At 40.3% G+C, this 518,135-nt stretch overlaps 25 protein-coding genes across 46 annotated transcripts; 15 read left to right on the top strand and 10 right to left on the bottom strand.

Annotated features, from left to right (window-relative positions):
• Nucleotides 1-63,509: 63,509 nt before the first annotated feature.
• On the top strand, nt 63,510-98,118 carry eif2b3 (eukaryotic translation initiation factor 2B, subunit 3 gamma). The gene is made up of 12 exons (XM_003438151.4): nt 63,510-63,817; nt 68,416-68,578; nt 70,141-70,295; nt 79,100-79,259; nt 79,387-79,498; nt 85,725-85,814; nt 88,793-88,929; nt 89,396-89,586; nt 90,263-90,325; nt 90,509-90,657; nt 94,026-94,129; nt 97,927-98,118. The coding sequence occupies exons 2-12, from the start codon at nt 68,431-68,433 to the stop codon at nt 97,977-97,979; spliced, it is 1,362 nt and encodes a 453-aa protein (XP_003438199.1). The 5' UTR covers nt 63,510-63,817; nt 68,416-68,430; the 3' UTR covers nt 97,980-98,118.
• Nucleotides 98,119-107,503: 9,385 nt separating this feature from the next.
• On the top strand, nt 107,504-135,187 carry ptch2 (patched 2). Its single transcript, XM_005476284.4, is given in 24 exon segments — nt 107,504-108,123; nt 109,562-109,754; nt 118,652-118,740; nt 118,742-118,842; nt 118,931-119,000; nt 119,114-119,205; nt 121,313-121,421; nt 121,535-121,621; nt 121,722-121,843; nt 122,667-122,814; nt 123,772-123,903; nt 124,007-124,162; nt 124,314-124,406; nt 124,498-124,623; nt 125,475-125,862; nt 125,949-126,473; nt 126,998-127,140; nt 127,235-127,415; nt 127,512-127,792; nt 129,209-129,346; nt 129,665-129,807; nt 132,610-133,012; nt 133,102-133,675; nt 133,783-135,187. Coding segments are annotated over 24 exon segments (4,476 nt in total). The 5' UTR covers nt 107,504-107,976; the 3' UTR covers nt 133,818-135,187.
• Nucleotides 135,188-152,116: 16,929 nt separating this feature from the next.
• On the top strand, nt 152,117-158,923 carry kif2c (kinesin family member 2C). Of its 2 annotated transcripts, XM_005476281.2 has the most exons (23): nt 152,117-152,276; nt 152,458-152,538; nt 152,639-152,727; nt 152,816-152,917; nt 153,493-153,541; nt 153,622-153,657; nt 154,369-154,515; nt 154,795-154,917; nt 155,051-155,148; nt 155,258-155,353; nt 155,458-155,512; nt 155,632-155,794; nt 155,966-156,056; nt 156,174-156,237; nt 156,314-156,405; nt 156,515-156,657; nt 156,790-157,003; nt 157,110-157,220; nt 157,307-157,374; nt 157,485-157,563; nt 157,645-157,725; nt 157,826-157,919; nt 158,571-158,923. In XM_005476281.2, the coding sequence occupies exons 2-23, from the start codon at nt 152,478-152,480 to the stop codon at nt 158,630-158,632; spliced, it is 2,118 nt and encodes a 705-aa protein (XP_005476338.1). In that variant the 5' UTR covers nt 152,117-152,276; nt 152,458-152,477; the 3' UTR covers nt 158,633-158,923. The 2 variants fall into 2 exon arrangements, with proteins under 2 accessions (XP_005476338.1, XP_003437970.1); XM_003437922.3 differs by lacking the exon at nt 153,622-153,657 and having other exon boundaries at nt 158,571-158,677.
• Nucleotides 158,924-160,265: 1,342 nt separating this feature from the next.
• Nucleotides 160,266-164,761, top strand: selenot1a (selenoprotein T, 1a). Its single transcript, XM_003438152.5, has 6 exons — nt 160,266-160,510; nt 161,339-161,449; nt 162,733-162,859; nt 164,020-164,107; nt 164,244-164,410; nt 164,533-164,761. The coding sequence occupies exons 1-5, from the start codon at nt 160,281-160,283 to the stop codon at nt 164,366-164,368; spliced, it is 681 nt and encodes a 226-aa protein (XP_003438200.3). The 5' UTR covers nt 160,266-160,280; the 3' UTR covers nt 164,369-164,410; nt 164,533-164,761.
• Nucleotides 164,619-170,393, bottom strand: LOC100693486 (glutamate-rich protein 6). Of its 5 annotated transcripts, none has more exons than XM_025900382.1 (10): nt 169,984-170,393; nt 168,620-168,748; nt 168,439-168,525; nt 168,156-168,346; nt 167,968-168,032; nt 167,666-167,832; nt 167,017-167,099; nt 166,707-166,865; nt 166,272-166,485; nt 164,619-165,945 (listed from the first exon to the last, which is right to left on the bottom strand). In XM_025900382.1, exons 2-10 carry the CDS (start codon nt 168,743-168,745, stop codon nt 165,694-165,696), a joined length of 1,344 nt encoding a protein of 447 aa, XP_025756167.1. In that variant the 5' UTR covers nt 168,746-168,748; nt 169,984-170,393; the 3' UTR covers nt 164,619-165,693. The 5 variants fall into 5 exon arrangements, with proteins under 5 accessions (XP_025756167.1, XP_025756165.1, XP_025756166.1 ...); XM_025900380.1 differs by lacking the exon at nt 169,984-170,393 and adding an exon at nt 169,628-169,973 and having other exon boundaries at nt 168,454-168,525; XM_025900381.1 differs by lacking the exon at nt 169,984-170,393 and adding an exon at nt 169,687-169,972.
• Nucleotides 170,394-170,519: 126 nt separating this feature from the next.
• LOC102080303 (vegetative cell wall protein gp1) lies at nt 170,520-172,509 on the top strand. The gene is made up of 4 exons (XM_005476283.4): nt 170,520-170,864; nt 171,029-171,169; nt 171,246-171,364; nt 171,675-172,509. Exons 1-4 carry the CDS (start codon nt 170,594-170,596, stop codon nt 172,470-172,472), a joined length of 1,329 nt encoding a protein of 442 aa, XP_005476340.3. The 5' UTR covers nt 170,520-170,593; the 3' UTR covers nt 172,473-172,509.
• A 2,037-nt stretch (nt 172,510-174,546) lies between these two features.
• LOC102079833 (uncharacterized) lies at nt 174,547-176,624 on the top strand. 2 transcript variants are annotated; one of them, XM_019347348.2, is made up of 4 exons: nt 174,547-174,898; nt 175,000-175,137; nt 175,219-175,337; nt 175,586-176,624. In XM_019347348.2, exons 1-4 carry the CDS (start codon nt 174,628-174,630, stop codon nt 176,498-176,500), a joined length of 1,443 nt encoding a protein of 480 aa, XP_019202893.1. In that variant the 5' UTR covers nt 174,547-174,627; the 3' UTR covers nt 176,501-176,624. The 2 variants fall into 2 exon arrangements, with proteins under 2 accessions (XP_019202893.1, XP_019202892.1); XM_019347347.2 differs by having other exon boundaries at nt 174,997-175,137.
• A 584-nt stretch (nt 176,625-177,208) lies between these two features.
• zgc:153615 (schwannomin-interacting protein 1) lies at nt 177,209-187,319 on the top strand. Of its 2 annotated transcripts, XM_019348453.2 has the most exons (8): nt 177,209-177,305; nt 177,617-177,906; nt 180,788-180,897; nt 184,590-184,707; nt 184,828-185,034; nt 185,430-185,553; nt 185,868-185,961; nt 186,077-187,319. In XM_019348453.2, exons 1-8 carry the CDS (start codon nt 177,224-177,226, stop codon nt 186,126-186,128), a joined length of 1,077 nt encoding a protein of 358 aa, XP_019203998.1. In that variant the 5' UTR covers nt 177,209-177,223; the 3' UTR covers nt 186,129-187,319. The 2 variants fall into 2 exon arrangements, with proteins under 2 accessions (XP_019203998.1, XP_003438201.1); XM_003438153.5 differs by lacking the exons at nt 177,209-177,305; nt 177,617-177,906 and adding an exon at nt 178,877-179,033.
• Nucleotides 187,320-188,936: 1,617 nt separating this feature from the next.
• On the top strand, nt 188,937-192,283 carry LOC100693748 (interleukin-12 subunit alpha). Its single transcript, XM_003437924.4, has 7 exons — nt 188,937-189,537; nt 189,622-189,773; nt 189,858-189,944; nt 190,078-190,119; nt 190,272-190,376; nt 190,602-190,646; nt 190,806-192,283. Exons 1-7 carry the CDS (start codon nt 189,519-189,521, stop codon nt 190,935-190,937), a joined length of 582 nt encoding a protein of 193 aa, XP_003437972.1. The 5' UTR covers nt 188,937-189,518; the 3' UTR covers nt 190,938-192,283.
• A 1,954-nt stretch (nt 192,284-194,237) lies between these two features.
• On the top strand, nt 194,238-197,596 carry LOC100694017 (zona pellucida sperm-binding protein 3). Its single transcript, XM_005476278.4, has 8 exons — nt 194,238-194,719; nt 194,847-194,962; nt 195,040-195,143; nt 195,315-195,489; nt 195,607-195,724; nt 196,582-196,667; nt 196,889-197,160; nt 197,317-197,596. Exons 1-8 carry the CDS (start codon nt 194,315-194,317, stop codon nt 197,412-197,414), a joined length of 1,374 nt encoding a protein of 457 aa, XP_005476335.1. The 5' UTR covers nt 194,238-194,314; the 3' UTR covers nt 197,415-197,596.
• Nucleotides 197,597-199,854: 2,258 nt separating this feature from the next.
• arl14 (ADP-ribosylation factor-like 14) lies at nt 199,855-202,836 on the bottom strand. Its single transcript, XM_005476276.4, has one exon. It carries the CDS (start codon nt 201,032-201,034, stop codon nt 200,432-200,434), a length of 603 nt encoding a protein of 200 aa, XP_005476333.1. The 5' UTR covers nt 201,035-202,836; the 3' UTR covers nt 199,855-200,431.
• Nucleotides 202,837-203,200: 364 nt separating this feature from the next.
• ppm1la (protein phosphatase, Mg2+/Mn2+ dependent, 1La) lies at nt 203,201-213,151 on the bottom strand. The gene is made up of 4 exons (XM_003437927.5): nt 212,206-213,151; nt 208,096-208,270; nt 206,392-206,553; nt 203,201-206,196 (listed from the first exon to the last, which is right to left on the bottom strand). Exons 1-4 carry the CDS (start codon nt 212,602-212,604, stop codon nt 205,841-205,843), a joined length of 1,092 nt encoding a protein of 363 aa, XP_003437975.1. The 5' UTR covers nt 212,605-213,151; the 3' UTR covers nt 203,201-205,840.
• Nucleotides 213,152-217,141: 3,990 nt separating this feature from the next.
• otol1a (otolin 1a) lies at nt 217,142-219,443 on the top strand. The gene is made up of 5 exons (XM_003438154.5): nt 217,142-217,232; nt 217,311-217,789; nt 217,876-217,965; nt 218,113-218,184; nt 218,329-219,443. Exons 2-5 carry the CDS (start codon nt 217,333-217,335, stop codon nt 219,204-219,206), a joined length of 1,497 nt encoding a protein of 498 aa, XP_003438202.1. The 5' UTR covers nt 217,142-217,232; nt 217,311-217,332; the 3' UTR covers nt 219,207-219,443.
• Nucleotides 219,444-223,109: 3,666 nt separating this feature from the next.
• On the bottom strand, nt 223,110-229,265 carry tal1 (T-cell acute lymphocytic leukemia 1). Of its 4 annotated transcripts, none has more exons than XM_013269013.3 (4): nt 228,982-229,265; nt 227,076-227,741; nt 226,610-226,728; nt 223,110-225,691 (listed from the first exon to the last, which is right to left on the bottom strand). In XM_013269013.3, exons 1-4 carry the CDS (start codon nt 229,038-229,040, stop codon nt 225,162-225,164), a joined length of 1,374 nt encoding a protein of 457 aa, XP_013124467.1. In that variant the 5' UTR covers nt 229,041-229,265; the 3' UTR covers nt 223,110-225,161. The 4 variants fall into 4 exon arrangements, with proteins under 4 accessions (XP_013124467.1, XP_005476332.1, XP_013124470.1 ...); XM_005476275.4 differs by having other exon boundaries at nt 227,076-227,649; XM_013269016.3 differs by having other exon boundaries at nt 226,640-226,728; nt 228,982-229,259.
• Nucleotides 229,266-230,514: 1,249 nt separating this feature from the next.
• si:ch211-13f8.1 (uncharacterized) lies at nt 230,515-242,141 on the bottom strand. Of its 2 annotated transcripts, none has more exons than XM_005476274.4 (10): nt 241,197-242,141; nt 238,071-239,314; nt 236,724-236,796; nt 235,570-235,722; nt 233,658-234,832; nt 233,027-233,174; nt 232,426-232,645; nt 231,890-232,002; nt 231,594-231,784; nt 230,515-231,455 (listed from the first exon to the last, which is right to left on the bottom strand). In XM_005476274.4, exons 2-10 carry the CDS (start codon nt 239,278-239,280, stop codon nt 231,262-231,264), a joined length of 3,477 nt encoding a protein of 1,158 aa, XP_005476331.1. In that variant the 5' UTR covers nt 239,281-239,314; nt 241,197-242,141; the 3' UTR covers nt 230,515-231,261. The 2 variants fall into 2 exon arrangements, with proteins under 2 accessions (XP_005476331.1, XP_005476330.1); XM_005476273.4 differs by lacking the exon at nt 241,197-242,141 and adding an exon at nt 239,832-240,661.
• On the top strand, nt 240,809-258,851 carry rc3h1b (ring finger and CCCH-type domains 1b). Of its 2 annotated transcripts, none has more exons than XM_013269006.3 (20): nt 240,809-240,955; nt 242,181-242,594; nt 244,300-244,420; nt 246,126-246,365; nt 246,502-246,677; nt 246,880-247,080; nt 247,253-247,385; nt 248,428-248,546; nt 248,885-248,997; nt 249,316-249,555; nt 249,734-249,918; nt 250,051-250,409; nt 250,523-250,681; nt 250,823-250,978; nt 251,077-251,299; nt 252,616-252,709; nt 252,872-252,968; nt 254,608-254,817; nt 255,014-255,117; nt 255,228-258,851. In XM_013269006.3, the coding sequence occupies exons 2-20, from the start codon at nt 242,364-242,366 to the stop codon at nt 255,382-255,384; spliced, it is 3,318 nt and encodes a 1,105-aa protein (XP_013124460.1). In that variant the 5' UTR covers nt 240,809-240,955; nt 242,181-242,363; the 3' UTR covers nt 255,385-258,851. The 2 variants fall into 2 exon arrangements, with proteins under 2 accessions (XP_013124460.1, XP_013124465.1); XM_013269011.3 differs by having other exon boundaries at nt 252,619-252,709; nt 255,228-255,475.
• zgc:110366 (glyoxal reductase) lies at nt 258,540-266,063 on the bottom strand. Of its 2 annotated transcripts, XM_005476272.4 has the most exons (9): nt 265,923-266,063; nt 265,670-265,770; nt 264,739-264,987; nt 264,439-264,540; nt 264,081-264,172; nt 263,342-263,524; nt 263,182-263,241; nt 261,559-261,675; nt 258,540-261,474 (listed from the first exon to the last, which is right to left on the bottom strand). In XM_005476272.4, exons 2-8 carry the CDS (start codon nt 265,743-265,745, stop codon nt 261,580-261,582), a joined length of 858 nt encoding a protein of 285 aa, XP_005476329.1. In that variant the 5' UTR covers nt 265,746-265,770; nt 265,923-266,063; the 3' UTR covers nt 258,540-261,474; nt 261,559-261,579. The 2 variants fall into 2 exon arrangements, with proteins under 2 accessions (XP_005476329.1, XP_003438205.1); XM_003438157.5 differs by having other exon boundaries at nt 259,048-261,675; nt 265,923-266,062.
• A 123-nt stretch (nt 266,064-266,186) lies between these two features.
• On the top strand, nt 266,187-270,988 carry extl2 (exostosin-like glycosyltransferase 2). 2 transcript variants are annotated; one of them, XM_005476271.3, is made up of 7 exons: nt 266,187-266,357; nt 266,744-267,192; nt 267,289-267,359; nt 267,443-267,558; nt 269,698-270,157; nt 270,360-270,518; nt 270,763-270,988. In XM_005476271.3, the coding sequence occupies exons 1-5, from the start codon at nt 266,332-266,334 to the stop codon at nt 270,098-270,100; spliced, it is 1,065 nt and encodes a 354-aa protein (XP_005476328.1). In that variant the 5' UTR covers nt 266,187-266,331; the 3' UTR covers nt 270,101-270,157; nt 270,360-270,518; nt 270,763-270,988. The 2 variants fall into 2 exon arrangements, with proteins under 2 accessions (XP_005476328.1, XP_003438206.1); XM_003438158.5 differs by lacking the exon at nt 270,763-270,988 and having other exon boundaries at nt 270,360-270,595.
• Nucleotides 270,989-271,106: 118 nt separating this feature from the next.
• LOC100694830 (presenilins-associated rhomboid-like protein, mitochondrial) lies at nt 271,107-276,569 on the bottom strand. Of its 2 annotated transcripts, XM_003437928.5 has the most exons (10): nt 276,412-276,569; nt 275,636-275,819; nt 275,420-275,524; nt 275,173-275,305; nt 273,891-273,986; nt 273,663-273,812; nt 273,273-273,343; nt 273,091-273,192; nt 272,371-272,468; nt 271,107-272,117 (listed from the first exon to the last, which is right to left on the bottom strand). In XM_003437928.5, the coding sequence occupies exons 1-10, from the start codon at nt 276,489-276,491 to the stop codon at nt 271,973-271,975; spliced, it is 1,164 nt and encodes a 387-aa protein (XP_003437976.1). In that variant the 5' UTR covers nt 276,492-276,569; the 3' UTR covers nt 271,107-271,972. The 2 variants fall into 2 exon arrangements, with proteins under 2 accessions (XP_003437976.1, XP_019203202.1); XM_019347657.2 differs by lacking the exon at nt 275,636-275,819 and having other exon boundaries at nt 276,412-276,558.
• A 5,175-nt stretch (nt 276,570-281,744) lies between these two features.
• Nucleotides 281,745-318,239, top strand: fgf12a (fibroblast growth factor 12a). Of its 5 annotated transcripts, none has more exons than XM_005476268.4 (6): nt 288,855-289,519; nt 298,171-298,218; nt 301,029-301,139; nt 305,351-305,454; nt 314,085-314,283; nt 315,253-318,239. In XM_005476268.4, exons 1-6 carry the CDS (start codon nt 289,429-289,431, stop codon nt 315,366-315,368), a joined length of 669 nt encoding a protein of 222 aa, XP_005476325.1. In that variant the 5' UTR covers nt 288,855-289,428; the 3' UTR covers nt 315,369-318,239. The 5 variants fall into 5 exon arrangements, with proteins under 5 accessions (XP_005476326.1, XP_005476325.1, XP_003438208.1 ...); XM_005476267.4 differs by lacking the exon at nt 288,855-289,519 and adding an exon at nt 292,301-296,744; XM_005476269.4 differs by lacking the exons at nt 288,855-289,519; nt 298,171-298,218 and adding an exon at nt 281,745-281,958.
• Nucleotides 318,240-327,365: 9,126 nt separating this feature from the next.
• LOC100695088 (collagen alpha-5(IV) chain) lies at nt 327,366-352,380 on the bottom strand. The gene is made up of 52 exons (XM_005476266.4): nt 352,135-352,380; nt 350,764-350,817; nt 349,994-350,083; nt 349,075-349,119; nt 348,937-348,981; nt 348,779-348,841; nt 348,575-348,631; nt 348,391-348,417; nt 346,229-346,297; nt 346,048-346,110; nt 345,926-345,961; nt 345,669-345,713; nt 345,476-345,553; nt 344,769-344,822; nt 344,604-344,669; nt 343,193-343,237; nt 343,028-343,081; nt 342,814-342,855; nt 342,589-342,658; nt 342,387-342,422; nt 342,110-342,280; nt 341,595-341,684; nt 341,306-341,389; nt 341,108-341,178; nt 340,830-341,018; nt 340,492-340,663; nt 340,317-340,406; nt 340,062-340,169; nt 339,835-339,929; nt 339,219-339,360; nt 338,982-339,092; nt 338,347-338,511; nt 338,077-338,166; nt 337,744-337,875; nt 337,485-337,583; nt 337,301-337,399; nt 333,458-333,597; nt 333,199-333,325; nt 333,035-333,115; nt 332,763-332,861; nt 332,517-332,564; nt 331,951-332,133; nt 331,665-331,795; nt 331,351-331,423; nt 331,103-331,177; nt 330,897-331,022; nt 330,699-330,794; nt 329,538-329,747; nt 329,241-329,418; nt 329,021-329,135; nt 328,750-328,922; nt 327,366-328,480 (listed from the first exon to the last, which is right to left on the bottom strand). The coding sequence occupies exons 1-52, from the start codon at nt 352,204-352,206 to the stop codon at nt 328,390-328,392; spliced, it is 4,965 nt and encodes a 1,654-aa protein (XP_005476323.1). The 5' UTR covers nt 352,207-352,380; the 3' UTR covers nt 327,366-328,389.
• A 112-nt stretch (nt 352,381-352,492) lies between these two features.
• Nucleotides 352,493-384,904, top strand: LOC100695355 (collagen alpha-4(IV) chain). The gene is made up of 48 exons (XM_019347654.2): nt 352,493-352,645; nt 352,840-352,926; nt 353,450-353,492; nt 358,328-358,399; nt 358,831-358,965; nt 360,297-360,341; nt 361,026-361,142; nt 361,551-361,616; nt 361,734-361,769; nt 361,926-361,988; nt 362,082-362,117; nt 362,223-362,264; nt 363,315-363,398; nt 363,609-363,653; nt 363,737-363,808; nt 363,901-363,945; nt 364,025-364,078; nt 364,396-364,459; nt 369,575-369,673; nt 369,932-370,084; nt 370,271-370,279; nt 370,394-370,483; nt 370,671-370,822; nt 370,905-370,977; nt 371,149-371,255; nt 371,396-371,579; nt 371,669-371,740; nt 371,965-372,072; nt 372,214-372,432; nt 372,588-372,761; nt 373,497-373,664; nt 373,905-374,048; nt 374,935-375,036; nt 375,172-375,350; nt 377,743-377,806; nt 378,041-378,115; nt 379,628-379,735; nt 380,185-380,292; nt 380,555-380,626; nt 380,844-380,972; nt 381,175-381,282; nt 381,551-381,706; nt 381,796-381,903; nt 382,034-382,171; nt 383,278-383,394; nt 383,581-383,769; nt 383,923-384,206; nt 384,296-384,904. Exons 2-48 carry the CDS (start codon nt 352,886-352,888, stop codon nt 384,554-384,556), a joined length of 5,010 nt encoding a protein of 1,669 aa, XP_019203199.1. The 5' UTR covers nt 352,493-352,645; nt 352,840-352,885; the 3' UTR covers nt 384,557-384,904.
• LOC112842738 (piggyBac transposable element-derived protein 4-like) lies at nt 356,296-357,595 on the bottom strand. The gene is made up of 2 exons (XM_025900023.1): nt 357,303-357,595; nt 356,296-357,149 (listed from the first exon to the last, which is right to left on the bottom strand). Exons 1-2 carry the CDS (start codon nt 357,346-357,348, stop codon nt 356,359-356,361), a joined length of 837 nt encoding a protein of 278 aa, XP_025755808.1. The 5' UTR covers nt 357,349-357,595; the 3' UTR covers nt 356,296-356,358.
• A 66-nt stretch (nt 384,905-384,970) lies between the features above and the next one.
• Nucleotides 384,971-404,833, bottom strand: nyap2b (neuronal tyrosine-phosphorylated phosphoinositide-3-kinase adaptor 2b). Its single transcript, XM_005476265.4, has 7 exons — nt 403,906-404,833; nt 401,373-401,574; nt 397,398-397,714; nt 393,343-394,416; nt 388,328-389,617; nt 388,130-388,233; nt 384,971-387,307 (listed from the first exon to the last, which is right to left on the bottom strand). Exons 2-7 carry the CDS (start codon nt 401,549-401,551, stop codon nt 387,014-387,016), a joined length of 3,258 nt encoding a protein of 1,085 aa, XP_005476322.1. The 5' UTR covers nt 401,552-401,574; nt 403,906-404,833; the 3' UTR covers nt 384,971-387,013.
• A 5,745-nt stretch (nt 404,834-410,578) lies between these two features.
• On the top strand, nt 410,579-511,403 carry gpc5c (glypican 5c). Of its 3 annotated transcripts, XM_005476263.4 has the most exons (11): nt 410,579-410,688; nt 412,432-412,571; nt 413,669-413,896; nt 422,866-423,027; nt 437,938-438,641; nt 450,821-450,984; nt 452,048-452,104; nt 452,712-452,828; nt 477,126-477,246; nt 490,519-490,660; nt 508,313-511,403. In XM_005476263.4, the coding sequence occupies exons 3-11, from the start codon at nt 413,725-413,727 to the stop codon at nt 508,495-508,497; spliced, it is 1,824 nt and encodes a 607-aa protein (XP_005476320.1). In that variant the 5' UTR covers nt 410,579-410,688; nt 412,432-412,571; nt 413,669-413,724; the 3' UTR covers nt 508,498-511,403. The 3 variants fall into 3 exon arrangements, with proteins under 3 accessions (XP_005476320.1, XP_005476321.1, XP_025755806.1); XM_025900021.1 differs by lacking the exons at nt 410,579-410,688; nt 412,432-412,571 and having other exon boundaries at nt 413,245-413,896; XM_005476264.4 differs by lacking the exons at nt 410,579-410,688; nt 412,432-412,571; nt 452,048-452,104 and having other exon boundaries at nt 413,244-413,896.
• The last annotated feature ends 6,732 nt before the right edge of the window (nt 511,404-518,135 follow it).

Raw genomic sequence — 518,135 nt, 5'->3', positions numbered from 1 at the left:
TATCTTTTTGGAAACTTCTAATATACATTTACTACAATAACAAAAATATGAAACTTGCATTTCATGGCATTTACTAAATGTTTGTTTGTTTTTTAAATTTGTGCATCCAAAGTTTGTTTGGTAGCAACTGCATAAGCAGGTTATTTGTGACATCTTCCCCTCTAACCACATTTTCTAGTTGCTCTTAAGCCAGATAATAAATGTTGCCTTTGCCATCTCTTGTAAAGCTGTTGTCAGAGTATGTACAGCATCATTCTTTAGGTCCCCTTTCAAACCTTGCGACCATAAGTGACGGTTGGTATGCAAATCAAATGTAAATTAAAAGCTTTGCCCTATGGCTGAATAAATAGTCAAACTCTACTCCTGAAGTCCCACAAGGGGGGTTAGTCCATTGTTTCATGGACAGGATGGAAGCTGAATTGCTCGTCCTGAATGCTAGGTTTAAAAAATCTCATGATCCTCCTTTTCTTGTTTTTAAGTTAACTCAACCAATCAAATCACTTTCACCCTAGAGAACACCCAGTGATCAGAGCTTCCTCTTTCATATTAGTGTACATCTGGCTCTGCTGCCTGAGCACAACACTGGATCTATTCAGTCTGCCAGGAATAGATCTGGTGTTAGTTTTAACTCCCTTAAAAGAGGGTTAAAACAATCAATGTGACAAGTCACATGGGCAGCCAGATGAAGTCATAACATGATGGCTCAGATCTGCGGTGACCCCAAATATCTATCTTTGGGGTCCTTAGGGGCTAGTAAGGCGCTATACAAATACAGGCCATTTACCATTTTTCTTCTTCTACTATTTTAAATTATCTGTTTGTTTATTTGTAGACTCTTGCCAAATGAGTTGATATAAGCTAAGCATCATTTCAGGAAGCTTTAAACTTGATTGTGGATTGTCACTTCATTAGGATAGGCAGCAAGGCACAATGCATCACGTCTTCTTCACCCCAGTAACTGTTATGTGTGTTAGCAAAGACTGGACCCACACCACTGGCTGTCAGAACAGTGTCTGAAACCTTACTGGGTTATTATCTCTACTTTTCAGCTACTGTTATTCAAAAGCTCCTGTATGGAATTATGTTTTTATGTTTTGGCTATCAAATGATTTATGACACCACAGCACACAGTGTAGGCAGATCCCAGGCCAGGTGAGACAGATCCTAGTGGAATTAAATGTTTCCATATCTGAAAAATGGGAAAAACATGCAGGAACTGCATTCATGATCTTGGCAGACACTGCAAGCCTGTGAAATAAAGTAGACCGACTGCTTGACTGGAAGGTACAATCTGTTCTTTACAAAGAGGACCTTCAGAATAAACCCTGGTCACCTTTACCCTGCAGATCTAACCGAAAATATTCTAGACTCTCCTCAATGACTTCCTCAAATGTTTTACACCTTTTAAAATAATCTCATTAACTAAACAGTGTCTGCAATCTAAAGCGCATGAGTTCCTTATCATGTCACATGACACACACTAAAGAAAGAACTCCAAGCCCCCTGCTGACTTGGCTGATTATCATAACTGTTGTATCAGGAGTTATGTGGTATGCTTCACATACAAAATGCTTAATATTTTGGCACGTTAAGTAGGACATTTATACACAAGGTCCCAACATAAGCCACTTAATGGTCTTCCGGGTCAATTTAGAGTTCCTGTTTAAATGCACACAAATATTTTAGATTCAAATACTTGTTGTTATCTGCCGTTTAGACAGAGTACAATACGATCTGACTGAGAGCCTCAGATAAAGACGACTTATGACGTGAATGAGAGACTCACATCTTTGTTAAAACTTGTCAAGCATGTCACATTATGTGCAAGAAAGGTGTGCATAGTTTTCTTATCTTTAAATACCATTAAGGTCAAAGACTTGGGCTGTTAAGTCATTAGCGCAACTTCGCAAAAATAAGCAAGAAAACAACCTTTCATGTGCAGCTAAATGTGTCACGTTATGCAAATGTTAGTTAAAAACTGGTTTTAATTAAATATGTGTGACAGGCCACAGTCTGGGCTGGGGTGGGACTGCCTGCTATCCAACGTCCTGTTTATAAAATGCCCTACTACTGTATGTACAAAATATAAACAGTATACATAATGATAAACGTCACGGGTTTATTGCTATATAATAAAAAAAAAAGTACAGACTTGAAACATAATCATTTTTTAAACATAAAAGGTTTGAACAGCTAATAGAAATTTTACAGGCCCTCTTTATTTGATAGAATGACATGTGTGCCACTGGCCTCTGGGCACTATGAGTACTTAAACCTTGCTCAGTTATCCAGATCGACTGTGTCTCTCACCATTCATGAAATACTACTGAGAGCTTGATGGTTTTTTCCAGTCCTCTACCTCCACGTGCACACTTACACACACATGTCTCCTTCTGAGAGCTTCAGGCTGTTTAATTCACTGTGGACATGGAGAAATATGAGTGCCGAAAAGCAAATATTAGCTTTGCGAGGTAGTGTGTCAATGTGTGTGTGATGCTCACAGTTTTACACCATGTTGACTTTTGAAATAGAAGTGATTTCCTGTCAGGATTGCTTTTTGGGTTTTTTGTGGTATTGCTTTTCCCCTTCACATTTACAGGGGCAAAAAACAACACTACTGTGATCCAAAAAATCTTTGAAGGATGGTATGTGAGGCATGGCAAAGTGGGTGGCATAGCTAAATGAGCGAAAGGAAGGGATGTCCTTCCCTTCCTCTGTTACTTTTTCAGTAACCCTTGGCCACATCGTATTCTGGCTGTGATGTGTGCGAGTGCGTGTGTGTCGGCTGCGGTTCATCTTTCATGCGGGGTACTGGTGCTGATGTCACATTCCTGCCTGTTAAGGCCAGACTGAGTTCATTACACACCGATGTACGTCACACACCAGTCCTACAGGAAATGTGTGTTTCCTTTTATGATTCTCCCCATGTTTCCCATTAAAAGCACAAAGCGCAATGTTTTATTCACTCTTGTGCTGCCAAAATGAAATGCTCTCGCCACACTTTAGTGAATCATCAAGCACTTCAGAAAGAAAATTGTCTCCAAGACTATTGAATCATTTACTAGAATTAAGACTTGTGAGCTCTGAATACAGCGTGTATTCTCGTCACATCATGTGTCAGTGGATGGGTTATAGACTGGTAGAGTGGTACAGAGGCTGCATGTGTGGAGATAAAGTAGCTTAAACATTTATCAAAGGCAGATAACATACATAAGCCTCTCCCCACTCCCCATTACAGAAGTTGAGTAACTGAAAGCTATAAAATTACTCATCAAGGTAGGGTCTTTCTTTTGTACAGCAGAGTTTTATGTTTATTTAATTATCTTTCTTATTATGAGCTGATACAACACTGAATCTTTTGTTTCCCTTGTCTGTAAATGGCCACGTTAGTCTCTGATAGACTGCCTGTTCCAAGATTGTGGTTTTTTTTCTTTACATACATGGAGAATTGAAATGTATGAGAACATGCTTCCTGTATCTCAGGCTTAAAGTGCCCTTCCTGTTTCTCGACACCATCATTCTTTTCCGTCTTTGTTCTCTCAGCGGGGCTCATTATTTATCCTCACTAACGATCAGCCATAATATCCCCTGTAGTGACAACATGAAACAGCACTAAAGCTTAGGAAGTCAAACATCTGGAGACGGGGAGGACAGATGAGGGGAAAGAGAGGGAAAGATTTTGGCCAGACATCTAACTGCTGTGGGACAATTTTACCTAATTAGTAACTTCTGTTTTCCCAGGAGTTTTCTCTCTCCTCGGTCTCCCTTCATCCTGTGTGTGTGGGAGCAAAAGGGACAGAGAGAGAGAGGGGAGAGAGAGAGAGAGAGAGAGAGACAGACATTGCAATAGGCTTTCTTTGTGAATTGCTGCCAAGGCCACAAGCCAAAGTCCTTGTGAGTGTTACTGGACTAGGGTTTCTCAGCTAGCACTGGTTTCCTCTCAAGAACAAATGTTTCTGAGTCATTTGCACAGCCCTTTTCCCTTCTCAGGCTTTATTTTGGTTCAGAACTGGTGCATCCTAATGCATTGTTCAGGCCTGCACAGTCATTTCCCAGATTTCTTATGTTTATGGCTTTCCCATCTACCTCTGTGACCCTGCAGATTATGTCTCTCTCAGGAAGCATTATCTATTCACAAGAAATCTCAGTATCTCAGGTGTCCCACAACCTGTTTCTGAGGCTCAAGTCAACCCCCCCATTTGTGATCTATTTTATCGTCATAGTTCTTTGGTAAAATCCCAAGCTCCTGATATATCGTTTTATTTAAAAAATATCTATTTTTGTTGGACCACTGTTAGTGTTTGTTTCCATGCCATATCCTTTTTAAGTCCTTGGTTTCAGTCACACTCTTTTAAAATGAATCTCCTGACTGATGATCCTGCCACCTTCTGCCTGCTTTGTCAGTCAATCATAGCTCATAAATTATGTGGGGGTCAAACAGATCCTACAGCTGGCGTAGTGTAGTTTTTTGTTGTTATAATTTTGGCTCTGTACACCAACAAAGAGGATTTTAAGTCAAACAAACAAGATGCTATTGTAGTGCATACTTTCAGCTTTAATGGATATAAATTGTATTTTTAGGAATGTGTGGGAATTGCATGTGTTCTTATAAACATTCCCCTTTTTTCAGTGGCTCGAAATGAATTGGAGAATTGACTGATAAGCAGTTTCAACACAAGTGAGGGAGGCCGTTATTAGACTATAAAACTAAATTAAGCCTAGCAGTGAGATTCTGGTATAGTCAGCATATGCTGGCCAGCTAAGCAACACCACAAAAGTCAGAGAGACCACAGTAAACAGTGAAAGCACATGATGACATATTTTCCATGGTTAAGAAAAACAGCTTCACACATCTAACCAAGTTAAGAAAACTCTGAAGGAGGCTTATATGTCAAGGTCTACAATTAAGAGACGCCTACATGAATGCATATATAGGTGGTTTGCAACAAGGTGCAAACCACCGGTCACACTCAAGAACATGAAGACCAGTTTATCTAAAAAAGCCTGCACAGTTCTGAGAAGTATTCTTTAAATAGATGAAACCAAGATGAACTTAATGAACCAGAATGATGGGAAAAGAAAAGTATCAAGAAGGAGAGAAATGGCTTATGATGTGAAGCATAGCATCTGTCATACATGGTGGAGGTAGTGTTATGGCATGGGCTTATATACCTGCCAGTGGTAATGTGTCACTAGTTTATTTTTGATGATGCGACTACTGACAGAAGAGACTCTCTGCTCAGATTCCACTAAATACTTCAAAACTGACGAGACAATGCTTCACAGTACAAATGGATAATGACCCAAAACATAATGCAAAAGCAACCTGAAGGCACAGACATTTTTCAGTGGTCAGTTGGGTCACCTGCTCTCAATCCAGCAGAGCATGCTTTTAAGTAGCAGCCTGAGGTAGCTGCAGTAGCAGTAAAAAGCACTATTTAGTGATGTTAAATGATGTTAGTTTGTACAGTTGTTTTGAGTCTCTGAAAATGGGGGGTTGTGTATAAAACGGCTGTAAATCCTAAACAATTTTGTACAAAACTTTTGAAAAACCTCTTGAAATAAAGCACATGTAAAGCACTGTGGTGTGGCAAAACTACATAAAATCTGTCTTTGTCCAACAAATAATGGACCTAACTATATATTAAGGTGGATACAGGTAATGTAGATGAAATGGATAAAACCTAGCAGTTTAGACTGTTGTGAATCTTCTGCTGAGGATGGAACATGTGTAAGATGTCAAAGTGAATAAAAACTTTTTCATGGCTTCTGTAAATAATTTTCATTAAAACCCTTTACTGGTAACAGACTACATGCAGTAAGCAAAGTCAGTGTAGTTTCAATCTTTTGGTAACTGATACAAGTTTGCAGCCAGTGATAACATAACTGTCCAGATGGCTTTGCGCCGTAAGCCAAGTCAGAACTGTTATCATCTTTTGGTTGTCTGAGCGAATCTGTGTGAGGGGCCCGCGCTTACTCGAGACACACACTTTAACAAACTCATGCGTACACGTGGAAACAGAAAAACTATTTTTAGAGTCATGGGGTCTACAGTTGTATTTTACTTCGTGGAAAGATAAGTTTAACATCCTGTGGTGTATGCGTGCATGGACATGTGCATGCATGCAAACACACACTGAATACACGCACCTTCCTGTTTGTTAAGTATAGAGGAACTAGATACAGTGCCCACACAACAACAAACATGTGAGACAGAGCAAAACAAAACACCCCCTTGGTGCGCTGTGTGTGTGTGTTTCCGTCAGTTATAAATACCAAAGATGCAATCACCTGCAGTTTATTGCTGTTTTAATGTCAGTGTCACACAGGTGTGACTTTATCATCAGATATAGTGTTCTTTGTGCTCTTTAAAGAGTAATATAAATAGGCAAGGATGTAACTACTCATGAGTTCAGAACGTATTTATTTCCAAGAGACGAGAAGCAACCATTGACATTATCACACTGCTACACATTAGTAAAGAAACTCATTCATAGAAAGAAACCTAGCTTAAAGGCCTAAAGCTAGAGGAATTAAGTCAGACTTTGTAAATAAATGATAAGATTGATAACAATAACACAAGAGGCCCATAAAAAGTGTCACAAAAAAGCAGCTTAATTGAGGTTATTGCAAAGCATGCCCTCTTATTCACAAGGAAAATTAATAAAACGGATCACTATTCACCGGATGCCAGCTTTGCTTTTTCACATAATGCCCTACCCTCCAGAAAATGAAATACAGTCAGGATCATGGCACCACGCAGGATTACACAGTTACGCAGGTATTCTAAAAATAGCAGCAACAACATCTGGACCTTTGTTAACAACTAGCAATAACCAGGCTCATCATGGTTTATCCCTGATGATGCTGAGCAGTGAGCAATGCACTTAGCAATGCCTGCAGCGTACATACATCAAAGTGATGCAGCTTGTCAACTTGTCACACTGGAAAAGCAATGGAGTCCTTTTATGGCCCAAAACTGTGATTTCAATAGTTAACATTGTCACTGGATAATTATTATTTATTCATCTTTTGTTATTTTTTGTTACTTTGTATCTAATAAGACAGCATTTTAATTCTTTTAGAGAAAGCATGTCCACACCCTTGAATTATGTGGAGACACCTTGTGTGAGAGATTGTTAATCCACTAATGTCTTTGGTAGGAGGCGACTCTGCTGACTAGACAGAAATGAACGGCACAGGGAAACAGATGGTCAGAAGGCAGTGATGTGAGGGAGATGATGTAGTGAGGCTCCAAATAGACATTTTTAAAAGGGATGTCAATTATTAGGTGTGGGAATTTGGATTTGGAATAGCAGCAACTCAAAGGAAAGTTGACATGCGTGTGCCCGCATCATCTGTATATATATGATGTGAAAGTAAAGTGAAACACATGCAATTGATTTGACCAGACTGCAGTCAGCAACACTCATGTGACACAGGGCATGATGGGGCGGACAACTCATCCCTTTTAAACGTGATCATTGTAGGCATACAGTCTAACTAACCCTTCACTCATGAGGCAGCTGATCAAGGTCATTCACATGAGCAACTCAGGCGCTAAAGAGAAAAATGAGCAGTGTCATTCATGGCAGAGTGATGCAGCAGCAGTTTTATCTATCTATCTATCTATTATTATCAGAAATGACAGCTGAAACATGCAGAGGAGAAAACCACACATAAAACCAGAATAACCTGTAATTAGTTATTATCGAGCGTTACATCATGTTTTTAGTTCAGCGTCTTCAGTTCATATCTACAAAGCGATGGCAGTCAGCTTTCAGTCATCTTCCTGTCATACACTTTAATAAATGTCACAGAAATCTTTAACCTTTTGACATGTGAGTTCTGTGGCTGTCTCGACCAGAACGGGCTTTAGGACAACTGAAACTGTCCACGTGGCCTCGAAAAAAAACTAAAAAGGAAAAATAGCTCAAGTTTCACTTAACAACCACTATGACAACTCAAAAACAAAACTTCTTATTTGTTAGAGTGTTTTTATCATATGATTACATCATCGTTGAGTACTTCCATATAGAAAAATCCCGTGTGGTTCCTGAGTGCAGATTAAGCTCTACATGTGATCGTGTGCTACAGTCACAAGGGAAATATGCAGTGTGTGTTTGTTTTTTAAATTGTCTCTTTGAAACGTGGCGATTTGGGTAGGAAAAAAAAAAAATCAATCTTTGTGTGGGTTTAATCTCCTGATCCAGCAGCTCACAGGATCACAGAGTAGGATTTAGGCCTCGTTCGGAAAAGGCTTCAAAATGAAGTGGTTTTGTTTTTTGTTTTTTTAATTTTCACTATACAGTCTCCAAATTCTGTTTCCCAGTTTGACAATCAAGATACTGAAAATCCTCCCACCAGTATGTACAAGTATGTTTGTACTCCAGAACAAGAACAAGAGCTGTAGGACGAGGCACCCGCGGCCCTCTCGCACCACATCTGCTCAATGAGGCACTTTGTGTTGTGACCACTGTGGGGGTTGTTTAAACCAACCCCCCCGTCTCCACCCGTTGACTTTATTAGCTCCACAGCCTCACCAAGAAAAGCTCTCAATGTTATGAAAAAATTGTGACAACTATCTGGAAAGATTAAGAGAAAAGATGACATATTAAAAAGTCAAATGACTTCACGTGCTTATGGCAATCACACGATTTGACACTCTTTCTTTTGCCCTCGCGATGCTTCTTTCTCTTCCTCTCTCCTCTTTCACTGTTTCTATTCTTACTCTCCTTAAACCCAAACAAGCATTACTCCTAAAGAGGGATTCCAGAGTAGCCTGACTGATAAGAGGGGAATTCCCACCCTGTGACACAAAGTTCAGTTCAGATGAAACGCTCGTGTTAAAGCAAGAAACAGTCAAGATTTATTTCCATATTTCCTTTAATATTTGGAAACACAAAGGGGGGATGATTTACAACATGGGAAATACCTATAGTGTGATATTTCCCTTACTTACACAGTAAGTGAGAGAAAAGAAAAGCTTGTTTATGAAACAGAACTTCTTCTAATAAAATGCTTTTTGTTTTCTATGAAGAACCATAAATGGATAAATGATCAATTCCTTTTTAAAACGTAGGGAAACCAACACGATTTACACTCGGTTTCATGTCCAAAGACTTGCAGTATGTTGGAAACACCTTTAACCTTTTATTTTATTAAACTGTGTGAGAACTCTTTGAAGCCAAATATGACATTTAGTGGCCATCGTGTAGCACATTAACTAGCCACAATAAAAACTCCAAGCTTTTGGACAACAATACACATGGGGATATAAAGACATACCAGTACAGAGATAAAAGAAATGTAATCTAATCCAGAGGGAATGAGGGGAAAGCCCACGACCTAACTGACGTACTGACTGACTGGAAGTAAACTCGGTGAGCCATGTAATGGGATTATTGTACTATATTTCAAGCTGTCCTGTACTGACAGCTAGAAACGTTGTATGACTTTGTTTAGAGGTCTTTGGCCCTGCGAGCCCCTCGAGCTGAAACCATGATGGATGATTTTTCTGTCCACCACCTAGTTTGGATCGTATCCCAGGCTTAGTCTAAAACCCACCACGGCTCTGTGCTGCACCTTTAGCCATATGTCACATAAATTCATTTGTTTATCTATAGCCACTCCATTACAACCATGAAGATCTAATTAATAAGTATTATTTATAAAATTCTGTACTTGTATCTGGGTTTGCTTTAAAAGGATAATACTGTTACAAAATGTTTTTTGGGTGATGATAAATGGTCGACAATATCCAGTTAAACATTGAAATGACAAATTTGGTATGAACGATGCCTCGCTGTCCTCTCCTTTTTGTGTTAATGCCTTGAAATCAGTTCCAGACATCTGGGGTTGAAGCACAGAAGCGCATTAAATGTATTTTACAAACCAGGATCAATGTTAAATTCCACAGTTTTCACATTAGTCATTACCTGGTTGATGTAAAAAGTTTAAATGATTAAACCTTGACATCACACTACAGTTGGAAAGTCTCTATTACTGCGGGTTTGTGGAAATGAAAATGAAAAACAGAGTTCCTTGTTAAAACTAAGGAACAGTAAGTAACATTTAAAAACAGAGTTATATATATTTTAAACATTTATAACTTTAAATATTTTAATTTTTTCACATAAAACAGAAAGAACGACAGTGAGGGTCAGATAAATAACAAAACACCTTACTTTAATATATTTTTGTAATATTTTGTTAACCCAATGTTTTCATTGCGACACGTACAAATCTCTAAGAACTTTAAAATCTATATATAACAGAAATATTTCATAAATCGGTCAAAATGTGTTATTTACTAGCTAAATAACAAACCTAATTTATGTTTTTAAACATAAATTTGCTTTACTAGTTTTCTATTTTTTGTAAAACGCTAAATCATGAAAAATCATAAATAATATTTTTGAATAAAGAATATATTTTAAATTAAAGCTTGTCATCTGTCTGCTGTGCTAATAAATGCCCTCATAAGGACTGTTCTTCTATTAACATTACATTGCTTATGCATAGCTTGGTGGAGATATCCTGCCACTACATGAAATAGGGAAATTCTACAAGGAGGAACTAGAAAGTCACTGTCATTTAACAATATGTTAAATTGTTGTCACATAAAAAAATGAGTGTGTCAGTGACAACAATAGTTCTTTCACTCAGCAAACCACCCCACTACCCATCTCTGGATCTCCCCTGCAACAGCCTCCGCTGCTTGTCATATGTTTTTTTTTTTAGTGTGTTTCAATAAAGTGCGGGGCTGTCCCACGGGTTCCACCTTCATCAGAACAGCCCACTGCTTGTATTCATAATCACTCTTTTAATAAGGGGATCCTAGAAAACCATGGCTCACATCTCAACTGTGTGTGTCTATTTGCAGAGGTGTATGCACTGAAGTGTAGGCGAAACAAAAGTGAGAAGTTACTTTGAATTTAAAAAGAAAAGTTTCTTTTGATGATGAGGGGTTTACCTTTTTTTCCTGTAAACTTTTCAGGGTTTACCCGGGTGCAGTTCCATTACTAAATCAAGCAGTGGGCCACAATGGTAAATACTGCAAGCTCATGGTTGCGACTTTGAAGAAATGAAAGAAGAGAAGAAGCGAAACAAACGCCTAATAGCAATCAAAACAACTTCTCTTATCGTGACAACAGATTCAGTACAACCAAGCTGAGATAGGCAAAGCTGGAAGAGTAGTATCTATTATGGCTGCCAGATAAGATTGGTGGTTATTGCTATGAAAGTCTGCTGAGGTTGTTTGCTTGTAAAAATTTATTGGTTTGTTTCGGTCTGCTCTGACATGTTCTCACGTGTTCATAAGGTTTTTTTTCTTCTTTTTTTAGGTCATACACCAAAATTAGACAGTTTTATTAAGATTTTTATCTCTCTGTGTCTTCCGCTTTTAGCTTATTGGTGCGTTACTTTTTCACGGTGACCTTTCTCAGACTGCAGAAATTCCAGGGGCTGAGAAAGGTGGAAGCCAAAAGGTGGTGAGAGGTTAACAACAAAATGACACAGGGTATCAAAATGAACATTTTAAGGAAAGTTTGAATCATTCCACACAGATTAAAGTCTTTGTGACTAAATCTGCAAACAGTGAAATAAAAATTTTATTTTCAGTTTGAAGATAAATCGTTTCTTCAGTGTTTGACTTCAGCTCTGAATCCCCAGCTGATGACTACAGTGCTGAGTCCTCCTGTTCCTAAAGGGACTTTCATGGTTGTGCACAGTTGTAGGAGTTTACTCTCACCAGGGGGGGCGTGTAAGAAAAAACCTGTCTGCAGGCTACTGTTGTTCATGTTTGTGCTGTTGCTGTTGTTAGCTTAGCGCCTGCCATGGCAAGGCCAAAGTCATAAAAGATAACCTTTTTTTTATAGTGAATTTAAACAGAAAATTAAAAAAAAAAGAAAAGAAAACTGACTACTGGAGCCCCTCTCTCTGTCTTTTCATTTGACTTTTGATCTTTTTTTTGGATCTCCATTGACGTTCCTGTTGAATCCAGAGTCAGCCTTCTCTGACCTGCTCTGATTCAGGTTTATCCACCTTCTGCTCGACTCCCTTTACTGCTGTGCTCCTACCTGATTCCTGGAAGTTTCTTTTATATCCAACCGTTCGTGCTGGCCTCATGACTCCTAACCTTCTGAGCATGTTCGCCTCCTCACCTATATGCCACCAGGTTACCCTTTCTAGGCCAATGGGTCACCTGGCTGTCAACCTGGTTTCCTGCTCTTCAGCTACTGGGCAGGAAGTCACAACTCTACAGTCACAGGATGTCAACTTGAAGTCATCAGTTTACATGCGCTCCAACTCCTGGGCCTCTCTCCTGGCCCGTCCACCCAGGATCTCCAAATCATCTGCTCATTTTTATCTGACTCCTTTTAAAAACATTGTTTTCAGTATCTGATGTCCTGCATTTTGGCCCCCTTTACTTGGCAGTCAGTAAAACCTTTTTTTAGCTGCTCTGGCCATTAAAGAGGGCATAACAATACACACACTCCCTTGAAAGGGAATACTGTATGCAGATTAATAGAAATAGTTGTGTAACAAATGAAAAACAGAAGATTAGGATTCAAACTTCAAAACCTGCTTACATCTTCACCTCTGCTCCTGTATATTTATTGTACATTGGTTTTATGGCCATCGGTGCTGAAAGTTTGTGAATCTGCAGTTTAAATCTGCTTACCAGTGACAGCAGTGCACACAGTGGATTACATAATTACAATTACATATACCACTGACAGATAGTGCCATGGTAACTGCTTTTGTGGAAGAAACGCACAATGGGCCAACAAAATGATTACCACCTACTTGCATTTTTCATACTTGAATAAATCATGTTAATTATTGGTCTTTATACTTCATGCACAAGCGTATTTATAGCCATACAGACACAGTATAAATTCCTTTGTAAGTGTTACAGATTAACCCAGTCACCCTAAGCCTGAGCAGAGGCTTGGACATAGTTCATTTTAGGGAGTCTGTATCAGTCTGGATCAGGCTCTAAAATGTTCTTTTGTCCATTTTCCAGTAAGCAGTTAGCACTCCCACTCTGAAATGCTGCAGAAATTCCAGGCTTCTACTTGCAGGGCCAAAACTCAGTCGTGCATAAAAGGCATGCATGAATATTGTTATCTGTCTTAAATATTAATTAGTGCTCTCTTGGTCTTTGCACAGTAGAAGTTGTGATTACAGTTTCAGGAATAAGGCATGTCAATCTCGTGCAATTAAGTCTACACTTTTCTGATCGTTGTCTAATTTAGAAACTAATTAATCTGATGTTTAATGAAAAATGTTCTTACCAGGTTTGCAATTTATCAATTAGTCAAATCTCCTTTAGCAGCAATAACTTTCTGGCAGATCCTGGCCAGATACGTAAGGTGAAACAAAGCAAGCTACGTCAACACAGGAAGCGGGTCACTCCACACACATTAAGTTGAGACTGATAGCTGCTGCTACAGCGGACATTCCTTATCACTCTGTCATAAATCAGTCACCGCTTTCTTTGGTAACACCTTCAACTGTGTGCCCGGACGCTCAATGTCACCCACTGACGCTGACTTTTCATGACCTCTGGTCAAATCTCTGCAAATCACTTCCTGTGGGGACACAGATTACACCTGACACTTATTCTTTACTGTTAGGATCTGTGTATAACTGTCTCCCTGGAGATTATTCATACCATTGCTACTGCAGTAATGACTGTATATCTCCAGTAGGTGGATAATCTATGAAGCATTTTTGTAGCATTTATGCTTTAATGTTTAGAGCCAGGTTTGCGGATGGCCTTGAGCAGAGATGTTCCTCAAAGTTTCCCGTATATTGTTTTTTAAGTAGGGAAGCCAGTTTCATCTAGTCAGGTCAGTCTTGGCGAAAGGTAATGTGACAAACATCGGGGCAAAATTCAGGCCAACATTACGGTCAACATCTTAAACTAATGGAGGAGAGACTTTTGATTTTGTGGATCAAAAGTGACCCGTGCTTGCTTCCTCCTGGTCGGTGTTAGATTACATCAACAAGCAGCAAAATACTCTCTTGAGTGGATGACATTAAAACCAGCAGTGCTAATTCTATTAATAATTTTAATACACTACCTAAATTGAGCTAGCAAGTTGGGTGGTTAGTAGCCAACTAGTAGTTACTAAGGCCTTGGTCACACAGGCCTAGAGAACAGTGTATTCTCTGACTGGCCGTGAGCAGTTCATGGCAGTCACTCGTGAAACATTGGTCACATATGAGTAGATATAAGTTATAAAGTGCTCCACTGAAAACATTGTTGTGAATGCTTTGGTTTCTAGCAGGCTGGTAAGCAGTAGTTTGCATTGGACCTGTCTGCAAAAACTCTCAAATAACAGAGAATTTTCACTTCTAAAAAATGAACTTTTGAACTTTTTTAAACTTTTGAAATGGCTTCGTTGCAGCGTTAAGGCAAGTTGCAGCTTTTACATTAAAGGTGAATGTGTTCTATTTCTGGTTTGTGTCATGTTTTTTCAGGTTTCACTACTGCTCAGAGAGTAAATGGCCAGAGAAGTCAACATCTCTCATGTAAACTATGGGTGACAGCAATAATCTGCTAGTGACCAAAGCAATCACAGGGAGGTTTTTGGTGCAGCACCCTCTTTGATACTGATTTCACCTGACAGCAGCCAGCGACCACTCGCCAACTATTCAGGGAATACACATTTTCCCTAGTGACTGTAGGTGGCAGAGGGTCCCTGACCTGTCTCTGGGACTGAGGCCTCAGCCACGGCATCCATAGTATAACTGTGTTGTTGCTTATCAATTCACCTGACACACAATACATATAATACTGCAACCTAACAGTGCATGATAGTCTTGTCTATGTCACTGGGTTGGCCAATGCATGGGAAGCTCACTTGCACCTACCTGCACAGAGCAATGATGATGCCCCTTAATTGCCACTGGTGTCATATGGTGGCAATCCCTAGTGTCATATGGGATTTCATAAACATATACAAAGATATAGTTATCACTCTAAATGGTGTCAACGCAGCCTAATGTGTCTCGTGTTTTGCACTTCTTTACTCATTCTGTATGACCACACACGAGCTGTCTACACTTGCACTAGCTCTTTCGCTCTGCGTGTGCACCTGATGATACGTTTGCAGACACTTGCACAGACATACAAAAAGAATCCAAAATGCAAAAAATGCTCACATTATTGCACGTGTTATGCACACTTTCACTTTCCCATGCAAGTACTGTTTTATGTTAATCATTAAACAGTTTCATACGACACGTGTGATTATCTGTATATTTTGACTTACTTATCTGTGGACTATGGATTCCACGTATTAAGAAAAACACAAACGACATGTTGTGTCAGAATATGCACACATCTTCAGTATGCTGAGGAAGGCTGTTGTTACCTCTACCTTAAAGTAAACTGACCACATCGCACCGCAACTGATCCTGTGCAGGGCCCACTCACAACTGTTATACAGACAACTGATTATACAAATCTTTCCACATTTCTTCACTTCAAAGCAAAATTTGTGTGGATGAGGTTTACCAGTTATTTAATTCAACACTTGACTGATTAGTGTGCACAATATTGTCAGGTTAACCACTGCATCAGTCTCTGCTACAGGTTGCATGCAAATACTACCCACTGTGCATTGGTTTGTGCTTAAAGGAAAACACAAGAAACTGACTCACATTATAGGAAGCTAGTTAAATAAATGTAAATTTGATAATAAATATAAAAATAATAACATGAACATATTGAACTTTTTTGTCAAAAATCTTTGAAAGTCACTCTTTAAAACTGGTAACACCTTGTAAAGTTTCAGTTACACTATTTTCCAGGGAACTGTGCAGCCCCCGTGTCTTACTGAAAATATCTGTGATGTCTGACTCTTGTGCAATTAAGGGTAAGTGTGACACTACTACCACCTTCCACCCACTAACACACAAACAAACTAACACACAGGCACGCACACACACACACACAAACGCACAAAAATGAGGCATTAGCACATTACAGGATGTGTTGCCATGGTAATGCGACAACCCATAATCACATTGTGAGTGTGTGTGTGTGTGTGTGTTGATGAGTCACCCAGACTTAATCTATATTCATATCCAGAGTGCTTATTTCTGTCACATTTGCCACCACGTGTATTATTACTGTTGCTTAATGTGTGTTAACATAAATACTTAACTTTTTTTTTTTTTACATCTGTAAACTTTGTTGATCGGTTTGTGACATGATCAAGGTCAATATTGGATTCTTTTCTATTTCTGTGTGTGTGTGTGTGTGTGTGTGTGTGTTTGAAAGAGGGAGAAGATTGGATTGCTACTTTGTTCAGTGTCTCTAATGATTTTTCCAGTGACCACCTGCTTCTCTCTTCCCAGCCTCCTTTTTGTTATCGCGCTCTTTCTCTCTGATGCATTTTCCAGAAGCTAGGTCTCTGTTTTTTTCATTTTCATCTGTGTTGTATTGTAAGTGCACTGCTAAAAAAAAATAAATCTCCTTAAATCTAACATAAATGTGAAATTCCGCACGTCACTTGGGCAATATTACAATTTCAGATCATGTAACATTTCTGTAACATAACTTGATCTGAACTCAATGCTGCTTAACACCAGCCCACAAGTATAAGCAATGGTGCAAGTACTCAGGTATAATGCAACTTATACTACCACCACTTTATTGTCATTTGATTTAACCCACGTGAAACATCCTAACTCTGAATAGCAACTTCAACTGATGGAGAAGAAGCCACCAATGTTGCAGAGGGTATAGTGTGAAAAGTGTGTTACCTGCACTAATATGTTCCCATATTAGTGTGAGGACATGCTAAATACAAGCTAGCTTGCTATTCCTCATCTGTTTTCTTATGTGTGCTCTGTTTAATACACCCAGTTAATCTGTGCATTGATATTTAGAGTGTTTAATTATTTAAAAGAATAAGTAGCAGTCATGTTTTTCTTGAGAACAGCCCACCCCCCTGCAGCCTTCACAGGGCACCATGCCCCTCACTGTTTTATTACTGAGTGAGGGAGGTGTGTGGGTCTGTTTGGCTGAGGTTTGTGTTATCTCTGTGTTTGTAATTAACACTTGCTGGATGAATTATATACCTGGCCTCAAGCAGAGTTAATGATCTAAGGCAGGCTGGTGTGAACTTTCTCAGGCAGCTCTAAACATGTGTCACTGGGTGTCTTCTTCAGAAATTGCACGTTACAGTTGTGGTTTTTTTACTCAGATTTAGGTCACGTTACATTTGCAACGCTGAATTCCTGAGTAAATTTTTAAGCACAGATTAGTCTTTGTCATTTTATGACATGATGAATGTTTTTCCTGAGTGGCTGACATGTACATGTATAAACATAAAGAATGCAATGAAATTTTAGTACATAGATGTGCTATTGTAATACTTGCAGATAATGGCCTTACTTGGAAAAGACATCTGAATGTAGGCATGTGTTGCTACAGGAACCTGCATTTGTCATTGAGCAATGGGGCCTTCAAAGATGTGCAGGTTACCATACCACAATGCAGTAATGGACCCAAATGTCTTCACCATATGGATGCTTGCTTTTGAAATGTCACACACTGTCCCACAAACAACGACGTCCTGCTTATCAGTTGCTGCTTTATATATATAAGCAGAGCACTGTTTAAAGGATTAGTATAAAGTCATAGTTTAGATTTAGAGAACAAAAGATATACAGCACAGTGGCCAAGTCTTTGTATTTTGCGAATGTCAAATTACTTTAAACCTGGCACGGAATTAAGTTTTTCCATTCTGAATGGTTTGATAGTCTTTAGTTTTGTGAGCTATGGTCGTGTGATCAAACCATTCTTCACCACGTGACTCTAAAGAAGCTAAATGTCATATAATCTTTAGCCCATGGTCACACATCGCTGATGCATTTTACCTTTAAAATATCAAGGGTAGTTTCAATTCCTGTTCTTAATGTATTAATAGTAAATAAATAATAAATTTATTCAATGCTTCCCTGATCATCAGTTATATTAAACTCCTACAACTTATAAACATGTTGAAATTATTGGACTATTTGCATATTATATATGTAAAAGTATTGATTGCTGTCACATTAACGGAAAACTTACAATCTGAATAATAATTTAGATAAAAGAAAATTTTGTGTAAAGTATCATACTTTAGCAAAGCCACAAGGCTCCTCACCCAGATCAATAGTCTGGGAGAGAGGCAGTCGTCTAATCAATACAAGCTCCAAATGAACTACGTCATGCATTTGTTATCAGAGTCGATCTACGCAGGAGGAAAATTGGGTTACAATGATTCACAACTGTCAATATGCATTCCTTTACTGGTGATAGAACGGGAGCATGTCTCTCCTAGGTCTAAATAAATAGCTGGGTAATGTCCTTGCTTGTCTGAATGAGCTGATATTCAAGCACACAGACATCTCTTTGTTGGCTCTTTCTGAATGTTTGCTCACTTCCCTGTCCTGGTGTTGATGTCAGAGAAATATGCATTACAAGCTGAACAGAAATCAGTATTTTTCACACTGTCAGATTTAATTTAATATGTTTGGGGCTCATTTTTTTCAGTCCCCCTGTTTAGAAAAGGAGAGAGAATGAAAGACTGTATGAATGTTAGAACAGGACTGTAAAACATGGGGCACAATGCCTCTTTCAGCTCAGACGGTGCCATGCCAAGTGAAAGCGAGAGAAAGGAAGATACCTGAAAGAGGAGAGACATCTGATAGTCTCCTTTACACACACACACACCAAGCCGACCATCCGTGCATTCAGACACAGGCAGACAGTTCCCAGAGGTACTGCTTTGGTGAATAAAAATCAGAGGCCATGCTGCATTATTTTCTACCATCCAACCATCCTTTTCTAACTCTTCTGCTTCCTTTTTGACTATGGCTCCGGTCATCTCCATTTTTCTCCACAACATTTTCGTTATGATTGATTTCCTTCTTCACCTCTACCTTTTCCCTTTGCCTGCCTTTCTTTGATATTTGCACACTGAAATTTTCTTTGATTCTTTTCATTCAAGCAGTCCTTCCCTCACATACGGTCTTTTTCCCTCCCTTATTTCTACTGCATACTGGACTGTAATTGCAGCAGTGTCTATTTGAATAGGAGAAACAGAATACCAAACAGAGAGCGAAACATGAGAAAGAAAAAGAGAGTGGAATGATGTCACAGCTCAGAAGTGAATAGCCAATATAACAGGGTCACCACCACACATGTCATCCACACTGTCATCATCTTTTGGTTAATGGTAGCGTGTTTCTAATGCATTCCACTAACTCATGCTTTTATTATTCCCATGATAGTAATATGACAAGGCCCTCAGACAAAACGTATTTTCTGCTAAGCTGTAGTCAGTTAGTTCAGAGTGAATGTCATTCTAAAGTGTAATATAACTGCAGTTATTTTGTGCATCTTTACATAGCTTTTTCCAGAAGTTTACATAGACTCATCACAGGCATTAATTTAATGATAATTTGGAGCTTTTAAGGATTTCTTTGAACTGTTCTTCAAACTTTAAACCTACATAAGGCCAAAAGTGTACATACAGGCACATATATATACATACACAACCACTAATTTGGTTAAATTCCCCTTAGCAAGTTGCACTTTGACCAGAGTCTTGGTAGCCATCAATAAGTTTCAGGAATAATTCTGGCTTTGAAGTTAAGTTGAAGAACTTGGAGGTTGTCTTTCTTCATTATTCCATCCACTTAGTGCAATGTACCAGTACCACCGGCAGAAAAACAGCCCCAGACCATGATGCTACCACCACAATGCTTGATAGTCGGTATACTTTTCTTTGGCTGGAAAGCCTCACTTTACTCCTCCAAACATACCTCTTGTCATTGTGGCTAAATGCTCAATATTTGTCTTTTCTACCCTTTCACCAAAAGGCCTTTGGCTTGTCCATGTGGCCAGCTGCAAATTTCAGTCGAGCTTGAAGATGTCGATTTTGGTTAGCACCCTTAAAGTCAATGTAAAACGTGCTTAACGGTGGACAGTGACGCTGTCACAGTTTCTTCAAGCACTTTCCAGTCCATGGCAGGCTTGAGTCTTGGTGGCTCCTGAATTGATCCTGAACATCGTAACCCATTCGCTCTCATCTGAGGGCGATGGTTTGGGTCCTATTTCAGACCTTGTGGTGGCACATCTGAATAACTTATGTATAACTATTTGAACTGATGACCGATGCAGTTGTTTAGAAATGGCTCCAAGAGACCTTTTTAACTTGTGTAAATCTACAATTTTCTTAGTTGGACTACCCCATTATTCCATGGATTGATGAGTGCTGTCAAACAAATCCTTTTTATACTGGCAAAAAGAAACTATTGGTTGTAGTCAATCATCATCACAAACAACAAATTAATTAGGGTGGTCATTGTAAAGTTGAAAGACACTGTAGAACTTTTAGCAGCACTTAATAAAAGATGTAACTGTACTATATATGCACAAACGCACAGATGATGGCTGATTCTTAGTCAGCAAAAATGTTTCCTTTAGTAAACCTCACTGAGTGAACTAAACTCTGACACAATCACACCCAAAGGGAGACTAAATATTTCATGTCTTCAATAAAACAAACTCTGCTATGAGAGATCTCTGCGGATGGTATGTTTTGTTGCTTTTAGTCATTCCCTGCAAGATGACTCACCTCGCTCTGTGAATTTTTCAGTGGATGCTGTGAATTCTTATGCTCAGATTATATTTACAGATATGATTTACAGAGACTGCCAGCAGTGTGAATGGCATTGATGGTGATGTCAGTGTAGAGGCATGAAACAGTTATTTAAATTCACATATTTAACATTGTTTTTCTCCTCAGGATTGTCTGGCAATGACACATGTTGTTGTTTTACAGAAGGTTGGGACTTTAAAAAAATCCCATAAAACCTGAACTGGTTAGTTAAAGAGGTTTCAGCGTGTTTATCTGCTTGTTAAGCAATGGCGTATCAACGCTGTTCCTGGGTCCAACTATCTACTGCTTTGATTGCCATATTTTTAACATGTTGTAATGCTTTCTTTCTTGTTTTATCTAATAAAAAAAATCAGCAGTTATCCTCAGCCTGTCCAGTTTTTTCTTAGCACTACTAACTTGTAGTGTATCTTTAAGCTAACTGTTCTGGACACTAAATATTTTAATGCTTTAAAAAGGAATCACTCTCAGGCAAACTAAGATTTCAGTGTGGAAATTCAGCTTAGGTTCAGAACTTTTCATGGTGAGTAACCCAAACCAGACAGCAGCATGTTCATGACTAAACTTGTGTTGCGAATAAATCATCTTAGATACTCTCTCGGCAGATGTTTTACCCATTTTTGGTATCCTTTTCCTGCCATGTGATGGTATTTGTCTCTGTCCATCAGATACTCAGAACATGAGCTTCTGTTACAAACAATTTAAGCCTCATCCTACGTTTTCCTTGTCCATGTGTTTATATTAGCTCAACCACAGCTCCATAGCCATCTACCAACTAGCACATCAGTATGTCTCCTAGTCCATCTTTATTGACCTTCAAAATATTGATACTATTTAGATTTCTATCTTTCTTTGTTTCCATAGTTATAGCAGTGCTATACCTTTCAGCTTTGTAAAATTACTTCAGTCGCAACATGGTGCATTAACTTTAGGTGGAAACTTTCCCCAGCCTTATGAATCTACTTTTCATGAATGTCTTCATGCATGTTCAACTGTATTTTAACACCTGGCGAAATAAACACACAGATTACTTTATTGGAGCTGAACGAATTTGTATACTTTTTAATGCTCAGTTAATAATGTTAATAATGTCAGACTTAACAAGCAGATGTGCTGATCTGACTACTCTAGGACTGAGCCAGGCTGGCTGTTGCCCCCTTTCCATTCTTCCAACCTTTATAATAAGTAACTATACTCATACTTAAGTATAAAGGTGGGTGATAACATGAGTGTCTCATTAAAGTCCTCATGTAACCCTTAAAGAACATAATTAATCATATTTCTCAAAATGTCAAAATGTTCCTAAAATAAGTAATATCTTGGCAAGTCTAGTTCATTAAACATTGCCTCCAGAAAGCATTGGCACCTACTGTGGCTGATTTCAATAGCGTGTCCTCTCAACTATAGGTGGTTGCTCTTTAAGCTGCAAAGGATTTGGAAAACCAAGCTAAGCTTTGTAATGGGGGATGCAGTTCAAGCGACAACAGCAGTTGCGTGTGCCATGTATTAATATTCATGTGACCCCTGGAAAGCTGCCTATAAGAGCAGTGTTTATTGTGGCAGCAACAGATAGAAAAAAAAAAGAAGATAATTGAAAGAAGCAGGCGGGCCGCAGGAGAAGCAGCTTTGGGGCGTTGAGGCAAACCAACACTGCTGGGCTATGAATGGTCCTCACTCAGCAGGTGGGATCAGCCACAGCCCCCCACCCTGCCCTGCATACACTAACACACACATAGACACAAGTGCACATATACACATATACAAATACATTATACATATTTGCATGAATGCAAGCAAACCAGCTGACTTCAAGTAATTTTACAGTATGCACATAGAGGTGACACAATAAAAAGTAGAAAATTGATTCATAGCAGAAAAAGACAAAGAGCTGAAAAAACGGAAACTTACAAAAGCTCCATCTGCTATGACGAAAGCAGAAAGTGCTGACTTGACACATGACCTTAAGCCTCGGCGGCTGCCACCATTGCAGCCCTAGAAACCATCACCTCACCTCCTTTGTCTCCCCCCACTTCTTCCCTTCCTCCTGTCTTCATTGTATGACTACAGGCTCCGGTGGTTGCTACTGCTAAACGCACCCACCCACCCCATAAACCCACCAACCCTTTTCCTCCACCCCCTCCTCTCTGCTGAGTGATTCGGGGCCCCCGGGCTCAGCACAAAAACACGGCTGCTCGTCTGTCAACCAGAAGCAAAGGACAGAGCGGGGCCCCTACTGACTCCTATTCAGAACCCGTGAATGACATTATTGAAATCCCAGTACCGGCTGCGTGCATGTGTGGAGGCAATAACCTCACACCTGTCCTCTTAGTCTGCCTAAGAAGACAAGATAGATGGGGGGAGAGCCCGAGGAATGCGTTGATCCACCATCAAACCAGCTGTTATGTCTAAGCAGTTTGCAAAATAGGTTCTTGATTTTTTTTGAGCCATGTGTGTTACTTTTGATTTCAATGTTCCTCTTAATGCTTTCTAGAAAACATTAAGCAGGCAGTATACCTGCTTTGAAGTTGAACTTTAACATTTTTCTATTAAGCAGAAATAAACCGTTAAAACAGACAATGTTGGGTTGTTTTTTTTTGGTTGTTTCTTTACTGAAGAATGATGAAAACTGTCATTTGAGTGTGTGTCTGTTAGGCATATAAACTGTCTTTCATCTGTGCCATAAGAGAGCAGTCTGTAGTTTACCATCTGTTGCTCCTGTCTTCCATACCAGGAGATTTATGTGTGATTATTGTTTCTCTCTGTTGGTTGTTCATGTGAATCCCCTTCCAGCCTCCCAGACTTTAAAGAGTCAATTTACTCAACACTTGCATGTAAGAAACCACCTGTTTAAATAAAAAGTGTCCCAGGGGGAACATTTTTTTCCCTTCTGCTTTTAATATTAACTAATTCTTCAAAGGGCACACTAATCACAACACATATTTATCTCTGTTTGCTTCAGTTGCTGGGACTGATATCGATTTCCAGGTTGGGACTACCCTCAAGGGGTTCGCACAGGATCAAGGCCAATCAATATGTTCTGCTTGTCTCACACACATCAGTGAAATACATTAGGTAAAGGGAAAAAACAAGTTTGCTTTCCATGCCTGTATAGTTGAGTGATAATTTGTAAGGGTTTCCATTAGTGTTTTCGAGGAAAACAAAACTGGTTTGAAAAGCATAACTGAAACGGTATGCACGCTTTCACACAGTGACAGGGAAAAAAGATGCATAAATATTTAGCAACTCTGTTCCCCTTATTTCTGCATCAGTACTTCTCTAGTACAGGAGCTGCAGAGTTGTGTTCAAGAGCGAGCTTATACTCATGAATCTGAAAATCTGCAGGCATCAGAAATCATAAAAACAAAACCAAAAGTAATTCACAATAGTTGTGAGACTGGGCTTCTCCCAGTCAGAGCAGACATTAGCTCCATTATTCAAATCATAAATTCATTTAAACAAAAAGAAAAGCACTAGTCCCAAATCCCTTTGTTGCTTTCGAAACTGTGGCGAAACCTCAATGTCGCGGTATCTGTGACATTTATAGTCAACTGACAGAAACCTTTTCCTTTTCCTTTAAAGTTTTGGTTGCACGTCATCAACTTTTATCTTTTCAGATGCGGAGGCTGCAGCTCTTCACAGCAGGTATGTCAATGGATCGCTTTTTTCATCATCTCCCTTCTTCTCTTGAAGCCTTTATGAGGAGCCAGTGTTTCAGTATGAGCTCTTTGGCATTTTGCATTATGTAACTTTGCTGTTGTTATGACGTGCCCTTGAGTTGAAATCCAGTTCTGAGGGCAAACACACTTTCCCTCACACCCACGAAATGCACAGCAAGGAAACACATCCACAGACACAAGCACATACCCGCATTATTACGTAAACACACATACTTGCTCACGTTAACTAAACAAATCACAGATGAAATCACCTGAGCAGTGCAGATTGAAATTATATCCGTAGCTCTGTATCTATGTACAGTTATTGTGACCTTGTGTCTGTCCCATTCTTGTTAACATGATACATATGGAACATCTAGAGGGAATTTATTATATCTGGCACAAATACTCATTTGGTCTCAAGAATGAGTTGATTAGAATTAAATGGTGAAAGGCTAAGGATCTCTGTGAGTACCAAACATGGTCATAACTCAAGAATTCATGCAGGAATTATGGCAGAATTTTGCATTAATGTCTCATTGCATAAAATGAATGGAGGACAAGGTCAAAGGTCAGATTCATCGGGATATTATAAAGTTCAGCAATGTCAGTACTTTATATGCAACAGCTTAGGGACAAAAGTCAGACTGTGATCGTATTTCACATTTAATGAGATAGTAAACTGGTGACTGAGGCCTTTGTTGCTCACTATTAAACTGTGGTGACTGTATAGATCTCTGAGAAAACATCTGTAAAGCAGCCACACTTGAAGCATTTCCACTCAAGCTGCACTCAGTCATACACATGTTGCATTCCTCTCATCATGTCACATATCAAAAACACGTGTCAAAGTTTCAACTCATCCACCTGCAGGGTCCGAAAGGTCATTAACTGAACATCCGCCAATCCCTGAATGTCACATCCATCCATTTCCTTCCTCTTATACTATCCCATCTGTTATGAGGTGACAGGTGGGATACACCGTGGACAGGTCAGCAGGCTATCTGAGGGCTAACAAAGAGAGACACACAACCATTCTCTCTAATATTTCTACCATGCATGTATGTGAATTGTGAGAGGAAGCTGGAGCACCCGGAGAAAATCCACGCAGACACACAAAAATGTCCCAGTGGGCCTTCAAACTCAGGACCGAGAGTGCTGACCATCACCACTGTGCCACAATGAATGTAACATGCTGAAGCCTAAAGGGAAAAGTCTATGTTCTAAGTTCAAAAACGTCAGACTGAATCGTGTTCTGCTCAAACCTGTTTATTGGATCTTTTACAAAAATGTCCTCATAGACATTATGTACATGATTTGTGTTGCTTGGAAGTTACCAAAACATTTGAGAGCAGTTACTTAAACAGCCTGAAGGTGAAAAACCAACTAAGCAACTATGCTGTTGAAAACCAGGTCTCTCTCTTATTTTAAGTTGAGTGGTTAGCATACAGTGGCTTAATCACAACGGCTGCGATATTTTTGGGAGTAATAATGCTAAACCATACAGTTACACTGTACTAAAACCCCAAATTTTGGGAAGCTAATGCCACAACAGCCACAATATCTTTTAAAATTTGATCTATTATTACATCGTTGCTGTAAAAAAATATAGATCTATGATAATTTATTTATGATTCATGAAGATTTATGAAGGAATGTTGAAATAATTTTTTTAAAAAGGAAAATGGTAGCATTCAGTGCTTTTTCCTGTTTGAGAGTTGATGCCTAGCAGCGCAATATGGAAAGTCTAACCATAACCCACATTTCTGTATTTGAATTCTATAGAAAGCAAAAACAGAAACAGGAAGTGGCATAGCAAGAACTGGATTTAGAAAAGTGAAACAAAAACTGAATTTACAAAAATATAATTGTGTCCAGTTTTTTTTAACTTTCATTTCTGAGAACACATGTTGAAAATATCATTATCATTAAATTACTATTTCATGCTTGTCAAACTTTGTTATCTTTAGCATTTATCATGAAATCGAAAAAAAGAAAATACCTGAAAATACAATTTAAAGCTTTTTTGTAGCACCGGTTTAACCTTGAATAAGCTGCCTTTTGCTGAATGCTTCACATGTCAGAGTTAAATGCTCATGAGCTCTTCTGAAAATGAGAGAAAAAGCAGCCAATGAACAAAGAAAAACATTAAACGACCTTCAGAAACTCTGGAGAGCTGTTGCTCAAGATCACTTAAAAAAACAAAACAAAAAACACAATAGAAATGTGTGGCTCCCTGAGTGGTAGTTCAAAACTTTTGCACAGTAATGTATTTCTTCTTCTTCTTCTTGTACTAGTTAATAATAATGATGATAATAATATTTAATAATATCTCCACAGTGGTAAAAGAAAAACCACATTTTATAAGTTTATAAGTTGCAACAGCAGGTTTTAAAGAAAGCAGTGGCCTTAATTATCCTCATTCCAGGCCACATGTCTAACAGGAAAAACAGAATGTTTTTATGCTCTCCCTCAAATACCTCAACACTCATTAACCAGCTCTCCCACATTTATTTTCAAGAGATTTAACAGGAAGTTTTTGGTGGTATGAACTAACATGAATTATTGCCAGATTGTTTCCTGAAAACACTGACAGTAAAACTGGATTTTTCTTTTAAAAATCCAGGATGAATTTTCTAACTAAGACTCCAGTGTGAAAAATGTTGACAGGAAAGCATAAAACAGTCTGAAATCCACTTATGTCTAAGTGTTAAATAAACCCCCCCCCTCTCTTAAACATGCACAGACATGTCCAGAGAAGAGGAAACGGGGAAGCCCGCACATGGTGGGGAACTACTGTGCATCCTGAATTACAGGACAGACCAGCAAGTACAAAATGTGGCACACATCTAACTGCAGTTACAGTGTTCAAATGCGATTATCAGCAGGGCTTTGTTGTCTCTCTGAAGTCTCTTTGAGCTGATGAGGCCAGGGAAACCAGATTAATTTGAGACAAAACAATAGCATGATTAGAGGGAGAAACGGTGACAGGTCAAAGAGGCGGGCAGATGGACAGACAACCAGAGAAAGGCAGACGGAAACATTAATGAATATGGATGTACCTACATGAATACAAGATTAGGCGCAAGCTCCTGCACGTGTGCGCTTTGTACACGTCCATATAAATTTGTGTGCACGCTTCAGTTCGTTCTTCTGGGGAATGTTTGACCTCTGACCATCTCCCTGCACCCCAACCCCGTACATACACACCCCATCTTAGCTCCCTATATTCTGGACAGCTGTCAGCAAGGACCTGGCCAAAGAAAAAAGAACCATCTGTTGCCTTCCTTCAAAGGTCACGGCTCAGGGTTGTGTGTGTAAGTGTGTGTGTGTGTGTGTGTGTGTGTGCTTGGAGGGAGGAGGGAAGCTTCTATTCACTCGGTTAATCTCCACTGTTCTCTCTCGCTCTCTGGCACACTTCTGAGGGATACGGCTGTTTTAAATGCAGACACCACTCGTGTCCTTGTCTGCTGTATTTAAAGTGTGTTGTGATGATGCCCAAGCTTGTTTGAACATGAGAGCTCCACTTGTGCATGTGCGTGTGTTATGTATCTCATCTAGTGCTCATTTATATAATAAAAACAGTGGAGTCCTGGTGCATATCTCTCTCAGAAAACTGCAGGCCTTTCCTTTTGTTTCTCTTACTGGAGCAGAAATGCTGCTGTGTGTCTTTGATCACATTGATTACACATTCATTCATTCACTCATAATTATAGGTCCATCAATATTTTTGGCAGTGACAGCTTTTTGTATATTTTGACTGTGATTACCACCACAGTGGATTTTAATTCAAACAATCAATATGTAATCAAAAAGTTACATTTTTAATTCAAAGGGTTTAATAATACTATTGTATAGTACCCTGTTTTCAAAGGGACTATGTATGGAGTACAGTATGTTACCCAATTACTCCCAGGAGAAAGTTTTCTCTATAAAATGACATGAAACACTGTCTCATAATAACCATTTAACAATATAAACCTATAGGTTACAATCGCACACACCAACACAAATCTCTGTCCTAATGAGGACACACATATGATCTTCGTCCTACGTTTAGTCGGCTCAACACAAAGCTATAAACCAGCCGACAGTGATTCTACTTTAGAAACATGAGCAGGTAGAAACAGAGGCTGGCTTCATTATTCACTCAGTTTTAACCTCACTCTGGGTTCTTGGCTAGCTTAGCATTAGCATGCTGTCTTTGCAGATGTGGTGGTTAAGCAGAGGAAGAAGGACGTAGTAATAGATGTAGCTATACCAAGTGAGAGCAACATCGGGAAGAAGGAACATGAGAAGTTTGAGAAATGCCAAGAGTTGAGAGGAAAGCTACAGTGAAGGATGAAGGCAACAGTGTTCCCAGTAGTAACTGGAGCACTCCGAGCAGTGACTCCCAGAATGGCCGAGTGGCCCCAGCAGATCCCAGGAACGATATCTGAGATCTCTGTCCAAAAGAGCGCAGTCCTAGGAACAGCAAAGATACTGCGCAGGACACTCAAGCTCCCAGGTTTCTGCTAGATGACCCAAGCTTAACGGATAAAGACCACCTGCAGGGCAAATGGGGATTTGTTTTAATTTTTTTAAATGGAGGAACAGGCCTCCTCCATGGTATTCACCTCCATGGTGATGTTGGCTAACAGGGTGACAGTGGAAGCTGTGCAACTGTTGACTGAAGACAAAGTAGAAGAGAGGCAGAAAGCACGTTGTCTTAGAAGAGGCAGAAGAGAATGCTGGAGATGCAGATGACCTGCTGTGGCAATCCCACAGGGAGCAGCTGAAGGAAGAACTGAAGATAATTAAGAAGATGTGTTTAGAAATTGGTCCTGTGATTCAGATCAAGTTAAGTTACCTGGGTTTGAACTTTTTGTAAATCTTAATAATGTTAAACAGAAACAATAATTAGAAGTTAAACTAAAAGAAAGACATTTTTTAAAGCTGTTACATTCGTTGTTTTACCAAAGCAATATATGACAGTCTACCACAATAAGAAAGGGCACAATTTCCTTTCTTACCATTGATCCATTCCTTATAAACTCCCCGTTTGGGACGGCTATCAAAATCACCACATGCTGTTGCTTCACTCAAGTTGCGGGGTTCACTCTGGGTCCAGTTCTGCTTTTTTCATAGTCCTCTAATTGTGAAATAAAAAATGCCACTTCATTAAAGATGTTCACAGTATATATAACATGAGCTATGTGAACTGTCAATCACAATATAAACACATTGTCTCACAACTGGCTCCTAATCCAGCATAACCTTTTCACACCTGAAAACCTCAAATGTCAAATATTTGTCCTCCATCAAAAATTAATAAAAATCACTTGGCAGTTTCATACTTTTGAGATTCTTCAATGTATATGCTCTTATCTCTTACGCCCATATCTGTTTCCTCAAAGATGAAATGATAAGCTGGAAATCTCCATGTTTATTCTCACTGTTTTACAACATAAATATCCAAAATGTTGAATTACAATACGCGCAACAATATAATGTTTCTGCGGCTGATTTCTACAGCTCAGATTTTATCACGGCAGCAGATTACTCAATTAATTCATTCCAAGTAGTGCAAGACAATACCGTCAGAGAGCCAATAATCCATTTTGGCAGGTAGAAACTAGTTTTCAGGGTGATAAGAGGAGCGTGTGCGAGAGAGTGTAAGAGATTTGGACTAATACATTATAGTTACATAAAGGGATTTTAGGGAGAAAACAAAGGCGTTTTTCTGTGTGATTACTAAGGTTTGTACGCAAATACATAATCTGCCATGTCTAGCACTGTAATAATAGACTGCCGGAAAAAGCCAAGGATTACAGGGGCAACAGGCAAGGTGTTGAATCACAGACAAATGATTATTATTTCATAGTCATTTAATATGCGAGATAAGGTGCCTCCCTTTCTTTAATGAGTTCAGTTCAGACAGACTGAACGTAAGTCACATGTTTAACCCTTGACAACAGCCTAGTTGCAGTTTTTGAGGGGGGGGGGGGGGGTGTGAAGAAACTCACAGTTTACCCAAACAAATATTACTGTTACTGGTCATCTGCTAAGAAGGTCACAAGGAAGTCATGTGGTGCAACATGCCAAAGAAAAAAAAGCTTTTAAGTGGACCTCATTGAAACTTAAGCATTATTTAAAAGGTTTTCAATATTTTGCTTTTTTGCTGAATTATTTAAGCCCCATTCTTGATATTTTTTTCCTTTATGTCAGATCTAGCCCATTTGTAAAGGAAAAACCACCAGCATTAAGGAACTAATAAAATCTGAATCACTGAAGGTGACTACAGCGTAGATGTCAAAATATCACTGCATGTTGTAATCAGATTCTCCTCAGCTACTCAGCCGGGAAATAGTGAGTGCTATGAGCAAATGTATGGGGCCTACCACAAAAACCATCATCATCAGTGACACACCCAAAACAGCAACAACACACAATGTTTGGCAACCCAGCATGTTCCAGCAGTGCGCACGCTGATAACAGTCTCTACGCTCCGTTGCCATTACACATTCAACCCATAATATTGCATGCAAAGAGCATGACCTGTCTGTCACCCTCTTTTTAACCTCAAAGTGATCCACCTTTGGAAGAAAAAATAATAAGATTTTGTTGTGTGTCAAACACAAGCATATAAAAAGGTGACCTTGTCCTCCATTTCAAAAATACACAAAAGCAGTTTTTTTTCATTATTAGGACCTTTCTTGGCAAAATAATAACTTTCATCAGAACAGATAAGAAATAGCTAATTAATGCTTGTGTTCCTATGTTTGTTTATGCTGTTGTAAGCTGATTAAACACTGGACCTTTTTGCTCAATTAATCATTGTAAGTTATTCTGTGATGTTAATGTCTGCATTTGATCAACACTGTAAAAAGACAAAAAAAGAAGAAAACCCACCCAATTTATTAAAAGAAATGTTAATTTTTCTTACTAATGATTCAGAAATGCTAAAGGTAGGCTAGTCTGTCTCAGCAAGGTGCAGTTACTTTTGAGTTAAGGGGTTTGTTATAATAAATTGTATAAGCGGATCAGATGTAGTGAAACAGTCTGAAAAGTGAAGCCAAGTGAAAGTGTCACTTTAACCTGCAAACAGAAGTCACGAGAACAACCTTACTTCTAATTTGATTTAGTGCCTCAATAAACATTTTCAAAGTAGGTTTATGGTCCCAACCTCCAATTTAAAGACCTTGGAGAAAATGAGATAAAGCAGCGGGAGAACCAACTGTAACATTTGAGGTGTATGCGCAGGTACTAACCATTCAATTTTCAGTAATTAACTGTGAATTAAAATAAAGATATAATGTAAATTGCAAATGGACTTAACTAAACATGCTAGCTAGCTTGTTATGGTAGGATATACATAGCATAAAATATCAATGGGGCTACCAATTTGGTGCCGTAAATGTGCATTGGATCTGAAAACTACCAAATGGTAACTGATGTGGTTGCAAAAAGACTTCTGGTCTTTATATCATTTAAAAAGTAGGACTATCCTTGATGTGCTCTTTGGCTAAAGACTTATGATTGACAGGACATTAGCCAATACCCCATCTGTTCTCTTCATGTCTATTTTTTTTTAACCAAGATGGTGACAGTGAAAACGCTTATGTCAAGGTTTCAAAATATGACAAGTGGATGACACTATGGTAGTTATGTCCATCCTTTGTACCGTCAACAGCAGGGGTGTTGAACTCCAGGCCTCGAGGGCCGGTGTCCTGCAGGCTTCAGATCTCACCCTGGGTCAACACACCTGAATCAAATGATTAGTTCATTAACAGGCCTCTGGAGAACTTTAAGACATGTTGAAGAGGTCATTTAGCCATTTAAATCAGTTGTGTTGGATCAAGGACACATCTAAAACCTGCAGGACACCTGCCCTCGAGGCCTGGAATTCGACACCTGTGGTCTACAGCATAAAATGTCCCGCTTGTTCTCAGTCAGGTCCACCTAAAACAGGGGTGGGCAACTCCAGGCCTCGAGGGCCGGTGTCCTGCAGGCTTCAGATCTCACTCTGGGCCAGCACACATGAATCAAATGACGAGTTCATTGACAGGCCTCTGGAGAACTAGAAGACATGTTGAGGAGGTCATTTAGCCATTTAAATCAGCTGTGTTGGATAAAGGACACATCTAAAACCTGCAGGACACCGACCCTCGAGGCCTGGAGTTGCCCACCACCTAAAATGTGTTTAATTTTTGCTCCAAAAATGGTGCGCCCAAAAGACTCGACATATTTTTACATCACTGAAAAATCTAGATGTTTGTTAATCTGCAAAAACCTTTTAGCATCTCAGGATAAAAGGAACTACACAGTCCATTTACTTAAAGTGCTTTTGGAAAGGGCTGACCGAACAAAGGATAAATAAATGGTAGGGAAAAGAAGGTGGAAGGGTGAAAAAGGAGCAGATGCTAAAGGGAAAAAGGAAAGTTAAGATAGGGACATAAGACAGGAAGAAATGAAATAACACAAACAATGACACAGAGAGATGTGAGGAAACCTGCCCAGAGGCAAGGAGAAGCCAGTGTGGGTGGTTTGCAAACTGCTGATAGCTTGGAGCACTTGCATGGCAGAGTATATGTGTGTGTGTGTAACGGGCTGTGTATGTACTTGTGGGTGGTATCATCTCCTGTGCCTGCGTCATTACCTTGATTAGACTGCATAAAAGAATGGCTAGGAAACCCCAGCCCTTTTTCCCCTCCCTCTCTTCCTCTCCCTCCTCCACTTTATCTTTCTCTCTCTACTTTATCTTTTTGTCTCCCACACTCACACATTTCACACCATAGTAAGTGATTCTTGTAAATCAGATGTGTTGTTTTGCTCCAAATATGTTTTCTCTGTTTTGCTCACTCACGTCTTTTGCCCCTCTTACTTTCTCTTTCTGAAGTCACACTCATGTCATGTCAGAAAGAGGTCTCAATCAGATATGAAAACATATGAGAAATGCAAAAACAAAAACCTTGGTATCTACCGCATGCTGAAAGAGTACAGAGGAAGTCAGGCTCTGCCCTGTCTGATGCTCCTGTGGTTGGATTTAGCAAATGTGCAAAGGTGTGTGCATGTGTTTGTTTGTGTTAGTCAGAGTATGTCTGGAACTTGTCATCATTTTACATGGGCTATTTAAATATTGCCGTCTAAAAACTCCCCTGAAAACTGACCTTTGAATTCCTTTCTAGCAATAATTACCTGATAAACTAGGCAGACTATTAGTCAGAGATAACCCGATCAGTTTTACTCTATGTAAATGAATGCTTACTAAAACTCTGACTTATGCTTCTTGCAAGAAATACCCACTTGAATACAGAATTATATGCAGTAGATTTGAATGTATAGGCTTTTTAATGGTAACTATTGATTGAAATTCTTAAAGTATGTATATTTAAAATAAGATCTCTTCGATTACTTAAGTTATGCAACATTTATTGAAACTTTACTAAAACATATTATCTCAGTAGCCATCCAGCACAAATGTAAAATCTAGAGTTGTTCCTTGTGACCTTCTAGCTAGTCATTTAAACAAGGGGGGTAAAAAATTAAACTGGTCAACCAGTTTAAAAGACAGAAAACATTAGAAACTGAGCACACTTCAAATGTACAAAGTTAAACATTTGCCAAAAACATATTTATTTTAGGTGCAATATGTCACCGTTAATCCTTTTAATAATAATAATAATAATACATTTTATTTATAGGCACCTTTAAAAACCCACAAGGTCACCTTACATTAGCACAACAAAATAAAAACATAAGGTAAACAAAATACCAACAACTGTAAAAGCTAATCAAGGACAAAAAAATATAGACTAAGACCAAGTCATAATGAAGGGTATGCAATTCTGAATAGATGGGTTTTTAGATGTGATGTAAAAATAAAGAGAGAGTTTGTAGTCCGGAGATATGGTGGAAATGCCTTTCAAAGTCTCAGGGCAGAACGACTAAGGTTCTTCCTCTTAGTTGAGGCCCACATTTGGGCTCTGAGGCCCAAATGTTGCAAACACAGTATCAGTCTAGTTTGCAGAGTTTGGCTAACCTCAAGAGCACTAGCAGCAGTAGCCATGGCTTCTTTCATGCTGGCATCCGCATCCTGGTGCAGAAGGTGTTTGCACATTACTTCGGTTGCTTGGTTTTGTTCCAGTTTATTCTGACAAACATGACATACTGTATGGCTGCTTTGTTTTTTTGTTTTACAATCAAGTACTTCAGAAGAGCGCTGGTTAGCATAGCTGCTATCTTCTTTACTTAGTGTTATTGGCCAGTGGTAGCTACCGTTGTACATGAATAAAATAAGGATAACACATAGTTTTCATGACTAGCAAGGGTAACAATGTGTGTCAAGTAGACTAAACTAGACACAACATTGTACATTATGTTGCGTCTAATTAAGATCACTCTCTCTTAAGTTCTCTTCGGGTCTCTATTAACTCATATACATTGGCTGGCTGCTGGCTGCTTCTATGTACCATTTCTAAATGCATTTTCCTGATAGTGACAGACATCATTTTGCACCTCAACATGAGTCACTGTAGCACCAGTTCTGCCTTTAGTCTGACATTAGAGGATGAATCAGTAGCGATGCCCAGAGACATTTGGACCTCTTGTCAGTCATGTTGAGAGTCAATGAGTAAAACTGCAAATACAATATTAGCTGAAGCTCTTTACAGGCAACCCGTAAAGACCACAGTGCAGGTTGACTGTTGGAGGATTTCTGTGATGTACCAGTGTCTGTAAATGTCAGGCTAAAACACCAGCTGTTTCAGTGTCTGTGTGCCATTACACTAAGAGACAGACAAAACTAAGAAACAAAACTAGTGTCCCTTACAATCAGGTGCTGCTGTTTCGCAGTACTGCTGCCAAGTAGGAGAATACCACTTGTTGGCTGAGTTGGCATTCTAGAGTTTTAAAGTCTATCTTTGCTCTTTGAATCTCTCAATTTCTGCCTACATCGAAAAATGTTATATTATAATGGAGTGAGTATCATGGTGCATCAAGTTCAACACGGTTTTAGTGTTTTTGAGAAATTTGTAAATGTATGAAAAAAAAAATCCCATAGATATTGCTCGGGCATTTTACTAACTAAAAAGAGTAAAAGAAAAATTCCAGATGTATAAGAATGTAACAGAAAGTAGAAGAAAACATAAAAGCAGATGTGGGGAGAGATTAAGACATTGAAAACCACTCTATGACCTTCTAACATCCTCTCTTTTCAACCACATCATTGCATTTCACCTTTAACAAACCAGCGTGGAAACAAACATAACCTTCTTCTATGGAAAATGTCTGACAGTACACCACTGTTTGATTGCTCATGGCTCCTTTGTTGTAGTTTTTTTGTTGATTTTTTTGGTTTGTTTTGTGTAGCAATGACCCATTAAAAGTGATGTACGGCCATTTGATGCCCCCTTAGCCTAAAAAACTCCCCCTACTCACTCTCACTTTCAGATTAATATCTGGTGTAAGAAAACAGTTATGTCTGCGGCTGACTTTGTGCGTCTTGGGTTCAAACCACTAAAATAAATCTCCAGAGTGAAATATCATCGTCACACCACATGATTGTTCATCACTTTCTGCTGTGTTTTTACACCACATAATGGAAGGTGTTGATACGGTCTTTATGTAACCTTTCTCTTTCTATCTTTCTATCTTTCTTTCTTTTGCCGAATAGTCAGACAGCCAGAAAAGTTGAGGCACCCCTCAGCCTGTTTAGTATAGTGCATCTGCGGTGCTTGCCAAGCAAATGAGAGGCCAGCAGATGGCTGGAATGTCAAAAATGTAAAGATCAGAAGGCAGCAGAGACACAATGAGAGTAGCAGGGAAAAGCAGAGCAAACGCCCCAAACTGAGCTGTAAACATCCATGTGCGTATGTGATTGTATCTCTCTGGAGAAGAGGTTTTAAGAGATGTCGTGTGCCGAAAGATTAGATGTTGGTTATGTGCTGCTCTGACTGTAAACACAAGCCTACTCCTCTTCTCTGCATTGGGACTAGACATTAAAAGTAAGGTGTCTTTTGGCCTCTGATCTAAGACAACTGATTCTCCAAAATAACCACTACCTCAAGTGTTTATTTTGGAGAATCACTAGAATTGGATTGTTGGTAACAATCAAGGTTTTTCCTGAGGAGCCAATGTGGACGGGCCATTACTTGCAGTTCCCCTATTCACCACTTGTGGCTCACTCCAAGCCAATCCTTACAGACCCCCTTATTAAAACTTTCCAACTTAACTGAAATTAATTTTTTCATCTTTTATACTGCCTCTCATTTTTACAAGGAAGACCTCTTTTAGTTCTGCTGCACCAAACTTTATTAGATCTTAAAACTGCCCCTCCAACCCTCTGACAATACAATAGAGGTGTAAGGTTAAGTCTATAATATGTGTCAAGACATAGATTCCTCTGGACAATTTTGTTAGAGGGAGAAAAATTGTCAATCTAGTTAATGTGTGAGTTGCCAAATATTTTTAGATGATACTATAAAAAACAGATACTAGCAGTTTCATTTTCTAAAACTATGATACATTATAACCCAAAATGAAAAAATTAGAACGCCTGCAAATCTTAAATATGGGATCTTAGAAGGAAAATCACACTGTGCAGTAAAGTCCTGCAAAATCCAGGTTTGTAGGGTAGCTTCTTACATAATCTCTTGGATCGTGCGCTGTATTGTTTTCTCCTCCTCTTGACACCAAACTATCAATTCTGAGCACTGGCACAAGGCTGCTTTTAAATTATTAACTAACAGAGGATTTTACAGTAGGCTGGAAGTATCTTCATAAAGCTGGATACAGCAACCTCGTGTTTGTGCATGGGTCTGTTTAAGCAAATAATCAGAGTGTGTACTTTTGTGCTGACTGACAACACTCTTCTTCCATTACATAAAAAATTGAAGGACTTTTACAGCTTTTATCAATTAATGTAGTAAAACTAAATTACTTGCCAACAGATTAAAACAGACACATTCATATCTTGTGTAACATTCAAATTACAGAATGAGTCATCATTGCTATTTGTGAGTCTGTAATGCTGTAATTTGTAATCATAATAGTAGAAGCCTGCATAGTATATGAAACCATTTACAGCATATTCAATATCTGAGCATCTTTCAAACTGAGTCAAAATTTAGAGGTTGGTGGTTTTAAAAGAAAAGACGATCACATCTTTTCACATAATCCTTAACATATTATTCTTCCTTTTCTACATGGCCCGTCCTCCCCTGATTTAGTTCAGGAAGAGTTGGAAGGTTTAGAGAGCCCCTTGTGTACCATCTATTTCCCCTGCCATTGTGATATTAGACATGGTTTAATTTCAGATCTGTGGCTTGTCTTAGACTATCTCAGTGTCCGTAACAACACAGACCACAGTTACAAGTTTTTGCTTAAACTGCATCAAAAATATATGACTATAACATGACATATATAACATGTTTCTACATGTTCTACAATAAATTAAACTGTCAGCATACAGAGAAAATAACAAGCAAAATTATGCTTCCCAAAACGGAGAACGAAAACAGATGGTGTATTGTCAAAGTAATACTTTCAGACTAGCGCAGCTCTGGCACAGTGGCAGACTGAATTATCCCCAGAGCATTGTTAAGAGGCCTTTAATACACTGGTATGAAAGCATCTAACAAAATGTTGCATGCTGTATTATATAACCAGAGTTTAGAGGGAAAATGAGTCAACGTGAAGTGGATGTAGGCTAAGATAAGCATGAAAGCACTGTAGCCTCCTTTTACTTCCTCCTCTATAAACTCTATTGTCATCCCCCCCTCCCAACAAAAGGATTTGTCTGTAATGCATTTGAGTGCCAGATTGGGAATGTTGTAACCTCATAACAGATGAACTCTTACATAGTTTGAACTAAATCTGCAGCTTTTTTTAAGCCAATGATTACAGTATGGTGAGAATTTGTATTTCAAATGTATAAACAGTTCACTGGCACAAATATAACAGAGCCTGTATATCAGTCGTACCGCTGCAGTCATGGTCTTGCACAAAAGGGAGTGTGCTGGAGCAGAGCCAGCTGATAAAGTGATCAATTTGACACAGCAGTGGCTCGATTGAGGTGTGTGTGTGTGTGAATGTTAAACAGGCAGCGACTGTAACTGAGAGTCTGTGTGTGCAAAAACATTCAATGTGCCTAATGCTGAAAAGCACCAGTGTGTTGAACACAGTAATTCTAGAAGATGTCATTTAAAGCAGAAGAGATAAAGCAGCCTCACTAAAATGTCTGTCACAAATGTGATGAATAAAGTAAAACTGACTACAAATCAGTTAAATAACAAAAAAACAACTGAATGCAGATGAGGACTCGGGTGAAAAATGTAATATGGCTTGAGTTATTTAGCAGTTTGTTCATTTGTTCCATTTACACATTTATTTCAGTTGCCAGTAGGGGGCAGAATAAGCTGTTTACGACACACTGTTGCAGAAGAGGCATGACGTGTAATGCAGAATGCAAGTGTGTGTGATGTGACGAGAGCCTGTACCCAGTGCTGGTGCCGGTGCTGCTGGAGCGTGCTTGTCTTGACTGGTTTTATCTGGTGATGTAATAAAATGAACTTTTTTTTGGTTACCTTGGTTACTTCTGTCGCAAACAACTAGAGAAGAGCCAGGTGTCAGCCGAAGTAGTGAAATTCTCTGAAATTTCCAGAGAACAGCACTCACTTCCTGTTTGCTTTTGTAGCCTTCACTGCAGCTGCAACCACCGCATCCTGTTAAAACAGACATTGATTGATATTTGTTCAGTGTTTGATTTTGTTTTTGTGAAATTGAGATTTTTTCTTCTTGTTTAACATATAAGACAAGATTATTTAGGATGAGAAATTAATCTGAATTCACAATAGAGAGCCGCTGTAACCTATAAAATACGAATAAGTTATATATTTAAATTTTTGATATGGTGTGTTCACACCGAACGCGATAGAGGCGTCCAGAGCGTCAGGTTTACATATAAAGTCAATGGAAAAGCGCGATGACACACGATTGCGCGTCTGGCGAAAATTTGGAAGCAGATTTGCGTCGCGAAAACGCCAAAACGCGTGAAACGCGCGTCAGTCTGCCGCGTCTGGCGCGTTTGACTCGCGAAAAAAACCACGCGCGTGAGTTTTTGTGTTGCACTTTATGCATACGCGCGTTTCGCGTTCACCGCTCGAGTTGGAAAAATTTGAACTCCAGCGTCAAGTCGCGCCGCGTCAACCAATCAGGAGCCTGGTGACGTGGCTGTAACCAGGTCAAAGGGGCAGATCAAACCAAAGCCCTTCATTCTTCATTCAGTATGGAGGAAAAACTCATCAACGCAGTGGCTAATCGTCCAGAACTATACGATGCTAGCTGCTACTTCTACCGGGACAGGAATAAAAAGGACCGAGCTTGGAGGCACAGAAGTGAGGAGATCGGGCAACCTGGTAAGTTCATTTGTTCTTCTTTTTAATTTTTAGACTGACCCGATGAAGCCGCGCTAAAGCTAGCAAGCCCGCCTACTGTCCCGCTATTTTCCCACTGATGTACAAATACCGTTCTGGTTTTATGCATGTTGTCATATAGGAATATATTGTTTATTAATAAACAGCACACAGTGGTCCCGCTCATCCGTCACTGCCTCGCTTTTTCGCTGATTTTTCATTGCACCGTACAGCATTGCATTCTGCAGCCTGATTGACAAATCTCCTCCGTGTCGTGTCTCCTGTGCTTGCCAAATTGATCATGTTTGGTTTTGATAACCATCACGTCCAATAGAAAAAACAGCACAAAAACACCCATAACTATGACCCTCATTCGCAAATAGACACCTGCACCGGGAGGAAAAGGAAAAGGCGCACGAAAGTGGCAGGCAGATGAAGACAAAACGCGGCATAAAAATACTTTTACGTTTTGCAATCTACAAAGGTTTGCACTTTGAGAATCAACTTGTGAGAACTGTGACTAATGTTCATGTGTGTGGGGAAAAAAGTGTAGAAAGTGCGTGGCGAGGGGCTAGTTATTCTGAGAACCCCTGCTGCAATAAAACAGATTATTGTATTCAACCTGTTAACATTTAATATTGTCTTGATAGAACCAACTGATTCTGCTGCAGAGCATCCCCTGTTGCTTCTCCTGGTTCCCCAGTCCCTGAGCTCCTGCTGCTGCACCCACAGGTATGTACAGCAAGCACTGATAGCTTTTTACTCGGTGTGGGATTGCCTTGTGATCACCTTTACTAAATATCTACAACTAATCTGATTATATCCTGTTTTGTTTTTTCAATGTTGAAATTAAAATCTAGTAGCAGCCTTCTCATTTCTTTGTGTTTTGTGCTGTGTTTTACAGGCCCTGAGAGGAGGACAGCTCTGAGGCAGATGAGGGGACGGGTCCCAGGACGGTCCATCGGCGGTGGAGCTGGCCATCCTGGAGTCCCTGAAGAGGCCACGCCAGTCTCCAATGGAGCATTTCCTCCTCAGCCTTGTTCCTGCTCTGGAGAGCAGCTGGGTCTTTTTTTTTTTTATTCTTGTCTCTCTGTAAATAGTTATATTTTATATATTTATATTTAATGTTTTTCTCTGTGAGAATTTTAATATTATTTCAAATAAATTTTTATAATGACTAATGTCTCAGTTCTACTACACAGCAAATGTTGGCACACGACTTGACACATGTAGAATTTATTTCATATTATACTAATGACAGAATATACTAATACAGTGGGATGCAAAGGTTTGGGCAACCTTGATAATAGCCATTATTTTCCTGTATAAATCGTTAGTTGTTACAATAAAAAATGTCAGTTAAATATATCATACAGGAGACATACACAGTGATATTTGAGAAGTGAAAAGAAGTTTACTGGATTTACAAAAAGTGTGCAATAATTGTTTAAACAAAATCAAGCAGGTGCATAAATTTGGGCACCACAAAAAAAGAAATGAAATAAATATTTAGTGTATATCAATGTGTGTGTCTCCTATGTGATATATGGGGGGCCTTTGTCTGGACGTGCTTCCCATCCAGAGCTCCACAGCAGAGAGGGAAGTTCCAGCGCTCCTGGAATCCCTCTGTGATGGACCGCCAGTCTCCAGGTGAAGGCACAGCCATGAAGTCGCCCACTAGACAGTCCCAGATGGCCGTCGCTACCTGGGGGGTGATCTGGCACACCGTGGACACACCGACTCTGAAACTGAACGCGATGGTCCTGAAGGAGTCCCCGGTGGCAAGGGACCTGGACAAAATTGTTCAAAATTAGTATTATGTGTACTGCAGTTACAAAATACATTATTCAAATTCCAAAATACTTTTGTGATGTCAGATTTAAATTACAAAACAAATCTTACATAAAACATTTTCTAATTATAAGGATAATTACATAATATATATTAGATATAATATAAAACAGTCAGTTGTGTTTTGTTTTAACTTTACCATATCATAATTTGATTGGTAGCAACTTTTACCACTACAGTGAGCCAATCACTCATAATTCCTAAACATGTAAATCAGGCAGGAATGAAGTAAGACATTAATAGAAATAAAGAGTTGTATGTTGACATGTAGCCCTTTCCTTGCTTAAATCATTAATATTTTTGAAAAATTAATCTGTGATAAGACATAGCTTATCAAGATAGAACCATATAACTAAAGATGAACCAAACTGTTCACAATTTTATCTACCTCTCAGTTTAAAGAAAGACTGGTGACCCCTGTTATAGAGTCTGACAGCTGCCAGGATTACATACAAATATTCATCTATACCAGAATTAAACCAGGTGTAAATAAGGAGTGAGTATCACTACAAAGATTAACCCACAGTGGTCCTTGTACCAGTTTGATATCAGCAAACACAGAGAGCATACACTGATAGACACCACAGCCATGCTATCAATGCTAACACTGATAACAGCATAAATTGAATTAAATCGGGACTTGATGAGACCTTTCAAGTATGACTAGAAATATTATAAACAGTCATCTCCGTACCACAGTTTGCTATCAGTAAACACCGACGGCATTCATTGATAGCATAGCACATCCATGTTAGCAGTGTATAAACTATAGTTTAGCATATATTAGCACAGGTATCAATAAAGGACTACCGTATTAAACACTTTTACTAACCGCAGGCAGATGGACAGGCGCTCTGCAGGTGGGATTGAGCACCTGTAGTTGGTGTCTAGGCGGGCGATGCTTGGACCAACGCGGGACAGCAGGTCCTCAAACTGGGCGAGGGAAAGACGGCGATATCGCTGAAATCGGCTGTCATCCAGGCGCAGCTCCTGGAGCAAGTGGTGAAACTCACCAAACTGCTCACCCGTCTGGAGGACTTGATGGACCCAGGTACGGCGAGGACGTCCTTAACGCTGCTGCTCTGCTCTCCACAGTAAATAGAAACGCTAGCTCGACAGCTGCCGTCTAGCAAAGATACTGTCTGGCACAACTTCCTCCCACATCCCTCCCACATTTCCGGTTCACGCGCGTCAAAATTGCATATTTTGACGCGCGATGGATTTTTCTTGGACACGTGTCGAGGTGCGAATGTGCACACGTCAAATTAGGGGCGTTTGGGGCGTTTTCGCCCGCGCCTATCGCGTTCGGTGTGAACACACCGATCTTCAAAGGAATAGTTTTGTGCTCCAGACTTTGTGACCTGCACTGATGTGGCATTTCATTTGCTGTATTGGTTGGTCATATGCAATAGAGTTGAATGAACCAGAGTCCAGGAAATGTGCTCATCGGATGACAGGAATAACAAAAAGCAGGAAGGAGGCAGAATGGGTTTAGGATCAGAAGTCATCTCCTCAAAAGTGTATTGGCAGGAAGAGGCCTCTGGCCGGATGTTCTTGGCTTCAGGAACATAAGAGTGAAGCTGAAGTGACTGAAGAACAAGAACCAGTGAGTCTGATCAGGATTTGAATATAGAAAAGATTCTTTTTAGTCCATCTCCATTCATCCAATTGCATTTTGAACTGACAATAACTCATCCTTTTCTGATGCTGACAATGTGTTAGGCACTCCTCAGGTCAAAGTTAGTATGACAGCAGCATCGTTCAGAAAATCAAAAGCTGAGTTAGCCAGTTGCAAGTGGTAATGATTTGTGATCATGTTTAGTCCACGAGTATCAGTGAAGGGTCTCAGTTTCTTTTTTTTTTCACAACAAAGTTGCTGCATCCACAGGACAAGAAGATGGGCGAGGCTTGATGTGACATGTTATACAGCTTTCTGGCAGGTGGCAGGTCCCCTATCAGGAGGTTAATACCACGTATGCGGAGGTAGAGGGAAAGCTTTTGCTGACAAGTTCACTAAAAATATGGTATTATGGTTGTTACCAGGGTAACATGAACATCCGGCGCCACCGGGCCCTCTGACCACTACCAGCAGGCAATGGGTGAAGTGTCTTGCCCAAGGACACAACGACTGAGACTGTCGGAGCCAGGGCTCAAACCGGCAACCTTCCGATTACAAGACGAACTGCCAACTCTTGAGCCACGATCAACAAATGGCTCTTCAAGGGGGGTTTAATAGCTCTAAAGGAATACTTCCCTCATTCAATTTTTTTATCCAAAAAGCTGGCCTCAGTATTGGAAGCTAAGCTAAGAGCATTAATGTGAATTTCTGGTAACGGAATAGCTTGAATGGGCATTTTAGGGCGTACCAGTAACCCTTGTTCTATTAGTTAGCCTGGTCTTTTGGCTGAGATGGAAAGATAGCCAAGAATTGTCCCAGCTGACAACAGTACAAGCTCTCACTTGACCTGAAATGACGTAAAGCATGAGTGTTGGATTGAGATTGCATCAGGTAGTTTATCCTTTAATGGTTCACATAACCCATTAACAAATACTTCCTGAAGTAAAGCCTTAAACAAATACCTAATGTTTGTCCAACGCAAGCGTACCATGCAGAACACTGAATGATCTGGCAGACAGTGGCCTAAAGACTGAGGGTTTAAATGCAGCAGTCTTGATGAGGAGATGATGCTCAGGTGTGCATAATGATTGAGAAACATAGCCATGCTAGTGCACACGCCAGACGAAGATGGGCAGAGCTAATCAAACTGGAGGAATGGGATGCAGAATGAAAACCAGGCTCATATTAGCTGTAAATTTGTATAATAGACTGCTGGAAACCCATCAGCATTTATACTGGAAACCCATCAGCATTTCCAGTAAAAAGAAAAGTATATAATGTGCATAAAGTGTATTTTTACAACAGTTTGTTGCAGTGTTTGTGCCCCAATCTCAATATTATATCAAACAGAAAAAGTCACTGTTGACTTTTCTTTTAAAAAGGCAAAAGTTCTGTATTGATAATCTGAAAACACCTGTGTGTTTGTTTATGTGATGAAAATGAAAGAAGAAATAAACCAAGTTATCCCTTCTCCTTTTCCCCCCTGACACATCTGCATCTTTTAGTCTTTGTACTGTAGGTTGCCTACTTGTCTGTGTATGTGTGTGTGCATCACTTGCCTTCTTTGTACAATACCGGAATAGAACAATGCACAACTAAAAGTAGGACATTGACGCAGGATATGAATAGATTAAAAAGCTAAAAGGAAAAAGATGAATTTGCCACACAAATGTGCGCATTAAAGGGGTCGGGCACAGGCTAAAGCATCACGGATTACATCACATCACAGTAAGTCAGCAGCTCAGTCTGCAGGCCTAAACGCATCTGGACTTCACCAAACTGCCAATTTACCACAAATAGAAGTGCTCTCATTCCTGACTTCAGGCATTGTAATGTTCCAACAGACCAAAACCCAGTATTATGTTGACGCTGCGTTGATATTTATAAAACAGGGAGGGAATCTGATAATGTTTTTTTTAAAAACGTAAGACAGATTATTTGCACATTTCACATACCCTATCAGCTAGGACAGAGTGTTTGTTTATCCATGTTAAATCTACTTGTGCCTTTTCCTGCAAGGGAACAGCCAGATAATCTACAGAGTGGGTGAGGGACTGAATGCTGCTATTTTAGCTTTGCAGTGTCTGCATCTATGAATCACTTTGGATGGACAGAGCAAAGAAAAGAGAGGGGTTATTACACTAATGATTCAAGCAAAACAGTTCTGTGTTTGCTGCTCTCGAAATTGCTCACCAAGCTGTAAATCTTTTAAAAGAAGAAGGGGATGAATTTTGCAGCTGACGTACAATAAGTTAATCTTACTGTGTGAAGGCTGATATTGTTTACATGATCTGCTTTTCTCACAATTTGTACATACAAGTGTGCCTGTATTATGTTTTCTACTATATCTATTTTTGATTTACTTACTAAATACACATCTTCATACATCTCGTATCTAACAGCATACCACATGCAATTTAAAATAATATTTTTTTTTAATATTTCACCATCAGTGACTGTGTGAGGTAGAAGCTTTATCTGCAAGTGCACGCTTTGCTGTTTGTTAGGTCAGCTAGTGAAAACGGTGAGCTGCTGAATAATAATTTCCCAGAGTGATTACGCCTGCAAGGAAAACAGTCTATATAGGCCAGCTGCATTTACAATGTTCATTAGACTGTCATTAAAAGACATGAAGAGAATGTGTAGAGGATGACATAATACCTGGTGTTGTGGGACACATCACCAGTGTTTCTTCTGACAATCGATGGTCCAGGTGTTTCTGTTTGGTCATTTTAGATTCTGGATCATGGGAGTAAATAAATCCCTTTTGGAAAAGAGCTACAGAGAAGCAGAGGCTGTAAACCAGCCAAAAGAATCACATGAGTATTAATGATCACAAATCCAATATTGTATTGTCTCTTTGTCGGCTCACTGTGCTCATTCGGGAAGCTAATAAACAGATCCTTTTACAGTTCAACCGAGGGAAGAGTGAAACAGACTTGGGGAGATGGATGGTAGGGGTCAATCAAGCAGCACAGCTGCACTCACAAAAGATACTTGTACTAACGGGCTAATAGCTTGAACAATGCTTCCCCCTAATGGTTAAAAAGAAAAAAAAAATGATGGCCTTGGGCAGGCAACATTTACATGATGAATAGAAAAGGCCTGCAGCGCTTCCTTTTAAAGCAGATTTTTATATCCGTTGGTTTCCTTTGTGATTACCTGCTGTGAAGCTTTTTGCAAATTGAGACCCACATGAGAGTTTATCATGGGCAAAACAAAACCGTAGACTGAACATAAAATAGTATGCAGCTCCTATTTTTAAGATGGTTCCATCAGCAACAATTGACACGGAGAAATAGCTTTATTTTCAATTCTCTGACTGCACAGTGGACTCTACCTGATCATTAATATTGTTTTAATTATTATTTTAATGCTGTCAGGATACAAGGAGTTTCTATGAAGCAAAAAGGGGAATATCAATCATGTCTTATGTTTTACTGCCATCTGCTGGACACACACAAACACGCATAAACACGACTATATAAAACTGTAAACATGATTTTCTTCAAGTTTTTTGCAGACATAACAAAGGTTACTTAAGTGCCACCGACTTATACTTATGACAACAATTTGGTTTATCTCAACTGAAATATGAATTGTTTGGGGGTCCTTCTGTTTGGAGATTGCATGTGTGTGGCGCCTTCATGGTTTCTTTGATTTTTCTTCCCAGTGGTCTGGTTTCCTCCCACAGTCCAAAGATTTTAGATAAGTGGTGATTCAAAGTGGTCATATGAGTCAGTGTGGGCACAAGTAAACGCTTGTCTGTGTCCCTGTGTTCGCCCTGTAATAGATGGGCGACCTGTCCTGTACTCCACCTCTCACCAAATATTGGCTATGATATGCTCCATCCAGTCCAGGAGTGTTAAACAAGAGGCGCCGTTTGCCTGGCAAAGAATCCAATGTACTCCACTGGCTGGCTTGGGAACAATTGAGGGATGGCGTAAATTTTGGACTTTTAACTGTATTTTCATGTTTTACAGAATTTCCTATTGATAAAGGCATCCACCATACTCATTTACACAGCACCAAAGTAAGTAAGTAATAGATACACAATTAAATGACAGAATTGTTCTTTTTACTGTCTAGTCTAGAAATTTCTGTTTTTTTACAGTGGCTCCACAGTCAAAGGAAAAAATATATATTTTCTGTGACTAACATTTCTGTTTTATAATTACAGGACAATCTAGGCAACGAGCTACCAGAACTTTGTCTGTAATTTTACATTTTAAGCCTAAAATGTCAGTCTAGCAACATTTCTTTATCATGTAGAAACACTGAGACATACTGCTGAAATTCTTTTTCTTATGTTAAGATATCTCAGGGATTAAATGTGTACTCCTCCAGCCAACTTAACATCAATGTAAAATGACTTTGACATCCCTGCTCTAGGCTTTTGTATTCTTAGTAAAATTGATGGAAGGATTTCACTTATCTTAATTTACAAAATAAAATGCTATTTTGTTTCCTCCATACATGAGAAGTAGCTCTTGTATTACTGAATTTTTCCTGTCATGAATTGATATTGTGATATTGTGGCAACAGTAACTATGAGCTGCAGAGAGGAAGAGGCATGTCAGTAAGGCATGTGCTGTAACAGTATCAATGCCACTTTCCCCGCCGATGACCCTACAGGGGAAGTTATAGCTCAAGAGATTTATGACACGAGTATTTGAACTATGTGAAATGTTATTAAATGACACAGCCGTGCCAACAAACGCAGCTCTTTGAAAGAGTGAGGCACGAAATCATGAATGTTCCACTGTTTAATAATGGGACAGGGTACATTCAGCCTACAACCCTGTAACTACCCAGGGAACTGCAAAACCAAATGAATGTCATATCTTTAAATAACATCTTAAAACATATTGCATTGATATGCTTTCCTTGTATTTATTCTTTTTAACAGTACAGTGATGGTTTGTTTTCTTGCACACCTTAAGTTGATACATAAAGTTATTTTACTGAATGAAACTTGAAGAACAGAGGTTTGGGTTGTCTCTGTTATGGAAATTGTGGCTAATGTTTAACTCATCTTTCAAAGCCTTGTTTACCTCCGCTGTGCTGTATTTCACTCCTCATTCCCTGGCAAACATAATAAACCAATGCTAAATATACGTCCGGGGGTGACATGTGAGGATTTTCCTGACAGCTGAGAAACGTCCTGGAGGTCAGATGATGTGATCCCACCAAAGATGTAAACTTCATGGGACCCTGTACAAATGTCATGTACTGAATTTTTCCATTCATCTTTTGTTACTGAAGATGTATTGACAGCTTTAGTCACCTATAAACCTGAATTACATATAAATATATTTGAACAACGTGTAAAATAGCTTCACAGATGTGATGAACTGTTAGGAAATAAGAAGGAAAATGTTTAAAATAATAAGACTCAGACCACTTTGTGTAGGATCTGAAAATTTCTGACTTTGGTGACCCCCACTGGTAGAAGGACAGGACAGTCCAAACATAGTTGAATAAGATATTATGAGGTTTGTATGTTTTTAACTGGTCATGAGCAACAGTTCTCCAGGCTTTGTGAAGGTCTTTCAAAGTTTTCTTTTGGACACTGGCTGCCTTTTCACTAATTTTTAGTCCGGTCCTTGTACCTGAACATTTTCAGAGGATTGATGTTTGTTTGTTTGTTTGTTTTTGTTTCTTAAGCTTAATAGTGATCGAAGAATAATTCCACCATAAACAGGCACCTAACTCAAGGGATGACCCAATGATGTGTCTACACATAACAGGCAGCCTAGCAAAGGATCCATTCTAAATTCTAACTTTAAGCACTTTTTTACTTGCCTGTAATAAAACTGAGTCTAGAAGAAAGATAATCCAGTTTGGCAGGTAAAATTGTATTTTTACACTACCAAGATGATTCCCAAATTAGCTGGAAACATGGCATGTCTTGGCACAGCATGCAATATGATTATATATTCATAGATAGATAGATAGATAGGTTCCCCTCTCACCCCTACAAGTGATCTATGTTTCAAGCCTGGGAGCTTGAGGGTCCTGCAAAGTATCTTTTCTGCTGTCCTTTGGACTGCGCTCTTCTAGTCAGAGATCTCAGATGGTGTTCCTGGGATCTCTAGCCCGGGGGGATCTCTGCACTGAGTGCTCCGATTACCATTGGTACCAATGTTACCTTCACCCTCCACATCTTCTTGAGTTCTTCTCAGCCCTTGGTACTTTTCTAGCTTCCCGTGTTCCTTCTTATTGATGTTGCAGATTTTTGTGTATACTATCCCGCCCACTTGGTTATGGCATACCATGTATTGGCCTGCTAGCATCTTGCACCCTGCTGTTATGTGCTTGATTGGCTCAGGGGCATCTTTACACAGCCTGCACCTGGGGTCTTGCCTGGTGTGATAAACCCCAGCCTCTATGGATCTTGTACTTACAACTTTTTCCTGTCCTGCCATGATTAGCACCTCTGTGCTGTCTTTCAGTCCAGCTTTGTCCAGCCACTGGTATGATTTCTGGATGTCAGTCACTTCCTCTATCTGCTAGTGGTACATACTGTGCAGGGGCCTGTCCTTTCATGATGATTCTTTTCCTTGCACCTCTTCTTTCTTGGGTTTCTGCTACCTGAGGTATTCACTAAGCACACGGTTGGTTGTGGCCATCTTCCCGATGTACTCATGGAGTTTGTTGTCTCATCCTGGACTGTGGTATTGACTCACTAGTTCCCGGCCTCCTTCTTTTTGCTTAGCGTACAGTCTCAAGGTGCTGAATTTAGGGTGAAACCCTGCATGCATGATAGGGAGCTTTCTTGTCTTGATGTCAGTGGCTTCTATCTCCTCCTTTGGCCAGCTTATTATCCCAGCAGGGTACCTGATCATTGGCAGGGTGTAGGTGTTGATAGCCCAGATTTTGTTTGCCATTTAGCTGACTCCTTAGGATTTTCCTGACCCTCTGCAGGTACTTGGTGGTTGTGGTTTCCTAGCAGCCTCTTCATTGTTCCCTTCACCTGTGGGATCGCCAGGTACCTGTAGCTGCCCTTAATGTATGCAATGTTGCCTTATGGTAGCGTAATCCCCTCAGTTCTGACTACTTTCCCTCTCTTCGTTACCATCCAACTACACTTCTCCAGTCCGAATGGTATTCCGATGTCGTTGCTGTAGATCCTGGTGGTGTGGATCAGTGAATCAATGTCTCGTTCACTCCAGGCATACAGCTTGATGTCATCCATGTAGACGAGGTGGCTGATGATTGCTCCATTCAGTAGTCAGTATGCGTAGCCAGTCTTCTCAATGATCTTACTGAGGGGATTCGAGCATATGCAGAATAGCAGTGGGGACAGAGCATCTCCTCAGTAGATCCCGCACTCGACTGCGACTTGTGCTATCGGCTTGAAGTTGGCCTCTAGTGGAGTTCGCCACATCCCCATTGTGTTTCTGATGAAGGCTATTAGAGTCCTGTTTATCTTGTACAGTTCTAGTCATTCCAGGATCCAAGTGTGTGACATTGTGTCATAGGCCTTCTTGTAGTCAGTCCAGTCTAGGTGGTGCACAGGTTGGTCAGTCTGGTCTTGCAATCTCAGGCGACTGCTCTGTCTACCAGGAGCTGCTGTTTTGCCCCAAAGAAGAGTTTTAAATGTCCTTAAAGAAACCTGGAGAACTATTCCAAAAGCGTGGTTAAAGAAATAACATGAAAGGTTGCCTAAGAGCGCACAGACTATGCAGAAGAATAAAGGCAGTCACACCAAATACTGATATTCAAGCTCATTACAATTGTACAAACTCTGTTTCACCTTATATGTTGTATTTCCATTTGTGTTATCAAGTTCCAATAAATCACTCCATCTATTTCTCATTTTCCTAACAAAATGTAAAGAAATGACGGGTAAACCAGGACCTATACAGTTCTGTATGGGCAACAGTTTCTAAAAGGTAAATGAATGGGATTTATCAAGAAACAAAGACACTGTTTTGTTTCGTTCATGTATTTAACAATTTTGTGTTATTTCCTTCTATTTAATTAAAAAAAGAAATCACTATTATGAAACAAGCTACTACCACACTATTAACAGAATAATTAGAAGCATATCACCACTTATTTGACCAGAATGTACATTTAATTTTCTGATGCTTTCACTCTCTCTCTCTCTATCCGCCCACACACACACACACACACACACACACACACACACACACAGGCCAATACAATGACCGTTAAGGTCTTTTGCAGCTGAATGCCGTGTCCTTTACAGAACCTAAGTGCTTTACATGCTGCCTCAGAAAGTTTTGTGCTACTAACAAAACCGTTTGCATGGTCTATTCAAACGAGCGCTACCACACATGCATGCACACAACTTCATAAGCAGACACACATGTACACGCAAACATACACCTCACTTAAATTGAAAGCTTATGGCTTGTCTTCTTAGAGGGGCAATAAATACTTTGCGCCTGCTCCAACAGACAGCCCCTCTTTCAGAGGAGTCAGCCAGGCTGTGAAGAGACCAGTAAACAATGACTTCAAATCAACTGCAGCAGTTTATCAGTGACTAATGTGTGATGTAACCCCTGTATTCGTAGTACTAAATATCAAGAACTTAAAGGTAGGAAGAATTGTTGAGAATAGGTGTCACAGTATCAAAGCTAAAATCCAATCGAGGTTAAATGATACCATATGTGAAAATCAACTGCAGCTTGACAGTTTCCTCCAGTTTTATAATTACCTTCAGCCAGAGTATCAGTTGCGTTTTACATATGGATAAAGATGAAGTCTGCAAAAAAACTAAACAATGATAGAATATCCTGCAATGCGCAAAAATTGCTTTTGATGAACCTGATATTTGCAAATAAAGTTGCACAAAGTTGAAGAAAAAAAATAAGGAAATATCTAACTTTATTGCACTAAACATTCAAAACCAGATACAGACACACACAGAGCACCACACAAAGAAGGAAGTGAACGCTTGCTGAAAGCTAAATTGAAACATCTTGCAGTCATGATGCCATGACTCGCCATTGTTTCTGGGCCCAAAGAGTTGTAACAGGAGAATAGGAGAAGTGAGGGGAGATGAAGGAACAAGGGGAGAAAGGAGGACCTTTCCACCCATTGGCAAGAGAAAGCGAGAGGAGACTGATATTAGGCGGTCTGTTTTGAAAACTGGTGGACACCCCTTTGCATATACACTCTCTGTCTCTCTCTGCCTCATTCTCTCTTACCCACTTGCCCTCCTTCCACCCCCAGCCTCTCTCCCCACTCCTCCTTTCTCCTGCATCCCCCCTCCCTGGGAAAACAGGGACAACAAATTAGCCTTCTTTTCTCGGTTGGGCCCGGGGAGGAGGACACTTGGACAGCCCTCAGAGTGTCCGCCTGGAGTTCCCATGGACCCCTCTTGCCCCTTCCCCTTTCAGTCGGCAAGGAAGCAGTCATTGTGCCAGCACCTGTCTCTGAGGAAATTGGTAAAAGTGATGGCTTTGTTAGCCATCTCCATGGCAACCAGGAGAAAAGAGTGGGGCCTGCTAGCAGGGATTGGGGTAGAGACTGGGGTGGCGAGGAGAAAGAGTGGGAGCAGGAAGGAGGGAGTTAAGGGGTCTGACAATGGAGTAGCAGTTGCATCGCTCTGGCTTTGCCAGGGATCGATGTGAGGATGCTGTGATGTGCTGTGCGTCTTTGTGCGTGCGTGTATGCGCATGTGTTTGTGTGTGTCTATGAGCTCCCTCATCCCTGTGGGTGACACTGTGACATCCACCAGTGAAGCAAGGCATGACTGTGAATGGATTGAAAGCAACAAGGTCAGTCACATCATGTCCAGAGAAAATCCCCCTCAGAGCAGAAAACACACTTGTAATAATCAAACAGGTTTTTTTTTAAGTACAGCAGATCAATTCAACCTGAGTCTGAATGAAATGCTTTGAGGAAATTTATGATGCAAAATGATTATAATCAGCTTTAAACAGAGGAGATTTTAATTTATTTTATTGACTTATATTTTGTAATGCACCAAAAAAGAAATTCTTTGAATTTGTTTTGTTTAGAGTTTAGAGTCAGTTCAGTACATTGACAGCTGTGAATGAACAGGAAACACTGATGCTCTCAGTTCTTGATCTAGAATTAAGCTTTCTTCTTTCTGGTGGAGATGCATCATTGCTTCGTCTGAGAAGGTAGCAGCTGTCATGTTTCATGGATAAGATGCTGGTTGGAATGCCTGGTTAGAATTAAGATAAAATTAACTTTATATTGACCAATGTAATATTATTATAACATTTAATCTTATGCAAATTACAGAAAGTCATAATGTGACAATTTAAGGCCATCAAGTTGTCCCAGTTTCCTTCATGTCTGGTGCAAACACAGTGACGTTCTTTTTTTTATTTTTATGGCAATACATGCTTCCGACCAACAGATGGTGGTCATTCCCTGGCTCTAGTGGAAGAAGAAAGCCTGCAGCAGAGTTTTATGTCCACAGTTTTAAAAGAGATCTAAAGACTTAATCATTCTCTAGTTAATATAATCTTCCCTGAAAGATGTTTATATAAAAAGCATCCGGTGAGTTCAATGAGAATGATAGAGCAATCAACCCATACAAGACCATTGTGGGAAAATGTAGCAATAACATGTTTTGTTTTGTTTTTAATTGACAATTTATAAGTTGAGGATCAGTTATGAGCTCTAAATGTAACTGGCTATCTCTGTTAACAGACTGGATCACTTGCTGGTAGTTAGTATAGGCCTATCACAACTTGATTATTTAAAACAAACATTTATGAATATATTTGTGTGCCAGCATTTAATCATGTTGTGAACACCATAGTCACATATGCGGATTTGCCATTAAAAGATATACAAAAAAAAGTCCCCATATAAAAAAACATTGTTAATTTATTAAGAGAAAAACAAGTTTTAAGGCCAGGACAAATTATATACATTTATAAATGAATCTAAATGAATGTAAGGTCCTCTCAGTTCGTGGATTGTGTATTTGTGTGTGAAAGGGTTTATGTGTGACTAAACATCTGAACCCATGATTGATGAGACCACGACTGAATATAAAGGCTGCACATCAAGAGTGGAGAGGAAACAACTACATTAGGGGTCAAGATCAGGAAACGGCTGTCATTCACAAAACCACAGTGGTGATTTTGAATCCCTCCCCACATCAGAGAAGGTCTGAGGCTGCTCAGCTGGTGTCTCATAAACTATTATCCAACAGAGGAAGAAAAATACTGGCTCTTGGTGAGTCCCTCGCGATGCTGGACGGTCTGATCCACTTAAGTATGCACAGAAGCGTATCTGTTTCGTTACATCACGTCAGAGTGATAGGAATGTAATTTTGAGTCTATAAATGGCAGTAGAGTCTTTATTTGGTGCAACATTTCCATTTCATACTTTCCCTCACAACCGAAAGTAAAGTTTTACGGGTAGCGTTGAAAATAATCGGCCTTGTGTACTGCCGCTGTCTGTGTGCGAGTGTCATTCCAAATGGCATCTGTGAATATTGCCATATGGGAACCAAGTGAATGCGGTGGGTTTAGAAATACCTCTAAAAGTGTCTTCGCTGCTGTCCAGCACTGTGATTTATCTTCTCTCCGATGTGAGGCTGCAATACCTTCACTGAAACAAAATACTCTAAACATCTGGAGCAGATGCTTTTACCTATCTGTGTGTGTGTGTGTGTGTGTGTGTGTGTGTGTGTGTGTGCATATGCGTGAGCAGGCATGTGCACTATTTTTTGATACAGAAACCCCTGAAATGATACACAGCCTCCCATGCAGAATTGCAGGATTGCTGTTCCTTCCTCCTTCAGTCTCCCACTGTCTGTATCATGCACATACACCCATACAGTTATATGGCCTTGTGTGTGGGCTAATCCATGCAGAAACTTTTTTAAAAAGCTAGTTATCCTTGAGCACACACATAAGGTGAATCATTTAAAGTTACAATTTATTTGTCCACACTGGACAAATAAATTGGCACTGTTATTGGCAAAATACATTTTGTGCTACAGATATTTAGACATCCTGGATGTAGTGAAGCTCTTCCATAAATCTCTATATTTAAAATGGATAATAAGGATTTCACAGTTCAGAAGTAATGACACCAACTTCATGGTGGCACTAGAGGGATGACAATTATGATTAATCCTCTAGGAACTGTGAAAACAAGCTCTTCAGATATTTCTGCTCCAACTCAAGTGGTGGATCAAACTCTGAGAGACACATAAAGCCGTGCTTCTAGAGTGCTAAAAAACAGAAAGAGCCAAAGATAACCATCACATAAAAGAGGAAAGACTCAAGATTACAGTTCCTTACTGGCACGGACACTAAGTGTGCTGGAAACAGCTGAATACCAACATGCTCCCGCGTTACTTGATGCAAATCGGGTTGAAAAACACAAAAACCAGACAGCGTACCATCAAAGGCTTCATTTAGTCACCTATAAAAACAAGTATAGGTAATGATGTGTCCAGTGGTACCAGTGATATCATTTATATCAGCACTCATTTGCCCTTTCAGCGATATTTGTGTGTGTGGTCCTTTGTATGTGTGAAAATACCCACATCTATGTTTTTTGGGGTTTTTTTGCTCTATTTACTTGTATAATGGTCTCTAAATGCAAACAACTGTTTCCATGTATTTTATAGTGCCTGGCGTAACAGTTGTTTGGGGAGTTAACAGACATTTGTAAACTGCCAGAGAGGCATGGTGTGCTATTATGGCATTACTACTGTTTTACAGAATGAGACTGTAAAAATGGTCACACATTGCACATTCTTCAGTCCATAGGCTGTGAATCCATTGGCAGGGTATGCCCGTCAGTGTGCAAATGAAACAAATATGCAGGGCTGCTTTCTTGCATTTGTGCAATATTTCCAAAATTAGAAACATTCTGTCTCAGAGTGATGCTGAAAAACTTATTCGTGCATTTATTACTTCTGGGTTGGACTATTGTAATTCATTATTATCATGGTGTCCTAAAAACTCTTTGAAAAGCCTTCAATTGATCTAAGATGCTGCAGAGTACTGACGGGGACATGAAAGAGAGAGCATATTTCTCCTATATTGGCTTCTCTTCACTGACTATGTGTTAAATCCAGATTCAAATTTAAAATCCTCACATCCAAGATCTCAAATAATCAGGCCCCATCTTATCCTAAAGACCCCCTAGTGCCGTGTCACCCCAATAGAGCACTTTGCTCTCAGACTGCAGGCTTACTTAGTTGTGGCTCAGGCAGAGCCTTCAGCTTTCAGGCCCCTCTGCTGTGAATCCAGCTCCCAGTTTGGATTCGGGAGGCAGACACCCTCTCTACTTTCAAGATTAGGCTTAAAACTCTTCTTTTTAATAAAGCATATAGTTAGGGCTGGATCAGGTGACCCTGAATCCTGCCTTAGTTATGCTGCATTAGGTCTTGGCTGCTGGGGGATTCCCATCATGCACAGAGTATTTCTTCTTCACTCACTTTTTTCACTCACTATGTGTTTATACACCTCTTCACATTTACTCTTTAGTTATTATTCATTTCTGGCTGTCTTCCACAGCATGTCTTTCGTCCTGTCTCTAGCCACAGCTGGTCAAGGCACATGGCTGCCCCTCCCTGAGCCTTCGTCTACTGGACATTTCTTCCTGATAGAAGGGAGTTTTTCCTTCCCACTGTCGCCAGGTGCTTGCTCAAAGAGGATCTGATTGTTGGGGTTTTCTCTTTATTACTGTAGGGTCTTCACCTTACAATACAAAGCACCTTGAGGGGACTGTTGTTGTGAACCAAATGAGCGTCACTGCAAAATTAATCACCCCCAGCTGTGTGTCTCTCCTTCAGTGGCTGGATCCCATAACTTACATATAAAAGACGCAGACACTGTGATGTCACTCATTGGTTTGTGGACTCCCATTTTGGTTAGAAACTTTGTGCCCCTACTGTAGTGACTTTTCAGTCACAATGTTGCCACACTCTAAAACACACCCAACTTTACTGAACATTGAAGTATGACCATCATTTGTTAAAATAACATCATTCTCTATTAACCTCCTAGGACCTGCCGTCCACATATGTGGACATCACATTTTGGGTTATTTAGACCAAAATACTCAATTTTGCTCTACATGGGCCTGATACCCACTTACGAGGACATTATACTGCTACTGTTCTATCAAAATTTTAAATGAATATCCTCATTTGTGGCTCTCATTTTTCTTAAAAAAAAATAATCTGGTAATTCTTTGTTTTTACATTCATCGGGCCCCAATATGCCCAAATATCAAAGAGAAATTAAAAATGCATGTCGTGGAAGAGTTCGGGTCTTAGGAGGTTAAGAAACTACCTATGGAGATAGTTAGTGGTTGCTGGTCAGTTCCAATCAGAGACACAAATCCCACTTTGGGGTTGTGTCAGGAAGGGTATCAGGCATAAAACTCTACCAAATCAAACGTGCTGTATTGACATTGGAGGAGCTGAAAGTAGCCTATGGAGACCAAGATCTCATCAGAAAAAACTTATAGTAAGGTTATAAATCAATTAAGCTGATAGTTTGTTTTCTACACACTCCAACTTCTTTATGTATATGGACTGGTACTTATATATGGCCATTCTACTCACTTTTGAGCACTCAAAGTGGCTTTCTACTACAAGTCCCAATCACCCAATTACACACACTGCTTTTAGCTGGACTTTAACACTGTTATCTAACATTCACACACACACACACAGTCCTACGAATGCATCGTAGCTTGCCCAAGAATACTTCAACACATGGACAGGAAGCGCTAGGAACTGATCGACTAACCTTTTGATTGGTACACGACCTACTATACCTGAGCTACGGCCACCTCAGTCATATGAGTACTGGTAACAAGAAACGAAGCAAAGCTTTAACACTCTTCTGCATTGCTTAACTTTTCAGATGGAAAAGCAATGTCCACCTTTGTTTACAGTATATGGTGGCCCCATTAAGGCCATGGTGGGGACTTGAAACTTCCTACAATGGACTATAATTCTCAGGCCTCTTGTATACTATCATGAGGGTCACTATGAACACGGTGGATATTTTTAATGGCCAAATAGTGCAAGACCTTCAATCACAACGTCTGTAAATTTTGTGTTTTGCCCTGTCTCCTTTGGTCTTTTTTCTCGGTCGCGGCAGATGGACGCCCCTCCTTGAGCCTGATTCTGCTGGAGGTTTCTTCCTGTTAAAAGGGAGTTTTTCTTTCCCACCATTACAAAGTGTTTGCACGTTGGAGCTCACTTGATTGTTGAGGCTTTCACCAGAGTATCATAGGGTTTTTACACTGTGGTATAAAGTGGCTTGAGGTAACTGTTGCTGTGATTTGATGTTATATAAATGAACCTGAATTGAAGTGTCTTCGCACCGTGCTGTTCTAGGACAGCTATTTTTAGGACATGAGACATATTTAACAAAAAAGGTAAATGCTCATTAAACCTATAGGCTAAACATTTAACCTGTTAAAGTTCATTTTGATTTGCTTTTTCTTAGACAAAGAAAAATATTTGAGACTTATGAATGCAAAACTGTGGGCAACTTCAACTAATCACATTAAAGCATTTCTTTATTGCTCTTGTGTATGACTGGTTTTGTCAATTTGCAACTTGATCCCTGTATATGACATTGCTACAATACTAGGCTTTACAAGCATTCACATTGTTTAAGTCTTGGCCAGTACTAAGTGTATCTCTCTTATATTGTAGCTTTTTAAAGGCTAAATTTATTAGCAATTTAGTGAATTAGTAAATTTAGTGAATTCAGTAATTTAATGGATACAATAAAATACCCCAGACAGTGTTTTTTTCCTTAATTCTCTCTGCCTTGCTCCCATTTTCAAACACAAACACTAGTGTTTCTTGCTCTCCATTTCTACATCTCTCTGATCCTCTCTCTCTCTCACACACACACACACACACACACACACACACACACACACACATCACTGGCGTGCTCACACACCAGCAGACAAACACCTTAACCTCAAACCACACGCTAGGTGCAGACAGGACCACACATACTGTCTCACACACAAAATGTTTGGAATGCTATAAACATTTATTTCAGTTGAAAAGAAGATTTTTACAAGTGCGTGATGCGTACATGTGTGTGCGCGCACGTGTGTGTGTGTGTGTGTGTGTGTGTGTGCATGTCCGCTTTTTTTTCTGCTGAACAGGAAGGCCACCAGATCGAGAGAGATCAAACATGACCAAACATTTTGGGTGTGTTGTCCATAAAATGGGACAGGTTTATACATAAAAAGAGTTAAATCCATAGCTGAGTCATCGCTTACCCACAAAATGTTCCAAAAGGAGAGCGATTTATTAATTTCGTACATTTATGCTTTTGCTTTTTAGGGGTTAGATAGTTACAGAGTTAGTTACAGAGTTAGGATTTGAAAACTTTAGGATTTGTTAACTTAGGTTATAATACTGTAGTCTATAAAAATTCAAGTTTTTGCATTTAAATAATATATAACACAGTTCAGCAGTGTAATGTAATGATCTGGTGTTCATCCCCAATATAAAGGTATCAATTAGATTGATTTGAAATGAATGATCTCTAAACAAAAGGTACAAAATGTTCCATATACTTTTGTTTTTATTGCTATAGAGTGTATATATAAAGGTGTGTGTGCATGTGTGTCTGTTCGTGTTTGCCCTGTGTGGTTAACAGACCTCCCAGAAAGTCCATCAGACAGAATGTGGCCAAGCAAAGACACACAGACGCAGACAGCGAGCTGCAGTTCAAATGATATGGGCAAACTCTCTCCTTTCTTCTTGCAAAATCCTCCCTCTTCCATTAGCACTTTTCCTGTATAAGTCTATATTAATCTTCCTTTGTTACCACCTTAGTAGATCTTCAAAACAGCCTTCCTGTACAGCCTTTATCGCACAGAGACGATTGAGAAAGGCCTTTACAAACTTGACAATGACAGCCTTTGCGTTTGCAGCACGCTTTTTAAAAATATAATCATTTCACTTTCAACAGCTGCTATACTCTGTTACCGAAGATCCAGCATTTACCCTCAGACTCATGAAGACCACAACTATTTTACATTTAATTTTCAGAAAAAAGGAATTGTCTTATAATTGAGTAAATACGGAGTCTCGTAATGGAAAATGTGGCAGAGCGATAGACAACAATTGCCAGTATTGTAGCTCAACAGGGAGGGATGCAAATGGATAACATGCACAGTCAGATGGGTTATAGAGACCCTCAAACAGCATCTTACAGAGAAAAGTGCCAGCGCCCTGCAGCAGGGAGTTGTCCAGCTTTTCCCACTCTGGCTTCTCAAAACCCAACCCAGATATTTCCTGGTTCTGACACCAGCTTGGCTCTCAGATCCCTCCTGAAAGCAGAGAGAAACAAGAAGAGAATTACTCCAACTGTGTTCAAGTGAAAAGGAATGAATTTCAAGGTCTAGTGACGCAGACTGTTGAATGTCAGGTGAAAAAAAATGACATTTATTTGCGAGTCCCCAAAAAACACACTTTATATCACAGTTGTTTGACATATAACATTTCACAGCTGGTTTTGAGGCTGATGATGAACAAATTTGCATTCTGGGTTTCAGTCCAATAAAACAGTGACAATGGATCTTGTGAAGTATTTCATAACAAGAGGGAGGTTTTTAGCATGCAATAAACGAAAGTGCATTCGCAGTAAATTAGTAGAAAAAAACTAATCACATCACCGAAGGAATGTAAAACAGTTTCTGCATCGCTGCCACAGTGAGACATCTTAATCTTTGAACTGCGAGCATGTGCGTTCATCTCTGACACTGACTGGGCGAACGTGCCGGTTTTAGTTTCCATAGCAGTGGTAAGGGCCCCACAGAGCACTGGCCCTGGAAGTGGAGCAAACACAAACCACAGTATAAGTATGTGTGTGCGTGTGTGCGTGTGTGTGTGTGCGTTTGTGTGTGTGCGCATGTGTGACTTTGTATGTTCTGCAGTACCCACCTCTAAACTCAGAGGGAGGCTTCAAACACACACACAAACACACCCATGCATGTACACTCACACAGACTCTCGCCTTGGCTCTGTTCTCTCGCTGGGTGGTCTGTGCTACAAATGTTTATGATCTAAACCAAGCTAATCCAACTGGCTTGTTTCAGTGAACTGAGAATGATTTACAAGATGCTGCAACAGAGCCAAGGAGGGAGAGGAAATCAGAGGAAATCTTAGGGCTCCATTTCAAGTCACTCAACGATTAGACCTGCACGACTGTCTCCATGTCTGTTTGCATGCATATCCCCATCTGGTTCTGTCTCGGAGTTGTGGCATTCTGTTTTGGACCTTTTTTCATTTTGTCTTCCTCTAACCGCTCAGTCGGATGTCTTCATTTCTGACAAATAAAGCGTATTTTGAAAATATGTAAAATACATACGCTCGGGGAATTTTTTAATTTACATGTGATTCCTCTTTGCCTCATTTTTCAATTCTGTTTTCTTCTCCCCCGTTTTCCCCACATATATCAAAGAAGCCCTACAGTGTGTCTCTGTAGGGCTCCTCCTTACAATGAACATGCTAAATGAAGAGAGAGATTGTTCAATAGCATTTTCTCTATGTGTATGGAAGGATATCCTTAGGGCAGTATATGATGACAAAGCCTATTAGAAACCTTTCTGCAAGCAAACCAGAGTTTGCTGAAAAGCTTCCTTTTTTTCTATAGTCGGTCAAAGCTGCATTAAAAATAGAGAGATTAAAATGACAGTTATTGAGATCTTTAATAACCTTGAAAAGCAATAATATAAAGAAAAATGAATATGAATGTAGAAGTATGGAAAGGATAAGCAAGAAACATTGATGTCTGAGGGGAGGAGGAGAGAAGCTGAGCCATGTAAGATCTTTGTACTTAATTAAATTTTTAAGTAATACGTAACTTAGCATAAAACACATGCACATCTCATCAACTGGCCAATCACATTGTCTGAGCAATCAGTTAGCATTAGCCAAGAAGTTATCTATTGCTATTAAAAACTAAAACACTTACCATTTATTCCAGAAGAGAGTTTATGTAAACAAACACTTTTTTGTTTTCCCACCACATTCCAAAGTTTTTACAACACAACATTATTATGACTCAAGAACAACACCATCACAAGGATATCACATCCACTATAGAGGAAAACTCAAGTATTGTGCAGATGACATCACACAAAAAACTTCTGTACTAACCCCGTTTATTATTATTATTACAAGAACAAACAAACAAACAAAAAACAACTTTGATATCCTTTTAGACATGTTTGCTATCTTGCTGTTTGAGCTTTTCTTGTAACTAGCCAAGTTCTCTAATGTCTCACACACTTCAGCTCCCTGTGGTTAACCAGCTAAGTTAAGTAATCTTTGTGGTCTTTATTTGACTTTTACTGTGGCCTTTTTATTATTGTTTTCCTAGATTCCTTTGTATGAACTGACAAAGATGCCACCTGCATACTGACAACACCTTGCAGGCTTCAGAAGATGATAAACAGAAATGATCATATGTCAGTTAAAGTATGCTTTTATAAGATAAATAGCATATGGGATTGTTTGATTTTAGAGTTTGTTCTTTTGTTATTTGTCTACATGGCTCTTCTGCGCTGCTTATCTGACTTAGACCTCAACTGATGTTTAGCAATACTCAGCCAAGACAATGAAAAATCACAGACAGCAAATGCAGCTGGACACCCACTTTTTCAGCAATCACCATTCACGGTGGAGAAATTGCATTCAATAGTTTCGGCATTATGGTGTTTGGGCAACAACAGGCAGTCAGGCCTCTTCGTCTCTTTGTTGTTTTCTTTTTCTCTCCTTCTTCCCTCCCTTCTCGTGCTTGCCTGGCTTTGAGCAGGCAGTAACGAGCAGTCAAGCTCATCTCCTGGCCAGAGCAAACAAAACCAGAGCCACATTCCCCGAGCTCAATTTGCTGTTACGTCTCAGCTCTGTGAATTGGGATTTTTCTAAGCTTTAAGTCTAAAGGAGTAGCTGTTTGGCTTCTGGCCGCTAATCTGCTCACATTTTTACTATGTGTGAACATTTGTAATTCCTGGTACCACAGCTTTAAAAAAAAGAATCTTCTTTATCTCTTTAATAATGTAAAACAATTATCATCATCATCACTCGGAAAATTAATTTAGTATAAATCATAGTTTAGCTTGCCAGCATGATGATATTATACCCTAGCAGAGTGAAGTTTTTTTTTTCTTCTTAAACAGATCTGTTCTTCTCAACCATACCCATTCCTCCTTTTCCTCTTGTCTGTAAAAAACTTCAGTCTATGACAAATCATGGTCTAGTTTTTCTCCTATTCTCTGATCGGAACCATATTACAGAGGAAGTAGTTTCCCGCACGGACGCATTTCACTAAAGGCACGCAGGTGTCATCATTAAAATGCTAGTTGCTTAGCGTCTTTTGCGTAATTACTGTTAAATTATTTAGCGAGAAATCAAATATCTGTTATTTACTTGTATTTAAGTTACATGTCGGTTTTCAGAAACGTGTCCGGTTGGTTGTAATCTATCTCTGAAAAAGCGGCATCGTTTACTGCTCGCTGCTAGTCCTTAGCCGAGTGCTAACAACACTGACGGCAAGTAAGTTACATGCGTCTTGCACCGCTGTCATTTCGAGGCAGCCGAACAGCTCGGAGGGATTCTGACAGGTAGGTAAAGTTTTATATCTCACTGCTTCGGCTTTGAATTAATTCTTAATTCAAACTGATTTTTAAAGGATGGGTGTGCACTCGGTCAACAGGGTATGTCCTGAGCACACATGCCAGTTTGGCGCTAGTGGTTACTACAGCGATGACATGGTAGATATAAAAGATATGTGAAAGCGGACCTGGATTGAGCCGTCTGTTGCGAGTGTGTGTGCAGCACACCTAACCCGGCAAATATAACATTCCGTACACTCGTACACTCTGTTATTTAGAGCAGGCGCTGTGTGAAGCACATGCTGTACTGAGACTAAGAAAGCTATGACTGTAGGAGTCAAATAACTGCGCGATTTTAGATGTCATATTTCATCATGATAAACACAATATGCAGATTCCTCCTCTTTTTCCTTATTTTCAGCACATTCTCGCTCATTGTGGTGCATAATGGCAACCATAGGTGCCATACGTTACAATAAAGCACAGGCATCCTTGTTTACATACAATGAAGCACAGTTGTGCAAACTTGTTGGTGATGCACTGGTATCATGGCGTTGAAGGTGGATACCACTGAATGCTTGGGGAAAAAAAGACATTGGGAGTCCAATCAACAGGTATTAAGCTGTGCATGCTCTTGGAATGAAGGTGAATGAAGCAGTAGGGCTGGGCGGTATAACTTCAAAATTATATCACAGTATTTTAATGAAACTTGCAATAACAGTATTACTGATTATATAGAAAAGAATTCTGAACAAGGTTTTATTGATGCTTGCAGCTTGCAGGCATAAGCATCACTGTAAATAAAGTGTATTTCCATCCTTTTTTTCCATTGATGAAACACTAATTTAAATTCAGTTCAATTTTATTTATATAGTGCCAAATCACAGCAACAGTTGCCTCAAGGTGCTTTATATTTTAAGGTAAAGACTCAACAATAATGCTGATTGAAGTGTGACTTATTGAAGTGTGAATCTATTCGGGTACCAGCACGATAGTGAAGTAGTGATTACATAGCATTACATTCTGGGATGTTGTATGTTGGGTCACCAGCCTTTTAACCAGCTGCTTAATGTCCTGCTTATTCCACCATGTAACCACATATGTAATTTCCATCCACTGTTTGTTCTCCCTGGCATTTAGAGAACAGCTAGTGGTCCTCGGTGGAGCCGTTTGTTTACATTTGCACTGTATCTTCTACTTTATAGTCTGGTTGTACAATCTGTACAATCTGTGGCAATGTGTATTTGCTCCAAGTGCTGAAATATGTTTGTTGTTTTCGCTTTTAGTGGGAACTAGGATATTTTGCAAAGTATGGTTTTCGTTTATAATAAACCGTCAATGGCTCTCACTCTCAGAGATGCCTAGTCTTGTCTCATTGTCGTGTGCACTAGGGAATGTAAATGCATGGTGTTGCTAAGGCAAGAACCTTGCGATAAGACATTTTTATATTGTGTAAAAGTTACACTGGTATTTTTGTGGTTGTTTTAATGTGGCACTGCCCTAGTTGCCAGCATGATCATGACATTCAGAAATGTTAGAAGCCTGACTCCTGTGCTCATCCATCAGCACCGAGACCTCATTAGTGACACAGTACATCAAGCCAATACCATGAAAGACAGAAAAATACAGTTCTTGATGATCATGATGATGATACTAGTATTTTAGGGAATTCACAGTTTCAGTCTTTTGAGTAGGAGTGCACTGATCCTTAACATTAATGTCCTAACTTTGTAAAATGAAGTCCGTCTAGCATCACTGTTCAGTCACACAGGCTTCAGGGCTCGCAAAATTTCAAAATCCCTGGTAGCCCTTCGGGCAGGGACTCTTCAGTTTGTGGTAGCCCAAAATAAATTTAAGTAGCCCGATTAAAAAAGAGAGCAATTTTTTTTTGATTGATGGTTTGTTTCCTGTTTTGTTTCCGTTACAATATTATACATTAAAGTATAATATTGTAACGGAAACAAAACATTAATCAAAACATTGTTGAAACACAAATTAAACATTGTATAAAAATTACAATCATCAACTCAAATACTTGGTTCTAATTGAACAGAAATTTCTATGCACTTGTAAGAACTGTGTAGAACATGAATCAGTCTGTGACAGGTCCTGAATTTGGAATTTCCACTGAAGTCACGGGTAAGAGATAAGTGAAACCAAGATCTAGGACATTTTTTTTTGGAAGTTTGCAAAGACTGCTAAATTTTGCCAATGGTAGTTCACTCTTTGCAACATAGTACGCTGTTCTAAACAGATTTTTCAGGTTTATTTTTAGTATGTTCTTTGCAATTGGTGTTTGTTCTGGGAAAGATATTGCAGACTGAGCAATATTGCATTTCTTGCATTTCTCATGGGTTCTAATGGGGGTCTTTCTTAAAATTACTGGTCCCAGTAACAAAGGCGCTTGTCGACTCAGAAATCGAGGGAAAACCAACAACACACCCGGCAGAACATTGTTATTTACAGGGGTGCACATAAGTGGTCCGCAGGTGCGCATTTGTTGTCAAAATAAAAGACGCGCACCAGATAAGAAGTTGCAACGCGCGTTTGCGTACATATAAAAGGCACTGTTTTTGTCCGCTAGAGTGGGATTTTCACGGCATATTCTGCACCACATCTCTGTGTGTTCATCATTTGTTTGAAGCCAGCTCACCTCCTGCAACCACTTTTCCGAGAATACGCGCTTCTTTTGCGGTTCGGACTCCTCCTGACATTTCTTTGGAGGTGGAGGAACACCAAAGTAATTGCTTAAAGGAGCTTGCTTCTTCGACATCTTTAGGAGTTCTAAACAAATGTCTGTCCTCCTCCAGAAAATCTGGAGGTGCGCGTTGCAACTTCTTATCTGGTGCGCATATATATTTATTTTTATTTTTTTTTTGACAGCGAATGCGCACCTGCGGACCACTTATGTGCACCCCTGGTTATTTAGCTTGTCATATTCCAGCCACAGAAATTCTTTTGTCCATGAAACCGTAAAGCTGCACTTTCTTTTTCCCTCATAGTCTGATTTGTCATAACTTTTCCGTTTTGTGGTAGGCTTTTCTTTGGCTGCCCCTTCTTCACCCTGACTTGTCTTGTTTGGCTCAGCAGAGCTAAAATATATATCCTGCTGCTTTTACACACGCACTCGCATAACGGTCAGCGATTCTCTGCGCAATCAACCTCTCACATGTTTAAGCTTGCTGTGGGAGATTTCACTTGTCAGGTTTGAATAGTAAGCTAATGAGTGATAAGACGATGTCAGAGGAATTGGTGCGCAATTAATCGTCACTCACCAATCAGTACTGCCGCTCTCTATACACAGTTCGCGGGATCGCAAAGTGAAAGCAAAAAACAAGCGCAAATTCAAACGCGATTTCAATATGTCACATATTGACAGTGGCTCCCCGATGCCAATGACGTAATTATCCAGCTACATTTCCGAAAGAATGCAAAAGCATTGACATATATTTTTCCTTCCTATGATAGCCCGACGGGCAGGACTGAGATAGATTTTGGTAGCCCGACTGGAAAATTCGCTAGCCCCGGGACGTCGGGCTAGTGATTTTGCGAGCACTGGGCTTGAGAGTAAATGAATCATAGAGAGCTTGTCAGTTGTGTCAATTCACTTGACCACAGATTGCAATTTTACAAACTACTAAACATCTGAAGCAGGTGTGGAATGCCTCTAAACTGCTAACCTTCTGTCATTAGCTTCCTGTATGCTAGCCAGCTGGGGCCTTTCTGTGTGGAGTTTTCATGTTTACTGTGTTCCTCCTACAGTCTGAAGATATTCATGGGGTTAGCTTAATTGGTGTTTGTAAATTGACTGTAGGTGTGAATGTGAGCATTATTGATCGTCTCTGTGTTAGCCTTCTGTTAGACTGGCCGTCTGTCCAAGGTTTACCCTGCGTTATGTCCTGTGACGGCTGGGATAGGCTTCAGTGGAAGTGGAAGAGAAATGGATGGATGTATTCATACTTTAAATCATAGTCCTCCAGTAAAACCAGGTATCCATTGAACATATCAGGGTTTAAGTCATTTGAATGAATGACATCCTATGGGCAGTTTAAAAAGACAGAAGGGGTGATGAAGCCATTAGTTTCTGTTGGAGCCCAGAAAATATCAATTTGCAATCTTTGCTGGTGTGAGCTAAGACTTTTTGAATAAGGTAAACAGGCTAGAGCAGAGGGAGTGTCACTTGGAAGACTGACTGGAGTATATAGCTGAGGCACACAGCATCATCAGTATGTTATTTGTGTACATTTTACACATTTTACTTAAAATGAACAAAAATGTAGGAATAAATGCATTTAAAAACTAATAATTAAAGTAATAAAAAGACATTTACTTCTTTAACAAGGATCTGTTTGTGTTCTTGTGCATGAACTATATTGAACTGATGTACAATAGCCCATTTACCCATGGTGTACATTTACATTTAGTAACTCACATTGTTGTTAATATGAACATAATTTACACTTTGTGCTTTAATGTACAGAGTGTTATACACATATATTATAGACAGTATTCTAGTGCTGTATTAATTTGTTGAAGCACTAAGTCTACACCTGTGGTCTGTACTGTATGTTATACGTTTTCAGTTACAATGTCCCCTCCTCTCTTAGCCATCTACAGCAGACATGGAGCTTCAAGCGGTGCTGATGGCGGCGGGTGGGGGTTCTCGTATGACTGATCTGACATACAACACCCCCAAAGCTATGCTGCCTGTTGGCAACAAGCCCCTTATGTGGTATCCCCTTAACCTTCTGGAGAAGGTGGGATTTGAAGGTGAGAGCTAGCAATAAATATAATGCTTCTTTATCTCTTGGTTCAGCTATTATTTCAGCTGATACTGAATATTAAAAATATTATTCATAGGTCTAGGTGTCCATAATATGTGAAAATATTTGTTGCTTTATAGGTCATCTCAAGTTATAAAATCAGGTCTTATATTGTTGCGTACAGCTCACATTAACTGTATTTGTTGCATGTAAGCTTTGTGTAAGTGGTAGCGGGGGAGAAGTCTTAAAGTTGGGGCTAAGTCATTCTTGCTTTCCACATAAAATGTAAAGAAGCAAAAATCCTGCCAGTAAGTTTATGTGGCCCACTTGGAAAGTCTGGAACAAAAAGTGGAAACTCAGACCTATAAGAAAAATAGTTTCACCTCCTATTATAACTGGGGACTCCTTTTTTTAATGTTAGTACTGTCAGGATTAAATTACAGATACAAAAACTGATGTAAAAACTGTGAGCACTCTTAAAGGGAGATAGTTATTTTTGCAGTGACATAATGAAGAGAGAATGTCAGAGGAGGTCACAAAAATGGTTTTATGATTATAATCATGTCAACTGTGACTTAAAAAATTGTATTTCTTTCATTGCTGGTTCATCATTTGAACTGTTAAAGTCAGGCAGAATCCAGGGAAGTGCAAACTATAGCTGTGTGTTTAATAAATTATCTGTTTTGGGGGATAAGCAATAAAATGCAATGCTAGACTTTAAGCAAGATCTATCCTACACAAGTAGTTGTTGACCAACTACTTGGACTCTAAATTCTGGGAAGTTAAAACTGGTTAGATGTTTTTCACCATTGTTAAAACATTCAAAATACCTAAAAGAAACAAAAAGTTACTTTAAAATGTGTTATGCTTTTCAAACTCTAAATATGTAAAAGCAAAGCCAGTTGTGATGCTTTATTCTCTTTAAGATCAGTGAAAGTTTTGCTTTTGTTTGGCACTGAAATCCTCAGTTAACAGCATTAAAAATATTTTATATTGAGTCAGATTTTGTTCTGGTCTGTTTTAGTTGTACTTCCATCAGCTTGTCAACACATTGTTAGCATGTCAGGTGTGCATTTCCTGACTATTTTTTTATAGTCAAGTTTTCTGACTCTTGTGCAGCAGCATGCAGTGGGGCTCAGAAAGCCTGACCTTATAAAGTATTTATTTATTTATTTTTGGCAACATGCTGTTCATTACAAAAGCCTGCGCTAGGTTAAATAAAAGTTGCTTTCTATACATAATCATTCTGTGTGGCCAGCAGTTTACAGTGTGCATTTTCCTAGCCAAATCTGTGCAATTAGGTTTTACTAGGCTGACACAGCTAGAGTGAGCCAATGCCTGGTGTAAACCATTTAATGCAGACAAGGCTAATTAAACTAGACGGATTCTACAACATTTTAGATTCGTAAAGTGGTCTAGTACTGTTCCTACCAACTTTATAAAAAACAGAAAAGTGGCTTATTTGAAGCTCACAACATATTATAGCCATGTAAGCATCTGATGTGGCTTGTCTCCTTTTTTATGAAGGTAAGATAATCAAAGGGATACTTTTGTGAACTGTGTTTTCAGAGGTGATAGTGATCACTACCAAAGAGGTCCAGAAGATGATGAGCACAGACCTTAAAATAAAGGATGTGAAGATGAAACTGGATGTGGTTTCTATCCAGGAAGATGGCGACATGGGTACCGCTGATGCTCTCAGACACATCCAGCCAAAGATCAAGGTGTGTGTGTGTATTTGTGTGTGTGTTTTTGAGCATATTTACTCCAAATCTCTTGGACCTTTATTTGCTATGTATGGAAAATACAAGCATGAATTAGATCAGACTGAATTAATGAAAGGGTTACACTAAAGGCCTCAGTGACACGGGTCTGGAGACTGACTTGAACTGGAAAGAACATTCACCTTCAAAATAAAAGTTGCACCTTTTTAAAATGTTTTGTGTGCAGTGATAAGGCACAACATTGATAAATTTTTACTTTGAAGGTGAATAGCTTGCATTTCCATCATATTTTTCACAGTTTCACTATCACTCTGCAACTAGGGGGCTAGTGTTTGCAGTCATTGTCTGAAATTGTGGGCAACCTGGTATAGCACCCATTTGCAAGCGACTCCCAGCAACCTCTAGCAACCGTTTCCCAAATGGTGGAAGAATAAACTATTTTTCCCTAGCAACTGGTTATTAGTTTCCAGTTTCTAGTCCTGCATGACTGCGACTATCGTAACACTTGTTCCAGTGTCTACAATAATTTAGGATCCTATTTGCAGTGTTTTTTGAACAAAATATTATGAATAAATTGTTTAGTTGCGGGAAGCATTGGTTTGAGTTCTGCTTTATTATGCAGTGCCAGTAAAGAGTTGCATGTTGCATCCACAGACACTGCATGTTGCATGTTGTGCTCTCTAATACCATTCTCCATTGCTCTGATTGACAGTGTTTTGTAGGGAGTTTTTTTTTTTTTTAATTCTGTTTAATGTCACAGTCATACAAAAAATTGCAGAAAGGTTTTAGGTAAGGTAAAAAATTGACAAAGATTGTGGGGGATGTTTAGGTGGATGTTCACACTGCTGGGCTGACCACCGATCCATGCCTTTTCCTCCTTTGAATGGGCCAAGGCCGCCGAGGTGCCTCATTGCACATTTTTAAAATACAAACATTCACAGGCACACACGTGTACATATGCTGTCTTGGTATCCATGACCCCCAACTGCAATTTCCATACCCCCCTCTATATCCTGCCTGCTGATCCCTCCATCCCTCCCTTCATCCGATTCACTCTAAACAGATGAGGTCATGGTTAAGACTCAAACTCCCTGTGCTGCCAGTTTAGCCAGTGCACCATTTATTCTCATGCAGCAGTCATGCACATCTGCGCAACATTTGTGTTTGGGTATGTAAGGGTGTATGGTGACCCTGTGTATATGCCATTGTACTGACTGGCCTCTTGTGTCCATGAAGACATGTTTATATGAGTTTAGGGTTAGTTTGGGGTTAGGGTTGACCGTTGATGTGTTTCAAAAGCAATTTCTCTTGTTTATTGTTTTACTATCAACGAATTGTATACCACTGGCTCAGTTAGAAATGCCAGTTTTAAGAATCACAATTAATTCAGACTCATCAAATCTTAAACGAAGGTGATACTATGAATGCTTTCGAGTAATTAACTCATTGTGATTCATGCGTATGTCCATAATGTAAGGTTTTATGGTCGTTCTCAGGCTTTCAGGCAATACATATTTACAGTAATGCTATATGAAATCAGCAAGGTAAATAGTGCTGATCTGTGGTACTGTCTGACTCAAACATTTACAAGAAAAGACACGTTTTTGGCAGTTACAGAAATACAGTCCAAACATTTTGTCATACAAAATTAACTTTTGCATCCAATCACATCTTTATTTAATCAAGACGAGTTTTTGTTGGTATATTTTTTTAAATTGTATTATGATCTCAACCAAGTGTTGGTAGGTGATTGGCCAAAAGATCATGACTTTTTTTTCTGGCACAATCACAACTCTTGATCTGGATTGTGATTCTGGTCAGTGGTTTGATTCCTTGCTCCTTCTTTTTGGCAAATTCCCAAAGAGTGCGTGTGTGCAGGTGGGTGAATGTGTTTGCTTGATACTTAGAAAGGCATACGAGTGTAGCTTGTCGTAAAAAGCTAGATTATTAGGTCAACTAATTTCACAATACCAGAACCACTTAATTATCAACATATCGAAAAGAGGAACAATGTGAAACAATATCGCCCGCCCTTAATCTCAAAGGGAAGAAAAACCACAGGATCCTAATATTTCCAGGAATTTCCATTCCCAACACTCAGCATCATTACATGCTACATTCCTACTGGATGATAAGTAGATGTAGGGCGTAGTAGGGTTGTCGAAAAAATCGATTCTCAGATACTAAAAATTACTATCAAATTACTCATTTGTATCAGTATCAATACCACCAGTGCAATCTTTGCCTCGTCTAGTGGACACACTTCACGCAGCACCTCTTCTCACTAGCAGCTGAAGTATTTGACATTCACAACACTGGACAACTTTATTTAGATTAATTTAGGGGCTTTTTAGCCTTTTTTCGTGACAGGAGACTAGAGTAGTAAGGAAAGAAGGGAGGAAGCATGGACATGCAGGAAATGGCACAGGGTGGACTCTGCAGAAGCCTTTAGGCATATGGTTTGACTGTTCAACCCAATGAGTTACACCAGCACCCCAAGACTGAACAAGTCTTTGCAAAGAATAAAGTATTACACACTCATAAACGTTAGCCTGACTGACACACACATTAACGTTAGTCATTTAACTATAAGCAGTTCCTCGCAGTTCCTATATTAGCCATGTGTTATTAAGTTGGCAAAGTTTGTATTGTTCTAATCTTTAGAAAAAAGATTTTTCCCCCTGTGGTTTTTTTACACTGCATTTCGGTAAGTTTGAAATTCTAGTATTTTGATAACTCTAACAGGCTATAGTTTCAGTTACAATGTGAGTTGTAGCTTTAACTTTGTCCCAGGTCAGGTCACAAACAATCATCTTGAAACCTCTATCACAATCTGATGTAAGACCATTGTTTTAGAGCCTCAATCAATACAATATCCCTACTATTACCGTATTTTTCCCATAAAGCGCACTGGATTATAAGACACATTAATCGAAACACAACAGTCCGATAAGTCAAACTTTACTCAACTCATTCTTCTTGCTTCCTCCACTTCCGTACCATTGATTCCTTAATGTTCAATTCTCTCGCAGCTGCTCTATTCCCATGTTGTTGCAGTATATTAATGACTAACCTCGTATTGTGGATGGATTATCTCAGTTGTTCTCCCGACTGACGTTTGGTCTGTTTACAGCATCCTGCCATGCGATTGGATTTGTCCCTAACCATTGGGAACCCTCGAGTTAACTTTTATCGAGTGGAAAAAAGTTAGCATTCATCCTCCAGCTTCACTGTGTTTATGTTATGCTAACATAGCTGTGTCGCTAGCGATCACGTAGCACATCATTATATATCAGCTATTCCAACTTCAGTAACCCTACAAAAGTCACTGCTGTTTAGTTTTCTGTCTTCATTTATGTTGGAAGTGATAGCAGAGCTGTACATTTTAATTTTTTCAGAAATCTCTCAGTCAGAACATGCTATATCATGTTTAGGTGGAAACTAGCGAGCTAACTTCCTGCTAACTTCTAACTCTGCTAAATTTAATAAATTCTGTTTTCATGGATGCCTGGATGTTAAACTTAATTGTTACACCTGGTAAAACAGCAACGCTGACCATTATATTAAAGATGAAAGAATTTAGACAGTTTTTAACTATTATTATAAGGCGCACTGTCGATTTTTGAGAAAATTAAAGGATTTTAAGTGCGCCTTATAATGCGGAAAATACGATAATCATCTTTTTGGTCTGCCACACTTGACATGTTGCATAGATATTCAAATGGGTTAAAAATCTAGTGATTCCACGTGATTCTGTGAGTGTTATTGTCCTGAAAGAGGACAGAAATGTTAAATCATGGATAAAGCTGATCATTGAAAACAACTTTACATTCAAGTTGCCGGCAAAATACTCCCCACAGTGTAGCAAAGGCACTAAATGCTCTCACTGTAATGATAAAGCTTTCAGGGTTTTTTTCTTTATTTTGTGCCTGTCTGTACAATCAAAGATAAAAATGTCCTTCTGACATTCATTCTTTACAACATGATCAGTCAACTTTTAGTTCTTTTGGTGAAATGGCTTTAATCGTTTTTCTTTTTTCCCCTTTGAATTGGTGTACAGATTCTAGTTATTTTCTTAGCTAGATTAGTCCTTTTAATAGATGCTTGGAATTACCACATGTACAAATATTCACACACTTAGGCAGAACTAGCTTCAGCATGCTCTCATTGAGAATCGTTGAGTTTCTAATCCTTTGAGCAGCCAGCTGGATGAGAGGCATTGAGTTACACACACTCACACACTGCAAGGTGATGAGTGAGGAACTGTAACCATGGCCTGCCAAATCCCCGCACAGAGATCACTCAATCTGTCAAACCGAAGCCTGCGCACAGTATAGACACTCACACATCTTGATGCAAACACCCTTCCATGAGGGGATTTGGTGTAACCGATCAAACAAAATAGTTACAGGAATCAGTGTGTGCTCTGGGTGAGCACAGTCGGCCATTTCTCTCGAACACTGAAAGGAGAGATTACAGGGAGCATTTTTTATTTTGTTCACTCTGCAAACAGTGAGGTTACACAAAAGTGGACGGATATGCTGATTAATGCTGAGTTCTTTCACAATAAGCCAAACTAGTGAAAGGAGTACTTTGCATGCACGTTTTGCTTTGTACGCCGAAAGCCTCTTTGACGTTTTTATTATCGTTGAGGCTTAATCACCTGGTATAATGAGCGCGTATGAACTAAAACAGCTATATATACATTGGAGTTTGTGATTCAAGGCTTCACCTTTGGTCCACATCTGTTAGTCAGCCTGTAAGACTCGACACAAAAGGTGAAGAAAGAGAGGAGTGAGAGATGGGGCTGAGGCTTTTCATGAAAGCGACACAGCAAACATACTTAGATGTGTCTTTTTTTTATTTCTTTCCCTCTTTCAACAGTCTTGCTCCACACCCTTACTCCATGTGCATTTTCTCTGTCTTTTCACTGAACTGCAATGTTGAAACTTCATAATCTTAAGAAGACCAGGCAAGACTTGTACATGTTAAAAGTGACCCACATTACTTTTAGCCCAGGATGAAATGGAAAATATTCAGTGGTTTGTTTTTGTTTTTTTATGATGAACACATCAGTCAAGGCTTGTGTATCCTTCAAACCTACAATAACTTGATGACCAGTTTCACACAGCCGAGTCATTTCAAGTTATTAGCTTCAAAAATCCTTTGAGGAATCAAAATATAAAAGAGATTAAACAAATAGACTGTTTTTATTGGAAGTGTGTGTAAAAAGTCTGACTGGCGTGCATGCATGCATGCATGCAGCTGAGTAAAAGTATTGTCAGTTTTCATACTACAGTATACCAACAAGTGCAGTGTAGCTCATCTAATCTAATCTAAAACATCCACTGGTACTCAGTATACAATTATATGGAAATAGTGAAATATTATTTTACCTCCAACACGCAGCTAAACGCTGCTCTGGGTCGATCAGTTCTTTGAAATATGCTGAATTATTTACAAAAGCATTCGTGATACAGCTTCAACTCCTAAATCAAACCATGAAATTCTCGCCGCTGCTGTCTCCTCATGACAATTGGATGAAGCCAGAATCTCTGTTTCTCACTTTCTTTGCTTATTATATACATCATAGCTTTCTTTATGTACGTGACATTGCTGAATTTTGTAACTTGTAAATAAGAGTCGTGAATGTCAGCCTTTACTGGTGGATTCATACCTCGTACAACAAAGAAAGTGTCCTTGAAACGGGTCAGGATTGTGCAAGCACTAGGTTTGGATGGAAATCAGTTACCACTAGGACAAATCCGCATCTGTGTGTGATTGCTTGCGCGCCAGTGTGTGTGGTCCTGACCTGTCCAGTGATCCTGGCTGTTGAAAGGCCAAAGTGTCTTTGCCTCTCCAGCTGACTCCACTCGGCTGTCGCCTCTGAGTGTACGCCTGCCTGCCTGCCTGCCTGTCTGCGTGCGTGCATGTGTGAACGAAGCAAGCACGCCTTTGTCCGTTTAATGTGTGTGGCTGTGTGACAGTGCTCTGTTTCTGAACATGTGTGCGAGCTTATCAGTCTGATAGAGCGAGGGGAGAGCTGAAAGGTCTCAGAGTCTCAGGAGTCAGGAGATCTCTTGCAGGCACCTTCAATTTTACTGTGGCAGCTTCCTGTCGCCAGGTCAAGATTAGAGTTGCATGTAAATCTAGGTCAACTTGACCCTTGATCTCACTGATCCAGCATACTCTACATACTTTGATCCTTTTTTAAACCAAATAATTTAATACATTTATTGTCTATAAAATTCTTTAAAAAAACTTCACAGTAATCTTTCCTTTTCTTTCTTTTGTTTGACACTGTCTGTGGATTCTTTGCTCATGTGTTTTTCTTCCTCATCCCCTCTATCTCACTCTGTGTTCTCCTTCACAAACAGAGCAATAATGTCTCTGTCGTTAAGGCTGCTGGTGCTAATGGTGGGATTAGTCCCTATGCTGACAGCCTTCATCTCTGGACAGACAGATGGATACCGCACACAGACACAAATGCGGCTGCACCCACGTGCAAACACACATTCAGACAGTGGAGAACAGTTCAAATGACAGGTACTGCTTTTGCTCTCGCTGTAAGAGCAAGTGATACGTCAACTGGAATTCACAGCTGCATATTTATTTGTGTTTCCAAACGTGTATTGATTTACATGTGGTTAGATAGTAGGGATACTGATACTAGTTTAAGATAGTCATCATCTTCTCGCTCAAGACGGAAATTCTAAAATAAGACTCTGCTTTTCAAAAAAATGTGGGCTCTGTTTTAAGCTCAAGTGCATTTTGTTGAACGCTGGCTGGTTTTCTCTGCCTGTGTGTAACGTTAGAGCAGTGTTGTATGTGGATCAGTTCACAGAAATGTACTTAAAACCAGCCAGCCAGGGTAAAATGGAGAAGGATAAGGGAGTTATGTGATATTGTGTCACTGAATGCAGTGAGTGCAGCATGATTTTAAAAAAAGACTCAAATATGGGCAAGACTTGACATGTGGATGTAAACACAGGGTGGAGTTAATCTTCCTTTATTTAAGGCGGGTTTTTCAGAGAGATAACTGCATACACACACTGAAAACTAAACAGGACAGATGTCTAATTTGTCAGGCGTTTTCAAGCACTTCAAACAAAAAATAGAAAATTGCGAGATTGCGAAAGATTTAAACAAATGTCCCAATCACATGTAATTTCTCTTTTATACAAATTCAAAGCTTTTAAACAGAAGTAGCTGCATCTGTTGATGTAAAACTACTCATTTGCAGTAATTAGAGAGAGTAAAACTAGCATAAATGGCTTACTGGAAGAGCAGTAGACTTGTTGCATAACATTTTATTAAAATCTATAGATTGTGACATAGTGTAACTTATTACCAGCAATGTTAAAGATCTGATTGAAAGCATTCATTTGTTATGCCAGAAATATTGTTCAATGTATATAATCACAATACAGACTGAGCAGTTCTGTTTTTGTTACAATTCCTGTTTTTAATATCTGTAGTTTAATCAGCTGTTGATACTTTTTTGTCGTTTCGATCTACTGTGGGCTTTTAGAAGAAAAAGAAAGCAAGGTTTTAAGGACTTCAGAAATCTTAGAAGTATCACAAATTAATACAAAAGTAATTTGACGAAGACCATGTGTTTATGAATTGAATTGTCTGCTTGGATCCAAGCAAGCTGACGGTCTGCACAAAGAGAAACAGCAGAAAAATATAGTTACACTCACTGTTTATGGATTCTGTCTCACAGACCTGAATGAATGGAGAAGGGAAGGGAGCAAAGAAAAAACAGGTACTCTGGGATTTGTGTAACTCACTGTTGTAGGGTTCTTGGCTTACAGCATAAAGTGTCTGGAGATAACTTTTGTTGTCAAAAGTTGCTGAGTAATTTCTTCGCACCACCTCTGCGCTTTTTACTAGATCAGCAGCTGAACTTTTTGTCTGACATCTGGTTCAGCTTTGTTTCCATGAAGACAGATGCAGAAACTCTTCACCACCTTATACCACAATACCTTTATTCCCTTTTGATTCAGGCTCCTTTTATTTAGATCTGTTCTTTTTGGTTTACTGTTTTTTTTAATTTACCGTTTAACTGAGCTACTCAAGTATAATTTTTTAACCTTTCTAAGCGGTTTTTTTTTTTTTTTTGGTTGCTATAACCCAGTCATTTCTCAGCTATCGGGATAAATAGAGCATTACTTGAATTGAACTGAACTGAATACTGAGAATCCTGAAAGCTTTGTTTTCCCAGACTTACATATTTATGTTACTGATTCTGCTGAGAGTAGAAGCGAGACAGTTCACACTTTAAAAAACATTGAATTTAAGAAGTTAAGACTGTGAATAATGTAGGCACTCACAGCAACACACACGAATATCTATAGGATAACAAGGCAACTTATATTGTTTTCATATTCAAACACAATGTCAAACAACAAAATCTGAAGAGAAATGACATGTTCTCAAACAGAGATGGTGAATAACAGCAGAAATCATTACTCACTACTCTCTGTAATCAGAGTTTAAGTCGCTTTAACAAAGGGCCAACAAGCACTTGTGCGGAAATAAAGTTTATGTATACAATAGTCTAAATGCTTCACCCTGCCAACTGTATTTCAGCCATTTCTGTGTCTGTTTCAGAGTTGTGTGTGTGTGCCTGCAAGCTCTTGTCAAAAGCCTCTTTATACTTCGTAAAGTAATCCTAGTCCCACCAAACCACGTCAGGTTCATTATGTCAGACATTCTGTCGTGTCTTACCGTTGCGCTGTCAAGTAAATACATCAGCATGAATAGATCACTGTCATTTTCTTTCAAATCTTTCTCTTAAGACCGACATCCTGGTGTTGAGTTGTGACTTGATAACCGACGCGGCGCTTCACGAGGTGGTCGATCTGTTCCGGGCGCACAACGCGACAATGGCCATGCTAATGAGCAAAGCCCACGAATTCACAGAGACCGTCCCAGGCCAGAAGGGCAAGAAAAAGACAGGTAAAATGAAAATGAGACCGTTTTGCATCCGCTGTTTATTTAATCTGTATTTTTTTTCTTTTCCTTGCAGTGGTTTAACTGGACAATTTTTTGGTATTAATAGTATATGTTGTGTATTTTTCCCCAGCTGAGCAGAGAGACTTTGTTGGTGTTGATCAGTCAGGAAAGAGGCTGCTCTTCATGGCCAATGAGGCAGATCTTGAGGACGGACTATCAATCAGGAAATCCATTATGAGGAAGTAAGTCTAACCACACCTTTGCTTATTTTTATGTCCAAATGAGCCATTAGAAATTATACATATATGTGAAAGTCTACTCATTTCTGATTGGATATCCACTTTCATTCAATCATTTCACTGTTGAATCTTTGTTTTTGTTCACTTCAAACTGGATCGAAGGGGTCTGTGTCTGCTTAAAGGCTCCTGATTCTTCTGTTTTAGTGGAATGACAGCTGTCCACAGCACGGTTTGTTAACCAGAGCAAATCAGTGTTCACTCTATAAGTTGCTGAGCATGTGCGGCACGTGTTCTCGTGCAGGTTCTTCTTCCTCCAAGCGTGGATCAGTATTTGGAAACTTGCCTGATGGTGACGTGTTCTGTACATCTGTAGGTTCTTAGCTCTGGCAAAGCAGATGTTTAAGTTTCTAATCAGAGTCGGTGTGTTTTAGGGCGAAGGTTCTGTGGTGGCGTGTGGGATTTTTGTTACAGGAAGAGTATTCTAGGTAGGTTTTTGTTTCGAAGTCCTAAAATGCATGTATGTGTGAGAGCAGTCGTTTTGGGAGCTCGTAAATACTTCATGGAGCCAAAGACACAGTAAATTCTGGCCAATAAGAGGGGGGCCAGAGCAGCTGCTCGCATGCTTCTCTGCACAGGGAAACTCTTGAGGCACACACTAACATATATACACACACAAATTCTGTCTTATTTCATAAACTCAGAAATGCTTATATGAACGCATAACACAACCTCGAGGCGGACATTGATGGAGAGAAAACAGTCACACATTGTCACCGTGTTATGGAAACCTATTGAGCCCACAGCTAAACATTTACAGCTTACACTGAAAGACTTCCAACACTGAAAGCACCTCTGATCATTTATACGCTCGCATGTCACACACCCACACAAAATTATTTTTTGCCTGAGGTAGTAAGCAGAGTAAATGCCAGAGTATGGATTCCTGTTTCCCACCTGTAGCTACCTGACTTTTCAACAGCAGTATCACCCACAGAGTAGTCACAGCTTACATGTACTGTACGTACAGGTTATGAAGCGTCTTTTGGATATTAAGTGTTCGTATTCGTGTTACATTTGTACACATTAACATTTCACACCTGTAGTATCTTTTGCAGTTGGTTCTTTTCAGTTTCTGTGGAACCTTAGTGAAAAGAAAAATGAATCAGTGTGTGCAACCTCCTGAATTTCCGTTTAATTTCCCACTTCATTCACTTCATTCAACCTGTTCTTGTTGTGTGCGTCCCTCCACACAACCAACCATCTGTTCTTACAGTCTCCATGCTTGTTCTACCTCAGCCTCTCTGTAATTTTTCTTCCCTTTCCTTCTCTATAGTTTCCACATGGTTGAGGTGTGTTAGCTCAAAACATTCTGCACATGTGAGATTGTTTGACCTGGAAATCGCTTAAACGGTGTGAAAGGAATCCAGCAGAGCTTCCTCTCATACATTAAGCTCCACCTGTCAGAATGTTGTGGATGTAGGTCTGGAGAAATGGTTGACTGTGTATTAATCTGCTTATTTAACAGGATAGTTCGGAAAACTAGACCGTTTCAAGCAAAACAAGCAAAGCGCCAAGTTTTGCAGTTAGTTTTGGTTTTTTTGGAGGTTTTAAAATGATGACATACACTTTATTAGGTGCACCTGTTCAGCTGATCTTTAATGCAGATATGTGATCAGCCTATCACATGACAGCAAAACAATGCATTTGGGGATGCAGACATGGTCAAGACGTCTCTATACTGAGCATCAGAAATGGTAAGAAAGTTGATGTAGAGGTTTTTGAATGTGACATGGTTTTTGGTGCCAGACTGGCTGATCTGAGTATTTCACAAGCTGCTGACCTTCTGGGATTTTCTCACACAAGCATCTCTAGATTTTGCAGAGAATGGCTTGTTGATGCTAAAACTGAGCATTGCTTACATGCCACTGCTTCCCTGCTGAGCATGTCAATCCCTTTATGACCACAGTGTATCCACTTTCTAATTGCTGCTTCTGACAGCGATAACATCCATGTCATGAAGCACAAATAAACTCACTTTGGTTTCATGAACATGACATCGAGCTCACTGTACTCAAGTCAAGAGATGTAGTGAACAGGAGAGTCACATGATGGATGGGCAGCTGATAAATCTACCACAACCGTGTGATCCTATCATGACAGTATGGACCGAAATCACTGAGGCATTTTTCCAGGACCTTGTTGAATCTGTGCCACAAATAATTAATGCAATTCTGAAATGTGTCCTAGTACTAGCAAGCAGTGCCTAACAAGTGGCCAGTAAGTGTATAAAGGAAAGGCAAGGAAGCTTAGGTCAGATCAGCTGCAGTGATCTTCAGCAAAACAGACTAGGAGTTCCTTACATCTGTTACTAATGATGGCACACGTGGGGCTAAAAGCCAATAAACACAAATATTAAACAAAGTACCTTTTAAAAAATGAAATAACTTCCCTTCCAAAGATCCTTGTACTAAATTTACTAAACATATGTATCAGTGGTCCCACATAATGAGTGTGTTTGCACAGGATTTGACAGCTATCAACATCAGCCTGACGGCACTTGCAGAGCCATGGGCACTGTAGGCTTGCAACACAAGATCAGATATGTGAATTCAATTGAGAAAGCATCTATGGGGCTAGTTTAATATTACGGGAATCACAAATTTTGCTTTGGAGGAGTGATTAAATTAAAAAAAAAGGCCTTCAGCACTGTTGGCTCTGTTGTGAAAACCTGACTAATGAGGGTATTAACAGCCATTCTGCTGCATCTGACTCACCGTCCGCTGTGGGGTTTTAGTTGTAACTAAATAAGACATTATGCTGTGTGTGTTTGAGAGCGAGAGATGTGACTCCTCTCTCCCACTGAGGACTTTAGTGGTACTTTAGTAGTCAGTCATTAATCCAACAGTTGAGTCATCCCTGCCTGCAGAGGCACTAAATTCCTGCTCCCTTCGACAATGAGCTCTACAGCACTCGCAGCAACCAGAAATCACATGATGCCGTTGTTAGGAAAGGCAACTTGATTACTAATGTTCGGGTAATATATGTCCTGTTACAATGGTGCATACTCATTAAACACGAACATTTCAAAGTCAGCATGTGTGGAAGTAGTTAGTGTGCTCACGCTTCAGACTCCTCTTAAAAAGTCTGTTTCCAACAGTTTTTTCTGCTCTTGGGTCTGCGGTATGTCAAAGGGAGGGGATTTTCTTAACATGGCATTCGCAGACCCCCCAAAGGTGTTGTTCAAATGTTCAGTTTGTCAGTTGCAGGCAATCAAAGAAAGTTGACTTTGAGGAAGAGGAGCTAAGTAGTTAAACCGAGGCTCAGTATGAGGGAAAATAAGGACTTGTTTTGAATTGGTGATCATGCAAAGCTGCTATAATAGATTCCTGGAATAAAAACATATGGACCAGAAAATGAGGGTAATGAGGTCCCCTTAAAAAAAGTTAATATGTTTTGGTTTTATACTGCAACAGTCTTGATATGGTGATACTTGTACCTACTGTGCTGCTTTTTATGGCTACTAACATATTTTTATTATGATTCAGGGCACCTGTTCTTAACCTACAAACACACACACACATCATCATTCATAACCCCATTATCCAAGGCTCTGTCTCTTGCCCGTCTGCAGGTGCCAAACAGTGATGTCACATGCTGGGTGTTCTGATGAGTTTTACTTTATGTATGCGATAGCCACACAGAGGCTTACACCTGGGACACCCGTAGAGCATGACTGTGTGTGAGAGTGAACATGTGTTTTTATGCTTTTTAATAAAATACCTCAACACAGACAGACACACACTGAGTTTGATTTAGAGCTTTTACCATCTGGTTGTTGAGTGTGTGTGTGTGCGTGTGTGTGTGAGACTAAGTAATCCTCCTGAGTCACTCCAGTTATACTGTAAGCCTGGTGTTTGAGGTGGGAGGAGAAAGCTTGTCGAGAACATCTTTTTGATGGCTCCTGTGGGGGTCACCACAGATATTTTTCTCTTCATTTCTTTTATTGCTGTTTTTTTTAAAAAAAATTGCAGTTCAAATTATTAGTTGTGTGTATGAGGAGAAAAAAACAGTTTCAGTTATATTAAAATAAAACGTTTTTCTTTTTCTCTCTTTTTTAAACATATATTCACTAAATCTTGGTCATATATGTGGAAATTAACAGACTTACAATCAGTCATATGAAAAATACAGTGTTCACAGGACTCTACGCCGTCCCATTAAAAACCAAGTACACCCTTGTTGCATCCAAAGCAATTCAGAGAGAAAGAAGCAACCAGGTGCTGGTAATCAAATGCACTTGATTAACTCATCAGCAGCAAGTGTGCGCCTCTATAAAAGAAGTAGTTTTGGCAAGTAGCTGGTGTGAAGTATTCAGGTGTGTGTTAACAGAATGCCACAATCTTCCCAGGAGTGGAGGTCCCAGCAAATTCACCCAAAGGTCAGACTTTGTGATGCTCAAAAAACCTGTAAAATTCTAAGAGCTATAGTTCAGACTCTGCAAGCCTCAGTTGGCAAGTTAAATGTAGAAAAAGATGGAACAAGTGTTGGTTGTTTGGAAAGCGCCTTCTCTCTAAAAAGAACATGGCAGCACAGCTTAGGTTTTCAAAGTTGCGTCTGAACAAAACCTGAAGACTTCTGCAGCAATGTCCTTGGGGTGGATCAGACCAAAGTGGAGATATCGGGCTGTAATGCAGAGTACTACTTTTGGTGAAAAACAAATACAGCATGTCAGAACAAACACTTCATATAGTTTTGGAGGGCTGATGATTTGGGCTTCTTCTGCAGCCACAGGGCCTGGGCACCTTGGAGTCATTGAGCGAGCCATGGACTCCTCTGAATACCATAGTGTTCCAGAGTCAACTAACGCTAACGCTTGGCCAGAACTGGGTAACGCAACAGTGCAATGATCCCAAACACAGCAGTAAATCTACAACAGAATGGGCGAAAAAGGAAAGAATCGAGGTGTTTTGAAGACCCAGTGAAAGTCAGCTGCTGTGGTGGGTACCTGTGCCTGAGTTGTGCATAAATGAATGCACACAAACCTCAATGAACTGGATCAACGTGTGAAGATGATTGAGACAAAATTCCTTCACAATGATGTGAAAAACCAATAAAGTCAAACAGAAAACAATCACTTCGAGTTATTGCTGCTAAAGGTGGTTCTACACGTTTTTAAATAATGGGGTGTACTTATTTTTTCACAAAGCTGCATAGAGTTTCTGTAAAACTGCAGCTGATTTGTTTTGGTTTCCTTAATTTTGTATGACTTCAAAAATTTTACACATCTTTTTTAAGCAAACAGCTTTGAAAAAAAACTGTATCACGTCAAAGTAATGTTGGCGTGGCGTCCTGCTGTCACACTCACTTTCCAGGGAGAGTTGTAATTATCATTCCTTTTGCTTTTAGTGTGGAATAATAAATCAAAACTGAACACCTCTGCGAACAGTGGACGTGTCTGTTTTTAATTTGGTCGGAGTTATTGTGTGATAATGAGACAGACTTCAACCTGTTTGTACAACCTTAAAAATCTAAATCACTGCGGCATGCTGTGAAAGATGGTAAGCAGTAATGAAAGGTCTATGTGATTGGTAATAAATGGGCTAAAAGTGGTATGGCCCTTTTAAGGAGGAATGCACCCCACAGTTTTTATTATGTCGTGGTTGAAAGGGCAGAGGAAGAAAGGGTAAGTAGTCAGAGAGGACGTAGGGGTGTTGATAGATTTGTTTATTGAAACGTCTGGGACTGCATTGTTTTCTTTAAGCTGTCGCTTCATAAATGTCACATTCAGACTTTTGACTCCGCGTCTCCTTATGTGAAAAAATTGTGTGAATGAGTGAATGCATGACGGCTGCCCGAGGGATGACATCTATGGTAGCTGGCAGAGGACAATAAGGCAATATAGCTGGTTTTGTTTTGTTTTTTTTCATCAAGTGTTATAGTCCTGCGTGCAAAGGAACACAGATTAAAAGTGGCTTGAGCAAACGTGAAGTAAGCATTAAAGATAAAACCAGCAGGTGACGAAGAGAATCAAAGCGCACTCCCCCAGAGGTAGCACCCAATTAAGATGGTAAAAGCAGCGCAGGTGTGCAGTGTGTATTTTAATGTATTTGTTTCTGTGCATCACACTTTTCCATTGTGTGCAAACGGTGGAATTTAATGCTTTGTTTTCACGAACTGAGGACACTTTGTGAACTTTGATTTCCGTCTCTGGTTTTCCTTTTACCCACAGACATCCCAGGATGCTCATCAAAACAGGCTTAGTGGACGCTCACCTCTACTGTCTGAAAAAAGCTGTCGTGGACTTCCTCACAGAAAACAAGTATGTTTTGGGGGGTTTGAATCTTTATTTTAACAGGAAGTCCTACTGAGGTCAGACTGTTTTACAAGAGAGACCATACAAACTCACAAAATATTTCAAAAAATCTGCAAGAACAAAATACAAATAACCACACCAAGAAACACTAGTGAACTCTCAAGAAAAACAAGTGTCCAAGTCCACAGTGGACATAAAAATTTCCCCAGACCTTTTTCACTTATTTTTGACTGTATTTTTTTTTTTTTAATATGTTGAATTTTGAAATTTTACTGTTTATGCCTGCTCCGTGAGAGGTATTACTCAACAGACTTATACTTTGTGTCTATATGTGTCTATGCATACGCCCCACAGTCAAGCTGACATGAACTCTACCTCGCTGCTTAATCTGTGTGTGTTTAACATGGTTACATGGTGTGTAAGGCTTTGAAAGGTTCTGTTAGCATGGTATTCTAGTGAGGTGTTAATTTGTTTTACTATGTGCCGCTGAGACAGGCTGTTAGGCCTTTAGCCTCTGAAGTGAAGCGGTGTGACGGGGGAGCTCACTATAGCCGGAGGAGTCTATATAGGAGTCTGTCTCTGTGCTGCATCTGAAAAATGAAAGGCTAAAGCTTTTTTCACTATTTTGAGAATCAGGGTTTGTCATCACTTGCTCTTTTTAACCTGAAACAGACAACAGGAAGCGGGCCGGTTCAAACGTTGTCACTTCTTGAATGCTGGGTAAATGCTTGCTGTGAATTTCTTTGACAAAACCTTATACAAATACCTATTTTCACACAGGTAGTGGGAACTAGCACTTTGCAAATGCTGTTTTTAGGACTTCAGTCTTCCATTTATTCCTTTTATAATTAGCAAATTGATGAAAGTTGTTTTGACAATTTTTAAACAATATTCTTTTCAGCAATATTGATTATTTGTCATGATTATTCATTCATTTTAGTGGCAGTAATTTTCTAAATTTAACACTGCTTTCACTTGTGATGCAACATGTTCCATCTTTATGTGAAAATAAGACTACTTTTCTTTACCTAAATTGAGTGCATCTTTTAGAAGGAACATAAAAATACAAATATAAAGAGCACAAAATTACATCAGAGGGGACTGATTTCACTGAATTTACATTGTGCTATGGTCTTGTTAAGTAAAACATCTTTACAGACAAATAAGGTGTTTATTCACCTGATATAAGTGTGTCTACTAGAAGGAAAAAGTAAAGTTACACTTCATTTATCGTACCTGCATGATGGACATGAGGATGAACTTAAGGTTAAATACTCGACAGCTGTGACCTCTGTGGAAAAAAAAAAAAAAAAAAAAATTGTGTAAGGGAATGACATCGTTTCTCCATTAATTTTAACTTTAAGTTTAACGGAAACTTATCTTTGGTCAATAGAAGTGTGATTGCAGTTGTGATTTAAGCACATCTTTGTGGAGGAATACATAGACGCACTGCACAGCCTGAGTTTTGTGGACGATTTGCGTTAGCAACAAAGCATTGTTTTTCTTGGCCTTCATGCCTTAATTATCCTGCAGTTTGTGGTGCATTTTCAGGCATGTGAATAAGTGGCTTATGTTGCTTTGAGGCGCAGACACACCTCTCCAGCACTGTTTGCATCTGATTTCTTCTCGGTTAATATCACTAAATCCAGAGTATCTCCAAACAGCAGATGATAGTCCACTTTGAGCAGAAACTCTTCACCGTCTGCTGTGCCACACATTTGATTTTTGTTGTGTGTCTGTCTTTTAACACACCTGAGTACATCCAGGAAACCTCTAGTTGTGTGGTGCAGGGAACAGCTGCGATTGTCACATTGTCAAGCTCTGATATAGGGAGCGCTTGATTTGCTTTTGCTTTGTGTCCTATTGGCGGAGCATTTACTTTAAATAGTGCTTGATTGTGTCCGTTTAATTCTGGGAAGCAAATATCAAATAAAATCGATATTAAAATTTGTTGGCAACTTCTCAAAACTGGGTGGTGATGAGGCCTTCCAGATGTGTATTTTGTAACTTGCACATTATTTCATGAAGCAGTGGGTACCACGCTGAAAGCCGAATTGTGGAAATCATTTATTACCCATTGTTAAAGTTCAACAACTATAAATGGAGTGCATCCACACCGGGCTACTTTTATTCCACTCAATAAATCCAAAGCCAAGCCAACAAACACAAATCCCCTTTACTAATCCTGTGAATATTTTTGGTTAAAGCGCTTGAAAGTAGCAATTTGCCATAGAGATGCAGATGTAAATCTTACATCATTGCATCACCAACGCACCCTCTACCGCCACCATATATCATCTCTCTTGTTAGATGACTCATTTCTTTCTTCAGCTCTTTTCTTGGACTCTTTTCACGGCTCCTCTTTGCCTCTCTTCCTTTCTCCTCAATGTTCTTTCTCTGTCTCTTGCTCAAGGAGAGAAATGGACAGAGTAACTGTTGTTTTTCTCCTGTCATTCAGATGGAAATTCTAATCTCCCTTTAAAAGAAAGTAAGAGAGGGCAAGTGGAGGGGGGTGTGGTGTGGTAGAGAGGAACACTGAGCACGGCGCAGTGCAGAGAGGAGGAAAAAGAAATTAAGATGAGGATATTGCCTCCTGATTTACACAGAAAGAGAGAAACTTGGAAGAAAGGTCACTGTTAGCTCTTTTTATTTATTTTATTTATTTATTTCTTGCTGGAACATCATCAGTCTTTAGTCAGTGCCTCCTTTCCTGATTTTGATCAACGTCTTTATAGGGACAATGACTCCTTTATACATCATTCAATTATTTATTACATGCTGTTATTGAGTGTTACACAATTACTGCTCATAACTACTCTGGTGATATTCATAAAATACAACCATTTTATTCCAGTATAGTCTATGTCTTTTCATTTTTACCGAGATATTGTAAGATGTTAAGATTGCATAGCGTGAACTAGTGTTTCCTACCTGATCCAGTTGCTAAATGACTAAATTAATTATGTGTTTCTTTTGTATTCGAGGTCTATCTCATCGATCCGTGGAGAGCTGGTGCCATATTTGGTGCGTAAACAGTTCTCCAAAACTGTTAACAGCCAGAAACTGAAAGACGACATAGACGATCAGACCCAGGAAAAAAACGACGGGCCTGCAAACCACGGTTATTGTTTGCACTCACATAACATATCTTCATGCATCAGAATCAGAGGAGGGAACAGCATTTAACAACCCAAGCATGAATATTCTTCTTTGTCTTTTGGCTGGTCCCTTTAGCAGCACCACAGCAGATCATCTACCTCCATCTCACCCTGTCGCCAGCATCCTCCTCTGTTACAACACTCTGCATGTCCTCCTTCATTTATCCTTGTATTTTCTCTGTGGTCTTCATCTTGTCCTCCTGCCTGGAGGCTAAATAATTGATATCCTTTGTTCAGAACATCTACTATCCCTCCTCTGCAGATGTCCAAACCTCAGCCTTGCCCAAAGACTGCAACCTTTTTAAAATTCTTCTTCATCTTGCTTATAAACATTCATCATAAAGAACTTCTAGGTTAGGGCATCTCTGCCTAAGGTATCAGCTTCTAACCCTCTTCTCTTCCTGCATCTCTTCCTCTTTTGGTGTCCAGAGCTCCTCATCTCATCTCGGGACGAGCCTCTCCTCCAGCTGGCGCAGGAGCGCTCCTGCTGGAATGACCACCGCGGTGACATGAGTGAGGCCTACCATGGAGGAAAGCTGCGCTGCTATGTTCACATTATGGACCAGGGTCTGTGCTGCCGGGTTAATACTCTAGCTGCTTATATAGAGGTGAACCGACTGGTGAGTCAAACATTAGACTGTTTGTTTGTTTGTTTGTTTGTTTGTTTGTTTGTTTGTTTGTTTGTTTGTTTTGTATATGGCATGACTACAGTAGCCTAATTGTGGTTAAATGCTTATGTGTACATGTTGTTCACAGAAAGTTGATTCCGTTCATCTGGACGTAGCAACATCAGTGGGAGAAAGGCGAGAAACCAGACTGAAGAAGTCACTTGGATGAGTGATAAAATGCATCTCCCACTGAAACTGCTACATCCAAATGAGTCAACTTTCTCGGATTTCCTTTCTTGGATGACATCACGCTGCTGTCAGTGAAATGTCATCTTGAAACTTCAGATTTAGTATTTCCAGTCACCAATTTGATGATAAATTTACTCAGGTCAGACATTTAGTAAGAGCTGGTCCTTTTATCAAAGACTTTTTTGCAGTTGGACCGTGGGAACTACCCCCTGATGGCCATTATTAGGAATGCACTGTTAAGTTGACTTTACTTGTGAAGGAACATTTATGCCTCTCAGCTATTCTAAAAACTACAAAACTTACGGTCAACCTGTTTGGCTTTTTTTAAAAACGTAAACATGCAGATGCTCCATCCATCTTCTGGGTACAGTCTCTTTTGAAACCCACCACTACTTGCTTAATCACTCTTTCACTCCCCCCCCCGTTTTCTCTCTGCTAGGCCCCAAAGCTGTTTGAAGAACCATCAGTCCATCCATCTGCTGACATTTCTGAGAGATGTCAGGTGAGTATAGCCTACAAGCCATACTTGTATTTCAGTTATCTAGCATTTCCCTCTTGTTTTGAACTTTTTCAGATTGTCTTCATTTCATCAGAGCCTTTTATTGTTGTCTAAAGGCACTTTACCATATGTGGACTAAAATTGTGTATGCATGTATCTCCGTCGCTGTTTGTGGTGGGCCTTCAGATGGGATCAGATAGTATCATCGGAGCTCTGTGCCACATTGCAGACAAGACTTCCATAAAAAGGTCTACTATTGGAAACAACACCACTGTAAAAGAGAAGGTCAAAGTCACCAACTCCATCATCATGCATGGCGTTACCATCGAGGAGGGGTGAGAACACACACAGTTGTACACAGACATGCACACACTTGCTGAGGTTGTGTACTTTGAAATGGTTTCTTGAACGCATTAATTTAACCTAAAAAAAAAAAAAAGAAAGAAAAGAAAGGGAATTTCACCTTGAAGGCATGTTTATAGATTAAAGTTTTAATTATCTGGCTTGTTTTTTTTAAGTGTGAAGTTGCTACTTGCATGTGGTGGGTGACAAGCAGCAGTTAGCAAGCACACGATTCTAAACAGAAGCATGAAAAAACACTTTTATCCTCCTGTTCAGCTGTTTATATTATTTATTTGACTTGAAGTGAAGGAACATTTATGCCTCTCAGCTATTCTGAAAAACCACTAAACTTGTCATCAACCTGTTTGGCTTTTTTAGAATTTATAAAAGCATAGATGTGGCTCCCTCTTCATTCGCTGCATACCTTTTCATTGAAGTGTGTGTGTGTGTGTGTGTGTGTGTCTGGTGATAGGAGGTGTAACAGGTTTTTTGTTTTCTGCGTTCTGTGGGATCGCTGAGTTAACAATGCAACTATTGGTGTGCAACCAGCCAGAGACCAGTTCCAAACAAACACAGAGCCAGTGAAGTGAAACGCACAACATCCATGCATTTCATTTAAGCGCCTAATTTACTTGGCTATACCCAGTTTCCCACTGGTAGTAGAATTTTTGGAATACCACAGGAGTTCAGATGGTGCGTTCTCTAATAGCCCCCCTCTATTTAATAAAATCATGTGTTTGGTTTAGCCTTTAAGGATCAGTTGTCCCTCCAGTTTGCCATCTTTTATTTAAAGAAAGGTTTCAGCACAGGGGTCTAATCAGGCTCACCAGGAGGTAAACATTGTAGTTACTTTACACATGCACGTCTGTGCTTACATGTAACATTGTGTTGCAAATTGTGTAGTTTTTTTTTTTTTTAATGATGTTATTCTTCCACTTCGTATCATTTTTAACAGCAAAACAAAAACCCACCATACAGCCAATGTGCTGCAAATTGCATCATTTCAACTTGAGATTTAGGAACTCCAACTTGGTTAAAGAAACACAGAAGCTCAATGGAGAGCATGTCAGATGTTGTAGTTGTGATTTGAGTCCAGTCTGAGTAAGGATGCAGCAAGATTTCCATCCAGTCCAGTTTCAGCTGTAGTCAAGAGTTAAGGTGGAAAGAACTGACTGCTTTGCACAGAGAGCAACAGTGACTACTGTAGAATTAGCATGTAGATTGATCTGTTTGGTGTCTTAGGACAGGAATATCGATTTAAAGGGACTCATCTTGGCTTCAGCTCTGGATTTTAATGCTCTCATTCACAGGCTCCTATTTCTTTTATCTCAATTCTTCCTCCTCCCTCTTTTCTTTACATCAAGGCCTCAACGCCATCTCCCTCTCTTTCTGTCTCTCGCCATCTCTTCTTAAGCCTTTCAGGGACCCCAGCCAGTTAGCATGGGGACCCTCATCATGCCCATGTAGGTGCACGCACAAAGGCGTGAAAGAATGAGAGAGACAGGAGAAGGGAAGAAAGAAGCGAGGGGAAAGCAGGCTAGCACGCAAGAAAGAAATTGCAATTCTTTCTTTTCTTTCTTTGAGGACATAAGAAGGAAGGAGAAAGAAGGAAAGAAAGAGCCAGTATGAGGGGATTAGCAGACCCCAGCCATGTCGCAGAAACCCCTCGCGTTTCTGGTTTCTTTGTTTGGTGCTGACCAGAGCTTGTTGACAAAGCGCTGCATGTTTGGGAAGGGGGATAGTTGGGGTCAACTTTATAGGGGAGGGTTGGCACAGGAGGTGGGGGGTTGACATGCGTGTGTGTGTGTGTGTGTGTTTGTGTATGAGGGTAATAGAGAGGGAGGATGGTGGGGGGGGTCATGGCAAGGAGGAGCCCTGGTGTTAGTAATTAGTGGTGTTTCAGCTTCGAAGCTTCTTTGGTGGTCTCTCTGTCGCCCTCTCTCTCTAATGTTACAAAACTCTGAATCTTGTAATCTCCCATCACCAACTACCACCACCACCACCTTCTAGGTAGTAACTTAAACACACACACAGACGCACACACTCTTTTCTGTCTCCCTCCAAGCCTAACCACCTGAATAGAATGGGCCAATACAAACCTGTCTGTGTGTGAGGTGCACAGGGCCAAGTGTGTGTGCGTCACTGCCTGGGCAAGACCTACATGTGTTCTCCGCTGGGCTTCTCGAGCTTCTGAAACACACGCGCGTTTCTTACCCCACACACACATTCGCACATACACGCCCTTCATGGTTAGTCGACACAGGACACACAGGACTGTCTGTGTTTCTCTCCAAGAATTTTATGGTGATGGTTTGGCTGAATGTAAGCATGCACAGTGGGTTGGCACTGCCAGCTCAGGTGGGACTCCAGAACGGGGCCAACAGCGTACACACACATATATGCGCACACAGCGTGGGCGCCTTTCGTAACTTAATAGAGATGCTAATGTTGTGTCATTAAGTTCGTTTGATTGGATAGTTTGGATAGTTTTGAGTTTTCGGAGCAGGTGTGAGGTGGGGAAAACAGTCCGAATGTCTGTGTAACCTCCGGTGTGGCCCTCAGTCCATGACGGTGCAAGTAAAGAAGCTTAGCGCCCAGCTGGAAAGCTGCGCCTTTCCTGTGAAGCTCCCAGTGCTGCATGAATGTTCTTTGCTGTGTGTACCTGCCTGTGCGTATTTACATAAGGGCCCAGAGAGCAAACAACTGAGCTGAAAAATAATGTTTTAGCACTAATGATCTACTGATTCATCCCTTATTCAGGTAATACAAGATTTATGAGTCTTTTAAGAGGATTTTCTTGAACTGTATGTTTAGGAAGGGAAATTTGTGCATTTTTTAATATTTTGAGGATAGTGTGGAATAATATTTAAGGTCCCAGTATATGTGCCGCATTGGTCGCTTTGCGTGCTGCCGATAACGTCATCGCGCAGCCACATCCGTTTATGCTCATCGCCACAGTGTGGGTAGCTGCTGCAGTTTTCTTTTGAACAATAGGTGCGATCACTCTAAAAACACCTTCCCATCAGCACTGATATTGGAGAGAAGAAGTCAAAACCAGAGGCAAAGAAATTTTCTACAAAGTCTTATATTTTCAAATTGTTGCAACATCTGTGGTTCTCTGAACATCTGTACTGATATACCATTAAAACGGCAGTAAAAACCGACATGCTGACGAATGGCATTGTCGTACGATGCCATTCACCAGGTACTGCACGGCAGGTATATGTATACCTGTTAGCTCTCAATGCATAGAGCCACCAGCCATCACTGTGGGAACATAGTGCCGAGCACACATACAGATTTATTGATATAAAACCAAATTCATGCAGTTTGTGTGTGTGTGTGTGTGTGTTATTTTCAGGTGTAATATCCAAGGCAGCGTGATCTGCAGTAATGCTGTTATTGGCAGAGGAGCAGACCTCAAATACTGTTTGGTGGGAAATGGACAACACATCGAACCAGAAGGTAAAAGGCACCGACATAAATACACACATATAAAGAAATGGCCTATCAGTGTTTATCGCCTGATTTCATTTTATCCTGTTCATTCTTCTCAGCACACCAACATCATGCCGTTCGATTTTAGTCATATGAAACAGTCTACCTCGGCAGGTAGTTTGTCTGGTTGTAATGGGTTTGTGAACATTATAATTTCTGGTTTTATAAGCACTTATATGGCTTTATTTATTTATTTTTTTGACCAGTTGGCAAAGCAGTCTCACCACAAGGTGAGTTTAATAGCTGCTCTGGTGCCCACACTGTAGTCAACTCCTGTTTCCTCTGTCAGTACTCGCATTTCGGTTTGTACATTTGGACTTTTAATTCTTTTAAATGGCACAGTTAAACAGGAGCATGTTTTCAATCCCCAAACTAAATGGACACTATGGGATAAATGATGGCCTCAGTAAAACAAATATCCTGAGCAATGGGCAGTAAAATCCTAGCATGGACAAAAAAAGCAGAGACATCTTGCACTCTTAACATTTTCCAGCACAAAAAATAGCTCTGACAGGCTGCAACGTCCAGGTTTTGTTGATGCGCTTATTTGTACTTCTCCCTGGCTGACTCGGATAAGGTGTTAATGTATGTGTGTGGTATCTGTTTATAAGTGCCAAGTGTTAGAGCCAACTAGGAACGTTTCTTCATTCTCAAGTCTGATTTGTCAGAGATTTTTTTTTTTTTTAAATTTCCTTAATCCTCTTGTCCCAAAAGCTAGCTGTGCGTGTGTGTATGTATGTGTGTGTCACATTGATGGAGAGGTTAGAGAGCAGGGCCAGAACAGGACCACCCGGAATTCAACAGCCTCCAGCCACATCCACACACACTCGCATTCACACACACACACACACATACACATATAGAGAAAGAGAGGGCGAGCTCAGCTACCAGACTGAGCAGCCTAATTGAGTGAACAACAGGGTGTTCCAAGAAACAACAGTGTGAATTTGAGCTAAACTTGTCTAAAACTGTTGGAAACAGCTGAAGCCTTTTGGAGCATCCAGTGAGCGATTGCTGCAGGAAGTCTGATCTTGCTTCAGCTGTTTTGTTTTGTTTTTTTCCCCTTTTTGCTGTTAGACAGTTCCTGACATTATTATACTAAACACTGGAAACTTGGACCTGTGTTTGCATGTGCTATAAAGCCAAAACAACAGCAAAGATCCAGCCTTTCACCATAAATTGTCTCCTTTTATTTTAACACGTCCAGTGTATACAGCAAACTGAAGTCAGATTCATCAGACAACCCAAAGCCAGTCGTCTTCCTTAGAAGATTTTACAGTTTAAGAAAAAAACAAAAAAGTACCAGATACAGCAGAGAGATTTGAATCTTATTCGGTGACTGAAGTTGCGACATGCCATAAAGGTCCTGGGTTCACTGAGATGTTTGTTATTCCAATAATTTGGCACATAAACTTACCTTCATATTTTGGCATGCATGTGCTGGATTTCAAAATCAATTAGCAGGCAAGGAAATAAAAACAGACTTAACTCGGAAGAGTGTCACACAGGTTTTTAATATATGTTCGATTAATCTGCCGTAACCTACCTACTTCAAAAGATTTAACACAACAATTCTGGAGATTCAGTTTAACAGTGGCTGGCAGAATCACTCAGGCAGCCTGGCTGTGTATGAAGAACGGGTCAGATCAGATTATTCTGTGTAATGCTTTGCAGTAAAGATAAGCCTTCTTTCCCTCCTGCGTTACATTGTTACTGCAGGAGAGCACAAGATTACCTCTCACCACCAAATTAGCTGGCTGACAGTGGGCTGCTAAAGACATTACACACCCACTCTGCTGCTGAAGCTGTTAGCAGCTAAGGACCACCCTGACAGTTAGCCACGCACACACACGTGCACGCACGCACACATACAATACACACGTCTACGTCCATCAGGTGTTGATATTTTAAAGATACATACCTCTCCTGTAGGTGTTCTGACACTCAGATATGCATTCGCTATTGCAGGTGTCATACATACACTGCCTTTTATTTACACATGCCAACGATGCAAGATCACGCACTGGTCTTAGATGCTTTGAATGTGTGCTTTTATTCAGTGAGTTACAAAACAATTCAGTGTTTTCTTTAAGAAAGCTCTCTTTCTTTCTGTTTATATGTGTAGCACATTTTATGATGTAGGCATAGAATAAGTGGGCTTCAAAACACTGACAAAAAAGGCAAAGATTATCTATGACCGAATGCAAACAGCAGCTTTTGATAAGAATGCGTTGCTATAAGAAGGGTGGAAAAGGAAATAGTCACAGTAATAATTATTCCAAAACACAAGTGTTTTTTTTAACTCCACGTGTTGGCTCCTTTTATATGTGTCACAGGCCCAGCAGTAGAAATATGTAACATGTAATGTTACATATGGTCCTAATACATCTACAAACTCTATTAGTTAGTGACAAATTATCTGGCCCAGTGTGAGTAACCTTTCCTCCCTTTCTGCCCAGTCACTCCCTCTTGTTCCCGCTCCTGCTGTCCCATGCTCCATTTGTTCTCCCCTCTTCACAGCTGAGGATAAGCTCATTCTGAGCAACAGATTCCTTCACACTAAAACCTGTCTGTGTGGATGGAACATAACTCTCTGCCACCGTTTGCTTTGGATCAGTACCGATGCTCGGGGATGAAGGGAAAGAGCGATGCGGGGAGGAGTCGGGGCTGACTTTCCTCATGTTAAACTAGCTTTGAGTAGAGAATGATTTAAGAAAGAAAAAGAGCCAATTAAGTCCTTATTGGACGTGTATTCAATTTGTTAGCTACTAGAAATATTATGCAGAAATAAAAAATACTTTCTATTGCACTAAATATTTTGTTGATTTTTTTTCTACTTCAGTTAATGAAGGTTACACTAAATCGACAAAGGTGTTAGGCCACACCTCTTAATCTTTTAATTTAGGTGTTTTCAGTAAAATTGTTACAGGTATATAAGTTCAAGCACCTAGCCATGCAGTCTGCCTTCAAAACATTTGTGAAAGAGTGGGTTGTTCTGAAAAGCTCTCTGGATTCGAACATGGTACTTCAATGAGACACCACTGCTGCAAAAAGTCAATTCATAAAATTAATTCCCATCAGCTGTAAGTGTTATTATCGCAACAGCAACCCGAGGAGCGTAGATTGTAGAAATCACCAACTCTCTGCTGACTGACTCTAGATTTCAAGCCTCGTCCAGCATTAACATCAGCACAAAAACTGTGCTCCAGGATCTTCGTGGTATAATGTTTATAAACAAATGATGAAAATCTCATGAAGAAGTGCATGAGAAATCCAAGGTATAAATGTAGCTGCCAAATGACAAATTTTATTATTAGAAATCTTTGCATTCTTAGTAAAAAAAAAATCTAATATTTGTTTGGCGCCTGCAGCCAGTGATATGTTTTGTCAGCACTGCTGTGTCCGTGATGTGGAAGGAAAGGGGTTCACATTACAGGCAGTCGTTTTCAAACGATGAACACATTATGGGTATTGTTGAAGCCCAGCAACAACCATCTATAGTCATTCAGCATTTGAAATATTTTTTTTTAATGTGCTTAGTGCACCAGTTGGCAATAAAGTGCAAGTCCATATTGCATGGCGGCAATATTCAAGAAGAGATCGCTGAAGCTGACACTTGTGGATTGCACATTTTTGAATTTGTTCAAAGGGTTTTGGGGAGGATTATTGTGGCATTTTTTCCCGTTTTTATTTTTTCAACTGTGAAGATCACAAGATAAGTTTGCAACTGATATAATCTCTTTTCTCATATCTCTTTTCTGCAGCTGAACGGACTAACGAGATCATCGTTGGAACAGACCAGCTCATGGAGATCTAGTTTTCACCTCATTAACCAATCCGAGTGCAGCAAAACACGGCCCTAATTCCCCCAGCGGATAGGCCAATCAGAAGCCTAGACTTTGACCTCGATTGGCTTTTTTGTACACAGTGTCCAAATAAACTCAAGTCAACTTGAACCTGTGGATGTGTTTTTTATTTTATTTTATTTTTTTTACTGTTTTTAAGAAATCCTCTTTTTCTTTCATTTTACAGACTTTTTCTGTGGCAGTACCGAGTCAATCTTAGCAATCATGTCACCACACTAGTTATTATCAGATCATTACTGTCTCTTAATAGCAGCAGTCAATTACTCAATTTAGCCTGTTCCAGAGGGAGGAGCGCGCACTCATGCACGTTCGAATGTTCACGGGTGTTTACACATGCACACTGTGCAGCTGTGAAGACCAGGGAAGGGAGAGAAAAGGCAGTGGGAGGGGAGACCACAATGGCGTGGGGGTTAAGTTTATTTGTACACAAAAATGGTGTATGTGTAGGCCCCGGACCACCCAACTTGATCCTGTATCAGTTAACACCGACACCCCACCCTCACACGCACACGCATTCACGAACGCAGCAGAGGAGGAAGCCGACTTGCGCCCGATGCTTTTCTTTCTTCTCCTCTTTCCATTACTGCTCCTTTTGCTGTCACGAGATTTATTGCATTCCATCACTCGACTTTTTTCTTAAATTACAGGTTTGAGGGTTTCTTAGTCACAAAGGAAGAAGATGAGGACAGGGATGTCTGCAGGGATGCTTTTTTGTGTACATGTGCATGCGCGAGATTTACTGTCCCCCCGTTTCTTATTGTGTCTGTGGCCTTGCATGAGACATCTAGACTGTCTCTTGTGGCCTGATTATGTGATGTTCCCGTGTGTGTAGGAGAGAGATTATCGTGGTGCGGGGTTTTTTCCCTCCTCTCTGATGTCCTTTAGATAGCTTTGTTAGTCTATATCAGCTATACAGTCATGTGTTTCAAATAAATACTCACTAAAAATGACAGTTCTCTGACTTTATACTTTACAAGAGTTTAAATACAATTTACTGCCATAACAGTTTAACAATGCCAGATATGGAGTAAAGTATGAATCATGCAGTTAAAAGTTAAAACTATAGATTTCATTCATTATTTGAGTTTCTTAAAGCAGTAATAGTTGACCACAAAGTTTTACCCTTAAAGGGTTGCTTCACTGATTAATAAACTCAGTCTGTGGTTTGTGTAATGTGTCGAAAATAACCTTGATCGTTTTGACGCAAAGTGGCCAAATCCAGCTGATTAGAAAACTAAATCATGGATCTTAAATTTGTAGAAAAACTCTTTATTTTTTGTAAGCTTAATTAGCAGCGACTTACTTGTCCTAATTAGTTTGAGAAGGATTGTAATCTCTCCCCATAGCAGTTTGTGTCAGGATTTGTAGAAAACCGGACGGCCATCTTTAAATAGTAAGTTTAGAATATGCATGTAAATGTAAAATTACACTATCATGAGTTCAGTTTTAAGCTGGGGGGGTGTGATACGAATAAAGGAGTTACATTTATTTATAAGTGTGTGCGTCAGGCTGAAAAAATGAGCTTTTTCAGACACTTATGTGGCTGTTCGGGATGCACCACAGAAATGTCTTCTCACTGTATTTACTGCAGAAAGTACACAGACTGAATTACTTTGCAGCTTCTTGCTTTTTCTACCTCATTTTATCTTTATTCCAATTTCTGTGTGAAACTTTTGCTAAAAGTTTTACTAATCATTTTTATGCTTATTTAAACGTTAAATCTACTTTTCATTCTCAATGTGAAATTGTCTCATTTTTGATGTTAGTAAGTATTGCAATCACAGCAGTCACGACAAGCCAGTGGTTTCTGCAAAGGGCTCTTACTTTGGAACTTTTCCTCATATGTCGAGGGTGACTAAGTGCGGTGTTGAAAGACTGCATTTGCTAGCTTAAAAAATATAAAAACAACAGTTAAGATTCACTTTGTCTGTGTTCTTTGTCTTGGCCGTGTTTGCGCTTTTGGTAAATTTCCACTCTGACCTCTCCTCGACCACATGATGAGATCTGGCGGCCGGGTGTGTTTGGGTAAAGGTTTGTATATTTACGCAAATACCTCGGAGTCCCCTCAGTAAAGCACCACCATGGCTGAACCCGTCTTCCGGCACATACAGTAGATTTGTTTGCTTGTGTGTGTGTGACCATTATTAATCTTCTGTTACAGCAACTGATAACCCTATGAACGACTGCAAATGCACATGTGCACACATGCATCCACAGGTTTGCAAGTTATGAAGACTTGATCGTGTGTTTTATCATAAAACCAGTCATCTGTGATACAGAACCAGTTCATAGATGATCATTGGTTGTCCACAAGATTTGTCTTAACGGTTGTGAAATTTAGACAAACTTTTAATTTTTTCCCCATGACTCTGTGGTGAGTGTTTACACCTGGTTGTTGAGTGTGAAGTGTGTATTGTTTTGTGATGGTGTGCTTGAATTATAAAGACATAAAAGTTGACGGAGGTCTGGAGTTCAGCAGACTGGTTCTCATCAGAGGTTTTTTTTTTTTCCTTTTGTTAAGAGTCTGGGAAGTGGCTCAGTGTTGGTTGGGGAAGATTCAAATGGTTGTCAACGTTTAATGCTTTTTGTTAAGATAAATGCATTATATGACACCTCTGGGCATGTTATACTGATGCTATCTCATGCGACACATGACTCCATCCCAGAGATTCATATAATAAAAGACAGCTGGTTAGCCGATTTGTAGTTTAAAAGGGGAAGTTCATGTAAATCTGAAAGAGTGGGGTCTCATTTACCCTCCAGGGACTGTGAACTTTTAGTTTTTATAACGCCACACCCTGGCCACCGCCTGAATAAAACTGAAATAAATCAACCTCCTTTGTTTTACACAAAGTCATGAAAAAATATATATATAATACTTTTAATACTTGCTACATGTTTCCAGAAATTAGTGTTCCAGAGACTCTTGATAGTCCGTAAATGACTGATTTGCTTTTGTTGGAGCGATACTGTCTACTGAAGATGCTGTGGGGAAAACTATCCAAAGTAAAGTCTGGATCATCCAGAGTAAAGCTGATAGATTTGGTAAAGAAATAGTTCACTTTTCTAAATTTTGACTTATGAGTTAAGACGAGTACTAAGAATCACTATGTTAGAAGCAGAAAGGAAAGTTTCTTGGGAGTTTCTCCATTTTTTTTTTAAATTTAGAACAAATAGGGTTCAGAGTGGCTCAGTGATGGGTCAGTCATCATGAACTCAAGTTTTATTGGAGAAGTGTGAAATAAAGAGCCACAGTACAAGATGGGTGGGTCAGATGGACAGTGGAGGCAAATGTGTGGTGCACGGACAAACAGATGCACAGAGGTGGGGCGGAGTCTGTGCTCTGGGTGGTGGTGGGGGTGTCTGAGACGATGGGTGGCTTCGTGGCTTGAGGGCTGATTGTGGATGAGCAAGAGACAGACACACACAGAGAGAGAGCAAGCAGGCCACCCAAGTGGCAGTCAGTCAGAAACCTGCGTGTGTTTGCTGCTGACCCCTACACATTAGCACAACACTTCCTCAATTTGTCTTCTGTGTTCTCTGGCCACAAATGAATTTCCTCCCTCCCTCTTTTTTTTTTTTTCCACACACTATACCTTTTAAGATGCTACCACCACACCAAAAACACACACACAGACACACACACCAGCATTTGAATACATGTGCACACAAACACCCCTTTTACAAGTATTACATACAACAGTTGCTTATGCTGCTCGGCCAACAAAGAGTGTGTGTGGCGACACAGATTCAGTGTGTGGGGTAACAACCCCTGTGACATTCCTCGGACACACCTACACTAAGCCAGATATCGCTGTCTGTCACATTGTAACCCCCCAACCTCCCACACACACCCTCGCCCTCTCCAGCAAATTAACTAAACTTTGATTGGGCGCTCGGCTGGGATCACATCTTTCTCAGCAACATCAAAGGAAGAAGTCTTCAGATACCCCGTTCTTTCTGATCTCATTCCGCTGTGTGTTTAACTGGAACAGCCCAAAGTTTGTTTCTCAGACGTTCAGTGATATTTTCATTTGATTCTGTCCAGCTTTAAGCCAAGCTGCTTGTTATTGGCTTTAATAGTGAGAAAGTCTCAGCAATTTCAGCCTCAGTTTTCTACTGAAGGAAAAAAAATGTGTCTCGTGAAGAAGAGCCCAATGTTTCAAAATCTTTAAGGTGGAGCTTTTCTGATGAGCTTCAACACTTTTAAATCAAACTAGTGTGGCACTATTTTTTTGGAAAAGCCATACCATTTCAGCTATGCTTGCTCTCACTCCCATACATATGCATGTTCGCACTTTCTTGTAAAGGCTACAGGTCTAAGTTTCCATTGCCACCTGCTTGCTGCATCTGACAATACCTCTGTTACAACCACACGAACAAAGACTTAAAGAAAAGTGTGTTTCACTGTCTCTCTCTGGGTTTTGTGTGTTTTCCCCCCAGAAACGCAACCATTCATTTCGATGACAAAGGGGTATAGGAGTGCATTATCATAATTAATCTTGTGTGAGACTGTGGGTGGCAGCTTTGACTCTGCTCTGAGACTGACGGAGATGCTCAATAAAGAAAGTGTCTCTCAGCACCCGGGCAAATTTTGAGCCTTTTCACTGATATCTGGGAAGTAAACGTTTGTGTGTGTTATCAAGCTGGAAAAACTTACAGGGTCTTCCCACCAATGTGACTTTGTGAACTTTACATGAATCGCGTGCAATTTAGTTTATAACCGAAACAATACAAACATTTTCAGAATTTTAAAACTGATCCGGAGTTTTTGTTTATCTTTCTAAAATATTTGCTTTGGTCATCTGTGAATATAATCTGTGCATTTAAATGGGGCTTGACTTTAAACGTGCTTGCGACTGTTCTGTTTTATTTTTTTCACAGATTTTTTTTTTGTTTATTCTTGTTATGTCTGAGTCTTTTTCTCTTTTAGATCTGGATGGGATGCTCTGATGCTTCATGTTTCAGTATACTGAATATTAAGACGCATGACAAAATATTGAAAAATATCAAAATTGTGTGATGAAGGGGTAGAAAATTATTATGATCTTATCGCCCTTATTACTGACTAGTCTTACAGAGTTTTGATTGTTTGTTAATTTATTTTATTTTTATGTATAAAATACTTTAGTGCCTTTAGGTAATACCAGGAAAGGGTGGGAAATTTGTTTAAATTACATTACTTTCTCTAATTCGCATGTTAATTATTAACTGGACATAAAAGGACAATAATAATAATAATAATAATAATAATAATAATAATAATATGATATGCAGCTCAACACAGAGAACTTTTAAATTTATTATTAAATTTAAAGTTTTTTTTTTTTTCAAAAGTGAATCCAGAAATGTTTAGAAAATTTTTGACATGTTGTGCATGCTCCAAATCCAATCAGTTATTTTGCCCCCCCCCCCCCCCCCAGTTTCCCACAACCCTCAGAAAGCACTGCAGTTCAGCACTTTTCTGAGCAACATAACTCTCCGTTCCTTTCTTGAAGTATTATATATAAACCGTTTTTTGTAATAGCTCGTTTTGCTGGCTATACGTACAAAGCGTCTGCTGGGTTTAAGTGTGTCTTCCACGTGAAGACCCTCTTTGCTTTTATTCATTCTTTATGGGAGAAAAGGCGGCATGAGCCGTCTCAGAGTCTGTCTTAAAAGATAAACACCGTGGGCCTGAACACCCAGTGTCTCTGCTGTTGTGAGACGGCTGACTGCCAGAGCGGTTCTGTAGCGCTGCCTATAGCACATACAGAACCCCGGACGGACAGCCAGCCATGCATGGATGAACGGCTCGATGGATGGAGTCTCTGGGGAGAGATGAAATGGAGGAATGGAGATAGGGGGGGGTAGGAGAGAGCAGGACTGGGGAGGCTGAATGCGAGCTGAAGGGGGAAAAAAATCTGATTCTGATAAGTGGAGATAAAGGCAGGGAAGACAGAACAGGAGAGATGATAAAGAAAGAGGAAGTTGGGAGAGGCACCATGTGGGACAAAGGACATGGAAAGGTGAAAGAAGGAGAGAGGGCTTGGGTGGTTTGTGTTTAGAAGCCAGGGAGGTGTGATGGCAGATATCTGCACAGTGCATGGTCATCTCAGATGGTTTATTTATCCAAGGCCTCCAGACCAGGCCTCGGACCTCCCTGAGTTTGTTAGGCTTGAAGGGGCCCCCTACCACACAACCCAATTCCTCACATTCCACATTAGCTCCCATTTCCAGCTGCCTGTTTCCCTCTACCACTCAGCCCGACCCAACCCAGTCCAGGCAAGCCGTGCCCAGTTCCACGAAGGGGAAAAACAGGCCTTCGAGTGCCACTCCTGAACATGAGCAGGTTATAGGAGCAGATGGACGCCTCTGACTGAAGATCAAGATGAAGAAGTGTTCACAATATGCAGCTATGTTAGTGAACATCTGCAGAGTGGCAGGGGTGGTTAATGAGAACTGAAGACAGTACCCTGTGAGCCTACATTTCACCTCCATAGATAGGATGACACACTGAGTGATGGTGAATTTGTGCTGTTTTATTCTAAAAGATGATGAAGATGATGACAATGGTTTTTCTAAGCAGTTTGACAGATTTTTCAAATTCAGGAAACCTTTAGTAATATTTACTGTCCTTATCTGAGTTACTCAACAATTAACCAGTGCTGTTGGTCAAAAATAATAGCACATATTTACTCAATATAAAACCACGTTTTTGTTTTGTTTTTTTTTGCAATATTTCATATTAATTGGCTTATGCTGGAGACTGGCTGCTGTGAAAAAGAATGATAATAATATAAACATGCTTTGTTTACTCAGCATGTTCTATGTGATTTGTCACATTATGTTTTTTTCTTACTGCAATTATTAGTGATTTTATGATGCTATCCTATTAACCACTTACAACAGTGTTGTCAAACATGAGGCCCAGGAGTCAGAACTGGCCTGGCAGACTTCCAGCCAGGACTCTGGACAGCTTTGGAAAATGTAAAGGAGGACATTCATTTAGGATTTTTAAAAGCATTTTCACAGCTTTGGCTACAGATAAATACCCACCCCATGGCCATTCATACTACACCTAATTAAATACATAAGAAATAATCAATGAAATAATAGAAATGTTCCTGTTTTTTCACCATCTACTACAAAAATTTCATTTTTTATACAGTGGCTACATAGTATGTTTTTTTTTTTTAAGAAAAAAAGGGCATTTTATAATTACAGGACAGTCTGGGCAATGAGCTACCCGACATATTTATTTCTTACAATTTAAGCTCAAAGAGTCGTGCTGACAGATTTCTTTCATTTACTACAGCAGCATTTCTTTATCATATAGATTAAGAGACATACTTCTTTTTCTTGATTGGGATTAAATGTTCTGCACACTGACAGAAACATAAGATCGAAGTCAGCTTGTAGGTGGCCCACAGTGTAAAATGAGTTTGACATCGCTCATTTAAAATATTTGTTTCTTTTTTTGTTTTTGTTTTTAGTAATTCATATCAGTGATGTTATAAGCCTTACTTATGCAATGCAATAAAATATTTATACAAACATATTCAGTGCTGTTTGTAAAACTATCTTACTGAGTTGTATTAAACTTGATAGCCACATGGCACGCATGTAAAAAAATAACAGTATTAATTCTATTGTACTAGTGCGTGGCTCTATTCACTTTATTTAAAACTGAGATGGGGTCTTGGTACAGGGAGTTCTTTCAATGGCTCTTGTAGTTTATTTGTTTTTTAGGCATTCACAACTATACTAAGTTGCCCTAACTTAGTTATCTTGAGTAAGCTTTACTCAACGAGTTTGCATATTTTTTTAAAGTTCTGGCAACTAATTAGACTTTACAGTGAAGACATTCATACCAAATATTTCAAATGTATTTTATTTTATTACTCCACCTAAACATAAAAAGAAATTGAAAAAAATCTGAATAATTTGGAAAATTCATAACCCGTCTAATATTGTTTTATCATTCATTATATGCGCACAGTTAATAGGTTTTGGTCAACCAGAACCTGTACATCAGACTTTATTGTAGACCGATATCATCCCTGGTACCTCATTTTTGCATCAGTGTCTTCTTTCTTATTCTAACTCTGGAATCTGACTCCTCATATGACTTTTCATTATTAATAGTAGTAAAAAATGAAAATTGTGAAATAAAGATCATTTTTCAGTCCCTGTCTTATGCTCTTCATGGTGTGCAAGAGCCCCTTTAATAGAATATCGCTATAAGGCTGCCCATGTCTCTCTATCTCTTATTCTTGTCTAGATATCATGCAAACAGTGAAAACTGACATAACAACTTAGCAGCAAAGTGATAAACCAAATGAGCTCATAGCACCATCACAGACATGTTCAAACAGCTTAACTTTAGCTTCAGATAGTTTTACAGTCACCTCAACGGGCCTCAAATTAGTAACAGCCACCTGACAAATGTTCTGCACAGCAGCACAGGTCAGTGTTTAGGTGGAGAACGACTTTGTAATCCAGGAAAGTGTTTGTTCTTCACCCCCATACAGTCATGAGTGGGGCCAGTGAAGGCTTACATTAGCAAACCACCAAGACACCCTTTACTTACTTTATGAGAGAGAAAACAATCTTTCTTTCTTTGTTTCTTTCAGACATTATTCTTAGGTGAGCTGCTTTCTGAACTCATGAAACCATGCATGGCGAGACATGGAAACTCTCCAAAAGTCTCTCCAGAGAGATAAGGCTTTCGCCGAGAAACCAGGCGGCACCAAGGCGTTAATGAAAGAGATGCACGTGTCCAATAATTCCCCCATCTTTTAAAAGGCTTGACTACAGGACTGAAGGGTGATATTTTCTAGGATGTGAGAAACCCCACCAACCTACTTTTAGAAGCTTTTGGCCATAAGAGGTGAGGTTACAGCTGTTTAGTGCTAAGAACCTACAGGATCACACGCTTCTTTCCACAGCTGCCTGAAACAAACTGCACTCACAGCAAAGGCTGGGAAGCTAGAAATGTCTAACAAATGTGGAGGCTCCAAAACATAAGATGCCCTGGAGTGATATGAAAAGTGTTGAAAGATCTCTAATTCCCCCCATACAAAAGAAGAATCACATGTTTACAATCCTTTATAAAAACACGTTTCTTCTCCCCCCTCCTTCTTCCTTTCACTGATTGGCTCGTGTTGATGAAACAGAAAATCTGAAAATTGTGTGTGCGTGCATGCCTGTCGCTGTTATATCAATAGATGGCATGTGCGATTGCCTCTACAAACTGGAGGCCAGGCCACTGGGAATAATGCTCACTAAGCAAGTGAGTGGGGCAGGGAGCGAGCTGTGTGCGTAAATGTGTGCGCGCACGCACGCACGCGCGTGTGTGTGTGTTTGCATGCGCGGCCGTGCACAGTTTATTGAAAGAGTTCCTCTCTCCCTTCCCCTCCTCCCCACCGTCCTCCTCCCCTCCCTCCAGCCCAGGCAGCAGCAGCCTGGGTGGTCCCCCTCTCTCTCCACTTTGGTGAGCTGTTGCTTAGCAGCTAATAATAGGCGATGTTTGCAAAGTAATTTGCCTCTTCCTTGGCCAATGGGAGCCGGAGCACTTTTCCATCAAACCTTCCTTTTCAGGATTTGCCGAGAGGCGAACTTCTCCAAATGTTACCGCCACGGGATCGGAGTTAGACTTGACACGGACGGCTCAGACATAAGCTACTACTACTACTACTACTAGAGCTACTACTCCTCTCTGAGACGTCGGTTCACACACCATCGGGACGAATGAAGACGGAAGGATCTATACGGACTCCGGCGCATAATGTTGGGATGGAGTTTAGAGACTTGTTTGGCTCAAAGGAAGACTAGAAAACGTTCTTCTAGTTTGTTGCCGGTGCTGCTGGATGCGCTCTACTTCTATGTTGGATTATTGTCGCTTTTTCTGAACTCGCACCGATTCTGTGTCGCTTCGCTCTGCGTGCCGTTCACGCTCTTTGGACTATGGCCTCGGATCGCGGGGTCCCAGGGGCCGGCGTATTTGGAGATTTACCCCCGAGTTACACACGCTCCCAGCCGCCTGCGAACCCAGACCTACTCCGGAGACCCAGCTACTGCCACGCTGCTTTCGCACTCAAACAGATCTCAAAGGTGATACACTGGTCGCAGTCTAGAGTGGATTTTTCTGTGAATACAGCTTTCATCCAGTCGGCAGATGTGAATGAAAAGTTTTCCCCAAAAAAGGCAGCTTATTTATTTAGGAGTTAGGTTATCTAATCGGGATTTGAGGGTCGCATGTGGGAATGCGGTGTAGACTTTAAGCAGCAGCTATCAAACCGGAGTCCGGGGACCACCAGTGCTCCCCTGAGGGGAGACGACTGCAAAATCGGGATCGGTTTGATTTGACTATTTAATACTGAAAGGAAAATTGCCATTAGAAGCTGATGTAAGATAACATAAATCGTTTTAACTGGAAAGAGCCGTGTTAACCAAAAGCCTACCTGCGTGACATTTTGGGGGAGCGCTCCGGAATAAAGCGATAACAAATGAACGAGTCGTCTTTTTGAGCTGTATGTTAACTCTGCTGTTTATTTGAACTGACATCGGCTTCTCATTGATTTCTGCTGTTAAAAGCCACAGTGATGAGAGCGAGAGAGAGAAAGAAAGGTACGGGCTTGTTCCCATACCCTATCCCAGGCGTGTTGTGCGTGTTTTTTTGGCTGTGTGCAGCCAGCGGAGAGCGCACTGGCCCGGGGTCTGTTTGGAAATGTGGTGGGTCCTGTAAAGGAATTCACTGATTGAGTTTGATCTGACAAAGCATCTTTGGACCGCCCGGATGCTTGGACGTGTTTCAGCACTGCTGCGAGAAGCCACAACACTACAGCAATGTCTCCTAGCGCAGCAGTGACATTTGTGGCAGTTCACAGCAAATGAGAGATTAGACAGATGGGTGTAAAGTTATTGATAAAATGTGAAGTAGAACCAAATTAGAGCAAAAGATATCCATTAATGTTTTTCTGTTGGGCTACAGTTATAGAAATAGCTTGAACTGCATAGTAAATGTGTTAATGGCTCTTTTTCAGTAGAACAAGCTCACAGTTTTAACTTTCAGCTTTTTTTAAATTCACGCATTTTGCTCTGGAATGAAATTGTCACCTTTTATTTTTCTTATTTATGGGTGCTCCTCTAGGCTGTAAGCCAAAACACTGGAAATCTCTCTCTTTAAATAAGGACGTCATTAAGTGCAAAATAGTCCCAACACAGTGTCATTTAAATCGTATTATTGGGATAGGACTACAGATAATGTCTAGCCTGAGATTTAACACATAAGACCTGCATCAGAGCTCTTTGGCACCACGACTTGTCTCCATTTTATGAAAAGCATGATTTAAATAACAAACATATGTTGTCTCTGAATACAGATGCATGTCTCTTCAAATGTTTAGAATTTACTGGCACAACGTTGTTTGAAAAGATATGCAACCAACCTTTTTGAGACAGTAAGCATGATTATGTGTAGTATAATAGTAATAAATAATAATAATAATGATGATGTTCTTTTCTCATCCTCTTCCTGCTTCCAATCCAGGGGAAGGCAGTAGGTCAGAAAGCTCCTCTTTGGATCCGGGCGAGGTTCCAGGCCTTCCTATTCTCTCTGGGCTGCTACATCCAGAGGCACTGTGGGAAGGTCCTCTTTATTGGACTCTTAGTTTTCGGGGCTCTGTCTGTGGGACTCCGAGTCGCAGCCATCGAAACCAACATTGAACAGCTATGGGTGGAAGGTGAGTGTGTGATATTTCCTGTTTGACAGTGCATGCGTCGCCCTAGGGAGCTTGTTTTGGGTCGTAATCGTGTGAAGCAGTTAAATGTTAAAATGTCTTAAACACTTAACTGTATGCTGTCTGTCGCTGGCACTGAGTCTACAGTAAAGCTACCATTCGGTATGCTCCCTCACAACGTTGTAGCTGGTTTGTGGACTTTTTTTTCTTGTTGCTTTTGTTGGATCGTGACAGCTGATAAAGTGGCATTAAACTAAGAGAGTGATTGAGATAGAGCAAATGGTGCAGACATCCCCTGGTTTGTACACAATTCTCAGTTGTTTTGCTGGAGTTCTGATGATGAGAGGTGTTGGCAGGAAGATACGGGTTAGTGTCATCTCAGTGCCGTGGGAGGGCACTAGGTGTTCAGTGAGCGACACAATGGCTTGTCTTGTTGAAATCCTGATGACAGAACTGAGGATTTGTGGGACTTAGTTTAAGTATTTTTTATCTTTTTAGGGGCTTTTATTAAAGTTAGAATTACAGCACAAATTTCTAACCGCATTAGCACCATATAAGGAAAACAAACTTACTTACTTCACCCAGTATTAACAGCCTTGTATAGATCAGATTCATGCCATTCACTCCTGTGCATTGTATATGGTTTTATTAGCAGTTTTTCATGTTTTTTGACTTCTTTATCTTCTAAGTCTTTTCATCATGAGAGCAAACACATCCCTGACATTTCTGCCGTGTTTCTTTTTTTTTTTTTTTTGATATCCTACAATTTCCTCTTCTATTGATAGTGCTCCAGTTCCTTACCTCTGAACTTTTTACGTTTAGGTTATCTGTACATTTCCAGCGGCAGAGGCAGCTTTATTTGGTTTTTCACACTGACCAAATTCCTTTTAAACCCCCAGGCTTCAGTGCCGGGGCTGATCCCTGCAGCAGATGGACTGTGTGAATGGTTAGCCATCTTTGAGGGCTCTGACCCCTCCCCCCCTTAGCTCCCTGTGTGGTCCCTAACTATTCTTGGATTCCATTCAACAAGAGGCAAGCAGGCAGGCAGGCAAGCAAGCAGGCACCACCTCCCTCCCTCACCCTCCTCCCTCCCTCCCTTCTCTCCTCCTCACAAGAAGAAAAAAAAAATATAAGTGAATGCAGCTGAAGTTTACCCACCTGTTTTGCACGCTCTAAAAGCGCCACAGCAGTTGGTGAATATAAACAGACTCTATAGGGTTTTTTAAGCCCACCATGTCACTGGAGGACAGGAACAGGCGGCTCCCACAGGACCTGTGTGGAGGTGTTGGTGGAATCACACGCCGCCGGTTGTTGGAAGGCTGTGCGCTTCACTTGCGCAGGAATTTAAATAAGGTTCTCTATCAAGCACAAATTAAAAAAAAAAGAAACAAAAAGAAAAATCTTTAAAAATGTAGCCACTGAAATTGTTAGCTTTGAAGGAAACGCCTCCATCTCCCACAATAAGAAGGAGAGCTGCCACTGTGTCCCTTTTCTTTGGTTTCACTGTGGTTAGTGTAAAGCTTCGGGATTACCTCTTGAGCTAATTGGCCAAGCCATCTTTTAAAGGAGATGTTTAGATGTTTGTGTGCAAGTTGTTTTGCTGTGGGATTGAGAGAGTTGAACTGGGGGGGGGGTGCTCAAAAGGAATGCTGTGCCTTTAAGAGGCCGTGGCCATCTTTCTAAAGTTTCTGCCTGCCTTGTTTCCACCAATAGCCCATTGACAAAGCTGCTAGGGCCTCAATGGAGAGTAAAGTGGTTCGGTAACAAGGAGAGGTTAGTTCTCCCTCTGTCTCTCTCTCTTTCTCTTTTACACACACACACACACACACACACGCAGAAAAAGACACATGCACCAATACACATAACAAAAAAAGAGTATGCCTTCTAGTAAGACATCAGATTTCAGACTGATGGAATGAAATTATAAACATATATTTTACATTAGTTCCTAAGTTTTATTTGTCGTGTTTGGTAATCTAAACATGTAAGTAATTTGGCTTTACATCAAAAGCAACTTTAAGAAGCGGCATAAATGAAAGTTTTCCCACTTGTACCCTAATTTGTTCAGATGAAACTAGCTGTGAATTGACACCTTATGTGTTAACACTCCAAGCTGAATGTGAATGTGTGTGTGTGTGTATCTGAATGTGTTAGGAGCATATGCTTCCCATCATATATTCATACTAGGAGCTGCCCCCTGCAGTTTTCACACACATACACAAACACGCACACTTGTCATCTTTGTCACTTCTGGTGCGTGCAGCTTGCCTGGCCGCCTGTCTACCCGCCTCAGGTTCCTGACTGCGTTCCCGTCTGTCTGCCCGGGCTTTGTGTGCGCCTGTTTATATTTCTACCTGTCTGTCTGCCTGCTCTGTGAAGTCAGGCCACCAGGGCTTTTTTTTTTTTTTAATTGCTTCCTCCCTCCAACAGGACCAAAACACCGTGAAGCACAGCAGTGCAGTCTGTGTCTAGAAAGTGTAGACAGAGAGAGAGAGAGACAGAATTTGTGCCTACACTTCACAATCAATCAAGCATTCTTTATGTCTTTATTCATATCGTTTACTTCAACCAGAGGACTCTCCAGAGCGGATGCGCAACTTATAAGTAGAAGGCTTCATCGTACCTTCAGCTCTCACACCTGTGTAGTGGAGAATAAAAGCTGGAGTATCAGGGTGTTTAGTCTGACAAGGGGATTACGAACTATTTCTGGCTAACTGCCTCTGCTCTAAAGGATCTGAGACAGACATCGTCCATCAAATTACCTTACACCCATGCACATCTTTTTTTCTTCTTCCTTTTTAAACTGCAGTGCTGGCCCGAGGGATGGCACTTGTTGCCAATTTCCTAATTCATTCATAAAGTGCGTGGATTAAATTGAGTTTAATTGTGTTTCAAAAAAATCATTCATGTTATCTAGTTAGAATTAAATAAAGTTTACACTGTGGTTCTGCTTATCAAGCTTGGGCCACATTTGAGAATTTGAAAGTTAAGGTATGACCTGGGCAACATGTGACCCGGCTCTGTATTGTTCGCAAGGAGAAAAGAAAAAGATCATAAAAAGAGGCGCAGGAAGAGGACAAGGATAAGAGGAGACAATGGTGTGGGGGGGCTGGGGCAGGAACGGGGTGGAAGGTTTATTGCAAGCTCACACTTTTTTTCCTTTTTTTTTGCTGCTGTTTTTGCCTGTCTCACTTGAACAAACATCAAGTGCGAAACGGTCTCATGGATGTCTTTCTCTATAAAGCCCTGTTTGTTTTATAAGAGAAGTTACTTTCTTAAGCTTAATTTTTTTTTGTTTTTTTCACTAAAATGTGTCAAACTTAAGGATGCCTTTGCGCAGCCTTTGGATAATTGTTTTCAGGCGCGTATCAAGCCACAGCCGAAAAGCTGTGTATGGGAAAGAGGGTAAAGAAAATGCCTTCATGTAACAGTGGTGCTGTTTACTCTGACTTTAACTAAACTCATCTTTCTTGGCAGTTGTTTGGGTGAGGCATGACAGACATGTACACAGACTCAAGCTGTCCAAATATGAGCGCAGCGAGACGAGGACTATCCGGATAGCAGTTGCCCCATAAAAAGTCTTATGTAGGAGAGAGGGAGGTGAAGACCATACAGTGTATACAGAATAACAGGGAATCAGACAAGATATGAAGAGACCGAGGTGTGGACTGATTTAAAGAGAGGAGAGCAAAAAAGTTTGCACAAATGCACATGTGGGCGTTTCGCCGTTTGGAGCGGTTTCTCTAAACAAACCTCAGAGTGGCGCAGCAGGTAAATGCTATAATTCATTGGAGTGCACACAGCGCCCCAGTTCAGACAGAGAAAGGGAGCTCTATGAGGTATTATTGGAGGTGAATAGTGCGCGGTGGTGCCCCAACTAGATAAATAAACTCCCAGCGTTCAGGGCCCAGGACCTCACTGGTAGAGAGAACAAACAAGACAGAGTCAACCTGGGTCACTTCTAAATGTTTATTTCACCCCCTCTCCCTCCATCCCTCAATCCAAGACTACCTCATTCCATCCCCGTTCTCAGCATCCCCCAAACACACACACACACGCTCTTCAACAGAGAGCCCAGGACCACCCCCCAACAAATAAACACACACTGAGCAGCTACAGATACATCTGCATATGACAGACACATGGCTCTTGCTTCCACTGAGACAGGAAGCACAAAACAGCGTGCTCTACCTTCCCTTTTTTAAAGTCTTGTTTGTTTGGGGGTTTTTTTCTTCTTCTTTTTTTTTGCCTTTGGTTGTAAAACAAAAGCTCTTCATATATTTATTGGGTAATGAGTATCACCGGTTTACAGTGATAGCATAAAACATGTCTTTGGGCTGAAAAAAGGGCACTGGACTGTCAGGGTCTTTGCTACATTGAATGCGATATCCTTAGAAAGGCCGCAATGCAACCGAAAATGGGATAATAAAAACTCAATCAGTATAGTGTGGCACCCTTTATCTCTTCGCTGAAGAGCAACCTTTGTCTCTGGCTGTGGGGTGGGTGTGGGGGGGAATAAAGCGACACCAGTCACCTTAGAGTTTGCACCATTTGCCTCTGTCTTTACACCGTGGAAGTATAAAAAGTGAAGTGAGAGGGAACTGGAGAGAGAGAGGGGGACTGAACATTTTCTTGGTACTTGGGAGGGAAAAAAGAAATGCTTCTGGGGCTCAATAAATTCATTTCTCATCTGAATGAGACCAGCAACGTGGAAAAATTTTGCTTTTCAGGCGGGGATGAATGTATGTTTCAACCACACATTAAGCAGCATTAGCGGTCAGTGGAGTGTCTAATGTGACTATTTTTCACAGTGGCCAACACTGCCCATGATTAGCATAATTAGCAGAGGCAAGCCTATACATATGGAAATAGAAAGTGCCTAAATGCCAGCCCTCGTGGAAATTTATGTGTGGTGGCTAACACCACTGGCACATCTGAATAGAAAGTAAGTGAAACTGATTTTTCATGTTGTTTTTGCTGTTTTATGCAGTTTTTAAGGTGTGATTTGGAGACAGCTTTTTATTTATGTATTTATTTTTTTATTTTATTAGCAGGGAAAAGTTACAGGACAAACAGAGACCACGTTTGTTTTTTTGTGTGTGCGCGTAGTTTAGCTCATTTCCTGAGTGAATGGTGTTTTTGACAGCTGCTAAACAGATACACTGTATTTCTATAGGTAAGATAGCAAAGTGCCAGCTTCTCTTTCTTGCCCCTTGCCTCACCCCCCCTTACATCCCGACTCTGGCATTGTTTTACAGGCTGGGAAAGTTTTGGTCCATTTGCTTTTGTTGAGGGGAGAAAAAAAAAAACGTTCCCTCTTTATTTTATTCTGGTGTTTGTTGGGAAACATCTGAAAGAAATTGAAGGGTTGAATGACAAAAGGGTGTGCATTCAGTCTGGAGCTGTACTGACGGATTCTATAGAGGAACAGCCCATCTGCTGGGGTGCAGCCTGCTTTAGACAGTGCCCTGGCTAGGGAATGCCATAGGGCAGGACTGGGCTGAAGAATCCGAAGTGGAGATTCTGGTGGGTCCAAAAGAAGGGGGCCTATTTGGGTGCCAAGATGAAGGAATGAATGTCTCATTTAGATCCATTGCTGAAAATCAAAAGGAAGTAAAAAAAGCAGCTCTTTTGTGAATAAAACAGTGGAGAAGGAAGTAAATCATAGGTAAAAGACAGCAGGCGAGGGATAACTTAATTTATTTTTCATATTGTTGCTACGCTATGATAAACGTAGCGTAGCAACCTCCCCTGAACTATATTTTATCAAAGGAAGTTTTGTGTAGAAATCGGCTGTATATTTCTTCTCATCTTGTCATGCTGTGTAAATCAGGAAAAACGTCAAATGCACTACATAGCAAGTAATAGCATACATGTCACCTTCAGCCCTCTTCTTCTTGAGTCTTCCTCCATAGCAGCGTGGGGCCTTTCAGGGGCCCCCTAATCCAGCTAATCTACCACACTAAACTTTGAAGGCGGCCTGGTCTGACCTAGAATGGCCTGGAACTGGGACTAGGTACCCATAACCACAATAGAATAGCATAGCATAGAATAGAATAGAATAGAAACAGCCCTTTAAAGGTGGTCTTGGATCGTTCTAGAAGCCAGATGTGAGAAGCCGCACATATTTTATTGAGTTAGGAGATGCTGTCTGTTTGGCTTGTAAGGATGGAAGGGTCAGGTGGGTAGGAAATGACTGAGGTTGGTGGAGACAGAGTCCTGTTTCACCTCAGTGCACACACACACACATACACATACACACACATATATATACACGGGCACATGAAAACACATGAAAACATTATTATTATTTTTTATTTTTTGTACACCCACAGCCATGAAACCATGTCAGGGCTTGTTATGACATTTTTCCCTCGCTTTTCACTTTCCCAATGTCGTAACTGTTGTGAAAGTGCTTTTAGTGGTGAAGCTAGTAAATGAATTCATATGTTGCAGCCATCAGAGTCGAATTGTTTGCTAAAATTTGTAATGGTGGTTGAGTATCGCGAAAGCATCTCGAAAAACCGATGGGATGTGATTTAGAGTTGCGATCATTTGTGTTCACCCATCTCCAAGCCCTCCATTTTTCTTTTTTTCTTTTTCTTTTTTTTTCAATTTTGATCATGTTGCCAAACAAGGACTAATATTTCATGTTTCAGAATCGCTCGTGTAATAAACTTACCAGCCACTGGGCTGTTAAAACCCAGCTTTACACCCTTAAAGGCGCTTTCTTCCCAGGGTGGGAAGAAAGTTTCTGGGAACTGTCTCTTTAAGGCTGTGAGGAGCGAAGCCTGGGTGAAGGGAGAGGGTAGACGGGGGGAAACTGAAAAAGAGTGAGAAAGGGAAAAACAGCCTCAGAAAGAGAGAGAGAAAAGGGGGACGAGGAACAGGGAAAGAAAGGTAGAGACGGAGAGGCTTCTTATGGAGAGAGTGGTGAACTTGAGCAGAGCAGAGTGCTGGGGAAGCTTAGAAGTCGGGTGGTTGGGGCCGGACCGGGGGTTGAGGAGAGAAGGCGAGAAAGAGAGGGAGAGAGAGACGAGAGAGGACTGGCTGCCTGGGTGGTCCAGATGGGAGGAACGAGACACAAATAGCTATAATTTACTTCAGGAGGCCTGTAATTACAGAGCCAGAGTCTCTTCGAGCCACCCAGTTCCTGTTGGGATCAAAACCCCACGCTGCAGAGGTTAACATACGAAATGTCAAAAAAGGTTTAACAGATGTCAAAGAGGTCCTCAAACGGAAAGTGTTCAGTTTTTTAGTGGCCTTTTTTTTTCTTTTTGATTGGAAATTAGTGGGGCAAGAAAACCCAAACGGGGCCACGGGGATTAAAATGTTTTACACTAAATCTCGTATTTACACTTCATGGCAGTATGAAAATGATTTAATAAAAGTCAGATCTCATTTTCTAACATTTCCAAAATTCCAGGCAGAATTATTTCTTTCGCATATGTCCTGCTGTGGTTTATAAATACGTTAGCTTTAAAAAAAAAAAGAAAAAAAGTTTTTGTGCAAAGAACATCCAACAAGAGCTTGTCCCATTTTGAAGTGTTTTCTTTGTGAGATGCACTGAGCCCGACACCAGTGACTGCAAATAAACAAGGTGACCCGATAGTCTCAAGGCCCTGCGAATGTAATTAAAGCCTTGAAAGCGAAGCCTAGAAATATTGGACTGTGTCACAGAGGACCGCAGTTCTAACCTGATCTCACACTTTTGCGGCATAGGCTGAATAGTTTGTTTTTTCTTTTCTCCCCATCAATTATGGGAGCCTGTTGCAGCCAGGGGGAGGTCCAGAAAGCGTGAGGGAAAAGAGAGAGCGGGAGAGTGTGTGTGTGAGAGAGAGAAGGAGATGGAGAGAGAGGTAGATGAGAGAGTGTTAAAAGGATGAAAAAAATAGATGCTCGCAGCTGCAAAGTGCAGTGCAGTAAAACTGGGTGAACTACTGACAAAAATTAGAATCAAGAAGGTGGTAGCCCTAGTTTCTAAACTCCCACCACTTCCCTCTTTTCTCCCCTCCCTTCTGTCTCTCTGGGGTTGTCGTGTAGTGGGACAGCAAGAGGGGCAGACGGGCCCTCTGTGATCCAGCGCGGCATGTTTCATGTCCACTTGGCACAGGCACAGATCCCCCCGGCTGGCAAACTCTTTTCAGGGCAACCTCCTGTAATTAGGGGGCTGGGGTCTATTGCACAGCACAACATAGCTCTCTCTCTCTCTCTCTCTCTCTCCCTCGCTCTACATTTTTTTCATCCGCTTTCTAACTTTTCTCTTCATCACCATCTCTGACAGCCATATTTCTTTCGTCCACGAATATATTCACCGTTCTTTATCCATTTGTTCTTCTAAGCACTTTTATGTCTTTCAATGCCATATCGCAAGAACACCGCTGAGGAAGCGTTGCAGAGAAATACAGAGTCGGAGATGAACACATTTTCCAATAAACAACCTTTAAAGGTTGAAAACTGTGCATAAACATCAGGAATAAAAGATGAAGTGCCCATCATAATTATTTTTTATGAGTTCAGATTGTCCCGGTCTGTATCTGCTGCCCTAAACAGAGCAGTAGAGCGTTTTGGGGGCATCAGAAGGCTGGTTTCACTAACTAACAGGGCACATCTGTTTCGCAGAAGGAGCCAATGAGAAGCTGTATTACTCATTTCTCTTGGCCAGACACTGGCTTGTGTGAAGTGCCTTCAAAACCAACACTGGCGAAGGCCAAGGGCGTTGGTCAATATATGTGTGTGTTCTTGTGTAAGTGTGTGTGTGTGTGTGTGTGTGTATGTGCATATGTATGCACAAAACCTACTCTGTAATAGGATACAAATGTGTGAGTGTCTTTGCATGTGCATTAAAGAAAATCTATCTATCTGTCTATCTAATCACTTTTCATTTCTACTTTTTTTAGCTGGCAGTCGTGTGAGCACAGAGCTTCGCTACACAAGGGAAAAGCAGGGAGAGGAGTCTGTATTTACCTCACAGATGCTTATCCAGACCCCCCAAAGAAGAGGGCACAAACATTCTCACCCAGGAAGCTTTGCTGGTTCACATGGAAGCCGCGCTGTCCGCCAGCAAAGTACAGGTGTCATTGTTTGGAAAGTAAGTGGACATGCTCTGTGAAGATCTGCTGCGCGCACGCACGTGTTTTTAAATAAAACTTTTAATCGAAAACTTTTATTTCTTTTAGATCATGGGATCTTAATAAAATATGCTATAAATCTGGAGTCCCCATTATAGAGAACGTCATGATCGAAAGGGTAAGTCAATGAAGAAATAGCTGTTTTGTTTTGTTTGGGGTTTTTTTGTGTCTATGTTTATTTATCACTGATTTGTGATGTTTACTTCTTTCTTTTCTGTTTCCTGATCCCAGATGATTGACAAGCTCTTCCCCTGTATGATAATCACCCCATTGGACTGCTTTTGGGAAGGGGCCAAGCTACAGGGAGGCTCTGCCTATTTACCGTAAGTCTTGGAATATTTGCCATAACTTTTTTTTTTTTTTTTGGTGCACTTTTAAGCACTTCATTGACGGCTTGGCTGTTTCTATGCACTGCTTCCATCTGATCTGAGTAGAGCTTTTGGAGGGGTCCGTCACTTCTAGCACATGATGGATGGAGACATACAGTTGGGCTTTCAGTAGTCTGTCAGTGGGTGCTGTGACTGACAGTGCTGGTCAGTAATAGAGTTCTTTTAGGGCCCAGAGAGGGACTGAAAGGGGGTGTACTGACAGAGAAATTCAAAGAGAGAAGGTTAGGGAGAGATGCAGCGGGCAAGCAAGCGAGGCAGGGATGGAGAGAGAGTAGATGGCTGTAACAGCAACTGGGTGGTGGGTTGGTAGAACGGAGGGCGGGGAGGCGGCGGTGGCGGCAGCGGCGGCGGCGGTGGTGGCAGGGGAGCCCTTTGGGTCAGACAATGGTAAGCATTCTTTCAGTTTACGAGTGAGTGTCCATCAGTGCAGGGGCCCCGGAGGAGGGAGGGGGGCTGGCTTTGTCAGCTCACGGCTAACACTCGGCATTCTCATGGTAATGCCCCGGGCTCCCAGCTCCCAAGTTGTCCAACAAATAAAATGGGCAGTATTCAAGCCCCAAGTCCCCCGAGAAGGACAGAGCCTACAAGACAGTTAACTGTGGAGTCTGGGCGTATTTGGGCATTTGGAGATTCTAATTTTTTTTTCTGCGGGGGATAAAGTTCTCTTGAGAAATTGAGTCACTGAAAGGGATCTCTTTTTTTCCTCGTCAGAAGTGATATTTCAATTGTGTGCTTAGTTTAGAAAAGATAGTTTAGATCATAGCAGATGTTTCTTTGCAGAGGAATTATTTGTTTATGTGTGTGTCTTAGCTGACAGCGGTATGTTGCATGACAAGCCAGCACATACAGAAACAAACACAAGTTTCCCATCCTTAGCATCTCCCTGTTGGCTTGTGTGAAAAGCATAGCACCAGAGAAAGAGAAGGGGGCCTTTGATGAATCACACATCTTCCAAACATTCGCACAGTGCTCAACATCTGCTGTTATTTATTAAATGTATTTAACTTCTTCATTTTTTTGTTGTTGCCGTTGAGCTTACGAGAGCTTGTTGCATTCACTGGTGGCACTGTCCCTTTAGTCAGCTTCTGCTCCAACCCTTTTTAAAAACAAAACAAAAAAACTACTCAAAAACAGAAGAAATAAGAGTATGATAGAGAGCAAGAAAATGGGAGGAGGTGATCAGGAAAGCGAATGAGTGAAGAGTGGGAGAGAAAGAGAGTGAGAGAACCGGGGAGAACAAAAAGCAGCAATCTATGAAAAAACAAAAGGGCCCAGGCCCGGTCCAGTCAAGCAAAAACTAGCTGATAAAGGAGTGTCTTTGCAACCAGCAGCAAAAGGGGGACCCTGGTATGTGGGAATAGGAGAGCAGCTCTCTTCATGAACCATCGGGGGGAGATTCAGCTTGGAGTTCAGATACTTTGGGATAATTTTATTTCCCTTTGTCTCGCTGAATCACAAACCACAAACATAATTCCTCCAGTTTTTCCAAAATTCTTATTTTCCTTGAGCAAGTGCATTACATTTCCCGATATAGGCCACATTGCAGAGCGAACCAGTGCAGTACACGTGAAGCTAACAAACAGGTTATTTGTCCGTGTACGTCTCATCCCTCGCCCGTTTTCCCTGCCTTCCATCCTCCTGGCCTCTCCCTTCCCTCCCTCCTTATCAAGATGTTTGGGAGGCAGAGGTAATTGTTATGACTCAGTGCAGGGCATTGAGGAATGAAAGTGAGCAGGCAGCCACTGTGCCTTTTCCCTGGGCATTGTGGCAGCGTGAAACAGGATAATAAACGCTATTTTATCCTGTATCTGCAGCTAGCCTCCTGTGTAGCCCACCACAACAAAGGAGCGAGAGAGAAACTGAAGTAAAAGTTTTCCTGCCCAGAGTAAACATTAGCAAAGAATTCAAAGCCACGTAGCCGTGCGGGCACACGCTCATAAAAGCTATTTTACGTTGCCTTCCTTCCTTAAGTTCCTACAAATAATGTAAAATCGGTGTGTGTGTGTTTGTCGCCATTGTAAAGTGTGTCTTTGCTCTGCAGGGGTATGCAAGATATCCAGTGGATGAATCTAGATCCAGTCAAGCTGATGGAGGAGCTGAGCCAGTTCACCTCACTGGAAGGGTTCAAGGAGATGCTGGACAAAGCCCAGGTGACGCATAGAAAAGATGACACGGATATCTTTACTAAACAAGGCTGCGTGTCATCTATGTTTACACCTCTTATTGTGTACTGAGACATCTCTAACATTGTTTGATTCCTCAGGTGGGACATGCCTACATGAACAGACCATGTCTAGACCCCTCAGACCCTGACTGCCCCCTCAGTGCACCTAACAAGGAGCTAGGAGAGGTAACCTCGCATGAAAGAGTGCAACTTTAGTAATTATTTACAGTGCACAGAAAGTAAACCAAAGAGCCGCGCATATTAATATTTCTGCTTTCTTATTCAGAGTCCTGACATTGCTGGGCGTCTCCAGGGTGGTTGCCATGGTTTTAGCCGGAAGTTCATGCACTGGCAAGAGGAGCTCATTTTGGGAGGGCGGGTCAAGAACAGCCAGGATGCTCTGCTGAGGTGTGTGTGTTTTTGTGGGTATATTTATACATTGTCTTCCTCTTGTGTGATTAAAGGATTCAATAGTAAGGATGCGACGCGATCACTACCAGCCAAGTAGGCTACGAGTTCCCCTCTGAATTTATGGAACCCCCTAACAGCAGTGAAGACGCATGCTAGGAATGCCTCATATCGAGAGGGATCAGTTTCCTGAATGACCCCGGTCTGGGATCAGCCAATTAAAGATGATTGACAGTCACATAAAGCCCCCCCACCCTGCTACACATTTGTTGTGTGCGGGACCAAAGAAGAAGAAGAAAAACAAGGAGGCAAATAACACTCAAATTCACTTTCATCTAACCCAGGGCTCTTTATAAGACAATCTTCAGAGTTCAACTGGCTATAAAAGCATGGCCAGTACAAATGGAGTGAGAGCACTGGGTCAGAGCCCAGATCAAGCCCCCCTTTACAGACCCAAGAGAGCCTTGAATGAAAGAGGATTCCAGGCCCATCTGCAAGAGCCACACTTATTCTTGGATGTGATTTATGATCATCTCTTTCACATTTTGAGCGGCACTGCTGCTTGCTTTGCCGGTGCCAAGAAAACCTGAGGACATCTGGGATTGCAGCCTAGAGACGAGCAGACAGACTAGATAACACCTGCTTTTAGTTGTTTACACTGGCAGATGGGCAAGCAGGCAGGCGGACAAATCTTAGAAGAGACGGCACCTGCTTTCAGATACGAGGGACATCCAAACACTCAGACTTAATGGTTATATTATGTTTTTTAAAAGAGTCGCCCATCATTCCTGATGTGTCCTAAAGTTTGTTTGCATGTTTGCAGTGCGGAGGCTCTCCAGACCATGTTCCTGCTGATGAGTCCTAAGCAGCTATATGAGCACTTTAAGGACGACTATGAAATCCACGACATTAACTGGAATGAGGAGAAAGCCACCGCCATCCTTGAATCCTGGCAGAGAAAGTTTGTCGAGGTACGAACTCGCACACAGATTTCACGCTCCTTTAAACGCGCCGTGCTTCAAGGACAGCAGGGCAGAAATAAAGATATTTTGTTGTCACTGAGATCATGTAGGAGGAGGGGGAGAAAAATTAGAGCTCATTTCCTTGTCCTCATGCTGCCATCTTCACTGACACACACACATAAACACACACACAAGCGCACTGAGACTTTAATCTGCAGTGTCTGAATTCCATCAGTCTTCAGCTCCCTTGTAAACTGAATCGCAGGGCAGACCAGAGCACCGGGTTAGTGTGTGTTTGTGTGTGTGGTAGGCCAATCATCTCCCTCTCTGTCAGGGCCCTAGTTATAGGAACAAGCTGTTGCTGTGATAGCTGACACCCACCACGGCGAGGCTAAGCACAGCGGGAGGGAGGGGCATTTGGGGAGGGGAGGAGGGGTAACAAAACTCAAACGTAAACTGACAGAGACATGAGGCTCCCCCACCCCGACATATTACAGGATTACAAGTACAAGAGCAGATCTGTACGAGATAGCAAATGATGGTCGAACGATTACAGGTAAATGGCTTTCGGGCGCTTTGGTTCCTTCATGGGCATGAAGTACCAGGAGACTCCTTCTGAGCCATGCGATCCCATCCTTTTTCACCTTTGACCTCACAACCTCTGGCATCTGTGCTCATTACTCCTCAGTTGTCATACTTATGCACGCACACACACACGCTAGCACATGTAAAAACACACTCGGGCCGTCTTACTCGCTTTCACAGCCATGCACATTTCAAACGGAAATTTTAGGGGGTCCTAAGATATAGGGCTGTAGTAGTTTAGCGGGATTTTGAACCATGTGTGTAACAAGATCCATATTCCTTCAGTTGCTCTTCCTCATTGCTTAGTTATAAATTGGGTAGTATGTTTTTTTTAATTCTTCAGCAGAACGCTTTAACACTTGATTGATGTTTCCCCTTCAGGTGGTTCACCAGAGTATTCCAGCAAACTCCAGTCAGTCCATCCACGCTTTCTCCACCACAACCCTCAATGATATCATGAAATCCTTCTCTGATGTCAGCGTCATCAGGGTGGCTGGAGGATACCTGCTCATGGTGATTATAGTCACTGACTTTTGCCCATTATTAATGGATAATAAGTATCTTGTATCATTTCACTGTCTTTAATAATAATAATATTACATTTTCTCCTCTCCAGCTGGCCTATGCCTGTGTGACCATGCTGAGATGGGACTGTGCCAAATCCCAGGGGGCCGTGGGGTTGGCTGGGGTGCTGTTGGTGGCTCTGTCAGTGGCAGCTGGACTGGGTCTCTGCTCCCTGCTTGGCCTCTCCTTCAATGCCGCTACGACACAGGTACAACATAAAGGGAGCGGCGTACATCATTCAGTTCATAAGCACATTTAAATTTAAGGAGGTCCTCCTTTGATTTAAATCACAGAGTTTGATTCCACATGCTGAATGATCATTCAGACTCTATTCTCGACTGATGTTTTTCCTATTCCAGGTGCTTCCCTTCCTGGCACTGGGGATCGGTGTGGATGATATGTTTTTGTTGGCTCACTCTTTCACAGAAACTGAAAGCAACATACCCTTCAAGGTACCTTTCAAAGCCTCTTCTCCTCTCTTCCTTTGTCCTCTCCTCTTTTTTCCTCTCTTCTGATTTGTGTCTTCTGTTTTTTTCTGTAAAGGAGCGGACAGGAGACTGTCTGCGTCGCACCGGCACCAGTGTGGCTCTGACTTCCATCAACAACATGATTGCATTCTTCATGGCTGCTCTCGTACCCATACCTGCACTCCGAGCTTTCTCATTGCAGGTATGTTTTGCAGACATACACAGACACACACTTTCACACACATGCGTGCATGCATAAACAAGCTGTACACAATCGCACACCATGAGGCCTTGGGCTCCTTTTAAAATGAAAGAGATAACTTAAAAGAGTTGACATTTATTCAAAGCAAGCGAAGCCTTTGTTCCTAGTTTTATTGCCACTGCACCTAGAGGGCCAATGTTTTTTGTGTGTGTATGTGTGTGTGTGTGCATGTCTTTGTGTGTAAGTGCACATATATATACATATATATATATGTATATATATGCGCATATAATATGTATAATATGTATAATGGGAAATAATCAGAGCAAAGACAGTGATGAACAGACAGAGACAGAAAACGGCAGGGAGAGGGAGGGAGGAGTGGACCAGTATATCACTGGGCCGTCAAGGCGGTTTTCTCTGATCTGTGACTAACTGTGGGTGGTCTGAAACACACAAGCTCGCACACAAATACACACACAAAGATGGACACACTCTGGAAACCACAGCCAGTTAGAATGTCAGCTTCAGGGGATGGGTGAGCGGGGAGGCAGTAGCTGAACTGGTGAAGGGTGATGGTTTTGCTCAAACTTTATATTTATATATATCTTTCTATATTTTTTTGTGACTTCTTTCTTTTCTTTCCCCTCCTGGCTCGCTTAGTATTCGTGGCTGGTGATTTAGAGAAGAGCTTTTCTTTACTTACTGGGCTGTGGTGTCAGACATTAAAAAAAAAAAGTCTTGACTCTTCCCAGCTGGGCTGGTGTGTCTGTAATTTTATATCCTGTTCAGTCTCTTCTTAGCTCTATCTTGCTCTTATTTCACTCTGTATTTTTTCTCCTTCTCCCTAGGCGGCCATTGTGGTTGTGTTTAACTTTGCCATGGTGCTGCTCATCTTCCCCGCCATCCTCAGTTTGGACCTCCACCGTCGCGAGGACAAGCGTTTGGACATCCTCTGCTGTCTCTACAGCCCGTGCTCCGATCGCGTCATCCACCTCTCACCTCAAGAGTTATCAGACGCCGGAGAACAGCCTCACACGCCAACAACGGCGACGGCGCACACGCACCAGTACACTGCTGGCTCGACCATCACCACCAGCACCCAAATCACTACGACGGTGCAGGCGTTCACGCAGTGCGACGCGGCAGGCCAGCATATTGTAACAATTCTGCCGCCTACCTCACAGATTTCCACCAGCCCTCCTTCCATCATCCTCTGCCCTCCCTCCCAGCCTCAAGGTAAACTGTACTCTATGATGATTCTGACAATGTGATAATTTATGATACTGGAATGCTCATTTCCTGCTTGTATTTCCTCCTTTTAGCCGCCTCACCTTCCCCCACCACCACCTCTGTGCCAGACCCCTATGGCTCTCAGCTCTTCACCCCTACCTCCAGCTCCACACGAGACCTCTTAGCCCAGGTGGAGGACTCCAGATCAGGGAAAAAGTGTGTACCGCTCCCTTTCCTGCACTGGAACTTGTCCAATTTTGCCAGGGAGAAATATGCTCCTCTGCTCCTTAAGCCTAAGAGCAAAGCCGCCGTGGTTGTTCTCTTCCTGTGCCTCCTGGGCCTCAGCCTGTACGGTACCACCATGGTGCACGATGGCCTTTACCTGACCGATATCGTGCCACGTGACACCAAGGAATACGACTTCATCGACGCCCAGTTCAAGTATTTCTCCTTCTATAACATGTACCTGGTTACTATGGACGGATTCGATTATGCTCGATCTCAAAGGCTGTTGATTCAGCTGCACAACGCCTTCAACTCAGTTCGATATGTGGTCAGAGACAGCGACAACAAACTGCCCCGCATGTGGCTGCACTACTTCCAGGATTGGCTCAGAGGTAAGAATTCAGAGTAATGTTATTTTGGGGGTTTTTTTAGAGGGAGTTAGGTAATAACTTCTTCTTTCTGTCTCTTTCTGATAATGATGTCAGAGTCTGGTATTTAATGCATTAGGTTTTTTCAGACATGCTTTTTGCTAAAGACAACAGTGAGTGGGTTAATGGGTGTGGGGGTTAGAATGTGCAAAGGGTGAGTGGAAGTTCAGTCACATTGTTAGACTGCATCCACCTGGGCTCAGAGGTGACGTACTCGCTCATGGTTTGAGGTCATAGGCTATCTTGGCATGTGTGTGTGTGTGTGCGCGTCCTTAGGCTAGAATGTGTCACAGATCCAGTGAAGAAAAAGTCATAGCTATCAGGTCAATCTGATCCAGAAAAGGAAACTTGATATTCCACATTTTCAGCATCACTGCCCACACAGGCAGACATGCAGAAGAACTGTTATGATAACAGAAATCAAAGCATTTATAAATGACAGCCTCAATAATCCTCTCTCTCCTTTGTGTGTTCTACCTCACACACAGGTCTTCAGGCGGCTTTTGATGCTGACTGGCAGGCAGGCAGAATTACCGCTGACAGCTATCGTAACGGCACAGAAGACGGGGCTCTGGCATACAAGCTCCTGATCCAGACTGGCTCCAAGAAAGAGCCTTTTAACTACAGCCAGGTGAGTTAAATAAAAAAGACGGCTTTGTCTCATAATATGTTTGTTTGACATTATAGATGAAAATATAATCAACAAATGCAAATTTTTTCTGTAGCTGACCTCTCGTCGGCTGGTGGATGTCGAGGGTTTGATCCCCCCGGAGGTTTTTTACATTTACCTGACAGTCTGGGTCAGTAATGATCCCCTGGGCTACGCTGCATCTCAGGCCAACTTCTACCCTCACCCCAGAGAATGGATTCATGACAAGTATGACACTACAGGGGAAAATCTGCGCAGTAAGTTATCTGATTTTGGTCAGAGTGGATGCATTTAAAGGTGACTTAGAGTGTGAATACAAAATCCCTTTACCTTCTTTTCATCTCCTCTTGCAGTCCCGGCTGCAGAGCCCCTGGAGTTTGCTCAGTTCCCCTTCTACCTGAACGGCCTTCGTCAGGCCAGCGACTTTGTGGAAGCCATCGAGAGTGTGCGCACCATTTGCGACGAGTTTAGCCGCAAGGGTGTGTTCAATTACCCCAACGGATACCCCTTCCTGTTCTGGGAGCAGTACATTGGCCTCCGACACTGGTTCCTGCTGTCGATCAGTGTGGTGTTGGCCTGCACCTTCCTGGTCTGTGCGATCCTCCTGCTCAACCCCTGGACTGCAGGCATCATTGTAAGTGGATAGCTCTTCATCCTGCACTCCACTTTTTTATTCCATCATATCACGCCTTTTTCCACATCATTTCTGGGTTTTTTTTTTTAATTCTCCACCTCATCCTAACTTAGCATCCTTAACCCCTTCCTCCCTCTCGCTCTCTTTATTTTCACCCTTCTCAGCATAGCTCAATAACACTGTCTAGGGGGCCCCTTTTTTCTCTGTTGAGGGCCAGCATGCACACACACACACAAGGCCCTTTGTCATTCTAATGTGGGCTCGGCTAGCCTAAAAAAAAAGGAAATGCAAAGGAGCAAGAAAGGCTTTACCCTCCTGAAGCCTCTACCTCCAACTCTCTCACTCCTTTTGTCAAAGGGAGAGGGAGAGATTTGGGGACAGGACAGATCTGCCCAGTTGCGACCTTGGCCTGCACAACCCATCCATCAGGGATATTTGTCTGTACGTGTATGTGCGTGTGGGAGAGCGGAAAAAGCGACAATCTGAGTGGTCAACAGATGGATAACATTTCACACACAAGCTGGTGGGACCGGTGGTCCTCAAAGACCCCAAACTCACACAGAAACACACATCCGCATAGCCCCATTGGGGGTCTGTAGCTCAACTACAGAGCCGGTTTCAGCAGGAATGCGTTTAATTTAAGCAGCGGCCCACAGCAGCGCTGATTGAGACAGCAACACAACACAGACAGAGAGGCACAGCTACGTGCATGCATGGTCTCCAAGCATCAACCAGCCTGTGAAGGCTTCACCCAGCCTGTATGTGGTCGAGCAGTAAAACAGCTTTTATCATTTCCAATTTAACTATGCCCCAGCTAAAAGCCCCTGCTGGGATCAAAAGCCGCCGTTGGCCAGGAACTGCTTTCTCCTCCTTGTTTTCTAAGGATTGTTGTTGCTGTTTGTATTGCGGTTTTACAGTAACACCCCATATGAAGGCATTCGAAAGCTGTGGCACTGCATTTCTTTGCCGTTGTATTAAATGTCAGAAAACAATAAAATGAGCGACACAGGCTAAAAATCTTGTGGAAAAAATGAAACAAGATAATTTGTTATGAACAAGTAAATGTGAATGTGGTGCAAACACTTTGCCTTTGGTGCTGTCAATCTCTGGTGTTAAGCATCTATGGGAAGGAAGAAGAGAAAGAGAAAGAAGGAATATGGGAGTGGGCGAGGGGGATGGGATTAACCCGAGGGTGGGAAATTTGATCTCATGTCATTAAGATCTTGAGCGCAGGGTCAAAGATTGTGGCAGCAGGACTCAGCTCCATCTAGAAAGAAAAGCATTATCGTAGTTGAAATGCTTTAATTTTACAGTCTCGTTTAGCCATATCTTCTTTTTTCATCCTACTGTGTTGGCTGGCTTAACATTTCCTGCACTGGAAAAGTGGCAACGCTAAATTTCATGTGTGCTTTTCAGGTGTTTATCTTGGCCATGATGACTGTGGAGTTGTTTGGCATCATGGGTCTAATTGGCATCAAGCTGAGTGCCATTCCTGTGGTCATCCTGATCGCTTCCGTGGGCATCGGAGTGGAGTTTACTGTTCACATCGCTCTGGTAAGGAATGAGCAGCACCTAACCACCTAATCTATACTCATACCTAATAGAAGAAAATGCATTACAAAATATTTTATTTATAACTGGTGAAAAGTTGGCTATTTTAAAATTATTGAGGTGTTTGCTTGCTCACTCATGCTGGCAACCTGCTTCCATGCACACTCTACTGTCTTGTAGCATAGTGTTGTAATCCTCAACAAAACCAAACGCAGGAACTAGGGAGCTTGCCAAAGCCTCACCGCAAGCACAAGTTTTGTGTGATCGGCAAGATTTCCAACTCACTTCTCTTCCCCACCTTCCCCCCTCTCTCTTCCGCAGGGCTTCCTGACAGCGATTGGCAACAGAAACAAGCGCTCGGCGGTGGCGCTGGAGCACATGTTTGCGCCGGTGGTTGACGGCGCGATCTCCACGCTGCTGGGTGTTCTCATGCTGGCCGGGTCCGAATTTGACTTCATCATGAGGTAAGTGAGTGTGAGTGTGAGTGTGTTCGTTCGAAAAGGTCATATGCTACCTTTAGAAGAATCAGCATTTTGTGTGGAGCTGGTTGTTTCATCTCACTTTGGGTGCAGTAGGAAACCTCACTTTGGAGGTCTACATGCAGGTGGAAGTCCTTTTTTTGTTGTTTTTTCAGACACACACAGAGACACACAAACAGTGACAAATAAGCACCTGGTTCTGTCACTCTGGGAGCGCACGCACATCTGACTCCTCGAGCTTGGAGTGAAACAAATGGGGAAAACATCAAGGGTGTGTGTAGCAGCTGCTTGTAAACATGGAAGTGTTCTGCTGCCCACTGGGTGGTGTCTCCCTCTCACTCTTTCACGCTGTCTCTTTCACACACACACAGGGGAATCTGTAAAAATTCCTATCATCTGTTTGGCATTCCCGCCTTCCACGTTGGATGCCGTAATGAAAAAAAAAAAAAGTGGAGCTAAATTTGAACTGGTCAGATGCTCTGCGGCCCACCAACAGACCCTCTGTGTGTGTGTTTGTGTGTAAGAGTCTATACTGGTGATTGTAAATTGTGTGTGCATCTGCTCTCGTGCGTGCGTGTGTTTTCTACCACTGTTTCATGGTCAGAGTGGAAAAAAGGCGAATACCTCCATGTTTTTCAGCCGAATGTGGTCTCGGCCCAAACCCTAAACCACAGCCTTGAGCTCACAGACTGCAGCAGGCCTCCATGACATAAAAAGCACAGTTTTCTGCAGAAACAGAGACAGAAGCAGAGGGAGCAGGAGACGTTTTCTGAGGGTGGCTTCCGTACAAGGACATAAGGTCTTTGTGGGTGGCTAGGTCACAGCCTGATGAGTAGATCTTCCAAAAGTGTTGGATTACACTCATAAAGAAGTGTACATATATTTAAGTAGCAGGAATTTGAGAATACCTGGGAAGTTGGATTGGAATTAAGGGTGCCACAGAGCAAATTTCCAGTACTTTTTCTCTGCTCACATTTTTGAGAGACAATTTTCAAAAAAACAGAGCGTGAAGGAGAGACAGAGGGGACTAGTCTCTGTTGGAGGTCTTGTTTAGCTGTAGCTGTAGCTGATTGGGGGAAGCCAAGGCTGGCTAGCTGGGGAGTAGCATAAATATACTGCTGTAAACATCTCCTGGCCTTGTAATGCACTGAATAAACAGCACGCCTAATTCAGCTCTGCTCAGAGACTTCTCTCACACACATACTTACGTAGAATGTGCACACATGCAGGCAGGCCACAAGGCAGTGCGCACGCACACACACGGATGTACACACGTGGAGAAACGCACATACGTACATGCGTGTAAGCGCTTACTGTCTCATTCTTACACACACACACACACACACACATACGACTCTGCAGGCCTGACAACGAATGGAAAAGATTACAGTTTATATAAACAACAGAATTCCTAACAGTGAGACGCTGTTGGAGGTCCCACCAACGTCTCACTCTCTTTCTTTCTGTCTCTTTTTCCGCCACGTAAAGAATTGTCATTTTGGGGTAAAATAAGCAAGTGAGCTCAAATGTGGACGCCATTGTAAAATAATAATAATAATATTGATAAACTATTTATCATTTCGCCATCTGCAGGTGAATGTGCGTTAATTCGATTAAGCATGCTCGTTAAATATGTGCGTCCCCGCAGGGTTTTGGCAAAGCAGCTTATGAATATCCTTCTGATAACAGAGGAAAATAAGGACAGCTGCTAGAGAGGAAAAGAGAAAACATATCAGACAAAAGAGTGACCTTTGTCAAGTGAGGTAGTAGTAATAATCACTGTAGTAGTCCATTGAGAGGGAATGTTTCCATAACACTCTGCAGCTATTATCCTTGTCCTTGTTGGCTTTTTTCCCTCATACCAACTGTCATTTTTTTCCCTCCCTCCCTCTTTTTTTTTCTTGTTTTACCTCTTTAAGTCTGGCTGGTGGTTAGCATCTCACTGTCTCCCTGCTTTCTGTTAGTGTTTAAGTGGAGTCCTCTCTAATTTTCTTGGGGAGCTCTTTCTTGTGGCCTGCCTCCACCCCTGGCCTCCTCAGAGCTGTACAGAGATGGAAACACACACACATACACACACACACGCACAGTGTGAGCAGAAAGAAAAAAAGAAAACGAGCGAGAGAATATCTTGTAGCAGCAGCAGTGGAGGCATCAAAGCATGTTTTAGTTGGACTAAGCAGGGAATCAGATTTGCCCCCACCCCACCACCCAACCCCCTCGCCTTTGATACACAAACACTGGGCTTTCCCTGACTTCTTCCCCAGAGCTACTTCCCTTCCTCATGTGCCAACTATGTGTGTGTTTGGAGTGTGCCGCACACACACACGTGTGTGTTTTTGTCCATTTAAAGAAAAAAAACAATGTGTTGCATAACAAAAACGTTAAATAGAAAAATGGATAAAGCAAAAAAATAAAAAAACATTTGTCAAATGTTAAATGTCTTTTACTTTGTGTGATAGTGTCACGAGCTTGGCTGACAGTTTTAACGCATCTGTATTTTAGCCAAATCCCTATAAAACTTAGCATGCAAAAGAAAATAGGATTAAATGGATTGCAGCTCTGTCACTGCACGTACCAGTTGATTGAAAAAAATGCCAATAGGCTAAAGAGGGATGACAGACCTTCTCTGTCCTTTGGCATTTGTCTGATTTCAGGATGGTTAAATGCATTAACAGCTATCAGTCATTACTGTGTGTTACTGGCTGCTTTTATTCTGACACCGATTCTTTGTCGTGTCTGTTTTTGGTTCACGCCCAAACTAACATCTCATGTCTCTCCATCCTTCAGGTATTTCTTCGCTGTGCTAGCCATCCTGACTGTTTTGGGGATGCTTAATGGCTTGGTTCTCCTCCCAGTCCTCCTCTCCATGATGGGTCCTCCGGCTGAGGTCACCCCGGTTGACAATGCCAGCTGCCTGCCGTCACCTTCTCCAGAGCCTCCGCTGCCTCCACCAATGACCCACCATGGGTACTACACAGGCCACCCCAACCCACGCTCTCGTCAACAGGCATTTTCTGAGTCATCAGACTCTGAGTATTACTCTGAGTTGACTACTACATCAGGGATTGGGGAGGAGGATTATAAGTACTGTGAACGGAGTGCATACTTAGCATCGCACACCAGCGTTCCACCAGCAACATCTCATATACTGCTGGAAGCGAGCAAAGACCCGAGCTTCCCTAAACTTACGGTACGCTGCATGACCATGCAGATAAAATAAGCTGCCCTATTTTTCATCAAATCTTCTGAAAGTTAACTGTAAACATTTGTTTGTTTTAGGTGGTGAAGCCACTTAGAGAAAATGCAACAGCTCCTGGTGGGAGGATTGAACCATTAAGTGAATCTTCCCACATTGCACAGTCTCCTCTTGGATCCCAGGTTACATGCTGGGATGAAAACAAGCGGGAGCAGCAGAGGGGTTTCCAGAGACTCCAGGCTCAGCCTGGCCAACACTTACCCGGCGACAGAGCCCACTTTCCTGGGAGGACTTTTCAAAGCGGCCCCAGGTTCCAGAACGTTAGAGGGCCTCAGCCAAACAGGACTAAAGGGCTGAGCTATAGCCATAGCAACTCTACCCTGCCAACACAACAAGGCTCCGCTGGGGGACCTGTTACTATGGTTACAGCCACGGCCTCTGTGACAGTGGCTGTCCACCCGACCTTGCCGGGAGCAGCATACCAAGGCTACATGCATGAAGGTTTTGACACGGACAGCGAGTCGGACTGTTTTGAGGCTGCTAAGAGGACATGTGGTGACAAAACAAACTTTTCTTCATGTAAAAGAGACTCTCTAGAGCTCCAGGACTTGGAAGCAACACAGGGCCAGACAGAGTATCAGCTTGACAAGACACAAGGTGAGCAAAGTTTTCAGGCTTCTTTGTCACTGACAGTAACATGTGACCGTGACTTAATGTCCCCCTTGCTTAAAGTCTGATTACTCTATGTCTTCTGTCTGCTACAGGTGAGCTGAGGATCCAGGCACCCAAAGACTGCTAGACCCTCTCACACGCCTCGCCCTCTCTCTTCGAGTCTCTGGGTTACTCCCCAGAGCGTCCACATGGCGTCACGTCACGCATTGACAGCTGTACATAGACTCTAAAGAATAAAAGAGAGGTTTTACTTCAAGGACGTGTTAAGACGAAAAAAATATTTCTTTTAAGAATTATATAAATTTATGAGTATATATTTTAATACTAAACAAGAGGGAAGCTATTTAAAAGAGTACTGTATAACTTGGGTATTCTCTTGTGTAAAAGTTCAGATGTAAAAGATTATCTTCAAGTGGGGTGGTTGATTTTTTTGTTTCTTTTTTGTGGTTTTTTTTTTTTGGTTGCCCCCCTGCACTGTATAGAATAAGAAATGTGCTATATGATTTCACAAAGCTGAGATGTTATTAAGATTATAGGCTATTGAACATACATGGTCAGTGTTTTATTTCTATTTGTATTATGTTCCTTTTTTTGCTGCTACACTTCAAAATAATTTTAAGCAATTTGCCTTAAAAGAAAAATGCAGTACCCCTCCCTCCCCCTTCTCCTATTAGCATCTATCACAGTGTTGCGCTGTGAGATATTCTGCGTCTGACAGACTCTCTGCCGTAGTGTGCACTGTAAAAACTTACACAGCAGATGGTGTTTTCTTAACAGTAGTAACCGCCGTGCCTTCACTACATCACCCTTCCCCTGTTATCACAGCATTCAGAGCTCAGTATTATGTTGTAATTGTATAAATATGTTTTTATCGCTTTCTCTTGTCAAGACACAGAATGTGTACCACGATTGGCAGTGATTGGCTGACGCTTGTCACCATCTATTTGAAAATGGTCGAATCTGATCAATCAGCCATCATGACACGCTTAATTCATATTTCCTGTGCCCCAACGGCCTCCGCAGTTTTAAATTACTTGAAGGAGCTTTGATGTCTTTTTTTTTCCTGCAGTTTTTGTAAGCTCTACAGTGGGTGATGTTTACTTTTGTCACTTTAACAAAAGTGTCGTTCACCTCCTCGTATTACTTTTGAAAGGGAATCTTAAAATTCACAAATGCAAAGGGAGTTTTTTTAGTTTATTATTTTCTCTTTTTTTTCTTTGCTGGCTGCTTTAGGGTTATTAGGGTCTCTTTTTATCGCGACCCTGTGCAATTATTACACGATGTAAACCGGTTTCAGTCTAGTTAGCGCTTCGACATGCTCTGACTCACTTTTTTTTTTTTCTAATGACTCACTCTGTCTGTTAATGCAAACCTCATATATGTGTCATGTTACATTTCTTTCATTTCATTTGCTTTACAGAGTTTCAGTTGTTATTATTCTTGTTCAGTATTGGTCTAATCACTGCCAGGTTAAATAATTGCAGGGAGAAACTTGCAGATCTATGTGTGTGTGTGTCATTTTCCAAGTGGCAGCTTTGGGTTTTTTTGTTTTGTTTTTTTATTTTGTAAATATGAAAAAACAGTCAAGTAGCTACTGCAGCTGAACAAAAACACCTTTCACAGTTTGATCACACCATAGACAGCCAGGAGGTGTTGTCAGTATCTGTGTGTGTGTGTGTGTGTGAGTGAATGTGTGGGTGCGTGTGTGCGCGCATGTGGGAAGGGGGTGGGCGAGGGAGTCCTGCATTGATTTGTAGTTTATTTCAGAAAAAAATGTTAATGTCATGCCATATAAATTATTTATATTAAATTTTTATTTTTGTAGTTTGTACAGTTGTTAGTATCTAGACTGAAGTTCTATTTTTAAAGAGTAAATATATATTATATATAAATATATCTATTTGTGGCTGAGTTTGCTTTTATTTTATTGTTCTGTTGACTTTGGGGGGGGGGGGGGGTTGGAGTGGGGGGTGGGAGGTCATGGGAGGGAAGGGGTTCACAACACTTTAGAGCTGAGGCCTTTGTGTGTGTGTGTGTGTGTGTGTGTGTGTGTGTGTCTGTGTGAGAGCAGGAGGTGTGCATGCGTGCGTGTGTGTGTGGAGCAGAGGAGGCGGTTGGAGGACCATGAAGGAGAAGGTGTGTAGGAGTTTGTCACTGTTACACCTTGTTTTTGAGTCTCCTCTTGGCCCTTCCTTCTTCATTGTCAGTTTTAAAAATGTTCTTGTCCACGTCTAAAACACTGTGACTTCTGAAAACTATGCTCAAGAAAAAACCCTTGTGTGACCATTATGTTCCCTCACCTGCTATAGAAATTTAACTAACAAAATAAATGGAATGAAAAAAAGTGCTTCTTTGGTCTTTGCAAGTCTTTGCGTGTGTGTACGTCCACCTGTTGCCCTGCAAATAAATAAAACGGGAGCACACATCTCACACTGTGGCCTGCTCTCTCATCAAGACACAATGTTGAAGTGTCGCGTAGAAGACTTCAAGGAAGCATGTTGACCCTTCTGGCCTTAAAATACAAGCACTAAGTTACTAAAGCGGTAAAATCAAAGAGATGCTTAAGATAAAGACTAAGATTTTAATATTATCTTTATTATATGATCAGGGAAGGATTGACATGAGTTTTCTAAGCATACTCCATCCATCCATTTTAAGCACAAGATTACGCAGATTCACTTCATTTGGTTCTGAAAACTAAATTAATTTTGCTTTGCACATTTGTGTTTCCCTTCATTTTTTTGCCAACCCCAGATCAAAATGTAAACCTTACATACAGTAAAAAGTATTTACAAAGCGTGTTGGATAACTGTGTGAGCTGGGGGCCTACCCCAGCTGTCAAAGGGAGAGAGGCAGGCTACATCCTTGACAAGATGCCAATCAGTTGCAGGGCTAACACAGAGAGAGGCGACCATTCACATCCACACCTATCACAATTAAGAATCCCCAGTTAACCCAACTCTGCATAAAATTTTGATGACCACATTTTTAATTTTTCTCATCCCAAGTCTTCAAGATACTTGCTACATTTGTCTGGTACGCAGTAGTTAAAGGATAACACGACATAAACGCAGCTATTCGCTCACTGTTTTCTTGGTGTTCAAATAAATGTGAGTTTCACAGATCAGAGGGATGATAAACATATTTATGAAGATTGTCTAAGGACATGAAAAGGACAGAAAACTCCATGCAGAATGAACTGGATGTCTTATCGGTTTAGATTTATTGTTATCTCACTGTGCCTGAGGTGTTGTGCAAGCATAACAGTGTCCTCAGCTTCCTGACAGTCATCTGACACCCACTGAAAGCCACACAGGTTTGGGGTTAGGAAATAATCCGTCAGAAAGAGTTGTCGCACACGGACAAGCATTTAGCAGCGTGTGTCTTCCTGCTGAGTAAAACATCCCCACTTCGTGAACAATGCCTTAACAGTAGGAACCAGTGAACTGGAGCTTTGAACCACCTGTAACCACCTGGGATCACCGGTTGCCTGAATTATTGTTGTGACTCATCTGTCTAAATCTCGGACACACACCCCCACACACAAACATCAAGACTCTTGTGTTTATGTGCACTGCAGATTCTGAAACACAAACATAAAACAAGCTACATGCTCTCTCTCTCTCAAAAACACACACACACACACACCCACATCCCTGCCTCCTCGTGCGCAGATGCACACACACATACACACAGGCCCACCTGTGTAGATAAAAGGTAGATGCTGTAAATTCCTTTGCTTCCCACACAACAGCTCCTCGTTTGTCAGCCCAGGCAAAGCAGCCCATGTCTGAATCTGATACCTCGGTCTTTTGAAGTCGCTGTCATGCACATGCACATCTAACACAAGCCTCATACTCTTGCACACAGGCAGACAGCAACAACACAACGCAGTGTTCATGTGTCTATATTCGGGGTAAGCTAAACCTAAATATCTCTTAGTTTCTACTATCTCACGTACGGCCTCGAGCTAGGAACAACGCGGGCCCTGCTGATTTTGTTTTAAGCTCTTCTTTAATGAGAACATTTGCTCAGCGAGTGATGTCATCACTTTTGTGCGCAATGTCACAGCTCAGTGATGAGAAAACATGTCCAGTTATGGGTCACAGCAGGGCTGGAGCCTTACCCAGCATGCTTTGGAGGGAAATTATGTAAACAACTGTTCAGACTAATGTTCACACTTATGAGAGACTATTTTGCATGTACCTAAAGAGTAACAGTGTATGAAATAACAGTGTATGTGTGTGTGAAACCTCATCTTTATACTCAGTATTATTAATTTCCTGGAAACCTACCCTTACCTTAAGCATGAAAACTACTTATCTAAACCCAAACCTTATCCTGAGGTTAATATTAGTTTAACCTCACCTTAATCTCAAACCCAGTACAATATATTGATTTATGTCATGAGGACCTGCTCCTCCGAAAAGAAGGTGGGTCCCCACAGATTTATGTCCCCACAGCCTAAGAATCAGGAGAATGTGTGTGTTTTTAAGAGTGCTGAGTCATTCTGGGAACCACATAAGATAGGATAAAAAAAATTAAGGTGTGTTGGACTTTTCCTGAGCAGTACAAGAACTACTTTTAAACTTTTTCTGCCTCCTCTCCCCAGCCAAGAAATTAAATAACAATATTGTGTAATGGCAAATGTGAGCCGCAGGGTGAGAGCAGCAATTTCTTAATCATTTCGAGTCAGAACTTTTTTGCCTTCATGAACCCTTTTTACAAGGTAGATTATCGCAGTTTTTTTGAGGGTTGGTAACAGCTTTTGCAATTAGGGAGGAATGTAGCAGCCGTAATGACGGCAACAGGCACATCACAGTCTGTCTGTGAGGCGTCATAGAAGGGACAGCATTGGACGTAAAACTGCTCGATGTGTCTGCTTCTCGTCAGCATTGCCAGGACAGTGGATGTTAACAGTAAGTAAAAAAGAGCTCCTTCCCTCCTTTCTGTAAGCGAGTGCAGTGTGTGGGCCCAGAAGCTGATAGTCCAGATAACAGGATCTTCCAGTGCCAACTCCTGACCTGTGTGAGGTGAGATCAATGAAGGAAGAAAAAACATGATAAAGGAACAAAAGACAGAACTCATGATCTGGTGCTGTTGGTGTGCATGTGTGTGTGTCTGTGTGCATGCACTGCTTGGGTGGCCCGAGGATGAGCGCCTATTGTTGCTGGAATTCAATAGGGCTGATTAGTAAAGAAAAGTGTGTGTGTGTGTGCATGTGTGTGAGAGTGGTGGGTGCGTGTGTGTGTGAGTGTGTGAGTGTAAAAACATGCACTGGCATGCGCGTCTGTGTGAAGCAGGGGGTGGTGTATGTGTTTCTACTTTTGCACTAAGCACAGCAGAGAAGAATGGGGGAATTAGCTGTAAAGCCAGTGAGAAAGCAGACTTCAGGGTGACATACCACACAAATCTGGGGAACTGGGATTGCTTCTCTTCACATCCACAGCAGCGCTTTTACTCAAGAGAATAATTACAGTAAAGTGTAAACTGTATTTTAAAAGGATATCGTTTTTTTGTTGGTTTGTTTGTTTGTTTTGTAAGAACTGATAGTTCTTGTTGAAAATCTGAAAATTAAACCCATCATAATCCAGAAATTGGCAGGAGACACAAATGCTGTTCAGTGATTTCTGTTAAGCCAACCTAACAGCCTCCTAGCTCTAGCGCCACAGCTGAGACGTGAGAGTGGTGTTGATCTTCTGATCCAAGTCTTGAGGACTCTGGTCACCAGGCCATGCAGACAGCTGTGAGACTGTAGTGATATCCTCGACACCATCTTCCTACCTGCAAAAAAATATCAACGATCAGAAATTAGTATTCCTTAATCACTACTATCTAATGGCTACTATGAACTTTGTATATTCTCTAGGTACACAGGCATCCTCCCACAGTGCATGCTAGGGTAACTAATGATTGTAAACTGGCTGTAGGCGTGAATGTGAGCCCTGTACTCTGTGTTAGTCCCGCAATACACTGGCTAGGCCTGATTAGGGTATAACGAACCTCTCACTCAATGACGGTTTGGACTGGCTCAAGTCTTCAGGGGTTACTAAAATGGAGATATGGTTAAGAAAATGTATGTATTTACATATATATGGAGGAGTTCGTTTTAGGGCAAGTGATGTCAATTTCATAGATTTGCATCCTGTATAATACAGGCCTGTGTGATATTATATTCACCACCCCCCTGTTCCTGTTTTATGAAATATAGACCTATAACCATGTGGAAAAGCTTCCAACAGTAGATGCGTGAGGTCATAATGTATGCATAGGAGGGAGAGCCTTCACTTTTCAGGCCCCTCTTCTGTGGAACCAGCTTCCAGTTTGGATTCGGGAGAAAGACACTATCTCTACTTTTAAGATTAGGTTAAAAACTTTTCTTTTTGCTAAAGCATATAGTTAGGGCTGGATCAGGTGACCCTGAATCCTCCCTTAGTTATGCTGCAATAGGTGTAGGCTGCTGGGGGATTCCCATGATGCATTAAGTGTTTCTTCTTCAGTCACCTTTCTCACTCACTATGTGTTAACAGACCTCTCTGCATTTAATCATACTTGTTATTAATCTCTGTCTCTCTTCCACAGCATGTCTTTTATTCTGTCTTCCTTCTCTCTCCCCAACCAATTGCGCAGATGGCCGCCCCTCCCTGATCCTGGTTCTGCCGGAGGTTTCTTCCTGTTAAAAGGGAGTTTTTCCTTCCCACTGTCGCCAAAGTGCTTGCTCATAGGGGGTCATATGATTGTTGGGTTTTTCTCTGAATGTATTATTGTAGGGTCTACCTTACAATATAAAGCGCCTTGAGGTGACTGTTGTTATGATTTGGTGCTGTATAAATAAAATTAAATTGCATTAGATTTTATTTGAAACATGTCATCTTTAACTTTTTGAAAATGAGCTTGTTTAGCATGTGGCTAAAACGTTTTCATCCTAACTCTAAAGGGGTGACCAGCATAGACAGTATAACGATTGGTTTCTCAAGTCTGGTTTTGAAGACGAGTGTTTCCAAAAATACCGGATGCGGTAAGGAAGGGCTGGTCTGAGTTGTTAGCCAGTAAGTACGTTCTTTCATATCTGTATTATGTAAAAATGGTATGACCATAATTTACAAAATAGACTTAATTTTCCATTCAGCATCACATAAAATGAGTGATTGAACTGATAAAATCAGCAGGAAAACCTTTACAGTGATTAAGACAGAAAGCTGCTCTCCCATAGACTTCTATAGGACCGGAGTTCTTTTTGTAACCACAATTATCGCCATCTGGTGGCCTTCAGGTAGAATGCCGATTTAAGGCGCTTCTACATTAGCTTCAGTTTTAAGACCCAGAAGCTAAGGTCTGTAGTCATCAGCAACCAGGTGACTCCTAAGAGGTCACTAACATTATTATTTCAAACTTACTCTGTAATAAAGTAAATATTATAACTTATGCAACCACAACTCACTCACCTTTATGAAATTACTTTATTAAATTAATATGATTGAGCTATTTGCAGTTTTTTATATATATTTGTGGCAATATTTTAGGTGTTAGCAATATTTTTCCTTCAGCAAATGTTTAATGAATCGAAGAACATGTTGTTCCACTTATATACGTAGTTACTCACCCATCTGAAACAAAATGCTCCTTTAAGGCTTGAGTTTCTCTGCTGCTGCATGTATTTATATGTGTTCCTGCATAGTGATTGCACACTGTAGCAGACCGCTGCTCCGACGGAGTTCTTCTAATCATCTCTCACAGAAACAGAGGAAGAACGAGATCAATATTTACTGAAAACGCTCTTCAACATAACAAATGTGTTTGTAATCTATGCACCGTGTGTGTGCGTGTGTGTATTTGGTATACCTTGGCCGTGACCGGGCCCGTCGAGGGGTGGCAGGAGGAGGAGGTGGAGGAATGCTAAGTTCCAGGCAATCATGCAGACAGGCAGGAGGGCCCATATAGTGTAAACATGTTTTAAATAAACAGGAACCAGCGTAATGCCCTTTTAATTGATTCATTCTGTGCTTTGCTGTTTACAGAAGGGCCTAAATATGAGCCTCGTAAGGCAGAGGCCTTGTGTTTATAAGTGATTTGTTTGGTTCAAACAATAACAGTTTGAACGCCAAACGTAGTTGTGGATCAGCCCTGATGGGATGTGCTGTAGTACTCTCTGGCACAGCAATTTCTCTTATGTTTTTCATGTACTCTTTCTTTCTCTACATCACTTCCTTTGTGCATGTGTGTTTCCATTTGAGATCTCCATTTTAGGGGAGAATAAAGGAGCTAAAGCAGCTCTCTACAGTGCCCCACTGTCTCCTCTTTGCAATTTGCAGGCCGGCCAGGGTATGCTGGTGCGTCTGTATGTGTGACTGAAGTTTAAATTGCAGCCACAGTGTAATGATATGGTGGCATGGCATTGAGGGGTACTCCAAAGGGAGGGCGGGGGTTGGTAATTAAACATATGCCGACACAGACACACACAGAGGGTGAGACGCGCACACACAGACACACACAGTGAGGCAGAGAAAGAGAGCAAAGCTAAACACATCCAAGTGGGGTAGTAAAAGCTAATGAAGGCTCAGCGCTAGGCTGGCACAGACAGCCATTTCATGTGGTGAAGAGGAGAAGAGGAGGAGGAGGACTGGGGCAGGCTGGGGAGCAATAAGGCAGAGCCTTACTCTACAGAAAGTTGGGCAAACCAGATGATAAACTATAATTGACACCATGCATGAGCGTGGTTTTTCAATATCGTTTGTCTCAGGGTCTGCCAAATCATTGTCTGTGCAATAGAAAAGGCAAACAATGGCATTAACACATTAACAATAAAACTAACACTCACGTGTAGGTAGCTTATGATGGAACTGAAGTAGTTAAGTGTCAGCTCGGGACCTTGTGGGGAAATCAAGACCTCGGTTAATGATAACAGGATAAATGATAAAAATGTTAGTAGCATAAAAGCAATACAAATACACAATAACATGTGTCATTTGCCTTTTTAGACAATATCCAAATCATTGTGTCATTATGAGGTAAAAATGTTTGGTTCCATCTTTTGATAATAAACCAAAGTTTGCCGCAATGTTTCTCAAACACACTTCAGTGCTCACAGTGTGGCCAGCGATGTGGTTTCTTTAACGCTTTGTTTTGGGGTTTGTTTTTTTTTAATGAAATTTGAGCTTCAACATTTTTTTTTTAATTCGTTGCCTGTTCATCTGTCTTGCATATGCTAACTAGGGGTTTCTGTTTGTCTCAAACCGAGGTCTGTTGCTCGTTTTATTACAAACAAGACATCACTTAGCATAAGTCAGAGAAAGTTTGACAGGGACTACGTAACTATTTTGTTTTTTAAACAATAGAGAGAAAAAAAATAATCTGAGCTTGGTGAGATTTACGACCTTCGATGAAGAGCTCAATCTTAAGCTTTAATTCCTGAAATATTATCATTGTCTGCGGACTTGGAGCACTGGAAAGGAAATCTTTATCTCATTATCTGATTTCTTTTTCTTAAAACAAGTGATACAATCTGCTAGTTTGGTAACATGACTTCATCTGTCATCCTTTTGCAATTATCTCGCTGAACGGCCACATTTCTTTCTCTTTCGGGGAACTTAGTAAAACACGAAAATTAAGTTGCTATTCTGGAAACCTTCGCAGTGCATCCCTTTGCTGTGGTTTGGGAGAAGGCCGTAAAGCTCTGTGTGTAGGTGTAGTTTTTCTTTGAGAACTTTGGGGTCCACATGCTGTACCCTGCACTATACAAGCAAACATGCCTTCTCTGTTGGCTCCTGTAAAAAAAAGGGAGAGAAAAAAACCCAAAACACTGGTGGGTTTTAAGGATTAATTTCAAAAGCACACTAACACATTTCTGTGCTATTCATGGTTTGTGGTTTCAATTGGTGTTCCCTTAAAGAGGTCGTATGGAGGCCTGCTGTATTTCAGTCTCTACAGTTTATATATAAAGAAAGTGATTGAATTCAGGAATAGAATTTATGGGCTAATTTCACAGTCATGGATAAAACTTGGTTTTAATCTCCCATTAAACTTTCAATGGACAGATTTACATTAAGATATAACCCTTATTTTGCAACCCCCCAACCACCACCACCTCCATTTTTTGTCAGATAGCTTCTCTACTTTCTGCAGTTTGCTTTAACTTTGGAAACTAATGAAAGCCAATAGGGAAATTGTGAGTGACAGAGTGGCCCTGTGGACTTTTTACCAACCAAATAGAGAAGTTGAGGAACCGCAAGTTGCACTCTGTGACCTAACTTACAGTATGTGTGAGGTTGTGGGTGTAAAGCAATGACATTAATGGTATTTCAGTACTGTATCTAAAGGCTATAATGCCTTTTACTTTCAAATTCTTCAAAATAGCTTCACATGTAGGGTGACAATATTTAGGATTTTCACACCAAGCATCACAATGAAGAAGAGAAGTGATTTAAATGAGTCTGAAGGTGGTGCGTATGTGGTTTCAGACTTGTTGGTCTGAGTATTTCAGAAACTGCTGATCTACTGGGATTTTCCTGCACAAACATCTCTGGTGTTTACAGAGAATGGTCTAAAAAAGAGAGAGAGCATCAGTTCTCCGGGTGAAAATGTCTTGTTGATGCCAGAGGAGAATGGCTAGAGTGCTTTGAGCTGATTGGAAGGCAACAGTAACTCCAAAACCACTCGTTACAACCAAGGTATTCAGAAGAGCATCTCTGAAAGCTGCAGAAGACCACACCTAATGCCAGTCCTGTCAGCTAAGAAGAGGAACTGAGGCTACAGTTCTCACAGGCTGACCAAAATTGGACAACAGAAGATTAGGAAAAACACTGCCTGGTCCGATAAGCCTCAATTTCTGCTTCAACATTCAAATGGTCGGATGAGAATTTGGCATCAACAACATGAAAGCATGGATCCGTTCTGCCTTGTACAAGCAGGTCAGGCTGGCGCTGTAATCGTATGGGTGATATTTTCTTCACTCTGGGCCCCTTAATACCATCTGAACACTATTTAAACACCACAGCCCACCATGTTCATCTCTTTATAATCACAGTGTGTTCATCTTCTGACAAACTCATACAAAACAAAAATAAACATTTATTCAAACTTGTAAAGCGTGAGCTAGTGATGCATATAGGGTGTTGGTTTTTTACAGTTTACATTACACTTACAGGACGCCCACAGATGGGGTGTGGTCATATGTCAGGTTTAGCAGCTTAAATCACCCAGCCAAAGTCATTACAGGAACTAATTGTTCCTTTCAAAGCCAAACACTCAAATCACCATTGCCAGTTACCTGGCTACCACAACCATGTGTATTATGACATGGCACAGGTAGATTCTGTTTTAAAATACAACACCATCACATCAAATTGTGGCTAATTAGCAACTTAATACAGTATATATAAAGTACTACTTACAGATAAAGTATCACTGCATGAATACCAGTAGTTGCACGTGTTAAGTTTAGTTCTTTGGCTTCAAAACGGCTGTTAAAATGAAACCATCTGAATTTTAGCAGAGAAATCTACTGGACTGTAAACAATAGTTTTCTGTTTGTTTGTTTGACTTATAAAAAATCTAGTAATAAAACTATCACATGAGTTTGTAGTAGAAGCATAAAGTAGCATACATACCTGTTACTTGAATAAGTGTACTTAGTTCTGTGCCAACACTGTCATCAATCTTGGCTTTAGTTTATTTAAATATTTATCTTACTGAGTGTGCTGACTAGTTTCTAGTGGATCTGTAATATTAGCCAGCAGTGTATATAACATACACTGCTGGCTAATCATTAACAAAAAGCCAGTTTTCTGCGCCGATAATAATGATTCTATTAATTGCATTTTTAACTTTAGGTATAAAAATGATCATTACATTAATGTACAGGCAGAAAACACATGCCCATAGTGTTACTGTAATTGCAGGTTCTACTCAAAAAACTGTTTACTTCTGAGCCAAAATAAATAAATAAAATTATTGCTGAGGAAACAAATATGCATTTGCGAGCAGGGGGAAAAAATAGAACTTTGTGTGGCTGAACTCACAAGTTCAAAGGTGAGTGAAATCCTCACTGAATGACTCCAAAGCTTGAAATGATGTGGCTGAAGAGAAAATTTAGTACTTTTTTAAAATAATGGCATGGAAAGAAAAAAAAAGGGTCACTGGCATTATTTACTGGATCTCCACATGCCAAGAATACTAACATGCTTTAATGAGTGAATGTTCCAGTTGCACATTTAGCTCTCTGGCTTGAGAAGATTTAATTCCCTGGTGGATGCGCAGTGGGTTCAGTTATGGAACAGTACGTACCAACCCAAAGCTATGCTATGGAAAAGAAGAAAACCTGCATTCTAATACTGAATCTTGAGTCCTGTCAGCACTTTTATTTCAAATCCCACAGTTAGCTGTACCTGACTGCATGCTGCCAGTTCTGTTTGTAGTTATATTGCTCTCTGCTGGTCATGTTGTAAAATGCAATACAGACCCTATATATTTAGGAAATACGTAGAAAGATAAATAAGATGAAAAACATTTGATAAAACCGCACATTGCAGACATGATTATAGCAAATCACATGCCCACTATGAACTGCCTCATTGGTCAGTAATTTCAGCATTACTATAAAGCTGACACAGAATTAAAGTCCGCTTTATATTTAGGGAAAAACTGACTAATGCTCACCAACAGCTTACACCCAAATGCTAAACTTATTCTAAAGACCTAATTTTATATTGGTGCTAGGTTTGGCAAAGGTTGCAGAATTATTATTGCTATTAATACCATACAAAAAAGAAAGAAAGAATATGAAAAAGTAGTTCAGTTTTTCTTTCTCTGTTCCTCTCACTGCTCCTCTTCTCGTCTGTCAGCCTTCCTGGGTGGTTTATAAGTGTGCTCAGCTCACGTACAGTATGCATGTGCATGTTTATTTAGTCTGTATAGAGGAACAGAGCTACGGCCTCCGCCAATTTTCTTTACACTGAGAAAATATGCTTTTGGACGTGTGGAAAAAAGGGGAGCGGTTAAACAGTGACAGGGCCAACAGATACAAGACTGCGTTCTTCTTCGGATCAAACACCACCAACAATCGACGCCGTGAAGCCAGCACCTAAAAATGCCGCTGTGTCTTTTCGGCGACTGTGATCTTCGCGTGGCGTGACAGCGTCGAGGCCAACTTTGGTGTTTAAAAGAGGAGACTTGAACTCAAAAACCCAATTTTCAGTTTGTTTTTTTCTAGTGTTTTTCAGCCAAGTATTGAACCCTTATCAGTATGAACAAACAAATGTGGAACAGAGCTGGCTGCTTGAAGGGAAAGCCCACCCTGAAGTCTCTGCAACATGTGCGAGACACTCTCCGCAACAGTCACAAAGTCATGAGAAAAATCTGAATAAACACGCACAAACGTATATGAAAATAACAAAAGCATGAAGCCACAGATGCTACTGTTTTGTTACATTATTGCACATTCCCGTGACCTAGCCTGTGTATAACAGGATGTGCGTTTACAACAGCTCATGCTCAGGTTTGGGACAGACATATTTGAACAGATAAAACATAATTACTGAATGAGTCAATTCAAAGAACATTTTAATGATGTGCACTGTCAGCTGGTTCGTGGTTTATTTTGTAGTTTAATTCTTGAAAAAGAGAAACAATATGTTATAGTTTTAAAGATATGTGTTAAAAAGAAGAAAATGTGGATGAGGATGTGTGATACTTTACTAACCCCCCCCCCCAAATGTTTTTGTAATCAGGCAAAAATCACACCTTGTGACAGTTTCTAGCTTTATGTAAATGACGAGGGCATACTTGGACTAGGTGCACACAGAGACAAGGTTTCTTTACATTTTTTCTTATCTTACTCGGCCCACTTGAGGCCACTGGGGAAGTGTTGAGCTGAGGACTATGGCTGTGAGAATGGATGGACTGACAGAGTAAGGGGAGGAAAAGGGGGAAGGAGAATTGCTTGGAGAGGAGAGGAGGGAGAGGAGAGAGGAGGGTGTAGAGGTTTAGGGGATGAGAGGGAAAAAAAAGGGAGGAGGGGAATACCACCCACTAAGCCAGTTGTGGAGAGGTTCTGGGGGTTGGGCTGCCCACAGGAAACAGTTGTGGCTCCATCCCAGGCCTCACACCAAGCAGCCCTGGGCCACCCAGTCATCAACAGACAGACCTACCAAATGGCCTGGACGCTCAACCGACAGGGATTTGTTTATTTTTCATCCTTTGGTGGTGGGGGGGGAAATTGTTCAGCGCAAGCTGTTTATTAGAGCTTTGATTTGTCATGTGTCAGCGTTCGCTCGTGGAGAATGTGTATACATAAGTCTAGCTTGTGTATAGTTAGGAGGTTTGGAAACTGAGAGGGTGTGGGCACGTAGTGGGGAGGCTAAGGGGCGAAAAAGAAAAGAGAAAAAAATGGGAAGCCTCCCACACTGAAGGCAAGGCTGAACTGCATCATGGGTCATTCTCCAGCTGTCCCTGATTGTTGATGTCACGGAGGACTGAAATGTTGTGCCTGGTTTGCAGTGAGTGTGAGAAGAGAGGCAGCGTGTGGATAAACACTGGATTCTTGTGGTCGCAAGCATGAAATGCAATAGGCTAAATAGATCAGCTTTTAGCACATTTGGGGATCACTGTGGAATGATCAGGGATGTGTTCACGAACTGAAATATCTATAAATGTAATATTAAAAGAGGCTTGTTTGGTTTCAGTGATGTCATGATAATGCTGCTATTGTTTTAAATTAAAAATAGCTTCCCACTGAAAAAAACTGCAATTATATTTGTTTGCAGCATTTCTATTATATTTTGTATGGATGTACCAAATCAATAGTCTAATATCAGCATGGCTGCCATTGGACTATGGCAAACAGGACTACAGTCTGTATTTGTAATGTCTCTAAATTTGTGGTTTAGGTTTCATTGGTAATATTGCTATGATCTAAAAAGTATTTCAAAATTTAAAATAAAATTTTACACAGAACAGTGTTTTATGTGATCTACATGTAAACATGTGGCCTGTGGTTCTACAGTAGCTCAGTTGTTAGCCTGTTCATGTTAAGATAACAAAATCACTGTGTCATAGTCAGTGTTGGGTAAGTTACTTTAAATTAGTAACTTAGTTACATTACTAGTTACTTCTCTAAAAAAGTAACTCAGTTACTTCAAGTTACTCGTTACTTTCAAAGTAACTAGTTACTAGGGAAAGTAACTTTAGTTTTACTCAGAATTCTCTTGTTAATGTGTTGCTTCCGTAACTGGATACCCAGCAAGATTGCCAGTCTTCTAGCTTGCTTACATGCCACAAGTGCACTGTGCCACCTACCAATAGAAAGGAAAAAATAATGTGCACATTTCCACGAGAGAAATCCCACGCCTGGACTGTCGTTGACCGCCGCCATGATTCTAGCCTGCTTTTTACATCCAACACAAAAACTGCAGTCGTGGTGCTTTTGATTGTACTCAGAACTTGGAAATTCTGCCTTCTGAATAGGAAGATGTAGGTAACACCAGACTGCAGATGAGCTGCATCCAGGGCTGGACTGGGACAAAACAATCGTCCCGGGCATTTTGACTAGAGACCGGCCCACCATTATAGGAAAAATCATAAAGCCTTTGAATGAAAATAAACACTGTTGTGACAGTGATGTACACTGTTCTGATGGTATATATGTATCGATCTATCAATTGTTTGTTGTAAGACTCAGATAATTATGTTTTTTAAAGCTAGACATTTTAAATGAGAATAATAAAGAAAAGTATTTCCTTGTCCCCCCCTTTCCCTGTTAATGCCCTACCTGCCCCCCTGGCAACACTTTGCTAGATCCACCCCTGCACAGTTACCAGCTGTCAGCTACTTAGAAAAGGATCCTGGTGTTATTTGTCTCTCAGAAACAGTTCATAACTTCCCTTCAACTCATTCATGTCACCTAAAAGGTAAACCTGTTTCTCCATCACCTGTTCAGCTCTGATGATTCAGTAAGGACATCTCCTGGTTTCATCTTCATGTTTCCCTCTCACCACATATACAAACCGATATCATGACCAGCAGCTTTACAGCTGTGGCTCCAGCAAACATCAGCTGATACTAGCAATTAATATTAAATAAATTCTAACAACAGCTGATCAAGCTTAAACGTGCTGCTGTTGTTTAGCGCGACATCCGCTGGTTTCCTCTTTCTGGCGCAAAGTGGGCGATAAACAAACAAGAGAGAAAAGCCGATCAGCTGATCATTGATCAGTTTCGTGATTGAAGTAGAAACGGGAGAGAATGAGAGAAGAAGAGGCAGCTGTGCAGCTTCAGCTTTGTGTCTTTTTCATTGTAGCTGAAGTCCGGGACAAACTGTGTTCCTTTTCACCTCAGTACGAAACGCGTAATATTTTCTCTGAATACCAGACGATTCTGTTTTTTAGGGGACGGTTGGCAACTCTAATAATTAACCGTATGAACAAAATAAAGTTCAACATCAGTAACATAGCACCCACACAGCTGTATAGAAACTCCGTCATGCTAGCTAGCACGCAGTACGAAAATGTCAGCATACGAAAATAAACTTCACCTAAACTTGGTTTATATCTGACTCTGATAGACTGCAGGTCATAACTTCTTACCTGAAGTTCAGTTCACCTGACACGCGGACCGGCGGCCGCTTCGGGTCTCTCCTCTTGCCTCCCTTTTCCTTCATCCACCTGCTGGCCTCCACCACTTGCTAATGTTATTGAATCTGTGGAAGCTCCGCGATATCCACCACACGAAGTAACGAGTAACGAGCCTATCTAAATCCCAGTAACGAGTAACGCGTTCCTGGTTTTGGCATAATAACTAGTTACCCTGCTCGTTACCACAATAATAACGTAGTTACTGTAACGCGTTACTTAATAACGCGTTAGTCCCAACACTGGTCATAGTGCAATGTTGTATTGCTGAAAGTCTAATTACTCCATAATGTGGCAAATGTGAATTCTGAGAAATGCATCGGTCTGTTTTCTGTCATTATTTTTAATGTCACATCTCATAGTGATCTGTAGTGAGTTAAACTCTAGGCTGCACTGCTATCAGGTTACATTTGAAGCGAGTGGGAGTAGTCTGGACTTTCTACCAAGTAAGTAGATACAGTCCTGTCAAAAACTAACTACACTCCTACTCTTTCCAATGGAATTATGAGGGTAAGTAACAGCCAGGTGCTGCTAATCAAATGCATGTGTCGTTAATTAAGCATCTGCAAGTGTGACCAAACTATGAAAATAGGAGTTTTGGTAGTTTGCTGGTCTGGAGCATTCAGGTGTGTGTTAACACAATGTTACAATCTTCCCAAGAGCTGACATCTCAGGAAATTCATCCCAAGGTCAAGGTCGTGCAATGCTCACAGAAACTGCAAAAAATCCAAAAGCTACATCTCAGACTTTACAGGCCTCCGTTAGGATGTTAAATGTTAAATTGCGATGAGAAAAATACTGAACAAATAAGGCTTGTCTGAAAGGTTTGAAAGGGGAAAGTCTATTCTCTCTAAAAAGAGCACAGCAACAAGACTTAGGTTTCCAAAGTTGCATCTCAACAAACCACAAGAGTTGTGGAACAATGTCTGTTGGACAGAAAAGACCAAAGTGGTGATTTTTGGTCATAATGCACACTGAAAACCAAACACAGCATATCAGGACAAACATCTCACAACAATTGCAATGCACAGTGATGGAGGGGTGATGAGTAAGGCTTGGTTTGCAGCCACAGGACTTGGGCATGTTGCAGTCACTGAGTTAATCATGAGCTCCTCTGTATTCTAGAGTCAAATGTGAGGCAATGTGTCTGACAGCTAAAGGTTTGCCAAAATTACAGCATACAGCAGGACAATGATCCCAAGCACAGCACCAAATCTACACGAGAATGGCTGAAAAAGAAAAGAACAAAGGTGTTGCAATGACCTAGTCAAAGTCCAGATCTCAGCCTGATTAACTGATTAAGAGAGCTGTGTGTAAGAAATGCCCGGGGAAAAAATGAACCAAAACAATGTTGTAAATCAAAGAGCTAAAACTGATATGTGAGACAGATAAAGTCATGCAGAAACCATTGCTGGCTGTATAATGATTTTATATCATGTTTAGTTTCAGTTTCAGTTAAGGTTTAGAAAATAAAGTTTGTTGGGTTCAGGATAAATATCAGTGATGAGTATTTGGTCATTTTTTTTATATTCCTTTATTATTAGCATTAGCTTTATTTACTATAACCCACGGTTGTTTTATACATATATATGTATATATCCCGTACTGTATGATGTGTATTTCTTGTAAAGCACTTGTCTGTTAAAATGAATGTTACTAGCCTGCTTTTCTGCTTTTGTTTGCTTACGTGGACAAAAGATAGCATTTCATTAAAGTCAGCAACATCTTACCGAGTTGGTCTGGTTGAATTAGTGTATCGAAGTTCTTCCATTTGCACAACTGTAGCGGTCCTTCCTAACTTGTCCGATGAGTGGCAGTGTAACATCAATTTAAATGCCACCTATAACTCCGTAGAAGAAGAACGCTGGACTCTATGAAATGACGAAGACCAATCAGATTCTTAAATACTCGGAAATAACGCCAGTTTAAATTCTGGGCGCTGTTGAGTTTGGTACGGGTGAAAGGTAAGTCTGATTTTTATCTTGAAAGAAACTAAAAATAAACAAATGGAAACGACTGACGGTTTGGTTTTATCAAACTTTACGTTTCCACGAAAAGGCGACATATTTTCACGGCGACGACAACACAACTGGTAGAGAGCGAGTTGGATACTTAATACGCTAACGTTACCTTCATTTTTTCCAGCTTTTTAAGAAGGTCCTATAATGGAGAACAGCCTGTCCCGACTTCTCGTTGGACTCTCTGTCCAGATCAGCCGCAGTGATGGTGAGCTCATGTTGCATTAAATCGGTTCGTATTATGTTTTTTTGTACTTCCTGTGTGCCGTGAGTTTAACTCGGGCATGCTTTTTATGTATGTGAACTAGGTCGAGTCCATTCGGCTACGGTGAAATCCGTTGACAGGTCCACAGTTATGGTTGAGTGGCATGAGAGGAACATGTGCCGTGGAAAGGGGGTCAGTAATGTCATAACTGAGGTAATATCAACCAGGTATACATTAAAATATCCTATATGCTGAGTCTGTTTCTTCTTCTCTGTTTTAGATTGATCTAAGTGAGTTATGTATACTCAATCCAGAGTTTTTGGACCCTATAAATTCAATCACAAACTCAACTCCTGACCCACCGACTCATGTTCCAGAAAAGGTGAGTGCTAGCCTACATTGTTTTTTCTCATAATTTATTACATTAACCTTGCTGTCAGTCACCAGATGACAGCAAGGTTGGATGATCCTGCTTCCTTGTGTAGCCTCTCCTGTGACATTAAGTTGACCCTTATTTCAATGAAGGATGTAAGGATGCATGTGAGTTGAATTTGAATGTTCAGTAGGAGCCTTGTGCTGTATGAGGTGTAATCAAAAAGGAGCACAACTGTAGTTGTAAATGAAGACTTCCCATGAGCAAACCTGAAGCAATGCTCTACACCACACGTAGATGACCTTAAGACAGTGGCTTAATTCCAATTGAGCATTTATGTTTTTTGTTTGTTTTATATGTGACAAATAACTCCTTTTTTTTTTTTTTTTTTTTTAAGATTGCACCTCATAGTACATCATCTGGATTTAGAAATCTCCCCCCGCGTTTATACTGTTTGATGTAACTACATGCAGAATGACGTTCTAATAACTTGTACACATAAGTACACGGTGCTTCTTATGAGGGAGTTAAATGGCTGACTGGACTGAGCATTATACAGTTTTCTTTCTGTTTTTATTCTGTAGAAATACGAGGGTCGACTGCGCTCATCTAGGATTCCTGCACCTGCCTCCTGTATGTAAATATTGGGTCTCTGTGTGTGTCAGATGTAAATGTTAAGTACTCTTGCCTAATGGCTTCTTTCCTTCCAAAAGCTTCTACTACAACAGTCACCAGAACTGAAGAGTCAGGTCGGCACGGCGTGCATGTTTTTTGTTAAAGCAAATCGGTCCTGTTTTGGTTATGGGTGCAAGGGCGAGGAGTGACAATCCTGCAAGAGCTGAACTCACAGATTTTAGATGTACATTAGATTAATGATAACACACAAGGGATGCAAATCAATACACTTAGGTGTTGGGTGATTGTACATGCATATGCAACAATGTCTTTTTTTTTTTTTTTTTTTTTTTTCTTGTCTCTTCATCCTTAAATTCTGCCTGTTGAGAAATAAGATCGTGCTATAAAAAGGAGCGCTGATTGATATCACTGGTTGATCAGTTCATTGGAGAATAAAAAGTGCATGTACAGTGGCCTTTAAGTCCTTTTTTTAGGACTTAGAACCATTTTGATGACCAGCACATTAGTGTTTCATATCTTTGTTATTCGCTTAAAATATACTTTTCTACCACTGTGGATGTCTAATTTGGTTGTTCTGTTTTTAGAAAAATAAGTGGTGAATTTACTGTTGGTGTCACTTGTGTTTTGCCAGACAGCCTCATACAGCTTTGCTTTTTTTTTTTTTTTTTTGCTTTTTTTTTTTTTCTCTTTTGTTTCTTTCCTCTTTCTCCTCCACTTTACCAGTAGTGGCTGTCTTACTCCAGAACAATAATGCTGGTAATAATCAGTCTGAAATGCATAAAGTCATATTTCAGCAGTTTGACTTGGTCTTGTGTCACTTTCAGTTGCTACTCGGTCCCAGGCTCGGCAGACGTGTATGTTTCAGGCCCCGGGTTCTGTTCAAGGACCAGTCTCAGCTGCAGAATCATCTTCAGCTAACCCAGAAACCATACATCCCGATCTCCCTCCATCATCAGTCCTCAAAAACTCTGGTTGGTTGTGATTTATTTATTCATTTAAAACGGTAAACAAAAAGATTTGTTAAAATGTATAACATGGTCTAATGAGAGCCACATCTGTTTCATTTAACATTGAAATGTTGTTCTTGGTGACCATGCCATATACATTTGGTCATCTGCAGGGTACAAAGTCATATCATGTACCTGTTAAAATGTATTTGAATAAGTTTCTGAGTACTTTAAATGTATGAAGGAATATTTTGGTCTTTTCTTTCTGTTAAATCTGAAATATATTTGTTTGTTGTCATCTAGCAATTCCAAATCAGCAGCGTAAAAAGAATGATACGCAACCAGCGACTTCGCAGCCTTTGGTTCCCGAGGCCATAAAGGAAAACGATGAACCTGAGAAAATGCCTCCTCCATCCACAGTTAGAGGTATGTAACCCATTTTATTGGTATTAGGTGTTAACATCTCATTTATTTATTTCAGTGTGTGTGTGTGTGTGTGTGTGTGTGTGTGTGTATATTCAGCGTGTGTATATATATTTTTTTTTTTTTCACATTTCAGGCAGAAGGAAATCTGTGGCTCCCGTGGAGTTGAACAAAGGCAATAAAAGGCTCTCTTGTGTTATAAAGCCTCCAGATATGCAAACCAAGAAGGGAAAGGTGAAAGATTTCTTTAACCATTATTCTTTTTTTAATGTAAATTGTTTTAAACATGAGCAAAACTACTCCTCATTTTGTTACAGTACCTTTTGTTTGCTTGTCCTTATAGTTTCTGGAAGGTTCCCGGCCCAACCAGAAGTTCTTTGAGATGATTCAGGATTTCAGAGCGACTTTGGAAATCACACCCTTCTCAACTACTGAAACGGTAGGTTTGAACATGGACTTACAATGTTACATCCAGAAAGTTTTATTGTAGCTTTGGAAACTGTAGTACATTCATTTCTCTGCACATCTCTTGCCTTTTTTAAGATTGAGCCCCAAAGGATTTGTGTGTGCGTTCGCAAGCGGCCCCTTAACAAGCAGGGTAGGTCAGGAATAATTTGTACATTCTCTATTCTATCGTCTGAATATAAAGGAGTAATTAAAGGAGAGAAAACAGTTGCCATGTTTATACACTGACTCCGATACTCTTGTGTATTGTAGAGATTAATAAAAAGGAGATTGATGTGGTGTCTGTACCTGGGAAAGGTGCGTTACTGGTCCATGAGCCAAAACACAAGGTGGACCTCACCAAGTACTTGGACAATCAAGTCTTCCACTTTGACTACTCCTTTGATGAGACCGCCACCAATGAACTTGTCTACAAGTAACTACCTCATTTTTCCTTTAATTAAGCCAACAGTGGCTCCGATTGTACATTTTCTAACTTAGCTTTTTCAACTGGGACATTGACCAGTACACTGGAGACTTGATGTATACTTTTATACATGCTGTAATTTTCCTGTTAATGACGACTAAAATTATGATTTTCCTTTAGGTTCACAGCTAAACCTTTGGTGCAGTCCATTTTTGAAGGTGGTATGGCAACATGTTTTGCCTATGGCCAGACAGGAAGTGGTAAGACTCATGTAAGTCTTCACTTGCGCTAAGACTTTGAGGGTTTGTGTTTTTGTTTTGTCTGTTTGTTTTTTGAAGCACAATTTTGCAAATATGGAATTTATTCAAAGTCTTTATTTATTTTTAAGACAATGGGAGGTGATTTCACAGGGAAGCAGCAAAACAGCGCTAAAGGCATCTACGCATTAGCAGGTAGGACCTTAAATGAAACAACTGGATTTTGTACAAGAAGCAGACGTTGTCATAATTTGAGTCTTTTCACTTCTAGCCCATGATGTTTTTGCCTACCTCAACCACAGGAGGTATGCTAATTTGGATCTCTCTGCCTACGTTAGCTTCTTTGAGATTTACAATGGCAAGGTAGGAAGACGTGAAGGGAACAACCTTCACTCTGAAGATATCTACTGAATCCACATTTTCAATTAATCCATATAACAAACTAGACCTTTTTATTTATTTTTTTATTTAGGTGTATGATCTGCTGCATAAGAAGGCCAAGCTGCGTGTTTTGGAAGATGAACGACAACAGGTTCAGGTGGTCGGCCTAGAAGAGGTCTATGTGACCTCAGCAGAGGAGGTCATCAAGATGATACAGATTGGCAGTTCATGCAGGTAGTTTAGTATCAAGAGTCTGATGTTTCTTTGTGCATTTTTATTTGTTGCTGAAAGAGCACAAAAACGTATTAATTACCCATTAGTGTAGGTAGGCAAACTCTAAGTTAGTATCTCACTCTCTCTTTCCAGAACGTCGGGCCAAACCTCAGCCAACGCCAACTCATCCCGCTCTCATGCAATCCTTCAAATTGTGCTTCGGCGCAATGACCGTGCTACCACGCTGCACGGCAAGTTTTCGCTGGTCGATTTGGCTGGCAATGAGCGAGGTACAGATGTCAGCAGCAATGACCGGAGTACTTTAGTTGAAACTGCCGAGATCAACCGCAGCCTTCTGGCTCTCAAGGTAAGCGATGGCTGATTAAAAGGCAGAAGTACTCTGTTTTCTCTCCATTAAAAATGTATGCACAGCAACTCAAAAACACTGGTGTTTCCTCTCTTGTATCCTGTAGGAGTGTATCCGTTCACTGGGAAAGAACAGTGATCACATTCCTTTCCGAATGAGCACTTTGACCAAAGTCCTCAGGGATTCTTTCATTGGAGAGAAGTCCAGGACCTGCATGGTATGTTACCACACCAAATTTGACTTCCTCTCAGGATTGAATATTTTGAAATCCACATCAAATAATTTTTTTTCTTTGTTTCACAGATTGCTATGGTGTCTCCAGGTATGACCTCATGTGAATATACAATGAACACATTGCGCTATGCTGACAGGTATGTATTTAGCATATGAAGCTCTGAATCTGTGGGCTTTTTGTTGTTTTTTTCTAATGGGAATTCTCAGTCGCCTTATTGTATGATGAAGCTTGAAACATTTTCTGCAGAGTGAAGGAACTTAATGGCAATTCCAAAGCCAGTGAAGCACCTAAGACACAGGAGCCAATGAATAGCTCCTCAGAAGAGGTAAGCTTGCACGGCATGAATCCAGTTATAACCCGTGTAGAAGTTTCTCAGACTTAACTTGTCACACTTTTTGTGATGTAGGAATCAGTTCTGGATACCGGTGTGTATGATGCCATATCTCAGGTGGCTGAGCTGGAGGAGAAAGTTTATTCAGAGCTCAAGGTAGAGTTTTCCTAACTTTGTATATTTTTTCTAGGATTCAAGTTACAATGTCATATTTTATTTTTTTTAAATGAGTAATTTTGCTTAATTTTTCACTCAGAGGGCAGGTGACCTTGTACAAGAAATGGACCAAATCTCATACAACATTGAGGAAGGACTCCCCAACCTGATTGATCATTCCAAAAAGTTATTGGGTTTGTACCAACCGAAATATTGCTTGATTTGTTTTGTGACTTTAGTGTACTAAATCTGCTTGCTCATTATACAAAACTTTACCCCTTATTACATAGCTCCAGCCTCTTTTCTTTTGTTTTTGTTTTAAATAAAGGTGTAGACTCAGACAGTTGAGAAAAGAAAAAAAACAAAAACAACAAAGAGATGCCTTAAAATTCTGTTTTTAATGGCCACAAGGGGGCAATACCTAGGGTTTGTAAAAAGACTTCTGTTACTATAGAAAGAAAAACAGTTGCCAAATGTGACCTCTGTAAACACTTCCCTGCTGTATTTAGTCATTATTTTCAGGGTGAGATTGGGAGAAAAATGATCAGTGTAAGTAATGGTCAGAATGGAGGATTATTGTTTCAAGTAGTTAGCCACTGAGCATGCAGTTTGACAGTCCAATCCGCCCCTTTCATCATATCTGATTTTTAAAAGACCAAGATGGTGATGGAGAACATGGCTTGTCTTGAGGATTTAAAAATGAGACAACAAAACAACCAAAAACCAAATGCGTAGATGCCAAACAGTCATCTTGTTTTGTCAAAATTGAATGTATAGCCTGCCAGGGATTAGGGGGGAAAAAGGATGTATTTGGTGTGCTTTACATTCATTTGTTTCATCCACAGAGACAGTGATGGCTTTGCAGTCTGCTGTGGATCAGGAGCAATCAGCGAGGCTGAATCACTAAATCAACTAGAAAACCTTCTCTTCTGAATAACGAGCTGTTTTATTAGAAAATTGTTTGTTCTTACTATATTTGTTTCATTGTAGTAACTTCTGTGTATTCAATAAAATGTTTTTGAACACTATTCATTAAATATGTGATTTTTATATATTTTAGGCAGACAGCTCATTTCTAGTGCAGAATTAGATACTTGTACATTAAAAAATCGAGACAAATTTTGGAGGGCTCATTCTTGATGGAAATGGTCATTGAAGTTGTCTATGCACCTCATTAAATAAATTATACCACAACTAAGAATGCAGTATGATTTCTTTTCTGCATCATAGGTGAACATAGTTCACCTGTTTAAAAGCTATGATTCAAATTTATAATTTTATGAAATTTTAACAGAATTGATTCATTCTTGGTCAGCTGTGGCTCTGTATAAATAATTGAATGACTAAGTTGAAGGTTTTTGTTTGAACACTCTGGTTCAACTGCTGCACTGCGGAGGACAAGAGGAAACTGCAGTGGGTGGTGAGGGCAGCAGAGCGGGCAATTGGCACTTCACTAACTCCCCTCAGAGACATCTATACCCTGGCAGACTTCAGCAGAAAGCCAGCATCATCATCAAAGACCCCTCACACCCTGGTCACTCACTTTTTTCCCCCCCTTCCCTCTGGTAAACGCTACAGGTCCATCAGGTCGAAGACAAACAGACTCAACAGAAGTTTTTACCCACAGGCTGTCAAACATACCCTACCTCCACCCTGATTGGAGGATAACTGCACTGCCAACACTCATGGACATTACACCTTATTTATAAATCGTATTTCTGTTAATACTTCAATGCAAACAACACCCTTACCTCTTTAAACTGTATTTATTATAACATTACTTAGTATAGTTCCAACAGCAGCACCCCCCCCCCCCCTCCCCCACACACACACACACACACTCAATGTGCAATATCACACTGCACCTCTCAATGCACCTGCTAGTTAGATGGCATGTATGTGTATGTATATAGATGTAAGCGTGTATGTGGAAATATGTGTGTGTATGCATGTACGGATGCAAATATGTATATATATACATATATGTATGTATGTGTGTGTATGTTTGCAGGTGTATGTATAACTTGTACATATCTTTCTTGTGTAAATGTAAATTTGTCATTGTGTAAATACTTACGCTATTGTGTACTCCACACACATGGAGAGATGCCAAACTGCCTTTCACTGTTCTTGTAACAGTGACAATAAAAAGCTATTCTATTCTATTCTATTCTATTAAACAGCAAATAGCTGTTATGGAAGATTTTGCTTCAATTATTTGACTTGGCCCCTGTGAGGGAAGGCTAATTTAAAATCAATATAACATTTTGATGGCCCCTGTCCTATAATGAGACTTTGATCTCAAAAGGGGGAATGATGGGGCACAATGACTATGAATTTTGCCAGTGTAAGTGTTGATCATGTGCTGTGACCTTAGTAGGCATCAGATCAGCTGCAACACTATTATCAAAACACCCAATAAGGAAATATCCCATCTTTAAGATGAGGTGATCTAGGTTATATTTTATTAGCCCAAAGGCTGTTTATTAGTTGAACTGCCAGAGCGGTAGGTGGTGCTAAAGATGAAATCAGCAGTGGTTAAAACCTGCGATTGGATGAAGAGGCAGAGGAGGACCAACCAGAAGCGAAATGTAGAGATTAACCTGCCTGTGCACGACGGGTTAAGGAAGGGAGCCTCGGAGAGGATAGCCATGAAGTGGATACGGTTCTCGCTCCTGGTTTTGGGGGTGTTTTCCCTCTGCTGTGCCACGGCTGGTGACAGCAGCGGCATAAAGAAAATGAAGATGCAGTTTGCCGCGGGACCTCTTCTCAAGTTTCAAATCTGGTAAGCAAATGAGCCAAAAAACTGACGAGTCATTGCACGCTAGCTAAAGTCCTCGGCTAACAGCGTCGCAGGCCGAAAATCGGTAAACGCTCGCCGATAGGAGGTTAATTTACCCGGATGTTTGTTAGGAAATAACAACGCTGCCGGTTGTTCAAACTGAATAAATAAACAGCTGTCAAAAGCTCTACTGAAATCATTTTCTGGAAGTCGATAATTTTTGGCACGGTTTTCGTAAACATTTGGTGGAAAACATGGCTTCCACTTCCGCTGTTAAACCTTTAATAAACCGTCTACTGTGTGTGTAGGTCATGCTAATGTGTTATCCTTGTTATGCTAACACGACAAGGTTGGGTTTTTTTTTTCTCAGATTACATTAAAATGTTCCCTCTGATCTGCAGTTATTGTTGGTAAATTCAACATATTGTTTTCGCTGATAGACCTGGAGACTTTAGGCAAGTTACTCCACTAACTACTCTAAATATTAACCTGACTAGGAGGCGGTGTGCTAACCTGAAAACTCTCACTTTGTTTGACGTTTGTGTACGAGGAAATATGATTTTTTTTTTTTTTTTTTTTTTAAGACCACATTTGCAATGTAAATAAGCTAGTCACGAAAGCAAACACGGCCCACAAAGATGAACATGCAGCTTTCATGTATGATAACGCGCTGCTGCCAAGTCAAATATAAAACTTTTGAGTAAATGATCAACAGAAGAGTTTAAAATTCAAATCTCCGGGCTAAGTCATCAATGTAACCTTTGTTAGACTGTCCTGTTTTGACTTTAGACTGTGCTTGGCTTTCTAGCAGTGTCCTTGTTTTCCCCACAGCATTTCCTGAGGATACAAGCGGGTGTTTGAGGAGTACACGCAGGCTTTGTACCAGCGGTACCCAGACATCCGCATTGAAGGGGAGAACTATCTTCCTATTCCCATCTATCGGTAAGCAGAGCGAAAGATTGCCTGCCTTGTTACAAGTGGATTATGTCCAGCCTTATTAAAGCAGGCTGAAAGCTCCCTGGGATTAGCCGTGATTTGTCTAAGGAAGTGAAATTTTCAAGCACGAACATATCTGGCCATGGATTGGTGTCTGGTAGTTTTGGTAGACACAGCTTAAACTGCTGTCCTTTTTAAAGATGTTTTAGTCCAGTGTCCTGAAATCACTTCAGTGAAGAAAATGTCTACAAATCAAATCGAAATGTGAGCAATACACAAATTGTTAGATGAGCTGGGCTAATTTTACTCCAGCTTACTTCATTTTGCATTCCCAAGTTTTAAAGATGTCAAATGGGTACACCCCGCAGGTAATCCAAACAACTGTGATGCATTCCTTAATTCCTTAAATTTTCAGGCAACGGGGCTGAAGTTGCATACCTTCCTTGGTGTATACAGTACAGAAATGGATGTGATGGTTTCAGCTAAAGTATTTGTTTGGCTGTTTTAGAACTGACCTCACAGCCCATTGGTTATTCACTGGGCTGGTTTCAGTTATTATGCAATGCACTGTTTATAAGGTTGGGGAAACCTGCAGTCAGCTGAGACGGAAGAAGTCACTTGGATGAGCGATGAAATGTTTCTCCCACTGAAAACGCTACATCCAGATGAACAGAATCAACCTTTTGGTATTTACTTACCTGGATGATTGAGCACGCATCAAGACTTGCATCAGAACATTGGGTATTTAGCTAAACTAACAAAAGTCCATCTGTACAACGATCAGCACTGTGACTTCTGATAATAAAGTCAAAAAGAGGACTTATAATAAATAAAACATGAAATTTTTCTCCTTGTATTCTAATTGCTATGGAACTGTTTCTTTGCGTTTACTGTTTCAGATGGACTATAACTTGGTTTCTGATTAATTGTTGATAAGTCTGTGGCATTCTGAGGAATCATTGCCTGGAGAATTGGATTGTATTTGTATTACATGTGAGATGTATTTGTGTAGCAGTCCCAGGTGTTGTAGTTAAGGTGTGGTGTTACTGAGACTCGTAGGTATTTTTCTGGGCTTCTAATGAATACACACGAGGAAAGCTGTGCAAAAGAAATGGAGATGGTATCAAACTCCCACAGATTCTTTAACCATTGTTTTCAATGTCTCACAATGTAAAACTAAAGATTTTGGAGAGATTTTACTTCAGTAACAAGCTCTGTCTGCTTTGTTATCATGTGTAAGAGCTGTATTCAAATCCATATCTACACATATTTTTGTTTTGTTTCCACAGACACATTGCTTCCTTCCTGTCTGTGTTCAAACTGCTGGTGATTGGGCTGATTATCATCGGCAGGGACCCGTTCGCTCTCTTTGGTATGCAAGCCCCCGGAATGTGGGAATGGGGCCAAGGAAATAAGGTAAGGTTTCCTGGAATCAAAGCTGTGTCCTTATGGGAGCGTTTTTACTGTAGTGTTTTTATGTGTAATAACGTGTTAGAAAGCAGACTGGCTTGTCAGTAGATGGAGCTGCACATTGTTTTGGCAAGTTATTGCAGATAACACAGGCGTGGGTAGCATGTAGAAATGAAGAAAGGTGGGCTCTAGTTTCCGTTTACTTACAGACTGCCAAGTACAACTAAAACCCGCAGGATTTCATTAGCTCTTCATTCGGTGGCTTCTGGTTGTTTTGTTAAGTATTGTTTGGCTTGGATTTGTTATCCCCAGGGTTAGAGACCTGGGAAGTCTCAAAAGCCTTTCTGCACTAACGGTCATTCTTGCATTTTAACAGAAGGCTGAAAAAGATTAAAAACTATTTTTTGTGCCATTGAAAGCCAAACACATAACAGCAACTCTTGCCTTTTTAAATACACAATAAAGACTTATTCATTTTGGTTTGGGCTGGTTTTGCTATTGAATTTGTTCTTTTAAAATTGCTTCTAAGCCACATATGTTTGATAACAAAGACCATCTTAAGTTTTTCTTCTGCTGAGTATGTGTTTGCTTTTAAAGCTGCTTTCGGTATATACATGGAATCCTTTCGCATAATATTTAACATGAATCTAGACTCCTATCAGTAAATCAGGTGGCTTGAGAGCAGAAATCCGGTTTTAATGACTGTGCCAGACCCTGTCATTTGTTGTTGTGTAATCTTACTGCACTGTAATCTCATCAGCCAATATGGGGAGAGCTGCTCAAGAGTGTGCGTCAAAAACAGGCATGCACAACTGTCAATCCCTGTCATGCGAACTGCAGACGGGAAACCAATAAAACAAAACTGAGACCTGCAGTTAAGTCTTAAGGGTTTAACTGCAGGGCCCCATATGTGACTTGGATTTAAAATGCATATATTGTGAGAAATACCCGTATACTTCACAATCGTAACATATTGCGAAGTGTTACTCCACTGAGAGTGACTGCAGAAGTGCACTAACGGATGGCATGAACCTCATATTTTAAAGTAGCTACATGCTAACCTGTTAGTAGAGCAACACTTTTATCCTGTGGGTTTTTGTCCTAATTTCTGCTCACTGAACATTTCAGACTCTATTTAAATAAAATAAATCTTTCCTCTCCATCAGATTTATGCCTGCATGATGGTGTTCTTCCTCAGCAACATGATTGAAAACCAGTTAATGTCAACAGGAGCGTTTGAAATCACATTAAATGGTGAGTGTTATTCCAGCTCGTACTTAGTGCCCAGTGGATTTGACTTTATTTCATTTTTCTTGCAATAACATTCATAAACTGGAGACGATGGAACAAAATCTAGCCCACAAATGAAAATGAAAATATTCTTTTATAGATGTACCAGTGTGGTCCAAATTGGAGTCAGGTCACCTGCCCTCCATGCAGCAGCTTGTGCAAATCCTGGATAATGAAATGAAGATGAACGTTCACATGAACACAAGGCACCACCACCATTCATAACCTTACTGTTCAATTCCTAGCTGGAGCTAAAAGCCCCTCCATGTAAGTACAGTCGTGTGCCAAGGACTTTTTTTTTGTTTTTGTTTGTTTGTTTTGGAGTCACTTCTACTAAAGTGAATGTTTATGCTTTTTAATTTGGTTTGCTCCTTTCTCTGCCCTTCTAGGTTTGAGGTGGGTTTCTCACTGGGCTGTGAGGTGATGTTTATGAACGTCTGCGCTGAAGGCAGGAACACTGCTAGCACAGACTGGATGTCCCCATCACTCTTCACTGCACCCCTTAGAGATGACCCGCCCCTGACGCCAGAGTGGGATCCATGGCAACAGTGCTGGCCATTTTGTCATTTTCTTGTACTATTCATACTACTACAGAGTTCATCCAGGTGATATCAGTGAGCCCCTAAGGAGAGAGTTAACATTGGTTCTTGTAGTCTTTAACTATTTGAATATAATTTGATCTCTGTGGAAAAAAAGAAACAATGTGTACCACTGAGCCATATGTAGAAATTTGTTTATCAAGTAGTTTACCATGTAGAAATTTGCAGCACTTAAAAGTCTGTCATCACTGTTGTGAAAATAACATTGAGAACCTGTTGGTATGATTTCTGAATTTTTATATTTACAAACCTTGGAGGAAGCTAAGGAGATTAATAAAACATATTGTTAACTATTTAACTCTGAAACTGCGGTGTGGTGTTGAGTTTACATACTGATGTGGTGTTAAGTTAAATGGCTAACACATCTGTTGTCATCAGGCTTATAGTTTACTGTGGGTATACTATGTAATGGTATGAAATATCTAGAGTAACAACCTGGTTATTAAGTCTTCAGGAAGCTCTACACTGATTTTATATTACAAGGCAAAAGAGAGGAGAAATTAAAAAACAAAGCTACAAGACCAGCCTAAAAAATACAGTGTGGTTAATGTGCAACAGATGACTTTATTTAGACAGTGAGTAATGAAAGTCATTTATTGGGTTAATTGTATAACACCTTTACTTGATATTCTCTTTGTAAAATCGGTCTCGATTTAAATTGAATTTAAAATAAAGGTAAGTCTGGCCTTAAAAATGAGAAAATACTGATTGAGTCAAGCGTGCTATAAGGGTTATCTCTATATATTAAAATATCGACATGCTGGCACTGAGGTGCTAGTACATAAAATGTTTGGGGTTTTTTGCCTTTAGGTGATATAGTTTTCTGGTAACTAAAGTCAAAAAATGGGACATGCAAAATGTTTTTCCAGCCTTTTTTTTTTTTTTTTTTTTTTTTTTTTTTCTTTAAATAAATTTCAGTCACTGTCATCATGTTGCAATATTACATATACATCAACAATCCTGAAGGCACTTGAGGATGAAGGCTTTGTCACAGTCATTCATCATTATATCATCACTGACTTTCAGGAGCCTTTGAGCAGTAACCTGTAGGTGATGGGCTGGTGTCTTGAGTTTTGGGGGATGTAAGGGCGTCGTCAGGTACTGGTGAAGATGCTGAATGGCTGCATGGATCCTGATTTTGGCTGCCAATGCCAGCAGCTGGTCTTTAGAGACCGATGAGCCTGAAGTATGCACGTATTCACCCTAATCAAAGATTTTTCAAGTTAATGAAGCACTTTAGCATTTGTTACAGTCGTTTTGCAAATCATTTAAACCCTCTTGTGTAGTTAGATGTTTGAAAGGCAAAATATATTTGCTTTTAGAAAGAAAGACATCAGAAAACTAGTAGTAATGCATACCCATAGCCAAACTTTTAGACTTATTCCAGTGTCATATTCAAAATGAACATATTTTCCAACACTTTTTTTTTTTCATTTTAACCCTTGTTATGTTTTATTTGTCATATGTTTAATTATATAAAATAGCCAGTTCACAATTTGCAGACTAGTTGCACAGTGCTTCAGTCTTACCTGAGCACAGCAGGTACCCACACTGAACTTAGCCTGTTGCCTGCCTGCCAAGAAGGAAACAAACACTTGTTTGTTCCCCAGGACGCGAACTCCAACAGCTTTGTTGAGGGACAGAAAGATGGGCTGCAGGGGCGTGGGAGTACCCCAGCTCCACGTGCAAGTTATGTTGCCTGCATTGTTTAAGCAACGGCCGCCAGACATGTTTAAGGACAGCCTGCAATGTGAGTACAGAAAAATACATGCATATAAATGGACTGTAGCTCATTGCCATTATGTATTTATGCTCACCTGTGCAAATTTTAAATATTACATTTACACCCCATAAACAAAAACATTTTTTGACAGCAACCTCTATAACAACAACTATAGGGCTAATAATATAATTTAAAGAGGCAATATTTAATAAACGGTAAATATTAAAAAATTGCTATCTACCATATGTTTCCATTGGCGTGATAGCATGTCGCTCTGCCATCAGACTGGAATATAGCTCTGATTTGTTGATTAGGGGCACTGACGTCGTCATACACTATACAGACTCTTCCATTGTGTTCAGTGACCACGATAAGTACAGCCAAGAGGCCGGAGGGATAACTGTAACCAAGCTGGTAAGGACAGGAACACTGACTATAGAGGATATTCAATTCAACTGGAATTCACTGGATTTCTTTAATGTTTAAATTGTGCATTTTTAAATCACTTCTGCAAAGTCTCATGATCAATCTGATCAAATCTGAGAGGATACAAGATCTGAGCAGAGCCATCAGGGAACATGGTAAGGAATTTGATGCCACTGGAATAAAATTTCTGTAAAACTCCAGACCCCACCTGTGAATACAGATAAAGTCAAAAAGAAGAAATTATCATGTCTAGAAATTCTATTTTGTACACAATCACATGGACTTTTGAAAAATTATTTATAAAAAACAATTGTTATTCTTATCATAACCTAATAGTGTGGAGTTTGAAAGAAGTGGGAGGGTTGCGTTATTGCAGATTTACTTCTACATTCAAGTTCTCTTTCAATGTCTAAGTTTGTCAACCTCTGCAGGGTCATTTTGATTGTCTTTTGGCCTTTTTACCCTGCTTACTAGTTTACGATACTAAAATTGAGTAGTTTCTCTTTATAAATAATAATACTATTTAGCGTAATAACAAAGTCTTGCATTTGTGAAGGTTTTGGGTTTAATGTATTATGTAGACACAGTGTGACCACATGGGGGCATTGTGTTAGTATATAATGCAGCTGTCTGAGGCCTCTATTCAACCATAAATGAAATCTCTGTGTTGGCAAGAACAAAACATCATATATTTACAATATAATAAGAAAAAACAAGCTCTGTACAAGCTCTGTGGGTCATGAAAAATAATAGTAATATTAATTTGCATATTACCTGATGATTACATATGCCAAACTGAACTGGTTTCCGATCAAAAAAAGGGAGCAACACCTCCTCCTCTTCCATTTTTAAGCATTTTTCATTTGTGCTACTGCAGTACGTTGTCCCCTTTCCTGGAGCATGTGAGAGTCTTAACCTGAAGACCCCTGGTGCAGAGACAGCTAAACAGTAGCAAAATAGACTGCGTTAGTTTCACAGAGCTTTATAAAATCAAGATGCTGTTACCTGTCTGTCTGTTTATTATGACTGTATGCAGAAGTTTCAGGCTTCCAGTGTGAATGTTGCTAATTACTCACAGGTCTGCCCTGCAAGCAGATTAACTGGGTAACCACCGTAGATTGTAGGATCTCTTGATTGTATTCTATGAAAAAATACAAAATAAACGCTACTCATATTATATTTTGCACATTATTTGAGCCATATTTCTGTTCCAACTTTCCTTCTGTTTACAAGCATTTTCATGCAAAATCATGCAAATGTGTACCTAGGTTTTCTCTGAAAGCCTTTCATAAACTTGTGGTAAGCTTCACTCTCTCTGGATTTGTGGTACAGAATTTCCATCTGGTCTTTTGAAGTTAGATTACCAGCAGTTAGGTTAGATCTCTCCTCAAACAAAAGTCTTTGCTTCACCAGCATTTGACATAGCTGCTGCCGCTGAGCACAACAGAAGTGGGTCTGAGATGGACAGGGAGGAGGGGGTAAGGAGGTCATGTAGTACAATAGGTGAATTTAGGGATTTTGACTTGACCATTTACAATCTGCCTCACCTCAGGATTTTGTACCAATGTTAGATCCAGTAGAGGATGAGTCTTTTTCCCACAGTACTCACATTGGGCTGGGTATTCTGTCTGGGACTGAAAAACATTTTTTATTAGAGTAACATAATCTGTAACACCTTGCTTCCTTCCTTAAAAAGTAAGGAGATATTTGTCTTTTCATTTTTTTTACCCTTTGGGGAAAAGTTGTTAAATTCATCCTGTGATTGTCAGACTCACGATTGTACCTCAGAACTCCTGCAGCCCTGATACAATAGGTGGGTGGGTCACTGACAGGTTTTGGACAACTGTATCGCATCCTCTTACCAGACAAAGAGAAAAAAATGACAAATGAAAGGAAACACTCAATGGTTTTAGAAAGAGTGAGATATCAATCCATATAATAATATCCAAGATTATTATATGACCATGTAAAACCAATCAAGGTCTTACATGGTCGTCTGGAACATGGAGCAGATCATGAGCTAATGTAGCAGTGCCATCTAATGATACACAGAAGTCTGAATAAGAGAACTGTTAACACTGTTGGTATGTATTTATAAATATACACTCACTGGCCACTTCATTAGGTATTCCTGTTCAACTGTGTACATCTAATCAGCCAATGTGGATGTGGTAAAGTTAACCTGCTGAAGTTTAAACTGAACAACAGAATGGTTAAAAAGGGCGATTTAGTCCACTAGAGGGCCTTTGGGATGTGGTGCAATCAGGGATTCAGCTGAGAAATCTGCAGCAACTGTGTGACGCTATCATATCAACATGGACCAAATTATCCGAGGAATGATTCCAGCACCTTGTTGTCTCTGTGCCAAGAAGAGTTAAGGCAGTTCTGAAGCCAAAAGAGGGTCCACCAATCTAATAAAGTGACCAGTCAATGTACATGTAGGAGATATTTTGTTTGAAAAAAATGTACTTTGAACAGACTTGCAGGAAAAGCTGGACTTCATCTTTTTGTCTTGACTGTGTTTAGTGTATTTATCCCAAGATAAAACATTGCATCCTCAGCTCAATGAGCTAGTTTCATGTGCTACCAGGAATCAGAACTTATCCCTAACACATACACACTCAAGTATAATACTTCTAATATATTTTTACATATATAAAAGCAATTATCATTTAAGGAGGGAAAAAAAGACAGATAAAGCTAACAGTAGGTGAAAACAAACACCTCTATACATACTCTATGAAGATATGAAGATATGCTGAAGACAGCACGACAATGAAACACCAGGTACTTGCCGCAGTGGTAGTCAAGTACTGAGCGATGCTTCAGACTAGTCGGCGTTGTTAGTAACCATGGAGATGAAATAGCTGTATGGCAATGTGTAAACATAACAGCAGACCTCATCTGTGCTGCTGTCTGACTGGTTATGCTAACACTCATAAGCGTTCTGACATAAATTTCTAATAAACAGTAAAATCTATGGTAAGAGTCCGGATTAAAAAGAAAAGCCAAAACGTTTCCAAAATTATTTTAATGTGTACATATGGTAATCTAGTGTTTACAAAGGATTTGGAGGCAGGAAATAATCCCACCTCAGTGGTTCATTTAACAGCCTTTCTGCAGCTTCACCAGCAGGTGGAGCTTTGGTGGTTGCCATGGCATCGTAGATGTTCAAATTCTGGATATTTTCTGAGCACGTAAGAGGTTGATCCCCGGCTTTCATTGGTCACCTTGGAAACTGCAGCTGACAAAACAAATTCGCTTCGGTGACCGAACTCTTTTTTGCTCCTTCCCTTTTATGAGCAGCGGAGGTCTCTGAACACATGCCCCTTCATCTTTTGGTCATGTGCGTTTTAATACTATTTTTAGATGGGGCAGCGGTTGTGCATTTATTTTTCTTAGTTTACCTCATTAATTATTACTGTGTGTCTTAATTAAACTCTCTCTTTCTCTCTCTCTCTCTCGCTCACACACACACACACACACACACACACACACACACACACGTAAAGCCCGTTAAGAATAAAATGTTGACCAGACAGGTGCATATAGTGCCAGGTAATTAGATAATCAATTGATGTCCCTGCAGCGGCTTCTGATTGGCTGTGGCAGCACCTGGTTTGCTTGCTGCCGCACAAATAGCCGTGGCGAAGTCTTGCCTTCCAGCTCTGAACATTTCTAGGAGACACGCACAGCTAAACGATGCGTAGAGAAAAAGGGAGACGTGCCACCGTTTGCTGTGCTGTAGCTGTTAGTCTGATGTGCTATTTAGTGCAAGCAATAGACTGTTACCGACTAACGAAAACAGAGAGGCGAGGATGGCGCGAAGAGGCCGATGCGTTAGGTGCTCAAAAGGGGAAAGTCGTATTCGGAATATCTGACGGGAAAGGCTCAGGCCTTGAGTCAGAGGGCAAATATGGGAAAGCCTCTGCAAACTCATCTGTGGAGGAATCTTATCAAGCAGATTTTATAGGTAAGCTTCAGGTCTACAGTTTATGTAAGGAGACTGGCTGCAGGAAGAAGTGTGCTTATTTGGAGATGTATTTAAATTTAGATTTTTATTTCAAAGCTCTATGCCTCTGTGCATAGCGGCAAAACTTGCTCTTCTGGGTTTTTTTTTCTTCTTCTCCACGTCAGGCTGGTCAAAAGGCCAAACGTATGATGCCACTTCCAGAGAAGCAGCATGGAGGCGCATGGCACCTTTTCTGCTGTGCGGTGGGGATCGGATGAAGTTCAGGGTAGTGGGAAGAGGAGTGTCACAGCTAGCAGTGGACCAAGGTAAGCAAGCAGGGCTCACTTTTTTGGTAAAGTGTCTATTTGCTTGCATAGTCATGTAAACTTTTTTCCCCCATAGCAAATGCCCCACCAGTACCTCTGAGCCAGGTCCCTCCCAGCTGTGGCTACAACATGCAGAGGAACCTACTGTCACTTGTTATGATGGTTCCCTATGATGGCTGCAGTGTGGTTCAAGAGGTAATTTTATCTGAAATTAAGTTTTATGCTATATTTGAATAATTGGCAGCCTGTTAAAATTGGCTAATCTTGGTGGGGTTTTTTTTTTTTTTTGTTTTGTTTTAATTATCAGAAGTAAATTAAAATTATGGAAAATCTTCCTTAGATGGCTGAGGCTTGGCTTTGCTAGTCATGGGTTTGGAACTGTCTCTTGGCTAAACATAAACACTTAATATTGCGATCTCTAACATTTATGGCTCTTTTAAAAGGGGGGTAAATAACAGAATCCTTGACTGGTAACACTGTTCTGATATTCCTTCTTGTTTTAAAGGGTGGCAGTTATGTGCTTCCAATGCGGTGGCAGGGTATTCCAGTCTCCCTTTGGTGTTCCAAACCTGCAGCACCAGCTCCTATGACGACTGCATCTCAAACCCCTCAGGACCCTGCATCAAACTCCCAGATGCCCTACGCTAGCAAAAACCCAGACCAATTGTATGCCCATGTTCCTCAACCCTTTTTCTTTCCACAACAAATGCACTATCCATATCCTTCAGTAGCCGTATCGGATCCTGCAGCAACCATAAAGCAACCAGAAATGCCCCCATTCCAGCAATACCCTCTGCCCTTTCCTCCCCTCTATCCTTACTTTTATCCCCCACTTCCAGCCACAACGGCAGCCCGACTGGCCACTACAACCACCACTGCAAAGCCAGAAATCTTCATTCCTCCAGAGCTTCTCTTACCTGGTTACAAACCAGTCGGTCCACCTTTCCTTTGGCCCTTTCAATTACCTGTGCCAGCAGGTACTCAAACCACAACTAATGGTGACTCTTATCCCCAGTCACTGCAGGTTCCACCCAATATGCATTACTTCCCTCAGTTTGTCCCTCTTCCACAATATCTGAACAATCCTAATGCAGATTTGGCGGCTCCTACTGGAAGCTCAGACACCGTACTCCATCAATATGTTCCGCCTTTCCCTCAATTTGTTCCTCAATATCCAAGCAATCCTAATCCAGACTTGGAAACTGGAAGCACAGACACTCTGCTGCCTCAAGCTCAGTTGCACAATTTTCCACACTTCCATCAACAAGTTCAGTTAATGCCCAATCCCTCCCTTTCGTCGTAGTTTGAAGAAAATATAATAAATGCTTTAAATAACACCAGTTCATGGTTTGAATTTCTTTGTTCAACAGCTCAACTCAATTAGCATCAGATTCAGACTCAAGGATCGTAAATGTTGTGAGCATGTAGTGCTGAGGTGATTTGAATTGATAAGCAGACTTGATATTTGGATGTTGGGGGCTCAAATTTAAATGATTAATGTCCCCGTTGTCTGCAACCACCCACCAAACAAAGGGGGGTGGGGTGGATATGGTAAATGGACTGATTCTTATATAACACTTTTCTACTCTCCCAGAGTACTCAAAGCACTGTATACAACATGCAAACAGATCTCTTGAAGGACCCAGCATGTCAGGTGAAGGACCTGTTGTACAACTGTACATGATTAAGTCCTGTAAAGATACTCCATTTGCTGATTTGACTAAGTATGTAATTAATGTTGGAAAGTCCCTATCTTGTTGCACTATGCTGGGCTTATGTGGCCTGAACTGTGAAGCTTCCTTTTCACCAATAAAAAGCAATGTTCTGTCATGCTGTTCCAACTTAGTCAAACCAGCAAATGGAGTATCTTTACAGGACTTAGTCATGTACAGTTGTACACCAGGTCCTTCACCTGGCATGCTGGGTCCTTCAAGAGATCTGTTTTACTCAAATGCCATTGGGGGGGGGAGAAAAAAAATGCAGATTCATCACTGAACATCACTTTCATCCACTTTCAGTCTGATTGCTTCTGTATACCATTATAACGTTGTTTCGCTTTGTGTTGCAGGTTGTTCAGCTCATTACATGAAGTTCTATCACAAAATATCAACTCATTTTTGACCATTTCTATTTTGCCTCACCCTTCCAGTTTTCTCTTTACTCTTCATTTTTTTTTCCTTTTAATAAAAATGAAAAACAAAACACAATTTGTAAATACAATCAGGAATAACCAGGGTGACTGTTGCTTAGGAGACAAAGGTGGTCATCTAACAATTGAGAAGTTGGTGGTTCAGTCCCTGGCTGCTCCAGTCTGCATGTCAAATATTCCAGCATAAGTATCATGCAGCCATTGGAGTGCTAATGTTAAATGCCACTTAAGCTTAGAATAAAAACTGCTCAAATGGGCGGGTATGAATGAAACATGTATAAAGTGCTCAAGCAGAGTTAAAAAACACTATAAACCAGACCATTTACCATAACCACCATCTTTGGCCACGCATTGGATTTTTTTTTTTTTCTTGAAGGAGTTGTTTGAGTGCATGCTTCCTTTCAGTTAGCCAGTTGTAATAGCTTGCCAAGCTCTGCAAACAAGCTGTTTTAACGGCACACTATTTTGCACATACAGTTTTATTCAGGTATAAATTTTAGTAATGCAAACAGACAGTGTTTACTACTGTAATTCTTGAAACTGAGAACTTGTCTCGAGACCCTAAAGCAGGGGTCCCCAATCCCAGTCCACAAGGGCCGGTGTCCCTGCAGGTTTTAGATCTCACCCTGGGTCCACACACCTGAATCACATGATTAGTTCATTACCAGGCCTCTGGAGAACTTCAAGACACGTTGAGAAGGTAATTTATCCATTTAAATCAGCTGTGATGGATCAAGGACACATCTAAAACCTGCAGGGACACCGGCCCTCGTGGACTGGGATTGGGGACCCCTGCCCTAAAGGCTGCACTGGAGCAACAAAGCATGCATCTTGCCTTTTTAAATGTAACATTTTATGAAATTAAATACCTTTTATACCTTTTATTTGATTATTAATCGACTCAAAGAAGAGTTTCTTAAGCTCATCGGAATAACCTACCTACACTTAAGTGAATTGAATCAAGAAAAATTCAAATATGTTCCAAAGGAGAATAATTTTGCTCTTATTAAATGTTTACTGTTAAAAATTAGTTTAACCAGAGACAGAGCCTGCACCTGTCTACAGTATATCTAAATAGGATAATCTTGTCTGCATATTCATGAGTTATGATGACTATAGAATTCCATGCATTTCATGCTCCATAAAAAATGTTCTTCATCTACTTATTCCAGGACCATACTAGAGTCAGATGCCAAAGGCTCTTAATGAGGCCACAGGTGCAAACTGTAACTGTGTTGATTAGCTGGTGACAAATTGCAGACAGCATCAGAAGCTGTGATTTGGTTGTTCTGCATCGTGTGTCACCACTATGGGAGGTGATAGAAGTTGGAGCTGTAGAGCATGTCAAACTGTGGCAGTCACATTGCTCCTGTGCTCTTTAGCCCTTTGTTTAAACTTGCGAGTGCTGGGCAAAAAAGTTAAACATGAGGGATCTAGTGAGACTGCAGTGAAAGATGGAAGAAAGGGAAGCATTCTCTTTCATGGAAAAAGGCTTAACTTCCAGTCAGGATCTGCTTCTTCTGCGGTTGCCACAGGACATGCGTTGCTGCAAGTTGACTTGCATCAGTCAAGCATCACAGGTAACACTTGGCTGTTTCTGTCAATTTGATAAACTCGGTACACTTGAGGCAAAGGTTGTTGCAGTTAACTTTGTGTTGGGATATCCTTCTTCCTAAAGCAGAGAGTAGATCAAAGCTGAAGAATGACACTGCTAATGAAGTAGCATGGAGGCAATTAAACTCTTCACTACTCTGTGGCGATAACAAGATGAAGCTGAAGGCCATGGGGCCTGGTGCTGCTGATCTACAACTGCACATAGGTAGAAAAAGTATTATAAGTATGCAAGACTGTTTTAAAAACCGTCATTGAATACTGGCATTTTTTTTTCTCCTTCTCTCAGAAAATGCACAACCCTTAAAACTGAAGCATGTGCCTGAAAGCTGTGGTTTGTCAATACACCAGAATTCACTGGGACTAGTTTTAAATGTCCCTTATAATGCCTGCAGTGTGCTAACAGAGGTAGGCTTCCCCCCCCCCCCCCCCCCTCTTAAGTGGCTAAAAGGACCTAGACTTGGTGAAATATGGTTTTCACATCCACGCTATTTGATGAATTCTATATTTTTTTTTTTTTTTTTGGTAGTTTTAAAAGAAACTCTTCTAACCTAGAGTTGCTATAACTGCTTGATGCTAAATTTGCCAAATGCTTTTTTTTTTTTAAAAAAACAAAAAACAAAAAACCAGGCCAAAACATGTTGTTTTTGTTTCAGAATGGAAGCTATGTGTTGCCAATGATTTGGCGGGGGATGGCAGTTAAATTCATCTGCCCTGTTGTCAATCCTGATGCAACTCCTGCTTCGACAGTCCCTGGACCTGTTCAACAGCCCTGGAAATTTCCTTTCTCTCTCAGGCCGTGGCACTTCCATCGCTCGAAACGACAAGCAAAACAGCCCTGCTATCCTAATCTACATAATTCCTACTGGTATAACTGTTACATGCATATGATGGCGCCAGGTGCTAAGACTAACCCAACTACAACTACCGCTCCCCCTCACACAAAGCCACCTGCATATTCATATCCTCTGTACTACCCATATAACTTTTATTACCCCTACTACTCCTACTATCTCCCAGTGAGGAACACTATGCCACCAGCTACAACCACTGTGGCACCATCTACGACTGTTAGACCTAGCAGCATCAAAAATCCTTCCAAGCGCCCTGCCTACTACCCTCCACATTTTCCTAATATGCACTACCTTCCACCAGGCCAACCGGTGCAAATGATCCCTGACAAAACTCAGGTTTACTACTACAACCCGGAGACTGAATATTTCTATGGAAAGCCTTCATACCAACAAAAACCAAATGTGCCAAAGCAACCTACTTGGTCTCAATTTACCCCAGTTGCTATGCCAGGTTACCCAGCTTCCCCTGTGAAACTGAGTTACCAAAGCCTTGTGAGCCCAGAAACCTCTGCAGCCCCTATAGCCCCATATGTTCCATTTGACAAGCTCCCTTTTGAGCCATATATTGTATACAAGGCTAAGAAACTCCCTGATGACCAGAAGTACATGGCCAAAGCCGGTTTTAAATCTAGATTCCAAACACATTCAGGCTTCCCTTTGCAAAGTGCTTCCAGGTTTCCTCAGTACAAAGGTCAAGGAGGTCCGACTGGGAATTAAGCAGAGCTGTAAGTGCTAAGGGTTTCTTGATGGTGTGAATTTGGTAATGGTTAAATTGTTCTAAGAAAATCTTGTTTTCTCGTGGTGCATGATAAAAATTCATTAAAGACTTTTCTACTGTGAACTTGTTCTCATGTATGTGTTTTTATTTATTTTTTTTATTATTATAAACACTACAAAAGACTACTCTCTTCATTCATGTGAAAAGTACTGGTCATTTAATGATGGTGAAATGCACAGTCCTAAGCATGTTGGTTGTCATGGTACGCCCCTTTTTAAAACACCAAACTGAATTACTTTTCAAATGTTTGACCTATTTATGGCAAACCCCCTCAATACATGTTAGAGCTCATACTAAGACAATGAATTAAAGTCTGTAGAGGGCTACCTTTAGTTCTTGTTTATGGAACACATTTTTTTTTTTTTTTTTTTCTCTTGTGTCTTTGCACGAACTTTTTTGCATAAATCCCATTCACCCACTGCACACATAGACCCTATTCTGTCTGTTCCTATATAGTTTTGCACAGTGCTCTCTCTCCCCCTTGGGCACCCCGTGACTGTGTGTGTACACACTTCCCTGAAACTCAACCACACGTGACAACTGAGAGATGTGTAATGCTGGACTCTGAATCCAGACATGCTCATTGTCATTCATCCACTTCATTTTCTAAACGCTACTTGGAGGGTGCAAAGCTCCAGAACAAGAAATCAAGTAGATCATTCATGCAACACTGCATATGTGTGTCTCTGCAGCTGGTTAAATTATTCAGTCATTTAAAGAAGTGGTTGCATCTCTTTAGCCAAGGTGAGCGTTTTATGTGGTACACATGATTTTGCTTTAGCTTTTTATCAGTGATAAAGAATTTGGATGTTTGTATCAGGCTATAGATTTGTTTTGTGGCTTTGTTTAAATGAACTTAATGAAAGGATTACAACCAGAGACTGAAATTATACATTTTTAAAAAATCTCATTTTGTTATGTAATCTTTGTTTTTCTATCCATGCTACCACAGGAAACATTAAGATACCGTGCACTAAATGGACTGGAACAGCCATTGTTTAAACAACTAATTTTGGTCAAAGATCTGTATTCCTCTCCTGTTTATGTCTGGCTAGATTCCCGACCAGATCTCACAGCTCCTCCTCCATCTCTAAAATTTGCTCCGCCTACTCTACTTTGTATCTTTATGGAGGACTATGATGTGGACATGGATGAGGAAGAGGAGGGAGACGTATTCACTAGAAAGGCCACAACGTGCCACTGGTGGGAAGATGCACAGCATCAGGGAGGAAGACTAGGATGCATGGTAAACAGTCGCAGCTGGGCAGAGGAGCTTAAGGATATCTTTGCACCACAGGCAGATCACTGTTATAGTGGAGCAAGAACCAGGCTGTCCAGCATCTCTGTGAGTCATTCACTGTCTCTTGTTTGATCCACACATGGAAATAAATGAGGACACTTGTTCTGATGGCTACGTATCTTGTAGTTGTTGAAGAGACTTCTCCAAATAAAAAGGAATGGGCTATAGGGAAAAAATTGTGGGTAAAAGTGCAACAGCAGGCTGTGTTTATCACCATATTTGCAATATGCAGTTCTGTTTTCATATGCATGCAGCGTATAATTATATATATATATGCAGCATATTTTCCATAAGAGAAATTCCTGGCATGGAGAGACTGAGAATATTTGGCTTGATGTTGACGAAAGAAGGAAGATGAGTCAGTCTTTCGTCATTTAATCAGTGCACAACTGCACTGTGACACAGCACTGTGGGAACTAACTACAAGCCTGTTTGTTTGTGTGTGTGTGTGTGTGCAACACTGGTTGTTTATGCACGTGTGGACAAATCCGCCATGTGCTTCCTTATGCCTCTTACGACTCATTACACTTGTACCTTTGATGTGGGATGAGGCTGGAGGAAATTCCTCCAGAAGACAAAACAAATATAACAAATCTCCTACGCTGTGTAAGGCCAATAATCAGATGTTGATCTATTAAAGAACCAGCTGTGGCCTCTTTAACTATTTTGTTGCATTCTCATCCATTAGGCCTTCTAGCCTAGTCCAACTGCCATTTTTTTTATAGATCCAAAATGTCTGCCTCCACTTATCAGAAACACAGATTTATTATTTGTCCCTCTCCTTCCAGTAAAGGAAAGATGAAGAGGAGAAGGCAAGAGAGAGAAAATAGAGGAAGATGGAGGTACAGATAACAGATCAGGAAAGCAGTGGCAGCACTGAGCAGCTTCGTCTCTCCCCTCCCTTGATTTCTCTCTCCTCCTCTGCTTCCGTCGCTTCCCACTCCTTCCTCTCCTTCCTCTCCTGCTCCCACGTCTCCCCACCCTCCCCTATCTGCTGCCTCTCCCCTCCCTGCTCTGTCATCCCTTCCTCCCACCCTCGCTCTCCTGCACGGAGCTGCGGTATAAGAGAGGGTCTCCTGGGTCTAGTTTCACTGCAGTGTAGAGGAGGGCAGGACGGCTGTTTTAGTACGATGCGCTGAAGGATGGTGCACCAGGAGAAACGCATTTACCAGGTGTGTGGATTTGTATTTGCTTGCATTTAGTGGGTGATTCTGATGGGTGTGTAGCATTTAACAAGATATTTAAAGGTATACATGATAGGTATCCATCATGGGTGTGATGCTGTAGATAAATCAGCCATATGGGATGAGTGGAAAAGGGAGTGGGCGTGTTCGTATGTGGTTTGTGCTCGAATATATCTGTGTAATATGTATGCTCCTGCATTTGTTTGGTCAGATTTGACACAATTTTCCATCTCAGATCATTGATATTTATATAATTATATGTTATACTGTCTTTTGTATGAACAGGAACTAAAATCTTTCTACATTTGCATTTGTCATACCATGTACTTTCTTCATAAGGGGTACAATTTTTGGTTTGTGGGGGTGCATGTGCTCGTGTAGTCAGTTTGTGAGTAAGGAGGGCATCTGTTTGTCTGAAGAGGGTGAGCAGGGGCCAGCGTTGGTTTGGAGAATGATGGCGATGAACTCATTTATGCTTTTACGTCACATCCTCATCTAAGGATGCGTCACAAAAAAAGAGGGTGTAGTGTTGTGTGTATGTGTCAGTTTTGCGGCTATTTTGAGTACAAACGCTGACACATAAGAGAAACGTGCCTAATTTTAGAAGTGTTATTCAATATTTGTGTGGTTCCAAAGAGCACTCACAAACTCAGGCAGCTTTAGCAGATGTTTTTGGCTCAAATCCACGATATATAAATACTTTCCCTTTGATGCCAGAATAGAAAATCATGTTGTGAGGATCCAAGGGAAAAAAATGAAATCGGTTTAAAGGGGGAGCTACAGACTGGAAGCTGAGAGGAAGTGTAATAAAAGGAAACGAGATAGAAGGCTCGGGGGTGGAAGCTCAAAAGGTTAAAGGGGAAAAGAATGACAAATACAGATGAGGGAAAGGAGGCAGAACATAAAGATCCAATGTCATTAAAGTGAAACAAAAAGTATGAAAAATGGGATGTCGGTCAAGAGAAACTAGTCACATAGGAAGAGGAAGCTGTAAAACACCAGCCCACAGTGACACGGCATTTTGAATCAGCAGCACTAAAAGAATGCAATGGAATTTTTTTAACCAGTTTAGATAGTACCTGCTGTTGATGATGAAATGTGATGCATAAATTAGTGAAAGAAGCCATTTATGGATGATTCACCGTCAATACAATCCTATGATTGTAATGAACAAAGATCTTTAATAAAAATGCATTCAGATGCACTGACATAACTGGACAGATACACCTATTACTTGTTTCATTCTTCAGTCTTTTCAGGGTCTGGCCTGTGAAAAAAATAATATGTGCACTGTCTCAGTGTTGAAACAGTACGTTTCTCTGAAGTGTTAATGAGGACTGCATCTGCCAGATTCATTTGTTTAATCATTTTCTATACATCTATTTCAATACTACACGCATTGGATGAGGAATCCTGGACAGGCTGTCAGCTGGTAGTAGCAGATAATGAATGCTTTAACACTCATGTTAATACATGGAATCAAAAGTAGACGGTTGATGTGAATCCATCACATCTTCCCTCTTAATCGGGTGTAACAGGATGATTTATAGTTGAGTAGAAGAAACTAGAGTGTCCTCTCATTTTGGCGTATTACCTGAATTTATGCATTTGTTTATGAATTTCATCAGTCTTCCTTGTCAGTAAGCGACCCACTTGGCAAATCAAGCAGAGAGAGACGGCAGCACAGGAGCCTCGCCTGTGTTAATATTCTTTGTGCTTCCACATTTTTCTGTTTGTGGCAGGCCCAGAGGAATGAGAGAGAGTCCATCAGGCAGAAACTTGCCCTTGGCAGTTTCTATGATGATGAGCCAGTCATCTACACCAGCTGCAGCAAGAACGGCCCTTCGTCTCGGTGCGTTTGACTGAGTGTATGTGTATGTGTGAGCAAGCAGAAGAGAATGGTTGGATGGTATAATTTTGAATTTTGTATGGATCGTAATAGTAATACTGTGATAGATTGTTGGCTTTATATGTCATTCTGACTGCATTTGCACATCTTCAGAGCACAGTGATGTACAATAAAATGACATTTAAAAAAATCACTGAAATTTGGTGAACTGAATTTCATCAGTCACTGAAAACTTATTTCGTTTCCTGAAGCTGCTCAGTTCTCACAAAGCCTGGATCTCATGAAAATCATTTTTTTTAATGTATGTATTTATTTATTTGGTCGGCCGGGTCTCTGAGATGCCAACTGTATCATGAAAGCACCTTAAGTTAACCCTTTATTTACAATAGGCCTGGCGGAGGGCCCATTTTACAAGCTCTTTCAAATGACCTTGACTCGGTTACCATTTGTGCTATAGAGACAAAATTCAAATGGTTTCGGAAAGAAGAGAAGAAGAGCTTTTTGGGGGGATATTTAGTGTATCATTGTAGCAAAAAGCATTCACAAAATACTGCTGTGTAAAGACGGACAGAAAATTCAGCTCTGCCTAGATTTTATTACCTGCATTTTACATTACCATAAGTCCTCAGCCATTCTTGGGAGAGGAAATTCAAATGATTCACAATAATGAGAGTCATATTGCGATTTTACAGAGAAAATGTACAAAATAACTCCACTTAGCCTGTATTATACTTGGGTGTTAAAGGGTTAAGGCATTTACAGCCAGGAGAGGGCATTAATCATCAGATTACGTCATTTGTTGACTAACAACTGTTAGCTGAAAACTACAACAAACAAATTAGGGAGATGGAATAGTTTTCCCTGGTAGAAATTTATGTAGAAGCAGTGACGTTGTGGAGTTGTGTGTGCGTTTAATTATCATGGCTGGTTTCATACGGACTGTGCAACAACAGAGGAAGAAAATGAGTCATTTAAGTCACAGACATGGAAAGCGAAAGTAAAAGCTTTCCCGGAGTGCCACAGTTATGTTTACAGTCAGTCTAAAGGGACTGACAATGGGCTATCTAGAGAGTATGGAAAGAATGGGAACGAAGAGCATGGCACTGTGGTTAACCTTTGTTGCGTGATGAACTGCCCACACAGAAACTAAGCGATGCCCCAGCTTCATGGTGGGATACAGTTCAGAGATGATGTTCTCAAATCGGATTGCTCTCTTCGAACTCTGTGCCACCAACCTGCCCGTTAAATCATTAAATAATAAAAATAAAAGGACAGTGTAATACTTTTTTTTTAATATCATAAATATCCAAATATTTTATTTTTTAAACATTAGTATTCAATGTTTTTTTTTTCAGACTTGTTGTTTATTTTTGCAATGCAAATAAATTAAGTTGATCAGTAATTTTTTTTACTTACTTACAGAATATTTTAGAGCTTCTTATAAAATTTCATTGTAAATAGTACTATATTTGATATAAATCAAATAACATACTAGTTTTCATGGAAATGACATTTCATGTCTGCACATGTTTTGTGTTTTGGATACAAAAACACAAAACATGTAATGCAACTGGAAAGACTTCATTACGACAGACTCCCCGTGGTTAACCAAAGCCACAGCACTTACATCAGTACTCTTTCTTACCGTGACACCAGTTGACCTCCAGTAGCTTTTTGGCTCCTGACCTTTTTTTTTTTTTTCCCACAATACCCTTTAGTTTATGTCACACAGTGGGGCTGTCCTTCGTTATTGTAGATGTTTGAGAAAGTAGTTTCGTCAGCTTGTGAAAGAAGAAGTAATGCCTGACACACTTATCCACAGCTACAATTGGTGGAATTGAGCATGTGACCCCCTCCCCCGTTGGAGGTAAAGGTGTAACGGGGGTATAGTTTAGGGTGGAAATTCCAAAAAGAGTTAGTGAGGTGTTGTTTAAGTAATTGTTTTTGTCTTAGTGTAGGGGAAGGTTACTTTGGGTTGTTAGGTTCTTTCAGTATCATGATCTGGAATTGAATAAATGGTGTTTTGAACCCTTGGAAAGGCTGAGGTTAAGGTTTTTTTTCATCACTTCTGTATAAGAGATGTTACTGACTATTTTTTAAAGACCTTGTTTATGAAATGGGAAAAAGAGTCTTTGCCCACATTGTTGTAAAGTTGGACAAATTGTTTCATAATGAATACTATCCTAACCTACTGTGTGACTTAAAGTAACAGAACTCTGAATAACAAAAACCCTTTATTATGCTTTACTATGCTGTTTCCATATCTGTGATTAAATCTTTGGATCTAGCTAAGCAATTTTTGGGATGTGCCAAAAATTCCAATATGGAGGAACCACTGGAAATATGAATATATACAGAAATTCAAAGTCAGTGGGCAAACATTTTACCTTGATTGTGATTATTTAATTAGGTTTTTTATTGTAAATATGCTGCTAAACTAAACATTTAATATTAATTAAAGCTTTAGCAGTTAGCTGATGTAATATTGTTGTGCAACAAGTGTTGAAATACACTGGCGGTATTACTGTTGGTGGCTGCAACCATTTTTCTCTCAGTTTTCTTCTTTTTGTTTGAGGTCGACTTTCCTGTAGCCAAAAATGTCTCCAAATATGGACACAACATTTTTATTTGGCCCTATGTTTAACTTTTCCTACATGATGCTTCCATGTAGCAGACTGGACAGTGCTTTAAACGTATTCTGTATTGACAGAATTTAAAAATAAAACAAAAAAAATAATAAAAAAATAACCAACATTTGTCAGATTAAATCAGTTAGAGGTTCTAAATGTTGGTTGTGGTTCATTTTAGGTGAACTGACCAGCCCTAACCAGTGTGTACCCAGACTGCATCACTGACATGTGAATCCAACAAATGTCAACAAAAATGAATTCAGTCTATTATTATTAGCCAGTTTCGCATTCAGGTGTTAGCCAGCAAAAACAGTTGAAGATTAATTATAAGTTCAGATGAGACTGAATGTGTGGACCACGCCATTGTAATGAAGCGATATCTTGGGAAGCTTTAACAGCTGGAAAAGCAGGAAATTTTAGTTTTGCTAGCGACAGCAATAGTAAGCAACATAGCAACATAGTAACAACCTATTATTTCCGAAATGTTACTGTTATTTTAGTTTGACCACCTCTGAGTTACAGACTTCAAAATTCAGATACATTGACAGGCAGGACACCAAAGCGTAACAGATAGCAACATTAAATAGGCCTGTAAACTTAGCTAAGCATCAAATGAAATAACTCAAACATAATTTTTATTGTCTGATTTTCATTTTTCAAATGCATTTATAAGTTTTGCCTTGGACAAATGAAAACAAAGAAAATAGACAAGAAACTAAACAAATACAAATGACTTTTGGTGACGTGGTATAAAACTCCAGTTGGTCTTCCTCAGAATCTGACACAACTCACAAGTAAACTGTCAAACTTTCTTCTGACGCTGTCTTTTTTTTTTTTTGAAGTGACTGTTTTCACTAAGCGGAAGAGAATGGATGAACTGTTTTCACTCTTAGCCTTACCACTTTTCATGCTTATATGCAGCATTGTTTGACAATAAGACCTAAATTCTTTTTTTTTCATTTTGAATGGTGTTTGCTTCTTGTGTGCAAACAGCATTGCCCTGTGCTCTCTAATGTGTGATTCTGACTAAAATGGGTGCAATCTTTATTGCATTTGTGTTCTCAGGCTGCAGAGTGGGGTGAACCTGCAGGTGTGTTTTGTTAATGACAGCAGCAGCGACAAGGACAGCGATGCTGAAGACAGCAGGACAGAGACCAGCCTAGACACACCGCTGTCACCTGTGGTACGTGCCCGAGTCTCTCTGTGTCACCATATGTGGGTTTTATGTGTGTTTCTGTTCCACTACACTCGTGAGATGACCGCAGTTGTTGTTGCATCACAGTATCGCTCACTTCCTATACAGAGTAAGCAGAGCTCATCTCTGTCGGACCGGGACACTGGAGAGGAGGATTCAGATCCTTTAGATGACTGCGGTGGGTTTTGGCGAGTGCAGCGAAGGCTGCAAGAGGAGGCCCGGGTGGCGTTGGCTCTGGCTCGACCCATGGCTCGCATGCAGGTGGAGGTAGAGAGGCAAATTCAGCTTCACAGACGTTCACCTGTGGCTGACTTGGTGAGTCAGAGGGGATTTATGCACAGAGGTCTTTATTCCCTCTTCCATGGAAAATTCAATGTAGGAAATTATTAAGGGCACTAAAATATCAAGGAAAATAAAGTGAAAATGGAATGTAAGTTGGTGTTTCAGTAAATATGACATAATAAAACTACATAGGCACACTCCGGTTTTTATGTGTACGTGAGAAGTGGGTGCATGTTACCAAGAGAAAGCCCCTGAAACTGGTAAACAGACGTGTTGCAAGTTGCAGTTAGAGGCTACGTCATGTGAAAATCCAGAGAGATCCAGTTGATAAATAATTAACAACACTTTTTAAGTCTTTATTTACACTCAAATGTTTGACACATTTTGACGTGCAGTAATTTCCCGTCTGTGTGTGCTTATGCGAGCAGCTTCCCCATTTGCCCCACATCAGTGAGGGTTTAATGAAGAGGAATCTGAGGCAAGGGGACATGAGAGACATGAGTCTTGGACAACTGCAAGTCATCACGAATGATTTGCATTCACAGATTCAGAGTGAGTAGATGACTCACGCGTAAAGACACAAATTAGTCAACAAAAGCCAAAAGACTGATCTGTACTTTATCAGATTTTAATATTTTTATTCATGCCATCTATGCTATTACTTCTATCAAATAAATTATCAAAAGACATTCAGTCAACTTAAGAATTTATACGACATCTTTCACGATTGTTTTTCTCTTCCTCACTTCCTATTTTTAACACATTTCTGTCTAACCTCATCACAACAAAAGCACACACTTGGCACGATAAAATACAATCATACAAGGAAAAAAACATTCGAAGACTGGATTTGTATCCTCAAACAGGTCTAAATGAGGAGCTGGTACAGTTGCTGCTGATGAGGGATGAGCTGCATGTGGAGCAGGACGCTATGCTAGTGGACATAGAGGACCTCACCAGGTGAACCACAGTTTTTGTCCACCTCAGCTTCTTAGCTGTCAAAGGTATAAGTGCTGTCACTTCACAGTATATCCTGGACTCACTTTAACATATTTCTTCTTGTTTGTTATGGCAGGCATGCACATAGCCATCAGCGGCACCAGCCAGAGAAAGCCATCTCTAAATAAACACCTTGTCTACACACGTGTCTGTATGCACGCCGTCCGATTTCCCACTCTACGGACTGCTACCAGTGTTGCTAATGAAACTTCATCTGTGCTGACTGTATCTGGAGAGTTGAATGCAGCATATAGAGTAGTATTAAGACACATGTGATACGTTGCACCACATCTTAGAACCTCAAAACACAACATCTACATGTGTAAGATCACCAATTTCAGTATTGACAGATGAGTTTGTGCAGGCGTTCCACTTCCACTCAGCATGATTGTCCCCGTCATATTTCATAGAATTAGGGGAGTCGAGTTGATTCCATCCCTGATCTTTATTTAGCACTCTATGATTTTGGCACAGCTGGGTTGGAGAGAGCACCACCATGCCTTGTGTCTCTTTTTTTAATGAAAAACGATGATGAGTTGAGATGAGCGGTCTTTTGTTTGGCTCTAATAATCAACAGGGTTCTTAGAAATGCTCTGTTCACTTGTATATCGTTCACTTCACTAAGAGCACTGTGACAATGCTGTTTATCACTCTCATTCACTATCAAGCGTCACATATCTGATCTGGTATATTAGGAAATGATAAGTACTCTGTATTTGTTACATTTAAGCAACTGCTTTCCAGAAATTTCCTAAAAAATCTTTAAGACTTAAACCTTAATGGAATTAAACAGCTGCTACAGTTTCCACCTCCTTTAAAGACATTTAGAGCTTTACTGGACAGTATTTTGACCTTTATTTGGGCAAATCTGTATTTGTCAAATGTGATGATCTGCTCAGTAGAAGACACAAAAAGTTCATTTTTTTCAAAGTTTACACAAAGCTGGAAAAAGGAACAGGCATCTTCATACAGATAGTCTCTTAATAGAAATATGCAATTCCATTTTCTTAATTTAATAACGATCAGAAATGATAAACACAGAAAATGTAAAACATATATTAATAAATCGCAACCTAAGTGTATATCTATTTTATCTGTTTCAAATGTTTATGTATGTAAATGTTAAAATATACTTTATTAAAAGGAATAACAACATGCCTTGTTGTGTTTTAGTGTTTTAATTCTAAGCTTTTTAAGAATGTCGTTTAACACAAAGTCACTTTTTTCTATTGCTTGCTTCATGAACACATGTATTCTATAATGATTGTAAAAAAAAAAGAAAAAAATGATTCCGTAATAAATGTTTCAAGTGTGTCGACTTTCATGAGATTTATTTTGCTTTTTTTCTGAATTTGCAAGAAGAAAAAAAAATCCACACGTTCCAAGGAAAGCATCACGCCTTGACGCTGCAATTGAATGACTGCAAGCTACACAAGGAAGGAAGCAAGGGCACCGTCTAGTTTCTCTTCACATTCACACTTTCACATGTGATGTGTTGACACTTGAGTTTTGTAAAGAATTACCGCCAGCAACGGGGAAAAAAGCTCTGACTGTGGTAACAAAAATAACCTTGGTTAGTGTTACACAGTCACAGCCAGTGGGAAAATAATCTATGACAAAAACTAATGATCACTTAATATGTTTATTATAACATTTCATTATACTTTTTTTCTCAAAATTTGGGACATTACTGTTAAAAAAGCCCAAAAATGGAACAGTAAAATTAAATCAATGTAATATTACAAAACAAAGTATCTCAGGAAGTACACACACACACACACACACACACACACACACATATATACATATATATATATATATATATATATATATATATATATATGTATATATACACACACACACATACACACACATACATATACATATATATATATATATATATATATATACATATATATATATATATATATATATATATATACAGTCAAGCCCACAATTATTCATACCCCTGCCAAATTTTGACTTAAAGTTTCTTTTGTTCAACCAGCAAGTTCTTTTTTGACCAGAAATGACACAGGTGTCTCCCAAAAGATAATAAGACGATGTACAAGAGGCATCATTGTGGAAAAAAATATTTCTCAGGTTTTATTTATATTTTAGCAAAAAGTCAATAGCCAAAATAGCCAGGGGTATGAATAATTAAGGGCTTGACTGTATATATATATATAAAAAAAAAAAAACACCCAGCGCGCCCCTGCGGGCGGTTTATCCTTCAAGCTCGGGTCCTCTACCAGAGGCCTGGGAGCTTGAGGGTCCTGCGCAGTATCTTAGCTGTTCCCAGGACTGCGCTCTTCTGGACAGAGACGTCCGATGTTGTTCCCGGGATCTGCTGGAGCCACTCGCCTAGCTTGGGAGTCACCGCACCTAGTGCTCCGATTACCACGGGGACCACCGTTACCTTCACCCTCCACATCCTCTCGAGCTCTTCTCTGAGCCCTTGGTATTTCTCCAGCTTCTCGTGTTCCTTCTTCCTGATGTTGCTGTCATTCGGAACCGCTACATCGATCACTACAGCCGTCTTCTTCTGTTTGTCTACCACCACTATGTCCGGTTGGTTAGCCACCACCATTTTGTCCGTCTGCATCTGGAAGTCCCACACGATCTTAGCTCGGTCATTCTCCATCACCCTTGGGGGCATCTCCCATTTTGACCTTGGGACTTCCAGGTTATACTCAGCACAGATGTTCCTGTACACTATGCCGGCCACTTGGTTATGGCGTTCCATGTATGCCTTGCCTGCTAGCATCTTGCACCCTGCTGTTATGTGCTGGATTGTCTCTGGGGCATCTTTACACAGCCTGCACCTGGGGTCTTGCCTGGTGTGGTAGACCCCAGCCTCTATGGATCTTGTACTCAGAGCTTGTTCTTGTGCTGCCATGATTAGTGCCTCTGTGCTGTCTTTCAGTCCAGCTTTGTCCAGCCACTGGTAGGATTTCTGGATATCAGCCACCTCCTCTATCTGCCGGTGGTATATATATATATATATATATATATGTGTGTGTGTGTGTGTATATATATATATATATCCTGCAGTTGAAATACCAGCGTGATTATTCATAAAGACTGAATAAAATGTGACCATTTAGAGGGGTTTTTTTCAGTTTTTTGTCATTTCAAAAAACATTTCAACCTTTTTCTTTTATTATTTTTCATCCTTAAAAAACTAAATAAGTTTAGTTGTGATTAATGATATCTTAGATGTTATCAATATTTCGAGAAATATTTGACATAACTGTGCACAATCACAGTTTAAAAGAGCATATAGGATGAACTTTCAATATATTTTCTTTGGTAATCAAACAATGAACAGACATTAGTTTCACCAAACCACAGTTATATGGTGAGAAAGGAAACTTAACAAATCTTTTACCCACACTTTCAACTTACAGTGGATTTACTCCATTGGCTGATGCAGGGAAATCCCTGCATCAGTCTGAATATAAAACACTGCTCAGACAGACACAGTCAAAGAACACGGTTTACCACTCTGAACCAAGATGCCCCTCATCAAGCTCTGTGAGTATAACGTATCATGATTGAAGAGACTAATCTTCCTGAGAGATATTTTACAGTTATCTAATTTTTCTCTTTTTTTTCCAGACTTCACTCCTGCACTGCTGCTCCTAGTGCTCACTTGTCCTTTATGGCAGGTCAGCCAATCTGTGCCACTGATGGCAAAAGAACCAATGCGAGACTCCTGTGTATTATACGCAAGAACACTGCTCCAGAACATCACGGATGTACTCAACCAGGTAGGCCTACAACGAATGCAAATCCACACTGTTTTTTTTCCCTTACACTTTACATTTTATTAAAAATTACTTGTCCTCAAACAGAAAACCTTGTTTAGTGGAATTGACTGCATGAAGCAGAACATGGAGCTGTACAAGAACACCAGCACACCATCAGCATGTGCACCACAGGTACCCACTTTAAATACCAGATTGCTTCCATTTTGTTTCAGGATACATTGTGAAATAAAAACAAAATGTAACAAACATTTGATAAGTCTTTTGTAGCTGTGCCTCTGATTACTTAACTGTGTTTCTCCCACAGGGATCGGCATGCTCAGAAATCACTACATCAGGATTTGATCAGGTAGGTTTTTGTGCTACTTCATCATTTTTTTTCTTTACTTTATATTCTTGATAAACTTGTTAAGGTCTAGACATGGAAGCCAAATAATTCCAAGCAAATCTAAAATGATGTTTGACATTTATTGTGGTTGTGCTTGCTGTGTTTTCCGGTAGAGCTCATGTTTGACAAACATTCGTGAGGATCTGAAGCACTACTACAAAGTTCTCACAGCGCAGCCTGTTGGTACTCTTCTGTTCAGTCTCAGAGAACTCATGGAGGTATGTGATTCTACACAATTATTATAAATTTTTACTGTGATTTTACATAATTCTCAATAAATAAATGCAGACTCTTTCATAAAATCACTCTCTGAATGTTGTTTTATCGTACTGTGATTTGCCAGGGTACTTAAAATAAATCTTAAAATCTTAACAAGGGATAAATTACAAACTACCAACATTTACATTATTTATATCATATAAGAATGTTTTTGTTCTCAACAGAACTGCTTCGGAATATTTCCGGCATCAGACTCGACCTTAAGGGAGGTAAGAGATCTATTTATTTTTAAATCAAGCTTGATTTCACACTTCTTCGCGTCTTTCTCATTAAGTATTTAGAAAAAGAAATATTAGGTTTGTTAGGGAAACAAAATGTAATCACATGAATGTTTCAAATCGTTTATAAGGTTTCTTTGTTTCTTTAAGGCTGCTGCAAACCTCGGAACCTCCTTCGACCAAAGACTTCACCTCTGCAAAGTGCTGAAGGGCTTCCAGGTCCGTGCCATCACAATAAACCGAGTGATTGCGTACATGACCTCCGATGAATACACTAAATGAATCGTCACTGAGCTCCAGAACAAGAATACTCAAGAGGCTCCAGAAAGAAATTACAGAAACTACGGTGACAGTCAGTTAATGTTGCTGTGACAGAAAACACTTCAATATACTTTAAAGTTTCATAAATTACTTAACTCATATCTTAAAATTGATGACTTAATATTTAACTGTGTTTACTGACTTGAAAATGATATTTATTTATTTATTTTATTCTGGACTATTTATTTTCAAATGTTGAATGTGTTGTCATTTATTTGATTCTAAGAATCATTGAATAAATATTTTTTCCTGCATATTACCTGCTGGTTTACGCTTTATTTGTTCACTGATTACATTTTTTTTTCGTTTTAAATATGTTACAACAAGATAACTGATTTAACTCTTTATAAGAATCTAAAGACATGGTTAGTTTACGGTCAAGCTTGAAAACAATAAAAAGCATTTGTGGATTATAAGAAAAAAAAATTCTTGATACATTTTAAACAACCAAAAAATGTAGATTCCACATTGCCACAGACCAATCACAATGCTCTATGTTTCCTGTAAACATGTCAGCCCAGCATACTAAACCCACCATGAAGAACATTTACAAAGAGACCACAGTATAGTGTTTGTTCACGCTTCATTTGGAAATCCCCAAGTTAAGATAATAACAGTCAGGTGACTATTATTGTCATGATAAAACAGTGATAATAAAATGCCAATAAAATGTGGTCTGATATCAAGAAGGAAAGTCAATCAGTATCTGTCCAAGGGGTTAAATTAAACTTAAAAACGGGATTATGACACTTCATTATGGTGAGATTACAGTCAGTGTAATAAGAAATGCATCAAATAGTTAATCTGTTAAGACCAAGATTTACAGAAAGAATCATTATTGTTATTGTTATTCAGCATTATTGAATAAACATGAACTAAAACATGTTCTGATTTTAACACTAAATCCACAAGCAGGTAATTAAATAATAATAAATAAATCCACTCTTCCATATCTGTGAGACGCACATGTGTGTGAACTTCAGTGATTAGCCATTAATTTAGAGGTGAATTTAGAGTCAGGTGCTTTCAGTCAGCAGGGTGCGAGTCAGCTATGAGTCAGCAGCCTGTATTTACTTAAAAAACATTCAGAAAAATAATCTAATCTTCCCAACATGTGTTTGTGGAAGTGTTTTACGATAAAAACAAACGAGATTTCAGAGTTGTTGATAAGTATGGACGCAACCAATCCACAACCAGACAGACTGTGAAAATGGAGGAAAGCACCTATTCCGGGGTTGGGAGGTCACAGTGGGTAACCTTTAAGCAGCTAAAAGCCCCTCTCACATTCATCTTCATGAACACAGTGTTACCTGTGGAGAAAGAAGAACACTGCATTTCAGAAGAGGAAACTTCACTCATCTGTGAAGCAATATAGTAGTGATATCATGCTTTGGGCTCGTTTTTGTAGCTGTACTTTGATGAATAAAATTTAAGTTATAGCATTAAAAAAAAAGGAAAATGTAAGGATACTGGCCAAATATCAAAATAGAAGGTGCGGGTCATGCAGCAAGAGTGCAAAGTCTTCAGCTTGATCCAACTGCAATGTGGAATGAGCTGAAGTAAGCAGTTGACATGAAGAAATCAACAAGTGTCCTGGAAATGCATTGTATGGATTTAAATTGGTTAGAATTACTCCAAGACGGTGTGCAGGACTGATCAAGAGCTGACTGACCAGGAAGCATAAGACTGCACTTACTGCTACACAAGGCTGTACACCAGACACTTGAAGCAATGGTTCACATACTGTTGCCACTTAAATATATGTAATGTTCAATCTGTTTTTGTCTCTTTTATTTAATTTTGTTCCTTTTAAAAAAAAATTTAGGACTTTATTTTTGATGTTTTATGTCATATTTATACAGAAAAGTCCACACAAAAGAATTAACAATCAAATACCGAGATAAGCTTTTTTTTTATTTCCCATTAAAATTGCAAGTTTTAGTCATATCCAGGCTGTGATGACATTCAGGATACAGCACTTCCATGTAACACGATATACTGGGTGTTTCCTAAATGATGTCATACATTATGTAGGGTTCTGGGTGTGTGCAGTAGCGCATTGAACTACTGTATTCATTATTTACAAAGGAAAAAAAATCCGAACATGCCACACTTTCAGTTTCGATATTGAATTTAGTATAGGTTGCTTAGACATGCTTGTGCAACAGACAAACAGGATACTCTAAAAACCATCGTCATGATTAGTGGTACTTGTGAGCGTGTAAAACGCTGTTGATGTTTTCTTGACTCGAACACAAACTTAATTGATTTACTCAGGTCAGTGCCCTAAAGTGCCACCTGAAAGTTACACAGGTTAATTGTGGGAACGATGGTTTGAAAGCAGAGGTAAGGTGAACTGTTTATTCATAAAACCGAACTGAAAATGAAATATAACGTTTTGTTTCCGTCCGCATCCCTTCCCTGTTCGTTTGAATTGTCACAGCTGACATTTGTGGCTTATGAGGCTGAGAAAAGAGGTGCGACATTCTTGCCACAGAAACATGTGAGGTAGACAAAAAAAAATTTAAAAAAAAGGGGGAAAAAGGGATCACAGTCAGGCGCAGAAGATAGAACGAGATGGAGATCCACATACATGTGATAATATGATAGGAAAGATAGCGACCAGGCTGAGGTGGATATGGGCAAGCCCACCACACAAGCAGAAAATACCTTGTTAATTCATTTAATACTATGTAAATGTATGCAAGTTTCATCAGTATAGACTTAAAACTGTTTATGATGGGGCAACCTGAATGTAGATTAACGGGAAAAACCCAGGGTAAAACAGCCCCATCTGCTGCCCCTTCCAGTTTATAAATGCAATTTTTTTGTTTAGTTGGCAGGTTTAGTTGGAATTATTTATTTTAGGTAGCTATTAAGTAATGTCATATCACGAACATCCCAGTGGCGCTGACGTAATAAATTTGTGCAAAAATCCTAAGGCTCAAGGCAAACTTCAGTGCAAAAATAGTCACTTCTAAACAGAGGAATGAAGTCATCATTACGTCATCCAATCCCTGTCGACAAACTGACTTTAAGCTGTTTTAGTGCCACCTGGTGGAAAATATATACTATAGCATTTATATTTTCTAAACAACCACACAATAGAAATGAATATTATTATGCCGAAAAATAAGCTTTTAACTTGTTGCACTTTAGTTAAACTTGTTGTTTAACAAAAAATCACTTTTCAAGTAATGGGTACGCATGCTCAGTGAAACGGCTATAATCAGTCAAACCAGGTGTGTTGGAGAGCAATCACTTCAGCTGTGGTGCTTTTTTTTTCAGAGGGTGTGTTGTGGGGGACTCATCGCTCCTTCCAAAAACCTGGCTAAAGCATGGACTGTTACCTGCACGGCCTCGTTTCTTGGTGCTTTATCGTTTTTTATTCCGTTTGCGCATTCGTAGAAAGCAGCCGGTTAGTTCACAGCAGCGAGTCAAGCGCGACAAACTCCTTCAGCCAGGGTGGGACATATGGCCGCATCCAGCCTCAGTTTGGTGCGGTAAAACAGAAACCGAGCACGGAGCTCCGGGAGCGCCCTCGACCGGTCACGGTAAATTGCCACCCGGATGCCATGGAGGTCGTGGTGCAGGCTGACATGTTTGACACAGGCCTACAGGTGGACGGCGGACATCTGAGACTGGGCTCAGATTCAGCGGGTGAGGAGTGCGGAGCAGTCCCATCGGGAGAGGCGGAGTTCACCATCCGGGCCCAGCTGGTGGATTGTGGGACAAAGCTCTCAGTAAGCACTGCTAGTTCTCTGGAGCGTGGCTCAGTCACTGCTGTATTCTGGTCAAAAGTTTCTCCTTTTACAAAACAGAATGAATGAAGTGTGAGTTGTAGACTAAAATGTTAACATTTGCTTTCAGTCCACAAAAGAGAAGCTTATCTATGACAATGTGCTCGTCTTCTCACCTGAGCCCTCAACTGATGGTTTGCTTAGACTGGATGGAGCTGCTATTCCAGTTGAATGTCATTACAATAAGTACGCCTATGCACATGAACAGGAGTTTGCAGTGTGCTGTAGAAATGTGTCTGTGTAAAATCTATGTCTGTTTTCAGGAAGTATTCTGTAGGTGGCGTTTCCCTGCATCCCACCTGGGTTCCACTTGTTGCGACAACTTCAGCAGAAGACCAGATAGACTTTCATCTGCTTCTCATGACAGGTTTTAAAAGGATGACAGCCATGAAACATTGTTCTGCTATTGCTAAGAGTCATACTTAACGTCACCACACAATGATTAATCTTTAAAATGCTATCACAAGCTTTAGAAATATTTATTGGAAGGTTGCGTGTACTTTTATTTATTTATTTTAATTTGTTGCCATCTTTGCAGATGATTGGACGTTTCAGAGGGGATCTTATACGTATTTCCTGGGTGACTCGATTCATTTTGAAGTCTCTGCTGTTGTTGGTAACCACATGCCCCTGCGAGTGTACGTTGACCATTGTGTTGGCACAGCAACTCCTGATGCAGACGTAGCATTAAGATATGATTTTGTTGAGCATGGGTAAGTTCTACTGCTAAATCTTTAATTCTCAATAAAGATTACTATATTTCCATATAGTAAAACTCATATCATGGCATAGGCTTTCATTTTCAAATTCTTTATTTTTTTACATAACAGATGTCTTACTGATGCTTACCTGACAAACTCCAGCTCGCGTTTTCTACCAAGAACCGAGGAACACACGCTGAGATTCCAGCTAGATGCCTTCATTTTTTACCAAGCACCCAGCAACCAGGTTGATAGTAAATAATGGCTTTCCACAGTACATATGTTCAATATGAGACCTTTGTGGGTGGAGTTTGTATTTTACTGTAATATACATTTGGATCCATAATTTGTCAAACCAAACATGCTATTTTTGTAGTTTTGCCTCTTTACAACACCACAGTGGAAATGCAGGCTTTCGACTCTAATTCAAGGGTTTCACCCAAATTTTTGCATTATTGTTTAAGAATTACAATAATTTTATATGTAGTTGCACACTTGGCCAACAGGCAGTTTTTTTTGTTTTGTTTTGTTTTTTTTACCATGTGGCGTGCTCCCTCTTTGTTTTTATGAAAAATGGAGACATAATATCTGAAGCTGATTTAAATTGTTGAGTTTGTATTTTATCTTTTCACTTTAAGTTTAAATATAAGGGCCAAAGAAATGTCTGTGCATATGAAGGTAGCCATCATTGGGGCATATCTTTGGATAGATGAAACAAAGAAACTAATCTTATCTTGTGCATAGAATATGAGGGAAGGACAAAAATGGGTTCAGTCAAATGCTGCAAAACAAATCACTGTGCTTCACAGTGTAAATGGGATAATGACTTAAAGCATACTGTAGAAGCTACTCAAGAGTTTCTCAGAGCAAAGAAGTGGGATGGCTGTTCTGCAGTGGTGACGTTGGTGACTTAATCTCAACCCAGCAGAGTATGATTTTTGAGTTACTGCAGACAAAACTGAATGCAGAGAAATGCAAACCAGCAGCAACTGAAGGTAGCTGCAACAAAGATCTAGCAGAGCATTTTGAGAAGAGGAAGCGGCATTTGTTGAGGCAAAATTGTCTTTGGCCAAATTATGTCCCTAACTTTTGTCTCATCCACAGGTTTATATAACCTGCCATGTAAAGGCTGTTCCAGCCACAATGACTGCCACCTCACAAAACCGGGCCTGCTCTTTAACTGAGAACAGGTACCAAAATCATGTCATTTTTATGTGCAGCAATGGTCAGTTGTCCATTTGTGCTACCATTTTATCAGAAAATAAGTCATGATGGACATAATGAAAACAATGTCATCTGAAAGCATTTTCCTCTAAAATCTAATTGAAGTACAAAATATTTATTTTGTTACATATCAGATTTCACAGATGGGTAATTTTATTTTACACATGTAAAATTTCACATTATCCAGGTGGCGTTCAGTTGACGGGAATGATGAGGCATGTAGGAGCTGTAATATTGCCCACCATGTTGAAGAAACTCAGTCCACCCAACCTCCTAAAACTACTATGAATGCCAAAGCAAGGCCCACCTTGTCTTCACTGGAAGGTTTAGTCCAGAACAGACCCAAACATCATCCAGCAACTTACGTCCGTTTCCGTCCAAGATTACACCAGCGCAGGCACACAAAACATGAGCAATCCTCTGCTAAATTAATGAAGGGAGGAACAGACTATGTAGCACGTGAGTACAATATTAAGTCAGTGGGTTTCTGCTGTTAAACACCTTTTCATTAAAATTGGATTGCTGTTGAACTTGTATTTCAGAGATTTAATAATTAAACCTTGAGTGGAGCTCAAAGACACCTGAGTGAGATACTGTGTTTTCCTGTTTTTACAGGGAGGCTCCAGCTGGGACCCTTAACTGTGCTGCCGTTCAGTAACCATATCACAAGTTTAGCAGACCCCAAAACAGTAGTTTCAAACAAGACCACCTGAGACTCAGGATGCTTTACTGGAGAGTGAGGATTAAAATAAAGATTTCTCTGCTGACTTGAACGTTACAAACATGTTATGGATGCTGTACAAAAACCCCATGAATGCAGATCATCCTCTGCACTAGAACACAATCAGGCCCGTTACATTTTTCAAATAAAGTTTTGTCTGAACTTCTCCAGCCATTTAAGTGTGTGCTGCTTGCCGTCAGTTTCTTTAAATTATGTATTTTTCTACCACAAATAACTCTTTGCTTCAGCTGCTCTATAGACAACAAACATGAACAAATCCCCAACATCCTGTAATTTTCAGTCTGTGAACTTGATATGGAGCTAGCAAACAATTTAATTAGCATCGGGTTTTTAAGCACTCAAGCTCATTAGCCCCGAGCAACAGAAGTGGATGTCAAAAGGATGCATTACTTGTGTACTTGAACACAAACAATGCATCCGTTTGCCAGCTGTAAAGATTCATCTAACATGCCAACCATTATCAATTAAGGAGATATGCAGACATGCTATTAGAGCGCTTCCTTCCATTACTACCCTCAGCCTACTCGTGTAACCACATTATTGTCACAATGAGGGGTATTTGATACAATATAAAATCTTGGCTTTTGAGACATATCCAGTAACTCATTAGTCACAGCTCCCTGGAGAGATGGATTACGAAAACTGTTGCATCTTTGTCTTCTAACTTTTTATTCATGAAAGAGCAGCTTTACACTTATCAGTAAATATGTTTAATAAACATTAGAAAGTGTCACATCTGTGCTTTTGTGTAGCAGCCTTTTAGAGTTTTGGCAAACACCTTCCAAGAGCAGCACTTCCCTAGTAGCACTTATTGCATCATGTACGGATCATCTTAAATGGACGTCCGCTGAACATTGCGGCCTTTTAAGGGGATGGCCTGGCTTGACCCCTTGATGTACGCGAAGTGGTATTAATATTGCAAATGGAATTTTTTTTTTTTTTTTTTTTGCGCTCCTGCCAAGTAGAGCATTTATGCTCTTTGGGTTTTGTGGTGTCAGCATCTCAGACAGCGCTCCTTGTTGTTGTCCTCGGTGGGCGTGATAAGCGCTGTCCGCGGTGCTGAAACGGTCTGCACGGGCCACTTTGTTTTCAGCGTCCCCGCCCACCTCCGTGATTAATTGTCATTCTTCAGCCTTTCTGACACGACTTGTCGATTTCCCGGGCGCCTGTTTACTTGCATATCAGATGAACAAGCCATTATATGTATGCTGTTTACGGGTTGCTGAACCAATATACCTGCTAAGTGCATAACAAATCAGGAGCGCACTGAAGTAGCACTTAGGAGTTCAGTGCCACTGCTTTATTAGCATATTCATGCGTTGCAGGGGTTACAGATGCAAGTCCAGATCTCTGTCTGATCGTTTTCAGTTGGGGAATGCTTACAGTTTAACAGTACCAATCGGCAGATGATAATACGTAGACTTAAGATTGTTGATTACCCACCCTGGTCCGTCGTTTTATCCATACTCTGGGGATGCGGTGAGTGGATAATGCTCTGCGTCAGTGTTTCAGTCCGGGCATTTGCGTCGTCTCGCCTGCATCCTGTTTCAGGGCTTTAGCTCTTGTCTCTCACTGGGTTGTTTTATCCCCTTGAACACAGCGGCGATGTTTTTCCTCAGAAACCAACTGCTGGCGTTGTTCACTACTTGCCTTTTTGTTCGCACGGTTGTTTATTGCAGCCGGAGATGCGGAGACGTCCTTTGCAGAAATGATCAGATATGCTGCACGCAGGGAAACAACACCTCTGTTGTCACCTGTTGCCCGGAGTTGGTGAACTATACGTACTACAGCATCGCCATGGTCACTCGAAAACTTTCTGGAATACTTATTCTGCTGCTTCTCTTCGCGTTGGGATACTTTGTCCAGAGGGTGCTGTGTTCAAGATCAAGGCAGGACACCCCACCTCAAAATGGACAGCCAGCGGCCACCACATCGCAAGAAATGCTTATGGAGAGCTGTACACCGGACAGCTCGGCGGATCCAGCTGCCGCTGCGCACTTGCCAACATACGATGAATGCAAACATCTGCCGACATATGAGGAGACGGTTCGGGACGGAAAGAGATCGACGACCGGAATCCTGTGATGGACAAGCTACAAGGCACGAACACGTAGCACTATAGATTCAAGTATTCGATATTCGAGATATTTGACACTAGTGCCCATTTTTGGAGAAGAACTCGCATGATATCGCCAGGTGAATTTCCATACAACCTGAACTGTATGCCTCTGGAAAATGTTTTGATCCAATTCCTCCATTTCTTCCAAAAAAGTGTGTCCAAGTGAGCTTAATTTTCTGCCAAATACTCTCAGCACTGAGGCTCGATTTATTATCATATCACATCGAATGCTTCATAGAATAGATGTGATATGACATAACAAAGACAAAGAAAACAAAAAAGCAAAGCACAATTTTGGGTTTGCCAAGCCTACAGTATCTGCTCTTTAATTAGTCAGACTCTGATACAGCCTAGTAAAATGATTACAGTTAGAATTTACCACATTTAGATAATGTTTTTGCAGAGTAGCCATTTAGAAAGCGGAAAGCTAATCAGTGGATTATCAGCATCTATAATTTCTTACATAAGTGAAATGAAACACTAGCCAAAGGAGACGGTTTACAACCGAGAGTCAGTGCAACACAACTAAATCATCCAAACCTATTTGCACTTGTCTTTGTTGCGCTTTTCCCCTGGGTTGACGATGCTGTCAGTGAGATACACGACTGTGAGATAAGAGAATTGCGTTTAATAATTAAAAGGCGATATGAATATGCAGTGATACAATTTCTAAATGCACACCCAATAAACAGCTTACCTGTTTATATGATTAGTGCATGTCTCCGTGGGCGTAAGAATCATAGAAATGTAACCAAAACATGGCATTTCTTTAAATACGATTTATTGTTGATATAAAGGAATTAAAGCAGATGTTAGTGTAAGAGCTCATTCGTCATATTGTCAAATAACACATTGCTTATAAATAAATGTTAATGTTTGCTGTTTGTTCTGAGGTAGTGCACTGTATCCCTGATATTGTCTTTCACTGCACCGGGCTCTGACGAGAGTTTGACCACTTGGACCACTCGTTTAAAGGCCTCCTCAACTCCAAATCCCGTCGACGCAGAGCATGGCTGAACGAAACAATCCCGCTCCTGGCAGATCTTTCTCATATTGAATTTGTCCTTCATTTCAGTGACATTCAGCGCGCCGTCGACGTCCTGTTTGTTGGCGAGAAGAATCAGCGGACGGCCCCGGAGCTCATCATTTCTCAGAGTTCTTTCCAGCTCACTTTGCGCCTCGTTCAGGCGCTCATGGTCGGCGCTGTCCACGACGAACACGACAGCTCCAGCGTTCTGGTAGAAATTCGGCCAGTGGTCGCGCATCTTCCCTTGACCGCCGACATCCCAGATCGTTATAGAAATTTTTTTCCTGTTCTTTCTGGCCTCGAGCATTTCCACGTTGAAGCCGATAGTAGGGACGGTGCTGACACAAGTGTTGTGCTTCAGTTTGTAGAGGAGAGTCGATTTTCCAGCGTTGTCCAGACCCAGCAGAAGAACTTGCACTTGAGGTTTGGAAACCCATGATCCCATGGTGAAGCACAGATACAAAGGCTGTTAACTGACGTGCGACAGTCACATCCTCCGCACTGTGCCCTTCTGACGCGGTGTTTGCTTAGTGCGTTTACCGAGGTTTAATGGATAAGCCATTAGTTCCCTGCTAAGGCACTGTGTTCCGATAAGGCGTCACACCAGAGGGCAAAGTTTCCTGTTCCCCAGTTACACTTTTATTGGTCATTTATTCCATCACTTTATGTTTGTTATCAGAAGATATCAGACTGACTAATGTGCATTCGTAAAAGTGTCATAGGCGCACTGAGAACAAAACCGGGTGCTCAAACAGACTTAAATGTTAAAAACTAAATAATAGCCAATTACACCAAACCAGTTAAAGTTAAGAAGGACCGTAGTGGAAGGTGCCTTAGTGACTGCGACGACTCAAACTGTTACAACATTTCGAAATTTGAATCACATGTCCAATCACGAAATTAAATAAGTGACACTTAAAAAAACTTAAATAAATAAATAAAACGTTGAAGCTCCTGTTTGCATACACATAGTTCGTGTATTCGAACTAACTTCTACACTGGCTTGTCAGCCGTGTTAAATATGAGATGAATGTTTCCACGCTGACATGCACATTAAAAAAAATCTACTCCAAGTTTCCAATGCTTCTAGAAAACCAGAAGCAGCCAAACATCATAAACTTGAGGTCACGTCACGCACATCTTGCTTTTACCCCTTGTGGACATTCTGTCCTAAATCAAGGTCACTCCATCACATCCAAAATGCTATCGTTATTTTAAAATATTGTATTTTAATACGCGTGTATGTTGTATAGCACATACATGCGTAATTATAATAAACAGAAATAAAAGTCAAATAAAAAAAGGGAAAGTGGGACAAAATCAATAAAGGTTGGTCAGCCATTGGTAGGGTGCAGGTTTCACCATGACACCATCGACCAACGCACTACAGCCAGGCCCCTTCCCTTTGTTTACTCTGCTTCACATAATTCAGAATAATAGAGCACCCAAAGACATAGACTCGGTGGCTAATCACCTCCTCTCACCATCACCATCTCATTCTAACACTGAACATGTAAACAGAATAAAGAAAATCCGTGCATCTCAATGATCCGTCCAGCCAAATCCTTGGTATGGTGAAGATCGATTGAATCCACCTCACTGCAGTGCGGGTGGGCACAGTGGAAGCTCACCTCACAGCAGGAAGATAAATCAACATCTGCTACTCTGTAAGATGTTTAACTGATTCCACTGATTAAATCATTTGTATTTCAGTTTTTTGTATCAAGATCTGGACCATTTCTCCTCCGGCTTCACCCACACCCCGCCGGTTGGGTTATCCATCACATACACCAGTCCTCCGGTGTCACGGCGACTCAGGGGCCAAGAGTCGAGTTCTGACTTCTCCCTTGTCCGGGGGGAAGAGTGATTGGTCACCCTCTTCTGAAAGCGGACGACTGAGCCTGGGGTAGAGCATGTGTCCGCTTTCTGATACATGTCGGCTGCGCCATCGCTCTGAAAAATCGCCCGGGATTCAATGGAGGATTTGGAGCCATGCTGTCCCATGTTGTTTGGAACTTCGAGAAGATTCCTAAAAACGATCTTAGGGATTTTTTTAAAAGCCAGAAGTGTTGAATTCCTGCTTGTTCGTGAATCTCACGTGTCTTCCACACGCACTGATCTCGCGTATAAAATGCCAAATTTAAATAAACAGCGGTAAAGCGTTCCCGTAAAGCCGATGAGTGACGCTGTTGATTTTTTATAGTTATTAGACAACACTGGTCTTAGGAATTTGGATCAACTCGTGTGGAGGCTATTCTGAGTTTGGCCACCTGGTGCAGAGTGTCACTGAACATGACATTGCTGAGCTTCAAGGCTCAAGGCTGCGGTGTTGAGTTACCTTGCAGACGGCAGCTCTGGGAGTGAGAGAGCTATTTGTGGTCTGAGAGAAGCATCCCAGAAACTCTCCGATTATGTCACGTGTTTTCCCCCAATCTTAGTGTGACCTCACCCTCCTAGCCTTTGTGAGTGTTGTTAGCAAATTCTTTAAAAGAAATGTCTTGAGGTAAAACTACGAGAAGCTGTTTGCATCTCCCCAACATCTATATTTGCAACGGAAGGCACTTAAGACTGAAGTGCTCCAGTGGAGCTCTCCAACAGACTTGGCAGCAGGTGATGTGCATTGCATTTAATGTGGAAATAATAAACACATTCAAATTGATCATACCTGTCATGAGAACGGTTGATACATTTCAGAGGAAAGAGTTTAATACTTACAGCTTTCTCACGTTAAAATCACGGGTATTTGTTTTATTGTAAACTTCTGCTCATGTACAGAAGGACAAAACCGAAAATACATTATACTGGTTTGGCAATCTGCCTGAGACATCCAAAAAACATAATAAATAAGGCATTGGGTAAGCTGTTAAAATAAAAGAAAGAAAACAAAAGGAACAAAAATCCTCTCTCTCGACTGATGAAATAATGATGCACAGTGGTAAAAGGTGAATTTAAAACAGCAGTAAATCAAGTAGGGTTTACGGTAACTTTCCTTGACGGACTGCTGCCGTCATTGACACCAGTTGTATTGCTTCGGGAGCATATCGTATTTCTAATTATAAGCATTCTGGCTGCAGCTGTACAGTTCGTGATGCGACATCGTTTAGTCTTTTAGTCTTTCGTGGTCGAGGTGTGGCCGTTGCACCTCCCCGCTTCGTGTGCTTCGCAGGTCAAAGGCAGCCACCAGTGTCCGTTGCTGCACGCCGTTAGGTCATTCGTTCGTGAACATGGTTAAGCTGAAGCACATGCCCTGATACAGACAGTGTAAGTCCACTTGGATGGAACAGTTTGCGTTTGCTCCGTAGCCGCGCAAAAAGGTGAGTGTCGGGCTCGACATAGGGTGAAACCCTCTTGCGTTGCTGAGGGTAAACAGTGTTTATGTTTGCTGATATGCAAGAATTTACCATTCCAAAAAATAAACATCTGAAAAGTGCATTTTTTTTAGAACCATACGTATTTCTGTGGAAGTTACATGTATAAGCCACAACATTAAAACCACTGACAAGTGGAGCAAGTAACCTTGATGACATCTCACCCATGCACTTAAACACTGCTGCAGACCAAGAATGGCCTCTCCCAGCAAGGCAACGCACTCTCCACCACTATATAAGACTGCCTACGAATAACTTGAGGGACCCCAAAATCGAGAGCCAACTGGGCATCAGATTAGAGCCACCACCGTGAAACCCACATGAGCCAAAGCATCCTGTGCCAACATCCTGGTCCCACACACCAAAGGAACCTCTCAGAATTCCAGTGAATACATTCTGATGGATCAGAGGTGTTTGGCAAGGAGGATCCACACAATATTTGATAGGTGGTTATAAGGTTGTGGCTCATGTGGTGTATGTGTGTGTTGTAGTTAAAGTCGCATTCCTCACACAAATTTCACTTTTGAGTATCACACACCTTCTACAGACTTGATAAATGACTTTAAAAATGTTAAGTTTCAGCCTTTAAAGTCACTCAGTTAGGGTAATGTTGATTAAGGATTCTTCAGAGGTCAAAAAAATATCACCAGGTTTCCCAGGCATAGATTGAAACAAGCCCCAGGCTAAAAGAAAAATTAAATGAAGATCGACACTGATTAAAGTTTATGGTTTAGGATCATGCTTAATCCATGTCTGGGAACTAGATGTAAATGTTTAAATAGCCGTAGAAACATCTGAGTCCACTCTATTGGAGATCTTGAAGGATAAGAACCTGAACTGATTTTTTTTGTCGTTCTTAATGCAATGAAACAGCTGACTCTCGACATTTAAACACATTTTGAAAAATTATGGACATTCGGATCATCTTTATGCCCATTCTAAGTTGATTAAATTGATGTGCAATATTTAAAAATATTTATCAGATACTCCAAAATTGACTTCAAGCATCACTTAAAAAAAGATCTTTAATTTAAAGATGTTTAAAATGTGTGTCACCTAAAAAGAAAATTATCAGCTCAATAAGCCACGAGCCCTCATCAGTGCTTACCTTCTACCTTCTTCTCTTTATGTGACTGCTTAGTTTTAAAATCTGCTGTACTGAGCATGGATTTTAAATAAATGTAAAAACAATAAATCTCCAAAAGCTTTACCGTCACTCCTCAAACTACAAACTAGGTGCTTAATATTCAAAAGTGATATGTGTGTATTGTCATCAGAAATGAAGTAGAGGTATGGATCCACTGGAGTCTTCTTACATTTGAGAAATTATTATTCCCGTTTGAAAGTCTAACAAATGCATACAATCAGAGAATCATCAAAATGCAGCAAGCCGGGTGGTGTTTTTGCAGATGCACAGTAATTGTTGTGCAGGCACTGGTTGAAGCCTCCTCTGAAGAAGCCTCCAGTGGAGCTGTACCACTCGTGTGCGTGTGCATGTACAGTAAACAGCAGTGATGTCATCACAGTCTAATGTGTGCTGGTTAAAAGATCCCCCCCCATGTCTGGTAGTCTTGGTACTGTACTTCAATATTTTAATCAATTCCTCATCCGTTTAGCAGATGGCTGTGAACTGTATTGTATTTAAATGCCCTTTTCTCCATCAAGTCAAATTAAATTGAGCTTCATTTTCTCATATCATTGCATGTGTATGTGTGTGTGTGTGTGTGTGTGTACATTTCTCTGTATGTGTGTGCATTAGTTAAAAGCCCAGTCGAAATCTATACTTCTCCCAGTCCTTCTGTGATGATGTACTTACTGATACATCCAGAAGATGGGGGGAAAAATATATTGATCATGACGCAAGCTTTAAACTCGACCCTCACCTACTCCCCTGCCTTGCTGTTCCCCCCTGCTCCACTTTTAAACTTCACTACCATGACGGTGATGTTGTCAGGGCAGCCACGATAGAAAGACTGTAGGACGATGCTCTTGGCACCAAAGTGAGGCTCGTCCAGGCGCTCGCGGACAAAGCGCACTGCCTCCTCGTTACTGAAGGCATCCCACAGGCCATCAGAGGCCAGGATCATAAACTCTGGCTGCAGTTTGTCCAGGTCAAAGGTCATTATGTCGGGGTCGGGAATGACTACGTTAAGGTTCTTCAGTGGGTAATCCCCGAGGGAGCGGGACATAGCGAGGATTCCCTGGACTCTCCACGATCCATTAAAACTGATGAAGCCTCCTAAAAGTAAAAAGAGTAAAAATTCCAATTTAAAGTTTAAGAAATAACTTTAATCACAACCTATTTCTAACACTGCATTGAATTTAACTCAGTGATTTCCCAGAACAGACCAACAGATGGCGACAAAGGACCCCATATCCACAGCAGGTACACAACGCCTAAGCTTTATATTACACCCTTACACTCATTATTTACCTGCCCTCTTGATCCTCTTGCGCTCTTTAAGCTGATACGGCTTGTGGTCATGTGATAGGGCGACAGCATTCCCATCTTTGTCACACAACACACCACGCGAGTCTCCGACATTGGCCACTGTGAGCTCTCTATCTGACAGCAGCGCTATCAGACATGTCGTTCCTGTGTGGGAAATTCAAAGAGGAGACAAAAACAAAAATTCAAACACTAATCATTTTTGTACTGTAACCAGCTACAAGTAAAAAAACACCTCAGAATTGTTACAGGCACATCTTTGAGATCTTATATTATCTTTTAACTTTTTTATTTCAATCACACCACAAAACATAACAAATCATTTTTATGCCAGATTAATAGTAATACATAAAACTAGGTTTTGTTTGGTTTATGCTGGCTTTTGAGAACGTAACTCATGACCTCTGATAGCTCCAAATATTTGATTAGGCAAATTTTTTATTCCAGCTGCCCCTATCGATGCAAAACTCAAGTGATTTGTGTCACCTCCTGGTCTCAAACTGAGGATGTTTTGCTGCTTCGCAAACCTGTACACCACTACACTACAGCAATGCACACAGTAGATATGTTTCATGTATGGGGTTTTTTGTTGTTTTTAAGATTTATTTTTTGTATTTTACCTTTATTATACAATGTTGAGGGTGGATAGAAAAGCAGGAAGAGGATGGTGGAATGACTTGCAGCAAACCCCACTCATCCCAGTGAGCTATAGCAGCACCTTTCCTGTAATGAATTTAATTCCACACTACCACAGAGGGATTTCTGAGGATAAAACTTAAATTACGCCTTAAAGAATATGCTCGATGATATATATGAATCTGTGAGCTTTAAAATCTGATCTAAAGATGATTAGAAGAGGAAGACATTAAATCACTGATGGAAACTGTAAAGAAAGAGAGGATGAAACACATGTAGAGGCCACTCTAAGAAACAGAGTTTTCCATAATAAAGTTGCTAACCTGTGGGTCAATACTAGATCAAGCTCAGTTATTAAAATTAATTTTATAGAGACACCATTGTGCCAGTGGCCAGTCATTAACTGTATCTTCACTATCCTGAGGAGATGCTGTGGCAGACTGTCACCCAAAAAAAAAAAAAAAAAAATCAATAATGAAAAATAATAGTAGGTCAAAAATATGAGGAAACTGTTTTCCCAGGCAGATGTATCAAATGCCACCAGCAGATCAATCTGAACTGTTTCTCTGAAACATCAGCGTAAATCTGGATCAGCATAGTGTTACACAATCATCTCACTCTTCTAATTCAGCCAGCGTTTCGAGTGGGCTGTAGAAGGACTCGGTCAGAGACGTAAATGTCAGGTGGGAGTACCGAGATGAGAGGGTATTAGATGGAAAATTGTGAGGATTTTCTTTCATAGGTGAGGTTCTGCAATGCCACCAAGTCCCTTAAGAGGCAGAGAGCGTGAAAATGAGAGTACTCGAAAGCACCGCTCTTAAAATGCCAACTTTCACGCAAACAGCCACCTTTATATTAAAGTGCACTAAAGGAATACTCTTGACACTTCTTGGCAGAAGTGCTTGGACAGTGTGTTTACAAGACATGTGAGACATGCTTCCTCTATTTGTCTCATATGGCAATTTTAGTTTCAAAGTTTCCCCCCCACACACACTGACCACATATATTTATTTCCCCATTTCCTTCCACTCTCCTCCTCCTCCTCCTTCTGACCTGCTTCATCGTGGTTTGCAGATAGCTTATCCAGCATGTCACGATCCACAGCCAGGATGCGCTGCTCGAGAATGCTGGCGTACGAGAGAGCGCTCTCTCTTTTCTCTCTCTCAAAGGCCTGCAGCTGCTGCTTCAGGGACTCGGGCAGGTGGGCCTTCACATAGTCAGCTGCAGCCTAAGACGTCAGAAGGGGAAGAAGGGAGGCACAGAGAGGATTAGACACAGGACAGCGCCTGTGATCATAACAACTAAGTAGAAAGAAATAGCAAACAGATGTTTCCCTAAACTGGTGCTGCCCAAAACAGAGCCAAAAATGAACAAATACTGAAAAGTGGTCAGCAGTCAAACTCTTTTTATTAAATGCCTGCTAGATTTGTTTATTGGATATACTGTTTATAAATGTAATGTTGATTTCTGGTGGCTTTTCATATAACTTTTGATGCTGTAATATATGGATAGATTTCATCGTGTTGAATAAATACAATGTTCCCCAGCTTTGAAAGACAGAATAAATAAGGTTATGATTCAGATTTTTTTTATGTCTCGCCAGGCCACACAACTTTAATTTAGAGGAGTGCTTTAATACCAGGTGTTCAGAGCTGAATTATTGAGCAACCTCCTCCTCCTTCAGCCCACTCCTCCACCTCCTCCCTTCACATATCTGCTTCCACCCTCGTTTTCTCCGCCAAGATTTCCATTATGCTAATGCTGTCAAATCAAATCTAAAAATGGGAGCATTTTACACCATCTTGATGTCCCTGCGTTCATATTTCAGATTCACAGCTCCTACGAAACGAGGACACTTTGTGCCCTTCAGTCCACGCGCTTTCATTTTGCTCCCTTCTGACGTGATGCAGTAATAAAAAATAATACTTGGGTTTATCAGGTTTATCAGGTTTATCCACAAGCGCAGTTGACATTTGAACCGTGATATTGCTCAAAATATTTACCATGAAGTGTATGGAATTGGCACTTATGTGCAGTGGAAGGCATGTCTAATTATCAGGAGGGACAAATCAAGTCCCTGTCTGCTTCCTGTGCTCAACAATTTATTTAATGGAAGAGAAGCACTGAGGGAGGCTGGATCAGGGAAAGAGCTTCAAGTGTAAATTTCCATTTGCAGTAAATAGCAGGAAATGCCAGACTGAGTGCAGTTACAAACCTCTCGAAGGACTCCAGTATTTTACAGCCTTTACATTTAATCAGCTAATGTAAAATATCATCTCAGCCCCATTTAAAGTGAAAATACAGATTATGGATCTTGATTTCTTGTTAACTTTGCTGTTTTATTAAATCCTACTTCTTCCCAGAGCCAGCATACAGGATTGAATTTTAGTTTGTACAGCAAAGTAACGTGAAAGCCCGTTTAAGATGTAAACTAGTCAAAGCAAATAGTCTCTCCCCCTGTAAGGCAAGTTAAAAATGGAGCAGCAGCTTGTGCTGACTTTTATATTTCAAGGCTACAATTTGTGCCTTGATAGACAAAAAAAACTATAGAGAAAAACAGAGACATGTTTGAGGAATGTTGTGCATATTTTCAGAGCCAGGACACCCTGCACTCAGAGACGGCCTGTTCTATCTGCCCATATTTGGCTTGGCAGTATGGCTTCATTCAGTATTGGTGATGTGTGAGGGTTTGTGTGTGTTTCCAAATGCACCAAAGTGCAAAAAAAGATCAGCAGCAAACAAATGTCACTTCCTACAGTTTGTACCTGCATATCATTAGCACTGAGGGTCCCACGTAGTTTGTTTTTACTAGAGCCTAGTTTTTATACTGGGAATTGTGGTTACTGTGTTTGCATGTTACAGCATGTGTTCTGTGCACTGATGCTAATGACCCTAAAGCAGCTGAGGTCGATGTCAAAGCAAACCAATACAAGTCCAAAGCCTTTGTGACTACTGATAAAAAGAAGGGGGGCAAACGAGTAAAACACATATAAACAAACCAGACAGAGCAACACAAATCTGACTTATGAACTACAGAAACAAAAGGGAGCAAAGAAAAACAGCAGACACTGAGTGTGAAAAGGAGAAAGAGGGCGCAAGATTGGGAATTAGAGGAAAGAAAAATATTTGTTTACACAGTAGAAAGAGACAGAAAGGCTAAACACAGTCTGTTTGTTTACCTCCGTGTGACTGAACACATCCGGACGCCAACAGTTACAGCATTTCTGGGAGCTAACAAACTAATGCCTGTTTCCTTAAGACAGCAAATTAATTGCCTGTGTCTAATGAATCCCTTAAGATGTGCTTAAAAGAGAGGATAGACTGGATGTAATCACCAACTCTTCTGATTTACTGTTTCAAATAGTTTTAAGCAAAAATCCCAGTTCCACTGTTTCAAGTCAAATGTGAACTACAGTTTGTTTTCTTGGCCTGTTAATGATACTAAAGTGGATATTTAAAAGCTCTGAAGGGAAATAAGTTAGATTAAGAAATGAAAAAACATTTTCACAACTCCTTAATTTTCAAAATAAAAATAAAAACTGATATATTTATTAAGAAAACAGTAACACTATTTCTTCAAATTTAATGTGGAATTTTAATGAAATTTGTTCTGTAATTAGGGTGCAATTTTATTAGGTACACCAGAATAAAAGGCTAATAACTCAAGTTTTGCTCTATACATATGCAATTTAAACTTTTTGATATGTTTTATGGTGACCCCAATAAAAAAACAAGAAGCTGAAACATGAACAATAAAGCTGTTCTTAATACTGCAAGTGCTGCTCGAGCTTATTTCTCATAGGGCAAGGTTGAATAACTCTATAATAGGACCCAAGACCATAAAAAAGGTGGAGTTACAACGTTAGACAGGGAGGTTAGACTACTCTATAACACAGCCCACACAGAATCTATTTATTATTCAAGATGGGGAGTTTAAGGCACTCCTCAATACAACTGCCACCTCTAAAAGTAAATGGTCAGAAAGGGGTTTAGGCCACTCTACAATACAGCCCATGCCCCTAAAGGTGGGACATATTTACAGTGTAAAACTGTAAGGTTAAGCCACTTCATAAAATGGCCCACATCCCCAAAAGTAATGCATATTACAGTAGAAGTAGTGATTTTCTTTTGTACTCAAATACCCCAAAGTTGGTCACTGCTTAAGATTACTTAGGGTATGATTTATGTATTCTTTCCTGTAAAGTACTTGAAGTTACTCACTACCTAAAAGTACTTACAGTAGAACTGCTACCCTTTTAATCACATGTAGGTTTCTTATAAGTATTTGCAGGTAAATAAAAATTCACCCAAATTTCATCCAGTTTCAAAAATACATTTAAAATTTCAAGTTAAATCTGGAGGAATTACAAGCTAAGTCATGGACTGTATCATAAAGTGCAACAGATAATACATATGTGGAAAATATTCCAAATTAGAAATAACATTTATGACTCAGGCTCGTTCCTATTTGCTCTACAGGAACAGCAGACCATTTTTATTGAGCATATGCTGCATTTAGGGACAAAACTTCCTTTTTTCCATACTTTTATAGCTGCATGGCGCTCTTATTCTTAGACGTTATCACTGCAACAATATGTCCTATACTGGGAGCTCCGTGGGACAGTGGTGATGGTGTGACAGATGGCGCAGGACATTTGCTCTTCAGGCAATCATGAGAAACAACTGACCCTTGATAACACGGGGACTGGAGGGCACACACACACACACACACACACACACATACAACAAACCATTGTTCTTGCACACACACACACACACACACACACACACACACACACACACACACACACACAAAGCCCTTTGTGATGAAATCCAAGTCACCTCCCTGATTGGCAGTGGTGGAGGTGTTCAAACAAGGGAATACAATGCAGGAGTGGGGAGGGGGAGCTCTCTGCCACCCTTGTGGAAAGTTTGTAACCTTAACTTTTGTTATTTCAAACCCTGATTAGTAGCAAATTAACCCACTCAACAAGGCTAAATTAAGAAAATCAAAAATTTTTGAGTATCTATAAATTTAGCAGCATTAAATAAAACTGCACTCTAAAATACATCACGTTCTCTTTACCTGCCAAATTCACTGTGCTGCTAAAAAAAATTAAATTAAATAAAGGGGGCCCTCGTAACCTCTTGCTTCCAGCTTACCTCGCCACCATGACCATCAAATATCCCGAATATGGACGGGTGGCTCTTGTTGGTGATGTCGGTGAGCACCTCGAAGCGGTCCTCCATGTGGTCTCTCCTCCCTTGTATGGAGTACACGGCTACGTTGTTATTCTTGAACTCCCAGGTTTTGGAGAACTCTGCATCCAGGACACTGAGGCCTCCCAGCCGGTCATTCTGCATCATCTCCGCCACTTTCCCCTTCACCATCTTCACCGCATCCCGGCTGGACTTGACGATGGTCTTGACTTCGTCCGTGTGGAAGAAATAACTCCACAGCGCCAGGCTTATGCACAACAGAAACAACGTCTCCGGCCTGAGGAGAAAATAACGCATGATCCGACCCAAAAGAGACAAGAGCGTCATTGTGTCTCCTATCATCACACGCAACCAAACTGCGGTCTGTCTCTCCCCCCGTCTGCACAATTCACTCCATCCGCTCAGCGGAACTATGAAGAAATCGATTAACTACCACTGTGTCAGAAAAAGACAGGATTTCAACATTTGTTCGGAGCTCAGGCTGCCTGCTCCGAGCGCATTTACGCACTGTGCACGGTTTGGCTGCCAGACACCCGGCCGAAAACAGAGGACAAAAGAGAGGAGGCCACCCTCATTGGTTCAACACAACGTCTTGGTCCTATCCCCGGCTCTCTAAACAGCTGCAAGAGGATTCTCCGAGTTGAGCCGATCTCCCACAACCCATTGTAAAAAGACGGATTTTCTGGGTTAGACCCACCACGCTGACAGACATAGGAGTCACCAGGGGGACGACGTGACTGCGATATGTCCTTCTTTTTCACCGCTGACCCCGTTCCTACTGTCAGATATGTGCCGATTCAGTCTCCGCATCAACAACACATTTCACATACACACACACACACACACACACACCTTCCTACTTAAGAACTGTCAAACCACCAACAGGGAGCGAGAAAAATATCGGAAATCCGAATGTGTGTTTAACGAAGCAAAATAGTAGGAGAGGCAGGAGCTGCGAGCAATGCGGCCAAATCAGGTGCTTTATGTTGAAAGACCAGCGGAAACGGTTTATTCACAGCAAGAAACTTCACGTCCACTCGTTCCTCAAATGCAGTCGGCGCTGACGAGACTGCGCAGCTGCAAACTCATACCATGCGCAAGCAGAGCACTGGACAAATGGTGGTGACTGCGGAATCAGATGATGAGGTCATCTAGTGTTATACATCACAGTCATAATCTAGATAGCGGCATTTTCACTTCGTATGGCTTAAAATACTGTGTGATAATGTGATGTTTTATGGGGCTGCTGACTGTTATGGAGAACATTTAACGAGGCCCAAAATAAAAATGCAGCTGAACAGAAAACAGACATAAATTAGTCCCAATACTCATACAACACTATTTAAAAGTAGATAAAAATTATGTGGTCGTTTCAAAACACAAACTAATGCGAGGCGATGTCTTTATATTTTTTCAGCAGTGGCTGAAAAATGCCACCTCCTGGTGGCAGTTTAAGGTAACACTGCTAATTCTATAATTTACATTCTTGGAGTCAAATGAGGGGGGAAAGCACATAACGTTGTAAAGGGACAATTCCAGGCACAGAGAAATCATACCACTATGTACTGGGAAAGGTCTTGGACCACTCCCCCATTTCTTTAGATTTTGCGAGGAAAACTTTAAGTAGATGCAGTGATTTATTGAAATGTGCATAGATGAAATGCAGTGTATAAGGCAAAAGTAGAGTTTGTACAGTTCTCACAAACTTGAGAATCAACGATTGGTATGACCAGCTTTATTCTTCAACACTGCCTGAACTCACTTTGGCAAGCTTTCCTGTATTTTTGTTCAATAATCTTTAGGAATAGCTTATTGGAGGGCATTTAAGGTATACTATTACTGCACTGGCAGTGTGTTTGGAGTCACTGTTATGCTGAAAAATGAAGCTTCTGCCAATCATATGCTTTCCAGATGGACCCAGAAAGTTGACTGTGTTATCTGGACGTTGTTTTTTCAGTGGGAGAAATGTTTTGCCACTGTCTGAGTTGACTGCAGGTTCCCACAACCTTAAAAATAGTAAATATGCATAATTACCAAAACTTAAACTACTGATTAACAATGGCCCATGAGGTTCACTTGGATTAGTGACAAAACATTTTTTCCACTGGAAATGTCCAGATGAAGCAAATCCGTTTTCTGGGATTTCCTTACCTGTATGACTGAGGATACATCAAGACTTTCCAGACAGTATTGCATGGTCAAAATCTGACAGTACTTTTCTGTGTTCATAATTCCATCAATTTAAACAAGATGTCCAACACCAGTGACTGAAATGCAGCCTCAAACAAAGATATACCCTCCATCATGATTTAACTTTCTGTAACTTTCTCTTGAGTTCCCCTGCACTTATTGATTGCAATTTGAATTAAAAGCTTTAAATTTGGATTAATCACTCAATAAGCCCTATTGGCACCAACTGCCAGTCCAGATCTTGTGTTATTTGCGCACCTCAGCCTTTTCCCCCTATTTCCTCTCCTTAAGAATGCCTTCTTGACAGCTATCCTTCCACTGGGACCATTTCTGATCAGGCTTTGATGAACAGTAGATGGATCAACTGCAGGGCCAGATGCATCTCTCAGGTCTTCTGTCAGGTTGTTTTTGGAATTTTTCCTGTGTTCTAAGGACTTTTAGATACTGTTCATCTGCTGTAAATAGTTTTTTTTTAAAGGCCTGTCTTCTCCTAAGCACACACTGCACACCATGCTAAGAAATGCCCAGTTTTTAGCTAATACTTTTTTGGGAATCAAGTTGTTGTTGCAAAAATACAATGTTATGCCTAAAATACCAAAAAAAACCTCAAAGGCACTTTCTTTTTCTTATACAATAAAAATGCCTTTATTCTTATGTCTTGGTTATATTTCTTCAGCAAACGGGCCTTCATCTGGGTGAAAACATGGTCCATGAACACACTGAATCTCTTCTTCCTAGGGGTCTTCAACATGTGGTGTTCAAGTAGTAGAAAACTTCCACTCAGGGGGAGAGTGGAAAATTCCACCAGTAAAACTTCAACAATAGGAGGATAACCTGGGCAGATGCAAGAGCTCAAATTCAATCCAAGTCAGACAAGAAAAAGACAACACAGGGAAATCAACTGATGCTAACATATATGCAGCTTCAAAGGGAAAGTTTATAACAAGTTTATATAAGTTTATAACAAAGATGTAAAATTTAAATCTTCATTTAAGCCAGAATTTTTAGTGGCCTGTATTTTACAAATCCAAAAAGGTTCCTTTTGGTTAAGACTTCTTTGTCTAGTACCTCTCCGTACTGAAAGAATAATGTGGTTAATTCAAGCCCTTATAGTGTAGAAGGATCGTTATTATTATGAAAGTCCAGGTAGTGCTTAGCCATGGGGTAAATAATGTTACTTGTGTGTATGGCATATTCATGTTCTGCTAACCTATACAACTGTCTTTTTATTCCGCCAATGTAAAAAACACTTTGCAGCTGGGACACTGGCCTATAGATTAAAAATGAGGTTTTAAAGTTAAAATGGTTTATAGTAAACTCATTTTGTGAAGCACAATCAACAAATGTCACATTTTGTACTACATTTAAGCAACGATTACAATGAGCTTTAGGTTAAATACAACAATTCTTTGAGAATAAAGTTATATTAATTCCATATGAAAGTGCCTTGAAGTTTTTGGATATCTTAGTGTACATGTATTCCTTAAAAAGTCCACCTAAAATGGGAGTGTTTTGAGTCCAGGAAGCCTTCCTTCTTAAAACAATTTGAACTATGTTAGGCCTTTCAAACTTATCTTTGGCATTTTGTGTAGATTCCACTAAAGAAATGGGAACACATTATGTGTTTTTGTGACAGGTTGCTGGTAACAAACTTTTATTATATAGACACACAACACCGGCTCATCCCTTGAGTTAAGTGCCTTTCTTATGCTTAAGCGATTCAAAGGTCAGTGTAAGGTGGCTAAAATAGTAGGGTTCAAGGGCTGCACTGTAAATTAGTGTAAAAACAGCCAATGTCCAGAGAAAAAGTTTGAAAAACCTTCAGAAAGCTGAGAGAATTATTGCTCAATATCGCTTTAAAACATTACAAGAAAGTCCGGCTGCATTTTTTTTTTTTTCAGATTAAGGAGCATGCTTAAGGTAATCAGACCTAACCTCTTAGTTGTGCTTTTGTTTCAATCTTACAGCAAATAATTTCATATAAAATAAAAGTTTTTGTGGTGCAGTCATAGAATTTGCCAGGATGTCTACTAATGAGCTCCTCCTTTTTATTTATTCATTTAATTCATTTATTTATTTTTTTACTTTGTAAAAACTGAAACAACATCCAGCACAAGTTTTGAGAGATGTGAAGCTCGGTTCACTGGTGCCAGGTTTCCGTGAGGTGTACTTGATTTACTGGGTTTACTTTTAGATCAAGGAGATGACTAGTTAGATTACTGGTGCCTGTTTTAGGACACTGATCCTTGTCCCACTGTATCTGGTGATCTGTTTGCTTTGAGGTGCTGCCAAATGGTGTAGTGAGTTGACAACTCTCACTTGGTACTGCACTTGGTAACTCTCGTATGAAACGGTATTCATTACCAACAATGTGTATGTTTTTGTGTATAAACAGTCAGTGTATGTAGGCATGTTCTTTGACTGTGTATCTGTCTTTGTAACTTTACATTGTCTCCTGTTTCTGTACAAAGCAAGCATGTGTGTGAGCAACACCTAGGCAGTTTGCACACTCCTGGGCCCTGGATTCATATCCAGTATCACAAAGAAATAAACTCTTGCCTTGTACAACAATCTGCTTTAGTTCATATCCCTCAGGAGTCATGTAATCTGTTGCTGCCAGCCCACCTGCCACCCAATAACCCCAGAGTTTTCTGTCCCTTGTTCTGTCATTGGCTTAGAGGTACATAAGCTGGAGAATCAGGGCAATAAAAGGAAGGAAGAAAAATTGCACCGGCCACTTGTTCTGAAGGACGGAGTGAAGAATCAAGTGTCATCAACAGGTAAGATGCCCTCTGTGCTATTTGTCTGTGATGCAAATGATCAGTGCTTCACCCGTTTTGCCTGAATTCTTCCATTAGATTATTTTGCCCAGCCGTCAATATGCCACCCTTTCGGGCTGTTGTGCTGACCACTCTCTGCATGGCCCTCATGGCCATGCTGGCAGCTGGTGCCAGAACCACACGCTGGCCCAAACCCCAGAGCACCAAGAAGCCACCTCGAACTGGGGCCAGCGGTGGTGGAGGTGGACGATATGGACGAACCACGACAACGACCCCATCCCCTACAAACAGCCTGAACACTGAGGAAACAACTGACGTTATGATGGATGCATATTCCCTGCCCTCTACAGATAGCACGACATACTCCATTGACACATACCCCACTGAATTTCACACTGATGCCATAGTGCCCCCCGGGAACACCCTTTCAAACTTTACCCTTGACTACAACGAATGCTTCTTCAACTTCTGTGAGTGCTGTCCGCCAGAAAAAGGTCCCGTAGGGCCTATGGGAGAAAGAGGGCCACCGGGGCCACCAGGCGAGAGGGGCATTCCGGGTGAGATGGATTTGAACTTTTTTTATTGTCGGAGAAATTACTGTTTAAGTCAAAGATTTTATTCTTTTACTCTCATGTGTTGTCAGGGTTGCCAGGAGAGAAGGGAGAAACAGGGCCCAGAGGACCTCCAGGACCAGCAGGATTACCTGGAGCCAATGGACTCAATGGCGACATAGGTACAACGGGGCTTAACAGCAGGAGAGTTCTTGAATGTCTCTCGGTTTCTCTCTCTGTGTCTCTCTCTCCTTTTGTGCAAAACACTGTTTTGTATAAATACTTTTTGGATGTCATTTTCTACGCTTTATTTATCAAAACTGCTGCAGGTGAAAAAGGTGATCCAGGACCTGCAGGTCTACCTGGTACCCCTGGTATCCCAGGAAAACCTGGAGAAAAGGGTGTGTAGTTTCCTGCAAGAACCTGGCTACACATGTGTAAAAGTCATTTATAGTTATTGTTCATCAAAGTGCATTGAGGTACATAATAACATATTTTAAATCAAAACCTTGCTTCCTAAATAAACATGCACCCCTCACACACAGGTGATCCAGGCCCTAAAGGAGAAAAAGGTGAACGTGGCTTCCCTGGTCTAAAAGGAGACCCAGGAGAAAGAGGAGAGCCTGGCCTGAATGGGACTAAAGGCATCCCTGGCCCAGAAGGGCTGATGGGTCCCCCAGGGATTCCTGGGTCAAAGGGTCAGAAAGGTGAACAAGGGCAGCCAAGTGAGTGTTTACCAGGTGAGAAAGGAGAGAAAGGTGATCATGGACCCCCAGGTCTAAGAGGTGAGATGGGCCCCCCAGGACTGAATGGAGCTGACGGTGCAAAGGGAGAAAGGGGGGAGCCAGGGCCTCCAGGAGGGAAGGGTGATACTGGACCTAGAGGCCTCCCAGGTGGGAGGGGACTGGCAGGGTTGAGGGGAGAGAAGGGACCTAGAGGTCCTCGTGGGCCTCGGGGTCCCAAAGGACCTCCAGGTGAGAGTGCCGTTCAGGTTCGATCTGCCTTCAGTGTAGGTTTGTTCCCCAGCCGCTCCTTCCCTCCACCGGGCCTGCCTGTGAAGTTTGATAAGGTGTTTTACAATGGGGAGGGACACTGGGACCCGGGACTCAATAAGTTCAACGTCACATACCCCGGGGTCTACCTATTCAGCTATCACATCACTGTGCGCAACCGGCCTGTGCGTGCTGCCCTGGTGGTTAATGGAATGCGGAAGCTACGGACAAGAGACTCTCTGTATGGCCAAGACATCGATCAGGCATCTAATCTCGCGCTGCTGCCGCTGAACGAAGGTGACCAGGTCTGGCTGGAGACACTGAGAGACTGGAATGGAGTTTACTCCAGCAGTGAAGATGACAGCACGTTCTCTGGCTTCTTGCTTTACCCAGACATAAAGATCAAACCTACTGAGCTGACAAACCTGTGAATGCATCCTTGACTGAGCTCTGATTTGAGCCTCTCGCAGACTCTGCAACTTTCAGCCTTTTGCACTGCTCTGTCATTTTAATGTGATTCAGCTAAACACTGCTGCTCAGTATCCGCTAGCTCCCATGCTAATCAAACCAAATGCTTTGCTTGCCTTGCTGTACCTGGAGACGGGTGAGGCCTGATTAACCTTCTGTATGCAACATTTCAGCTCTTTGTAACACTGCATTAAAAATGACTCTGCTTGAAACTGATGACCCTTGGGTTGTATTTACACAAAAACAGCTTTATACACTCATTTAAAAGCTATTTGCCATTGCAATGAGAAGGGAAAAGCTCAACGCCAGTGAACCATTTGTATTATTTGGACATAATTTAAATAAATGACATATTGCATTTGTTTACCACTAGAGGGCGCAAGGTGTTCAATTTTTGGAAAGAAGCTCTGGAGATTAATACACAAAGACAGTAGGCTAGAAAAACATAATGGTCCCACAAACATTTCAGATAAAGATTGAAAGTGATACCTCTATCATGATGTTATTGAAAAAACTGCACAGTATGGCAACGATATACAACAAGGGGGAAAAGTCTGGATGATTAAGATTCACTGCAACACAGAAAGTGATATGATTTAAAAAACACATTATATATACATGTATGTATACATACATAATCGATATTACACGCCCATAACGACATACACCTTAGTCCTGAGCAGAGATGATAACCCTCTGCAGTAGATCAAGCTGCACCATAAATTATACTCTAATGCTCCCACACTGCACAATGAAAAATAGAATTGACTTTTACAAATACTATATCTCATTAGACATTAAAGAGTCAGGACCTCTCACCAGATTATAGCCGATAATAACTCATTTACTTTTATACAGCAGCAATTCATTCTGAAGATAAATTACATTCAGTACATTCAGTATACACTCAGCCGCACTGAGATGCTCTTTTTATGTTGTGACGTATTCGTTAAATGTAGGAGGCAGGGGAGCTGCATTAACTGGTTTTTAAATGCTTTTCTTTATGCAAGGTTGTAATTAGGCACAGTCACATATTTTTAAGCACATATGATACACATACACATACAACAAAACCTATAAGCAAGATAAAGTTTTAGATACTAATAATGTCACATATTGAACACCTAACTTGTGCAACAATTTTCACAGAAATGTATCCTCAGATTACCTGACTGAAGTGTGAAAATCAATCTGAGAGTTATAATGATCAGTGTATCTAAGTATCAACATTTCATTGGGATTGAGACAAATAAATGAGATTTAAATCATTTTAATTTATAAAAACTATAAAAAAAATCATATTCTTCAGGGCTTTCTCCTACTTTGAGTCTTATATTACAACAAAGCTTTAAAATTGGACATATACCTGAGAAGTTATTTTCACTCTTCAATGCTATTTAATTTAAAAAAAAGTACTTAGTGTGTGTATTCATTTACAAATCTGCGTAACACTTTGATTTACTCTGGAGAACATGTGCTTCCTAAGGGGGATTTATATTTCAGGTTGTACACTCAACCAAGACCGCTGCCTGTAGGAAGATAAACAGTTACTATAATCTAAAACACCGTATCATAGTAGACACAGAGGAGTTCTATTTACACTGATGTCCGAATTTTAAGGCAGCATTTTTTTTCTCTGGTGTCTTTCATAAAAAATTTAGGAGGCAGGTAATGTTTTTTTTTTTTTTCAGGTCTATCATCAACACTAAATTGAGTTAAATCATATTTATATACAACTGTAAATACAATTGTGAAAACTTTGGAAAGAATTATGTAGTATTTGTGTAGCTGATCACCAGTGATTATTCAAATAACATTTAAATACAAAAACATTTAAATTGTTCAGACAAGGTTCGAATTTTCCACACCAAAACTTCCCCCCTCTTTGTTTTTTTTAATTTTCTTTTAATTTCATCCTGATAAAACACCACCAGATTCAGTTAGCAATCAAGAAACATTAATGTTTGGCCAAAATGAAGAACCTTAGAATTACTAAGAACCTTAGACCTAGTTTGGAAATACAAAAATTTATAATACAGTAAATCTCCTTATCCTTACCAGATTGACATTTGAAGAACTCGAGTTAAACTGACATGTTTTTTTTCTTTCTACCTAATTATAACAGTGAATTAAAGAGTAAATGACAGCTTTATAATAATGAGTCACTGATGCTGATGCTATCGAACTTGATAAAAATAGTCTCCGGTGCAACTCCCTCAAATTGGATGTGACAGAAATGAAGTACAAACAATAGCTGCTTTCATTTAAGTAGTATTAGGCATGCTTAGCAACAGCCTGTTCCCTGTACAGGAACCTCTAGACAGGAAGTGGTGAAGGTAGAAATATCCCTCACTGGAAAAGCTTGGAAAACTGACTGGAATATTATGAATTAATTTGATGTCAACTTTAATTATGCGAGCACAATATGTTTACTTTTATGAGGAATATTGAAGGGAAACCTGTTAAAGAGGAAAGCCCAGAATAACATCTCCATCTACTGGTGAAGGATGTATATTTCTGTCAAAGTTCCACCTTATTCATGCTGCTGTTCATGTTGATGGTGGTGTGTGTGCGTTTGTTAAATGTTATTTTGCTTGTTTGTTTATAGGCCTATCTGCGGATATGTGTGCATAAGTGTGTGTGTGTGTGTGTGTGTGTGTGTGTGTGTGTGTGTGTTTGCATTTATGTATTTTCCTACTACTCTGTGTGAAAATATAAATAACTACCTTGGCGGTGTGTGCAGTGTAATCTGCTCCCAACAGGCTGGATTCCCACTGTGAGAAAGACAGTATATTGTTCCTGCAGCACTACAGATAACAACTCATTAGCATACTGAATCATTTGGCAGCAAGAGCCACTCTGCCACCCATCTGCACTGAGCTGATAAACACACACACACACACACACGCACAGCAGCTCTCTCTCTCACACACACACAGATCCATGCAGTGGGCATAAGCATACACACAACGCTGCTCTCACAAACACAAACACATGAACACACACCCGCAACAATCTTCCTCTCATTCGCTCTCTTTCAATCCCTGTACACTCCCTGTATCCCTCTCATTTGTGAGTCTGTGTCTTTTTGGAGAGTTAGGAACAGTGGAGCAGGTAAATGTTTGGCAGGCACTAACCCAGAGAGCCCCTCCGCGGAGTCCCAGCACAGCCAGAGCACAGCGCAGGAGAGGTCTCCAAACACCTGGATGTCTCTGATGCTCTCTGGAAGCAATTATAGCTTTCAGAAATGTCTAAGTGCTGATTCTGTTGTAGCAGCGGTGGCACAGTCCTCTGTGAAAACTTATGGGATATAGGGAAGCAGTCTAAAAAAAAGTGCTTAAGCTACACCTACAGAGCTAATTTCTTTTTTATTAATGAACACAGGCTGCGGAGCATAACTTCAATAAGTAAAGAATTTATGGGCGGTGGAGTCTTGATCAGTGTGGCTGTTTCACAGTGTGTACAGACATAGCAGCAGACAAACGAATGCAGTGAAGGCTGTCAAAACCACTTTCACAATGGCAGGATATCCTGAAGGTCACCGAGCCATGTTAACCTCCACAGGAAGTTGTCACTTGGTGGGAGGAAGAGAGGATTCCAGCATTCATTGGAGGAGTTTCTCTGAGGAGGGCTGGGTTTAGCTATAAACCGAGCAGATATGGTGGGAAACAGCTGCGAGGAATGTCATTATAGGAATTAATCACTGAGGTTATGCAACTCTTAAATATGGTGTAAAATTTGGGAAATATTTCACATAGTATGAGAAGGGCCACAAGACTACCGTATGAACTAAGCTGACTTGAAATGCACTGCAGTCGACCCACAGCATGTTTGAGTGAGATCAAATATACAAGACTTTTCCTCTGTTTGTTTTATTCATTTTTTTAATATAAAATTCATCAATTTAACATTGGATATATTTATAGATACAGCTATAATACAACAAATATGTCATTACCAAACGTACAATGTCCCTTTACTGCAATTCATAAAATACCATAGTTACCAAAGGTACCAATATAGGCTACTAGGTCCTGCTGAAAAAGCAACAACAGTGAGCAATACATAAGTGTCTTTGTCAGAAAACTGCTGGTGTTCTTATGATATTAACACTGTGTGGTGATGGTGTGCGTGTGTCTGTTTGCGCATGTGTGCGATCCAGATATTAGTCACGTTGCGGGGCCCTAAATCTGTTTATACACTCAGATTATTGGCATTTCCTTTCCTTAAGAGAACAAAAGGCACGTCTCCATTAAGTGCATCATTAACTTCTAAAATGAAGACAAGTTTCAAAGGAGAGTAAGGGTTAAGGTTGGAGAAGCTGGAACTGCTGTTGAGGTTAGAATTGGCTTGCAGGATGGCTGTCACGATCTGAGACTGCTTCAGTATACGACTGCTGTGCTCAGAAGAATTTGCAATATTATTAGTTTTGCAAGATGTTTAAATCCGACATGACAATAATAGTAATGTCATACTAATTCATCTTTAATTCTGATTATTGTGTTTTTTTGTTTCCTTTTTCTTCAATGAATCCCACTTAAAATGCTAGCGGAGAGAATCTGTAACCACACCTGTACAAAAGTGTACAAAATAAGAACAATTACATAAAGCAGTATCGTATGCGTATCAACAGTAAGCTATCAGTGGTCAATACCAATATTTGGTGACAAAGCCCATCTCCGGGAAATCAGTGTAAGTCATTTTCATATACTCTAAAGTCATGGATGTGCAACTTTGTGGATGTGTGTGTGCGCGTGTGTGTTTTAATGTGTCGTCTGTACATGTAAGTGTAGAATATGGCAATGAAGGGATTTATTTGTGTACCTTACTAAACTACAACTGCTTTACAGTTAAAAAAAACCCAAACAAGCAAAACAAAACACTGCAACATTCATATAAAAAAGGACTGCATGAGTCATGTCGTGATTTCATGTGACCCACACTTTGTACACTGCATGTCTTGTACCTCCACAGCAATTTCAAATAGATATATTCATTCCAGGCAGTGTGATTGTTTTCTGCTGTCTGCTGACATATTTGGTGACATTTTCTCATCACCAAAGTGTAACAGAAGTCAATTGTACCACAATTGATGTACTTATATGTTCAGTCGCTTGCTTTACTTCTTTTTTCTTTCCTTTTTTTTAGTTCATCTAATTTCTCCTCCTTCTTGTCATCCTGTCTCCCAAAAGACAATTTTGCTAGTAAACCCACTGACAAACACACTATGGTACATCTTAATCCACATGACTTGAATTTGAGTCACTATTATTACATTGTGCAGTGGAAATTTATATGCTATTTACAATGCATACGAATCGCATGGGTACAATTAGGGTCCACTCAGTGTTTTTATGGCCTCAGAATGAGGCAAATTTTCCTTTGTGTCTTTAAATTAAAACACCGAACTTGACGAGGATAAATTTCCTGGTGTGCTTGTTACTTTCGGCGCCGTGCAAGCAAGGTGGATCAATTCCAGTGGCGTCATATTGTAATTAATAGTTACATCAGTAAAACATTGATCCTCAGAATAAGACGCTTGTCGTTTGAGTGACGATTGCCTGATTATTATTAGTTTTTGTTTCTTTGCTCTTTCTTTCATATATTGGGGCGTTTCTTTTGTGTAAGGATATCCAGTCTTTGGAGCTTTCAAAGCACTGAAATCCGCAGGTCTGTCAAAGACATGAGACATGCAGAATTTACAAGTCTTAAATTCAACCAAGCTGTTCAGCGTGGAGACGAGAACACACTCGTCATCCATTTTGGACAGCACTATCTCAATATGCGGAGCTTAATTCTCCTTTCTACACTGATGACTCAAAAATAACAGGGTCTGAGTGTGTCCGCCTCTTTTTTTTTTTTTTTTAGTTCCTCCATTTCACTCTCAGGTGCTGTGTTGTTGTTTGTTGGCGTCAGCATCATCGGCGACTGGAGTTATCTAACGGGCGTCCATTGCGCCTCAGATCCCTAGTAGCTAGATGAAGTGGGGGTCCGCGAGATGTTGCTAGAGTCCTTGGAGCTGGAGGCGAGTCCTGGTCCTCCATGAAGCTTTCAGGACTGCCTTCAGCATCGCCATCAGGTAGGCTTCCGCAGCTGGAGCCTGGCGACATTGTCTCCAAAAGATCATCCCTGGCTAAGCCCACTACTGTGTCCTGGTGCGGTCCACCCTGAGGGCCCCCCTCGTGGGCGGCAACCCCAACCAACAGCCCTGTGTCCCCATCAGTTGTGCTGCCAACATTCCTCCCACCATCCTGATCCTCGAGGAGGTTGGAGAGGAAACTGATGTACTTCATAGCGAGCCGCAGTATCTCGTTTTTGCTCAGCTTCTTGTCGGGAGGGTGGGTGGGAATGAGTTTACGAAGCTCTGCAAATGCCCCATTTACATTCTGCTGCCGCCAACGTTCACGACTGTTTGTGAAGATGCGACGTACAATCTTTGGCTGGCCAGCTAGCAGAATGGAAAGAAGGAGAAAAAGACAAGAAAAGGGGAGAGTAAGGAGACAAGGCACCAACACATTTGCAAAAAAACCAATGAAATGCAGAGCTGAAGCAGAAAATATGGTTTGTAAAATGATAAATCAACACAAGCGCAAAAGTAAGAGTGGGAGAAGAAGCAGCGGGAGAGGCAAAACATTTATTTGAGAGAAAGTACAGGATGAAAATAACAAACTTCAACAAATTCTAAAGCAGTAACTTTTAAAATTGTCCTCCGTATATGGCCACAGATATTTTTTAGCTGATGGATCAGATGTGTGCCATATGTGATACAAGTGAAATGGTTGGTGTGGCATGCCAAACTCCTTGAAGGTTGTCAGGGAGCCTGTGTGCTCCCTATTTGACATTCTAGATATTTTTTATTTAGTTAGTCATAGTAAAATGCTTCACTGCAGGTAGTCACATCCTCTCACCCTTCAACAATGGTGTCTTCTAAGCTATTGTTGCCCTTGGAACACACCCAGTCTATCTTAATCCTTCAGCCCACTCTGCAGTAAAACCTTGGCATGGAGGCAGGAGCACCCCCATCCTCCACCCCTGTACGTGGCAGTGAGTGGGCAGCAGTGGAAAGGATGTTTCAAATGAAATAAACCCCAAATCCACCTGAAAAGGGTTTACTTTAATGGCATGCAGGTACATGTATTTGACATTCAGATTAGCATTTATTTAGCCCCGTGAATTATGATGCATTTATTCTTCATGGGTGAAGCCCTTTCTGAATTTTCCTTTGGCAAGGCATCTTCTGCGAGACTCAGATTAGGTACGGTATAGCTCCATGTCAGTGAATGAATGACAATGGTGATGGAGAAGGGACGTTTGGGGGGGGGGGACTAAACTGGCAGAAGGAGGACACGGCAGAAGTGCATCTTACCATACTTATAAAGATCTAAAATGCGCCTACCCTCGTCGAGTTCAACCTCATAAGGCGCCGGGCGGCGCTTTACCCTGTTGCTGGGGTACATGCTGTACTGCTCCGACTCTCCTCCGAGACTATGTCAACAGAAAGGAGACAAAAGGTGCACAGGCACATGAGGTCACATGAATTCCACTGTACACAGTTTCCTTCACTGCTTCTAAAAGATCTTAATGCTCTCCACTCATTGCAGCAGGACACACACACACAAACACACAAGCACACACATTATCTGTCACATATGCACATGCTCAATAATGTAAACATAACGTAACCTCAGTAATACAATAAGCATCTTGTCCCCTGTCCTTTTACAGAAAGGCATAATTGGGTCTAATAACCATCAAACTTTCTATGTGCATTCATGAAACTGTATGTTTTTTGTTTTGATTTTTCCCCCTTCTTTTTCTCACTCAGCCTTTACCTGTTGATGGCGGCGAGAGGCTGTGCCAGGTTGTAGAGCATCGCCCGCGCTGGGACAGGGAACGCGTTTGGGCTCAGTTGGACCATTCGAGCGTCGTCTCGTTGCGGCGGCGGCAGCGGCAGCGGTGGAGGTCTGCGAAGTTCCGTGATCGGCACCAAATGGCTCTCAGTCCTCTGTTGCACCGCTTTTATAGCGTCCCTCCTGGAGAGCTCGATCACCGGCACTTCCCTTTTCAGGTCAAGGGCGTTGTGAGAGGCAGTTTCCTTGGCAACGCCGTTGATGATGATGCTGATGCTGGTCCCGTTGTTCGAGTTCTGCAGAGGAACGTCATCCGTCTCCTCAACCCCCTTGAAGCTCCCTCCCCTCTCCTCCTCCTCATCCTCCTCCTCTTCTTCCTCCTCCCCCTCCTCTCTCCTCGGCTCCCCGTCCTCCTTGCATCCGTTCTGTCTGGAGATGATGGCGGAGTCCTCCCGTTTATTAGGACCGGACCCTGCATCGGGACTTTCGGGACAAAGCTCCTGTTGCCGCTTTTCCATCATTTTTATGCCGTCACCACTCGCTAGTCCACTACGTCCTAAATGAGATTTCCCTCGATTAATCCATAGTTCAGTGCATCGTTTGTGGCAAAACGTCAGATATAACCACGCATTTGCTGTCCACGCAAGCCTAAAGAAAATTAACAATGAAACATCATCACCGAGCTATTATTCTGGCTCTTATCCTTATTCAAAGTACTGTTCTTAAACTGTAAATTATATGAATGCTGTAAAGCTTAAATTAGCAAATTGAATTAGCAGTTAAATTATTTCCCCCCCTCAGGTGATACATTTTATTCGACATTTTCCAAACCGAATAAGAAAAGGCCACCGATTTTCCTGTGATATTGTTCCATGACAAAGAAATAACTCGACACTCTATGACCATCACATTCAAACATCTGCAGTTTTCCAGAGTCAAACCATTATTTCTCAAACTATCGAAGGTGAAAGTGTTTTCAAGCTAAATGGAAACACGATGAATTCTTTTCAGGGCTCACTGGACATTTTATGACATTTCCACAGTTGATTATTTTGTCACCATTTAATTTACAGCTGCAGGTGTAACCCCTTATTTTATTTATTTTATTAGGAGTCTTGTCTGCGCCTGTTTGTTTTGTTGTTATTATGAAGCTCTTATCAAACGCTTGCATGGCCTTCACTGGGCTACAGTTAAGGCGTTACGCCTATATCTTACAGGGACGTTAGATGTCCGCGTTAATTATAAGATCGGATATGAAAAGCATCATTTTCGCTGCTGTTAAATGTAAAACTACCGTGGAGGAAAGCTGTGGATGCGAGGGCTAAAAGGAAGGTTGATAATGACCACTATTCGTCGAAGTTAAAAAATTAAGAAAAATAAAAATCCGCCTTTCTGTTTTCCTTCCTCCCTTTGCAAATGAGAAATAATAGTCCAAAAAATGCTCGAACGGGATCGTTTTCTCGCGCAAAGAATTCAGAGCAGGTTGTCTAATTTTTTTTTTTTGTTTTATCGAGGGTAAGGCCATATAGTGCTGGTGTTAACGCCGAACATCAGGAGTTCCCCCACAATGACCAGTTTCAGGTGTTTCAGACGTAAATCATTTGATAAATTTCCTGGAAATGTTTTTCCTTTCAAACGAACGGCAGACGGAGAATTAAAAAAAAAGAAAAAAGAAAACGCACCATAATTTCTGGGAATTCTCCAGCAGGCCTCGCATCCGTTATTTCATGCCGTAGACTCCAACCATCCGATCGGACAATAGCAGAAAATATAGGCTAAAAATGTCGCTCATTACATCAATAAAACCAAGACGAACGCGCTCAAATTACCGCGTACAGAGCGAAAAATGCGCTGGTTTAAATGAAGAGGTGTTTTTGGGGGGACTTACCGTTCCAGCCGTGTTGTTGATGTTACTGTGTAAGTGGAGCCATTTTGTGAGTGGGTCATCCATGTCTGAGGTTTTTCTTTTTTTTTCTTCTCTCTACCAGTTGTGGAGTAGTGTGTGTATGTGTGTGCGTGTCTATATGTGTGTATGTGTATGTGTGTAGCTGAGTTATTCCTCGCCGCATCCAGTGCGCTCCCTCAGTATGGGGAGCGGAACACAGGCCGCAATGTGGCCGAGTGAGATAAGCGCGCGGCAGCGGCCTCTTCATTCCCGATAAGCCCCTAAACCCATTATTTATGAAATGATTCATTATTATTTGGCTGTCGTGGGCTATATAGTCTTGTGGAGGGCAAAGCATTTAAAAAAAAGCAAACAGGCACAGCGCAACGGCCTGTAACAACGTGAGGTGGTATAGTGTAGCCTGAGCTACAGTTGAGGTGTTTTAATTTTTATTTATTTATTTTTTTACGCAATAAACAAAAGCTCAGGTTAAGCTTTTGACCTATTTATATTTTCAACAAAGGGTTTTTTCGCTAAGCTCATTTATCCTGCAATAAGATAACCGATAATAACAGAGGGCCCTCTACCTTTTTTCTTTTTGTATGTTTTATATTATTTTATTTTTTTTTGTTCAGTTTATTCTGTCCATTAATCCATATCCATTTCTGCGCCCCGAGGATGAATGCGCCACTGATACAATGGACTGGTAAAAATCAGGGGGTCTAATCATTTTGACACTATTAATTGAATGTGACACTATTTCTTTATCGATAAACACGTTCATAATAAAATGTGCTTTGTGTGTGTGTGTGTGTGTGTGTGTGTGTGTGTGTGTGTGTGTGTGTGTGTGTGCGCCATTGGAAATGTTGGGGATGGGGCCGGCGGTTCCCCGGGTCCGTGGGGAGTCATGGCTCGGGGAGATAAAAGCGGATCGGCTTCTGGTCACATCAGATAAACGAGCAGAGCATCAACGGTGACATGCTATCAGAGTACATTCAGTAGAGTATAAATGGTGGCAGGTACATCCTAATAACGGATTTTTAACACATTTCAAAACACTTTGCGAAAGTAGAAAATAAGCGCATTTAACCAAATGAGCAGGATGATTGAAGACTGCTGAAGCTGTAGATAGATAGATAGATAGATAGATAGATAGATAGATAGATAGATAGATAGATAGATAGATAGATAGATTTTAAAGATCGAACTCCACACTGAGTCACGACCCTATAGCAGGTCTGTTAAAGCAGAAGTCACGACCCTGATCCTACATCCTGTGCGTGATCCGTGCCTGAAATAATTCCCTTTCACGTGATTATTTTTCGTAATCTTCCGTTGAAACGTCACTCTTCTGCGTAAAAATGCACCAAACAGTAATTAATTGAGAAACTAAATTCATGCACGTGACTGGAAACTTTAAATAAAACATATAATACGCCATAACAGAGTAAGCATTTCTAAGTGTGCGATTTAGTTGTGGCATGAATGTGAATGATTAATTAATTTGTTAAATTAAAGGATAAACATTTCGACAAATAAATCTCTATATTATTTTATTTAGAAGCAAAACGGCACCCGGTTCATAAAAGAGTACTTGATACAACACAAGCAAAATGAAGAGACCATACAGAGCCCCAGGGAAATATGATGTACTGAAGGAAAAAAAACAAACCCAAAATGAGATAATTATTTGTTTTCTTTCTTTACACACCAGCTCAAGGGTCTATTGATCAAGCATGTGCCACACCCCTACAGATAATCAATTATTTGACCAATAAATAAATAAGCAACAGTACTTAAAAAATATATATCTGTATACAATTTCAAATAAGTGACAAAATACAATTCCAATCACTAACCATTTGAGATCTCATGCTCTGTGTGACATAAAGAGCAAAATGAATCACAAGAAAAATTCACGACAACTAAAAAAGAAGAAGAAAATAAATCATTTTACAAATTGAAATTGTATTAGGTTTGAATTTTTCTTAACTTTCAAATACATTAAACTTTTCTAACTTGCCTACTCTGTGCACGGTTGGATTTGTATGTAATGTGCTTTTGTTTCTATTGCAATCCTTTGTGATGCCACATAATTTAACGTTGATTTGCACTATGAGAAACGAAGCCCTCACCCTGTTTTTCCACCTACGCATTTGCAAGTGTGCTGCACTGACTACAGCACGTCTACCATTTGTTGCAGTCAGTCCGCAGTGTTTGTAGCAGTCAGTTACTCTGCGTGTCTCCAGGAGAAGTGGCTGTGTGCCATGCCTGTCCTGTCAATCAGCGCTGATTGCGTCGGGCGGGCATGATTCGAAGGGAAGCAGTGCTTTCCCTGGTCATGAGGCGCGTCACCTGGTCTAAAGTGAGTCCGGCCACTGCTTCTCCATTCACCTGCAGAATTTCGTCACCGATGCCAAGGAGGCCTACGTACGGGCCTTCTCCGCTGCCATCACCCACTTTTTCAACATATATACCTGCACAAAGGAGAAAAAAGAGAAGAGAAGGAAGATGAATAGAAAGAAATGAGTTAGAAGTAAATGTGTCTTTGGGTTCATAGAATTTCTACTCTATTTATTATTACAAAAATTGAAATTGAAAATTTAAAAACATACCTGTGTCTGGTCGACCTTTGCCCCTTGAAATAACAAAACCATAAGGACCGTTTGGGGGTTTGATGAGCTCCAGGAGGATACTCCCATCGGGGAAAGCCTGAGTGACCCGGCCCACCGGACGTGCGATTCTAGAGGGAAGTACATCTTCAACGCTCAAGGCCCTGTGAAGCTCAAGCTGAGGGCTGTCAGGGCTGAGGAAGCAGAAATTCATTATTTGAATAAGAGTGTGAGAATTTATATAAGTCATCTTCATCACTCAGTTCTTCTGCTTGGTTTTGTTTGCCACAGACACCTACCTGAGTGCCAGGCCGTATGGTATTTGCACCTCCCCAAGTATCGTTGAACGCTCTGTTCTTCTCTCTAAACTCTGCACAGAGGAGGCTTTACGCAGCTGGGCCAGTGGCAGCACCTAGTGGCAAATGAATGGCACTGTAATAAACTGCTTTTATTTCTTTTCACCAAACCAGCTTCCAGAAGCATAATATTTTGCCTTTATTACACCTATAAAAATATGGTCTGTTTGGCAGCACACACACACATACAAAAAGGGATGATTCTGAGGTGTGTTATGATTGGCTGGAACAATTAATTCCACTAGTGTATTCCTGAAGCTGCAGAGAAGGCAGCAGACCTGTACAAAGTAGAAACTTTGGCTGGTCTACTGTTGAAATGAACTTTGTACAGGTATGTCAGGAAAATGACATTACTTTTTACCTTCTGCCTGTATGAGGTTAAATTTGTATACATTTATTGTGGCCAATCATGATGTTAAAAACAGATAAAGGAGCGCAGCAGTCCCCAACACAACGAAACATTTACACCTCTTGCTCACCGTATTCAGCGTCTGCAGGGAGGGTGTCCTCTGTATGCGGATAGTGGGCTGCGGTCTCCGTGTGGGGCTTGGTGATGTTGAGCTCGCCCGGGGGGGAGTGGGTATACTGAGCTGTTCCATACTACTGGAGCGACCTCCTTTCACAAGCCTACCGACGCTGTTCAGGCCAATGGAGGAAAAGAAGCGACGTAGGAAGAGCTTTGGCCGCCCATCCAGCTTTCTGTAAAAGGAAAATTGTGATTTTATTTTAATTAGACCTTAGCACAGACTTTAAATATATTGATCTAGACACTGTTGCATCACAGTGTGAACTACACACACAATGAGAATTGTTATTATGGACTGAGATTTTTTTTAAGAGCTGTGAAAACAATTTTTTAATTGTTTTCCTTCTGTAAAGGATCGTAATGACTACAGATATATACTGTATTACCAAAAGAGGGCAGGATTGCCCTGGTATTGAAAGAAGCTTTCTAACAACAACAACAACAGCCTGTCTGCAGGACAGGGTTTTAATCTACTAACTGCTGCACAACAGTGTTGGTGGGGGCAAGGGATTTATTGTCTAAGCTATGGCAAGAACATTGTTATCTTGGCTTACCTAGACCCATCACAGTTTTCCTCCCACAAGGCCTCAGCTTTCAGATGTTCAGCCCTCAATAGCTCCGCTCTGAGGTCCTCAGCCCGAGACATACCCAGGCCACGTATTGCACGGCACTCTGAACCAGAACCAGAATCCCCACTTAAGCCTACAAAGGAAAAGAGTACATAATTGAATGTCAGTATTATCCTGATCTTTGCAGAAAGTAAACTTCTATCTGCTCTTTTCCACACTACAACATTAATGCACACAAGTACAGTTTATAGGTAGCTGCAGTTCACTTCAGAGGCACAACCAAAAAGGCTTCTTTATGCTTCCACTTGTCTGCAGTTCAGACAGACATGTTGTACTTTTTCATCAACATTTATTAGGTAGTCAAAGTAACATTTACTTTGTAGCTCATGCCTTTTTCATTTCCTCCTCATTACTTTATTAAGGCTTCATTATAAAGTTAAATATCCCTAAGAATAGAAATTAGTCAGTTAGTTTCTTGCTCAGTTGCAACAATAGGATCACGACTACATTTAAAACATTAATGACAAACGAATAGTATGTGTAAGCGTATAATACTGCTTTTAAGAATAATTATAACATGCTAATAGTATTTATGTACATTTCTGTTGCCACTCACCTGCACCATCTGGGGTGGCATCCCAGAGATCAGAGGCTGGCAGGTCTGTGGCTAGCCTGGCTGGGGAGTACCTCAGAGTAGAGGGTCTGATGCAGGACACTGGGCTGCTAGTAGCAGGCACCCCTGGGGTTAAAGATGCTGGAGACTCCCTCCTTGTGTCTGGAGAATCCAGCAGAGATTGGGCTCCACCCTCTCCTCCCTGATTTGAGGTCATCTGGAACTGAACCGTGGACTGACCAGCAGCAGAGCGATTTCTTGAGCTTGACTTCAGAGCTGACTTGATAGGTAATGCAGGGGTTGGTGACTCCCTTAGTCCACCAGATGCTTCAAGCAAATGTGGCTCCAGAGAAATGGGGCTACCAGGTGCAAATGAAACAGCTCTGCTCAGGTTGACTCTGTTACGTGGATTTGAGTTACGCCGCTGAGCCCACGATGGGCCATAAGGACCATGACCAGACTCTAACCGACTTTCTCCTTTCCTGCTCCTTCTCCTAAGTTTCCCAAACCCTGATGACTTCCATCCTGTACTAATTTCTCTATTTTCCCCCAAAACATAAGCGCCGGCGAAGGTGACAGTAAGAGGAGCTTTAGGACGAGTACTTGCCTCCGCTTTGTTTGGTGACACCCAGCGAGGAGCCACTTTTCCTCTTGGGTCCTCAGGGTTACCAGGCTGCTGAGGCTCAGCGTGCTTTGGATCTGGTGGCGATGAAACTGGCTGAGGTTCCCTTACCACAGAACCACATGATTCACATTTCTTCACCAGCACTATTATCTCTTTAACCACTGTTGTGGTTTCACCAACAGCAGGCTCATCCTCTTGCTTCTGTATAGGAGGCATAGAAACACTTCTGTGGTTTCTGTTCCTCTCTGAGCCGCTGCTGCTGGAATCTATATTGCTGTCTTTACTCTTGAACCTGGGCGTCCCGGGCCTGCCACGCTGTCTCACTCTGTCCAAGTAGCGAGACTCTGCTTCTTTTTCCGATTCATCCTCAAAGCGTACACGGGTGGGTGAGCAACCGTACCTTCTGGTTCGACCTACTTGGTCGCTGGGCGAAGTGTCTCTCTGACTGGGGACAAGCAGGGGACCAGATGAGACTTGAGCTGGGAGCTCTTCTTTGGTTTGAACAGCTTTTTGTACTGTTGTTGGACTGGGAGATTCAACCTGCTGTTTCCTCCTGTAAAAAATGACAGAGGTGTGGGTATCGCAGACAAGTTTAAAGCGCCAGATACTTTGTCAAGTTCTCCATTTTTATGTTATTAGTTTATAAAAGTCAAATGTGAAAAATGTAGGAAAGCTGAATCCGTCATCTCAGCATCAGATGGTAGCAAACATAAGACTCAATAAAATGTGCACCACTGGGCACATAATATCAAAATACAAGGTGCTAAAATGACATTTATATAAACTGCAATAAGACATGCTGTATGTGTTACGACTTTGTCTGTCTCAGGCACCAATGACCAGGTTAGTGAAGCAGTCAGGAATGTAGGGTATATTGCAAATTCTCCTAATCCTAATTTAAGTGAAAACTTCCTGCTGATTTAAAGGGATTTCAGAAACAAAACTACACAAAGTACACACTATTACATAAAAAGAATAAAAGCAAACATTTTCAAAACATTGTCAGCTTTGCTTATGTAATTACAAAGCAAAAGTCAAGTTCTTAAGCTTTAACTTGTTTTCGGTTATGCAACATTAGCTTTGCCAGAAAAGGCCAAGTGCAAAAGAAGGATAGACAAAGCACAGAAGAAGTGTTGGGAGGGAGACGTAAGGATGGGAGCAAAGTGATAAACAAACATAAGAAGTGCATAAACAGGAAAAAAAGAAGAAGCAGACACGCTCAAAGTGGGACTTTCACAGTCTCTAACCTCAATCCCACAAGCCCACATAGGCCTTTTAAAGTCAACTTACACAGTGGATCTTTGATCAGAATGGGAGCGTCTGCTGGGGCGATCGCCTCTGATGTGATTGGAGCGAGCCTTGAGTCTTGCTCGCTCCAGAAGAAGCTTGGCCTGCTCGTGTCTTGGGCTTAGAGGTAGTTCATCGCTGATTACAAGAAGTGACCTGAGGAGCAATGGGAAGAGAGACAGAGAGTGGAAATTAGTACAGAAATGAATCATTATGGTGACAAAAACAGCAGGGGAATGGATAGAGTTTAACTCACTAATGAGACAATCTGCCTGCATCTGTCTGAGAATGCTGAATATTTGATAAAGTGTTCAAATTTTCAAAGCTTATTCTGTGCTGACACATATCCAGAGACATCATATTTCCCCAAAGATTGACTTAACACGGAGCCCAGCAAGCTGCGTCTTCCTAAGCTGTTTTATGTAATATCAGATAGATAGACTGGGGCGTGGCTCTAGTGGTCAGCAGCAAAGGGGAATGTCATCCATCCATTTATCCATTCATCCATCCATCTTTATGCCCAGCAGCTAAGCCGCTCTGCATTGTGCTTCATCGTCTGTACTTCTCTTTATCCCCTGGCCCAGTGATAAAGATAGCATGATACACCAGCCACGTGGATTATCTTTGTAATGGACTAAGTGTGATTCATTCTCTCCTGTATGACAAGATGAGAACATATTGTCTTTCACTAGATTACAGTTTGTTGTGTCACCGCAGTATTCAAACACCAGAAAAAGGAAATCAACAAAGTTGAAGCCTGTCTTTAAATATCATATGCAGCTCTTTATTCTACAGTTTATAACCATGTTCAAAATAACAACCTTTATTAAAAGGATGGCTTTAAATAATAGTGCAACTGGTGAAAAAAGATAACAGTGTGTCAGGTCAACAAGTGACGAGCGAGTATCAGATATAACACATAATTGATACTCGCTCAGTATCCCCAGTGCACTGCTTTTGATAATACTCGACATCATCTCTTCCCTGTGATTAAACCCGATTATCAAAATGTTTGTTTGGATTGTGCACCAGGCATAGTTGCCTCATTGGGTAGATTTTCTCAAGTGCAGCTGTAAAAGTGAAATTTATGAGGAGAGGATATAAATAGTCCACAGAGATTATCTGTCACTATCCTTGCCAGGAACTGCATTGCTCACCTTAAATAGGGTTCAAGTTCCTGGGCCAGAATGGCTGAGTCTGAGGTGTCCAAAACAGGATGGGCACCTGCAACTGACATTAAAAAAGGAAAAAGATATGAGCATATATAAGAGCGCAGTCAAAATTTCTTCCAGATAAAAGGATTTCTTGTCTTTGTTTCTTCCTTCACCCAGACATAATGTGCTACAGCACATTAAATTATTGTTTAATGTTCCATTTTTTAGGACTTGCCTTGCGGCAAACACAACTGCAGAGAGAGCAGTCAGCCATGACGTGACCTACAAGGACATTTGGGTATCAAAGAAATTGGGACTTGCTATGATCAAAGGGATTTTCATAAACCTTATAACATTACGTTCAGATTAGACTCAGTGGCAGTCTCGGAGGTCATCCCTAACTCATCTTTAATCTCGGACAAAAAAAAAAACCCAAAACAAAACAAGACACACACACGCACACGCACACACACCCATACACAGATTATGTAACTGCTGAAGGATAAAAGCAGATTTCCCAGAGACAAGAGGGCAAAATCATCTCATCATCACGGACTTGCACCTGCATCTCTCGTACTGGGCATTGAAACTGAGATCTGTGCAATACTACATGATCATTGCATGGGAAAATATATCATCTGTCATCCTACACACATACAAAGACATCCATTAGCGCGCCGGCAGAGATAAAAAAGACAGGGACACTTCCCCCACTGCTCTATTAATAGTAACACCCGCATGCACATCTGCACATCTGACATCTGTTCAGCACTGGGAACCAGCCAGGTTACATTCTGCGTTTCAATACAACATTGTAGGTAGGCAGACTACGGCTGAATGGGGCACTTTAAATGGCTGCAACAGATGGAAATCATTCTAAGCAGACAATGTGCATAAATTATTGACAATTTTCCAGCTTTAGAAGGTTGTTAGGGAAAAAAAATCAAATGCAAAATTTTACATTTTCTGTCCTCATCCAAAATGCTAACACGCCACAGGAGCTGATCCAGCTCATAACATTCGACTACACTTCATGAGGAAGCTAAAGTAATACAGAAAAAAATTATGACTAAGTCACAACCTGTTATTGAAACTATATCAAGTATTGTTGTCATAAATATGGCAGCATGTGTTTTTTTTTCTTTTTTTAAATAAAGGCACGCTACTAAAAATGCTATTATTGTATAGCATAATAATACTGCAAAAGTAAAGTTATGTATTTCATGCCATGGCCAGGAGTTTCAAAACACTTTACAGCTTATTTATCAGTAAAGTATTACTAAAGCCCTTCTCAGATGGCTCCATGCATTACTTTTTAGCTTTCTCTATTATTTTCCTTAATAGACCTACCATTATAATCCACTCTGTACGTTGTTTCTTCATAATAGCCAGTGATTTCTCCTTCGTGCAGTTCTCTCACTTCCCTGTAGTGTTGTTGTCTTTCCCTTAACTTTGCATAGGCCCTCTCCTTCACCCTCAGTTTATCATCAGCGCAAAGGACTCCACTTTGTGAAGACATGCTCTCCGAGCTGTCTGAACTGCACAGTCCTTTATTGGGATCAGTCACATCTGTCTCCCTCTGCTCATACTTGTCCAGGTACCACTCCACACTATCAGACTTTTGGATTTCAGAAGACACATCATAGTCATTCGCCAGACCTCCCACATCATTCTTGTTGCCTGCTTCAGCCAGTTTAGGCTTCCTCTGAGGCTCTGCTAGTGCCTCTGTCCGAGTGTAGTCCTTTAGTGGTAATGTGGGGGGTGTATTGTGAGGGTCAACCCCATTGAGAAGCAACGTTTCTGGACGTGCTACTCTCCAGAAGCCCTTTGGAGGGGCCCAGTGTCTTGCTGAAGGAGAAGAAGTGGAGGAAGTAAAGGACGATGTTGTAGAAGCAGAGATGTTGGAGGAGAGCACAGGTGGTGGTGGAAGAGGAGGAGGGGAAGGGGATGGGCCATCCTTGCTAGTGCTTGAGTTGTCAGACAGAAGACTCTCCAGACTGGTGCCCTCTCCAAGCCCACAAGGCTGACCTGTTGGATGACTGACCTGTCCATCATTGTTTTCTGACTGCTCCTCTTCCACTTCCTCCCCCTGCTGTACAACTTGTGCTTCAGCGGGAGGACTGTGGATCTCCAGACTGACTTGTACCTCTACCTCCTCCTCTTCATCACTGCTGCTTAAGTCCTTTGCACCACCTGATCGCCAGGAGGGAGCAGGCAGAAACAGCTGGCCTTTCACTTTGGGTCTCTGTCTAAGGAGGACTTCAGATGAAATGTGCCCCGCTGGGTTGCTCACCAGCACCTCCGTGTCAAATCTTTCTCTGTCTTTCTCCCTGTCTCTTCCCCTTGTTCTTCTCTGCGTGATCGACTTCACCTTGGTCTGCAGGGCGTGCACAGCTGAACTTTGAGCAGGGGGAGGAAGAGAAGTATTCAAAGTAGTGGTGGGTGGGAAAACAGGCTCAGGAACAGGCCCAGTAATGAGTCCCCAGTTTATGGGAAGCCCGGTGGGCAAAGGGGAGCCGGATTTTGATTGGATATTATCAGCGGCTTTCTCTTCCTCCATTGGCTAGTCATGCACAAGAAAGTCCAAAGAGATTCTGAAAATAAAGAACAAGAAAGATAAAAACATTTCCTATTCAGTGTATTCTACATCTCTGTTACCAGATACTTTTTTCCTGTGTGCCGGGTAAGGAGATATGTAATGTGGACTCTGTCACGTTGCCTTATCCAGTGATTACTTTGCAGGGCACAGGATAATCCTTTGGAATCAGAATAAGCAACTGCTGCCTGCAACTGAGACCCTACAGGGAATAAGCAGTATTATATGTTTATGTTTGGTTGTATATATCAGAAATAATAAACCATTTTTTTTCCTGTTTGCCATTCATTTATAGAAAAACTGGGGGGGATCAGTTAAAGTATTTAAAATTCATTATTTACCCATAAGAAATACGCACAGTGGCAGTTTTGTACAGGCTACTGTTGGTAATTATGCAAACCGCCTCCATAAAACCAATTTTAACACATCATTATCATTAACAAAGTAGCTTCTCATCACATTAAGAGACAGGTTGGTTTCGCTATTAGAAGGCTAACAAACATTTTTTAATGTACCTGCACTTTTACTGAAGACGGCGTACTTTGACATGCAATCCCAGCGTCGATGGTCACGAGAAAGTTGCCATAAATTCTGGGGCAACCGCACAAATTAAAGTTGCCCTCCATAATAAAAAGCTGCGCCAAGCGTGCAGTTTTTGCAGCGCGCATCCTCGCGTCACCAACTGGCAAGACGAGCGACGTCCCCGTGGATGAAATAATAATGATAATAACAAGATTTCCAAATGTTTCTCCAGATTCTGAGGTTCTGTTTTCACTCTCCCTCTCTCTCTGTCGCTCTACGTAGCTCCGAGCGGTGTCAGGCGAGTCAGCGGTCTCTCAATCATGCCTGGTCTGATAATCCCCTCAGAAATCAGTGGGATTAAACAAAAATGGAATAAAAAAAATGCCTGCTTTAATTTCGCTCTTGCCTCACGAACCCGACGTCGAGTGGAGCTCTGTGTTGCGCAAGTGCACACACACCGATTCCCTCCCCGCTGTAAAAATAATAATAACCCAATGAAAAAGAGAAAACAATTCTAGTAAAATGGCTTGGGGACCTCTCGCCCAAATGAGATATCCCAGATACTTTTCAGTCTTTATTTCGGTGACTCTGATTGCAAGGAAGTGGGGTATGCTGCGTTTTAGGGAGCACGGGTCTAATTTTGTCTTGCAAAAACAAATGTCAGCTGATTCTTATTTGTCAATACAGCTCCCTCCCTCTGTTTTAATCTGTCTGAGCTCTCCTCTTCCCTTCTTTTGTCTATGTTTCGAAAACAGATACACAAACATATTTAATATATATGCACTCGTGCAAACTCAGCAGTTTAACTGTGAAAAATGTTCCCAGATGTGATCTTCTCAGCACCTGCCCAGTTTCGGTATTTTGTGTGTGCGGCTCAATATCAACAGAGGGCGCCATTTGCCCACAATCCAAACGCGCACACGCAAAAAAGAAAAAAAAACGCGCGTGCACGCACACATCTTTTCCAGCTAGCTGTAACCGGCTAGCGAGTCTGTCGTCGAGTTGACACCCTCTCCCAAACCTTGGCAGCAGCTAAGCTGCACAGTCGACATGGCAAGAAAATATCGCAGCAATTTCCTAAAAAAAAGATGAAAAACTTCCAAGTCTTTTGGAATAAGTGAGTAGCATCGACAATAACGATTTATCTGCTCGGTGAAAAAACCCAAAGTAGTAGTTGCATGTTTAGTTTTAGGCACATTAGTGACGCATAGAGATTGTTAGCGAGCTAGCTAAGAAGCTAAGCGCTAAGAGAGTGGAGAGAGTAACATTTGTTCATTAGCATGTTAGCCCTCTGTGCTCATTCCGACGACAAGAGCGGTTGAGTTATGTGCCCCTCAAAACAAGACTAAAGCACAAACCTGGTCAGTTCTTAAGAACTTTCTGGTATCGAGTTGTTGTCACTGTGTCTGGTGAATATAAAGACATTTTGGGACAGTTTCGTTGCTTTGAAGTTACGGGTGCTAGCGTTACATAATCTGACTTGTTGTGTCTCTTAGATCTCGTTTCCTTGAACAGCGCCTCCTCGAAGGATAATTAATATCATTAAAACTGTAACGTATGAGCAACTGTGACTATATTCAGAGCAATAACTGTGTGACAGTCGGTCAGCGAAAGGTTTCAGGTCGTTAAGCAACTGTTTGCTGATCAAACGACGTTTGCCCGTAGCTAAGCTAGGAAACTAGCCACCCATAGCTTCCGATGCTAAAAGTAAGCTAACGTTACCTAGAGTTAGCTAGCTATAAAAGCGTCTCGTATCACTCGTAAGATTAGTGGGTGCATAACGAAACACCGAGATGGTCACAGCAAGGATAAAAAATACTGGGCAACAGCGCATTGTTGGTACAATATTATCAAGCACTATCACCAGACGCTAGCTTTATATCAAGTTAGAGGGACTTGGTGGTTAGCCTATCCTATACCCTTTGTCCATAGTCATAGTGATAACCAGCTCTTTTTTTTTCTCTTTTTTTTTAACTAGGCCACGCCGCAGTTGTTTTGGTCCATCTCAACCATTTGTTTGATTCCGACTTTACAAATATGTGTTGTGTCGCGTCTGATTTGCCGTTACATTGTTTTGTTGGGCTTGAACAACGTAATTGACAGGAAGAGGCATATTTTCAGTGCGGTTAGTTGTTCCACGGGAAACCTGCTTTATAACCACACGGCATAGAATGCATTTCTCAGCTGCAAATGCACTCATGCACAGTGTAGCCATGTTTTATAGTGTACTTCTACAATGTTTTGATGTAAAACTAATAACAGTATGACACGTTTTATTAAAAAAAACGACAGTTTGTGAATGCGGCAACAACTATAATTCCGTTTCTCTTTCTGCTTTACAGTATTCATCACGAGATGTGATCCACAATCCACAATGTGTGAGGACATTTAAGAACGATTGAGTTCGGAAGAAAAAAAATTGATTCCAGTGGAATCTTTCATTATATATATAAAATTATTATATATTTTCCTCTGTGATTAAGCTCACATACATTTATACACACCCATCCCATCAACATATAACCATGCCAGTGCAAGCACCACAATGGACAGAGTTCCTGCTGTGCCCGATCTGCACACAGACATTTGAGGAAACTGTTCGCAGGCCCATCAGCTTAGGCTGTGGACATACAGTCTGCAAGATGTGCCTGAACAAGTTGCACCGAAAGGCCTGTCCCTTTGACCAGACAGCCATCAGCACAGACATCGAGCAGTTACCTGTCAACACGGCTCTGTTGCAGTTGGTGGGAGGCCAGGTAAGACCTTTGTTTGTGTGTGTTTGTCATAAATTGCTAAACAAATGTACAGAGATCTGACTTTATACCGCCTGTGCTGAGATTTTGTTGACGCTATCTTGTGGTTAAGAATACTAGCTCATGGGTGTGGTTTTTTTGTTTTTGTTTTTTTTTTATAGTAGTGAAACATTTTAAGACACCAATCCTGGTTTTAAAGGATGACGTTTTCTGTAATTACTATGGATTGTATTTGTGTCACACATGGGTTACTACATGGTGTACATACTTTTGGGATTTCTTTCTGAGTCACCCTGCAGTCATTGAGCAATGACTTGAATTATGCTGCTTTACTGAGTGCTAGCGCATTCACTAAAGCCGTATTTCTCAGAGGGAGTGTTATACCAACAGGGTGAGGCACAGCTAATGGTGTCTGGCTTTGTTGGCCAAGTTTCTAAGTTAAGACTGCAATAATGGATAACGTCACTGCATCACTTGTAATGCTGAAATGTGTCTTCTCTAGTCATCATGACTGGTATGGCTTGTCTCTTAAACAGATCTTAGTCTTATTGCACATTTATGCTAATATAGTTTAACTAGGTAGGACTTCCTTAAACATTCCCTGTTTGATGTTGAAGTCGGTTATTCATATATATATGTATATATATATATATATATATATATATATATATATATATATATATATATATATTAGTAATGTAAAATTTGCTTCTATGGTGGAAAAATATGACTATCCCTACCACACGCGGTGTGCCCCACACACATGTATTTGGACAGACTGAGTGATAATAATGGTGGCAAACATTATCAAGTAGCACTCAGCTTTGTTATGACCTTTCTCGGAATTGGCCTTAATGTGCTGACGTTAGCCTTTGTGAGCTTTGCTTGTGGAAGATTGCAGCAAGAGATTTTGCTAACATTAATGAGAGCATCTCAGCATATTAATATTTCAATACATGCTGTTAGAATATAGTTAAGTGAAACTCCTTGCACAAATGAAAATGCCTGGTTTTGAGGGTCTTTGACAATCTTCAGCTGATTACTTAAAAGACAATTGTGACTAAAATATAAAAAACATTCTAATACCAGCGATTAGTGAGAATCCACATAATTTGAAATTAAATGTAATATATTTTAAGTAGTGATTATTTTAATTGTTGTGCAAAATGAGTTGTAACGTGTTAAATTGGCCCTCAGTCCAAATTGTTTCTTACCGTAAGAATAACCATACACAAAAACATTGCCAAAAATGACTACTTAAGCCACCAACATACACATCAGAATTTTTTTGATTTTTTAAATTTATTTATTTATTTATTTTTTAAATATGCTTGACAGCTCACTGGAAATGGGTAATTTCTTTTTCCAAAGTTAGGATTTCTTTCAGTAAGTAATGTTTTCTATTGATACTTATTAGATCTTGGACGTTCAGGCTAGTTTAATGCATTTCATTATGCAACTTCATATTATCAGTGAGAATGCATAGTTTACTTTGTCTTCCAATACACATAAAGAGGCATTTACAATTAATTTGTGCATTCAGCTGTGTTGAGCTTTTTAGCTGCTACATTACACAGTGAAATGAAAAGGATGGCGATGGCGGTTCCACTAACGCTGCTACAGCTTTGTTGGGACAAAATTGTACTGAAATCTTTTCATCTGTTGCTACTGATTTTCTAAATTATTCCTTCTTTGCATTCTGCTGCAGGTTCCTAAGGCTCAGCCAGTTGCTTTGATAACAAGTCCAGAGGACTCGCAACATTATGAGGAGGCCAGGCAGTGTGTGGAGGAGCTGGCCCTCTACCTCAAACCCCTCAGCAACACCCGAGGTACTGGACCTTGCTGGGACTATTTAGCTCTGTGGTTTGCTCTTTCTTTTGTTAAGTGGACAAATTGGGACCTTTCAGATATGGAGGTTGATTTTCAGTATGAAAGACCACTTAACAATTTTCTTATTCTAAGAGGGTGGATATATTAGGAGGTAACTGTTAATGGGTGTAGACTTCCCTTTCAAAAAATAGCGTAAGAGTGTTTGCCTTCTTTGTGTTAATCTCATGCTGTATACCAACTGTCTGGCAAACAAAAACTAGGTAGGCACTGACAGTTTGAACAGCACCAGCATATATCATAGCTCATAAAGCTGTAGGTGTCTTTGAGTGAGAATGCTCTTAATAAGACATAACTACATTGTCACCCTATATGTAAAAACAGCTAAACACAGCCCTACTGTATCATAACTGATTTAGTGCAAGTGTCATTTGTATACCTCTTGATTTTTCATTCAAAAATGTAATACATTTTAATATTGTATAATATTCTGTATTTATATGTAATGTAATACATTGCAGTTGTAAAGTCACAATGCCAAGAACGAGCAGACAATATTACCTCAGGAGCAAGAGTACCTATACTAATGTTTTGTCTCTACCTTTGAAATCCCTTCAAAACCTTAAATATCTTTTACAGCAGTAATTCTAGTTCTGTTAACATATTGCATTGAGGTTTGTTAACACTGTGGACAATAAGTGTTATCAAGTTTTATGCTTGATAAACAAAAGCAATATTCAAGCAACATTTCTGTACATGTATTTAGTGTAGTAGTTTACTGTAGTTTCTTGAGTACGACATTACTATACTAGATCACTATTTTTAATATTTTAATTTTTTAATGTAACAGATTATTACAAATTGAAACTCAGTTTTTACAAATCTGACTTTTTGTCAAGGCTGATTGTGCTGTCATAACACAGATATGGATGGTGGTTAAAACCCACTAATGACATCCAAATTAAATTTTACAGACCAAATGTTAGTCTCTTAAATTACTTTGTTCAATTGCACAACCATATGAAAACATCCGAATTGCATTTAAGGTGCAAGGTTTAAGTAGTAAAAAAGATGATCAGCTATTAAGTCTGAAAACAAATTACAGCATTTGCACTGCTTATTGAAACATTTGAAATATTGAATATTAATATAATGAGTTGTATCTACAAGTTGTTTCAGTGCAGAATATTGTGCATGATGTTGCCCTCAAGATTGTTGATAGTCATAAATAAATGTATTTAAGGAGCCTCAGTACAACAGTGACAGATGGGACATCCTGATTTCTTGGGATGGAGCAGAAATGTTCATTTAGCGTTTTGTGTTTAAAAGTATACTGGATCAAAACTCTTGAAAAAAGGAAGAAAAAAATTTCTTCATTCCCACTAACAGTATTTGACTTAATTTACATGTAAATGCATCCAGTTTGTCAATGTGTGTCACTCTGGTCTTTGCTGCAGAGCGGTGCATGTTTGATGGATGAAACAAGAATGAACTAATTAATGTAGTTTTACTTTATAGTTATATTAATATACTTTGTCCTGCCTGTTAGGATAGTCAAACCTTGTTTTCTGGCGACGTCAAAGAGCATTGCCTTTTCAACAATGGCTACTGGCTTCTGATAATTTAAACATTGATACTGGTACTGAACTAAAATATCTTAGCAGTACATCTTTTATTGCATTCTTTTTTTTTTTCTCTCTTTGCCAGGTGTAGGGCTGAGCAGCACCGCTCAGAGCATGCTGAGTCGACCCATGCAGAGGAAACTGGTTACTCTGGTCCACTGCCAGCTGGTGGAAGAAGAAGGCCGTGTTAGAGCCATGAGAGCGGCTCGCTCTCTGGGCGAGCGAACTGTCACTGAGCTCATCTTGCAGCACCAGAATCCACAGCAGCTCTCGTCCAACTTGTGGGCTGCTGTCCGTGCACGAGGATGTCAGTTTCTCGGCCCAGGTAGATAGTTTTCCTTTACCCACAAAGTGAAATTTCCACGAAAACAGTCAATTTATTCTCAGTAAAGACTAATTTGGAGTGTGATGACTACTGAGTGTTACTCATCGATTCTGTGTATATGTTTTTCCTTTCTCAGCCATGCAGGAAGAAGCCCTAAAGTTGGTCCTCCTTGCTCTTGAGGATGGCTCTGCTTTGTCAAGAAAGGTGCTGGTTCTATTTGTAGTCCAGAGGCTTGAGCCACGTTTCCCTCAGGCTTCCAAAACTAGCATAGGCCACGTTGTGCAGCTTCTCTACAGGGCCTCCTGTTTCAAGGTATTAATCTGGCTGAAAACCAGAAGAAATTTATTTGATTGTTTTGATATTTGTTATAAATATTGTTTAATATTTGTTTCAATATTGTTTTGCTAAATATAGGTGCAACACTTTCTGTGCAGAATTTTCTGTTGTATGTATGTATGTAAGAATTTCTTTCAGAAAATAAGGGTAACTAGCTCATTCTGTGGCTTTCTACTAGGTTACCAAACGTGATGAAGATTCATCCCTAATGCAGCTGAAAGAGGAGTTTCGTACTTACGAGGCTCTACGACGGGAGCACGACTCTCAGATTGTTCAGATTGCTATGGAAGGTGGATTGCGGATTGCTCCTGACCAGTGGTCTTCTCTTTTGTATGGGGATCAGTCTCACAAGTCACACATGCAGTCTATCATAGATAAGGTGTGTACTGGAAGTAAATCTATTTCAGTTTGTCGTTTTCACATACTGTACACATTTCAAAGAATCATTTCAAAAAAAGAGTCTTACCTCTGTTGGTCATAACATGTTCTTAGGTATGAAAGCTGAAGTACCAAAGCATTAACTTTTTCTTTTTTTGTTGTCATGTGTATAGCTGCAGACTCCAGCATCTTTTGCTCAGAGTGTCCAGGAGCTGACAATTGCGCTGCAAAGGACTGGAGACCCAGCCAACCTAAACAGGCTGCGGCCCCATCTGGAACTCTTGGCCAACATTGATCCCAGTCCTGGTGAGAAACACACCCGCTAATGATGCAAGGAGAAGTTGGTACATGCAGTGTCAGATGCAAATCCAGACTATGGCTGTTGAGTTTTCCCAACCCTCCCAGAAATCTTTGTTATTGGCCAAGTTTTGTTTTTTCAGGAATCAAGTTAAAGTTCAGGTTGATTTTTTTTTTTTTTTTTTTTTTTTTTTTAGATAAGTTTCTATATGGATCAAAGTTATTTGCCCTTCCCTTTACTTATCCATATTGTTCTTTTCCCATAATTCTAGTAGAATTGATTTCATCATTCATGTCTGGGAATCTTGCCACTGAACTGGTCTGTCATTTCTTGAATGTCATTAATTCTTTGCATATTTAGGTAAAACCTCCTGACAGTAAACTTTGACAGTGATATACCTCCTTTTATATTGAGAAAGTGCTTTTCTGCACCAAGAGGGAAAAAAAAAAATAAATTGTGCATTTTATTCCTTTCTGAACTACTTGGCTTTTGGTGCCGCTGAGGTCACCATGCATTCCTTATTTTTAAGCAAGTAACACAATAGTAAAGTTTGTCACTGATTATGTCTCTCTCATAGGTCTGTATCATCTATTCAGCCAGAAAGTTACCTCGTTCTGTACAAAATAAGACTTTATTCTATTGTGGAAAGCTCCACTGAACAGTTACCAAATGCATATTCAGTTGGAGTCAGCTACAGCAGGCTATCGCAAAACTTGGTCATAAAGCTGGTTATTAAGCAATTGTCCGGTTACTGTTGAGCCTGTAAAAATGGAGCAACTCTGTAAAAAAAGGAAAAAAAAAATAAAAAAATCAAATGTTGTAATAAATTGTCCTGAATTGACCTTGATTTCAAGCTGAAAGTCTACACTTCAGTAACCAAATTCCTAAAACTATGCTAACAACCAAATACTCCATCAGTATGTTGGATTTGTCCTGTGTAGTGTGACTTCTACTATGTGGCTCAAAGCACACATCTGTCTCAGCTGGTGGAGAACAGCCAATTTGAAATATATTAATCCTTTTTTCCTGTATTATTTATTGTTTGTCTAGATGCTCCTCCTCCTACATGGGAGCAGCTTGAGAAGGGGTTGGTAGCAGTGAAAACAGTGGTACATGGCCTGGTAGACTTTATCCAGAACCATAGCAAGAAAGGAGCCGATCCTCAACAGGTTAGTGTTTCTATTAAACTGCAAATAATGCTTGGAAAAAACAAAGACAGGCTTTTAAACTGTCCAGTAATGTTTCAAAGGCTTGTAGGAGATGTAGTCATGGTGGTCCAAAACATTGTTATGACACTTGATTTACTGTAATTTGTAGCAAACCCAAATTTTTCAGGATTGTAAATACAGAGATATTTAATAAATAACTATATGAATAAATAAAAATGATTTTTGTAACGTTTCATCTTGTTGGATATAACATTTGTTTGCATCTGTTATTCAATGCAATTTTCTTAAATGGAGTTTTTACTTTTTGATCGTATGCAAAACAAATCTTTTCTTTTAAGCCTCCTCAGCACAGCAAATACAAGACTTACATGTGTCGTGACATGAAGCAGAAGGGAGGCTGTCCTCGTGGAGCCAGCTGCACCTTTGCACACTCTCAGGAAGAACTAGAGAAGTGAGTCTCAACAACAACTTGTCAACATAGTGTGTGTGAGTGTGTGAGTGAGTGAGGTTTTTTTGGGGGGGGGGGGGGGGGCGGTTGAACCTAGTTTCTGTTCCTCAATTCAGTCACTATTACCACAGTGGTTTTTATACACTCTCAATTGTTCTGAAATATATGTGTATGTTACTTGCTTATATATACAGGTGTATATATATATATAAGTAATTTGATATCATAATTTTTGTTATATTTTATGATACCTAGTTATTTATTTATTTATTTATTTATTTATTTACTTACTTACTTACTTACTTACTTATTTATTTTAAGGTATCGTAAGATGAACAAGCGTCTGGCAGCTCGCCTCCCTGGCTCAGGAGGACTCTTGTCAGACGATCCTCTCGATGTAGCAGTGACCCGAAAGCCTTCACCCTTGGCCAATGGAACTGGTGGATCCTCTTTGCCCACGCTCATTGCTCGTGGCACCGACCCAGTCTCATATGAGCTGCCGCGTAAATCTGTTAAGATGGACGGAGGGAGTCCCAGTGCACCAGGATCGCCTCCTGATGTGTGAGTATAGTATGCAGAAGCCAGAGAGTTAGCACCTTCATCAGAGGCACGGGTTTTCTTATCCCTAGGGCACAGAATGAGGTTATTCAGTTAAATTATTTGCTCTATGTTAAACAGGACAACAGAAGATACATCAGATGTTGGAAAAATATTTAACAATGTGGGTTTATTCTTGTAGCCTGGACAAACGTGGCATGACTATGCCACCTCATCCCCTAGCCCACTCCAGGATTTCAGCAGAAAACCTGCCAGTGGTTCCCAGAGGATCACCAGTCTACCCCCAGCAACAGCTCGCTGAGATGTACGGTGACACTCGTGCACCACCTTCTGCCTCTCAGTATGAGCCCCAACCGTATTCTGCAGGTAGGCATAATGTATGCATATGACTGAAATTGTAACATTATTTTTATTATTATTTTAATTTATACTTGGAAGTAAATTGGAAGTTTTTATTTTTTATTTTTTTTTTAATAGTGTGACATTTTTGTTTTCCAGGTTACCCCTACCAGCAGCCACCACAGTATGTTCCAAGAGATTACATCCGTAACCCTCCTCCGCATAGTGAGTCAGGACCCCCTTACCCGGATCCTTACCCTGGTTACCCTCCTGAACGAACCTACCAGGCCCCTCACTCTGGTCAACAATTCTCCTACCCTCATCCTTCACACTATGACAGAGGTCGCCATATGCCCTACAGTGGTCCACCACCTCCCCCACAGCCTTATGTGCCCCCACCATCAACAGGGCATTCCAACTCTGTTTACCACCCAGAGCCCAGTACCCGGGATAGATATGCAGCAGATGGCTACTATCCACCAGGTGCTCAACCTATGAATATGAGGCCCTATGTGAGGGTGAGTACGGTTTTAGATATGCTTTGTGCTCATTTCTCTTGGTGTGGATATTGGGGGGAAAAAAGAAAACTGTCAGCAGTTCAGCAGTCATTATTTGTGTGTGCATCTCATAGGGGCCATCATGTAGTGGTCCTCAAGCCAGCCTGGACTATCTACATCGACGCCGGCAGGAGCTGTTATCCCAGCTGGAGGAAAGGAAGGTCATTTCGCCTCCACCTTTTGCTGCTTCACCCACTCTTACACATCCCTTCCCCAACGACTACCCTCCTGATGTTAGTACCCAGGAAATTTAATATGCATCTTATTTCAGGCTTAAAAAGCCTAAAATAATCCTGAATGTAGGTGGTGAAGTAAAGCTTGAGTTAACTGTGAATATGGGTAAGTCTTAATAACTGCATGTGTTGTGTCTGCAGTATGACGAGGACAACTCCAAAGCAATTCCAAAATGCAGACTAGCCAACTATCCGGGGCAATACTCGCCCTGGTCTTGTGAAACTATTGGCTCATACATTGGCACAAAAGATCCCAAACCCAAAGATGTTATGGTTGGTCCTCCTGTGGAGATGATGGTAAGCCTCAATTGACAAACGAACGTTGTGCTCATTTCTTGGGTTTGTCATGTAATAATAACCTTTCCTCTCTTTACCCTTTTCTCTCCTTTTGTCAGAATGTGGATGCTAAAGACCTGAGAGAACCGTCGTTGGAGGCCCCTCGGAAGGGCACAGAAGTAAAGGATGATGACCCCATTATTCCATTTGGTACCCTGCCCACTGTGTCGCGCTTTGGGGCCATCTCTCGCACCTCAAAGACAGGCTATCAGACCACTGGACCTGTGCAGGCCATGGCCTCCACTCCCCAGAACCCAAATTCTAAACACATGGCCATGCCAGGTAAGAGCCCACATGGACCGCAGTCTTATTACTTTACTGACACTGGTAATTAAAGGGAGCATATTGTTTCTATTGCTTTGTCTAGAGCAATACACACACAAGAAGAAGAAAAAGAACTTCAACTCTTTAATTCAGTGACTCATTGAACCTCCTTGTGCAACAGCTTTCAGCAGCTACAGCATTTCCTGTAGCTGCTTCTGTGATTTGGGACTATTCCCTTATTACTGTTTCAGTTAACATTCATCAGAAATACAATGAACACTGTATGTTTATCATGAATGTAGCAACTCAAGTAGGTTAAGGTCAGGATGCTGACTTGGCCATTCCATAGTGCAAATTGTCTTTGTTTAATTACTTGTGTGCTTTTGGTCACCAGGTGCTTAGATAGCAAAGAAATGCCAAACTATCATACTCCCTCCACCATGCATCATATGGAAATGCACAAATTTTCGAGGGTGGTGTGCAGTGCCCGTTTTTATCTTTACATTGAGAATTCACATTCAGCTTAGTATCTATTTGCAGAACATTTTATCAGAAGTGGCACATCCTGTTTTTTGTTTTTTTGCTTTTTTTTAAGGCAGTAGGATCTTTCCATTTCCACATTTAATCAGTAAAAACATGAGTACTTTTTTTCTGTTGTTTTTTTGTTTTTTTAATCAAGTTGTAGATATTTCTGCAAGTGATTTTGCAGCAGTTGGGTACTTTTTCACTACTTTCAAGATTGCACATTGTGCTCTTGGTGTGAGGATTTTTTTTTTTTTTTTGCAGGACACCCACACATATGAAGAGTAGAAACAGTCCTGAATTCTTCTTCCGTTTGTAGAAAACGTGCCTGTTGCGAACTGAACACCAGTGTATTTAGAAACACTTCTGTAGCCCTTCAAAGCTTCTGTAGTATTTCTTAAAAATGCTTTGAAGGCTGTCATGCTCAAGTCACAATTCAGACCAAGCAATTGTTTTTAAGAAGATCAGCTCCAGCTATATTTATAGGAAGCCGCACCTGTACAAGCATACTTCTAATCTGATCTTGTCAATTGTGATACACAAAGTAGTTTTTGAAGAAGGTGTAAGGAAAGATGTTATGTTTTTATTTATTTATTTTTGTCCCCCCACACATAGGATTATAAGATAAGACAGCTTTTATTAGTCCCAGAGATGGGAAATTCACATTGTTGGAGCAGCAAAGTAAACAAGTATAGTATTCAACACACGGGAATACTCATTAGAGCATAGTCATTACACATACTCGTAGTGTTTCAGAATTACAATTTGTTAAGAACATAGTTCTGTTATACAATTTACCACTTTCCCTTCAGCAGAATACACATATGGAAGCCATGGAGGATGGGGTGGAACTTCATACCCCACCCACCAGAATGCCTCCTCCTCTCAGGGACATTTTAGTGACCGGTAAGTCCTATATTTGTTTAATCTGTTCGTTGTTCTTGTGGTTGTTGTTGTTTTGTTTTTTTAAATATAGTCAGTAAATGATCATGTGAATTGTGCATTTAGCAAATATCATAAATGCTTTTGTTAAAGATTGTGAAGCAGTTATTTTTTTTGCCGTTGCAGTCTACCCATGGCAGCCTCAGACAGAGAGCAGTTAAAGATTGAGCTACAGCAGGTGAACCAGCAGATCAGCCAACAGACACAGATGCACAGCATGGAGGTTTGTACAATCTGTTACTAAGGAGTGTCTAGGGCTGCTCGATTATGGCGAAAATGATAATCACGATTATTTTCACTGAAATTGAGATCTCGATTATTTGACAATATTTATTTAACAATAACAATGTATTGAATAATGGCTTTAAAGATTGTCAAAAAATAATATAAACTAGTGTTCAAATACTGATTACAGTGCAAATGGTTGCAATATAAAAAATAAATGAAAAATGTAAACATCTATGTTTAGTGAACTTCAAAATACTGCACAATATTTGATCCACGTCTGACTCCGCGAACCCATAATGTTTCCACACCACTGAAGTCGTTTTACCTCTCTTTTCAACCAACGGCATTCTTTCTTCAGCAGCCATTATCCTCTCCTCTCCAAATAACTTCTGCTTATGCCGGGCTCACACTGTGCGATTTTTGGCCCATTTTGAGCCGATTTCTGAGTCGTGCGACCGTTTTGGCGATCGGCCCGAGTTTGTCCTTCATCGTGCGTCGTGTAGGGTACTTGGGGTAACGAGAAGCGATTAACACCTCATGACCAGCTCCCGATCATCAATCGCTTGGTCGGGAGGATTTCAAACCTGTTTGAAATCCTCCCGACCGTCGTGAGGGTGTCACCGCAGCTTCTCACACTGCGCACGCGCAAACACAAATGTCAGCGAAAAAGACGGCGCAGCACGGCAGTGCAGCGTGTGATCTGGACATAAGCGATGGAGGCACAACTTGTAGAACTTTGGAAAGCTCACCCGAGCCTTTTCGTTGTGGCCTCACAAAATTATCACGACCACAACAACCGTGAAAATAGTTGGATCTACATTCCTGCTCAATCACAGCTGCCTGATCAATGTTTTTCATAAAGTTGATGGTGGTGGTGTGCGTGTCTGTGTGAGTGAAAGACAGAGAGGGAGAGCAAGCGACAGAATTTCTGTTATAACTTTCATTTTATGAACGCACAGTTTAAGCACTCAGGTCGTATCAGAGCATCGGGCTGTATAGTGTGAGACCCTGCATCGTGACCTATGAACTTCTAACCCCTGCGAGTCAATCGTACAGTTTGAGCAGGAGCTGAATCGTGCGACTGAAAAAATCGCACAGTGTGAGCCCGGCATTAGCTTTCCAAGCTTCCCTCGGGTCCTCTTAATTGTTGTGACGCGTGTTCGAAACGCAGAGAGGTGCGCTCGATTTGCCACACGGAGCAACACGAGAGTAAAGCACGAGGGAGGTGCTAATAATCGGCTCAGTCATTTTTAATGATCGTTGAAAGCCCAGATCATAATTTAGATTAAAATTTGATTAATTGAGCAGCCCTAGGAGTATCTATAAATGTCTAGAAAGACCCACATTGTTTTGATCAATTTTTACGCCATAAGAGGTGTGAAGTGCTCAATATTATTGATTTCTTGCATTACCTATTTATAGCTTGACTCTCCTTTTTAGATTACAAATTGATGTGAGAAATAAAAGCTGTTTACCTGGTGCCTAGTTACTATTAACATATGTTCAACACTGAAATATGTGTAATGAGTAAAATGAATGTCCCATTTTAAACCATTGTTTTCCTGACTATTGCTAAAGACTTCCAGATTGCACATTCACCCTCCTACTCTTTACTTCCTTCCTTTCTGCTACAGGCTGCCAGTAATTCTTTACTCCTGCAGAGGGAGGCCAGTGCATTGGCTACTCACCCTGGCCAGGGCCAGGCAGCAGTAGCCTCACAACAGCAACAACCCAAGTGGCCATCAGGGGGAGCAAGTGCAACAGCTGTCTCCAGTGAACAGCTTAGCCTGGAGCTTCACCAGGTCGAGAAAGAGATCGGCAAAAGGACCCGTGAGATGGCTATGGTAGGAGTGGTGGCGAGTTGTTGAACACTAACGAGGGATGTAACAATTTAACCATGGATTTTGAGAGAATGTGGGATTAGTGGGGATGTGGTTAAAAGGTCTTGATGGGTGGGTTTTTGGCAAATTGAGATCTTGATCTATATGAGCTGTGTGTGATGAAATATTTTATTGGGGGTTATATCCATTTCCAAACCAGGAAAACCAGGTGGTCCATGATGTTCAGCAGTACAAGATGAAACCTGCTGAGAATGGACAGCCAGACCATAAGACTCCACTGGAAGAAATCTCCTTGGCGCTTGCGTGAGTATGAACATGCTTAAATATACTCCGTCCCCCTGAATATGAATATTTTACATTATTTCCATTCATGTCTTGTTCTGCTTTGTCCGTTTTCTCTTTTCTTCATACAGTGAGGTGTCAAATGGCTCCAGCAGTCTGCCAGAAAGTGCAGTGGGCGGGTCCATGCTGTCACTGACAAATAAAGCATCTGCATTGAGCTTATGTTCAGATCCAGGTGTCACTGGTTCAGAGATGCAGAAGAATGGTGTTGTCCATTCCTGCTCTTAGGAAGTACACATTTACACACATTCAAAAGCATGCACAGGCACACATACACCCATTCTATTTAGAAGATGAGCAGTATCTGCCGTGATGAATTTTCTTTCTTTTTGTTCTGTGAATGAGCTTTTTTTTTAATGACTTTCCTTGCCTGGAAACCAGGGCATATGATAACAATTCTTGTGTGTGTTGTTGTTATTTTTTTTATTTTAATTTTTTTGTACTGGGTTTAGATTAACAAGGCTCACAGTAGATTCAGGAAGAGAAAATGGTGGTGACGTTGACAGTGTCATTACAACTTTATTTAAAAAGTATATGCATATTCAACCTCAACGGTAAAATTATAGGAAAGTATTTGATCCTCCTGGAGAAGAATGTTGGGTTAGTTGAATGGTTAGGTAAATAGGAGCACCTTGTAACATCGCATACACTCTGAATAAATTCTGTACGATCTGGTTTATGATTGAAGATGGCAGAAATGTCACTCTTGGTACTCGCCCCCCAAAATCGTAAGAAAAAAACAAAAAAAGAGGTTGCCCAGATTTGGATGTCTGAGGAGGGAAAAGCACTTCAATATATTCCACCTGGATTCAGCCAAAATGGGCATGCAGGGTGTTTTTAAAAATGCAGTGTTACACCACATGCACTTCCACACCTGCCATGAGAAGTATGATTTTTATTATTGCATTTTATGAACACATAAGTCTGTTTCATATTTGAAAGCAGTATATAATATATTTAATTGGAGCATTCTGTTTTAAAGATTGCAGTAAGTCTTTGGTAATGAGCTTTCCGTGTTTTCTATAAGGGAACCTACTAAGTGCTTCTCTTGATTTATTTTTATTTTTTGTTTTTTATGTGACCCTGATGTGATTTGGTTGCCTTTCACCTGTGCTCCTGACGGTCTGCTGCATTCAGCTCAGGCAAATTGTGAGCTTGTGCATGCATGTTACCAGACGGAGATGGTGCACCTTTCTGTATCAGGAGTCACTTGAACGACTGTGAAGTTGACCTTAAAACATCAAGGCAAATAAGGGATTTCCCTCCTCAGAGATTCTCATCTGGCCACACAAAAGGCCTCCCCATTGGGATTATCTTGTCATTTGTTCTCCTAACTTCTATGAAGTTGCCTTCCCTTGTGTATGTTTTGTTAAATTTTTGTCTTACTTTTTTCTTGCTTTACATTGTTACGATTTTGGGCGATGATGCTTACCTTGTGAAGGTTTTATCCAGCTTAGTTGAAGACGCACTCTCCTCTCCGTCATGAAATGGCTATAATTGGCGCAGAGTCCAGAAAGGTTGCTGTTGTAGCGTTCTTGGCTGCACAGTACATTTGAAATCATGTTTACAGCTGAAGAAAGCAGTGTTATTTACTGTGTGGCGGCTGGAAACCTTCAGGAACGGCTGTGCTTCGATCAGATTAATAAATTCATTCACCTCGCATTGAGTGTATTTGAGTGTCTTTGCTGACTGGTGCGATATACAGCTCACTTGGTCACATTTTTTTTGTTCACAACCTGCTGTCATCATCACCATCATTAGAACTATTATTGCTCTTTCTCCATCATATAAATTGTTTACTGCTGATGCTCAATAGAGAGCTCGTTGCCTTTTTGTAAACAGCATGATTGGCAAAAGTTTTACTGCTCTGCTGACAACGGATGAGTTCTTGTTCTTGAACGGTTAAAGCATGGAGGAGACTGTGGGTCAAGTTGTTTTAGTTTAACATCAAACCTTTGCTTTCACATGAGGAATACTGAGAAACTGGCACATTGGTGACACCGGATGAGTCAATTATTTTAAGGCACAAATGTTTTTGTGTTGTGCAACATCCTCATCTTGGCTGTTCAGTGGGTATCTTTTCCAGTTTGACAGCAAAAGTTTTGGATTTTCTTTTTTTCTTAAGTTTTCCAACCACACTTAAAGCCTCTGGCTGCTCCTTGCTACATTTATTGTTTAGGTACACAGCTCACTTATACATATGAGTATGTATCCATACATTAATATACTAAAGCACTATTAACGTGCCACCTCTTATCCTACTCGCTCAGCATTTATATTAAATGATCTCTACTTAGAATCAGCAAAATGTTTTTGTTTTTTGGGTTTTTTAAAATTTGTTTTTGGTCCACTGGTTGCCAACACAGACTTTATCCTTTCCCAGACGAAGGACTTCTGTGTGAATTGATGTGTGTTCACTTAAATCTTTTGTGTTCAAACAAAGATTAGACTATGCTTCCGAAGAAGACAAAATTCATAACTTTGAAAAAATTATGGAGATGTTTTGTGTGTGTGCTAGATTGTATTGTAGATGTACCCTGGATAAGTTGTTTATTGTTGTGTTTTTTGTTTTTCTCCCCCTTCATTGTGCTGTACCAAGTGATAGAGTTGAGGTGTTAGGAAAGTTTTGGGGTTTAGCCCACCATTGCCCCCAAGAGAATTAGCAAGAAGTCTTTGATGGAAGGTTAGCCTCAAGTCTTCATCTAGCGCTCCTTTACCTTTTTTTCGTTTTTGTTTTAGGAGCTAATTAACACTGAATTGGCATGATGGACTCAGACCTTGGTCCCACCACCCAAAAAATACAATGATACAATAATCTAAATCTGTCAAGATTTGATTAGGGTTTTTTTGTTTTTTTTTAAAGAATGTTGACTTGGCTTTTTGTAGATTTTTTTTTTTTTTTTTTTTTTTCCCCTTGGCATTAGTTGAGTGAATTTGACATGCAAGTCTTAGTCAACACCTGACCTGATGCGTGCAGCTTTATGAGCACTTGGTGACATTCACACTTTTTTGTGTGTGTGTGTGTGTGTGTGTTTTTTCTAATTTTTATTTGCTTTTTTTGTTGTTGTGTTTTTTTGACAACTATTCGCAAGAAATAGGGCCATCAGCTTAATAAAAAACAAAACAAAAAAAAAACCAGGGAACGGAGTTAGTCGGTAATTGGGTAACGATTTAATGGTGTTAATTCAGTATTTTGATTCTCACAGAAGCTGATGAAATTTCCCACAATGCTGATCCTGCCAAACGGGTCCCTGCAGGTCTGAATGAGCCGGAATGACTTTAGCTTTGCAAAAACTGATATACCGTGAAGTATGGGGTGTTTTATTATACAGCGAATAGCAAAGACGTTAATTTCAATATTCGGTGTGTTTTTTGTTTCTGAGTGGAACCGCTGCCTATACCCCATATTTGCATAACCAGTTAAACCCCTCCTCTACCACCCTTGACCACTGAACTCTGTTACTGCTGTTTGAGGCTCACATTTTATTCCTGGACTTTCTGGGGAAATTCGCAAATGGCTTTTTTATATAATTACTCCCGTGTAAAATATCTCTTAAATTAAGGTACAGGTTTGATTTCAGCAAGAAAAAAATTTTTTTATATGTATATTATACTCCATTAAGGAATGTCTAGAATTATCTTCCTCCAATGTGGATGTAGCCATTATTACGCCATTTTATGACTTTGTAAGAGAATTCACTGTGTGAAAATTGGTTTGCATTTTTGTATAATACAATCTGCTTTTTTCTTTTTTTTGATATGAGAGGGAGGTCAAACTGGAAGTTTGAAGAGGAAAACAAGAACCTGTGAAATTGAGAAAACAAAATGTAACTTATGTACAACAGTGATTCTAAGCTGAGGGAGAAAGAATAAATGATATTGCTAACTCAGTGCTTTTGTCATTGTTTTATTTTGTGAAACAGTTCAGTACTTTTCAAGATGTGAATGCTGGGAGTGGTCTCATGGGTGTGGTCCTTCAGCATGTAGCCATGTCTATTCAACTTTTATACTGTGGTCTTGAGCAGTGTTTTCTGAAGATTTTTGAGAGTTGTTCTTTGGAGGTTGTCTGTTTGTTTTTTTTTTCCCCCATATCCTTTTCAGTCCAGTCCTTGTATGTGATCTTTGTACCTGAAAGGAATTGTTTTGGTTTTGTTTTTCTTGGAGACACACTGAGGCCACATCATCGTTCAAGCATTGAAAAAATGCACCTGCTTCAAGAGACGAAACTGTGTTGTGACTACATGTAAGACAACTTGGCAGAGAACCAATTTTAAACATTTAGGCTCTTTGTTGCCAGCCGCCTGGTAGAAAAACACGTTTTGTTTTCTTTCCTTTGGCATTTTGTTTGTAGATTTAACTAAAGGTAACAGTTTGACTAACATAAAATAGTATTTTTGCATTAGCAACATGACTCCCAAAGAACTGTTAGTTGAAAGCTTGGGTTCTTTTTGCATGGTGTGCCGTGTGTCCTTAAGAAATTTGAGGATATTGGACACGTGAAGCCAAAAAGATGATGATTAACATCATCATGTCTTTTAAAAAGACAGACCTGAGATATATCTTTCCTATTGTTAATTAAAGCTTCATCAAAAATGGTCTCGGTAGGAAGGGACACGGGGAGAAAAGGCTAAGGTATGCCAAATTACACAAGAACTGGACTGAAAATCAGTGGTGACAGGTCTTGAGTCATTAATCCAAATGTGAAATATTTGGTTTAAATAGTCATCATTATGTACAAATGATGTCAGAAGAGAGGTGCAACACTGTATGTGTATACGCATCTGTAAAACACAGTGGAGGCTCTGTGATGGTTTGGGTCTTCATTTCAGCCGTGTCAAAATTGATGTAATTATGAGCACAGATAAGTGCCGTCAGATTTTGATCCACAGTGCAACACCATTTGGAAAGCATCTCCCAAACACACTATCAATCATGGGTTGGACTGAACTTCAACATTAGTGAAGTAATGTGAGATCACTTTGACAGAAAATGGAAAAAGTAGCCAACATCCAAAGCAGAGCTTTGAATGTCCTGAATTTAATTTAATTCAGTTCAGTTTTATTTATATAGCACCAACAGACAGGGATAGCTCAGTAGGTAGAGTGGTCGGGGAAGGTCGGGGGTTCGAATTCACTGAACGACTACCCTGAGGTACCCCTGAGGTACTCCCTATATGCATCCTGGGCGCTAGATTGGTGGCTGCCCACTGCTTCACTGAGTGAATGGGTTAAATGCAGAGAGGAATTTCCCCACAGGAATCAATAAACTGTACATTATTATTATTAACACACAGCAACAGTTGCCTCATTGTGTTTTGTATGGTATATAAGAATACACAGAAAACAGGAGAACAAAAAAAACCAGATGACCTATGACCAGGGACCTTGGTGACAGTGGGATGGAAAAACTCCATTTTAACAGGAAGAAACCTCTTGCAGAACCAGGCTCAGGGGGAACAGCGACTAGTTTGGGGTGAGGGGAGGAAGATGGGACAAAAATGCGCTGTGAAAGACATCCACAGATTAACAATAATAAAAAGAGAGTGTTCAGGCTGTGCTGAAGAATAAAGGTGGACATGAGAATCCACCTCATACTAAATTATGTAAAATATTCCAATTGAATTTAACATGATAAGGTTTAGTGAAGTTAAACGTTACCAGAGCCAGTATAAACAGCAAATTATTTGCTAAACCCTGATAGCTTGTGTTATATAAAGTTACAGTTACAGCTCACTTTCCTGCCTCCCAAACCTGGTTGAGCTTTGGGGTCGTTTTGTTTTTCTTTTGTCTCATGACTTGCTTGCAAATGATACATGTTGCTTAAGGAATTTTGATAATCACGTACAATTAACTTTTTATTCATTTTTTTATTGGTAAATATAGATTTTACAGCTGAAGTAAACTGAAGATTTCATTTGCGGAATAAGAGAAGAGGGGCAATAAAAGGGGTAATAAAGGGTCACAGCCTTGAGTTTAGTTGTTTTATATACTGCAACCATAGATACGATACTAAGGTCCTCTCGTCTTAGAAACCACTTGATCCCTCCCCTGATTTTGAATGTGAAAATAAATAATCTGTAGATTTTATTCAAGATCAAGTCAAGCTCAAAATCACAACCACGTTTCTGGAAAGTTAAAGATATCATTATCTGCGTTTACAACACCTTTCTTACTTTATATATCACAAAAAATAAATCAACATTTCTATAAAGTAAGGCACTTGGAATGGTTTTGTCCTTCGTGTGTGTTTGTCTACACATTATCTGAAGATGTAGCTCAATAAACTTTGACATCACAGTCGAGTCTATTTCCAGGAAAACTGTCACAAAGAAAAATAATTAACCAAGAACATTCAAATCAAGATAACCTCACTCAGCCATCACGAGTTCATGGACAAACATACCCTCCATCTTCCCACTTATTCTTATTCCACATTTGTTGGATCCCAAGTAACATGTCTTCCGTCATGCAAGCTTCCTAAAGCAGCCATGTCCTCGTCCTCCAGCTGGAATCCAAACACCTGTTTGTGTGTGTGTGAGAGAGGAAGATAAGAAGAGGAAAAGGATAGTATGAAAAACAAAAATGCCTGTGGCATTCAAAGTGAGACTGGCTTCTCTCAGTTGTGATGATAAACTGCAGAAGAAGTTATGTCTTCTTCTTCAGCATATAGTATGGAACATCTATATTTTTCATTTGTCATGTGACTAGAAAAATGGATACATTATGCCATTATTTAAACTATTTAACTTGTCAAGATCTCTTTACATTTAGTAAACCTCAGTTAAGCCAGATGCATACGTTTATTATGATGACCTCTAGTGGAAGCTACCAAACAAGGCACATTATTGTGTAAAAGTCTTGAGCCACCTCCTTTTTAAAAAATCTGTATATTTTCTTAGAAAAATTTAAATAATTCATAATTCATCCATTCATAATTCATCACTAAATCCATCAGTTTTAACAAGATCCCTAACACAACTGACTGAAATGCAGCCGGAAACAATGACAGAGCCTCCACCGTGTTTTAAAGATGGCTGTACACAATCAGTGTTGTACCTCTCTCCTGACCTTTGCATAAACTGACAATTATTTGAACCAAAACTTTCAGATTTGGATTCATCACTCCATAAGACCTGTTGCTACTGATTTTAAGTCCAGTTCTTGTGTGATGTGGCATACTACCTGTTTTCCTCCCTTAAGAATGGCTTCTTAACGGCCAGCCTTCCACTGAGACCATTTCTGACGAAGCTTTAGTGAACAGTAGATGGACCAGATGCATCTCTCAGGTTCTGCCAGGTCTTTGCTTTTTTCCTGTTCTTAAGAAACTGTTCTTCTCTGCAGAAGAACTTCTTTTGTCCTCCATTTGTCCTGATTCCTTAAGATTTTTAAGGACACACTGCACACAGTGCTGCAAGTTTTCCACTAATAGCTGTTTCTGAATCACCCTATTGTAGTAAAATTTTTACATCTGTCAAGTGTGTTTGGCATTTTCTATAGACTGGACTAAAGAAATTGGAACAGACAGGCTGCTAGTAACAAAGTGCGTAAAGATACAATTTAAAATTGGTTCTTTACCAAGTTTTCTCTGTGTTTCTTAGTGTTGAGATAACACTGGTTCACCCCTAGAGTTCGCTGCCTTTTTTGTGCTTGAATGATTTATTCCTCTGAAAATGGTCAGGTACAAGGACTGGACTAAAAATGGGTGTAAAAAGAGCCAGTGCCCAAAGGAAAACTCTGAAAGCCCCTCAGAAAGCTGGCTCCTTAAAGGCAAAATATAAAGAAATTAAGGGTGGTTCAAGACCTTTGCACGGTGTTGTAACTGGGTTTAGATGAAGACATTGGCCCTGAAGACATGATTTTGACTGTCTTGTCAAGAGACCATTTTAAACTTATCATAAACTTAGTTTACAGCTAAGCTTTATTTGAAATCATGTTCGATCACAACATGAACTTTTATATTGTTTTTTTCATTTTGTGGACTTTTTTTAAAGGGCTCAAGAAAGTACGGAATGATCTTTAAACTCACTTCACAGTTTTCTTGTATCCTCTTCTTTTTGGTCGATTTTGGTATTGTCACAACTCCGTTCTTAGAAACACAAAATTGAAAATATTCAAGAATATTTAGAATTTCAGTAGACACATTATTTTCACACTGGGGATGGAAATCATGTGATGAGCGTGACAACCTGAATACTCCAGCGGATGCAGATCTGAGCTGGCGTGCGTCTGTGCTTTTCCGCTATCTGGAGAACAGTGGGATTGTTGAAGACTTGACCCTTGGCCAGAGGACTGTACCCTTCAAACACAATTCCCTCCTGACGACAGTACTGAATCAGGTGATTTGGCTGCTGGAAAGGATGGTACTCAACCTGATCGGTTAAAACAGCATATAAAACAATAAAGTCAATGAGCTGAAGGAAGTTTTATGGCATCCACCGCTTTTCTTCTAAACATTCAGGATATTGAGGAGAAAATCTGTATGATGGGGAAAAAAAATCTTAGCGCTACTGCAAATAAACCGCATAGATTAATATTGTAAAATTGAAAAATGGACTAAGAATTGACCCCTGGGGAACACCACATAAGAGGAGGGATGAGGATAATTCTTCCATCAAAGCAGAGATTAGATGCAGGTAATAATCAGAAAGGTGATTAATGAAAAATATTACTGTGTGTGTGAAAACTACTTTAAAGGTACAAGACGACAGGACGTAACTCAAAAGACTTGTGGCTGACCCACTAAAAACTCTCACAAATACATTATCATACATACTAAAAAGTAGATCTTTCACTCTTTACTTACATACATATGTCAGCCTTCCCTTCTGTTTTTTATGTCTCACAACTAAGCCATCTTAAAGAAAGTCAGCCTGAGTATCTTTGCACAGATTCTAGCATAAATAAATGCTAAATAGATAAAACTACCTGGTTAACATGTGGTACCACAGTACAGTCTTCTTTCAGCTGTTCCAGGTGGTGGACCAGAAAATTGCTGACCCCAATAGCACGGCACACACCTATATTGGCAAACAGAGATATGTATGCTTTGTAAAATAAACTCTTTTACTACTATTAAGTTATATGTATTATCATCACTACCTCCGTGATTATCCAGCTGTAAAACTGAGGCTAGTCTTTTAATGAAATTATGAACATAATTCCTGAGGATAAAATTAAGATAGTATAAAGAAATAATTGCATTGTATGGTAATTCTGATAATCTGCTGTCATCCATGAAGCTAATCCCTTGTCTCTAAGGTAATACCATGCATTTAGCATTTACCTTCCTTATAAAGTTCTTCCAAAGCTCTCCAGGTCTCAGCTCTCATCTCCCTGTTGGAACCACCAGGTGTCTTTGACTCTGGCCAGTGCATCAGGTACAGATCTTTAAAAATGAGGTCATGGGGTTAGAGGTCATGATCTAAAAAAAGACAGCAAACTGCATTTGGTGTTGGTGAACAAGGATTAATTAAACTACATCATGAGCCACCACAGGTTTATTCAAGACGTTTGTTCTGCAGTGACATCCCAGAAAACTGTTTAACTGTTAACTGTTTTTAACTTTATCAATCAGACGGCATACCAAAATACTCGACCCCCATCTCCAAGCAGGAGTCCAGACAGGCCTTTTTGGCAGCTGTATATCCGTAGTCGCCGGGCCACAGTTTATTCGTGAGCCACAGATCACTTCGTGGAAGCCCACTTTCTTTGACAGCTTTACCCAATTCGGCCTCGCAGCCGTAATGCTTTGCTGTGTCAATGTGGCGGATGCCACATTCAGTGAGGGCATACATAACTGCATCGTGGGAGTAACCACCATTATGTGATGTGCCTGACAAAGAGAATAACAACATTTATACATTTAAAAAAACAATGGTAATTATTATAATATAGACTTTATTATTCCAACACTGGGGAAATTCACATATTACAGCAGCACAAGGATCAGAAAGAAAAGGTGGAGACATATTAGAAACATGAAAACAGAAAAATAAATAAGACCAAATAGTGTACAAATTAAAAAGAAAAAATACTATACAAGAGTGAAGTGTACTATGAGCAAATGGTTGAAATACACTAGAAGACATTTTAATTATAGTGTTATGTAGTTTAATTCAAACTTGACGGCGTATTAGCGCGGACATAAATATACAGTGTATTCATAAAAGGTATAAATACATACAAAATATTCACATATCCTGGATTAAAGGATACTGAAATACCCGTTTTTGTACGAAACTATTTATTAGTAGTATCAACTGTATTGGAGGAATTAGACCAAACGTTTGCCGGTGGATAAACTGACGAACAGTAACACTACATATTTTTTCTTGAATTAAAACCTGATAGGTGTCAGTTTTACTTGTGGATTTACTTCCCTACTACATTACTTAAGAATTTTTAAACCAACCGATTCAGTTAAGAATCACTGTGTGCTAGGATTGCATAATGCTTCATTCCAAAAGGTTTGTGCTAGCTGATTTAAAAACAGTGACTGCCAGAGGAAAACACACCCAAACCAAGCACGGGGATCTGCAGACCATTGGAAAGTGGTACTGTAGGACAGTTCAGGACTGACGCCAACGGCATGTTCACTTCACCAGAGATGAGCAATCTGGAAAAACGTGATATTTTGTTGTTAACTTTTCTTGCTTTAACAAGGAAAGTCATTCCTCGTTAACATATGTGTTAACATCTATTCTCCACAAAAAGATTACTATTAATACACTTTTTTCCCCCCATTAACAGTGCACAAGATTAACTTACCTTTGTTGTAACCACTAGACGAGACTGGTTTTGTAAATTTTTAATTTAGTTGAACCTCCCTTTCCCTTTCGACCAACTATTATTAACATTTTTGTACAGGCGAAGATATGCCCCTGAATTAAAAATCAAGCCCATTCGCTGAACAAACATGGCGACTGTTTATCAAAAAGCCGAAATACGCGAGTGAAAATATATTTACGAGGTTGTAACGTAGAAAATGTATTTATAATGAGTAAGAAAAAAATATTCATTTAAGAAGAAATTTTCTCTATAATAAAATAGCTGCGTGGCTGTTAAGTACCGGTTCCAATTTAACACCCGCCGTGTTAAATTGGAACCGCTCTTAACTTGTACACTCTCTTTGGATAAAGTCAGCCAACATGGCGACCGTTTGAAAGAAAGGGGTTAAATGTTTGTAGTGCCAACCAAAATGAGGTGAGTTGTCCGTTCTAGAAAGAAAAATAGCGTATGTCAAAATGTAACAGGCTAGATATGTTACGAGAGAGCCGACTAAACCGTTGTGTTCAAAACAAACGCTGGGCTAAAATCACGTTAAAGTTAGCTAAAATCAGTGCAACTACTTGCACAAGCTAAGCTGTCATTTCGGATAGCCAAGATGGCTTAATTGATTTATTTTTCATCTTGTATGTTTAGTTATGGATGTCATATAATCCTAACATTTATCACAGACCATTGATTAACTAATTTCTGCTTAGAATACAACAAATCAGTCATAGAAACTGCATATGTTTTTTGTTTTTTTTTCTTTTAAACTGGACCTGAGATGGAAATATTAATAAATACTGCAAATCTGTGTGCAGGCTGCACCGTTGCTGCTTTGGGCTCCGACGAACCTATTTGTTTTGGGCAATTCTGCTTATCCTCCTGGTTGGTGCAGTCTTGACAGCTCTGCTGCCACCTGCTGAGGACCAAAGAGGTGTTGGTGTCTTGGAGGTGCTACGAAGGGCAACACCGCAAAAGCAGAATCCCGCACAGGTTCACCATGCTGACAGCTCGGAGGAGGAGGAGAAGTTTACCATCATCATCCAGACTTACAACCGCACAGACGTTTTGCTCAAACTCCTAAACCATTACCAGGGAGTACCTCATCTTCAGAGAATTATCATAGTATGGAACAACATTGGAGAGCAGACACCTGCAAAGCTGTGGAGCTCCTTGGGGCCTCATCCGGTACAGGTAGTCTTCAAGGAGCAGACCAGCAACCGAATGCGCAACAGACTACAACCATTCCCTGAAATTGATACTGATGGTCAGTACATCTGTCAGCTTGCACCGTATGTATTATTTGTTATATTTAAATACATTTTAGTCAGTGAACAGTAGTGTTTTTGTTCTGCTCCTGTAGCTGTTCTGATGCTGGATGATGACACTCTGATCAGTGTCCCTGACATCAGTTTTGCTTTTTCTGTATGGAAGGTAATGAGTATCATAAACTTGGAAAATTTAACTGCAGATTTTAGCTGGCAAACCCTAAGTTGTTTTACTGTTGGGTTCCACAGCAATTTCCAGACCAGATTGTTGGGTTTGTACCGAGGAAACATGTCTCAACGGCAGCAGGAGTGTACAGCTATGGCAGCTTTGAGCTGCAGGATCCAGAAACAGCAGGAGGTGACAAGTAGGTTGATTTTTTTTTTTTTTTTTTTTTTTTTTTTTTTATCACAGTTTTTTCATCCACATACCCTGCATGTTATTTGGGCCTGTACTATGAAGCATGCTCAACATACTCAGGATGTCTGTTGCTTATGTGGCTTCACTTATTTTTACATCAATAATCAGGCTTACATTTATACTTCTGTGTTCGGTTTTAAACGTATCAGTGAGAGATTGAATAACAATCATAGTCTTAATATAAAGAATAATGATCATAGCATTTCTATAAGGACTCACAGATGTCAGAAAATTCCTGCAGGGAGCCAATGGATGTGAGGTAATGTGCAAAGACGGGACATATGTTTGCCTCTGGAACAAAAAGCGACCACAACAAATAGTGGGGAACCATGTGGGAAACAAAAGTCCCAGAATTTTGTTTGTATTGTTGTTGGCACGGCATATAAAACACTGGGACACGACCACAAGGTAATTAATGAATGATGTGCCAAGGACAAGCATGACTGCTGGCAGTAACGTCAGCCACTCATGTGGGTTGCATCAAAAATCCACAGCAGAAGTCTAAATCAGCTTTAAGCGGTCACAAGAAAGTGGTTATCAACTTGATAGGTCCACTCTAGGTTTACCAGTCTGTCATGTGTTCATGTGAGCATGAACACATGAAAGAGGCAACTTCTGACCAATCACAGACGTGGGCAGATCTAACCGATCTGAGTGACCTGATTTTAGAAAGGAAGTTAAAACTGTAGTGTTAAGCTGTGTACAGTACAGGCTCAGAGCAACACGTGTTGCCAAAACAGTAGCGTGAGATTACAAGTATATGATTTAAATTGGCTTTATGAATGGAAAAGCACTATTATATTTATAAAGCCTAAGCTGAAGCCAGGAAGAAAATCTGGCAAAAATGCCATCTGAGTTAACAGACTTCTCAGTACTGCAGTGCTATCCTTAAGACACAGGATAATCTGTTATATCAATGTTTAAATGTGCAGAAAACAATTTTAACTTTATCTTTTCAGCTGAAACTCTGCTGGTGGTGTTTAATGGCTTGAGTGCAAGTTAAGAAAATATATACAAATATAAATTAAAGACAGGCATAGCATGCTTGCAAATTTGATATCTAGTGTATATTCACATTATAAAGGCGTGGAAGACAATAAAATCATTTTAGAAATAGAAATAAAGTTCCTCCTTTAGACGCTAGCTGTCCGTAGACATGTCCAACATGAGTTCCAGGAATGGTGGCGCCATATCCCAGAGAAACGACTGGTCAGTAGGTGGTGAGTTTGTACTTGTTGACTTTAAATTGAACATGAGAAAATTCAAGGCTTATTCAGGTAACTTTGGCATCAACCCTGGTTTATGAAGAGGGTTCATTTTTTTAGGGGGTAGTTTACCTTGAGAATTTGTGCTGCAGACCTAACCAGTTGTGGAGCAGATTATATTTGAGATTTGAGATCAACAGATAAAACGTCACTTCCTACTGACCAATTCACTAGCTGGGACCACATTTTCATTTTAGGTTTGACAGCATTCCTAGTAAATAATGGCAGATGGCTTGATGATGAATTGAGGCTGCAGTTTGGGGAAGGCCTCAGGGGGGACTGGCGATGGCTCCCAGGCTGGGAAGATCCTCATGTACTAATGAGAAGTGAATGAATTGTAAAAAAGGGAAGGGAGGGTGGGGCACGAAGATGAGACTGAACAGCTTGTAGTGCTGGGGAGGGTCGTATACTGATGGAGAACTGGAAGGGATGTGTATGGAGGTGTGGTACCACTCCTGAAATTTAGATAAATTATCTCCACTTAGCTTCCTGGAAATGGTGTTTACATTGCTGTAAGATCCCCCGAGCCAGTCTGAGCAGATAGTAAGAGAGTCTAATGTTTTTCATGAGTCTCTAAAATCTTCTTTCCATGATGAGTAATAAATATAGATTCTACGACACAACTAAACAGCAGCTGTTTTTCTTTCAACCTGCATTATATAAGTATAAATTTCCACAGCAGCGAATCACCATCGTATTGATGAAAATGCAGAGTTAACCCTGAATTTGCGTTGCTGCTCCACTAATCCTGCTTCATAGTACAGGCCTCTGGCTAGGTGTACTTTGTTTTTTAAGCTTCCATCTCCCTGCATTCCCTGCAGATACTCCATGGTGTTAATTGGTGCTGCCTTCTTCCACCGCCGCTATTTGCAGCTCTTTCAGGACCAGCCTCAAGCAGTGCATGCTTTAGTGGATGAAACGCAGAACTGTGACGATATTGCCATGAACTTTGCCGTAGCTCTGTATTTAAGAAAACAGTCAAAGTTGGGTAAAATGAACAAAGCCTCTGGGGTCTTTATCAAACCCGTGGACCTCCGCAACCTGGAAAAGGAGGCCAGCAGTGGATACCAGGGGATGTGGCATCGTCCCGAACACCTTCTCCAGAGGTCCTACTGCCTGAACAGGTTGACGCAGATCTATGGCTTTATGCCTCTTTCCTTCTCCAACCTGATGGTCTCCCAGTTTGGCTTCCCCAGTTATGCAAACCACAAAAGCAGGGGCTGAGGAAGTGCTGCATTACTGATTGCTTTGGATAAAAAGAAGACGAGATATAGCGTTCTGGTAAGTCTGTTTGATTAACATCATGTGACAGGGTGGAGAATAAGTTTGAATTATCTAAGTGTGTGTGTGTGTGTGAGTGAGAGAGTGAGAGAGAACTGTGCCTGGAAACTAAAAAAATGAAAACTTTAATCCCATTGTACATCTTTGATTTTTAGCCTACTCTTTTGAGTTTTAGGATTCTGAGCAGTTTTCTCATTCACAGCGTGACAGTGATGGACGTCTGATTTTGGACAGCGAGGATTGTTAGAAGAATTTGCTGCACACGCCCTTGTCTGATGAGACATCCATATTTGATAAGCTAATCTGTATAGTTTACCAGGAACTGCCTTAGTTACCTTGAAGCCAAAAACTGTCATAAGATGTAAGTATGCTGTAGTTGTATTTAACCAAAAAAACTTTCCACCAACATATCTGAATAAAAAGAAATTGTGAAAAGCATTTAACAGTGACTCTTTATGTCCAGGACAGGAATGTGATTTGATAAATAAAATGTTTTCTCAGGGCATGAAATCATTATTATAATGGTGAAAATAATTGATTCCCTGTTGAATTTGTACATTTGCTCACTCACAAAGAAATGAACAGTTTCTAATTTTCTATGGCAGTGGTATTTTAATGGAGAAAGACAGAATAGCAACCAGAAATCCAGAAAGAACCCCCCCCATCAACTTCAGCAGGGGGTGAAATACTTCCCCCACTCTGAGATGTCCGCATCTGAAGAATTAACTGTGTGTGTTTTGGCACCATGAATTGTGGTATCTTTGTTCCAGATTCTCATATGTGCCAACTATAGATCAAACGCTTCCAATAAAACTTATATTGTCATGAACAGTTTCGTCGCAGCTTTAATTTTAAACATATTACCCTGCTGTGAGAAAAATATTTCTAACCAAAATAGTCAAACTGTAGGGGTTTAAAAAAAAAAAAAAAGTGACTTGGCCACTTTTCTCTGTAATAGAGGGCACTGACAAAGAGATTTGTTACCAAATGAATTATTTACATTAGTAGGTGTAAGTAGGAGTGCCCATTTATCTAAAATCATTGGCTATGCTTATTTTTTTCATTATTCTCCCAATGTAAAGCTAATAGTTTGAATGTGAGTGTTAATAGAGGAAAAGGATCAGACAATAAAATTCTTTGTTTTCTAATGTGGAATTTTTGTTCTTCTGTCTAGTGGCCAATGCAGTTTTCCAGAACAACATGAACACAAAAAGATGGCCATCAAGGTTTTTAGCTTTGATTACTAACACCTGTTTTCCACCAGTAATGTGCCCAGTCTGGTGCTGGTCGATGGCCATATTTTGGCAAGTGTCAGAACTGAAATTTTGCATACTATATCAGACGTTAGTGTCACACAGGGCCGAATCTGAATGCTACATTTGGAAATTAGTGGTAAATTACTTGCAGTAATGTCCTCCCATTGGTTCTGAAATCACTGAATCCAAGTGTTGGGAGGCTGATTTGTGTGGTGCCACCATTCTTTGTTAGTGTAAATGTGTAGAACCAGTTTGAGATTTGGCAAAGCATTGGTGGAAAATGGCTAAATGAGGTAGCAGAGTTACAGATTACCGGTAGCACAACAGGTGCTTAAAGTCTACAAAGTAAACATCTCGACTGCAACACTAGATATGAAGTTTCACCTGCTTTTAAATTTCAAGTTTGCAAGGCATCAAATCAGCAAATGCTCTTTACTAACTTTGGATGTGAAAACTAGATTTATTTATTAATAACAGTCCACTCCATGTCATTGGATAAAAGTGTCCTTGCATATTCTTTTGGATGGGTTCCAGTTCTTTCACAAAGAATTTCAGGGACTTATGATGTTGGTCCACCACCACCACCCCCGGGTCCACGTCCAGGCCTGGAACCTCGGCTGCCTGGTGAACGAATGTCATGCCACAACTTCACAAGGGGCTCCCTCTTCCTCCAGATGAGTTTATGACCATATGCCACATACCACCTGTATGAAGAGATGCATGGCAGGGTAAAATGTGGAGAAAGCAGAACAGGATGCTCCCATTAGGCCACATTAAGACATATTTAAAAAAAAAACTGGGCAAAATCTGTCTGCTTATGTAAGTCTAAGAAAACAGTTAAACCCTCCAGAAAAAGTAAGTAATCAGATTTGGGATTAAGGCAGTTTCATAAACCTTTAACTGTATTTTATATTGTTAACATGGACAGACTTGTAAAAATAAGACCTGAGGACTCACACTCCAAAGAGGGCTCCGCCAAGGTGAGCTGCATGGTCAAACAGCCGCCATCCCAACAGAAGTCCTGCTGTATCTGCAGCAACGAGCACTTTCAGAGCCTAAATATAAACAAAGGCAAAGCTGCATTCAGTGCACTGACATGCATACTTCCACAGTTACTCATACATGTACCTTTTTATTTAGTCCATGCACACTTGCATCTCTTCCTGCAGCAAAAATGGGAAGGAAGACAAAAGCAACTCAAGCAACCACTCGTTATATCCAAGGTAGGCAGAAGAGATTCTCTGAATGCACATGTCCAACCTTAAAGCAGATGGGCCACAGCAACAGCAGCCCACAGTGGGTGCCACTCCTGTCAACTAAGAACTGAGGCTACAATTCCCATGGGACAATCAAAGATTGGAAAAACAATATCATTTCGACACCACAGCCTACCTGAGTATTGCTGCTGACCATGTTCATATGTTTATAACTACAGTGTGCACATCTTCTGACGGCTGCTTCCAGCAGGATAACACACCATGTCACAAAGGTCAGATCATCTCAAACTAGTTTCTTGAACATGACAATGAGCTGACAGTAGTCACCTTGTTGAATCAGTGCCATGAAAAACTGAGGCATTTCTGAAGGCAATATGGATTCCAATGGAGCACTTGTAAGGTGTACTTAATAAAATGTCCAGTGAGTGTGTGTAGGAAATATTAAGTGTGCAGCACTTACTGTTCCTGCTGTGAAAGTGACCATGGGAAGGAAGATTATGCCGAGCTTGGCCTCTGGCATCTTAGAGCAGATAGCAGCGAGCACTGCCATGACGGCGCCTGACTGTGGATCAAACACAGTTATAATCACAGCCGTCCTTCATTTGAGTTGAGCTTTAAAATGGATTTTAGCAAATATCTTACCGCCCCTAATGATGGATAGAGACGCCCGGTGGCTGCTTTACATGTGTAACTGACCATAGTGGAAACCACACCTAAAAACACATACAGCTGAAAATCAAACATTTGGTAGCCTTTCTTACTTCCTGTTACCTATATTCTCAATTATCAGCCATTCATAATACTGAAAGGCCCTAAAAGTTTGAGTGTCCCAAAATTAAAATAAGGTTTGTTTGTTTTTTGGTGCTGTAATAAATGATGGATGGAATAACAGCGAGTTTCAGTTAAACATGAAGCAAAGAGATCATTAAACTATCCACCCTGGATTAAACACTAATGTTAAAAATATTCAAGTATTGTGTTTAGATTTAATAAATGTTATCAGACTCCAGTTGTGTGCTTTATTTGACTCACCAGCAGACAGGTAAACTGCAAGAAATTGCTCTTTCCCCAAAAGAGAGACGATCCCTGAGGAGAATATCCATAGGACATACATGTTGGCCACCATGTGGATGATGGAGTAGTGACTGAAGGAGGACAGGGCCATAGGAAGGCAGCGTGTTTCTGGAAGAGGAGAGGCAAAAAAAAATGCACACACTGCAAACACAAAGAGGGCATGATCGTTAGCACAGGTGAACTCACTGGAGGCTGGGTTGGACGTGAAGTACTTAAGCATACTTCTCTGCATTGAAGGGATCCGCCAACAGCAGAGGACTGCGGCATTTAGTGCGATAATACCTAGAAAACATTAATAAATAAAAGGTCCCAACTATGAAGAAATGCAAAGTGATAAAAAACAAACAAACAAAAAAAATAAAACAACACACACACACACACACACACACAGGGTTGGGTATCGTCACTTATTTCTACAATCGATTCAATTCCGATTCACAAGATCCCGAATCAATTTGATCCACGATTCGATTCCATTCGATTTGAATCGGGGAAATTTTGCCTCAGACAGTCAGAAATATTACAATTCTGATCACTAATCAGTACATATCAATATTTTATATCTTTAAAAAGATAGCTGACACTTGTGAGACTTTATCAAAGGTGTGAGCATCACAGCAGATGCCTTTGTGTCAAAGTAACAGAGGATAAAACACAGAAAACCATGAAGGAGACTTTCCTGGCCTGACTTTTTATAGCAGATAACCTTAAAAATATTGTGCAGTAGAACAAAAACTGAGGAAAACCATGAATCAACATATGAACATTACCTGATGCTGCTGAAGTGAAGCAGAGCAAAGTTACAGAGGTTTCTATTAGAGATACAGTTAAGCATTTTGCATAATTTAAAAAGTTTAAATTTCATTAGTATTGAACACCAGAAATGCGGTTTTCTTGTCGGAAGTCATTTAAGTAAAAAAGAAAAAAAAACCAAAAAAAAAACACAGCAGCCGACAGCGCTGTAAACAATGGTAGACTGGTAGGTAATAAGCAAGTGAATAGGAAACTTCTTGAAGTACACTGAGAGAGAGATAGAGCTGTGCATGAAGTGTGATTTTATCGTGGTGGAGGCAAAACAGCAAGTAAGAGGGAAGTCATGATGATGTTTATGTGAAGCGTAGTTTGGATCTTCTTTTGCTGCTGGTTCAATCAACTTTGGTTGGAGAGACACAAAACCTGCAGCTTCAGAATCTAGCGCAAAAAAAGATGTAAACACAGAGCGCGGACCAGACGCATCAAAATGAGTGAGCTGTTGGCTTTCAGCCCCGATGGCGTGTCCGTGTACGTCTCGTCGGGACGTCCGTGTACCTGCTGTCATTTACTGTTTTAGCTGTTTGGTGGTTGTCGAAATTTTGTGAGATTTATCCTGAGATTCTGGCGTTTCGGGCAATTTTAAATCGGAAAATCGATAATCAAAACCCACCCCCCGCACACACACTTCAAAGATGTTGACTGTGTAAAATAATACCAGTGACAGTCTTCTGTCCCTCTGTGAGGCTGTTCCAGAAGTCATCCACCATGGACACCAGGAGAATGAGCTGTCGCTGGAAGCTGGACAGCTGGTTCCACCAGTCGTGCCAGTATGCCATGTCCTGGGTGCCCTGGGAACATGTGGAAGGTTCACAGAGTCTCTGTGAGCAGCTTGTAAATCAAACCAGTAATGCAATGTGCAAACAGAGGAGATGTGAAATAATGTGGATCATCAAAATGCTCACCTGCATGCCTTTTTCTGACTTCTCTTCATCTTTTGCAGTCTGAAGTCTCGACTTTAGACTCTCATATTGGAGAATGGCCGCCGCACCAAAGGAGCAGCCTGTAAACTGAAATGGAGTCAGACAACAGCCAGCAGCACCCTACTGTCCCAAACATCGGCGTACCATGCATCCATTTCATCACTACACATCAGCAGTAGAAAACTGGGGGGGGCCTACCCCTACTGTGAACATCAGCGGTGTGAAAAGTGTTGGCCTGGGGACTTTAGGAGGAGGCTGGGGCACCGGAGTGCCAGCCTCAGTGGCTGAGGTGTTTGTTTCCTGTGTGGCATTTTTTTTCTTTATGTCCGGCCTTTTGGCCTCCCGTTGAAATCCACACCTCTGCTGGTTGTAGGGGTTAAGACTGCCAGGAGAAGGAGGCAGCTTTTAAAGCAGGCAGTTGTTGAAATATACACAAAAAAGTATAAAATCAATGTTCAGTTTAGGGGAAGAACATAAAAGTCCTGCTTTGAAAACTATTTTTCCATTTATTTATTTATTTTTTGTAAAATTACAGTTACTTACAGTTACTGCTGGTTGAAGAGTTACAAAAAAATTAATGCATCCGTGATAAAAGCTAATAATACTGACAACAATTCAAGCACCCACAATGTATACATCTACATGGGTAGCATGCCTCACAGTGGCTCCATAACTACTTATTGTTAGTATCAGTACCAATAATAAAAGCACGACATGCTGTTTGAGGCACTCAGTTCGTTTACAGAAACACAGAAAGACTACAGTAAGTCGTATACGCTTCGATATCGCAGGTTACGGCTGTAAGTAAATGAAACGTGAAGCTGTCTTCAGCTTTGTGGATCTCCCTGCAATGACAGTCGGAACAGTTAGGTAAGCACGGGCTGCGGCTGGTGGAGAAGTAAACACACACATCCTGTCAGTGTTACACCTGTGCAGACAGACGCTGCGACCACAACGACCTTGTGTTTGCTCACCTGGAGCTTCGTGGAGTGGTGTTCTGGGATCTCACGAACTCTGTTTTGGCCCATTTTATCGCGTATCCTCTCCACGCCATGATTGTGTTAACCTTCCGCTTCAAGCCCGTCCCACCACCAGACTGTGGCTGGTGCTGCGTTCACGGACTCATGTAAAAGCCAATATTTGTAACTTGGTTCTGCATCTACAGCCAGCTCTTGCGCTGTGTCTGACTATATACATTCGGTTTACAGTATCTATTTAACTTAAATTGGTTATCTTATATTTAGTTGTTGCGTTAGTATTGTCAGTTTGATTTTTATTGGGTGGACACAGAGCTGCACAACACCAAAGGGTCAAAATCCTCGCATGCTTATAGATACAATAAAAGATTATTTTGTCATAACCGTTCAGCTGTGCAACAATAAATACTCCACAGGCCTCTGTTAGCGTCTCTTTTGTTTGGTATAATCAGCTCCCTCTAGTGGCGCATTGACGCACCGATTTGTCAGAACAAAAGCGCTTTCAACAGTGGTTAAATTGTTACACGTGTAGCAACTATTTCGTTTTTGTTTGTTTGTTTGTTTGTGATGGGATGTGCTACAATATCCGCAAATTTAACAATTTAACAGTAAAACAGTTTTTACTCCAGTGTGAGTATCTCAGACTTCTGGATGCCTATCCACTGCACTGATTTTTAACCAGTAAAAGATAGTGCTTCATCAAAATATAATTTATAGTTTGTGGTAGTTGTACTTTCCGTCTTTTGTGTTTATTTAACTACATGTCAGGGCAATAATATTCACTGTACTATCTGTACAGCTGACTCCAGTGTCTGACACATACAGCAAGGATCTGTAGGTGACATGAAAATGAGGGAACTACAGAAAAAACACTATTATCAGATGTATGCACTCAGGGACGTAATTTCCAGGGGGGGGGGTTGACCCAACCAATATAACCCCCCAATAAAATTATGAATTATCTTGCATAAATAGGCTGTTGATTTTCTTTACTCATTTCAGTTATTACCAGCAAAATAGTTGCATGTTTAATCATCTGGGAATTTACCCAGATTTATTTATTTATTTAGACAGAGATCTTGACCCCCTCAACGTTCAGCACAAAGTTACGCTGATGTATGCACTCAACAGTATTCAATTCAATTTTATTTATAAAGTATCAAATCACAACAACAGTTACCTCAAGGCGCTTTATATTGTGAGGTAAAAACCCTACAATAATACAGGGAAACACTAACAATCAGACAACCCCCGATGAGCAGGCGCTTTGGCAAAGGTGGGAAGGAAAAACTCCCTTTTAACAGGAAGAAACCTCTGGCAGAACCTGGTTCAGGAAGGGGCAGCCTTGTGATGCAACTGCTTGGGGGAGAAGAGAGGAAGACACGCTGTAGAAGACAGCCAGAGATTAATAATAACTCATAATTAAATGCAGAGAGGTGTATAAACACATGGAGAGTGAAAAGAGTTGAGAGATAGGGGCCTGGAAGCTGAAGGCTCTGCCTCCCATTCTACTGTTAATACTCTAGGAACCACAAGTAAGCCTGCAGTCTGAGAGCAAAGTGCTCTGCTGTGGTGATACAGCACTATAAGGTCATTAAGATAAGATGGGGCCTGATTATACAAGACCTTTTATGTGATGGGAAGGGTTTTAAATTAGATTCTGGGTTTAACAGGGAGCCAATGAAGAGAAGCCGGTATAGGAGAAATATGCTCTGTCTTTCTTGTCCCTGTCAGTACTCTCGTGGCAGCATTTTGGATCAACTGAATGCTTTCAACAGTATTGTCGAACAAAATGAAGAGAACTGTGTTGGAGCAGTTACTACACATAGACCTCACAACTTTAGGTTGAAAATAATAAGCCACCAATGACATGCTGAAGAGCCACTATGCATTCCATCTTTAACAAAAGAAGCCAAGATGAAGTTGGATCAGAATGATGGGAAGAGAAAAGTATAGTGAAGGAGAGAGACAGCTCGTGCGCTGGAGTGTACCACATTATTTCTCAAACGTGGTGGAGGCAATGTAATTGCTGCTGGTGTTCTGTGTTCGTGTGACTGCCGATAGAAACGGGAGGATGAATTCTGTGGATGTGTACAGGTTTCTGCTCAGATTCAGACAAATGCTGCATTGGATGGTGCTTCACATTGCAAATAGATAATAATCCAAAGCATATTGCAAAAGCAACCCAAGAGTTTCTCCAGGCAAAGATATGGGATGGATATTGTTCAATGGCACAAGTTAGCGCCCAACAGAGTGTGCTTTGTTGCTGCAGACAAAACTAAAGACAAAAAGGAAAAAGACAAAAACAAGCAGCAGCTGAACATCTCGAGGGAGGAAGCAGTGTTTGCTGACGTCCATGGGTTCTAGACTTCAGGCAGTCACTGACAGCAAAGGATTTTTATCCGAGTACTAAAATGTATCCTTATATTTAAAATGACCTTACTTTATCCAGTTGCTTTTGAGCCCCTGAAAACACTGGACTGTGTATAAAAGTGGATGTATTTTCCCAATAATTCATACATTACTTCTGTTAAACCCGTTAAATTAAAGCTGAAAGTCTGCACTTTAACCACAGCTTGATTGTCTGAATTAAAATGCACTGTGGTGACAGGTAAAATTACAAAAGCTGTGTCACTGTCCAAAACATTATGGACCTAACAGTCTTTCAAAATCCTATCCTGTATTGAACTAATTAAGAGAATGGGGGACAATGACTCTATGAATTTGTCTTTTTATTTAACATTTTCAGAGCCTGCTTAAAGAATTTCCCTATTGATTGCTACAGCTATTAACATGTTAGGATTTCACATGAGCAAAACATTGAATGAAAGACTTCCTTACCTCTTCCTTTCCAAAAAATCCAATTTCTTCCAATTAAATTATAAATACACAAAAGTTTGCCTTCATGAAAACAAGAAACACTGGAAAACGTAGGCAGTAACTGAGCAATATTGATGACATTAGGTGTTGCTATTGGCATTTGGACAAGTTCCACAAACTTCTCCCAGGCCAGCCACTGACTCCAGAAATAGGTGAAGAAGGGAGAATTTTGCAGCGGGAAGGCTGCACTGCAGTGTCTGCAGAGGAGAGCTCTCCTCCGATGCAATATCTGCACTTGCTGGGCTGTTTTAGCTCTACACAATACTGCACAGAGAAAGCCAGAAAAAGAGTTAAAAGGTAGGACTGATGGGGCACACAAGCGATTCATCTTAAGTGAAGCAGACAATGCATCTCCTGGATACATTATAATACAATCTGACTTCTGCGAGAAAATTATATAGTCATACAGAGGGAACAGGGTGTGTAGCTGTTTCAGGACAAAGATATTGTGTACAAAGGCAGGGACAGCAGCATGCCTTTGCCACTGTATGGGGCAAGGACACACTGCCAAGTTAGATGATATCCTATGGGTGCAGGTCTGGGGCAGGGGAGGACACAGAGATACACAAGAGAGGAGTTAGGGGAGGAGAGATGAAGAAAGGAGAGGAAGGAGGGGATAGGAGTCAGGCAGGGAGACCGGATGGGAGAGGAGGGAGAGGTAAGAGAGTAGACAAAAAAAAGGGGTGAGAAGCATGAATATTTCAGGCATCAAAGAGTGAAGTTAAAGATGTTGCTCATTTGGATTTTCATTAAAGAGATGAACACACATACAAAGCTCTCTCTGAATCTGTAGAAGACTTTAGGTGTCTTTCTGATCAGTGCAGTCCATTTTCCCCCCCAGCAGAGGTGTTCTCTTTCAGGTCCCCTCATCGATTTGCTGTGAACTGACGCCCGCCAGGATTCGCCTGTGTCGGCAGCAGGGCAGCCAGTCCCCGGCACATGTGACAGGAAGCATAACGTCTGAAATCAGAGCAACTTTTCATTCACGTATGACGGCCTCTTGTGCCACTGCAACTGTAACCACATGGAGAAAATATTAAAGCCACTCTGACATTCAACCTCCCGGTTTTGCACTGTGATTTGGAGCTACAGGCGGAGGCATGACGCGGAACGTCATTTGGCCTTCAGGTTTCTATTACAGCTCAAAGGCTAGAAACATCTTATACCAGCACCTCATTCTTTTTATACCATCAGAGGAAACTCTAGCTGTTGTCATAGCGTCCCATCAGAGTGCTGACAGGGCGCTTTCCAAGACACTGATCAATGGACCAGTTAGATAATACCACACTAGTTGTTTTCTGGTTTTTTTTACTGCATAAATTTTGAGACTCAGTGCAGGATTGTGGCATTCTTCTCCTTCGGCTGATAGACAGAATCATGCTGTGTGAATTGAAGACTCTGGATTTCGGGACAGCAACAAAACACAACATCAACCTTTCAGTACTCCTACTGATTAATAGGAATACAACAAATCTGTTTGTGTGTGTTTCTTTTTTATTTAACAAAGGATAGAAAAAAAACACTCATCACAGAACAAGAGCAGCACTTGAATAAAGGTGAAAGCAGCGTACTCTTACTCACACACTGTGCCTTTGTGTACATATCTGTCCTGGCAGTTCATGATGATGTGATTTCATTACACAACACTGGTTTACACTGAAACAGCTCACTCTGAATGCACAGCCTTTGTGTTCGCTGTACTGTGTATCTATCATAATTCTGCTGCAGTATAATCAAATAACAGGCACAATAAAGCGTCAAATGCTCTGGACACAGTTATTGATCTGATTCATTCATTAAATATTAATGTCTCTCAGCAAAAATATCATATACCTTTGCAACAAGTAATACAACATGTACATTACGTGGTCAGCAACTGAGGGAGGGGGGGGCTCTTAATTTTGCAGAGATCCGTTCAAATTATGAAAGAGAATTGAATTTATGGGGTGCTATAGCACTACATTTGCCCTCAAATGGTCCCAATAAATAAATATATAAAAAACAAAACAAAACACTGAAATATTCAGTTGCAGTGAAAATATTCCTGCATAATTTCCATTTTTCTTTTGCAGAAAGGTATAAAAATTTGATATGTATAAAACAATCTCCCTAAAAACAGTAAAAAAAAGAAAAAGAAAAAAGAGGGCAGCCTGGTTGCAATGTCGATTGCTTTGGAGTTGAGGACAGATGAACAGACGAGAAGGCAGAACTCATCCTCTCGCAATGAAACAGTTCATTCATTATAACCATTTCTCTGCTGCATGCCAAATCATTTCTGCATCAAGGCACAATGCACACTCTGCATCTCCTCTTGAAACACAAGCGTACACAAGTCCCTCCCCCCTCCCTCACTCACTCTTTACCTGAGCCATCAGTCCACCTTACTCAGAAACTCTCAGAAGCACCAAAGTGTGAGCTCACTCGAGAGCTCAGCACTCGGTGTGTCTCCGGCCAAGTAGGGGTCCTAGAAGGATCTCATTTGGGGGAAAAAATTTTAAAAAATACAATTGAAAATAATATTAGGCTTACTTGAAACAACCAACTTGCCTCCCTCTTCTCAGCTGTCCTGACGGAAGAAGAGAGCGCGCACGAGGCGAACGCATAGTCCGCATCGGCAGTATCCAACTTCGGCACCACAAGAGGACATGGGTGACAAAAACGCCGGTAAGAAACTTCCACGTGCTTCTTTATGAATAATTTACGAGCACATTTTGCTTGGGTAGTTGTTCAGACGCAGTGTTTAATGGAGTGGACTATTTAAGCACGGACTGCGCAACGTCAGAAAAAGCCAAACCTAACTCTAAATAAAAAAATAAAAAAATACACTTTTTGAATATGGGCACGAATTTGACCCAGTGGATGCGCAAGATATCCTGCACACGCCTTAACTAACCACACATCCTCACCACATGGTTCAGTGCTGCAGGGCGACGCTGCTGCTGCTGCTGTATCCAGACTCTCTCGCTCAGTCTACTGCCTCTTATAGTTTTGTCACCCCAAGCATACACTCTGCAACCCCAGTGTGCACCTTAAAATCCTGGTTATGATTTAACATTATAAGGACTGCAAATCACATATGCAATGATGGACATATACATTTATAGAACCAGTGTAAATATTACTCTAGGCTTTGGCTGTTTTCAAGCAGGGTGCTGCGCATGGTAAAAGGTTTGGTCTCCCTTCTCCCAGCTTCTTTACTCTATCAGTGCTGTCAGCTGATTTAGACAAAAACTGCTGCCTCTCCACTTTTTTTTTTTTTTTTTTTTTTTTTTGCGGTGAAACGACTGCTCTGCTGTTCTCCGTGTAGCGGCGGCAGTGTGCCCTGAACGATTAGCATGCGTGTTGTTGACAAAGCCTTTCAACTTTACCAGTAATGGGTAGAGAGGCTGCAGTTTACACCTGCTGGATGCTGAGTCTGCTCCCTGAAAAGCTAGATGCCTTTAAAGGCGTTTCACTCTAAACAGTGATGTGCTTCATTGTCTTTATGTTGTGGAGGTGTTTTTTTGTTTTGTTTTGTTTTTTTTAAAGACACATGGGGGTTAAAGCACAAAGGGGGGTGTTCCCTGTGTAAATATATTTGGATTAGGGACAGAGTGCCCTTGTTTAAGTAGGGTAACCTTCAGGCAGGGTCACATTGGCCTGTTTCACTCAGAGTTGTTCTAAAGCATAGTGTGGTAACACAGCAAAAGCCTATAAATGTCGTGGGGAACAGCAGGCTACATGCCAAGTGCACAGTTTAGATTCCACTTACATCATTTGGAGCACGGATATTAAACTAAGCTTACATCGTGGGCCACAAACAGCCTGCTTTGTTTTTAAGTTGGCCAAAAAAATCAATATAAGAAAACAAAGTGTGAGGTTCTTTTACTTGACAAAGATATGCTGCTGTAATTATTGAAAGAAATCTGTCAGCACAATTATTTGGCCTTACATTTTTAAAATAAATGAAAGATGAAAGTCATTTGTTAACTTGCAGAAAATGTCCTATTTTATTTCTTTATTTTACTGGTGACACACTGTAAAAAATATATATTTTTTATTAGTAGATACAAGAAACACAGGATCGTTTCTCTCATGTAATGGTTTATCTAGCACTTGATTACACTGGTGTATTGTGAATGGCTGTAAAATTTATTAAATTAAGGTTTAAAGTCAAAAATTTATATCCTCCTTCATATTTTCCAAAGCTGTCCAGTGGGTCGAACTAGAGTCTTTGCTAGGCCGATTCTGGCCCCCGGGCCTTATGTTTGACATCCCTGATTTAGAGTATAAACCTTTTTCAACCCACTCTGGGATCTCTAGTGTTTATCACTTAATGAAGCAGTTACAACCACCACCAACCTCTGAATTTAAGTTTCTCCTGTGCATATGTACTAAATCTGTGGAAGTGTAAGTCGAACTGTCACTGTGAAAATCTGCAGAATGTCTTTAATCAACCATGCACTGTTTTCTCTCTCTGGTTGTGTTATTGGTGTTTTTGCTAATTTATTCACTTATTTATTTCATATTCATTCTTCACTCCTTTTCAGATGCATCACCTCTCATCACTGGTTTATTACTAAATTAAGTGATTGCATTGTTTGGTTGTAGTTTTTTATGCTGACATGTGTTGGATGCTATTGTCGTTTCTCTCTGTGCATGGCATGCCTTGATTCTCTGACCAAGTGTGATCTCATATAAAGTACAACATCAGCTCACGGGCCCTCAACTTAAGTATGGTGCTTGTATAAAAATGTTGTTTTATGCTGATTATTGCATTTACATGGATGCTTTGGTGGGTGTTCATTTGGTTTAGATGTGTCCAAAACAATCAACGCAAAGCTGAAAACAATAGGCGTCTTTGAGTGATTGCCACCCACATGCCTGTAATTAAATAAAGAAATAATAATGAATAAATGCAAAAATCTCAGTTATCTCTGTTCAATCTGCCACAAGTGTGTTGTTGCTGTCCTACAGTCAAATTGAGCCCCTAACCTCAAGTTTGCACACTTGTCATTCAGCAGAAAGGTGTTTGGCAGCATTACTTGATGCAACCATAAACAGTTTTGAAACAGTGCTGATTTGAGCAGCACAGTTTCGTTCAGCTTTGCAGAATATTAGAATTTCAGCAAACAGTAATAACCATCAGCAGTGACTCTGGGGTTTTGTGCATTTAAATATCTTCTCAAATCTATGACTGTTTATCTTTGTATAGGTTGTTTTAACTGCCCGTTAATAAATATTGTTGTAATATTTAGTGATAGAGATGGCAATAGATTTCCACACAGAAATGATTTATTGGCATCTGTAGTTTATGCAAAAGTTTTGTCTAGTAGAATAAAGTTGTTGTGTTGCTGTCAAAGCAGCTTACGAAAACAACATATATGCTATTATTATTTACCCTCAGCCAAAGATGTACACTATATTATGCATCACTGCTGACTATTTATATGATCTTTTAAAAACAAGTCATGCCTTAATTTCTACTTCAAAATGAAAATTAAATAGAGATAGACAGTGTAGCCAGTGTTTGATTTGAAGCGTCCATTACATTTCCAAGTAACTAAAGCAAATATGATGCACTGGAAGTAAAATTTGAATTTCAGTTAATACAGAACTGGCATCATTAGCTTTATTTATGGCATATGAATTGTAGGGCAAGTCAAGAACATCACTATTTGTGATGGAAGGTTTTTGATTGTTCTCTTCGTTTAGATCAGGGGTAGGGAACGTTAGTCCTCGAGAGCCGGTGTCCTGCAGGTTTTAGATCTCACCCTGGGTCACCACACCTGAATCAAATGATTAGTTCATTCCCAGGCCTCTGGAGAACTTCAAGACATGTTGAGGAGCTACTTTAGCCATTTAAATCAGCTGTGTTGATTTGTGTGGGACACATCTAAAACCTGCAGGACACCGGCTGTCGAGGCCTGGAGTTCCCTACCCCTGGTTTAGATGGTAGAGTGTTAGCACTGCTAATAGGGCTAGCCTTCTAGTAGTAGTACTAGTTGTAATTGTGCTTTTGTACCAAGCAGACTTGCAAACTACTTTATCGGTTTATAGCAGCCTATAAACTGATACATGCAATAAGCTCAAGGTGGTGTGTCCTGTGTCATAGTGCCACACCACAGTTTTCTGTTGCTGAGGATGCTTAGTGGCCTAATTGTGCATGGCTGCATATCTGCTCACTGTTGATGGCATATTTTATACTGCACTAAAGTAAAAACTAGAATGTTGGAATGCTAGTGAAAATGTTGAATGTGTACAAAAGATAATGTGATTTTTACAAAACAGGCTAAATTATTTAATCTCACCGGTCACAACTTATTTCTGATAAGACAACAATTTAAAATTGTCAAATGAAGACCCAGGTGTTTGATGCCTTAGCATGACCTTTGTACACCAAGTATTAAATAACTAAGTGGCTTTTTCATATGTTTTGAAATGTTTTTCTCATCCATCATGCCCCGCTGTGGGCAGCTCTGCTGCAAACACTTATAAACAACTGAGTCATCCTCGCAGTAATTTTAAACAGGGATTTGTTTGTTACACTAAACTCTGTACTTAAATGTAATATAGACACCTCTTAGTCATATTCAGATGTAAAGGGTTTTAAGCCTTTGGTTAATGTATTTAATAATTTATTTTTTAATGTCTTTGTTCTGTTATAATCAATGGTCATTCAATGCTAGGCCCTGTCTTTATTAAAGGATTCATATTTTTTAATAGAAATAAAGATGATCTAAAGCTGTAAAGCCCATGTGATTTGGTATTACTAAACTAAACCCAACTAAGATGCTAAATATCTCAAAAACCTATGAAGTAACGCACACAGACGCATTCTTGCGCTCATTTTCACCACTGCAGTGATATCTGCAGAAATTTGTTGAGTGGTACGGTGGAAGACAGCATCCAGTGGTTTCAGGGAAGGAGTGTTATGGCCACAGCTGGACTTGCTGTGATGTCTGCCTCCATGGGTGTGTCCTACCACCTGTCCTGCCATAGGTACTGCCCTTCTGCACAGCTGTTTCTACTCAGCAATTAGCCCCATGTACTTAAGGCCAGAGAGAGGAGAGCTCTGGTGCCAGAGATCCTCTTTGGTTTGCCACGTGTGAACTGTGTGTGTTCTGGATATTTACTCCTATGTTGTGGAGAGGAGCATGTTTTTGGTAGTTTACACTATTTAACTTGTGCTTTTGTTTAGTGACCAGTGTCTGTGCTGTGCTGTTTGTTTCTTTACTTGCCAGCAGCTTGCCATCTCTTTCAGTTTGATTATTTATAAAAATCTTTACTTTTTTTGCCTCCATGTCTTCATCAACCAGGACACTTTTTTGCACATCCCCTGGGCTTTTTAGGGGAGAAACGAGGAGAAACAAGCTCTGTTGTTTTATAAGAATCCTACTGAAGTAAACACTTCAACATGTGTTGTAGGACAATCCTGTTTACCTGGATTCTTTTAGTTTGTAAGGCTCGACTGTATCTTTGAGCTCTCCAATCAGTGCCTGGGTTGGATTGGGAACAAGTGAAATGTAAACAATGTACACATTTTCTCTTTTTGAAGCTTTAAAATTAAACTGAAAGCTCTGTAAACAACAGGTCTCATAATAATGCTAATGACAGTTTTACTACTGTCAGATTGATGATCGAGTGATTTAAACAAGTAAAGCAGACATCAAACCTGACAGAGCAAATTTCAGGGTGTGAAGTATCAAAACCTTTGGACATATTTACAGTAACGTCAATAAATGAATGGAATGATAACCAACTAAGCATAGCCGTAGCAGGGAACTGACTGTAAATAAACATATTAGGATTCCATAAAACCTTAGCATTTATGAGAGCTTATCATGAAAATCTCATGCTGTGTCAGAAACATGGTGCTATAACTCTTGTGTCATATTAACGAAACGGAACAGATCGGTGCTTATTTACTTAAATGTCTCCCATCATTAAGTGACTGACATTGTGATTGTTTTGTCCATTTTTAAATAAAATGGATGCTAATAAATGAAAATGTTCCACAATTTTGTCCCTGGGACAAACACATTAACACTAAAACTACATTTTTAATTAGTATGAGCCCAATAATAGATTTTGTTTGGATGCTAAAGTGTTGCCTTAACTACAGTGCGTTTTTGTCACTTCACGTTCCCTCTGCGCTATAGCCCCCGTTTCATCTCTATTCCTCCCCTCATACCTTCTTTGGCTCTTTAGCAACTGGCGATTGACTCTGCAGTGGTACAGTATAGTGAAAGCTGAATGTACAGTACAGCACCATCACCAAATCTGACTCTGGGTCTGATGCCAGCTCCCTGCACCCTCCACCCATTCTCTCTTTATTCCTCTCTGACCTTTCCTTATTTGCATGTGGATGCTGTTGTTGAGGCATTTTGCTGACCTATAACATCCTGTTATGTTTATTGTGTAGATTTTACATAGCGAGGGAATGTTCCCATGGTAGCTCTTATCATATATTTCATTGTCCTTGTGGTGCAAGGTCACATGAGCACAAGAAAGAGGTTTTGAAATATAGTAAAATGTTGCAGTATATACTGTAAAGTACTTTTTAGCAGTGTGCTGAATGCTACGGCAGAGATTGTCATAGTGTTCGTTTGGCTGACTGGTGACTTGGAAAAATAAAATAAAACCCAGCATCCTCTTTGATTTGTTTCGTCTTGTGCAAATCTATTATTAATGTTTTAGCAATTTGATTATCTACAGGCAACTCTCTTCTACTTGGATATGCTCGCTTTAATTTTAATGGTTTATGCTATGGCACCACCTGGTGTTGAAAATGGCACATAGCGCTCTAGTCATCATGGGTCAAAATGCATAATGAGATCGTGAACCTTCTCGTTTGGATAGTGAGTCATAATTGAAAACACATTTTAAGGTCATTAGAGCTTGAAGTGCACACGGTGAGTGTCATCTGGAGATATACTGTCATATAAAATATATGTAAAGGCTTTTTATAGAGTCACAACTCCACTGTCCAATATAGCAAGTGCCTAATTCAGTTCGGGACCGCATTTACGCCACACTGTGATGTTCCAACAAATCCTCATCCTGGAATTGACTTGCCCTGATTTAGCAGCTGACTTTTCACTTTCACACATTAACAAAAGACGCAGTGGGACTCCGAGATCTTCCACGCAAAGTGCTGTAGCGAAACCAAACCGGTTACTTCTATTGTTCTTGCTCCCGTTGTTTCTGCACACTGTTCCTGTTCCATTCAGGGGAAAAATGGGCACTTTTCACAAAACCGGCTCTGTCATGATCAGCTTAAAGCTTTTATCCTGATCTATATCAAATCCATATATGAAATTTAGCGAAATAATGAACGCACTGCTGCCGCACTTGGAAGGACACTTCGGTGGCCATTGTTGCCACTCGTTCTTTCATAACGCAGTGACTGAGCCATAAACTTTCTGCTACTATCACGCATCGCAAAACATCATTGACTTCAAAGCGATGGCCTGCAGCTGACGTAGAGTCTGCGTTGTCCGCTTCTTCCCGGTGATTTGTGAAAACGTAGAAGGGGGTAAAAAAAGAAAGAGGAAAACTACTGGCTCTCGGAGCCCAACATCTGTGCGGCCAAAGCTTCGGATCGTGCAGCCTTTGTCGCCTTTTAGCTGTCAGCTCCGCATTACCTCACTCGTGGCCGGCCTGCCACTTACCCCTGCAGTTTAACTTTGGCGTGCGCGCTCTCTCTCTTTCTCTCTCTTTCAATCTTCACTCTCTCTCCCCCTTCCCACCTCCTTTCCTGCTATTACGTCCGCTGCTGGTAAAGACGCGGAGGCAGGAGGAGGAGGGGGGTGTACAATTAAGAGCACATTGTAACGTCCTTGCGTTGCCTGCTGTGGCGGAAGAGGAGTGTGCCGTGAACGCGAATGACCGTCGGTGGACAAGAAGAGGAAAGACAGAGAGAGACGGGGTTAGAGAGAAGGGGAGAGCGAGAGAGGGGGAAATCACTCAAGATGCCTCGTTTTAGCGTAATTTGTCCTGCAGACTGTGCCCTTCCGGCGTTTTGAGGGGCTGCTGTGAGAGCCTGTAGAGAAAGGCTGGCTGGCTGGCTACGCTATGCTGCCTGACCCTGCTGTGTTGTGATAGCGTTGTCCGATTGTTTGGATTGAGGAAGGCTCCCATCAACCCAAATCAATGAGGATTCTGAGGCCATTCCTTCAGAAAGGAGCGCATATGCTGCAGTGTTTCTGTGGACAACGATCGAAGTCGACCACAATCACCAACGGTGAGAGACATAGCATTATAGCTGTCTTTGCTTTGCATGCTTTCTCTCTTGAGTGATAAAAGAAAAGGGAAAAAGGGAAAAGAAAGGGGGGATTTATAGAGAAGGGGAGGAGGGGATGAGTGGTTTCATTAAACACCAGAGTGAGTGTGAGTAACATCTTCCGAGTCTGCAGTGGAGGGAGGCTCTCCTTGTGCTCCCCGCGTCTGTCCCGAGTTTTCTGTGCAGTCTTCGGCCGTCGCGGATAGCTGCTGGCAGTCAGCTGTAAGTCGCACTACTCTGGAGAGGAGAGGGCTCCTGATACTGTACAAGCCCGTGCTATATTTGTTTCTAGTGGTGCAACTGAAGCGGGCCAAAAATGGATAATGCAGGGATCAAGTCATTAAAGTTCAGGGGCCTGGAGAAGCAGCGCTCCTTCAGGGCCCCAAACGACCAGCACCACGGATAGCGCCACAACAGAAGGGCTGCTGTTCCAGTCAGAGTTTTTTTTTTTCTTTTTTTGTTTATGCCAAGCCACATTGATTGATTGGTTGGTTGGTTGATTGCATTTTGTACAATGAGACCTCTTGGGGTTTAGTGGGATACAGTACAAACTCAGTTTAAAACTACTCAATTCCCTCTGCGCTTCACTGATACATGTTTTTGGTATGAGGTTAGGCCTAATTAAATTTGGGTCCCTCGAAGACCCCTCTGAAAGTCCCCAAAGTTCCAATCTAGCTTTAACTACTTTAAAAGATATGTATACAGCTTCTTCTTTTTTTTTTAAACGAAACCTGTGCAGCTTAGAATTTGTATATATAAAAAAAGACCACTTAAGCATACAAAACTGCAATGACATGCATAAGCACACACACAGCAACCACTTATCAGTCTTTGGCAACAAGCCGAAGATCCCTGCCATGTCCTCTAGTCATGTCTCAGGCAATTCACTGCAATGCTGCTGTTGTTCATTCATAACACAGTCCTACTGTCTCCATAGGCATGGAGAATTCCCCAGTATTGCCAGTGCAAACCAGAAGTTTTTTTGTTGCTGGGGAACAGATGCAACACCTCCTCTTGTCACTTGCAGTACGTAGGATCTCAGCTGGAGCAGTTTGGAAATTCAGGGCAGACAATTAGAAACTCCATTAAGCACAGTTGATTCCTCTGAGGTAGTTGGACCAAAAGCAGCATGCACCCTGGGATCTGTAGGATATGAAGCACTATCAGTCCTTATTCTGCATCTCTGCTCACTGTTAGATGAACCCTTTGACCTCAATCAAAACTTTATGAGTCAGCGCATGGGTGTTGACAGAAATGACTGCAAAGCATGACTGCATGGATTGAGTTAAGGATCTTTATAAGATCAAATTGCTTCAGATAAATAGTTTATATACACTTTGGTCTTTTTTCAATCATTTTGATTTTCTATATTTATATTATTATGGTTGTATGGTGGTATGGCTAATGGTAAAAAATGGTAAATGGCCTGTATTTGTATAGCGCTTTACTAGTCCCTAAGGACCTCAAAGCGCTTTACACAACCAGTCATCCACCCATTCACACACACATTCACACACACATAATGACCGGTCTGACAGTTTAATTTTCAATTACAGCTAAAATATAAGGGAAGTATGAGTTTTGAGTGATGCTGCCATGCTGGCAGCATTTTTTTCCCGATTTTCTCTCTGATAACTTCAGAATAACTCAAAAATATTGTCCATAGAAAGTGAAACAAAGCCATTTAATTGACTTAACTTTCTATACGAAGTTGCCGCAGTCTGCATTTTGCATGGCAATCTCACTGCATCATTCTCTCCTACAGTATGACCAGTACAAGATCATGGAAGCAACAAGGAGCACGAAGTGTTATACGCTTCATTTTTCAGGCGCAATGCCAAAATTCACCCCGTAGGGACTTCTGGTGAACTATGTGTGTGTGAGCAGGCTTAAATGTTTGCACCTGCTTTCCTTTGTAGTATCAGATTTGCACCTGGCTTTTGTGGTGTTAAAGTTTTGCCTCTCTGTCTCCAGTCTTGGAAGTGTGCAGCTTAGGGCTATGGTGTGAACAAAACAAACACACTTGGGTGTTGTAAACTACTGAAAACTACTGCATTAAATATGAACAGTTTATAATGTCACATAATAATGTCACAGCAGCCGATATATTGAAATAGGAGCGGTGGGTGGTAAAATATATCAGTAAGGGTTCCACGGCACAGTATACGGACACCAGATGTCAGGAGCACCTAGAGCCCCAGTATTGTGGTTAATGTGTGGCAGGTACAGGATACTGTGTGGTGGGTGTCATAGTAGCAACATTAACAGACCCAGTAGCACTTTATATTAGCCACTTGGTCAGTTTTCAGTAACTGATGAATATAACATCAGGTTTAGGTTTAGGTTAAAGTACTTTTTCTAATGTCAGTATATAATGTTTTGTAACATTAGGTTTAACACTCATAGCAAATGCTGCTATATATGTGTATATATACGTATATATATATACGTACATACACATATATACACACACACACACACACACACACACATATACATATATATATATACATATATATATATATCTATATACATATATATATATATATATATATATATATATATATATATATATATATATATATATATATACATATGTATGTATGGTAGAGGACGCACAAGAACATGATTGGATAAAGAGCTGACACACAGACATACAGCGATTCCTTCGTGTATTAGTTTCCAAGGCAGACGTCACGGTCAGTGGAAAGTTTATTAAAAGATTCAAGATTAATTTTAATCTTCAGCACAGTGTTGCACAACAAAATTGCAAATCTATGCTGCTCACAAATCAAAAACACTAAATAAATGCATTAATAATAGGGGTGGCACATGGGCGCAGTGGTTAGCACCCTTGCTTCAATGAAAAACATTCTAGGTTTGAATCCACTGCTGTGTTTTTTTGTGTTGACTTTGCATGGTTGCCCATGTGCCTTTGTGGGTTCTCTCTGGCCTCCTAAACAGTCCAAATACATGCTTGTTGATGAACTGGAGGTTCTAAATTGGACATATGTGTGAATGTGAGTGGTTGCCTGACTCTGTGTGTTAGCTAGGGAGACAATTGCTGGCCTGTTGCCCTGTGACAGCTGGGATAGGCTCCAGCCCCCCATGTAAACCTGAATTGGATGGTTTGGAAATTGATGGATGAATTAATAATCAAGTCTCAAACGGTATCAGTGAGGTCACAAATCAAGCAAAAGCATTTCTAAGACTGCTGATATGAGACATTTTTACACACCATCATCTTACTGTAATGCCTAGCCTCATGTGCAACAGGCTTTGCTGACCAACAACTTAGAAACAGGAAACCCTCTTAAACTTAGCGCTGCATTTCCTTTCCTCCCCAGCAATATACACACCATGTTTGCAGTAAACTGGATGATGACTTGACTAGAAATGTGAACACACACACGCACGCACACATGCGGATAAACACACATCACACATACAGACATGACTCGATTTATCGGAGCGAGATGCAGGAATCTAGACTTTGTCTCATATTTTGCTGCACTAGATGTAATTAAAATTAGAATCTGATTGTTTTGTTCAGCCGTACGGCTCGGGCTTTTATCTCCTTTTCACGTTGATTCATGTTGTTTATGTAGTAGAAGTGTTTAAGGAGCATTTTGAGTCACAGAATGTCTCATATTATCTCACGTTTCTACTCTGCGCTTCCCGAGGAGCTGGCATGAGCGTTTAGCAGACATTACGCTCTGACAACCAGTTCTAGCTATTGTGAGTCAACAGATCTGTGAGGTATCTCAAGGACACAGAGAAGTGACAAACTTCAGAGATAGGAAACAGTGAAAGTAGTTTCTCTCCAAAGTGGTTGTGGTCCATTTATTCTCCAGAAGGGGGCAGCAAACATACAAAAAAAAAAAGTTTCTCTGAACAAGCTGCACCTCTGGCAAGGCCACAGAGACTCTGGCTGTGGTTTATTTCTGTTCACTGAATTGATTCATCACAGTTAAATTTGTACATTTAATGAGAAAGTCTCACATAAAACACCTTTTTAAAAGATAAATGCTCCAAATGCATCCTCAGCATACTTGCTTTCGTTTTTGCCCTTAATGTTCATATTATTTAACCAAGAAAAAAAGAACATTTGACAATAATAACAAACTCACACAGTCTCTGTAACCATAACAGCCAATCTTCAGAGTCAAAATCACTTGAAATGACAAATGAAATCTGCAGTGTGTTTCATAACAGCAGTGTTTCACTGATTTTGGATGTATTGTTTCTGGAGTGAAGGGAACATTAATTGTCTCTGGTAGAAGGAGGAAGCCAAACAGATCCTCATTAGGGAATACTTTATCTTTCCCCGACAAAGACGTATGTCCATGTCTGTGGTGCTCACGAGCTCCCTCCCATTTCTGAGAAAACTCACTTTGTACTCGGAACCACAAGCTCTGTTTTTCCTTTCTTAGAAGCACGCAGTATATCATGTCCAAAGCGATGAATGTTGTATTGAGACTATTATTAATTTTTCTTTATACTGCAGTGTCAAATTAATATCTACCACTCACTGGCAACTCAATAGGAATACAAAAGGTTTTTGATTTAGAATCTGATTGAATCCAAGCCTCGGTTCCTAACTTTTTTTCTTGCCTATCTTAGTATGTAAGATTTTATCTGCCCTCCATCTCCCTTTCTCTCTCTATCAGTCTTTTCTCTCTCTCTCTTGCAGATACTTTAGAAAAATGCAAATGACTGACGCGGGTATCAGCACTTCACATTCACATTCCTTCATCCATTTTATCCAAATCTTACATAAAAGGGACAGACAATAGCAGGCAAAAGAAAATCTCTCTCCTTCTTTCGCTCGGTCTCTCCTCTTTCCTCGTGTTGCGGTCTCTACAGATTCAGTTTGGTGAGAGAATGTCAAACCAAGTCCTAGAAAAAGCCTCTAAATGTTTCATGCTCTTTCATCACGGGGATGCTGCTAAAGACACGCGTGTTTTTCCTAACACAGAATGCATCCGTGCTGTGCTGTGCTGTGTGTGTTCTCCTTAGCTATGCAACAAAAGGAATGAAACCAGAGGCACATAAACGTGATGTCCATCATGCCTGCAGGTTATTCTGGCTGGTGCGTTTTACATTGATTTACCTTTACTACTACAGTGGTCCTCGTCCTCTTAATTGTGCTGAAGACAGCTGCAGAGAAGCAATCAATTGGTTTGCAATTGTTCCTAGTCAGATGGAAACACATGCAGAATAGGCCTACAGGGTGCTCTCACGATGCTTTCACACGAACTGAGGGGGCAAGATGTGTTTGAAGGCAGTTCAAAGCTTTAGTCTCACAGTGTTATTTGTTGATTGTTGTCATTTTTGTTCATTGGGGCTGTACTTTCATTTCCATCACATGAATCCATCTGTTGTGTCACTGTGTGGATCTTCAGTTTTGCCTGCATGTGTGTGTTTCCTGCTCATACTCTGTGTGTCCGACCCTGTTGCGGTTGATCCTTTAAGCCAGACTTAACATGCTCTTTGCGTGGCCACTGTTTTCTTTACAAAATAAAATGTGTGCTCCTATCTCTTTGATAGGCCTATAAGCTGTGAGGGCAAGAATGCCGTGTAGTATAAGCCAAAGCTGATTAAGAATCAACTCTGTATGCAGTTTGCAGTTTCATGCAGCCTACTCACATTTTCAAACTGCTTTGCAACTTCGGATTTGAAGTGTAATTAAAAGAGACAATTGTGAGATGAGTCGCCCCAGTTTGAACGCGCACATAATCCAAAAGGACTCACGTGCACGCGCACCCATTTTTCAAAGGGAAGAAGAAGAAAAAACACCCAGCCCTTCCCCTTTTTTAAGTTTACATTTTGCAATACAAATTCCAATATTCGCAAATTTTCGAGATTGGGATCATTCATTTGTCCTGTGCAACTCCTGGGAATTACTAATACTAACCTCAATCACGTATGATTGCGTTAAAAGAGTTGGAGAGGGAGACAAGGGGTGAGAGAGACAGAGAGGGAGAGCGAGAGAGAGAGAGAGAGGGAGGTAGGGCGGGAGGGAGAGAGAGAGAAGCTGTGGACCGCCACCATTCACTCGCACATACACACACAGTATTCATTCGGGACTCGCTGGAAATAATGCTTAGGTCACTTTATTATTCGTGCGCTACAATGAAAAGCACTCCGGCGTGTGTTCGCCTCAACTAATTGTTGCTTTTCAGACGGGAATCACTCCCTGCAGGCTTAAATTACATCTCTGCAGCATCCTTGCAGAGTAGCCTCTGCTCGCCGATTCCATTTTTTTCCCCGACTGCATTTAAGCGGTGCCATCGACGGAACCGGAGACTGGTTCACAATCACGGGCTCCTGCACCGCATCCTGGACCGGCAGCGGACGATCTCTTTGAGCATGGAGTAAAAAGATCATTACGGGAAGAAAAAGTTAGTAGTCGTTCTCCACGCACGAGCAGTGCCCCTGGGTTCGGGTTTAATGCTTATCGAAAGGCGTCAGGAACCCAGAGGGTAGGCTGGTGTGCAGATGAGGAAAACGATGTCGTGCTCGTCAGCCGCGGCGCTGTTCACCTGGAATACCTGAAGCGCTCTCTCCTATGGCACGCAGCAGCATCAACTTAGAACACTGTTGCATGTTTTCATGTTTGATATCTGGGCCCCAGTGGCCTAACCCTTAGATATTTTATATAAGATCGGTTGCTGCTGATTGAAAAGCCCGAGTGTTGAAGCAAAACTCGCAGCAGCTGATCATATTTATATATATATATCTAAATATACTCTACTGTCCCCACAAGAGGATGCTGCCCGAAGCGCAATGATGCCCTGGACTCGAAGGATTTTCGTGATCAGTATGACATTTAGTTAAAAAAAAACAACAACAACTAAAAAACCAAACTCGTGGACCTAAGGACAGATTCGACGTTCTTATTTTTATTTCCGCCACACGCCAATTACCTACAGTGAGATCCGACATCTGCCGAAGTAGACTTTCCGTTTTCAGACTCGGTTCGGGGAGATGGCCGCGATCGCCAGCTCCCTGATCCGGCAGAAACGCCAGGCGAGGGAATCCAACAGCGACCGGGTCTCGACTTCGAAACGTCGCCCCAGCCCCAGCAAAGACCCCCGCTCTCTCTGCGAGAGGCATTTCTTGGGGGTCTTCAGCAAAGTCCGTTTCTGCAGCGGCAAGAAAAGACCCGTTCGGCGGCGACCAGGTCAGTGCCGTAGATTTTTCTTTTGTTCTTGTTGCTTTTTTATTTAAACTGATGTGTGTTACGTCTGTGTATGGAAGCGGTTTCCCCCAACCTCCCCCCACCACCACCACCACTCGCCACCCCGCCCCTCTTTGAAGCAGCAGAGGCATTATACTGCAGTCAAGGGCTTCAATCTGAACCGGAGGAGAAGGTAGATTTTCTCCGCGGTGCGAAAAAGAAAGAAAAAAAAAAGAATCCACCTGTTCCATGAGGTCTTCTTGTTGTCTGTCTATCCCACCGCAACCCTCCCCCACATACCGAGCGGGACCGGCCAGAATGCACGGTGGATGATCTACATGCCGTGACGTTACCAGTTTATGCATCGTGATAGTGCTCTGATCAGAATAATAAATTAACCCCTGAGCAAAAATTCTTTCCCGGCCAAAGCTCGAGCGGAATTTGACTCAAAAGCAATACAATAAATTTAAGCCTCTGATTTTTTTATTTTCCCCCCACACATAATCATCCCCAGCCCGACCCCCCCAATTACACAATTACACAATTGCAACTTGAATAGCTATATTGAAGAAAAAGAAGAAGAAGCCTGCTTTAAAATGGCCCAAATTCAATATTAATGCAGGTTGGGGGTAAGGAGCGGAGATAAGTTGCACTGCAGTGCACCAAGGCTCTTTTCAGATTAAATGTTTTAATGGTAAATGTTTTTTGCTTATTGCAGAGAGGGAGCTTTACTGCAGTGAAGGGAGGTATAGCCTTAGTGATTAAGAGCTGCCCTGGCTGTATTGATATACAAAGACTCAGGTGCTACAATTCACGTAAATTCACGTAACCTTGTCTCTCTCTCTTTTTTATTTAACAATTCGAAATGTTTCTGTCCTGGTGCACAGATAACAAGCCAAGAGTGCAAGTCACCTCCCCCTCCTCCCTGTCCAGATAGTTCTGGTTTGTGATGAGCGACAGTAAGATCCATTCAGTGTCCCAACAGACAGATGAGGAGTAAGACAGACGGGCAGTCAGGCATCAATATTTAAGGCAGAAAGGGAGAATAACGGAGACAGTCACCCAGCCAGCCAGCCAGCCAGCTTCAAAACCCTGTAGTCTTGCAGCTTCCACAGACAATCCAACCTCAGTGTCAAAACTGCAGCAAATTACTTGATTAAAAACATAACCAGACAGACAACAAAGCAGTCAGTCCTCCAGACACTAACGGGCAGGTAGGTAACTCCTTCCACATGGCCAGTCACGAAGCAGACAGACAGACAGGGAGGCAGACGGATGCTGTATGTCCTCTAATTGATTATCCATATATTTCCACTGATGTGTTGCCATATATTTGCTTATAAACAACCGATACACTGGAGAATTTTTGAATTCTGCCTGTTTAAAAGCCTGTTGTTTTTCCTTCTATCCCCCCCCCACACCTCGTAAGATGCACCCTCGAAACCTCCACAGGTGTCCCATAAGGGCTGCAGGCTAGGTCAGTAGCTCAGCCTCCATCCGTGTGTGCTGTGTTTCTTCTCGTCTCCACCCCATCTCGCGCCCATGTCGACTTCCCCCTCGGCCAGGGAGGGGTGGGGAGGGACAGAGGGGGGAGGGAGGGTGGGAGGGACCTGGGGCTTCAACACCTGTCTGACAGCCGGCGACCCTCTCCCTTGCTGACTTTCTTCTTCTCCCCCCCCTTTCATCTCTCCTTCCTGTGTGGCTTTCTTGGACTTTTAAAGCTTCATTTCTGACCTGTTTCTAGCTAAAACTCTCCTATAGCCAGCCGTCTGTTGCTCCTCTGTCTCCTCTCCCTGCCTCTTCTCATTTCGTTTCTGCCCCATTCTCTTTGTCAGTCAGTGTCGGATCAGTCTCTATCCTCGCTCCCCGTCTTGTGTCTGTACTACTGTGTAAATGTTCTAGAGGTTTTTTTCTTTTAGTTGTAGTGTATATTGGTGTATATGGATATGATGTGTACCTCCCTGTGAAGCGTTATAGAACAGGTGATCATTCACCATTTCATGGTCATGACGCCATTTGTCAACGTACCTAAATGTTTTTGTCCTTCTGTATTGGTATGAAGTAAATCTGTTGATGTTCTAGTGGCCCGTGCACTCACAGGGTGGCCTTAAGCTTGTTGCAGCTGAAAGACGCACAAACACAGGTTGGAAACACTGGAGTTTATCTGGAAGTCTGTTCATGCCTGCACACACACATGCACGCACACACACACACACACACATGCTGGCTCTGTAAATGATTGGAAGCGATGAGGCGTTGGCAGTTGCTCAGGCCTGTGCTGAGGCCTTAATTCATGGAAGTGTCTTTATCACATGTGATTTAATGATGTGGCCACTCCCATGTGCTTTCACACACACACACAAACACGCACGCACACACACACACACACACACACACACACACACACAGTACATACCACATTCTCCCATGATGGATGATGAAGGGCCAGTCCCAGGAATTGATGCTGCTAACCCACAGGTAGGTGAGATGGGGGAGTGACAGTTAGGATGATGTACAGAGGAACGGACAGCAATTCACGCTCGCTGGGGAGTCTTTCTGCGAGCCCTCTTCTCCACATTTTGTCTTCTGAAAAATAAACATAACTAGAGTTTATGCAACAGTAATTATTGCAGTGATCAGCTTTCAAGTAAGGACCTTAACATCTGTCAGTGCTTTTTGAAGTCTGATCAAAAACCATCCTTCTGTCCTGATACCAAGCTTGAAAAATGTTCCTTCGGTTGGACTAAAATGAATTGCACATCCTCCAAGAATTTTTATGACCTTGGCGGACAGTCAGGCTTCTTTATTCCACTCACATGCACTATTTATCAGAATGTTTGTGCCTGCAAAGCAAGGATTTCATTAAATGAATGTTTATTTAGGTGCACAAGGAGAAACTAAGTGCCAATTAAATTGTGACAAAACGCATAATTTGTTCCTTTTGTGAGACAGACTGAGCTGAGGATTAGTCATATTTAGTATCTATTTGTTTTTCCCAGACTTTACACAAAACAGCGCATTACTGTGCAGCTGTAGAGTAGTATTACTCACGATGAGCCTCAAGAAAACCATGACTGTATATATACTCATTACATGATCATATCTTTTATTTTACCTGCTTTAAAAATTGTTTTATTGACTTAATCATCAGGATATAATGATGTCATCTGACTTGGACTTCCTGCTTTTGCACAAAATCAAACAAGAGAAGCACTTTTTTTTTTCTCAGATAAAAACTGCTTTCCACACATCTGCTTTTCCTCGGCATTGCCGGAGGCTGAGAGGCTTTTTTTTGCCCTCAGCTAATCCTCGCTTCCACCTGCTACCCCTGAAGAGAGGAGCACTTTGAGCAGCACTTTGGCCACGCGCCAGAAGTCATACCCTCCAAAGTTGGAGGTCGATACAGGGTTATCTTACTGGGAAACAAAAAAATAAAATAAAATAAAACCTCCCCCAGAACTTCCTTTCTGTTTCCTTTCAGGAAATAAATAACAAGGAAATCATTTGGAGCGCAGCATAGAAATATGCCTGTTCAAAAGAGTGATTTCATAAAAAATGTCAGTCATATTGTTCCTAAAATGCATGGTTGCTTCATACCAAAGAAAGTACTGGCATGTCAGTGTGCATTAAATGTGATTTTAAAAGGGGTTTGAAAGGTAAACCACTGTGGGAACGTAACAATATTATTATTGGTTTTCTGTTAAAGGGTTGTCCTTGTAAAGGCTTTCCTGTCAAACAGCTACTTAACCTTTTATGGGCTCATGTGCTGCATCAGGTGATTCACAGCAAATTGTCCTTTATAGTGTTATTGATATTAGTGATGTAATATATATATTATTGACAATGTTAAATGTGTAGTGCTTTTTGTGGGCAATTGTGGAAGCTGGATTGTGCCACAATAAGAGTTCCTTTAAAATGGATTATAAATAAAGTGAACAGTGAACCATCGTTAACCTTATAGAGACTTTAAATATGACAAAAGAAATAAACTGTAAATGTTTTTAAGTAGAGTAAGTCTATAATTGTTCTGCTGATACGCTCCATCCTCCACAGCCAGCTTTTAATTAATCATGCACTACATTTTATGATTGTGAAACACTTCTTTTGGATTATTTTTTTTTCTGAGCGTTAGCTGAAAGCAGAGGTATCGGCTAAATTGTGCTTTTTGTTCACCATTATGAGACTGTTGTTCTGACATATTCTTGGTGGGGACGGGGCTGTGGCCGACGGGGGTGTTGTATGTGTGTGTGCGTGTTACGTGTGTGTGTGTGTGTGTGCACGTTCCAGAGCCACAGCTGAAAGGCATCGTGACACGACTGTTCAGCCAGCAGGGCTTCTACCTGCAGATGCAGCCGGATGGAACCATCGACGGCAGCAAGGACGAGAACAGCGACAACAGTGAGTGGAGCATTTTGGAAGCCACAGCTTCCAGCGTAAAACATTTAATTGCCACGAGTCGGTTAGATTGCTGCGTTTATACGCTTTAGCATTTTTAATTCTTACATAACTCGTGCTATTTGGGTGACCTAAAGCACTCTAAAATTAATTTATGACACCCTCACTAAATTGGATTAGCTTGATAAAAAAAAAGATTTTAAAGGCAAAAAATACCCCAGAGCCGAATGCCCTCTTTTCTGCATATGATTATGTAATAATATGCATATAAATGTGCCAAAATCTGCTCAAATGTTTTATGTATTCCAAGCCTGTCTTCTCAAAAATGACATAGTCTCTAAATATAATATTTATCTGGTAACATTAATTTGCTATAGTAAAAACAATTCTGGTATCCCCACCAGGTCTGTACTAGGTAAACCATTTCTACTGTGTACACTTCATGATTGAAACTGTCACATTGTTTTGATTGATACAGCTCCAAAGCACGTGTGACCATCACATCAAAATTTCCTTCCTGGAAAAACCCATTGCTAGAACTGGTTGTAGGCCAGCTTCACTCCATGCCACAAGAACCTCCCCTGCAATATTTCACTGCAATCGACTTTCCATAGTGAACTACCAGTGAATAAATAGTCTCTGGGGTATACCCCATCCACCTCCACAAGAACAGAAAGGAGGGCAAAATCAGCCGTATCTGTAGAGAGTCTCTTATATTAAAACTTGTAGCTTTTTGTTAAGAGTTTCCTGTAAAGGATCAAGGAAGAGACAGCACATATGTCAGGGGGGAACAACCGTCAAAGCTATAATGATGACACTCCCAGTCTGGAGTGAGGCCAAAACAGGAAACCAACCATGACTTTTCTTCCCTAAAACATCCTGCCTTACTTACAGAAAACCGCAGCCACAGCTGCTGGACCAGGGCAGTTATGTGCTGAAATGAATGCTTCACTCCTCTATTGTTGTTGCTGTATATTTTAAGAGGAGATAGATCTTTAATGAGAACCACTTAGAGCATAAAGTGAGGGTCTTCAGGACAAAATGGATTACTGCATAAGGGGGGTGGGAAGGAAAGTGAGAAACATCCACATATAATGCATTTCATGTGTTTAGCTTGAGCAAACAGCTGTTTTTTTTAAGGTTTCCATTGTGTCTAAAAGGTTTTAGCTGGTTGAGGTTTTAGCTGCATGTGAGGATTTCCCCACCTTTAGGTAATCCTCTAGTTAAGCAGTCCCCCTGGCCCAGGGATGGAGGAATGCAGTGAATAATTCAGCCACAGCAAACTAAAAATACCACCTTCTCCGTTTGTACCCAATGAATAATTCTCTATATTAGATGCCTCAAGCATACAGACTGTCTAAAGTAAGACACACAGAGGGAAGAGGCGAGCAGGAGGTGCCGCTAGAGGAATTCAAAGTGTAGAATAGAGCAGAAGATGGAGACAGTAAGAGGAAGAGAAAGGGGAAGAATAATCGCTGTCAGAAAAAGAGAAAGGAGATTTTGTATTCAGGTCTTGCACTGAGCCATTGATCTCTTAGCTGGATTATTAGAATAATAGATTATCCTCCACCCTTCAACTACGACATCCACTGACCCGCCTCATCCACAGCTTTAGCTGATAGAATACAGCAATTTATTTTCAGGGGGTGCTTCAGTGGAACCGATGGTAGTGAGGAGCATGATGCCACCTGAATAATAGCAGTGACCTGTGCCCAGAGTGCACTTGGTTTCCATTTTCATTTTTATCAATTGCTTCATTTCAGTGCGGAACGGGAAGCGGTGAGACAAGGACACCGCTGAACAGGAAACAGTTTCAGTGACAAAATGGAGGAAAATGATGATGAAAAATGAGAAAGTAATGGAATTTCTTCTTTAATCATGCCTCTCTCATTTTTAAATAGCTCGATTTTATTATGGGTTTGGCAAATTGTGAAAAGTGCTCGACTGAGTACATCACAAAGTTGCTGCCTTCAGGCTCAATATACAGTTACAAGTATGGAAAATTGCTTTAGTGGTAAGCATGACTGGCTGGAAGCTGCACGCTTAACTAACAGCGAGGGCTTAGGAACACCGTTCAATTAATTACCATCCATGTTCAAATTTGAACAGTTATTAATTTGATTGTCACCAGTTGATCGCCTACAGTAATTATCTGCACACTCTGAAGCTCTAGAAAGATACTGCTGGTTATGAGACACCTGCGGTTTCAGGCAGTCACGCTTCATCTATCTCTGATGCTCCGGGTTTGATGGATGGAATGAGGATAGACTTCCTTATTACATGAAGACCCATACGCTAATTTCAAGTGCTTTCAGTTTCCAGCTGGAGTGTGGAGAAAAAAAATAAGCTCTATATAATTGCAGATGTGACAGTGTATACCTGGATTTCTCTCTGGATTTGGAGATATGCCCTTGGCATTTGAAATTTGGCTAAGTTTCTTTCTGAAACTTTTCCTGCAGGGTTTATTTCCTGCTGTGCTAGTATTCCTCACATGAAATTCACTTGCCTGAGTCTACCCGCTGCAGGATTTCTTGTAGTCGATTACTGCTCTTCTGGAAGACTTGGCATTTTGAGGATTTTGCTTTATTGAGTTGTTTGAACCTATTTTGTCTGGCCCTTTGACGATAACAGATCCCTGGAAAATCGCTTAACTCTTCCAGTCCCGGCCTCTCTTTTCTCAGTGAGAGATAGGATTGAGGTGATTAAGGAGGAGGAATCAGCGTGAGAATAGTCATCAGGTAGTTATGGAATCAATCAAATGCTGGTGCTGGGGGTGGGGGGCGAGGCATTTAGATGATAACTGAATGACAGCTTCTGTCAGCTCTCAAATTTTTTGGCAGGCAAATGAGAGCAGGGATTGCGGATCGTAATTATAACATAATAGTGTAGTAGTGGGCCATATTTTATATCTCTTTTCCTCCCACTATTCAAGCAAGGCCGAACTGTTGATGGTGCCTCTGACAGACACTGCCAGACATCGACGAGACAAACGCAGCAGCCATGAAAGGCTAATGGAAAGAGGAGTGAGGGAGCATACGGAGGAGGTAAAGAAATGACAGAATAAGAAGCAGGGAACAGATGGAAAAAGAGCTGAGAAGTCTTAGAAAATGAAACTGAAGGGGCTGAAGTACCCATTCTGTCTGGCCTCAAGGGTATATGTCCCTGCATAGCGGCCAGCAGGTATCACGCGCACCACTGGCCCGAGGTCAGGTTTAAACCATTGGCAGCACGTCGATATTTATTGAGTGAAATTGAATCTGTTCAGAGGACAGACCTGTGTTGGCCCGATGCCTTTTTTTCCTGCCTGCCAGCCTTTTCTGGTAGTCCCCATTGACACTTGCAGAACAATCACTCCAACATCGTGGGGAGTTCACAGTACGCAAAGCATGCCCTCACGCCCTCACCAAACCAACGCCCTTGACAATCATGGTTCAGTCCGCTCAGGAGATTCAGTAGCATTTGCCTGCAGCAGTTTAGTGATTGATGGGATCTTAAATCAAAACACAATTTCGGTTGTTTGCCATCACAGATTTAGGTCTGCGCTGTTTTATTGACGCTCGTCTCACTGCTTTAAAGATTACGCCGCATACTTTTCAGGTATGGATCAGCGTTCAGTAATCACAGAGTCAAAAGCAGGTTTTCAGATTGCAGTGGAATATGATCAAAATGAACACTGATGACTTAAAACCTGAACATTTGTGCCTGGACATACTAGCTGCACTCATAGTAGGCCTCATTTCTACCGGTATGGCAGCTTATCAATTCCTTTCTGACTGGCAGTGCCAGTTACAGTTTCTCATATTGGAGCTGTTGCAACCAGAGTCACATATGTGTGCATAAATAGTGCATAATTGCTTTCATTTTGCAAAATCTAAGCCATCCAGGAGACTTTAATTCAACTAGATGCACAAAGCATCACAGGATGCTTTGTGAGTCTTTGTGCAGTTACCTCAGTTAGATGTCATTAAAAAAGTTTTGGATTCCTGCTTTAATGCGTCACTGTGCATCAGATGCATCAGAGTTCCCTTTGTCTATGTCCTGCACTGTTCACTTTTCTGCTGACAGATAGCCAAAGAACAGATCAGAGGGTGTTGTGTCTACAAGAGTTAAGTGAAAACTCAATTGTCCTATTCTGTCCTTTGTGTCTGATGTCTCTCTTTCGTCTCTGCCTCTTTGTAACTGTCTGTCTCTCCTCCACTCTGTCTGCTCTGCAGCCCTGTTTAATCTTATTCCTGTGGGTCTGAGAGTGGTGGCCATCCAGGGGGTGAAGAGTGGCTTTTACATTGCCATGAATGGCGAGGGCATGCTCTACAGCTCGGTAAGACACGACTCCTCGCTCCAGTCACGCCGCCATGTCGCGCATGTTGAGCGGTGCCAGCATGCGTATTTCTTCATTAACACGTGTTGTGTTTTGTTCTGTTTGTTGTCTGTTTTAATATCCCACTGCTGCGAAGACTCAGCCCTTCCAATCCCTTTCATCTCTGCTAAATTTAAGAGCTCTTCAGATGTGCCTTTGTGTTGCTGTGCCGCACTTATCCCTCCCAACCCCTCCCCATCCTTTGTTGCACCTCACATGCTTTGCATTTAATTTGATATTAAGTTCACTGCTCAGTGAAGTGCTCTCCGTTTGTTTTGCATGAGAAAAAAAATGTAGAGTAATCTCAACATATTAACAGAAAGACTCTGGGGTAAACGTTACAAACGTAAATGTGTAGAAAATATGCACGAGGGGTGGGGGGGTCTCCAGCCAAAAGACTTGGCTGCTGCATTGAAGATCAAGACATGCATGTCTTAGGAAAATGAGCTGCAGAGGGAGCGTGTTTGTAAGACAGCGAGAAAGAACTGCAATACATATCCCAGTTGGAATGGTTATATAACCTCTAGTCTTAGCATAGGATAGTGTTACTGAAGAAAGAAGCCGATGGGAGGGCTGCATCACTCCCAAACCTCTGCTGAGGGACTTGGCGATTGCTGTGTGATTGCCAGACAGCCATGATAAATGACTGGCGAGAGCTGGAATTCACAGACTGCCCATCAAACTTTTTCTCTCTTAAAATACTCATAAAATACTTGAAGGACACAGTGAAGCCCGTGTCTGCTAACTTGCAGCTTACATTTATTGATAAGGGCACCGCTTTACTGTTAGGGGGACAAGGGGAAAAGTTTGAATTGAAAAGATGAATGGTGGATGCGATGTCTTTTTTTTTTTTGGTTGTTTGTTTTTTTAAATGTGCACTTGAATAACTGAAAAATCTGCTCAATTTATTGTCGTTATTTCAGAATGACAAGCAGTTTTTACTCAGTACAACTTGAACACAACTCCGTGCCTAGACAGATGTATGAGGCACTCACAAGTTCAGAGAAGGACATACAGTAAATGCGCATGGTTTTATGACTCATCCAGTAGACAGATCCATTCATAACCAAAGGCTCATAAACAAGTGCACATCTCTCAGTCCTACTATGAAGCTTATAATAATCCTCCTCCCACCTATCTATGTCTAATTAAAGTTTAATCCTGCCCAGACAGCAATCTTTTAATTTATCAAAGTGACTCAAGTTGGGGATGCTGGATGACCCCCACACAAACCCGCTCTTTATGAAATCATCATTTGTGTCAGAGTACTTTATTATTATTAATTACAAACCATTTAGTACTTCGGTGTCAAGTGGCAGCTTTTGGTGTAACAAACATTTGTCTTTACTTATCATCATTTTTATCATCATTTTATCCACATTTTTTGGGGGGGGATGCAGGATCAACTCTTTGAGTCTTCTAAAACAGCCAGAGTGATTTTTAATTAGAGGGCAAGATGTTTCTGCTGCAACAGTCGAAGGACCGTTTTAATCAAAGCCACAAACTAAATGCATTTTCTAGCCATGTGGAAGGGCTCCGGTTCCTCAGATGTGAAGCATGGAAGGTTAACATTGGTAAGGAAATCACTTGGAGTGCCTATAAGCCTTGGAAGGGCTCATAAAAAGATTAAATTAACATGCAAACTACAGGATAAAAGCAAATATAGCCTCTGTTGTTTACCAGTACAGGTTATGTATGCAGATAAATAATAAAGTGTTGCAGGAATACCATCATGGGGAGCATTTCTGTTCTTTATTCATACATTTATGAGAGCTCTCTTGATGCAATCACGGCCATAAAGTAAGTCCTTCACATTCATTCCTCATTCTTAGTCACATTTACTTTTATTATTATTTGTCTGGGTCTTTATTGTTTTTCCCAGCCATCCTCGCTTATTCACTCTTGCTCCCGTCCTCCTGTCCTCTCTAAGATGAGCCTTCCATTTTACTATTTTGACTCCACCAACTATAAAGTTTGTCACTGGTTGTTTTGTCGTCTTGTTTTGCTTTCCTTACATCTGAGAGCAGAGATACATAGCTCTCTCCCGTGGCCCCCCTTGGGAGATAATTACCGAGGGATATCCTCCTACTTCTCTAACACTGCCTCCCTTTTACTTTTTTCCTTCCTTCTTCTTTGCGCTGTCTTGTTAGTGAGAGAACGCGACATCCCTTTCTTCTGTTGTTGTTTGAGATGCTTCTGAGAAATTGCGCTGCACCCTTGAGGACCTTTTCTGTCAGTCTTTTATCTAGGTGTCAGGTATCATTTTTTTTAGTACTATCACTGCTGATCAGTTAAGTCGTTACATGTATGCTGCCTGGCTTTTCTTGCTTGCAGAGCTCGCTGATGAGGATTGGAAGCTGATGTAGCTGAGGGTGAGCTGGGTGATGGTGCTTATGTGGAGTGTTTAGTGATAAAGTGCGTGGGGGCTGAACATCTACAATGAAGAGTTCCCTTCCATTATTTATAACACTCAATATGACCTACTTTGCTGCACAACAGTAACCACTGCTACCGTCTACAGTATCTATCTATCTATGTATGTTGATTTATGTTGCAAAAAAAAAATTGTAAATCGTTTTGTTTTTAGATAAATGGCTCAATAGAAAATTGATGAAGGTTTGGTAGTTTTTCATTCTACTTGATTACTTTATGAGCTAAATTGGTGCTTCTGTGTGTGCAAACAATGTAGCTGTGCATGGTGTTGAGTCTATGCTAATGCCGTGTACAGCATGCTGTCAGTGCTCTGTAGAGAACAAAACTGACCCCCCCCCCCCCAAAAGTAAAAATGTAGGAGAAGCTTCTTCTGTATGACTTGTGGACCATTGGTGTGAGTTTGTGATTTAATTGCAGACATTAATCAAACACGTCATCTGTGGAGAAAATTGAGAAAGGACAAAAAATAACACCTTGCTCCAAAGTGACTGACTCCAGAGCCAGACAGAGGAAAAAAAAAAAAGATAAGCATGGAGGGAGGGAAAATTAGAAAAAGTGAGAAAGAGAGTTTTCAGTTTAAGTAACGTCTAGACAATCCCAGACCTAAATCTCTCCAAGAATAATAATAAGCTCCCCGGGAGTTCCATGGCAGCGCTGGGATTGTCACAGGGCCCAGATCTCTTAGATACACCAGTGTCTCAGGCCCATGTTTAAATTGAGGTCTTCGCCGTATCCTCCGCATCTTTATCCAAATTCAAAAGATGCCTGTCGGCAGCTGCTCCTTAAAGCAGAGCCAGAGAGTTGCCTCCCTCCTGTGATGGAGCCAGCAGCTGATTTGGATTCAGGATGCGTTCAGCTCAGTTCTTTTGGCAACCCAGTTTCATATCCATTACATCTTGTTCTCCTTCTTCGAGTTTCATTTTACATTCCATACATTGGCACTCACACCTTTCATAAGCCCCAAACACACACGTTACCTCACACTTATCTGGATGGAGGTGCAGAACCACCAGACACGGTGATGGGTATGAGGTTGTTTTGCTGGTTTTGCAGCTGGTTTAAAAGTTAAGATAACCCAAAATCTAGACAAACATGATGTGAGTAACACTATCATGTCCAAAAAATCACAGATGATGTGAAAATAGCAGCATTGGTCTTTAAGGTTCTCTGTGGAGTTTTTGAAGATTTCAGCGATAGAGAGGGGTTTTTTTTAAAATTTATTTTTCTATGATTTTCTATGAGAAGGTCACCATTTGGTTATTCTGAGGTAACACAAAAGCACATATTTAAAACTTTTTCAAAGGTTGTTGGCCGTCTTTTGCTCAATTCTCTGTCAAGGTGATCCCACATTGCTTCAGGAATGTTGAAGTCCAGCTTCCGGGCCTCCTTTCTATTCATTTATGCTTTTACTGTATTGGCAGTGTGTTTGGGATCATTGTTTAAAACTAAAGCAGTTTCCAATCAGATTCTTTTCAGATGGTGTTGCATTGTCGGTCAAAATTTGACAGCTCTTTTCTGTGTTTATAATTCCACCAATTTTAACAAGCACCACCCAAAACCGCAGATCACAGATTGGCTGTAGACACTCACTGGTGTACTTCTCTTTTGACCTTCTCCATACATATTGATGCCGATTTGACATACCTTAGCCTTTTGTTACTGTTTCAATTCAATTCAATTCAATTCAATTTTATTTATATAGCGCCAAATCACAACAAAAGTCGCCTCAAGGCGCTTTATATTGTACAGTAGATCGCACAATAATAAATACAGAGAAAAACCCAACAATCATATGACCCCCTATGAGCAAGCACTTTGGCAACAGTGGGAAGGAAAAACTCCCTTTTAACAGGAAGAAACCTCCAGCAGAACCAGGCTCAGGGAGGGGCGGGGCCATCTGTTGGGGTTGGGGTGAAAGAAGGAAAACAGGATGAAAGACATGCTGTGGAAGAGAGACAGAGATTAATAACAGATATGATTCGATGCAGAGAGGTCTATTAACACATAGTGAGTGAGAAAGGTGACTGGAAAGGAAAAACTCAATGCATCATGGGAATCCCCGGCAGCCTACGTCTATTGCAGCATAACTAAGGGAGGATTCAGGGTCACCTGGTCCAGCCCCAACTGTATGCTTTAGCAAAAAGGAAAGTTTTAAGCCTAATCTTGGAAGTAGAGATAGTGTCTGTCTCCCGAATCCAAACTGGAAGCTGGTTCCACAGAAGAGGGGCCTGAAAACTGAAGGCTCTCCCTCCCATTCTACTTTTAAATACTCTAGGAACAACAAGTAGGCCTGCAGAGCGAGAGCGAAGTGCTCTAATAGGGTGATATGGCACTACAAGGTCATTAAGATAAGATGGGGCCTGATTATTTAAGACCTTGTATGTGAGGAGCAGGATTTTGAATTCAATTCTGGATTTAACAGGAAGCCAATGAAGGGAAGCCAAAACAGGAGAAATATGCTCTCTCTTTCTAGTCCCTGTCAGTACTCTTGCTGCAGCATTTTGGATTAGCTGAAGACTTTTCAGCGAGTTTTTAGGACATCCTGATAATAAAGAATTACAGTAGTCCAGCCTGGAAGTAATAAATGCATGAACTAGTTTTTCAGCATCACTCTGAGACAGGATATTTCTAATTTTAGAGATGTTGCGCAAATGGAAGAAAGCAGTCTTACATATTTGTTTAATATGTGCGTTAAAGGACATGTCCTGGTCAAAAATGACTCCAAGGTTCCTCACAGCATTACTGGAGGCCAAGGTAATGCCATCCAGAGTAAGAATCTGGTTAGATACCATATTTCTAAGATTTTCAGGGCCGAGTACAATAACCTCAGTTTTATCTGAATTAAGAAGCAGAAAGTTAGCGGCCATCCAGGTCTTTATGTCTTTAAGGCATTCCTGCAGTTTAACTAATTGGTGTGTGTTACCTGGCTTCATGGATAGATAGAGCTGCGTGTCATCTGCATAGCAGTGAAAATTTATGCTGTCTTCTAATGATGCTGCCTACGGGAAGCATGTATAATGTAAATAGAATTGGTCCTAGCACTGAACCCTGTGGAACTCCATAATTGACCTTGGTGGGTGAAGAGGACTGTTTTCTATGAGAAGCTTCTTGACAGCCACCCTTCCATCGAGACCACTTCTGATGAGGCTTTGACAAACAGTAGATGGATCAACTGACAGGCCAGATGCATCTCAATTCCTGTGTCAGGTCTTTCATGGTTTTTTCTCCAGTTTCTTAAGGACATGACATTCATTGTTCAAGACTGCTTTAAAAAAGTTGCTAGGAAGTCTGGCTCCTTGGAAGCAAAATATAACGAAATGAGTGGTAATTCAATACTGTAGTGCTACATTTTTACCTTGTGCAAAGCAGGAAGTGCAAACCTCAAAAGGGTATTGGTGCGTTATTTCCCTTTCAAAAATCAGTTCGATGTTTGTTTCTGTCAAAACAGATGCTAAGCTTTATATTAAAAAAGAAAAAAAAAGTTATGAAAATATGCAGAAACAGCCAAAATATTTGCATTCAGTTAGCAGTTTTGCTGTGTTTATTCACAGCGTCTCAGGTGAAGCTTTTTTTATTCATCCGTAGGTCCAAACTGAGACCCCTAAAGATGCAGCGTAAGCAATCAGACGTGCCCAGTTTTGTTAACAAGTCTTCTGGTTTTGTGCACGAGATTGCTATGGAATATAAATAAGCATCCTTTTAATGACTTTAATATCAGCTTGCAGAGCCTGTTAGCTCTGAAATGTTGCATGCTCTTTTTTAAAATCTTGTTTCAGGGCAGTAACAACTTCAATTAATTATGAGCTCCTGGCAGAGGAAGTGACAGGGCAAACTTGTTGTCCATATATTTGGGGCATTGAGAATGTGTGTTGATGTGTATTTTTGTGCTTTTTCTTTGTCCCTGCGGTTCTGTGGTTTATGTCCATTAATAAAATCTCATTAATCACAATAACGTCCGACCCCATCTCTTCACCTCGCATTTCTACTCAGTCATCCGTGAACAAGGTTCTCTGTTAGAGACTTCAAAGTCACTTACATTTCACCCCAGTCATTCCCAAACCGCATCCAGGGTGCTTTCTAAACCGCTCCAGCTTTTCATGGACAGCACAGGGCATTGTTGCCGTGGAGAATGTGGAGGGAATTTTATAGTGTGTCAGCAAAGCAAAGTGGCTAATGGTGAATAGTAGGGTAGTACTTGGGTGCGTATGTGTATGTATGTGGGTGTGTGTGCTCTTGGCCTAATTTGAGCACCAAACAGATGAAGTAGCGATGAAGCCTTCTGCTGTGTAATGTATCACTGCCTGCCCCCCACCCACTCAAACACATACATTCACACATAAACACACACAGAGCCAGACAGACACAACGTGACCCCAGTGCCCTGACAGCGAGCCAGATCTTTCCCGTTTGACAGCGTTTCAGCAGGCATTCAAATACACTCTGCCGCCAGAGCTTGTCCTCTCTCCTGCTGACCAGCGAGACGTTTTCACACCGCCGACCATGTGACCTCCACCTTCCCTCAGTCCCTTACTCAGCCCGCAATGCACTGCTGTGTCTTATAAATGACACACTGGGACTCATTACTCTCAGCTGTGGCATGCCATCCAAAAAGAGACCACCCACACACACACACACACACACACACACACACACACACACACACACACACACACACACTCTTCAACTGTACTGAATATGACATAAACTAATTTAAAGCTACAGATTTTATGTATTTATTTATTGCATGAACAATCAGCCAAATGACCGTGTGTAATATACAGGTGCTGCTTAAAATGACAAACCAACAAAGCTCTACACAGATTTTTAGCACTCTTTAAATCCATACCACCTGCTAAAAAGATATCCAGATGACGTTAACAACCAGCTGATAAACACAGTTTGGACTGCACAGTAAAGATGCCAGATGCTTTCCTCAGGAGCTGGTAGAAAGCAAAACAGAACTGAAAAGTAAAGCAGCTATAAAACTTACATTAACCATGTGGTCAGAAACAGTTTTAAATTATTCCTGACTTGTATCAATTACTTCATAAAGGACATTTACACATGCATTAATCTCCCGAAGACATAGAGTTTAAGTATAACTGCTGTTTGTCAAAGCATTACCCTTATCCTAACCTTAAAACATGTCACTAACCATAAAATGCATTGATTTATGTTATGGGGACTTTCTTTTTGTCCCCGCAAGGAAGACACGTCCCTATAACGTGATGGTATAAACAGATTTAGGTCCCCTCTACATGAGTAATACCTGGACTACACACACACTGTCACCTCCAGCAGGGAGCAGAATTGGGCTGTCGCTCAAACAGACAACCTTAAAAGGGCACAGAACCTTGCAGGAGACATTAATAAATGAAATATAGCAGCGACACAAAAACACACCCATAGTACAAAGTCTGGCTTAGCTGAGATCTGAGATGGCCCAACATCTACCAAACCAGCTGTTCTGCCTGATTTTTTTTTTTTTTTTTGGCACACACACGACTTCCCTGCCCTTCAAATTGACTGGCATTAGATTTTAATTTAGTCTCGAAGAGGAGGAGAACAGGGACAAGGACTGAGGGGTTGGCAGCCTCCTTGTCAGCACACATTAATCAGCACATGTGTGGTGATAAGTAAAGATTTTGTGCGGAAAAAGCAAATTTGTGCATTTTCCAGCCTTTTTAACACGATTGCCAAAGGTGACAAATGACTGTGCATCTTTACTGTACATCTGGAATGGGTTACAGAGTCAAGAGCATTGTTTCCTGTCTTGCACTGTCATGGCAATAATCTGGCATCGCACTCAGGCGCGGCAGTGTATCCAGTATCTGGTTCTTTCCAGTTTTCCAGTCATTACTGTGAGTCCCCTTGCCTCTCTCCTTGACTTACTTTGATAATGAAACCAAGAGATAGAAATCTTCCATTGTCACATTATTCTAATAAGACTATCGTTCTCATTAGTCTCCTGTGTGTGTGTGTGTGTGTGTGTGTGTGTGTTACTGGATGTTTACCGACCTTGGCAACTTTCACATACTGGTCATGAGTTCTTTTTTATTTTGCTGCTTTCAGCTTTCATGTGGGTGAAAATGTATTTTCTGTTTGCACTGACAAATATCTATAACATTTTTACCTTCCTTCACTCAATCTTTTTGCAGGAGGTGTTCACCCCAGAGTGTAAGTTCAAGGAGTCAGTTTTTGAGAACTACTATGTGATCTACTCGTCCACTGTGTACCGACAGCAGGAGTCAGGTCGGGCCTGGTTCCTTGGTCTCACCAAGGAGGGACAAGTAATGAAGGGCAACCGGGTCAAGAAGACTAAGCCCTCATCGCACTTTGTTCCCAGGCCAATTGAAGGTATCATAAAGCTTGTAGAAGCACATTTTTGGTACAGCTTTAATGTTATTTCTTTTTGATTTGATTTTTTTGGTAATGCATGCACTTCCCATCACGTACACCAGTATTATCGTGCAACACAGCACTGGAGGTTAAAGCAGCGATCCACCAGCTCTAATTAGCCTTTGAAACCAGATAATGTCTTATCTGGCTTTAGAGGACCTGCATTGCCAGCTGGAACTGTTCGGTTTGTTAATAAGTTGGCATTAAGGAGGAGGGAGAAACTAATGAAACATAGTATAGGTGCATCATGGGAAATGAAAAAAATAAATGTTTTTTTTTTAAACTTAGCAAATCCTTTTGACACACCTAAAGGTAAAATATACTGACATCTGCTGTTTCAGCTCAAACAATCCTTGGTATTCTTCAAGCTTTATGAGGGAGCAAAATGAAATCATTTGCATTGCATTCCCATTCTCCAAACCTGGCTTCTAAAGGGATCTATCATTTTGAGCATTTATTTTGCTCTTGGTTTGTTGTTTGTCAGCAAGATTACCTATCTCATTTTCAATGAAGCTTAGTAGAGCAGTGTACGGGCAAAGGGGGAATCCTTAAAATTTTGTTGCACATTCAGGCACAGTTTCTCACAAGTGTGAAACAGGACTTTGGACTTGGCAAGTGATTCACTTTCAGTGCCCTATTAGTTTAAATATCTTTTGTGGGAGCTTTGTTAAAATATCACATAGATATTGTTGTGATAACTTGTCAAGCAATGTGATAAAAAAGTGCTGACGTGGCCTAATTCCCCTGTCTTCTCCCTCTCAGCCTGGTATAATTGTCCCAGCCTCACACCTGACCTTGTCTCTGTCTGCACATCCATCTCTTCAATCTACTCTCCACTGTCCCCATTTTCCTCTCCTCTCCTCTCCTCTCCTCTCCTCTCCTCTACTTGTTTCCATCCCTTTCCCTGGCTTTCCATCTTTTCCACAGTTTGTATGTACAGGGAGCCATCACTGCATGAGATAGAGGACAAGCACCGCTCCAGGAAGAGCTCAGGGACTCCCACCATGAATGGAGGGAAAGCTGTCAATCAGGACTCCACATAGCATCTGAGGGAGGGGCTTCAAGCAGGGGGGAGAGGCCTCGTCCTGAATGAAGGAAAGGGGCCAAAGGAAACTTCACCCGTCCCTCCCAATGTACGCACCACCATGGCCCGTGACAAACAGAGGGGTTTATGATGACAACGAGGAGCTATTACTGTACACCCAAGACAACGAAAACAAAAACTGAAGTCTTGCCTGTGAAAACCTTTCAGATGAATTAATATGAAAAAGAGTACATATATATATGTATGTGTATATATATATATATATATATGTATATGGAGAAGTCATTTTCAATCAGGACTTGACCAACATTTTATGCAAAAAAGTATAAAAAAGCTGTGATAAACAAAGGAATGGTGGTCTCCCTTCAAGTAAATACAAGTATCTGTCATTTTCGATTTATGCTGTGAAAAACAAGCTTTAATACATGTTCACTTTTCATACATTGATTTTTTTTTCTAAATGCTATTCCATTCTCATATGCTTTATTGTGTTGTTGTCAATAATAACTATACCATCTTCATTATAATCATCATTACTAATCTGTTGCTCGATCATCTCATTTACTAGCTTTTTGTTTTTGAGACAAAATAATTTTTTTATTACCCTTATGTGGTTTTTTTTCTCTCACAGTTTGATCTTGAATGCACTGTCACACCACTTGCACTGGTGTGAGGGTAAGACTAAATATATTGATAGTTCTCTTTGCTGGACTTCAATGGAAACAGAGTGCTTAGGGTGGGATGTAATTTACTCAGGTGTGTATTGTAAGTTAGACTAATGTGACTAATAGGACACAAACTCCCATATGTTGCCCTGCTGTGGCAGGACGGGACCGATACAAGCAATATAACAGAGTGCAGTCTAGTATGTCTCAAAATAAAAAAACAAAAACAATAAAGCACTGACAACACATCTCCATAGTTGGTGCGTTTGTCAGTAGAAAAGACAAAGAAAGTTGTTTGAGGCATTAAAAGTTGGAAACGAGTGAAAACCAGTTTTGATACAGTTTCTGTATTATCTCATCACTTAAAATGAGCATTAGGTTATAAACAAAGAGATGTCCAAACTTGTCAAAAATGACAAAGAATAATATTCTCTCCAAAAGCTGAGAGGATGGTAATGACCAGCATCAGCACTACGAGCCATGGCCAAAAACGGTCACTTCGCATTTGCACCTCGAGAACCACAGACCCCTTTTTCTGCTGTTAGCTATAACAACAACTCAAAATATAACTATGTAACAGTAGTCGTGCTTTTGAACTATATGGACTAAACATGAAATAACCTTTGATTAAAGACTTCTGCAGTTTTTCTACGCAGAAAGAAAAGAAGTGGCATTTTTTTTGGCGAGCCTGGCCGCGAAGGGTCGTGTTGACTAATTTCCAGAAAGTTCTACTATTTCTATTATTCTGTTGTGAAATGACCAGAGACTTTTTCAACACTGGTGGACAGGGTGCCTGACTGTTTAATAAATCACTGACCTAACATGTTGAAAATTTGTTCAAAAAATGTAAGGTCACAATCATTCAAACTTTGCCATCACAATGGAAGCTAAATGTTTCATTGAGGAACCAGTACATCTGGATTTGGCCAGATTCGAGGAGGATGTCTTACCGTCTCAGTGGGATTTTCTGAAATGGTAACGCACGCCGTCTCTATTCCCACTGGTTTTGTGACCAATGAAATGAGCCACTTGCTGCATTGTGGAGGAAAGTCTCTCTCTTTCATAAATCAACAGATTGACAGGGCTGTATAAACGAGTTGAGTTGACTGGGACACCACATACGCTGTGTACGCTGCTGAGCTTATTCCTAATCCCCAATTAGTTTGTCTAACTCAGGAAGTCCTACAGTTGTGCAGTGAATGGGCCAGACGTAGAGGCTGGATGTCCACTGTCCAGCACTAGTTGCACAAAGACTGGCACCAATGTGGTGTTTGGATTGGGGTTAATAGTGTTATTTCTTTTTTACTATTATTAAAGATGACGTACAGCTAAGCCTAGCCAAGTTAGGAAAGCTGAAAAGGGGAAACGGTTGAGACCAAGCATGACCATCGCATGACTGTAGAAGTTGATGAAAGTTTGGTTTAAGTTTGAGGTGGGATCCAAGAAGAATGTCTTTAGATTTTTGGGAGCATATGTCCAAAATGTTTTATGCAATATTTTGATCAGTATTTTAGCGAGAGCTCATACATCTCTCCTACATCTGGTTAGAAACCGGTTGCTAATTTGGTGATATGTACAGTAAATAGCACACATTCAGCTGCACGCAGCAAACTGCAGTGGCATAGGCATCATTGTGGATCTGGGAAAGTCTTCCATCTTGGACCTGGGTCCGCAGCTGATGCAAATTACCTGTAAGAGCTAACAGTAGATTAGTTCAACTTCCACAGTACCTACTGAATAACAGTGATACATACAGTATATTAGACATGACACTGAAAGTCAGCAGGCAAGACCAGCATACAAGTATCTTTATACAGAGGTTTATACTGGTGCATATGACACATGTGTGGACTTAAAGCAATGCATGAAGTTAAGTGTACTGAATGTCAACTGTTGACAGATGAATGAAAGGATCTGAGAAAGGAATGAATACGTGGAGTCAAAAATAGCTAATGTGAGAAAGCAGTAAAGCAAAGCACTTTTTTGTGGGTTTCTTGATGTGTGAAAGGGGTTAATAAAGGCTTTGATTGTATGAGATAACTATTATTTTAATATTTTTATGTTTGCAGATGATTTCACTGCATTGGAACATGCTCATATATGCATTATGAATTGTGAGATGACAAAAAATATGCATTGATTATATAAAAAAAACAGAATGAAGTTAGTGATTGTTTAAGAATAAAGACTATGTTATCAAAATCTCTCAGCTATACAGTGACTGATTCATTGAATGTGTTGTTGATCATGAGTGAATTATCTTTCTTTTTAAAGTTATGTCACTCTTTGTAACAGGAACACAATTAGGATAATAAGCAGACAAAACTGAATCAATAAATGTGTCATTTTTTATTTTAATGGGATTCACATTCAATTCAAATCAGTTTCCTCCATCATTCACCGAAGTGATTTATGCTCTATCTAGCCCCTAAATCCGATATGTCATTTTGGGATGGCGCTCTTTCGCCCTTAATTCTCACGTTGTCATGGAAACAGACCTTCCATGTCTGCAAGGAGAATGAGGAGGAGGAGGAGGATGAAGGCTCCCCTGACTTTCAGGACGTGGCTTGTATTCTCTCCTGCATGATGGCTGCAGCACAAGACTACAGGGTATGGGGGGGGATTTTGTTCTCTTCTATTTTGGTTTTTCCTTCACTTACAGTACACAGCTGAGAAGAGTGCAGGCATGCAACCTCAGGGACAATATGTACCAAAAATGACATGGAAAAAGATGAGAAGCAACAAAAAGAGAGAAGGGAGTTGAAGGAAAGACATGCTGCATTATTCTGTTTTTTGCATTTAAGAAATCCACTTTTGCAAATATGAAATTTCATAGACTTCTAGTTGTAATTTTTTTAATGCACCACTGTTGCAGCTTTACTTCAGAGTTTTCGTCATTTCAAAGAAAGCCAATGCAGTAATTTAAAAAGTCTCTGTGAGGCTGTGCTTAGGTACAGAAGTTCCTAATGGTAACATGCTGATGCTTAGGGCTTTTTCCTGCTATCCATCCATTTGCTTCTGCTTATCAGGGTCACAGCTATCCCAGCTGTCATAGGGCAAGAGGCAAGGTACACCTCGGACAGGTTGCCAGTCTAACACACAAGGACAGACAACCATTCGCACTCACACCTATGGGCAAGTTCGATTTTAAATTTTTTCAGTTAACCTACCCCCACAAAGTGCATGTCGTTGGACTGTGGGAGGAAGCCGGAGTACCCGGGGAGAACTCACACAAACACAGGGAGCACCACACAGAAAGACCCTGCTGGTGGAATTGAACTCAGGACCTTATTGCTGTGAGGCAACAGTGCTAACCACTGTGCCACCGTGCTGCCGTTTTCCTATTAGTATGTGTTAAATAGTACCAACCAATTAATGTACCAAAAATGGAATGCAACTTTAACGTTACAATTTTGGTCAAATGGGGAGTAGATCTCTAAACAGAATTACATGTTAAGACCATACCTCACGGGGGCACTAGAGAAAAAGTCTGGGGATCGTCAAAGTTTGAAGTTCATTGCCTGGAAACAGTGTCCTGTAATCCATCAAGTGCATGAGAAGTCTAGTCCACTTCGAGGCATGCCAGGAAAAGTTAAATGAAGGCTAAACTAATCTTTAGGATGAATAAGATATCAAGAAACAACAAAAACAACAGAAAAAGCCAGCTGGTGGAGGACATAGTCAGAATAAATGGCTGACATTCTGACAATCATATAGCGTAAGAAACAAATTTGTTGTCAAACGTGTTTTGGAACAAAATATAATTTTATTGGTAATGACCTGTCTATCCCCTCCCCCAAAAAATAAACTTTATATTGTAAAGTAAAGACCCTACAATAGTAGAGAGAAACCTCAATAGTCACACGTTTTATGGCAAGAGATACGACATCCTCATAGCAGTACATACTGTACCTTTGTAATCAATGTTCACAAAGAGTAGAAACAAGTCAAGGTCAGCTACTTAGACATCTGTGGGTGTTAGCAGTCTAAGCAGTCATCTGTTTGGATACACATAGGACAGCCAAGAGCTGTAAACAGCTCGAAGGCCATTCTACCCATCTCTGTTAAAACTGACCTCTGCCATGTGTTCTCCCACCCTATCTCCTTTCTTGTGTGGGAGAGGCCACCTTCACACATATCCTACAGAACAGACTAGGAACTTTGCAGTTTCAAAACAAAAATTACAGATGACTCGGTATTAATATCAATTTTGAACCTTTTTTGCAATAAATCTGGCAACCTCCAAATATTATTTTTGAGGTTAAGCCTGACATTGTGATTTTTTCACATGAAATATGCCTAAATCGATATAACCTTGCTTTCTAAGGCACATACATAGCCGTGGAGCATTTTAGCCACAATATTTTAGTGTCTGCCCAAAAGGGTAAAAGAAAACTGTGAGGTAAAGTTTCACATGGGAGCTTTTCTTACTAGATTGATTGAGAATGTGTTAGTAAATACTGGCATAATAGCAGGAGCTTTAAAAGTAACACCACAGCAGACAAGTGAGGACCAGCAAGAAAGGAGAACCGCGGAAGAAAAGCACAGACATTAGCTGCAGTGGAGAGCCAACACTCTCATTCCACAGTGAAATAAATGAGATAAAAAAAGATCATGAAATTGTCTAAAGCTCTGTGAAACACCAGTGCAGGACAATGTTGAAACTTTTATACACAGCTGTGAAAAAGCTCTCGATGTTAGCATGCTAACATTTGTGCAGTAACAATGGTAGTATGCTAGTTAGCTGATATATTGGTTTGTCAAATTAGCACGATAATTGTTTGCTAGAACTAAAGCCAAAGGACAACCAAGCAAGCTGGAGTTTTGTGAAATGGTGACAGTTGATAAGAAGTTATTAGAACTGGGCTACCAAAGTTTTTATAACTCAGGAGAGTAGTTTTGTGCCAAATTTGACCGGAGTTCATCTGATTCAGGCTAAAAATGCATTTTACTCACTGGGTAGCAATAAGGGATGACATCAGCAGGACCCACTCTTTCTTTTGGAAAGCATCCAAGAAGGTTGCTTCGGGGCAGGATAAAACAGCACTCTGGCTTGTTTTGGCTATTTATCTAGTTGGATGGCTGCTACACACTAAAAGGATAAAAGAATGACAAAAGCAAACTCAAAACAAGAAAAAAAAACCCCAAACTAAACAAAAGCATGAACACACGATACCTGGATAACATTATAACGTATGAGGACTAGGATATGGCTAACGTTACCTAGAGATTATGAACACATTTCAATATCAAAATAAAAATTCGAAACTCAAAGTCTTACATATACAGTATGTAAGGAATCTGGAGTTTTTAAAAAAGGAAAAATAAGATGCCTAGAAATTTATTTTAAAAATTACCAAAGATTTGAGAATAAACAAACAAACAAAAATCATTTAAAAATTTGCCTCAACTTTCAAGGTCATCTGATTCTGAATCACTGTCCCTCACCACCTGCGCATCACAACAGAGAGAAAACACTTCCTGTGTCAAAGTGACCAAACCTTCATGTCAAGGATACACATAGCGCCGTCAAGAGCTGATGACAAGAGCTGGTTCTCTACTTTGTAAAAATTTACTGTATTTGGTCAAATGCAGCAGAAGCTTGGTCATTATGTTTTTTGACATTCATGTAGTCGTGAATCATAAATTTGTGCCCTATGGTCTAACTGTCACTGCATTTCAAAGTATTACAGGCATTAAAGCGTTACAAAGTAAGGCATTACCCTGCGGAACAGTGATACTGCTTTTTTGATAAGTGGCAAACCTGACATTACTTTTATTTTTCTTTCACAGAAGGACAAGAGTGAGATGATAAAGTGGAAACTGCATCCAGGACAGAAGCAACAGCATTATACTGCTAAGATAACTTTGACTCTTTGCAAGCATCAGCACAGAGAGCATGCTAAAACAAACCTAGCCAAGAACCCCGAGTGAGGTTAAAGCTGAGTGCATGCTGACCCCAGCCCAGCAGCCAGACTCAACAAGCAACAAAAGTGTTTTTTTTTATTTTACCTTTTTACCTTCGCTTTTGTGTTCATAAGTAAAAAGTAAAAGAAAGATTGTAGAAGTATTTTATAGAGTAAGGTGAAAATAATGTAACAAGTAGTGTAACAAATTACTTTCTCCTGTGAGTAATAAATGCACTACTTTTTTTTACAAAGTAATGAGTAATGTGTAATACATACATTTTCTTGAAAAATGACCCAACACTGGTGAGGACCTCTACTGTAATGCCATCTGAAGTAGAAGACTTAACCTCACTCTTACCCTAACTCTTAACCATTTTCCACTCACTTTAAAGCCTTACTTGACAGATTTTTACACAGGTTGCACTGTCACCATGGTGATGAGACCGTGAAGACGTACATGTAATGACAACCAGTTACAGCGAGATAATCTTCAGCATCATAGCAGACATGATGGTCGAGCTTCAGAAGTTTTCAGAACATTTCAAACTATTCACATTTTATGTGTAATTAGGTTCTGCTCACAACTATCGTTTGGACTTTGTACATTGCCGTAAAACTAAGCATCAAATAAGGAACTCGGCTAGTTTTCTATTGTATGTACAGAGAGCTACAGATTTGTACATGACTCCGTTTTTCTTTTGCAGACTGAAAGCATTGCTGTTTCATCTCTGTGTACCTGTTTTTGTCCTGTTGTTTTGATATGTGCCTATGCCTCTGGGACTCCACACGTTTCTCTTTTCCCATCCTTGCAGGGCGCGAATGAGGAAACTCCTAATCAGAAGTGGGATGTTCAGCTCTGCTCATTAAAAATAATTACTCTGTGTTCAATTAAAGCTCAGTGATGCTCCTTTGATCCAGCCAGCTCAGTATTTTTCATCCAACTGTCCAAGATTTAAAGTCACTTTAACTTTAACTTTTCCACTTCTCACTGTTTCTGGGATGCGCTGCTTTTGGCTTCTCAGTTTTCTGGATAAAGACCAGAGGGATTACCACAGGCAGGCATGCTCATAAAAAGCAGCATACACATAAAAGTTCATGCACATTGTACACATACTCCTACACGCATTATAAATTCACTCACCCAGCTGCCCACCCACAGCTGCCCACGTACCTTTTTTTTTGCTCTCTCGCATACTCTTACTCGACTACTTTTTAAAAAAAACTTTACTGAAGGAGCTCTGCCGCATGAGCATGTTAATGTGCTGACAGCGGATCCTGTTACAGAGGAGAGCTGTTCTGCTGAATCCCAATTGCCCGGGGACAGAAAGGATACCAAGCCAAGCTTTGACTGCAGTTATACTTCAACGCTGTTATTTTAATAATTTTCTCTCTCATCCTTATGCTCATCCACTTTGCACTCCATCTTCCTCTTTTCCTCTGCTTTCTCACTTTCTTAAGCTCTATTCCCTGTCTATCCCTCTATCCTGTTTGATAAGTCTCTTCAATCAGGCCTTCCTTCTCAGCACGCTGCATCGATTCTGTTTATCTCTTTTCTCTTTGTGTTCCCTATGCAGTCTTTACCTGTTTGTGATTTATGAGTTCAGGTAATTCTCATCAAGTAGACTCCACTTTACAACCCCAATTCTATAAAAGTGTAAAACCGTAAATAAAAACTGAATCCCTCACTAATCTTCATTTTTATTGACAGCAGAAGATTAAAAAAAAACATGACAAAATGTACCATTTCATGCAAACATACTAGGTGGTTTTGAATTTTGGTAAAATTTTGCTAACTCAGAAAAGTGGGGTTACGGTCATGTTTGCCCTGCTGTATAGCTGCATAACAGTCACATACTTTGTCACCCGTTTCATTTCACCATGTGCCAAATGTTTTCAGTTAGTGAAAGGTCTGGACTGTAGGAAGGACAATGCGCATCTCGAATCTTCTACTATGAAGCCATGCTGTTGTAATGGATGCAGTATGTGGTTTCAACTTGTCTTGGTGAAACATGCAAAGCATTCCCTAAAAAAACAACCTTATCTGGGTGGGAGCATATGTTCCTATAAACCTGTATATAGCTTTCAGCAGTGATGGTGCCATTCCAGATGTGCAAGCTGCCAATTTCATAGTCACTGGTGCACCTCTGTACCATCACAGATGCAGGCTTTTAAACTGAGAGCTGAAAACAAGCTGGATGAACCCTCTCCTCTTTAGTCAGGAGGACACAGTGTTCATATTTTCAGAAAATAATTTGAAATTTCGATTTTTTTGACCACAGAACAGTTTTTCACTTTGCCTCAGTCCATTTTAAATGAGTTTTGTTCACAGAGAACTTTAACCTGCATTTGTGGATAACACAGTAAACTGCTTTCACTCTATTCTCTTGTGCACAGTGATTTATCCAAATTCTCAGAATAATTTGATGGTATTATGCACTGTAAATGATGAGATATTCAAAGTCGTTGCAATTTCACATAGAGGAAATTATACGCTACTTCAGAGAAAAGTACTGGTATACTTCAGACAATGGTGTTAAAGTTGTAGGAAATATAAGATGAACTGGTGTCTGGTTTATTGCTTTGCTGGCCTACCATGAATATCACTGGGAAACATCAAATGTGGTGCTGACCTTTATTACATTCCGAATTTTAATGACTCTAACAATGAGAAGAACAGCCTCTTCTGCTTGAGTGGAAACAATGTCGCAGAAAAGAAGACATATAGCACATGCACTACAAGTGTACAGGTCGGTGGTGCAGCATCATTGAGGAAGCTTGCCCAGTTTTTCAGCTGTCTTCAGAGCTCATTTAGATGTCTTTTTCCACAAGCGGAACAAACAGGGCTTTGGAGCAGCACTTACACTTCGACTGCTCATTTACTGCTCATTAAATATTCAGTGCCAGACTGTCTGTGGTACATTAAACAGTACAGGCATAAAGGATCAAGGTCAATCATTTCTAAAGCGCGAATGAGAGGCTGAAGTGTCCACATCTCAAAAATAGCCGAGGCATTTACTGCATTACAGTGTGTACAGGTTATCTTGAATAATGAAATAAATTCTACCACAAGGAAGACTGTGTAACTCATGTGCACCAGCCACATGAGTTACAGTTGAAATTTATGGGATAAGTATAACTTCAGCTTGAAGGAGAAGAGTCAAAATGTCAGCAATGTGACTCAGTAATGCTTGTCACAGCAATACCATTTCAAAGGGTTTATTTAGCTATTTGTCAGAATGACTTAAGTAAAACTGTTGCATCAAATGCCTGAAGTAATAAACTTAGCCACCCATATAGTCTCACTTAAAAGTCACTGATGTTTGCAGGGCACTAACAAGCCAGTGCTAGATTCATTCAGCTGTATATAGACTGCAAATATATAATGAAATACCACGCTAGTGTTACACAATATTATAACTGATCTTAGCTTCATTTAGCATGGCCTGATTCATCTGTTTTAATATGTCTTGCACTTGACTGAGATGGTAATTAGCAGGACACCCAGGATTTCCAAAAGAAAAGTCTGTATTGTCCACTTACTAGGAACTTCGCATCAGGGTTCTTGAAGGATTTTGTATTTGAGTAGCTCATAAATCAAGCCTGTTATGTCCTGTTTCTTACTTGATTTCTGTGGAACAAAACATTTTGAAATGGTCCAAACTATTGTTGATCACCTAGGTTAAGGGGGAGAAAATATGAAATCTAAATTTAAACAAAACTCTGATCTTTAATCGAATCTAATTTCATGGAGGTACAAACTAACACTTTTAACATACCAGAATAAAACAACTGTTGGACCCTTATGAGCTCAATCTGTCTTTAATGAGATTTCTGCTCTATTTAACTGTATTGCATCTGAAGATATGCTTGTCATGGGTTATAATGATTTTGTACTGGCACATGATTCAAATTTACAGCTGTATTGTGTGGATAGAAAATGTAAGGATGTCTTCCAAGTAAAGTCATCACTCACAGGATTATCCGATCTATCTTCTTTGCACGCATACAGTCCAAACTGGAATACTCTTTGCAACCTAAATCTGTTATACGTTTACATAACTATTCTCCCATCAAGATCTGACCTTTTAAAATAAGGGCAGATGTCTTTTTAGCCTATGTGAGTTGCAGAGAAAAGTGAAAGTGTGTGTCCTTCTAAAATGGGCGATAACCTTGAAGTGCATCAGCCTTTCAACAAGTCGCAATCCTAACCCAATTATAGAGGTGTAAAAGCTTGATATAGCTGGCTAAACAATTAGAAAGTGCACTGTCAGAAGCAGAATAATCCTGTTAAGAAGGCTACAGAGAGCACGTCGCAGCACAAGCGTTTCTATCCTCACTGACAACTGTCTGTACCAGAAGATTTGTATAATTCAAGGTGGCATTCAAGGAGTTCTGCATAATATATTAGGAGTTTCAGATGTTTTGAAACCTTTAAGCTCAGATTTGGTTCCCAAATATCCACAAATATGTAACATATTTGTTTTGTTTTTTTTAATCAAATATTTGTTTTACATAAAAGGTCACAGCTCTTCTTTGTCTCTTACTTGTGCTGGCTGGGTTTCTTATGCAACCACCATATTTATTTATGACTCTCAGCAATCAATATCTTGGAATATATGTGTGCCAGATAAACCACAGGATTTTGAATACAGTAGCGTTTAGAGGAATCACTGATCTGTTTCACATCCAGATTTTGGATCTGTTAATTATGGTGATAGATATGCGTGAGCGAGCTTGAATGACTGCTCCTTTGGGGACATCGCTGTAGTGATAGTTTTCAGTGAATAGTTTAGAGAAGAAAGATGTTATTAACACATTTAGTAAGACTTTGAACAAGGCCTCTGTCAACCATTTCTCATTTCATTTGTATTTTATCCTAATATTAGCTCATTCAAGTTGCAATTCTAAATATTGAGAATAGCAAAAAATATTTGACAATACTTCGATTCTTCAGTTTAAGATCTAAATGTCTGATTTTACTTATTTCTTTTTCTGAAGACACCAGTTTGATTTCACTTCTGCCTCCCAACAGTATATTTATAAATGGATGTGAGTCATAATGCTTAATCTCTCCATGCACCATTCAACATGTTGGAATTCAAAGAACTGCTTTGAGGAGTTACTGTTCAAATAACTCCATATTTGTGTGTGTGAATACACAAATTAAAAACTCCAGATTTACAGCATACATAGTTATTGTGACTTTGTTTGTTTGCAGTTATTTGGTCACTGACAGGATTTGATTAATCTTCAGAAATGATCTGAAATATTTGACACACACAGACACACACACAAACACACACACACACACACACAAGAAAGTGATATAGAGATATAACATTTGTATATCTCTATGGAAAAGAAAAACTATCTGTCGTCATTAAAAATACTGCATATTCAAATGACTTGAGCAGGTTTTACTATGTTTTTACTACTGTAAGTAATACCACATTTATTAGTCTTTTTATTAGTTTTTACAGCGCTGCATTGTGTCACTAGAATAATCCATTTGTGGTACCCTACCACAGTGCAAGATGACATGTATACATTTGCTAAACGTACCTTCAATAATGAAATCACAAAATAATACAAAGTCAGTAAAATTTCGATGTGGTGCAGCCAGTTATTGCTTCTAGAGAGACACAAAAATTCAGAAATATAAGTCACAACATCCTGAACATATTGTTTTTTCCTTGTCACGCCGGCTAAGTTTTGGTTTGGGCACTTTGTCATGTGGTTTTTTAAATCAGAAGATATCAGCCAATCAGAGTCAATTTTTCAAACAGCTCAACAAATATCAGGAAAACAAACAAACCATTTCTGTGCAGTGTAAATCTGAATCTGTTTGGTAGCTGAATGTAAAGTTGGTGTATTTTCCAGGACAAAAAAAGCCTTAACGTGATAACTTCGCACAGAAATAGACGTAGCAAAAACCAGACGGGAGAGTAAGATTATTTTCAAAGGTAAGAACTTTAATTAATTTAATTTAAACATGTTATGTACTCTTTTACATTTGTGTGTTGTATGACAGTCCTAGGCAGTTTTATTGTAGTGTAGTGCAGATTAAACTGGTTAATCTGCAGAACTGTGGTACGGTTGACATTAAAGGACTATATTAGGCTGGTGCACAGCAGGCTGTGGTGTCCAGGGTCACTTCTAAGTTATATCAAGTGTATATTTAATTGAAGCTGAGGATGCTTCACCTATTATACCAGATTTATATTATCTACAGGTTGGGAAACAACAATGACAGCTCAGTAAACCTCAGATTTCAGGCTTGACTGATCACAGACAATGAGCACTAAAAATACAAATGATTATACAACTTACTGCAAAGTAATTCTTTGACAAATCATAGGGCCCTCCACCAGACAAATCTTAGTTTAGCCTCTGCTTATAAGCCCAATATGAACATAATGAAGTGAGAAACAGACTGTTTATCTCTTCACCTTGATGCCCTGGGTTTTCTGCAGACTCGGCAGCGGCTGATGATGCTTTCTAGGAAAGGTCCCTTCACTGTCTGAGGTATGGGTTTACTGTAGGAGAACAACATACAGAGAAAAAATAATTACAGATAAATTAACAAATTAAAAGTAGAGTTTTGTGTACAGCTGTATACTGGCTTAGGTAATGTTAATTTTTTAAATTTGATACAAGTTGCCAAACCACAAAACAGCACTGTTCTGAGTTGGGAAACCTCTAAACAGCATTAGACAAAAGAGTAATGAAAGATGAACGATTCCTTGAATATTTAACTGAAAACTACAGAACTATGTCTCCTTAAACAGAGACGTGAACAGTTCACCCGAACATGTTGTTGGGGTCGAGGGAGGCCAGCCAGTAGCTATAGGAATCAGGATAGTAGTTACACGTCCCCCTGCCGTGACACTCTATAAAGGGCACTTGGCGGAAATTTTCCAGACATGAGCCAGGAGAAATCAGGGGCTGCGTGGATCCCTCTGCTCCAGCACCTGTTTGCTGTAACAGACAGTAAGAACAGAATCACTTAGAGAAACAAGATCTCTGAATTCAAATTTTAAAAATAGTAAAAATGAACAAAACACTGATTTCTTTACCATGATGAAAGAGTACCCAGTCCACAGTGATTCCCAACCTCTAGGACATTCTGGTATGAGAGTCCTCTGACTGTGGATGGCTATGACATTGGAGGTGGTTTCGCACACTGAGCACCTAAACAGGTATCCATATTATTTTATTCCACATAAGGTTAGAGGGTAGATGCAGGTGGCAATTTCAGTTAATGGTAATCACACTAAATACACAATCTTATCCCACCTGCTAATGTAGGATTTCAGCATTTCTCCTGATATGGAAACCATGTTCATAGGCATGGGAGTGTCAGTGGACAACCAGTATGAATAGTCATTACGAGAAGCATAGCGGCAGGTATTTTCAGTGTCACAGAACAGAAAAGGCATTGTAGAGAAATGAGGCAGACAGCTCCCCGTGGTGCCTGAGAGACAGTTTAAAACACTGGTAAATATGCAGATTTTATTTATTTTTTAATGATGCAAAGATGCATCTTATATATGCACATACAACTTCTGGGTGCGGTGTTTGCCATGCTCTTACCAAGGTCCTGCCCATGAGCTCTTTTATATCCATTGATGAAGAGGAAAGAGTAACCACTGTAGATGAAGCAAGTGCCGTGAGGACATTTGGGGGGGTGGATGCTCTGACTGTGCCTGACTATCAGGAAACTGTCGGCATAAGTCGGACCGGTTCTGCCGGGCAAACCTGCAGGACCCTTATGACCTGGAGTTCCAGGTCTGCCATCGGGACCTGCAGAGTGAAGAACATAATATGCAATGAAACGATATCATGTGGGCAGTTTTGTTCAAGGATATTTTTGGAATCTGTTGGGGGATGTTCTACAGTCACTACTACCTGCCACTGATGCACTGAGGATCTGTTTTAATGTGCACTGGCAGATAAAGTCACTGAGAGGGCATTATTATTTTTTCCTTATTTTTTCTTATTCACACGATGTAATGCACAACTGAGAAGCAGGAGTGCTACCAATACCAGAACCTTTATTGTTTTTCGGGTTGTGATGTGTCCAGCTATTTGAAAGGCAATTCCAATCATTTGCACACATTTAACACTTCACATTCTACTGAAATACTTGGAAAATTACACTTTTTCAAGTGTTTTTTAATTTCTAATGTGTTATTGGAATATACACAAACACACACTTTAACCCAAACATTTAGCCACACGTACACAAGTATTTTTGTAAATGGAGATTTTCCATTTTCGTTAAAAAAAAAATAAAAAAATCCCAACCACATGTAAACGCAAAAAACAAAGTCAAATGCTGTCAAGCACATGCCAAAGCAACAGGTGGCAATATAATCCTAACCGCGTAGAAATCTTGGCCAATCAGAAGTCTAGAAGCCTGGGAGGGAAAGAGTAAATAAAGATGGATGGTGCATAAAAGCAGTCTTTCTAAATGGTAGGACAGTAACTGCAGATAGTAAGATTAACAGCAAGCGTATTTTGTGTATATCTGCCATTGTAGAAATTCATCTCATGTAAACAATAACATAGTGCACAGCGTGACTAAATCTCAATTTTCCTTGTCCACACGTATACGCAAAAACTGGAGTTTTCAAAAATCTCTACCTTAGTGATCCAAAACGCTGTTTATGTGTGGACGAAATGTCCAAAGGCATAGAAAAAGCTGTGTTTTCAGAAATACCCATGTATGTGTGGACGTAGCCTTAAACACACCTGGCAGCCCTGCTCTTCCTTTATCTCCTTTGTGGCCTGTAAATCCAGGCAGACCAGGTGGGCTGAAACCCTGCATTCCTTTGATACCACGCTGGCCTGGAAAATAAGTGTTCAATAGCAAAATTTATAATTCTTAAATCACATATTACACAGGGAAAGGTAATACACGCAACAAGGATTAACTCTAAAAGTATTAACCTGGTAGGCCTGGTGGTCCTGGTGGACCAGTTCTTCCTGGAGGTCCCGGTGTGCCAGGGGGACCAGGAGGGCCTTGAGCTCCTGGTTCAAGTATCACTGTTCTAACTGTTGCCTCACCTTTACGCCCTTTAGGTACACAGCAGGAGCAATTAGAAAGCTATTTCCCCAGATATATGTAATGCTTAGCTTATCAAGCATTGACTCACCTGGTGGTCCAGGAATACCTTGGGCCCCTGGCTGACCAGGAGGGCCAGGGATGTACCCAGGCTCTCCAATTTTACCTTAAGAAAAACAATTAATTGGATTATCTCTTTGTATTGCTGCATGAATTCCAGCATATATCACAAAACATAAAATGTACCCTGATAAGTCTTATTTTTCTCTGCATGATGTGTGTTTCAAATGTATTGTGAGAAACTTGCTGCAGACTTTGTTACTCTTCAACATAGATTACCAGCAGGTCCTGGGAATCCTGGAAGACCTGGGTCACCTCTTAGCCCTGGGACTCCAGGTCTGCCTATTGCACCCTGGGGGGGCAAATGGAAATAGAAAGATCAGACTCTAATTATTGCAGTTAGAGTTTGAAGACTTGCCATTCTATACAAAATATTAGTTTTAGTACGGTGTGAAGAATGCTACAGGAAGACTTGATGAAAGATTACCTCAACTGTAAAACACATCTTTTGCTATGAACTCTCCATTTTAATCAAAAACTCATGTCTACTTTCTCTAGGCATTTGTCAGAGGTAAATTACTGTAAAAACGTACAGGTGGTCCTTGTGGGCCTGGATCTCCTGGTTCCCCTGGATTACCCTGGCTTCCTGGAAGACCTGGGTCCCCTCTGTCTCCTTTTAACCCAGGCCCTGCTGTACCTGGAGGACCAGGTGGGCCAGAGTAGCCTACATTGAGATTAGAAAGGCACTGATTATGGAGATAAAAGTAATTGAGGATGAGTGGCCTAGTGAAATAGGCATGCAAGAACTTCCATACAGTGACCAAATTACATAAACTGAAATCATCATCTGGACCTACAACTTATCGAGTAGATTCTAACCTTTCCTCCCAGGATATCCAGGTTCGCCAGGGTCTCCTCTATACCCAGGAAGACATGCCCCATCTCTTCCAGGTGACCCTCTTGGGCCAGGGATGCCATGTGGACCTGGAATTCCTTTGTCTCCTGTTAGTCCAGGAATCCCTGTAACAGACAACCCAGGGAGGCCAGGATTTCCAGGAGGACCTACAGGATGGAAAGAACAATTAGTCTGAATCAGTAAGGAATTATTTTAGTAGTGATGCATAATTTAATGTAATGGAACAGGCCTTTAGTATATTTTATTGTTTGATATTACATATAAATACATCAACTGATGAGTGCTTTGTTGGTTGCTATATGTATCTCTCATTATTTAACTTCCAGCATGCGGATTATACTGTAAGTACATCGGGTCTCTGGGTGTGGTTGAATGTATTCAATGTTTTTCCAAGATTATCTAAAATAAGAAAAAAAACAAGAAAAAAAACCCAACCAAATCCCAAAACGAAACCCTGGACCCTCACCCTCCTGCATAACCCCCACTCCCCAGCTCCTTTAGAGGGTAATGTGACTGGTATGTGACTCACCTGGCTGACCAGGGTCACCACGCTTCCCAGGACTCCCTTCTATCAAGACTGCAGAAGAGCGATATAAGGACAGATGAATTTGCCTGTACCATTCAGGGGTACCATTAGCTATGAAAGAGATAGCTATTCTACAGGCCTTTTTAATTTTAGACAAAAGAAAAAAGCATACATAAATACATAATTACACAGGATTATACATGACCTCAAAGAACCATACAAACATTTTTTATGCAGTATTTGGCTTACTAGTCTCCCCTTTCTGCCCGGCTGGGCCAGGAAACCCATCCAAGCCCTGGCTGCCTTTCGGACCTGGAAATCCTCTATTTCCTGTTGGACCCACATTACCTGAGGCAAACACATTTTAAAAAGTACACTTGATTAAACTTAAAGTATATAAAAAAAAGTGAAAGTACTATTTGATCATTTCGAATTAATCCTGGAATGAGACAATGGGTTGCACTTCAAAAATATGTGGTGAAAAAAGTTTCTTCATATAGTTGCAATTAAAAGGACTTTGCCTTGTGGTCCATTAGGTCCGCGTTGCCCTTTGCAACCTGGAGGGCCATCTGACCCTTCTGGCCCTTGAGACCCTGAGGGACCTGAGGCAGAAAGAGTGAAGAGAGAGAGTTGGGTAGAGAGGTAGAGCGTTAAAGCTGTCCAATATTTTATCAGTTGTACACACCATTTAGTCCAGTAGGTCCTGGGTCTCCCTTGAGTCCAAAAATTCCTGGTAAACCCTCTGTTCCTGCAATTCCAGGTTGTCCTTTCTGACCCTTCATCAAATTAGTATTAGTCAATCCTGGTTCACCCTGAGGACACGAAGGAAATAATGAAAGAGGGATAAAGAACCTATTGATGAACACATTTGTTTCAAATAATATAAACATTTGTATCTATTTACTGGAGTCTGCTCTACTGCATCAGTGACATTTAAATTCTACCTTTTGGCCTGCTGGTCCAGGTGGTCCATCTCCATTGTACTTTGGTTCCCCAGTAGCTCCTTTGCAACCAGTTTTACCCTGATCACCATCTCGCCCTGGTTTTCCCGGTATTCCTCGATCTCCTTTTATTCCCTTTGGCCCTGGCAGGATTAAATTGCTAGTAACACTTTCTAATAACTATACTACCATCATATTTATAATAATGACATTAACAAATAATTCAAATGTTATACTATTATTGAGATGTCTTAGAGCTCAAGGTTCTAATTCACAGTAGTTTTTCAACATTCGATTCACAATCTGAAGAGGGCCCTACACTGTAAAAAGAAATTCAGTAAAAATACAATGCATTGTTCTGTATAGATGTGAATGGATTTTCCATATTCATTATCTGCAGACGTGTTTCCGTACTTCTTAATTACTACAATGTATTGTAGGAGCAAGAAACCCAAAACTTGGGAAAAGTAAGAGGGAGGGCAGCCAGTACACTGACAGGCTTCATTTGGATGTTGGACTCTGGAGCTAGAGAAACTGCTTTCATATTTCTGTGGTACATATTAAAGCTTATACATTTTTTTGTTTTGTTTTTTTATTAAAATATGTTAAAAGATTTTTAATATGTTAAAATATTAAAAATGTTTTTTTAAAAGCTTACATGTTTTTATTGAGAAATAATTGTTAATTTATTTGTTAACTGATGTCTGCTGTGACCAGATGCTAACAGTTGCCTCTGGGCCTGTCTCAATATGAGTACTTGTGCGTACCTGGGTTCTTGTGGACTCGTGATAAGTCATCAGTCAGAGAACAAGTACCAATTCAAAAGCTGTGTCCCAAAACTTAGGCCGCATCTTTCGGAGGACCCGGCCTTCGCGATCTACGTGGGCCGGGTCCTTCGAAGACCGAGAAGGCTGGAAGTGAGCGGCTGTGAAATGGGACGTCTAGCCTTCAGATCTGCGTCACCGCTGTCTCGGTGGAGTTTAATAAACTCAGCCGTCTGCTCCTTGCTATCTAAAATATAACAGGACACTGGAGTAAATTCTCGACCATCTCACACTTCTGTTTAATCAGTTTTCTGTTTGACGTTTATTCAGCTGGGTGAAAACCCTGGAGGAACCTACCCACGTTTTATTTAATCTAATCTAATCTAATCTAATCTAATCTAATCTAATCTAATCTAATCTAATCTAATCTAATAACTTTAATCTCAGCCAAACCGATTTACTCAGTGTCAGGAGTTTTCCTGTATTGCAACCCAGGTCAGAATAAAGACGCTCAGACAGGTTAACGTGTACACGGGTGAGCCTGAGGGAGACTCGCACCCTGCAGTAAAAAGAAAGAGTCTTTATTCAGAGAGCACATACAGGAAGAGAGAAAATAGAACTGCAGGCACAGAGTGTAACTTCCCCATTTAGGAGTCTGCAGAGAGTGTGACTTCCCCATTTAAGCTGAAAGAGCAAACACATTTAGATAATGAAACGTACTTTTAAGCATAACATAATAAAAATCCTAAAATCCTAAAAAATCTCTTAACACTCAGGAACAAATAAAACACTGAAAAAAACCAAACAATAACATTTTTAAGTTACCTAAGTGACTTATATATCATGTTTAACCTGAGTAGCGGGGGGTTTAAAAAACAATGTGCCGGGAGTCCGCTGTTCTCGCCGGCTCTAGTGACCCTTGAACCCCCAGCTAGCTATCGATCTGGTGGGTAACAGATGTCTCCAAAAACATCGGAGCACTTTTGCAAATATGTGATGTCTTGATAAATCGAGCAGATATTTGAAGTTTACACAGCTACATTCTCGCCTGAAAATAAAAGTTTATTTTGTGACCTAGAAAGAGTAATAAGGGTAATATTAAAACTAATAGCTGCCGCTATTGTGGGAATTGACTGGGCCGTGCTATGAATTCTGGGATAGGTTGGGCCATGAAGGATACACCCGACCCCTCCTTCAAATTCGGGGAAATGAAAGACACATTTGTCAGCTCCATTTGGAGCAGCCTTCAAATTGGGACAGCCTTTGTCGCATAGCTGTGACGCAATCGGTCTACAAATGTGGCCTGTGAAGGTTGCGGCCTAGGTTTTAGGACACAACTAAAGTACGCATCAAGCCGAGAGCGCGAAAAGTTCCCGGATGTGTTCTCGCTGCGCCCGTTTTATCAAGCATGCATCCGTGGTGACTTGTGTGGACTTGGTACAGCTAAATATCCCAGAATGCATTTCGTCCAAAACTCAAACTCAGCAATGACATCACATATTCACAAAAGTGCGCCGACATTTTCAGAGACGTCTGTTACCCACCAGCTCGATAGCAGACTGGGAGCTCAAGGCTCACTAGTGCCGACGAAAACAGCGGACTCCTGGCACATCGTTTTCAAACCACCCGCGGTCTTTCGCTACTCAGGTTAAACATGATCTATAAGTCTCTTAGATAACTTCTAATGTTAATCTTTGGTTTATATTTTAGTTTTATTTGTTCCTGATTAAATCCCTTTGGCTGACTCTGAATTAGCTGACTCTGAATTAAACCTAACATTAAAAATATTTTATTTCAAGAAGAAACATTTTCACCAGGAACAGAAACAACGTGGAGATTCTGAAGGCTGCTCCAAAAATGATCAGATTATATTTTAAATATTTATTCAGTTCTCTTCCAAACCCCAGCAGCTGTCTGTTGTAATTTTTAAGTGTCTACTAAAATAAAACTAAAAGCGTTCTAACATCTCACCTGTTTTGTATACTATTTTTATTAATAGAGAGATTTCGCTACTCAGGTTAAACATGACATATAAGTCACTTAGATCACTTCTAAATCTTAATGTTTGCTTTATTTCAGTGTTTTATTTGTTCATGAGTAAATCGGTTTGGCTGTGATTAAAGTTAAGCTTCATAACAAGTTAATCACAGTTAAATTAAGTGCGGATGGCAGTAAAAACTCCGGACCGGTGACATCATCAAGTATGTTGGTGTTCCAATTGTACAAAGCGCAAGTCCGTACTCGCGTTCTTGCTAAATCCGGATTCCTGTACGAACTTACAAAGTCCGGACTTAGTGAGAATCTGGTACGGATTCGTGTACTTGAGAATTGAGAAAGGGCTTCCGATTAAAGACTTTTAGCTAGCTGACCAGCTGGCTAGACTAATTTGCTGGTTAACAGACTACAGTGGCAAGATTATTGAAAGTTTAGTTTCACCTCAGCACATTTATTATTATGTCCATGTTGTAGCACATAGAAATGTTTAGTTAATATTTGCAGACAGACACATTTTCCTTGTAACTGTCTAAACTCTAACAGTTGCTGAAATTGTGATTTATGTAATGCTGAGCAGGTGTATGTGGCATACCTTCTTTAAATCTGGTCAGTTTTATTCATATAGTACCACTTAATAGTCAATCAATCTTTACCTTGTATGGTAAGGTAAAGACCCTGCAGTGTTAATCTAGAACAAAAGTTCACTTGGATTCATTGATGAAGTGAATGCAATTTGGTAACGAAAGGTGAGATTTTGGCCAAAACTGACTACATATGTATACTGTATCATGAGTGGACAGTCATGGATGTAAATTGCAACTGAACTGTTTGGCTGAGACACAACAGCCACAAGGCATTGATTCTAGCTTAATCTGATCTCTGGATAATGTTAAATGTGCAAATATTGTTAAATTTAAATGCGGTTACATTTTTTGTTTATCAGGTGTCTTGTTTGTAGAAAATAGTTTGGAGCCCCTGGTAGAAAATTACCAGGACATTTTGTTTTTCAATTATTTTTTTAACAATATATATTTTTTAACATTTTTTCTTTATTTAACTTCAGCTTGAAGTAAAATGCAGTACTTACCTGGAGTCCCCCTCAGCCCTGCATCTCCTGGAGCTCCGGGATGTCCTTTAAACCCTGGTGATGTTAATAATCCATCCAACCCTGGATCACCTGGTGAGCCTGGGGACATACAGGCACACAGCATAAATACAGTTTGGCAGATTTACAAACGGAAATAATAACTAGTCACTGTGAATGTTTAGACCTCTTGGTCCAGGATCCCCCGGTGCTCCCACTTTTCCTCTCCACCCTTTTGATCCATTTCTGCCAGGATCTCCACTTGGACCAGCCAGACCAGGGTTACCTTGTGCAATACAGTTAGTGTTAAAATATTATTACCATATCCTACTCAGTGCCCTGTCCTAATATAATGTGGATCCTTTGTAAAAAAAAAAAAAAAATCTCAGAAACATTAAAGACTGTAAAAGAATATTTTTTGAACAAGACTTTACTGGAAAGTGTACCTGGTGGACCAGGGTCCCCTGAGTTCACAGGACAATTTTGTGGTGGAGCTCCTGGGGCACCTTTGGGACCTTGGTCTCCATTCATACCTGGGGGGCCTGGAGGACCTCTAGGCCCATCTGGGCCAGGGTCACCTGCAAATAGCCATGGTAGCTCTAACTTCATCAGTTTTATATAAATCAGTTTTTCATAAATCACTGTCACAGAGGCAAAAACTATCATATTGTTTCAGATCTGACATGACTTAACTTTGTTTTTTATATTTATTGTTTGTGTATATTATATGCATTGTGTGTGTGTGTGCGCACGTGTGTTTGTGTTGCATTTGTGTTTACCTCTTTGACCTGGTGGACCTGCAATTCCAGGCAACCCATCTGGTCCATATCCTGATGGCAATCCATCTGGTCCAGGGTCTCCTCTGGGTCCTAACAGAAGTGAAGTTGAATATTTTGATAAAACTCGATGCATTGTAAAAACTCATAAAGTAATTTTGGTATTTTCAACATCACATTAAGTACTCACATACATGAAAAACCCTGACTTTTTAACTATTCCATATTGATGAATTTAAATATGAATGGTCTATCAGATAAGGAATAATGTACCTGGTTGACCAGGTAGGCCATTTTGTCCTTTGATTCCTTTTTGTCCATGATGTCCTTGTGAACCTGTTCTTGATGGCCCAGGAAACCCAGGTTCACCAGCAGGGCCAGGAATACTAAACCCAGGCAAACCTTGATTTCCCTTCTCACCAGGAAAGCCATTAGGTCCTAAAATATACAACCCCCCCCCCCCCAAAAAAAATATATATAAATAAATAAATAAAGGTGAGGAGCAAAGGAAATATAATATATAAAAATATTAGTGCTGTCAGCGTTAATCTCGTTAAAATGACGTTAACGCCATAACTGCACTAATGCGGCAAATCTCCGTTAGCGAGTTAATGCAGATCTCGCCTTGCGTGGGGCTGCATGGCGCTAACGTGCTAAACAAGCTAATGCGTTGATGCCGTGCAGCCCCACGCAAGGGGGGATCCGCGTTAACTCGCTAACGGAGATTTGGCGCGTTAATCCGGTTATGGCGTTAATGTCATTTTAACGAGATTAACGCTGACAGCACTAAAAAATATATAAATTTATATCCAGATTGGTATTACTAAGCTTTTACCTGTTTTTATCTGTCTGTACTGTCCTATCAGGGCTAACATCAAATACACCACACGAGTCTAGCATAGACTAACCTTGAGGTCCTTCATAACCACTTGGTCCTGGTTCTCCACTTGGCCCAGGCAAGCCTTTACATGATTCTTTGCTACCAGGTAGCCCTGGAAGCCCTTCAGAACCCTTTACTCCTGCACAAATCAATAACACAATCAATGTAGCAAACAGATCAATATCGTTGCAAGTTTGTGCCTTATTATGTGCTTATGAAGAGTACAGTTTTGATTTTAGTCAATAGTCAGTTTAGTCATCAGTACCCTTTTCTCCTGGAAAACCAGGACTGCCAGTTAGCCCTGGATATCCAGGTAAGCCAGGATTCCCAGGATCACCTGTAGGCCCTGGATCTCCATCTTCACCTGGAAGCCCTGGAAAGCCTGGAGGCCCAGGGTTGCTATCACCCTGTTATTAGAAAAATAGAGGACATCATTTATATGTTTGCATTCACTACTTAATCTGCTTCCAGAATGGCATTATATTGCAAGGTATAATGTTTGGTAATGTTTGATTATGAAGTCTTTGATTATGAAAAAAAATGCTGATATTTACCATATATAGAGAGTAGCACAATAATTTCAGTAGTTTCTTACCAAGAAGGCAGGAAAAAATTGTCTCAAATTATTCAACTCTTTATCATTTTTCTCATTTTTTCATTCATTCCCTGATCTCCCTTCACAAAGAACTTACGTAACATGAAGGAAGCAATCATTTGAGGGGCCAGTTTTTAAAATCAAATACCTAGACAATAATGTAAAAAGTAATTTTTTATTTTTTTATTTTTATTTTTTTGCTTTTATGCCTTCCTGTAAAGACCAGTAAAGTGCAATAGAGTGTTTGCTATATAAAGATGTCTGTTGTATCAACTTTGTTTCTAACCTTTGGTCCCGGAGGACCAGGAGGGCCTTCTTGGCCTGGTTGACCTGGGGAACCTCTACCTGGAGGGCCTGGGACACCTGGTTGGCCCTTGTCACCTGAAAAATACATATTTATCAGTAAACACATAAATCATCTATGTGACTAGTCCTCATTTCCTTTTAAGACAGTCAAAGTATTCTCATATCTAGGAAATATTTTATGTGTTTGCACAAATTCACAGAACCCACCTTTCTGTCCTTGTTTCCCTGGCATTCCAGGAAATGACAAAGGGCCACGTTCTCCTTTCTGGCCTGGTATACCTGGTAGTCCTAGAAGACCTGGAGCCCCTGGATGACCTGACATTTGTTTTGGTGATATAAAATATGTTTCTCTTCTGCTATTATAATTTAGCCATTATTTTCCATCCATCCATCCATCCATCCAATTATTCATCCACCTATTGAGTTATGCATCCATACAACATATCCACATGCAGTACTTACCTGGGCTTCCAGGTGAACCTGGCCAACCTTTCAATCCAGGTGGGCCAGGAAGTCCTTTACTGTATATGACTCCAGGTTCCCCCTTTTCTCCTGCAATAAAGGAGAGAATGTATGTTAGTATTTTACTATATTTAAGTTTTTATTAAATTTTAAATTAATCAGTATATTATATAACCTGGAATTCCTGGCAGCCCTGGAAAACCAGGTACCCCATTATCTCCTTTCATTCCTGGAGGCCCAGCAGGTCCATAACCCACTGGCCCAGAGTAGCCGTCTGGTCCTGGTCTGCCTAAAGGGCCTGGTGGGCCTTGGACTCCACGGTCTCCCGTTTCACCAGAGAAGAGATACTAGAGAGTGGGCAGAATACTTGTTCTAGCTATGACTAAAAAATTTTTTTGTTTTGCTCCTGTACATGTTAAAACCTCTGAAGTATCAAATGTGACACCTGAGATGTGGAATTGCACCAGGCAAAAAAATGTCATGTAAAACTCAGATTTGTCAACAATTTCTCACCGGATCCCCTGGAGGTCCTGGATTGCCTTTGTGACCTGGCGATCCTAGAAGCCCAGGTGAACCCGGATCCCCAGGCCTCCCAAGCTGTCCCTGGTCCCCTTTTTCTCCCTTTGGCCCAGGAACACCAAAGGAATATGACTCTCCCTTCTCTCCTTTTCGACCTGGAAAACCTGCTTCACCAATTGGACCCTTTGGAAAAAAATTAATATTAAGTGTTTACATAGATAAAGAAAAACAAAACAACAACAAAGCAAAAATTTCAAGACATGTTTTCTTACAGGTCTTCCTGGTAAGCCTTTAGGTCCTGGGAAACCGGGATCACCTTTATCACCTTGAGGCTGATTGAAGCCTGAGCGGCAGAAATAGTGCACATTCTAGTTTTAAATCTCATTTGCTTTCCATCACTACCAGTAAAAGTGCATTTGAATGCGCAAATCAGATAGAATAAAATGCATCAGTTATGCAGTGCTTGTTACCAGGAGGGCCAGTTTCACCCCGGGGACCTGGTGGTCCTGGGAATCCTGATCCAGTACACTCATAACAGGGATCCCCCTTTTGTCCTGTACAAAGAAACAAACATTTTTTAAAATCTCAATTATTGCACAATATTTTTTTATATATGAGATTCAAAGGCCTTGATGACAACTGCACACAATACAGTAGTCTGCTAGTAAAAGTAAGTCATAACAAGTTTGAAATAAATAATAAATACTAACTACAATGGTTTAAAAAATTAAAAAAAGAAGGCTTTAAAAACAATCGAACCTTTCATTCCAAACACCCCATCGTATCCCATGGGTCCAGGCGATCCATTCACTCCTTTAATTCCTGGCCGACCCTTGGTAACTCTGTTAGCTACAAACAACAACAAACTTAGTTTCCTAATTACACTTTCAAAAAACGTCCTCTAAATATCTGTATAATTATTGCAGTAGTATGTTATTAATATCCTTCACTATAGTCATTTAGCCTATATCTAAGAGTTTAAAAATCCATATCCACTCTGTTCAATGACTATCACTGGTCCACAACATACATGCTACAATTCTATAAATAAAAAGCTAAACTTTCAAGGTTATTTGTTTATTTATTTGTTTTGTTAAGCATGATAGAGATTGAGCATTTAATTCATTGTTGTTTTGTCTCTTCCACAGCTGTCTTTGTCCTGTCTTCATCCACTCACCCCCAACCTATTGTGACATGACATCTTGCAGTAGGTTTATTGTTAGCATTTGAAGTTATAGTATTTGGAGGATTTGGGGGAGAACATTTTTGCATACTTCTGTCTTCAGGGATTCCAGGTGGGCCCTGATCTCCAGGAGGTCCTTGGTCACCAGGCTCTCCATCTGGACCCGGAGGTCTGATATAATCAGCCCCAGGCTCCCCAGAATCACCTTTTAGGCCTGGAAAGCCCTTGGGACCACGTAGGCCAGGCAGATCAATACCTAATCCTGTGCAGGGTAAAGTGAGAGGCCATGAGCAAACTTTACAAAATAAGCTTAACATGTGGATAAAGGTACAAAGGATGTTATTCTCTTTCAAATTCTTTCTTCACACCTGGAGGTCCTCGTGGTCCAGGAAAGCCCAGAATACCTGAGAAAAGAATAGTCACATGTGTTATTACTGTATGGGTAAGTTGGCTACAATAAAGCAGGGTTTGTTTTCATCAGCTCATGACTGGTGCTGGCTTTGACTTTAGGATTTGCTATTCTGTTGTATATCTTCTTCATTAGTTTGTATATTATAGAGTATTATGCACCCCGAGGCCCAGGAAGTCCAGGGGGCCCCTGAGGACCTGGATCTCCCATGTATCCTTTGATTGGCTCAGTCTGTAAACAAAATTGCATTGGACATTTTAGAACAACAGGAAGTGATGGATTCAAATAAAATCCACAGAAATTCATTCTGTACCCATAACAAAGACTACTGTAGCATTTTTCCCACCATATAAGGATTGTAAAGTAGAAAACTGTCATAAACTCACATCTCCACTTGGGCCAGGCGGACCCCTATTTCCCTTTTCACCCTATATAGAGGATGCAAACAAAGTGTCATGCAAAACATTATTAGCCCTTCAAGAGATTTTGCTTTGGTACTATACCACCTTTACTGATTTGATTTAATACTTTAATGTATGAATGCAAATTTTAAAGAATTTAAAGAATCTGAATAATTAGTAAGAAGAAAGGATAACTGACCGGCACTCCTGGCACTCCTGGATATCCTGGATCCCCTCTGGGGCCAGGCCTTCCCTAAACAGATATATGTTGTATTCAACAGCCACATATACATATATATATATATATATATATATATATATATATATATATATATATAGGTTTTTAAGCATAGCAGAACAGTACCAGAAATCCACGTGGTCCAGGATCACCATCCTTGCCCGGCTTTCCCTGTAAGGACAATTAAGGATAAGCATGAAGATTCATATAAGCTTGAGTTTTTCAGGATGAAGTACACATTTTCATTTATTTTCTCAGTACTTTTTTACTTAGGTCTCAAAAATACAGTTTTTAGACTGTAAAATGCCAAATGTTTGTGATCTTCATGTAAATCTTCATGTTCCTCAAAAAATCGTTGGTTGCCCTCTGCCACCTCTGGAGGCCATTGCCAGATCCTTGTGTCTCAGAAAAACCTTAGCCATTACAGGCGACCCCTTGCACCCCGCCCACAACTTGTTTGACCTGCTGACCTGTGGTTGGCGCCTCAGGTTAATCAGGTCCCACACCTCCAGACTCACTCACAGATCCTTTCTGTAGGGATTTCAGATTGTTAACAAACACTATCCCCCCACACCCCATCCCTTCCTACCCACCTCACCAATCTGAGTCATGGCCTGAGTAACCCCCATCACTCAGGCCACTCACATATGGACTCTATACTCAGACCAAATCCTTTTGCACTGCTTCCAAGCACTTTGCCCTCCAATGTGTGCCTTTCTCTTGTTTTGTATATATTCCTCTTGACTGTCTTTTGTTTGCTATTTATTCCTGATGTCTTTACTATTTATATATTTTTCACCCTGCACAGTTGCTGTGGAGCACCCATCATTTCATTGTACAATGACAATAAAGAGCTATTCTATTCTAAAATGAAAATAAGTAAAATAGGCCTTCAAATAAATACATAAAAATTAAAAAAAATCTCAAACAGGAATTCAATTCACATTAAATATTCTTATTCAAAGACACATATGTGGTCTTTGAAGCAGTAACTTCTAATATATATGAAAGGAGAATGTGACCATATCAGGGTTGGAGCTTTTTGAGGACCCTTTTAAGCAATGCTGTGCCCCCCTCAGTCTGAAGTCACACTAATAATATGTAGAATAATCCTTTTCTTTGATTTAGAGACACTGCTGTTGTCCCTGAACTGGGATGGCCTAAACAGAGAGCTTCATAGGCCTAATAATAAAACTATGCAACATAATTATGTTTGTTGTTGGTTGCTGCTGTCTTAGCAAAAATAATTTTGATGAAGTGATTACTATAATGTAGATAACCAATGACAGTCTTTTCTCTCGTCTTAAATGGCAAATCACATTGAGTTTGATGTTGCATCACTGCCCTCTGCTGCTCATCCTCGTGCTATTCATACTGGTGCTGGTAACCCTTTGGTGCAAAGGGAAGGAATAAAAAATAGAGGGATGTGTGAGAAATGTGGAATACCAGGCACAATAAATTGATTAACCGAATGCCATATGTTCTGTATACATAGTCAAATGGAAAAACTGAGTAGTAATGGGATGCTGTGTCTTACCTCTGGACCTGGTAATCCTCTGTCTCCTTTTGCGCCTTTACTATATTGTCCATAACCAGGTTCTCCCTGGAAACAGATTAAAATAAGGACAAGAATCAGAAAGTTTTTCTCATTTTAAAATTAGTGAATGTATTCAATTGTCTTGAATTTTAATTATGTACTTACCGTTGAACCTTTGCAGCCCTTTTCTCCTGTATCTCCCTTGTCTCCTTTTATCCCCTGATTAAGAATTAAAAAATAAAAACAACCGAAGTTATGTTCTGATAATTTCAATGACAGTATTTCTGTATTAGAGTGGCAGGATGTGGAAAGAGCAGTTCAGGGACCAAATGTTTAGAATTGTATTTTTACATTTTTAAATTGTATTTTTAAATATTATATCTGTATTTATTATGCTTTATTTGTTTTTCATTTTGCCTCATCCTTTTTCTAAGTTTGCTAGTTAATCATTTTAGAAAGGAATTAGAAATTTCATCAGTTTGGTCCCAAACACGGCAGCATGTTTTGACTACTTACCCAGTTGCCTTGAAAACCGTTACCAAACAGTTCTGGTAATGCACCTGTGATTTTTTCTCATAGTGTCACTATTCGCACATTGGGAACATATGCCCTTCAAGATTATTTTAAGTAATGTTTTTTCTTTGCCTTCTTTCATCTCTTCCCATTGGTAAAGAAATTTTGTCTTTTTGTTCTGTCGATTGAAATTAGCAGGTTAGTGCAGGTTACTGTTCAATCAGCCACTGCAAAAGTAGGAAAATATTCAGCCCAGTCACTGAAGAGTGAACAGTGTGACGTGAGAAATCGTTGGGTCATTTTCCAAAACTAGAAAGGCAATGATGATTTTGTTGAATTACATGAAACTGTTCCTGTACCTTTAACACGAGACCCCCTGAGACAAGCTCCTTGATCTGAGCTTTTGGTCCAGGTGGACCTGATGGGCCTTGTCTCCCCTGCAACATAAAAATTAAAATTACCCTCACTGAAAAAAAACAAGACATAATATACACAACTGTTGGCATGAATTATGATACAATGCTGCCACAATAATAGTGAAAAGGAAACTACCTTAGGTCCTTGAGGTCCTGGGGAAACACTAATGCCTTCCTGACCCTAAAATAAAAGGTTTTTTTTTTCATAAAAAAGCAAATTTTATTCATATTTGCTTTTATCAGACAGTTCACATGAATAGTTTTAGGGTGGGAATAACTCACGACTCACAGAACCTCAGCAGCTGTGGTTTTACTTTTTTGACAGACTCATTATCACAATTCAAGCTTTCAAACCTGTACACACATGCGCAAATTTAATTTTAACAGCATTACCTTTGGTCCTGGAGGCCCTCGACGTCCAGGACAGCCCTGTTCATAAAGAACTTACACACTTAACATCAAACATCACACAAAAACATGTCATCCACAAAAATCTCAGAAAAAGCTTTGCTTACAACAGATCCCCTTGGTCCAGGTTCACCAGGTTTTCCATTGTATCCAGGTAAACCTGGAACTCCCTGAAATTCAAGGAAACTTTGCTTTCAATATAAAATAAACATAACTGTTCAAAAATAAATATATATGTGTGCCTGACTGACAGGATTTATTTATTAAAAGAGCAGTCTAAAATGTTACCGGCTGTCCATCCCTCCCAGGTGGTCCACGGGGCCCTGGTTGTGAACTGCCTGGTATCCAAGATTCACCCTATGAAAATGAGGCATCAAAAATGTAATAATACTTTATAGTTGCGGTTAATAAATCTTGTTAGTAACTGGCATCTGTAGACTTTGACTGTCACTTTTAAAAGGTTTTTATCAACCTTGGTAATGTGTTGTGTACCCTAACCCAGACATAACCGCACATATTTCAAACTGGTTAAAAGTCAGCGCTTCCTCTGAAATTCCTCAAACTCAGAATTTGTGTCACAGCTTTGAGAATCCCCCTTTTTTCCCTGATGGCATGGATGCATGCTTTTGACACAATTTTGTTCAGCCACCATCAAAGGAAATGTGATTTGAAGACTGGTAAATGTTAAATACCACAACACAGGGACACATATAGGTGTACACATACACACACAGAGCTTGTATTTTCTGAAGCTTTTAGAGGGTCAGTTCTTTTAAACACTAGTAACACATTTTCTAGCATTCTTGTGCATTCAAATAAACATGAACAGTTCCCAGTAGTTCTTGCCCAAACAATTAGCTTTCTAATTGAAATATTTACATTGGTAAGGATAACTTTACAGATGAAAAGAAAAACAAACAAACAAAGAGAAATCTGGAAATTAGTGACCACAGATGGATTAGGTATCAGAATCAGAATACTTTATTAATCCCGAAGGAAATGATAGGTTACAGGAGGCAGCACACTAGTGGCACATGTGCACTTACAAAGGAACCTTCTGACCAAACTTACACAAACAACACATTGGGAAGACATGCCAGAGAGGTAGGCTGATAGGAAAAAACAATGAAAATACATAACATGAGGTGAGAGGAGGAGACAAAAAACCCAAACTCTACTCAGACTGAGCTCCTAATGGGAGAACAGTTTGATAACAGAAAAAAAACACCTCAGCACAAAAAGCACATGACCATAGAAACACAAGACAAGCAACAGGGGCGGGTAAAGGGTAAGAGAGAGTCGATGTGCATCCGGTCCTGCAGCATGTCTGCGCTGGATGACCGCCATCTTCTCCGGGAGGGGACAAGCATTGAAGGCGTTTGGAAAGGGAGGGGGGATGAGTGTGTATCAGTGTGTGTGTGTCCAGAGTTCAGACAATGTCCTTCGCCCTGCCAGGCTAAGTGAACAGTCTTCCAGCCAACCCAGGTGGCCTTGCATAGAAGACACAGTCTAAACACAGTCGTTATCAGTGTGTTTTTGTTCATCTCCAGCCTTGAGACCACAGCTGGCGCCGAAGTGGTAGCTGCATGAAGCGATGGTGGTTTTTACTTTAGTGCAAGCAACTCATGAGATTTTCAAAGCTGTTCTAACAGTCCGACACTGGTCTCTCAATCTACCGTTGGAGAGCGGTGAGCTTCTCCATGACGTTATCAAACTTACGCTCCGTGATGTTGTCATTCTTGTGCTCAAAGAGCAGATTCTGAGAACTCACAACCGCAGTGAGCTTCTCCAAAATGTAATCCAATTTGTGCTCAGAGGTCTTATTCTGAGTGTTCATGTGTTCCGCTTTCTTTAATCTTCGATAAGCCAGGGCCAAGCCAGCTCCGATGAGCAAGAACCCTGTTATCATGGTTCCGAATAGGTAGATATCTTCAGCATCTTCGATCGACAGTCCCGCCAGGCACACGACCCTCCAGTTATGCCATCGTGTATCTGGCAGGGAAAGTACCTCCAGGACACTCAGGCTCACCCGAGCCCAGACTTCTCGTTGAGAAAAGGGTGTCAATTGCATTCAGGGACCAGTTGATCAAATCCATAATTCCTCTTTTAGGTTTTAGAGAACAGACTGTGAGAGAGTGTCCCAGGGAAAAGTAATACAAAAATACACGAGACTAGACAAGGACACAAGAGGCTAAGCAGGGAAGATAAGGGAGAGAGGAGAGGAGAAAAGTGCGACCGCCTTCGCCAAGAGCCAAAGAGCTGAGGTAGAAATGAGTTCAGAGATCTAGAGACAACAGAGAGGGCAACTTCAACGTCATGATTTGTTTTATGATGCAGGATCTTGCTCTTAAGCTTCTTGAATGACAGCCATTGCTGAGCAATTCTGCAGACACATCTTTCCCTGGTACAAAAAGAATTTAGCACAAGGCCATGAAGCGGCTTATCATTACCTTAGATCCAGGCCGACCCGGTGGACCCTGTGGAGTAAAAACAAATATTCAAACATTTATTTATCAATTGTTAATTTGGGTAATTTAAAGGATGATGCAATGAAATATGATACCAGAGTCGCTGAGAAGGGTAGCAAAACAGACTAAACCCCCCCCCCAAAAAAAGGTTTTGTTTTGTTCTTACTGGCAGTCCATCAGGACCGGAGGTCCCATGTATACCGGGAGGTCCGTCTTCCCCCTTCTGGAAAGTAATGCGTTGAGAACATGCAGTGAAATTACAATCTCTTTAACCTATAATATGCTCTTTCAAATTAGAAACCCCAACCCTAACCCTGAAAAAAAGTTCAAAGCATTGTAGGTCCACAGCTAATATGCAATATTTTCATACGTCTGTTCCATTGCAGCCTGGGGCTCCCGGGGGGCCCGAAGGCCCCTGTAAGCCTGGGACACCCTATATAAAACACAACAGACATGTATGAGGATCTTAAGAAATATATATGTGTGTGAATCATATATTAGACTTGTATACACAACAAGACAACTCACTGGTAAGCCATGACTCCCAGCAAACCCCTCTTTGCCTTCGAGTCCCTGTAATGACAGAAGCGAAAATAGCTTTCATTTTTAACATACATGTAGGTGTTATTGACTAAAAGACAAACAGACATTTCTTTTTTTTATTACCGGATCGCCTTTTGGTCCTGCTGGTCCATCATGCCCAGTGTTTCCCTGTCATAGTAGGCAAACTTTTAATTAATCCCTAAGGCATGGTATAGTAACACATACAGTCATGTAAAAGAGAAAAGTTTCATTCGACTATGAAGTACAAGCACACCCTTACTGACTCCATAGTATTTATCAGGGTAAGTACACAAGTGCTGCTTAATCAAATTAACTTATCATCGGCAATTGTGAGCACCTCTAAAAAGCAGAGATTCTGCAGTTTGCTGGTCTGGAGCATTTAAGTGCATATTAACACAGTGTTCCAACTGAATTTACCCCCAAATCCCACTGCGCAGTGCTCAGAGAAAATTTCTATGTGAACAAACCACAAGACTTCTAGAGCAATGACAGACGAGACTGAAGTGGAGATGTTGGTCATAATGCTCAGAACCACGACTGGTGAAACAACACAGCATATCAGTGTTGTGATGCTCCAGTCAACAAGGACTCAGAACTCAACCTGTATAGTAGTGCTGTGGCAGGATCTTAAGAGAGCTGTGCATGAACTAATAGCTGCAAACCTCAGTGAGCTAAAGCAACATGTGAGTTGAAGAGTGGGCCAAAATTCCTTCAAAGCGATGTGAGCAACTGATGAAGTTACAGAGAAAATGATTTCTTCTTTCTTCAGGCTGTTAAATCACATGGTGTCCTTAGTTACTTAGTTATTTAATTACTGAATTTCCCGGAGGAACCTACCCGAGGTTATACTACAACATTTCGTGTTGATTTTTCCTTTCATTTAACAAGTTCAATTAAAAATGTGTAGGCATATGAGAAACTTTGTGAATTATATATCAAGTATAGTAATATAAGATCTAATTTAGAATGACACTACAAACTGTGTTAATATGAGAAAACTTAATGAGAGCTTAAGTTTTACCTTTAGTCCCATCGGCCCAGTGGGACCATCTGGTCCAGGACGTCCTGTTAGCCCAGGGGAACCTGGATTTCCTGGAAATCCTTTGTCTCCCTGTGTGTGTGAATGCATGAATGAAAAGTAAAAGGACACAGAAAGAAAGGACATAAGGTAGCAACCAGTAAACAAACAGCAGCTTCATTGGTATTGTCACTTTATAAGTAAATACGTAGCTGCTGTTTTGTGGAATGCTTATGAAAATATTGCCAAATATAACTGGTATTGGTACATTTATTAGCTGTATGTGGTTAAAATGAGAGAACAAACCTAGTGTGTAAACACACTGAAATATTCGTTCATATCATTTGTAAAGGATATATTTAGCCATACATTCATTTTCTTTTGTTTATTCAAGATATAATTATTATTAATTTGTGGATGCTTGACACTTGATAAAACCATACAGTTCTACATAACAGTAAAAACAAAAACAATTTACTTCATCATTACATTACAGTAATGAATGACTAGAGAATTTTATATTTATATGACGAATTTGTCTATTTGCATATATTCCTTCTAAAATGTGTTTCATCATCAAATTATTTGTTACTTTGAAACATTATTTAATAAGTGGAGTGTACACCATAGAGTCACAGGAAGTACAAATGTTGCTTTGAGAAAATTTAAAATATCAAACAGAATAAAGGTTTTGTGAAAAGAAGAAATAAGTAGCTGTAAACTGCAGGAGGATGAACTGAGTCTCTGACACAGGCAGTGAATTAGACACTTACCCTGCTGCCTTTCACTCCATCACAGCGGCACCTTGATCTTCTGTTGCACACACACTAGAAGAAAGTTTAAATTTTTTAATCACTAATGCACAAAATAAAAAAGCAAAATAAAATAAAAATAATTGTATTTTTGACAAATTGTCAAATATTTGTAATGCAATGCTGCTTCCTCAAAGTCAGTTGTCCTGCTGACCGTAAAGTATTTTTTTTTTGCATTATGCTGCATATACTGCATTATTTTTTTTTAAAAAGCAAAAATAGTTGATTTATGAGTTTTTTCACCGTAGCTTTGGTATGAAAGCAGATCTCATTCCTTTTCTGTTGAATCCAACTATTCGGATTTTGCAGGCTACAGTTCCTCAAGGCAGTCTTTAATCATACTGTTTTTTGTTAGTATAGTGAGGGACATTCCTTGTACTTGGGGCTAATTTGTGGAGGATTAGCACTTTTAAAGCAATTTGCCTTAATAACATCTCTAACTCTGCTGTGTTAATACCCTCCTGAGTCTCTATTGAACACGGTGGCCTTTAATTAGAAAGCTGAACACGTATTTGCTTGTCAGCAGTGGAAAAGGTTTAGTGAAGCTAACAGACTTTAAAAAGTGGGGAAACAAGTAATAAAAAAGAGTAATCTGCTCAGAGTGTTGTTTGTAGTCTAAATATCTGGCCACACTTGAGCCAAAAGCAGCTTAGCAAGAACAGCTAGAATGATAAAACTGTTATACCTACATTACAACTTTTAATTCATTTTTAGCTTTTTTTGCACATGAAACAACATCAAACTTTTCCATGACCTACTATAAAAAGGCCCGCCAACATAGCACACTGAAGAGTGCTGTACACATTACCTGATGGAGTGCATCAACAAACAGGCTGCAAAAAAAGCATCACATCTCTTTGGGAGATGTTTAAAAAAAAGTTACAGGATGCTTTTTTCCAGTAAACAGTCATTAAGGTGCTCACAGAGTTACCAAAAAGAGAAAAAGAGAATCCTATACAGCATTAATATTTAAGAAGTTACTGATCTACAGGTTTGAGAAAAATATTCAATGTCATTCTTGAACCTATTTTTTTTTAGAAGAAAAGAAAAACGCTACATTTAGTAGATACAGATTTGAGTTGTTATGTGGTTTTCTCTCGAGCAATGTCGATTAATAAGTTAGTACAGCTCAACAACAAACCCAGTCCATGCAGGGTGACATGAAGGAAAGCAACACAATTTTAAAATCCAGAGTCAGGCACAAAAGAGACAATGTCCCATGTGTTTATATTAAAAAAAGGTCAGTCAGTGCAGTGATGGATTATAAGTGCATGCAAAGCTTAATTTAAAACAATCAATAAAGCTAATTAGGAGAAATATGAAGGATCTTACCTTTTTTCCATCAGTCATCACCAGCATTGTAGCAAACAGGATTATAGGAATTATGAGTGTTGGAGTTCCCATGGCTTTTCTTTCTGCATTTACATCAGTAGTTCAGGAATAACCGCAGGAACTCCAGGGGGGATAGTTGTCTTCTTGAGTGCTCTCCTCTGTCACCGGCTTTCAAATTTCACTCATCTACCGCAGTGCTTTGGGTGATGTTACGTGACGGCAGTCCTCAATCAAGGTTTTCCCATCTGACTTTATGACTTTAGATAGTACAGCCCAGAGAAGTTGTTTAACTTGACCTTGAATAGTGAGGCGGTCTGAACTTCCTGTTGTGTTTATTCCCAGTCAAAACGCTTCTTCTCATCTCACTCTCACTGGTCCTTTCAGCGGCAGTTTCTCACTTTGGTTTTTACTGACATGAGGACTGGAGATAAGATGCAATCTCAAGTTAGGGATTAGGCTACTTGGCAAGTACTAAATCCTTCATGAAAATCATTTCGGCCTCTGAATTTGGGTGAGTAGCGAATACTTGTTGTGCATAGTGGAACTAGTCTTTTAAAAATCCCTAATCAGTTGCATGCTCCCACTTTTTAAATGTCATGACTGTATGTTCTGTATCTTCTACTATATCTCTCACTTTCATATAAAGTGCCCTTTGCCTAACAGGTGATTTTGCTGTTTCATTCTCTTTTTTTTAATCCACTACAGGTGGCAGCACTGAGGCCAGTAAGCACCTGTGAAGTGGACTTGAGAGATGAAATCCGCAGTTACTCCTGGGACTTTGTTTGCTCTTTGGTACGTCTCACTCCAATATTTTTAATAATAACAATATTTTTGCAGAAAGCAATATGAGGCACATGTTAGTTTTTTGGTATGAGTATTCAGATAATACTACTAATTTTTATGACTGAATCAAAAAATAGTCCTTAACCCTTGCTATCTTTAGATTCCACTCAGACCTCTTTGACTGAACCTAAGCTATGACACTCACATTAATAACTTTGTAAGTGTGTTTACCTGAAGACAGGCACACTTCTGGCCTGTTTATTCAAATATTCAAACATCTGTATGCTTGTATACTAGAAGTAAAAAGAAGACCTGCATTACTCTGAGGCAGGCACAGAGGCACATACTTTCACTTAATCAATGGACACCAAGGTGATAACAGTGAGTGGGAAAAATTTGCTCAGAACATATCAGACTCATAGATCAAACTCCATACAAGGCTCTCTCTCTTGGTCATTTACAGTTGTGTAATAGCATCCAGTAGGTGCTCAAAAAGAAAAGCGCTAACCTTTTAACACTCTTGTTTTCACAGGTGGATGCTTTCCCTCATCTTCTTTGTGCAGCAGCTCAAGGCAGTAAGACTTATTTTATAGACATTTATATTCATACTTAACATAACTATTATACATAGCATATCTACTCCGAGTTCCCGTACTATAGTGCAAATAAATTATAGATGGAGTAATGAATAGTAATGAATTTTAATTTAAGAAAATCACATTTCATTAATTTTTGTTGCCACATTTTTAAACATGTTAATTTTACTTTAAAAATATTAGCATTAGCTTTAGATAGCTATCCCCGTCCATTGCAGAGCTTAGTCCAACTACAGTGGCTCAGGTCTGTATGAATTATTTCATGTAATTCGCTAAACACACTTGAATTACATTTTCCTTAATGCAGCTGGTGCTACGCTACTGTTAGAGCAGCCAGGACTGTAGTTTCATGCTCAGTTTATAAGTGTAACATAAGCATAGCCCCGACTCTGCGTGAATTTAATGTTCATGTACATGTTATTGCTTATCACAATCTGTATGTCGCTATGCATACAAACATACCAAACAGATAGACTCTTAAGTTAGTATTTGTTAAGTATTTTCCAGGAGAATCTCACTGCACCTGGAAGACTGTTCAGCTCCTTATCTGTTGATGCTGTTTATCCCTGGTACTTTATGTTAAGCCGCATACTATGGGCTTTTGCACACAAATACTTCAAATTGCTAAATTGGACGTGACAAATGTAATGGTTGAGTTCCTTTGCCTATTTTTTGTCTATACACAGTATGTTTATAGTAGCTACTTAGAGAATACATCATAATAAAATAGAAAAAATGCAAATGATTAAAAAAAATATTTAAACAAATTTAAAATAAACAAATAAACTGAACTTCCAAGTATCACAATATTTTTTCTGAACCAGGCAGCCAAGCTGAGCATTGTGCTTTCCTATACTTTTAACTCACTGACCAAAGTCAAAGACTTTTATTTTAATTATTAATTTATTTATCTTTTTTAGTCATGGCTCAACTATTGTAGCAAGCAGAACAGGGCAGGTGGTTTTGTTGCCAAAAAAGTGTGCAAGTGGTAAAAAGACCATGTTCTTATCCAGTAGTTTGTGTTCAATACTAATAATTACTAATAATAACTTTCACATTTGATGTTCTCAAATGTCTCACTGTGTTTTTGTGCACAAAGAATTTAACTTTAACATTCAAAGAGTTTTAATATTTAGCATTATTCACATATGACACTATCGGCTTGCAAAAGTATTCGGCCCCCTTGAACTTTTCCACATTTTGTCACATTACAGCCACAAACATGAATCAATTTTATTGGAATTCCACGTGAAAGACCAATACAAAGTGGTGTAGACGTGAGAAGTGGAACGAAAATCAGAAATGATTCCAAACATTTTTTACAAATAAATAACTGCAAAGTGGGGTGTGCGTAATTATTCAGCCCCCTGAGTCAATACTTTGTAGAACCACCTTTTGCTGCAATTACAGCTGCCAGTCTTTTAGGGTATGTCTCTACCAGCTTTGCACATCTAGAGACTGAAATCCTTGTGTATGCGTAAGTGTTTGCCAAACCATTCTACACATGTCTACATGTGTTTTGTGGACTTGGAGAAGGTATTCGACCATGCTCTTTGAGTAGTGCCCACTGTGGGCGGTGCTGCGGGAGTATTAGCTGTCTGGCTTGTTGCTATAGGCTGTTCAATCCCTGTACAGCTGCAACAGGAGCATGGTTCACATTGCTGACAATGTTAGACTTATTTCTGGTGGGTGTAAGTTGGGGGTTCAAATCCACTGAACGGGTACCTGAGGGTCCTGTTTGCACTAGAGCGGTTTGCACCTAAGTGTGAAGTGGTGAGAATGACAGTTACCACCTCCACGTCAGAGGCTGGATGGATCCTTAATGCTCAGTCTGTGCCAGGAAACCAGCCATTTTAAATGGACTCCACCAATTCTTCCATGAAAAGTGGTGAAATATTTGGACAGAATTATGGTAGAAACTTGTTGATGGCTATGAAAAGGTTTTTGTCAAGGTGTAACTCACCAAAGGACATTTAAACCAAATATTAAAGGGTGTGTGTGTATATAATTGACTCTCTCTATATAATTTTGACTCTGTGTTGGTTAGACAAAATCAAAAACACATTAAATATTATGCATGTACATCTGTAGTAACATATTATCGCATATGCACATATTATCATTAATTTAAGGGTTTGTCAGAGATTGTGCCGAAGTAGTACATATATAGCATATACTACTTGTATTATGTTGAAAAAAAATCACATTGATTATGTTGTGGGTCATTTTGACCCGTACTGTGTAAATCCACTCAGAATTGTCAAAAAACTGGAATAAAATAGCAACTTTATTTTCCATTAGAAAACATTTAGAACACAGACATACAACACAGTTTGAATTACCATAACTCTTTTTAAGAACAATTTAGTAAAAGTTTTTCCTTCTTTACAAACACATTTCTTTTTAACTTGCCCGATTTTCTCAGTTTTTCAGTGTTCAACATTTTCAATTTTGTCCACATGATGGACAGAATGTAACTGTGTGCTTTCTGCAGATGTACTTTTTGCATTTCTCACAAACAGTGCTTGTTTTAATGTCTTCTCGTGAGGGACAGACCTGGCATCTTTTCCGTTTCTTTACACCTGTATCCACTGAATCCACTGCAGATTGGTTGGATGGTGCACACTTGACCTTTTCAATGACAGCTGCTGCTGCTGGGGATCGAGCTGGTCTGACTCGCATCTGGATCTTGGGAGTGACAAGACTTTTTCTCAGTTCTTCCAGGAAAAGGCGATGTTGTAGAAAATGACCAAGGGCCAACGAGCTGTCTTGCGCTGGCAGCTGTATGTTGCTGTGACTTTGTCAAGATTGTCTACTCCTCCTTTGGTGGAGTTGTAGTCTAGGATCATTTGTGGTTTTTTTTGTCATCTCTTGTGCTCAGAGATGCATCTGTGTGCATTGTGCTCATGACAAGAACATTCTTGTTTTTCTTTGGGCAATATGAAACAACTGTTGCTTTCTCAGTGAAAACAAATATTGAGGAATACAGAGATCTTCCCTGCATCTTCAAAATTTCACTGGGAAGTTCTGGCTTATTTCTTCTGATTGTTACCAACATAGTCAGCTTTCTCTTCTGAAGTTCCTCTCCAAGCCAGTAGGATGTAAAGAAATTGTCACAGGTGATGTTATGCCCTTGCAGCCTATACACTTGCATATTCCATGCATAGCTAGATTTTGCATCACAGGCTGCCCATATTTTGATGCCATACTTGGCCGGCTTGTTGGGCATATACTGTCGGAAAGGACAGCGACCCCTGAATGGGACAAGGCGCTCATCAACAGTAACGTGGGGACCAGGGTTGTACAACAAAGGTAGAATTTCCACCCATTTATCCCATACATCTCTGATTGCAGCAAGTTTGTCTCTTTCACGTCGACCAGCTCTGGTTTCACGGTTGTCAAATCTGATCACACGAGATATCTTGAGAAATGTCTCCAAAGACATTGTTGCTCGAAAGATTGGCCTTCCATTCTCTTCATTCCATAGACTTGCAGTTGCTTCTCCCTTGGACCTGTATACTCCAGCTGATATCAGAATTCCAATATAAGCATGCAAGTCAGTCTGATCCAGTGGCTTCCACTTCTCTTGAAATACACGCCTCCCTTCAAGGTTAGTCATGTCCAGTATGATCCTTTCTATTGGAGGGGATATGAAGAGTTGAAATGCTGATTGAATATCATCAACTCGTGTGATGGCAAATCTTGTAGGACCAGGAGTCATTTTGATGACATTAGAAGATGACAGCCTGCCTTGACTTCGGTGTGGTGATAATGACCATTTTATATTACCATCTTTAGATGTCCATGTCTCCTCTGGGGATGATGACTGCTGCATTCCTTGGTTTTCATTTGATGTAGAGATGGCGGCACACTCTCCCTCAGAATCCTCCTCCTCGTCTGAAAATTGGCAGTCTGGATCATCAATAACATTGTCCTCGGCCTCTGAAAGATCCTCAGTCTCTGAAACAGAAAACAAAGTACATCAAAGAGAAATGTTTATTTTGGATGTGAACAACTTTTTACTTACATAAAAGTGTGCGGGTCAAAATGACCCGTAACATCATCTTTGTATACAAACACAGAGACATTCCAGGACACATCAAAGTGTCCATATTTTACACACCAGTTCATGACCTCAGATAAGGAAAAGTCATAAGCTTTCATGAAGAAAAAGAAAGGATGACCGGTACTTTGGTCAACACAAAAACTGGAATGGGTCAAATTGACCCTTAACATAATAAGAAGGTTAAGTACTTTCTGTAGCAATAGAAACATTCCAGCGTTTTCTCTTCCCACAAAGTACATTTGGTTAATACACTGAACCCCACTGTCCTATTAAAAATATAACTGACCGTTGCACTTCATTTTCTGAAAGTTGGGGTGCATCCCATGAAGTTTAGATCTAAAGCTGTGGGACAGGTTTATCAACAGATGTGCAGAAGGGTCTCACTAATTTTCACCAGTGTAAATATTTAGTGGCCTCAGAGAAAACATTACTAATGTTTCCAACACAGATATTTCTGCGGTGCAAAACTCCCAGAAGACACACACACACACACACACTGATGTTTGAACTCAGTACAGGTTTTCAGTAGAATGTCAAGACAAAATAATTCTTTTCACGATCAGGTTTATTTGGCCATCAGTGTGAGAACACTGATATGTGCAAAGCTTTCTAATCTGCACTGTTCAGTCTCTATAGGAAACTATATTTTTTTCTCAAGACTGAGAATCAGCAAATATAATCAGCCTGCTGTTCTCTTCTAATGCTTACGAGCACCTGTGTTTTGTTTGTTTTACATTTCTTTTTTCAGGGAAACACTGAGGGCCCGTGTCAAGGTAGAGACTGCTCTGTATGTCGGTGTCTTCCTGCCAAAGGTGCACGGGTATGGACTGTTTCTCTTCACAACGTTATGAAATGGAACAGAAACTTAACTTGGTTTTTAAACTGAAAGGGTTTTTTTGTCTTTAATAGTCTGTCAGGACTGCTATGCAGGATGCTTTACTGTTGGGGTGGATTTAGCAAATCATTAGATTCTATAATAATAATAATAATAATAATAATAATAATAATAATAATAATAATTAATTATTATTATTATTATTATTATTATTATTATTACTATTATCATTATTATTATTATTATTATTATTATTATATCTCCAGAACAGGGGAAAAAGAAAACAATTGAGTGAAACTTAGTTAAGTCACACAGAGATCTGCTAAAAAAAATCACAGCATTGTTGTTATTCTAAATACAAGCCATGAATATGTTTATTGGAAACAGTGTTATTTTAACAGCATTTTGCTTTGTAGGGCACTCCCGGCAGACTAGGCCAGGAAGGTCCACCGGGACTAATGGGACTGCAGGGACATGAAGGGCTTCCTGGAGAGAAAGGCAGGATGGGAGCAGTTGGATCACATGGCCCAGAGGGGACTAAAGGAAGTCAAGTTAGTGTTCCTTTCCATGTTGGTGTGGATATATATATATATATATATATACATACAGTACATATATATATATATATATATATATATATATATATATATATATATATATATATACATATATATATATAGATAGATAGATAGATAGATAGATAGATATGGTCAAAAATTCAAAAATATTCACAATATTCACCTTGAAAGTGGTTACTGGTATACACTCAGTGGTCATTTTGTTCTACCGTTCTAATCAGCCAATCACATGGCAGCAACTCAATGCATTTAAGCATGTAAATATTTTTGAGCATGGCATGATCACTGATGTCAGATGGTCTGGTCTCAGTGTTTCAGAAGATGCTGATCTTCTGGGATTTTCCTGCATAACTCTCTTTAGGGTTTACAGAGAAAAATCAAAAAAAGAGAAAGAAAAAAATGCCTTCTTGGTGTCAAAGGTCAAAGGAGTGTGGTCAGACTGTTTGAAGCCACTGATTACAACCAAGAAGAACATTTCTGAATGCATATGTCAAATCTACAGCAACAGAAGACCACACCAGATGCCACTTGTGTCAGCTAAGATCAGGAAAAAGGCTCCAATTCACGCAGGTTCACATGGAGAGAAGACTGTAAATAAATAATGTTGCCTGGTCTGATGATTCTCGATTTCTGTTGCAACATTTGGACAGTAGGAGCAGAATTTGTTGTAAACAACATGAAAGCATGGATCCATCCTGTCTTGTCTCAACTTTCTAGTTTCCTGGTGGTGTAATGGTGTGTGTGATATTTTCTTGGCACTCTTTGGGCCTTTTTGTACCAACTGATTATTGTTAATACACCATAGCCTATCTGAGTATTGCTGTTGAGCACTTTAATCCCTTTATGAACACAGTTTACCCTGATGGCTGCTTCCAACAGGGTAAAACAATACATCACAAAACTCAAATCATCGAACACTGGTTTCTTAAACATGACAATAAGCTCACTGTGCACAAATGGCCTCTGCAGTCACTGGATTTCAATCGAGTAGAGCACCTTCAGGATGTAGTGGAACTGGAGATTACATTGTGGATGTGCAGCCAACAAATCTGCAGCACATGTGTGATGCTATCATTTCAATATGGACCAGAATGTCCTTGGTATGTTTCCAGAACCTTGTTGAATCTATACCATGAAGAACTGAGGTAGTTCTGAAGGCAAACAGGCCAGAAAAGACTGTCATCAACCCTTTGAACACTGGGTTCAAAATAATGCCAAAAATGTTAAATTATGAATTTTTCTCGTTATTTTTTGAGACTAAGGATGAATGAATAGCTATTGCAATAAATGTCTTTATATTACAGGGAAAGACTGGCGCTCCTGGTTTTCCTGGTAGAAGTGGTTTACCAGTAAGTAAACTACTGTTTTTATAGATTTAATTCCAAATGTCAAAAAATAAACATCTCATACTGACAGCAATAACTAATTTCATGTGAGTAGGCAAGGGTCTTTTTACCCTCACAGTACACTGGCTTCCTCCCTTGGTACAGAAGAAATGCTTGTTAGGTTAATTTGTGATTCTAAATTGGCTGTAAGGGTGAATGTAGCTGGTCTCTCTCCCAATAACAGCTGGAATAGGCTCCAGCTCTCCTCGACACTGAATTGAATTGGCTGCTGAGAAAATGGATAGATGGACTTCTCTTATGTGCTGATCATTTGTTTTTCTCAATCTCAAAGAAGTAATCAATATCAGGCTGTCTGTCAGTGAAAATATGGCGGCTGCAGATGAATAACTGCCCAATTCTTACAGTTAAAATATTGGAGGCTCATGTGCTTGTTATGCCCTCTAGTGGACAAATATAATACACACTGCTGGTGCCAGTATCATTCTCTTTACTACAATATGAAGCTGTATCTTCAGTATGCCGGTTTACTTAGTCATCCACCACTATATAATTATAGTTATATTGGCCTTTAGATATCACTTCTCTAAAGGATATGTACATATCATTTGAAATTAGCGAGGAAGACAATAACTGTCATTTCCAACACTCTGTGTTCGTACGTGACCACAACTGCGGTGTTTTCCTCAGGGTCACCCTGGAGCAGGCGGTGAGCCTGGGTTGCCAGGATTGGATGGTTGTAATGGGACACAGGGTAGTCCGGGAATCCCCGGTTTGCCTGGTTTGGATGGCCTCCATGGCCCACCGGTAAGTAGAATACTCATGTTTTAAGTTAAACAGCAAAAGCAATCTGTCCATACTGTAGAAATAATACACTTATAGACCATTTTACCATTGAAGCCAGTATTTAGAGTATGTATTATTAGGTTATATGATGACATGAGTACCCAGTAGTTGTTGGCTGCACAATATCTCTCAATGACACATATGTAGAATTTTGAAGCCGCGTCTTAAACTTCTTGCTTCTTTTTAAACTGCCTAAAAAGGCCTTTGTGGTAGTTTCCACTGGAGTGGGCGATTTAAAAAAATAACTACATTTATCGTGGTTTATGACACTGTCCAACATAAATGTTCTGTTTCACTAGTTATTTGTAAAAATGGTGACCATCGTAACAATATTAAATGTATTATGAGCCTTAACTGTATTTTTGTCAGGGATTACCTGGACCTAAAGGAGATAAAGGAGAAGCTTCATATTTAGATCCACCTCCAGGACTTCCTGTAAGTTCTCCTACATTTAACACCCATCTTTGTATGCATTCTGGAATAATTTGTAATATATACTCTGTCTGTAAAAATGCTATCCTCTTTTTCTGTCTTTTCTATTTTAATTTGCAGGGTGAGCGTGGGCGAGATGGACAGCCTGGCCCTCCTGTATGTTTTTTTTAATTCATTTTTTGAACAATTCTCTGTGAAACACCTTCCAAAATTAAAGCAGGCAATAAATATCTTAAATCTTTCTCTACGTATTGTGCTCTACTGCACCCGAACACTGCATCTTTAACATGACTGCATGGTTTCCTAAAACAGGGAAGACAAGGATTTATTGGTCCTAAAGGTTACAGTGGCCCCCCTGGCCCTCCTGGCCCTAAGGTAATAAATGCATAAAAATAGATAAATATTTATGCATCTTATTTTCAGTATCATATTTCACTGAGTGTCACTTGTGCATCTGTGTGCATTTAGGGTTTAGAGGGAGCTGCAGGTGATACAGGATCAGCAGTGAGTCATAAGCTTCACAGTATTTGAAAGTGCTTGCTGAAAACTATTATACGGAGATACACATATGCAAAGCCAACACTTACTACACTTTTGGTTATTGGGCAGGGTGATCCTGGAAAACCACTGACAGGTGACGCAGGTGATGAGGTAAGAAAACAATCATGAATTATCTATCATTAACCACATTTTTTGGAATGTAAATTTGGTTTCACTAGCCACACCCAGACACGATTGCTGCCAGACCTGTTGAATAAAGAAATTACTTAAACCTGCCTGATGAAGTGAAGTAGGCTAAAAGGTCTAAAAAAAAAACCAACACCAAAAAAACAAGAAATTTAAGAACAACTAAGAAACAAAGTCAAACCCAGCAATCATATGACCCTCTATGAACACTTTGGCGACAGTGGGAAGTACAAACTCCCTTTTAACAGGAAGAAACCTCCAGCAAAACCAGGCTCAGGGAGGGGCGACCATCTGCTGCGACCAGTTAGGGTGAGAGAAAGAAGACAGGATAAAAGACATGCTGTGGAAGAGAGCCAGAGATTAACCTGTACAGTGGTGAACCTTCCCAGGAGTGGACAGGGTACCAAAATTACTCCATGAGTGAATCAATGACTCATCCAGGAGGTCACAAACAATTGCAGAACAGCATCTAAAGACCTGCAGGCTTCACTTGCTGAGACTGGGCAAAAATGGTGGTGATGGTGTGATGGTCTGGGTCTTCTTTGCTGCTTGAACCTTTGTTTACTTCCCGTAACTGATGTAACAATGAATTCTACCAGATAATCCTGAAGGAGAATGTCCAGCCGTAGTTTGTGCCCTGAAGGTCAAGCATGATCAGGTTATGCAAAACACCAAATAACATGTAGGCCCTATGGCATGACTTTAAACAATCCATTCATGCTCAAAACCCTCCAATGTTGCTGAATCAAATCAATTTGGCAAAGGAGAATGGGCCAAAATTTCTCCACACTGATATGAAAGACTCATTACCAGTTATTGTAAACACTTGGTTGTATTTCTTCCTGTCAAGGCTGGCACAGTCAGGTATTTGGCAATATATATATTTTTACTTTTCTCCTTTTATAAATGATGTGAAAAACTAAGAAATCAGGAAAAGGGAAAGTGCTTTTTTCATGGTGCTGCATATTTTGATGTATATGGACAATCAAATAACTAAAAAATGTCATGTTACAGGGTGAGCAGGGCCCGCCTGGCCCACCAGGACCAGAAGAAGTTGCAAAATATCCTCCAGGCTTTCTTTCACCAAAAGGAGACAAGGTGAAGGCATTTTTTTTCTTAAGGCATTTGATTTTTATCTTCTTCATATTTTTTAAGCAGATGAAACCATATTAATCCATGTTTTTGATCATTTCATGTCTACCCATCCTTACAGCTTTTTATTTTAATTTACAAGTTGCAGTTCAAATTCTACTCTTCCATCTGGATTTTTGTTTTATAATTTCATCTTTTTTTTGGTCTTTCTCCCAGGGTGACAAAGGTTTTCCTGGCCCACGTGGACTAAAGGGCTTAATGGTGGGTTTTGATATGCCTGTGTACCTATAAGTCATGTCTCAGAGGAAAAACAAATAACTCAGTTACTGTTTTTTCCTATCCAGGGTGGTAGTGGCGACTACTATCCTCACGAATTAAAAGGAGAGCAAGGAGTCCTCGGATTTGTCGGATTTCGGGTAAATGATTTAAATGACACTGGACAATACACTTAGACAAAGACAAGTGAATATATATAAAATAGTTTTCAGCTCATTCTTTCCATCTGTAGGGTCCTCCAGGATTACCTGGCAGGGAGGGACTAGCAGGACCTGAGGTGCAGCTTACATATGATGTTATTATGTCTTACTATACTTAGGCATTCTTTCATATTAAATACATTAATACATTTTCAGGGTTCTCGAGGACAGAGGGGACTTCCAGGCATCAGTGGAAGAACTGGACTAAAGGTGACTTTTGTTTATACATCAGTGAAATCAGTATGACAATTTTAAGAAAAACAGAGAGCCACTGGGAGGAAAAGTTAAAAGGCTTGGTTTGATATAGATGACACTGTTGTTGGTTCTTCAAGAGACACGTGGTTAGCATATTTGCTATACATTTAGAGAAGGACTGTAAATGAATTACTGACATCTGGTGGTTACTTAGTGGAAAGGGTTGCTAACTGTAAAACTCCAGTGAAATTCCTTGGTCAGTCTTCTCACCTGTAGAAAAAATGTACATCAGTGCCATTTCTTTTCCTAACCATTCTTTCCATCTTACACAGGGTTACCCAGGAGATCCAGGTCTCCCTGGTGATACACGCCTTCCTAATGGAAGTCATGTGAGAGGTGAGACCACAGCACCATCTGTACTCTTACTACTACATTTTTTTTCCTGTTTTTGTTTACATGTAAAATGTAACAATATAGTAGTTTCATAAATAAAAATTTCTGTCACTCTGCTGGGTGGAGCACTCAAGTTTTGTGAATGTGATAACTCAACAACAGGGCCGTTGCTAGCCATTTGGGTGCCCTAAGCACAAATGCTTTATGGTGCCCCCCCCCCCGGCCACTGAAAAAAAAACAAAAAAACATTAATACTTTTGAATTTCTCAGTGGAATTTGTTTAATTAAATAACAACAAACATGACAGTTAAACAAATAAATAAGGTTAAAGGAGGTTAAAAATACTGTTACAAATAAATACTGAAACAAAAATTGAACATTGGAACAAGAACAAAGAGCCTGGCAATAATGTGTAATTTTTTTATAAAAAAATAATATATATAATATAATAGTATTATTATTAATATATTTACAAATAGTTTCACAATAGAATTTAAATAAGAAACTTAAATAAGAAAAATAAGAATTTGAACACAAAAGCCACATTCCTTAAGTAACTATGTTAAACATTTTTACAATTCGTTGTCAGAGTATGCCCTAGACTCTAGGGCATACTCTGACAACCAGAAAATGCAGGCGTGGTGTGCCTCTCTAGGGCCTAGAGAGGCACACGCCTGCATTTTCTGGTTGCAAAATCAGCTATAAGGTCATCATATGATAGCTTCTGAGCCACGTCACCATTGATGCTGATAACAGCCAGACCACTTAAACGTTCCTGCCCCATTGATGAACGCAGGTACGTTTTAATGAGTTTGAGCTTTGAAAAGCTTCGCTCAGCAGAGGCAACTGTGACAGGCAGGGTCAGTGCAATACGCAGAGCAATCCACAGATTGGGATATACCTCTTGAAGCTGATTGTCATGTAAAAATGACAGCATTTCCAAAGCAGACGTCTGTGGTGGCAGCTGAGGAAGGTTGATGATTTCCTGCATCATCTCAGGTCCATCAATGTCAGCTACTCCCTTATCTGTCAGTGTCTTCTGTACTTCAGTGCAGTGTTTTTTTAAATCCTCCTTGGACATCCCATTCACTTTGCTGAAATCAAGCAGCACTCCATATTTCTCCTTCACTTGATTCATGGTCTCAAACCTCTCCTGTAGGGAGATTAAAGCAGAGTCCACAACACAATTGAAAAATGTGACCTCAAGCTTTTTAAGGGCATCATGGAGGGGCTCATCAACAGCTTCATATGCAAACTGCCTTTTTGTGCTCCTGAGCCTTTTCTCCTTCAACTGTGGTTCTATGTTCAGGGCCTCACAGAGTTCTTTGGCAGCTGACACAGCCTCATCAAACCCAGACTGTCTGTATTTAGAGAGGTTACTTTTGGCAGTGTCAATGAGCCTGACAGCAACATCGAGCTGCATGGAGCTGGACTGTAGTAACTTGTTCACCTGGTTTGTGATTGTAAGAAGTTCACACCACACGATGGAGCAAATCAAAAATCGAAATGAGGCTACTTCCTCAGCAAGCACTTGAGCCTCCACCTTTGCGACTGCATCACTTACAGCTTCTCTGGCCTCCAGGAGAGCATCCCTCACTTCTTTTGTCTGACTCCGGACAGCAGTTACACTTTGAAGCCTGCTTTCCCATCTAACGTCACTCCAAGATTTAAGTGTCAATTTCACATGTTTTGTTAAAATGGCCCATCGCTGGGTGGCACTGGAAAAGAAATTGAACAACTTCTGCAAATACCCAAAGTAGCCAGTTGCATCTGGAGAGGACTTGGCAGCATCAGCTATGACCAGATTCATCGTGTGAGCTCCACAAGGCACAAACAATGCTCTCGGGTTTAATTGTAGCAGTCTGGCCTGAACACCTTGCTTCTTCCCCTTCATGTTGGCCCCATTGTCATAGGCCTGTCCTCGACAGTTTTCAAATGGAATGCCAAGCTCCTTCAACTTGTCAAGGACAACATTGGACAGGTTAAGGCCAGTTGTTTGCTCCACATTTATATAGCCAAGAAAGTATTCTTTAATATCTGGTTGTGCTTGGAAACAAACAATGCGTACTATGACTGACATTTGTTCAGTGTGACTCACATCTGGAGTACAGTCAAGAATGATGGAGAAGTATTTTGCCAACTGGATTTGCTTCACAATGGCGCGGAATGTTTCTGAAGAGATAATCTGAATTAGTTCGTTCTGTGTCTCAGGGCTGAGGTAATGTGTGTGGGAACCTTCATCTTTTATGTTGGCCAAGTGATTTGCCATTACAAGGTCATATGTTGCCATAAGCTCTACTTCCTTCAAGAAGTTGCCATTGTCCGGCTCATAAAGACAGTCAGAAGAGCCCCTAAAAGACAAATTTCTGGAAGCCAGTGAGAGAGTTATTGAGAGTAATCGTTTGAGAATCTCTCGCCACTTTTTCCTTTCTGCCTCTAGTAAGGTCAACTCCTGTTGATCTATTGCCATGCTTTTCTTTAGCCGTGTGTCCAGTTCTCTCCACTTAAGCATGCACTGTATGTGGTCTTGGCTACACTCATGACCCCTCAAACGGATGTTGATGTTCGACCAGTCACTGAAGCCCTCTGTACTCAGCTTTATATCCTTCACACTGAAAAGCTTACATGCAAAGCAGAACACAGCATTGTTCTGCGGTGAGTACACTAACCAGCTCCGGTGAACCTTTTCTCCATTGGGAAGAATTTTGAACTTAAGGCTAGTGTGAAATGCTCTTCCATCAGGCCCCTTTGGAAAATTAAAATCAGAGCTGACATTAAAAGGACCTCTCCGCACAATTTCAACACGATCAGCATCTACAATGTGAGCTGGCCAAAGAGCAGGATCGGTTGAAGGGGGCACACATGTCTCCACAGTGTCACTTTCTGATAGTCTCTCAGTGACAGGACTCTCAGTGGTACTTGTGTATGGAACTGTACCTGAACTGGTGGTTGATGGTTCTTGTTCTTCTTGGCTAGGGATTGTTGCAGGGTCTACAATGGCTGGTGGTTGATGTCCAGGGATGGCACTACTACTGGATGGTTCATCCTGTCCTTGAGATCCTCCTTGAACATATTTAAGCATTGACCCTGCATACAAGAGAAAATATTCAGGGATTTTACAGAAATACAATTTTGAATCTACAGTAGGCCTACGAAAGATTGCATTATAAGACTAATAAATTAAGTAAGTCACTGGTACATTTAAAAATTACTAACTATATTTTACATGTATAGATTTTCATAATGGCAAATGGCAATATAAACATGCTGTACATAATTTGATATAAATGCGCAAGTAGGAAATCTATATTACTGGAAGATATAGGTTTCATATTACAGTTTCACCAACAGATGTCGCCCTTGATCTATGAACCTAAAGAAAGACGAGAACTATTTATGTGTTCAGACGTCAATGGCATAAATAAGATATGCGTCTTTATAGATATCCTGAAATGCAGCAACATACAAAGTAATCTTGTCTAATCTGATAATAATACTTGACTGCATCACTGACCTATCCCAAAGTTAAGGTTAATCAGTAGCATGCATGACGTTAGCCAGCTAGCAACCTGAGGAGGGAAATGCTAGTCTCACGAATCACGATAACGTTAGCAATCGTGAGTCACGATTGCTAACGTTATCTGAAAACCGTCAATTGAGTGACCATGATGAGTTGCTTTTAGTAGTCCATTCTATATTCATATCCACAACGTAAACAAACTACCCAACATCAATCATTTGCAACATTTGTTAACACAGTATGAACACTGCTAACAGGAGCTATCACAGAGTTGACGGACATGAGCGTGCAAGCAAGGGCTACAATAATGAACTTTTTTTATTATTATTATTTAAACATTGCCTTACCGGCAAGCGACGCCTGAGTTTCATCACGCTTCCTCTTCTTCTTTCTTTTCTCCGCTCCCGACTCCTGTTGCCGTTTCGAGGCCATGTTCAAACAGGTGTTTACCAATTATAGAACAGACCACTGGGAGTGGGGGGGGGGGGGCACCAGGAGGAGACTGGAGACAGGGCACAAAGCAGATTCACCCCTTTTCTCGGGAAAATTGTTTTATGTTGCTTTTGTATTGTTTAACCATATTAATGCATATGATATTTATAGTATTAATATGGTTTTTTTTTTTTTTTTACGACCCTGATTTTTTGGTGCCCTACCGGCCATTTGGTGCCCTACGCAGTGTGCGTTATGTGCGTTTGCGGAGCTACGGCACTGCTCAACAACAAAATGATGTAGGAATTTTTAAGTTGATAGCATGGGTGCATCTACTAGGAGGGTGAGGGGTAGCACAGGCAGCTACCGATATTTTAATAGTTTGCAACAGCTATATATCTGCTATTCTTTTATTTATCGCTGTCAAAATACAGATTTAAATAAAGTGGTTCACTGGAGCTTACACACTGGGGGAATACTGGTGGTTGTGAAAGGGCTTCTTTTTGCTTTTCTTTCTTTTTTTTTATACAAGTCACAACTACACTACACTGTGATTATATATTTACTAAAATAATAAAATAACACAGCAATATATGTAGAGTATCACATTAAATAAATGCCTTTAAGTCACTGTTTTGCTTGTAGATTTATGGTTCAAATACAAATAGGTCCATAAATCCAACACCGGAGGCACTGACTTTAAATCAGATGGTTAAGATGGAATTAAAGTTCGTAGTTTTATTCAAGGGATTTGACAAATAAATTAGCATTAACCATTTTTATATATATAGTTCTCCATTTTCAGATGCTCAAAGGTAATTGGACAAATTAATGATATTTTAAATACTTGAGCCTTACTGAAAAGTATATCTTTTGGAATGAACTCCAAGTCTGTTATCTGCTTCCTTGATCACAAAATAATCAGTAAACAGGCCTCACATGGCCATGAAAAACTGCATGTCAGTTAACTCTCTGATTACTTCTGAGCCCCTGAACATGTCTAAATGAAAATCTGCATTTTCCTCACATCTCAGTTTTTTGACTTAAAATCCAACATGGTGGTATACAAAATTACAACTTAGTTTGTAGTCCGATTTAACTTAGTGTAGTCTGATTCACCTTAATGTATAGTAAAACAATAATTACTTTATGGCTTTATGTTTCAGGTGCTAAAGGTGACCGTGGATTTCCAGGAGAACCTGGACTCCCCGGGGACACTGGGTCCATGGGCATTCCTGGGCCCTCTGGCCCACCAGGGCTAGCAGGTCAGACTTCAGACTTTGCTTCCTTTCTTTATTGGCGAAGCCTTGTGTATTTTGATTTAGTACTTATAGCACATATGCCCTATATATCACTCATAATAATTCTTGCAACCTGACAGTCGTTAAAATACTCGGTTGCTGTGGAAATTACTATGTCAGTAATCAAAGATTCTCTCTGCTACTGATGGGCTGTTTTTTCACGGTTGGAAAACTGATCCTATATCATTTGAAATTTTACATTTTCATCTCACACCCTTATAGAGGGCCAGGGTTTGCCTGGTCCGCGAGGTCCCCATGGTCCTAAAGGCTACAAAGGAGAGCCGGGAAAGTATGATGACTATTCCATTGCAGTACCCAAGGGAGCTAAAGGACTCCCGGGACCTAAAGGTGCCACAGGCCCTCCAGGCCCCCCAGGTATGCTCCCTCTGCTCTTTGTATATATAATACACAGGACAAGACTTTCATATGTGCAGAAGTTAATCTCACTGATGTAATTATTTTATTACTTGGATTGTCATCACTTTTTATATGTGATCACTTTAATGATGACTTACCTTCTGGTTTGTGTGTCTCTGTGCTTGTCTGATTGGATTGGATTAGGCTGTGGAGGTAATTTTTTTAAATTATATTTTATCTAAAAAATTAAACCCTTTTTTAAATGTAATATAATTTAATTTATGAATAACTTATTTTCAACTAATGTCTGTCTTTTCAATCTCAAAGACTACTACTGTGAGTGCAGTGACCCTGGGGACCCTGGTGATCCTGGACCCAGAGGATCTACTGGGAACAAAGGGCTCAAGGGAATTAAAGGTGAACTGTTGCTGTTTGTTTGCATTAATCAAAAAGCCAAGACTCTGTTCTTCTTTGTGAATACTGGTATTGAAATCACAAGCAACATGTGGTGGAAGACGAGCGTCAGTGATTAATTTCTCTGTATAAGCAGGTCTGGGGACTAAATTTAAATTCAACCAAATTTTCTTATTTTTGTCTTCTATAGGTTGTCCAGCGATTTGTGAATGTATCTCTGGCAGGGTGAGCCCAGGGTCTCATGGTCCACCTGGTTATCCAGGCCCCCCAGGATTACCTGGAACTCAAGGACCAAGAGGGGACCCAGGTCTGAAAGGAGATGAGGGTTCTCAAGGACCACAAGTAAGAACAGTGGGACTAAAACTCTGCAAATAAATATCATTTGTGTTATTTTTGTTATGCCCACAGTTATGTGTGCTTGCAGGGCTTTCAAGGATTTTCTGGTTTAAAGGGACAAAAAGGAGAAAAAGGTGATGCTTTTGCAGTAGGTGTAAAAGGTGAGCGCCTCTCAAAAATTTAAATTGGTTCAGTAACGATGGCAACCACTGCATATTGGATTAGGCAAAGACTGTTTAATAGTACTATAGCTTTAAATAAGATACAGACTGTATTTGTTTTTCTGGAGTGTTTAAAGCCAAATCTCTATTGGTTGCTTTTCTTACTTGAAGGTGCCAAGGGTGACATAGGTGACCCAGGATATCGTGGTCCTCCTGGAGGAACAGGTGGGTCAGGACAGGATGGACGAGATGGCTGTGTGGGAGAACCCGGGCCACCAGTGAGTCTAAATATAGAAGTCCAGTATTGTACCTCATGTGACAAATCTTTTAAAGGTCTCTGCTCAAAGACACTGCATATGTAAAAATGATCCACTTTGATACTCTTTTCTACACTTTTGATCGTGTTGTGTTTTTTCAGGGTGATGGTTATACAGGATTACCTGGTCCTAAAGGTTACCCAGGAATTCCTGGACCCAAAGGATTTCCTGGACAAGCAGGTCCCCCGGGTGATGGTTTACAAGGCCCCAAGGGACAACAAGGACCTAAAGGAAATCAGGGACTTACTGGCATACCAGGAATTCCTGGACGACCAGGACCTCCAGGTCAAGTTTCTCACGATTTGTCATTAAGAAAAGTGTCATGGGATTTAAAAACAAACAAACAAACCACAAAAAGCTGTATTTGAATACAGGAGAAAGACAGAAATGCTGTCCTGAAGGTGAGATTGGTCCCCCTGGTCCAAAGGGTGAGCCAGGTTCACCAGGTAAGTCTTGCAGGTGTTAATTACTTCCTTAAAAATGTTCACGTTTCACCTGGAACACTAAATTTAATCAGAAATCTAGGTTTAAAAAAATGTCATTAATAAATTGTTTAGTGCTTTCTATTTATAAAGTTTGTTACTTCATTATTTTCAAAGTTACACAGAATTGACCCTACAGTTACTACTACAAGTGATTTGTTTTGTTTTATTTTTTTGGCCTCTTGTAGGGATTCCAGGTCAGCCAGGGAGCAATGGTCCCCCCGGAGAGCCAGGATACTCAGGCACTAAAGGCATGAAGGGTGATGATGGTGGAGCTCAGGGGACTGGACCACCAGGTAATGGCTGTAAAAACAGAGCATTTGTTGAAGCTTGTGGATCATTAGTTATTCATATAGTAGGGAATATACCTTAAATCTATTAATTATAAAAAAAGAGAGTTGTTTTTAATGCTTACAAATCTTTCTTAATTATAAAAGGAGCTCCAGGTTTAATTGGTGAACCAGGTGAACCAGGTTCCAGGGGAATTAGTCTAGAAGGCTTTACTGGCCTTCCTGGTTTTCCTGGACCACCAGGTAGGAAAGGGTGTCCAGGAGATGTCCTCCCAACCAGGCCAGGTGCACCTGGCATACCTGGCCCACCTGGGAGTATAGGCTATAAAGGACTCCGTGGAATTCCTGGAAACCCAGGAATACCAGGTAAGATTAACTTATCTGAACTCAAACAAATCTCTAACAAATGGGATTCATGGCCTGTATTACAATAATATTCAAAAGAACAGAACAAAAACAATGTGTTTTGCATTAGTTCTGTACATTTAGATTAGTTGACTGTTGGTCTTTTGCAATTACAGGCCCACAAGGCCAACCTGGACAACAAGGCTATAAAGGAGAGCCAGGGGTCGATGGTGACCCCGGAGTCCCTGGACCAATAGGCCCACCGTGTTCACGGTGCGAACTCATCGGCTCACCCGGACCCCCAGGACCCCCAGGACCTCCAGGAAATCCTGGAGTGAGGGGAATACCAGGTGAGCAAACTGCAGCTATAACCCAAATCGTGGATAGTCACGTCTTTTTATTCATATCTACCTTATCCTCGACAGCTTTACAAATACAAGTACAATTTAAAACTTTACATTTGTTTTACACTGAGTACTTCAATTTTCATATCAACATGAATATCCCACACTATTTTCACGATAAATAGTATATTTATTTTGTTTTGGAGCATATAAACAGTTTGCAAAAATGTATTTAGTAAAAGTAGAAAAGTAAAGCAAAATACAGGACAATGCAAAATTGCTTCGCATCTGTTTAGTTTCACTAGAAAAGAAGTTGAATGAAGTACAAATCCCATTTCTGCTCCATATGTTAATAATTATTATTTATCTAGTTTCCTTATTGATATAAATTTCAATAAAAACAAAAAATATACATACAAAATATATTCTCTGTGTGATATAAAACTGATCATATATTTTATATCGACACGTCAAAGACAAATAGCTGCAGTTTGTGGACTGCAATATATAAATAAACATGGAGTAACACTAATTTTAATACTTGTTTCATCTTTTAATTTTTAGATGTTCATAAGTTGCTAATCTATGAAATAACAACACTGACCTCTGGTGGCCAGTATGTCCATACATAAGGAGGAACAGTCAATCAACTTCTATGTCAATATATGAGTATATTCATGCTCATTTATCCAGGTCATCTAAACCATATATTTTGTCACTGAATTTTATGATGTTGCATAGGAAACATTGGGCAGATAGGTCTGAGAGGCGATATTGGTCCACCTGGACATGGACGGAAAGGATCAAAAGGTGTTCAGGGTCCTCCTGGTTTACCAGGACCAGCTGGACCAACAGGCTCCACTGGCCTCCCAGGAGATCCTGGAACTGATGGGTGGCCAGGACAGAAAGGTCAGCCGATGGTATCTTATTGGATAATTATTTAAAACCTTATAAGTATTTTCCTTTTATTCTTAAGTATAAAATTCAACAGGTAATTCCATTCAGTTTCCAAAATCCAGTTTGTTTAACTTAATAGCCCATCACTTATCTCATTTACATTCAACAGCTAGCTGGCAAACAGCATGCTTAATTAAATCTGTGAGCCTCAGTGTGCTGATTAAAGCAAGGCTTTCTGTTCAATTTCTATAGGTGAAAGGGGGTATCCTGGCAGGGCTGGAGCCAGAGGTTTCCCAGGTCGCCCTGGACCTCCTGGACCAAGAGGTAAACAGGGTGAAAGGGGTCTTAATGGCCGCCCAGGTTCCCCAGGGTATCCAGGACCAGATGGTAATAAAGGCAAGTCTGTAAATGTGTCGTGTTTCTCTTATTCTCCTAACCTAAACTTGTGGGTATCTTAGCCTGTTGTTCTTTATTTATAATAATATATATTATTATTATTAAATATTTGATCAAAAAGCAGAAGATTATTATTAGTTGAAACAATCAAATATATTGAACTATGTACCTGTACTATTCAAACTCTAGACAAGTCTATGCCAAGCAAAACACACAAAATTCTTACGATGGAAGAACTTCTAAAGGAATTTGGTTTGCAGGAAATTTTTCTGTTTAGTAAATTTAAAAATGCAGCCATTAGGAATAAATATATAATATATATTAAATATAGCACAGTGTCCTGTTGGAGCCTTGACCATGTTGTATTGTACCATTTCTGACAAATGGTGGAAATATCTGACTATATGTAAAGGATAACACAGAAATCAGGCACTAGGCAAACTTTTAAGATGGAGTAGAGTGTAATAATGGGAAGCTGTCTTCTCTGTTGCGTTCAAATAATTATTCTCAACTTTTTTTTTTACTTAATATTATTATTGTTTTATTAGTCTAGAGAGGCTTGATTTCTCTTCTGTTTTTTTGTTTTCTGAGATTCAAATGCGATGGTCAGAGGTTTGTGAGTTGAGAGTTATGGCTAATATCAAAATACCTATTTTTGTATGTTTAATCTACTCTGATGTGCTTGTGGCTCCTGTTCACAACGATGATCAAATAATTTAATTCACTTTTATCTATGCCGAATCACAACAGTAGTTGCCTCAAGGTGCTTTTTATTGTAAGGTAAAGAAGTACCAAATGTAGTCTTTTTCTTTAAGCTATTTTCTCTCACTTCTTGTGTACTTTATGGAAGAAAATGGCAAGCATTTCATTTCTGTTGTCTATTCAGGTTTACGTGGAGACCCTGGAGATCCAGGAGTACCAAGTCCAGTGAAAGGTTCACCGGGTCATCCAGGAACGATGGGGCCAGCTGGCGAGCCTGGACTTCAGGGTAATGGAGTTTTAATTTAACCTGCATAAGTCTTTATAAAACAGCTTTATTCTTCTTTGGTAGAAAGACTGTATAGACTGACAGTGATAGACAGTGCAAAACTAAACAATTAGGAATTTGTGATGTAATTTATAGGTCCAAAGGGCACACGGGGAATGCCAGGTGATTCTGGATCTGATGGATGGCCTGGTCCACCAGGAATTAAGGGTATCGCTGGAGTTCCAGGCAGGTCAGGAAGAGCAGGACCTCCTGGAGACCCTGGGATTAAAGGTTTCATTGGTCCCAGAGGGTATCCTGGGAATGATGGAGATCGGGTACTCAAGTCAATTCAATTTAATTTATGTAGCACCAAATCATAGCAGTGACCTCTAGGCATTTTGTACAGTAAGGTAGAGACCCCGCACCAATACTGTGAAGTTATTGTCTGCATATTTTGATCACAGCAGTGTAAATATATATATATATGTATGTATTAGTGCTGTCAATAGATTAAAAAAAATTAACTCATTAATCTCACAATTTTCTGTAATTAATTGTGATTAATCGCAATTACTTGATCAATAGCCTGATTGCAATTACATTTAAGTTTGTAACAGACATTTATGCAATATAATGAAGTAAATGCAGAGTAAACACAAAGAATATATGCTTAAATTCAAAGAGAACTTGAATAGTTTTCTTCAATCTTTTAACACAGGCTCTCTCCTGTGAATACAACTTTTTTTTTAAAAAACCTATATACTAATAGGTAAGTGTACGCTAATATATAATATATATTAGCGTATACTTACACTAATATATATTATTATAATATAATACTATATTATAGTATTATAGCACTAATATATATATAATATATATTAGTGCTGTCAAACACTTAAAATGTCTAATCAAATTCCTCACAGGGTTACTGTGGATTCATTTTGATTAATCACGATTAAATATCATTCATCTTTGTTCTATATTAATCAAATTTCATTTTGCATGAGCAAACAGACTCTAGAAAAAGGGAAAATATACACACTTAACATGTTTATTGAACATTCATGTTAACAAAAAACTCTGTAAACATTTATCCACTCTCTCTGTCACTCTTGGGGAGACACTTCAAGCTATGTAAAGCGCGTGTTCTCAAGAAAATTCCTTCTTGCACAATGTGCATAATACTTTATGTCGGTTGACTTTTCCGTCTTGTTATTCTTTTAATACTCAAATTTCCCCTCGAGAGGGCCAATGTGCATTTATCATCTTCCATGTTGAGTTGATTGGTTCAGCTGCCCGTCAAAACCAGATCAACTGCCCATTTGCGCATGTGCAAAGTTAACTCTACTTGGACAAACTGCCCGAAATCCGTTTATAGAGACGTTACAGGGATTTTGGGTCATTCTGCATTCCAGATGCGTTAATTGCCTTAAAACATTTTAATCGCCTCGACCATGATGGCGGATTAATTTGCGTTAACGCATTAATTTTGACAGCACTAATATATATATGTATATATATATGTATGTGTGTGTACATATATATATATATATATAGATATGTGTGTGTGTATATATATATATATACACATATATATATAAATATATATATATATATATATATATATATATATATATATATATATATATATATATGTGTGTGTGTGTATGTGTATATATATGAGAGAGAGAGAGAGAGAGAGCTTTGATTTTAAAGCCTTCATCAGGAACTCAATGGGGATGTGGCGTACAACACTACAGGCCAACTTCAAGCCAATAGCACGTCACCATCAAGTGTGGGATCTACCAAGGAGATGCTCTGTCCCCACTGCTGTTCTGCATAGGCCTGAACCCCCTCAGTGAGATCACTGACAAGACTGGCTACGCATACCGACTACGGAATGGAGCAGCTGTCAGCCACCTCCTGTACCAGTGGCTGGACAAAGCTGGACTGAAAGACAGCACAGAGGCACTAATCATGGCAGCACAGGAAGATCCAAAGAGGCTGGGGTCTACCACACCAGGCAAGACCCCAGGTGCAGGCTGTGTAAAGATGCCCTTGAGACAATCCAGCACATAACAGCAGGGTGCAAGATGCTAGCTGGCAGGGCATACATGGAACGCCATTATCAAGTGGCCGGCATAGTTTACAGAAACCTCTGTGCCGAGTATTGCCTGGAAGTCCTGAGGTCAATATGGGAGACACCCCAAAGGGTGGTGGAGAATGATCGAGCTAAGATCCCGTGGGACTTGCAGATACAGACGGACAAAATGGTGGTGGCTAAGCAACCGGACATAGTGGTGACAGAAAAACAGAAGAAGACGGCTGTAGTGATCGATGTAGCAGTTCTGAATGACAGCAACATCAGGAAGAAGGAACACAAGAAACTTGAGAAATACCAAGGGCTCAGAGAAGAGCTGGAGAAGATGTGGAGGATGAAGGTAATAGTGGTCCCAGTGGTATTTGAGCACTGGGTGCAATGACTCCCAAGCTAGGCGAGAGGCTCCAGCAGATCCCAGGAACAACATTGGAGATCTCTGTCCAGAAGAGCGCAGTCCTGGGAACAGCTAAGATACTGTGCAGGACCCTCAAGCTCCCAGGCCTCTGGTAGAGGACCCGGGCTTGAAGGATATGTTATTCTGTCTCTGTGCATTTTTAAGTGGAATTATTCAGACTTATAAATGCTGGTGTTAAATTATTGGATTGTATTGATGTATGTTATAGGGAGATCCAGGGCTCGAGGGATATTCAGGTAATCCAGGGAGACAAGGATTTCCTGGTGCCAAGGGTAATTATGCATTTTTTTAATTAATACATATTAAATAGCTGATTTAATTTAGCTACAAACAGTGGAAAATGTATGTAGAAACATCAGTAGAAACCGCAGAATCAGTGCAATAATAATAGTAAAAACGATTTAAATACATTGTCACTGCAAATACGGTCAAGAATGAAGCCCAGTCTCTCAGTACAGTCTCATTTTGTTATGTATTTGTTATTCAGTTATCCAAATCTCTTCCAGGTGATCCAGGACCATCTTATGGACAACCAGGTCCACCTGGACCCAGAGGCATCCCAGGAGATGATGGCTTCAGTGGTAAGCCCCCCATTTATTGATTGATTGATTGATTGATCCCGAGGGAAATTGGGTTAAGGCTGCCAGCCGTGCCAGCGCTGTCTTACCCATCCGACCATACATACATTACACAAACATCACATGGGGAAGACAGGTCAGAGGGGTATAACATGGAAAAGCACAACATGAGGAAAGATAAGGAGAAAAAAATAACTCCCCCCAGACTGAGCCCCAACAGGGAGATCAGTTTGAGAACAGAAAAAAACACCTCTGCACATAGCACATGAAAAAAACTCTTAATACACCAAAGAAACACATGACAAGGAACAGGGATGGGTAAAGGGTGAGAGACATCCAATGTAGACCAGCCTATGCGCTGGTCTCCATGATCCACCGTCAGCATCGGAAGGGAATAAGTGTCGAAGGCATTTGGAGGGGGAGGGGGGATGAGTGTATATCTGCATGTGTATATGTCTGTGTGCGTGTGTGTGTGTGTATGTCCAGAGTTCAGCTGAGACAGTGTCCTTCGCCCTGCCAGGCTAAGTAAACAGTCTTCCAGCCAACCCAGGTGGCCTTGCATAGAATGGGAAGAACAGTCTAAACACAGTCCGTAATCAGGGTGTTGTTGTACAGCTCCAGCCTTGAGACCGCAGCTGGCGCCGAAGGGGTCTCCGCATGAAATGATGATGGTTTTTACTTTAGTGCAAACAACTCATAAGAATTTCAAAGCTGTTCTAACAGTCCAACACTGGTCTCTCAATCTCCTGTTGGAGAGCCGTGAGCTTTCTATGATGTTATCCAAACTTATGCTCCGTGATGTTGTCATTCTTGTGGTCAAAGAGCCGATTCTGAGAACTCACGACCGCGGTGCGCTTCCCAAGATGTGATCAATTTGCACCCAGAGGTGTTATTCCGAGCAAGCCCTTCCAGATGTAATCAGTTTGTACTCAGAGGTCTTGTTCTGAGTATTCATGGCAACCGTGCGGTTCTCCAAGATCTCATCCGTGCTGCACTCAATGACCCATTTCGAGAAACTCATGCCTCGTCCCATCGTTTCAATCCCAGCGGGCAGCCTTGTGGGGGTTTGAACAGCCGGTTCCGCTTCCTTAATTCTTCGATAAGCCAGGGCCAAGCCAGCTCCGATCAGCAAGAACCCTGTTATCATGGTTCCGAATAGGTAGATATCTTCAGCACTCAGGCTCACCCGAGCCCAGACTTCTCGTTGAGAAGGGGTGTCAATCGCATTCAGAGACCAGTTGATCAAATCCATAATTCCTCTTTTAGGTTTTAGAGAACAGACTGTGAGAGAGTGTTCCAGGGAAAAGTAATACAAAAAACATGAGACTAGACAAGGACACAAGAGGCTAAGCAGGGAAGATAAGGGAGAGGAGAGGAGGAGGAAAAAAAAGACTTTATACCACATCTTAAAAAAAAAAAAAAAAAAAAAAAAAATTATCCTACAAGATATATGGTAGTTTCATTGGCTAAATAAAGTTTACATACAAAAACAGAAAAAGCTGATAATTTCTTTAGCACCTCGAGGGATACCAGGAGACCCAGGTGATCCGGGACTCAGAGGAAACCCAGGACGACCAGGACCATCAGGCATTCCAGGAGAACGGGGAATACAAGGAAGACAAGGTGATCCCTATAGGTTTGATTTGAGAACTTTCTGGATGTACTTCAGCAGTACAATTAATAAACTGATGTTCCCAATGCTTGCCTTATTCATAGTTTGATTCAGGAGAAAAATAAATTCCCCCTGTTCTTAGCTTTTATTCTTCATCATTAAAGGGAAAAAAGAATTCTGTGCGAGTAACCATTTCAATTTGTTCTTACATAAAATATTGTAAATATGTAATGTGTCAGCCAGAGACTGGATTCAGTTGTATAAAATCTTTGAGTGTATTTAATTTAAAATAATTTAATCTGGATTTAAATTTAGCTCCTTTAACCATCAATTTGATCTACAATAATAATCAGTTTCTTCAATTTGACACCTGATTTTATTCCCTCAAATAACATTGATTTGTTTCCTATATATAAATGCTTGTTTGAGCTCTTTTGTGTATACCTATGTATACGTACAGGCTCCCCTGGACCCCGTGGTCCACAAGGCCATCCAGGTCTTCCAGGTCTTCCCGGTGATCAAGGAAGTGTGGGACTACCAGGCCCCCCTGGCCAATATGGGCCCCCAGGTACAAACATAACTGTCTCAATCCAAGAGTTTAGATGTGTTCATATTGTTTAATAATGAAGTAAAACATTAAAAGGGTTATGAACATAGATTTGCTTTTTTCATTTATTTTTTGATCATATAGCATAAAAGATCATATAATAATTAATCATACAGAATAATAGAATGCAAGATGAAAAAAACTGAAACAAGAAGGATGATTTTGCAATCATAGGAACAAACAAGACAATTTACACATCATCACACTGTGCTTGTTATGTTAGGGCCCCCTGGACCACCAGGTCTAGATGGACTGTATGGGCTTACAGGTCCAAAAGGGATGAAAGGGGCAAGTGGTAAGAGAGCATTATATGATATTATTCCTTTTCTATTTTTTTTTAGGACTGTAGGAATTTTGTTGCAGTTGGGTGTCAGTCCTGTGGCACATTATTTATTGTTACAATTAGTAGTTGCTAATGTGTAGTTGCTAATTTTTTTTTTCTTGATACACAATCAAATGTGAGCACATTACAATGTGAAGCTTTGTTTTATATTCACTCACTTATAATACAGGCATAGGTATCCCTGGCCCTCGAGGACCAGATGGTTTTCCAGGAGTCAAAGGGGTCAGGGGCTACCGAGGACCTCCAGGAACTACTATTCCTGGGACTAAAGGCCAAAGGGGCCCACCAGGCAATCCAGGTATCATGACTGTTATTTGTAACAGTACTGTCTGCACTAGAAACACAATTCCCTTTAGGGTTGTCTCAGGAAGAGCATCTGGCACAAAAACTGTCAAATCAAACATGCAGAGCCACTATGCTACTATGGTGACCCATATTGAATAAGGGAGCAACTGAAAATAACTTTTTATGTTGCTGAGGGTAGATGTTTTTTCTTTTAGGTCTCCCAGGCCTCCCAGGTGAACCTGGTTACCCTGGTATAATCTGCCAAACACCTTTGCAGGGACCTGCTGGAGATCAAGGATTTGAAGGACCTCCAGGACCCCCAGGTATGTGTGTATGCTTGGTCATCTTTGCTCTACTTTATTTCATTCTCATTAAACCCCCTCCTGGGGTAAAAGGGAAAATATACAACAAATAAACAAAGCAGAGGGTTATTCAATACACATCATCACTATCACAAAAGGAGAAATAAGTAAATACAACTGTCAACAAATTCCCCTTTTGAATTGGATGGTGCTTTGTGCCTATGTAACTGTGTGTATGTTTGCCACTTAAATTTATTTATACATATTTCAAATTTTGAATTTTTTTTAGGTCCTCCTGGAGAACCTGGGATACCAGGCTCCAGCCTTTTGTTCAAAGGAGACCCAGGCCCAACTGGCCCCCATGGCTTACCAGGTGTTCGAGGAAGAAGGGGCCTACCAGGACCACCTGGACTTTCTATCCACCAAGGCCCTATAGGACCAAAAGGTACAAACAAAACAATGTTAAATAGACACTGTAATTTACAGTGCAGCTATCCAACTGATTATACTCCAAATGTTACCACACTTTGACAGGTGAGCATGGTCCTGTTGGTCTAAGGGGTCCACCTGGACCCAAAGGTCAGCTAGGTGCCCCTGGGCCCCAGGGCCCCAGAGGAGGAACTGGCCCCCCTGGAAATAAGGGTAAGTTGTACTGTAGACAAGAAACTAAAATATACAAGACTTCACAGTTCAAAGCAAAATAAATAGATTTTTTTTTAAAAGTTGTACTTGTTCCTACAGTGGATGTAGTAATCAAAATATTTTTTTCTAGGTGTCAAAGGTGCTCCTGGTGACTCTCTCAGTATATTAACAGCTAATGCTCCCCCTGGACCTCCAGGTCCTCCTGGTAGCCCAGGACCTGTAGGATTCCAAGGTGTCATGGGTTCTCCTGGTACTCCAGGTCGTAAAGGTAAACCTAATGTAGTCTTTGGACAGTTGTAAGTGTATATTTCGTTTCTGTCTCTGTACAACTAGAGTATTGTACAAGTCTTTACCCGCTCTTTATTTCTTTATATTTTACAAGGAAATATGAAATAGGTGTGAAAATACAGTCCAAGAGGAAAAACCATAGTTTGAGTTGTCTTAGGTAAACTTCTTCTAATTTCTTCAAATTAGATTTCTAATTTCTAAATCTAATTTCTAATTTCTTGAAATCTTCAGGAATAGTTTTCCGGGCTTCTTAAAGGACAGTCAGAGGTCTTCTTTTGTTCTTTTTTTTGTTCTCTGTCAAGATTATATTGAGGTCCAGGCTCTGGGGAGTCCAGTCCATGACTGATAGTGTTCAATTATGTGTTTTTATAACCAGGTATGCCTATACAGCAGATGCTTTCCCGAGGGTATTGCATGGTGTATAAAACTCTGATGGTGCTTTTCTGTGTTCATAGTTCCGTTTATGCAGCCCCAAACCACGAGAGAGCCTGTTTCAGGGCCTCTGTCAGGTCTTTGCTGTATTTTTTAATTTCTTAAGGACATGAGTTGTATAAAGCACTTTGAGTGCTCAGTAGAAAAGCGCTGTATAAGAACCAGTCCATTTACCATGACTTTCAAATACTGTTCATCTGATATAGTGTTTTTAGCCCTGCCAGTTCCTCCTTTGTCCTCTACTTTTCTACTTACCTCAATTTTTTTTAGGCATACTGCACATCATGTTGAGATATGACAGTTTTTGGCTATGAGATCTTTGGGAATCACCTTGTTGGTGTTAAAAAATATCCCCAGTTAAACTGTGTTATCTTTGGCATTTTTCATAGATTCAGATAATGAAATTGTAACAAATAGCATGATTTTCCAACAGGTTGCTAGTAATATAGTGTTTTAAAATTACAATTGAAATTTGGGTCTTTGGTTCTAAGTTGTCTGCTATGTGTTGACAAGTCTGCTATGTGTTAGAAGCATTTTTATGCTTTATTGTTTTATAGGTCAGTGTAAAGCGGCTTAACAACCAAACAAAAAAACCCATACCCCTCCTGTATACGTGGCTGTATTTACTCATTTGCTTTTATCTGCATGTTTCAGGGGAGAAGGGTCCGGTGGGGTCTGTGGGCCTTCCTGGTATAACAGGTCCTCCTGGTCGTAATGGTCCAGCTGGAGATCCAGGAGATGTTGGTTTGCCTGGATTTCCTGGACCTCAAGGTAAATATTCATATTTTCTAGATGGCTCACTAAATTGGTGTGGAAATTTCCAGATAAAATTTGGAAATTCGCTCTGGGGTACAAATATAAATAGTATAGCTCTGATATGCTTTTTTTTTTCATCCTCACTTTGATGCTTTCTCCACCTAATACACATGCTCTTTGTTCAACCACAACAACTTCAAGGTATCCCAGGTCCTTCTGGTGACCAGGGTCAGCCAGGCTACAGGAGGATATTGAATGCTGGATTTCTGTTAGTTATACATAGTCAGTCAGTTCAGGTCCCACGGTGCCCAGCAGATACCACTCAGCTTTGGGTGGGATACAGTCTCATTTACCTGGAGGCACAAGAAAAGGCTCACACACAAGATCTGGGTAAGCATCAGCATAAAGTGGTCATTTTGTTGATCTCTTGAAATGTACTCATCCCTGGTATATAGAAATTTGAAAAAAATAATTAAAAAAACCCTTCCTTGTCTATATTTTATAACATCTGTTTTTGTTTTTTTCAATCTTTTTTCCTTGCAGGCCAGCCTGGCTCCTGCCTCTCTGTTTTCTCCACCATGCCGTTCTCCTATTGTAACAAAGCTGCCTGTTCTTATTCTAGTCGCAATGACAAATCCTATTGGCTCTCCACAACTGCTCCCATACCCATGATGCCGCTATTTGGCCAGGATATTGTGTCCCATATCAGCCGTTGTGTGGTGTGTGAGACCATTTCACCTGTGGTGACTTTTCACAGCCAGAGTCATACATTCCCTTCATGCCCACCTGGATGGAGGAGTTTGTGGGTGGGATACTCTTTCCTCTTGGTAAGTACATAAAAAAAAATGTTAACGTGTTTCAAAGGAAAACTTCTGTCAACTCCCTCACTGTGTACCTGCTGGCTTGCTGTCTTTAGCACACAGGAGCAGGTAATAATGGTGGTGGCCAGTCACTGGCTTCTACTGGTAGCTGCCTTAAGGATTTCCGAACTCATCCCTTCATTGAGTGCCAAGGGGCACGGGGTTCCTGTCACTACTTTGCCAATCTCTATAGTTATTGGCTGACTACTGTAAGCCCAGCAGAGCAGTTCATAACCGCAAGTCCTGGCACCATCAAAGCGACCGACCAACAGCGACACAGGACCAGCCAGTGTAATGTCTGCCACAGAGAAAGATAAGCATTGTGGCATTTTACCCATTTACCCAAACCTTACTAATACCACTCAGGGTTAAAGATGCATTTGATTATGTTCGTTGACAATAAAAATTTATTAAAATAAATGTTTTGCACTCCTCAACATTTAAACAACTTTTCTTTTTGTCATTATTTTCACTTAGGTACCATTTATAGTTCTAAAAAAGCTCCTTATGTTCTATAATTGTGCTATAAGTTCAAGATTAATTTCCATTAAATCTGTCGGACTAGTACTGTGATCCTCTCTGAAATGACCTTTTCTTGTGTTTATTATTATTTTATTGTTTTTAAGTTGTTTTTCATTTTGTTATTTTAAAATAAGACTTTAACTTGACATGTCATGCAAAAATAAATAAATAAATAAAATTTTAAGAAAAAGAAGCATTTTGACAGGATGCAGATTTTCCATAGCAGGTTTCGAGTCCATATTTATTTATTTCTCTCAACAGAACCCAAGTGACAATCAGAATACAGTACTTTATTCCTCAAACATGTTTTTTCCTTTTCTTTTTTTTTATTACGCAAAACAAGAGAACACTCAGTGCAATAAGACAGAGGACTGACGGTGCGGTGCTCTCTCTACCTTTTCACAGTGCACGTTTATACACACAAAAAGATTGTACATCATCATCATTGTTACATTTCCAACCTTCACCCACCAACATCATGAGGGCAAAGTGAATGTCTTAAGACAATCATTTTTTAAACTAGCAACTTGCATACAGTGTAGCCTGGCACACACACTCATAAACACACGCACACACACGCGCACAGCTCTCTCCCTCGCACGCATACTGGTACCAACGAAGGTTTCTGAATCGTTGATTCTCATAGAAAGGGGGTACTGCACTTGCACTTTAGGGGCTGTTGTTAAACCCATACTATTTTGGCAATGTTGACATTGCCTTTTAATGTGCAAAAGAGAACCAACTGAATTCATGCAAATAAGAGGTTGAGGTAGAGGGAGAGAGCAGGGGGAGATGAATGTGTATGTAACCAGCCTGATTTAATGTGAAGGAAGATGAGAGTTAGTGCAGTTTACTTATTTTTTCGTAGCCTCACAGAATTGCAGGCCCTTGTGCAACCCCTCCCCGTCATTTTTGACAGCTTAGAGCTGTTGTCATGTGATAGGTCCTTCAATAATTTGATCTCTAAAATGGTTGCCAGCCATTGAATTGGATTGGAAACATTGTCAGAGACACCCAAATATAGATGACTGATGTCACACACCCAGCCATTCTCCTGAGGCTTTACCTTTCAGCCAATAAATGAAAACTTACATGGCACAACTCACTATTCCTAACAATTTCAAAAAATATATATAAGCATAAACTTGAAAGTTACTTCTTAAGCAAGTGCATATGGCTATTATAATCTGCAGTGAAATTAAGAAATCTTCTAAAAGCTCAGGTGTTGATTGTACGGGCTGGTCGTTGGCGTCAAGTATTTACACTGTCACGGTGCTTTGCAGTGTGCATGGCAATGTAAAGATGCTGGTACTCGCCAGCTATTGCCACTAATCCCATTTTAAATAACCAAGCATCCAAAGTGCAACCACACCCATATCTCGCTTTTACAGGCTTTGGCTGGTCTTGGAAAATGATCCTGTTTATAATGTATGTTCTAATTTGCTACCTCCCCTCCCCGCCCTCATAGTGTATTTTAGAATACAGCAAAAAACATTACACACTATCTCTGTCCTCTACAAATGCCAGCCAACAGGCTTTCCTGCGAAACAGCTTTAAAAGGCTTTGACGTAGTGACCACACAGTTTCTCACTGTTAAATACAAACTGAAGCACAAGTAGTTTCCTGTTTCTGTTCTAGGACCAGCTGTTGTACATTCTAGAACATCCTGGACCAGGCATGGAGAGACCTGGAATCTAAAGCACGGCGACGTAAACTCCCCAACTTACAATACAACAGTGAAAATGTAAAGTATATATAGACAGAATTAAATAGTCCATTCATTTTAGTGCTTTTAAGCACAAACAAAAAAAAGCGCTTGGCATAAGAAAATTATGCAACTACAGTACAAGTATCGATAGATTATGTTTTCAAATGTAAAATAACCTGAACAAAAATAACATAAAAACAAATATTAGATTGCATCTACATCTACTATACATAATTTAAGTTGCCTTTTGATCCCCATCATCTCATTTAGAAAATATCTATTCATCATCAAATATCTACTCTACTAATTACATTACAGGAGTCCAGTCACAGGAAATAGAAAAATATCAAATATCACCAGTGATGATAAGAAACATGACAACCTGAACAAGCAGAAATATTGCTGTGGTAACCACCATTGTCCTTTGACATCAGTGAGCATCATCCCTGTTGTCCTCTCAGCGGCTGCCCTGAAGCCTGTGATGTTTTAGGGGGGAGAGGGAGTGGGTAACTGTGGGTTATGTGTTCGAAATGCCTTGTAAGTGTCAGATGGCGGTATCCCAGAATACCGTTGTCTGGGTGGGGTATGGAGGAGGACGGATCTTCTTGGTCCCGCCGTTTTTTCCCCAGCTTGGGAGAGCAGATGCATTTTCCTGCTTGCACTGACTTCGTTCCTGGTGTCTGTCCTCATTCCTGTCTGGCAGAGGAGGAGGAGGCCTCTCCAGAGATCTCTGCAAGTGTGGATGCTGTCTGGAACGGATTTCCATGCATAGGGTGCGTTTCCTCTCGATTTGCTCTAGCATAGTGGTGTCTCCACATATCCATGGCATCTGGGGCATCTGAGGAACACATTTAACATACCACGTGAAATAAATACAAATGAACTCTTTCTAGAATTTCTTTTTGATGTCATTCACAATTGACTAAGTGATCATATAACACAAAAAATGAATTCAGGGGCGGATGGGTGTGGTTTTTGATTTGATTTGGTGTAACCCAGCGTCTCACCAGTACTGATCATTTTTAATGGAGAGAATGGTAAACCCATTTATCTGTTCCCGGCTTTAGGCAATAAAAGAAAAAAAAATAGAAAAATGATTTTAACAAAAATCATGTTCACCAAATTGCTGCGCTAGGAGCACCCTTACTCATGAACTTCATCCTACATTATGACTTAATAAATCAGTTTAAAAAAAATACAGTTGATATATCTGGCAGAAGATGAAGAGTTAAACATAATGTAGATCTCGCTGAAAGTTGTGAAACCTGCTGTGTATTTCTCTTCACTGTCTTTGCAAACAATTTACATTTTTTTAAAATAAATCTTCAGTTGTATCTATTATGTTTTAATAAACTGAAGATTTTTCACATTACTAATGAAAATTGCCTAATTAACCAGTGTTATTAATTAGTATTTTGTCAAATAGCTAACTAGTCAGTCAATTGAGTAGTCACTTAATTTGAATTGTTGAGATAAAAGACCATAGATTTTGAATCCCCACACCAGTTTGAAGGCCAATGAGAACAAAATGTCTTTAAAAAGTCCAAACTGTTCCATAACAGACTAAGAAAGAAGTTTTCAGGACCTATAAAAAACTGACACTTCAGGTAAAGATACAGACAAAACAAAACAAAAGAAAGAACGAACCAGATGTGCATACCTGACTTTGATGTGTCTCTGTTGCCCTCCTTTGTGGAGTTCCCACTGGCGAAGGATTAGCAGGTTTAGACGGTGAGCGGGCATACTTAGATGCTGCTTTCAGATCTACAAAGGAATAAAAAAATCACATATAGTATGCCATTTGAATAGTTATATGCATTGTCTAATGCCGCCTTAAAATTTAGGTCCTAACACTCACCATTTCCTGTTCCCGTGGTCATCGGTGGGCTACCTGATGACCTTCCGTGGTGAGTGGGTGTTGTTGTTGATGAATGCTGTCCTGATATTGTGCTGCCATTCCTCTCTTGTGCTTTTGACTGGTCTGTGTTGTAATTTGCTCTGTTATCTCGTCGGGGGGTGCCATCTGATCTGTATCCTCGTTCCTTATTATCACACCTGTATTCCATTGATGAAGGGCTCTTGGTGCTCTTGATGTCAAAATGATGATGCTCTGAGCCATTCAAACTTCTGTCTTTGCTGTCCCGCCTCACTTCAAGGCCAGTTCTGCTCAGATCTTTGCTGTCCTGCCTGGGTAAAGGAGGAGGAGGAAGATCTCCACTATTGTGGCAGCTTCGATCTCTCCCCTCATACCTGGATTCGGAGTTGGAACCAACTCTGTCCCTGCTGTTGCTGCTTCTGGATGCTTCTTGTCGGGGAAGGATCTCTGGTGGCTGATCTATTCTACCTTCATATTTGTGCTCCGTGTCATTCCTTTCTCTCTCTTTGCTCTCCTGTTGGGGTAACAAATCAGGACGGTGGTCTTTGCTATCATGCCTGTATTCTGGTCCGGTTCTAACCCTGTCTTTGCTCTCTTGTCGGGAAAGAAGCTCAGGGGGCCTATCTCTGCTTTCGTGCTTTGAGTCCACACCATTTCTGGCTCGCTCTTTGCTATCCTGTCGGGGTAAGAGTTCAGGTGGCTGATCCAGTCTCTCTCTGCTTTCATGTCTGTAGTCTACAGGATTTCTTGCCCTTTCCTTGCTGTCTTGCCTTGGTAACAGCTCAGGTGGCTGATCAAGCAGTCTGTCTCTGTCTTTGCTCTCCTGTCTTAGCAAAGACTCCATTCCATGTCCCCCACTTCGATCTTTACTGTCTCTCCTTGGTAATAGGTCACCATTGCTAATCCCTCTGTCCTTGGAGTCTCTTCTTATCAAAGGGATTGTTTCAATGGAGCTGCTGCCCCTATCTTTGGAGTCCCGCCTCACAGGGATGGACTCTGCATTGCTGCAGGCCTGGTCCCTGCTATCCCTGCGAACAAGCTGTGCATCTACATTGCTACAAGTACGGTCTTTACTATTTCGTCTGTGGGGCAAAGGTTCTGCATTGCTGCTCCCTCTCTCTTTGTCTTTTTCTCTGTCTTTGTCTCTGTCTTTTCTATGTGAAGACTCTTTACTGTGACGCTCCTTGGATTCACGCTTGGACTCCTTGCTGTGACTGTGACGTTCCTTGCCTTCTCGCTTTGACTCACTGTGAGACTTACTTTTGGACTCAGCTGCCAAAGAAAAGGGGGGTAAAAATAAAAAACACATAATTAGGTGAATCAATAGATATTCAGTTTTTGATGTACCTATCAAAATAAACTGGATTGAAAAACACACACAAATAATAACAATAATAAATATAATAAACAGTGGGACAAACTGTGAGTATCATCAGAATCAGACTTGTTACTGCAATGCAAACAATTATCCACTAGGTGTCCCTTACTGCCCATGTGTGAAGCTGTGGTAGGAGTTGTAAACCTCTGGAGTTGAAACAAAATGATTGATAGCCATATATATATATATATATGTATATGTATATATATATATATATATATATATATATATATATATATATATATATATATATATATATATATATGTATGTATATATATATATATATATATATATATATATGTATGTATGTATATATATATATATATACAGTGGTGTGAAAATTGTTTGCCACCTTCCTGATTTCCTATTTTTTTAACGTTTGTCACACTTAAACATTTCAGATCACCCCAAAAATTTAAATATTAGACAAAGATAACACAAGCAAAGACAAAATGCAGTTTTTAAATGGTGTTTATTATTTAGGGGAAAAAAATCCAAACCTACATGGCCCTGCTTGAAAAAAATGATTGCCCCTTCCTGTTATAAGATAAATTAACTGTGGTGTATCACATCTTTGGAAAGATGAGTTCAATGTCTCTAGCCAGTTTCTCTAGGCCTGATTACTACTGTGCCTGTTCTCAATCAAGAAATCGCTTACATAGAACCTGCCTGACAAAGTGGAGTAGACCAAAACATCCTCAAAAGTCAGACATCATGCTGCGGTCCAAGGAAATTCAGGAAGAAATAAAAGACAATGTAACTGAGATCTATCAGTCTGGAAAAGTTTATAAAGACATTTCTAAAGCTGTGGGACTGCAGTGAACCACAGTGGGTAACTGGCCACCCAAAATTACCCCAAAAGTGCAGCAACAACTTATCCAAGAGGTCACAAAAGAGCACAGAACAACATCCACAGAAGTGCAGGCCTCACTTGCTTCAGTTAGGATCAGTGTTCATGAATCCACCATAAGAAAGAGACTGGGTAAAAATGGCCTGCATGGCAGAGTTCTATGACAAAAGCAACTGCTGAGCAAAAGGAACACAAAGGCTGCTCTTAGTTTTGCCGGAAAACATCTTAATGAAACCCAAGTCTTTTGGTAAAATACTCTGTGGACCCACAAAACAAAAGTTGAACTTTTTGCAAGGTGTGTATCTCATTACATCTGGCAGCAAGACAATGAAACACACCAGCCAGTCCACTTATGAATGGCTTAAGAAAAACAAAATGAAGACTTTGGCGTGATCTAGTCAAAGTCCTGAAACCTGAATCCAACTGAGATGCTGTGGCACGACCCTAAAAAGGTGGTTCATGCTCTCAAACCCTCCAGTGTGGCTGAATTATAACAATTCTGGAAAGATGAGTGGGCCAAAATTCCTCTGCAGCGCTTTAAAAGAATCATTGCCAGTTATCACAAATACTTGATTGTACTTGTTGCTACTAAGGGTGGCCCAACCAGTTATTATGTTTAGGGGAAAATCACTTTTTCAAGCAGGGCCATGTAGGTTTCGATTTTTGTCCTCTTAAAAATAAACAACTTCATTTAGAAACTTCATTTTATCATTTTTTTGATGATCTTAAACATTTAAGTGTGATCAACATACAAAAAAATAGGAATTTAGGAAAGGGGCAAAAACGTTATATATATATGTATATATATATATATACATATATATATATATGCATGACTGATTTCCATATAGGTCGTGTCTCTGGATGGTTTCCGTACAAGCTTTAACTTACAATACATTATGGAAGCATCCCCTGTCATGCCTGCATGCGTCATATGTGCAGTTTCATGCAGATGTGTGTATGGGGGGGGGAGAGTAAAAGAGAGCAAGTGTGGTGATTAACCAGTTGGTAAGTGGGTCAGGGTAGCTGTTGCTGCCCCTGTTGCCTTAGAAAGGGAAAGAACAAAATGATCCTCCATTCCTTCATAACCTTCATGTTCACAACACACAACATATTAGTGTTATGTGACATTTGCACTAACTAAACCAAAAATCTCACTGATGAGAAATCAAAGGGTAATCCTCGCACCTAAATGCAGTATCTAACTAAAAGCACTTTATTCAGCAGCTAATAATGCCAATCTCTGGAATAAGCAAAAAATATATACGAGTCTGGTACATGCATGAACACGTATATCAAAATGGCAAGAAATCACAAATTCTCTCAGCGTCCACCGTCCCCATCTGCACAGCTGCTCCAGCTGCCCGATTGGCTTACGTATGTGTGTGCTGATTGGACAGAAAAGGGAATCTGAAATCCTGTGATCAGGTGTAGGATAGAGTTCAGAGGCATAATATCTCTATCAGGAGCATGCATTGTAGTCTGACGTGCCCTGAGCTGTGATTGGCTGCATTACCCACGGGGAGGGAATCTGCAAATAAGAAACAGGGATTTCTCCTCCTTCCACTGTTGCTATGTTGTAGTTGCTAAGAGCACTGAGTAAGGATGGATGTGTGGATTCTTTGTAGTTTTTTTTCATGATTTACGATGTATGCATAAATGCTGTGTTTGGTGGTATTTACATTACAGAAAACTGTTAAGCTGTTAAATTGTTGTTAAATTCTTTCAGATTGTGAAACTCGGGTATGAGGAGAGTTATGTGAAGTTGAGGGTTAAACAGCATGTCATCTTCACTGTATATGATTACGTACTCCATCTGACTTTGTTACTGACCCTTCTCAAGTAAAGTACGACATGCCTCTACAAAATGAATCTAAGCTTCAAGAATTTGTGAATCATCCTGTTCTGTTTTTGGTACAGTTTAAATAGTAAGCACATTGGGTTTCACAATATTCAAGTTTAAAACCTCTATTTTAACAGAAAAATAAAGGTTGCAATATGCTTGAGAATGAGAAGGCCAATTTGTGACTGACTGATAATGCTGCTGGCACCAGACTCAGAAATATTTTCTGCTTTTATATCTTTCTTCTTTCGTAAATTAAATTTGTGCAGCAAGGGGTTTGTTTTCCTACCCGACCACACATATTTTGGCAGCGTCTTCCTGACTGTGGCATAATATCTGTATTTAAATGTTGATGTTTACATATTTAAAAGTAATGCTGCCTGATGGCCTAATGCCATGAGTTGGTTTGAGAGACCTACGGCCCGCTTTAGTCTCTAATCCTCTCAGATTAAATCATACGATCTGTATCAGACTTGGCTTGGCAGGTCTAGATTAAACAAACGCAAACTGCAAAGTGCCCTGCAAACATCGTGCTGTGAAAGCGATGCATTAAATGCACAAACTCGTGACTTTGCAGGATCAAACTTGTTAACTCTAAATGTGGACTGATTAAGGAATTAAAAAGTGTTTATTTATGTTTGCTGCCAGGTTTACTGCCGCTAAATCACTTTAAACTAACACAGTGCACATTGCCCAGTGACACACTTCTGTGTTACCTCTGCTCTTTAGTTCCTACTTTCTAGTGCTGCTTTCTAACTAAATCTGTCATTCTCGTGAAACAAATGTGTGTACAGTAGACAGGGTAGAAAAACTGTTCAATGGGCATGTGTTTGCAAACTATCTACACTCATATGGAAACCAGAAAGTTTGCAATACTTTGAATTAGTATCTTTTTGTAACTACATTTCATAATTGTAAGACTTACTTTCTCCAGGCTCCTTGGATTTTCTTCCACTGGAATTTTTCTTTAGCATATTCCTGCCTGTCGTAAACAGGTTGGTTAGTTCATCCAGAGGGCTGGTGGGTGTCCGTGAGCGGCCTGTTGATACATTTTGCATAGACCCATGAAGTCGTCCGACACCATCTTGAGGTGGCGAGCCTTTTCCGTGCGGTGTAGCAGAAGCACTTCGGGGCAGACCCCCAGGGAATGGCATCGGAGCATCAAAAGGAGGTGTACGCATGAGGCTGAGAGGGGTGAGACAGCGACCCATGCTGACTGGCGATGGACAAGCAGAGTGGCTACGCTGATAGGATGATGAGGAGGAGGATTTATAAAGGGTACAGGGCAGAGGAGGCGCAGAGGAGCGTCCAGAGACAGTGAGAGTTGGGGTGGCTGTGAGCTCCCTACGGATGTGTGCGGAGGAGGGTGGCTCGGTGGAAGAGGTGGGAGATTTGCTGTACGACTGGTTCTCCAGCATGGGCAATTTGGCTACATCTAAAGGGGTGAGGGGAGACTCATCTGAGTTAGGCGAGCACTGGGCAGGCGCTGGTGGGAACACCAACAGTGGAGGTCGATGAGTGAGTAAATTGGGGAAGGGTGCAGGAATGTCACAGAGTGGAATGTTTCGAGGTGTGGAGCAGCGGCTGAGAGGCTCGGGTTCATAGGGTGCCGGGGTAGGGCAAGCAGAACGACAACCTACAGGGTCGGTGCGGTACTCCATGTCATCCAGAGCTGGGTACTTCATCTCCTCGTACACAGACTCATCTGGCTCCTCATCCTCACTCTTCAAGGGTTCTCGCGTTCCAACATCAATCCCACCCATCTCTATATAGACAGGTTCATCTTCACAGTCATCAGTAGGGCTTTCATCACTTTGAGGAGGTGATGGGTTGCATTCGTTTGGGGAAGTGACATGGTGGAGGGGTTTGGAGGGGCAAACCCCACTGCCTCCATGGCTCTTAATGTAGGACTCATCGAAGGAAACACTCAGTTGTGTGTTGGGGTTCCTCTTGGGTTTGGGTGGCGGCACCCTCCTACAGTCCTCACTGCATCCCTGAACTGCTCAAAAAGAGAGAGAAAGAAAGTCTAAGATCTAATTTGTTGAGGTATAAGTCAAATAATTATAGAGTCATATATAATAGAGTACTGAATTGGGTGAAATTCAAGTTTTTGTAATCTATTTGTCATTAATTATTAATGTGGGTCAGTTGTAGGTCTATATGTGCTGCTGAGCGCAATATCTTGAGTCAGATATGTGGGAATAGTTGAGGCATATACATGTTTCTAGGTCACATATATGGCAGCATGTGAGTGTACTATCTGGGTCACACACACTGTTGAGCTTCTTTCTGATAGTGGTGACGTAGCTTTGCAGTGCGAATCTCTTTAGATGTGGTGCGGAGAGGCATTTGTACAGCTAGTACTGTAAAATACACTGCGGTACCACTACAGTAGCTTACAGAGGGTAGCCATAGCTCTATGCTACCAACTTGCTCTGAGTCTATTTCTAGGCCAAATACTGAGATGTTTAGATAGAAGTGTCCCTCACACTGGCAGGTAGTGGGAGATGAATGTGGTTAAGAGCTGGAGTATCTCTAAAATTTTTAAAACTGCAAATTTTATACCTTAAATAATTCATGTGGCAGATGGCCGAGACACACTCCTAGTTCCAGTAACCGTATGACTCACCACCCTTACTCCATGCATACAGGCGCACAAACACACACTAAAGATGCCGACACATTAAGAGAGAGGAATTAGGAGTGATATGTACCTATTTCACAGCTCACACTGAAGTATATCCCTATAGGTTTTTAATGTACTTTGTTTTTTTGTTTTTTGTTTTTTGGGGGGGGGTTAGGAAAAAATTGGATACAGTGTATTGCACGTTGATAAAAATGTCTTATAATATTATTTGAGAAAAAAATGAATTCAGTGTTAGGTTTATGATCCAGTGCAAGAACCAAAAGACTACAAATTAAAACAAAACATCCAATTTTGTTCTGCTTGTTGCATGCTATACATTTAGTCACGATCATATATATAAACTAATTTGAACAGAGGATGCTTGGGTCTTTTGGACTGGTGTTCTCTCCTAATTAACACTTGCTAATAATGTGCTAATACAAGATTTGGTTAAGCGCAAATGTGTTTTGGCATGTGCTTCTTCCGACTATAATACTGAGATTCCTGCATATGCTCCTCTCCTGCCTTTGTGTGGGCATGTGCATGCATGTGTATATATGTGCGTGCAGTAATGGGCACATAATGATGTTCTTCTTCCTCGTTTCCACAGCAGCAAATTACATTACTACACTAGCAGGTTTCCATGGTTAATGCTGAGATCTGTTTCAGCATGGATGATGAATCCACCCCTTCAAAACATTGCTCTCCTTTCTCTTCTCCTCTCTCCACTGCTCCCTCTACCCCACCTCCCCCTTGCAGCGGATGTGTTTACCCGCAGCACCCTCCCCCCTCCCACTCCTCCTGGGGAAAACGAATCTAGGTCAATCGCTCCTCCTGAATGAATTCTACTCTGACAAGCTCCTCCCCTTCCCACTAAAGCGCCAGCTACAGAGCACGCAACCCTCCCCTCAGCCAGGGACACCCCCACACTCTCAATTTGATTGGCTCAGAAGCCTTAGTTTTCAGCATCTCTGGAACCTCATTGGCCCAAGCTGCTCAGTGATGCTGGGATTGGCTGGGCTGCAGGGGGTCTTGTTTCTGTGAGATGGTTGCCGTGGTGCCCAGGAAGATCTGTGCGCACATAGTGATCCCCACCAATCTGAGCCAGGCAGGGTGACTCCCTAAACATCACGTTGGCAGCGAAGCATCCAAACTGGAATGGAGTCAATGCTTCCTGCAAACTCTAAATCTTTTTGTTATTAATGCAACCTGAAAACTCTATCTTATGCTATCAGTTTAACTTTGCAAAATGCATTTATTGTGATATTTTTTTTCCCTGAGACAGTACTGTGCAGCTTGCATTTGTTGCAAGACAAACTGTTTTGGGATAATAATGTTCAGTTAAATTACTCTAAACTGGTCTTACATTGACACAAGGCATATTTGAAGAGGAGTTTTAAGCACTGAACTGAGTTTTAGAACTGTCAAAGCAGTTGATGCATGGGAACAGCTTCAATTACTAAAAATGTGGCAATAACCTTCTATAAGCAGCACTATTATTACTCTGCTGAGCTGAAACCTACTATGCTGAGCAAGAGATGGAGTTTGTATATAGAGCAACACCTGATGATTACATGCACAAGGATAAATAATCCCAACGTGCTCCAAAGATCTTATCATACACTTCAAGGTTCTTGAAATATAGTGAAAAATGAAGCAAGCAGGATAACACGTGATAAACTGGGGTACTTTTTCTCCAAAGCCTAAAGACATGAGAAAAGACACACACACACATTCACATGCATTATAAGTGACTACTTCCATCTCTGTCTCTACATGGTAGTACTCACACATGCAACCTGATTTATCTGTTGGGAAGCAGAAATTTTGAAACTACCATTTGCTAATTTGATAACGAGAAAAAAAGGAGTATGAGAATGAAAACTCAAACAAAGGTACAACTTATACCAAACTTCTTAATCTTTCTTTGGTATTATAATGGTATTCTCAATTTCTATGGCCTGTTCATTTTGCGGTATGTTATTAAATGCATGCTAGAGTAGGTCAGCCCTCACGAAATGGAAAACCATGACCATCAGAACATATTGCAGCACAGATCTCTTTAAATATTCATTTATTATTATACATGTGCTTCAGGCTGTCATGTTTGCAATGTTGTTTAGCATAGCCAAAATATGGATACATATGATATATAATACTTTAATCACAGTTCAATCCCCTATTGTATTAACACCCTTCATCTTATATCAGTTTACACCTATGGTAGGTCAGTGAAAAGCATACACTGAATAGTTAAATGTCATGTCATTGTGAGAGAAGCAATGTTGAAGAGGGCCCTGCAGTTCAGCTATATATAGTGCATCAGTCTTGTGTGAAGTGCCACCTCCACTCACCGTCACATCTCTCCCCGCGGCAGGTGGACATGGGACTGTGGTCCACCGCCTCAGACGACATGCTCAGCTTGGTGGCTGGGTCTCTCCTGGGCTTAGGCGGGGGCTGCTTCCTAGAAGTTGGACTTCCCACTTCCTCCTCTCCTCCACCCCCAGTGTTCCCACCACCGACCGAGTGCAGGGACTGGGAGCGTACTGAGAAGCCCTGCCCACAGGCGATAGGGTGCAGGTGGGGCACGGGCATGCGTTCCTGGGGGTCTGGCATGGTATTTAAGCCCATACGCAAGTGCTTGCCCTCAGTTGCTATCTCCTCACCCGATCTGAAACAGCGAAAGAGGAAAGACAAAGAGAAGGGTTAAGAGATCAGAATGAATAAATGTGGAATGCAAAGAATAAAAAAGATAAAGACACAGAAATACAGACATTCGACAATCCAACACATTACCATCAAACGTCTTTCATTTGATCGTATGCGCACGTAGGTATGTGTATTTCATTGTGTGCAGGTGGTCAAAATGACAAGAGCACTAAGTTAACAATAACAGATGTGTTAGTGCCATTGACAGGATGGCTTCTTTCAGGGCAAAGCATTGATTTGAATTTAACCCTGGATATGACTGATAACCCTCACACAAGCACACACAATCAATCCCTTTAAACAGATGATTGGCCTGAATGGAGTGTTAATGATGTCTGAGTGTTGTGCAATAATGGCGTAACGGGAAGTGTGTGCTTGAGTGTAAATGGGTGAATAAATGAGTTCAAGATCTAACTGTGTTTTACCATCATATTAAAGAGAGAGCAGAACTAAGCTTCATTTCAGAGATTTATCTGTTTGAAAAATCTCACATTTGCATGTGTGATATTGTCAACCATGCATGTTGGTATGGATGTATGTGGGGGTGACCCCTCAGCTTGTTACTTTGCTGACTGTGACTCCCTCTCTGGCCAGCTGCTGAACAGAAGGTGCTCAGTGGGTTGGGTTTATTGGTCAGGGGCTTAACTTTGCCTAGCAACAGGGTACCCATAGAAACCAGACACAAAACCAGCTGCCACTGCACAACAATAATAAAGCACACGTGCACGCCATAAGCACATGATAACCGCAGCAGGGTTTGTTTTAATAGGATACTGCTGATATAAGTTAAAAAAAAAAGGGACCTGCAGAAACATGTAGAGGCACAGAATGAACAAGCACAGAAGTTAAAAATTATAAGTTTATGTAAATAACTATAAATACTATAAAATATTATAAACAATAATGTATATATATATATATATATATATATATATATATATATATATATATACATGTATACATGTATACATATATATACATACAAACATACATATGTCTGGAAAAAAACATCAATGAAGAAATTATAAGTTCTTTATCAACAAGATTCAGCCACAGGTGTCAGCAGCAAAGCATTAACAATGTCTTACATGTTTTGGGCATGCATCTGCTGTGACGTGCACTTTTATATACATGGGTTGGTAGTGTGGGGGTGGCTGGGTGTGACTGGAGTACTGGTGACTGGGTTATTTATAGGATATTTGCCCAGTGATTGGCTAGAGGACAGACCACAGGTGCAGTAGGCGCAGTTGGGGTTGATTTGTTTTTGAGCAGCTCTGGTTGTCTCACTGTGACACCGTGGGATGGCAAAAGAAGGCACCCCCCCAAAAAACCCAAACAAACAAACAACCCCCCCTCAAAAAAACCCCCAAACACTTACTAAATGACATACTGAGAAATAAGGAAGGAAAAAACGTCTGTTTGTGTCTGCATGCACGTGTGCACAAAGGGCAGGGCAGTCGTTGGGAATTTGCATGCATATGCAAACATAAGTAAATGCATGTGCATCTGTGTGCATGTGTGTGCATGAATGTGGGATAAGGGTCGTTTTGAAGACTCTTTGACATTTAAATGGATTTGTGTGTCTGTGACTCTGTGGATAACTTTTTTCCCTCTGATGAAATACAATAAAAGAAAACCAGAGTGAGAGTGTGCTAGGCAGGAAGGCCCGCCTCACTCAAACCAAACGTGCTGATTTGATTGGCCTATGGCTGCTCCAGCTGTTACCAGGCAGAACCCACCTCCTGCAACTGAGCTCACACTTAATCTCTCTTTAACATTTTTTCCCCCATTTTCCCCCCAACTCTAAAACACACTTGTTCTAACAAGCTCTTTTTTCCTTCACACGATCACACTGTCAGTTTGCTCTTTCCAACCCTTTCTCATAAACTAATATATTCCCTTTTCCGGTTGTTCATGCCCATGCACGCATATAGTACGCAGCATGCACACACAAATTCTCACACTCTCACAGTCATTCACTTACTGTAAAAAAATGGGTCGTCTCATTGACCTACTTATAGGTCTCATAAAAAATCCAACTATTTTTTGTCTCTTTCTCCAGTGACTGTGAATTAATGTTTTAGGTTTGGCAACACCTAAAAGAAAGTGAACAGCGGATGGCACCTTCCTCAGACGTCACCCTGTCCCATTCACCAAAGTTACTGTACAGGACTGCATAACAATGAGGACAATGAGATCTTGCTGGTAGGTTAAAAATAGAGGCAAAGAAAGATTTCTGAATTTTCTCTAAAAGTGCCACTTTGTTTTTCTAATGCCAGCGGTGTAAAGTTTGAGCTTTGATCATGCAAGTGATGTGCCATTTGCATATCCAGTCATACTGGGAGCCAAAAAAAGAGACAGAGCTCTTTGGAGATGCATGGACCATTGAGAGAAGCATGACAGGGATCAAAGTGTTCCTGTATAAATAGGTTAAAAAGCCACATCTGGTCAGATATAAATGCTCAACTCCCCAAAAGCACCTTAATTATTTGATGAGCTGCTAAAATTGCCATCAGCTGCTAAAATACTTTGAGCCAGACAGACTTAGAGCAAGCAAAATTATTTTTAGAATGCTTGAGAACACTGGAAAGCATAAATTACAAGTACCCAGTGTACACTCATGCTTCTTTCTGTCCTATATTACAGCAAACTTTAGATGAAATTGATAGATTAGACATCATTCTAAGACCTAATGAAAAATCATACTACTCAGTATGATGCCTGATGGATATAGAGTTTCTTTTATGTCATGGCTATAAAGATCTGCTCTCCGTTTTTGGGGATTGCAAATGTCCATGTTGTCACCAACAACTTTCAAAATCCCTCCAAATACCCTGGTATCATCTCCTAATAATCTAACACCCAGTGGTTCTCTAACACCCAGCAAGCAGGATTTTTCCACGCGCTAGGCACATGTTTACAGCGTGTGCCTCTTATTTAGTGAAGTTTCAGTGGCACCATGCTCAGTGGCACTGCTCTAAAGACTTATTCATTACAATGTACAAAAAACAGTGCAGTCAGACATGCAAGCGTTCATAAGGCTGGTTAGAACCCTCCTCTCACACACACACACAGACACACACATGTCCATGTTTCCAGATGGTTTTTAAATAAAGGTGTTTCGAAACACTCACATCATCAGCCTAATTCCCACCCTCACTTCCTAACTTCCTGGGTGTTTTACTGTCCTGGCCCACCTCATTCCTTCTTAATTGTAAAAGCTTGCCATCTCAAAAATAGAGCAGTGATGACCTCCATACAAGGACAAGTCCCAAATAAGTCTAAAAGTGAAAAATTAATTATCCTCCATAGATCACGGAGTGCACTGATCCACACTTGTAAACTCCATAACATAGCAAATTAACAAACCCTCTGGCTACTTGTCCCAATTTCCTCATCCTTAAGCACGGGATACCCGAAGGCAAAGTGGTTTGGGCTCATACCACACGGGTCCAAATGCCCTTGAGCATCAAGTCCCCTGTTTCAATATCCAGCTGGCTGGACCATTTGTTGCATGTCATGCGCCCCCTCTCTTTTCCCATATTCCCTGCTTTAAATGTAGTCAAAACATACTATTGAGGTTTTCATATTTGCAAACACTTTACTTGTGTTCATCCTACCTCCTTATGGCTTCCTCCTGTTTTCTCTTCTTCTCGTTTTTTTCCTTCAGGAATATCTTGTTTCTCTCATTCCTGGCGTGGTCCAAGTTCTGAGCTACCAGGCCGTTGTAGGCTCTCAGGCCATTCTCCTCAACATATTGGAAAAAGCTGAGAGTTTCCTCCTCTTTGGAGCTCATCATTCTTCAAGTATTTCCACTGCATTCTGGGGGGCATATAAGACATATCAGTCATAATTATTCTTCTAGAAGGGTCACAAAAAACAAGAGTGGGCCAGTCATGAGAAAAGATGGATTTCACAGGCCACACGTTAGTGCCACATGTTGAGTATATGTGACATTGCTGTTGATTTTGAATATGTCTGAATGTTGCTGTAGAGTTGGTGGTGGGCTTTGCATCATGTCTGTGTCCAGAAGAGTATTTTCCCTGGAGGTTTGCAACACTTTTTCTACTGTTCACTCTGCACACAGATGCACACACGCACACACAAAAAAACACACGCACATGCAAACATATACAAAAGCTCATGTGCACATGGAAAGAGCTAAGACTCACTATTTAGCAACAATTACTCATAACCTTCTGCTTCAGTGTGGAACAGTAGCGGCTGCTCATTTTCTCAGTTGTGTTTGCACATTTTCTGGCTGAAATTACTGGCTTTAACCAAGCGAGTGTGTGAATGAGACTGAAAAAGGGCTTTCATCTTCTGCAGTCATAATAAGGCCTGGACTCGGAAAGCATAAAACTCCTGAAAGCAATCAGATCAGCACAAATGAAACAAAACTATGATGCATGCTTTTACATTTACAAATATCATCAATCTTGTCTCTTAAATCCTCAAATACTCTCTTCTTGAGTTCTGCCTTTTGAGTCGGTGATAACATTAATGTTCTTAATGAAAAAAGTGAGAAGACGCCTTCTCTGTGAAATGTCGACACTTATGTAGTTACTCAGTGATTCACTCCTAGACGGTAATTAGTTTATAAAAGCAATCGTTTGCAGCCACTTAAAGTCGAGGCACAGAACGAAGCAGTTAATGATGCGATTCAGTCTGCATGCATGTTCACTTGGCTGAAAACAAGTGCAACCGCATGTAACGCAGTACATACAATGTGCAACGGCCAAATGTGAATTTCGAGAGGGCAGTGGCGGAAGAGAAAGACAGAGCATGCTTTTATGTAGGTCAGTGTTTTCAGATCAACCTAAGACTCATGCTTGTTTACGTGTGAGACAGGCACTGAGTGTGAGCTTGCATGGGGAGGGGGAGGGGGAGGGGGCTTGTGATATCTCGATATATGTTTGCATGTGCATGTGTGTGCGTGTAGAGAGGCAAGGGCAGCAAGGGGGGTCTTGGAGGGCAGCCAAATGGAGATTGCATGGCCAACTCAGAGGCTGGCCATTGTCTGGCCATCCCTCAGCATCCTTCTACCTCTTGTCGGTCTATGACTATGAATATGTCCAACATGTGGGCTAGGTCAGTGGGTTTATCTGCCAGTTCCACTCCCCATGATGCATCTCAAAACTGTTTTGCATAGGCTTTTACAGGCAAGATGAGAGGACTGATAAGAGCCAAAAGACAGGATCAGGATCTCAAGAGCAAAGTTCAAACTAGGGCAAGGATGCCTGGTGTCAAGTGGTGCAGAGATGTTTTCTCCTGATAATCGGGTTTTATCACTAATGCACAGGCACAGTGTAACACCTACAGCTGCACAAATACCCTTTTTTTTTTAAAATCACAGTTGCTGAGGGAAAACGAAGCACACCAGTTAGAGGTACGGCAATGGGAAGGCACAGTTCAAACAGTGTTTGAGCTGAATTAAGCCTGCCTGCCTAATCCCTGTAAGCCTGCAGCAGCACTCTGCACTGGAATCAGCTTGTTTATCACAGTGTTTTTACCAACCAAACCTTTCTCATTGGATTGTCCTCCCTCAACTCACTGATACAAAAAGCTATTATTAATTTTTCATCTCCATAAAACCTGTCAGTTCAGTGAACATTTTCATTTTCTTTTTTTTAAAGCAAAGCTTGTTTTGCTCAGTGCCTTGCTCAGTGACATGATGCATTCTCTCTCTCTCTTTTTCTGTCTTGCCCCTTCTACCTCCATTTGCCCTAGGTGACATAGGCTGCAACAGTTGGAACACAGAGGTGCACTTTGCTTTAAATGATAGTGGCACACCATTTCTGTTTCCAAGCAACCATGTCACAGGAGAAGGCCAGCATGGATATTCTAGAGACACACTGTCAAGAAAGATTGCAAGGGCAAGAATCTGGTGACAACATGCATGGGTACTTGTGTATGCATATACACACACGCACACACACAGACACACACAATCATTCTAGGACCAAGTTAAAGCTAGTGTTTACTTGATGCAACACTTGGCATGTCTTTACACTTGATGGATTTTTATAGGCACTTGAGAAGGGTGCACAGTATGACATGTGTAGCATTAGACAAGCAGGCATTTTTTCTCAGTGCTTTGTGGGTTTGTAGGTCAGTGCTGTGGATAAAAAAAGTGTTCTGATGCATACTTACAATAGGGTTGTGTCCTTACTGGTTTGTGGACCAATGCGAGGTCTGTCTTCCCCTGACAAGTCCACTGTACACTAATGAACTCTGAGCTATGCTGGAGCACCAGTGCACTATTCCACTTAAAGCCACATAGACTTCCATCCATTGTATGGTCCAACTGATTGGCCAGCTAGAAAGACTGCCTGTGACCCAGGATAAGGCTGGTGCCAGAAGGGAGCCGGGCCATTGGGTACCCGGCCCAGTGCTCCCTTCCCTGGGCAAAAAAGGGAGATGCGTCCGCTCCAATCCAGATGTTTCCACAGTTCAAGCCAGATGGCAGCTTCACTTCTTCAAACATCTGCACATGCTAAAGATGGAAGGAAGACGCAGCATAGCAGCTGACCGCACCCGCATACATCACGCAAATGCACACTAACACACTCACACGCTCTGACATGAAGCTCCCACTTGCAGTTACAGACCAGGCACTCAAAGTCTTTCTAATTTCCAGAATGTCTTTCCTTCTGCTTTAACATGTCAAAGTGCTGCCCGGGTAAAAGGAATCCTTATCCACAGTGCCCTCAAGGTTGAGACCGAGGTAGAGCAAAGTGATGTGCATTTCCAGGTAAGGCATTCCCTTCCTGCTCCCTCCGTCCCGCTTAGACAGATAGGTCTGCACGCTCACACTGTGCTTAAGCAGATGACACTGGGCTTCCCAACTATAGATCACAACAAGAAGAACACGCCCACTGCCTACTGTAGCCACCTTCCACTAGAGCGTCATCCTCTCTCCCTCTCTCGCTCCTTTTCCTACACTTCTTTTTTTCTCTTGTGTGCTTTTCAACTCATCTTCAAAAGCACTCATACCCCAGCCTCTTTTTGCAGTTAGTCATTTTTATTCTCTCGTCTTGTGTGCCTCGCCTGCCTTCCCTTAGCGACTGGGCTGTAACTGAATCCTCAGTGTTTTTCTGCTTTCAGCACCACGGAGAGCTCTCTCTGTCAGGGGGCGAAGGCGGGGGGTGGAGGGTTGAGTGGGTGGGCACATTCAAAGGGGGCCAAGTGGAAAGAAGGGAGGAGGGATGGGGGGGGTGGGGTGGGGGGGCTGAGTGGGAGGAGTCACCAGGTTGCCAGGGTGTGACCTCATTAGACACAACCTCCTCTCCCCCTGGCAACCGATGCGATTCCCCTCCCTGCTCCCCCTTCCTCCCTCCCCTCTCTCTCTCACAGCTCGTAAACAACACCAAGACATACACACACACATAAAAAAAAAAAACACTTGCGGTGAATTCTACTGTGTTGCTTTCAAGTTCATTCATTACATGTACAGTAGTCAAAACAAAGAGTAATAAATGCATGCAGGGAAGAAACAAAAAAAAAAGAGAGAAAACAACAATACTTTTTCATTTCTAAAGCACACACACATTGACCTGCTGATGCAAATTTAAAATATGTTTTGCATAGAAAAACAAAACAAGCAATCCAGTGCAGAGACTTGTTCCCAGTGGCCACAAAAGATGAACGGGATGAAAACAAGGACAGAGTTGAGCCTGAGTTGCATGTTTGTTGGCGGGTGGAGGCGGGGGGTGCTGCTACTGTGGCTGTTGTGCACCCCCGCTTGACTGTCTGGGGGATAAGTATTGGTTTCAGTAGCGCTGTCAGTTGTTTCAGTGGTGAGAAAGCCTGGTATATGGTGCAGAATCGGGGGTTAAGGGAGGGTGAGCTGTTCGGGTTGGTGGGTAGGTTGATGGTGGGGGGGCTGGGTTTGCTTGGATGGATTAACACCATCGACACAAAAGGATTAGCGAGCAGAGATCTGTTGTTTTCGTCAAACCTTCCCTCCATTTCTCTTAACCCCACCACCACAAGCTTGGCCAGGTTGTGTTTTATATTTTGTTGGGGGTAAAAAAAAGGGAGGTTGGAGGCAACAAAATGATTTTTTCACAAACATGTGATGGTCAGGTTAGGGAGGAAGGGAAGGCTTAAAAAAAGGCCGGCAATGTAACTGGTGAGTCCACCACGCTGTGCTGTGCTGACCTGCATTTGATTATCAAATTAGGCATTTGTTTTTAAGTTAATAAAGGAAAAGAAAATCAGGGCGAAATGCACTCACTTAAAACACACTTTTAGATAAATCATGCCGCATGTCCCAAATAGACAACTGCTATGCCCTCACTTAGATAAAAATCAGCTGTCGAAAGGTAGACACCCCTTTTTCCTGACTGTTGAGAGGGATGTGGTCGACTGATCATGCACAAAGCAAGTTGCTCTATCCAGCGTACGCACACATAAACATGCACATATACAAAAAGGTCACTCTGACCTTAGTGCATGGTCTGTGTGTACTTCTCAAAAGAAGTATTTAGATCCTATCGGAGCTCAGTGAACACAGACTGTATGGAAATCTAATGGGTGAATGGGTTAAACAAATTTTTCCACCACGTGCGCAGGAGTACTTTGTTTTGTGAACAGTGGAGGACACTCCCTCTGGGACAGAATGGAGGGTGAAACAGGATACAATTCCTCTAACTTTTCAGTTCACGCACGCTTACAGACACACAATGACTTGCATAAAAATGCATTAAGAATGCCTAAATAGATGCTTAAAAGCAAGTTTTACTGAATTGAAATGAAGTAATGTGGTTAGATTGTGATAATGAATATGTTATTTTTGCACTGTGGAAATAAAGAAAACAATTTAAAGCTTTTGGTGTGGTTATGCTGATGTCTAGATTCCATATTCATCTCTCTTAATTTAATTTTCTCTTAACACCTTATTTTTTCAATCATTGCAAGACTAAATATAAGGTTACATTTACATGAGCTTAAAGTTGCTTAGGATCAGTGGCAGCTGCTGTATGCTAAATTTTGAGGGGAAAAAAAGCTAATTAAACTAAAACAGAATTTTAAATGTGACAATAACAAAGTCAATAAATATTTCCAGTGGACACAATGCATTTTTACCCCTATTTAGTGAACAATAGATGTCCTTTGTTTGTTGTTGTTGTCAATTTAGCGCTTAGACTACATCCTCCTCATTTAGTATCAAGCCAATAAAATGCAGTCAGTCATTCAGATTCAAGTCACTTGTAAAGTACATAACCTTGCCAGTTCATGTGTGCAGCGAGACATTAATGACTGTACAAACAGAGACCAATGTGCCCTGCAGCAGATGCCTGGTACTCAGTTCAATCATGCTTGTAATGATGTTGCATTGATTCAGTGCTGTAACAGGCTAATGAAGAGTCTATAAAAACCATTATGCCAATCAATTAAATGTCACTGAGGAAACAGAATCATTTTAATCCTTTCCAGTGATTTATTAGGTGCTGTTTCTTTCTATCTGAAGCTAGAAAATGATTTCTACTTCTCAACGGTGCGTGAGGCAGCATTCATATGCTTAAAAGGGCCCGTGATGCTTTGTGGCATTCTCTGTATTCTGTCTGCTCTGGAAGTGCCATGAAGGTGATGCTGAAGAAGGCAGTGAGACAGTGGCACTAAAGATGTCAGACTTTCATTAAAGATGCAGCATGGCTTACTTCCATTCCTCACATCTCTAAGAGAGAAATAGAGCATAAGCTTCATGCTCTGACCAGCAATCTGCAGACATCTGACCACTCCCAAATGGAGGAGAAACAGAAAATAACAGAGTAAATGTCAGTGTTTTATATAGTCTTAAAGACTTGCATGTCTTATACTATGATTTAATAGTGTGAATTTGATTAATTATTATTATAAAGTTGCATTCGAAGAAAAAGGAAAAGAGGCGACTTCCATAAGTAAAAGTGTTTTTTTTATATAAATGTCTTAACATAACTGTTTATTATAGGAGTAAATACTGTATTCTGTTTTTTACATACGGCCTTGATCCATATGTGCATACAATAATAATATACCCTAACCCTAACCCATCTCCGAACACAATATACTTTATTTAGAAATGTTAAAATGCTTTTTTAGTTTGAAAGTTGTTTAAAAAAAAAAGTCTTCATCAACCTTCTTAACACTAACACAACAATTATCTGCACTTCCTCCCTCTGGAGATGTCAAGCTGAGGCATGTCTCTAACGACCACCCTCCGCACTTCCCGCTGTTCCACCAAGACAGAGAGGTGAAAATAAGAGACTGGAGACTGTAATCTCTCAAACAGGCGGTTGAGGGCTCCAATCTTGGGGGTTTAGCCCCCTGTAAGCCCCTTAAATCCCCAGTTTAGAGGGCCAGGACTGATGGGCTAAAGCCCCCACAGACGGTGTACTAGCTGCTGGTCTCAGACACAGCATGAGGACAAATGACAAACATAATTGCTGCAGCTTCCTCATCGTTTCACAAAGTCATAAGACAGAACTGAGTTCAACTGGATCAGATACATCACAGTTTTTAACACGACATGATTTGGTTAGGTTTCTAGTTACGGTGCACTGTACATACTAGAACATATTGTTCTTCTGTAATCACCAGCTGATGTTGTTTATCATGTCTGTCTCATCCTAAAATGACTGTGAGAATACCAGAGGTGACAGATGACTCACTGCTCACAGCTGTGTTAGAATACAGGAGATTATTTCAGTTCAGATGTTTGTTTTTTTCAAAACACACGATCGAAAATGAAAAAAAGAACAAAACATGGTATTCTCGTGCCTCCAGTTGAGCTTTTTGTTATACTGTGATACATGTTTGTAGAGAAAACCTGCGGGTAAATGGGGACTGAATGTCATCTGAAAGAGGACAAGTTAGGTGACTGGCGCCATCTGCTGTAAAAATAGTAGAAACTCATTTCTTACCTTTTCCCAACAGCCTTTGCACTCTACATACAGGGAGTGCAGAATTATTAGGCAAGTTGTATTTTTGAGGAATAATTTTATTATTGAACAACAACCATGTTCTCAATGAACCCAAAAAACTCATTAATATCAAAGCTGAATGTTTTTGGAAGGAGTTTTTAGTTTTAGCTATTTTAGGGGGATATCTGTGTGTGCAGGTGACTATTACTGTGCATAATTATTAGGCAACTTAACAAAAAACAAATATATACCCATTTCAATTATTTATTTTTACCAGTGAAACCAATATAACATCTCCACATTCACAAATATACATTTCTGACATTCAAAAACAAAACAAAAACAAATCAGCGACCAATATAGCCACCTTTCTTTGCAAGGACAGTCAAAAGCCTGCCATCCATGGATTCTGTCAGTGTTTTGATCTGTTCACCATCAACATTGCGTGCAGCAGCAACCACAGCCTCCCAGACACTGTTCAGAGAGGTGTACTGTTTTCCCTCCTTGTAAATCTCACATTTGATGATGGACCACAGGTTCTCAATGGGGTTCAGATCAGGTGAACAAGGAGGCCATGTCATTAGTTTTTCTTCTTTTATACCCTTTCTTGCCAGCCACGCTGTGGAGTACTTGGACGCGTGTGATGGAGCATTGTCCTGCATGAAAATCATGTTTTTCTTGAAGGATGCAGACTTCTTCCTGTACCACTGCTTGAAGAAGGTGTCTTCCAGAAACTGGCAGTAGGACTGGGAGTTGAGCTTGACTCCATCCTCAACCCGAGAAGGCCCCACAAGCTCATCTTTGATGATACCAGCCCAAACCAGTACTCCACCTTGCTGGCGTCTGAGTCGGACTGGAGCTCTCTGCCCTTTACCAATCCAGCCACGGGCCCATCCATCTGGCCCATCAAGACTCACTCTCATTTCATCAGTCCATAAAACCTTAGAAAAATCAGTCTTGAGGTATTTCTTGGCCCAGTCTTGACGTTTCAGCTTGTGTGTCTTGTTCAGTGGTGGTCATCTTTCAGCCTTTCTTACCTTGGCCATGTCTCTGAGTATTGCACACCTTGTGCTTTTGGGCACTCCAGTGATGTTGCAGCTCTGAAATATGGCCAAACTGGTGGCAAGTGGCATCTTGGCAGCTGCACGCTTGACTTTTCTCAGTTCATGGGCAGTTATTTTGCGCCTTGGTTTTTCCACACGCTTCTTGCGACCCTGTTGACTATTTTGAATGAAACGCTTGATTGTTCGATGATCACGCTTCAGAAGCTTTGCAATTTTAAGACTGCTGCATCCCTCTGCAAGATATCTCACTATTTTTGACTTTTCTGAGCCTGTCAAGTCCTTCTTTTGACCCATTTTGCCAAAGGAAAGGAAGTTGCCTAATAATTATGCACACCTGATATAGGGTGTTGATGTCATTAGACCACACCCCTTCTCATTACAGAGATGCACATCACCTAATATGCTTAATTGGTAGTAGGCTTTCGAGCCTATACAGCTTGGAGTAAGACAACATGCATGAAGAGGATGATGTGGACAAAATACTCATTTGCCTAATAATTCTGCACTCCCTGTATCTTTGTCTATCTGTGTGTAAACATCAGTGGCCAAATGTGTGTGAGTGCATAGGTGGGGAAATATTCATCTCTCACCTTTCTTCTTCTTCAGCCTTCATTACGTTAGCTTAGCAACACCTGTGTAGTGTAGTGTATGGTCCAAGCCCTAGTTTGCTTATAATCATAGCAGTCATAGCTGTCAATTTCTGTAAATAATGGCAGATTTTCCCACAGTTCCCGCCCCCAAATCTTCTACCTCGCTTGTTTTATTATAAGACTGCGCTACTTGCTAGCATCCTTACAAAAACAGAGCTAGTCGTGTTTGTTAGCTAGCTTGAACAGGTGTTTGAGCAGTTTAGTAGCATTAATTCTGACACTCAGCTGATTATTGGGGATTTTTTCTTGCCTGTGTTAAACTTTCACAAGCTTAGTAAATTATACATAAGGGGCGCAGGAGTATATAACTACCAGGTGAGAAACTTCATAATTCATCTTCTTGTGAACATATTTTTGCATAATTAAAAAATATGAATATCCCATTACCTCCACTAAAGAATTTCAGAATGCAGAATTTTAATGTTATATCCAGTAGTTGTCTTAAATTACTCCAGATAACTTTGAGCAATACTCATACATCTGAGAACAAAGACAGACCCAAAACTGCTAAACTTGTTTATAAAATGTGATGTTTTTCATACCAGCAACTGCATTTCACTTCAAGCAATTTCTTAGTGACAAATTATTTACTTGTAGACATGGATCTGATGTTAATATTATTACTGCTATTATTGTTGCTAGTATTGTTAGTATGTTTACTGAGCATGTACATAATCCATATTGAGACCTGAAGAGTAGCTAAAATACCTTTGAGCTGGAGAGTATGGCCATGACATGCAGCTACAGCTGTTCTCTGGTATAATAAAGGTGATAAAAGACAACAAAAATAAGAATGCAAAATTAGGGATCACAAAAAAATAATTAATTAAAGAAATCATGAAATGTGTGTAAGTTTCAATACGATATTTCTATTTGTAGGAAAACAGTAATTAACATAGAAGGTACAGCATGTACTTCCAGTTAAAAAAATGTATTTATGTAGGAAGGTAGGGCATTCTATTAACGTGTATTTGTGTTACTAGACTTTACAACGCTACTGGGGGCAGAACATGACCTCGAATCAATAATTCTCCAGTATTTCCCTAACATTAATCGCCAAGCAGCCTTTTGCTCTACTTTACATAGCAATGAGCCAGTGCCATTAGTATCTATAAACTAGACAGGAAGGGTATGGTACCGGGACAGTATGCTATATAGTCTGAATCTTTTCATTACTAGGGTTCATATAACTCCCCTACACAGTTGTTTAGTTCAGAACAAGTGAATTGGACTGAAGTGCAATCTTATTGTGGAACTCACAATCATACCTTTATTCAGGCCAACATTCAGATAACAATAAAATGATAAATAAATACAATTACTGATCAGTCTATTAGCTACACCTTGCTGGAACCAGGTTGGACCCCTTTTGGTTTCAGAGCTGGCTTAATTATTCATGGCGTAGATTCAGCAAGGTGCTGGAAATATTCTTCAGAGATTTTGATCCAAATTGACATGATAGTTTTACACAGTTGCTGCACATTTGTCCCCTGTGCATCCATGATGTGAATCTTCCATTCCACCACATCCTATAGGTGCTCTATAGCTTTGAGATCTGGTGGTGGGTGCGGAGTCCATTTGAGTACAGTGAATTATTAACATTCATTAATATTTGTGAGGCTATTTAAACTTTTTTTTAAATGCTATGGGTTGTTTTGATCATGTGTATATATATAAATACACTGATTGCGGCCATGTGATTGGCTGATTAGATATATTCATCAATGCACGGATGAAAAAGTGTAACTAATAAAGCAGCAGGCGTAAAAAAAAAAGCCCAAAAACATAAAAAAACTGAGGAAAAAATCAAGGGAATTATCTGTTTATATAAAACATTATCTATGCTGACATGGCGTGGTCAGATCTTACAAAAAAATTAAAGTATAAACTCACAAATATAATTTTAGGTATTGACCTAAAACATGCCATCATTTAAAGAGCTGACATTCTGTTGATGTGCACTTGTTAAAGCATTTTTTTAATATACCACTGGGAATTTGTTTTTGTGAGCGAGCTGTTATTGATGCTCAGAAACCATAGTGACCAAATTCTTTACAGGTGCTCCCATTGAACTGTTTCTGAGGTGTCATAGTCATCACCCGCTGCGCTGCAAGCCATTTGGCTTTCTTACATCAAGCTTTGAAGATGGTTTCATTGGGTGACATTTACACTGTGACTATATACAGTCATCAGAAAAAGTAAGTACATTCCCTATTTGTACAAGAAAACAATGGATCCAACTCCCTAAGAAGATTTGCTTTTCAATCATTTGTGCCACAAAAATATTAGCAGATGTAATTATTACAGAAAAGTTTTCAGATTAAAATGAACTCCTTTCAGCCTTACCCTTCTTCACAATTGCTCACCAGAGCAGTTGTATGATTTTTTTGCACATTTTTACACAACCCTAATCCGATGTGTGTCTCCCAGGTTTATATCAGGGAGCTTTTGTCTTTGAGGCAGATGTGTAAACCAATACACTGTGTCCCCACACAGTTGCATGTTAAAGTATATACAATAAAAAAGTAGCTCTAACAAGCCAACACTTCATATTGCATTGTTTTCATTCCATCTAATTTTAATTTGCTATTTATTAATAATCGACATCTTTTGTAGCAGTTTTTCGAACACATGATGCCACCACCACATCTACTAAACATTTTCGCCAGAAGATGGCGCCAATGTAAATTAAACAAGTAAAGCTCTATCCCAGCGCTCCTTAATGCAGGTAGAATCTACTGGGAGCCAGTTGTGATACTTTCAAATTGAACAGAATGTCTGGTCATCTTTAAGCCCACATTCAATACTCATTTAATCTTCTGCGTGTCCTAAAGAGATCAGATTAGACTGGTGAGAGGTCCATTTAGCCTAAATATTACCCTAAGTCCTGATAGTGCTAGATCACTGATAGCAAGTGGCATCTTAAATATTTTACTATTAAGGATTTAGAATGTCATAAGGGAGAGAGACGCTTCGATCTGCTGTAGCAGTGTTGAAGTGAGTTTCAGTAAGGGCACTTAGCTGAAGTAAAATGCAAGGGAGGGGAAAGTGCGCAAGGCTTTGGAAATAGGCATGCAGGCAGTAGACCAATGCAAAGTGTTAAGCGCGGGACACACAGGGTTTAGCCCACACCACTCTTCCTCTGTCCAGGAGAAGATCTCTACTGTGAGGCGGTCACACTCACCAATAATGTGAAAACCAGACGGAGAAGTTTGTCAGATGTTTAAACTAACCGTCGCTTCATTAGACACACGTACCGTCTTTTTTTTTTCTTCTTCCCAACCTTGTCACACAGTTTACAGTCAGGTTACAGTACGCTATCCACGAGGATACCTGGTGTGAGATGCGGCAATGTCCCGAGGAATATGCCCACGCGTAAACTCTGTCGGATGCTTTTGGATTTTGTCGCTGGTCACGTTTGCGGTGAAAGTGATCGACGTGGACACGTACAGCTGTCATGAAGTGAGGACCGCTTTCCAGCTGGTCGGGATGATCAACCGGGTACCGGAGACACCTGTCACAGGTGAGCGAGTGGGTTTGGCACCCATGGCGAGGAGCACTTTGGCTGAAGCGTCTGATAGCTTTCCAGAAGCATTTTAGTCTTAAAACGAGTGAAGTCATAACAATAAAGCAAACACCATACTTAAAAGGTGTAGATGATGTCATGTTAAATCAGCCCAGGATTTGACTTTAATTAAAAATAAATAAATAAAAGTCCTTTAATGAATGGGCTCCTGATATCGATTACATTGCTCTTGTACTATGTGAATGTAGATCACTGTGAATGGCCTTATAAGAGTTAAAAGTTCACTGAGGTGAAAGAAGATATTGCATCTGTCTTGTTTTTAACATATTGGTCATATTAGATGGAGAATTTTTAAATTGTTTCGACCAGAGCATGTGTATATAATAATGCAATGGATTGCGTGTCCAGTTTCCTAGGATGATTTCTGTTCTAAACAGTGTAACATACTGACAAATCTGACATGATCTTAAAGTGAGTGAAGTCTGTCTGAACATGTTTGTCTGTTCTTTGAAGTCAAATATGTCCGTCATCTTGCAGTCTTGAGTTTGTGTTTTCTTTATAAATCATATCTCTCAGCTATTATGTACACATTTAAGCTATTCATATATGTGTGAGTCCTGTCTGATATTAATTCGTCTAATATTATAGAATTTGCAGGTTCACATGCCATCCAGCTGAGACAGGGTTTGTGAGCTACAACAGATCGAGTGTGACGCAAATAGTATCATATGATGAGGACAGTGAAAATAGTGATTGATTTGAAATCTCGAGGTTTCTTTGCAGTTATTAAAGATTGACACACACAAACTTAGAGCATTTTATATGAATAATTTCTCTACATAGCTACAGCAGTGCTTGGAAACTGTTTTAAAAGCCTTAAAGGTTTGGGGGTCTGTGCTTTCCTCCTGCGCACCAAAAAACCCCCCAAAAAACAGAAAAACAAAAAGAGTTATTTTATGAGGGTAAACATCGGTTCAATATCTTTTCTTGGAGACATTTATAAACCAGTTTAGACATTAGTCCTGCTTTGGTAATTTTGCTTTTTTGGTAGTAACACTGTGATACTTTGTCACTATTAAAGAAGGATGGTGTCAGTTTTAAGATGGAGCTAATTAGTGGCCAGTGACTATATGCAGTCACTGGCCACTATATTAGTTACACTTTGCCTTCAAAAATGCCTTAATTATTCATAACACAGATTCAGCAAGTTGCTGAAACATTCCTCAGGGATTTTTTAAATTGTTTTAATGCTGATTTGATAACATCACACAGTTGTCCCATCCATGATGAGAATCTCCTATTGTGCCACATCTCAAAGGTGCTCGAAGGGCTGAGATCTGGTAACTGTGGAGGCCATTTGAGTGCGGTGAACTCACTGGCACATTCCAGAAACCAGGTTGAGGTGATCTTAGCTTTGTGACATGTTGCATTTTACTATTGGACGCACATCATTACACCAACACCAGCCTAATATAAGGCAGATTTGATTTTACCAATTCTGACAGACTTCTGTTGTCTAATTTTGGTGGGCGTGGGTGAATTATAGCCTCAGTTTCCTTTACTTAGCTGGCAGGAGTGGCACCTGGTGTGATCTTCTGCTTCTGTGCTATGCTTTCAGATATGCTCTTCTCTTTATCTTTGTTGTAAACAGTGGTTATTTGAGTTGCCATTGCCTTCCTATCATTTTGAAGCAGTAGGGCCATTCTAATCCAGATAGCTGCCACACACTGGATCCTTTCTCTTTTTCAGACCTTTCTCTGTAAACCCCAGAGATGGTTGTGTGGGAAAATCCCAGTAGATCAGCAGTTTCTGAAATACTCAGTCCAGCCCATCTGGCACCAACAGCCATGCCACGTTCAAGTCACTTAAATCACCTTTCTTTCTCATCCGGATGCTCAGTTTGTCTTGACCATGCTTAAATACACAGAGTTGCAAAAGTGGCGGCTAAATGCATATATTTTAATTCAACAAAGCAGTCTCCTACGTTTAACAGTCATCAGTATGTCCTTTTCACTCTATTCTACTCTTTTGTTGTATGTGTTATGTTATTGGTATTGTTATTATTACTTAAACATTTGATGTATGACTGCTGCATGAGGCATTTTTATCTTGTCATTGCAAAAATCAGTTATGTTATTTGACCGGAGGTGACCAATATTTGGCATTCAATGTCCGTATATTGCTGCAGGCCAGAATGCTCAGTGCAGTAGTCACATGCAGGTTGGTGGCAGCTTAAGTATCAACCAGTTAGAGTCTGCATGCTGTAACTGGGAGAAGTGCAACTGATAGCTGAGTGGTAAACATACCAAGAGGTGCATCCAAACCACTCGATATGTTTGTTTAGTAGGGTGTCACTATTAGCAACAGGGAATATTCCTTTGCAAGCAGTAGTTAGCGCTTAATGACAACGAAAGGGCCTTCCAAGCACGTCAGCAGTCTGAGACAAGACCTCTGTCACAACATTTTGCACGCTCAGCTTTTCAAAGAAGCTACATAAATATCTCATTCTGCCACCTGAGAATAAAAGATGTTATACAGCACGATGCGATGGTATGAAATGGTCTTTCTTCTTAACTGTAAGAGTTTTATTTTTGCAGAATGAGGCGGTTGTAACTCCTTAGTCTGGACTATAAGTTAATAAAACATTGCTTTAGTTTCACTGTTGCATTTTGGGCTTGCAGCTTGTTTTTCTTTTCTTTTTTTTCTTTGAGTGGGTGTTTTGGGTTAGATGCAGTCTTGTCTTCAAAGCGCTCACCAATGGATGGGGTTGTCAGAGTGTAAGATCTGGTGTATATGTGTGTATGTGTACACAATTATGCTACTCTGCTTCAGTTCTCAGATGAAACGCCAACAAAAGCAACGCTTGAAATTTGAAGTGGCAAGACTTCAGTGCTTTTCACAGTCTGATATTTGTTTTAGGATACAGTGCTGCATTTCATGTGTGGTGAACTGATTACTCACAAAGTGGCAGGAGTGTGGCAGCCAGAGGTCCATCCAATTGAATGATCCTGTTTCAGATAGATGCACTTTACAGCAGAGATATTTTCTGCAGATTTGTTTAGTCTGTATTTCTTGTTTTCAAGGACAGCACAAGTGAATTAAGTTGTGGTGTAAGAAGGACTCATATTCTTTAATTATGAAATTAAAACTGCATTGATGAAGCAATAATGCTGAGTAAAACCCAAGTGAGTAATATAAGATGTAAGAACTGGCTGAATTAATTAAGGAGACTTTAAAAGAGCTTTGATGTTTCCAAATTTATATTAACACTAATATGACATTTCATTACCAAACAATTTGCTTTTTAGACAATATTTATTCCCCTGGCTACAATTTATAGTGTAAAGGGTGACTGTCTCAATGCTAGATTCATCATCAAGGGAACTTTGATAATCAGTGACATGAAGTTGCTTATCCTCTGATTTATGGCCACTTAGGTGCAGTGGTGGAGAGCCAAACACTCCATACTGTGATTACTACGGCATGCTGATATAACCCTTTTGGAGATAGATCATTTGGAAAGTAGACAGCAAGAAGTGCTGCTCGCAGACACATAACTTGATGAATTGGGTTCCTGGATAATTTCTTTAGATATGATCAAAGTATTTTACAGTTCAGTTAAAACCTTTTAAGCAAGCTATTTGATCAGGATTGTATGCGAACCACACTCACGTTTCCCTCCTATTTTCGTATCGCCACGCTAATTCACCGAGTCATTAACAACTGTTTTAGAGAGAAAGAGAAAGTGTCTTGTGTCTTTAATGCAAAAGGGTTGAGGTCGTGTTAATAGAAAGGCGAACGGGAACACAGTGTGTTATCACATGTCGCCACATCCTTAACCGTTTACAGTGTTAAAGGCTTTGGCAAGCTCTCAAAGTGCGCCACAGTCTTTGATTGGCTCTGGCTATGTTGATTCCTTTTTTAACTTGGTTTCTCTTACTGAAGCTGTGCACACATGGAGCACACCTACTCCATACAGACTTTATTGAGCACTAGTCCATTTTCTGTCTGGCAGTTTCTCAACCATTTTTTTCCCCCAAAGTGGAATGAAAATCAAACAAATAACAACATAAAAAACCCAGAATCTCCAGTTTCTTAAAACTGAGGATGTAAAATCATAAAAATAAAATAAAAATCTTGCATGGTCTTTGATCTCTTTACTTAGATACTCCAGCCAGTGCTGTCCAGACTGAAGGTGAGATTACCCTGTCTGAGTAGGTTTTCACATAGAATCTCTTATTGGATTTCAGTCTGAGCCAGTCTTGTGTTTCAGATGATTGTGGTCTGCGTTACCCTCCTGGCTCACTTATGTGGTGGGAGAAAATGTGATTTTATGATCTCATTTTATCTACCTCTCAAACATAACCATGTACAGTAGTGTGTAAAGTCTCAAGCCACCTCACATTTCTTTATATTTTCCTAGGAAAATGGAAAATAAGTAGAGTGATTTATTGAAACATCTGCGGATATGCGTGGAAATATAGTATATAAGGCAACAAGAAAGTTTTTGCAATTCCAACAAGCTTGAATATCAGTATTTAATATGTATCAACTACTTGATATTGATCAACAGAAAAAAAACAAGCATGTCCATCTGATATTATGCTGCTTCATCAGGTTGCATCTGTTTGCCTGCCAGCCTAACATCTCTCTTTCTGCTCTGTCTGTGCCCTTTAGTGTGGTTTTAGACTCTGTGCCAATCACTGTAGGCTGTTCCAGATTGGGATATGGGAAAGTTAAACATTCCATTTGAGTTTCAAGGTAGTCCAAAAATTCAGGTGTGTGGCAGAGACCCTTTTGAAATGTGTTTTGGTTCAACATGGCCTATCCAAAGCATCACAAATCTGTATAGAGCAAATATCCTGAAAGTTCAGTGGATCTTGGGATTTCAAAGGGAACTAACTTCCTGAGGCAGGAGAAGGGTAACTGCATTAATTACTCACTTTCTAACAAAGTTATTCTTGTTCTCAGAAAAATATTAGAAAAAAACAGCAGTATCAGGAAACCACAAATCACCTGCTCATTAGTGCATACCAAATCCAAACAACATTTCCATACCATATTGAGGCGATGTGAGCTACCTATGAATAAATTAGTACCAGAGTTGGTGCGTGTATTTTTGAAAAGTGCAGCATATCTTCTTCTTCTAAGCATTATACTGTAGAAAACTCAAATGTGATACTTTAGTATTACATAGGCGTGGCATGTGAACAGTGGTAAACAGCAGTAGAGTTTCTTCACTCAGATGTTTTGGCTTGTTCAATGAAGGGCGCTGAGATGTTGCTGAAGGGATCATGACTAACAAGTCAAGACCCCTGAGCCATGTCATTAATGGTAAATTACCCCAGAGGTATTTGTCATCTGAGGACAATTAAGGGGATTAGAAATCAAAGTTGACGTCTAGAGGGGTGTGTTAAAGTTCAGCCAGGCAGAATGAGCAGTATGTAGATTAGGCACTAATTACAGAGCTCAGTATAATGGCCAATTGGATTGCGTGTAGAATCAAATAAAAAAAAATACCTACCTTCAACTTGTAGACCATGTACAAAGAAAATCTTGCTGTATTTCTGCACCATAGTATTCTGCGCATGTTTCTTATATAACATTCTGATTGCCTGGAAAGGTTGGTATGAGAGTTTATCAGTTCTTGTAGATTTTCAATTTGCAATTAATCAATGAATTAATTATTTTTTGGGTGGAGTGGAGGTATTAGAGTGGTGTATAGTTTGGAGAGGCTGGCACTAACAAAAAGACAGGAAGCTAAGCTGGAAGAGGCAGAGTGCTTTATTGAAACATGTGCAAACATATGTGGAAATACAGTATATAAGGCAAAAAAACAGAGTCGCCAGGTAGGGGGTTCATGGAAGTCAAACATGCAGAGGTTGACAGAGGAAGATGATAGGGATAGGGTGAGGTGGAGGCAGATGATGTGCTGTGAAAGAAGTTTTTCCAGCACCCCTGCAATGTCTTTTTGATGGTACAAAGAAAATCATCTGTACATAAGTATTCATTTTCATTAATAAAAAATGTATTTGTACTTACAAGGGCATTACAGTTGAAAAGGGATCACTGGTAAGTAATCAAGGATTGGAGTCACTGATTTGCAAAAGTTTGGGTAAGGAATTAAAAAAGTAGCACTTAATTAGACAGAATCAGCATCATGAAGATGAACAAAGATTGCAAACTCATAACAAGGTTACAAAAAATTAACAATTACATAATGAATGTCTAGAACTCTAGGGTATATCAAAGTTCTGTTTGTGGGCAAGTCAGTACTGAGTGACCACCACAATACTTGTGTAAAGCTGCGAGCCGTGGCTGAGATCGCAGAGACAATTGCTGTTTTATATCATAGAGGAAAAGAGAAACAAAAACCGGACACTTACTTATTTCCCAGCAATAAAATAAACAATAAAATAAAATGGCTGTAAATCCTAAAAAGTTTTTGCTAGAGTTTGTTAAGCTCCTTCATTTAAAGTTGAAAGCCTGGAATTCAATCAAATTTGGGTTATCTGATTCAAAATGCACTGTGATGACGTAGAGCCAAATGACAAAAAATTATGTATAGATGTGATTTTATGCGGGAATGCCTTAAAGGCAATAGTGTTGACACTGTGCAACATATGAATCCTTCCACCTGAAGGTTTGAGGCATGACTGGAAAATTACTGTTGAGTCAACATCCTCGAGCACTTTGACAGAGCTGAGTAGTTTGCCAAGTATAATGAGAGAAATTTACTATCGTTGCTATCAACTGTTGCTTTTTCCGAATGTGCCCTTTTGTTTTTTGACTTTGCAGAAGTTTTCATTCACGAAAACACTGAGCAGCCTTTTAAGACCCATGTTACATTCAAGTGACTTAATGTGAACCAGTCATGCAGCAATGAAAGACAGAAATAGGATGGGTTTTAAAGATTTGTATGTTGGCTATACTGCAATTACAAATGCATTATGGTTAAAACATTTTCACAAAGAAGATGAAAATTGATACATACAGTACAATATGTCCTGTATTGTAGACTTCAGTGAGTCTTGGGCCTGCGTTCACAGGTTCCATACTTCTCCTTCATGTAGAAAGCACCAAATAAATATTCTAAAAGATAAAAAAGAACAAATTCAGGAGTTGTTTGCTACAACAGGGAGGAAAAGCAGTGGCATGGGCTGATTGCAGAAAATGGCTCAGTATATTTGGGACACAGTCAGCCTGTCCTGTCTGCTGCGGTGGCTTTAAGAGCCAAAGTCTTCCTGAGTATCACTTACTCCACACAGTTACACGCAGTGGACGGAGAAGCCAGGCTGAATTCCACTATGAGTCCCTGGATATTACTTTCATATCACAGATAACACGCAAACACAAAAGAGGGAAGGAGCCAGCCAGTGAATTGAGCAGGGTCAGGGACAGAAGAGGAGAGAGGACATGCACCACATATAGGGAAATCTTAGCCTAAAAATAGAGCAAAAACAATACTTTGTCCTTTCAGAAATCTTTAAAAAAAAACTTGATGTATTTTTAATGTCAAATAGTATTATTAAAGTAATAGTAAAAGTATTTCACTTACACAGAGTAATAAATGGCACTAAAATTGTTATTGGAGGTTTTTATAACAGGATCAAACGCTACAAACGTTTGTGAAGCACTTCTAAAACTAACAGTTTGAGCTTTTTTTTGCATGTCATTTGTTTTATAACTCAACTGTTTGTCCACGCTAAAGAGGTCCGAACTGGGTGTAGATTTTAAAATCTATACAGTGACTGACCTATTTAATCCAAAGTGTATGAAATGAAGAAACGAGTTAACTCTTTGGCACATGCCTGCTCTGCTTCTTAAAGATTGTTTACTGTAGTAGTTGCTGTTACTGGATTGTTCTTAACTTTTTCATCCTCAGAAAGTTCATGACTTTTGTCCAGTGGAGGATGTCAGCTTTAAGTCAATCACTGTTGGAAGATGGGATGTGTATGTTTAAATTATCCCTCTGCAAACAAATAAATGTTCGATCAATTTGGGTCTGTTTACCCAATTTGATCTTTATATGGAGCATTTTGATTTGATTTGGGCTCTTAAAGTGATTAGAATCTCAATATTAGGCTCCATGTAATAATAGCCAGGGCCAATATAGAAGGAGTGGACTGCTACAGAGATAGAGATAATGAGCTGTAAGGGGCAGGACGGCCAGTTATGACTTCACTCATCTGGCTCTGAGATGGGAACAAATGGAGCCTCACTGGGTAATTAAGAGACACCCAGGCCTCACAAGGATATGCCAGGCAAATGGGGGTGAGGGAGGGAGGGAGGGAGGGAGGAGAAGGGAAAGAGGGATTCAGAATGAAACCCTATTGTGTTTCATGGCGGGATTTGGACAGTGAGGCACTGGTCTTGTGGTCTCTCCTTAGGCCATGCTTTAGGCTCTGGTTACAACACCTGCCTCCAGCCACTCCTGTTCAGCCCTTCCCCCAGTAAAATGAGTTATCATACCAGACTTATACATTATGAAAATGGAAAATGAGCATGTGCATTTGTGCAAATGTGGGAAAGGACAGTTTCAGTGACATTGTAATTGTATTTATAAAGTATAAAAAGCACTGGTCAGAAGTAGGTAACACTGGTAGAGTACTTTTTTATTGTATTAGCTGATGAACTGGAGTATTGTGATTAGCAGGAGCTTTTTTATAGACGTGATTTCCCACTGTTGTTGCTTGTATTTGTGTGTGTGCTTGTGTGTAAACCTTTGTGTGTTTGCATCGCACCATGTTTGCATGTACATCCTGATATGACTGATGTGCTCAGTCACATCAAATTGAGACAACAATATATTTAAGAGGAAAGTATTATGGCAGGAAACATGGATGAGGACTTTCACTTCCTCTCATCTGGCTCTTCTGTCTGTTAACGTTATAGCTTGTCTAAATTTGGATTGACCAGAAAAAGAGAACAGCAACTAAACTAAACCTGTTTTTTTACTTTCTTAGATGCAGATCTGTTGTTTTGTAAGCACCAAGGCCCATCCTGCTGCACCCGGAAGATGGAGGAGAGCTACCAGTTTGCTGTAAAACGGGACACTCTCCATAGCGTTCAGGTCTACACCCTTGAGATTAAGCATGTGATCGCTTTCCATGTCGATGCCTTCCAGGGTAAGTTCATATACAATGGGGGTCAAGCTAGGATTGAATTGACCTGAAACTGTGTTTTATGTATAGTATAATTATTCAGCGTGTTGGTAAGTTGTTATGCTTCACCTATGTATGACATACCTGCAGCACACTGTACCTGCCACTGCATGGGACTGATAGCCCAGAGGGGCTGGCTTCTGCAAAGAATCAAGCTATAAAAGTTGACCCAGCTTTTGTTGACCTGTAACTGAACTTTATTTCCTTTACTAGAATCCAGATTAAACAATAAAATAAGCAAATATCTAGGTTTATTTGCTTGTTTCCAGGCAAGAATATTTATTTGTAAGATTTCACTCAGATTCCCAGGACCTTGGTAACTGGCGTGCAGGCAAGTGTAACTGAGGAAATGGGCATGGTCCCACTTCTTCTGTGGGTTTGGCAGCAGCAGAAATATGAAGCAGGATCACTGAGGGTAGACGGGAAAAGAGGGTATGGAGGTCTTTTTCTTAGCCTCTAGTGTTTTGTGGAAGATGGTCTGCTTCAGATCGGTCCAATCCTGCTCCTGGGACAGTAAAACAATGACTGCAGTCCTTGGAAAAAGAAATTATAGTAGTTTCGAGGTAGGCTGAAACAATCCTTGAAAGTAATAGTTCTTTTTGCTTTTGTTCTTTATTTATTTATATAATTTTTGTTTGTGATGCCTCTTTGATATAAAAAATCTTTGCTGTAGATAAAAGCCTATCTTGCAAGTTAAAGGTCTTTGTGCTACACACAACTAAGTCAAGCACCAGTGCGCCAAGTTTGCCCTCCCTCCTCCACTAATTGCAGTGTCATTTAAATAAAAAAAACAAATCTAAAACAGACCAAGTTTTTCCTCCAGTACAATGCCACTCGGTAGGAAACATGCCTCGGATGCTTTAGTGCTACAGGAATTTTAGTACCATGCAATTAGTTTTATATGGCCACAAACTGCTTTGATGCAGCATTGGCCAGATTTTTGATACAAAGGAAGCAAGAAACACTGCTGGTCTTGGTGTCTAATATGAAATAATGGAGTAATAACGGGTAAGGGAACAGTCCTGCACATCGATGCCATGGAAATTACTGCTCACGTTTAACTCATGTATGTCATCTGGAAAGTGTATACTCATGTCACATAATGTTTCTTGAACTAAAATGAAAGCTATGTGAAATTCCACTGCTTTAACACAAAGCATTTTTATAGGTGTTTAAACGTTTCTAGAGATAAGCTCCTCTTACAGCATGCTCATAAACCAATTAAGTGAAATAGCTGTGTTTGTCCTTTTCAGGGTTGTTATTATTCTTCCCTCCTTACCTCATGTCTGAGCCTTCCTCGTGAATGAAGATCAGGTGTTCAACATATCCAGAAAAGGCCAAGATGGAAAATAACAATGGAATAACAATAGAAACTGGATGGTGCCGAAAATGATGATGTCACTAGGCTTTAATTTTCAAGGCCTTCTAAGGACAGTCTCTGAGCTGTCTGGGTGCCTGTAGTGGAATGTGAAGTAGCCGGTGCCTTATATACTAAAGTAACAAGAATATGAATTCGTCTGATAACATTGGTGCTGTTATTTAAACTCTAAATGATAGGAAATTGTTTGAGGATCACCTTTTCCTCCTACTTCTTTTTGTTTGCTCTCAGCTTATATTCAGGTGTGTGCAGCAAATCTCACAACGGGTGCAGTGTCTGAGTGTTTTTGTACACTGTTGTTCGTATTATTTGAACTCAAAGCTCTCATGCTGATTGGTAAGGTTAGCCAAAAGGATATGCACACTGGAAGTTACATGGGGGTGTGTGAGGAGTGTGTCTGCGTGTATATGTGCTTTCGTTGGACATCGTTTGTTTTGACAGCCTTAAATTTCCTACTGTGCTTTGTCTTATGTGGGAGTTGCCATGTCATGAGTATGACCCCCTAAATGCAGACCACATGTGCGCTTGTGTTCCTGTAAAAATGTGAATAAACAGGTTCGCTTGCTAGCTTCAAAATCTTGAAAATATACAAATAACCTTAGCTATAGTTCTTCCACCTTATCATACCAGTGTCCTGCCCTAAAACCCACAGCCAGGTTATTCATTTTCAGGCATCAGCCTCTCTCTTCCTTATCATTCATTCTTCCTAACATTAAACCTCCCACAGGATCCTCACAGATACACCTAGGTCAGCTCACTGGTCTCCCTCTCTCAACCATAGCACAAACAGGCTCTCCTAATCCATGTCATAGCTGATAAGGAATGGTCATTGGGCACTGATGGTTGGTAGGTGTCAACCACAGAGCCCGGTCTAAGCTCGGTCAGCTTAAAATTGCCATCAAGGGCTTTCGGCTGTCACCCTGCCATAGCCAATCAGATCTGGCGTGATCTCGCTTGGAAACTTTTCTGTGGCCTAATGTTTTCTTGCTTGTAAGGATTCTTACTAGGATTTTAGTAGATTCTTGTTCAGGGAACTCTTGTTTGCAAGCTGTTGAACAGGAAAATAAATTTCATGTGTTTGTTTGTCTGTGTGTGTGGTGTCTGCGTGTGTGTGAGAGTGTGAACGACAGGTGGGAATGATGAGCAAGAGAGTCGGTATCTGGGTATATAGTCACGAGGCTGGGATTGCAGATGTCAGGAAAATGCTGACACTTTTGATCACTAGTGACACCGATATGAGAGGGGGGCCTGACTCACAGCTAAAGGCCATTAATGTTTGTGTAATATAGAAATTTTGAACATGTGTACATTACATGTGCAGGATATTGTGTGTCTGTGTGGGAGCATATACATATGCACCAAAGACATGTAAGCATGTACAATATTTACCACCTTCACTAGACACTGTGGCCACCTCGAGGCTCAAGTTGTCCTCACAAGACTTGACAAATACTTTTTCAGAGAAATGTACTCTCTTGGCTTAAATATCATACAAAGTGAGTGCACTACATTTGAAACTTTGCAGTACGTGCCCTTTGAGGACAAGGAGTTAATTTGAGAAAGAGTGACAGGGACTGAAAACCACGCCATATAAAGAACGATTGCTTTTCTCACTGAGGTGGCATAATTAGCTGATCCTTGTTTCATCATCCAGGAATTCTCCAGACGCCTTGTCCTGGCAGGCTATGCTTCTGTGTGTGTGTGTGTGTGTGTGTATTTCTGTACATGAATTTCAGACCCAATGTGATCAAAAACCACAATCGAAGACTTGAAGATACTTGAAGGCCTCGGCTTTTAAAGGCAGAATGCAGAATAAGAAGACAAACTAATGGGGAGAATAGATAATGGTAATGCACGATAATAAGTGAGTCACTGTGAGATTGTTTGTCTGCCTAGGTGGCTTAGTTCTGCCTACAGTAATTGTCCCCCTGCCTTTTGGGAATTTACAGCTCTTCTAATTGCCTTTTTAGACAGTAGTTTCCATGTTAGTTGCTCTTTGCACTCACAACCCCATGCCTCTCATTTCCTCTCTTTCAGCACTGACAGGCAAACAAGAATACCTAGCCTGAAGCATTTTAGTTTAATTAAAAAGTTTGCTTAATGCTTTCTTTATTTTAACTGTCAGAATCATCCTGGGTGGTCCACACAACGCAGCCTTTGTTGAGCCAACGGGTTCATTTATTACATGTATTTGATTTGATTTATTGCTTTTGCATATGATAGGAAGAGTGAGTCACTTGACTGCTACATCCTGTTTTCAAGCATCGTTTATCCATCAGATTCAGGTCCCTCTATCTTTATTGCAATCTCTGGATTTGTCTGCAATGTCTTTCACTAATTTTATCCTGTCCTCTCTCACATCATCATTTTTGTTCTCTCACTTCACGTCTCTGCAGATGTTTTGACCGACAGGGTTATTGCTCTAGAGGCTGACGTTTGGACACAGGATGACATTGCTCGGCACTATGAGCTCATGCTCAAATTAGGGAGGATATCCGGAATTGGTCCCTACATGTCTCATTTAGTCTACAGGGTGGAGGGAAACTGTGTTTATGGACTTAATATTGGAGCAAATGCATTGTGTCTTTCGAAGTGCGTGTGTACTAAGCATGTTTCTATTGCAATGCCTTTCTAGCCTCCTGAGTAAACATGACACATGAGGACAGGATGCAAGAAGGATGCTTTCAGAGTTTGGAGAACTCGGCCTCACTGGGGAAAAGTGGGAAATAACAAAAGGAAAAGAGGGAGGAGCAAGGGAGAAGGTCAACGTGCCATAAAGTCTTGAAGTCGGGCTCAGATCTGTCCTAATTACCTCTGCTTTTCATTTGCCCTTCTCACCTCATGAATGTGTGAGAACCCAGAGAACAGGGACTGGGGCCTTGAAAGTGAGCAGAGAGAAATAAGATGAAGGGAGGGCTTGTTGCTAAAGGAAGGAGCACAGTGAAGTGTGCACAGGTGTGTTTGAATGTGCTTCTGTCAGGTGTCTTTGCATTGTGAGTGAACAGGCTTTTTCTCTGTAGAGTCACTACATGCTGCTCTTGACAACTTTCCTTTTTTATCTTCCCGGGTGTCTCTCTCCTTCTCTCTCTCTCTTTCTGTGAACCATGCTTTGTCAGCATTGGTTGCTTAACAAGAGCATGCTGGGCCCAAGTGGGCAGCGGGCCAATATCTTGAACTTGCTGGCTGGCATGTGTGCTGCAGAGCGCTCTCATGTCTTAAAGATAACATGGCTGCCAACAGTGCACTCCGCAAAATAGAACCATAACCATAAACACATCTCTGTTCTCCGCTGTCTTATTTAATCCAAAAGTCTTCTTTTGTTTTTCTTCATTAGCCACCATCTTCCTCAGCAAGCACGCATGCATCACAATATTAGATTGAATGCCTAAGCAAATACCATAGCGGTCTAGATATCTGTCTAGCCTTGTGCCAAGTTCTATTGCAATGATTAGAAGGAACCTTTGATAAATATCCAATTTTTTTCCCTCCCCACAAATTATTTTCTGAGGCTGCTTAATAAATACTGTTTCTTACATTCCTGTTAGAAATAGTGGTGAGACTACTGTTGGTGGCACTAGGAGCACAATAAGCATCACACTCAGGAAATTTCTTGATAATAAGACAAAGTCATATTTCCCAGTCCTTGTTTCCAGTCGTAGACAGTTTGGCTTTTCTGGAACAGATTCTGTCTGTCTGGCTGATAGGATTCATACTCTGCTGCTGATAGGTTCAGCCTGGCTTTTTCTTATGTTATTTTCTTATGTCTCACTCTGCTGCACTCATGCTTCACTGGCTGATCTGTGCGTGTGTGTGTGTGTGTGTGTGTGTGAGAGAGAGATGTATATGTAGTTTTTTTCAGACATGGGATAACTCACATTGCTGAGGTGACAGCTGAGGCATAGGTCACTTCTATGTTACGTTTCTCATGACTTCATTCAGACATAATCAAAGTGACAGAGTGGACCGTACTGTGGCATCTGATGCTATGATGGTCAAGGTTGTGGAGAAAAGAAGAGACATCCTGCTTAGTATTTTTTTGAAGACCTTAGTCTGAGACCCACGAGTTACCTTCCACATTGCCATCTGTGTAGCCTGTTTGCTTTTTCATAAATCCTGTCTTCATAAACTCTCTTCACATTAATTCATACCACCTCTCTTTTATTAAGTCACTGTCCATCTCAGCCAAAAGCCTCCAGAGTTCCTAAGTAACTGTTGAGCTATTGAGGAATTTTGGGTGTGGGGTCATTTTGGGTGTGCACGGCCTACATGTCTACACTAAAAACAATATTTATGCCTAAAATGTGTACTTTAAGTAGTTTGATTCAATGCAAATTTTCCATGTAATTTTGCAACATTAATACAGTACAAAATGTTAAATTTAACGGGATAGGTTAAATGAAACACGATTGATTAGTATTCATTCAGTTTATACTCAGCATATTTCACTCAATGATTAATTATTTGAATAAATAAACCTTTGATTTTATATATTTCAGCTACATTTTACCGAGAATTATCGCTTCATGTTTATAAGGGCCAAGAATCATTTTTTGAATGCATCTGTTAATGTAACTGCTTGTACAGTGATTGCTAAATGTTACTAGATGTGACCTAGTAAGGTTGCTTGCACAAAGCTTAGTCTTGCTACTTGCTTATGTAGATGTGTGTACATGTGTCCTTACACAGGAGCTGTCAGTCAAAATGTTTTTGAGAAAATGCCTAATAACCAGAACCCTTACCACAGAGGTTTAATATCTCCAAGGATGAGGAGATATTGCTGAGGGAGATTAATGTGGATTTGACCATAATAAGGTCATGCTGAGGCACATAAGGGGATATTGGTGAGCTTGGGGAAATGACGTGTTGTACTTTGCAAATTGGCCAGACTTCCTGAGAAGGAGAGCTGTTTTCAGCCAGTACCTGTGGGAGACCAGTGCATGTGTTTAATGTATGCTTTTAATGCATAAGTGGATCAACACTGCGATCAGCATATGCCTCTGTTGTATGACTCACATGTTTGTTTCAGCCCAAATTTGGTTGGAATTAGCTGTCTTTCTCTTGTGTCTCTTTACCAGCTGAGTGTGGGAATGATCTAGCAGATCACTTCCACATTCGAGTCAAGTCATTTTGCTCATTACACCCTGTCATAGACACTCCTCTGCTTCTTCTGTTTCCTTTTTGCCTCTGTGGCTTCTTTGTACCATTAACGAGTCCCCACAGTGGGATTTATTCACTAATTCCCAGGTCATTCATCCATTGTATTAGGGGAGGAGTTGCAGTAAATGATGAAAATGGTCTTCTGACTCTTTCCAGCTGTGTCCTCTTTATATGATCTGTGATAGATTGTATCTGCTGTATTGTAGGCCAAGATGAGCAAAGGTTTTACACAGGTTTAAGCCTTTAAGTCAAGCACAGTGCAGTCTGTCATTGGTAAACTGTCACCACTTTGGGTTTTGGGATTATGATGGGAAATTGCCCTTTAAGAAATATTGTTTTGCATAGATCTTGATTGTTTAGTATTATCCTTTTGTTTATTGTAATATGAAAATACAAGCATTTTATGTTGTTTTCATAGCATACTGGACTTTGACTTTTATACAGGCCAGTTTTGGCCCCTAATTTAAACAATACGTTTGCACCTTCCTGTATGCCTGATTTATGATAAAGCTGATAAATGAAAACAGAGGCCACACCTGCTTAGAAAAGTGGAAAATTCTTTATTAGAGTCCCTTTCATCTTGGATTTGTTTAACACCTCAGTCCGTTTAAGGGTCTGTTTCATGTTAATCATATGTTAGCCTAAATGTTTCCTTTCATTTTTTTATGAATATCTGGAGTCCAGTCTCTTTCTCTGGCCGTCTCTAGTTTAGTCTTCATCAGTTTCCACTTAAGTAATGGTTTATTACCTGGACATTTTTAAAATTTGTCACAAACTACAGAGAGTCATGCATTTAGCAAGGTTGTGAAGAAAATGGTTCTAGCACTTTTGTTCGATTTACCTGTGTATGTAAAAAGGCATCGCCGGCTAATTTGAGGTTGCACTGGACCTATATTCTTTTGCAAATGGAATCATTTCACTACTTAATTTTTGTCAATAGAACATTAAGTTCTATAATACTGTATGTGCAATAAGGTTATGCAAATTTTTGATTGTCAATGCAAATGGTTTCTGTGTATTGTGATTTCTCAAGGCATGCTGTCAGGTATACAAATATATCAATGTATCATATGCATGAAGTCTACCTCCTCCTGAAGAGACTAATCTGAACAAAACTTTGCATGAACCTTGTCACACATACAGCAAACAATAACAAACTTTAAATTTTTTTTAAAGTTGGCAAAAACTATACAACTTGCTAGTGAACTATAATAAACAGAGAATTTTAATCTTTTAGAATTAAAGGTAATAATTTGGCGGCATGAGTGATATCAATCTGCTAGTATGGTGTCCCGAAAGTACACCAAGAATCCCTGGAAAAAAATCAACCTCCCCACATAAAAACACTATGACGTTTTTGAAAGCACAAAATCATGAACAACAAAAATGGCTCCATTGTTACATTTTTGATTTTGTTTCAGTCTCGTTACTCACATATTTCAAAGTTCAGTCATCTGCAGTTTTAATTACAGAACTTCTTGCATGAGAATAATTTCAGATAAAAGCAAAGTGGATTCCTCTCACTGTTTCGGCAAGATGATATGACTAAACAGCAAGAAACACAAGTTAGTATTAGTGACACTGGCATAGTGGCGCTCAAAAAATAATGACGCACACTCTCATCTGATGTCTTGTGATAACTGCAAAGTGGCTTCATTCACTGTGCGCTATACAAAAAATAGTGGATGGATCGTAGATAAACAGCAGCCTCCAGCGTTGTTGAAAATGTTATGTTATGTTGGAGTTTTTCTATTGAATATTTGCATATATGACCATCCCTACACCTTCTGCACTCATGCAGCCCCCTATCAGCACCCCAACCACTGTGTTCACTAGCCTTTTCATTTCCTTTCAGATCTTTATTAAGTTTCATAATCTGAAACTTTTGTATGAACTAATATTCTTACTGCATGGAGCAATGCTACATTTTTCACAATCTAAGCCAGAGTTAGAAAAAGTATGTCACTCGCTGGTCCCTCTCTTTTCTTTTGTCATACAGTTAATCAGAATGGATGCTGTCTACTCACTTTTCCTGTAGTGTTGACTGGGTAAAGTATATTTTGTTGCTATGGTCACAGACTTGTAGTAACACTTGCTACATTTAGATGCGCACAGTTGTAATCTATATACCAATAAATTAAAGAGAAAATGGGACATGACTAAACTCCTATGGCCCTCTTAATGGTAAGTACCAGAGGTTCTGTCCATCAGTCTGTCAACAGTCTCTACCAGTGCTGACTGTCTACATTTCCCCTTTATGGTATTAGCCACTTTAGCAACCTTCACCCCACCACTCTTCCCTCAGCCCCTCACCCACAGCTCCTGAGCTCTGTCTCCTCTGTCCCTGTCGTTCTCTCATCTGCTCATCTGCTCATTTCCCTGCAGTCGATCATGTTTCCCCTCTTTTGCCAAAGCAGAAAGCATTGCCCCCCTCCTCCACCATTCAGTCTCCACGTTCACTCTGCCTCCCTGCCACATTATAGGGCAGTGCACTGTGGACACTGCAGGATCTGAATTTTTAATTTTTTAAATTTTTCTTTCCTTACCTATTGACACAGCAGGGCTGCCATTTAGATTCCTGGAATGCTAATAGTGAAATATAAAGCATCCACACCTCTCCCTCATTATTCCAAACGTTTACCTCCTGATAGGACAAGACAGGCAAATTAGTACTTGGAGCCAAAGGTCAGCTACAATATGTGCACATACATTTTGATTGTATATAAGCTTTCAAAGAGGTTTTTCAACTCAAAGTGTTCTTGGCAGGAGGGCAGCTTTCCGATTCTTTTAGGTCAAACTTATGTGAGCAGCATGTCTGCGCCTGCGGTTTGACAGATGAGTCATGCTACCACTTTAGATTTTAGATGTATGATTTCGCTGCACAAGTATGATGAATCAACTGATTAATTCAGAGACTTATTAATAGTTTATTACCATTAAACTGGGAGATTGTGTGACACTGCAGCTCTTCCATGTAACCTAAGATGACCAGCAGTGCATGGGAGATGATGGACCTATATACAGTATTTCTGCTAATTAAAACAAGAATATGTAATCTACACACATGTCACTATGTCACATAACTGTGTGGTGACCTGTTTGAAACCCAAGCGTGTAGGATTAAAATGCTTTGCCTGAGAACATGGTTGGTCAGGTTCAGTCAGGACTGATTGCCAAGATAGGAATGACCCACAACTCCATGGTATGAGAACAGTGTCTCCGGTCTCATTATCACGGTATTACCACATCTCCAAGCACATGGAAGCACACCCACATCTACAGGGTCACATATAGATGCTTGAAAATAGACGTACATAGTAGCAAATATATAGATTCTCTCTGCTTGTGCTCGCACAAAAATTGAAATCATGCAGTGTCATCTGTGATACCCTGTATCTCAGGTTTTCATAATGGGATTTGGATGTAAAGTCCAATAATGGTTATAGGGTTACAAAGTTTTTTTATACACACTCTCACGCACGCACTTATGAATTCAAGAACTCGAGCCCTCAAGTGCATCATGCAACACTTGTTTTTATTACTGTTTATCCACCAGCTATCCCACAGTAATTAATTTTAATTGAATTTTAATTATATAGCACCACATCACAACAGCACTCACCTCAAGTTGCTTTATATTATAAGGTACAGACTCTATAATAATACAAAGCAACCCCAACAATCAAAGCACTTGGTGACAATGGAAAAACTCCATTTTAGGAGGAAGAAACCTCTGGCAGAAACACAATTTGCCAGGATAACAGAACAAAGTTAGATTGCAATGCAACACCTCTACAAGCATGCCACATCCATTATTAGATATGCCCTCATGGGACAAAATACATTTTCAGGAGTATTTTTACCCAATGCAAACATATATAATTCCATCCATCCATTGTTTTGTCCACTTGCCCAATTTAGGCACACCAGGGGGCTGGAATCTATCCCAGCTTTTAGGTTGGGAGTTGGGGTAAACCTTGAACTTAATATGTTTCCTTTTATTCTGTTTCTCTCCTGTTTATAACTGAACTGGACGTAGTATTTGTGCAGCAGATTTGGTGGAATTTTGTCCGTTATTATATGAATTCATAATTTTCAAGAGGCGACTATCAGCGGTGCAGCAACCAGAATTTCAGTGATGTGAAGCGAACAGGCAAAAGAACTGTTAGTGAAGTGAGCACTTACGAGTTAAACAATTTCAAACTGAAGGCGAACATTTGAAATGCTACCTTAACGAGCAACAGATAGTTGCTCTAATAGTTATTTATTAGAGAGTCACCCAAGGTACTCAGATGTATCCTGGAATGTCCACCAGCAACCCATTGTCTATAATCTATAAACCAATGGATGAAAGAAAGTCTGGAATTTTCAAGGACTACTTACAGAGTCTTTAAATAATTAACAGTAGCCTCTGTAATGCAACAGCAGTCAATCCTCTGGTCAGACAGAATAATTAACCTTTAATAATTAACATATGCACATCTTGTGCATGCATGCATTGTGATTTAGACTGAGGAATCCATCCATTCAGTAACAACTGTGTAGCAAAAACAAGAAACGCCAGTTGTGACAAAACCATAGCGCTGTGCTTATTTTTGACTTGGTGATTGTGGCAGTTTCATAGTGACACTTTAGCTTTAATTGAGACAGTTAAACAAAGGGTTGGCATGCAGAATGTAAAGTGGAAATAACCTCCTATGACTTAAATCCAGTATTTTAGAGAATGAACTTGGCATAGCATTTGGATGTGGTGCAATACCTTATTCCAGAGTCATAAATACATACTCAGTTTAAGCCACTGTAGGGCAAAGGCCTCTTCCTCGTTGCCGCTGGCTGCTATTTTACACATTTAATACATTGTTTATTCCAAACGGAGAAGATGTCAGATCACACCACAGGGCCACAGACAAACAAGGTCTGTTCATTTGTTTCCATATAGTTAGCGTGACAATTATGTGTTTTGAATTTCAGTGTTTTAGGACATCCTAGCAAATTAAAGATAATTGCCTCGTAAAAAAATATCCTCCAAAATAATCCAGTAAGGCTTCATTTCCCAACAGGATCACAGATGGGAGGCTGTGACATAGTAATGATAGCCACCCACGAGTGTGTGTCTGAACTGAGTGTGGTCAAGTCCAGAATTAGGTACAGTGGTTAGACAGAACAATCAAACTCCACTGAGTTTCACGCAATGCTAGTTGTGGCTTAAAAAGTGGCCTGTTTTTTGTTTTTTGTTCTTAGTATATTTCCCAGAACTGGAAAATGCAGAGAAGCCCACAACAGTCATGCTTGACTTATCACAGGATGAGAATCTAGATCTGTCTAACCGTTGGAAAGAGCTTTTTCGAAAATCACAGATGAAAAATTAAAAATGAATCATGGGATCCAGTTCACACTGTATATGAAAAATCAAATGCCTGTGGAGTCTGGTATAAGGCAGTTTATGCCTAAAGCAGACTGTGCCTGGTCATCACTGTACTTTTCTATGGAGGCAGGGTGCTTGATGGTTCTTGCTGTTAGTGCATTAGGTCTTTTGTGGCTTGCATTATATAAACGTCCTTTATACAAGTCTGCACCCCTTCTCTTATCTGGTATATGCTAAGTGACAAGATGGATGATTTGCATCCTAGTAATGAGTAGGTGAACAGTAACGTTTGAAGGTTAAATTACAGCTTATACTGAAGTTGCATTCTAGGTATAACTTATAAATTGTACCTTCAATTATGTATTGTGAATCTACAATACTCCCTGGGAGCTTATGTTTATATGACTTGCCTCCAGATTTTTGTGGCTGCATGAATATATGTGTGGGTTGTTCTACCAAGTTAATCGAGCAAAAGGCAATGATAGGTTATAACTATAACCTCTGCTCCCAGAAGGATAAGAATGAGGTAAAACACTGTGTTCCCTGCCTCATAGCTTTGCTTAAGAAAGATCTGAACTGCTGGAATGTTTGAATAATTTCAACTGCACCTCACTGCAAGCTGTCAGCCATAGAGGTTTGAGTAGAATCATAACATAACATAGCAGTCATAACTTATCACTTATTGTTTGTCACGGGGAGTGTGGAAAGGAAGAAAGGTGGGTTGTTGTTCCAATTCTATATATTCGGACATGGACACGTTTGAAGTAAGAGCCGTGGAGAGACAGGGAAGTCCAATGAGCCCAGGGGCCAAATGAATCCAGATGTCAGAGCATGTTCATAAGGTGGAGTCGGGTTGTACGGTAGTTGTTTTTCCTTGTTTAAAAGTTCAGTCGTTTCTTTATTCCATTTTTCCTGGCAGTTTCCCACTCTCTTCCCTTTTTCTTCTTTCGTGTTCTTTCTCCGTGTCACTCTCTTGGCAAATATGAAAAGCTCTTTTAACAAGTATGGAATGTCTTAAGGATTCAGTGATCCTGTCATAAACCCACTGAATGATTTGCATCCACTTATGGGGCTGCTGAGAGCTAGAAGACTTTTTTTGTTCACCTCTTGTCTTGAGAATACTTCTGTTTTCTTATGTAGAAAAGACGCTCTGTCTCGCAGAGAGAAAGATTAAACCACGGTATTTCGGAGCATGATAATGTTATAATAACACTATGTAATGCCGTGTAATCTAAACCTGTGGTTACATCTTGTGGTATAAATGTCCTGCGGCCATTAAGCATTGCGGCCTTGACTGGCAGGCAAGCAGGCAGACCTCACATTGATAACAACTTTGCAGACCAGGACCAGAGGCTTAGAAGACAGTGAAATGGCACTAAAACGGTGTCTTTACAACTTCTTTGGCAGCCTTGTGATTTTTTTCTTTGCCCACTCCCTCTCTTGGCTTCCTGTTTTTCTTCTCTTCTACATCTCTTTTTAGCTGGACCTCTTTGAAGGCTTTTCTGACAGCTTTCAGCAAGCAATCCGACTATAACTTGTCACCCTTTAGCTTTCCAGTTATATTACCTCACAGAGGATTTGTTTCCCATGTCTTTCGCCCTTATTTCGATCACATATTCTTTTGTTTTCTAGCCCAGTTTTATAGGCAGCAACTTTAAATGTTAGCGGGAGCAGCCCTGATCACAGTGATGTTGTTATCGGGTGTGTTACAAATGAGTTGTGCTTTTTACTGGCTTGTGGGGAGTCCCAGTGTGTCACAGACAGCGGTCATATTAGTGCAGCTGTTGAGGAGGACATGGCTGTTGTTATCCTTCTGTCTGTGAGTTGGGAGGGGCTGGACACACACACGCACACACACACACAGTTCTGAAATAGATTTGCTTTGGTGAATGAAGTCTGATGAATCAACATCCTTGTTAAGTTAAAATTATTCCGGATGTTTATCAATAAATAAATAAATAAAAATAAAAGTCCAAAATGCCTCATTAATTCTTTATCTGTTATTCATCTGTTTTCAGTACCACATACAGTATTGAACAGGTACTGGAGACTAATGTTCTTTTCAGTGACTACTCTACATGTATATGTGTTTGTACCTACACACACATGTGTGCATGGTTGTCGGAGTGAAAATATGTGCGTCGGCCCCCTCTTTCTCTTTTCTCAGTGTCTGTACAGTTGCTACTGTGCCTTCATGTTCGGTCATGCTTTCAAGCTGACATCACACACCAAGAGAGGAGGGTTGAGTCCGCGACATACAGACAGAAACCCACAGGAACCCACACACTTACATGGAAAAAAAATGTATGGAAAGATGCTGGAAGTAAGATCATGGGTGCAGTGTAGAGTTTTGAGTCAGTTGTAGAGGCTGTAGAGGTGAAATAGGTTGAATAACCTTCAGATTTCAGATTGCAATATGAAATAATTAATGTTAACTTTTTTAAAAGTTGCATTCAATGGGAAATCATATCAATTAGTAGAGAAAAAGTTAAAGAGTAAAAGTAAAAAAAAGAAAATTCATTTGGTTCCAGCTCAGCCGTAGATCTGGTAATTTGTATTAACCAGCCTATACACTGACACATTTGAATGCTTACAACTTCAGGAAAATTGACCTGGACAGTTTAAACATTTCTAGTGCAGTATGTACTTAATATTAGGAGATTACAATGGTCAGCATTTTATTAAAACTTTCTCTCTCTCTCTCTGTAGAAAAGCAGAGGCATCTTTTCTAAGACATGCATACTTTGTGAATATTTTCCATAACATTATCCAACTGCAATTCTCAGTTCAACTTGATAAACATAAACCAATCCTAACTGTTTAGTTTCCAGACCTTAGATATGTGTTTGCAGTTGAAATGCCTTATGCAGTTCCTGGTGAGCTTGTAGATCATGTCATTTAAGATTTATTGATGATAGTAATTAAATGTTATCTACTTTCCCTCTGTCCTTTTTCTGTGTCTCTCTCCTTTCAGACATGTTCCAGTCCCTATTATCCTTCTCTCAAGGCCACCTGAGTTCGCTGTTGGAGGCAAGCTTCCCATCGCTGTCCCAGCAAGCACTGCCCCATGTAAATCAGCTTTTTTCCTCCCTCTCCCTCTACCTCCGTGGAGGTAATGTCTCTGTGGAGGGAGAAGTCCACCATTTTTTTAACAACCTCTTCCCACTTGCATACACGCGCCTTATAAATCCAGGCGTTGAAGGCAGCATAATGGTGGGCAGTAAAATGGGTGACTGTCTCCGTATGATCCGGCCAGATGTCAGCCCGTTTGGCAATCACGCTGTCGTCATGGCACAGAAGCTGACCAGGGCTTTGGGGGTTGGGCGGCAACTCGGTCTGGCCCTGGAAGAAGGTCTGGAGGTCATGAACGCAACCGAACATGCCAGACTGAGCAAGGAGTGCGTAAAGTCCCTGGTGAAGATGATGTACTGCTCCCACTGCAGAGGTCTGACGTTGATCAAGCCCTGTGGGGGCTACTGTCTGAATGTAATGCGAGGCTGCTTGGCTTGCTTGTCAGAATTGGATCAGCCTTGGAGGAGGTACACTAGGTTGGTGAATAAACTTACCCATGCCATGGCCGGGCAGCACAGTTTGGAACTGGCCGTGCTGGGCGTCGGAGGGCACGTTAATGAGGCCTTGCTTTATACACAGTTTCATGGTCCACTCATTACTGCCACGGTGAGTACATAGCCTTTAATGCACAAGAAAAGGCCTCCAAAACTTGTCTCTTTTTTTTGTTTGTTTAATATCTTTGTTTTATACATGTACCTTGGCAAAGTTTAATATATTGATTGGAAAGCTTTTGCAGCTTGCTTGTCAGTTATGACTTATTTTTTTCCACCAGTGCAACAAAGAACCCTACACACTACATTAATGTTTCTGCTACGTTGAAACTTTTCAGAGAAAAATAATGTTTATACTGAAAAGAACTTTAGCCCCTACCAAGTTAACTGAGGCTAGAGGAATAATTTTTCAAAATGGTAAGGCAGCTAAAAATCTCCATTGTTTACATTCTGACTGTGGAAATATTGCTCATTGACTATGGTGAACCTGAGACAAAAAGTGGATAAAGCATGCAAGTGAGTGCACTTGCATGCTATAAATGCTACCATATGGTTTAAGCAATATGTGTGCACAAGTTAATATTCTCAACAGCATATACAGAGTTTTATAAACTGCTGCCACAGAGCTTTTAACTGAATACTAAAGCTAAACCTTTTTTTCTATAAATGCAAGCATTACAGTTAAGCTGTACTGAATATACCTAGTTAGGCAACTTAGCAAGTAGTACAGAGGTTATAATACGTATTGTGTAGTCTTGATTATTGGTTTCAGACAATATAGCTTTTGAATCAGGCCATTATTATCACAAGTTCAAAGCACCAGATTGTAATTGCCTAGCAATATCTGTATAAATAATTTTTCTTGGACTAAACTTCAAATAATATTTATCTAGAAGGTAAGAAAAACATATTTCATACTTGTAGCAATTCTGGTGACAAATGGCCAGCAACATATAAAGTAAGTAACTTATGTGCTTCTACATGTGAAACCAGCAGCGTGGCTCTTTAGTTGTGGAGGAACGCTACAAAACATAAATGGATCCATATTAATGCATAGACAGTTATAACCTGCACAGATGCTTATAACTTTCTCTGTTTGTGCGTAACAGAGGAGAGTTAGGTGCCAGGCTTAAAGACTGACCTAATAAAGCTATGCGGGGAGAGACACCAAGCTTGTATTTCATGTGTGCGTACGTGTGCCTGCTTGGTATTCATAGAGTGGCAGGCAAGCCCAGAGCAGGGGACTCAGCATGAGAACAAGTGGGACAGAATTGAAAGAGTTCCAGCTAGGCCATACAATCTAGACCTAGTAAGCTGACAAAAAAAGGATTGAGATACTAGTGCCTTTCATATGTTTGAGTAAGCACTCACCAAGGTTGGAGCATAAACATGAGCACCCATGTGTAAAAAGTCATCACACACGCACCCGCACACTAAAAGGCCTACGAATTCTATGAAATACCCATTGAACCCATCGAAAAATGTTAAACTGTGGTACAAGTGCAAAAATGTGCTTAACTAAAGTCGACTTGAAAAAAATGAACTCTGCTTCTTTTTTGCCCAGTCAGAGTATTATATGGAGTTGTTATTAAAGGAATTATTGTGACTGTGCGGTTTAATTCTGGGATGCTGTCCCAAACCATTTGTGGTTGCTCTTTCATTTACTCTGTTAGCTGCAGACTACACGGTCTCCAATATACGTTGCCATACAACACATTGTACATACAAACTCACACACTCACACAAACACAGAGGATTGGCCAAGGATGACATTTTTAGCCCAACCTAGCAACCTAGGTCTAACACATTCCTGCTTTTATTGATATAGAGCCTAACTGTGGGTGGGTTGAAGGGAAGTGATTATAGATTTTGGTAGATCCTAGAGTTGGATTATGAGAAGTAGACACCATTAGGGAAAAAATGAAAAAATATGCAGTAAAACAGTTACTCTAATTGATGCAAATAGTAGTACCAATGTTCAGTGAGGCTTTCTCAGAATACAGCTGTGTTTAATTCGTCTTAAAGTTTCTCCAGATTCAGCTGTGCTTGTGAGGCTATTTATTGAGATCATTACAAAAATGATATGGCTCGTTTGACCTACAGGGAAACCTTATATCATCTGCGCGGTTATGATGGCCAGACTGGGATAACTCTTAACACATAAAAGCATGTTTTTTTCTCACACATTCATTCAGTGACTCAGTTGCTTACTAAGCTCTTTATGGTATGCCTATGAGAAAATAGCAACAGTGGTCCATATTAGAACAGTTTATATGCAGGTCTACCTTATCCGCTTGTTGGTTTTACCCCACCTTCTCATTACGGTCTTACGGAGGAATGATAATAGCAGACTGGGCCTTTAGATAATGGAAACAAGGGCTCGTGGGTTCATTGGAAGCTTTCCATTTACCATCGCGGCACCTCAGTAGACTGCAGAAGTTTACATTGCAAGCACTTTTTCTTTTACACTCGGCCACAATAAAATTAAGAAATATCATTGGTTTGAAAATACAACCTCACTTTCAAAAGTTGGGACAGTGGGTAGAATATAAATAAAACTGAATTTATCGAGTTGCAAATGATTTGAAGCCTATATTTCACTGTTAATAGAACAAAAACTAAGAGCTGAATGCTGAAACTGAGAAATTGGACTGTTTTTTAAATTAACAACTATGCTAATTACCAATTTGATAGCAATTAAAACACACATGGATCCATCCTACAACTACTTAGGTTAATTGTCAACAGGTAGTAACACAATGTAGGTAGGAAATGATCAAACCAAAAAGGGAAGGGTGTTTTAGAAGTAAAGATGGGGAGGGATTCACCCAGCTGTAAAAGGCTGTCTCATCGAATAGTAAAGCTATTTAAAAATAATCTTTTTATCTTTTTAGTCAGCTTTAAAAATGTATCATATGATAGTTTTATTATAGTATTTTTAAAATAGAGAATCAAGATAAATCTCCAGGCAGTGCTGCATTAAAAATAGTCACAGTTCCTTGGTGGATGTGGCTTCACTGGTTTAGGAACACATGTGAAAAAGGTCAGTAAATTTATTGTGTTGCTGCATCCACAAATGCAATTTTAAAACTCTATCATGCAAAGATAAGGTCAGATATAAAGAAGATCCACAAACTCCACCAACTTTTCTGGGTTTGAGCTCATTTAATTTGGAGTGAGACAAAGTGGAGAACTGTTGCCTGAGTCTTAAAAGTTAAAGGAAATATTCCTGTAAATGACCTTATTTGGTCTAAAGACATTGTTCTGTATCAGTGTGTGGTTCAAAAGACAGCGTCTTAGGTACTTTATAGTGCACATGGCATGGGTAACCCACACATCTGTGAAAGTTCCACTTGCTGAAAAAATGTAAACAGGCTTAGGAGCACCATGTGTTCAGATGTCTTACTTATTTTAGCAGGACAGTAGCAAACTACATTCTGCACATGTTGCAACAGCACATGGCTCTGTGACCAGGGGAGTACAAAGATCAAAAACTGTTTATATACCATAGTAATACATGAAGGAACTGAAATCTTTAGTTCCTAAACAATTAGAAAGGTGTTTAAAAAGGAGGTGATGCAAAAAATGCGTTTTTTGAAATGTGTTTCTGAGAATGAATTATAATTTCTTTTGTATTAACATTTATCTCTTTTATTTTAATAATTACTTTCATACCATTTTCATAATTTGTTTCAGATATGCTGATGAAAACAGTTCAGAAGGTCTTTTTTATAATCCTTTATGACACATATGCTCAGGCTTTTATACATAGTTCCTGTATCTAATATTTCAGACTGTTAGCTTAATGTTTGCTGCCAAATAATGCAGATGGCAAATCTATATGCTTAAACCATCTTTCTAAGTTGCGTGTGCCTTTGGCACGCGTCTAAACATCAGGCTGAGTGACTGACTTACTCAGCAGTCCATTAGCTAATGATGGTTGATGCAGCCCATCTTCTCCTCAGTCACCCTCACACATTTCTGCCACTCTCAACTTCTCTCACTGTAACACTGTATGCTGATCATATGCAGCCACACCACAACAAATATGCAAACAAACAAGAAATGTACAAACAAACAAATGAATAAATAAATGTTGTTATAACAGCCATAAATTTGATTACGAGTGGAATGCCTTTGCCTCTGAACACAAAGCAGTTGCACTCAGTTTAATATCTTTCTCTAATAATCTTTACTTTGGATTGATGGATTGACAGAATCATATTGTTTCAGAAGGCACACCATTTTGGATCAATATACAGTTGATTATGCTGATGAAATGTCAGTAGAAGGAAATCTAGTGTGAGGTTTTTCTTCAGAGCTCGTGGTCGGCTACTGGATGGATAGTTTGCACAGAACAGGAAACGGAGAAATACAGACAGAAAACAGACAACAAAAAGACAAAGAATGTTTCCAGGGCTTTGGTATATTGATCATAGTCTGTAGCTTCTCCAATCAAAGTCCAGATTTGCGTAATAAACTTTAATAGTTACATCCAATGTAATAAATTCACGTTTGTTTATTTTTTCTTGTCTATTACATAGTAAATCAGAACACCTCATCAAGTCATATTAGCTCTCATATTGATTCAAAAAAAGTCAGATTCCCGATGACACTTTTTGTTCTTTATAACACATAAATTTCTGATACCTTCTTGTGGCTTAAGCCAAAAGTTAGACGTCTCTCCTAATTAAATAAACATAAATACATTTTGTAACACTGAATACACAAAAATCACACTTCAGTGTTTCTTATTTATAGTGCTTCCTGAATCCTGTATTTTGAACTAGCTACCATAATAATATCAGGCAGCAGCTGCTGCGATGTTAACACAAGTGCCTGCTGCATCTGTGTTATGATTTTCATGGTAAACGCTGGCCCATTAGAAGCCTTCAGATGAACACATGGGCTCCCAGTTTCTCTTTAGATGCTTATTTTCTCTCCCTGTGGCCGTATGTTCCACAATATATCGTAGAGACAGACAAAATGAACTCACTTGACTTTCCCAGTCTCTTTCTCTTGCTTTCTTTTCTTTTTCTCTATATATAACACCACTTGAATCCACTGAGACGTCTCGGCACATTCTGTGTCTGTAATTCTCAGAAATTTATTTACAGTTTTGGATAAACGTTGTCAACAAACTCCACAGTAACACCCGTATTCACAAGAAAAAAAAAACAAAACAAAAAAACAAGAGGCTCTCATTTTTAGATCATCTGCGAGTGATTTAATCAGGGTAAACAAGCCTCAGTGTGGAGAGAGGAACTCAGTGTGCTCTTTACAGACTGCAATCTGAAGGACTTTTTCCTGTGATATACGAGTGACTGCAACTCTCTTTAATTAGCACTGACATCATTTGGACAACGGAAAAAGGAGAGAGGGTAGGACAGCTCAACAGAGACTGAGAAAGAATAGACAAAATGATTTACACAAAATGAATGGAGCCCCACAAAGACTGCGATGAAGAACTGTTAGAGAGAGGCAAAGAGCACGCAGGGGCAGAAGTGCAACAGTGTAAATTGTCTACACTCTTTTAGTCAGGGTTGTCGGAGATCTTCCTGTATGAGTGGGAGGATTGCTGTAGAAAGAAAAGCAGGTTATTCAACATTTTGTTTTAGCTACTACACATAATCATACTCACTTCAGTTAAATTCAGTTTTATTTGTATACTGAAAAAACCCCCAAAAAACATCACCACAAACTGCTGAAGAGGCCAGAAAAGTCAACCAAACAGAGCATTCACTATGAGCAGCACTTGGCAATGGTGGAAAAGAAGATCTCCTTTTAACAGGAAGAGACCTCTGACAAACCCAGACTCAGGGAGGTGTGGCTATCTGCGGCGAATGGTCGGTGGTTAAAGGGAAGGAGGAGAGAAAAGAGGAGTGTAGAAAGACGAAGACAAAACACAGAGAGAAGACAAAAGTTAATGACGTGACATATAAAGATATGGGGATTGAAAAGAGGTGAGCGGAGGACAAATACTCAGTGCATCATGGGAAGCCCTCCAGCAGCCTACACCTATAGCGATCCACTATAAAGCCAGTTACACACTGGAAACAATTTGCTGTGAGAGACCATAGAAAACTCTCTTTAACTTCAGGGTTAGAAACTAAAGGTACTACCAATGAAAGTGCAGAATACCGTTGATGGACATATGACCAGGTAATAAATATATTATAAGGTCACAACGGTAACCAGAGCCTGGGATGTCTGCAAGCACGCTTCAAATCACTTCCTGTGTATACGCGGCTTAATGTTTCATGGTCAGCTTTTACAAAATGTTTTTATATAGAGGTGCTTTATTAAGCTCACACAATTAATATGGAAAAGAAAACCCACTAAAATTAAAACTAATTAAAAAAAAGAAAGAAATAGTGATAATAAATAATATTTAAACTTAAATTAAATTCAGCTTAAATATGTTCTAAACAAACTATAAATGCTGCTTTCTGTTTATCATTCAAAACTTGGTAGCTTACCATCATAAGCAGATCTAATCACAATATTTAACGCTGACCAGCAAACATCTCATCTTGAGGCATGCAGATGTATATAATTTGTATATTCGAGTTTATGGAAACAACACATTATTTACAAAGCATTCTCCTTCATCCACAAAAGAAACCATAGATAATCATTGTGGATAATCAGATTTTGACAGACATGCCTTGACCCAGCTATGCCGCTGTTATTATTATTATTAACAACAACAAGAATAGACAGCTTTTATTAACAAGGGGTCGTAACAGGAGTAGGGGGAGCTCCACACAACCCAAAAGGGAATTGTATCCTGGACTGAACCTGGGATCTTGTAATAATAATAATAGTAATAATAATAATAATAATGCAATATTTATCAATCTGTATAGACTGTCTGATGCCACAGTAACACCTTATAGCCTAGATCTGTGTCAGTGTGTGGTTAACCATATAACACAGTGTGGCAGTGCTGTTGAGGGAAGAGAGAGGCTTTCTTATTCCCCTAACCCACCCACATGTTCCCAGAGGGGTCAGGGTTTGAACTGGCAAGTATCCAGTTGCAACCCTGCTTCATTAACCACAAGGCCTCCGCCACAGTACCGCTAGTCTGGCAAAATAAAGACAAAGTCCGTATTATACATACATGTTTATGTGTTATTTTTGGATAATTTTATATTGTTATTACAGACTTTCACACATTGTGCCCAGTGTTGATCCTCACCAAGTCATTTCGGGGGAGAACAAAAGATACCTTAGAGCCTAGGTATTTCTTCTGTTTTTACATTAAAGTTTAATCAGCAAAAAAAGAAATGTAAACACTTGTGCGCACATAATGAGACTTCCTTTTCTGTTTTCATGTGTGTAGCAATTAGCGGTGCAGATTTTTTTTCCTTCAACATAGTTACCATGCTGCTCAACGGCACAAATTCTTTGTGGTCTCTTTGGGGAAAACATAATAAATATAATATACAGCCATGTTACCAGTATTTTAACCAGTGGCTGGTTGCTTTCCCACTGTTATGATAGGACTGTACTACTGTGAGTATTTTCTTTTTTGTTTTCCTTTAGTCTGAAACCACAGGGAATCAAGTCAATTAATTCAACAACTTCTTTACTTTTGATCTTGCAAGTGCTTTTTCCAGCCTGGTAGTTTGTTACATAACGCTCATTGAGACATTCATATTAAATTAAATTCTTGTTCCAAAGGCAATGTCTCTTCTCCTACTACACGTTGGTGTGTCATGTCTAAAGTTCAATGAAAGGATTGGATGATGGTGTGATCCTATGAGTGTTTTTTAGTGATATCACCAAAAACTAAGGAAATTTGAAGTTTAAGCTCCTTGCTATAATCATTGAAGTGGAAGTTTCCTTATTTGTTTTCATATATATATTCCGTTACAATGTTGGATAAACATGTCAAAGGTGGCTAATGTTTCAATATTGAAAGCTTATGTACAAGTAATTACTATACCTCAAAAAGTCAGGCTTCAGGCTGCACTAAATGCTTAGGTTCAGGCAGTTCATTACTTTTATATAAGTATTATAAAACAGAGGGAATATTCTTAATATGTTGATCTCACACAGGCAGCTTCGATTGTGAATACAAACTTCCAAATTCCCAATCAAAGGGCAGGCAATCACAAGAAAGTTGGCTTTCAGGGAGAATTGCTGAAATAGCTCAGTTTTGGATAGTTGATGAACAAAAGGCTGCACTAAGGCCCAGTGTAAGATAAACAAGGATTAATCTGAACTGTGATGTCAAAGTATTCCAGTAGAGGCCAAGATTTAAATATTGGCAACAGGAATGTGCATAATGGAGATTAGTGTACATGATAGTTTATAATTCTGTGAGATGGTTTGAAAGGGGACATTGTTTCAGCTTAGGTCAGGAACTGATGATATAACCCAATCCTTTAATCCTTTTTTAAAATTTCTTTTTATTTTTTCAATTGTCTCATCCACCGTCAGAGCCATGAAAAGGAGATATTTTATATAAAGTTCTGAGCTCACCTAGAAAGGGCATTTAACTGACGATGATGTTGGCACCGCTTACAAATATGGTATGATTCCCACAGAAACAGTTGGTAGCATTAGGCAATGACATGTGATTGTTTATATGCACATGTAGCACATACCCCATCGGAAGAAGAAGGTCTTCACTGACCAGACAAGCTAATGCTCATCTCACTATGTGTTGTGCTTGGGGTCAGGGGGGCTGAGAAAGTTCTCCAGGCTTTACTGGATAATCCCTTGATAAATAAACTGGGAGGAAAGACCACCACTGCTATCTGTAAGCTAATACTCCCCTAGAGAAGCGATGGCAATGGGCTTGGAAGCGATTATCTTGCTGCTCTTTTTTTCACTCTCTTACTTTAGGAAGATATTTAAGTAATGCACAGTTCTTCATAAAGTTGGAACAACATAAAACACATGAAAATAGATCCTGGCTTAGACCTTTGTGAGATTTAAAAAAACAAAAAACAAAATAAATCTATCCACTTTGGAAAGGAGTTATGTGCAACTGTGTTGCTATGCAAAACTGTAAATCCACACCTGTAAAACATACTGTACACATGCAGTGTAGTTGTAAAAACACTAATCCACCCTCCTTGCAGCAGTAGAAATCAAATTTCATTGGGTAGCTCAAATGCACATAGAATACATGCCTTGTATTTCCCTAAAGTCTTCCACGTGGAGAAGATCCATCCCATCAATCTGCCCCCTCCATCAGTCTCTGTCCTCAGGCAATCATATAAGGAATGCTCTGTAAAATAGCTGAAATTGTGAAGGTATAACAAGGGCAAGCAGGTGGTCACACACACATACACACTCAAAATCAAAAACTCACGCTGGGCCCAAATGGGATTTCCATTCTCACGCCATCATCAGGTCATGAGATAATTGATTCATGGCCGTGTTTTAGCTCATGTCATTATTCAGCCTGTCATCTGATTGGCTTTCAGGATTATGTGGTTATCAGAGCCAATCTATAAGAGCATGTCTGTATTTCTCAAGAGGATCCTTAAGAGGATCCTGTTTATTTTTCCTGACAGTCACTTTGTGTTCAGTTTACACTGGATGTTTAGTTAGGCATAAAAATGATTTGTGTTAGTGTTATTGTTTTGAAATGTCAGCCTTTCTCCAATCTTTTTTTTTTTTTGGCCTCTTCAAAAAGTATAACATTTGAACCTCTTCTCTGTGTAAAAAAATGGGGTAATGCAAACAGAACTGAGAGTGACCCCCTCTTGATGTTCATATTTTACTCAGATGTTTACATTTTTGTCTGAAAGAATAGTGCAATGTTGAGAAACGCTGATGAGAAATGGCACTTTGAAAAGTTTACAATGACAAGATTATACCCTATCTTAATTTCTCATCAGTGCAGAGACATGATAACCTGTAGCACTGCCCTCATTTGTCACAAGCTGAACTTTATTTAGCACATTTGGTCTCATGCGATTAAAGAAAAAAACTTTTGACAGTGTTTCCTAATAGAAGCACTAATAAAAAAAATGTCCTGTTAATAATTTTCAGCTCATTTATATATTGGCAGCGCCCACATACATATATACCTATATATATATATATATATATATATATATATATATATATATATATATATATATATACACACACACTATATATGCAGTGTGTTATAAAAATTTTCTGAGGTCCTCAGCAGTCAGAAAGGCCCCTTTTGTCTCTTTTTTATCACTCACTTTGTGCTTATTATTTCTGTTATGGCGACTCTTTCATGGTATGTAGTGGTTTTTTCCCCTGTATTATTATTATTATTATTATTATTATTTTTACCCAGAATAGTTTTCTTCCTAGCCAGTCATAATAAGGTTACATTAACCTAACACAAAATTCAAATAATAAAAATGAGGATTAAACATCCAACTAATGCATCATAACTACACTATTTTCTTAAGCAAAACCTGTAACTTTTTTACAGACTATTCTGCTCCACCATTTGCTTACATGGCTGTTGCAGAGGCTGCCAGCTCCCCCAGTTTCGCACACAGACACACACACTTCCATATGCACAGTGCAGCAGACCTCCCAAACTCTACAGTCTGGACATGATGTCATAAGATTTTATGTTGTAATGAATCTCTGGAATTGGATTTATAGATTATTATTCCTTTATTCATTTCTGTATTTATTTTGCTAAATGAGAAAGAGGCACATTGTTTAATTCAGCAGGAGCTGTTGCATTGGCCAAGTAACTGTCGTGCCATTTATAACAGTAGTAATTCCTAGAATTAACTGTGTTTTTGGTCAGAGCAATCAAATAATCTCATTTGTCAGGCTTTATTTTGAAATGTTCAAATCTGTGTTCTAATACATTTCTAAACACACTGTGAGTGTGTGCACACGAGATGAACAATGACTGTCCACAGAAGCATTGCAGCGCATGCAAACAGCATTTAGCTCAGAGTGTTGACAGGCTACATGGTCAAAACAGTTGCTATGGTCTATCTTTTCTCAATGTCATGCATGTGTGTGTCGTGTTTGCATGCGTATGTGCGGCCATACTCTTGTGTGGTTTAGTCCGTCCACCACATGTGAGCGTGTTTTATGGGTCCAAAGGGAGTTAAGGTTAATGCAGTAAAACAACCTTCTGCGTGCCCAGCGTATGCCTTAAAAGAGGATTTGACACGAGAATGCAGTAAAAAAATAAAACTATGGATAAAGTAGAAGGTTTTTAGTGAAAAAGAAAAAAAATCAGATACTTAATATGATGTCATTGTTGAGTCCTCTGCTACTGATGGGCCTATTGCATGGTTGGTATGTGAAAGCTTTCATTTAAACAGCACATGAGCTGACACATCTGCCTCACTGTGGAGGGAAAAGGATATTTTTAGTGCAACTGTGAGACACATTTTGTTACTGTTAACATATTTCAGCTGCTTCAAAACTAATCCAAACTCTTCCCAGCATGTGGACACACCCCTTCAAGCAAAAATTTAAACACACATGCCGCCAGGATGGATTTGTTTCTCTAAGATTCTAAAGTCTAAATCTTCTTTACTGTAAATTCAAGTTACCTTGTTTACTAAGAATGAGGTGGTCACTGACTCTTTTCCACTGTTTCTTACTGTAAGGCTAAATATTACGTAGTCCTTTTTGGATGTCCTTACACGGTAGAGTGACTCATCTTTCTAGTCAAAGCAATATGCGCACTGATCACTGTAAGGAATTGTTTAGTTCAGCTCGCACCAGCCATTACAGTCGGTCTCTCTGGCTAATTGAGGCTCACTTAATAACGCTGCCTAGAGGCTTTTAAGCCAATGAGATGTCATTGATTTTGTCTCTCGTTTTTGCGGCACACGCCCCTTTATTCATGACCCCGCTGTCTCCTCCTCTCTGCCGCTGGCTTTAATAGCCCGCTGGGAATACTTGCCAATGTTTCCAAGTGTGCACACATGCATTCACCTCCATGAAGTAGTGGAATAGTCTGCATTTACTGTCAGACCTCCTGGCAGTAACTCACTCATCAAACCGTTTCTTTCATCGCATCCCTCACTTCATGGCCACCCCTTTCCCATGCTCTCCATTACTCTGAACTTGGCTGTTCCATAGTTCTTTTCACCTTTCTTCCCTCTGTTATCATTCACTTTAATATAGCTGTCCTTCATTTAAAGTGGTGATTGTATGAGTGCGATGAAAGGTATTACCTTAATTGCAAGTAAGTTCTAAAGTTGTATAGGTGTCAGTGGGTGGTTTCGAAGCTTCACTGCTGTTCCTCCCATAGTTTTGTAAGATTTCTTTCTTAACAGGTGTTTGTTTGCTCTGTCCTCCCCACAGGTGGACAAGGTGTGTGGCCTGTCTACAGGGGTACCCACACACAGGCATCCTACTAGCCCTGAGGTCAAAACCTCGACAGTGACCTTATCTTCTCCTTTTCCATCTTCCCCCTCCTTCCATCCTTCATTAGAGGGGTTGCAGAGGCAGTTAGGTCACTTAAAAAGGTAAGGCAAAGCTACAAACATTCAGTCCTTTAGTTTGATTCCAAACTTTACTACTGGCTCTTCATTTTTTACAGTCAATGTTTTTTCTTGTTACTTAGCTGCAGTACTAGATGGAATGTAAACTCAAATTAAATAAAAAATGACTAGGCCTGTATGACACGGCCTAAGGGGTTGGCCAGTGTCTATTCACAGCTGTCACTTTTTGCTTTCTTCAAATGGCTAGTTGGATACAATTCACAACCACACACTGTAAATGTAGTGCCTGGTCCAGCTTTTTTGAAAGGGGTTTGCACAGTCCGTGCCCTCCACCTGGCCCAGTCTGAGGCAACCATCCTGTGCCCACAGCAGCTGGTAGTGAGGTGAAGTGTGGGTAAGATTAATGTTGACGGACCAACAATTTCCTGTTTACCCAGACGGCCATACCACCAACTCTGCACACTAGCCGGCCTCGATTACATAGCAGCACTCACAAAAACACACACACAGACACCCTCTTGCAGTGTTGTCTACCATGAATCACTGCAGTGATGCCAGCCTAGCTGACAGGTCTGGCCTGGCACTAGCACCACCATTCATGGCAACACAATCCAGCTCACTACATGCTGCCAACACTGACCAGCGCACATGTGAGTACTGACCACATCAGAGGCACGGCAGCACCAAGTGCAGTAAAGGGAGACTCGTGTACAGCTGAAAAATATGAAACGTGATAGAGTAAAACAACATTTATATTTATATATATATTTAAATCTTTGCACATGTGCATATGTTTGCATGCATTTGTTTACTGACTTGACAAATTCATTCCCATTACTGTCTCAATTTTGATGTGATGTGGGGAAAAATAGGTTTCGATTTATATGTGGTATATTCAGTGTCTGCATGTGCATGATTAATCACTCTCTTCCAGGGTCAAATGAGTGTCTTTTCTCCCTCTTCCCCACGTGTCCTGTCATGTCATCCTTTTTTCCCTTTTTTTTCCCCCCTCAATCCCCGTTTCACCTCCCTGCATCCGCCTTGCTTGCAATAATCTCACCGGGACTCCAACTCCCATCATTCCCAGTTCATTCCCTCCGAAACATTTCAAGAAAACTAAACAAAATCTGGGAATCCTCTCTAGGTAAGCATGAACCCAAGAGACACACTTTTTTCTTTTAGAAATGGAAGGTGGTACAGTATTGTGCTAGTATAGATTGTTCAGATATTGCTAACAGGTGATTAACTTTGTGTTTTGGGAGATGGGTGCATATTGCACATCTTACAAACACCGGTTTCATCAACGGACTCAACACATTACCCTATATGACCCCATGTGTTTTTAAGCCTCTTTCTCACGGGTGGCGGCAATGTGTGTCCGATCAAAATATCATGCCATTGTTTTGTTCATGATGACAGTGTCTATATTGATAGCATCTGTTAGCTGTTCTGGGGAAGCTAAGAAATTACCACACAGCATCATTGAGAAAAATGTGCTGATGCAGTGAAGTGGTCACATTCAAAGCCATTCATTTCCTGCCACCATCAGTATCATCACATGGGTGCAGGTCATGCTTTCATGCTTGTTATTAGTGTCATTGTACGGAAACACAGTACCTCACCACCAGCTGCCCCGAAAATGTAACCACTAATGGCACAATTGCACGGTAAACTTTCAATTTTAAGTGTACCGATTGTGAAGAAGACGAGATATGTCTGTTTAAAAATTATACTTGTGGTTTTTTCCCCAGGGATTTTTTGACAACCCTAAATCGCTATAAGTCCGTCTTCACCATGTTACCAGAGCTTCTATGCGAAGTGCCGAATGATGAGTCCGCTTGCTGGAGCAGAGATGGAGTGGTGGAAAGGTAAGAGAAATGTGTTGCATCAAAGATAAGAGCTTTCTTTTTTGCAAAATGACATTGCAGTGTTGCATGGATGAAGGCTTGTTGGTGTTATTTCAAACAGAGATGTAATACCTTGCCTGAGATTTGACAGAAAGTGACCTCGGTGTTTAAGTTTGTGCGCTTGTGTGGAATAATGTTATGAGTCAGCGTGGCTGGCTCTCGCTAATCACTGTGGAAATAAGTAAGTCATTAAATCAGTCTCTGCACTGAATAAATGCAGGCAGCACAAATGGTTGCAAGGCGCTCCTTTCCTTTGTGCTGGAGTCATTTTATGAGTTGTTAACTATGCCTTTCTCTCTTTCCAATAGTTTAAGAGATATTTATTTTGTGCTGATTTATAGGTGTGGCCCTAAAACCCTTTTCCTGTTTATGGTTTTGGGCGCATCTCTTCGACTGAAGTACTGTGTGTGGTTATGCATTTCTCCATCAGCATAAGAAGAAAAGACAAATGATGCAGATAACTGAGCCAATGCGAGTCTGTAAATGATTCCCCCTGCTGGATCTGATTCTTAAAAGCTGTGAAAGCTTGGTCCACAATTATGACAAGATTATGTGCTGCCTCTACTGTGGTGGCCTTAAACTGCCCCCCCTTGGCATTTCAACTTAGTGCTCTGTTCTGGCAGTATTAGCTTTGACAGAGGAAAACAGAGGACCAAATGATGGCTTCCCCCATGAGTGCTTATCAGATCTTTTGGCCCAGATTGAGGTATGCATTATTTTCTACACGAGTACATGGGATAACATCATGTGCAGGAACAGATGACTCACATTCTAAGAAGAACCTTTTTATGATCCTCGTTGGATAGCAGTATTTTGATAGAACTCTTCATTGAAGTTAGGTATATTTCCAAATCTCATTTGTTTTTATTTGGATCTCTACTCTTCTCTTCTCTTCTCTTCTCTTCTCTTCTCTTCTCTTCTCTTCTCTTCTCTTCTCAAGCAGCCAAAGTGTGTGCCACATGCTTGTGATCAGATATACATGAGAAAGCAAAAACTGTGCACGCCATCCATAATTCAACTCCTATACAAGAGAGTCTAACTAATGTGGTTGTGATCCTTGTTTGTATTTACTGACAGTGTGTGCGTGTCATTTTACTACCACTACTACGAAGACTACAGATTTTTCAACAACGGTAATGGGTTATAATAGTTTGTTGTCACACACTCCCTGGTGAGTGCCAGGTCTTTCCTTATGGTGTCAAGTGTTCTTGGTTTGAATAAGAAAAACAGTACCCTACTGAGACATTTGGCACAACTCATAAACTGTTCAGCTTGGCCAGTGGCTATTCAGCTAGCCTCTTTCACTGTATCTGACACAGTTGGCATGTATTACAGTGAAAGGAGGGCAGGACAGGGCATGAAAAGGGCTGCCATTTTGGTGCCGTGGTGCCCCCTGTGCCTTGGAGTGCTCCTGATGAGGGAGGCATGGTGTAGTGATCACGGCGAGGGAAGCCTTGGCAGCATAAAGATCCATTGTGAAGTCAGTGGAGAGGGGCACAGCCCTGCTGTGGGGACCCCCAAAGCCCGGAGGGTGAACAAAGACCCTCCTATGAAGCTGCATGGGAAAGGCTTGGACATCACTGCCATTACTTACTGCCACTACTGACCATGCCTGGGAAACTTGTATGAAAATGCCAATGAAGAAGAGAGAAATAAAGACAGTGAGAAACAAAGAAGAGAAAAGATTTGTTTTAAAAATACAAGAAGATGAAAAAAAAGTATGATCCATTATGGACATGTGCTGTTGTGTTTGTCCACATGATCGTCTTCTTTCCTGTATGGTGGACACAAAGCCACTCGGGGCTCAGCGGGTTTTCCCAGTGGACAGGACACAGATGCAGACACTCTCACATATCAGTCCACACGGGATCCATATGCTAGTCAACTGCAGGGGAGTCATTCATTCAGACACAATCATAATGCGCTCAGGCAACGAGACACACATCTAAATGTGGAAACTCACACACACATACAGACACACTTGTAAGCTATAATACTTCAAAGTACATCAAAGGCATTTGGGATTGAAATTCCCTTCCTCTCTTTATTCAGCAGCTGATGACAGAGTGGCAAGCGGGGGGCAAGCAGTTGTACTTAACAACTAAAACTGTGTTTTGGCAAGTGTTCAAAATCTCAGAATATTTACACCGACACAGGTGCAAATACTTTGCTTCAACTTTTCCGGAAAAATAAGCTCAATCAAAATGATCACAGTTTTTTTTTTTTATGTACTATTTTTTAGGTTAGCCACTCACTCGATAGCTATGTTATTACAAAGTGAAATAACTCACTTTAATTACATCAATTACCATTCCTGTTTTTCTTGCCTTTGAAGTATGCTTAGAGATACTGTGTGCATGTTTTCACATGATGCTTTATTAATTTTCTTCACTTATCTAATTATAGTTGGTTTTACTATATATTTGACACATAAACTGGATATATTTTAAAACAAAAGGGAATCATTTGCTCTGTGAGTATGCTTCTAAAAATCTTTTAAGAAGTTAACCTGACACAAATCTTAGCCACCTAGTGTTGAACTCTTCCAAGCGATTTTTAGTCTGTCTGTTATTTATTATGGCAACCCCTGCCGAACAGCATGGCTTCTTTAATCTGAAGGAGGCTGAAAGGCACACATGTCTGAAAAAAAACCCAGCTCCAGCTGGTAATTAGACTGTTTCTGAAAAGAGATGGAGATACTTGCATACAATACTTGTGTGAGAAAAACAAACTGTTTCACACTAGCTGTTCCTTCATGGATCCTAGCGTCCTCATGTTAAGGAGGATGCTACCATGCTACACATGTTACCATGGCAGCTAAACATGCTAAACATGTTAGCATGACACCAATGCTAACATGACCCCTTATCCAACTTAGGGTTGCAGGGGTGCTGAAGCCTATTCCAGTTGTCATACGGTAAGAAGTGGGGTACTTCCTGGAAAGTTCCCAGTTTATCACAAGTCTATCACAGAAAAACAATGATTCAGACTTAGCTGCTCCCGTTAGGGGTCGCCACAGCAAATCATCTGTCTCACAATTCAAGGATAAGAGTTCGCATCTATGGTTAGCTAACCTAACAGGCATGTCTTTGGACTCTAGAGAGAACCCACGCAGGTACAGCAAAAACATACAAATGCCACACAGAAAAACCCCAGTCGCCAGCGGGTACAAATCTTAAACTCTCTTCCTGTGAGGCAACAGTGCTAACCACCACACGACCACGTTTCCTGCAGTCAGAAATCATTGTGTTTATTGCATAGCCCACTCTCTCTGCATTGACCTTTATGAAGAGCAATACTCATTGCAACAGCAATAGTAAATCCCTCAAACCCCCACTGGGTTTTATTTTAAATGCAATATTCATGTATACCTAACTTGTTCATATTTATACTATAAGTGCATTCTCATTGCTATGGAATTCTGCAGAGAGGTGTAGGTGCTTTTTAGTGTATTAGTCTAATTATTATAAAAGTTTTTTAAGAATAGATAATTCTATCACCTATATTTTCTGACCCAATACAAACGATTCCACTGTATTGGGAGTAGCTCAAGAGATGGTCCACGTACAATACAGCAGTGCGAGTCCTTCTGAATGCCTTGCATTTTTATAAGGTTATGACAATCCATTTGTTTATCATTTTGACATCTGGAATCCATTCTGTTATTGCAGAGAGCAACAGAGAGAGCGCTGCGCTGGGCAAAGCCTTCACCCCTTATACTCGCACTCGTTTTTCTTCACGCCTTCTAGTCCCATCCAGTCATAGCCTTCTCTGTGTCTGTCTCTCGGGTTAGGGGAGTTCAGTTCCAAAAAATGCGAGCGAATTGGATAATGAAAGAGGGAACTATAAATTAATGACTATATGCAGAGGGAAGACATTCCCTGCTCTGTGTGCAGCCTGTGTGCTTCACATATGTGCCTTTAAGACCTGTGTTCTGGTGACGAGCAGAACAAGAGAAGTTCGTTGTATTTAAAATGTAAAGTTGAAATAATATGATAAAGCAGACATGGTGGAATTGTGAGAGTCATGATTTGTTTGCAGAGAAAAAGTGGAGCATTTTGGAAATGTTGCCTACATATGTTTACATTTTCTGCCTCTACACCTACCCTTTAACCCTTTGCCATTGTCTGCAACTGCTTCCCTTTTTACTACCTCAATTCCCCTATTCTACTTCCTAAGCTCTTATTCAGCAGCCCCTTCCTTTCCCATAACCCTGGTCTACTTCCTGGGACCTCAGTATGACCCACGCTGCATTGCTTTGACTCTTTTCTCTTTGGGCCTGCGTCTTTGTGGTGTGGGTGTGTATATGTGTGCGCACTCGAGAGAAAGAGAAAACAACAGTGATCATATTTCAGTATTTGTGGGGTGTTTATACTCTCTGAAGAAATGCTTGGATTCTGAGTTTGGATTCATGGATTTTCTAAAAATGGGGACAAGTTTAGATGTCAGCAGATGTAATTCTGTTGGCATATACAGCTATTTGCCAATGTGGTTCCTGCATGAAAAGTGTTTATGAGTTTCAGTCTCTTCAAGTTTTGGTTTTATGGTGTGCCTTGAGCACACTGTATATTTATAAAGTTTCTTTCCAACTTCTTTCAGTCTTATTCTGATTGTTTTTATAGAGGAGATGCAACTTCTCCCTTAGACAGTGTGTCCAGTCAGTGCACTCGGTTGAGCTAATATAATTAAAATGCCACAATAGATTGGCATGTTTTACTGGAGCAATTCCTACTGGGCGAGGTAGACACTGTGCACTCACTAACCTCGGTGCTTGCCCATTGGCAAGGCATCAAACTCATAGCAGGAGAGAAAGGATGAGAAGGAGAGGATATATGTGGTGGGGAGAGGGTTAAGGAAGTATGAAAGAGAAAACAGTGGATGGAACGGCAGATGAACTCATGGATAGTTGAGGGGAAAAAGGAAGATATAGGTCAGTGGCAGCAGGAAGCAGCGACTTAAGTAAAACCCTCTGTCTTTGTGGCTTAATTGACTCTATGAGCCTGTTTGAAGTTTGCACTGTTACTCTGGTCGGCAGCCAATAGTGGTCAGTGTGTCACTGTCTTCTGTGTGTGTTTGAGAGTACTGTGCATTCAAGAAATTCTGTTCAGTTCGACATTTCAAAAAAAGCTTAAAACTCCATGATGTCAACAGCACTGCAATATGCAGTTAAATGGACCAAAAGGGATGCATTTGAAACAAAGTTTTATTGTATGGTATCGGGGTGCCTTGAACGACTTTACAGTTACTCAGTGAAGCTCTTATTTACATTCACTCACTTAGCGTACACTCCATGATTATCATGTTACAGTGTCACAACTTTGGAGTGTTCTGTGCATATCTATTGTTAAAGAACTTTTAATGAGAATTCATTTACTTTTTGTTTTAATATAATAAAATCTAAGGTCACAGCTTGTGTCACAATTATATTTATAGAGTTTTACCACAGTTTTGCCAAACAGTTGTTTTGCCATTCAGTGCTACACATGTCCGACTTGTTGTTATGAATGAGACATACTGCAGAGAAAACAAAGACAAAACTTTATCTCAAGTAATACAGCCTACAGTAAGAGACAGTTATATCAGAACTACACACTCATATTGTTATGTTCAATGTAAAGTTTGCACTAATCAGAGTTATAGAAAATCTACTCCAGACAGACATATCATATCTATGTGGCCACATGATGATGGTGGCTATATGGATTTCACAATTTTTGTTGTCTGCTGACAGCACACGTACAGTACTGTAGAAAAATCTTGAGCCAACTTTCATTCTTTCCTCATATTTTGCTTCCAAGGAGCCAGGCGTTCTTGTAATTTTTTAACGTGATCTTGAGCAATAGTTCTTCATTCTTTCTGAAGTGTTTTTTCTTTCTTTTCTGTCTTTTTATTTTTTTACCCATGCATTTTCAGATGAATGCTTTTTTTCTTCATTTATTAATCCACTTAACACTGACCTATGAATTATTCAAGCATAAAAGAGGCAAATAACTCAAGGAGTGCAATGTTGTTGTGTCTGCACATAACAGGCAACTTAACGAAGAATCAATTTTAAATTCAAAATAATTTATCTGTATTTCAGGTTCGAGACCACCACTCATACAGTCCTCTATCACTTTTTCACCCGCACACATAATTCATATTTCTCTGGTTAAATCAGCAATAAATGCCAAAGACAACGCAGTGTGACAGGCATGAAATAGTAATTTTACACCAAGAAGGTGAGGAGCTATTAGTCGAAACCTTGGCATGTGTCAGTATAGTGTGCAGTGTGTCCTTAAAAAAACTGAAGACACTGGACAAGTGGAGGAGAAAAGAAGACGTTGCACACGTATATAGTAGGTGAAGAGTATTTGAAGGTTGTGTCTTCAAGAAATAGGCTAAAAATCCAGCAAAGACCTATAGTAGTAGTAGTTGAGCCTATAATTCACTGAACCCTCATTAGAATTGGTCTCAGTAGAAGGTTGGTGGACAAAATGCCATTCATAAAGCAGGAAAAGTAAGGAGAAAAGGATCTGAGCTGAAATTCACTGGCAACAGGGAATTGGAGTGATGAATGCAAGTGACCAATTTTTGGTTTAAATTGTTGTCAATATGGACAGAAGAGGTCAGAAGAGAGGTACAACAGTGAGTGTCTACAACCTTATGTAAAACAAGGTGGAGGTTCTATCATGATTTGGGGATACTTTTCACAGAAAAGAACTGTCAGATTTTGATCCACCATCAGTACCATCTGGAAAGCATCAGAGTGGCAGCAACTACATTTTTCACCATACAGATGATCACAATGGCACCGCTAATGAAGTAAAGGCATGCATGGTTAGAGTGGAACTCTATCAGTCATGGATTAACCTTTCCAGAGCCAGGACCTCAACTTTATTGAAGCAGTGTGATATCTATAATGATAGAGGTCAGAACAAAAGGCAGCCAGCATCCTTCAAGTAGCCTGGAGAACAACTCCTGAAGGCTACTTCAAGAAATAACATGAAAGCTTACCTAAGAAAGTTCTGGCTGTGTAGAAGAACCCAAGTGGTCATACCAAATACGGACTTTCAAGCTCATTTGCAATAACAAACTCTGTTATTGCCTTGTATTCTGTATTTCAGTTTATATTTGCACGTTTCAATAAATCACTGCAGCTATTTGAAGACATGAGGGGTAGCTTAAGTACTGTAATACATCCAACACACAACAGCATCACATAGTGTCATCGAATTTGACTTTCAGAGCTAAGCACCTCTGTCATAACTATTTTTAGAAACACTTTTATCATTTTTCCCAACAGATACATCAGACCTTGCACATAAAATACAGACCTGACCTAGGCAAGACATATATATATCTTCCTACTGTATGAGGTAATGTTTACCTGTAGGCCTAAATTTAGGGCATACAGTGAGTATTGGCAACATTCCCTGTAGTGTTTTTGTGTAAATGTGTGTACAAGTTTCAGTTTCCAGTGAGTGTTTTTTACCATCAAAGTGAGAATGTGAGCAAGACGTCTGCTGTGAGTCTAGTTACAAGTTTAAGAGTTAGTCCAAGCTTTTGCTCAACCCACTGCAAAGGTATATGAATTTAAAATGCAAAAGAATGACCGGCACGGGAGGAGAGAAGGAAGGCTAACAAAACCAGCTCTGTGCAAACAACAAAAGTACAGTCCACTACTGTGGAGGCTGTTGTGTGTGCCTGTGATCTGTGTTCAGTGTGTGTATGTGGTAACCTGAAACCACAGGGAAAACGTTCCTAGAATTCCTGGTGGGTTTGGTGTCATGGCTCGCTCACTGGAACCCCCTGAGTGGTGCTGGGAATGCGGCCTCTCCACGGAAGAGCAACAGAATAAAGGGAAAGTCCCGCCCTATTTTCATACATTCATATACACTTGCTGCCATGTAAATGCATGCGCACACACACACCATTTAAGGAATATATACATGAAATAAAGGTAAAGGAGAACACTTCTGAAAACAAATTCATGAACTATATATTCAAAATATATTTTACTAGTTTCTGTGTCTTGACCCTAATCATCTATCCTTTGCTCTGAGACTGTATTTGAAATTATGATTTTGGATGCAAGTGATAAATGCAAACTGGATCTGGTTCATAATACAACTGCCAGATTTGATCAGTGATATAAGGTGTCCCCTGCTGAGGAGAATCAACAGAGCTCAGTTTAGCTGGGCTGTAGTTAGCTTTTTTTTCTTCTGTTAGCCAGAAACAAAAGATTAACACAATTCAACCCTTTGGCCATAACTGTTAAATTATGTAGCTTGTAATTCAGGTACTAGGGCAAACGGCATATAATCATAGACTTGCAATGTATTTAAGCAAGCATAACCTCAATACAACACTTAATTGATTGGTGTGCTGTGCCTAGGTGAGCTAACAGAGTGCAATAGGCATCAGATAAGAGTCCAATAGCTGACTGTATGTGGGGGAGGGACACACAGAGATGCACACAATATTGCTCATTTATTAATCCCAGTAACATGTGGTTTGACTAATTTCCCTAATGATATGATAACAACAATAAAAAAGGGTAATTTCCTTGATATTAGCATTTTTAGCTCACAGTTGGCATGCAGTTGCTGGCACTGTTGCCACACATCAGGGGTTTTGGGTTAAACCTGCTGGCTGGGGCATTCTGTGTGGAGTTTGCATGTCCTCGCTGTGCTTCTATTGGTTCTCTCTAGGTACTCAGGCTTCGTATCACAGTGTGAAAACATGCTTGTTGGGTTAACTGGTGTTTCCAAATCAGCAGTAGGTGTGAATGTGAGTGTGATTTGTTGTCTGTCTCTCTGTGTTAGCCCTGCAATAGACTGTTGACCTGTCCAGGGTGTGCCCTGCCTCTTGCCCAGTGACAGCTCAGATATTCTCCAGCTCCCCGTGGCGTTCAGCTTCATCAGCGGTGATGGTGCAGCCGTGCTTCCCTTTAGGTTTTAAACTGGGGCTAATTTCAGGATAGGATTTGACTCAAGGACCTTGAGTCAAGGTAGTATCACACACTGCAAGAATAAAAGCCATCCATACCAAATACTGACTTTCAAGCTCATTTGAAAGTCAGTATTTGGGATGGAGGGAGACAGCACAAGTTTGTAACAGTAGAAAAAGTAGCTTACTTCACCAAAGACACAAGTAACTTAACATAGAGAGAGTGGAGCAAAACAGAACACATGCAGACAAGCCTGGTTGAGAGGAATCTCCCCTGAGAGTGCCAGAGTCAGACTGCAGAAGGATTGAGGTTTTAAAGGCCAATGCAGTGCAGTGCCTCTAGTCACTTCCTGCAAGTTAGAGGAACAGCACATAGAACCTTAAAGCCAGAGTGCCTTAGGATTTTCACAGTGCTACTTACTTACTTCATGAAGATTAGAAATGTGCTTTGGCCCAGATAATTAAGTGATTTGCAACACATGCAGCAGTGCTTTTAAAATCTATCCTGTAATGAACTATAAGTCCGTATACAACAACATCTATTTGCATATCTGTGTAAAATCAAGATTTTGACATTACTAAAGTCCCAAAAGACCACCAGCTTGACAAATAATAATGAAAGGACAGACACCTAAGAAGATTAATTCCTTATTAAAGGTATTCACATATGCCTGCTCATGACAAACATGATAGTTATGGCTGGGAATTCTGCCAAGAAAGCCATTTTGTCAATGTGTTTGTCAGTGCTACCATCTGTGTGACTTCATTTGGATAACACCTCCCTGAACTTTGCCCTTCTTCTCTTTGCCTGCAGTACAGTCACTCTGTTTTACTTCTTGACTTTCACAAGAGTTTGCACAACATTGTGATGTATATGTTATTCTGGTGTCAGTAAGCTGCACTTAGAGCTGACTCCTTCTATTGGTCCATTGCTATTGATATATGAGTGCTTGTGGGTTATCTATCTGTATATTGATTGCATATAGACACAGTGAATGTACTTTGTGGCCGTCTGTGCATGCTCTGAGTGGGTGTGCATAGGTTCATGACAGACGATGGGTTTGACTCCCATGTGCCCTTTGTGGCAGCAGAGAATCTGAACCATGACCTCCTCCGTCAGCACTCCCACAAATCCCCTCCACTCTGTACGTGGGTATGTCTGCATATGAAGATGTGTTTTTTTTAATGCCTTGAACACTACCACTTAATGCCCTTTCCATATACAGGGAATATGGAGGCCTACAGTAGGTTCAGATGTGACATTATCCCTTCCTCTTTTTTTTTTTTTGTCCCTGTGTCTCATATATTTTGGTCACTGAACCTTTATGTGAACAGAAAGCAGGCTTGTACATATATATGCAAAATATAAAATGTGGATTGTGCAGATTCAGCTTACGAGTGGTGGACCCCATGACTGGGTTTTAGTTTACCCTGGAGCCGTCAACCTTAAGCATTAGATCACGCCATTCTGACCCGGATTAGACAGACAGACAGACAAACAGGTGGTCGAACCACCCCAGAGGATCATGGTCCACTCCACCCGTCTGTCCTCTGCGGCATAGTTTACCCTCCTGGCTCTGCTCCTGCCTGCCCTTGTCTGGCTTCCAAACACCAACTGCCCCTCCAGCTTCCCCCCAGACCTCTGGCCTCAGTTATCCATGCTCTCCTCGGCATGTAGGCATGTGACTGGAAGGAGGGGTTACATTCATCAAATTAGGTCTGGTAACACTTTCTTTTTTCACACATTCATTCTTCTTTCTTTCTTTCTGTATTATATTATGTGCATTTAAGTCTGAGTTGGATCCCACTCACGTTTTCAGCTCTCTGTCACTTCCTCTTTCATGCATCCTTCATCCCATTGTTGCTAATGCACATACATGATATTCTTGAACTGTGACTAGTGACTTATCTACGCGACCATGTGAAATGTGTATTGGGCAATGCTACCACCTACTGGTAAATGTGTGTAGAATAGAATAGCTCTTTATTGTCATTGTTACAGTCGTCCTGATGGACCTGTAGCATTTACCGGAGGGAAGTGGGGAATAAAGTGGGTGTCCAGGGTGCGAGGGGTCTTTGATGATGATGCTGGCTTTCCGCTGAAGTCTGCCAGTATAAATGTCTCTGAGGGGGGTTAGTGAGGTGCCAATTGCCCGCTCTGCTGCCCTCACCACCCGCTGCAGTTTCCTCTTGTCCTCCGCGGTGCAGCAGTTGAACCACAGTGTGCAGCTCTCGATGGTGGAGCGGTAGAAGTTTACTAGCAGTCTCTGGGGTAACTGGGCCTGACGCAGTTTCCTGAGAAAGTACAGCCTTTGTTGTGCTTTCCCTACCTGGTGGGAGATGTTTGTATTAGGCATTTGTACTATAAGTCACTGGACTTATATTTCTTGTAATAGGTTCTATAGATTCAGAACTTCACATAGAGTGAAAGCTGAATTTGAATACAATCAGAAAAAATACAGTCAAGAATAGTTAATTATATTCATCTGGTGACTTTTGGGCTCATGTCTTAAAGAGTTAATTTTTAAAAGCATTAGATCGATATCTATATCCTTCATTAAACTTTAAGATCTTAGTGATTACGGTACTGTGAAAAAGTCTTGAACCACCTTCTTAATATTTTGTTTCCAAGGAGCCAGACTTTCCTGTAATTTCTTTAAAATGGTCTTGGGCAATGGTTCTCTAGTTTTTTGGAGATTTGTCAGCATTGGCTCTTTATTTACTCATTTTTTGTCCAATCCTGACCAATTGTTTATTTTGTTCGATAAACCACTTAACAGTGACATATGAAGCATTCAACCACACACAAAAAACTCAACTGATGAACCAGTGTTGTGTCAACAGATAACAGGCAACTTAGCCAAGAAACATTTTAGACTGCATCATTGTTACTAGCAGCCTGTCACAAAAACACATAAATTATGTCCATAAAAAACAAAATAGGGAAACTCGAGGACAAAAGAATAAGTGACAGGCCTAAAAAATCTACATTAAATGACCAGTATCTGGAGGTCATGTCTTTATAAGATGGGGAAGAAAATTCAACAAACACCTGCCAAACCTTCATTAGTGGTGTCAGTGCCAAGAAACCATTTGTAAAGAAGGAAAACAGGAAGAAAAGGCATCACACAAATCACACAAGAAATCGACTAAAAACCAGAGACCATAGGTCTGATGGAGTGATGAATCCAAATGTGAAACCTAAATCATCATGAGTCTGTACAGAGGAGGTTAGGAGAGAGGTACGACCGTTAGTGTCTACAGCTGGCTGTAAAACACAGCACTGCCATGATTTGGGGCTGTGGTCTTGGGGATCTTAATTTTAATTGTGAAAAATATGCTAAAATTTTGATACACTATTGAATACATCCTGGAAAACATCTGATTGGCAACAGGTTCATTTTTAAGCATGAAAATGATGCCGAGCACACTGCCAATGCAGTGAAAACATGCCTGGATAGACAAACACACAACATCAGTCATTGATTGGCCTCCCCAGAGCCACGACCTCAACGCTACTGAAGCATCTTGACATAGAACAGAACAAAAGGCAGTCAAAAACCAAAGAAGAGCTTTGGGTATCCTTCATGAAGCCTGGAGAACTATTCCTTAAGGCTACTTAAAGAAATGACATGAAAGCTTGCCCAAGAAAGTTCAAACTGTGTTGAAGAATAAATGGCCTGTATTTGTATAGCGCTTTAATTAGTCCCTAAGGACCCCAAAGCCATTTACACTACATTCAGTCATTCACCCATTCACACACAGGTGATGGCAAGCTACATTTTAGCCACAGCTGCCCTGGGGCGCACTGACAGAGGCGAGGCTGCCGGACACTGGCGCCACCGGGCCCTCTGACCACCACCAGTAGGCAACGGGTGAAGTGTTGCCCAAGGACACAATGACTGAGACTGTCTGAGCCGGGGCTCGAATCGGCAACCTTCCGATTACAAGACGAACTGCCAACACTTGAGCCACAATCAAGAGTTGGCCGTTAAAGGTGGTCATACCAAATATTGACTTTCAATACTCTGTTTTTGTCTTATAAACCACTACACCTATTTCCCATCTTACTAATAAAATTCAAAGCAATGATTGTGATTCAGGACTTTTACACAGTATTGTAATTCTATTGCTTTGAAAACAGTTTGTATTTGTAGTTTGTAAGAAATACAAAGAAAAATGTGTGTGACTTTTCAAATGTGCAAAAAATAATTTTCTCTGTCAGGAAATGATGCTTGCCTGCTTGTGATTTTCGTGTGTGGGCATCCTGGACATGACATTCGTGTTCCTCCAATCTAATGGGGCTGCATAATGTTTTCCCAGAAGTCTGTGTGGTCTATTGAGTCAGCCTACAGTATGTCTGCTGGTACATTGAGGCAGGCGACACACTGAGGTGGAGAGCAGTTACACCCAGTGACAGACACACTCAGGCCTGGGAATGTCCTCAAAGCAAACCACGGGCCAATTATAGCTGTAATCTATATAATTGCCACCAGAGGCTATTAAAGCTTTAAACTCCATAGCTGTACTGTATGTTTCCATTTGTCTGTCTCTAAAACTAGAGACAGACTTTGACAAATGGCCACCGTTTATTTTGTAATTTGTTTAACTTTCGTGTAACCAAGAAATCACATAAATTTGTAGTTGTTGAATGAGAACATGGGTAGTGGCCCTTCCACTTAGAGGAAAATAAAAACGTCAATTTAAATTTCGTTGCTTTAATGTTAATTACTTGGTTTAGTACAAGTGGAAAATAAATAATAACAAAATTGCATTTTGCAGATTTCTTTTTTTTGTCATAGAAATTGTATTTATTTTTTTAAATAATTGAACTTAATGAGAATTTATTGTATGATTTCTTAAAAAGGAGCTTTTGCATCTTTTCCTGGAAACATGGTCTCTATAAACAGCTTTAAAAATTATGAATCATAAACTGTTCTGCAAACACAGGCTGTAATAAGTGTATTTGACTTGTGAATTGCATTTAAAAGGTTAAATATCGTTTGTTTAAAATTTGTTTGACAGAGACCTGAAAGTCTCTGCTCCACAGCTGGTTCCAGTTATACAAGCACAGAGAAAGAAGTTTGATTTTTTTTTTTTTTTTATTATAATATCCGTCTGTAAGACTCATGAATGACAGACTGGAATATAAGCTTCAAAGGAAACGATGCTGATATACGTCAATGGAATAACAGTATCAGTTCTGTCATACCCTCACCTTATTCTTAAAGCTCAGAATATTGATGCTTCATTGGATGCTGGATGCTTTCAGTACATAATAGTGGCCACATGGGTGCAGTGTGAAAGCATATTCTGTCAGGCAATCTGCTAAGTCTGAAGATATTACACATGCAGTCCAGCTTCATAAATACACACTATGTATTTTTCCCCCCGAATGACAAAGTAGATTAATCACTCATGGGTATATCAGGGTTTGGAGGAGGAAACAAGTTTACAGAGTACATGTTAGATCTGTTTCCTTCACGTATTGAGCAAGAGTGCTTATATTACACTGTGTTGCAAGTTGTGATTTGCTAATGTCAGGAATTGCTTACACGGCCATTGGGATGACAGAGATAGAGCGTATGTGGGGGAATATGAGAAAAAAACCAAGACCAAGAGCAGTCAGTTGCTTGGAGTAGGTCAATTACACCAAATTAATTCAGCTCTTTGCAGTTGCTGCGATTGTTAGATAAATCGATACATGTTCATTAGCCTGGAGTAGCACTGAAATGAAATATGCTTGGCTGGTTGGAGGATAGTAATGGGCCGATGATGAGCCAAACGAGATAGTGTCTCACCTAGCCCGAAGTAGGAAATAGAAATAAATGGGTAGAATAACCCTAATGATATCAAACACCTCCAAGCTACAAGATAATCACAGTATGTGATTACCAGTACGTATATGCACATTCTAAGTGAATCACAATAGCTTGCCATATCTCATTTCCCCATCTTTTTTTCTGCCCTAAAACTGAATTCTATTCCTCTTGCTTAGTGTCTTTAGCTCCTTGACTATCCTCGGGATTAGCCTAAAGCTAGATGCTATAGAGCACTGGTTTCAAACTTTATGGACCCAAGGTTCAATTTTTGTGCAAAAATGGCTTCCTTCATCTAGACAGTTGAGCAAAGAGAGCTGCCTTTTCAGATGCAGCACTCTTTTGAAGTAGCTCTTCTTTCTGAAAATATATTTTGGTTATCAAGTATCTCTTTAGCTTGTTTGACAACATATTAGCATTAGCCAACTTGATCCCAAACTGCAATTCCTACCAGTACTCTCAACTTTGGGTTTGTTGGGATTTCTTCCAGGTAAGAAAATGCTTTTTAGTTTTTCTAAATAAAAAGAAAAAATCCATCTTGGACCATCTTGGCTATTTCAATTCTAAAGAGCATCCCAGCCTGCCTATATCATAAGACCATGGTCTGCTGCCTACAGAGTGAGTAGGGTCGACTTTTACCTTTATCCACCCAACAGTCTTATTAGACACGTCCACTCAATAATTGACTACAGAAAATATGGAGACAAGAAAACATTAAGGCTATTTTCTTTCATGACCTGGTGTTCTGGTCACCACAAAAAGCGAGAAAGCAAATCTGACCCAAGTGATTGGGTGTGAAAGCTTCTTACAGAAGTATTCAGAGAGTGTTGGCAGCGATTAAGCAAAGTGAAAATAGGATTCAGAATAAATACTGATGGGATACTTAATGTGAATCAAGAAAGGCCATTTACAGGTGTTCAACAGCATTAAAAAAAGATACAGAAAACAAACAGTACGAAGAGGAGCATTCGCATGTGCAGTAACACCTTTCATTGCACAGTAGAGGACAGGCTTTTAGTGCACGATTGCCACGAGTAATTTGAGCCATAGGACCTCCAGCCATGTAGCTGTGACTGTGCAGCCACTCAATAAGCTAACTCGGTCTTGGTAAAATCACCCTGGGACCTCTTAAGAAGTGGTAAAGCAGTTGAGCCCTACGTAGTGGTGTGTAATTCCAACCTAACCCACAGCCCTAAACAGCCATAATTCATTGGCTTAAAGTACCACAAAGACATGCCACCAGTTCAGCACAGGTGATGTGCCTCCGGTAAACTCCGAAACTTTAAAGAAGGAGAAGGAGAAAAATCTTTCATCTTGGCTGGAATGACCGTGAATGTGTAATGATACCTTCCTTTATTTGACCACTGCTGTGTATTTGGTATAGGTCTGCATATTTGGAAACATGGCCCATGTTACTTTGGATTGATCACTTACAAAGCACAGTTGGTGCAATTTTCAATGGAATCACTCTCTTTTTAAGAAATAGGAACTTTTTATAAATACAAAGAGCATCTGACACTGACATTCTGGGACAAGGGATATTCGGTAAAAGCATGTACCCCTCAACAAACCTTTTGAACCCTTCTCAGCCATAGAGTCTTTCACATTACTGGTGCATTCTGTGATCCAGACATGGTTCGCCTTTGCGTCAGTCCAGACAAGTCCATGAGAGTGACAGAGGAGGCTACAGTACAGCAATAGCTGGCATACATGCACACTGTGTGATATAAAATGCATAATGCAAGGTTTCTTACTACAGCATAACAGATAAACACGAGTATGGTCCAGGATGTTATTGCTGTTCAGGCCATATTTTTAGTGAGATGAGCAATTCAGATGTAGTGGGCAACATGTGATGAATAGATGTAAATACCTTGTTAGACTGCCACCCCCACTTTTACAAAAACAGTCAACAGGATGCTGACTTGAAGCCAATCTGTTCAGATGTCGTCAGATGAATGGAAGACAGCACATGTTTGAAAGGGGCATTAGTAAAAGAACATCTTCTGACAGACAACAGCCAAATAGGTTTGCTTCGGGTATGATGGTTAATGACAGAAGGTGATGTGGCTGTTCGATCATATGCAGATGATTCATCTAAACCAGTACCTTTCTCCGCACTTGATCAGCTTCAGCTTCAGAAGAACAACTGCCTTGACTCATGCGACCGAATGAATCAAAGGCTTGAATTAGACTAGGGTGGTTAAACTGCAAGCCTCTAACCTTTTCTCTTTCCTGATGCGTACTTGTTGAATCAAGATTGTGATGAAGACTATTTTCACACTATTCCAACAAACAAAAAACGGTCAATTTAAGGTGTTAAATATGCAACAAAGCAGCACAAGTATGGGTAGCTGTTTCTTCTGAACTCAATGGTTTTGTCCCACTGAGCTCAACTCACTTTGTTTTCTGCGGCATCATTTATAACAGAATAGAGTGGTATAAGTGTGCTGTCTTATCACCTAGCTCTGTGCAAAAGGAGCTGGATTTAAAAATATTTAAATAAATCTTATAAGTATGATAAGCCAAAGTTAGAGAGCCAAGGCTGAGATGGTTTGGACATGTGCGGTGGGGACACAGTGGATATATTTGACAAAGGATGTTGAAAATGGAGCTGCCAGGCAGGAGGAAAAAGAGAAAAACCTCAGGGAAGATTTGTGGATGTAGTGAAGGAGAACTTGCAGAGGGCTGGTGTAAGAGAAGAGGATGATAGGGATAGGGTGAGATGGGGACAGATGATCTGCTGTGGTGACCCCTCAAAGGAAGCAGCCGAAGTTTCGCGCAGGAGGCATTGGAATATATTCATATGAGTAACAGAGTAGAACTTGACTGAGCTCAGGTTCACATAGCATGTCTGATCCATCCTAGTGTCTGTCTTTATTGGGTATTACAGGCAACTAAGGTGCAATTGTCATGTTTCAGGATTTTAGTCATATTTCTAATCGAACTGGGGATAACTTTTTCACAGGTTTGTGTATCATTAGGAAAAACTGGAATTTTTTTCGTTTTTAAATACCCAACTGACAGCTGGAACAATGAGGAGGTTGGAGGAGACTGATAAAAAGCAAAACATCCAAGGCCGCTTGCCCAGGTGTTTCTGAGAACTCCAAGTGACTGGAGCTGCTGATGGCATGTTCATGTTGTCACCAGCTGGCTTACAAATGACAGCGACAAGAAAAAGCAAGATTCTGCAGTGTCTGTATTTGCCGGGAGGGAAATGAAAAGAAAGAAAAAAAAAAGATGACTTGTCTTGTTGTAGACTTGGAGAGATCATTTAAGAACAAAGAATAATAGGTGGGGGTGCATGGTGGATAAGAGTAATCAAGCATTTGTATATGCTCACATTGCCTTACAGGGCATAGAATTTTAAAGCATTTGTATGTGTTTGCTCATGTCTATGTTTATTGTCTATGGATGACCTTATGTGGGATGGTGAGTAAATGTTTGTCAAGTGGCTCCTGACAAGTTGCCTGTTCATGGGCTTGAGGCTGTTTGCCATACAGTAAATGGCTACTAAGTTCACAGCATGTGAGAACAGTCTGGCCTTTCAGAACAAAACCTCCTGTTCAGAGTATTTCAATATGCCCAAGCCTTGCATGTAAAGTTCACTGGCTACAAACATCTGCTCAGCGCCCCCTCCCCACACACACTTTTTTGAAAGGGCATAAGAGAAAGGTCTAGATTTCTTTTTCAGCATTATGGGTTTACTGTTATGTGAGCAGCATATACTGTGCAGACTGACTAAAAACATGTCAAATAAATTAACATCAGACAAGAACTCGTTTTTAGTGTATATCTGTAGATAATTCTCCTTCCTTTATATTTTGCTTGGAAAATGGGACCAGCTGGTTATGGCTGATGGCCACGCCTCTCCGAAACTGCTTCTGCCAGAGGTTTCTTCCTGTTAACAGGGAGTTTTTCTTTCCCACTGACGCCAAGTGCTTGCTCATAGGGGGTCATATGATTGTTGGGGTTTTCCTTTTTTTATCTGTATTATTGTACGGTCTTTACCTTACAATATAAAGCACCTTGAGGGAACTGTTTTAATTTGGTGCTATATAAATAAAATTGAATTGAACTGAATTGAACTGAATTGGAATAGGTGCAGGGATTTATTGAACCATGTGCAAGCATACATGGAAATACAGTATATAAACAGCAGATATTGCCTAGTGAATCCAAATCTGATGGTACTTCTTTGCATTCATGATTCTATCAATTTTGAGAAGATTGTTTGCCACTTATTTCAGTCCAGTTCTTGTGTAATTTGGCATACCTCAGCTTTTTCTTCCTGTTTCCCTTCCTTAAAAATGACAGACCTCTAGACAGCCACCCTTCCCTTGAGACCATTGCAGCTGAAGGACCCGGTGTGTCTCTCAGATCCTGTGTCAGATCTTTGTGAAAGAGTATCTGAAAGTGTCTTGACTTTCAGATAGTCTTCAGCTGCTGTACATTGTTTTTTAAGACATTTTTCCTCCATTTGTCCAGTTTCCTTAGATGTTTTAAGGACACACTGCACCCCATGCTCAGATATCCAAGTTTCTGCCTAGAGTATTTGAGAATCAGCTTCTTTGACATTTTTCATAGATTCATGTTATTGTTAAGTGACTCGTTTGGTACCAGGACTGAACAGAAAACGAGGGGAAAAAGAAGCCAGTCTCCAAAGAAAAACTTTTAAATACCTTGGACATTAACTATTTTTTCAATCTGTGATTTAGGAAATTTAAATATATATATGGCAATAGTTTTATTTCAAGAAAAAAAGTTATAAAGATTCGATTATTGACATTTTTTTGAATGTTAAGCAGCAAAAATTGCATGACTGTCTTAAAAATATAACAAACATAAATCCTCAAACAGGAGAACTTTAAAAAAACAGCTGATATAACCCACTGTGCACTAATCACAGGACTTCCCCATGAGTAACTGAACACATGTTCAATTCCCACAACAGCTGGGGGGGTGGGGAAAAGCTTTATTAATCATGCAGAACAGACAATTTGCTGTTTATCTTGATAGCAGTGCCATCAGCCCAAGTGCAGTACCCTCTTCAGCTGAAATGGTGCCACCCACAGCCACAAAAATACACACTCTCAGTCATAGTAAACAGCCTCATCTCCTCTCAGTTATTAATCACTGACATTTTTCCCTTCCTCGCCTTGCTCTAATTCAGTCTGATGTTTGTTTCACAGAAATGATTATAGCTAGGGCAATTAACATGTACTAATGTGAGCACTAAAGGGCTTAGATATATGTCCGGTCTATTTAGTATAGACCAATTAATGAAATAATCACAAACTAGTCACTAATCCCCTGTATTTTTTTTTTAACATTATGTTTTGTAGAAGTAAGTTCACAGTGGATTGTTCTGGGAGGAATTCAGCATGAAAGCATGGAAACAGAACATTAATAATGCACACAAACAGTATTAATAAGCAGTGTTTTATTTTCAATGCAGTCCATGTTTGCTAAAATGTTTCTATCATGTTTTTTACCTTAAATGTTTGTTTTTGTAATTTTATCAGTGTGTCTTCTTACTACATGACCCAATATCAAGCTAGAGTGTGCAACAGACCCACTAATGCTTTGGTGTGATAGCAGGTTCTGCACTCTCAGTCTATCATGAATTCTGAACCCCAAACAGAGCCTCAGTAGCAGATTCTGCTCCACTGATGCATTGAGAGGAGAGACGGCCAAGTATCACAAATTCACATTTTATCAAAGAAATGCTCCATTTACCTTACAAAAATAAAGCTTTGCAGCAGTGATTTTGGTGTTTAAGTAGCTAAGCATGAGAATATTTATAGCATTTTTCCACATTACAAACAAGAACAAAGATAATGTAAGATTAAGAATTGAGGGGCTGAGGAAAAAGACTGCTTCAGTTTGTATTGCAGTGTATTGATTGTCTACATAGATATTAGTCGAGCCCATTTACCTAGAAATTCTGTTTTAAATCACACAAGTACTTACTGGAGTTAAATATTGACATTATCAAAGAGAAGATGTGTGTCTGTTACCTATAGACATACTTTTGTGTGCGTAAAACACTTCATTCCAGGTGATCCAGGTGATAGCAGCATGTGCAGCTATTACATGCTGCTGTGCTTAAAAACTGTCAGTACTGGGTTCCACATTGTTGCTAAATCTGCAGTAATGCTTACTGTCACTTTATGTCACTAAAACAGGTCAGAATGCTAAGCACTGAATTTGTTTAGATTTCACTTCAAGTCAGTTTTATATGTAACTACACCAGTTTAAACATACATTCTGTTAATCAGTGCACTGTGCTGCACACTGTTATAATTAGTGAGACATATTGTAGTGAAACTTTGCCTCAACGTAAGCCATGACCTGTGAGTCTCTTTTCAGTTTGAATATTTGTTTCAGTTACAGATTAGACACATTAGACAAGACAGATTGCCTTGATGTAGTAGTTATAATTCTTGCGTTTCTGCCTACTTCAGTAAAAACTAATGTTGAGTTCAGTACCAGTAATGTATGCTAGGATTTTTCTCCATTAGGAGACATATTGTTTAGTCTTTACATCCACACTGAGACTGTTCTAGCTTGCACAGTGTTTGTCTTTTCACAATTCAATAATAGGATCCTGCTGATACAAGGCATGCATCTAATAAACTTCAGGAGAATGTCACAAAGCGTCCTGCTGATGAACATGTACATAAATTAAACAAGATGATTCTAATGAATCAAGAAAAGATCTACATTATCCATTAATTTTAATATCTTCATTCCTAATGTCAATCCCAGAGGAGTCCTTGGCAAAAGAAGTAATAAAGCTCCCATCATTTAAGAAATGATCTACAATCATTTATTTGCCTGGCAAATGCACATGTGTAATCTCTTATACCAGTGATGCTTTATGTTTATACAGTAGTCGTTTCGGGTTAGAAATCATTGAAAACTCTGAAAGATAGAATCGGTAGTTTTTAGTTGTTTTATGTTTGTTTTCATGTGAAGAGCAATGGCAGCCACAAGTGCTCTCAAAAATAAATAAATTAAAACAAAAACAAGAGTTAACCATAGCCTGTTGTTAAAGGAAGACACTCACGCATGCAGTAGTCTAAGTCATTAAGTCCTTTGTGAATGTTACAAGCTTCGGCAGTTGGGTTTAACAGAGAAAATAAAGTCAGATTCACCATGGGTCACTTTGCTATGAATCCCTCGCAGTAGCAAAAGGCAATTTTCTTCAAATTCCAGATCAAATACGCATCCTTGTAATTCAATTAATGCAATATACATATAAAAATATCCTTTACCTTGGGTATTCTCAAGATGAACCCCCCCCCATACACCTTAAAAATAAATAATGATTTTTCATGCTTTGCCCCAAAACCCACAAGCATTCCTTCAGGCTTTGAAAAGAGCAAAACATTTCAGTTTGGGGTCAGCATCAGGGAGTACAGGTCACTGCTAGTCTGTGCTTCAGGCAGAGGGAAAGGACGCGAACAGACAAAGCTGCCTTCAAGAGTGCGCATCAATTGTGCATTCATGGGGGAGTGAGTCAGTTCCATAGAAAAAGGGCTATGAGTCACAAGCCATAAATGTGTAGAAAGAGTTTTCAAATGCTTGGTGAGGTTCTGCATTTGAGGCCACCAGAAGGGGAGAAGAGCTAATTCTAAAAAAGAAGGCGTGATCATTTGGGTGCTGTAGCATTTGTGCTGTACTGTCTGCTCAGTGTTTAATTCCCTGAGTTATAGCGCTCGAGTGAAATTTATTCCAAAACAGTTCACTGTTACCATTCAGAGCAAACTTATAACATCTGAATTTTGCCTTGAAATTTGCAGCATTAATTGTATGTCTATCGCGTAATCAGTTCTGGGATATCCTGCTGTGTCAGTGGTTACATCCCCTATGTAGTATCAAACAAGCCCTGCAATGAAATGTTCCAGGCCAAACTCACTGCCAGACTCACCATGACACTTCCCTTTTATTAGCATCCAATTTGATGAGCTCATTTCCGCACCAACACTCTTATCACAAGCCAAGCCTGGAGACAGTCAGACCCCTAAGACACAGCCCCCCACTTTAAACCACTGCTTAGAGAGCTGTTTGATTCTTCAATTAATCTCTTGTGTCAGAGGGGAGAAGCTGAAAGTCCAAAAGCTATTGATAGCGTCCGTGTTCAGAAGACTGAGAGTTGGCAGCAATTAAGAATTTTCAGTTGTTGTCCAAGCAGTTTGTTGTGTGTGTGTGTGTGTGTGTGTGTGTGTGTGTGGCACACAGAAAATCTGGTTGGTAAACACCCTAAAGTAAAATAAGCACTTGAAGGAAGAAAATGAAGCATAAAATCAAATACACAAACAACGAGATGTAAAGTTAATCTGCAATGTCAGAGGATTACACAGGATTTTTTTTTTACATCATTTTGCTGTTTCAGCAAGATGGAGGAGCACCGACCTTATCAAGACATTGCTTATATCACAGGCCAGAGATTTTCAGGGTCAGCACTTTTATGATTGCCTCCACTCATATTCACAAGTATAAGTATATGCAAGCACGACGACAAAAGCACTCACATACCCATAAAGACATCCTTACAAACACGCTCGCTTAAACCATCCATAATCACTTTATCAGCCTCGCGCTGCCTGCTGAAGCATCAATTGATTTGTTGCCAGTACATGTCACTCCTCTCCAGTGCTGTTAAATCTCCCAAGTATGGAAGATTAGCATCAATATATAATTCCAAAATTAATTTGGAGGAAAATGAGGGATAAGTGCATCGCATCATCGAAAGTCAATTTGCATATCTCACCCTCACCTGTGAGGTTAACTGCTTGCGGTATTGACCACAATAATACTAGACTAAAATAAGATTAATGACACAAAGAGCGAGCCAGTGATGGTGTAGGTTACAGGAAATGGGCACCGATTCTTTACGGACAAATTTGCAATCTATTATTAGACATCAAAAACGCTTCCTGTTTAATTCAGGTTGGCTGCTAGAAAAGTTTAGCCTCTCTGACATCAGCTCAACAACAGCTCTGAAGAAATTAACAGCTATAGCTAACAGCTATACTGCCAAGCTTCAGGGCCACAGAGCATGCCAGAGTTTAAAAGGCCCAGCATGCATTTGTCTCAATCACAATTTTTACAAGGCAGAGCTCAGCTATCATTAAAATATTTCCTCTCACAAGAACAAGAAAAGCATCATTAAATGATCTGGATTAGATTTCAGTGTTGATGCAGGAGAGGATGCATAATGGAGCTTTTTAACGATATGTTGTTGACAAATGAGGCAAATTATAAAGATGCTGGAGTCTAACCAGGAGCCTGGCATAGTGTGTGTTTCTGATTGGTTGTAGCGTCCAAGGTATATTTCCATAGTGATAATTCACAGAGTTAAATTAAATTATGTAACTTACAACAATAACACATTAGCAATAAGCATTCTGATATTAACAAATACTTTCAGCATTGCATGTTAACAGAATAAAGATGATGTCGGCGACTAAATTGATTCCAGCTTTCTTTTTTGTCACAGTTATACAGGCAGAGTTGTAGGAAATGGTCTGCATGCCCAGAGGAATAACCCAGAGGTCAAAGTTCGCAATGTGGAGTGCGCAGTCGCTGAAGCCAAGGAGAGGCTGGAAAACTTCAACACGGTAGGATGGATTTTTCAGTTATCATATGCATAGCTTAATTCTTTTATTAGACCAGCTATCATAAAAACAAGAAAATATTAATAGAAATCTGTCAAAAATGTGTTTACAACTATAAAATGTGTACTTATTCATTAGTAGAATAACAAACTGAATTCATGTTTTTACACTTAAATGTGACCCAGCACACTGGACTCAATAATTAATAACATTCAACCACTAAACCTTTTTTTTTTTTCTGTTCAGGAATGCAAGCAAATAGCTGTAATTCAGCATCTAATATTTTTTTTCTCTTCTTTTTGTCAATTTTTCAGCGTTCTTGTCAAATAGTTGTTTGAAAATTTATGAATAACAACAATATTTATATTTTAGCATTAAAACTATGATTTTGAGTAAAGAGCTTAACTGTGATGGATGCACATGGTCTAATTGTTGTTTTTTTTGTAGTTAATAACAAGAGGAATTAAGAAAATAATAATAATAATAATAATACAGACTTGGTGATTGTTGGTTGTGGACAAATGCAACTCAAAGTCTTTTTTTTTTCTTATAAGGACTCAAATGCTATAACACATTGTCAAAAGAACTACTGAAATGTCCTTGCCATTTTCTTTTGTTCCAAAGACTTGTTTTGAGCTCAGAGGCAGATATCAAAGATAAATGAAAAGGATAGTGTGTGAAAGGGAGACAGTGACAAAAAAGGGAATTACTGTGGAAAGGGAAAAAAAAAAGAAAGATGAGAGGCAGGAGCAAAAGGTCATGAATGAGTGACAGATAGCATAGATGACACAGGCAGCTTCAAAGTGACACTGTTTGTCATGTAGATGGGGTTTAGGGCTGAAAAGAACCAAGAAGAAAAGGGCCATTTCAGACAGTCCCTAGAGGCCATTTGAGGAGACAAACGGACCAGGATTTGGTTCCCCTCTGCCCGCCTGCCCTTTTGTTGCCCTGAAAAAATTATGGCCACAGATAGAAACTGAGCGATGACTAGAGTTCTATCTCTATATCTCACTTTGCTTTTCCGTTTGACCACTTTTATACCTATGTGGTTTCCCATGCTTCCATCTTATAAATTTCCCTTTTTCTCTGTATTAACTGTATTTTTGTTTTAGTCTTATTTGAGTCGATATTGTCACACTTCACTCTTTCATCTGTACAGCAGCCACACTATATATCACTCAACCTGTTAACTGGCAGTTCAAGATCATTCCTGTTAGACCACAACATCCCATTGTGCTTGTGGCTGTCAAGTGCCTCGTTGTCATGGAAACTATGCAGAGTTGAGCGGGTGTCCTGTTGACATTTACAGACTTGAAAAGCCTACCTTGCATCTACACTAGGTGCCAGAGCTTGACTGAGCTTTATGTTTGTGCCAGATAAGAGAGAGTATCACAGAGTGTTAGCCTGCATGAAGTGACAGTCAACCAAAGAAAATCTTGGTCGACTGAAATCGTTACTACTCTCAAACCAATCGATTGGCGGCACTGGGTGGGGGGTGATAAGAGAAGAGACGCTCAGCTTGGTCTCGGTGTAGGTGTGTGCTCCTGCGAGACCGAGGAGCTAGTGAATCTGTGGTTTGGTGTGAATGCTGTTATAAATGAATTATTAGGACAAACACGGAAATCGACCAGTTCTGATGTATTTGCACTCAAAGCCTTGAGCATAAACTGGGAACTTGTTTGAACATAATAACACCGACAGGTCTTTAGACTTATTTTAAATTTAGATGCCCTGTTGGTTGTTGGGCTTTGATATGCAAACTGCTGCAATGTTTAGACTCAACTTTTTATATGATAACAAACTGAAGCTGCACTAACAATTTCTTTGTTATGGTGTCAGAGGAAAAGTTGACAAAATGTAAATGTTAAATGAACAGAATACATTCATTTGGGTAAATTCAAAGCTACTAAAACACGCAGGCGGTGACAAGATTGGCTGATCAGTGAGAATTTGGCTGAATAAACAAATATCAACCAAGCAATCAACCAGTCGAACCAGAGAATACAGCACAAGTCATCACATGTGTTCATACCTGTGTGAACAGATTGCTTGCTAAGATGCAGATTTGCAGACATAGGAACACACAAAAAAAGAAAACTGTATGTTTTCTGAAATGATGCATATTAACTTTCATCTCTAGTTCATCTATGCCTGATGGCAAAGATGGTCCCTATTTAGACAAATACTGTAGGCCAGATAAAAGTGGTTTTGTTCTGAATGCAGTTTAAGGGTACTACCATGTTAAGCTTGAAATGGCTTGAAAAGTATGTGAGGATCCCTAAATTTCGCACCCTTGAATTACCTCGTAGCCTTAAATTTCAAGATGTTAATTGGCACATTATCAAAATCAGGGAATTTTAATTTACAGCAGTTACTTTAGCTGGCTGGTTGCTGATATCAAAATGGAATTGACTCTCTCACTGTGCCTGTCTTTCTACTTGTAAAGCCTGAACGTGCCTTAACAATTTTTCTTTACTACAGATCCCTCAACAGGTGTCTGTACAGGGCATCAGTATGTCAGCTCCTTTTAGCTTACATATATAACATATGTTTGTCGAAATATTTCAAGTCTGTAAGCAAGGGTCAACATTTTTGGAACCAGAAGCTTCAATTCATCAATAACCTTTGAGCATACTTTTGCTGGATGCTGGCAAACAGTTGATAAGTAAAGGCACAAAAAGGTGGTTGCATTTCCAGCATGCAATTTTCAAACCCTGGGCAATACCTGAAAATTAATTTGCTTTTTAAAATCTATCTGCATTCATAAACAAGGACTGGAAAAGGAAGTTTTTCATTGCTCTGAGATTCAAGTATACTATTGGAAAGACGCACACTGCTTTGTATACAGTGGGCTGCTGAGGGGGCCTGGGAGCATGGAGCAAACCTATAAATAACCAAAAACCAGCCAGGCATGTGATCGTCATTGTTCTTGGAAGACCTGCAAGCACGTAAAGGTTATCTTACTAAAAGTGCAGGCAAACTATCAATTTTTATCTTTGAATAAATAAATAATGAGTTTGATTGATTTTATGTTAAATCTGATTTCATGTTAAACAACAAAAAATAGTTTGATGGCATAAAGTGTGACTGTGACAGTAACAAAAGCTAAAAAAAAGTAAAACTTCAAAAAAATCTGTTTGCCTGGTTTACTCTAATGGACTAGATTATTCAAACCATAGCCTGCACAGTGTTGGTCCTCTGTGCATGCTTGTACCCCCACTTTCATCTTTTCAAAAACTCCTTTGAGTTTCAGACGCTCGCAACACTTTTAGGTCCTCACTTCTTCAAACGACTGTTTAGGGTTAAGATTTCAATTGTGTGTCGATGTTAGGAGGATAATTAGGCTGTGCGTTTGTCTTCTTTCCTCCTTTGAACTACTGTGGATATTTATTTCATTTTAAATGGAAATTAGACACTGACAAATAGCAAATGCACACCGACTGCTTTTAAATCATATCCATATTTTCTTTTTTAGCTTAAAAGATATTGCAGGTTTTTCAGCGAAGGTCTAATCTCAGCTTTTTCCAGATTTGAATAACCTCAATTTCCGGGATTAGTGGGCTTAAAGACGTGTATATTTTTACCTACTGAAGAGCAGTTACACTCTGAGCACTGTGGCACTAAGAGGATTGGAAAACTACTCTTGATATATCGCAGACTATGACCCATCATCTAACCATGGCACCCTTCTGTTTAAGCACTCAGATCCCTTTACAAAATGAGTATGTGTGTGAGTTTCATCCACACAACCCTACACATACAGTACACATGGGGATAGAGCTAGAGGACATGCACACAACATTTCCACGTTAAATCAAGGACATAACATCTAGAAATAAAACTAAAATACACACACACACACGGGACAAGGCTAAATCTTGACCTTCTATAAAATAGTCCATTAAATGAGTAGGCCAACTCCCCTGTCCTCCCCTGTGTACCTCCTCTAGCTCTCCTCTTTCTCCTTTTCTTTCTCTTTGCCTGTAAATGTTGCTAATCCGGACAATAAATGTTTCAAAGTAGATTTCTGATTCTTAGCCATCAGTCCAGCTGTTTTTGGGTGGGGATCATTTCACAATGGTCTATCTGTTTCCATGTGATTATGAAGTCCAGATCATTTGTCAGTTTGTCACTTTGCACTTTTGTAAATGCAAAGTCAGCGGCAACATTCAGGGTAGGAAAAAAAAACCAAAACACTCAGACGCTGATTCTCGTGCTTTATTTCTATCTTTATTTCACTCACACTCACGCCTATAAAGGGGCGATAGCATTAACAATTTTGAAAGCGGTTGCAGGATAGAGAGTTGGAAGGCATAAAGATGCAATATAGTGAGGCTGACGTGTGATTGATGGGACTGACTGCTGCTTTGCTGTCTTGTTTGGCCAGTGGCCCGGACAGGTTCCACATCAGAGAAGCCACGCTTGTTTTAGATCCACACTGTGCATATCCTCTTTGTGGGTCCAGTCAGTCCATGGTCCTATCAGCTGCTGCACAGACTCAGAGACTCAGAGGTCTATGTGCCTTTGTTAGTTAGACTTAATTGTGCTTGCTTTTTAGAGAGCGTTAAAATAAACAGCTGATTCTTTAGAGTATATCAGTTTTATAGATATACAGCTCTCAGGACTTTCTGACTTCAGTATACATCTCTTTTATGATTTAGCAATGCCTGCAGCAGTGTGAAAGGGTTTGAGCTCTCAAGAGTTAGTGGAGTCCAGGGATGAAGAAAGAGCTCGGGCTGAGCTGGCAGCCTGTCACAGGGAGGGGACAAATTCTTTCCACTTGAAGAAGATGATGGAGTTGGTCTTCACAGGAGCTCTGCTGCACTTTACTGCTGCTGTGGCAACGATACAGCAACAAGTCTCACTGCCCAGAGCTCTCCGTTCACTTGGCAACCAGACTTCATGAACCCAGACTGTAATTTAATCATAACATTTTTTTTTTTACTGCCATAATTAGATGCAAAGCTCGTAAAAATTCAGTGAACTGTGGATGTTTTTCTTCATTGGGTAATACTGTATTTGCTTGCCTTTTGGGTTATAATTTTAATACAGTGATTCTTGTCCTGTAAAGAAAATATGTGGCTGGTTGTGTTTTTGGGACACGGTTTCAAAAATCCCTTTTCCAAATCCCCCTTTTTAATCTTTTTCAATCTGCTATGGTATGCATTTGTAAAACCATATTAAAGACTGTTTTCTTAAGGTTATCACCAAGATGGATTACAGACTCTTGTGGCTTCTCCTTTTTAGTAAATGTTATTGAATCAAGGGGATGCTGGGTTTTTATGTGAAATTATTCACTTTTCCATTTGGGATGATGGGGTATAAAAGTGCAATTGATCATATCGCTGCAAATTGGCACTAAATTCCTGATCTGTTTCAGTTGGGATTCTGAATATCTCATTTCGAGACACACTGATTTAATTTACTTTACATTAGATAAATAAACATATTTTCAAAGGCTTCAGGTAAGAAGAGAAATCTTGAAATAGAAAAAGAGGAGAAATGGATATCTCAGAGAAAAAGTAGGCCACGATCTAATTTAATTTTCCCAGCATATTGGCCTTAGTAAAAGCACAAGTAGTGTAGAAGCTACACTGATTTGACCCAGTAAGTGGGTTGATTATCCTGATAATGTTTGGTATTCATGGTGTGTAAACTGGATTGGTGCCTTGAAGTCAGCTCTTCAAACCTTTTTCTCCTTTATAAGGACATCTGAAGCCGATTTTCGTGTCTAAAAAAATCAGCTTCCCAGCAGCAAATGAGCAGCATTTGCTGTCTTTTGACCCGCACACCTCTCACAGGAAGCTGTCGGAACATGCACTCAGAAAAATGCTGATGTCACCGAAACTGCCACACATTTTTCAATAACATCTCCATCACTTAGCTGTTAGAAGTCAAAGTTTGTTCCCGTACGCATATATTCCACACACGAGCTGTCTCAGTCAGTACCTTACAGGAGCAGGGTGTGACAATCCAATGCAGCGATTAGGTAATGGGGGTTACATGAGGGCATGTCCAACAGAGTGTCACTAACAGCGACAAACTCAATCAGCTTGTGCTAGCTTGTAGCGGAGGTGTGGCTCTGCTGTTGTTTAAAAATGTTGAAAACATTACTCAGAGTTCTAGGAAACTTAGTTGGATTTTTTTTCCCACAAACAGCATCTGTTTTCAGATTTCATACTGATTTAATAAAGTGTCATGCAAAATTAGTCCATGTGAACACCTCTGGCTCATTATATTCAAGATTGGGTCCAGCAACACAGATCCTTGTATAGCTTTTCTCTGTGTTTCCCCTATATTCTGATTCAGTAAAAAGGACTAGATGTTACAGTCCCTGATAATGCATTGCTTTAAATGAAGATACTCTTGAGGGATGGCTGTTATGAGGAAAGGCAGCCCAGAAACTTTGCCAGCAGCACACATCATTGTGTGCCTCAACTTTCGGTCTTTTACCCAGGCTAATCTGCCATTTTTCTTCCTTGGTTAGGTTTAGGGATTAGAGATCTGATCTAGATTATCATATTAAAATTTGGGACACATCGTCAGTAGTGGACCTTGGATTCATCGGGTGTTTCGGCCATTCTCACACCCTCATCCAAGGAGGCCCTGCCAGGGTTGATCAGGCCCTGGAGTGTGTCATTGGTTTATGTTAAATTGTTATTTCTCTTCTTCTTTCTTCTGTTTAGTTTTCTACAGTTTATTTTCTATTCACTGCAACTGAGAAATAATACTTACCTCTTTAGCATTTATGGAGCCTCACTTCTTCAAAGGGATAGAAAGGTGATAGAGAGAAGTAAGACAAAAGGGACAAGATAGGAGAGAGCAGAGAGGAGAGCCGGAAGGGGGGCGCCCGATCTGGTTTCCCACACCTCCCCGCCTGATCGGGCTGTCCAAATTGTATTTTGCAATTGCATCCAAACATGATTTTTTCTCTCTTAACATGTGGGGAATATGAAGGCTGCTGTAGACAGACAGAGCAATTTAAATTCCAAAAACGAAGCTATGAGAAACTGTATTATAATGAAACCACTGCTGCCATCAGAAAATAACAATTTCATTCTCTACATATACATGGATAAGGCTCTTTTATAGTTATGATCAGCCTTGTTGACCATAACAGGTATAATTAATATACACAAGCAGCACAGTATAGCTACTCCAGGTATGGATGGCAAAGCACTGCAGCTGTCCAGAGTTTGTTTTGAACCTGTCACTCTTCTTAGAATGCACCGTTTTCATCTTTTCATGCCTATACTCTTAGAAGAAGCTTCTCTCTCTCTCTCCGGCTCTCTCCCGACCGCCTTTTCTTTGTCAGGCAGTGTGAGAAATCGAGATAATTGCATCCAGTTCCTCTTTAATTGGGGACATCCACAGACACACAGACATAACACATATTTAAACACGCTTATTTTGTCTCCCAGCTGATGTTTGTTTTTACATAAAAGCATTGTGAGCCTTAACGGTATGTGAGAAAATGAGAAAATGTAGCCAATTTCATTCAACAAGTTGAGAGTACTTATGTTATGCAGACATTCAGAGTTCACCGCTGTCGGTTTTTCCTTCAGTATCCTCCAGGGTTGCTTTCGCTTTCCTTTTTTTTCTGTCCACATATGCAGTTTTATCACCACTGCCCTCAATGAGGTGATACTGTTTCAGACAGGGCTGAAAAAGAGCAGATGTGGGCATATGGAGGTTAGGACTTATGATCCTTGTCCGCAAGGTTGGCAATCATACCCTAAGTGTATGCATAGCCATATGAAAATGCTTACTGTAACTGTTGCAGTAGTTTTCATCATATGCCAAGTGGTCACATTTCACATTTTTACATTTCATAATTAGATGTCCCATTTATGTCTACATTACAGCAGAATCTATATCTGTAGTATCTCATCGTTCACATATATACACTCAGACAGCTCAGTCTTGCTTCTAGACTCCAATGTGATTGGTTACTCCTGGCAGTACAGATTTTAGCGTGACTAGGAAGCATTAAAAAATGCAGGAATTCAGCCCTTGATGCTCTCAAACCTGCCGCATCATCCTCTAACTAAAGAATGCTTTTGAAAAGAAAGAGCGAGGTGCATTAGTTGGCACTGTGAGAGGGGAACTAGAAAATATTTCATGATTTGGGATTTTATTCAAAGCCTTTTTGGAATACCTGATTTGCCCTTGGATGCCAGGGTAATTTCAAGGTAAGCCTTAAAGGAAAAGGTTTGTATCTTGTATCTGTGCCCTCGCCGTACTCATCAGCTTACACAACTGCAAGTTGTTCAAGCACCTGTCTGTGCTCCTTTTTAAAAAAAAAAAACAACAACAACAAAATGTACAAAGCACTGAAAAGTTTCAGTTTTCTTTCCCAGACTTGAAAACCTTTCATTTGTCTTTGTTGTTTCTCAGAAACTGTTGGCATACAGTATATATAAGTGATGGCATTAACGATAATGACTTCTGATTATCATAAAACATTGTAAAGTTAATTGCACTCGCGAATTATAGTTTGTCAGTCTTCATTTCGGTGAAACTATTTAAAGTTTAAATTGAAATTAAATGTAAATATACATGTTCTCAATTATAATAGGTCGTGCTGAATGAGCGTTCTAATCCAACGGTACACAGACATGTCAGAAAGAGTGCCGAGTCATGTTAGAACAAAACCATCTGTCTGCATCTCAAAGGCACAGTAAATCTCTGCCTTGTGCATAATGTAAAGTCTGCTGCTATTGAGATATAGTTCCCACTTGACTACTAATTGTACCTCATTGGAGACAGATCAGGAGGATGACCCTTTGAGTCGTTGTTGTTATTTCTCATAAACAGATCAGCCTTTGTATTGTTGAACATATTGTTACGGTTTTCTTTGTTGTTTTCTTTTTGTAGCATATTTTATATTTGAAAAAAACTGACACAGCTTAGCAGGCTGCCTGTGTACAAACTCTGCCTTGATGTGGTGACGGCTTCTGCTCTAAAGCGAGAAGGAAAATTAAATAAATAAATACAAACCATTTTAAGAAAGTGCTTAAGATGCTCATTGAAATCCAGAGCAGAAGCAGTCTTTTTCTATCACATTATACATTCATGTTATTCATATCTCTCTCTAGCTCCACGGACAAATTATAAATTTGCTTCCTCGCTATGTTAAAATTGTAAAGGAAGGACTTTAGTTTGACCATTTAGCAATCATGACTTAACAAAAATAACCCAACACCCTGCACTCTGTAGACAGCAACAAACCAACAATTATACTAACCGTGGTTTCCACAGCAACAACACCTTAATTGATTCTCTCCCTAATTAACATGCTTTAAGGACAGCTGGGCCAAGCAACATTGTGTCAAACATCCCCTCAGTGCCATAGTTATAAGCTTAATATCACGCTGGCATCAAGTGATGGTGCAGAACATTATGCTGTTTTGCAGAGCATTTGGTTGCGAACTGCTGTAATGCACACCGAATTTATTTAGTTGCTCTACATGATAAAAAATCATAATGGGTTTATCTTATTCAAGAACATTTCTTTCTCTTTTTTTCCAGTTTGTCTCAGTTATCAGTCATTAGTCTGTCAGCAAACTGTAATATGAATTAACTCATACTATAAAATTTGGAACTCTAACAACTGTCAAATATTGTTCACCTTTTCCCCTCCTCTTGTAATTTATTTCACACTTGTGAAAATTAAGGCATCCAGCTTTACCAATGACTTTCACTTTTACCTAAAATGTACAAGATCTGGTTTATCAGCCTGTACTTAAGTGGTTATAGCTGTAGCATCTCATTTTACTCTCTCAGGCCACAGTGAGAAGATGTACTTTCACATTGGCTGAATGTGATACATGATGGAAGTAATGAGTATACCAATTATCATGTAAAAGTACCAGTTTGAGTCAAAACCATTCTAAATGTCTTTCTCTAGTCATCCCATTTGTAATCACTAAAGTGATAGAAGAAAAAAGGAGTAGTAATATGTCTATTTGAATAACTCTGATACCCAATCAAGAATTTATTTGTTATCTTAAGTTTAATTCAGTTCTGTGTAGCTTCCTCAGTTTGTTCTTCAGTTTCTCTTTTTGTCAGTTTGGGGCCTTGACTATCTTGACATCTAGTTTTTGTTTTAAGTAAACCTCTTATGAAACATCTTATTAATTGAAAATTAAACCTTTCTTTACCATTAGCAACTAAATTAGTTGCCATGAGCGCAATTAATCTGTTAATCTGTCTCTTTTTTCTGCTAGTTGAGGTTGCAAGATTATCCTTATGCATCTTTTTTGGGACCATGGGACTTTTCTTATTGTGCTATCATCAAGTGAAAATGTACAGGGTGGGCCATTTATATGGATACACCGTAATAAAATGGCAACGGTTGGTGATATTAAAGTCTTGTTTGTGGCACATTAGTATATGTGAGGGGGCAAACTCCTCAAGATGGGTGGTGACCATGGTGGCCATTTAGAAGTCGGCCATCTTGGATACAACTTTTGTTTTTTCAATAGGAAGAGGGCCATGTGACACATCAAACTTATTGGTAATGTCACAAGAAAAACAATGGTGTGCTTGGTTTCAACGTAACTGTATTCTTTCATGAGTTATTTACAAGTTTCTGACCACTTATAAAATGTGTTCAATGTGCTGCCCATTGTGTTGGATTGTCAATGCAACCCTCTTCTCCCACTCTTCACACACCGCAGGAGAAATGCCAGGAGAAATGCCAGCACAGGCATCCAGTATCCGTAGTTTCAGGTGCTGCACATCTCGTATCTTCACACCATAGACAATTGCCTTCAGATGACCCCAAAGATAAAAGTCTAAGGGGGTCAGATCGGGAGACCTTGGGGGCCATTCAACTGGCCCACAACGACCAATCCACTTTCCAGGAAACTGTTCATCTAGGAATGCTCGGACCCGGCACCCATAATGTGGTGGTGCACCATCTTGCTGGAAAAACTCAGGGAACGTGCCAGCTTCAGTGCATAAAGAGGGAAACACATCATCATGTAGCAATTTCAAATATCCAGTGGCCTTGAGGTTTCCATTGATGAAGAATGGACCCGCTATCGTTGTACCCCATATACCACACCAACTTCACCATTCACATAAAAGTTTGCCTCATCACTGAACAAAATCTTCTGCGTGAGCTGGGGGTCCTGTTCCAATTTTTGTTTTGCCCATTCTGCAAATTCTGTGCACCGATCTGGGTCATCCTCGTTGAGATGCTGCAGTAGCTGGAGTTTGTAAGGGTGCCATTTGTGAGTAGCTAATATCCGCCGAAGGGATGTTCGACTAATGCCACTCTCCAGTGACATGCGGCGAGTGCTACGCTGTGGGCTCTTGCTGAATGAAGCTAGGACAGCCACTGATGTTTCTTCATTAGTGACAGTTTTCTTGCGTCCACATTTTGGCAAATCCAACACTGAACCAGTTTCACGAAACTTAGCAAGCAGTTTGCTAACTGTAGCATGGGAGATGGGTGGTCTTGTAGGGTGTCTTGCATTGAAATCTGCTGCAATGACCCGGTTACTGCGTTCACCAGATATCAACACAATTTCGATCCGCTCCTCACGTGTTAACCTCTTCGACATGTCAATGGCTGTGAACAAAGAGAAACTTGTAAAAAACTGATGAAAGAATAAAGTTACGTTGAAACCAAGCACACCATTGTTTTTCTTGTGACATTACCAATAAGTTTGATGTGTCACATGACCCTCTTCCTATTGAAAAAACAAAAGTTGTATCCAAGATGGCCGACTTCTAAATGGCCACCATGGTCACCACCCATCTTGAGGAGTTTGCCCCCTCACATATACTAATGTGCCACAAACAGGACTTTAATATCACCAACCATTGCCATTTTATGACGGTGTATCCATATAAATGGCCCACCCTGTACATTTTAAGACACATATCTTTAACAGTTGAGATTCCTTTATGTTAGTCTGTAAGGGTCTGTGTGAATTTGCAGAATGGAAATTTCATGATAGTCTGTGCAGACACTTTTTTGGACCTACATGGTGAGCCCACTTAACATTGGTGAGCCAGGAAAATCAGGGAAATAGTTACTGAACATAACTTCTGTTCAGTGAGTACATGCCTAATCTACTCTGAAAAGAATCAGTGTAAGTGTCATTATCAGCAATGTTTGTTTTTTCTTTGTGTTACTTATCATCATGAACAACAAGCTTTTCAGGAAACTTTTTTTCCTGAATCCACACACTTAGAACATGTTGCAGACTGACAGCCACCCTTTGTAGAAGCACATTAAGCTTGTTAAAGTAACCAAGATAGCACGTTAACTTTTACTGTAGTTTGAAACATCACGTGGGATGAGTGTGTTGTCACTGGACCACTAGCATATCTGATTCTTTGTCTCGTTTCTCTTTAGCTTTGCACTCTAATTCTTATAAATAAACTTGTCTGGTTTTGTGAAATGTTTCTTTTGGGGCACTGAAGGCTTAGGAGAGAACTTGTTCTTCTGTTGTCAGGTGTATGAGTCAGTCACTGGGGTGGTGTCAATGACAAAGACATCTGTAATCCCACAACACCTGAAGACATGTTGAGAGGTGCATGAGAGGAATGGGGCCAACTCCATGCCTCTCATTCACCTCTCAACATGTCTTCACTGGTTGTGCCTTCCATTTAAGGTCAGTTAGTCCCAGGAATGATCTTGTAAACTTTGTAAAGCAGGTTTAACAGTGTATTCACACATGTGTGTAAATGCATCCATCTATAATTTTACATATTCCAAAGTTCAGGTATCTATGCCCTTATTTTGAACTTAATGCTCAAAGTATAGTTTTCTTATTGTGTCATGAGAGTTTGTCGGACATGGTGTTATGGAGCAGAGACCACCCTGATGATGGTGGACAGCATGAAGGGCGAACAAAGCCAATTAGTTGGCCACACAGTAGGAGGGAAGGATATAGTCCAGGCTAAAAAAGTGTCATTGTAGCTGTTTATAGACTAATATCTAATAAAAATAAGAATAATTCGCCATGGAATTACCAACTGCCACTATATAACTGGTTTGTTTTCTGGCAAACCTAAATATTAAATATAGAGTAGCTTTCGAAAAGTATCCTGAGATTTATAAAGGAAGTGTTAAGATCTTCCACTATAATCCATTTTGCCCCTTACAGATGACAGATTTTTGAAGGATCTGCAGCTTGCAGTATCAAAAAGAAACTTATGTTAAAGTGTATCATATTTTATCTATATTAAAAGTTGTTCACAGTGTTTCACATGCAGGATATTGGGATCTTATGCATTAACCGTATTTCTGTGCAGGACACAGAGGAAATGTTTCCAGAATTGGCAGAAATGGAAGCCTGGGAAGAGCTGGGCAGTGGGGAAAGGGAGGAGGGCAGCACCACAGAGTGTGATGACGAAGATGGTTGTCAAGCCTCAGGAGACGGTCAAGACAAACACTGTAAGTCACACCTTTCCATGCAAAAACACTCACTATGCAAGCACAATTCCACACAAAGTCTGCATGTTTATTTAGAATATCAACTGCGTTATATGACTGAGGAAATATCTGCCTCTGGAGAGACAGTGTGCTTTCTTTTTTTCAGCGAAGTGACCCTGTTATTGTTTTCTAAGAACTGTCACAAACTCTCGCTTTTATTCACCTCCTACCTGGCAAAGGACATTCACCTCAAATCCCATTTTCACACTCTGCTGAGGCTCCAGCAAAGGTGGTGGCGCATGAGTACCTTATATACCAGATGCCAAATCAAAAAGATGGCTTGTTTACTTACGGACACACTCTATTGGACCTCGTGTTCATTTTAATGAATATTTTATCTCCTGCAGAGATTTTACATTAATAATACCATATTACCATGGTGTTTTGTTTTTCCCTAGCAATGCAGTGAAAAAGGAGGCTGGTGTAAAGCTTTGGGTTACAAGTATGGTGTCAGCTGATTTTTTAAAAAGCCTATCCAACTGCAACCAGTGTTAGGCTTGTTGTACTTTAAAACTGATTTTTTTTTTCAATGCACCTGCTAAATAGACCATTTGGAGATACCATACAGTGAGAGCTAGAAGGAAGTGGATGGGCAATACAAAGAGGAAAGTAATAAAATCCCAGCTGAGTAAGCTGAGCCTCTTCAGCTCAGACTGCCAGCATTTCAGCTACTGATTCAGCAGCCTCTTAATATGTAGCATGTACCATGTTTACTCTGTCCACCACAAATCCAGACAAGCACATGTCGTACATTTGGATGACTGCATGCACATTAAAATATATATTTTAATGACGAGCAATTAAGTACAACACAGACTGAAGTGTATTTGCGATTGTGACTGTAATTGCAAATTTACATACTGCTTGTCAGTCTTTCTCTGTTTCCTTTCATGACATTTTCACTTACCCCTTAACACTATCACAACATGGCCACACTTTTTTTAGACACCCAGCAGTTTTTTTTTGCATGGCCGTTTTCTTCTAGATTGTAGCAGTCAAAGCTTTGTCATTTTACCAAGTTGTTTAAATGACATTTAACTGCTGTTTAATGAAACAAACACAACCCATATTGTTCAGTTCAGTCCTGTAACTGCAAGGTCAACACTGCTATAATTTTTTTTCTCTACCTATTTTTAAGACAAGACAAAGTAATTCTATTTAACTGAGATCCTGAAGATTGCACTGAAGGCACAATCTTAAAATAAGGGAATGTTTCATCAGGACAGCGTAATACTGTTTGTACTTGGAGAAAATAAAACAATACGGTACAGTTAAATATCAATGAAAAAGTCCAGTTACATGCAGTTCTGGAAAGGTCCTCTCAGCCCAGCTCTTTGTTTGCAGATGAAAAAATCCAGTCTTGGTCAGAGTTCTGCCACTACCACCAGTATTCCAGATAATCAATGCAAAATGCTGTCTGGGATTTCCTAAACTACCTTCAGTAATTTCTCAAAAAATGACCCATTGTTTACTGTCTTTTAGCTTTATAAGTGTGTTCTCCATCAAATCACACCTTTTGGCAGGGTAATGGGCTATAAAGTAATATTACACATTTGGCCCTTGTATTAGACAAATACGAGTGTAAGACAGAATTTCTTGCTTCTCTGAAGTCTAATGCCAAGAGATAGCAAACATTATCAGAGACGCACATCACACAAGGCTGAACTCATTTGTGAGTCTGCTCAACTATTTGGCTGAAGCTGTCTGGTACATATCAACTATGCCAGCGGGCATTCTTTAACATTATTTTTTTTTTTTCAATTGCATTCATTCTCTTTCAAATTCTCCTAAGTGTTCAGTTTTCTTTAACTGTTACGAAGTTACTTCTTCTTCACTTCTTACTGTGATCTTTGACAATTAACAAAGTGGGACTGGTAGATAAACCCTTTATGACTTTTCATATATTGACTAAACATTCATCCAAACATCAACTTTGGCAACCATTAAAGTAATTTCCCAGCTGGGCCAAGATAAAAGACATTGTAGGCATAGATTATTTAATTTCCATCTGTTTTTGCAGTTGTTTGCCACTGTATAACAGTGCCAGAGCTCCCAAGGTCCATGTTAAAAGGGGGCATGACCGCCTACTGTTCTGCTAAGACAGACTTCATTACGAAGCAAATGAACAGCGCTAATCTGTGGAGAACAGATTCTCAGTCTGTGCCATCGCTCAGATGGGATGAAACTGCTGCAAGTCTTGCTGAGGCGATACAATTCCTGCATACTGAAAATGCAGTTTGTTTAAGATTGCTAATACAGATGTTTCTATGATCTATGACTGTGAAAAACCAAAGGACTGTACTAGGCAGCTTTTTAAAAAACTGAGATAGAAACTGGAAGTACAATGTTTCTACTTTACACTGTCTGGCTAAAAAGAAAGCATTACAAATAGTCAAGGCAAGATTTGGTAAAGATAATTTCTTATCAGACATACTATTGTGCTCCAAAAGAAAGTGCAGTCTGATTGCATGATGTAATGCCTGGTTTGATCTTGGCTCAGATCCTGCTCCTCTCGCCTGGAGAAATTCACACAAGTGTACTTTGTGCACCAGATAAGGAAGGCCTGGTCATGTTCGAACTGCCATCGCCACAGCCACGAACAGGGGAATAAATCTGTGATTCTTTAATGAACCATATTATCCCTCGCCCCTGCAGCTATGAGAGCCTCTTCTGTGGTACATTTTGTGGCGTGACTGTGGCTTATTAACTGTATTACCCGAAACACTTGCACTGCTTCTTCCAAAGGAGCTATTCATTTGTAGATAGCTCATTAACGTATTAATCTCTAAAATGCCCACAATGGCACATTAAACCACTCTTCATTAGGAAAATAGAGGAGACACCAAATTTCTGTACATCAAAAGCTGGAACAGTACTTTATTTGTCTGTCCACCAGCATAGTCTGAGTCTGGCAGATTAGGCAGTCGTCTCTGGCTTTCTGTGAAGATCCGCACAGAAACAGAGAAAAGATAGAGTAGAGAAATTTCAAGTTTAAAAGAATGGGATTTTAGTTTATAATGAAGTCTTAAGTTTAGGATTGAACTTGGGGAAGAAAAAAAAACGGAAAAAAAAACTCCATCCCACAGGTAAATCTGTTGTATTTGACTTCAAATAGAAAAGTTATTATAGCGTTAAAGCTGTTGTTGAGGCAGTCTACCAGGTATTGTGTGAAAAGTCACGAAAACAAAAAGGAGATGAAGGCAGGTTATCCATCTCGGAGGAGTACGAGTAATCGCATGGATAAACATTTCCTGTGATTGAGCCGGAGGGATGTGCAGTGACAAAGTGTGAATCGTACAGCCATGAAAGTAAAATTCTCTTTTGGTAACAAACACCATCTGTCAGGAATGCTGGTGAGCTCATCAAGAAAACGAAAACACCCCCTGGCATTTTTTTCACAAACTTTACAGTTCAGTGGGTAAACGTGTCTAACATGGAGCCATAGGCAGTGATTGTTTCTCTTTGCCATCCTGTCAAAAAAATGTAATTATCAAAATCTGACTAGATTGAAAGTTAAAGGAGTCGATTATTGTGCATCTGGTCTATCCTTGCATACCCTTATTTGAGATGTGAGTGTGTCCACAAGTGTGTGCATGAGTGTAAATATGACCCTTAGGGATGTAAACTCTGATAATTAAGTTAAATTAACAGCAGCTAGTTTGGTGGCTTTTTTACTTAAGAAAACAGAGTGCTGCATAATTAAAAAGGTGTGGCTGTATGGTACAAGAAGGCCTCCATCAACAGGTTTTGAATTTACCTCTAGGGGCAAAATCTGCACTCACGTCTATCAATGCTCGATATTTCACTTTCTCACTTTGCTCACATACTCAAACTCACAGGCAAACACACACTGAATCTGACCTTGGTGAAAGTATTCAACTTAAACACATAGTATCAGCACACTAAGGTAATGGGTTTGTTGTTGGTGGTGTATTTTTACCTGAATGTCAAAGGCATAGAAAGAACTTTCCTCCAAAGCCTATAAGGCCAAAAAGGTGTGTAGCAGCTGTTCATCCTGGCAAGGGAGCTACATTTCTGAAATGAATAGCTGCATGGGCAGGATACAGCCAACCTGCACTAGTGTTAGTAAGATTACACTGGATCGACCACAGTCCCACTACAGCCTGCTGTTGTCCAGGACCCAGCACGCACTTTGCCTTTCTTGTTCAAAAATACAACGAAAGAAGGCGAAAAGACTGGGGATTAAGGGTGGATTGTTGCAAGTTGGATGATTCAAGGTCATAGCCAAATGTGAAGGAGAGAGGAAAGAAGAAAAGCCTGAAACTAAAAGCACTTGAGTGCAAAAGGCATAAGGCTGTCCGTTTTTACGTTGTAGCGCAGGTAACAGAGAAATAAAAAGATTCAAAGGTGCTTTCAAGACGAAATCAAAACAGGGCCTATGATTCAATCTACCGTGAGAGTAAAGGGTTAGAAGGGTGGACTGGGGATTTGGTGGTTGTATGCACTGGCAAGCTAGATAGAGCCAGTCCAACCCTAGATCTTCTCTTTCTAGGTTCTGGGCTGAATGAGGTCCCTTAGGACTGCCGTGCATAGAGAGGTGGCTGGCCTGCAGATGTAGTGGCTGTGTCCCGGTGCGGATATTACCAGTATGACTGCCATTTCCCTCAGCCTTTCATCTGGAGCTCAAGGGGCTGAGAGAGAATTCCGCAGGGCAGAGTAGGGTTGTTGAAGAAGGAACGAGAGGATTAGCAGAATGGTCTGGTGTGCGGATAGATGTAGGAGGAGTGAGTCACATTTTTTTGGTCAGATATGCAGGGCCATCCATTTGTTGTATGCGAGACTGTGGGTAGTGTTGCAAAGTTGTCTAAATACTTGTTTTGCCAATAATTTAGAGAAATGTCAGCGTCGTTTCTGTTTAATGAATGACATATGAAATACATCCTTCCTGATCACTTAAACTACAAAGCAAACTTTCTGTCCTTTAGTTTTATTACAATCGTCACAACTGTCTTCTATTTCCTGCTGTCTCTATTCATCCCTTTTATACCATATTTCACCTTGCCTTTAAGTGGGCTCCTTTTTCTCACTTGCATGACATATTCTACCCTGTGGTTTTATAGCACTTTGAAAGCATATTACCTTGAAAGGCTCCCTAGGCGCACGGTCATCAGAGGAGAATGGTTCTCATTAGCCAGCATCATCATTTCCTTTCTTAGCAGTATCTGTAAGGCCTTTATGATTGAGCTTTTGCAGCACACCTTTGGGAGCCTGGTTGGGAAACACCAAGAATCTCTGGTGTGGCAACAGGTAATAAACCAAAGGAAATGGTGGGAGTGAGTATGTACAGAAATTAGTGAAAATTAAACCTAGAATTCAGTTCAGCAGAGGAACACAGGGTGCTAGTGATCTAGTGCTTTGATACCACAGCCACATAAAAGCTTTAACAGTACCACAGAAGGAACTCTTATTCTTACAAGACATTCTTACATGCACACGTTTCCAAGCAGTACATGGACTTTAAAAGATGGTTCAGACTCATAAAGTGTTCTTTATTGAAAGCAGTGCAGTGGCTAGAACTTCATGTTTAATGTGTGAATAAAAACCTGGTACACCACCCTTCCCCCTGAGCCCCAATCTGCCTTAGATTATACTTTTAAGTTGCTGTTGAGACCTTATTTGGTAAACCTCAATGAACTTATAGAAATGTGTTGTCGGTGGCCAGTGTTGCTGGTGTGAGTGACCCTCTTGACTGTCTGTCCTTGTCCAGAGCTTATTGTCGGCTACTAACACAGAAAATGGCATTCCTGCTGTAACACAGCACTGAGCAAACAAAGTCAGACATTCCACTGATATTGAAAAATGCAGTAGAAGGATAAGCAGGGATGAGTGTGATCCTCTTCTGTCTCATCTCAGCCTAGTATACAGGGGGAAATACAACGTAGGTGAGGGGAGAAAGACGGAAAAACATGGGCTGGGATTTTCCCACTGATGACGTGGGAAGGTAATCCTTTGTAAAACGTATAAAATGCAAAGTTTTGTGTTAAATGACAATCACAGTATGTTGTTTTTGTTTGTTTATTTTTAGATGGCAAAAAGCATGTTTGCATGGCATGAGTGGTAATGAAATCTGGTAGCAAACTGTCTATTTACTACCCGGAGTGCAAAGTCTGTGTGCAGGCTTTACAGGTAAGCATCAAAGAGACACACGTTGCAAGACAAGTCACTTCATTAGAGCCCAGTCCCATTGATCTGTGGTGAGAGCAGCAAAGTCCTTCTCCCTTATCCATAAGAAATGTGGCAATTAGAAGTGAACCTGGTGCAGATTGTCAGGCCAGAGGGCTGAGAGAGGGCTGACCTCTGACTGATTGAACTGATTGCAGATTAAAAGGACCAGTGTACTCAGTGCACAGTTCTAAGTGATTTAATTCTAAAACTGCAGTCAGTTACGCAACCAAGAGTTTACATCAAAGTATTTGATTCGCCCACACAAAATCAAACATTTATAACATCACAGCGCAATGTTTTTTTTCTCTCTTACCCGCTCAGATATGTGAAAACACTTTGAAGTTGAGAAGGCAAGTATCACTTAAATCACTTTAATTCAGAGGGGGCCCGTCACATGGAGCAACACAAGGCTGCATTCCATTCTGTGCACTTAACTTTTATGTGTGCACCGCTACTTGGTGTCACTAAGCAGATAGTGTCAGTGACGGTTTACACACACTAAAGCAGGCACTGAAGTGCTGAATAAATTAGTCTTGATAATTTCAGAAAGATTGTGGATTACAGCAAATACAATATGAAAGATATTTTACAGCCAACATTTTTGATATTGACCAAATAATATAAATAATGATTCCAGTCTATTTATTTGGTTATGGAGAGATTGTTATGTGTAATGCATTCTGGCTAGGCAGCAATGCAAAGCAGAACGGTTAAATGAAACAAAGTCCTGTTTAATTGCAATAGTAACATCACAAATGTGAAAGCATTAATCTTAAAGGTTTGGTTTATAGTGTTATGAGACTTTTATAAAGAAAATAAAAGTTCGATGTCCTTGGCAACAAGACCATCTCCCAGCTTTAAAAGCCAATAAGAATTTTCCCTTGTTGCATCCGTCTTCCTGTGTCCTGTGTGGGGAGAATTACAGCATGCTGCTAACACTGATGCTAACTGATCCAAAACGCTAACTTAAAAATCACTTTCTGTTCAAATGTATCCAATATTAAAAATGTTTTCTGGGCTTGGTCTGCTATCGGACAGATTTTTTACAAGGAGCCGAGGCCGCCTTCATTATTAGTTACATAATGGAAAAACATGCAACAAAATAACGACCTTTCAGAGCACATACCTGTTACTTTACCACTTCATCGATTGGTTAGTTTTTTTGTGAGTATAACCATAAACTAAAACCTGCTAAAAACTAGAGCGCACAGCAACACTGTGTTCTTTCAGATTAAGCTAGTGTTTTGTTTTGTTTTTCCAGTCCAGTTATCGTGTACTATGCAAGAAAAATAATGGCTCCAGTAAAATCTAAAAAAGTACCGTGTGAAAGCAAGTAAAGTGATAAAAAAAACAGCTAAATACAGTCTACAAATAACCAAATAACTCTCCCATGTTCTCCCATCACCTAAACAACAAAAACAAAGCAAAAAAGTGAGACTCTTCAGATCAAAATGTCCCCTCCAGAATAGGAAAGTCTGGTCGTAGCCTAGTGCGGCTAATGTGGCCAAAGTAAATGTTAGCAGAGGGACGACTATGACTTGTGGAAACTTTAAAACAGACCATAATGGGTCTCAAAACCAAGGGTATTCAGGGTGGTGTGGTATTTTGGGCTGAAACTTGAAATATACATTGTTGGGGACATGTAAGACTTGTTAATATCTCTTAAAAAGTTTTGGATAATTCAACCTTTAAGGCTTCTGTGCCAGTTAGTTAAGTCCATGGGGAGAAGTGTGAGGTTAGTAAGTACACGTGAGGGCATTGTTTCCCTGAGTGGTACCTCATGTGCATTTCCTTTTAATGGTTTAAAAAACAAACAAACAAACTAAAAAAAACCTAAAAAACTATGAGCATGTGTGTGTGTGTGTGTGTGTGTGTGTGTGTGCGTGTGTGTGTGTGGTGTGTGTGTGTGCGTGTGCGTGTGCGTATGCGATTGAAAAAGAGAGAGCTAAAGGATATAAATGGCAGTTTATTTCTGCATCCTTCATGCTTGTCTCTCTACAAGGACAACGTGACACCTGGCAATGTGATGAGGCAGCTGGTGTCTGAGTGCACACAGGTGTGGTGTGTGTTCTGAGTACCCCGGTGTGTGTAGCGATGGGTGTGTGTATTTGTTTGTGAGATTGAGGAGTTGTCTTGGGCATTAAACTTCCCTCATCTTCCACTCCATCTTGAGAATCTGTCCCATTGACTGCTGGAGGTCACTGTCCTCCCAGGGCCCCATTTGCCAATTTGTTTCTGTGTATATGTGTTTGTGTGTGTATGTAAAGGGTGTAAATTTTAATCTTGCCAAGGAGCTTAATAGTCTAGTACAGCCAAGAATCACACTGGACAGATTCCACTCCACTGATCCCCGTGCTAGTTGCCAGGCTGCTGTGCCTGTTGCTAGGTTAGCTTTAGGCTAAGACACGTACCCCACTGGTGCCCCAGTATTTTGGCCCTTTTAGCCCCCTGAGTGGCCTGCCAGAGACCTTGTACCAGTCCTGTTGTACAGGTTGCCTGTGAACCAGGGAGGCAGTTCTCAGAGATGTGCATGAATTCACTGTGTTTCTCAGAAAACAGAATAGGGAGATTAGTTTGAATGAGTGAGGAGCCCCTGCCTGACATGCCACCACATAAAGAGTGATTTGCGGACAACAACAGCACAGAGATGGATGGCCAGTAATGAACTGTGTGAATTCATCCTCCCCTCCTTTTTACTCTCTACCCTTACCTTTCTTTGTAAGACAATGTGTGTGTGAAAAGAGATAAGAAAGACTTGTTTAAATTCTTGGAACGGTAAATGTGAGACAAGGAAAATGAGGCCTTGAGAAATTGAACATTTCCCTGTTTTAACAAACAGCGTCAGGATATCCAGGATTTGTAGCTGGTAACAGCAGCATGGCTGTTTTTTTGTGTGTAAAGTTCTGATTGAAAGGCAGTGATATGGCTAGTTATTAATGTTGTTTTTCCCCAACCATGAAAAAAACAACAACTTTGACTTACAAGTGTAACAGGCATGGAATACATTCAGTGAAGCTGCATCTACAACAATGTTGCGTGCAACCTTAAGAGGTCATTTAAATGGTGTGTGGTCTGGATTTTGTATATTTGAACAAGAAAACATTTGATCGTCTTAGAGCTAGTGCTTCAAAATTAAGGTGGTATAATTAAACAATACCACAATGGAAATTAGCTGTGACTTTTTTTCTGAACATTTTGAGCGTGGTTATATGCTACATTCCTTCAGTTGCCAGATGTTTAAGTGCTGTCCTGTGTGTATCCGTCTTTTTTTAAAGGGGTGGAATGGGAAATGGGATTCAACTAGGTCATTCCCTCCATTTCTTCTTTTTTAAGCTATACCTACGGTTGCAGTCAGAAATTTACTTACGCTCATCTTGGGCATGAATGTTATGGTAATTTTAGGCCTTTAATGATTTCTTTGAACTTTTCTTCTTCAAGGATGGAATAATTGTTTAGCATAAATCTTTAATGACTTTCAAAAACAAGAACTGGGTGCACAAGTTTGCATGCATTTCAGCTTTTTTTTCCTAATCCACACAGGTTCAAAATTATATATACAGGTACAAATATATACAAACATTTACTTAAATCTTTTTATAAGTGATGATACTGAAGGTTCTGCAATGTCTTAACATGACAAGGCCAGAGCCTGTTAACTGATCGTGATTGACCACAACTGGTAGTTTCTCTTTGGTAGCATAAAAAACACTCATTGGATTGACCAATATGCAGACCAATGAGAAAGTCCAAGGAACTCAGTGAAGATCTAAGAAGGAGATTTGCATATTTACACAAATTTGGACAGTCCCAGAGTCTTAAAGCCATTTCTAAGAAAAAAAATGCAGATTCCAAAATCATTAGTTCAGTCAGTTTGTGTGTAAGTGCAACTTATTGAGAAGAAATTATTGAGGGGAAATTTGTGAGAATTTGGTCCGAAAAAATCCAGGAACCAAACCAATGCTCAAGCCTTCCATGAACTAGAAACTGCTGGAACTGCTGCTAGTGTCACTTTCCACAGTGAAGCAACTTTTACATTGGCCTGAGAGGGTGCTGACCAAGAAATGCCAAATGCCCTCTGAAGAAAAGCTGTATGATCAGATGAGACAGAGATTTAGTTGTTTGGCAGCAATAACAAGAGGCATATTTGCTGTAAAGGTGAGGCTTTTAAACCCAAGAACAATGTACCAGTTCTCAAGCATTGCGGAAGTAGCATCATGCTCTAGACCTTTTTTGCTGCCATTGGTACTAGTACATCGTGCAAAGTGGATGGAATAATGAAGAACTGCCTCCAAATTCTTCAACTTGACCTCAGATCAACTAGATCAGGGGTCTGCAACCTTTTACACCCAAAGAGCCATTTGTACCCGGTTTCCACGCAAAAGAAAACACTGGGAGCCGCAAATACTTTTTGACATCTAAAATGAAGATAACACTGTATATATTGTTTTTTATCTTTATGCTTTGTGTGAACAACTAAGGTGTGCTGCTTATGAAATCCATGAAGTGCTACAGAGAAAATTTAATTATATTTATGTAATCAACACATTTTGAACTCTTAAAGAAATATAACAAAAGGAAAGACACCCAGCTGAACTAAAATGATCCATGTAGCAAACAAAAACTGTTGTCAGCCGCCACCCTTATATCGCCTTTGCGCTGTTGGAGCCTTGACCTGACTCTTAAAAAATAATTGGAAAAAAGCACTATGCAGCTGAAAAATGAAAAATAGATATTTGCAAAATTCTGCCTAAATATGTATTTTACCTGGTTAATGCGTGCGGTGGGGCGTGGTTTGCAGCGCCGCTGCAGGGGAGGCGGACGCACCTGAGCAACACCCGCAATCACACCTCGCTGCCTTTACGTCTGCGCTATCTGTGCTGTTGTGTTGTTGGTGGTGTATGTCGGACTGTGAGCTGAAAAGCTACAGCCGGCTGTATGCGTACAAAAATCATAATTTTTTATTATTTTATCATATTTTTTTTATTTTTTTTATTATGATTAAGGAACTGACCTCACAGCCCATTGTTCCTTCTGTGGGCTGGTTTCAGTCATTATGCAAATGTCCTGTTTATAAGGTTTGGGGAAACCTGCAGTCAGCCGAGACTGAAGAAGTCACTTGGATGAGTGACGAAACGTTTCTCCCACAAAACGCTACGTCCAGATGAACAGATTCAACTTTTGGAGATCATATATAAAAAAATGACAAAGCAGAAAGCAAGTGAAGGCCTTAAAGGGAAACATTGCATGTAGCAAATATCTGACAAGGTTACAAATCCGGTTGGATCTAGTGTGAGTTTTTCCTTCCTATTTATGACAGACTAATGGTAAAAATCATTTTTACTTACAGTACTTTGGTGTATTTTAGAAACAGACAGCTGGCACCCATGCACTAATGCATATTTGGCAACTGCATAAAGATCTTGTCTTACGGCAAATAAGGATTGATCTAGAAAATCGACAGTGTCATTATGTAGAAATACAGGAGCAGCCGAATAAACTGTGCCTCTGTTAGTTTTGATGCATGCTCACAAGTGTTGTATTTAAGCTGGAGTCAAACATGCACTGTCAATAGGCTGACAGCACATTTATCTGTTTACAGGTTCATGGGTACATATTTTCATCATAATGTGTGAATGAACAGTGGAAATCTTCTTTTGCTTGTGTGCATACTTAGTGTTTGCATAAGATCTAAAAACTAATAAAAACAAGGAGTCACCTATGTTAGGGTAACATGAATACAAGGCAGATCCAGAGGCCTTGTCAAACCCAGGCCCATGAGCTTCTTTACAACCTTCACCCCCAACATCCACCTCCAATTAACTGCTATGCAGTTGCCGAAGAGCTGCAAGGTCAAGAAAATGGTTAGCAAGATACTGACCTCAATTCTTCTTCACCACACCCCATCAATGCACCGTAAGTCATAAGTTCACCTTATAACTGTCTTTAGAAATCTACACAGCAGGCAGAGGTGTGAACTGACACCAGGTGCTTTAAAGTTCATGACAAACAGGTCAAAGTCTTCTCATTACTCATGTAAGTTCAGTGTGGGATCAAGTTGCAACGTACAACAGTAGGTTACACTGTAAATAGATTTGCTGTAACGTAATTCTATGTGGATATGTAGTATGGTGAAATAATAAAATGAACTTTAGTGACATTTATCAATGTTTGTCGTAGCTACAAAGTCTGTACTCAGTCTAGAAAAGCTGTCTTGTCATCTTGATATCAAGTAGTGTGACAACTTGCTAAGCCCCAGTAAACAGTAGCACCATTCCTCGCTGGATTACAGCTCTGCAGCTAGGGTTGAGCCAAGAGTCTTATGCAGACATGCACGCCTCATGATACACACATACAGAGGCAGGCAAAACACAAATGTAGACATAATTTTTCAGGGTTAACTTATTTAATATGTGTGTGTGTGTGAGTGTATTTATTTCTGCAACCCTATATGCTGTGTGAGTATTCTAGCCAACTGTAGTTTATATATGACACAAAGGGAAAAAAAAGAGAGACTAAATCTTATCAGCTCAAGACAGAAAGAGAACTGTTTGACAACAGTCTGCTTCTTCCTTTTGCATACCTAAGTTTAAGGATTTAATCTGTGAGACAGCAGCCACTGTGTGCTGGCAAACCAAAAGGAACCAAGAGGAGCCAGGGGAAAGAAGAAAACTAACACGGTTGCCCGGAGAATCATCATGCAATTTTCGGTCGTTCAGAATTTTGATGGCCGAGACATTTGTTATTCTTATTATTCACCTTCCAGCCTTTATTCCTCCATTTCTCTCTTGCTACCCTCCCATCCCTCCTCCCTCTTGGCTAGGGCCTGAGGTCCACCTCTTCTTCGGAGCTTTGGCCTGGGTTGTTAGAAGCAGCTGTTGTTCCTCTTTGGCCAGTGGGAAATAGAGGCTCCTCCAAACACACAAGCTACCCATCTGGAGAGGCATTAGTGGCAGAGGACACAGTGAACTGTTTCTCACACACTTAGCCAACACAGAGGTCAATGAGGTTGTTAAACTGTATGTGTAGTTAGGTAACACAGTAACCGCAGTACATATCAGAGTGAAAGTTGGGTGGTCAGTTGTATAAAAGGCACGAACCCTTTTCTCTTCATCTCAATGACACAGTTTACCGCATCCCTAAACAGCAAGTTTGAAAGCTACAGCATATTATTTATAGTATTATGGAAGTGTTTACAGGCCCCACAGACCCATGCATCGATATCTAGAGACTGCCCAGACATGAAGGTCTTAGGTTCTGTTTTTTGATTTGATTTGATTTTCTCTGTCCCTGTTTGTTGACTATTACAAAACATCTATAAAATCAAATCACATTTGTCATATACTGATGAAGAACATATGTCACTGACTGCTGTTGTGATGGGAGAAGTATGTTGATGTGCCATTGCATCGCCTTGAAGTCGCCTGAGGTGATTGATTCCATCTGTCTTGATACAAGTGGCGATGGATATTCATCCTCATACTGAAAAGCTGAACTAAATGTTTTCCTCTTCTAACCCTCTATGTCATCCTTCACTCCCTCCCACCCTGTGTGTTTTTTCTATCTTGCTTGTTCTCCCTTCTTTTTCCCCACTGTTCGGGGATTTACACATGACTCAGCTCATGAAGCATGGCTTATCTGCTAACATTGTCTCATTATGACAAGAACAACATAACATTCCATTAGTCTTCTGCCCCCCAGTTTTTCTCTCTTTGTGCCTCAAGCTGTTGGAGGCTTTAAGGAACAAGTACTCTTCTCTTTTTTCCCCCTTTAAATTTCTGCCTATTTTTCTCTCCCATTTTAAGTAATTTTTTTTCTCCTGTTGCTATGTAACTTGGGCTTCTCATATATTATCATATCGTATTATTGCATAACATTTCCACTCAATGTGATGCCATTTTTTACAGTATAGTGCTTCTTTTGTTTTATCTAAACTTCTAAAAATGTCATGCATTATTAATTACATCCATTGTCTGTATTTATTTTCTTTTTTTTTCAGTTTGAAAAATGTTCGGTGCTTCCTCGACATGTTGAGGGGATTTCACAGTTTTTTTTCGTCTTCTTTCAGGTGGTCCCTTTAGGGATTGCCTACCTCACCCTATCTCTAGCATCCTCTTCTCTCACACCAATCCTCCCTACTACATCCATGATTCTTTTCTGTGGTGGTCTTCCTCTTTTTCCTCCTGCTTTGCAGCTCCCTATTCAATATCTATCCATCTTCTTCCTCTTGTCCAATTCAGGGTTACAGTGGAGCAGGAGCCTATCCCTGCTGTCATATAGTGACAGACAGTGTACACCCTAGACAGGTCACAGATCTATTGCAGACAGATAGCCATTCATACTCACATTGAGCTTGCCAATTTAGAATGACCAAATAGCCTAACACTGTGGATGTCTTTGGACTGCCGGAGTCTTGCATGTCACTGGCAGAACATGCAAACTCCACACAGAAAAGCACCATCCTAGTTTCAAAACCATGACCTTTTTGCTGGGCTAACCACCACACCACCATACCCATATTCTATTTTCATACAAAATGTATAAGACAACATCCTGAACACTTCACCTTCTACTGCAAACCCCCTCCTCACTATAAAAGGTAATGAAACATGCTCTGGTTGGGTTGCTGTCAAATAAGCTCAGAGCACCACTTTAATACTTTGACAAAAATAGGCCTGGTTACATTATTAGTTTACTGAGTATTGACTCTCCTTTTCAAACTGATTGCATCTAATGTTCTTTGATTTAAATGATCACAGGAGACGTTAACTGGTTGGCAGTACTGCAGAATGTGTCATAATTGGTTGTTCTGGCGAGGACTTTCTCCATTAATTAGCCAGTTGGTTAGCCAACAGCAGAGCAGTATTAGTGTTGTGTCGGCTTATTCAAATGCTCATCAGGGGCTTTTTACACCCCCCTGATGAGATGCAGCCCATTTCCACTGAAACAATAACAGCAATCTGATTTGGGATAAATGATGTCTTTGTCTATTGTCTACTGGAACAACAAAAACTATTGGCACGCAAAACACTTTTGTCTCAAGAGCCCCGCCTAGCCCTATTTACACATACACGCTTACAAACCCAAGAGCGCACTTAAGGATGGGCTGATGTTTATTCTCAGTTCTGCAGAGGAATGTATTTTTAGAAGTGCACAGAAAGGAACAAGAAATACTGAAGACGGCTTAAGAACACCAATAACATTAGCTCTTTAATATAAGAGAAGAACTGATTTATTTATTTGATATTCAAAGTTCTTCTGATGTGTGCTATAAAATTTGTGGTGAACTATCACATACATGCCTGTCAAGCTGTTTGACGGCCAGCTAATCATACAGGGCACTCGTTTTTTAACAAGACACCTGTTTGTGCCAGTTTTGCTGTGAGATACAGTTTAAAGAAACCACTTGGCATTAGGCTTTGCCTCAATGTGGGGACTCTGATATTGAGTATAATCCCCATCACAACCAGTGCTAGGGCCTCGCCTAAATCAGTTCCAGAAGTAATTGTTAACTTGTTAACTTATATAAAGGGGTTGCTACAAAAATATTCTATTCATTATGTTTGTTTGTACCATTTTGCTATCCAGCGACACCTTTTTGGCACATCTCAGTCAAAAGGGGTCAGCAAAACTTCTGAGGTAATCTTGAGTGCGACACCTTCAGGCTTTGGATCGTTTCCAACGTACCAGCTGTGTCTAGGTCTCTGACATTTATTTGGCAGTATTCTCTCAGGTTCTGTTTTATCTGATCATCTTGTCATCACATGTTATCTTGTCATCTCTTGTCTTCTCGCTAAATGTATGGAGATTTTTGTACGCAGTCTAAGTCTGGCATGACCAAATAACAATCGCTTTCAGTGAAAATGATGTAAACATATAAATATCTGATTAAACCCAAAGAAATCACTACAGTCTATCAAACACTCTTCTGCTTTATTGCCTCTTACCTGTTTCTCTGTAAAAATAAACTGATGCCAATGCCAAAGTCAATCCCCCTTAACCTCTGTGCCTGTTTGCTTCTGTTTATGTCGATGGGATGCTGTTGTGTTCCTCCCTTAGCGCCCACATAAGCCTTTCTGGATCACTAAGTGCTGCTAACGGATAAATCTAGACATCTAATACTTGTAATGACGGTTAATTGGAATGTAACTGAGACTGGGTGTGCACTTGTTGCACTGAGACTGTTAAGCTCCCAGTAATTCACTGATGTGCTTATTGGGTTGGGTCAGTCAGGGAGGGTGGGTAATTTGGATTTCTGACACACCAACATTTTGTCACCACCCAGAGAGAAGGAGATATGATGGCAGAAGCAGTGCGATGACACTGATAAATTAAAGACAACTGAGATTTCAGTCAGTTTTCATGTCAGCTGGGAATCTGTGTCTAAATAGATGTAAATTATGCGGGGTGTCTGTTACAAAAAGTGCAATTACTTTCTTATGACTTACTGTCATTATTAGTGTTTCTTATACAGCAAAAACAAATAATGTTGGTGTCAACCTTGTAAAATCAAAATTATTAAATCTTTCAGTTAATAATTAAAATAATTAACTTTCATAGAAAAGGGTTGTTATATAAAATACTTTGATTTGGAATTCTGATTCAATTTTTAAAGGCATAACTACAGTCAAAGGTCAAAGGTTGAAGGATTTGGAAGTTCTGAATAGCGTAGGTTGGAAGTACTAACACTTGTACGGTATTAATTACTCCAGTATACTGTATGTATTTAAGAGAAGTTATTTTAAACAACATTAAAAAGTGCACTGTAGGTTTCTGGTTATTGGCTTGTTTCTTGAGCAGGATTTCACCAGTTAGGTCCGAGCCGGGAAGCCTTGTAGTCCAGTTCAGCTGTCCCTTTTGAGGTCAACATCCAAAGAAAAACATGGCTCCTCTTTGCTCTCTTTGGAGATTTGGCATTCTGCACTAACCTGCTGTTGTGCTGCTTGTAAAGTCAGCTGCCTTCTCTAACTAAACCTTTGAATCATCAGCAGGCCTTTGCATTACCACAGTTGGAAGTTCTGTTGGTAAATCATTTAGATGAGCGCGACAAGCAGGCCTCCGCCTCTGGAAAGAGCACCTCTCTCACCAGTCAAGGATTAAAATGTTCAGTGTTTATTTTATGTGTGTAATTAAAAGAAATATTTTTAGTTATTAAGTAATGTAGCAGCATTATAAATGCACTGGCAAAAAAAAAACTAAACCAAACTAAATAAATAAAAAATAAAGCATTTTTGAAAGCAAACAGCCACTGCCACTAGTCTTTGAAAGGTATTAGAGTTTAAGTGATGGGAATCTTGACTAAGTGTTTATTAAATATAATATGCAAACCCAAAGAACATTTAAGCACATATACCTGAATTTAATGGAGGCTAAACTTGTTATTTTCTGTTTCTCTTTCCCATTGTCTCTCTCTGTTTTCGTCTCCCACAGTACCCGAACCGTCCAGTGCTGGTAAGCCATTAGGGAAACATCCTGAAGGTGACAGCCCACGAGAAAACCCCTCTAAGCCCCCCTTAGTGAAGATGATAGGGGGTTCTTCATCTGCCAGCTGGACACAGTGCTGCAGCCTTGCACTGCTTTTTGCTGGACTTTGCCTGCAGTGGATCCTGTTCTGATGCCAGCACAGGCTGCGGATCAACCTTCACCTCTGTCCCTTTAGGAACCTACACGCACAGAAAAACTCATATACATATCACAGATATAATCCTTACTGCTATCCTCAACCTACATAGATACAAAGGAGAACAGGGCAGATGCAGACTGGTGTCCTGCAGCATCACAAATGTGGATGTTTGGACAAGCTGATATTATGCACGCTTATCTACAAGGCTACGAGGCTGGACGTGTGTATGCAAACATGCACGTCCTTGTTTCACTTACACAAACACACCTTTGTGATCCAAAATGAAACGCCATCATTCTGATTTTACTTACAAACACCTGCCAAAAACGCTTTGTTCTTTTTCTGCTGCTGGTGTTTACTTACCCTTTGATGCTAAAAACCTCATCACAGCACTGCGTCTCATTTGAAAACTCAACTCATTTCTATTTGGGGATTAAGGAATGCATTGACTGCTAGATCAATCCCAGGTATGTGGCCTCATACAGCAGATTTGATATTCTCTAATGACTGCGTGCCTTGGCAGGGATAAGAATGTAACAAGTACACAGGTACAGCACAGGCACACATGCATGGCTGAATTGTGCAGATAAACTAGGTGTGTATAGTATGTAAGTGTACATAGGTGGACAGATTTGCTAGAGTTTATGAGGTTCTGATTGAAAAAAAAAAGCTCTTAACTGACTGAGCTGAATAGAGTTTTCGGATTTTTTCTTTTCTCGTTTTTTTGTTTTTTGAGTTAGCTGTGAATGGGCTGTGCTTGTCGCTCAGTACAAAATAAGAAAGGGTGCAAAAATTAAAAAAAAAAAAAAGCATTATCAAGAATAATGCAGAAATATGCATAATTTCCTCCTTAAACCCATGACATAAATGGACGGTTTTGGACATTTGAACAAAGTCTGTACATTGTTGATTTTGATCATGTCTATTGTGCATCCATGTTTGTGTGTTTACTCATTGAATTACACCTTAATGCATGTATAACCTACAGAGCTATCAAAGTCTTTCCCACCATTTTTCACTGGTGACATGACATCAGGGTTTGCCTTTCTATAACCCTAATTTCAGAAATTTGGGACAATTTGTAAAATATAACTGAAAACAGAATGATTTGCTAATCTCATAAACCCTTATTTGATGCACCATAGAACCCAGTAAAATGGTATATTTACTTTTCTTTGATGGCAGCAAGATCTCTCAAAAAAGTTGGGACAGGGTCCTGTTTACCACTGTGTAGCAATCACCAATCCGTAAAAGTCTAGGAACTGGGGAGGCTGGTTGCAGGACACCAAATGTACAAGCTGCCAGTTCCATGCTATCAAAAATGCAGACCTTTGAACTCAGTGCTGATAACAAACCAACACTTTTCCTCTTGAGTCCAGAGGACGTGGCATCCATATTCCGTGAAAAGAATTTTCAGTTTTGATTTGTCTGACCAGAACAGTTTTCCATTTTGCCCATTTTAAGTAAGATTAGGCCCAGAAAAAGCAGTGATGTTTCTGGATCACTTCTTTTTGGCTTGATGGAGCTTTAACCTGTATTTGTGGATGGCACGGTGAACAGTGTCCACAGACAGTGATTCGTGGAAGTTTTAGTGAACCCATGCTGTTATTTTTATGTCAGAATCATGTCCGTTATTAATGCAGTGCTGCCTGATGACCTGAAGAGCACAGGAATCCAGCAGTGATTTTTTGGCATTTCTCCCTTGCGCACAGAGATTTTACGTACTGCGGATGGTGAGAATTTTTGGTGAAATAGTGAAACTCTGCCACACTATGATGGTCTTTGTACACCCAATTATGTTACTGACCTTATGCCAATTAACCTACTTAGCTGTGACATTTTCCTTCAGTTATTTTTTAGTAGCAATTACTTATCCAGCCTTTTGTGTCCCAAGATTTTTGACAGTTGCTTGCCATCAACTTGAAACTGACCTAATGTTTTTCATGAAAACGTCTGTGTTCTACTATAAGCAAAATATATGTTTATGAGATATGATGATTTACAAAAATCCAGTGATTTTCATAAATCATAGGATGCTGTTTTTATTTACATTCAACACAGTGTCACAACTTTTTTTGGAATTGGGATGGTAAATAATAGGAATTTGAAAACAGGAGCAAATGTGACTGCTTTAATTCTAATTTAACAAAATCATTTTTTTACAAAACTATGGGCAACTTGTGTTTGATTCATTACAGCGGTAGCCTTTTTGTGAGCCCATCTTCTTTTGCTTTTGTCATTTATTTTTTTAAAATATACATACAAAAGCAAAAACAAACCTAGAGTCTCAAACTAATGATGAACTATTGATGTTTCCAATGATCATGCATGACAAGAGAGCAAAAAGAAAAATGTGTCGAAAAAACAAACAAAAAACTCCCAAAACTAAGTAACGTGGCTTGCTCTTTATACATCTTTTCCTTCTTGTGTAGATTGGTTGTATCCACTGGTACTAGCACAGCAGATTACCTGTAAATGAGGATGATGAATGGTCCCTGTTAAGAAGATGCAGTATAAATGCTGACTACGCCATATGTAAAAGCTACACAGACACAGTGTCTAAACTCAATAGGTCTATATTGTGCTGGCATACCATACATACAATAAAAGTATTGTAGTTAATGGAGAGTAAAGATGGCCACAGCTATGTGGGTTTCAACAGTTCAAATGTTTCACATTTTGGGTCAGGTAATCATATTTGGTTGTTTTCCTCCTTGTATGTTCTGTTCCAGGCCAATGTTCTTTGCACTCACTGGTTCCTTACAGTCATATACCCTCGCATGTGTATAAATGTACATATTTTGCATCACGTGTCATTTGTTTTGTGTCTCATTTCGTCTCTTTTGTATGGGAATGATATAGTGTTGTTGAGCTCTATTAAAAGTGCTCTGCTCTTTCGTTTGCTTCTCTGGCCTGTCCTTAAAGAATACCAGTCACAAACAAAGCAGATCTTCCTACTAGAGACTGTACACACATTATACATCCACACAGGTGTTTTTATTTAATACTCTTGGGTCATTTCCCCGACTTTCCTGTTGTTGGTCCTATGCACTTTTCAGCATACCTACATCCATCTTCAACCCAATTTGCATTATAAATACAAAGGCCAGTGTGTATGATCAGGAGCTTTATTTTTTGTATTGTCTCAACTTCTGTTGCCCTGGTTCCTTAAAAACAAATTTTAAACTTGGGGGGTGGTTACAATACTTTAGATACTTTCTGAACCTGTAAAAGGTCTAAGTTGATGTAGTTTGTTTTCCAATGGTTTGACCCATATCATCTAGCTATCATCTCTGTGCACCAGCTAGAGCCAGGAGAGCTTAGCTTTTAGGATAAAGTGTGTGTTCATGCTTGCAGCTGGTCAGCAGTGACAAGGATTGAATTATGAGGGCATGGGCAGGGCAAGCTGTCTCAGTCTGACCTTCTCTATTTGCATCTAGGAAGCCTTTTGCTAAACATATCAGTCTGTGTTTGTGCCAGGAATAGAGGCAAAGGCAGTGTGCAGAAGACATGAATAAGTTTGGCACCGTCAGTCATGATGACAGGGAGGACGTCAGCTCACTGCACTCATGTGAGACTGACCTGTTGGCCACTCCTGAGGGGGAACTTTGCCTGCTCGTCGAGTTTAATTACCCTTAATTTGTCCCTGAAGTCTTGATATCGTTTTTAGTCAAACACAAAGCATGCACAAGCAATGCAGAAGCACATGTTTTTTTTGTGCTATGACGCTGAGAGTACTGTAATCGCCAACGAGATAGCGTGAGGCTATGGTTTAAATCAGCTGTATGTCAGGCTGAGGCTGTTTTGGGAGTTATTTTAGCATCACTGCATGTAGCCAGAATAATTACATAGTGTCAGAAGGATTTAGAATTGATGGTATAACTGGTCTCCAGTGTAACAATGATCTTTAGTTATTTTTAAAAAATGCAAAATGGCAATGCATCAGGTGACAGCAGCGCTTCAAGCCTTACCGCACCTCCCACTGTTTTAGCCATCAGCCCAGGAACATATAACTAATAGCACTTTCCTTACTAAAGCACACAATGTGCACAAAAATCATCTGTCACGCACACACGCACGCACACACCAATGATCTCATTCACACACCCTGTCTCACAAATACACACTTCCAACTGCACGCACGCTGTATTTGATCCTTGGAGTCTATTTCATGCTTGTTGCTATAAAACTGAGTGTCTGCTTGGCTGCAGAGGAGAGAGAGGAGGGTGCCCAGTCTGTGCATAGCGTGCCTTCTCTTTGCCCAAGCTGTAATTGGGATGGATTGTTCCTTCCTGAGAAAACCAAAGCCTGCCATCGGATGAACAAAGCCATGGAAGACTCTAAAATATGAACAATAATGGAAGTCTGAAACTAAAATAGAGTTAGTCTGATAATTGCTTGGAACTTTTATTTCACTCCTTTTATTCATTAAGCAGTTTTGATAAAGACTATAGATGATTCATTGGGTATTTACGCACGTTGAAAGAAACAGTGTGGTCACTGAGTGTAACTGAGAGTTCAGAGCAGGGGACCTGAGGTCACAGCTGCTCAGCTGTCTGTCTGGCGGGGCTATTTTAAACTATAGCACACATCAGCGCTTCTGTCTGACTGGCTTTGCCAGAACACACTTAAACATCCTTGCAGACACACACACTGCACACACATGCATGCGGAAATCTGTACTGCATAGTAAAGAGTAGATCTAACAGTAATTCACACAATCAGAGACGAAGAACAGTTACGTCACAGACTGCAAACTGAGCTTTAAGATTCGTACTTCCCTTTTCTCCTCAGATGTTCTCTGAATTCAAGCTGATTGTGCAATACTAGGGTGGCAGTGACAGTACCCCCAACCACCACCCCCAGATTGTCTTACCTTTTCAGCAAGGGGATTACAGTGATGAGCAAAGGAAGAAGGAAAGCGCTGGAAATAGCTTTTCAAAAATGGGCAGTTGGGTGAGGCAGAGGAGAAACGAAGGAGGACCTGCGGCTGCCATTAACCACAGCTCTCCTTCTTGACTTTCACTCGTCAATGTATCAATTTCGCTCTCTTCAGAGGTTTGTCAGTGCCTACAACAAAGTAACACATGCCATCGTTGCAGGATGCCAATCTTTCACCCTGCTCCGCAGGCCAATTAGCATTATGATCAGAGTTTTTGAGCTGACTAATTGAGTCCAATTAAATCATTTTCAACACAACAGACCATCAAGAAGAGCCTCGGACATGCTGACAGGGATCAAATCTGCAATAGGATAGAATGGATTTTTTTTGTTTTGTTTTTGTCTCCAAACCACTGATTGGCCTCACTTGTCAGTTGTGTTTCACATCATGTACTGTTCTGCTGGCAGTGGGCAAGAAGACAGCATTAAATTGTGTATTTTTCTTGACACTGAGCATGACGATGTTGTCATTTTGTGTCCAGTAGTGGGAAAATGCTATTGTGAAGTGATAGACAATTTATTTCTGAAACATAAAACACAATAAAAGCCAGCACGCATCTACAAAGCTTTTGTGCATGTCAAGAGCTGTAAAAGTTTTCAACATTATACTTATCAGATCACTCTCTCTGCTCAGCCATTCTGTGTATGAAGAGCATCAAAAATGAACAGGCATTTAGCTTTGCAATAATTTCCTATCCCATAAGAATGCCAAATTATTCTCTCCGTTATGAAAGAAAAATAGAGACAGACTTGAATCACCACACTTGCAGTGGACAGCTCGCTCTTTTTAAACACTCACTAATAAGACCCACAGGGGAAGAGATTTTTCAGACCTTGCTCCCTGTCACACTTTTTTAGTATCATACAAGGAAAGATGGGAAGAGGTAATCTGTGGCAAAAGAAAGAACTGTGACTAGAGCAAGAGCTGTTGAATCTCATTGCAGCTGGTGTTACAACATTAACAAAGGCAACAAACAAGAGCAACAAACTGAGCATGCTCTGAAAGCGTTGTGCATTATCATTTGCTGACTTTGCTGACAAGATGCTGTTACTGCCATGGCATCTTTGTTTAAACCAGTCTTAAAATACTTAACTATCTGTAAATGTTTCCACTTTGTTGTTGCATTTTATTGGTTTTGCTTTGAAGATTGGTTTTCCTTAAGAACAAACGCTTATTAAGCATAATGCAAAATGTTTAATTTAATGGAACCTGGTCAAATGAAAGGCAATTGATTGGTCTACAGCTAGTTTACACCTAGCCCATTTTCCTTAACGATTAATTATTTGAATAAATAAACATTTGGTTTTATATATTTCAGTTGGATTTTACTCAATGATGGTGAATTTATAAATAAAATAAATAATATTAAAATAAAAGCATGGCGGTTTTAAGGTTTTGTTAATTTTACTCACAATTTAAAGCAGTAGTACTAGATTTAATATTACCATTTTAGCAAGCTAACAAAACAAAAGCTGTAGCCTAATTTTAAGGTTGCTTATTGTCTACTCTAGGTTTCAAATCAGTGTTTTTAAGCTGGTGTGTAAGGTGAGGGCATGATTAGAATGCAGTGTGCTTTAGTAAGGCGGTGAAGAGAGGCTTGAACATTTGTCAACAGGAAAGACTGGCCGTTAGCAAAACAGAATAACTTTGTCTCCATGTGACAATGGCCAGCTAGAGAAATGTGGCTCCACAAGCATCAGACCCATTCCAATTAGATTGCTGGGGTCACCATTGGTGTGCAATGTAACATCGAGGAGTTTAAGAAGCAGCTGTGTGTGTTAGCATGTGTGTACAAAAGGATGTCTGCCACACATATACAAGGCTGGCCTACATCTCATGTTGAATTCTCTGTAAGGCGTCCTCTGTTTGGCATGCTACAGGCAGCCAGCTTGCTCATGTCCTGGAGATGGATGAGCACCAGTGTGAATGTTCCATTGCTCCCTTGGGTGCCATTCCACCTTTCCAATTCACTATCCCCATCTTTCTGTCTCTGTCAGGGTGGAGGTGAAAATTGTAGCTGACTATTGTATCAGTTTGTTTGGATTTTCCTCATTCATTTGTCTTCTGTATATCTAACGTCAGTGTGTCGTATTATGGTAGAATAGATGTTATGCTTTGTGTGTGCAGGTTAATTTACTTATATGGTGGTTCACATGTGTGTGACCCAGGACAGGAGCACCATTGATTGGATCTGATTACAGATTCAGAGGTCTCTGTTGCTATGTGACTCTTCGGGAGATGTGAGACAGAAAATCAATGTTGTAGAGTCACTGGGGCTTCACCTTCATACTTATAACATATCCTCTCTTCACTTCATACCAGATGGAGTTTGGCTTGCATAATTTTCAGGTTGACTTGACATCCCAGGGAACAAAAGAGAGAGAGAGACAGCAATTATTGTGCAATTTCAAGTATTTTGTTGGACTGATCGTGAGCAATACTTTCTGTTACTTTGGACTTTCTGAAGATTTTCTTCTTTTTTCAGCCACTCAACATTAATCTATGAATCATTCAAGCATAAAAAACATGATGAAGCAGTGTTTTGTCTACACAAAGCAAAAAACTTAAAACGTAAATTTATCCCGTTTCTTTAGTTGAATTAAAAACAATGACAACAATAACACAACACATAGGTATGAAATGATATGTTGACACCATCAAGGTGATTCCTAGAGAGCTTTTAGCTGGAAACAAACCGAGGTAACTAGACAAGTGGAGCCCAAAAGAAGACCTAAAAACAATTCAGCAGATGAAGTGAATGTTAAGGTAATGTCTTAAAGAAAAAAGAAAAATCCAGCAAAGACCTGACACAGGAGCTGAGAAATACATCTGTCCCTTTAGCTGTTTCATCTACTGTTTACCTAAGCCTCGTCAGAAATGGAAAGGTGGCTGTCAAGGGACAAATAAGGAAGAAAAACAGGTATCTTTTAATCCACCAAACTGACTTCATTTTTCAGCATGACAATGACCCTCAAACACACTCCCAGTGCAATGTAACACTATCAGTCATGGATTGGTCTCCCCAGACCTCAACATTATTCAAGCAGTGTGGGATCATCTTGACAGAGAAACAAAAGGCAGTCAATGTCCAACAAAGAACTTCGAATGTCCTTCAGAGAAGCCTGGAGAACTCTTCCTAAAGAATACTTAAGGAAATGACAAGGAAGCTTGCCTACGAGTTCAGGATACACTGAAGAACAAAGGTGGTCACACCAAATATTTATTTGACATTTGCGACCTGAAAATGTAAACTAAACATGTAACAACATTTTTCTCTAAAATATAAAAGTAGCTAAAGAAAAACTGTGTTTGCCAACTTTAGTGAAACTCTAGCTGATTTCTTCACTGGTTACCTGTTGAAAAGGTTTTAACTTGAACTGTATGTTTTTACTTAGTTGAGTTTTGATGTCCCAATTGGAGAAAACAGCACTGGGTATACAACAGCTCTGGTCTATCCATAACTGCTAACATGGAAGAAGTTTGCCAAAACCTCCTATTAATCAAACTATTGGAGAGTTTACTTGACGTGTTACTCTCCTTGTCAAACTGTACTTTCAGATAGTCTTGCAATTAGAAGTGACATACATAAAAAGTGCCTCTTTTCCATCTGATGGCCCCAAAGAAATACCGCCACACTATGGGCACACATGCATCACTGATGGTGACAACGTTACATGCTGTGTAGCCATATGTTAGTCACATTTGCTGCTGTAAATGATGAAAAACTCATCAGTGGTGACGCACCCAGCATTTTTCCACTTCTGGAGTGTATACACACATCAATACAGCTTCATTTAAAATCCAACAAAAGAAAGACTGTTTCTCAGTTGACAGATTTACAGACTAGATTTGTTTTAGAGTCCAGTTTACAAAGCCATAAGAGGGGAACGCTAAGTGAACAATCCATCTAAATGGCAATTCCCCATTAGCAGCTTCACTCTGATCAGTGTGGGCGAGAGAAAAGGCTTAAGACAAACCACCACCAAAGCTTGGGCGCTCTCAAAAGCGTTTTGTTTAAAACAGAGAGAATACTGACAATTTATATTTGTGGTAAGAAAAAGCACTTAATGTCTATTAGTGTACATGCGTCTGTTCATCAAACCCAGGCAACGCTTTATGCATCCCACTTTTCATGCAGTCTATCTTTTTAAAAACAAATTGGGGAAATGAAGGCAAAGCCATGTGATAAAATGCTTTCATTACAGGGGAGGCCTGAGGAATGTTGAAGGAATGTCAGGATAGAAGTTGTTCTAGTGGGAAATTAATGTAGGACTTCTCATAGGGGGGCTGAGAACCACAGAGATGTGGCCTCCCACAGTTTCCGAGGCCACAGAGGGAGATGCTGCCAATCTGAACAAAGATCTGTAGCAGACTAAAAGATATGCGTGCTTAGCTGACTCTGAGCCTTTTGCATGTATCAAAATTGAAGTTTTGCAGCCAGAATCACTGTTTCAACTTCTGTTATGATATCAAGGTCACTGTAAAAAAATATTCCCAGGAAAATATTAACCACCAAACTTGCTATTTTGTTTCCTAATACTGCATTTGGTTGAAATTAACACACAAAGAAAAATGCTTGAAAAATGCATATTCGCTTTCAATTTGAAGCCACTATGTTAGTTTAGGACAGAAGCAACATAAGATTGGAAAATCTGCGTCATGCTTTTTAGCTTTACACAACATAGAAT

Source organism: Oreochromis niloticus, linkage group LG18, assembly GCF_001858045.2.
Source record: "Oreochromis niloticus isolate F11D_XX linkage group LG18, O_niloticus_UMD_NMBU, whole genome shotgun sequence".
NCBI lineage: Eukaryota > Metazoa > Chordata > Actinopteri > Cichliformes > Cichlidae > Oreochromis > Oreochromis niloticus.
Note: the sequence above shows the minus strand (reverse complement) of the source record. Positions and strands in the feature narration are given on the sequence as shown.

Excerpts from the sequence above, each read along its gene's own strand:
- LOC100693748 (XM_003437924.4), top strand. Across the intron at positions 190,377-190,601 it reads GTCTCAGAGAACTCATGGAG|AACTGCTTCGGAATATTTCC; the intron begins GTATGTGATTCT and ends TGTTCTCAACAG. Across the intron at positions 190,647-190,805 it reads CAGACTCGACCTTAAGGGAG|GCTGCTGCAAACCTCGGAAC; the intron begins GTAAGAGATCTA and ends TGTTTCTTTAAG.
- fgf12a (XM_005476267.4), top strand. The coding sequence starts at position 296,549 with ATGGCCGCGATCGCCAGCTCCCTGATCCGGCAGAAACGCCAGGCGAGG. Across the intron at positions 305,455-314,084 it reads AGGGCATGCTCTACAGCTCG|GAGGTGTTCACCCCAGAGTG; the intron begins GTAAGACACGAC and ends ATCTTTTTGCAG. Across the intron at positions 314,284-315,252 it reads TGTTCCCAGGCCAATTGAAG|TTTGTATGTACAGGGAGCCA; the intron begins GTATCATAAAGC and ends TCTTTTCCACAG.
- gpc5c (XM_005476263.4), top strand. The coding sequence starts at position 413,725 with ATGTCCCGAGGAATATGCCCACGCGTAAACTCTGTCGGATGCTTTTGG. Across the intron at positions 413,897-422,865 it reads ACCGGAGACACCTGTCACAG|ATGCAGATCTGTTGTTTTGT; the intron begins GTGAGCGAGTGG and ends TTACTTTCTTAG. Across the intron at positions 452,829-477,125 it reads AGAGATGGAGTGGTGGAAAG|TTATACAGGCAGAGTTGTAG; the intron begins GTAAGAGAAATG and ends TTTTTGTCACAG.
- LOC100694017 (XM_005476278.4), top strand. The coding sequence starts at position 194,315 with ATGGACTGTTACCTGCACGGCCTCGTTTCTTGGTGCTTTATCGTTTTT. Across the intron at positions 195,490-195,606 it reads TATGATTTTGTTGAGCATGG|ATGTCTTACTGATGCTTACC; the intron begins GTAAGTTCTACT and ends TTTACATAACAG. Across the intron at positions 196,668-196,888 it reads TGCTCTTTAACTGAGAACAG|GTGGCGTTCAGTTGACGGGA; the intron begins GTACCAAAATCA and ends CACATTATCCAG.
- LOC112842738 (XM_025900023.1), bottom strand. The coding sequence starts at position 357,348 with ATGCAGCAGTCATCATCCCCAGAGGAGACATGGACATCTAAAGATG. Across the intron at positions 357,150-357,302 it reads GACATGGACATCTAAAGATG|AAAGGATCATACTGGACATG; the intron begins GTAATATAAAAT and ends CCCCTCCAATAG.
- eif2b3 (XM_003438151.4), top strand. The coding sequence starts at position 68,431 with ATGGAGCTTCAAGCGGTGCTGATGGCGGCGGGTGGGGGTTCTCGTATG. Across the intron at positions 68,579-70,140 it reads GGAGAAGGTGGGATTTGAAG|AGGTGATAGTGATCACTACC; the intron begins GTGAGAGCTAGC and ends CTGTGTTTTCAG. Across the intron at positions 79,260-79,386 it reads GAAGGGCAAGAAAAAGACAG|CTGAGCAGAGAGACTTTGTT; the intron begins GTAAAATGAAAA and ends ATTTTTCCCCAG.
- LOC102079833 (XM_019347347.2), top strand. The coding sequence starts at position 174,628 with ATGGGAGGTGATAGAAGTTGGAGCTGTAGAGCATGTCAAACTGTGGCA. Across the intron at positions 174,899-174,996 it reads GCATCAGTCAAGCATCACAG|CAGAGAGTAGATCAAAGCTG; the intron begins GTAACACTTGGC and ends TTCTTCCTAAAG. Across the intron at positions 175,338-175,585 it reads CCTGCAGTGTGCTAACAGAG|AATGGAAGCTATGTGTTGCC; the intron begins GTAGGCTTCCCC and ends TTTTTGTTTCAG.
- extl2 (XM_005476271.3), top strand. The coding sequence starts at position 266,332 with ATGTTTGTAGTGCCAACCAAAATGAG. Across the intron at positions 267,193-267,288 it reads CCCTGAAATTGATACTGATG|CTGTTCTGATGCTGGATGAT; the intron begins GTCAGTACATCT and ends CTGCTCCTGTAG. Across the intron at positions 267,360-267,442 it reads TTGCTTTTTCTGTATGGAAG|CAATTTCCAGACCAGATTGT; the intron begins GTAATGAGTATC and ends TGGGTTCCACAG.
- LOC102080303 (XM_005476283.4), top strand. The coding sequence starts at position 170,594 with ATGCGTAGAGAAAAAGGGAGACGTGCCACCGTTTGCTGTGCTGTAGCT. Across the intron at positions 170,865-171,028 it reads TTATCAAGCAGATTTTATAG|GCTGGTCAAAAGGCCAAACG; the intron begins GTAAGCTTCAGG and ends TCTCCACGTCAG. Across the intron at positions 171,170-171,245 it reads ACAGCTAGCAGTGGACCAAG|CAAATGCCCCACCAGTACCT; the intron begins GTAAGCAAGCAG and ends TTTCCCCCATAG.
- arl14 (XM_005476276.4), bottom strand. The coding sequence starts at position 201,034 with ATGGGATCATGGGTTTCCAAACCTCAAGTGCAAGTTCTTCTGCTGGGT.
- ppm1la (XM_003437927.5), bottom strand. The coding sequence starts at position 212,604 with ATGATAGGAGACACAATGACGCTCTTGTCTCTTTTGGGTCGGATCATG. Across the intron at positions 206,554-208,095 it reads TGCAAACCACGATGAAGCAG|GAACGACATGTCTGATAGCG; the intron begins GTCAGAAGGAGG and ends TTTCCCACACAG. Across the intron at positions 206,197-206,391 it reads CAAGAGGATCAAGAGGGCAG|GAGGCTTCATCAGTTTTAAT; the intron begins GTAAATAATGAG and ends TTTTACTTTTAG.
- tal1 (XM_013269013.3), bottom strand. The coding sequence starts at position 229,040 with ATGACCCACTCACAAAATGGCTCCACTTACACAGTAACATCAACAACA. Across the intron at positions 226,729-227,075 it reads CCTCTCGCCGCCATCAACAG|TCTCGGAGGAGAGTCGGAGC; the intron begins GTAAAGGCTGAG and ends CTGTTGACATAG. Across the intron at positions 225,692-226,609 it reads TTTAGATCTTTATAAGTATG|CTGGCCAGCCAAAGATTGTA; the intron begins GTAAGATGCACT and ends CCATTCTGCTAG.
- rc3h1b (XM_013269006.3), top strand. The coding sequence starts at position 242,364 with ATGCCAGTGCAAGCACCACAATGGACAGAGTTCCTGCTGTGCCCGATC. Across the intron at positions 250,410-250,522 it reads ATATGAGGCCCTATGTGAGG|GGGCCATCATGTAGTGGTCC; the intron begins GTGAGTACGGTT and ends TGCATCTCATAG. Across the intron at positions 252,710-252,871 it reads CAGGGACATTTTAGTGACCG|TCTACCCATGGCAGCCTCAG; the intron begins GTAAGTCCTATA and ends TTGCCGTTGCAG.
- LOC100694830 (XM_003437928.5), bottom strand. The coding sequence starts at position 276,491 with ATGGCGTGGAGAGGATACGCGATAAAATGGGCCAAAACAGAGTTCGTG. Across the intron at positions 273,344-273,662 it reads TGCAGTTTACCTGTCTGCTG|GTGTGGTTTCCACTATGGTC; the intron begins GTGAGTCAAATA and ends ATGTGTTTTTAG. Across the intron at positions 272,469-273,090 it reads TCACTTTCACAGCAGGAACA|GCTCTGAAAGTGCTCGTTGC; the intron begins GTAAGTGCTGCA and ends GTTTATATTTAG.
- otol1a (XM_003438154.5), top strand. The coding sequence starts at position 217,333 with ATGCCACCCTTTCGGGCTGTTGTGCTGACCACTCTCTGCATGGCCCTC. Across the intron at positions 217,966-218,112 it reads TGGACTCAATGGCGACATAG|GTGAAAAAGGTGATCCAGGA; the intron begins GTACAACGGGGC and ends AAACTGCTGCAG. Across the intron at positions 218,185-218,328 it reads AGGAAAACCTGGAGAAAAGG|GTGATCCAGGCCCTAAAGGA; the intron begins GTGTGTAGTTTC and ends CCTCACACACAG.
- LOC100695355 (XM_019347654.2), top strand. The coding sequence starts at position 352,886 with ATGAAATCCGCAGTTACTCCTGGGACTTTGTTTGCTCTTTG. Across the intron at positions 362,118-362,222 it reads CAGGTGATACAGGATCAGCA|GGTGATCCTGGAAAACCACT; the intron begins GTGAGTCATAAG and ends GTTATTGGGCAG. Across the intron at positions 364,460-369,574 it reads TAATGGAAGTCATGTGAGAG|GTGCTAAAGGTGACCGTGGA; the intron begins GTGAGACCACAG and ends TTTATGTTTCAG.
- nyap2b (XM_005476265.4), bottom strand. The coding sequence starts at position 401,551 with ATGATGAGCTCCAAAGAGGAGGAAACTCTCAGCTTTTTCCAATATGTT. Across the intron at positions 397,715-401,372 it reads CAGGAGGAAGCCATAAGGAG|ATCGGGTGAGGAGATAGCAA; the intron begins GTAGGATGAACA and ends TCGCTGTTTCAG. Across the intron at positions 387,308-388,129 it reads CAGAGACACATCAAAGTCAG|ATGCCCCAGATGCCATGGAT; the intron begins GTATGCACATCT and ends TGTGTTCCTCAG.
- LOC100695088 (XM_005476266.4), bottom strand. The coding sequence starts at position 352,206 with ATGGGAACTCCAACACTCATAATTCCTATAATCCTGTTTGCTACAATG. Across the intron at positions 344,823-345,475 it reads CAGGGGGTCTCGTGTTAAAG|GGGATAAAAGGAGACAAGGG; the intron begins GTACAGGAACAG and ends ATTCTTAATCAG. Across the intron at positions 337,584-337,743 it reads AGGGGACCCTGGTCCACCAG|GTAACCCTGGTCTGGCTGGT; the intron begins GTACACTTTCCA and ends GTATTGCACAAG.
- zgc:153615 (XM_019348453.2), top strand. The coding sequence starts at position 177,224 with ATGCAACACTGCATATGTGTGTCTCTGCAGCTGGTTAAATTATTCAGT. Across the intron at positions 185,554-185,867 it reads TTTGCATTCACAGATTCAGA|GTCTAAATGAGGAGCTGGTA; the intron begins GTGAGTAGATGA and ends ATCCTCAAACAG. Across the intron at positions 185,962-186,076 it reads GACATAGAGGACCTCACCAG|GCATGCACATAGCCATCAGC; the intron begins GTGAACCACAGT and ends TTGTTATGGCAG.
- kif2c (XM_005476281.2), top strand. The coding sequence starts at position 152,478 with ATGGAGAACAGCCTGTCCCGACTTCTCGTTGGACTCTCTGTCCAGATC. Across the intron at positions 157,004-157,109 it reads GCAGCCTTCTGGCTCTCAAG|GAGTGTATCCGTTCACTGGG; the intron begins GTAAGCGATGGC and ends TGTATCCTGTAG. Across the intron at positions 157,221-157,306 it reads AGAAGTCCAGGACCTGCATG|ATTGCTATGGTGTCTCCAGG; the intron begins GTATGTTACCAC and ends TTTGTTTCACAG.
- zgc:110366 (XM_005476272.4), bottom strand. The coding sequence starts at position 265,745 with ATGCCGTTGGCGTCAGTCCTGAACTGTCCTACAGTACCACTTTCCAAT. Across the intron at positions 263,525-264,080 it reads TGGTACCACATGTTAACCAG|GTTGAGTACCATCCTTTCCA; the intron begins GTAGTTTTATCT and ends TTAACCGATCAG. Across the intron at positions 263,242-263,341 it reads GCATCCGCTGGAGTATTCAG|AACGGAGTTGTGACAATACC; the intron begins GTTGTCACGCTC and ends TGTGTTTCTAAG.
- si:ch211-13f8.1 (XM_005476274.4), bottom strand. The coding sequence starts at position 239,280 with ATGGAGGAAGAGAAAGCCGCTGATAATATCCAATCAAAATCCGGCTCC. Across the intron at positions 234,833-235,569 it reads TCTGATCAAAGATCCACTGT|GAGGAAACAGCAGGTTGAAT; the intron begins GTAAGTTGACTT and ends CATTTTTTACAG. Across the intron at positions 231,785-231,889 it reads CCATACGGCCTGGCACTCAG|CCCTGACAGCCCTCAGCTTG; the intron begins GTAGGTGTCTGT and ends CTGCTTCCTCAG.
- LOC100693486 (XM_025900380.1), bottom strand. The coding sequence starts at position 169,831 with ATGAGTGTTAGCATAACCAGTCAGACAGCAGCACAGATGAGGTCTGCT. Across the intron at positions 168,749-169,627 it reads TATCTTCATATCTTCATAGA|AGGATGCGATACAGTTGTCC; the intron begins GTATGTATAGAG and ends TTGTCTGGTAAG. Across the intron at positions 168,526-168,619 it reads TAACAACTTTTCCCCAAAGG|TCCCAGACAGAATACCCAGC; the intron begins GTAAAAAAAATG and ends AATGTTTTTCAG.